This window comes from Bos indicus x Bos taurus, chromosome 16, assembly GCF_003369695.1.
Source record: "Bos indicus x Bos taurus breed Angus x Brahman F1 hybrid chromosome 16, Bos_hybrid_MaternalHap_v2.0, whole genome shotgun sequence".
Lineage (NCBI taxonomy): Eukaryota > Metazoa > Chordata > Mammalia > Artiodactyla > Bovidae > Bos > Bos indicus x Bos taurus.
Genome location: NC_040091.1, coordinates 36,046,157 through 36,581,940, shown reverse-complemented (window position 1 = coordinate 36,581,940; position 535,784 = coordinate 36,046,157). Strand labels below are relative to the sequence as shown.

The 535,784-nt window shown below is 39.7% G+C and overlaps 6 protein-coding genes, 2 non-coding genes and 3 pseudogenes across 16 annotated transcripts; 4 read left to right on the top strand and 7 right to left on the bottom strand.

Annotated features, from left to right (window-relative positions):
- Positions 1-2,724: 2,724 nt before the first annotated feature.
- F5 (coagulation factor V) lies at positions 2,725-83,707 on the top strand. Of its 2 annotated transcripts, XM_027564751.1 has the most exons (26): positions 2,725-3,016; positions 7,806-7,897; positions 13,825-13,947; positions 34,414-34,626; positions 35,830-35,973; positions 38,544-38,765; positions 40,019-40,184; positions 44,735-44,912; positions 46,865-46,964; positions 48,883-49,094; positions 49,655-49,805; positions 51,712-51,924; positions 53,034-54,425; positions 54,468-55,569; positions 59,369-59,531; positions 60,488-60,724; positions 61,595-61,805; positions 64,396-64,575; positions 67,151-67,267; positions 68,137-68,208; positions 69,648-69,751; positions 70,474-70,629; positions 72,922-73,066; positions 75,547-75,698; positions 79,958-80,140; positions 81,902-82,761. In XM_027564751.1, exons 1-26 carry the CDS (start codon positions 2,859-2,861, stop codon positions 82,046-82,048), a joined length of 6,333 nt encoding a protein of 2,110 aa, XP_027420552.1. In that variant the 5' UTR covers positions 2,725-2,858; the 3' UTR covers positions 82,049-82,761. The 2 variants fall into 2 exon arrangements, with proteins under 2 accessions (XP_027420552.1, XP_027420551.1); XM_027564750.1 differs by having other exon boundaries at positions 53,034-55,569; positions 81,902-83,707.
- A 27,795-nt stretch (positions 83,708-111,502) lies between these two features.
- Positions 111,503-146,534, top strand: SLC19A2 (solute carrier family 19 member 2). Its single transcript, XM_027564749.1, has 6 exons — positions 111,503-113,211; positions 120,999-121,601; positions 139,892-140,114; positions 141,692-141,884; positions 142,243-142,384; positions 144,593-146,534. Exons 1-6 carry the CDS (start codon positions 113,011-113,013, stop codon positions 144,719-144,721), a joined length of 1,491 nt encoding a protein of 496 aa, XP_027420550.1. The 5' UTR covers positions 111,503-113,010; the 3' UTR covers positions 144,722-146,534.
- On the bottom strand, positions 116,074-116,146 carry TRNAG-CCC. Its single transcript has one exon. It is a non-coding gene; the product is annotated as a tRNA-Gly (tRNA).
- An 11,966-nt stretch (positions 146,535-158,500) lies between the features above and the next one.
- On the top strand, positions 158,501-181,146 carry CCDC181 (coiled-coil domain containing 181). 5 transcript variants are annotated; one of them, XM_027564746.1, is made up of 6 exons: positions 158,501-158,675; positions 165,249-165,388; positions 168,170-169,120; positions 173,666-173,812; positions 179,266-179,417; positions 180,792-181,146. In XM_027564746.1, the coding sequence occupies exons 2-6, from the start codon at positions 165,272-165,274 to the stop codon at positions 180,952-180,954; spliced, it is 1,530 nt and encodes a 509-aa protein (XP_027420547.1). In that variant the 5' UTR covers positions 158,501-158,675; positions 165,249-165,271; the 3' UTR covers positions 180,955-181,146. The 5 variants fall into 5 exon arrangements, with proteins under 5 accessions (XP_027420547.1, XP_027420545.1, XP_027420548.1 ...); XM_027564744.1 differs by having other exon boundaries at positions 179,263-179,417; XM_027564745.1 differs by lacking the exon at positions 158,501-158,675 and adding an exon at positions 159,847-159,949 and having other exon boundaries at positions 179,263-179,417.
- A 2,206-nt stretch (positions 181,147-183,352) lies between these two features.
- On the bottom strand, positions 183,353-184,142 carry LOC113906507 (annotated as a pseudogene).
- Positions 184,143-184,228: 86 nt separating this feature from the next.
- LOC113906508 lies at positions 184,229-184,491 on the bottom strand (annotated as a pseudogene).
- Positions 184,492-187,453: 2,962 nt separating this feature from the next.
- BLZF1 (basic leucine zipper nuclear factor 1) lies at positions 187,454-210,957 on the bottom strand. Its single transcript, XM_027564738.1, has 7 exons — positions 210,609-210,957; positions 209,707-209,783; positions 199,203-199,642; positions 197,310-197,509; positions 194,691-194,819; positions 192,750-192,969; positions 187,454-188,834 (listed from the first exon to the last, which is right to left on the bottom strand). The coding sequence occupies exons 2-7, from the start codon at positions 209,735-209,737 to the stop codon at positions 188,649-188,651; spliced, it is 1,206 nt and encodes a 401-aa protein (XP_027420539.1). The 5' UTR covers positions 209,738-209,783; positions 210,609-210,957; the 3' UTR covers positions 187,454-188,648.
- Positions 210,958-211,081: 124 nt separating this feature from the next.
- Positions 211,082-458,909, top strand: NME7 (NME/NM23 family member 7). Of its 3 annotated transcripts, none has more exons than XM_027564739.1 (12): positions 211,082-211,206; positions 254,640-254,747; positions 256,049-256,215; positions 269,910-270,020; positions 273,988-274,038; positions 275,542-275,749; positions 281,179-281,287; positions 316,239-316,303; positions 319,832-319,900; positions 331,691-331,792; positions 398,841-398,948; positions 399,436-399,549. In XM_027564739.1, the coding sequence occupies exons 1-12, from the start codon at positions 211,204-211,206 to the stop codon at positions 399,532-399,534; spliced, it is 1,200 nt and encodes a 399-aa protein (XP_027420540.1). In that variant the 5' UTR covers positions 211,082-211,203; the 3' UTR covers positions 399,535-399,549. The 3 variants fall into 3 exon arrangements, with proteins under 3 accessions (XP_027420540.1, XP_027420543.1, XP_027420542.1); XM_027564741.1 differs by lacking the exon at positions 399,436-399,549 and adding an exon at positions 458,109-458,909 and having other exon boundaries at positions 211,085-211,206; XM_027564742.1 differs by lacking the exons at positions 281,179-281,287; positions 316,239-316,303; positions 319,832-319,900.
- LOC113906506 lies at positions 338,570-339,080 on the bottom strand (annotated as a pseudogene). The gene has a single exon (XR_003514900.1). The product of XR_003514900.1 is annotated as a prefoldin subunit 6 pseudogene (transcript).
- On the bottom strand, positions 458,206-484,255 carry ATP1B1 (ATPase Na+/K+ transporting subunit beta 1). Its single transcript, XM_027564743.1, has 6 exons — positions 483,622-484,255; positions 479,136-479,264; positions 466,231-466,386; positions 464,317-464,501; positions 460,758-460,838; positions 458,206-459,631 (listed from the first exon to the last, which is right to left on the bottom strand). Exons 1-6 carry the CDS (start codon positions 483,716-483,718, stop codon positions 459,368-459,370), a joined length of 912 nt encoding a protein of 303 aa, XP_027420544.1. The 5' UTR covers positions 483,719-484,255; the 3' UTR covers positions 458,206-459,367.
- LOC113907136 lies at positions 469,803-469,934 on the bottom strand. Its single transcript, XR_003515120.1, has one exon. It is a non-coding gene; the product is annotated as a small nucleolar RNA SNORA66 (small nucleolar RNA).
- Positions 484,256-535,784: the final 51,529 nt, after the last annotated feature.

The window sequence follows — 535,784 nt, the reverse complement described above, 5'->3', positions numbered from 1 at the left end:
TTAAAAGGTGTCACTGTTCTAGAGTCTTTTGGACTCTGTGGGAGAGGGAGAGGGTGGGACGATTTGGGAGAATGGCATTGAAACATGTATAATATCATATATGAAACAAGTCACCAGTCCAGGTTCTATGCACGATACTGGATGCTTGGGGCTGGTGCATTGGGACGACCCAGAGGGATGGTATAGGGAGGGAGGAGGGAGGAGGGTTCAGGATGGGGAATGCATGTATACCTGTGGCGGATTCATGTTGATATATGGCAAAACCAATACAATATTTTAAAGTTAAAAATTAATTTAAAATAAATAAATAAAAAGCTTCACTCACATGAAAGTGCCCATAGCACCTCTGACTGCTCACTTTATGCTGATCACTAGGCTCAGTATTAGGGCTTCCCTTATAGCTCAGTTGGTAAAGAATCTGCCTGCAGTGCAGGAGGCCTGGGTCCGATCCCTGGGTCGGGAAGATCCCTGGAGAAGGAAACGGCAACCCACTCCAGTATCATTGTCTGGAAAATCTCATGGACAGAGGAGCCTGGTGGACTGCAGTCCATGGGGTGGCAGAGTCAGCCACAACTGAGCGACTAACACTTACTTAGGCTCAGTATTATAGGAGAATGATTGTCAGCCCTGTGTCCTGATTCAGAATCTATATTTTGTAAAAATCTCCCCCAATGGAATTCTGATGGCTTACCAGCTTTGTAAAGCACTGATATTATAAATGAAAAAGGAAATGGCACTGTTCCTGTTCTTCAATAGCTGATAATGTAATTGGGGACACAAGAGACACCAATACAAACTGACCAAGAGTAATAAGTATGTTATTTGAAGAGTGTGGTAGGAATTCATAAAATGGAAAAGTCAGTTTGTCCCAGAATCAAGGAGATAGGTGAGACTCTGATTGGAATTTACAGAGTGGACAGTGAAGAGTAAGAGAATGGCATTCTTAGTAAATCAAATAATGTCAGCCAAGAAGCAAAGACAGAGGTTGCTGAGGAGCCTGACATCATGGAGATCCCATGTGAGATGCTAGATTACAATTTATTGAGAACTGTTGCAACAAATCCTCTGTCCATGGGACTTTCCAGGCAAGAATACTGGAGTGGGTTGCCATTTCCTCCTCCAGGGGATCTTCCTGACCCAGGGATTGAACCCATGTCTCCTGCATTGACAGGCAGATTTTTTTTTTTACCACTGAGCCACCAGGGAAGCCCCTGAGACAAGTCATAGACAGAAGCTTGGAGGCAAGTAGATTCAGGGAGCCCAAGATAAATCATAATGATGCTTCAGACAAGATAATTCTCAGATTCTCTATACATAGCAAAATCATATCTTAAAGCCATGAGAACCAGCCAGATCCTCTGAAATACGTAAGGAGCCCTGGGGACAGAAAAGATATAATCATAGTAATCAACTACACAGTGTTCCTTTATCCTCCCAACCACCCTATTGGGGAAAATTATTATTATCATCCTTATTCTCCTGATGTCAAAACTGAGATCAGAGAGGTTGTGTAACTTATCCAAGAGAATACAGCAAGTAAGTGGGATTGAGATCTGGTCTGATTCTCCCAGTGAAACTCTTTAAGCCCTCTCTTTTGTCTCTGCCTTAGGTGGCCACAGGCCCTTATCAAGACAGAACTGTGCAACAGACAAAGACAGATGGCAGATGATATCACTTACATGTGAAATCTTAAAGAAAATGGCACAAAGGAACTTATTTACAAAACAGAAACAGACTCCCGGACCCAGAAATCAAACTTAATGAATACCAAAGGGGGAGATGGGAGGGATAAATTAGGAATTTGGGATTAAAATATATACACTAACTCTGTATAAAATAGATAAACAACAAGGACCTACTGTATAGCACAGGAAGCCATACTCAACAGTTTATAACAACCTATAATGGAAAAGAATCTAAAAAAGATTATATACATTTATGCTGTTGTTTAGTCACTAACTTGTATCTGACTCTTTGTGACCCTATGGACTGTAGCCTGCCAGGCTCCTCTGTCTATGGAATTTTCCAGGCATGGAAATTAGCTACTAGAGTGGGTTGCCATTTCCCTTCTCCAGGGGATCTTCCCCACCCAGGGATTGAACCTGTGTCTCCTGCATTGGCAGACGGACTCAACCGCTGAACCACCTGGGAAACCCATATATGTATCACTTTGCTGTACAGCTGAGACTAACACAATATTGAGTCAAGACAGAACTGTACATGGGTAGAAGTTAGTAAAGTGAGCCAGGCCATCAGGCCCCATTCATGTGATCACCCCCTTGCTTCCTCACCACCTGAAAATATAGTATTTCTGTGCCCAGCAACAGGGCATAATGCCCTCTTCCTCAGATCAGAAGGAGAGTGGTGTGGTTAAGGATTTTGGGTCCCACCACGATGGGAACTGCAGAAGGTCTGGCAAGTGTGAACTCTGCCCCAGGCAGCTTTTTTGGTGGCTGGGGCTAGTGAGGGGTTCCTGGGCAGTGGGCTGAGCAGATGGAAGTGTGGGAGACAGTTTTACCCCCTCTCATGCATCCCTGAGTACTGCCCTGGCCGCTAGAACCTCCTATCACCGCATTTCCTTCACCCGTGGTAAAACAGTCACTAACTCGCTGGCTCTTCCTAATACCTCCGTCATCTGGGGCAGTGGCCCAGCCAACCCTCAGCCTAGAAAGGTCTGAGGAGGTGGGGACAGTCCGGGCTATAGCCATCAGCGGCGCCTGGGGGAGTTGACAAGGAGGAGGACACTGCCACCCGCAGCCTCTGGGAGCTCACTGCAGCCCGGCCCGCGGACAGCCTCGCAGAGGCAGCCCTAACCCACCCCCGGGGTGGTGGCGGCAGGCAAGAGAAGGAAAGGAACCATGTTCCTCGCTTGCCCTGGTTTCTGGGTCCTCGTGGTCCTAGGCAGCAGCTGGGCAGGCTGGGGGAACCTAGGGGCTGAAGCAGCAAAGCTAAGGCAGTTCTACGTAGCTGCTCAGAGCATCAGATGGAACTACCGCCCCGAGTCCACACACCTCAGGTAAGGCAGGTGGGGTGTCTGGATGGGTTTCTCCGGGAAGAATAATCTATTTCTTTTAGAGAACATTCCTTTTGCAATTCCATTTCTGTGTGTGTGTGTGTGTGTGTGTGTGTGTGTGTTTAACTTCAGATAGGTAAATATAATTAATAGGAGGGTTTAATGAATAAAATTGGTGGATGCTCATTTTGCCTCTAATAATACAGTGTAATATTCTAAGGTTACAGAAAATATTGTTTGGCTAGATACTGCTTTCAAGAGTTTGTTGTTGATATAATTTTGTTAGTATCATTGCTTGTTGGTTTAATATATTGATTGATTCAAAAGCACCAGGCACCTACCTCTTCGTTAGCCCTTGTTGCAAACTCCTATTCCAGATATTTAGTAGTTTAGTATTTTTAGGAAGGGCTTCCCTGGTGGCTCAGATGGTGAAGAATCTTGCGCAATGCAGGAGACTTGGTTTCAATCCCTGGGTCAGGAAAATCCTCTGAAGAAGGAAATGGCACCCCACTCCAGTATTCTTGCTTGGGAAATCCCATGGACAGAGGAGCCTGGTGGACTATAGTTCATCAGGTCACAAAGAGTCAGACACAACTTCTAGGTACATACTATTTATTTTATATCCACTTAGCTTCATCTTCTAAAACTAAAGATGTGTACCTTGTAACTTTATTATAAGCAGATTATTGAGTAACAACTGCCAAACTTTTGTTGCCTTCTCATAAATGACTTTCAAATCATCAATTCATAAAAATGCAACATTGTTTTTCTTTTATCTTTTTTCCTGTTTCACATGACTCTCATTCTTCTCTCATTCTTTATCAGTCCCTGGGATATGGTCTACTCTGGCTATTTTGATAAGAGTCACTATTAAAAGGCCTATGTAACTAAGACAAGGGTCAAATAATAAAACTGTATCTGAGTTGCAAACTCTTTTCCTAACTGAAAGATTAGAAATAAGATTTCCCAGAAATTAAACAAATCACAGGTTCTACTCAGTATTTCTCTGAATAGTAAACCTCTTAGTGTAACTAAGATTTTTTTTTAACTTAACATCACAGTTTAAATGATTGTGAAAGATGTGTTCCTCTTTAACAATTTCGAAACCAAAGCAATCTGCCAGGAAAGTATTGTGATGTTTTAAGCCTTTTAGTGCATAACATTAACCCTTTCAAAATCTCTTCTCTGTAACTGGATTATTTCGGAGGGTGTGTCAGCTTGGTCTTGTAGTAGTAAGTCCCTCTTTAAAAAAATCATTTAAAATATTGTATTTCAAGGTGATAATCTAGGTCACACCCTCACCCTTAGAGAGCCGATACTAACAAAAACCCCAAAGGAAATAGCAGTCTTTCCAACATCTATTTTCCTGCTCATGGGTAGAACACTAGCTTGGATGTTGGCTTTCCTATGTCATGCTTATGCTTGCTTATACTTGGGAGTTCTTTCTTCTGCAATTAACAATGAGAATAACAAGTTGAATATTGAAGGCAGAATCACATAGGGCAACACCCTGATTTACATGGTGAGTTGGTCATCCTATCCTCTCACTCTGTGATTGAGTTTCCAGAATTCTGGGAACAGTTACTCCTCTGGTATCAATTATTGAGTCAAAACCAAACAGTGATAATCCAGATGAACTGTCACTATTTTCAAACCTCAAATCATGTCATTTCTTTCTAGTACTTCTTTTTTAAAAATTTATTTATTTTTAATTGAAAGATAATTGCTTTACAGTATTGTGTTGGTCTAGTACATCTACGTGAAAAATTAAACCTGTATATCTGGCTGCTTAAACTAAGAACTTGTTTTAAATTGTCCTACATCGAGAGCTAATGATACTCACTATAAAGAAATCAACATCCATCCTTTCCTAAAGTGTATTTTAGCACCAAGCAAAGATCTTTCCTTATTTCATGTAATATTGTCAGGGCAGTGCCTTTTAGTGGTGAAATAGATCTTTTATTCTTGCTCTGGAACAAAAGTGAATATTTTTGAAAATTTCCCTAAGGAAATATGTTCAATCACTTGCATGCATATAGTAACAGATATTGAAAAAAATAGATGTACATTGGTCTCTCAAGGGTTTAAGCCTTATATGATTTTATTATGAATAAATCATCTTTAAAGAATTCTCATAAATGGAAAACTCATCATGCATATTGTTTGAATTCATCTTTAACTTTCTGCTCAGTCTGATTATTTTCCAATAGCAATTCAGTTGTTCAAATTAAAAATAAATATACCTCTGTATGCACACACAATATACACAGGGAAACATATTAGGATGCACAACTCTACTAAAATTACTCTACATAAAAGACTGATTTTTCATAGTAAAGATCTTATACTGTCACCTGTACTCCTGTATTTAGAGATCTATGGTTAGGGTCAGGAAACACGTTTCAATTGCACCCTTCCAAGAAAAAGGACCTCCACATTATGGACACTAACATATACAATCCTAGGGTTCTTGGGCTCTATAAACTCTTAAGAGGTCATTTAATTAATTTTCAACTTGCCTGTTTTAACTTCCTACTTTTTCCCAAACTCAAAGCACCCAAAGCAATTAGTAAATAATTGTCTAGTTTCTACCTGAATGCTTCCAGTGACTGAGAACCTACCACCTTCTATAGCTAGCCCTTCCAAAAATACTTATGCGTGCCTCTTTTAATTCTGCATTCAAATATTAACACAGTTCTTGTACCCCACATTTTAAAATTATGAGAACTACTAAAATTACAGATTTTTCTGCTTGCTGGGAAAACTTGAAAGTGAAAAATCAACTTTAATTACACTTTTAAGATATTACTAGCTAAAATGCATTGAATATTTACAATGTGCCAGCTCTAAACCCTTTGTAGGTATCAGTTTATTTAAAATTTGTAATAATCCTTGAAGGAAATTTTACTGTTGGTCCCAGCTCACAATTACAGAAACAGAGGCAAAAATGGATTAAATAAACTTTTCAAGGTTATATAGGTAACAAGGGGTAGATACAGGATTCAAATCCAGACACTCTGTACATACAACCAGTTCTCTTAGCCTCTGTGCTACATAAACATCAAAGCAAATGTGATTAGTATCTTTCTCTGTTATGACCTAATTATACTGGGCCACTCTCTGGATTAGGAAGCATATCAAAGCCAATATGGGCAACTGGTTTACACATCTGTAAGAAATTGTCCCCAATTATCTTTCCTTTTGGGCTCCCCTAGTGGCTCAGATGGTAAAGAATCTGCCTGCAATGCAGGAGATCTGGGTTTGATCCCTGGGTTGGAAAAATCCCCTGGAGCAGGCAACAGCTATCCACTCCAGTATTCTTGACTGGGGAATCAGATGGACAGAGGAGCCTGGTGAGCTGCAGTCCATGGGGTTGCAAAGAGTCAGAGATGGCTGAGCAACTAACACTACTACTATTATCTTTCCTTTTACCTTTACCTTTGAGTTTAAGACAAGGATGGGAATGGCGTGCCCATCTTTAGAGACACAGAAGGAAAGGATGGAAATTATCCCAGTACTCTCCCTGCTTTCCTCTCTGAATTCTTAACCATGGAAACAATTGGCCCTGTGCATCTGTGGATATGAAAGCTGAAGATACAGCCGGCTAACTGTACTGTTATAGAAGGGACTTGAACATCTGCAGTTTTAAATAAACTGATACCTACAAAGGGTTTAGAGCTGGCACAGGGGTGTCGTGGAACCAACCCCCACAGATACCAAGGATGACCGGACAGTAGTTTTTGAATCTTGGTTTTGCCATTATCAACTGTTTCTCCTCAGGCAAGTTACTTAAACTTAGATTTGTTATTCATTTGTTTCCTATATGAATCCCAGGGCTTTGACTCCATTAGCCATCTTCAACTTCTGAGCAAGAAAGAGTCCATTAAATCAACAGTTTTTGACAGTTCCCCAGCAGCTTGGGCTTCCTTGGTGGCTCAGGCGGTACACAATCTGCCTGCAATGCAGGATATGCAGGTTCAATCCCTGGGTTGAGAAAAATCCTGGAGAAGAAAATGGCAAACCACTCCAGTACTTTTGTCTAGAGAATTCCATGGACAGAGGAGCCTGCTGGGCTACAGTCCTGCTGTTGCTGCTGCTAAGTCGCTTCAGTCGTGTCCGACTCTGTGCGACCCCAGAGACGGCAGCCCACCAGGCTCCCCTGTCCCTGGGATTCTCCAGGCAAGAACACTGGAGTAGGTTGCCATTTCCTTCTCCAATGCAGGAAAGTGAAAAGTGAAAGTGAAGTCGCTCAGTCGCGTCCAACTCTTCGAGACCCCATGGACTGCAGCCTACCAGGCTCCTCCATCCATGGGATTTTCCAGGCAAGAGTACTGGAGTGGGGTTCCATTGCCTTCTCCGGGGCTACAGTCCATGGGGTCACAAAGAGTCAGACATGACTGAGCAACTAACACCAGCAGCTTAAAACTGTATATGAATGATGAGTTGAAAAGCAGCTCACATATTTATTCATAAGGAATTTGGCCATATCTTTAATCATTTAAAATATAAGCCTAAAGTTTGGGTTCTTTTTTAGAACTTTGATCTGAGTAATAGGGTTGGTTAATGCAAGCTAAATTTGTGGAAGAATGGTTATCACAATAGAATATTCTTGAAGACATCAATAATTATTTTATTAACTTCACTTATCATTCGTATTTATAAGACCTGGGGTTTCTGAAATGCAGTTTAAAAATACTGTTATTTCTAGTAAAGGTTTGAGGACATGAGAGATCTATTTTGTTGTACTGTGAGTAGATGTCATATAAGCCTTTCAAATGTATCTTATTTCCAGTTCGAAACCTTTTGAAACCTCCTTTAAGAAAATTGTCTACAGGGAGTATGAAGCATATTTTCAGAAAGAAAAACCACAATCCAGAACTTCAGGTAAGCCTGAAATATATTTTTAAATTTTGAAGATAAAACTCTATGGCTAATTTGATATTCACATATACCTAAAATATACATTTAGGGATATTTTATAGTAATGTGTCTTTGTTGTTTTTAACCAGTGTGACTACATAATTTGTAGGGCTCTTATTCATAGTGTCGAGAGTTTCAAAACAGTGACAACAAAGCATTAAGCCAAGCTGGGGGCCCTCCTGAGTATGGGGCCCTGTGCAATTTCATGGGTCACATGCCTATGAAGACAACTGTTTTTAATATTGATTTTAAAAAGCTAAACACAACTTTTAAGCGTTCGAATTTTTATTCATTCATCTAGCAAACTATTAAAGAGCACCTACTGTGGGCTGGGCATTGAAATAGGCACTATGGATGTCATGGTGGACAAGACAAATGCATCCCCTGCCTTCGTGGAGCTTATGGTCTAGTTTAACGAGCACAAATGAACTTTAGCAAATGATTATTTGCTGGGTCCTGAAATTCGTTTAAAGGAACTGTATATGGCTGATTTTTTTTTGCATCTATCCTTCCCATCTCTTTTTTATTTAGTGCGATATGCATAATAGCTATAATTTTTAAAGAAAAATTTCTTCTCTTTTCCTCAACTCTTTTTCAGTTAAGGAAAGTAGGATGAATGGGTTTCTGGGATCTCAAATGTGGTGAATATGGTAACATAGTTCACAGGACTGATAAAGGCCATTAGGAGATGACGTCCTCCAGTTAGGTCCCCTAGTTGATAATTCACATATGCTCAGATGGTACAGAGTCTGCCTACCCTGCGGGAGACCCAGGTTCAATTCCTGGTTCAGGAAGATCCTCTGGATAAGGAAATTGCAACCCACTCCAGTGTTCTTGCCTGGAGAATCCCAGGGACAGGGGAGCCTGGTGGGCTGCCAACTATAGGGTTGCACAGAGTCGGACACGACTGAGGTGACTTAGCAGCAGCAGCAACAATGGGCTTCTCTGTGTTCTGCAACACATTCTTCACCTGAGAGCACAGGATTGTGTTAGCTTACCTCCTGCAGTTTTCATCCCAAAACTGCATAAAATTGGGTACAGGCTGTGCTACCATCCTGCAATCTCAAGACAGGCCACTCTTTCCCCCAATTTGACATTGGGCACCAAAGAAAAGGTAGAAACGGTCTTAGGCCATCTGGTTTATGGAGGATCTAAATGGCAGCTCAAACAACATTCAGCCGTGTTTGCTGTTTGCCTCCATGCATGAAGGTATTTGGTTTGCATTTGTAAAAATACCCCTTTGTTTTGCTTTAATTCTGAAGAAGCAAATAGGGAGGCTAAACAAATATTGCTAACCACTCATTGCAGTAAGAGGTTAAATTACTTAGAAGACTTATTCTGGGCATCGGGCATGTGCAGCCATGTGATGCCAACAAACAAATCAACCGAGCAAGGCATCCATGGTAACAAATTGAAGTGGACCATGTGACAGCAGTCAGCACCTGACTTGGCTTATGGGCATTCTGGGCAGGTGGGAGTAGCCAGTGGGGGCTTCTGTTGGGAGCTAGGTCTGAGGGTATCAGCCAGAAGAGAGGGGTCAGTCAGTGGAGTCAGCTATGGCCAGGAGTGAAAACCAGTGCAGACATGGGGACTATTCCAGGAAAGTGAGGGAGCTGCCCTGCCCTGCAGAAGGCGGTAAAAGAAAGCTTTGGTTCAAGAGTCTAGAGACCTGAGTTCTAGTCCCAGCAATGCCACCCAATCACTGACTGACGTTGGACACGCCACTCTTTCCATCCACTTCCAAGGCTTTGTAACCATCTCTCAGATGAGGATTCAGCTCTATGGACTCCATGGTCCTATGCAGAACTAACATAAAAACTCAAACAAAAAGCTTCTCACAAGGTCAGTGTAAACTCTAGGACTTGGAGCTCAGGGAGTGGAATAAGACAACAGTGGGTGGAAACATAGGACGACTGTCTCAAAGATCACATTCTCTCATTGCTAAGGGAAAATGAGTTTCCTATCATTGCTGTAACAAATTACCACAAACTTAGTGGTTTAAAACAACACAAATTTGTTATCTCAAAATTCTTGAGGCCAGAAGTCCAAATGAGTTTCACTGAATTAAAATCAAGGTGTTTGAAGAACTCTGTTCCTTCCAGAGGCTTCTGGGGAGAATTATTTCCTTGCCTTTTCCTGTTACTACTGATAGAAGCTACCTGCATCCATGGACTCATGGCCCCTTCCTTCTTCAAAGCCAGCAGGTAGCATCTTCTAGTTGCTAACTCAGATACTCCTGCTTCCCTTTTCTGAGGACCTTTGTGATTACGTTGGGCCCACCTGGATAATCCAAGAAATGCTCCCCATCTCAACTTCCTTAACTTAATCACACCCACAGAATCTATTCTGCCATATAAGATAGCATATTTACAGGTCCCAGGGATTAGAAGGTGGGAGGGCATTATCCTGCCTACTACACACCACCCCACAACAAAACTCTGCCACAATGTCCTCCATTTCAGGAAATGGCCCTCTCATCCACCCAGCCCTCCAAACCAGAACCTCAGCAGCCATCCATGGCCACTTGACCTCCCTCACCCCCTACTCTACATGCAACCCATCAAGTCCTGACAGTGTGATCTAAACAGCTCTCTAATATGTTCTCTCCTTATCATCTCCATTGTCCTAACCTTGAACTAAGTTACCAACATCTCTCAGCCTTCACTCTGGTTTCTCACAAATGCAGCTGGTCACTGGTCCATGTTGCACCCCTGCTTCCAGATACTATTAGGTTAAGAGGCAAAACTCTGAGAGGTCTTTAAGGCCCTGTGTGATGAGACCTCTGATCATGCCTTTGGCTTCACTTTCTGCCTTTCTCTCTTACCTCCAAAGCTCTGCCTTCCCATGGCTATCTGCCAGTTCTCTGAATAGGCCAAGTGTGCTGGCACCTCAGTGCCTTTGTACATGCTAGTCCCACTCCCTGGACTGCTCTTGTCCATCTCTTTGCCTTGCCTTTGGGCTTCAGTTAAAGTCTCACTGTGGTGGTGTCATATTGAATTAATTTTCACAACCACACAGGATTATAAGAGACAGTGTAGGGACAGCTCATGAAAGAGCAATTCTCCGAAAAAATGCTGAGTGTATATTTATAAAGTCCTCTTTTTGGACAAGGGAGTCATATAGTAAGGCTTTGAAGATAAGAAAGTTTGTTCTGCGTGCAGAACACCACCTATCGAGGCTGACGTGTCAACCAAGATATCTGTCTTAAGGGCATGAGAAAGAGCACAAGGAAAGGGTAAGACAGAACAGTCTTCAGAAAACAGGGCCTTGAGAAAGTAACAACATTTATATCTTCATACCTCACTTCCTCAGGGAAGCATTTTCCAACTCTGATCCCCTTCCTTCCTCTAAGAATTGCCTAGAAGCCCCTGTCAAATGCCCTGCAGAGAATCCTTTTCTTTTCTTTCATAATATGAACCACAGTTTGCAATTAAATATTTGTGTGACCATTTGTTAAAATCTGTCTTGCCTTCTATTTGAAGGCAGGGGGTACATCTGTTCTACTCACCATTCCAATTCTGACACCTAGGATAATGTGAGCACTCAATATTTCTTAAAAGAATGAATAACTACAAGGTGCAATAAAAAGAGGTGGTTAAAAGCTTAGCATTTAGAGTCAGACAGATTTAAGGTTAAATTATAGCTATGCCTCTAATTAGCTATATACTATTGGGCTTGATATTTAAATTCTCTGAGGTTCAGTTTCTTCATCTGTAAGATAAGTATCTTAATAACAACCTTAAAGATATGCTGGAAGGTTTAATGTAAAGACTTAGAGTGCTCAAATATATCAAGAGGGACAATTACAATTATCTCCATGGCAAACAAATGCTAGTTGAATTCCATGACTACTGTAACTTCCTTCTCCTGCTCCTGTGATTCCTAATGGGCAGAAGCCAACCCCATGAGAGCTTATGGATGGCCTGGAAGTGAGAATGGTCAACTGTCTGAAAAAGGGCTTTTGGCAACAAGTCTTAAAGCTTTGAAGGACATCAGAATCATTCAGGAGCACACCTCTAAAATGCAGATTCCCAGACCCCACCTCCAGACAGACTCAGGTTCACTGGGGCTGAGAGAGTACTTACTTGAGAAATCTGCCTTTTAGTTCAACCGTCACTGATTCTTGATGCAGAAGCATCTAAGGATTACACTCTGGGAAACTGTAACATATGATTCTTCAGAAAGCTGAGTCAAATATCAACTCTTGCCCTAACTCCACAGACAGAGTTGGTCCTTCATCCTTTCTGCTCCTGTAGCATTTTGCCCATATCTCAGCAGTAGCTCCTACCATATGTCTATCTCCAAATGAGCCTGTGAGCTCCTTAAGGACAAGGACAGTCGCTTATTTATCCATGTGTCTCCAGGACCTAGCACAGCACCTGGCATGTAGTAAGTGAAGCCTCACTGTTGATTTCTGCACCTCAATCTGCTGTCCCTGCTGTGCTCCCCATCAAAGTAACTGCTAACATTACTTATCCAGTTGTTTAGATCAAAACCCTGAGGATCACCCTTGCCTTCTCTCTCTCAATGGCTACATCTAACCCCTCAGCAAATGTGCTGCCTCTACTGTCAAAATGCCCAGAGTCTAACCTCTTCTCCCTGCTTCACTGCTGCACATGCTGGCCCAACACAGCATTATCTCCAGTCTATACCACCTGGTCTGTGTCCGCTGTTGTCACTACACAGAATATTTTCTACCCAGCAGCTAGGACAAATCTTTCTTGTGATTTTTTTTTTAGGATGAACTTTAAAAAAAAAAAAAACTTTTTATTTTGTATTGGGGTATAGTGAATTAACAATGTTGCGATAGTTTCAAGTGGACAGCAAAAGGACTCAGCTGTACATAAATGTGTATTCGTTCTCCCCCAAACTCCCCTCCCACCCAGGCTGCCACATAATATTGAGCAGAGTTGCCTGTGCTATACAGTAGGTCTTTGTTGGTTATCCATTTTAAATATAGCAGTGTGTACATGTAGAATTAACTTTAAAACATATGAGACCATGTCTCTCTGCTGCACAAAGCTCAGTGATTTTCCATTTCACTTAGAAGAAAATCCAAAGTCCCTACCATGGCCCATAGGGGGTGACCCTAACTTTTCTCACTCTGGCCACACTGACGGTCTGTTCTTTGGATACATCAAGATCACTCCTGCCTCAGGACTCTGAACTTGCCTCAGGGCCACAGAATGGTCAGTTCTGCTCCCTGACTTCATTTAGGTCTCTGAGGTCTCCCACCGCAGAGAGATCTGAAGTAGCCAGTCGCCTTCTCTCACCTCACCCTTTCTTGACCCAAGATGGCAGTCTCTCCAGGAATGACAGTGAATCAGAATGGGGTGGACATGATCAGAACTATTTCTTCTATTTCCTTAACTGGCTTTGGGCCCAAGCCAGGTATTTCCACCTTCCTTTCCTTATCTGCCTGCATGGAATACAGAGGTAATGAGCTGGGAAAGCCTTCTAGATTGAAGATAAGCTCATCAACTTCAAGACTGAGAGGAATGACAGCAATCACCTGTGGGGTTTTCTGCATGTTTTTCTTGCTTAGCAGCTCTGTCTTGCTGCTGCTGCTGCTAAGTTGCTTCAGTCATGTCCGACTCTGTGCGACCCCATAGATGGCAGCCCACCAGGCTCCCCCGTCCCCGGGATTCTCCAGGCAAGAACACTGGAGTGGGTTGCCATTTTCTTCTCCAATGCATGAAAGAGAAAAGTGAAAGGGAAGTCGCTCAGTCGTATCCGACTCTTCGTGACCCCATGGACTGCAGCCTACCAGGCTCCTCCATCCATGGGATTTTTCAGGCAAGAGTACTGGAGTGGGGTGCCATTGCCTTCTCCGAGCAGCTCTGTCTTAGTAATCCTGAATACAGACATATTTAAAATCCTTGTTTTCATAGGACTTCTTGGGCCTACTTTGTATGCTGAAGTTGGAGACATCATGAAAGTTCACTTTAAGAATAAAGCACACAAGCCCTTAAGCATCCATGCTCAAGGAATTAAGTACAGTAAATTCTCAGAAGGTAAGAGGAATTTAACATCATATCCCTCTGACATGGGAAAATGTACAACTCTTTTACCACCAGTGTCAAACATTTTGAACCATATTGTTAATTAAGTTAAGAGAAATCTCCTTTCCTATAACTGGTAATAATAAAAATTGTGCCTTTGTAGATTTCAGAGGAGAAAGTGAAAACCTTCTGGAGTCATCTAGACCTCAGTTTTTTTGCTATGTTCTTGTTTTTGAATAGTTGGATGGGCAGGTTATCTAATCTTTATGAACTCCAATATGTTCCTCTGCAAAATGAGAATAATAATATTGCAAGATGGGTTAAGGCAGGGGTTCAAAAACTTTTTTGTGAAGAGCCAGTAAATACTTTGGGCTTTGAGAGTCATAGAATCTATCTTGCAAATACTCAAATCTACCATTTAGTACAAAAGCAGCCACAGACAATATGTAAATGGATGCTCATGGCTGTGTCCCAGTAAAATTTTATTTACAAAAAACAGGCAGCTGGCTGGATTTGGTCCATGAGCCATAGTTTGAAACAGTGACATAGGACTAGTCAAACACAGGGCTACCCTGGCACATAGGTGGCATCTAATAAGTGATATTCAGTGGTGATGATGGTAATAGATGTAGTATTGAAATTTTGGACATACTGAAGTGGTTAAGAACATAAACTTTAAAAGCATACTTAGGTTCAAATTCCAGCTTTACAATTTCTGATTCTATGAGTATAGCATCTCTGAGCTTCAGTTTTCTCATCTATAAAATTGGAATAGTTATACCTATTCCATAAGATAGCTTTGAGGAACAAATGAGATCATTTAGGTAATGTACTAAATATGGTTCCCTGGAACCTGGTAAGTCCCCAGTAAATGGTGACAGTGATGGTGAAGATCATGGATATGGTGGAGGTTAAAGGGACCACATCAGCTACAGAATGGTAAGTACCTATTGTTGATATTATTCTGGTTATTTCCATTACGTTGATGTTCAGACCACAATAAGCAGAGTAGAGTTCTGTTAGCGACTGATTTAAGAAAATTATCCATACTACAATAGATGTTCGTATAACACCATTTAAAAATAAATTTTAACTTTTCATGATTCACAATTCTTTTCCCCATGTATGCCAGCCATTATACCTTTGAAGAGAAGAACTAAGTAGGAGAGTAGTTTACAATGTAGGTCTGGAACTAGATACCCCATACAAATTTTGGCTCAGACATTTATTAGCTGGGTGACTTTTGGCAAGTAACTCTACCTCTTGGTGCCTCGTCTTTCTCATCTGTAAAATGGGGATTGTAATCATATCTATCTCATATAGGTTTGTGGTCAAGAAATATCAGAACAATGCCTTGCATATTCTCCAGGCAAGAATTCTGAGTGGATTGCCATGCGCTCCTCCAGGGGACCTTCCCCACCCAGGGGCTGGACATTGGCACGCAGGTTCTTTACCACTGGCGTCACCTGGGAAAGTGAAAGAAAGTGAAGTTGCTCAGTCCTATCCAGCTCTTTGAGAACCCATGGACTGTAGGTTGCCAGGGTCCTCCATCTATGGGATTTTCCAGGCAAGAATACTGGAGTGGGTTGCCATTTCCTTCTCCAGGCCACCTGGGAAGCCCTGTATATAAAATAAGCACTTGATAAATATTAACAAATAATAAGCACTTGATAATTTTATGATGATAAAAGTAATTCAATTAAAATGTCTTTAAATTATAGTGTTATAATGTCAATTTTATCTTGATTAAAAATGTTATTTGAAATATGTTCAAATAATTTAATATTTACCTGACAGTATATGGTTAGAGGGCTTCCCTGGTGACTCAGAGGGTAAAGAATCTGCCCGCAATGCTGGGGACCTGGTTGGATCCCTGGGTCAGAAAGATCCCCTGGAGAAGGGATAGGCTACCAACTCCAGTATTCTTGGGCTTCCCTGGTGACTCAGATGGCAAAGAATCTGCCTGCAATGTGCAAGACCTGGGTTCAATCCCTGGGTTGGGAAGATCCTCTGGAAGAGGGCATGGAAATTCACTCCAGTATTCTTGCCTGGATAATCTCCATGGACAGAGGAGCCGGGCAGGCTACAGTCTGTGGGGTCACAAAGAGTCAGACAGGACTGAGTGACTAAGCACACAGCACATATGGATTAGAAAGTGACTTTTTATTTATTATTTCCTATGTAAATTGCTATCAAACTCATCCTGACAACTCATGACTGATAATGTCAATGAACTAACCTCCCCAGGACCATTAGCATTATCACTTCATCTTTGGCTTGAGGAAAAACAATGAAGCATTAACTGAAATTTCAGGCATCTTGCCACTTTGCAAAACTCTGGGTGAGGTAGCATGTAATGGCATAATGACATAGTGAAGAAGAATTTCAACTACTTATAAGTATTCCAGATGACTGCATCAGGAATTCGGCAATGCCATGCACAAGGGGAGAACCCTCAAAAGGTTCCTGCTGCTGCTACTGCTGCTAAGTCGCTTCAGTTGTGTCCGACTCTGTGCGACCCCACAGAGGGCAGCCCACCAGGCTCCCCCGTCCCTGGGATTCTCCAGGCAAGAACACTGGAGTGGGTTGCCATTTCCTTCTCCAATGCATGAAAGTGAAAAGTGAAAGTGAAGATGCTCAGTCGTATCCAACTCTTAGCAACCCCATGGACTGCAGCCTACCAGGCTCCTCTGTCCATGGGATTTTCCAGGCAAGAGTGCTGGAGTGGGTTGCCATTGCCTTCTCCAAAAGGTTCCAGGCAGGTTCTATTTCAGATGTTGGAGGAGTTAAGTGTTACAGACTTTGTACTCCACTTAAGCTGTTTGCACAGAGAATGAACCTTGCAACATTATCCCTCTTCCTTTACTGTTTACTTGTCCCTGCACTCCCCTCCTGCCAGAATAATTTATGAGCAGTTGTTTTAAAATGTTCCCACCACTTCCATTGGTCACTTGGTTATTGCCCCTGGTTTCATGAATCTGAGAAAGGTAAACACAGATTAATGGGCAAAGTCCAATTTTATCTTGGAGATGAGATACAAATCTAGTGAACAGACTAAAAGATTGATCTGTCCTTTGTGGTGAAAAATAAAAAGGCAAGCCTTCTATTCATTTTATTGTGTCCTCTGTTAGAATAAAACATCTCCTTTTTCATGTCTGACACTTACCCTATGTCTTATAGCCTCCTTCTATGGTTTGTACTATTTTTTCAGGAGTGGAAATAAATTAACCATATGCTGAGTCAACTACAAGAGAATCCAGATTCCCTTATCTCAGAGGTAGATACTTGAGAGATGAATGGTTGGGAGGTTGAAACAATATAAAGGCTTAAGAGAAGACTCAAACAGTCTTTGTGGCTGCTTGGGCTAACCAGTGAATGATCCAACCTAGACAGCAATCTTCTTTATCTGGAAATTAATCCTTGAGCCCCACCAAAGATTTGGAGACCTACTGACATCAGCTAGAAGAAAAAGATAGCCATGGAAAGAATTCTGGCTTTAGAGCCAGAATGACCCCTGGATTTGAACCCTAAATTTGACTAGGCAATTGACTTTATCGCTAAGCCTCAGTTTTATTTCTATAAAATGAGGTAGCAATTCCTCCCAACTAAAGTTATTGCAAGGATTAGTCACAGTATATGTCAAGTTTTTGGCACATAGTGCTCATCATTTTATTTCTACGCAAATGAAATAAAATTCTACAATAGAATTCAGATGACAAAAGGAACTAAATTGCACAGAAAACTTCAGTTATCCAGAGTACATAAGGAATGAATTGTTTTGAGTAATAACATTTTCCAGATAGTTTGAGGTTTACTTTAAGTGTTAAGATACTTTTTAAAATCACTTTGGATAGAACTCTTTCTAAATGTTATACTTTCCCAGACTTTTTAAAAACAGAAGATGAGGAGTAAAATTCTAATCCCTTCCTAAACCATTACTTACAATCTACTATGAGATTTTACAAATATTCACAAATGTTAGAATTGTGTGTAGTCTAAGAGTAAACAGACTCGAAATGAAGATCTACGTTGTCTATGGTGAATGAAAGTCACTCAGTTGTATCTGACTCTTTGGCACCCCATGGACTGTACAGTCCATGGAATTCTCCAGGCCAGAATACTGGAGTGGGTAGCCTTTCCCTTCTCCAGGGGATCCTCCCAACCCAGGGATCGAACCCAGGTCTCCCACATTGTAGGCGGATTCTTTACCAGCTGAGCCACAAGGGAAGCCCATTATCTATGGTATTGTCATAGATAAAGACCCTGAGCTTTCATTCATGGATTTTGTTACATTTATTTTGGTTGTCCAGGAACTTTGTTGCTTTTTTAAATTCTAGACTATGCTTTAGTTAGGAGATGACTGGAAATATGAGTCCAGGTCAGGAAAGACGTTACTGTACGCCAAGTTGTAGCATGGTGTTTTCAACTTACTTCCAGTTGCACGCCCTCCACAGGTGTACAATGTTACATAGGGCAAGGATGGGCAGCTCTTTTGACAGGACAAATTGTGATTTATAAAAATACTTACAAGAACATTTCTTTTAGAAATGCATTTGATAGGAATATGTTTTTAAACCAGTAAATAAAATATTAATATCTGCAACTGTACCTGATTTTAAACTTTTTATCACTAAAAGAATTTCAATCTGAGGCTAAAATATCAGAAACTCTGTAGCTAGTATGTGCTGAACCGTTTGATCACAGTGCTACACGCTTGAGCAAATTTTGTTGTCCAGTAAGATTTCTGAAGCTGTTTCAGACAGTTCCCTTTAGCAATTTGTTTCTGAGGGAATATTAATATTATTCTTTGACTTGAAAGTGAAAGTGAAGTCGCTCAGTCGTGTCTGACTCTGCAACCCCAAGGACTGTAGCCTGCCAGCCTCCTCTGTCCATGGGATTCTCCAGGCAAGAATACTGGAGTGGGTTGCCCTTTCTTTCTCCAGGGGAACTTCCCATCCCAGGGATCGAACCCAGGTCTCCCGCACTGTAGGCAGACACTTTACCGTCTGAGCCACAAGGGAAGCCTTTGACTTATATTCTTTGACTTATATTCTCACAATTTAAATGTGGGAGTTGCACTGTGAATACTACACAACAAAATGAGTTCTATAATATTCAGCTATCTGCTGGTAAGCTAATTCCCCAAATAATACATAAACAAGTAAATAACTTTTCCACCAGAAATTGTTCTTTGCATCTAAGTGTTGCCAAATTCTCTATGTGAAAACTTAGTCCTCTCAATTTTTCCAAAACATTCCAATGCTTGACATCATGCAGTCAATTACATTTTCCACTTTGCTCTGGATATTTTGGCCTCCTACAGATGCTTCTTTGAGTATATAGTAAATATCTGAAACAAACTGTAAGGGCTAATATATTGATAATAATTCTCATAAGTCTAAAAAATGTGACAAGTGTGCAAGTCTTTCTTCTTCAAAAGCCTTGCAGGCCCTGAGCAATGAAACTAGGCTCTTTACACAACATCAGCACTCAAATTTGCTCAGTGCCTAAGTTATAGTCTCTAAAAGAATGTTCTGAATATTTAAGGGCACACCGGACAGTTCACTGAGTTTATTAAATGGAGAGGAAAAGCTCCTTAGTGGGTGACCAAAGCGGCCCTTTATGTAACTTCACTTTTCCAAAGCTTGTACGCACTATTTTACATTTGGAAAAAAAACCCTGAGAATCTCTGGGCAAATAATTAGTTCATCATGACAAGTGTAACCACAAAGCTGACTATAGACAGAGCAGGAAATGAACAGAATTGAGAACTATAAAATAAAAGGTCACCCTTGTGTAAAGAATTTATTCTAGCAGGAAGCTGAACAAGGACTTTTTGTCCTCTAGCCTAATAGTCTTTGCTGGATAGTTCTCCTCCTTTTGGTTAAGAGTTTTAAACTTTTTGTTTTGATTACAAAGTCAGATTTGCAAAAAATATATTTCATAAATGCTTCCTTTATATAGCCATTTCTATTTCATATGTCATGTTATATACCTTACAAAAATCAAAGATACAACTTGCTTGTTTTATTCTAGATGAAAAGTAAAATAAAATACTTTAAAGTGAAAAGAATTAAAGCAGTGAAAAATTATCCCCAAACTATCACATTAGTAATCCTCACTCAGTTTAATTACAGGATCTATTCCTATATGCAGATTTGTTTCAAGATGCCCATATTTCACCTTGTAATTTTTCATTTAGTTACTTGAAATTTATCCTGTGTTTAACTAACAAGTGAATCTGAAATTTTCAGTAATTTACTCTGGTCAACAAGGCAGACATTAAAAACCACCATGTGTTCAAATAAACTTAGATATGAAACCCTGACCATTTTTTGTTGTTGTTGTTCTTTTCTTTTTTTTAATTTAATATTATTCTTAAACTTTACAATATTGTGTTAGTTTTAAGTTTGATATTGTTGGATAATCAGTTATACTGCTCTATCTAGCATGTGTTGGAACTTCTTCAGTGATTCTTATATAATTATATGATTGGTCTCATTAGAGATGAACTGATCTGATCATGGTGTTCTGATCATGGCTTCTCCATTGAAGTGGCCCTAGAAGAAACCTAGAAATGAAATCCAACACAATCAGGGCACTTGCTTGTAGTCTGCTATTAACTAAGCTGTGAGCTCCCTCAGGGTCTCAAGCTATCTTCTTTATATTTGTGCCCTGGCACCTAACCCAGAGCCTGGGACATAGATGATTGTGATAACAATCATCACTGAACTAAACTGAGAAACTGAGGACCAGATTAGAAAGTAACGACTACATGTTATTTTCTGCTTGCTCTGAAACTTACTAAATTTGCTGTGATTAATATATTAAGAGACTTTAAGAACACAAGATAAATTGTATCAGAAGTATGAAGTTCATTTCTTCAAAAACGGAAGAGGCAATGTCAATTTTAAAAATGCCTAGGAGTGGGATGAGAGGCTCAAGAGGGAGAGCATATATGTATAATTATGACTGATTCACATACAGCAGCATCCAACACAATATTGTAAAGCAGTTATCCTCCAATTAAAAAAAAAAAAAAAACAGCTGAGAAAGGACATAACCAAAATACGAAAATATTAGCACAGGTTGCCATAACACTGGTTAAGTGCCAGATATTTTGCATGTATTTTTCAGTCCTCAGAACCCATAAACAATGAACTATCATTGCAAGAAAATGATTACATTGTCTTAAGTTATGAATGAGAATACTGAGGCTGCAATTTCCCCAAATTCAGACAGCAAGTGGTGCAACCAAGAAATTTCAAGTGTAGCTCCTAAACTCATGTATTTTCTCCCATAACCTAGCAGGGAGATGATACCATTAATCATATAATTTCACAAGTATTTTAATTATAGTATCATCAATTTTAATTAAGTATTTGTGAAATTATATATATCAGATATCATGGAATGAATAAGCTGAAATATAGGTTGATATCTGAAGTTTGAACATATGTTTATCCAGAGAAAGGAAGGAAAAACTTCAAAAGTTCTCTCTCACCCTACAAAGAATATCACATTTTATCCTTTTGAGAGCTTATGAATGCCATTTTCTACTAGAGAAATTCATACAGTAGAATCACAGTTGGAACAGTGGAAGCATTATGTCCAGAAACTTCATTTTTTCACCTCATGAAGTCACAAAGCATTAAGCATTGAATAAGGGTCATCATGCTTGATTCAACATAGCGTCAGTCAACAACTTGCCATGCAAATTCCGGTCAATAGACAAGGTTTGACCTGAGATGGCAAATCTCCTTATCAGTCCTGGTTGTGCTCTGTTACCAAAGCTGTTTTGCAACTTTCCAGAGGTAGTTCATTGTGTTTATTAGTAGAGACTCTTCCCCATAAACTCTTTTTTTCTTTTGGGTTTAGGCTGGAATAATATGATTATTCACAGGAAGCTATTTCAGCTTTTAACATTTCTCAACTCTTGATAATTTTAACACTCACATCCTTTTTATCAACAGAATGTAAGTTCAACCTATTAAATATTGGTTATCAGTGTCAAAAGGATATCCTCTGTGGGGGCGGGGAAGATACAAGAGTCCTATGTTAAGCTTTTCACTAGCACAAGGGTCACAAACATAGATGCCAACAGCAGCCAGGAAGGAAATTCAATGAAAATCTGAGTCCAGTAGAGACTGGTGATCAGATAGCCAGTGTCCAACTGCAGGGGGCAGCCAGGACTCAGATCCAGCCAAATTCTATGCAGAAATTTGGTCCAGTGTCACCTTGATCTCTAGCTTTTATTTGTTGTTGTTATCCCTTCTCCAGGGATCTTCCCAACCCAGGGATAAAACTCAGGTCTCCCACATTGCAGGTGGATTCTTTACTGGCTGAGCCACCAGGGAAGCCCAAGAATACTGGAATGGGAATCCTATCCCTTCTCCAGTGGATCTTCCTGACCCATGAATCAAACTGGGGTCTTCTGCATTGCAGGTGGATTCTTTACCAGCTGAGCTACCAGGAAGTGTATATTCTTTAACACAAACAAGCAATCCAGATTCTTACACAGTATCTCCATATAGTTAAAGTTGATATCTGATTTGGTTTAACACCACGCAATTCTAACAGATATACACATGAGCTTAGACTTGATGATCTTGCTTCTAGCCCATAGGAACCTTAAATCTTAAGAGTTCAATACGTTCATTGAGCACCTTCTCCATGCCAGGTACTGTAAAAGCATCAGAGATACTAAAAGAAGTATAATCCAGCACCTGTCTTTGAATTGTTCATATTCTAGTGATAGAAATGTGCATGGTACAGTTAATTATTATCTAGCAGGAAGAAAAGAAATTAATCATATAATTATACATATATTTAATTATAAATTGTGATGAGTGCTATAAAAGAAAAAAAAAGACACAGTATAATCAGAAATCAAGGAAGAAGCAAGCTTACATTTAAGCTGACATCTGAAGGATGAGCACACATTTACCCAAAGAAAGAAAGGGAGGAAGAACATTCTAGGCAAAGGAAATAATATCTGCAAAGATCCTGAGCTTGGCCACAATTTGGCATGTCTGGGAAACTAAAAGACCAGTCACATGGTCCAAGTGTGACTGATACACAGTGAACAAGGAGAAAAGTCACACATGTTGAGAATGGAGAGAAAAAAGGGCTAGATGATAAATGGACCTGTGGTTGCTGTTAGGGATTTTGAGAAATAAGAGGTCACTGTCAGGATTTTAAGCAGGAACATGGCAAAGAAAGATCTGCGGTTTTAAGGGATCCTTCTGTCTACAGGCTGGGAAATAGATTGTGGGGTTCCTCTTATGCCAGAATCCCAATGACCAGTTAACAGGCTAGTTCTCAAGTCTAGACTTGTCCTACAGTGATGGCTGTAGAGAGACACAGAGAAGAGTGCAAACTTGGAGTATATTTTAGAGATAGTACATTGCTGTGGATTATAAAATATGGACAACATAGAGGTATAAAGGGAGATGATACTGGATAGGCGGACTGGGTAAACTGATGAATGATTTCAGCAGCCATAGCAACACATTTAGTCTTTATCCTGTGGGTAAGACAAAACCCTTTAAAGTTTGATGGAATGAGTTGATACAGTTGGATTTGTGTTGAGCTTAGAGTAAATGATTCAGTTTCCTGTCTTCAATAGACTTTATGGTCCATCCACAACTAGTCTTTTTTTTTTCCCCCTATGACATAAGCTTAATCATCAACAATAAACTAGAGGCTTCTGAGGGTATTAAAGTATATCTTTATTTCTTATCTCTAAGGCAAATGAAATCGTGACTATAATATTATTTCATTTGGTTGCATTGTCTTTCATACACTGAATGGTGTCCTGTGGAGAGCGGGTCAGTAAATCTAGATATAACTACTCAACTCTTCTGTCTTATGATTTCCATGCTTAGAACCTCATGTGGTACAGCAGTACATGCTCCTGCAGCAGCTGCATGTCCCACTGCTGATGAGTGCAGATGCTGTTTCCCACACCCATCTGGAGAGCCCAAATATATGCTGATACCATGCCAATTCACACGAGTGTTTCTGAGTGGAATATATTTTCCTGATGATGTGCAGTTAAACAAGGGGAGCTGATACTAAGATAACATAAAATATTTCTTATAGAAATGCAGCATCTCAGACTCCAGTTCCTGGACACGAGGGAACAGATTTATCCTTTTGCTTAACAGACAGGTAGGCAAAACAGATGAAAGAACAGTTTTCAGATATTGAACAAGAGACACTGTGAGAGAATGGTCCACAAGAGAATGAGACGGGCCCTCTGCCTGGAGACAGTCTCCAGGGCATAGCACAATGAGGGTGAAATGAAATAGAGCCCAGCATTCTCTGTGAATTGAAGAAACAAACTTTACTTGATTTAGACTATAGTGATTGGAACTTATGATTTGTAGTGCAGAGTACTAGAGAGAATGGTGTAGACACAGAGAAAGTACTCGTGAGAATCCAGTGAACGGTCCTCTCAAGTCTTCAGCTATTATACTAATATGCACAAGAGGAAAATATTAAGGGTAAGGAAAATATTACTAAAGAGAAAAAAACAGAACAATCCCTAGACCACACACAGGATCAGGAATAGTGTATGTTCCCACTATCAAAAGTAAAAAGACTTCCTAATAAATGGGCATTGGGTAGAATCACCAGCGGGAACAGAAATTGGACAATGGACTGGAAAAGGTCAGTTTTCATTCCAATCCCAAAGAAAGGCAATGCCAAACTACTGCACAATTGCACTCATTTCACATGCTAGTAAAGTAATGCTCAAAATTCTCCAAGCCAGACTTCAACAGTACAGGAATCCTGAACTTCCAGATGTTCAAACTGGTTTTAGAAAAGGCAGAGGAACCAGAGATCAAATTGCCAACATCCACTGGATTATCGAAAAAGCAAGAGAGTTCCAGAAAAACATCTTTTTCTGCTTTATTGACTATGCCAAAGCCTTTGACTGTGTGGATCACAATAAACTGTGGAAAATTCTGCAAGAGATGGGAATACCAGACCACTTGATCTGCCTCTTGAGAAACCTGTATCCAGGTCAGGAAGCAACAGTTAGAACTGGACATGGAACAACAGACTGGTTCCAAATAGGAAAAGGAGTACGGCAAGGCTGTATATTGTCACCCTGCTTATTTGACTTATATGCAGAATACATCATGAGAAACACTGGGCTGGAAGAAGTACAAGATGGAATCAAGATTGCCAGGAGAAATATCAATAACCTCAGATATGCAGATGACACCACCCTTATGGCAGAAAGCAAAGAACTAAAGAGCCTCTTGATGAAAGTGAAAGAGGAGAGTGAAAAAGTTGGCTTAAAGCTCAACCTTCAGAAAGCTAAGAGCATGGCATCTAGTCCCATCCCTTCATTGCAAATAGATGGGTAAACAATGGAAACAGTGACAGACTTTATTTTGGGGGGCTCCAAAAATCACTGCAGATGGTGACTGCAGCCATGAAATTAAAACACGTTAACTCCTTGGAAGAAAAGTTATGACCAACCTCAGATCAGATCAGATCAGATCAGCCGCTCAGTCGTGTCCGACTCTTTGCGACCCCATGAATCGCAGCATGCCAGGCCTCCCTGTCCATCACCAACTCCCAGATTTCCTCAGACTCACGTCCATCGAGTCAGTGATGTCATCCAGCCATCTCATCCTCTGTTGTCTGCTTCTCCTCCTGCCCCCAATCCCTCCCAGCATCAGAGTCTTTTCCAATGAGTCAACTCTTCGCATGAGGTGGCCAAAGTACTGGAGTTTCAGCTTTAGCATCATTCCTTCCAAAGAAATCCCAGGGCTGATCTCCTTCAGAATGGACTGGTGGGATCTCCTTACAGTCCAAGGGACTCTCAAGAGTCTTCTCCAACACCACAGTTTAAAAGCATTAATTCTTCGGCGCTCAGCCTTCTTCACAGTCCAACTCTCACAACCATACATGACCACAGGAAAAACCATAGCCTTGACTAGACGAACCTTTGTTGGCAAAGTAATGTCTCTGCTTTTGAATATGCTGTCTAGGTTGGTCATAACTTTCCTTCCAAGGAGTAAGCGTCTTTTAATTTCATGGCTGCAGTCACCATCTGCAGTGATTTTGGAGCCCCCCAAAATAAAGTCTGACACTGTTTCCACTGTTTCTCCATCTATTTCCCATGAAGTGATGGGACCGGATGCCATGATCTTCGTTTTCTGAATGTTGAGCTTTAAGCCCACTTTTTCACTCTCCACTTTCACTTTCATCAAGAGGCTTTTGAGTTCCTCTTCACTTTCTGCCATAAGGGTGGTGTCATCTGCATATCTGAGGTTATTGATATTTATCACAGCAATCTTGATACCAGCTTGTGTTTCTTCCAGCCCAGCGTTTCTCATGATGTACTCTGCATGTAAGTTAGATACACAGGGTGACAATATACAGCCTTGACGAACTCCTTTTCCTATTTGGAACCAGTCTGTTGTTCCATGTCCAGTTCTAACTGTTGCTTCCTGACCTGGATACAGGTTTCTCAAGAGGCAGATCAAGTGGTCTGGTATTCCCATCTCTTTCAGAATTTCCCACAGTTTATTGTGATCCACACAGTCAAAGGCTTTGGCATAGTCAATAAAGCAGAAATAGATGTTTTTCTGGAACTCTCTTGCTTTTTCCATGATCCAGCGGATGTTGGCAATTTGATCTCTGGTTCCTCTGCCTTTCCTAAAACCAGCTTGAACATCAGGAAGTTCACGGTTCACATATTGCTGAAGCCTGGCTTGGAGAATTTTGAGCATTACTTTACTAGCGTGTGAGATGAGTGCAATTGTGCGGTAGTTTGAGCATTCTTTGGTATTGCCTTTCTTTGGGATTGGAATGAAAACTGACCTTTTCCAGTCCTGTGGCCACTGCTGAGTTTTCCAAATTTGCTGGCATATTGAGTGCAGCACTTTCACAGCATCATCTTTGAAGATTTGAAATAGCTCAACTGGAATTCCATCACCTCCACTAGCTTTATTCGTAGTGATGCTTTCTAAGGCCCACTTGACTTCACATTCCAGGATGTCTGTTTCTAGGTGAGTGATCACACCATCATGATTATCAGGGTCATGAAGATCTTTTTTGTACAGTTCTTCTGTGTATTCTTGCCACCTCTTCTTAATATCTTCTGCTTCTGTTAGGTCCATACCATTTCTGTCCTTTATCAAGCCCATCTTTGCATGAAATGTTCCCTTGGTATCTCTGATTTTCTTGAAGAGATCTCTAGTCTTTCCCATCCTGTTGTTTTCCTCTATTTCTTTGCATTGATCACTGAAGAAGGCTTTTTTATCTCTTCTTGCTATTCCTTGGAACTCTGCATTTAGATGTTTATATCTTTCCTTTTCTCCTTTGTTTTTCGCTTCTCTTCTTTTCACAGCTATTTGTAAGGCCCCCCCAGACAGCCATTTTGCTTTTTTGCATTTCTTTTCCATGGAGATGGTCTTGATCCCTGTCTTATGTACAATGTCACGAACCTCATTCCATAGCTCATCAGGCACTCTATCTATCAGATCTAGGCCCTTAAATCTATTTCTCACTTCCACTGCATAATCATAAGAGATTTGATTTAGGTCATACCTGAATGGTCTAGTGGTTTTCCCTACTTTCTTCAATTTAAGTTTGAATTTGGCAATAAGGAGTTCATGGTCTGAGCCACAGTCAGCTCCTGGTCTTGTTTTTGCTGACTGTATAGAGCTTCTCCATCTTTGGCTGCAAAGAATATAATCAATCTGATTTCAGTGTTGACTATCTGTGATGAAAACCATAATCTTACAAATTCAGGGAGGTTGACAAAAGCAAGAAGAAATATAAATAAAAGCACAAGGCATATCATAATCAAATGAAAACCAGTGATGAAGAAAAAATGTTCAAAATAGAGGGAAAATGTCATGGATGGACAAAAATAGAATGGTATCACATATCATTAGAAACAATGCAAGCCAGAAGATAGTTGTATGTGTGCCACTCAGTCATGTCTGACTCTGCAACCCCGTGGACTGTAGCCTGCCAGACTCCTCTGTCCATGGAGTTTTCCTGGCAAGGATACTGGAATGGGTTGCCATTTCCTTCTTCAGGGGATCTTCCTAACCCAGGCATCCAACTGGGGTCTCCCACATTGTAGGCAGATTCTTTACCATCTGAGCCACCAGGGAAGACAGAGATATCTTTAAAGTACTGGATAAGGGCTGATGGGGATGGTCTGTCCACTTGGTGTTCTATACCAAGTAAAAATATCCTTTAAAATGAAGGCAACATAAAGACTGTTTTAGACAAAGAAAGCAGAAACAATTTCTCATTAGCAAACCAGAGGAAAAAAAAGTTAAAGGAAGTGCTTTAGTCAGAAAAAGGTTATATCAGAGAGATTCTTGGAGCCACAAGAAGGAATAAAAGTTCCAGAAATGGATAAGTATAGAGAAAATTTTTTCTTGTTTTTAAATGATAATTGATTATCTAAATTTGAGCAAAGAATAATGACAATTTATTATGGGGTATATTATATATGTAGAAGTGAAGTGGAGGTGACAAGCAGCACAAGGCTGGGAGGACAAAAATGGAAATATACTATTGCAAGTTTCTTGTAATGTAAGCAAAATGCTATAGTATTACTTGAAGGTAGACTATGATAAGTTGTATGCTGTGAACTGAAGGGCACTGCGAATAAAGTAAAGCTAAAAAGCCAACAGTGGAGGTAAAAAGGAAATGTTAAAAATACTCAATTAATCCAAAAGAAAGTAGGAAAGAACAGAAAATAATGAACAAAAGCCAGATGGACAAATAGAAAACAATAGCAGGATGGTAGATTTAAACCTAAGCATATCAATAATTATATTAAAAGCAAATGGGAAGAACACTACAACTAAGAGGTAGCTTTTAAGACTGAATTGAAAGCAACACCCAACTTGATGCTGAACTCAAGAAATCCACTTTGAAAACAAAGATAGATAAAAAGTAAAGGATGGAAAGTATATCACAGTAACTAATTAAATCAAACAAAATGGATGCATCATTCCATTTACATGAGAACACAGGAAAGCAAAACATAGAGACAGAAAGCAAATCAGCAGTTGCCTGTGTGCAGAGAGTAGGGGAAGGTATTGACTACAAATGTACATGGAAACTTCTTGGGGTGATGGAATTGTTCCGGACCTCCATAGTGATGGTAGCTATAGAACTGTACATATTTATCCAAATTTAGCAAATATTGTACTTAAAATTGGTGAATTGCATTGTTTGTCATTTATACCTCAGTAAAGATGATGAAAGGGTGAGGGAGAGAGAGAAGGGGGGAGGAATAAAGAGGAGAAGAAAAGGAACAGGAAAGGGGGAGGGGAAGAAAAGAAATTAGCCATTTGTTTTCCCAGTCATTTCAGTTACAGTAGTTTCCACTGGCCTTTTGCTCCATCATGTTAAACATTTTAGCCCTTTTCTCTGATCCTTAATTTCTACTCATATTTACACTCTAATGGTCTTACCTTCCACCTTAGGGAATTTATTGACTGTTTTACTAAACAAAGATAACTGAATCCCAAAGAGAAATTCTGGTACCAGTCGATGATGTGAAACTCTTACCTAATTAAATGAGGAATTCCTCAGAAGAAACTGCTCTTCCCTCTTGCTGTCGAACATCGACCTCTGCCCTTCCTGTCCTCACTTGCTCCATCTCTAGCCACATCTTCCTTTTGTTGCTGAAAACGCCACCCAACCCTCTGCTCTGCTTTTACTCTTGAGCATCACAGTTTCCTTTCTTCAAAAAGGAAGACCATTTCTATATCCTCCCCCATCTCCCACCAGTATGGAAAGCTGAACACATGAAGGTCTTACTGGTGGGCCTTCTAGGTACACAAAGGACTGAAGTAAAGCATGTAAACTTCAGAGGGTAGATACATTTCATAATCACAAGAACAACTTGACTGCTAGACTCTGAGACTCTGGGGAAAGAATTGCGATAATCAGATGGTAGAGATGTGATAAAGGGCTCAGAGTGGCATCAATCGGAAAGAAGACATGAAACCGAGTGAAACAGTATATAAGTAGATGTGAATGTACTTAGAACCCATGCTAACAGGTGACTGAATATTCTTACTTATGGACTGGGAGAAAATATTTGCAAAAATATATGCAATCTCCAAAATGTATAGACAGTTCATACAACTCAATGACAAAAAAAAAAAAAAGTCAAAAAATGGGCAGACCTAAACAGACAGTTTCCCAAAGAAAATGTACAAGTGGCCAACAGGTACATGAAAAGGTGCTCAACATCACTAATTATCAGAGAAATGCAAATCAAAACTACAATGAGCTATCACCTCACTCAGGTCAAAGTGGCCATTATCAAAAAGTTTATAACTAACAAATGCTAGAGAGGGTTTAGAGAAAAGGGAACCCACTTACACTGTTGGTGGAAGTGTAGACTGGTGCAGCCACTATGAAACACAGAACAGAGGTTCCTCAGAAAACTAAAAATAGAGTTGCCATATGATACAGCAATCCTATTTTGGACATACATCCAGATAAAACTCTAATTTGAAAAGATACGTGTACCTTAATATTCATAGAGGCACTATTTGCAACACCCAAGCCATGGAAGCAATCTAACTGTCCACTGACAGAGTGGATAAAGATGTGGTATATGTACATCTATCTATCTATACATACATACAATGGAATACTCAGTTCAGCTCAGTTCAGTCACTAAGTCATGTCTGACTATTAGCAACCCCATGAATCACAGCACACCTGGCCTCCCTGTCCATCACCAACTCCCGGAGTTCACCCAAACTCATGTCCATCGAGTTGGTGATGCCATCCAGCCATCTGATCCTCTGTCGTCCCCTTCTCCTCCTGCCCCTAATCCCTCCCAGCATCTGAGTCTTTTCCAATGAGTCAACTCTTCGCATGAGGTGGCCAAAGTATTGAAGTTTCAGCTTTAGCATCAGTCCTTCCAAAGTACACCCAGGACTGATCTCCTTTAGAATGGACTGGTTGGATCTCCTTGCAGTCCAAGGGACTCTCAAGAGTCTTCTCCAACACCACAGTTCAAAAGCATCAATTCTTCAGCACTCAGCTTTCTTCACATCCAACTCTCATATCCATACATGACCACTGGAAAAACCATAGCCTTGACTAGACAGACCTTTGTTAGCAAAGTAATGTCTCTGCTTTTGAATATGCTGTCTAGGTTGGTCATAACTTTCCTTCCAAGGAGTAAGCATCTTTTAATTTCATGGCTGCAGTCACCATCTGCAGTGATTTTGGAGCCCCCCAAAATAAAGTCTGACACTGTTTCCACTGTTTCCCCATCTATTTCCCATGAAGTGATGGGACTGGATGCCATGATCTTCGTTTTCTGAATGTTGAGCTTTAAGCCCACTTTTTCACTCTTCTCTTTCACTTTCATTAAGAGGCTTTTTTGTTCCTCTTTACTTTCTGCCATAAGGGTGGTGTCATCTGCATATCTGAGGTTATTGATATTTATCACAGCAATCTCGATTCCAGTTTGTGCTTCTTCCAGCCCAGCTTTTCTCATGATGTACTCTGCATATAAGTTAAACAAGCAGGGTGACAATATACAGCCTTGACGTACTCCTTTTCCTATTTGGAACCAGTCTGTTGTTCCATGTCCAGTTCTAACTGTTGCTTCCTGACCTGCATAAAGGTTTCTCAAGAGGCAGGTCAGGTGGTCTGGTATTCCCATCTCTTTCAGAATTTTCCACAGTTTATTGTGATCCACACAGTCAAAGGCTTTGGCAGAGTCAATAAAGCAGAAATAGATGTTTTTTTGGAACTCTCTTGCTTTTTCTATGATCCAGCAGATGTTGGCAATTTGATCTCTGGTTCCTCTGCCTTTTCTAAAACCAGCTTGAACATTTGGAAGTTCATGGTTCACATATTGCTGAAGCCTGGCTTGGAGAATTTTGAGCATTACTTTACTAGCGTGTGAGATGAGTGCAATTGTGTGGTAGTTTGAGCATTCTTTGGCATTGCCTTTCTTTGGGATTAGAATGAAAACTGACCTTTTCCAGTCCTGTGGCCACTGCTGAGTTTTCCAAATTTGCTGGCATATTGAGTGCAGCACTTTCACAGCATCATCTTTGAAGATTTGAAATAGCTCAACTGGAATTCCATCACCTCCACTAGCTTTGTTCATAGTGATGCTTTCTAAGGCCCACTTGACTTCACATTCCAGGATGTCTGTTTCTAGGTGAGTGATCACACCATCATGATTATCAGGGTCATGAAGATCTTTTTTGTACAGTTCTTCTGTGTATTCTTGCCACCTCTTCTTAATATCTACTGCTTCTGTTAGGTCCATATCATATCTGTCCGTTATCAAGCCCATCTTTGCATGAAATGTTCCCTTGGTATCTCTGATTTTCTTGAAGAGATCTCTAGTCTTTGCCATTCTGTTGTTTTCCTCTATTTCTTTACATTGATCGCTGAGGAAGGCCTTATCTCTGCTTGCTATTCTTTGGAACTCTGCATTCAGATGCTTATATCTTTCCTTTTCTCCTTTGCTTTTTGCTTCTCTTATTTTCACAGCTATTTGTAAGGCCTCCCCAGACAGCCATTTTGTTTTTTTGCATTTCTTTTCCACGGGGCTGGTCTTGATCCCTGTCTCCTGTACAATGTCACAAACCTCCGTCCCTATTTCATCAGGCACTCTATCTATCAAATCTAGGCCCTTAAATCTATTTCTCACTTCCAGTGTATAATCATAAGAGATTTGATTTAGGTCATACCTGAATGGTCTAGTGGTTTTCCCTACTTTCTTCAATTTCAGTCTGAATTTGGTAATAAGGAGTTCATGATCTGAGCCACAGTCAGCTCCTGGTCTTGTTTTTGCTGACTGTATAGAGCTTCTCCATCTTTGGCTGCAAAGAATATAATCAATCTGATATCGGTGTTGACCATCTGGTGATGTCCATGTGTAGAGTCTTCTCTTGTGTTGTTGGAAGAGGGTGTTTGCTATGACCAGTGCGTTCTCTTGGCAAAACTCTATTAGCCTTTGCCCTGCTTCATTCTGTATTCCAAGGCCAAATTTGCCTATTACCCCAGGTGTTTCTTAACTTCCTACTTTTGCATTCCAGTCCCCTATAATGAAAAGGACATCTCTTTTGGGTGTTAGTTCTAAAAGGTCTTGTAGGTCTTCATAGAACTGTTCAACTTCAGCTTCTTCAGCATTACTGGTTGGGGCATAGACTTGGATTACTGTGATATTGAATGGTTTGCCTTGTAAACGAACAGAGATCATTCTGTCATTTTTGAGATTGCATCCAAGTACTGCATTTTGGACTCTTATTGATCATGATGGCTACTCCATTTCTTCTAAGGGATTCCTGCCCACAGTAGTAGATACAATGGTCATCTGAGTTAAATGCACCCATTCCAGTCCATTTTAGTTCGCTGAATCCCAGAATGTCAACATTCACTCTTGACATCTCCTGTTTGACCACTTCCAATTTCCCTTGATTCATGGAGCTAAAATTCCAGGTTCCTATGCAATATTGCTGTTTACAGCATCGGACCTTGCTTCTATCACCAGTCACATCCACAGCTGGGTATTGTTTTTGCTTTGGCTCCATCCCTTTATTCTTTCTGGAGTTATTTCTCCACTGATCTCCAGTAAGTAGCATATGGAATACTACTCAGCCATAAAAAAGAATGAAATAAGGTCATCAGTAGAAACATGGATGAACCTAGAGATTATCATACTAAGTGAAGTAAGTCAAACAGAGAAAGACAAATATGATATCACTTTTAGGTGAAAATCTAAAATATGATGCAAATGAACATTTTTACAAAATAGAAAGAGCCTCACAGACATATAAAACAAGCTTATGGTAACCAAAGGGGAAAGGGAGTGGGAGAACAATCAATTAGGAGTTTGGGGTTAGCAGATACAAACTACTATATACAAAATTACTATGACAACAAGGTCCTACTGTATAGCACAGATAACTATTTTTAATATCCTTAATAAACTATAATGGAAAATAATATTTAAAAAGATATACATATGTAACAGAATTATTTTTTTATTCACCAGAAACTAATATAGCATTATAAATCAACTATACTTCAATAAAAAATTTAAGGATTTTAAAAATATTGGCTGTCTTGTCAAGTATCATAGAGAAGATACAGCTCATCCTCATATTCTCTGATGATTTCCTGATCAAAGGTTACTTACTTCTTTGATTAAATTTAAACAATAATTATTTAGACACACTGGAAAATTAACTTGCTAACCTTTAAATAATGTATAGTAACATTTCTTATTCACTTCAGATCACCATAGACTCAGAGTTTTCATAATTACACAGACATAGAAGTGGATCTAAGTGAATCTTTCCACATAATGAAGGTTTACTATAGAAAGGCACAAACATCTTCATTGAAAGCTTATGGTCCTGCAGATTTAAGAGTAGTGAAAAAGTCTCAGAAACTCTTCAGATATTCTCATGGCTTTTACTTCTCCAGGTGCGTCTTACTCTGACCACACACTCCCCATGGAGAAGATGGATGATGCTGTAGCTCCGGGCCAAGAATATACCTATGAGTGGATTATCAGTGAGCACAGTGGGCCCACCCACGATGACCCTCCATGCCTCACACACATCTATTACTCCTATGTAAATCTGGTGGAGGACTTCAACTCTGGACTGATTGGACCTCTGCTTATTTGTAAGAAAGGTAAAAAAAATTCAATGCCAACAAAGATGTTGGACTGGTAAGGAGCACTGTCATGAAATGAGGTTTGAAAGTACCTTGCGATCTTTTCATAAATTAAGAGAAGGGTGCAGAAACCAGATCATTGTTTGACACTGATGTTTGAAGGGTGGAATCTTCTCTTTCTTCAATCCTTCCTTCATCTTGGTCCTGGGAGTCTCTCCCAAGTAAATCTTTGTCTGAGAGTATGTTCTGCTGCCATGCCCATATGATCTGTAATATTTACCTCAAGGCCAAGTCTTTTTGAAAGTATACAGCAGCCTACATACTCTGCTGAGAGTCCTTGGAAAGAATTTCGAATAATATACCTGAGGTTTGGGTTGGTAATTTGGTCTATAAATACACAAAACTCTAAGTTTCTTTCTTGTAAACAAGCTGAACACTTTGGGTGGTAGACTTCAAACACACTCAATTGACTTTATAAGAAATTTCATTGGCTGGGCTTCTTAAGGAGTAAGCTTGGATTATTTTACCCCAAAGAATTTATCCCATCTTTTATTAAAATAAACAACCACAACGAATTTCACTGTGGGAAGCCATATGATGGATTCACCACCTGTCTATCCAAATACACATACCAAACCTACACAATGTTCCTAATTCATTTATTCACTACACAAACACATATTTTCATTGCCTGGTATACAGAAGATACTGTGATGACACTGAAAAAGATTTTCAACTTATGAAAGTCTCTTATTTCATTTTATTATCAGCTGCATTTTTTCCCCTCATGAGAATAGATTAATCTTGACCCTCTCAACCAATTCTCTATTTCTCATTACAGATACTAGCAAGATGGCTCTATTAAACTTAGAGTGTGATGCTTTTCCCAGATGAGCTATGGGACCTATATATTGACTTATTGACACTGGAAGAAATGGCTACTTTACTAAAGTCTTGACAGTCATCAAATGTTTTCTCTATGTGTCAGATCAAATTTACCTTTAAATTCCCATTCCTCAAGGCTATCAGATGTCAGAGGGAAAAGGTGGTATCAGGATTTTAATAAGCATTCAATCATTATTACTTGATAGATGCTATTTTTTATAAGAATGTCTTACAGTAGACATCGGTGTGATTGGCTGCTTATCTAAAACACTGCCATCTAGGAATAGCTAGAGTCTTCTAACTTGGATGTTATTAAAACTATGTCTTTTTTCATAGGCACCCTAACCGAGGATGGAACTCAGAAAATGTTTGAGAAGCAACATGTACTAATGTTTGCTGTGTTTGATGAAAGTAAAAGCTGGAACCAGACATCATCCTTAATGTACACAGTCAATGGCTATGTGAATGGGACGATGCCAGGTAATACACAGGCTGTGTTGAAAAACTAGTTGAAGCATTGGTCCCATTGTTTCCCTAAGGCCCTAGGGAAGTTGACTATACTATTTTTTTTTTAACTTCTGATCTGAAAGGTCATGTAATCTAGTTTAGTAGTTCTCAAGATTTTATCATCCTATATAAAAACAAAAAACAACAACAAAAAACTAGCAAGTACAACAGACAAATTAGAAGCTAAGAGAATCATGTGATCTTACTAGATATCATGCTCTGAGCAGGTTTCACCTGCATTTCCAAGAAGACCTCCAGGATATCAGCTTGGTCTTCAGTGACTTGTGTGGTTCCTGCTGCACGGTGACCATACCTTCCTCCAGAGAGGAAGCCTTAGAGGACAGAATTCAAGGTCAATCCCTAGCAGGAAAGGTCAGCAGGAAGAATGCAATGAAGACATTTACAGTGAAGATGACTAGGAGACCAGGAGAAATATCCAGTATATGAAAATGCTACCAGCATTGCAAAAGACGATGAATGAGTAATATTCAATGACGTGGGATATTTTTCTCTTCATTTGCATTTCGACTCTTGTGAAAAAGCAAAATTATAACTATTGTTAAGAGAAAAAAAATTGACCCCCATCTAAACCACCTCTGCTTCTCTCTGATAGAAATGACCTAGAATCAAAGATCCTGTGGAGGAAAAATGGGAGAAGTGAACATATTACTTTATTAAACAAACTATGCTTCAAAGCACTAAGCTTCTCAGAAGCTATTTTCTGTATCTGAAAATCACAAATGGCTTCTCTTACTAAAAATGAAACTCGTTAAGAGTTGAGGTCTGGATATTGCTTTTAAATTGTGTTCCCTTTCATTTGATTCCATCTTCCCAGTCAGGGCTTTATACTCACATGACTCTGGGTTTTGATTCAGAGTTTAAAAACTTTAGTTAACTGAGCACATCTGACCTCACACCTTGCTCACTTCTCTACCTTATTGTGTTTTTTTGGCAGTTAACTGTCTCAATGTACTTTCTTACAAAAATGGGTTAATCATCTATCCTGGTGCAGAGGGTACTCAAGAATGTTTTTTTACAGATAACATAGCGCATCTAGTACTATGGGCCTTAAGGGGAGTGGTCAAAAGAGAAACTGTATGTGTCCTGGCAGAGTAAATTGTCTGTGCAAATGCAGAGAAGAAGCCAAAGTAACCCATATGAAAAAAATAGCAATTAATAACTCTATGTGGGCATAGAATTTAAGAACTTATAGTTGAAAAAGAGTAGTTGGGGTTAAGAAGGGCGACATAGGGAAATGTCATTAGTAGAAACAGAAAAGTTAATGCTTGTTAAACTGCCTTATGGAGTAGTATAAATTGAAAAACTATGATAAATGCAAGCACAGATGTATATAAGGCTCAAACCAATATAAGCATTGATTTGAGATAGATAAATTCTTCCACCAAATCCTCCTACCTTCCAGCTTCTTGTTCTTACCCATGATACCAGGAAATGGTCTTGTTACAGTGGTCTAAAACAGACAAGCCCTCATTCCCTCTTTGTGTGAGGGACTGAATCATGGCCCCACAATCTAATATCAAGTGATTATAGATCTGAAATTTAAAACCCAAGCCAAGGATAGAAGCCAAGGTTGGAATCTCCTGCAGAGCAGATTAGCATTTTCACGGTCACTGTGGGAGCAAAGAAGGAGCCAAACAGCTTTTGTCCTCAGTTCTCATTACTCCATCCATGAAACGCTCCCAGTGACCCAGTATAATGAGGACTTACCCGCTGCATATTAAGGAGGTCCTATAACACACAGAGTAACTCATTGCCTTGTCATTAAAATAATCAATCAGTGGGTAAAGAAACAGTGCATGCATGCTAAACCACTTCAGTCATGTCTGACTCTTTATGACCCCATGGACTGTAGCCCACCAGGCTCCTCTGTCCATGGGATTTTCCAGGCAAGTGCCCTGCTCCAGAGGATCTTCCCAACCCAAGGATCAAACCTCCATCCCTTACATCTCCTGCATTATCAGGCAGGTTCTTTACCACTACTAGCACCACCTTGGAAGACCAAAGAAACAGTATAAACTCCTTAAAGTATCTTCACTTAAACTTGACCCCAAAACTCAGCCCTATTGGAGGTTTGGCCCTTAAACTCAGCCCTATTGGAGGCTCTGGCAACTCCAGCTGAGCCCAGGTTGGTTGTAGAGTGACCAACTACTCAGGCTTGCCCAGGGCTTTCTCAATTCTAAAATTGAAAGTTCTGTATTCTGGGACCCCTCTGTTCTTGGTAAACCAGAAGTGTTGGTCACCTACTTGCCTCTCTCTTTGGATCTTAGCAGTCCCTGTGTTTCTGAGCTAACATCCCCCATCTCTGGGCTCTTAGTACCACTTATTGCAATGAGTTGTGACTACTTGTTTGCTCATGACTCAGATGTCTGCTTTTCTAGGGAAGGTACCATAGTGGGAGTGTTTATACCCCCAGAATCTTGCATAAGGCCTGATGCAAAGCAGGTGCTCAAAATGTATCTGGTGAGTGAATTATTTTATCACAGACTGCTGATGACCTGTGTTGGCCCCCATCTCTCCCTCAGATATAACAGTCTGTGCCCATGACCACATCAGTTGGCATCTGATTGGAATGAGCTCTGGGCCAGAACTGTTCACCATCCATTTCAATGGTCAGGTCCTGGAGCAGAACCATCATAAGATCTCAGCCATCACTCTCGTCAGCGCCACGTCCACAACCGCAAACATGACCGTGAGCCCCGAGGGAAGGTGGACCATAGCTTCTCTCATCCCCAGACATTTTCAAGGCAAGAAATTCCTCCACAAGTCTTGCTTATGAATGTAGGATCCTTCTTTCTTCCTACCTAGGCACTAACTCTCTCATTCTCCTTACAAGCTGCCCACGCTCCAGACATAACATTTCTTGGTCCTCAAAAACAAAATTTAGATACTTTGCTCTTAGACTTATAACTTGTTAGTTGGGGATGGAGGAAGTAGAAAAATTGACAAATATTTTTAAAAATGATGCAAAAGCCAACAAGATCTCTACTTCCTTGAAAGGAGAAAAGAGGAAGGAAACAAAAACATATCTGCAGATATTCTTTCTTGGGGTATTCAATATGCAGCTAAAGGAAAAGAAGTAGATGTTGGAGCCAGTCAAACTTCTGTAAATTTATAGAAAGACCAAGTTATAGACAGTGAAAAAGTTTTAACATGAAAAGATTGTCTTTCATAACAAGACGAGCACAAAGCCTTGCCCACAGAGGAACTCAGTGGATGTGTATTGACTGGAAAAAACAGAATCTAACCAGCTGAGGATTTTAAAGGACATCAGTGAATTCTGGTGGGAAAAAAAATCAACTTAGGTTGTTATATGCTGTCAGGTAAACAAAATAATGCTCTACTGCACATTGTTGCTTTAAAACTGTTAGGAGAAAGGTTTCTGTACATAATAGTAAATATCACTATAGGAAATCATTGTGTTACCAAAATAATGTGTATAAAAGCAAGACATACAAAAAAGAGACACTTCTGGGATCATTTCAGTTTTTGTTCAAACTGAGTGGTCAAAATTATATTTGAAGTAATGAATTGTCACAATATTCCTAGAAGATAGAGTCCCAAATAACAATGAAATAATAAAACTAACATTACTGAGTTTAAGTACTTTTGTCTTTTTACAATTTCATATAGTATATATTAGTATTAATATTATCTTAATTTTACAAACAGATGATAGGAAAAATGAGAAATTGACAAGATCTAAGTCATAAAGTTTTAAGAGTCTGGAAATTACACAAAATTTTTCTCCCTTGAGAAGTACAAAGAAAACCTTTCCAATTTTTTCCCCCTAACCCATCCTCTCTCTTTCCTTTGCTCTTTATTCTTGCCTTCCTCACTGTACTAAAATAGTTTCAAACCAAAATACTCAAAAGTTTTCTAAGTACTATATTCACTGTTATTACTGAAAACTTCCACAAATTTATTTAAAAGATTTGCATTTCTATCAGCCTTAATGTCTTCTCTCAAATTCTTCCATTTCCCTTACGTTCTAACTCAGCTGGGATGCAGGCTTACATAGACATTAAAAACTGTGCAAAGAAAACCAGAAATCCTAAGAAACTAACTCGAGACCAGAGGCGGCACATTAAGAGATGGGAATACTTCATTGCTGCAGAGGAAGTCATTTGGGACTATGCACCTATAATACCAGCAAACATGGACAAGTGAGTTTGGAGGGGTTCTTACTACTGTGCAAATGTTCATGACATGGTCTATAGGGTCCTAGATTCATAGAGTCCTAGATCCATAGGGTGAAATGTCATGAGTTGACAGCTTTCAAGGAAATACGTGTATTGGATTTCATTTTCAAGTCAATCTGAAATTACTCCATACTTACCAAGAGAACTCAGCATGATAATAACTATAGTCATAGGAACAACAACAATAATAATAGCAGCTACCACTTGTTGAATGCTTCCTATTGCCAAGCAGTGTGGTAAACCTTTCTAAGAGCTTTAACTCCACAATTAGAAACAGCTCTTATTTATTTTAGAGATTAGGAAATGGGAGAGCTGGATTAAGAAAATTAGAAATTCAAATAGCTCTTAAACACTTGAAAAACACTCAAGCTCACTCAAGAGAGATATGCAAATTATTAATAAACTTCTGTGGAATACTATTTTTCACCTATCATCAGACTCACAAGTTCAGATGATATAATCTAGTAGCAAGACTGTAGGAAACAAGCTCTATCATGTATTACTGGTGAAAGAGTGAACTGGAAAACCATTCTAGAAGATAATTTGGCAGCATGTATTAAAATTACAAATGCATATATCTTTTGACCCAGCAATCCCACTCTGGGAATTTACTATATAGATTCATATATTTGCTTACAGGTGAAATGAAGTATGTACTGGATGTTCACAGCTGCATTGTTAGCAGTAGCAAAGGCTTGGAAACAACCTATGCAAGTGAAAGTTGCTCAGTCGTGTCTGACTCTTTGTGACCCCATGGACTGTAGCCCACCAAGATCCTCCTTCCATGGGATTTCCCAGGCAAGAATACTGGAGTGGGTTTCCATTTCCTCCTCCAGGGAATCTTCCAGACCCAGGGATTGAACCTGGGTCTCCTGCATTGCAGGCAGATTCTTTACCATCTGAGATACCAGGGAAGCCCTGAAACAGCCTATAATGTCCCTCAATAGGAATGTATGAGTATATTCACACAATACTAGGCGTCTGTTTTAAAAAGGAGGCAAACATTCTCTCTCTACTAATACAAAAGTTCTCCAAGAGATATTTTTGAATTAATAAGTCGAGGGAACAAGATAGTAGAACAGCAGATTCCCCTACTTGTATCCCGCACCAAGGGGATACCACAAAAATACAAAGGAACACAAGCGACTACTACAAACAATATATACCAGTAAATTGGATAAGTAGCAGAAAGGGAAAACGGTCCTAGAAATATGCACTCCACCAAGACTGAATCAAAAAGAAACAGAAAACCTGAACAGATCAACAAGTAAGAAGATCGAATCAGTAATCAAAAACCTTGAAATAAAAGAAGCCCAGAACCAGATGGCTTCACAAGTATATCATACACGAATCCTCAAACTCTTCCCAAATATTAAAGAGTAGGGAACACTTCCAAACTTATTTTACAAGGGCAGCATTACTCTTATACCTAAGCTAGATAAGGACATTATAAGAAAAAAATTACAGGCCAATATCCTTGATGAACATAAATGCCAAGTTATCAAAATATTAGTAAGCTGAATTCAATACCACATTGACATTATCATAAACTATGATCACACCTCCTGATTTCAAACTATATCACAAAGCTATAGTTATCAAACAGCATAATAATGTCATAAAAACAGACACATAGACCAAATGAACAGAAGCAAGGACTCAGAATAAATATATGCATGTATAGTCAATTAATCTTTGACAAGGTCACTAAACATACACACTGGGGAAAGGATAGTCTCTTCAATAAATAATGGTGGGAAAACTGGATATCCACATGCAAAAGAATAAAATTATACCCTTAGCTTATTACATACAACATATACAAAAGCTAAGTAAAAATAAATTAAAAACTTAAATGTAATATCTGAAACCATAAAACTCCTGGAAGAAAACAAAACAAAGAAGCTCTTTCACATTGGTCTCAGCAATGATTTTTTTGACTATGACACCAAAAGCATAGAGTAACAAAAGCAAAAATAAACAAGCAGAGCTACATCAAACTGAAAAACTTCTGCAAAACAAACAACAAAATGAAAAGGTAACCTACAGAATGGGAGAAAATATCAGCAAACCATGTATCTGATAACAGGTTAATAGCCAAAATACTGGGTTGGCCAAAAAGTTTATTCAGGTTTTTCCACACTATAAAAGGAACTCATGTAATTCAATGGCAAAATAAACAAATGAAAACAGCCTGATTAAAAAATGGGCACAGGACTTAAACTGACATTTTCCCTACAGAAAACATACAAATGGCCAATAGGTATATGAAAAGGTGTCCAGCATCACTAATCATCAAGGAAAAATCATATCCTTGATGAGATATCACCTCACACCTGTGAGATGACTAGCACGCAAAAGAGGTAACAAGTGTTGACGAGGGCACAGAGAAAAGGGAGTCCTTGTACACTACTGATGAAAATATAAATTGGTGCAGCCTTTATGGAAAACAGGCTTCCCTGGTGGCTCAGACGGTAAAGAAACTGCCTGCAATGCAGGAGACCTAGGTTCAATCCCTGGGTCAAGAAGACCCCCTGGAGAAGGGAATGGCAACCCACTCCAGTATTCTTGCCTGGAGAATCCCCATGGACAGAAGAACCTGAAAGTCCATGGGGTTGTAAAGAGTCAGACACAACTGAGTGACTAACACTTTTACTTGTGGAAAACAGTAAGGAACTTCCTCAAAAAATTAAAAATAGAATTACTGTATGATTCTGCAATCTCACTTCTGGGTATATATCCAAAGGAAATGTAGTATATCCTACCAAAGAGATGCCTATACTTCCATGTCCACTGCAAGTGCTAATCATGATAGCTTAAACGTGGAAACAACCTAAGTGCCTATCAGTGGAGACATATATGTGTATGTATGTTACAATTATACGTGTAATAATTGCATAGTATTCAGCCTTAAAAAAGAAGGAAATCCTGCCATGTGCAATAATATGGATGAACCTGCAGGACATTAGGCTAAGTGAAACATTCCAGACACAGAATGACGTATGCGGAATCTAAAGTTGAACTCATAGAAGCAGAGAGTATAGTGGTGGTTGCCAGGGGCTGAGAGGGTAAGGGGAATGGGAGAAGTTGATCAAAGTATACCAGTTTTCAGTTTTAAAATGAATGAGATCTGGAGACCTAATATAGAGCATAGTATATTAACTAAAGTTAGTAACACCATAGCTAAGAACATTGTATTATATTCTTGAAATTTGTTAAGACAGTAGATCTTAAGTGTTATCAAAATTAAAAAAATAAGCAACTAGGTGAGGTGACAGAGTGGTTATTGGCTTGATTGCGGTAATCTCATGTACTCATATACAAATCATTATGTTGTAAATCTCAGATACATACATTTCTCAGTTATATTTTAATAAAGTCAGAAAATGCAACAAAAAATTCAAGGTATGGTACAGAATATGCAAATAGCTGCTTTTTGTTAGAGGCATGAGAGGAAAAGAATATTTATATCTGCAAGTCATATTTGCATAAAGATGCTCTGGAATTATCTACTTGAACTGAATACAAATGAGTATTTAGGAAAGGCAGGAAGAGTTAGGGAAGTGGGGTTAAGAAAAAAAAAATCCAGATTGCTCTGTAGCAGCAATCAGTGCTTTTTATTGTATATAATAAATCCATAAAATGCATAAACTCTATTATGGAACTCTGCTTTTACAAACAAAGGCAATAAAAAGGACCAAGGGGGAAAGTAGTTCATGTTATCTCCCCTAAATCATTTATTGCAGTAGCTACAGAAGACAGGTGAAGGCAGTTGGTTTTCAGTTGGCACCAGGACTGGGTGGATAGTGGAAGGGATAGCCCAACAGTACAGAACTATGTTTAATAAAGACAGTAGAAACTTCCCAGAGTGGGAATGTGTTCTTTTAGAGATGGAGAAATACCTGGAAAGCCAATTGCTTGTTGTTTTAGTCACTAAGTTGTGTCTGACTCTTTTGCAACCCTATGGCCTGTAGTCCATCAGGCTTCTCTGACCGTGGAATTTTCCAGACAAGAATACTGGAGTGGGTTGCCATTTCTCTCCAGGGGATCTTCCCAACCCAGGCATCAAATCCACACCCCCTTCATTGGCAGGCAGATTCTTTACCACTGAAATTCTTAGCCATCATGGGAGCCCTTAGGAAAGCCAACAGGATACTATAAATTAAGTGATACTTAAGAACAATTCATAGTGTATCTTATCCTTTCATCCAGGTAGACCTTTCAGAGATAGCTACTCTAGAAACCAGAGAGATAGGAAGATGTAAGTAGCTGCTTCTAACCAAGATTATGACTTCATCAGTGGTGGAGGAGACAGATCAGAGGTTTCCAGTTTTCCAACTAGAGAGACGATATCAGGACTTTGCAAATCACATTAAGGTTTTCCTCCCTGCCCCCCCAAGAAAACTAGCATTTTATCTAATTCAAGAACAGAACTTCTAAACATAGACTCCCATCCTATTGAGTTCTCTACTTGAGAAAAATATTTAATCTTTTAAACTTTATTTCACTTTAAGAAAATACAGATCTCTGCATTTGGATAATTTCTCAAACCGAATTGGAAAACATTATAAGAAGGTTGTCTACAAACAGTACCAAGATGACTCCTTCACCAAACGCCTGGAGGATCCCAGTAGTGAAGGAGATGGGATCTTGGGCCCTATTATCAGAGCCCAGGTCAGAGACACACTGAAAGTAAGTAACAGAAATACAGAATCATGGAAGAACTTGAATAGTGAAAAACAGATGATAAGTACTGGTTATTTATTTTTTTTAACGTGTCCATGTAATTTTGAATTCAAATGTGGTTTTAAATCTTTTTCGTATTTGCGTTTATTATAGCCTATCTCATAATACAAATCATCTAAAATAGTTGATCAGATTATAAAGGAATAAACCAAGGAGCCGATGTAACTGGGGTGAAGGATAATGTGGGGACAAAGAAAATAAAGCCAAGGATAAGTATGATGAAACACATACCATATGCTCCTATAATGTCTGCAAATTTTGTCCTAGGCTTTCTAGCAGCCAAAATAAACAGGTAAATAGGTCAGGCAAGATTCACAATAGTCATAAAAGAAGTACAATTTCCCCTGTTATTGAGACTTAGAGAAAGTTAGCCTATGGATGCTTAAAAAGAGCGTGCTGTGTGATGTGGTAGATGCAATCCTTGACCTATCTACAACTGGTATGATAAATGTAAAAGCTGCATGGCTTTTTATTTAATTATATTTATTTTTAATTGATTGATGATTCTTTACAATATTGGTTTGATTTCTTTTTGGAGGCCTCGGGGTCTTCTGCTATCATTTAGAGGTTACTCTGTAGGAGTTGTTCCATATTTTCATGAGTTTTTGATGTATTTGTCGGGGGGCAGGTGATCTCCCTGCTTACTCCTTGGCCATCTTCTTCCACTTCCTAAAAGTTGCATAGATTTTTAAAATGTTTCTCATTATAGCTGAGAGCATAACCAAATTGAATGAAAACAATTCATCAATGCGGTCTAAGCATGTAGTTCTCTGATGACTGGTCTCTGATGAAAGTAAATTTTGATACGTGTCAGGAACACTGAGTGTTCCTCAGGCTGGTTTCTTTACATGTTGTATCATGTCATCACCTTATCTTTTGGTAAGAACTAGACATCAGAGAATTAAAAGTTGCAATCCTTGGCTAGATTCTAGGATGAACATAATCTGCAGATTAAAGATGACCCGAATGCTTTAGCAAGCAACCAAGTAGAAGATAAGATTAATGTTGTTTTTTTAGATTAAGGAGGCTAATTAGGACTCCTGTGTGATGAAGCTGCTTCCTTCATCTCTTCATGGAAATGAACTAAGAGGATATCTTGCAGACAAAGCCAATTCTGTTCATTAAAAAATAAATAACCAAAGGGCAGAAAACCACCTTTCTCCTGTTTCTCTCTTCCTTCCCTCATTTCTGATCCCTTTTAGGTGCTCTTAGAAAGTATAAAGATGCCTCATTGGAAATTCAAAATCTGGCTATTTGCTATGCCCTGTCAAGAAGATGTTTTGTGAGGGACTTCCCTGGTAGTCCAGTAGCTACGACTCTGCACTTCCAGTGCAGAGGACCCGGGTTCAATCCCTGGTCAGGGAACTAGAGTCCATGTGCCACAACTAAGAGTTTGAATGCTGCAGTTATAAGACTATATGCCTAGAAGATTGAAGATCCTACAGGCCCCATCTAAGACCTGGTGCAGCCATGTAAATAATGAATAAATATTAAAAAAAAATAAGAAGATGGCATCAAGGACAAGGGTTTGGGAGATCTGGCAGACTGGAGAAGGGAAGGAGCAGATTCAAAGGCAGATGTGGTCCAAGCCAAAAGGAGAGAGAAAGGGAGATGGGGCTCAACTTGGAGAGGGTGATGTACCGTGAGGAAAACGTCACTTCTAAAATCAAACTTCTCTTTCCATTTTCCACCTTACTATGTAAGTGGAACTCTCTCAAATGCATCTGTCGGGTGATGGGAAGAGGTTGCCCCTCACATACACAGTTATTAGTTTGCATTCACATAAAGACACAAACACACATATGCACCATGCAACAAGTAAATACACAAAGCTAGCATTGTCTATTCTCATGATTGACCTTAAATCCTGAAATAATGGATTTGAATTAATTTTGTAGATCGTGTTCAAAAATATGGCCAGCCGCTCCTACAGCATTTACCCTCACGGTGTGACATTCTCTCCTTATGACAATGAAGTAAACTCTTCCTCAACCTCAGGTTTGAATCTTTCACGTCTACTGAATGAAATACTGACCTCTGAGAGACTGTCATATTGTCCCACTGTCCTTCTTGCCTGTTAGTATAACTTGTACTGTCAGATGGTATACATGTAGTGTGTGTGCTAAGTTGCTTCAGTGTCTGACTCTTTGTGACCCTAATGACTATAGCCTTCCAGGCCCCTCTGTCCATGGGATTCTCCAGGCAAAAATACTGGAGTGGGTTGTCATGCCCTCCTCCAGGTGATCTTCCCGACCCAGGGATGGAACCCGCGTCTCCTGTGTCTCCTGCATTGACAGGCAGGTTCTTTACCCCTAGTGCCGCCTGGGAAGCCCCCAATATACATGTAGGGGTATCCTCAGAATCACAACCAAACACTGCTTACTTCAGGGAGTTTGTTTATTCTGATGACTACAAAGTATGGTGTCCTTTGTTAGTGTAATAAGAGGCCTCAAGTGGACCAATATCTAATAGCTACAAGCTATCCAGAATAAAATGTGGAAAATTCTGAAAGAGATGGGAATACCAGACCACCTGACCTGCCTCTTGAGAAACCTATATGCAGGTTAGGAAGCAACAGTTAGAACTGGACATGGAACAACAGACTGGTTCCAAATAGGAAAAGGAGTACATCAAGGCTGTATATTGTCACCCTGCTTATTTGACTTATATGCAGAGTACTGGGCTGGAAGAAGCACAAGCTGGAATCAAGATTGCCGGGAGAAGTATCAATAACCTCAGATATGCAAATCACACCATCCTTATGGCAGAAAATGAAGAGGAACTAAAAAGCCTCTTGATGAAAGTGAAAGAGGAGAGTGAAAAAGTTAGCTTAAAGCTCAACATTCAGAAAACTAAGATCATGGCATCTGGTCCCATCACTTCATGGGAAATAGGTGGGGAAACAGTGCAAAGAGTGTCAGACTTTATTTTTTAGGGCTCCAAAATCACTGCAGCTGATGATTGCAGCCATGAATTTAAAAGACGCTTACTCCTTGGAAGGAAAGTTATGACCAACCTAGATAGCATATTCAAAAGCAGAGATGTTACCTTGTCCACAAAGGTTCATCTAGTCAAGGCTATGGTTTTTCCAGTGGTCATATATGGATATGAGAGTTGGACTATAAAGAAAGCTGAGCGCCGAAGAATTGATGCTTTTGAACTGTGGTGTTGGAGAAGACTCTTGAGAGTCCCTTGGACTGCAAGGAGATCCCACCAGTCCATCCTAAAGGAGATCAGTCCTGGGTATTCATTGGAAGGACTGATGCTGAAACTCCAACACTTTGGCCACCTCATGTGAAGAGTTGATTCATTAGAAATGACCCTGATGCTAGGAGGGATTGGGGGCAGGAGGAGAAGGGGACAACAGAGGATGAGATGGCGGGATGGCATCACCGACTCGATGAACATGAGTTTGAGTAAACTCCGGGAGTTGGTGATGGACAGGGAGGCCTGGCATTCTGTGATTCATGGGGTTGCAAAGAGTTGGACACGACTGAGCGACTGAACTGACTGATCCAGAGTTCTGGACATCTCCCAGGAGGCTCAGTGTAAAGAATATGCCTGCCAATGCAGGAGCCTCAGGAGACACAGGTTCAATCCCTGGGTCAGGAAAATCCACTGGAGGAGGTAATGGCAGCCCACTCCAGTATTCTTGCCTGGAAAATCCCATGGTCGGAAGAGCCTGGTGGGCTACAGTCTATAGGGTTGTAAAAGAGTCACATATGACTTAGAGACTAAACAGCAACACCAATTCAAAGTTCTATCAAATGGAGCTTAATATAAAGAGAATATCCCTTTCTCAACACTGATTCTATTGAGAGCTCAATTATTTTAAATTACTCATTCATTTTTTACTTATTTTTTCCATGAAATAATTTTGAAAATCAAAACCAATTTTAAATATACTTTTTTTTAGGCAGCAACACCATGATCAGAGCAGTTCGACCAGGGGAAACCTACACTTATAAGTGGAACATCCTAGAATCTGATGAACCCACAGAAAATGATGCTCAGTGCTTAACAAGACCATACTACAGTAATGTGGACATCACAAGGGACCTTGCTTCTGGACTGATAGGGCTTCTTCTAATTTGTAAGAGCAGATCCTTGGATAGACGAGGCATACAGGTATTTTGTCCCTGAAGTAACCTTTCAGAAATTGAGAACTTCTGATGGGAATAGAGTAGTTCTCATTGGTAAATAACGGGGCTTTTGCATCTGAAGAACAGAAAATATTTGTAGTCCCTTTTTAGCGTGAATGTAACAAGGCTTATTCCTTTAGTTACTTTATTGTCTTATTTATTTCTTAGATAAGTCTTACATGGACTCTATTGGAGAAGACAAGTCTACAGTGCTATAACAGTACTTTTCGTTTGTTTCAAATTCCAGATCTGTCCATACTGGCTACATGATAAGCAAGTCACTTGGTTTCTCTTAATTTTTTCCTTTCATCAAAACAGTATTATTCCTTCCTAAAATTTTTACAGCGCTGTTTCAGGGCTCAGTGAGACATCACCTGGTAAAAGTGACTCTCACAAGGGCTTTGTTCACAGTGGGTTCACAGATGTCTGAATTTGTGGCTCCTCGGGCCCCGAGACCTGTGTGCCTTTAGTTTCTGAGAACTCAGTGTTGTAGGTAATCCTTAGGCCAGGATGCTAATCACTGCACACAGCACTTTTATCCTCCAGAGGGCAGCAGACATTGAGCAGCAGGCTGTGTTTGCCGTGTTTGACGAGAACAAGAGCTGGTACATTGAGGACAACATCTACAAGTTTTGTGAAAATCCTGAGAAGGTGAAACGTGATGACCCCAAGTTTTATGAGTCAAACATCATGAGTAGTAAGTCGGAGGCCTCTTTTTGTCCATCAGTTTTTTATTCCTGTGGCTGAAGTGTGACTGTATCAAGAGGCAGAGGTGTGAATTAGAATCCACTCACCTCTTAGTCTCACTTCCAGTCCAGGAATTTGGTGATGAAATTACTGGGTGATAAAGAACTCTTTTTACAGCAAGAGGTCAATGCTTGTTATCCTTAGACACCCTGTTGGTTTCCTGCTTCCAATACATGTGTGTGTGTGTGTCTGGGTGTGTGTGTGGGTGTGTGAGCACATGTGCATGAACACATGCTCTGAGCAGGGAAGAACAGGGTGAAGGGTGGGGGTAGCTGAGGGAAGAGGCCTTGGTCAAAGGTATCTGAGGATTTTAGACTGGGTGCAAGGTGAATAGTCTTTATGCCCAGGGCAGAAACAAGGTAAATGATCTAAAGCTAGACTCAAATCAAACTAAGCAAAATGCAAACAGGGAGCCAAGAGTCTTAGAAAGCCAATCCATGAAGAGGTTTGAAGTGAGCAGTAAGAAGTACAGAACAGAAAGAATAATCTGAGTCAGGATTCAGCAGGCTTTTCTGTAATTTTAAAGTCCGTGCTCAAAGCCACTGCTATGGGAAGTCTGGGAGAAATTTCACTGAGCCAGCTGGAAGCAAACTTCTCCACAAGGGTCAGGGTCCCTTTCCTCAGAGCTGGGAGTTACTGTACTCATTTTCTCTCATAAGTAATCACAGAAAGGAGGACAATTTCTCCACAGTCTGTTCATATAATTGCAGATGACTGACAGTTGACGATTATTAGAACTGGCAGTTACCAGGAAAATAACTCTGAACAGGGAGTCAGCCTCAGCATTTTTTGCTTAATTTCATTTTGGCAGCAAACCTGTCATAGTTCTAGACCAGTGCTGTCCATTTGAAATTATATATGAGCCATAAATACAATTTAAAATTTTCTAGTAGACATATTAACATTAAAGAGAGAAAGGTGAAGTTTGTTTTAGTAATGTTTTATTTAATATATTGCAAGTATTATTTAAACATATACTCAATATTAAAATTAAAGAGATTTACTTTATTTCTTGCTAAGTCTTGGAAATCCAGTGTGTACTTTATACTCACAGCACATCTGAATCCAGATTATCCATATTTCAAGTGCCCAATAGTCACTAGTGGCTAGTTGCTACCACATTAGTGCAGCTATAGATCATTTAGAAAATCTTCCAGAATCAGGTACAAAGTAAAAACACATTAGGTCAGCTGTGTGATAAGTATTTAAGTGCTCACTAGTGCCAGGCATTATACTAGGATGAGGGTTATTGTGGTAACCCTGGCAGACATAGACCCTGCCCTCATAGAAATCATCTGTGATTTTATTAACATGCTTAGTATATAAGTAAATACTGATACTGCCTAAAAATGTATCCCATTGAAAGAGAATGAAAATGTCTGAACTTGATAGCTGAGTGCAAACTAGAGATTATATAAATGCTAAGATGGAGCAATAAAAACTGAAAAATATGCTAAATAGACTTCATTTTTAGGGATAATTACTTGTATTCAATAACTAATGCTTTAAGAATTTGACTTTCTTATGTTATGCTTTTTCTCCAGGTAAAATTACTCTAGATAATATTCTAAGTTGACTCTCAGAATATCTTTGAAAGCAGACCTAGAGTATAAAATATACACTTAACAAATGAATAAATCAATGTGAATGAAGGCTTTGTTTTTATCCTGACCTTTCTCCCTTGGCTAACTTTAAAGAATAAGTTCTCATTTGAAAAGTCTGTGTTTGATGTTCAATCTGGTAAAGCTTATCCCATATAATCACTAAGACCCAACCAGAGTATCATTGGGTTATCGTTAGCCACATTTCCTCTTGTTGGTATAGACCTGATGTTTTAACAGATTTCACTCTTCCAGCTATTAACGGCTATGTGCCTGAGAGTATACCCATACTAGGGTTCTGCTTTGATGACACTGTCCAGTGGCACTTCTGCAGTGTGGGAACCCAGAATGACATTTTTACCATTCACTTCACTGGGCACTCATTCATCTATGGAAAGAGGCATGAGGACACCTTGACCCTTTTCCCCATGCAGGGGGAATCCGTGACTGTCACAATGGATAACGTTGGTAAGACTTGGATATTTAGAGGGGATCCTCTGCTCTGCCTGGTCTGCTGCAGCTCTTCAGACTACCACGCTTCCTGGGCTTCTCTCTCTGATTCCTGGTGGGCTTTCCTTTCAATACTATTCATGATTTCTGTTGGGAGAATTGATTACTCAAATGGGTCCAGTCCTTTTATGTGCATTTCATTTAACCTTCTCTGGGCTAAGTGAATGTCATTGCAATATGTGCCAAATGCCTAGGACTCAGTAGACAATCAACATGTTATATCTATGGAAGACTTGCCAGGAAATCACATACCATTTCAAAGAGATTCAATATTGTCTTGGATCCACTTGAATTATTTATTCCTTAGAAATACCTAGATGTTTCTTATTTCTTGGGAAACAATAGAAACAAAAGAAACAATAAGATGTTTCTTATTTCATCATCTTTCACCTAACTTCAGCTCTCTAACAAAATGTGCAACTCACAAGAGCTTTGATATTCAGACCATTTCATTCTTGGGCTTCCCAGGTAGCTCAGTGGTAAAGAACCCGCCTGCCAATGCAGGAGACATAAGAGACCTGGATTTGATCCCTGAGTTGGGAAGATCCCCCTGGAGAAGGGCATGGTAACCCACTCCAGTATTCTTGCCTGAAGAATTCCGTGGACAGAGGAACCTGGCAGGCTATAGTCCATAGGGTCGCACAGAGTCGGACATGACTGAAGTGACTTAGCATACATGTACATTTCATTCTTGATTCATCTCTTTTTGAATATATTCTAAAACAGGGATTCTCAAACTATTTGTGCTGAAAGTTTTTTCTCCCTAATTTGCACCCACCAATACTTTGGGTCCATATTCTGTCAAATAAGATCAATGTACTGATCACATGGCTGGATGTCATGGAAATGTCAGATTGCAAAAAGGTTTCCTATACTCTTTCCTCTCAATTTCATTCCTTATGTCACTGTGGAACAGTAACCAGCAGTTCACAGATCAGTTATGGTCCACAGACCACAGTATCCCTGATGAAAATTCACTGGAAATTATCTGCTACAATGGACCATAGAGTTTTTAATATCTTTTTCTGTCCTCAGAGTTCTCTATTCTGTTTGTTTCTTTTTTGTAGGAACTTGGATGTTAACCACCATGAATTCCAATCCAAGAAGCAAAAAACTACGGCTGAGGTTCAGGGATGCTAAGTGTATCCGGAATGATGATGATGACTCCTATGAGATTATATATGAACCTTCAGGATCTACAGCCATGACTACAAAGAAAATTCATGATTCTTCAGAAATCGAAGATGAAAATGATGCTGACTCTGATTACCAGGACGAACTGGCTTTAATACTAGGTCTTAGGTCATTCAGAAATTCATCACTGAATCAAGAGAAAGATGAGCTCAATCTTACCGCCCTAGCTCTGGAGAAAGACTCTGAATTCATTCCTCCAAGTGCCAACAGATCTCTTGGTTCAAATTCTTCTTCCCCAAGTCATGTTAGCAGGCTTATTGCCAACAACTTTGCAGAATCTCTGAAAACTCTTCTGCACCTGGAAGCCCCTGCAGCTGGTTCCCCCCTGGAACACGCTGGCTTAGATAAGAACTCAGCTCTCAACCCTCCCATGGCAGAGCATTCCAGCCCTTATTCTGAAGACCCTAGAGAAGATCATCCACTCTCAGATGTCACAGGGATAAGCCTACTTCCATTTGGCACAGGATTCAAAAATCGAAAACCTGCCAAACATCAAAGATTCCAGGTAGGAAGAGGCCAAGCAGCAAAGCATAAGTTCTCCCAGACGCGATTCCCAGCACATAAAACCAGGACACGTTTAAGCAAAGACAACTCTTCTTCTTCCAGAATGGGGCCCTGGGAGGACATTCCCAGTGATCTGTTACTCTTACAACAAAAGGATCCATATAAGATTCTGAATGGAGAATGGCATTTGGTTTCTGAGAAAGGCAGTTATGAAATAATCCAAGATGCTAATGAAAACAAGACTGTTAATAAGTTGCCAAACAGCCCCCAGAATGACTCAAGGACTTGGGGAGAAAACATCCCTTTCAAAAACAGTCATGGAAAGCAGAGTGGCCACCCAACATTTTTGGTAACTAGACGTAAACCTCTACAAGACAGACAGGATAGAAGAAATAGATTGAAGGAAGGCCTTCCATTAATTAGGACACGAAGAAAGAAAAAGGAAGAGAAGCCTGCATACCATGTTCCTCTATCTCCAAGGAGTTTTCATCCTCTGAGAGGAGAGGTCAATGCCTCATTTTCAGACAGAAGACATAATCATTCATTGTTACTCCATGCGTCCAATGAAACATCTCTTTCCATAGACCTCAATCAGACATTCCCCTCTATGAATCTTAGCCTTGCAGCCTCACTTCCTGACCATGACCAGACCTCACCAAATGACACCACCAGTCAGACTAGCTCCCCTCCAGATCTTTATCCGACAGTGAGCCCAGAGGAACACTATCAAATATTCCCTATTCAAGACTCTGATCCAACACATTCTACTACAGCCCCCAGTAACAGATCTCCTGATCCAACACATTCTACTACAGCCCCCAGTAACAGATCTCCTCCCACACAGCCCAGCCAGATACCCAACTATGACCTAAGAAACAGGGCCATCCCTACTGATGTGAGTCAAATTTTCCCTTCCTTGGAACTCGAAGTCTGGCAGACAGCTACCTCTCTAGACCTCAGTCAACCATCCATCTCCCCAGACCTTGGCCAGATGGCCCTTTCCCCAGACCCCGGCCAGGAGTCTCTCTCTCCAGACCTTGGCCAGACGTCCCTCTCTCCAGACCTCAGCCAGGAGTCTCTCTCCCCAGACCTTGGCCAGACAGCCCTTTCCCCAGACCCCAGCCAGGAGTCTCTCTCTCCAGACCTTGGCCAGACGTCCCTCTCTCCAGACCTTGGCCAGGAGTCTCTCTCCCCAGACCTTGGCCAGACAGCCCTTTCCCCAGACCCCAGCCAGGAGTCTCTCTCTCCAGACCTTGGCCAGACGTCCCTCTCTCCAGACCTTGGCCAGACAGCCCTTTCCCCAGACCCCAGCCAGGAGTCTCTCTCTCCAGACCTTGGCCAGACGTCCCTCTCTCCAGACCTTGGCCAGGAGTCTCTATCCCCAGACCTTGGCCAGACAGCCCTTTCCCCAGACCTCAGCCTGGAGTCTCTCTCTCCAGACCTCAGCCAGCTTGATCTCAAGCAGACATCACCTCCTCTAGATCTTAATCAGACATCCCACACTTCTGAATCAAGTCAGTCATTGCCTCTTCCAGAATTTGGTCAGACTTTCCCTAATGCAGATATTGGTCAGATGCCATCTCCTCCACCAGACTCTACACTAAATAACACTTTTAAACCAGAAGAATTTAATCCGCTGGTTGTAGTAGGCCTCAGTAGAGATGATGGAGATTATATTGAAATTATTCCAAGGCAGAAGGAAGAGAGCAGTGAAGAAGACTATGGTGAATTTGAGTTTGTAGCCTATAATGACCCTTACCAAACTGATCTTAGGACAGATATCAACTCCTCCAGAAATCCTGACAACATTGCAGCATGGTACCTCCGCAGCAACACTGGAAACAGAAAATATTATTACATTGCAGCTGAAGAAATATCCTGGGATTATTCAAAATTTGTGCAAAGGTTTGACCAGTTCTTATATTTTCATTTTTTGCACTAATGCTAAAAAAAGTAATTATAACAGTCTAAGAAGATGATTTTGGACAAATCACTCTAAGATAACTTAGTTCCCCTATATAGTGCAACTTGGCTTATACTCTTTTCCATTGTCAATTCCAAGATAAGCTTTTCTACTTCAGGTGACATGGAGACAACACAAGAGCCATCACTGTGAGAAGTCTTTGGTATGGTGTATTTAAATCAGCAGCCTCCTCTCTCTTCTTTTCTCGTCAAAGATGTTCCTACTCCTTCTTGCTCCAGTGCAGAGCCCAATCTATCAATGTTGTTGTTGTTTAGTTGCTAAGTCATGTCTGACTCTTTGTGATCCCATAGACTATAGTTTTCCAGGCTCCTCTGTTCATGGGATTTCCTAGGCAGAATACTGGAGTGGGTTGCCATTTCTTCCTCCAGAGATCTTCCTCACCTAGGGATTGAAACTGCATCTCCTCTGTCTCCTGCTTTGGTAGGCAGATTCTTTACCACTAGCACCACCTGGGAAGTGACTTATCAATAGCTGTAGGATAATCAATATGATTTCACTGAAGTTGGCTTCACATCTAAATTTGTGATGTAGAAATCTCCTTTTGCCATTACTTAACAAAAACATTTTTTAATTGTTTACTGATCAGTATGAAGTATATACCATCTTGGTGAAGATTAAGTCAAATTCCATGTGATTCCAGTTGCTGAGGTCAAGGGTATAAAGTAGCTTAGAAGCAAAAAGCAAGTTTATACCCTCGATTGAGCCATTCATTAGATTATGATTCATCTTGATTGGAACTTTTATTTTAACTTGGTTTATAGCATCACTCACCCATTCCAGTGTTCTTGCCTGGAGAATCCCAGGGACAGGGAAGCCTGGTGGGCTGCCATCTATGGGGTCACACAGAGTCAGACACGACTGAAGTGACTTAGCAGCAGCATAGCATCACTCAGTTAATAAGTCTTTGGGTGTGTGTGTGTGTGTTCAGTCGTGTCTGATTCTTTGTGACCCCATGGACTGTAGCCCGCTAGGCTCCTCTCTCCATGGAATTCCCTAGGCCAGAATACTGGAGTGGGTCGCCATGCTCTCCTCCATGGGATCTCCCCGACCCAGGAATTGAACTTGCGTCTCTTATGTCTCCTACATGACGAGCAGGTTCTTTACCACTAGTGCTACCTGGGAAGTCCAATAACTCCTTAATGAGGGCTTATTCTCTCCTAGGCATTGTGCTAAGTGCTGAGACAATAAAAGAGAATATAAACGCACATGACTCCTGCTCTGACTAGACACATTGTGTCTAGTCGGGCAGGTAGATATGAACCAAGTGCTCATACAAATAAATGTAAAAAAAATAACCATGATGAAGACCAATAAGGAAAAGTGATCGATGGTGGTATGAGAAGTGGCAAGTCTGACTGGAAAAGTGACGTTTGAGTTGAGACCTGAAAATGAACAGGAGGTGGAGAGGGGAAAGCATTCTAGACAGAGAGAACAGCATGATGAAGGCCCTGGGGAAGGAGGAAGCCCTGAGACTGAAGGCCTCTGTAGCTGGAGCTCAAGATGAGCGTGTGTGCTAAGAAAGTGTTTGGCTAGCTCTGTAGAGATAAGATACTACTAGGCTTTGTGGGCCCTGGGAAGAATTTTGATGTTTTTCAAAGAGCAGTAAGAAACCCTTCAAAAGTTTTAAGCCACTCCTAGTTGATTGGGATATTTGCAGTCTTTTTAACAAGGAGTTATACCAAGTGGGCCCCAAGATCTGCTTTGGTTCTAACATTTTAGGGTTCTAGCCACTTTTCAACCATAGAGTTGAAGGAGTTGATGCAATTTTGTAAGTGGATTGACTTACAACAGAGAGTTTTTAATGGCTTGACATGCATTTTTTAAAGTTAGTTTTCATTTTAATTTGCTCAAGTGTGGTAAACCACATTGGACTGGGTTCTATATTCTGGGATGACAATATAGAAAAAGAAGAGAAAGGGGTACAAGAAGCAACTACAAACTCTTGGGGATAACTGATGACATGGTAGCTGATGGCCATATTTATACTGTCTAAATATAGCCCATAGCTTTCACAAAAGCTAGTTGTTACCCTAATAAATTAAAATCAAAGTGCAACTAGAGTAAGCAAACACCACACATGGTGTGATTCAGAGAAATTATTTCATTAATTTGGTGCCTGACATTTCCACATGAAAACTCTGTGAGTTTAAGAGACTTTCTCCTGTGACTTCCTACTTAAATGTAACACCCTTTACTATATGAGAATAACTAGTTTGTCTGGGGATTGCTAAGCAAGTTCCTGAGGGAGTAAGGTTTTCTAGAGTGTAAAGAGATGAAACCAGTTCCTTCAAAACCCCATGTGTGTCTCCTGGAAGAATCCCATGGACAGAGGAGCCTGGCCAGCCACAGTCCATGGGGTCACAAAGAGTCAGACATGACTGACATGACTTAGCACACACATTCATGTGTGTTCTAGGGGACTGTATACCATGCTTAGAGTCTGGAAGAATGGGATTACTAGTATAGCAAGACTAGAAAGAAGGCAGAATGGGATTCTCTAACGATGGCTTGTATTGTATAACAAATACTATGAGATTCATGGTGAGCTTCTGGCCTGTTTCCCAGATTCTTGGAGAAGGAAATGACAACCCATTCCAGTATTCTTGTCTGGAGAATCCCATGGACTGTAGCCTGTCAAGCTGCTCTATCCATGGGGTCGCAAGAGTTGGACACAACTTAACGACTAAACCACCCCAGACTCTAGGGAAATTTAAGATTTAGTAGGAAAATTTGATATTCTCTAGTCCCAGACTGAGCTGGTGAACCACATGCAGAATAATGTGATTTAGCAAAAGCAAATGTGGGGAGAGTGGCTACTTTCAGAATATAAAGCACCCACCCATCTAGTGGCCTTTACAGAGGTGACCCTCTAAATCAACTGACCATTATCATCTGCCTGTCCCAAACCCTGGCACTATTCCATTGCATGACTTTCTCTACTTTTAAAATTAAAATCTGCTATGTTGATATCTGATTATATTTGTCATTCATTAATTGCAGTTGTTGCTGTTCAGTAGCTAAGTTGTGCCTGACTCTTTGTGACCCCATGGACTGTAGCCCACCAGGCTTCTCTGTCCATGGGATTTTCCAGGCAAGAATACTGGAGTGGGTTGCCATTTCCTCCTCCAGGGGATCTTCCCAACCCAGGGATCCAACCCCTTCTCCTGCATTGGCAGGCAGATTCTTTACTGCTGAGCCACCTGGGAAGCCTTATTCATTAATACATAAAATAAGTATCTGCTTACTATTTGCCAGGTACCTTGCTAGGCACTGGAAATAAAAATTATAAGCAAGCTAAGCACAGTCCCTGATCTCATGGGGCTTTCACTCTAATGGTAGAGTCAGATTTTAATAGGTAATCTCACAAATAAATAATATATAATTTACTATATATACTATAGAAACCCTATAAGAATACAACAGGGATTTACTATATATACTACAGTAACTATGTAGAAATTTAGGGAATGTTAGAGAGAGATTTGATCCAGTCTAAAGGGTCATAGGAGGATATGCTTAGAAACAATACATGAGATGGGAGCTGAATGATATTTACTGGCTTATGATTTTAGTCCCTTATATTTTAATTCATTTGTTCATCAAATATTTTCAAATATCTTCTTTACACTAGATGCTATGTTCAGAAACAGAGAATTTCCTCAATTCTTTGAATGGTCTTTAATTTGTTCCTTTAAACAAATGCTATTACTTTCATTTCAGTGATGACATTGACTATGTTCCAGAGGACACCGTATACAAGAAAGTAGTTTTCCGAAAGTACCTTGATAGCACTTTTACCAAACTTGATCCTCAGGGGGAGTATGAAGAGCATCTTGGCATACTTGGTCCAGTCATTAGAGCTGAAGTGGATGATGTTATCCAAGTAAGTTATCTTTCGAGCATTGATAAGATCATCAGAGGAATTTCCACAAGCACCAGAGGGCTGTAGAGATGGAAGTGGCAAGAAAGCTATAGGTGACTTACTTATTTTCTAAAATTAACAAATAACTACATTTCTTTTCAAGACTTCTTACCAACCTACTTGCCACTCTTCAAGAAAAAAAAAGAAATGATCTCACAATTTTATTTCTTCCCCTGCCAAGTTCCTGTTCATTCTATATGGGCCAATTCCATCTCTCTGAAGAAACTATAATTCTCTCAACCTCTCCTAAACATTCAACTGAATTGCTCCTCCCAGGCATTCCCACCAAATCCCATCCATTTTGTTTACAGTACCTTTTGTCTCCAGATTTTTAACTGGAATTCACATGTACATATCTCTTTACACCAGTAGATTGAAATCTTATTGTGAGTAAAACCAAAAGAAAAGAAAGAAAGTGAAGTCGATCAGTCATGTCCGCCTCTTTGAGACCCCATGGACTGTAGCCTTCAGGCTCCTCCGTCCATGGGATTTTCCAGGCAAGAGTGCTGGAGCGGATTGCCATTTCTTTCTCCAGGGGATCTTCCTGACCCAGGAATCAAACCCGGGTCTCCCGCATTGCGGGCAGACACTTTACCGTCTGAGACACCAGGGAAGCCCAAAGCCTCATTCATTTTCAGATCTGTAGTGCCTATCTTTATCATTTCATTTGTAGATAATCTTTGAGCCTAAAAACAAACCTGTTTTGGTGTTTCTGGAGAAAACTACATGGGCCCTATCTCATTGGATGGTTGTAAAATTAGATTAAATAATACACAAAAATTACTTTGCGATTCTAAGCATTCAATATATCTTAGATTCAATTGAATAGCCATCCAGTTTAGCCCATAATGCTGACATTTTGGGGGTTGGGCTTTATTAAGTTTAAACACATTTGTGAATCATTCCTTTCTTTTTAGGTTCGTTTTAAAAATTTAGCATCCAGACCATATTCTCTTCATGCCCATGGGCTTTCCTATGAAAAATCATCAGAAGGAAAGACTTATGAAGATGACTCTCCTGAATGGTTTAAGGAGGACAATGCTATTCAGCCCAATAAAACTTACACCTATGTATGGCACGCCACTACGCGATCCGGGCCAGAAAACCCTGGATCTGCCTGTCGGGCTTGGGCCTACTACTCAGCAGTGAACCCAGTAAGCATAGCCATTGAAAATTTTTGTCGTTCCCCTAAGTTGAGTCCATCAAATGGAATGTCACGATTTCCTAGTAAATATCTGTCCTGCTTTCCATGAGGCATGTGTAAGGATTAGGGTCCACAGTCAACTGCTACCAAAACCAGGGACTCTGCATGCAGATCTTCAGAAGACAGTGAGAAGTGGAAAGGAGGAAGGATTACTTAAATGGTTAGCCCCAGTTGGAGTGACTGCTTTACAGAGGAAGATGTTTATCTGCAATTTCCTTGAACAAGTATTAGCTTTCTCCTGCTTTTTCTTTTTTTAAAATAAAAGAACTATAAATTCAAGATTCCCCCATTTTGATGGTGGTAGAGAGAGCATAGTCATAGATTTCAATTTCTATCCTATCTCTTACTGTGTAGCCCTAGGAAAGTTACTTGATCTCTCTCAGCCACAGTTCCCAGAGTTAAAAATGAGGTAACAGTACATAGCATGTGGAGTAGGCACTTGGTAATATTTGTTCAATCAATGAATTTATTTTTTACCATATAGGATTGCTGTCAGAATTAAATAAGATACTACAGGGAAAATATTTAACCTAACAGATTCTCAATAAATAGTATTTATAATAGTATCCCTATCATTATCATCACCATAATTATCATTACTACCATGTTGAAATAAGGGATTAATCAGAGGAAGGCAATATGAGCATCACAGAATGAAGACAATAAATATCCAGGTTTATTAAGCTGTAATTCATTTGTAATCTTCAAATTGAGAGCCTCTGAGAAGGTCTCCTTTTCAATAGGATCAGTGATTGTCAGAAGAGCAAAGAAAATCTTGAGAAACCATGAATGTGTGCTGTCTGCTCTTACTGTCTTCCAGGAAAAAGACATCCATTCAGGCTTGATAGGGCCTCTTCTGATCTGCCGAAAAGGGACACTTGATAAGGAGACCAACATGCCTGTGGACATGAGAGAATTTGTCCTGCTTTTTATGGTCTTTGATGAAAAGAAGAGCTGGTATTATGACAAGAAGCCCACAAGGTCTTGGAGACATGCATCCTCAGAAGTAAAAAACTCCCATGAGTTTCATGGTATTTTCCTCTGACTTTGATCTCATCTCCAAACCAACTTACTGGGTGACAGTGATTCCTGCCCACAGGTCTTTTCAAAATCAGGCATAAGATGCTTCTGTGGAAACAGGAGCTCTAACTAAAACCAGATCCTTAAATGTCTAGGAGGCTGATGTCACCTGGCAGGTGGCAGTGTAGGTGAAAGAGAGCAGCAAAATCTGAAAGATAGCACACAAGGCTGCTGCAAAACAAACCCAAACCAACCAACCAAAAGCCACTGGGCTTCAACTGGTAACATAAATTGGAAAGGAATTAGTATTATTCTGCAATTAAACAGTTCATAAATCTGTTTCTTGATCTCTAAAGGATCAATTATTTATGTGGAAGTGATCGCCCACACATACTTCCAAAATAAGAATGACTGTCATATTTGTAACTCTCAGCAGTTCACAGGTGGATCTCAAAGAATATGAGAAGAAAGTGATTTAGGAAACTGGGTAGCCAGGTAATGAAAGAAGAATGCCAAGACAGCATTTGGGTGGGGAAAGAGGGAAAAGTATATCTACTCTGAAATCCATTTGGGAATTTAGTCAGTAAATTGGCAGTGGAATTACAGTTTTAGGGAAAGGCAGAATTTAGGATATGGTGAACAACGATATCCTAAGTAATTAGGATTTAGAAATCCTAAATTTCTAAAGAATTTAGGAATTAGAAAACAAATTAAGATCCCGTTTTCAGAGTTTGATGAATAGAGGTGATTGCTATGAGATTTCTGATCAAGGAAGGTCCTGTGCTTTGGGTGATGGGTCAGTCAATGTAATAGGAAAGAAGAAAGTTGCTATTGCTTCAAGAATTAAAAAAAAAAAAAAAAAGACATTATAAGCAATATTCAATTCACTGCCACCTCTCCCAGCCAGTCATCAAGGCTAAGCTGGTCTATGCTCCCTCTCCCACCCTATTTACATACTCAGGCTACCCCTTTTAAGCTTCTTTTTCCTAATTAAACTTCTACAATTGTAGAATTCAGTCTGATCTCATCTGTAAGAAAACAATATGATTTACAATCTGCTCCAAAACCCCACCCTCTGGACGCTGCTTATCACACAAGGTTAAAAAATTCTATTATGCAGTCTAGAATAGCGTTGATTGAGAGCTGACCAAGAGACTCCAGGCAGAGCTTTCTTTTCTTTTCTCCTACCATCTCTAGGCCTTTCAGCCCAAGGTGCTTGGTCTCAAGGTAGGAAGCACAGCCTCTGAAAACCTCTGAACACAGTAGGAAAGCGCAGACTGCAGAAGCAGACAGGCTGTCTCGTGGCTATGTCCTTTACCTGCTGAATACTCTCGCGGCCCTGCTTCTGATTATTCAAGGAAAGACTAAAATGCACCCTGTTTAATTTTAGTTTTAAATGTAATGTCATCTAAATTGCTATAATTTGGTAATCTTCCACTGTCGAACTTATCAGGGTATTTGATAAGCAGACCACCTATGCCTGGCCTCTGCTGTATGCACTAAGTAAATATGTGTTAAATTAATAAATCAATGAACGAATTCTATCACTCAGCTAAATTCAGCAAATGTTTATTGAGCACTTGCTGCTTTGAGCATCTTTTCTTCTCTATCCTGATGTAATGATTTGACCTAATAACTGCTGGAGATAACCTTTATTCTTAGATCTATTCACAGAAACCAAGATGAGGAGGGGAGGCTGATGTTATGAAGATATAGATAGGTGCTCCCATACCTGATATAATTTTAAGGGGGCCAAAATGATCTCAACTCTTCTCCCTCCAAAAATTCATTTGCTTGGTTCCAGAAATTCCATAATAGTTCCTTTAGCCTTTAGAAGAATAAGCAACAACAGATACCACCACCACCAAAACTTCCCTCACTTCAGTCCCAATTAAGTGCAAGGTGGCCCTAAGCATTATCATTAAAATTTTATACGTATTCTTTTTTAAGATGACCAGGTTTACCAGATGTTTAAAAACATACACACTTCAGTAAGGGGAGAGTTGATAAAGTCTGAGAACCCTGGACATCCCAGCTGGGAAAGGGGCAGAGGAGCACTCAGACAAATGAGAGGATAAACATGAATCTCTAAGGTTTTGGGGTCCTTTGTTGGATGAAGTGCAACTTCCTAACTTTGCCTGGAACTCTCTCTGAATTTCGGAGGCCTTAGGGTGATACACTGCATATCCCCTTACTTACCCTCTTTTCTCTAAAGACTAGTTTACTTATCTGCCCATATTAGTCCTTATCTTTTAAGTAGCCCAGGAAAATTCATATTATAAATGTAAAGAATAAATGGATAAAGCACAGAACAGGAAACATGTAAATTTGAGGAAAAGAGTGATAAACTGCTTGGAAAGGGGACTCACCCACACTTCTGCCACAGGCTGGTATGAGGAGGAGAAGTGGTTCTATTTCAGTCTCTCACTGATATTAGGAACTGTAGGAGGTCCCTTACTATGCCTGGGCAGGGTTGTGGGGTGGGTAGGCATGCAAGTAATAAAGAAGATGGGTGGTGAGTGGGAGGCCCTATATTTCCTTACCAGCCTCTCTCCTGGTAGACACAGATTTCTAATTGACTGCAACTTTCTGTCCTTTCAGCCATCAATGGGATGATCTACAACTTGCCTGGCTTGAGAATGTACGAGCAAGAGTGGGTGAGGTTGCACCTGCTGAACTTAGGCGGCTCCCGAGACATTCACGTGGTTCACTTTCATGGCCAGACCTTGCTAGAAAACGGCACTCAACAGCACCAGTTAGGGGTCTGGCCCCTTCTGCCTGGTAAAATTCTTGGCAATGAAAAGAGGTCTCAGTACCAAATGGCAAGGCTGTAACTTAGCATCTGTAACTCTTTCCCATTCCCTCTTTGTGCATCTCTTCCTTGTGCATTGGCTTCCCTGGAGGCTCAGAGGTTAAAGCGTCTGCCTCCAATGCGGGAGACCCAGGTTCGATCCCTGGGTAGGGAAGATCCCCTGGAGAAGGAAATGGTAACCCACTCCAGTATTCTTGCCTGGAGAATCCCATGGACGGAGAAGCCTGGTAGGCTACAGTCCACGGGGTCGCAGAGTCAGACACCACTGAGCAACTTCACTTTCACTTTTCACTTTCAAAAGCGGTCAGGCATAGGCTCTGACTTGGATCCTGCGCAAAGCTATATTCCAAAAGTGCATGCAGAGTACAGAAGACTCAGCCAGTGTCTGCACTGTTTGCAGCACAGCACAGACTAAATCTGCAGACCGGCTTGGTTCTACAGAGATGCTATGTCTAGCGCAGGTTCTTCCAAGCCATTATGTGTCATGTGGGCCAGGTCTTAAGCAGATTACAAAATGAATCCCACAAGGATCAGGCATCTAAAACATTCTGTTGGGCAGAAATCAGAGACTAACCAGGATTTCAGCATTCTTGAATTCTACTCCTCAGTCTTATCACCCTGATATCTTTGGGCTGTCGAAATCTGAATCTTAAACTGACTTATGAAGTGAAGAATATATTTTTAAATGATTATAAAAGCCAAAGAATAATAAAGGTATTTAAATCTTTTCATATGCAAAATAATGACTAGGTTTAAACAAACTACAACCATCAAAAAGGATTTTTATGTCCCAGTGAATTGCTTGTAGGTGTGTGAGTAGGAGTGTGTTTGATGCCATTGATCCTCAAACTGTACTGGGCATAATAAAAACTTACAAAGCTGGTTAAAATGCAGATGCTTTAAAGAGAGATTTTGCTCTCAGAGACTTTGATCTGGTAGAACTTGGGCAGGAGCCCAGCAGTCTGCATTTTTAATAAGCAGCCTACCTTCCACAAATGGTATCTGAGAAGCTAGTCAAGGCAACTCCTTGATAGGATTTTGAGTGGGGAAGTTGGTGTGTGAATCAGCCTCAGAAGTAGGCACACTAGTCCAAACAGGCTGGATGTGGTTAAGGATGGGGGAAGAGAGGCTCCTCAGGTGGCACAAGGGGTAAAGAACCCACCTACCAATGCAGGATACATGGGTTTGATCCCTGGGTTGGGAAGATCCCCTGGAGGAGGGCATGGCAACCCACTCCAGTATTCTTGCCTGGAGAATTCCATGACAGAGGAGCCTTGTGGGCTATAGTCCATGGGGTCACAAAAGAATTGGACACCACTGAGCAACTAAAACAACAAAACAAATCACACACTGAGTAAGCTACAGCTTCACAGCAGGAGGTTCCTTGAGACTTCTGCCTATTGGTGGCTGCGCATACACTCAGAAGGGTTGAACATGTGAAACAAGTGCCCAACAAATCTGCCGAACAAACAAAAATAATTATAGTGTAAGTAACTTTTTGTGTTTAAGGAACGTACTTATTGCTGGCATATGACCTGAAAATGGGATTGTCCTGCTGCTAAAGGTCAGAAGCAAACTTACGCCCTCCAGACTTTAGTTTGACACACCCTAATAGGACACTACAGAAAGAACGACTGGAGCAACAGCACTCTCACACACGGGGAAAAGGGGTTCTGTTTGTATGCAATACACCAGTTTCTGATTAACAAAGCTATCAAAAGCCACTCTATTAAAATCAGGGACAGAAAGAAAGGGTTAGGTCAGGCTCACCCCTAACTTCTCACCAAGTATTACCAGATCAATTATCCCTTCCACTAGCCTGGGAGAAGTGGGTCAGGGAACTGGCCCACTTAAATCTTTACACCTAACACCTGCATTAGAGAGTAGAAGGCTGGAGATCTTTTTTTAGTGTGTCTGAGGAGGATGGCCATCAGCTATTAATTTTTATTCACAATCTAGGAAATGGTCACAGATCATAGTCAATAGAATATAAGTATTAACTAGTGGTAGGAAATGTTAAATACCAGAATGAATAATCAGAGGTTTCAGAAATTTCATTTTTTCAGTGCTTTTCTGAAACAATGTTTGTACACTTCTATCTAAAATGTAAACTTCATAGAAAATATGAAACATGGGGGAAGGATGTTTTATTTTAATTTTCTCATATAAAAAAGAAAAACTAGAAAAATGAAGAGAAGGAAACATGTACAAGATTTGTGAGGCCCAATGACTATCATTCAAAGTTGCTTTGATAAGCTGCATTATGTATGGGTTAACTGTAACATGATATTTATATAAATGAAACATTTCTTTTTGTAAGGGGTATTGGAGATTTTTTAAGGTCCCAGGGCAATTTGTTTTTAGTGAATGTGTGTGTGTGTTGTTGTTTGTTTTGATACACCTGTAATACTGTCTAAAGAGAAATGGCTAATTCAAGTTATATTCTAAATCACTTGCCATGCAGAGATTTTAGGATTCTTTGGTAGGAGTCAACCAGTGTTAGCCTGTTAATCTTTGGGTATGTAATGTTGTCTTTTATTTTAGGTTCATTTAAAACTCTTGAAATGAAGGCATCAAAACCTGGCTGGTGGCTCCTAGACACGGAAGTTGGAGAAATTCAGAGAGCAGGGATGCAGACACCATTTCTCATTGTAGACAGAGGTATCATCCAAGAGCCACATTATTTTTTTGTTTTAGCAGGAGAGTACCTGTTCCTAGAATATTACCAAGTTTTAGGTTGGAAATATTCAACTCTGAGAACTCTGACACAACAGAAGCATGATCTGTAGCAGTAACTGCTTTTATTTCGACCTAGAGTCTGATTGCAAACATCAGTCTGCTAGGAATCTTAAACTAAATGGTTCAAACCAAAGGCATTCCTCTCATTTGCTGAAGCGAACTAAAGCATCCTCCTTCATGATTTGTGAACCACGGGAAAGCGCATAAGAGAAATTCTCCAGACTTCTAGAGTAGAGGAAGGGAAAGATACCAGGAATTCAGCTTTGACCAAGATAGTCACTGAACTTGGCATTTTGGTATTCAAGAAACACAGTTTCCATCTGTCCATCCACTAATCCAGCCAGCCAGCACTTATTAAGCACCTGTTGAGTACCAAGCACTGTGTCAACATCCAAATAGCTTAGTGGCTAGCATTCCCTTCTTTGTTCAGCACATAAATAACATTGTAACTTTCAGGTCAACTTTTGAGAACACAGTCTTATAAAGGGTACTTAATATTGTAAAATGGCTTATTTTAAGATACAAAAATATGGAAATCAATTTAAAAACTGTTTGCACTTCTGGATAAGTTGTTTTCCACTAAGGCGTCATTAATTTTCATTTCTATTAAGTATCAGTCTTGCCAGTTCATTTATGATTTTATGATCAGACATATTTAAGTGAGCTGCCACACAGATAGGTGAAAACAACTAATTACTGACCCAGAAGAGGTATATCTTTAGCCATGGAGATTTTTACTTTGTTATATGTGCTTTCTAAGCAAAGTTTATTCATTGTTCTATTTCTTATAGAATGTAAGATGCCAATGGGACTAAGCACTGGCCTGATAGCTGACTCACAGATCCAGGCTTCTGAGTTTTGGGGTAAGTAGTAGCATCATAGCCTGTGAAAGGGACCTCCTACAGTTGTGCTGTATACAGCCTGCAAAACCATACATGATGACCCTGCCTCCATGGGTCATTGCTCCTCTCAAGGCTTTTTTCTACCACATTTTGATAGTAAAACGGCAGTAAAATATCTAATTACTGACCCCCCAGAGATATAATCTCTAGCCATGGAACTTTTACTTTGTTACGTGTATTTTCTAAGCAGAATTTACTCATCACTGATTTTTTTATAGAATGTAAAGGTGTCAATGGGACTAAACTGTGTAATATTCCAGCCGGAACCACAGGCTCTTACAGGCAACATAATATAGTTCCCATTCAGTTCAGTTCAGTTAAGTTCAGTCGCTCAGTCGTGTCCGACTCTTTGCAACCCCATGAATTGCAGTATGCCAGGCCTCCCTGTCCATCACCAACTCCCGGAGTTGACCCAGACTCACGTCCATCAAGTCAGTGATGCCATCCAGCCATCTCATCCTCTGTTGTCCCCTTCTCCTCCTGCCCCTAATCCCTCCCAGCATCAGAGTCTTTTCCAATGAGTCAGCTCTTCGCATGAGGTGGCCAAAGTACTGGAGTTTCAGCTTTAGCATCATTCTTTCCAAAGAAATCCCAGGGCTGATCTCCTTCAGAATGGACTGGTTGGAGCTCCTTGCAGTCCAAGGGACTCTGAAGAGTCTTCTCCAACACCACAGTTCAAAAGCATCAATTCTTCAGCACTCAGCCTTCCTCACAGTCCAACTCCCACGTCCATACATGACCACAGGAAAAACCATAGCCTTGACTACACGGACCTTTGTAGACCCCTTTGCTGTGTCAACCATTCATCTATTCAAGAAATTTTTTGTTCACCCACTGTGCATCACAAACTCCTCAATTTCCTCTCTTTGCCTTCAAACTCTTGTCAAGATCAAGAGGTCAAATGTAAAGGATCATGCATGTGTACAAGCTAAGTCTGTTCAGTCATGTCCAACTCTTTGCAACCCTATGGACTGTAGCCCTTTCTCTATCCATGGGATTCTCCATAGACTGGAGAATACTGGAGTAGGTTGCCATTTCCTCCCCCAGGGGGAAAGGATCATGAGGCTCCCATAAATCTGCCCCATATCTTTCTGTTATGCAGGCACACTCAGCAGAAACCACATCAGCATAACTGAGAAAAAATAAACATGACCTATATTTAAGAAAAGGGGGTGGGTGGTGGTTGACAGCTGTCCAAGCACAGGCCTGAAACCAAGATCTCATCATCAGGGACTAACTTAGTAGCTGAGGCCTGTTTCCATTGCCTGGTTTCCTAACTAAAACAGATGTTCCTTTAGAAATCTGATTTTCCACTGGGACTAAATTCACTTGAGAAATTGCTAGCTGGATGTTCATTTTGTTTTAATTCTGAATAAATTATTTTCTTCCTTTGTATTTAGGTTATTGGGAACCCAAATTAGCAAGGTTAAACAATGGTGGATCATACAATGCTTGGATTGCAGAAAAACTTTCAACGGAATTTAACCCTGAACCTTGGATCCAGGTATGTCTTACTAACCTGATAATGCATGCATGCTCAGTCATGTCCAACTTTTTGCAACCCCATGGACTGTAGCCCACCAGGCTCCTCTGTCCATGGGATTCTCCAGGCAAGAATACTGGAGTGGTTTGCCATTTCCTCCTCTAGGGGTCTTCCCGACCCAGGGATTGAACTTGTGGCTCCTGCCTTGCCTGAGCCACCTGGGAAGGCCCAACCTGATAATAGTTACTACTATTGTAATAAAAAATGACAGTGGTTTAATAATTTCTTCTTGTTGTTCTTGCAATGTTGTTAAGGGAAATGGCAATTACTAGGTGCTAGGCAGCATTCTAAGTACTTTACATACTCAAAACCTGTGAGGTTCAGTTCAGTTCAGTCGCTCAGTCGTGTCCGACTCTTTGCGACCCCATGAATCGCATCACGCCAGGCCTCCCTGTCCATCACCAACTCCCGGTTAGTCTAGCAATATCCAGTTTTATAGATGAAAAAAACTGAGGCACGGAGGGATTAACTAACTTCCCAATGTCACACTCAACTAGTTTCTGGTTGAGTTTGGATTCAAATTCAGGTATCCTGTGTTCAAATATGGGTTGCACCTAGCCATTTTATTAGTTTGTTTGCTGTTATTTTGTTCTAAGGAAAGTTAGCTGTGCATTGACCTCAGGCAGTGTGTGTGTGACTTGTTGACAAGGATAGTGCTGCTCAGTGGCTTTGCTACATTGCAGGTAGACATGCAAAAGGAAGTCCTGCTCACGGGGATCCAGACCCAGGGCGCCAAACACTACCTGAAGCCCTACTACACCACCGAGTTCTGTGTGGCTTACAGCTTGGATCGGAAAAACTGGCGGATCTTCAAAGGGAACAGCACAAGGAATGTGATGGTCTGTGGGCACCACTGTTTCTCCCCAAGCCTAGGGTTACTATATCTTTTAAAAAAATACCTTTTGGGTGTTATAAATACAGATGGCATTTTTAGTGTTTTATGAAGAAAAGTGGTAAAGTGATGTGTCTGTATATTATAAACTAAAAAAAAAAAAAACCTTAACTTCTGAAATTTCAAAACTCCATAAAACTTGCAAGAAAAATCTCTTTTTCATCAAACTAAGTATCCAAACTTCTCAGATTGGCAGATGATATACAGCAGAATATCTGGTTGTGTGTCTTAAAGAGCCCATGCTAAAATTTGGCCACCAATTTTCGATTTTACTCTCACCTTTCATTTTGTTCTTTAGTTCAGTGTAACTGAAGGAAGCCCCAAGTGAAGGAAATAGTGTTAATACCAGCAATGCTCTGAGGCAGTATGATTCTCACATTTGTTTCTTTCTTTCTTTCTTTTTTTTTTTTTGCTGTCACGCCTGAGGCGTGATGTCCCCCTGCTGGATCTTCCAAAGGCTCAGCCAGGGTTATTCCCAATGACCCAGTTATTCCAAGCCCAAATCCTTCCCCTCCTCCCATGCTCCTCTCTCCAAAGAAAGCTATCTGAATACAAGGATCAGTCCACCATTATTATACTGATAACCTTGAATCAGTTTCATTTTTTTTCTGTAAATCGTTTACTATTTTACTATCTTCTATGTCATCATTTAGCTATTTCTTATAATAAATCATTTGCACTATAACCTTAGAATAGATCATGAAAACCTTAAATTGTGAATCATAGCAATCAGTATTGCAGAGAGTACACAAATTAAAGATTAATTTGTGTACTCTCTTAAAGCTTAAAGATTTTTGCATCTATGTTTGTGAGGGTTATCTGTGTATAGTTTTGTTTCTACTGTCCTTTTGTTTTAATGTGAGAATAATACTAGCTTTATAACATAAATTAGGTAGCATGCTCTTCTATTTTCTGGAAGAGATTATCTAGTATGGACATTAATTCTTTAAACTTTTGGTATAATTCATCAGTAAAAGCCACATGGACCTGGAGATTTCTTTTCTGGGACTTTTAAAATTACAAATTCATTTTTTTTAATAGTTACATGTTATTCAGATTATCTATTTCATTTTGGGTGAATTGGGATAGTTTGTGTTTTCTCAGTCAATTGAGTCATTTCTTCTAAGTTGTTAAATATACATGTACAGGTTACTTGTATTATTCCCTTACTGTCCTTTTGATTTGTGTAGGGTCTGTAGTGATATTGACTATTTCATTTATGATATTGGTAACATGAATCTCTTCTCTTTTTCGCTTTATCAGTCTTACTTCAGATTTGCCAATTTTCTTTAATCTTTTTAAAGAACTGGCCCTTTGTTTGATTGCTCTTAGCTGTTGCTTTTCTGTTTACAATGCTACTGATATCTGCTCTTATCTATGATTTTCCTTGGCTTTTTCTGACACTGTTCTGCCAGGGAAGGGGGATGGGACACAGCCTCTTTACTGCCAGGTAGAGGTCACAGTCCATTCTCCACTTGGCCTCCTCTGTTGACGCGTGAGCTGGGACCCCTCTCCTCCTTGCAAATAGGTAGGGATGGAATGGTCTCCACTGACACCACAAGAGGGAAAGCCTTATTATAAGATAGAAGAGATGGAAATCCAGGGTCTCTATTTTGTTTTCTCTGCCAGGACTCCAGTGACAGTGTTGGGGTGCCTCGTTACAGTTTCATGAGCATGGGAGTCTAGGTTCCCCATCTGGCCTTTGCAGCTGTTGATAGGGAAGGGGACACTGTTTTCTAGCCTATGGTGTTTGGCTTATAGTAGAACAATTGTTGCCTCCAAGTTTTCAGTCTTGCTAGACTGCCTTTTCCGGTCCTGAGGCCAGAGAAAAAATGCTTTCGCTGTTTATTCTGTTTTTGTTTGTTTGCCTGTACCTATTGGTGGCTCCTGATTCCCGGCTCCCTTACTTATAAGTCTGTATATGAGGTAAAAAGAAAACCCAGGGGACTGACACCGTGTTGTTCCTTGGGTCCTGAGAACCCTAGCCAGCCTGCCTTCTCTTCTCCACTTTCAGAGTCTTTCTATGTTTTCAGTTGTACTCAGCAGGAGGAACAGGGCAAAATTCATCTATACTATCTTCCTGAAGTGGAAGTATTCCCAATTATCTTTTAAGACCAAATTAATTTGACTCAGGCTACCTGAAAATGTAATATTACAACATTAAATTGGATGAAAATTTTATTATAAAATCACTTTATAGAGAATTGTTACATAACTAAATTTTCCTCTTTTCCTCTAGTATTTTGGTGGCAATTCAGATGCTTCTACAATAAAAGAGAATCAGATTGACCCACCTGTTGTGGCTAGATACATTAGGATCTCTCCAACTGGATCTTATAACAAACCTGCCCTTCGATTGGAGCTGCAAGGTTGTGAGGTTAATGGTAAGGAACACAGATGCATTATTTTCTTGCTCAGTTCAGTTCAGTCTCTCAGTCGTGTCCAACTCTTTGTGACCCCACGGACATTTTTTCGCTGCTATTCATCGAGTCAAGATTTGGGGCATATGGGAGAATGAGTAGAATTTTTAGTTTTCTCCAATTACTAAGGCTCCTAGAAAAACCTCTGTGAAACACAGGTTCCATTCAAGGAATGATCTAGACTGAGACTGGTTCTAGCAGCCAGAGGGCAGGCACCATCTCTCTGAACAATGTTTGGACCATATGGACACTGCTCTGACCTCCAAAGAAGGACCTTAGCAAAGCATGACCTCCACCAGCCCATTTCCAATAAGAATTGAGAGTCAAACCGGGTCTGACCCTTCTAAAAGCCTTCCAACCAGGTCACTCAGACTTTAATATAATAAAAGTGTCTTGCAACATTACTGGCATATATTGCTGCTGCTGCTAAGTCGCTTCAGTTTCCTTCTCCAACGCTAAGTCGATTCCATTTCCTTCTCCAATGCATGAAAGTGAAAAGTGAAAGTGAAGTCGCTCAGTCGTGTCCGACTCTTAGCGACCCCATGGACTGCAGCCTACTAGGCTGCTCCATCCATGGGATTTTCCAGGCAAGAGTACTGGAGTGGGGTGCCATTGCCTTCTCCGACTGGCATATATTAGGTAGTCAATAATTGTTTTTGAGAACTAAATCTGCTTCCCAACTTCCTGAAACCTTGATTGAACTCTGTGTTCTGTTTCACATTCTATGTAGGTACCCAAGCCTTTTCTAAGTAAGTTTCTGTTTTTCAGGGGATGTAATGTGACCTGTGGTATATATAAATCTAGGCAATCATAAATGGCAATAATAAAATTCTTCTATATATAATAAGATGTTTAAGGTTCTCATCAACTATTCTTCTCTCTTAAAGTGGTACTTTCCAACATTTTTTACTTCAAAGCATATATAGAATATAACCTCGGTCTCACAGTCCACAGTAAAAGAATGAAGCAGACCACCCTGGGCTTGGCTGATCCAGGCACCACCAAGTTGCTCAAGGGCTGAGGGAGGAGGGAGATCAATATACAAACATACCTAAAACTTGCTGCGGCACACCTGCTGGCAAGGTACAGCACCTTCTCTCAGGTAGAGGATAAAAGCACAGCTCACAGTGGAGAAAGTAACTGAATCTTGGAATCAGTTTCTTATCAAAGCAGATAATAATACAATAAACTCTTGATATTCATGAGGGATATGGAAAGGGCATTTTACCCATGTCCAGATAGCCATGGTATATAATATCCTCCACATAAAATGCAAATTTTATATAAGCAGGAAAATTTGAAACAGCTCCATAGCATAGCGTGTGCATGCTCAGTTGTGTCTGACTCTTTGCGACCTCATGAACTGCAGCCCATCAGGCTCCTTGGTCCATGGAATTTTCCAGGCAAGAATACTGGAGTGGATTTCCATTTCCCCCTCCAGGGGGATCTTCCCAACCCAGGGATCAAACCCACATCTCCTGCATTGGAGGCAGATTCTTTGCTACTGAGCCATGTGGAAGCCCTGAAACAGCTCTTTGAGTCATTTTTTTTTTTTTTTCTTTCCTTATGGTATATGATGTTAACTGGTCATTTGTTCAGGTCATAGAGTCAAGCTACCCTAAAATGTGGCATTCAACAATGCTAGTCTATTTAAAACCTCCATTTTCTATACAAGAAGCATTAATTTTAAAATCTCTTCACTTTCTTGATGTTTATAATTAGTATCTATGACAGACATCCTTCTTTTAAGCCTCTTTTTTCCTGGAGAAAGTAAGGTATCACTTCAAGAAAATGTCTACATGACTTACTAGCAAGAACAAAGTGTCTTGTCTCTGTGACACTTTATATACATAGGGGCTTCCCAGGTGGCTCGGATGGTAAAGAAACAGCTTGCAATGTAGGAGACCCGGGTTTGATCTCTGGGTTGAGATTTCCTGGAGAAGGGAATGGTTAGCACTGCAGTATTTTTGCCTGGAGAATCCCATGGACAGAGGAGCCTGGCAGGCTACAGTCAATGGGGTAAAGGGTAGCACATGACTGAGCAACTAACACTTTCACTTTCACTTATATACATGGATGTTTAGGAATATTGTCTACCTGAAAGCAGAGACCAACGTTTCCATGACTCTCTGAAGGAGAGAAATGACTTTAGATGTTTAGAACATGGCATTTGATGTCAGACTGCCTGGGCTCAAATCTAGTTTCTGATTCTTTTAGCAGTGTTACTTTAGTCAAGTTTCTTTTCCTTGCTGTGCTTGTTTTTTCATTTGTAAAATGGAGCTATTTAAGAGCATTAAGTAATACATGTATAGACTGAAAACATTGCTGTGATGGTTGTTTTGTTGTTACTTAGCAGTAATATTATTTGTCTTCACTGAAGTACAAAATACCATACAAGGAGTACCGGTGGTGTGTAAATAATCACATTACTTTTCTCTTGACAGGATGCTCCACACCGCTGGGTATGGAAAGTGGAAAGATAGAAAACAAGCAAATCACCGCTTCCTCGTTTAAAAAGTCTTGGTGGGGAAATTACTGGGAACCCTTCCTTGCACGTCTTAATGCCCAGGGCCATGTAAATGCCTGGCAAGCTAAGGTGAACTGTCCTCTGTGAATGGAGTTCTCTCAGTCTCTCTGAAGAAGGCATAGGCCCTCACTCCAGGGAACATGGGAACCTGGGAAGCCAGAAGATCCTCCCTTGTTTCTACAGAGTATGATCCTATGTCTGAAAACTAGGATGTGTGTTGTCTGGACAGTTTTAGCTCAGAGAGAAGTTACCATCTCTGTGGTCTTGATTTAGACTGCTGCTGCTGCTGCTAAGTCGCTTCAGTCATGTCCGACTCTGTGCGACCCCATAGACAGCAGCCCACCAGGCTCTGCCATCCCTGGGATTCTCCAGGCAAGAACACTGGAGTGGGTTGCCATTTCTAGGGGCCGGCAAAACTTCTCTGCAGAGGGCCAGATAATATTTTAGGCTTTGTGAGCCATACATTCTCTGTCATAATTACTCAACTCTACCACTGTTGCAGGAAGCAGTCATCAACAATATGTAAATGAATGAGCATGGCTGTGTTCCAATAAAACTTTATTTACAAAAACAGGCAGTAGGCCAGACTGGGCCTTGGGCTGTATTTTGCCAGCTCCTGATTGAGACAACTTACATTATCAGTAAATGATTTAGATTTGTACCATCTTCTCTTCTTTGGTTCCCTCCACAATCTAGCACTATCCTTTATTTTATTAAGAGTGTCATTTAAATTTTTTTGTTCCTGTTTTTTCAGAACTCTGTAACACTCCTTTGTATTGGTGACATCATAAAATGATGCCAAACCAGGTTTTAAAATCTGTGATCTAAGTTTTATAAACATCTCACAGAGAGTTATATTGCCCTAGATGTTAGCCCATTGAGTAATTAAGGTAACTTAGTTCTACGGTAACTATTAATATTGACTCATATTTATTTCATTCTTCAACTGATCTGGAAAATCAGAATGCCATAAGAAATCAAAACAGTCCAGTCAATCAACGTAAGCCAAGTTCCCTATTTTCTATCCACCTAACGCTCTCTCTTAAGGAAGTGAAAGTCACTCAGTCGTGTCCAACTGTTTGTGACCCCATGGACTATACAGTCCATGGAATTCTCCAGGCAAGAATACTGGAGCCCTTTCCCTTCTCCAGGGGATCTTTCCAACCCAGGGATCGAACTCAGGTCTCCTGCATTGCAGGAAGATTCTTTACCAGCTGAGCCACAAGGGAAGCCCAAGAACACCGGAGTGGGTAGCCTATCCCTTTTCCAGTGGATCTTCCTGACCCAGGAATTGAACCGGGGTCTCCTGTATTGTAGGCAGATTCTTTATCAACTGAGCTATCAATTGATAGCTCAGGGAAGCCCCTCTCTTAAGAAAGCTACACTCCAATTCCCTGGACTCTCTATAGCATCCTGCGTCCTAATCTTAAATTAGGCCACCAGAAAGGAAAAGGGAGTTGTATTGTGCAAGCAGAGTAAACAAGAGTTTGGACCCCATCTTAGGGCTTCCTAGGTGGCGCTAGTGGTAAAGAATCCACCTGCCAATGCAGGAGACATAAGAGATGGAAGTTTGATCCCTGGGTTGGGAAGATCCCCTGGAGGAGGGCATGGCAACCCACTGCAGGATTCTTGCCTGGAGAATCTCATGGATAGAGGAGCCTGGTGGGCTATAGTCCATAGAGTCACAAAGAGTCAGACATACTGAAGAGACTTAGCACAGACTCCATTTGGATAGTCTCGGGGACCAATGTCTGTGCCCTGAAATTCATTTCTCAACTACCATCGACTCACAGAAAATTAGAAAGGCAAGGGGTTTTTACAAAGCATCTGGTCCAGATTTTTCTTTTAAGTCTAAACACATGCGTCCGTGCTAAGTCGCTTCAGTCGTGTCCAACTCTGTGACTCTATGGATTGTAGTCTGTGACTCTGTGGATTGTAGCCAAGTCTAAACACAAAGGAAATTAAATAATTTTAGTTTAGCCTGGTGGCTGAATCAGGAATCTCACTTTCCAAATAAACAGATCTGTGGTCTTTGTACCATCTGAAGCAACCCAAGTACTCATTTTGCAATTTTGCAAAAGGGGAAAACTGAGACCCACAGAAATTAAAGTAATAAAAGTGACAGTGTTGTATAACATTTTTTTTTAATTTCTATAATATAAATAGTGAAGTGAAAGTCACTCAGTCGTGTCTGACTCTGCGACGCCATGGACTGTATAGTGCAATTCTCCAGGCCAGAAGACTGGAGTGGGTAGCTGTTCCCTTACTCCAGGGGATCTTCCCAACCCAGGGATCAAACCCAGGTCTTCCATATTGCAGGCAGATTCTTTACCAGCTAAGCCACAAGGGAAACCAAGAATACTGGAGTGGGTAGCCTATCCCTTCTCCAGCAGATCTTCCTGACCCAGGAATCGAACCGGGGTCTCCTGCAATGCAGGCAGATTCTTTACCAGCTGAGCTACCAGAAAAGCCATATAATATAAATAAGATAATAAAACATAATTATCATTCCCTGGAAATCCAGTAATAAGCACTCCATACTTTATCTGCAGATGCATGGGTTTGATCTCTGGTTAGGGAACTAAGATCCCACATGCCATGCAAGGCAACCAGGGAATTTTAGGTCAGAACTGTTTGTTTCACTTAACCTTCAATTAGTATAAAATGTCTTTTATAGAGCTTCTTTAGAGAGGCTGAAAGTCTAAACCAGGCATGTGCAGGTATGTGCACAAGTGTCTCTATCTCTTTTATGGTAGAGACAAAAAGATATACACCTACAAAAATCTTCTAGTTACCTATATGCATTCTGTATCATTCACACAACCTTGAAGACACACTAAAACACCAGTAGATGTCACTACAGGGTGTTAAATTAACCCAAATTATCTAATAGAGTATATTTAATTAATTTGCTTTAAAAATACAGTAACGTGATTGTAGCGTATGTTTATATACATACAGCCATGTATATATGAGTGACGTTGAGAAAATATACATTGGTTATTTCATGTAGAATTGAACAAGACTACATTGTTGTTTAGTCATTAAGTCGTGTCTGACTCTTTGAGACCCCATGGATTGCAGCCCACCAGGCTCCTCTGTCCATGGGATTCCCCAGGCAAGAACACTGGAGTGGGTTGCAATTTCCTTCTCCAGGGGATATTCCTGACCCAGGGATCGAACCTGCGTCTTCCACATTGTCAGGTGGATTCTTTATCACTGAGCTACTAGGGAAGCCCAAATGAGACTATGGGCCAGGATAAATCTCCCAAAGATGAAAATTAATCTCAAGTTATTCCAAAACCTAATTAGTCTTTCTGATCCTCTTTCTCCAAGCACTTAATGCCAAACATGTGATTAGGCATTTTGTTTAGGCCAGAGACATGACAACTACCATGACATGTGCAGCCCTGGGTGTAGCTTTATCAAGTCTCTCAAATAACATGTTTACTTGAACTATCGGAAAAGAAGAAATTGGACCTTTTCTATTTGACATTAGCAATGGAAAGAAAACTGGAGCTTTTCTAAAATAAGTAAGAGAGAGTAGACTATCTAGTTCTTCCCCAGATAACTTCAATAATATCATCATAGTATTTAATTCTCTTCTTTTCATTGTGGTAAAAGTCACATAATATAAAGCGTACTATTTTAAGCCATATTTAACTGTACAGTTCAGTGAACTAAGTACATTCACATTGTTGTGCAACTCTCACCATCATTCGTCTCCCAAATTTTTCACCTTCTTAGACTGAAATTCTGTCCCCATTAAACACTAACTCCCTATTTCTCTTCCCCACCCCTCCTCACCTTATGGCCCCTGGCATCTATCAATATACTTTCTGACTATGACTTTGACCATTCTAGGCATCTTGTATAAGGGGAATCAAACAGGGAATCAAACAGTATTTGCACTTAATGTATACTGCAATGCATTTTATACTATACCATCATAGTATTTTAAACCAACTTGCTTAGGAGAAAAATATTTAGATAATTTAGCAATTGATTTTTTCCTCGGATAAAATATTTTTTGAGCACCATCTGTGTGCCATACATTGTGTTAAGTACCTGGAAACAAAGCTAAGTCCCTGCCCTCAAAGAGTAAGGAATACACATAAACAAATAACTTGTACAATGTGTAAAATATTCCGGAAGTACATGCCGATGATAAATGAGAAGGAACAGGGGAGGATTCTAGGAGAAAGGGAATTCTCAGGGATGAGACAGAAAAGAAATCCTTTGACCTCAACGCATTTCTGAATATCTTGATCTAAAAAAAGCAAAGGTTTTAACCTCTGTCTTATCCATTGTTCTAATCATTTTCATAGGCAAACAACAACAATCAGTGGTTACAAATTGATCTGCTCAAAATCAAGAAGATAACTGCGATTGTAACACAAGGATGCAAGTCTCTGTCCTCTGAAATGTATGTGAAGAGCTACACCATCCACTACAGTGACCAGGGAACGGACTGGAAACCTTACAGGGAGAAATCCTCAATGGTGGACAAGGTACAGGGAGATCTTGGCAAAAAGAAAACAGTTTGAAAACTGCTGTGATGAGAACAGTACCTCAGATTTGCAAATAGCTCTTGTATTTGATAAGTGTGCATTGATGTGCATCCCTCTTTAAGTCTTCTAAGTCCTGGACCTGGTCTTGGGACAGGGACCGTGTATACTATCTTTCTGTTTTGACTGAGTCACCTACAAAATCACGAGAACAACAGGGGATGGTGTGAAGTTTAACTGTCTCTGATTGAGGAAGATGGTGAAAGAAAGAGTCCTCTCAGCCTGCTTGGGCTGTGTAATGAGTTACCACAGCCTGGGCGACAAACAAAACACTTATTTCACACAGTTCTGGAGGCTAGAATCCTAGCTCAGGGTGCCACCATGGGCAGGTTCTTGGTGAGGGCAGTCTTCCTTGTTGTGCCCTCCTATGGCCTTCCTTGGTGTGTGCACACGCAGAGGGAGATGCCATGAAGGCCCTACCCCCATCCCTAGTCCTAATCACCTTCCAAAGGCCCCACCTGCTAATATCATCTCATTGAGGATGAGGGTTTGAAGACATGAATTTTGGAAGGACACAAACGTACAATCTATAACAGGGGTCTAGACAACCTACCATATTAGCATTAGCTTAGGTATATTTGTTATTTATGGCTGATCAAATACCTATGGCCATATGCCTTTCTGTGCCACTGTTACTAAGCAGAAAACAATTGTTATCCTTCCCCATGAGGAGATTAATTTCTTGCAAGATGCACTACTCCATCACACTCTTAAATTCCTAGCTATGTGGATTTAAAATCTTACTAGAGGCAAAGCTAAGGAGATGAGCTGAATATTCTAGGAGTGGGAACTGGGCTGAACCAGTACGAGGGGGAGCACAGGAGTAGGGGATGGATGTTTACTGGATGCTCATCATGGACCCGGCCCTTATCTTAGTTAATGGGTTTGAATCTCTCTTTCTCTCTCTAAACCCCTGGTTTGTTTGGTTTATTTCTCACTGTATCAGGATGTTCTCATAGTAGGGTAAACATCATTTTTATAAACAAATAGTGACTCAGTCTCTGATGTGTGTAAATCTTGGGGAGCTTTCTGAGAATGACAAAAGCACACCTCAAACACAGTTTAGTTGAGGATGTAGGGCATATGACAGAAAGGATATTAACACATAAAAATGCACGATTGTGTTTTATTTTAAATGTTAGTAGTAACTAACCATAATCATTAGCTATTACTAACATTTAAAATAAAATGCAACCATGCATTTTTATGCTTATTATCTGGCACTTAATAAACACTTGTCATATGTTGACATGCTCTTAAAATCTTCACAACAACTTCTACTAGGTAAAATCTATTATCTCCATTTTACCAATGAGGAAAAAACGGAGAATCAAAGTCTATAAGTAATTTGCTCAAAGTCACATAACTCAAAAGGGGCTAAAGGTGGAGATGTTTTTGTGGCTGCTTCACAGCACCATATCAGATTTCTTTATTTTTTCCTATTTCAACTCAGATCAGTGGAGAGGTGATATCCCTAAAGAGGTATGTCTGGAGTGAGATTTCATAATTAATTGAGGATCATCTTTGTGATAAGTTGTATGTGTTCATTGAGATCCACAGTTTGAACTAAAAAAGACAAAAAATTACCTGTTAATATTTTTTTAACTGAAATACAGTTGATGTACAATATTATGTTAGTTTCAGTTATAAGATTTCCATACCCATTATGCCATCATTAAAGAGTTTCTCATATTTTGCTTTCAGATTTTCGAAGGAAATAATAATGTCAGAGGACATGTGAAGAACTTTTTCAACCCACCAATCATCTCCAGGTTTATACGCATCATTCCTAAAACATGGAATCAGAGTATTGCACTTCGCTTGGAACTCTTTGGCTGTGATATGTACTAGAATTGAATATTTTAAAAGATAGGAGGGACTCAAAGATATCAAACCACTTAGAGTGGGCAATGCATTTTGTAGCTATTTTAAGTATAAAAAAATTTCCATTATTTCTCTTTTTTCTATTAGAGAATAAAATTTTATATGCAAAACCTTTATGATATAACTCCTGATAACCACTAAGTAAGATGATGACTATTATTTCTGCATTAATTTGAATATAGATAGGAAAACACCAAGAACCAACAAGAAAAGGCTTCTCTTCCACTGATTAAAAATTCTATATATAAGTAATATTCATATGATTAACATTCATCATTATAGTTTTCTTAAATGCTATACACATTAATAAAAGAAGTATTACTTCCTTAAACCACTCATAAACCCAGACAACTTTCATTCCTACCTTTTCCCTTAAAAGAGCTATGATTTAAGAGTATAGGGAAAAAACAGTATTTCTAAATGTTTTGCTTGACAATGGAGAAAAAAAAATCATACTGCATGAAAGAACAAGTATTTAAAATGCCCTGTCTTACTGACATGCCAATGATTGTTCTGACCCTCCAGGAGTAAAGATATAAGTAAACATATTTTCAGTGGTCCCGCCAGACTTGTGACGCTGGCCTGGATTCCCTTGGGACTGATTGCGTACATTGATGTTCAGGGTTAGGGATCATTAATAGGACAGATCTAAAATAAATATGGGATGGCTGAATGTGTAACCTTCATTGCATTCTAGCTGGTACTATTAAATACATGGCACACTGTTTCAAACATAGGCTCCCCTACAGGAAGGCAAATACCCGTCAAACAGATCATCAGAATTCTTGGCCCAAATGCAGCTGTTCCTGCTAGACCCGGCTCCAGGCAAACAGCTGAAATTCTCTCTCAGTGCCCTTCTCCTTATGGCCCCAGCCTCTACTTCTCCCTTCCTCCTCCTCCTCTCCCTTCCCCTTTCAAGCACTCCCTTTCTTGGGAACTTGGCATCTCACAGTTTTACAGATACTGTGAGACTGGGTAACCTTTTGGTAGCCTCTAAGTCACATGAGAGAGAATCACTGGTGAGGCGATCTATTTTAGTGGAACAAGCCACCCCAAAACTTAGTGCTTAAAACAGCCACAGATTTATTATTGCTCCTGATTCTGTAGGCTGACTGGGCACAGTTAACTTTATTTGGGGATCTCTAGTCATCTGGAGACTGAACTCAGTGTTGGGACAGCTGGTCCTTTATCCCTCTCCAAGTAGTTTCAGATTCTCTCATTACATGGCTTATCCACATGGTCTGTCCACTTGGTGCCTCCCACACTTGAGCTAGACTTCTTACACCATGATAGAGGCTCCCAAAAGCAAGAGGTCAAGAGGTAGGAAGCAGAAACTGCCAGTCCTTTGAAAGCCAAGCCCAGAACTGGCACAGCCTCACTACTGCTGTATTCTACTCATTCACATAAGTCACAGGCCAGTCTAGACTCAATGTAGGATGTCACGACACAAAGCTGTTTCTAGGAGATGTAAGTCATTGGGAGCCTCTTCAGATACTAATTCTCAGAGTTACCTATTGCCCCTCTGAGTGGGGTGAGCGTTATGAATGTATTCAAAAGCTTCAAACATCCACAAAACATTTACTTTCTTTTTTTATGTTTAAAAATTTTCATTTTTGAGGCACAATTAAAAAATAAAAACAGAAATATATTTAAAGTATATATGTTGGTTTGATATATGTGTGCATTGTAAAAGGATTCCCACCGCCAAGTTAATTAACATCCCCACCACCTCACAGTTACTTTTTCTTTTTTCAATGAGAATACTGAAGATCTAATCTTCAGTTCAGTTCAGTTCAGTTGCTCAGTTGTGTCCGACTCTTTGCGACCCCATGAATTGCAACACGCCAGGCCTCCCTATCCATCACCAATTCCCAGAGTTCACCCAAACTCATGTCAATAGAGTCGGTGATGCCATCCAGCCATCTCATCCTCTGTTGTCACTTCTCCTCCTGCCCCCAATCCCTCCCAGCATCAGAGTCTTTTTCAATGAGTCAGCTCTTCGCATGAGGTGGCCAGAGTATTGGAGTTTCAGCCTCAGCATCAGTGCTTCCAATGAATACCCAGGACTGGTCTCCTTTAGAATGGACTAGTTGGATCTCCTTGCAGTCCAAGGGACTTGAAAGAGTCTTCTCCAACACCACAGTTCAAAAGCATCAATTCTTCGGTGCTCAGCTTTCTTCACAGTCCAACCCTCACATCCATACGTGACCACTGGAAAAACCATAGCCTTGACTAGATGGACCTTTGTTGGCAAAGTAATGTCTCTGCTTTTGAATATGCTATCTAGGTTGGTCATAACTTTCCTTCCAAGGAGTAAGTTTCCTTCAATTTCATGGCTGCAGTCACCATCTGCAGTGATTTTGGAGCCCCCCAAAATAAAGTCTGACACTGTTTCCATTGTTTCCCCATCTATTTCCCATGAAGTGATGGGACCAGATGCCATGATCTTAATTTTCTGACTGTTGAGCTTTAAGCCAATTTTTTCACTCCTCTTTTACTTTCATCAAGAGGCTTTTTAGTTCCTCTTCACTTTCTGCCATAAGGGTGGTGTCATTTGCATATCTGAGGTTATTGATATTTCGCCCAGCCCTCTTGATTCCAGCTTGTGTTTCTTCCAGCCCAGCATTTCTCATGATGTACTCTGCATATAAGTTAAATAAGGAGGGTGACAATATACAGCCTTGATGTACTCCTTTTCCTATTTGGAACCAGTCTGTTGTTCCATGTCCAGTTCTAACTGTTGCTTCCTGACCTGCATAAAGGTTTCTCAAGAGGCAGGTCAGGTGGTCTGGTATTCCCATCTCTTTCAGAATTTTCCACAGTTTATTGTGATCCACACAGTCAAAGGCTTTGGCATAGTCAATAAAGCAGAAATAGATGTTTTTCTTGAACGCTCTTGCTTTTTCGATGATCCATCTTAGCAAATTTCAGTTATACAACACAATGTTATTGACTGTAGTCACCACGCTATACTGATGGTCCTCAGAATTTAATCATCTTAACAGTAAATTTTCAATATGCTATCTAGGTTGGTCATAACTTTTCTTCCAAGGAGTAAGCGTCTTTTAATTTCATGGCTGCGATAACCAACCTAGATAGCATATTGAAAAGCAGAGATATTACTTTGCCAACAAAGGTCCATCTAGTCAAGGCTATGGTTTTTCCAGTGGTCATGTATGGATGTGAAAGTTGGACTGTGAAGAAAGCTGAGCACCGCAGAATTGATGCTTTTGAACTGTGGTGTTGGAGAAAACTCTTGAGAGTCCCTTGGACTGCAAGGAGATCCAACCAGTCCATTCTGAAGGAGATCAGCCCTGGGATTTCTTTGGAAGGAATGATGCTAAGGCTGAAACTCCAGTACTTTGGCCACCTCATGAGAAGAGTTGACTCATTGGAAAAGAATCTGATGCCGGGAGGGATTGGGGGCAGGAGGAGAAGGGGATGATAGAGGATGAGATGGCTGGATGGCATCACTGACTCGATGGACGTGAGTCTGAGGAACTCCGGGAGTTGGTGATGGACAGGGAGGCCTGGCGTGCTGTGATTCATGGGGTTGCAAAGAGTCGGACACGACTGAGCAACTGAACTGAACTGAACAGTAAATTTGTACCTTTTATCATCCTCTTCCTATTTCCTCTACCAGCAAGCTCCTGGCAACCACCATTCTACTCCTTATTTATATAAGCTTGCCTTTTTTAAAGGGTTTCACATGAAGTAATACCTTGCAGTGCTTATCTTTCTCTGTCTAGCTTATTTCACTTAGAATGATACCCTCCAGATTCATCCATGTTGTCATAAATGATAAGATTTTATTCTTTTTATAGCTGAATAATACCCCATTGTGAATACAGACCACACTTCCTTTTTCCATTCATCCATCTATAGATACTTAGATTATTCCTATATCTTAGATTTTGTGAAAATGCTGTAATGAACATGGAAGTGCAACTCTGTCTTCAAGCTAGTGGTTTTCTTTCCTTTGGACATATACTCAGAAGTGGGGTTGCTGAATCATATGGTAGTTCTGTTTCCAATTTTTTGAGGAATCTCCATACTGTTTTCCATAGTGGCTATACCAATTTACATTCCTACCAATAGTGTATAAGGGTTCCCTTTCTCTACATCCTCACCAACACTTGTTATTTCTTATCTTTTTGATAATAGTCACTTTAATAGGTGTAAGGTGATACCTTATTATGGTTTTGAGATGCATTTTCATGGTGATTAGTGACACTGAGTATCTTTTAATATACCCATTGACTATCTACATGTCATCTTTGAAAAAGGACTATTCAGGTCTTTGCCTATTTTTAAATTCAGTTATTTGGTGTTCTTGCTCTTGAGTTCTATGAGTTCTGTAAATATTTAGGATATTAATCTCTTGTTGATTGTGTGGTTTGTAAACCTTTTCTCCTGTTTCATAGATTTCTTTTGCACTTTGTTGATGGTTTCCTTTGCTGTACAGAACTTTTAGTTTTGTAAATTCCATTTGTTTACTTTTGCTTTTGCTGCCTGTGCTTTGGCTGTCATATCTAAAAAAGTCATTACCAAGATAAATGTCAAGGAGCTATCCTATGTATTTTATTTTAGAAGTTTCATGATTTCAGGTCTAACATTAAAGTCTTTAATACATGTTAAATTGATTTTTGTGTATGGTGTAAAATAGAGGTCCAATTTCATTCCTTTGCATGTGGATATCAAGTTTTCACACCATTTATTAAAGAGACTATCCTTTCCCCGTTGGATATTTTTGGTGCCTTTGTCAAAAATTAATTGACCATATATATTCATGGGTTTATCTTGGCTTTAATTCTATTCCATTGGTCTATGTGTCTGTCTTTATGCCAATTTCATACTGTTTTGCTTGTGTGTGTACGTATGCTCAGTTGCTAAGTCATGTCCAACTCTTTGTGACCCCATGGACTATAGCTGGCCAGACTCCTCTGTCCATGGGATTATCCCAGCAAAAATGCTGGAGTGAGTTGCCATTCCCTCCTCCAGGGGATCTTCCCAACCCAGGGATCAAACCCATGTCTTCTGTGGTTCGTGTGTTGGCAGGCATATTCTTTACCACTGAGCCACCTGGGAAGCACCCACTGTTTTGATTACTACAGCTTTATGACATAGCTGAAATCAGGAAGTGGGATGCCTCCACCTCTGCTCTTTGTGTTCAAGATTGCTATAGCAATTCATTGGCTTTTGTGGATCTGTAGAAATTTTAGGATTGCTTTTTATATATATATATTTTTTTTTTTGCTTTTTATATTTCTGTGAAAAAAAGCCATTGGAATTTTGAGAGGAATTGCACTGAATGTGTAGATTGCTTTGCATAGTATGAACATTTTAACAATATACATTCTTACAATCCATGATAGAAAATATCTTTCAATTTAATTGTGTCTTTAATTTCTTTTCTCAATGTTTTATACTTTCCAGTGTACAGATCTTTCACTTACTTGAGTGAGTTTATTCCTAAATATTTTATTTTATTTTTGATTCTGTTATAGGTGGGATTGCTTTCTTTCTTAATTTCTCTTTTCAGTAGATCATTGTACAGAGAACAGGTCAGTGTATAGAAATGCAATTAGTTTTTGTATAATGATCTTGTATCCTGTAATTTTATTAAACTTACTTACTAATTCCAATGGCTTTTTAGTCGAGCCTTTAGGATTTTCTAAATATAATATCATCTGCAAATAATATTACTTCTTTCTTTCAGATTTGAATGCCTCTTTTTTCCTTGCATAATTGCTCCAGCTATAACTTCCACGTGTTGAACAGAAATGGTGAACATAGGCATCCTTTTCTTGTTTCTGATCTTTGGGAAAAGCTTTCAGTTTTTTACCATTGAGTACGTTAGTTGTGGGCTTGTCAGATATGGTCTTATTATGCTGGGGTGCATTTCATCTATACCTAACTTGAGAGTTTTTATCATGAATGTGAAAGTTGCTTAGTCATGTCCAACTTTTTGTGACCCCGTGAACTGTAGCCCACCAGGCTCCTCTGGCCATGGAATTCTCCAGGCAAGAAAACCCAAGTGGATTGCCATTTCCTTCTTCGGGGAATCATCCTGACCCAGAGACTGAATCTCGGTCTCCTGAATTGAAGGCAGATTCTTTACTGTCTGAGCCACCAGGGGATCCGTTTTATCATGAAGGTATATTGAATTTTGTCAAATACTTTTTATGCATGTATTGAGATATGATTTTTATCTTTAATTTTTGAATGTGGTATATCATATTTTGATTCGCAAATGTTGAACCAGGGATAAATCCCACATGAGCATAGCATATGATCCTTTTACTGTACTGTTAAGTTTATGAAAATTTTGGTGAGCATTTTTGTATCTATGTTCATCAAGGATATTAGCCTCTAATTTTCTTTTGTATCCTCATCTGGTTTCAATATAAGTGTAATGTTTGCCTTATAATATAAGTTCGGAATGTTCTTTCTTCAATTTTTGGGAAGGATTTGATAAGGACTGGTATTAATTCTAATGTGGTAGAATCTAACTGTGATGCTATCTGGTCAGTTTCTGGATATTTATCTTGTTCTTCTGTTTGGAATATATTTTCTCACTTATTCCTTTTTCTTGATTCTTTGCATTTGTTTCTGTGTATCAGATAAAACATCCACCTCTGCAGTCTTGACAGACTGCCTCCTGTAGGACATGAACCTCATGAGTCGCCTAGCCTGAGGTCCTGGTTGCCTCTTAAACTTTTGTGATTGACCAAGCCACTTTCTTTGTTCCTAGTGCTCCCAGTAGATTGCCGGGCGCTAAGACCTGTCATTGTCCCAGTGGCAGTGGGAAGTGCCCACATGGCTGTTTAGGGTCCTAGAGGACTATTAACTGTGTTACCTATCAGCTCTCAGTTCAACTCAGTTGAGTCGCTCAGCTGTGTCCGATTCTTTGTGACCCCCACGGACTGCAGCATGCCACGCTTCCCTGCCCATCACCAACTCCCGGAGCTTACTCAAACTCATGCCCATCGAGTCAGTGATGCCATTCAACCATCTCATCCTCTGTTGTCCCCTTCTCCTCTCGCCTTCAATCTTCCCCAGCATCAGTTCTTTGCATCGGGTGGCCAAAGTATTGGGAGTTTCATCTTCAACATCAGTCCTTCCATTGAATTTTCAGGTCTGATTTCCTTTAGGATGGACTGGCTGGATCTCCTTACAATCCAAGAACTCTCAAGAGTCTTCACCAACACCACAGTTCAAAAGCATCAATCCTTCGGAGCTCAGCTTTCTTTATAGTCCAACTCTCACAACCATACATGACTACTGGAAAAACCATAGCTTTGACTAGACAGACGTTTTTTAGCAAAGTAATGTCTCTGCTTTTTAATATGCTTTCTAGGTTAGTCATAGCTTTTCTTCCAAGGAGCAAGCGTCTTTTAATTTCATGGCTGCAGTCACCATCTGCAGTGATTTTGGAACCCCCCAAAATAAAGTCTCTCACTCTTTCCATTGTTTCCCCATCTATTTGCCATGAAGTGATGGGACCAGATGCCATGATCTTAGTTTTCTGAATGTTGAATTTTAAGCCAATTTTTTCAATCTCCTCTTTCACTTTCATTGATGGAGGATAATTGGAAGCATGACTTTCAAGCAACAACTAAGAAAGTCAAGACATTAGACATGCAGTATAGAACTATCAGGGAGAAACCTGGAAATGGGTGTTTTTGCCTACTTACTCTGCTGAGCTAGAGAGAATAGTCTCTTGTAGTATCTGTGCACCCACTTCATTTTCTTGGTCCTGGGGGACTCATAATTGCCAAGCCAAATCAGTACCCAGAGCTCGTTGCCTTGGCAGCCAGTCCCTCATGGAGCAGCCATAATATTTGGTGTGCTACATGGGTGGGTATGTTTCTTCCAGGGAGAAGCTGGAGACTTGGTGAGACAGCAGAGGACATGCCCACCAGCTCTTTTAGGCTCCTGGGAAGACCCCAGTCAGCTTCCACAGGCAGGCTGATTAGAAGCCAGAACCTCAGATAGCATCTGAGAAAGTATACACCCAAATCCCTCCTAGGAAGAAACTAGGAAGAATGTTTTTGCCTGTTCTCTCTGCACTGGGCCTTGAGAGGGAATAGCGGCAAAAAGTGCTTGCCTGCCTGTTAGAAAACTGCTCTTTAAATTTTATTATGGTCCTATGGGACTCTGACTGTCCAGCCCTGTTAGATATCAGAGCCGTGTGATTTGAGGACACACTTCTCAAGTGGCAGTTTCCAAAGTTGGGGCACAAATTTCAAGGGAGAAGCTGCTGACTTGGTTTTTGTTGTTGTTGTGAGCCAGAGTAAGAATGTCGGGGAAATACCCACCAGCTCTTTTAGGCTTTTGGGATCCCAGATAGCATCGATATCCAGGCTGATTAGAACCTGGACCCTCAAGCAGCAGCTGGAGAAGTATGCAGTGAAACCCCTTCTGGCAGAAACTGGGAGACGGGAGGTTCTGACTGCTCCCTTTGCACTGACCCTGGGATGTCACCGCAGGGAGTGTTCATGACCCCTTTAACCACTCCTTCTCTGTTTGCTAAGATCCTGTGGGACCTGGGAAATGCTGAGCTCCACTGACTCTCTCAGCTAGGTGATCTGGGCATTCCTATTCCTCAGGTGGCAGTTGCAAAAGTTGGGCACTAGGTGTGTGATGCAAACCTTCTCAGGAAGAGAGCTCACAGGGAGAACTGAGAATTGGAGAGAGGCGGAGCGTCTCTCCTGGTTGAAAGGCACTATGCTGGGGCTGGGCTCTGCAGTGAATGTGTTTCTCAGCCCTTCCTACCCATTTCGATGTGGGTATTTTCTCAGTGACCCAATGTGTAGGAGTCACTCAATTTTTTTCTAGATTTCTCTCAAGGGAAATGGACCCATGTGAAATTGTTTATTCAGTGAATCTGTGGGAGGAAGGAGAGTCTGGAGCCCCCTATCTCGCCACCTTGGTCAGTCTAAAACACTGTCTTTCTAATAATGGGATTATTGCTTCTCTTTCATGATTCATGTCACTGTTCCACCAAAATTTCTCTTGCTTTCATTCCGTTAAGAGCAAAAGTGAAAGTGTTAATTGCTCAGTCATGTCCAGCTGTTTGTGACCCCAGGACCGTAGCCCAATAGGCTCCTCTGTCCATTGGATTCTCCAGGTAAGAATACTGGAGTGGGTTGCCAGTTCCTCCTCCAGGGGATCTTCCCAACCCAGAGATCTAACCTGGGTCTTTTGCATTGCAGGCAGTCTCTTTACTATCTGAGCCATCAGGGAAGCACTAAGAGCAAAAAACTGTGTCAAAATGAGAAGGAAAATTTCCTTTGGTCGCTTCGGGACCAGCCTCCGGGTGTAAAATGATCTGTTCAGTTACAAAGAGTCTCCATGTCCAGAAGGGCCCTGTGTTTAGTTTAACGCTCTGGGGTCACCCTCTTGAAATTCTTAATACTTTTTTTTCTTAACAATTTTTTAACAAGGAGTCTCACAGTTTCATTTTGCAATGGGCCCCACAAATTATGTAGCTATTCCTAGGTCCCTCTAGGAATGGGCAGGATCTCTTCCAATCTACCAAAGTATAATAGGGGCAAGAAAATAATAGGAGTGATAGGGGAAGAGATGAGAATAAAGCATGAGGTCAAGCTTTGTCATCCTATGTATGAAAAAAATTAAGGCCACAAAGTTTTGACAACCTGCCTGATGCTATGCTTTATGTCAGAGCTGGAACCAGAAACCAGATGATCAGATACCCAACTTCTTTTTCAGTCTAGTTTCTCTTTCATAAAATGGAAATTATAATGTTTGCTCTATCCCCCCAGACAGGTAGACATGAATATTGATTAATAAGGACTATTAATTGATTTGAAATATACTCATTTGGGGATCAGTGAGATGTTTGGGTTATTTCTGATGCTATATAGAAATATTGAAACCCCTCTTATTTTGAAATAAAACCATGTCCATATTTTTAAGTTTAAAGTTTGAAGTCATTGAGATAAAATCACAACCTTTGCTATGTAGCACTTTTTTCACTGACATAACATAGTCTACTGCTTGCTTTATCATCACTGCTTGCTATTGAAAGGAGTTAAATGACTTGCAGTAGAATCATGACTCGGAAGAGGAAACTAACAGATAATATCCAAAACATGATGGATTATTTTAATTGAGAATTAGAAAAGAGGGGCCATGAGTGTATCACAAATATGTAATGGCCAGGGGAAAATATGGAATTAATTCTCCAGGGTTTTTCAGATTCTTAAAAGAAATTACGAACTGCATGTCTCTTTTTAGAATAACTTTGAATAACCACCCTATTTTGAGTTCAGGACCATTTGGCAAAACTCTGGGAAAAGGCATTCGTCAAATAGTTCAGATCCTCCAAAGAGCCATGAATATTTCACCATTTATTTCTCTAGAGGGGTCAAAAAGAAGCAAGTCATGGGGCAGTGGGTTTTGGTTCTATAATTGACATATACCTTAAGGCAGCTGGACTAATTAATACATGGTTTAAAATATCTGAGGGTTCCAAGCCACTGTTTTTATTGTGCAGGGTTTTTTGTTTTTGTTTTTCTAATAGTTATTTTATGGGAAATTCTGAATGCTTAATTCTCCCAAATTCTTATGGGCTTATGAACTAGCGGCAGTAAAAGCAGTAGGACACGGCAAATAAAATGACTCTCTGCTTCAGCTATTCCTAGCCAGAGTTCCGAAGACATTCTCACAGAAAGAAAAGTGAAAGTGTTAGTTGCTCAGTTGTGTCCAACTCAGCAACCCCATGGACTGTAGTCTGCCCAGCTCCTCAGTCCGTGGGATTCTCCAGACAAGAATACTGGAGTGGGTTGCTATGCCCTTCTCCAGGTGATCTTCCCAACCCAGAGATCGAACCTGGGTCTCCCACACTGCAGGCAGATTCTTTACCATCTGAGTCACCAGGCAAGCCCATTCACACAGAGGTCAAGCCTTAATTATCCTTAATTAAATAAAGAATTTAACAGCTTGAATTGACTTTCATCTGTGGACTTAACTGACCTAATTATGCTCTTCACAGAGATAGAGACTATTTAAGAGTAGTTTACATCTTGAGTCCACAGGCTTGTTATGGGGCTTAAAATTACTGTAAATTATCCATAGTAATTTTAAAAACAGAACTAAGTAAAAATTTACAAGAAAAAAAATGAATTGGTTGTCAGTGAAGAAGGCTTGAAAAAGGGAGTCGTTAATAAGTTGTGCCAGAGGCTAAACTAGGAAGAATTGTCAGTCAGCTCATAGAATGGTTACTGCTGCTAAGTCGCTTCAGTCGTGTCCGACTCTGTGCGACCCCATAGACGGCAGCCCACCAGGCTCCCCCGTCCCTGGGATTCTCCAGGCAAGAGCACTGGAGTGGGTTGCCATTTCCTTCTCCAATGCATAAAAGTGAAAAGTTAAAGTGAAATCACTCAGTTGTGTCTGACTCTTAGTGATCCCATGGACTGCAGCCTACCAGGGTCCTCCATCAATGGGATTTTCCAGGCAAGAGTAATGGAGTGGGGTGCCATTGCCTTCTCCATAGAATGGTTAGATTGTAGTATGTATTATGAAGACTGCCAGTGCCAGCCAGCAAAGTCGATCAGGTCCCGAGAACGTGCACAGCGAGGCTGAGAAAGAAAACTACAGCAAGAGACTACAACAAAGATAGGGTCGAGAGGTTCAGACACATCTCCACGAAGGGACGCAGTCTGACCCCGACTTTATTCAGCATCTTATATTTATACAGGAGAGCGTGAGAAAGACAAGACAGTTAGCAATTTTCTTGGTTGACCTATACATCTTACAAAAAGTCACAATAAATCTTGAAAGCATGGGAATGGCACCCTGTTATTATTTCTTACACCAGATAACATTTCCCTGTGCGTGAGAAGTTTGCACAGAACTCCAGGTGTCTGCAGTAAATAATCGCCTAATCTCTGGGGTGGTGGGACAGAGAGCTATGTTTGCAAGCAAACCCTCAAGGACTGAGGCAGCTCCCAGAGCTGTGTCCTTCAGGCAAAGGACCCCGTTCTCACGGGCAGCTCCCCGCAGAAGACTATACTTTTCTGTAATGAACCAAATAGGTCTTTTAAAATTTATCAGCTAGTGATGAATGTATAGTTTGATATCTTCCAGACATTATAAAGAATCTTCTCTCCCCTCCAATCAGCTAATATACTAAATCAAAGATTCTCATACTTGTTCAGGAGGCAACATAATTGGACAGCACCATGCTCTTAGCAAAAAAATAAAATTCAAATGACTAAACATAATTTGTATATATATAAATGTATATATAATATATATTGCATAAAACATATATATTATATAAAACATAATTTTATATACATATGAATGGACTTATATATCTCTCGTCTTGTTCTTCCAAAAGATTTATGACTGCTTAAAACATAAAATCGGAGAAGGCAATGGCACCCCACTCCAGTACTCTTGCCTGGAAAATCCCAAGGGCAGAGGAGCCTGGTAGGCTGCGGTCCGTGGGTCACTAAGAGTCGGACAGGATTGAGCAACTTCACTTTCACTTTTCACTTTCATGCATTGGAGAAGAAAATGGCAACCCACTCCAGTGTTCTTGCCTGGAGAATCCCAGGGACGGGGGAGCCTGGTGGGCTGCTGTCTATGGGGTCGCACAGAGTCAGACACGACTGAAGCAACTTAGCAGCAGCAGCAGCAGCAGCAAAACATAAAATACTACTAGATAGCATATGTTAGAAGTAGGAAAGAAAGCAAAAACAGAGGTATAATCATCAACAGTATAAGAATGCATACCATAAAGCCATTCACTTTGCTATGGGTGGTGCTTGGGTGTACCATGAAGTCTGTAAATAGCCAATGTAAAAAGAAAAGACTTATCAGCTATACAACTCAGTGTCCCTGAAAAATGTCCTAAAGAGCACCTTTTTTGACATTGAAATTAAGTTAAAGTTAATGGGAGAAAAACTGTAAACTGGGAAAATTATTTGCACTGGTCTAATTTTTTTCCTATAATTTGGACTAGAGCACCATTCGATTCTGGTAGTAGAACACCTTCATCCAGCTCACAGAATACCTATGGCAAACACATCAACATTCAAACGTAAGTATAGACATAATCTATTTAGTACAGATTAAGCATTTCTAATAATAGCCTTTCTTGAAAAAGAACAGATCCTGTTTAGAGTCTTCCAATTCAGTTAAACAAATGTTTATTTGTTAATCATTTCTAGAATTCAAAGACTGCTGCTGCTGCTAAGTCACTTCAGTCATGTCCGACTCTGTGTGACCCCATAGACGGCAGCCCACCAGGCTCCACCGTCCCTGGGGTTCTCCAGGAAAGAACACTGGAGTGGGTTGCCATTTCCTTCTCCAATGCAGGAAAGTGAAAAGTGAAAGTGAAGTCGCTCAGCCGTGTCCGACCCTCAGTGACCCCATGGACTGCAGCCTACCAGGCTCCTCCATCTATGGGATTTTCCAGGCAAGAGTACTGGAGTTGGGTGCCATTGCCTTCTCTGATTCAAAGACTAACAGACTTATTTATAAATTTCTAGTTATTAAGGCCTGGTTTGAGTAATTATATATTGACCTCTTCTTAATAGCTGACAGTATTTTCTGATGTGTTATATTAACACTCAGTACAGTGGATTCAAAAGCAACAATTTCTCCTAGAATTTGAAATCATTTGGACTATAGCCTAGATTTTGAAACAAATATGTCATGAGCTCCCTGGAGAGGTATTTGTTTTAAGAGGGTGCCATGTATCAAGATCAAAGCTGTGCAAATAAACCCAGGTTTATATTTAACTACCTTCCCTCATTTTCCTCTCCAACACATACTCTGTTTCCCTAACACTTTATTCACCTTATTTTTTTTTCAGAATTCACAAAATGTATCTTTCCCTTTTTCATATTAAGAAAACTTCATTCAAAGTAAACATTTTTATCATCTACTTTACCAAGAGCATCTTGTCAGCCTATGTTTAGCCCCATTTAAAGTACTGGCCAACTAAGGAAATTGATTCTCCCCTAGAGACTCCATAAGGAAGTAAGCCCTGCCAATACCTTGATTCTGGCCCAGTAACATTCATTTTGGACTTCTGATATGAACTATATGATAACAGAATTTTGTTGTTTTAATCCACTAAATTTGTGTTAATTTGTTCAGCAGCAGTAAAAAACTGATACTATAAAAAAGTAATAAAGTACTGGCCACTTAAACCTAATATTACACTTTTAAAAAATATACTTTCTAATAATGTTTCTTACCATCTAAATTGGTATAGATGTGGAGGGATTTTAAATTCAACTATAGCCTTTTCCTAGACTATATCCTTAGAATGCAAAGCTTCCAGTTGATTTTTTAAAATCTTATCCTACTCCCTTATTTTCTTTCTCTGACCTTTGATCTGACTTTGGACTATAAAGGATCTGGTAATAAACAGTAGCTTTTTAGTCTCTTCTTTTTTTCATTTTCTCTCTTAGCTTTCTCCAGAGAAAAAGACCTTTTAATCATGTTTCTTTTTCCTCTGTCTATCTAAGCTTGCATTCAATGAAAACTGAATCTCTTAGGAGCAAATCTGTTCAGTTAATTCATATTAAAGTCACAAGCACTGTTCTAAGTACCAAAGAGAACAAAACAGACAAAATCACTACTCTAATGGTGGCTACGCTCACGTTGAAGGAGAAGGCAATAAACAATAAGAAAAACATATGGGATGGCAGACAATAAGTCCTAAGGGAAAAATAAATCAGAGGAGTGAACAAGGTGTTTGTAGAAGGGGTAAGATCAATATGAAATAGGGTGGCCAGGTAAGGCCCTAGAGTGAAGTGACATTAAAGCAAAGACCAAAAGGAGGTTAAGAAGTAAACACAGACATATGGTTGGGGCGGGGGGAATTAGCAGGCAGAAAGAACAATGAGTGCAAATATTCTGCAATAAAAGCACGCAAGGGGTGGCCCAGGAATAGCAAGGAAACCAATGAAACTGAAGCCAAATGAGCAAGGAGGTGGGGGTATGGAGGTCATGGCATGTAGGTCTAGAAAGTCCTTGGACATCTTTGCTGAATAAGGTGGGAAATTACTTGGGAATTTTTAACAGAAAAGTGGTAAGATGTGAATTAGGCTTTAAAAGACTCTGGCTGCTGTATTAACAGAGCAAGGATATTCAGAGAAAGACTAATTTATAATGCAATTGCAGGTATTCATATAAGTGGGTGGTAGCAATAGAGTGGTAAAAGCCTTTGGGAGTACAGGTGTTAGGGTACAATGTACAATGTACAATGTATCATACTCCCAAAGTCTCCAGGGAAAAGTTCTTCCAGGAAGCACTGCTAGTGCTTTCTAAAAGCACTTCAGTTCAGTTCAGTCGCTCAGTCGTGTCTGACTCTTTGCAACCCCATGAATCGCAGCATGCCAGGCCTCCCTGTCCATCACCAACTTCCGGAGTTCACTCAAACTCACGTCCATCGAGTCGGTGATGCCATCTGCCATCTCATCCTCTGTCGTCCCCTTCTCCTCCTGCCCCCAATCCCTCCCAGCATCAGAGTCTTTTCCAATGAGTCAACTCTTCGCATGAGGTGGCCAAAGTACTGGAGTTTCAGCTTTATCATCATTCCTTCCAAAGAACACCCAGGACTGATCTCCTTTAGAATGGTTGGTTGGATCTCCTTGCAGTCCAAGGGACTCTCAAGAGCCTTCTCCAACACCACAGTTCAAAAGTATCAATTCTTCGGTGCTCAGCTTTCTTCACAGTCCAATTCTCACAGCAATTTTTTTGTGTGTGTGTCTTCTGCCAATTGTTACCAGATAACTTTGATTCCACTCTACTTCCTCAGCTAACTCCTGTGCACATAACCTGAACCTGAATCTCTCAGAACAGGTCCTCCTGTGGAATGTCTGACCCAGCCAGCCAGAAACCCCTTCTGGATCTTGTCAACTTCCACCCCACCAAATATTAGATCCATCGAGGCCTCCAGTTCTCAACCCCTCCACTATCTCCTGCATCTCAGATCCCTCACTGCTTCACTTCCTTCTCTAAGCAGCATGCACCACCGTTCATCAGCCTTACTTACAACCCTCAGAACACTCTCATCTTCTCTACCCCTTGTCTCCATGCCCTGAGAAATCCCCAACCTTGGATTAGTCCAGCCCTGCATTCTCCATGGCCACTGCAGGCTGATTCTCACAGTCAGACTTGCTGAGCTGGGCCACCTCCGTACAAGTCCCTTGTCAGTTACTCCCCACGTAAGTGATTTCAAAACTTCCATACTCTGCAGTAGAACCTGTCGCATTCCTGTTCACCTTTATCTCAACACATACCTAGCCTCCTTCTGCACAGGAGACACAGATAACATTAGGCAGTGCTTTCAATGTCATTCCCACTTCTGCTGTTTAGTCACTAAATTTTATCCAACGCTTTGCAACCCCGTGGACTCTAGCCTGCCAGGCCCCTCTGTCTGTGGGATTTCCCAGGAATAAGATTGGAGTGGGCTGCCATTTCCTTTAAAAGAGGATCTTCCTGACCCGGGAATCGAACCTCGGTCTCCTGGTTGGCAGGTGGATTCTTTACTTCCCTGGGTCACCCGGGAAGCCCTGTTTCCTCTTCTACCACTTTTTTTTCCATTTCTATCCACCCTACCTCCTTCTCTGAGGAGGAAAAAATGCTCCCTTTTTTTTAGTCAACCTTGCATTTCAGTTTTAGACCCAGCAAGTCCTCCACCTCAGATGCCTCTTTCAAAAACCTCTGAATCTCACAGTGGTGATTATAAGATTATATATGTCAAATCTTATTGAACAATACATTTTAAATGGATGATTTTTAAAAACACTTTTAATTTTGTTTTGGGGTGTAGCCAATTAATAATGCTGTGATAGTTTAAAGTGCAGAGCAAAGGGACTCAGTCATACATATACATGTATCCATTCTCCTCCAAACTCCATTCCTGTCCAGGTTGCCACATAACTGAGCAGAGTCCCCTGTGCTATACAGTCCTTGTGGGTTAAAAATGGATGATTTTTACTGGATGAAAATTATACCTCAAAAAAATTAAGATGTTTTAAAACTCTGACTCTTTTTTCCTCAGCTCACAAAATATACTCCAACATCTTATAGAATAAATAAAAGCTAAATTAGAAAATGTAATCTGCATCTGGGCCTGAACAAGCTTTCAAAAAGCTTCCACTATGTGCCCAGGTCTCTCCTAAGTATTTGGAAGCTGAACCACAATGGTACTTAGAAAATAAAAGATCTCAATTTTTTGATCAATTCTGTGCCAAGCACTGTGCAAAGCATTTACATATCTAACCTTATTTCACCCTCCCAGCCACTCTAAGAAGTAGGTATTACTATTTACATTTTACTTGGGAAAACTGAGCTTTAGAGAAGGGGACAGTACCTTGGGCAAGGTTGCCAAAATGTGCAGTGAGGGCTGGGCCCTACACTCAAAGGCTGTCTGATGCAATTCACCTCCACCCTCTTCATGTAATAAGCCAGGTGATTTGATCTGATAACCCTACCAGATTTCAGGTAGGGTAGGAGTGGAGAGGTAAGGGATCAGAACGACCAGCTGCTCACAAGTTTCGTGCATTTCTCTATCCTGTATGAAGCCCCTATCCTCACTGCTGGGAGCATCAAAACACTCTCCACCAAACCATCCCCTGCCAGAATAAAGTATTAAGGCACAGAGTTCTCGGTCAATCTCCAGACACAATATCCTGAATCTGTGGGTCCTCTCTTGTCTTTCAAGAGCTTCTGTTCTAGATTGCAGGTAGAAAACTTGGGAGGTGAGGTCAGAAATGTAAATTGGTCCTAGTTATAGGTAACAGCATGAATGAATTATTCTCCTGAAAAGGCATTCAAATGCCAATGCAGAAATAGCCCTTTTTGATCTTATGGTTCTTAACAGACTCTAAAGGTGGCTTTGTCTGAGATCAAAATAGATGTTTACATCAAAAAAGAGGAAGTGGGCCATAAGCATAAACTGATTCAGCTATATGTGATGTTATAATACTTGTATATACACAGTACAAAAGTATTAATGAAGATTGGAAATGTAACTTGTGAGGTCTAGTCCACCAACAAGCATCTATGGTACAACTCCTATGCTCAAAACACCAGAATAAACACATGGAATACAAAGATAAAGACCACATTCAGTTTCTGATCACAAAAGAAACCCACAGTTGATGGGAGAGAAGTTATATATATATATATATATATATATATATATATATCTCTACCAGAAATCATTTACCAGGCAGGACATGGCCAGGGCCTAACAGAAATACCTGTGGTTTGAGCTGTCATCTTCCCTGTACTTGGACTGCTTACTGATAACTGACAATGTCCTCTCTCTGTTAGTAAGGATTCCAGCCAAGAATCCTTGGCCTCAGAATAGGAAGGGTTCAGGGATAGGAGAAAATCTGGACAGGAAATCCTGAACTAGTATTCAGATTAAGAGTAATCTCTTCTGTCTGGGTAGACTTTACATAAAATATTTTGAGCCCTTTGCCATTAGAGAGTACTTTAAAATACCTCACCAAACCACATGGAGAATATATAAATGAGAGGAGAGAAAGTGTGTGTGATTGTGTGTTTGCATGTGTTTATACACTGTTGAGAGGCAGAGAGGAGAGTGAGTGACACATCAGAAACATTTTCATAGATATGGACTGACTCCACGGCCGTGAGAAGCTTATAAAGCATTTTATCTATTCCTTGGTCAAGTATGTTGCCATGATGAATATTAGGTGAGAGAAACCAACACACCCTTATTTCAGCTCATTCAGGATTTCCTAACTTATGACTCACTCACATGTGATGGTGAATGTTGTTTTTGGAGGTTGCCCTAAGAGGCTACATGCTTTCATAAAACAGGACTGATAACATTTTTTCTTAAATGTTCTATGCATTCTTTTAAAAAGATAAAAGTATATCAGAAAGTAAATTATTTCACCACATAGCTTCGTTAAATAGGCTAGGCCGCTCTGGCCTCAGGTGAAATCCATTCTGTGTGGTCTGTCTGATGCGAAGAGGCTCTTCAGCTGAGTCACAGAGGAGACTTTCAAGGTTGCCACTTCACAAGTGACTGTCTGCTCCCACTGTGCCTCTCGCAATCTCTGGAACCCCATGGGAACTTCCAAAGGGCACACCCTGCACACTGGGCCACATTAATCCTAATTCTCAGAGAAAAACCCAAGAGCAGAGCTAAGACACCACCACAATACTGACAGGTTTGCAGTCTCATTAAGCTCTTCTCAGCTACACATATTGCTTAGACCCTGCCAGAGGGGCATCCCACCCCTCCCCTCACTCTTCCTCTTCCATCTTGGTGGGAGTCCAGCTGCCATAAAGTTGGGGAAGGCAGTTATGTAGAAACAGGAGGGAAAATGGGATTTGAGGCCTGTCTCCAAGCTCTGCCAAGTGTCAGATTCTGTCATTGTACCTCCCTACGCAAAGTCATCGATGTTGAGAGATAATACATTCCTTTCCCAGACTCGGTTTATCCCACTGGGTACAGCCACTTGGGTACAACCTCCTGGCTGAATCAATTAATAGATTTTTACAGCTTGGAAAAGCTTTTGTGGTTCATCCAGTCCCAGTCCTCATCTAAGATGTGTCAGGTGCAGCCACTAATCCAAAGTCATGAACCCTGCTGATAGAAAAACCTGAATGAAAACTCAGGATTTCCAACTCCTTAAACAGTGCTGCTTGCTACAACAGTAAATCGTATCCTTAGATTGGCTCCTAGAGTGTATGAGGTCCACAGACTCATGCCAGTCAGCTGGGTGATAGATAACATTCTCATTCCTAAGACCATCAATTTCATTTTGCTGATTGAATTCCACAGGTGACTGGTATTTGTAACATGACCTTCATGTCAGAACTCTTACATATTAATTTGTTTTCAAGGCTTCAGGTGTAACCATCCAAGCCATTTTTGGAGAGCCGACAAAAGCCAAAAGTTCTTAGGAAGACAGATTTGGGATATAATGGTAGACTGGAAGGAGACTGTTTCCACATTTTTTTACCTTGGGCATTTATATTAAAGTAAATGCTAGTATTTAGTCCCAGTGTAGCCTCCATAAGATGGGATTAATAGATTTGCACCCTAGAATCTCCAATACAGCTGTATCATCCTGCTTCTCCCACCTTCATTAACCCTATACATTTGCACCAAATTAGTGCTGGGTACCAGGAATTATACATAGATAAGTAAGACATCTATCTTTGAGGATTTTATAGACTAGTAAGGAGTAAGAGGTAAAAAGTCATGATAAAAATATGATAGCTATAATAGAGGTATATACATAGCTCCAATGCTACAGAGAATAAAACAAGTAACCTGGAGTGTTAGGGAAGTGTGCCGAGAGAAACTGAAATTTTAATAATTCATTCGTTCATTCATTCAACAAATATTAATTGCAATCCTACTGTTGCCAGGCAATGTTGTAGTGCAACAAACAAAAAGTCACTTCTTTTATGGAGCTCTCATTCTAGGGCTCCAGAAAATATGCAAGCAAACAATTACATAATACTACAAATGGGGATGAGTAAATCAGGGTGGAGGGATAGAGAGGTGTCAGGATGAGATACATGCTGTTTTAAGTAGGATAAGGTGATAATCAGGAAGAAAGCTGAAAGTAGAGAGAGAGGGCACCACACAAGTATCTAGAAAGAGGCTGTTTCAGGCAGAGGGCACAGCAAGTGCAAGGGTCCTGAGGTGGGAGCATGCTCGGTACATATATGGAACAATGAGGAAGCCAGTGTGGCTGGCCCTGAGCGGGAAGTTAGAGAGTCACAGGAGAGGAGAACAGAAGTATACTGAAGTGGAGTGAGCAAATCAGGCAGGGCTTTCCAGGCCATGGTAAAAACTTAGGATTTAATTCCAGGTGGAATGGGAAAATACTGGAGGGGTTTGAGTTGAAAAATGGTACGACTTGATATAGACTTAGGAATATCATTGTGGCTGCTGCTGCAAACACACTACAATTTGGGGAAGACCAAGGTCAGGAAAACAAGCTAGAAGTCTAGTATAGTATCTCAGAAGAAATGGTCATGGCTTGGACTAGAGTTGTAGTGATGGAGGAGATCCGATATCTGAGCAGCATCTTGAGAAACTGGTGAGCTACTTGTAATTGAACATAGGAGTGCAGGGCCAGCAGTGAGGAGTGAGACTAGGAAAGTCAGCAAAAGTCAAAAATAAGAATTTTGGGCTTTATTCAGTAAACACTCAAAATTCTTAAACAGAGTTAAGGACAAGGGTAATAATTGATTCCAGGAAGATTATTCTGACTGTAGTAGGGAAACCGAACTTGCTAGGGAGAGACTAGAGACAAGAAAACTACAATCAAATAAATGCAAGCCAGAGGATGAAAATGGTGCTTTAATAATCTGAGTTATAGTTAACCTGTTGTTAACCATAACTCACAGGGTGTACTAACTCTTCACACAGGAAAGAATTTAAGATTAGGGAGTGAGGGAGGTGTTTCAGTTTGGATCTCAAAGGGTATCAGAAGACAGGAAGAGTGAGGAGAGGGGCATGTTTTCACCAAGGATATACTGGGCAAACCCCAAGCACTATCCCAAAGGGCCTTGCTTGTGTGGCAGTGCCTCACCTGTGTGGTAGCACATTCCTGCCCACACAGACAGAACTGGCTGATGAGTAGGCAGCCCTATGGAAGGGCTGCTCCAAGGCATGGCTGAACTGTAAGGTGATGTCTTGATGACTGTATACAAAATTCTGGGTCAAGTATGTAAGAAACAGGCAGAAGAGTCACTTGTGGGCTGAGCTGACATTTTACTGGATAGCACAGCATAGTCATTCAGTCTATGATTATTGTCAGGACACAACATGGTTCTGTTTATGACATAGGTCATCAGCTTACAGGTATTTCAAGGGCACGGCCTGGAGTAGGGCTTGATGATTCACTGCTGATCCATCATATGACACTTCAAGATTGGGATTGTTTTATGATTATTTTTTATGGCACCAAGGACAATGCTTGGACAAGAGGCACTTTTTTAAAAAAGAAAAAAGCTTATTTATTTTTGGCTGTGTTGGGTCTTTGTCGCTGCATGGGCTTTTCTATAGTGTGGTGAGCGGGGGCCACTCTCTAGTTGCCGTGTGTGGGCTGGTCACTGCAGTGGCTTCTCCTGTCGTGCAGCACGGGCTCTAGGCACGCAGGCCTCAGCAGCTGTGGCACGTGGGCTCGGCAGTTGCAGTTCCTGGGTTCCAGAGTGCAGGCTTCAGTAGTTGTGGTGCATGAGTTTAGTTACCCCGCAGGACGGGGGATCTTCCTGGGTTAGGGATTGAATCCGTGTCTCCTGCATTGGCAGGTGGATTCTTCACCACTGAACCATCAGGGAAGCCCGACAGTAGACTCTTAATAAACTCCTGTTGGAATAAACATGACTCGGAAGGACTGAGATTCCCTGTCACTCAGTTTTCCCACTTATAAACCGAGGAAAATGTCTATTTGTACATATCATACTTAAAAGAATGAAGTAAGAATATAAGTTGGAGAACATACATTTGAAAGGCATTTCAAGACCCTGCTTTCAAGAAGAACTGATTTATGGTACATTATATTGAAAAGTAAGGAAATATTAAATAATAGAGAACATAAAAGGCTACCTGGCAAGGAGGATTAACATTGGACAGTTAGCCTGCACAACCAAAGACCGTTTTGAGTTTGCTGCTAATTCTCTTAGTGATCTTGGTAGACTGATTTACATTTTTTGGCCTCAGTTTTGATATTATTTCCAAAATTAGTAGTCTATGATTATGTTTTTCTGAAGTACATCATTATTTCTATTGTAGAACAAAGTAAAAATTGGGTCAGCAGGCATGTTTCCAATTTCATCACATCACATCTCTTAATTTCTCTGTAATCTGGAGTCTTCCTCTGGAAGGTAATATAATAGGCAGGCTGATATAATCCTTGCTTTTGCTCTAAAGTTCTATATGCCACACCATAGGTTATATATGTTTGACTCGCTCATGCTTTGTAGATCCCTACTTGCTAGGAGGCTATCCTTGAGGGTTTTTAAATGGGTCACTAAGGGATTCGAATTAGTAATCTATAGGGGGCCATTCATTCACCAAGATTCATCAGGCTCCTTCAAGTAGTCAGATAGTCAGATACTGTGCCAGAGAAACAGAAGATTAAGACAAAATGGTTTCTGTTTTTGGTCCAACAATCTCCTCAATAAGGTCAGGTTAATAAGTAAAATCATTTTATCATTCCCTTTCTATTTTTTGTGGTTTATTTTTTATACTAGTGCATTTATATTCTTAAGGGGCTTCCTTATTGCCTATACATGCAGCCTTCATAGATTTGAGGGGAGGATTATTATTAAATTTAAATAATGTCTATATCTGAAATTCATTTTTACATATGGTATAAAATTGCCTCAACTCTAATTTCTTTCATATGAATCAACAGTTTTGCTGGTAAAATTTGTTAAATTATTTATCTTTTTTTCATTTAATGGAAGAAAATAATTATCAATTAAATTTTCACACATAATAAATCCTATTTCTGGATTTCCTAGTCTATTTCACTTATGTATTTCTCTATTTCAATTATATTACCAAATTGATCTGCTTCTAGAACCTTTAAAGTATGTTCTGATATCTGTTTAGGCAAGTACCCCCTTACTAGCCTTTTACAAAATTTTACTAGCTATTCCTGTACATTTATTATTTTACATGAACTTTAAAATAGTTTTGGATTCTTAATTGAATAGTTTGGATTCTAACTGTAATTGCATTAAGGTTATAAATTAACTTGGGCAAAAGGGACATTTTTATGATGTTATTTTCCTGCTGCTGCTGCTGCTGCTGCTAAGTCGCTTCAGTCGTGTCCAACTCTGTGCAACCCCATAGATGGCAGTCCACCAGGCACCGCTGTCCCTGGGATTCTCCAGGCAAGAACACTGGAGTGGGTTGCCATTTCCTTCTCCAATGCAGGAAAGTGAAAAGTGAAAGTGAAGTCGCTCAGTCGTGTCTGACTCTTAGCGACCCCATGGAATTCAGCCTACCAGGCTCCTCCGTCCACGGGATTTTTTAGGCAAGAGTACTGGAGTGGGGTGCCATCGCCTTCTCCAACCAAGGTCATAATATGTCTGACCATTGGTTCACAACTCGTTTTACGTCAAGTCAATAAGAAATACTTTTAAAAAACAATATCTTCAATGAGAGGACAAATAAAGCCCTTATCAAATGACACACTCTCATAAATTGACAAGAGGAATAAACAACCAAAAGAAAAATGAACAAAGTACACGAATAGGTAATTTACAGAAAAGTAAATCCAAATACCTGACACACATTTGGAAAGGCACTTAAATTCATCCGTAAAGATTTTCAGATTGAAGACAAAATGTGGCATCACTTTATACCGGGGTTTCTCAGTCTTGGTACAGTTGGCATTGTAGGCTGGATAACTTTTTGTTGTGGGGGCTGCCTTGAGTATTCTAGGATTTTGGCAGAATCCTTGTCTCTGCCCACTATAAGCTAGTAGCACCAACCCTCAACCTTGACTGACAATCAAAAATATCTCCAGACTCTGCCAAATGTCCTGGGGTGGGGGTGGGGCAAAATCAATAAAGACTGAGAACCAATGATTTTCACCTATCAGACTAGCAAAAATTTTAAAGCCTGATTACACCTGTTGTTGGAAAGCACCCAAGTCAAAAAGAATACTCTCATATGCACCTACTAAAATTGTAAGTTATTATAGCTTTTATAGAAAGTGACTGAACAATGTCTACTAAAAATATGTAATTTTGATTTAGGAGTTATCCTATTCCTAGGACTAAATTCCATAAAATGAAAAAATATACAAACACATATTGTACAAGGATGTTAATTGCAGCATTGTTGGGCAGTGACCAAAAAAATCTAAAAACAGAGTAAATGATCATAAAAGGGAATAGTTGAATAAATTTTAGTACACCCACACAATGGAATATTAGAAAGAATTAAAGCTTAACCTTATTACATGGAATGTTTTCCATGAATTATTCCTGAGAAAAAGCAAGATTCAAAAGGGTACATAATATAATTCTACTTTTGCAAAACACACAGTCCCCCATTCTCTCATATATAGATCTTCCTAGCTTGCACAATGGGGACATCTCAATAAACCTATTGTAAGTTGAAAATATCTTAAGTTAAAAATGCATTTAATACATCTACCAAACATCATGGCTTAGCCTAGCCAACCTCAAACATGTTCAGAACACTGATTTTATCCTACAATTGGGCAAAATCACTTAACACAAGGCCTATTTTATAATAAAAGTGTTGAATATCTCATATAATTTATTAAATGCTTACTGAAAATGAAAAACCGAATGGTTGTCTGGGTATGGAATGGCTGTAAGTGTGTTGGTTAGTTACCCTCATTAGTACCTGGCTGACTTGGGGCTCTGGCTGCAGCAGCATCACAAGAGAGAACCACACCATGTGAGCCCCTTGTTCTTGTTCAGTCGCTAAATTGTGTCTGACTCTTTGCGACCCCATGGACTGTAGTCCGCCAGGCTCCTCTGTCCATGGGATTTCCCAAGCAAGAATACTGGAGTGGGTTGTCATTTCCTTCTCCAGGGGATCTTCCTGACTCAGGGTTTGAACCCCCATCTCCTGCTTGGCAGGCATACTCTTTACCACTGAGCCACCAGGGGAGCCAACACTAGCTGCAGAAAAGCTAAAAATTCAAAATTCCAAGTACGACTTCTACAGAATGCCATCACAAAGTTGAAAAACCATTAAGCTGACCCATTATGAAGTTGGAGACCATCTGAATAGAGAAAAAATGTCTCTCAATATTCTATTTATATCAACAGAATGAGCAAAAGATTTGCATATCATATCTTACAAGGCTCTGCTTTTCAGAATATATTTTAAAAAACCTCTTAGACTCAAGAACTAAAAGATAAACAATCCAATTATAAAGAGGGTAAAAGATTTGAATTGACCTTGCTCCAAAGAAGCTATACAAATAGCTAACAGACACATGAAAAGATGCTCAATATCACTAGTCATATTAGGGAAATGCAAATCACAGTCATGAGACACCATTTCACACCCCTAGGATGGATATTTGAAAGAAAGAAAATAACAAGTGCTGGCCAAAGATGTGGAGTAATTGGGATCCTCCTACATTGCTAGTGGGAATGTTAAATGGTATAGGGTCTGAGGAAAACAGTCTGGTCATTCCTTAAACAGTTGAACATAGAATCATTAGGTGATCTGGCAATTTCATTCCTAAATACCCAAAAGAATTAAAACCAGGTATTCAAACACTTACACATAAATGTTCATAGCAGCACTATTCACATGGCCAGAAAAAGGGAAACAACCCAAAAGTCTATCAGTCGATGAATGGATAAACAATGTGTTATATACATAAAGCGGAGTATTTTTCAGCTATGAAAAGAACGGAGTACTGATACATGATTCATGTGTCAATGAACCTTGAAAATCTTACGCTAAATGAAGGAAATGAAGTGGCTCAGTCGTGTCCGACTCTTTGCAATCACATGGACTGTATCCTACCAGGCTCCTCCATCCATGGGATTTCCCAGGCAAGAATACTGGAGTGGATTGCCATTTCCTTCTCCAGGGGATCTTTCCAACCCAGGGATCGAACCTGAGTTTCCTGCATTACAGGCAGACGCTTTACCGTCTGAGCCACCATGGAAGCCCCAAATGAAGAAAAGCAGAAACCAAAACTCACATATTGTATGATTCCTTTTATGTGAAACATCCAGAACAGTTAAATCCATAGACAGAAAGCATATTAGTATTTGTAAGGGCTAGGGGGAGGGAAGAATAAGGAGTGATACTTAGGGGGTACAAGTTTCCTTTGAGGTGGTGAAATGTCTTAGAACTAGATAGAGGTGATGGTTGCCCAACACTGTGAATGTACTAATACCAGAGTTGTACACTTAAGTACAGTTCCTGGGTCATCTTGATTACGTGAACATTACCTCAATTTAAAAAATGTATTCTATTTACCTCTGTATTAGTTTACTAGTGCTATAAAACAAATCACTACAAATTTAGCAGCTTAACAAAATTAAAATAACAATATAGCTCACAGTTCTGTAGATCAGAATTCTAGGGGTCTTGGGTGGTTTCTCTACTTCAAGCTTGACAGGAAGAAATTAAGGTGTTGGTTGGGTTCTCATCTGGAAGCTCAGAGAAAGAATTCATTTTCAGGCTTGTTTTTAGCCAGATTCAGTTCCTCCTGATTGTGGGACTGAAATCCCCAGTTCCTTACTGGCTGTCAGCCAAGAGTCAGTCTCAACTGCCACAGAGTGCCGTGGCACATAACCCCCTCCAAAAACAGTGTGGCATATCTTTCTCTTACTTCAAACAGGAGACAAGTCTCTGCTTTTAAAGGGCGCCTGTGATTAGACTGGGCCCACCTGGATAATCTCAGGTGGGCCATACAACGTAACAGTTGTATTGTCTGGTTAACTTCACTGGTTCCACCCGCCACTCAAAGGGGTGTGGCTTACACAAGGGCAAGCTTGCTGGGGATCATTCTTACAATTCTGTCATGATCTCTTAGAGAAAAATAATGAAACAGTTTCTACTAATTCAAGAACAATTATTTGTTAATGCCCAACATTGCCTAAGTGATTTACACCAAGGAAAAATTTCAAGACTAATGATTTACAGATGAACACAACTCAGGTCTCCAAGACTCAGGGAAGGGATGGAAAGCTGTTCTTAACAGGTGGGCTTCTCCTTCTGAAGCCTCTCAGTTGTTTTTCTTTCTTTCTCTTCTACTAAAGCATTGAATGTAAATGTGAAGCAATTGCCAAGTGGACCACTGATGTTCCCTCTGTAATCAAAATGAAAGGCAGATACTGTGGCTAGAATTTAGGGGACTAGATAATTGTATTATGTAGTTCTTACTTTTTTGGCCTCAAGTTGCCTATTACTGAAGTTTCTAAAGACTAACCTAGACAGCTATTGAAAAGCAGAGACATTACTTTGCCAACAAAGGTCCATCTAGTCAAGGCTATAGTTTTTCCAGCGGTCATGTACGGATGTGAGAGTTGGACTATAAAGCAAGCTGAGCACCGCGGAATTGATGCTTTTGAACTGTGGTGTTGGAGAAGACTCTTGAGAGTCCCTTGGACTGCAAGGAAATCCAACCAGTCCATCCTAAAGGAGATCAGTCTGGGTGTTTATTGGAAAGACTGATTTTGAGGCTGAAACTCCAATACTTTGGCCACCTGATGCGAAGAGCTGACTCATTGGAAAAGACCCTGATGCTGGGAAAGATTGAGGGCAGGAAGAGAAGGGGACAACAGAGGATGAGGTGGTTGGATGGCATCATCGACTCGATGGACATGGGTTTGGGTGAACTCCAGGGGTTGGTGATGGACAGGGAGGCCTGGCGTGCTGTGGTTCATGGGGTCGCAAAAAGTCGGACACGACTGAGTGACTGAACTGAACTGAAAGACTAACTTTGTGGGTTATACCTACTGATAGGCTTCCCAGGTGGCACTAGCAGTAAAGAAGCTGCCTGCTAATGCAAGAAGGCGATGGCACCCCACTCCAGTACTCTTGCCTGGAAAATCCCGTGGACAGAGGAGCCTGGTAGGTTACAGTCCATGGGGTCGCTGAGGGTCGGACACGACTGAGCAACTTCACTTTCACTTTTCACTTTCCTGCATTGGAGAAGGAAATGGCAACCCACTCCAGTGTTCTTGCCTGGGGAATCCCAGGGACGGGGGAGCCTGGTGAGCTGCCGTCTATGGGGTCGCACAGAGTTGGACACGACTGAAGCGACTTAGCAGCAGCAGCAGCAGCAATGCAAGAGACATAAGAGAGGAGGGTTCCCTCCTTGGGTAGGGAAAATCCCTGGAAGGAGGGCATGGCAATCCACTCCAGTATTCTTGCCTGGGGAATCCCATGGACAGAAGAGCCTGGAGGGGTACAGTCCATAACGTCACAAAGAGCTGGTCATGACTGAAGCGACTTAGAACACAGAGCACAAATGTATACCTGCTGATAGTTGCCATATTAGAATTAAATCTGGAAAGTTTTTAAACAGAAAAATATACAAACATATTCTCTTGGCCTATTGAGTGACAATGACATCACACATCATGTAGTCTTCAGAGTGCAAAAGGAAATAAAATCTTAGTATTATTACAAAAGCAGTTTGACCCTGTGGAATTCTGGAATGATGCCAAGGTTCCCTAGGGCTTCCTGGACCACACTTTGAGACCCATAGATAGATGTATGACTTCCTTGGTGGCTCAGCTGGTAAAGCATCTGCCTACAATGTGGGAGACCGGGGTTCAATCCCTGCATCAGGAAGATCTCCTGGAGAAGGAAATGACAACCCACTCCAGTATTCTTGCCTTGAAAATCCCATGGGCTGAGGAGCCTGGTAGGCTACATACCATGGGGTTACAAGGAGTCAGACACAACTGAGTGACTTAAACATTGGCTATCACGACCGATAGATGTATAACAACAACTGCATTTCTTCAGCAACCGATTGACTCACGTACTTTGGTGCATTCACTTGTGCAGTTTTAGAAACAAATCTCCTTTCCCTTTACTAGTATGTTGTTTCATTTAGTAGAGTTACTTTTGTGGCTATTGCAAAAAGTATTCTTTTTGCAGAAATTGTCATTTGCTGACTCAGGAGGAAAACTGGGCTAGATAGGTCTAACATATATTATGCAAAACAGAGTTAAAAATGTTTTCTCTGAGTTTCTGGTAGGATCTGTTACTCTGTAAATACAGCATAGGGAAAATTGCTTTAAATGGTGCAGCTGGTCTGCAGTAGGAGGACTGGGATACAGTCAAGCTGAGTCAGGCAGAAAAAGGCTTAGAGAAATGAAAGAAAGCATTGCGGATTCTTGACACGCTTTGTCCTTGAAAACTATGCCAAGACCTCTGTTGTGGTTTTTTAAATAAAGAGACGGATCATAATTCGTGATTGCTATAATGATTCGGGATTTCCCCTTTATCTTTTAAACACTGGGTATACTTACAGCTATGTTTGCTTTCATTGTATTCCGCTTACAAATTGTAACAAAATAAAGCCAAAGCGCTTTCAAATCAGGACTCCAGAACATCTTTCTCTTTAAGTGTCTGGCTCTTTCATTCTTTTCTCAGTATTTTATCTGCTTTTTCCTGCTCAGGCTCTTGGTCAAAGCCTCAGAACGCTTAGACACCGGGCTTCTTTTTTTTTTTTTTTTTACTGCAGATGAATACAGTTTAAGAGCCGGAAATCTACTGGAAGAAAGGCAGAGCATTCCCCCGTCCCAAGGTTAAATCTTTGGTGCTGGCCACCTGGGAAAGAGAATCTGAACGGACGTTCTAAGAAGGACCGTGGTTAAGAATGAGAAGCTAACTGTGATACAGTACGCTCCTCCTGCTGGGGATGAGGCCCACGCCGAGCATTCGTGACCTGTGAGCTGCAACACCGCGAATGCACTAGCCAACCTCCAGCGTGGGCGGAGGGCTTTCCGCTTAAGCAGTGCGCTCCCGGGCCTCTCATCCCCGCGTTCTCACCAGAGTCCTACAAGTCCTCTGCTCCTGAGCCAGAGGACGTCAGCGGTCACGCACTCGCCGCCACCGCCTACGCGGGTTCGCATCTTGTGAGCCACCGACCAATGGGAGAGAAGCCACTGCCCGGCGTCCTCTCCAATTGGTTCTAGGCAGGTAGGCGGTGGCGGAGGGCGTGGCTAGTTTTCGGCGGCGCGGCTGGAGGGCTGCGGCACGTGTGCCTCCGGACGCTGGGAAAGCCTGGGACGAGCTGCGGTGGGAAGCGGGTATCCCAGAACTGCCTGCCCCTGCCGGGAGGAGGCGCCACTTGCAATTGCAGGTGCCTGCGCTAGGGGCAGAGCTTCAGCCTCACTCTAGTTGGCAGGAAGAAAAAGAAGGAAGGGGCCGTGTCCCCGCCCCCCGGATGGTCGTGCCCGGCCCGGTGTCCCGGCGGGCGGCGGCGGCGGCCACCATGCTCCTGCGCACAGCTCGGGTCCCACGCGAGTGCTGGTTCTTGCCCACCGCGCTGCTCTGCGCCTATGGTTTCTTCGCCAGCCTCAGGCCGTCCGAGCCCTTCCTGACGCCTTACCTGCTGGGGCCGGACAAGAACCTGACGGAGAGGGAGGTAAGCGCGGCTGGCTGGCGGTGGCTTGGCCCGCGCGGGGCGTGGACCGGCCGAGATGTGAGGAAATAGTTGAGAGCGGGTCGGAGGGGACGCAGGTGAGGAAAGGCGGAGGGAGAAAGACGCTCGAGCCGCGGGGAGGCATTCTGGCCAGAGATTGCTGACTTTCCCCAGTTGGAAGGCGGCTCCGTGTTGGGCGCTGCCTTAATTCACGCTGTGTTTCTGTCCTTGGTCGGATTGGAAGGGCAGGTCTTAGGTGAAGGACTCGGAGCGTGGTTCGGGGTTTGGGAGCCCCAGTGCACGTGTGCTTCAGGCGATGTGTTGATGTTGCAGTAGCCCCACTCTGCTCCAACTGATCCATCTTGGGGGCGGGGGAGAGGTTTAAATAAATATTTGCTGCTGTAAAGTAAGGAGCCACATGCCGAGTGACTCCTACTTTCTGAAAGGATCCTCCCCTCTACCTGCTGCACCTTCTTCTTCCCCTTCTTTACATTGTTTACCCTTGACGGATGATCGTGCTCAAGTAAGAAGTGTACAGAACAAGAACCGTCATCTTGATTTTTATTGGGTGAGACTGTGTCCAAGGATACGCCTCACTGCTCCCCCCCCCCACCTCTCTGTGATAAAAGTAGATATTTAGATGGTATCACACAGTTGTCATTTAATTATAGTTTTTCGTGCATTGTAAATTGTTGCCTCACGGATGTTAGTTTTGCTCCTGTTCTGCCCGCGATGTTCAGAGTAATTGAGATTACATAGTCCATGATCAAGAACTTCTTGGTGATTGATTTTCCCTAGGAGAATTTGTAAGTACTTTAGAAGTGCGTTGTGTGTATGGGGAGGGAGGAGGGAGGAGGGAGGAGGGTTCAGGATGGGGAACACATGTATACCTGTGGAGGATTCATTTTGATATTTGGCAAAACTAATACAATTATGTAAAGTTTAAAAATAAAATAAAATAAAAATGTGCTCAACTCTTCATAAGTGTATGTCAATCTCAACACCTGTTGTTTGAAAAAGAAAGACCTTAACTGGAAAAGGAATTCAATTGAAGTTACTCCCATACAACCCAAAGAAAGCAGATTCAGCATCCTCTTCCTTGGATACTACAAAGCATGGAAGCTGAGATCTGGTATTCCTTTCTAGAACACCACAAAGGGTGAAAGCTGAGTGCAGATGTTAGCTGTCCCTTTTTTCCAGTGTCCACTCCTCTCACCCTGCCTCCCTGCCCCAGCTGCTCCCAGTGAAGTCCTCCCGTTTAAACCTTACTCCCTTCACAGTGATTACTGGTCACCTCTTTTGAATACCCCTGCATAACAGGTCAGAGCAGGATGTAATTACTTATGTTCCAATTTGTTGTTGCATTGCTCTTCCATTTTCAAGGGCACTTAACAAGGGAATTGAAATTCTGGCCTTGAACCCTGGGTTGAGGATTTCATTTGAGTTTCTCATATTGCCTTGCAGCTAGCAAGTAGCATTAACTTTTACCCAACTTCAGCTTTATTTCTCAGTCTTATGGACTGCTCCACAAGGAACTGTAACAGTTACTCATTACCTGTTTGAATTAGAATATTGGTTAAAAACAGTAATGAAGTGGAAAGGGCCAACTCCTGTGAACAGAATGATTCTAGAAGAAGGAACATGACTTCCTTAAATAGAATGATTCTATTAATAGAACACCCCCAAACAACGCTGAATCTGAGGCCTGACCTCTGAAGCAGAAATGACACTACTTTTGAGCTATTCACAATTAAAGTTTCATGTGACCTGCCATGTGATCTGCACCTTGCCTGAAAGAGAGGCACAGGGAGGAGAAACATGCTTCCAGTGTTGCTATTTGAAAGCCAGTCTGCTTTATACAAGTGCCCTGGGCAGAATTGCTGTGTGACGTGCCATCATGTGCCCTGATTATCAGAAATCTTCCTAGGGCGAATGAAATATGTTGGGGGCGGGGTGTAGTGCAATAAAGCAGGGGTGCCAGGCCCAGGAAAAATTTGCTGAATGTGTAACGAAAACAGAGCATGCTTCTGTCGCTGCAGATTAGTGGAGGAAGAGGGCGGGGTTTGAAGAGAAATCCAGAGGTCTGGAAAAGGATGTCGTTTGTCTCTGAGAACCTCAGAATTGTGGCTGATTCTGTTCTGTTGGTCAGGCACAGTATAGCTCTGTCCAGCCTCTCCGGAATCCTAGATTTTTAAAATCTCTAATAACTGAAATAAATAGCACAACTTGTTCTCCTTCCTGAGTGCTTGTTTTTCACCTCTGGACAGTTATTTATTTACTTAATATTATATGATTTTTTTTTTTTTTTTAGGAAAGTGAATGTCAAATCATGGTTAGTAATATTTGTGTTGAATTTTATATTTCCTCCAGGAGACTTTAGAAGGGATAAATGTGATCATCTTAGATAGAGCTATTGTTAACCAGGTCCAAAAACAAAAGGAGGAGAAAAAGGACAGAATTTCCTCTTTCCATTCTCAAAGGATTTCTTCCTTAGATTACAGGAAAACTGTTAACCTGTATCACTTTATAAATTTTAGATAGGTTAAAATTTGTATTTCAGTAGTTAAAAGCCAACTTTTAATAAAATAGAGCTCTTTACCACCAAAACCCTTTTTATCCTTTCACCTTTTTCAGCATGGGATTTGACATTCAGTACTGTTTTTTGGGGCTTTGCCAGTGGCTCAGCAGTAAAGAGTCCGCCTGCCAGTGCAGGAGATGGGGGGTCCATCCCTGGATGGGGAAGATCCCCTGGAGGAGGAAATGGCAACCCACTCCAGTATTCTTGACTGGAAAATCCCAGATAGAAGAGCCTGGTGGGCTATTTTATTTATTTGGCTGCAATGGGTCTTAGTTGTGGCATGTGGTTTCCCTGACCAGGGATTGAACCTGGGCCCCCCATGTTGGGAGCGTGGAGTCTTAGCCACTGGACCACCAGAGAAGTCCCTTTGATGTTTTTAAAGCATTTGATTTAATATATTAAAACTACTGTACCTACTATTCAGAGCCTTACAGAATTTGGCTCTTACTTGTTAACATCCTTATCTCCTACTCCATTCTTCTTCCTCTTGCCTTCTATTAATATGTGCTCAAACTCCATCCATGTTAATCTTATAGTCATAAATCCAGCATATCCATTCTCTCATCTACTGGCTTGTACTCAAAGATGTGATCTCTGCTTGGGATAATCTTCTACAGAACTCTTGATATCTTTCTGTTGGCCTCTGATTTTCTCATCCTTCAAGGTCCAGTTCAAAGAAGCAACCCCGTATTTCCTATTCTCCCTTATCAATAATTTGTGTGTATGTGTTCTTCACTAGGTTCAGAACTCCTGGAGAACTGAGGCTTTGTTTTATTCTTTTTTTGTCTGTCTGTTTTTGTAATCTTCATATGGTTTGGAAATAGTATTGTAAGTGCTTATTAACTAGTAGTCTAAATGAAACTTGATTGTAAAAGTCTAAAGCTAAATTAGAGTTTAAAACTAAACATTTTTTTTAAATGTATTTATTTTTTATTGAGGGATAATTGCTTTACAGAATTTTGTTGTTTTCTGTCAAACCTCAACATGAATCAGCCATAGGTATACATATATTCCCTCTTTTTTTTTTTAATTTAAATTAAAAAAAAATTTTTTTTTATTTATTTATTTAGTTTATGCTGGGCATACACATCGAGGAAAGCAGAATTAAACATGTTTTTCCTTAACTGTTTGTGTCTCAGAAGAAAGCACAAACAAGCTCTGATCCAAAGATCTGTGAAAGACACTTTAGAATAAAATCAATTCCCTTTTCTCGAATGGCAGATGTTACCTGAGATAAGAGGGTATTGTCCAAGTATGGGCAATGAGATAGAAAGTAATCTCTGTAATCTGTACATTTTTGCATGTAGGAAGTTTCCTGAAGGGAAAGTATCCATCAAAGAAGTTATTTCCTGGTACCACGGCTTCTCCTTGGAGGCATTGAGAGAGAAGGGATCTTCTTTTTTTACTATTAGCTTTTTAGTTTGTGTTGGGGTACAGCTGATTAACAGTGCTGTGATAGTTTCAGGTGAACAGCGAAGGGACTCAGCCATGCATATACACATATCCATTCTCCTCTAAACCGGCCTCCCATCCAGGCTTCCACAGAGCATTGGGCAAGAGTTCTCTGTGCTTTACAGTAGGTCCTTGTTGATTATCCATTTTAAATATAGCCGTGTGTACATGTCCATCTCAGACTCCCTAACTATCCTGAGAAGGGATCCTCTTTTGGAGACCCAGTGGCTAAGCTCTGTAGGTTGTTTGGTCTTCTTTCTTCTTGAAAGCCCCATAAAAGCACCCCTATACAGGTTGGAAAAGGTGCTGTCGGCATTAGAAGTAAGGGGGGAACATAGTAGATAATCAAAAGCAGTTTTCTGATTGAAGAAATGGGGCGTTTGAATGTGGTAGATTCAGAATATCCAGTCAGGTTCTCCCTCTGCCAGTGACTTGGTGGGATAACTTTGGGCAATTCACTTAAGGCCTAGTTACTTTGGTTGTAAGATAGAGATGATAAAAGCAATTACCTCTTAGCCTTGTTTGGATGAAATGAGATCATACAGGTGAGGTGATTAGCATACTGCTGACAATACTGTGGAAGAGGCCGTCTACTTGGGTTGATGTCTCTCCTAGGAGTAAATTCTGATTTCTTATTTAGAATAACTTAAAGAGAACACATCTGGTCTTTCCCCCCCTGCTTGCCTTATTTTTGTTTCTGCTTGGCATTGCTATTCCTCATCTTCATTATCTAAATTGTGGTTTTTGTATTAGGAGTGGAATTAGACTCATAAGTATAAACACTTTAAATTGGTAATTGAAAGGACGAGATGTATGTAATAAAAACTTGGTAGCTTTTGGGGACAGCTAGTACTGAAAGGTATATAACACGTAAGAGTACGGACAGTATTACTGGAGTGAAGAATCAGTGAACCTCCCATGGAGTGCACTGCAGAACAAAGATGGAGTTCAGAAGAAAGGTATTTTTTAAAGGAAGTTGTGATTGTTAACAGCTCTGTGGTATTGTGTTAGGAAAATGTGAAGGTGGAGAAACATGCAGAGTCAACCAGAGGAGGCAGTTTCACACCTAAGAAAACTATGGGAGAATATCTAAAACTATAGGCTGAAAAGAAGTGGAAATTTGCTAATGGAACACACCTGTGCAAAGTCTGTAGGGACGCCTTCACGCTTCAGGACTTTAATCTCAAGCTTGCCCTTCTCTGCTCTGCTTTTCTACTGAGAAGTGTCTGACCCTGTGCTGTGTCAGCCAAGTGCACTTTGTTCCTCGTTTGCTAAAATTTCTACACTTGTGAATTGGAATCATTTCTACCGTTCTCAGTTATTCTTTTATGTTATTCTTTTATGTACACGTTCAGTCACAAGAAAGTTTCCTGGTAAATGGAGGTTGCTAAATGATTTAGAAACAGAAATTAGACCAGAATTCATGAAGGTGAGGCTATTAGATCAATCACTTTTTTTCCATTTTTTTCAAATTTACTGTTAATTGGAGGATAATTGCTTTACAATGTGTGTTGGTTTCTGCCATACAACACGGTGAGTCAGCCGTAAGTATACATATATCCACTCCCTCTTGAACCTCCCTCCCATCCCACCCCACCCCACCCCTCAGGGTCATCACAGACCACTGGTCTGAGCTCCCTGTGTTGCACAGCAACTTCCCATTAGCTGTTTTACACATGGTAGTGTATATGTTTCAGTGATACTCGCTCAGTTCATCCCACCCTCTCCTTCCCCTGCTCTTCTTTCCACAAGTGCGTTCTCTACTTCTGCATCTCTGCTTCTGCCCTGAAAGTAGGTTCATCAGTACTCTTTTTCTAGATTCCATATATATGCATTAATATACAATGTTGGTTTTTCTCTTTCTGACTTATTTCACTCCATATAACAAATTCTAGTTTCCTCCACCTCAGTTCAGCTGACTCATTCCTTTTTGTGGCTGAGTAATCTCCATAGATGAATCACTTTTGATGCTCAGCCAATCAGAAATCAAGTCTAAAATGTATCTCAGATTATGTTTTCCTTTTATAGTTGTTCTCTACATTGGCAAATATTTTATAATGATTTTTTACTATATTGTTCCTCTAAAACTTTAAAACGATTAGACCATGTTACACTTGGGTGAACTGAGGTATACATGAGAATTAAAAAAAAGTAGAGGGTTATATCGCTCCATCACAAAGTATTTAGCCTGTTAGCAGGACTACCTTTCAGAAAGCACTTAAAAACTGAGGTCACCAATCTGAACTTAATGATCACTTAGAAACTGACTTATTATTAAGCCCCCAGGAATTTGCTAGGCTCTGGGGTAGGTGTGAGAAGAGTAAAACGTCTCCTACCTGCAATGATTCTTATTTGAAGAATGGAGTCTTAAATCAATTAATTTAATGCATATTGTCTCAAGTGGTCTGTGTTTTAGCTTCAGTCCTTAAGTCTTTAGACCTATGAAAAGATGGTGGAGTAAGTGACTTACATGTATTTTCTCATTTAGCCCTTGCAACAAACAACCCTGTGGCATAGGTTTTCCTTCTCTTTTACTGATGATGGAGATGGCTAAAGGGAACTTAAAAAAAATCAACTTAAAATCATTCAGCGAATGATGGAACTAAACTTCCAGCGGGGGTCTTTTTGGTTTAATAATTATTTCTACTGTCTTCCAGTGAAAAATTAATGAAAAAGGAAACAAAACCTTCCTTTTTTTTCCATTTTCATATCATAGATACGCAAAAAGAAAGGCACCAGAGTTGCTTATGATGCTTCATCCATAGATTGTTACGCTGTTAAGACTGTAGGACAGAGTTGCTTTCTTGATCTATTCCTGTTACCCCAAAGAAGTGAAACTTAATAACAGAAAAACCTAATCAATCTGTAGGATCTATGTTCCCCATTCTGTGGCTGAAAGTAAGAACTGATGATGATTCCAAAACATTGGTTTGTTTCCAAAGCATTTATTCAGCCAAGTATCTTCCAAACAGTATGCAGGCTGTGCAAATGAAAGTAAAGTCCACCCTGAAAGAACCTGTAAAGCTGCTGCTGCTGCTGCTAAGTCGCTTCAGTCGTGTCCAACTCTGTGCGACCCCATAGACGGCAGCCCACCAGGCTTCCCTGTCCCTGGGATTCTCCAGGCAGGAACACTGGAGTGGGTTGCCATTTCCTTCTCCAATGCCTGAAAGTGAAAAGTGAAAGTGAAGTCGCTCAGTCGTGTCCGACTCTTATCGACCCCATGGACTGCAGCCTACCAGGCTCCTCCGTCCATGGGATTTTCCAGGCAAAAGTGCTGGAGTGGGTTGCCATTGCCTTCTCCAGCAGTGGTTCTAAACTCTGGCTCATGTTAAAATCTCCTGGGAAGTTTTGAAAAAATGCCTGTGGCTAGGCTTCCAAAATTTTTAAAGCTCCTTGGGAGATGTGTAACCATGGTTAACAAGCAGTGCTATGAGGTAATTGAAGAGAGTGACACATAGAAAGCAGTGTCAAGAGAGCTTTGGATGTTGGGTTACAAATACCATCAACTGTAGCCAAGTCTTCCAGGATGAGGAAGGCATTGAACTAGGCCTCGATGAATAGGGAAGATATTAGGAAGAGGTGATGGGATGGAAACAGGGAAGTGAATTCCAAACAATTCTCAGAATTGTTGATGAGATTTCTTTGTTTGCTAAGAATGAGATCTTTGAGGTTATGGTAGATTGTTTTATAAGAATAAATTATTAATGAATATTCCAGTTTGTTTGAGGTCACTAACAGGGTTTTATCCTTTTTCTACCAGGTCTTCAATGAAATATATCCAGTATGGACTTACTCTTACCTGGTGCTGCTGTTTCCTGTGTTCCTTGCCACAGACTACCTCCGCTATAAGCCTGTCGTTCTGCTCCAGGGACTCAGCCTTATTGTTACGTGGTTCATGCTGCTGTATGCCCAGGGACTGCTGGCCATTCAGTTCTTGGAATTCTTCTATGGCATCGCCACTGCCACTGAAATTGCCTACTACTCCTACATCTACAGTGTGGTAGACCTGAGCATGTACCAGAAAGTCACAAGCTACTGTCGAAGTGCCACATTGGTGGGCTTCACAGTGGGCTCTGTCCTGGGGCAGATCCTCGTCTCAGTGGCATCCTGGTCCCTGTTCAGCCTGAATGTCATCTCTCTCACCTGTGTTTCTGTGGCCTTCGCTGTGGCCTGGTTTCTGCCTATGCCACAGAAGAGCCTTTTCTTTCACCACGTTCCTCCCTCCTGCCAGGGGACAAATGGCATCAAGATACAAAATGGTGGCGTTGCTACTGACACCGCAGCTTCTAACCACCGTCCGCAGTGGGAGGACGTTGAATCAAAAATCCCTCTAAATCGGGAGGAGCCACCGGTGGAGGAGCAGGTAAGCTCAGCCTTCAGTGCCTGTGGTTGCTACTCTGGGGCTAGACCAGTGGTAAAAAAAACAGATGGAGACCCAGCAGTTCATTTGGATTCTGGTTTTATCTCAAATTGCTTCATTGGTTCCATTTATTCATTCAAGATAACATTGATTTGTATGAGGGATGAAAAATGTATTTTCCTTTGGAGTGTGTGTTAATTGCTCAGTTGTGTCTAACTCTTTGTGACCCTATGAACTATATAGCCCACCAGGCTCCTCTGGAGTGAATAACCTCTCAGGTCAAACTGATTCAACATATTGCTCATATTGGAGATATCTTAGAAGCCACAGCAACGTCTGTCTCTTCTTCAACTTTCTATCTTCAGAACTTGGTATATAAAGAAAGCCCCTCAGAACATGTTGTCTAAATAAATAGGTGAAATGACTCCAGTAAATCATGAATGTCTACTTCCAGAAATGAAGTCCAAAGTATTTAGGAATAGGAGCTTATCTTCCTCTTCTCTGCTGAAAATTATGTGCAGTGTGGTCATAACTCAAAGATACTGCAGGTTTGGTTCCAGACCACTGAAATAAAGCAAATATCACATAATAAAACAAAGTCACACAATTTTTTTGGTTTCATAGTGCATATAAAAGCTATTTTTACACTATACTGTAGTCTTTTAAGTGTGCAAGGGCATTATGTGTAAAAAATATAGATACCTAAATTTTAAATTACATTATTGCTAAAAAAATGCCAACCATCATCTGCACCTTTGGTGAGTTGTAATCTTTTGCTGGTGGAGGGTCTTGCCTTAATGTTGATGGCTACTGACTGATCAAGGTGGTGGTTGCTGAAGGTAGAGGTCACTGTGGCAATTTCTTAAAGTAAGACAACAGTGAAGTTTCCCACTTGATAGACTTCCTTTGGGAATGATTTCTCTGCAGCACCAATGCTGTTCAGTAGCATTTTACTCCTAGTAGAACTTCTTTGAAAATTGGAGGCAATCCTCTTAAACCCTGCTTTATGAACTAAGTGTATGTAATATTCTAGATCCCTTGTTGTCACGTCAGCAGTCTTCACAGCATCTTTACCAGGAGTAGATTCCATCTCAAGAAACCACTTTCTTTGCTTATCCATTGAAGTAGCTTTTATCCATTTAAGTTTATTATGAAATTTCAGCAGTTCATTTACAACTTAAGGTTTCATTTCTAATTATAGTTTTCTTGCTATTTCCACCACATCTGCAGTTACTTCCTCCACAAAAGTCTTGAACCCTTCAAAGTCATCCATGAAACAAAAGTTTTACAGCACAATGGTTGTCTGACATTCCATTTGTTTTTTATAATGTGATCACTGCTCACTAAATTGATTTTATTACCTACTAATGACTAGCATCCCAGGTGGTGCTAGGTGGTAAAGAACCTGTATGCCAGTGCAGAAAGTGTAAGAGACGTGGGTTCAATCCCTGGGTCAGGAAGATCCCTTGGAGAAGGAAATGGCAACTCACTGCACTATTCTTGCCTGGAGAATCCTATGAACAGAGGAGCCTGGCAGGCTACAGTCCATAGGGTCACAAAGAGTCGGACATGACTGAAGCGACTTAGCAGCAGCAGCAATCACTTGAAATGTAAGGTTTAAAAAATTATGTCCTAGACCACCTTGATATTTATTATTTGTAGATATGCAAGATGTCAGTACTTGACATGCTGAAGAATTATAAGATTTTAGAGTTAGAAGTGATTCTAACCACAAGTCATAGAACAATTAGAGCATGTTAAAGGGACTTTAGATCATATCACCTTTTCATTTTAGAGATAAAGATTGGGAACTATTAATACAGCAATACTTTTATTTGCAGACTGACACATTTTACTGTTAGGAAGCATTCTGTGTGTATGTGTGTGCTGTGTGTGCATGTGTGTTTGAGTTCTGTAAAACAGTGACAGAAGCAAAATAAATATTTTCAGTGTATACTCAGTATTATCTGTTGCAGCACAGTGTAGCAGATTTTGAGGAAGAAAGGCAGTCTGTAGTACTGGTACTTAGCAGCAGGGTGATCTTGGGCAGGTTTCTTAATTCTCTGTGGCTGTTAGTTCCTTTGTTCATATACCTACCTCATAGGGCTATTTCAAGTATTAAATCCACTAGAGCTTTCAAGTTACTATTTGTAAGTAGGTAATCAGTACATTGTAATTTTTATTATTATCTTTATCATTAGATATGAATAATCAAGAACAGATTTGTACCTTCACCAAGATATTTATTTGTGGGGCTATAAATAATTTTTCATTTTCCCTTTGAATTAGTTATCCCTGGTATTCTGGCCCCTATAAAAATAGCTATGAGGATCTGGTACTGGTCAGTCAGTTCAGTCAGTTCAATTGCTCAGTCGTGTCCGACTCTTTGTGACCCCATGAATCGCAGCACAAATTCCCGGAGTTCACTCAAACTCAAGTCCATCAAGTCAGTGATGCCATCCAGCCATTTCATCCTCTGTCGTCCCCTTCTCCTCCTGCCCCCAATCCCTCCCAGCATCACAGTTTTTTCCAATGTGTCAGCTCTTCCCATGAGGTGGCCAAAGTACTGGAGTTTCAGCTTTAGCATCATTCCCTCCAAAGAAATCCCAGGGCTGATCTCCTTCAGAATGGACTGGTTGGATCTCCTTGCAGTCCAAGGGACTCTCAAGAGTCTTCTCCAACACCACAGTTCAAAAGCATCAATTCTTTGGTGCTCAGCCTTCCTCACAGTCCAACTCTCACATCCATACATGACCACAGGAAAAACCATAGCCTTGACTAGACAGACCTTTGTTGGCAAAGTAATATCTCTGCTTTTGAATATGCTATCTAGGTTGGTCATAACTTTCCTTCCAAGGAGAAAGCGTCTTTTAATTTCATGGCTACAATCACCATCTGCAGTGATTTTGGATCCCCCCAAAAAATAAAGTCTGACACTGTTTCCACTGTTTCCCCATCTATTTCCCATTAAGTGATGGGACTGAATGCCATGATCTTCATTTTCTGAATGTTGAGCTTTAAGCCAACTTTTTCACTCTCCACTTTCACTTTCATCAAGAGGCTTTTGAGTTCCTCTTCACTTTCTGCCATAAGGGTGGTGTCATCTGCATCTCTGAGGTTATTGATATTTCTCCCGGCAATCTTGATTCCAGCTTGTGTTTCTTCCAGTCCAGCGTTTCTCATGATGTACTCTGCATATAAGTTAAATAAGCAGGGTAACAATATACAACCTTGACGTACTCCTTTTCCTATTTGGAACCAGTCTGTTGTTCCATGTCCAGTTCAAACTGTTGCTTCCTGACCTACATACAGGTTTCTCAAGAGGCAGATCAGGTGGTCTAGTATTCCCATCTCTTTCAGAATTTTCCACAGTTTATTGTGATCCACACAGTCAAAGGCTTTGGCATAGTCAATAAAGCAGAAATAGATGTTTTTCTGGAACTCTCTTGCTTTTTCCATGATCCAGCGGATGTTGGCAATTTGATCTCTGGTTCCTCTGCCCTTTCTAAAACCAGCTTGAACATCAGGAAGTTCACAGTTCACGTATTGCTGAAGCCTGGCTTGGAGAATTTTGAGCTAATTCACAAATTATTTTTCTTTAACTGAATTAGGCTGTCCCTAAATGTAGAGAATGTTAAGCCAGATGCTCATGAAGCTTTCCGTGACTCTAGAATCCTGTGTTTTGTGAGCTGGTTGACGTGAAGGTACTCTGTCATTTTTCTTCTGCTTCCCACTCATACCATGAACAACGTCTTTTTGTCCAGCCCATATATGTAGGGATACATAATTAATACCATAGAAGTAATTTAATTGCAATCGTCAGCCCTTGTCTTAAATCTTCATAATTTAGGCATTAAACCCTAATTATCTTTGTCCACATTTTTCTGTTGTATGTAGAAGAAAATCCAAAGTTCTCATCATGGCCTATAAGACCTCATACAGTTTGGCTCATTGCCAACCCCTCTGACCTTATCTCTTAATTGGGCTGAAACACATCAAGCTTTTCTCAGCTCAGAATTTCATTCAGGAGGTTCTCTCAGTCAGGACTGCTTTTCACTCTGATTTTCATGGCTGGTTCTTTTATGTCACTCAGGTCTCAATTCAGACATCCGCTTTTAAAAAGCCATTGAACATTCTTAGCAATCATTACTTTTCCATACCAAAGTCGCTTGCTAGCCCATTCCCTGTTTACTGTCTTTCTATAGTATTCCTACTGTAAGGTCTCTTGTATGTGTATATTTATCATCTATCTCCCTTACTCCAGTGTAAATTTCAGGAACTTTCCTGTTGTGTCACTAGTGTCTAGAACATTGCCAGACAGATTGTGGGCACTCAGCTGACTTTATTTTTTTGGGCTCCAAAATCACCACAGATGATGATTTCAGCCATGAAATTAAAAGACATTTAACTCCTTGGAAGGAAAGTTATGACCAACCTAGATAGTATATTAAAAAGCAGAGACGTTACTTTGTCCACAAAGGTCCGTCTAGTCAAAGCTATGGTTTTTCCAGTAGTCATGTATGGATGAGAGAGTTGGACTATAAAGAAAGCTGAGCGCCAAAGAATTGATGCTTTTGAACTGTGGTATTGGAGAAGACTCTTGAGAGTCCCTTGGACTGCAAGGAGATCCAACCAGTCCATCCTAAAGGAGATCAGTCCTGGGTGTTCATTGGAAGGACTGATGTTGAAGCTGAAACTCGAATACTTCGGCACCTGATGCGAAGAGCTGACTCATTGGAAAAGACTCTGATGCTGGGAAAGATTGAGGGCAGGAGGAGAAGGGGGATGACAGAGGATGAGATGGTTGGATGGCATCACCGACTCAATGGACATGAGTTTGGGTGGACTCTGGGAGTTGTGATGGACAGGGAATGCTGCGGTTCATGGGGTCACAGAGAGTCGGACACGACTGAGCGACTGGACTGACTGACTGAGGGACTATTTGTTGATTGCATTAGTGAGTCATGATAAACAGAAGATAAAGGAAACCAACATTTACTGAGCACTTGTTACATACTGAATAATACTTATCTAGGCAATAACCTGTTGAAGTAAGCATTAATTTCCATTTTACAGTTAAAAAAAAAACCCTAAGATTTGGGAATTTTTCTCATCTGAGTGTAGACAAGTATGCTGCTGATTGATCATCTTAGCTCCCATATATTTTGATGTGGGTACCAGATACTGTGCCCCAAACCTCAGATTCATTATCTCATTCTTATTAAAATTACTGTTACTAAAACTCTGTGATAAACGTGTCAGAGAGACAAGATGGCAGAGAAGTAGGGTGGACACAGAGTACATCTCTCTCCATGGATACATCAGGAATACACCCTTAGACACAGAAGTGCATGCAGACCACCAGCTGAGAGTGGACAGAAGGACCTGACCCACGGAAAAGAGTATATAAAACCACACAGAACTTAGTAGGATGAAGGAACTAGGGTAGAAAAGCAGGAGTGTTAGTAGGACTGGACCTGCCCTCAGTGGGTGGGGGCACTGAAGCAGGGGTCCTATCCCCACAAAGGGGCAGTTGTCTGAGTCAGAGGTGAAACATTTAAGGTTGAGAGTGAAACAGCTGATCTGTGGCAGCCTAAATGGAGTGAGGACTTCCCTAGTAGCTCAGATGGTAAAGCATCTGCTTGCAGTGCAGGAGACCCGGGTTCAATCCCTGGTTGGGAAGATCCCCTGGAGAAGAAAATAGCAACCCACTCAAGTATCCTTGCCTGTAAAATTCCATGGGCAGAGGAGCCTGGCGGGCTATAGTCCATGGAGTCGCAAAGAGTCAGACACGACTGAGCAACTAACACACACACACACACATATGGAATGAGAATCAGACAGGCCTTGCCACAGCCATACATACCCCTGGCAGGGATGCAGGTACCCTAGAAGGCACAGCAGATAGGAGCTGGAGCTTAGGGATTGTGGAGCAATCCCAAGGCGAGGGCTGCTGTTGACTGTGGAGAGACAGACCAAGGAGATGCGAAGGAGATTGTGGTGGGAAATGCCTGTGAAGGAAAGTCAGGCAGCCATGGAATCAAGGTAGTACTGCTGAGTCATGCATAGGGGTGGAGCCATCACCATAGCCTCTTTCTCTCCACATGCCAGCATCCGCAGCTGAAACAATAGAGAGCCTGGCCCATCAAATGCCTGACACACTGAACTACAGAGCAGGACCCCACCCAGGGTGCTGCTTTAAATGACTGATGCGCCAATGTACAGAGTAGGACCCCAGCCAGGGGGGTCCCACTATGTGCCTGACACACCAAGCACAGGCAGAGGAGCCCTCTAAGTGCCTGAACAGGCGGAGCTATGGAGAAAGACTTGCCAAAGAGGCCTCCTGATCGCCAGCTACTAGAGGCTTGAAAAAAGACTCTGGTAGGGCCCTAACTCCTATGGCTGAGGCAGTCCGTATCCCTGCACTTGGCGCCGCGCAAGGTCCCTGCAACCCAAGCAACTGTGCCACCTTCACACTCAACCCTCACTGGGGCAGAGCTGCTACAGGCAAAAAAGGTCTGGCGTCTGTGCATGCCGGGTTGCTTCAGTCGTGTCCAGTTCTTTGCAACCCTGTGTACTGTGGCCTGCCAGGCTTCTCTGTCAGGGGGGTTCTCCAGCCAAGAATACTGGAGTGTGTTGACCAATACTGGTTGCCATACCCTTCTAGAGCACTATATTTTCTGCTGCCATAGCCACCAACTCCCCTGAGTACCTGGTGCTGCCAGAACCCCTGTGACCCAAGGAGCTGCACCACCTCCACATCTGGCCCTCACTGGGGCAGACCCAAGTCCTCCAGGGCAGCCTCAGGAGCAAACCTCAGTGGACTTCCCACATGCAGAGGTGGAAATAAAACCACAGATTTCTCAAGAGGCAGATCAGGTGGTCTGGTATTCCCATCTCTTTCAGAATTTTCCACAGTTTATTGTGATCCACACAGTCAAAGGCTTTGGCATAGTCAATAAAGCAGAAATAGATGTTTTTCTGGAACTCTCTTGCTTTTTCCATGATCCAGCGGATGTTGGCAATTTGATCTCTGGTTCCTCTGCCCTTTCTAAAACCAGCTTGAACATCAGGAAGTTCACAGTTCACGTATTGCTGAAGCCTGGCTTGGAGAATTTTGAGAATTACTTTACTAGTGTGTGAGATGAGTGCAATCGTGTGGTAGTGTGAGCATTCTTTGGCATTGCCTTTCTTTGGGATTGGAATGAAAACTGACCTTTTCTAGTTCTGTGCCCACTGCCGAGTTTTCCAAATTTGCTGGCATATTGAGTGCAGCACTTTCACAGCCTCATCTTTCAGGATTTAAAATAGCTCAACTGGAATTCCATCACCTCCACTAGCTTTGTTCGTAGTGATGCTTTCTAAGGCCCACTTGACTTCACATTCCAGGATGTCTGGCTCTAGGTCAGTGATCACACCATCGTGATTATCTGGGTCGTGAAGATCTTTTTTGTACAGTTCTTCTGTGTATTCTTGCCACCTCTTCTTAATATCTTCTGCTTCTGTTAGGTCCATACCATTTCTGTCCTTTACTAAGCCCATCTTTGCATGAAATGTTCCCTTGGTATCTCTAATTTTCTTGAAGAGATCTCTAGTCTTTCCCATTCTGTTTTCCTCTATTTGCATTGGTCGCTGAGGAAGGCTTTCTTATCTTTTCTTGCTATTCTTTGGAACTCTGCATTCAGATGCTTATATTTTTCCTTTTCTCCTTTGCTTTTCCTTCTCTTCTTTTCACAGCTATTTGTAAGGCCTCCCCAGACAGCCATTTTGCTTTTCTGCATTTCTTTTCCATGGGGATGGTCTTGATCCCTGTCTCCTGTACAATGTCATGAACCTCCTTCCATAGTTCATCAGGTACTCTATCTATCAGATCTAGGCCCTTAAATCTATTTCTCACTTCCACTGTATAATCATAAGGGATTTGATTTAGGTCATACCTGAATGGTCTAGTTGTTTTCCCTACTTTCTTCAATTTAAGTCTGAATTTGGTAATAAGGAGTTCATGATCTGAGCCACAGTCAGCTCCTGGTCTTGTTTTTGTTGACTGTGTAGAGCTTCTCCATCTTTGGCTGCAAAGAACATAATCAGATTTCGGTGTTGACCATCTGGTGATGTCCGTGTGTAGAGTCTTCTCTTGTGTTGTTGGAAGAGGGTGTTTGTTATGACCAGTGCATTTTCTTGGCAAAACTCTATTAGTCTTTGCCCTGCTTCATTCCGTATTCCAAGGCCAAATTTGCCTGTTACTCCAGGTGTTTCTTGACTTCCTACTTTTGCATTCCAGTCCCCTATAATGAAAAGGACATCTTTTTTGGGTGTTAGTTCTAAAAGGTCTTGTAGGTCTTCATAGAACCGTTCAACTTCAGCTTCTTCAGCATTACTGGTTGGGGCATAGACTTGGATTACTGTGATATTGAATGGTTTGCCTTGGAAACGAACAGAGATCATTCTGTCGTTTTTGAGATTGCATCCAAGTACTGCATTTTGGACTCTTTTGTTGACCATGATGGCTACTCCATTTCTTCTGAGGGATTCCTGCCCACAGTAGTAGATATAATGGTCATCTGAGTTAAATTCACCCATTGCAGTCCATTTTAGTTCGCTGATTCCTAGAATGTCGACGTTCAGTCTTGCCATCTCCTGTTTGACCACTTCCAATTTGCCTTGATTCATGGACCTGACATTCCAGGTTCCTATGCAGTAATGCTTTTTACAGCATCAGACCTTGCTTCTATCACCAGTCACATCCACAATTGGGTATTGTTTTTGCTTTGGCTCCATCCCTTCATTCTTTCTGGAGTTATTTCTCCACTGATCTCCAGTAGCATATTGGGCCCCTACTGACCTGGGGAGTTCCTCTTTCAGTATCCTATCATTTTGCCTTTTCATACTGTTCATGGGGTTCTCAAGGCAAGAATACTGAAGTGGTTTGCCATTCCCTTCTCCAGTGGACCACATTCTGTCAGATCTCTCCACCATGACCCACCCGTCTTTGGTGGCCCCATGGGCATGGCTTAGTTTCATTCAGTTAGACTAGGCTGTGGTCCTAGTGTGATTAGATTGACTAGTTTTCTGTGAGTATGGTTTCAGTGTGTCTGCCCTGTGATGCTCTCTTGCAACACCTACTGTGTTCTTTGGGTTTCTGTTACCTTGGACGTTGGGTATCTCTTCACGGCTGCTCCAGCAAAGTGCAGCTGCTGCTCCTTACCTTGGACGAGGACTATCTCCTCACCTCCACCCTTCCTGACCTTGAACGTGGGATAGCGCCTTTAGGCCCTCCTTCGCCCACGCAGCCACTGCTCCTTGGACGTGGGGTTGGTCCTCCCGGCTGCCACCCCTGACCTCGGTCGCAGGGTAGCTCCTCTTGGCTGCCACCTCTGATTTTGTAAATGCCATTTGTCTGGGGTTAATCTTTGGTTTCTTGTTTTGAGGTATTTGTTTTAATCTCATTTAATGCCATAACAAACCAGTTGTGGAATCTTTGTTCCTGACCAGAGATCAAGCCCTGAGCCTTTGGAGTGGGGGCACTGACTCCAAGAACCTAGACTACCAGAGTACTAACCCTGCTGCTGCTGCTGCTGCTAAGTCGCTTCAGTCGTGTCCGACTCTTAGCGACCCCATGGACTGCAGCACACCAGGCTCCTCCATCCATGGGATTTTCCAGGCAAGAGTATTGGAGAACTAACCCTAGAGGGTATCAAATAGTGAGAACTCACACAGAGGAAACCACCAGAATATAAGACCTGGCATCACCTAACCACCAGTAGCACCCTGTGCAGGGCACCTCATCCAAATAACAAACAAAACAAAAGTACAAACTGAACCATCAGCAGACAGGATTACCACCTCACTCAGCCTTGCCCATCAGAGGAAAAACAAAACAACAACAACAAAAAACTCAGCACAAATCTCATCCTATACGAAGCTTACACAAACCACTGGGCCAAACTTAGGAGGGCAGAAACCAAAAGGAAGAAAGAATTCAACCTCGAATCCTGGGAAAAGGAGACCTTAAACACAATACATTTAAATAAAAAACGAGAAGGCAGAGAAATATTGCACAAATGAAGGAACAAACTAGAAACACAGAAATCCAAATAAATGAAGAGGAAATAGGCAAACTACCTGAAAAAGAATTCAGAATAGTAACAGTGAATGTGAAAGTCAGTCAGTCATGTCTGACTCTTTGTGACCCCATGGACTGTATAGTCCGTGGAATTCTCCAGGCCAGAATACTGGAGTGGGTAGCCATTCCCTTTTCCAATGGATCTTCCCAACCCACGGATTGAAGCCAGGTCTCCTACATTGCAGGCAGATTCTTTACCAGCTTAGCCATAAGGGGAGCCCAAGAATACTGAAGTGGGTAGCCTATCCCTTCTCCAGTGGATCATCTCGATCCAGGAATTGAACTGGAGAAGGCAATGGCACCCCACTCCAGTACTTTTGCCTAGAAAATCCCATGGACGGAGGAGCCTGGTAGGCTGCAGTCCATGGGGTCGCACAGAGTCAGACACAACTGAAGCGACTTAGCAGCAGCCTCCTGCATTGCAGGTGGATTCTTTACCAACTGAGCTATCAGGGAAGCCCATAGTGATGGTAAAGATCAAAAATGTAGAAAACAGAATGGAGAAAATGCAAGAATGAATTAACAAAGACCTAGAGGAATTAAAGAATATACATACAGAGACAAACAGCACAATTATTCAAATTAAAAATACCCTAGAAGGCATCAATAGCAGAATATCTGAAGCAGAAAAATGAATCAGTGAGCTGGAATATAAAATGGTGGAAATAACTTCTGAAGAGCAGAATAAAGTAAAAAGAATGAAAAGAACTGAGGATAGTCTCAGAGACCTCTGGGACAATATCAAAGGCACCAACATTCGAATTATGGGGTTCCAGAAGAAGAAGAGAAAAAGAAAGGGTATGAGAAAAATTTTGAAGGTCTATAGTTGAAAATTTCCCCACACGGAAAAGGAAATAGTCAATCAAGTCCAAGAGGCACAGAGTTCCAAACAGGATAAACCCAAGGAAAAACACACCAGGACACATATTAACCAAACTAACAAAGACTAAACACAAAGAAAGAATATTAAAATCAGCAAGGGAGAAGCAATAAGTAACATACAAGACTCTCAAGAGTCTTCTCCAACACCACAGTTCAAAAGCATCAATTCTTTGGCGCTCAGCTTTCTTCACAGTCCAACTCTCACATCCATACATGACCACAGGAAAAACCATAGTCTTGACTAGATGGACCTTTGTTGACAAAGTAATGTCTCTGCTTTTGAATATGCTATCTAGGTTGGTCATAACTTTTCTTCCAAGGAGGAAGCGTCTTTTAATTTCATGGCTGCAGTCATCATCTGCAGTGATTTTGGAGCCCAGAAGAATAAAGTCTGACACTGTTTCCACTGTTTCCCCATCTATTTCCCATGAAGTGATGGGACCAGATGCCATGAACTTCGTTTTCTGAATGTTGAGCTTTAAGCCAACTTTTTCACTCTCCACTTTGACTTTCATCAAGAGGCTTTTGAGTTCCTCTTCACTTTCTGCCATAAGGGTGTGTCATCTGCATATCTGAGGTTATTGATATTTCTTCTGGCAATCTTAATTCCAGCTTGTGCCTCTTCCAGCCCAGCGTTTCTCATGATGTACTCTGCATATAAGTTAAATAAGCAGGGTGACAGTATACAACCTTGACGTACTCCTTTTCCTATTTGGAACCAGTCTGTTGTTCCATGTCCAGTTATAACTGTTGCTTCCTGACCTGCATATAGGTTTCTCAAGAGGCAGGTCAGGTGGTCTGGTATTCCCATCTCTTTCAGAATTTTCCACAGTTTATTGTGATCCACACAGTCAAAGGCTTTGGCATAGTCAGTAAAGCAGAAATAGATGTTTTTCTGGAACTCTCTTGCTTTTTTCATGATCCAGCGGATGTTGTCAATTTGATCTCTGGTTCCTCTGCCTTTTCTAAAACTAGCTTGAACATCTGGAAGTTCATGGTTCACATATTGCTGAAGCCTGGCTTGGAGAATTTTGAGCATCACTTTACTAGCGTGTGAGATGAATGCAATTGTGCGGTAGTGTGAGCATTCTTTGGCATTGCCTTTCTTTGGAATTGGAATGAAAACTGACTTTTTCCAGTTCTGTGGCCACTGCTGAGTTTTCCAAATTTGCTGGCATATTGAGTGCAGCACTTTCACAGCATCATCTTTCAGGATTTGAAATAGCTCAACTGGAATTGCATCACCTCCACTAGCTTTGTTCATAGTGATGCTTTCTAAGGCCCACTGGACTTCACATTCCAGGATGTCTGGCTCTAGGTGAGTGATCACACCATTGTGATTATCTGGGTCGTGAAGATCTTTTTTGTACAGTTCTTCTGTGTATTCCTGCCACCTCTTCTTAATATCTTCTGCTTCTGTTAGGTCCATACCATTTCTGTCCTTTATCGAGCCCATCTTTGCATGAAATGTTCCCTTGGTATCTCTAATTTTCTTGAAGAGATCTCTAGTCTTTCCCATTCTGTTGTTTTCCTCTATTTCTTTGCATTGATCACTGAAGAAGGCTTTCTTATCTCTTCTTGCTATTCTTTGGAACTCTGCATTCAGATGCTTATATTTTTCCTTTTCTCCTTTGCTTTTCACTTCTCTTCTTTTCACAGCTATTTGTAAGGCCTCCCCAGACAGCCATTTTGCTTTTCTGCATTTCTTTTCCATGGGGATGGTCTTGATCCCTGTCTCCTGTACAATGTCATGAACCTCCTTCCATAGTTCATCAGGTACTCTATCTATCAGATCTAGGCCCTTAAATCTATTTCTCACTTCCACTGTATAATCATAAAGGATTTGATTTAGGTCATACCTGAATGGTCTAGTTGTTTTCCCTACTTTCTTCAATTTAAGTCTGAATTTGGTAATAAGGAGTTCATGATCTGAGCCACAGTCAGCTCCTGGTCTTGTTTTTGTTGACTGTGTAGAGCTTCTCCATCTTTGGCTGCAAAGAACATAATCAATCTGATTTCGTGATGTCCGTGTGTAGAGTCTTCTCTTGTGTTGTTGGAAGAGGGTGTTTGCTATGACCAGTGCGTTCTCTTGGCAAAACTCTATTAGTCTTTGCCCTGCTTCATTCCGTATTCCAAGGCCAAATTTGCCTGTTGCTCCAGGTGTTTCTTGACTTCCTACTTTTTCATTCCAGTCCCCTATAATGAAAAGGACATCTTTTTTGGGTGTTAGTTCTAAAAGGTCTTGTAGGTCTTCATAGAACTGTTCAACTTCAGCTTCTTCAGCGTTACTGGTTGGGGCATAGACTTGGATTACTGTGATATTGAATGGTTTGCCTTGGAAACGAACAGAGATCATTCTGTCGTTTTTGAGATTGCATCCAAGTACTGCATTTTGGACTCTTTTGTTGACCATGATGGCCACTCCATTTCTTCTAAGGGATTCCTGCCCACAGTATAATGGTCATCTGAGTTAAATTCACCCATTGCAGTCCATTTGAGTTCGCTGATTCCTAGAATGTCGACGTTCACTCTTGCCATCTCCTGTGTGACCACTTCCAATTTGCCTTGATTCATGGACCTGACATTCCAGGTTCCTGTGCAATATTGCTCTTTACAGCATTGGACCTTGCTTCTATCACCAGTCACATCCACAATTGGGTATTGTTTTTGCTTTGGCTCCATCCCTTCATTCTTTCTGGAGTTATTTCTCCACTGATCTCCAGTAGCATATTGGGCACCTACCGACCTGGGGAGTTCCTTTTTCTGTATCCTATCATTTTGCCTTTTCATACTGTTCATGGGGTTCTCAAGGCAAGAATACTGAAGTGGTTTGCCATTCCCTTCTCCAGTGGACCACATTCTGTCAGATCTCTCCACCATGACCCACCCGTCTTTGGTGGCCCCATGGGCATGGCTTAGTTTCATTCAGTTAGACTAGGCTGTGGTCCTAGTGTGATTAGATTGACTAGTTTTCTGTGAGTATGGTTTCAGTGTGTCTGCCCTGTGATGCTCTCTTGCAACACCTACTGTCTTACTTGGGTTTCTCCTACTTGGACGTTGGGTATCTCTTCACGGCTGCTCCAGCAAAGTGCAGCCACTGCTTCTTACCTTGGACAAGGGGTATCTGCTCATCGCCGCCCCTTCTGACCTTGAATGTGGAATAGCTCCTCTAGGCCCTCCTGCGCCCGTGCAGCCACCGCTCCTCGGACGTGGGGTTGCTTGTCTCAGCCGCCGCCCCTGGCCTCGGGCGTGGGGTAGCTCTCCTGGCCGCTGCCCCGGACCTCGGATGTGGGGTGGCTCCTCTCGGCTGCTCCTGCGCTGTCACAGTCCGGCACTCTCGGCCGCCATCCCTGACCTTGGACACGGGGTAGCTCCTCTCGGCTGCCGCCCCTGACCTTGGACGTGGGGTAGCTCCTCCTGGCCGCCGTATCCTCTCCCTTTTCCTCTTAAATCCCTTGAAACTCAGATAGGTGTCATTCCTCCTGAAAAAGAGTAGCCAAAGGCAGATCTCTGCACCAACTCTTAACAGGTTTCCAATGCTTCACTTTCAGGCTTATGAACTAGGGCTCTATGAGATACCAGACTGAGGCAAGAATGAATATTCCTAGGATAAGATAAGTGCACAGCAGGCCAGAGCAGGAAACTGTGTCCCAGAAGCCTTTTCTGTTGGAAGAGAACTCTGTCATTGCTGCTTCGTAAACACACCTCAAAAGTGCCTTCTGTCCTTTTGTTCTTGTTTCCTTTGCATGTTGTTCATCAGTATTGCTGTATTCTGTGTCTCCCAAAGTCTGTCTCAAACATTCTTCCATGATATGTATTTGGTTCCTTTCCCTTGAAACCAGGTGTACTTTTATCTGTCCCTCATTGTATACATTTTTACTATTTTGGATAGTGAAATATCAATAGCTGAGGAAATAGTGATAGTCTTCCTTTCATCATAAAAAAAAAATTGTTCACTGTTGATAGCAAGAGTTAGAATTATGTCCTTCAAAAGCACTTAACAGAAGACTTATTCTCGAAAATTTCCATCCTTGTTTGATTATAGACAAATTTCCTTTTGCATATACAACTGAGCTAAGAAAAGAGTAATTATTTAACTTGATATTGTAAACACTTAACTATTAAAAGGTTCTGTTTAAAGAGAAGGGGCTACACAGAAATTAACATAAAATGGCTTAGAGTTGAATATAAAACCTGAAACCATAAAAATGCTTAGAAGAAAACATAGGTGGTAAACTTGATATCTGTCTTGGCAATGAATTTTTTTTTAATTTGGTAACAAAAGCAAAAAAATAAGTGGGACAGCATCAAACTAAAAGCTTCTGCATGCCAAAGAAAAACATCAACCAAATGACAAACTATTGAATGGGAGAAAATATCTGCAAATCATGTTTGATAAGTGGTTCATATCCAAAATATATAAGGAACTCATACAACTCAAGAGCAAAAAAAAAAAAAAAGAATCCAATTTAAAAATGAGCAGAAGATCTGAATAGACGTTTTTCCAAAGATGTTTGGATGGTCAGCAGGTACATGTAAAAAATGCTTAAATCACTAATCAGGGGAATGCAAAGCAAAACCACAAGGAGCTATCACCTCACACCTGTTAGGATGGCTATTTTCAAAAAAATAAGAAATGTGTGGGTATGGAGAAAAGGAATCCTTTTTGCACTGTTGGTAGAAATGTAAATTGGTGCTGTCACTATGAAAAACTGTGTGGAAGTTCCTCAAAAAATTAAAAACTCGAGCCACCACAAGATCCAACAGTTCTACTCCTGACTACATACCCAAAGAAAATGGAAACACTAACTCAAAAAGATACACCTACCAGTTCATTGCAGCACTATTTATAATAGCCAAGATGTGAATACAACCTAAGTGTCCAACAGTGGATGAATGGGTAAAGAAAATGTGATATACTCACATATATATGGAGAAGGCAATGGCACCCCACTCCAGTACTCTTGCCTGGAAAATCCCATGGACCGAGGAGCCTGGTGGGCTGCAGTCCATGGGGTCGAGAAGAGCCGGCCACGACTGAGCGACTTCACTTTCACTTTTCACTTTCATGCATTGGAGAAGGAAATGGCAACCCACTCCAGTGTTCTTGCCTGGAGAATCCCAGGGACGGGGGAGCCTGGTGGGCTGTGGTCTCAGGGGTCTCACAGAGTCAGACACGACTGAAGCGACTTAGCAGCAGCAGCACATATATATACACACGGGAACATTATACAGCCACAGAAAAACAAATGAGGTCTTGCTATTTGCAACAACGTGGATGGACTTGGATGGATGCTAAGTGAAGTAAGACTCACAAAAATATTGGGTTGGGCATAAAGTTTGTATGGAAAAATCTGAACAAACCTTTGGCCAACCCAATACCATATGATCTCATTTATATTTGGAAATGAAAAACAAAACAAAAAAACCTCAAGCTCATAAATACAGAGAATAGATTGGTGGTCGCCAGAGGCAGGGGCTAGGGGATATAAACAAATGGGTAAAGAAAGGGGGGTCAAAGTGTTCTAAGTCCCAGTTGTGACTAAGTTTTGAGGATGTAGGTACAGCATGGTGATTATAGTAAGTAATACTGTATTGTTTATTTGAAAGTTGCTAGATCTCAAAATTCTCATCACGAGAAAAAAATTACAGCTATATATGGTGATAGATGTTGACTATACTTATTGTGGTGATCATTTCACAATGTGTATAAATACAGAATCATTTTGTTATACACCCAAAACTAATACAATATCAAAGGTCAGTTATACCTGAATTTTTTAAAATAAAGGAAGTTTCATGTTCAAGACTGGCTTCCCTGGTGGCTCTGGTAAAGGATCCGCCTATAATGCAGGAGACACAGGAGATGCGGGTTCTATTCCTGGGTCAGGAAGGCCCCCTAGAGGAGGGGATGACAACCCTAATGCCTATTCCAGTATTCTTGCTGAGAAAATCCCATGGGCAGGGGAGCCTGGCAGGCTATAGTACCTAGGGTTGCAGAGAGGTTGACACAACTGACGAGACTGAGCAGCAGCAGCAGCGTGTGCAACACATGGCCGCCGGCCAGCTAGCGGGTTGAACCATGCTGCTGCCACCCATGTAAATAGTCTGTAACATGCCTCTGTCACACATCCTTCCTCTTGAATGCTGCTTCATAGGTAGCTTCCTCTTGGTCTCTGGATTCTCTCATTTTGCCTTCCTGTGTTAGCTGCAAAATTTCCTATGTTCTGAGCAAGGTTCCAAACTTAATGGGAACTTTTGATAGATTGACCTTTGATATGATTGGAGTTGGCCCAGAAGTTTGTATGGAAAAAAACGAAATGGGTAAAGAGGAGTCGAAAGGTACTGAGTTCTAGTTATAAATAAGTTGTGGGGATGTAATGTACAACATGGTGACTGTAGTTAGTAATACTGTATTGCATATTTGAATATGGTGTCTGGACTCTCACATTGACTTCTTGACATAGTCCAGGGATAATGGAACATAGCTCAGTCATGTTTTGATTGACTCAGTTACATGCATAATAGCTTTGTTACCTCATTATTATAGTAACATTCCTGTACATACTGGGGAAAAAAACATAAAGGAGAAAATTAAAATCATTGATTAACCCCTCACCCAGAGAGAACTGCTGCTAATATTTTGGTTTATTTTTTCCTAAGACTTCTGTTTTAACCATTCTTTCAGTGAATATAATAGGTTCTTATTCATGAACTCTACCTGAACAGTGACTTACTGGTGGATGCTAAGTCACTTCAGTCATGTCTGACTCTTTGCCACCCCATGCACATAGCCTACTGGGATTACTAATTGTTGTTTATTCTTAATGCTGCTTGCCTCTGTGTGGGAAGATGTGGAATGTCATCTCCCTTTGACTGACATGTGCAGTCTCTGACCATCTTTATACCTTCGTTTTGTAAACAACGTATCATTTGCTGGAGGTACTAATGTATATAGAACATTTAAAGCAAAATATATTTTTCCCCCAAGAGGGAATAAATGTAATTGCTATGAAGTTCATACACACACACACACACACACACACACACACACAAACATATACGGACATGAGTTTGAGCAGACTCAGGGAGGTAGTGAAGGACAGGGAAGCCTGGCATGCTGTAATCCATAGGGTTGAAAAGAGTTGGACACAACTAAGCAATTGAACAACAACATATATGAAAGAAGCAGTTGGTTTTCCCGAGGAAACAGAAAAAAGTCTGCTGAATAGAAAATTGAGTCTACACAGCTTTCTGTCCAGTTGCTTTCTTCCCTTTTTCTGGGTAGGAATCCAAGCCAGACCGTCTCCTCGTGCTGAAGGTCCTGTGGAATGACTTCCTGGGGTGCTACTCCTCTCGCCCTCTGCTCTGCTGGTCTGTGTGGTGGGCCCTCTCCACCTGTGGCTATTTTCAAGTTGTGAACTACGCACAGGGCCTGTGGGAGCAGGTGATGCCTTCCCGCCATGCTGCTATCTATAATGGCGGTGTGGAGGCCGTTTCAACCTTACTGGGTAAGCAGTACTGGGTGGTAGGGCAGGTTGGGTGGGGAGAGTCCTCTGGTAGTTTAGTTGAACATGATCAGAGTTTTTCTCCCCTCTCAAATTTGAAGTAACCTCAAAGAACGGTTTTACTTTGAGCTCTAATTTTATCATTTAGGATGACAGTTCAAAAGTGTATGTTCAGGGAGGACTATGACTAACTAACCTGAATTCTTTTTTTTTAATATAAATTTATTTTAATTGGAGGCTAATTACTTTATAATATTGTATTGGTTTTGCCATACCTTGACATGAATCTGCCACGGGTGTACACGTGTTCCCCATCCTGAACCCCCCCTCCCACCTCCCTCCCCATACCATCCCTCTGGGTCATCCCAGTGTACCAGCCCCGAGCATCCTGTATCATGCTTGAATTCTTTATAACCTTTGGGAAACCTAACATAAGGATCCTGTAAATTGTTTTCTTACCCAAGTTTCCTTTATGTCTGATTTACTGTGTGCTTTGGCCATGTGTGAATCTTTGAGCAGCACTGTTCAGTACTTTCTAACAACAGTAGCTAGTATATGTTGTGTTGCAGGTGCTGTTCTAAAGACTTTATGTTTATTAACACCATCCTCACAGAATTCCTTTGTTTCAGTTATTACCCCCATTTTCCAATTAAGGAAGCTGTTGAAAGACATGTTAATCACTTGCCCAAGGTCATATAGATGGTCAGTGGTAAAGTCCAGGTTTGAACTCAGAGCCTGTCTTTGGCCATTAGCATCTATCATTCCTTTCTAATCTGTTGATCCACCTCATAGGTCTTAGAAGATCATAAAGGACTTCTGTGAACACTTTTATCTCTGACCAGCACTTAGAAAGCACTCCATACCATTTAGCTCTCATTATCCTCATCATCGTCATTTGACCACGTGATAAACTGCCCCTCAGATGGGAGGAGAGATGAACCATCCTGCCATGTTGCCAAGCTACAGCCAGGATGGTTCTTTTTGACTCTTGCCTCTGTATCTACTTCAGTAGCTTTCCCTTAGCAGCACCGCTGGTTCTATGTCCTCCTTTTCCATCTCATTATCCACTGCCCTAATTCAGTCTCTCATCATCTCTCCATGGCCTCATACTATTTATTCCATCAGGTCCAAAAATCTCTGCCTAACTTTCAAGGGCCTCCATAATCTTGAACTACCCTGGTTATAAATTTAAAGAGCTTAAAATGTCATAACCTAAGGTGAATTTTCATTTAGTGAAATAGTACTTGTTTAGCAAAATGAGTTGGGGAAGGCAATGGCACCCCACTCCAGTACTCTTGCCTGGAAAATCCTATGGACGGAGGAGCCTGGTGGGCTGCAGTCCATGGGGTCGCTAAGAGTCGGATACGACTGAACTTCACTTTCACTTTTCATTTTCATGCATTGGAGAAGGAAATGGCAACCCACTCCAGTGTTCTTGCCTGGGGAATCCCAGGGACAGGGGAGCCTGGTGGGCTGCCGTCTGTGGGGTCGCACAGAGTTGGACACGACTGAAGCGACTTAGCAGCAGCAGCAGCAGCAGCAGCAAAATGAGTAATGACTTTTCTGTTTTTGTTTTGTAGGTGCTGTTGCAGTGTTTGCAGTTGGTTACATAAAAATATCCTGGTCCACTTGGGGAGAATTGACACTGTCTCTCTTCTCTCTCCTGATTGCTGCTGCAGTGTATATCATGGACACTGTGGGTAACATTTGGGTGTGCTACGCATCCTACGTTGTCTTCAGAATCATCTACATGTTACTCATCACAATAGCAACGTATGTATTACGATTCAAAGAAGCATTAGGAAGAGCTGTAACAGGATTAACTTTTGGTTTCTTTACAAATTAAATTTTCTGGTTCAAGGGCAAATGGGAGGAAGCATTATACCATAAGTGCATTATCAGTTTTTCTTTTGAGGAAGCATTTAGGCAAGTTTCATTTACTTCCTTGTTCATGTTTCTGCTGTTTTCAGACATTTGCATGAGGTTTACATCATTTAGCAAAAGAATATTCTTCACTTGGTTGGGAAGGGAATTGACAGTAGAAAAGTACGGGCTACTCTTCACATTTGGAATAAAAAATGTAACTATCCTTGAAGTAATTCTTATCTATGCATTCTTTTTATTTTTTAAGTTTTCAGATAGCTGCAAACCTCAGCATGGAGCGCTATGCCTTAGTGTTTGGTGTAAATACCTTCATTGCCCTAGCACTGCAGACTCTGCTCACTCTAATTGTGGTAGATGCCAGTGGCCTTGGCTTGGAAATTACCACTCAGGTAAGGTCTGTTTCAGTACTGAAGATGTTATGGGTTGATCAGGGTAACAGAAGTGGAGCATGCTTCAGGGAAACAAATTCAAACAATATAGACAGAAAATCGAAAGTAAAAGTGTTATTTCCTTCCTTCAGTTATCCCCCACCCTTAGTTCCTTTCCATCAGGAGGATGCTAAGACCATCATCTCTTTGATGAGGCCCTAGAATGTTTCTGAGTGTGGAGCTGAGAGGTAGTGTTGGTTCCATCTGGACCCAGACCCCAGACCTTCTGCTTCTTCACCCATTATTTCCCTCCATTTTTTTTTAAAATTTTATTTTATTTTTAAACTTTACATAATTGTATTAGTTTTGCCAAATATCGAAATGAATTCACCAGAGGTACTGTATCCCATGTTTGAGATGCCTGCTTCACTTGAGAGCTCTCTGAGTCTCCTCCCTTCTTTAAACATCCCCCACCCAGATACCAAGGTAATGACTTGCTGTTGATGACTAGCATTACATATGACCTATTGAGAAAACACCTGCACAAACATCCAGAGACAGTGTGATACGTTTATTCACTCTGGAATTGTATGGTTGTATATGGCTTCATTCATTGTGAGTTGTAAATAGGGCTTGGGATGTACTTTAGCAAAATGGGCGATTGAATCAAAAAGTGCCTACCCCAACTCATCTCAGCTCAAAAGATTCTATCTCCATTGTTCTTCCCACTTACATATTAGTTTTCCTACAATACAAAGACCTGACATGTTAGCAGTAATTAACTTTGTTTTTACCGAGGAGATCTAAAAGAAAAACAATAGATAATGTGTGCTGAGTGCCTTCTGTGTGCCAGGTACTTTATATAGAATTTTGCAGGGTTGCTATCATGATTAGACGTCAAGAAAATGAATCTGAGAGAGGTGTTGTTTAAGGTCACGGTCAATAATAGTATGGCAGAACCAGGATTCAAAGCAACATCTGACTCAAAAGCCTAGGCATCTACCTCTGCATCATGCTGGCTCAGAAAAGGGTGGGGGAAAGGTGGACAGAGCAGAGGAATGGGAGCTTATTATTGTCTTTTAAGTAATTATTACTTATGTGTTTCCCAGTTACTGCCTGCAATAAAAACGTTGGGAAGACCTCTCAAGGGTTAAGTGCTTTCATTTGGGATGGAGGGTAGGAGAATAAGTGCTTGTCATCTGGCTATAGAAGCGGTGGGTTTAAATGTATGGAATAATAATTTTGTGGGCTATGGTCAAACTCATGACTGCCATGATTAATTAACCGATTTCCTATAGGAAAATATGTCCAAATTTAAAAGACTTGGCTCAGAGGGTTAGGCTTCCCAGGTGGTGCTAGTGGTAAAGAACCTGCCTGCCAGTGCAGGAGAGTTAAGTGAGTTCGATCCCTGGGTCAGATCCCCTGGAGAAGGAATCTGCAATCCACTCCAGTGTTCTTGCCCAGAGAACCCCATGAACAGAGGAGCCTGGTAGGCTACAGTCCATGGGGTTGCGAAGGGTCAGACACGACTGAAGCAACTTAGCATGCACGCAGAGGGTTAGAGCGGCACACTTACTGGATCCATGAACCAGCTTATCAGTATTTAGTAAGTTATTTTAATAAGAAAATGATGATATTGATAAATCATATAATCACATTAAAAATGGCTTAGAGAAGATTCTTATAAAAAGTTATCTTACAATGGAATATAGTTGACCTTCTGCTGCCCTCTTCTGGGAAAGAGTGGGAATTCTTGATCTTCAGAACTTAGCCTTGTATCAGCTTGAGTTAGTCGGTTTGAGGGTAGAGACCAGGATTCAGTTATAACAGCAACAAAAATGAAAACCAATAATATTAACAGTATTAGCATTGTGTTAATAAACATTTACATACAGAATCCTATTCCTTCCCAACAACTGTAATTAGGATATATTATGAATTACAAAATGGGTTGTAAATGAAGTGGAGGCTCAGACACTGAGTCTCTCCATCCAGGCCATACAGCTGGTAAGTGGGTAGTCAGGATTGGCAGTCAGGCTGCAGTGTTACCATGCTGTCCTGCCTCTCTGTATCCTCAGTGCCTGGCACATTGTGTAAGCACAATGTTTTTTGAAATTGTATTGAGAAACTGAACATATCTTTAATTATAGAGTCTGTTCACATATATGTAATAAAAGAGCTGACCTTCCAGTGGATAATTCTGTAAATTACTTCTTCCCCCCTCTTTAGTTCTTCATCTACGCTGGTTACTTTGCACTCATCGCTGTGGTTTTCCTGGCTAATGGTACAGTCAGTATTATGAAGAAATATAGAAAGCAAGAAGATCCAGAATCAAGTTCTCAAGAGACCCCCTCATAACATACTGCAAAAGAGCTTCATATTGCAAGAATTCTGCACAATGGCTGTAACCGGCTGTATTTAATTTTTTAAAGTGTAGACACATATTTATGAGTATGCATTTCATGGCTTCAAAGCAGCCAGTTAACTATACCTTGTCTTCCCAGAGTAACAATACAGTTGAGAAATGAAGTGTACTTCATGGAATACTTATGAGAGCCAATTTAAGAATCTGTTTTTCCTGCTTCAAAAGTGAACTTGCTTTTGAAAACCAAGAATCAAGAGCAATTAGGCAGCACATGGTAATGTACACATGCTCACAAGTGAGTCTGGTGCTTCATAGGTCAAGTATTCTACTTCTGTGTCTGATTAGCCAGATGCTTGGCCTGTTGGGACCAGGGCTTCACGGGCCACAGGATGTTACAGTCAGAATCGAAATAGTGTTCTAACAGCATCTGCCTCTGTTCAACTTAGTTCTCATGTCTGTGTTACTCATGTGCGTTTGTTTCTACAGATGACAACATTTGCCCTGGTTTGGTGTTCTATAAAGAATATGTGTTAATTCTGAGTTATCTTTAAAAATTCATTGTGTAAATACTCTCAGTGCCCATCTTGACTGTTGTGTATTTGTGTTGATTTCTTAGAAGTATATTTTTACATTATTCATATGCTTCCCAGAGAAGCTAATTTAGTTTAAAAATAAGGCAAGTTTTGAGGCCTACTAATAATATAAGTGACCTAATGGAAAACTTAAGGTAGGTTTACTTGTCTTGTATTCTTCGGTATGAAGGACTATTAAATCTATGATGAAAAGTTACTAAGTGGGCTAAAGGCATAACTAGTCCATTTTGTATCTGCAGATCTCCAAAATAAAATGGGAAAGTCTTCTTAAAATAACTTCATCTCCCTTTATGACATTTATACTGTTTGTCCTTCTTATCCAAGATAAAGGTGTCATTAATTGTTGGATTATTCCAAGGTCTTTTTCACAAACTGAGCCTCTTTATTTTGGTGGGACAGGACGTAGGATGGACTTGGTTCCTGCATTTTGTATATTAAATTTGCCTTTGTTTATAAAGGTGCATCTTCTTAAATAATCTGCTTAAAATAAGAATTGCTATTGATTCCAAGTTACTTGAAAAATGTTATTCTGTGTACATTTAAGTGGGAGATTAGTCTACCAAGTGACTGCTAGCATATGTGAGACATGATAACTATTTTAAAGCCAATTTTGTTGCCTTATCTTAAAAAAAAAAAAAAGCTAGGTCAACTTTTTTAGAATGACGTAGGTAGATACTGAATAGTAATGCCAAGATTCCAAAACTCAAGAATTCTAGAAGCAAATTAATGAGGATAAGAATAAGTCATTTTCTAGTCACCTTCCTTTCTGAGTAAAAGAAAGGAGAAGAGCACTAGCTAAGGAAGGAAAAAGGAAGCGATATCATAAACATCAGCCTCTAATTTTGTATTTTGTCGTCGTTTTATTTTGCTACATAGGGAATGTGTACTCAGAAACAAGTAGAAAAATGGTGTTTGAGGAATTTAATTTTTTTAATAAAATAGACTGTGGCACAATCAAACTATTCATGTAACTAAAGCAGTATTTCCCTGGAATTTAAGTCACAGTTGGTTTTATACAATCAGAGCCTTTACTTAAGACAATAATAAGTTCCTATCTTGGTGTGTGTGGTACTATTTGTAGAATGCTGAACCCAATTTGCAAGTTGTACTGTATGCGGTTTTGGAAAGAAGTGCAAATAATTTGTTGTACTTTTTATTCAATACTGTATAGATTATACAATTATTTTTTATTAAATAAATATTTTGCAGTATATTTTTCCTTGTTTAAAATATTTATGTCTTTGTTGCTACATGCAGGCTTTCTCTAGTTGTGGAGAGCACGGGCCCTAGAGCCTGCAGGCCTCAGCAGTTGTGGCTTGCCGTCTCTCAGGCATGGGCTTAGTGGCTGTGACGTGCGGCTTAGCTGTCCCTCAGCATGTGGGGTCTTCCTGGACCAGGGGCTGGATCCATGGCCCCTGCATTGGCAGGTGGAGTCTTAACCACTGGACCACCAGGGAAGCGCTGGTCTTTACCTTTGACTCTTCCCTCTCATTTCTGTTGTTTTCCCAATTTTTTTTCTAGCACCGCATTGTTCTACTTACTTTTCTTGGTCTTCATGTTGGTACCTCTTATATTTTTAAAAGCATTCTCCCATTTAGAAACTAAAAAGGCCAACGTTCCCTTCAGTGTTAACTGAATTTTTCAGATAAATGAAATGAAATTGAATCAAAGGTAGAAGGTGCCATCTTGTTTTGAAAAAATCATAGCCTTTTGGTTATAGCCCCAAATGTTCTGGTACCCACGGAAGCATCTTCTTGCCATCTTCTTGAGAATTGCTTTGTTCATTTTAGCCGACAAACCAAACCAGTCTTTTCTAATAGTATTTGAATGTGTACTTTCACATTAGTTCCCATTGCAAAGCCTTCATTAAGGCATTTTTATTGATTATCACCAAAGACTTGGAAATTTTTCATGCAAAAAACTTTTTAAAGTTTTCTGTCCTTATAGCACATCTTATGTATCTGAGCAGGAACCACGCCTTATTTTTGTCTTTTGTTGCAAAACACATCTTGTGTTTGTGCCCCATGAACACTGAATTATACAAATGATATGTGATGGATTCAACGTAACCACCTGCCAGTACCAAAGCTAAATAAACGCTATTTTTCAAAAAGTACATCAAAGTAAAGCATTAAGATTAAAATGCCTGTCATTGATGTCTAGTCCACTGGATGCTTTATTCAGGGCATTGTGCTCAAATGATAGAAATTGGATACCTATTTGTCTTACTTCTTATGGAATCCTAGGGCTTCCCAGATGGCGCAGTGGCAACAAACCCACCTACGAATATAGGAGATGGAAGAGACACAGGCAGATCTTCCCTGGGTTGGGAAGGTCCCCTGGAGAAAGAAATGGCAACTCACTGCAGTATTCTCATCTGGAAAATTCCATGGACAGAGGAGCCTGGCAGGCTGCAGTTCATGGGGTCAACAAACAGTCAGACATGCAGGACTGAGCAACTGAGCAGGCATGCACGTGTAATTAGTACTTTACATTTATATAACACGTTTTAGTTTGGAAAGGGATTTGTGAACATCATCTCTTGATTCTGGAAAAAGCATCCTGTGGTAGTACTAATTCTACTTTTTTCATTAAGTAATGCTGATAGAAGGGGCTTCAGAATGCTGAGTTTGCCATTCAAAGCTCTGATTCATTAGGGAAGTTACTCTGGAGCTTCAGTTTATTTTTTTTAAATATTTCTTTTTACTCACTTGGCTGTGTCTGGTCTTTGTTCTGGCATGCAGGAACTTGAGTTGCATCATATGGGATCAGTATGCCAATTCTTAGTTGTGGCATGTGAGATCTAGTTCCCTGATCAGGGGTTGAACCTGGGCCCCCTTCATTGAGAGCGTGGAGCCTTAGCCACTGGACCACCAGGGAAGTCCTGAGCTTCAGTTTCCTTATCAGTAAGTGGGGATGATACTTACCTCATGAGACTGTCGTGAAGAAATGAAAGAACATTTGTGAAAGCACTTGTCACGTGAGAAATCAGTTCCCTTCCCCCTCATTCTCTATTAACAATTAGTTTTAGCTGTCAGTCTCAAATGAGCCGACCATTGGAAAAGACTCTGATGCTGGGAAAGATTGAGGGCAGGAGAAGGGAGTAACAGAGGATGAAGTGGTTGGAGGGCATCACCGACTCAACTGACATTAGTTTGAGCAAGCTCCAGGAGATGGTAGACAGGGCAGTCTGATGTGCTGCAGTCCATGGGGACACAAAGTGTCAGACACGACCTAGTGGCTGAACAACAATCAATCTCAAAATTGTACTCTCAAATGAAAGTTCTTTTGGAATGTTTCAAAATAAAAATGATAGGAGGCTTTTAAACACTCTCATTTTTTGGTCAAGTTTTATTTAATTACTTTGACATTGCCCTTCTTTGGGACTGGAAAACTCATCTTTTCCAGACCTGGAGCCACTACTGACTTTTCTGTATTTGCTGGCGTATTTAGTGTAGCACTTTAACAGATCATCTTTTAGGATTTGAAATAGCTCAGCTGGAATTCCATATCATTGGAATCAGTTTTCATTCCAATCCCAAAGAAAGGCAATGCCAAAGAATGCTTAAACTACCACACAATTGCACTCATTTCGCATGCTAGCAAAGTAATGCTCAAAATTCTCCAAGCCAGGCTTCAACAGTACATCAACTGAGAACTTCCAGATGTTCAAGCTGGAATTAGAAAAGGCAGAGGAACCAGAGATTAAATTGCCAACATCTGTTGGATCATAGAAAAAGCAAGAGAATTCCAGATAAACATATACTCCTGCTTCATTGTCTACACTAAAGCCATTCTTAAAGAGATGGGAATACTAGACCACCTTACCTGCCTCCTGTGAAACCTGTATGCAGGTCAAGAAGCAACAGTTAGAACCAGACATGGAACAATGGACTGGTTCCACATTGGGAAAGGAGTATGTCAAGGCTTTATATTGTCATCCTGCTTATTTAAATTATATGCAGAGTACATCATGAGAAACGCTGGGCTGGATGAAGCACAAGCTGGAATCAAGATTGCCAGGAGAAATATCAATAACCTCACATATGCAGATGCACCACCCTTATGGCAGAAAGTGAAGGGAAACTAAAGAGCCTCTTGGTGAAAGTAAGAGAGGAGAGTGGAAAAGTTGGCTTAAAACTCAACATTCAGAAAACTAAGATCATGGCATCTGGTCCCATCACTTCATGGGAAATAGATGGGGAAACAGTGACAGACTTATTTTCGTGGACTCCAAAAACACCACAGATGGTGACTGCAGCTACAAAATTAAAAGACACTTTCTCCTTGGAAGAAAAGTTATGACAGACAGCATATTAAAAAGCAGAGACATTACTTTGCTGACAAAAGTCTGTCTAGTCAAACCTATGGTTTTTCCAGTAATCATGTATGAATGTGAGAGTTGTACCATAAAGAAGGCTGAGTGCCAAAGAATTGATGGTTTTGAACTGTGGTCTTGGAGAAGACTTTGAGAGTCCCTTGGAATGCAAGGAGATCAAACCAGTCAATCCTAAAGGAAATCATTCTGAATATTCATTATAAGGACTGATGCTGAAGCTAAATGTCCAATACTTTGGCCACCTGATGCAAAGAGCCAACTCATTAGAAAAGACCCTGATGCTGGGAAAGATTGAAGGCAGGAGGAGAAGGGGACAACAGAGGACGAGATGGTTGGATGGTATCACTGACTCAATGGACATGAGTTTGAACACACTCTGGGAGATGGTAAAGAACAGGGAAGCCTGGTGTGGGGCAGTCCATGGAGTTACAAAAGGTCAGATACAACCGAGGGACTGAACAACAACAACATTTAACTAGATGAATTATATCAACAATAATGATAGCTCATAATTAGATAGTGTTTACTATTTATGACTGCTGAATAATGTTCTAAGGGCTTTAGATGCCCTATTTGATTTCTGTTATTACCAAATGTTATTGAATTGCAGGTTATTAAAATAATTTCTAGTAATACAAAATTTTGTAAGAAAAATTCTGGAATATATTTTGTGAAATACTATTAAAGCTGTTAGGTTTTAAATGGTACTGCTTTTTAAATTCATGTGTTTACATAGCAAGTTATAAATATGTAATCTATTTCATTTGAAATAAAGTATAATTTGAGGTAAAATTGTTATTTAGAAACACTCCCTCTTATTTTTAATTTATATTTTAGAAAGTTCTCCGGATACAACAAAACCGTCATGACTCCGGATATCAAAGAACTTAAAATGTGTGATAAGAAAAGATAAGTATTGATAGCAAGCACAACAGAGAGCCCCAACTGCAACACAAGTTAGTGTGTCAGGTATCATAATGATTTAAAGAGGCTTGGATCTCAAAAACTACAAGTCCACTGGGGAAATAATGTATGACTTCCTGAAGGAGGTGGCATTTGAAAAGTTAGTCATGCAGCATGGTCAGAATCTTAAAGGAAATTTAGAAAGAGGAACGGACTATAGTGGAGAAAGAGGCATAAGTAAAGGTATGAAAGTCAGAAAGTGCGGGTGCACAATCAGCAAGGAATATAGAGAGCAGGACAGGGGGCCATTTTCTAATGTTCATTACTTGCAGAAAGAATCAGGGAGTAATGATTAAGCTTGTCTTTAGAAATTTAATCTGGCAGCAGTGGAAGATACTACCTAAAATTTCTGGGAAGATACTACCTAAAATTGCTAGGTGGACTGCTATTTTGGGTCCACTAGGAAGGCCTAGTCCCTGAGGAAGGCCTTTATGACCCACAGCAGTGGGGAAAAAACAAGACTGACTTGTGGTTATGAACATTCTGGAATGGTAGCTTAGAAAGTGTAAATAACCTACCCAAGGTCACATGTCTTTGAAGTGGAGAAGCCGGGAAAGTATTTTTTTTTTCACTTTAATAAGATTTTATTAAAGTTGCCCCCAAACTTTGCTGATCCATGTGGCTGTATGGTGGAAACCATCACAGTGTTGTAATTATTCGGGATAGGATTCTGATTCCCACCCTACACTGCAAACTAACCTCATTTCCACCCCTGCATGCCAGCGGGTCTGTAAGGATAAGACCCCAGGGGGAAGAATGAGGGGATAGGAAGATGCAGTCCTGACTCAAAAGCCTGACTTCCAGGGTGGAAGGATGCCAGGCAGGGCACAGCCGCTGTAGGGTGGGTGGGCCCAGGGGCTCTGTTGGAATGGCTGGCTGAGTGACTGTGGGGTAGGAGCACCGCGGTACGAGTTGCCAGGATAGAGTAAAACAAAGTTGCAGAAAATCCAAGAAGGGATTTCTCAGCTCCTCCTCCACATGGCCCCCCGCGCTCCTCACCCCTCCAGCTCTAGACTGGAGGCGGGCCTGCGGCGGGCGGAGCGTGCGCACTTTCTTGCTCTCTCTTACTGAGCCCTGAGCGCCTGCCCGTGGGCTGCGCCCCATGCCAAGTTTTCGCACTCTCTTTTAGAAACGGTGCTCCAACGCCGCTGCCACCGTGGGAGAGGGAGGTAGGGCTTTGGAAAGACCAGGCTGTGTGCCGCACTTGACAGTTTTCTGAAAGTCCTCCTCTGAAAACCACAACCCCAAACCCCCGCGTGAGGGAAACCCAGGTGAAGGACTGCTAAGGGGGTGGGTGGGCTGCCGGACATTTCAAATGTGTTTGGTAATCAGTATGCTGCTTTGCTGTGCTCAGTCCTGCCCAACTAATACTTATTGAAAACCTCTAAACTTATTCATCTGTTTGATACAGTTCATCTTCTGCCCACACCACCACCAACTTCTTACTCTTAACAAATGGCATGACTTGACCATCATTCCTTGCAGGATGCCAAAAATCTTGGGAGGACCTATCTGCCACGTTCTGGGAGTGTTGACGGAAGTAGATCTTGAGCTCAAGAACAGTATTTACAGATTGAGCACTTGGACAGAGTGCTCCCTGGAAATCCCAGTGAATTTCAACTGGAATAATAATAACAGTGAATTACAACTGAAGGATACAGAAGACACAGAGTGCCTTTGAGGAGTTCTTAGCCCAAAAACTAGAGAGAAAAAGGACACTAGAGGAATTTGAATCCCACAGCACCTGTAGCTACCAGAAACACTACACACAGCCCAGTTATATTCTAGTCATATTGACATAAAATCTCACACTAAAAGCCTATTTACCTCAGTCCCTATTAGCTGATATATCGTGTCTAGTTTTCAACAAGTCATGATAAAAGGCAAGAAAAAGCACAGTTTGAAAAAACAAAGCAACAGGACTAGGCCCAGCTTGAGAGCGTTAACTGCTAACTGGAGTTAGCAGACTGGGCCTTTAACTATGGTCACTATGTTAAGAACTCTAATGGAAAGTGAAAAATCCAACAGCCATTCATGTTTAAACACAAAACTAAAATAAAAATTTTCAGTAAACTAAGAATAGAGGGGAATTCCCTCAACTTGATAAAGAACATTTATAGAAAAGCTACACTTAACATCATACAAAATGGTGAGAAATTGGGACACTTTTCCCCCTAAAATCAAGAACAAGGCAAGGATGTCCACTCTTACATAAATGATGAAAAGGAGTTAGCAATGCAAATATGCGAGGAAGAGCATTCCAGGCAGAGGAAACAGCAAAAATGGAAAAGAGGTTCCCATGTTTGAGGAACAGAGAGACGAACAGGGAGCTTGGTGTATCATGAATGAGCAGCAAAGTGGTAGGGGATGAGGTTATAGGAGTAAGAAGGGGCCCAATTATTCAGAACCTGGGAAGTAAGGTAAAGAATTTGAATATTATTCTAATAGCACTGGAAAGTCAGAGAGGGGTATGATCTGATTTACATTTGCTTGCTGACATGAACCTCTAGGTGTGGCTATGTATGTTCTTGGGAGTCATTTACTATTTGCATCTATTCAGAAAACAAGATGAGTTCATTCCCAGTTAATGGCAAAGGTACTTTTGCACATCCAAGTTTTATAATGAGCTTTAACAATATTGCCAATCCCAGAGAAGAAATAGAGATAGCCTACATTGCTATTAGATTGTCACTTTAAAGCAGGAGACATTCACCAGGTATCAGTTCAGTTCAGTTGCTCAGTCGTGTCCGACTTTTTGTGACCCTATGAATCGCAGCATGCCAGGCCTCCCTGTCCATCACCAACTCCCAGAGTTCACTCAACCTCACGTCCTTCGAGTCAGTGATGCCATCCAGCCATCTCATCCTCGGTCGTCCCCTTCTCCTGCCCCCCAATCCCTCCCAGCATCAGGGTCTTTTCCAACAAGTCAACTCTTTGCATGAGGTGGCCAAAGTACTGGAGTTTCAGCTTCAGCATGTCCTTCTAATGAACACCCAGGACCGATCTCCTTTAGGATGGATTGGTTGGATCTCTTTGCAGTCCAAGGGTCTCTCAAGAGTCTTCTCCAACACCGCAGTTCAAAAGCATCAATTCTTCGGCACTCAGCCTTCTTCAAAGTCCAACTCTCACATCCATACGTGACCACTGGAAAAACCATAGCCTTGACTAGACAGACCTTTGTTGGCAAACTAATGTCTCTGCTTTTGAATATGCTATCTAGGTTGGTCATAACTTTCCTTCCAAGGAGTAAGCGTCTTTTAATTTCATGGCTGCAGTCACCATCTGCAGTGATTCTGGAGCCCCAAAAAATAAAGTCTGACACTGTTTCCACTGTTTCCCCATCTATTTGCCATGATTTGATGGGACCGGATGCCATGATCTTCGTTTTCTGAATGTTGAGCTTTAAGCCAACTTTTTCACTCTCCTCTTTCACTTTCATCAAGAGGCTTTTTAGTTCCTCTTCACTTTCTGCCGTAAGGGTTATAGCAGGTATAGGTGAAGAGAAACCTACACCAGGTATAAGTGAAGAGAAAAAGCTGGAAGAATTGAGTCATTGTTTTATAGTTTTAAAACATTGTTATTCTCAAGAAAATCTGAACAGCCATAAAGAACCTGTTTATACCCTGACTTGTCCCTTTCCTCACTGACTACTCCTACTAAAAATCCCACCAAAGAAATTATTTTAAAGATAAATGCCAGGACAATAGGTTTTTCTTGAGGAACATATACGATTTCTTTAAAAAAAAAAAAAAAAACTTATTGGAATATAGTTTTTTGGGCCTCCTAGGTGCTTAGTGGTAAAGAATCTGCCTGCCATTGCAGGAGATGTGGGTTTGATCCCTGGCTTAGGAAGATGCCCTGGAGAAGGAAATGGCAACCCACTCCAGTATTCTTGCCTGGAGAATTCCATGACAGAGGAGCCTTGTGGGCTACAGTCCATGGGGTCAGAAAAGAATTGGACACCACTGAGCAACTAAAACAACAAAAATAAATCACACACTGAGTAAGCTGGAGCCTCACAGCAGGAGGTTCCTTGAGACTTCTGCCTACTTGGGGGCTGCGCATACACTCAGAAGGGGTGAACACGTGAAACAAGTGCCCAAAAAATGTGCCGAACAAACAAAAATAATTATAGTGTAAGTAACTTTTGTGTTTAAGGAACGTACTTATTGCTGGCATACAACCTGAAAATGGGATTGTCCTGATGCTAAGAGTCATAAACAAACTCAGGCCCTCCAGCCTTTAGTTTGACACACCCTAATAGCCCTTTACAGAAATAATGTCTTGATTTATTTTGGCAGTTGCTCTATTTTTATTATAACTATATCAGATATCTGATATGTAATATACATATATAATTCATAGATATTATACATCAAATATGTGTATAATTAAATTAAAAGCATCAAATGTCACTTCATTAAGGCTTAACTTGAATACATCTTTTGAAATAGCCAACCTATTACTACAACCTAGCCCCACACTTATAATTCTCTTTTTTGCTTTATGCTTTATATATCATTTTTCACTTTCTAACACAAATATGATTTACTTATTTAGTATATTTGTTATTTATTGTCTTTTCTCCCTATTAGAATGTGAGCTCTATAAAGGCAATGAGTTTTTGAGTTCCTAAAACAAGTATTCCCTATATTATAAAATAGTTTTTAAAATTTACAAAAGACCTAGATGTTAAGGTGTTGATTTTAAATACATGTATGTTAAACACTAGTATTATAAAGCTTCTGTGTTCTATAAATAAATGAGCCTTAAAAATGGAATGCATATGTACAAAACTCAGAAAAATGCTCAAATATTTCACCTCTTCTTTTTCCTTTCCTGTCAAATGATAACATTCTAATTTCTGGGCTGGGAACTCAGAGATCTGAACTTATTAGAATAAAGTAAGGCAAAGGACTCTGAGATGTTTGCACTTTTCTTTTTGGCAACTGGTTTCAAGGATCTGAGGTAGGTGGAACTCTGACTATAACATATAATACATGTATAATTCATTGATATATTCCAAGTATTAGAATAGTGTCTTCCATATAAGTAATGAATAATTATTTGTTGACATGATTTAGAATATTGTGACTCTAGGCAGAATCTGAATATTATCTATAAAATATATTTCTTTGATCAGTTTTATAGAACATATGTTAGTCATATCTTCTTAATTCTTGGCACCTATTTAATCTCTTCTTAGTTACTTAAATAAATACTGACTTTTCTAAGTCAAAGCATTCCTTCAAAGTTTTTATTTATTGAAAGAGACTGTTACTCTACTTTGGTCTCTTCTTCATATTGTGTAGTTTTCTCCTATAGCATGTGTAATGAATAAAGACAGAAAACTGGAGTTTTATCTATTTCTTGGATCTTTTTTCAGAATGAGCATTCAAAATTTATAGTTATAATTAGTACTAAATTAACCAGTCAAGAGGAAAAACACATGGCCCTATGCATATATACAGTGATCTCTATTTGTAAAATCCCATTGTCTTCGATGAGTCACTAATTTCAAACACACATTTCTGCTCCCTATAACTAAAATACATTTATTGACATTTAACATTTTCAGACTTTGAATAGCATTAGAGTCCATCTAAATGAAAGGCCCTGGATAGCAGAAAATGTCTTTTTTTTTGTACCAGGCTTTACCTAAACTACTCTGTTCTTATATTTCCTAAATTCTCCTTCCTTGTACAGTCATTGATAGTGCAAGGGGGCTCACATCCAAGAGAAGAGAAAAGAGGACTTTATTTTTTCAGCTTCACTAAGGTATAATTCACAAATAACAATTATATATAGTTTAGTTATACAATTTTAATGTATCTAATGTGAGTATATATAATTTATAAATATAAATGATTACAATAGTCAACTTAATTAAATACCTATTACTTCCCATAGTTACTTTTATTTTTTTGGTGCTAGCACTGATGATCTACTCTCTCAGCACGGGTACGAATGACCAATTCGGTAACATTTTCAAGGTGCATTATGTTGTAGTGTTTATCAGTACTTCATTCCTTTTTATTGCTGAAATATTCCATGGTATAGATATATTACACTCAATTTGTCCACTCATCATTTGTTGGCTATTTGGGTTGTTTCTGCTTTTTGTCTATTATGAACAATGGTACTAATACTTGCAAAAAGATTTAAAATATTTAGGAGGGTCAGTGGGAAAAACATTTGACTAGGAATTCAGAGACCTAAAAGGTCCACTTTAGCTTAGGAAGTAATTCCATGTTCACTAAAGATCTGACTAAAATTCCTTTGACTTTCAACAGTTGATTATTTTATATATTTTTTTTGTCTTTTTCAAGTGTTTGGCTTAAGACCAAAGTCCTGCAGCAGAAGAAACATTAGGTTATTACAACCATACATTCTACACTGTAGCTAGGAGGTGCACTTACTATTGCAATTCATCTTAATTTTTTTTTAACTTAGTCTACTGTACAGTTTGGAGAATACTTAAAAGTTCAATTTTATATTGCTCCTCTTTGGAGAAAAGATGCTGTCCGTTATACCAAATGACAGAAATCCTAATAATAAAAAACAATAATCTGAATGTATTGTACTGAGGAAATATTTTCACTTTTCTCTGTGTTACTTGTGGCAGGGAATGGACAAATCCTTAAATCTTGCCATTTGTCACCTCAATCTAAAAATCATCTTGCTCCTTTCTTATACATAAAGATGACCTTTAAGGAGGACGTTTAAGGATCTGGAAAATTCTAGATGACCGTTTTAACCTGCTTGAAAGTGGAAACAAACATCCTATTTCCTCTGACCATTCTCTTGGACAATGGAGGTTTTAATTTTTCATTGAAATATAATTGATTTACAGTGTTGTGCCAATCTCTTGTGTACAGCAAAGTAATACACATATGGATGTACTCGTTTTGAATATTGTTTTTCACTTATGGTTTATCACAGGAAATTGAATATAGTTTCCTGTGCTATACATTAGGATCTTATTATCCATCCTCTATGTAATAGTTTACATCTGCTAATCCTAAACTCCCAATCCTTTCCTCCCCGACTCCACTCCCCCTTGCCAACCAGGGGCCTGTTCTCTAATTCTGTGGGTCTGTTTCTGTTTTATAGGTATGTCCATTTGCGCCATATTTTAGATCCCACATATATGTGATATCGTGGTATTTGCCTTTCTCTTTCTGACTTATTTCACTTAGTATGATAATCTGTAGTTGTAAATGTTTGGTTTTGAATGGATGGGGAATCTTAGGGTCAAAAAACTGGTAACTAATTAACGTGCTTATCAACAAGTGAAACCACTTCTGGACATTAACAGTGAAGAAAATAACAAACAGCAGTATACTTCTAGCGGAGGAGTCACTGGCGACCCACTCCAGTACTCTTGCCTGGAAAATCCCATGGACGGAGGAGCCTGGTAGGGTGCAGTCCATGGGGTCGCTAAGAGTCGGACACGACTGAGCGACTTCACTTTTCACTTTTCACTTTCATGCATTGGAGAAGGAAATGGCAACCCACTCCAGTGTTCTTGCCTGGAGAATCCCAGGGACGGGGAAGCCTGGTGGGCTGCCGTCTGTGGGGTCGCACAGAGTCGGACACGACTGACGCGACTTAGCAGCAGCAGCAGTATACTTCTAGAACTTAATAGAATACATACCCCTCAAGAGACAGCTAAAACCTAGGAAAATTCATAACCAAGAATAACCTTCCCCCAATTCTTACTAACACCTGTGAAAGTTGCGGATGAGGCGTGAATTTCTTGGTCGTTTCCCCGGAAACCGCAGCCACACACGACGTTTGCCCGCACCTTGAGGAGCGCCTGTAGAGACAGGTGTTCTTCGGCTATGTTTTGCGCCTGCGCAGGCCCACTGCGCCCACATACTGAGAGGCCCGGATGAAGGACAGGGAGACGCGCCGTTGCCATGGCAGCCGGGTCCTGGCTGCTGCGGCTCAGGTGCTGGGGTTTCCCCTGCCTCATTGTCAGAGCTTAAAACGAGGAGAGGCGCACGCCCCCGGCCATCTTTGTGACTCCAGCCGCTGCGTCTTACACAGGCAAGAGGGGATATAGAGGGAGCTAAGGGAAGGATGATACAGAGATATCTACGGAGGGAGGGAGGGTAAAGGGGTAATATTCTGGGACAGCTGGGAGGAAAGGTGGGTAGAGAAGCGAGTGAGACTTTGTGTTGGCGCCTCATCCTCTGAGTCTGGGGTCCACAGAGCTTGGCTCTGGCCCGGAAGCCTGGCAGTTTCGCCTTGTTTAGCTTTGTTTGAGGGAAGCCCCTTGGAGGGTAGCTTCATTTCTAATTTTTGTCATATTCTTTCGCCTCATCCCTGGGAGAGAAAAAAGTCACTCTTGAAATGTTAGTTTCCATGAAGAGGCTAAGACATTGAGTTAGTTGGTGGTACCTTGGGACCCTGTATAGAAATGAAAATTACCACAGATGTTTGTAAAGTATTACTTAGCATCATACTATGTGACAGATTATTATGACTTAAAAAGTATACTCATGGGATCACAGTCATGGCAGGATGTAGAAGTAAGAATGGGCCATATGGCCTCAAGATGTTATTATGGGTTCGGTTTTGCTTAACTACTTATTTTATATGATAAAGAAGTTCTATTTGACGTTCCTCCCATTTTCTTAGATTTTGAGCTTAAAATAGTGTAAGACAGGAGTCAATAAATTAAAGTATGATTTAGTTTTTGAATCCTGAAAGAAAGTATCAAAATTGTGTGTATTTGTGGACCTAGTTGGGCTTCCCTGGTGGCTCAGACGGTGAAGAATCCGCCTGCAGTTAAGGAGACCCCAGTTTCATCCCTGGGTTGGGAAGATCCCCAGGAGAGGGAGTGGCTACTCATTGCTTTATTCTTGGTTGGAGAATTCTACCAGACAGAGGAGCGTGGAGGGCTACAGTCCATGGTGTGGCCAAGAGTTGGACACCACTGAGCGACTAACACATGGACTTAGACTCACAGTAAAAGATCTGCAGTCACATACCCACATGGGATTTAGCAGACACATAGGAGGAGGGAATTAATTTCTGTCTCTTGCTTAATAGTTAATAGTTCCCTATTAAGAGGGTTGTTCTGGCCTAAAACAGGTATATAGAATTTTGCTGATGATACACATTGAATGCGTGAAACTCATAAGGAATATGTGTTAGTTTGTTTATGAAACTGAATATGATTCAGTTTGTGTGAGATGTATTTTTGTTCCAGAATGTTTACTGTGTACCATATGGCCAGTACCGTGGGGATGAAGATTAAAAGAAGTGAAGGGGACTGATTATCCTGTGACGCATTTGAAAAAGGCTTAAGGGACTTGGTAACGCGAGTTTATGATATATGTTCTTTGTTTACTTGGGAACCAGCCATGGCTTTTTTGAAGTTATAGGGAAGGAATGGCACTTCTTGTTTGATGAACTTCATTTACTTCCCTGAGTCACTTCAACTATGGTTTTTTTCTTTTGAATTACGGCATAATAGTTTAATTTCATAATAACCTAAAAGTTTAATTTATAATTATTTGATTTTTATTTATTTTGATGATTCTGTGTTTTAGTTTTGAATTTGAGTTTTCACATGGTTGTGAGATACTTTGTAAATAATAATATGTATTTACTAAAGTTTTCAGGCGACCATTTATTTACAGTTGAGACAATGTTTTAATAAAACTAAGGGAAAGCACTGTTGAGTTCGGTAGAATTCTTATTCTAACAGTTATGTAACGTAAACATCTTGAAATAATAAATTTCCAGATTTCTGATCAGAAAATGAAGCATATTATCCTAAGGCATTTGTGACTGTGAAAAAGTTTCATTTATGTGTTTTGGGTTACAGTGAGTTTTAGTTTATTCTATCTACATCATTTATGACACCCTTACTTTGAATGGTTAGGTACATAAACACAACAGCTTGCGTGATTTAGCCTGTCTTGTGGCTTGTTGTTTAGTCTCTAAGTTGTGTTTGCAACCCAGTGGACTACAGCCTTCATGCCTCCTCTGTCCATAAGGATTTCCCAGGTGAGAAAACTGAAATGAATTGTCATTTCCTCCTCCAGCAGATCTTCCTAGTCCAAGGATCAAACCCGAGTCTCCTGCATTGGCAGGTGGATTCTTTTATCACTGAGCGACCAGGGAAGCTCAGGCAGTGATAAACTCATTCTGGAATACTGATTTGTTTTCTTCAGATCACTTCAAAATATTAGTGCTCTCAACCTCTGATTTATGAATTATTGAAGCATTACTTTGACTCTTTTAAGAAAGTCTATTTCCTATTTTTTAGCTGAAAATAAATAAATAGAAGGAATTACAGTCCAACTAATACAGTAGAAATAAATTATAATTATGTGGTTGAATAATTAATATTTAGTGTACCTAAAACTAACTTTGTCTTGAGCGTTAAGGGGAAGTAATATTAAGAACTCTGCAGGGTAAAGGTGACATTTAAGTGAAATAGAATTTTAAGTCTTGAATTTAGTTATTCAGACAATGATCATTTATTTTATTTTTGACTTTTAAAAATATTTGTTTTTCATTGATGATTGGTTTACAATATTGGTTTGATTTCTGTCATACATCAGTATGAATTAACTATAGGTGTACATATATCCCCTCCCTCTCAAATCTCCCTCCCACCTCCTGCCCATTCCTACCCCTCTAGGTTATTACAGAGCCCCAGTTTGAGATCATTTATTTTAGACTAAGCATTACCATGGTACTCTACATTTGTTTGAACATTCTCTTGAATTTCATAAGTTGGCAGTTTTTTGCTAATTTGCATGTTATAATAAAGGTTAAAATAAACCTTAAGGATCATCTAGCTCACCTCTTTTTGTAAAGCTTCAGTCTCCCTTTAAAACATGCTATGATCAGCTTCAGAGCTATGTATAAACATTTGATCAACAGAGAATGCAGCTCACTTCAGGACAAGTTTGAAACTGTAAATTATGCCAAAATTTGCTCCTGAGTTTCTAGTCCTTGGTACTGGTCTTAATGTTTGAAATTATGCAAGTCCAACCCTGCTTCACAGAATGACTATTTAAATATTGTAAAGCAGTTGTCATGACTCTTCTTTAGGGGATTTCTCTTCTTTAGGCTGACATTCCTAGGGTTTTCAAGTAGTCCTCAGAATCTGACTTTAAGGCATTTTATTCTCATAACCTGCCTCTGTCCCTTCTCCTTGTCCTTTATCCCCTTTTCCCCTGGTTTACCAACCTCTGAATGTGTTCCAGTTTCTTTTGTTCTCTAAACTGTAGAAAACTGAATACAGAGCTTTATGTTATCTGTTCTTTAGCCAAGTCTCAGTCTTGGAGCCCATTTATGTTTTTGTTCTCATAATTTTTTAAATTGAAGTATATTTTATTGAAGTATTCTTGATTTACAGTGTTGTATTAGTTTCTGGTTACAGCAAGCTGATACACACACACACACACATACACAAACACATAAATACACACACACTTATTTATATTCTTTTTCATTCTAGTTTGTCACAGGACATTGAATATAGTTCTTTGTGCTATGCAGTAGGGCCTTCTTGTTTGTCTGTTTTATATATAGCAGTATGTATCTGCTAATCCAAGACTCTTCGTTAATTATCTCCCACCCCCCTTCCCTTTTAGAAACCATATGTTTGTTTTCTGCGTCTATGAGTATGTTTCTGTTTTGTAAATAAGTTCATTTGTGTCATACTTTAGATTACACATATAGGTGATATCATATGGTGTTTCTCTTTCTGCTTTACTTCACTTAGTAAGATAATCTGTAGATCCATCCATGTTGCTGCAAATGGCTTTATTTCATTCTTAGTTTTTGTGGCTGAGTAGTATTCCACTGTATATATGTACCACATCTTCTCTATCCATTCATCTCTTGATGGATACTGAGGTTACCTCCATGTCTTGGCTATTGTAAAGAGTGCTGCTGTGAACATTGGGGTGCCTGTGTCTTTTTGAATTGTCTCATTCTTTTAACATATTGCACATAGTACTGAAAACCCTTATCTCTTCTTTTAGCTAGTGCTGGTACAGCTAGTGGAAAGATGGCCTCCCACATGCTTTCATTATCATTTGATGGAAAAAATAGAAATCTTGCTTTAGTAAAATTGGTACCTGGTTAGGTGGTCTGGTCAAACTTTTTGGAAGAAGTGAAGCTAATGGCCACAAAAAGCTTGTAGATATTTATCAAATCAAACATAATACCTCTCATTTTATATCTTTAAAAATATGCCTAGATTTCACATGTTCTTGACATCTGTACTTTCTACTTCCAGACAGGTTTTTAGGTAACTTAATCTTGGTGTTAGAGCAAGAAAAGGCAGGTATAGAAACAGGGTCCCAGGTGTTTGGGGTCCTGCGAATCATATTTCTACAGTTCTTTGAAATTGGACCTAAAATTCTAAGTGTATTTACAGAGCATTGCTCTTTTTGTTTTTGTTTTAAGTCAGTAGCAGAAAGTATGCACATTATTGCTGTATATTTCTACCTCTGGCTATTTCATGACAATTAGATATACATAAACAATTTTCCCTCAAGCTTTTTCTTTTTGAAAAGATAATATGACATCAAACTGACCCCTTCTGTCTCCTTTTAGAACCTTTTCCAGGGGCACATTTATGTTCAGGTCATATTGGGAAATTCCATGTACTTTTATGTTTGTTCTTTTTCAGACTGTTCTCTTGTCTGGAGTAGATGATGAACTCTCATATCAATATTCAAACACATCTCAACTTGCCTTGATATTTCCAATTTTAAACTTAGTTGCTTTTTAATTCTTCCTTCCACAGTCCTTTATACCTTTGTTCCACTTACCTGCATTTTCAATTTATGTTTTGTCTACATTTGGAATGTATGTATTTGACTTACATTTGTCTTCTGTATCAGGGCTCAAGAGCATATTTTATAATTTTTAGAGACATGTTGTAGGTGTTCAACAAATAGGTTTGTTAACATTGTAATGTATATTCACATACATATATAGTATGCTCACACACACAAAGACATGTTATAGGTAAAGATTGACATGCATCTTTCATTTGAAAAATTATGGGCCAATAATTAGGGCTTGGAACTGACCTCAATTTTCAGATAACTGTATGGTTTGTTTTCTTAAAAATGACTAAAATTTATACACCATTTTCACAAACATTTATTAATTTTCACCTGACATTCTTATTTATTGTCACTGCCTTCCAGATAGTAGTAGGCATTACAGTTTGTTTTTTATATAAAAAAATATTTTATTTAGAATTTGACAGCAGTTTGACTTCTGTGGAAATTAGCTTTTACCATAACTAAGAGTCAATTGTTACATAGTTAAAAAAAACCCTCTCAGATCAGAAATTATAATTACACTGAATAAATTACCAGAAGGATTGAGAAACTGAGGATCACAATTAGTATAATCATTTTAATTTGAATATAAGAAAATGTGTGTGAGTAAGACTAAAAAGCTGATTCATCAGCTCAGACCTGGACAGGGAGTTTTAATGATTGGCAGGGGATGTGGAAAATCCTTCTCTGATACTCAGATAGTCTTCTTATATCTGCCTTATTAAATCTCCTTGTATATTAGGCTGTCAGGAATTGGGGGGAGATGCAATGGTTATTAGGAGTGGTATACCTAGAAAACGAAGATCATGGCATCTGGACCCATCACTTCATGGGAAATAGATGGGAAAACAGTGGAAACAGTGTCAGACTTTATTTTTTTGGGCTCCAAAATCACTGCAGATGGTGACTGCAGCCATGAAATTAAAAGACGCTTACTCCTTGGAAGAAAAGTTATGACCAACCTAGACAGCATATTGAAAAGCAGAGACATTACTTTGCCAACAAAGGTCCGTCTAGTCAAGGCTATGGTTTTTCCTGTGGTCATGTATGGATGTGAGAGTTGGACTGTGAAGAAAGCTGAGTGCCGAAGAATTGATGCTTTTAAACTGTGGTGTTGGAGAAGACTCTTGAGAGTCCCTTGGACTGCAAGGAGATCCAGCCAGTCCATTCTGAAGGAGATCAGCCCTGGGATTTCTTTGGAAGGAATGATGCTAAAGCTGAAACTCCAGTACTTTGGCCACCTCATGCGAAGTGTTGACTCATTGGAAAAGACTCTGATGCTGGGAGGGATTGGGGGCAGGAGGAGAAGGGGACGACAGAGAATGAGATGGCTGGATGGCATCACTGACTCAATGGACGTGAGTCTGAGTGAACTCCGGGAGTTGGTGATGGACAGGGAGGCCTGGCGTGCTGCGATTCATGGGGTCGCAAAGAGTCAGACAGGACTGAGCGACTGAACTGAACTGAACAAATACCTAGAAAATGTCTGGCCTTTGTAAGTCTCTATTTTAGGATATACTGATATGTTTATTCTGAACATCCCATAATTTGTGTTTCTATGTGTTAATTAGCTTACCTTTAGCATTAATCTTGGAGAAGGAAATGGCAACCCACTGCAGTGTTCTTGCCTGGAGAATCCCAGGGACGGCAGAGCCTGGTGGGCTGCAATCTATGGGGTTGCACAGAGTCAGATATGACTGAAGTGACTTAGAAGAAGAAGCATTAATCTTCATACTCCATACTGCCCCTAAAGTGAACATGACGTAACACCTTATCTCTTTTAATCTTACAGCATTATTCTTTAACAAACAGAAAATGAATGAAAATAAAGATACTGATTCAAAAGACAGTGGAGAATATGAAGATGACTTTGAAAAGGACCTGGAGTGGTTGATTAATGAAAAAGAAAAAAGCGGTGCCAGCATAATGGAGGTACATATAAATTGCCAGCAGCATTCGTAGTAATCATATTAACAAGTGTTTTGTAGTTCTTGAGTTGTTTTCACATGTATTATCTCATTTAAACCTCACAAAATTTCTTTGATATACATAGAACGAGTAGCATTATTCCTATTTTAGACATGAAAAAATTGAAGCATATAGAGTTTAAATGTTGTGTCATAAAGCATAGGATTAATTAGAGAACAGTGATTAAATTAGCACTTAAAGCTAAAATTATAATTAAAAATAAAATTATAATTTATATAATTCAGTAACACAATTTATTGCATCAGAAGTAAAAAGCAAATACAACTAATGTCTACTTTATGTGAACTTAGGTAAAATCAGGGGATTTACTTTCAATATACATAAAAAATAAAGCAAATCCTCAAAAACATGGTCTTTCAGCTAATATTTGAAACGTTAAGAGTGAATTTTAGGGGAATAACTATACAGAAAAAAATAAAGGGTCAAAGACTGAGACACAGGAATATATGTAGAAAAAAGTGGATCCATTAATCATGATTCTATACTATTTATCAGACATGCAGTAGGGCTATCTAGGAAAATGAATCAGTTTCTGAATTATAGAAGGTTCTGTCTCTTTTTACTTATATACAGTGTGTATGTATATCTATACTATATGAGTGTATATATATATATATATATATATATATGCATACGTATTGACACTGAAAAATGAAAGAAAGTAAAAGTATTATTCGCCCAGTTGTGTCTGCAGCCCGCCAGACTCCTCTGTTCATGGAATTCTCCAGGCAAGGATATTGGAGTGGGTAGCCATTCCCTTCTCCAGGGGATTGTCTTTACCATCTGAGCCACCAGAGAAGCTCCTACTGACACTAATTATATATAATTTTATTAAAATATATAACTATTATACATAATATAATTAGTGTCACTAAATAGGGAAGTAATGAAGAAAAGGACCAAGACTGGGATAAGACAGGTGACTTGAGAGGGATGTTGATCAAAGTATTTACAGCAGGAGCCAGTTTGAAGAGGGTTAAGGAAAAAACTACAAGGAGATGAAGGCTGAAGGTTTTGTTATCACAACTCTCTCTTGGTTCTATCTTGCTTTCTTATGCAGTGGAGAAGACAGATGAGATAGATAACATTTGGAAAAGGCAACAGAGTAAAAAGTGAAGACTTTTCTAAGATGGCTTTTACATGGTGGTTTTATGCATCTTTAACAGAAAAATAATCAGAATGAGTAGAGGAAGAGATGAAAGAAAAGTGAAAGTCGCTCAGTCGTATCCTCTTCTTTGCGACTCCATGAACTGTAGCCCGCCAGGCTCCTCTGACCATGGAATTCTCCAGGCCAGAATACTGGAGTGGGTAGCCATTCCCTTCTCCAAGGGATCTTCCCAACCCGGGATCAAACCCAGGTCTGTCACACTGCAGGCGATTCTTTACCGTCTGAGCCACCAGGGAAGCCCAGAGGAAGAGATACCAGAGCAATAATGCTGAACCAAGGTCTCATGACTAGCAGGGTATGAGATCCACAGCACAGGGTTAAAGAATTAGAGAAATTATAATGATAATTCATTGCCTTATTGCTTATTCATTCATTGAAAAGTAATGATCACTTGGCCATGGTGTCAGAGGTTGTTCTAGGTGCTGTGGATACAGCAGTGGTTAAAACACAGTGCTCTAATGAATCTTGGTCATTTCAGTGGATTATTAAAATCACTTTTTCCTTTGAGGCTGGTAGGAAAAAATGGATGACAGAGAAACAGGGGTGAGGGTTTAGGGGAAGATTTTATTGTAGTGGATTTTAAAAAGAAGTAAAAGCTAAAGGAGAATTTGAAAACAGATACTGTAGAAATGAACCAGAGAATAAAATAAGGCTAAAAAGAACAATTACACTGCAGAGATCTTAGTTTAATTTTAGTTACTTGGTAGTCATTTTAGGAGGCCACGTTGATTTGCTTATTGGACTTAACAGCAGTGTTGTCCAGGTTAGGAAGAAGAGGCTCTTAGAATTGGTGACTAAGCTAGTAAAAGAGGAAGGGAATTTTAAAGGGCTTGACGACAGCAGGACATAGTAGCCATTACTTAGTAGATGTGGAATAGGGTTTTGTGAAAATACCGGTTCATGGTTCATGTGGGATTAAATTTTTTTAAAAAAGTAAGACCAAGTTATATAATGGTGTTTAACATAGATTACTGGAGCCTCTGAAGATAATTGAGGAAGGAAAGTCTGATCCAGAGGTAAAAAGTGACTTGGAATTTGGGTATAGATCATGCAGAAAATAGCAGCAGTAATAATTTGAAAAGATCATAGGAAACTCCGAATGATGACTTGACCAAAGGCTGTGACCTTGTAATGGTCCTGGGGAGAAAGATATCTTTTTGAAAAAGTACAAATATTACAAGGAGAAAACATTTAAAAGTATATTCTTCTGAAAATGTAAAAGGAGGAACATTTTATAGAGGGAGGGATAATAATATTGTACTCTTTGTAGTTACATTTTTATACATTGGCATGGAATCTTTAAAAAAAGTAATGACTCTAGTACTTAGCAACATCAAATTCAGATTTAAATTTTTCCCCAATTTTTTTGCTTTTTTCCTTGGGGAAGTAAAATATGAATTAGAAAACTATGAGTGATAATATGAGCAGGAAGCATGTAACTTTTCCCATTCATAAAATAAATTATGAGTATGAACATCCATTTTGGATTGTCTACATATGAATGGACAAAGAGTCTCAATTTTTACTGAAAATGAATCTCATCTCTCTTTTTCTAGATGGCTTGTGGGAATGAAGAGAATATTAACCAAGACTTAAAAGAGAATGAAACAGAAATAGAACACACCAAGCAGCTTTCTGATCCTGATAAATCTTTGAAGGATGAGGTTTCACTGAGAAGAAATGACTTTATTTCTGTACCAAGTATTCAACCTTTGGACCCCATATCAGATTCAGATAGTGAAAACTCTTTGCAAGAATCCAAACTAGAAAGCCATCAAGACCTGGAGGAGGAAGAGGATGAGGAATTAAGGAGATATATTATGGAGAAAATTATACAAGCCAACAGACTTCTACAAAATCAAGAACCAGTGAATGATAAAAGGGAACGCAAACTTAAATTCAAGGACAAATTAGTTGATTTAGAAGTTCCTCCTCTGGAAGACAGTGATACTTACAAAAATTATTTTGAAAATGAAAGTAATGTGTCTGGAAAACTGTCACAGTTATGTATTTCCAATGAATTTGGACAAGAAAATGTGATCCTGTCACTTACTGATGGAAATTGTGAAGAAAACAAGGATAGGAAAATCCTAATGGAGAGAGATGGAAAGTTTGAACTTGTGAATTTACAAGACATTAAGAGTCAGGGGGTTTTGCCTCCCATTAATAATGCTAATAGTACAGAAGGTGAACCTCAGCAGTTGTCACCCAGATCTCCCAATTCGTCTGTCAGTGGAGTCAAGAAAGAAGAGCCAGTAGCCAAAGTACATGCTCTTGCTCCCTCATCAACAGAAGAGCCACTGACTTACATCCCTCAGCCACCACCCAACCCCAAGACTTACCCAAGCTCTGCTGTCAACTCAGATCGAAGTAAGGGGAACGGAAAATCTAACCAGAGGACCCAGTCTGCAGATGTGTCTCCAGCGACCTCAACATTCTGTCTCTCTCCTCGACAGAAAGAACTGAAAAAACGACTAGAACAAAAGAGAGAAAAGCTGAAGAAAGAGGTGAGAGCACAAGTGGGCATTATATTGAAAGTAGAATATGTTTCTATGTTTTATAAATTCAGTAAGAATTGACATGGTTCTTCAAATGTTTGGATACATGCACTTGCTTGTTTTTTCCTGTTTTTAAATTAAATGGTTAAGTGTTAACAATCTGTATTTACGGAACAAGCACCCTGATTACCCTGGTCCTTTCTTGTGAAGATCACAAAAGCATAGTAATAAATGACTTGTGTTAGAGCTAGAGGAGATCTCAGCGATGGTTTCATCTGATCCTTTCCTTTTAAAGGTGAGGCTCAGAGAAGTTAAGTGACTCCTGAAAATAATCTCGATATGCTGTGCTGTGCTTCATCACTCAGTTGTGTTTGACTCTTTGTGACCCCCTGGGCTGTAGGCCGCCAGGCTCCTCTGTCCATGGGGATTCTCCAGGCAAGAATACTGGTGTGGGTTGCCATGCCCTCCTCCAGGGCATCTTCCCAACCCAGGAATCAAACCCAGGTCTCCCACATTGCAGGTGGATTCTTTACCATCGGAGCCACCAGGGAAGCCTATGAATACTGGAGTGGGTAGCCTGTCCCTTCTCTAGGGGATTTTCCCAACCCCCAAACTAGGGTTTCCTGCATTGCAGGTGGATTCTTTACCAGCTGAGCTATCAGGAAAGCCCAATTTTGATATGAGATAGGAGAAAATCAGATGTCAGATGGACAAAATGAAGGCACAAATTTGTTGGGGTTTAGAAGGCAACAAAGGAATTAGATTATAATTCTCTGGTGTGTGTGTATGTGTGTGTGTATATTTCATGCATCTTCCAGGACTACTGGATGGAAGAAATTTTCACATATTGAGGTACGGGGAATCCTGGCTTATACATGATTTGTCTTGAACGTTGTGCACTGCCTGGGAAGCCTCTTATGCTGACTAGGACAGCCTGCTATTTGAACAGCCCCTCTGCTTTCACCATTGGGGGAAAAAAAAAAAACAATACTTAGCAGATTGTTTAGAATGCCTCCTTGAAGATAGGATAAATGCTCCCCACCTTCCCATGACACTCATGCTGGTTCTCCTTTGAAGATGAGCGCCCCTTCCCAGACACCAAGGCCATACTGAATTACTGTGTACATGTTAATCTGTCTCTTTTGAAACCTTGAAGGAATGTACCCCTGTCATATTTGATATTTCATGTTCTTTGTTCTGAAAAGATAAAAAACTGTGGTTCAGGCATCCAGAATGGAGCTGGGTGGCCATTGTGGATATGGTTTCAGATGTGTTCCTGTATCACCGAGAACCTGAATTTTCTGAACTGCGTCAAACTCAAGTATATCACCAGACCTCTTCAAAATACCATCTGCCAGCTTCAACCTGATGGTCTCAAGGTCTCCCCTTGTAGTTATTTAACCATTTCAGATACCAGCCAATCCTTGCTTAAGAAGCACCGTTATTTTTTGCTAGCTTCAATCCTAATCCTGACCAACAACTCTGTGATTTGCACTTTTTGCCTATATATATGCCTCCCCTATTTTGTAATGCCGTGGAACACAATCCAGATGCTTCTTGAATTTGTGTCTCCTGGGCAATAGTCCTCAGTGTGGCTGGAATAAAACTCTTTTCTGTTCCTCTTACAGATTGTTATCAACACTACATTTTCTTGATTTCAGGGATTTTCGTTTTAAGAATAGAGCCTAATAACCTAACTGAAATGTCTCCAAGATGCCCTACAGAATCCAAAATTATTATTTTGAGGGGGGGTTGCTCCTAAAGAGAATAAAAGTGTTTTATAATTGAAACTTCTAAGTACTAAAATGGGAATTTTCTCTGAACTACATAAATCAGTGCCCTGATTCTCTGTTTTACTGAATACCAGATAGCATTAAGCTGAACCACATAAAATGTCTACCTGAAAATACCTAACGGCAAAAGAATCACAGTTAATAGAACATAAGAAGAAACCTTAAAGATTATTTCATAGGTGAAAAACTAGTCCAGAAAATTTAAATAACTTTACCAAAGTCCCATGACGTGTTTGTAGCAAAGTAGAAATCCCAGTTTTCCTGTCATGTTGAGAAGTTGCTGCTGCTGCTAAGTCGCTTCAGTCGTGTCCGACTCTGTGCGACCCCATAGACGGCAGCCCACCAGGATACCCCGTCCCTGGGATTCTCCAGGCAAGAACACTGGAGTGGGTTGCCATTTCCTTCTCCGATGCATGAAAGTGAAAAGTGAAAGTGAAGTCGCTCAGTCGTGTCCGACTCTCAGTGACCCCCATGGACTGCAGCCCACCAGGCTCCTCCATCCATGGGATTTTCCAGGCAAGAGTACTGGAGTGGGGTGCCATTGCCTTCTCCATTGAGAAGTTGAGAAGTGGTATATTTTCCACTTATGTAGGAAATGATCAATGGAAATTTCTGGCATTTAAATCAGGAACTCAAATTAGCAGAAAAAGATTAAGAAATGAAGTTACTAAGAACATGTTGTAACCTATAGCACACTTTTAGGCAGGAAATCTGAAAGGGTGCATACTAAGTAAAATTTAGCTTAGTTGGCTACTGAAATCTGAACTCTTATTAGACTCAGCTTCCTTGGTTCAGGTATATAATAGGTACATAAAAGGATCTGTTAACTCAGAACTGCATGGTAATATAAAAGAATTTGTTGAGAATAACTGAACTACTTGTTTGCTGCATACACACATACATGTTTACACGTGTGCTTCTGTATATATTTCTGTAGAAGTTATATATGAGGTTTTATATAATGCCAGTGTCTTTTTCACTAATGAACTAATGGTAATCTTTAATGGGTATGACTAATGGATAGTTCGTTTTTCTTTTGATCCTCTTTTTTTGGGTGTCACACACTTTTTTGGGATATACTTTCTCATGTCAGGATCCTCATAACTAAATTTCACTTTGGTTATGTACTAGCTCAATTAAGTGCTAAGACTTTAAAATATTTTCAGCTGGTTTCAGGAGAAGGCTTTCCTTTTTGATGCCCTGCAAAATATTTCCTAGGGGCAAATAGGGCTGCTCTACTCCATCTCTCTACACTAAGTGCATCATCTCACGGTTCTCTTTGGCAGCTGCAGTGTCTGTGCTTTGGCTAATATCATCTGTTTAATCCAGATGTCCTGTCTGGAAAAATAATTGTCCTACAATTATTCATGCAAGGCATCCCAAATCCTTTGGTAAAAGGGAGCTAAAATAAATATAAAATGTAATACTTAGTAAATTCACATATTATGTAAGCTCCATTATAAGGGCTTAGAAAATGGTATACAAGTTTTTAAAGACATTTTATGCTATTAATTGTATAGAATTTTTCCTTCTACATTTTGTTCGATCAAAAAGGGCTTGGTATACTGTCAAAACACATGGAAAGAACTCTGAATTCATTATTTGAAAACAGTTTAAGCATGGATTCTATCATTCAGTTTATTTCCATGCTAAAATTTTAGTATTGAAAGAGACTTATGAGCTTGTTAATACAACTTCATATTATAGATGAGAATACTGAGTTAAAGGGTTTGCCTGAATTAACATAGTATGATGGCAGTATGATTGTTACTCAGATCTCTTAACTTCTGCCATGGTGATATTTCCACTAAGACTTGCTGCATTGCTCCCAGTTACTGTTTTATAGCTCTTCATAATTGGTTTAAGTAAATTCCTCCCTTAAAGTTTAAGTAACTCTCTTTTATAACATCACTTTAATAATTCAGTTAAAGAAATTCATTTTGTTCTTATAGTTAACTGTTTAAATATTTTTATGATAGCAAAAATGTTACTTTATGGATATACACTAGTTGAAAATGTTTTTAAACATTATGATAAAAAATCTCCAACACATATGAAGGTACAGTTAACCCTTATGTCTCCATTACCCAGATTCAAGAGTCATTGAGATTTTGGCTTATTTGCTTCATCTCTTCCTTTTTTGGCGGAAGTTTTTTTCAAAGCAAGTCCTAGACAACCAATCATTGCTCACTTGTACACTTCAGAGATGATTGTATACTTCAAAAAGAAAATGATAATAGCACTGGTTTCGTAATCACAATGTCATGTGTCACAATTAACAAATTTAACAATAGTCTAAAAATGTTTAAGGCATTTATAGTGCTTCTGTAGACACCATATTCATGCTTGTAGAGTGAGAGAGAGAGAGAGAGAGAGAGTGTGAGTGTGTGTGTGTGTGTGTGTGTGTGTGTGTGTGTGTGTGTGTGTTTGGGGCAGTCTTTTGCATAGCTGTGGTTTTTGAGGAGTTAAATACCAAGAATAAACTAGGAAGCAAAGGAGAGATCCAAGAAATTCTTGAACAGCATGTTGCATAGTGTAGATTTATGTAATTATAGACTTTACCTCTGCAATTTATCTGAAGTCTTCCTTTTTCTCCCCTAAGAAAATTGGAGGCCCTGTTTTCTTTAGGGAGGCCCAATTTACAGATGGAAATTTTTAGAGGGAATTCTAATGTTAGACATCAAAATATCTCTCTCTACTTTGATAACATATATAATTTTATTAATTTTTCATTAGTGTGTTTGGATATTCTTTCCCCCAGGAAGATCAAAAGAAAATAGAAGAAGAAAAAGAAAAGAAAAAAGAAAACGACATGGTATTTAAAGCATGGTTGCAAAAGAAGAGAGAGCAGGTCCTAGAAATGAGGAGAATTCAGCGAGCAAAGCAGATTGAAGACATGAACAGTAGAGTAAGTAGTCCTTCTTCATGAAGAATAAGTTCATACATATATGAAAGCTGGATTTATTTACAGAAGGGAGTCTGACTATCAGACTAAAAGCCTAAAGAATAAGTAGAAAAAATGGTCCAAGAACTACCCTTGCAAAAGATGCAACATGCAGATAACTTTATTACATAATTAAATTCTAAGAAGCCTTGTAAAAATGAAATGATTCTTATTTTATTCAAACAGTTAAAGCACAGAAAAAAGGAAAGCTACCAATTAATTTTTTTCAAGATATGTAACTTTGATATTTAAATAGGACAATGTACACAAAATCTCTACAGATTGGTCTCACTTAAGAGTAGATGTATAGGAATCTTATGTGAAAACTAACGAAGCCATCATATTATTTAATTTTTTAAAAAATTTGAAATATACAAAAACCCCATAAGAAAGTAAAAAAAAATCATCTATATCCCTACTATTTAAAAAATGTATATAAACTAAAGGAGAAGGCAATGGCACCCCACTCCAGTACTCTTGCCTGAAAAATCCTATGGACGGAGGAGCCTGGTAGGCTGCAGTCCATGGGGTCGCTGAGGGTCGGACACGACTGAGCGGCTTCATTTTCACTTTTCCCTTTCATGCATTGGAGAAGGAAATGGCAACCCATTCCAGTGTTCTTGCCTGGAGAATCCCACGAAGAGTGGAGCCTGGTGGGCTGCTGTCTATGGGGTCGCATAGAGTCAGACACGACTGAAGTGACTTAGTAGTATATAAACTAAAAATTGACAATTCAATCCTAACCCCTTCCAGGCTCATCTCCTAGTGGTAACTGCTTTTAACAGTGTGCTGCAAATCCTTATAGCTTTTATTTTTATTTACATGTTTATCTGCTAAAAATGTATTACGTGGTTGGGTTTTTTCACTTATTCATCAAGGATGTATTTTTAGATCATTGCATTTAGATCTCTTTTCAAATAGCTCCATGATATTCTACTTTCAGATGTAACTTATTAAACCATTCCTCACTTGTAGATATTTAGATTGATTCTAATATTTCTCTATTAATTAACAGGGCTGTTGTGAACACGTAAATTCTATAGGAGAACATCAATATTCTATAAGAGGGTTTCTTGGAAATTTATGACTTATTGGATGTCCAGAATGAAAGTTGTGGTTAAATATGCAAAGTTAGCCTCCTAAAAGTTTGTATTAATTTTTAGTCCCTCCAGCAGTATGTAAGAGTGAATGTTTAATATATCCTGTCTAACACTGTATGTAGTTTATTTTCTTATTTTTTTCAAATTATTAATATATATGAGTGTATATGAGGATGTGTTTTCTGTGAATTTCCTATTTGTAGTCTTTTCTTTTTTATTAGTTTTATTTTTCTTGTGCTTAGTTTCTCAGTCATGTCCGACTCTTTGCGACCTCGTGGACTCTAGCCCATCAGGCTCCTCTGTCCATGGGGATTCTCCAGGAAAAAAAACTGGAGTGGGTTGCCATGCCCTCCTCCAGGGGATCTTCCCAACCCAGGGATGGAATCCAGGTCCTCCTGCATTGCAGGTGGATTCTTTACCAACTGAGCCACCAGGGAAGCCCAAGAATACTGGAGTGGATAGCCTATCCCTTCTCCAGGGGTCTTTCTGACCCAGTATTTGAACCAGGGTCTCTTGGATTGCCCGCAGTACAGATTTTAATCCTTGTCTATTATGTCTGTAAATATGTTTTCCTTGACTAACAAAATGATGTACTTTTACATTATTTATTATGCTATTTATAGAAATTTAGCTTTTATAATCTTGGGATGGACAGTATCTTTTCAGGTAGTAAACCTGAAACCATGAACTAAAAGAGAAAATATTGAGAAATTTGACTCAAACTGTATAGTAAAATAATAGCATGCTATAACCAAATACAGTTTATTTTAGGAAGGAAATTATGGACCAATAATAACAAATCTATTAATATATTTAGTACAAAATAGGTAAATAAAAAGAATTTGTCTACATTAAAAGATATAGAAAAAGTATATACTCATTTACTAGCATTTATTTTTAATTTTTTCTAGTAAAATGTGGATTACAGGATAAATACTATCTTAGGAAATACTATAGGTATACCCATTAAAGTCAGAGACAGGTAAGCCTCCCTTCTATAATAAATAATTTTATTCTGGTAGTTCTATCCAGTATATTAAGAGAAAAGGAAATGAGGTAGTTTTTACGTGTAGCAATTCAGTTTTCCCAATTCCATTTATTGAAGAGACTGTTCCTTCCTCATTGTTATTGTTGGTTTCTTTGTTGAAAATAATTGACAGTATATGCATGGGTTGATTTCTGTGCTCTCTATTCTCTTCCATTGATCTGTGTCTATTCTCATGCCAGTACTATTAATATACTATTTGATTGCTTCAGCTTTATAATATAGATAAAAATCAGGAAGTGAGATGCTTCCAGCTTTGTTGTTCTTTCTCAGGATTACATTGGAGGTTTGGATCTTATACAGATTTTAGGAGTTTTTTTCAATTTTGTGAAAAATTCCATTGGAACTTTTATGTAATGAGTTTTAGATTGCATGGACAATTTTTAGATAGTATGGACATTTTAACAGTATTAATTTTTCTAGTCCATGGTCATGGAGTATCTTTCCATTCATTTGTATCTTCAGTTTCTTTCATCAATGTCTTTTTGCTTTCAGCATATAGTCTTTCACCTCCTTGGTTAAATTTATTCCTAGGTACCTATTTCATTCTTTTTTCATGCTATTTTACAAGGCCTTGTTAATTCTCTTTCAGATAGTTTGTTTTTAGTGTATTGAAACACAGTTGATTTTTATATATTGATTTTGTATCCTGCAGCTTTACTGAATGGTTTATTCTTTTTTTGTGTGTGGGGAGGGGTGAAGTCTCTAGGGTTTTTGTATATAATAATAATATGTAATGTGCAAATAGAGCAATTTCACTTCTTTCTTTCTAATTCAAATGCCTTTTATTTCTTTTTCTTGTCTGATTGCTCCAGCTGGATCTTCAAGTATGTGTTGAATAAAAGTAGTGAGAATGGGGATTCTTGTCTTGCCCCTGATAGTATGATGTTAGCTGTGGACTTGTGATATATAGTCTTCATTATATTGAGGTATATTCTCTCTATACCCAATTTTTGAGAGTTTTTATCATGAAAATATATATTTTGTCAAATGCTTTCTATGCATCTATTTAGATCATCATATGATTTTTATCTTTCACTTCGTTAATGTGTATAACACTGATTTGTAGATTTGAACCATCCTAGCATCTCTGTTGGAGAAGGCAGTGGCAGCCCACTCCAGTACTCTTGCCTGGAAAATCCCACGAATGGAGGAGCCTGGTAGGCTGCAGTCCATGGGCTAAGAGTTGGACACGACTGAGCGACTTCACTTTCACTTTTCACTTTTATGCATTGGAGAAGGAAATGGCCACCCAATCCAGTGTTCTTGCCTGGAGAATCTAAGGGACAGGGGAGCCTGGTGGGCTCCCGTCTCTGGGGTTGCACAGAGTCGGACACGACTGACGCAACTTAGCAGCAGCAGCAGCAGCAGCATCTCTGTAAAATCCCACTTGATCATTGATGTATGATCTTTTTTAATATACTGCTGAATTAGCTTTTCTGATAGTTTGTTGAGTATTTTTACATTTAAAGAATTCATCAAGCATATCAGCCTCTAATTTTGTTTTCTTGTATCGTCTTTGTCTGGCTTTGGTATCACAGTAATTCAGGCCTCTTAAAATGGATTGGAAGTGTCCTCTCCTGTTTATTGGAAGAGTTTGAGAATGATCGGTATTAATTCTTCTTTAGATTTTCTGGAGGCCATCTAGTCTTGGACTTTTGTTTTGGGGGAGATTTTTGATTATTGATTCAGTTTCATTACTAGTAATCAACCTGTTCACATTTTAAGTTCTTCCTGATTCAGCCTTGGTAGATACTATGTTCCTAGGAGTTTATTCCTTTCTCCTCACATCTCCCATTATTACTGTCTTTCCTTACCATACTTTTCTTTTGAACCTGACATAACAGTCAATCAATCCTATATTTCATCTTATCTTGAACAACACTGCCCAATACAATTTTCTGTGATGATGGTAACACTGTATCTACACTGTCCAGTAAAGTGGCCACTAGCCATAATTTGATTGTTAAGTACTTAAAATGTAGCTAATGTGACCGAGATACTGAATCTCTAATTTTATTTAAGTAGTTACTTGTGACTAGTGGCTACTGTATCATACAGTGCAGGTATAGAATGTATGAGAAAGGGAGCCTTGTTTCCCCACCCCACCCCCACCTTTGATGCATCCTAGTAGCTCTGTATAGGTAGATACTGTATGTAGTAGATGCTCTGTAAATATCTCTTGAATGAATACCCATCAGTGAGTGATACCCATCAATCCTGTCTGACCCTGCATTCCTAACTCTTTTAATCTATAGTTGCAGATTGAACACTTTTTAGTAATCTCCAGATACTCTCAAACTTTCAGGTGTTCAGCAATGGTCTTGTAGGTCCATAGGAGCTCTTCACAAAGTTCTGCATTATACACCAAAGATTCTAGGTTATATAAATTATATAAATTAGACAGGAGCATACTTGGCAGTATAGGCTACAGATAAAGGAAAATGCAAGGTGTAGGAGCTCTCTATCACAGAACTCAGATGTAGCAAAAGGATTAAATGAATGCATCTTTTCCTTTTGTATTCTAGCCAGGCATCCATATAATGAGTCATGCTTTTTCCAAGGCTGAAGAGCTGCAAAATCTTCCCCTTTGCTCTCTTTACTCTCCCAAATAAGAGCTCTTTCAGCTTTTGAAAACTCCTTGAGGATAGTATCCATCATAAAGTTTGAAGAACCATACAATAAACTATTCCCACTAGCCCATTCTTATGACAAAATCCTCATGGCAATTATCCTTATGAAAAAATTCTTATGGTTGAAAATCCTCATTGCCATGTTCCATAGTAATAATTGCATTTTTGGAGATGGGCTTGGCAGATGCTGTTAAAAATGAAAGAAGAATTTAAAAGAAAGGTTGAATAACACAAATGTTGGGTCATTGGTTTTCAATTCCATTGGAGCTTCCATGGAGCTTACTTCAGTAATTGATACCAATACCTCACTCATACTGACTTTATATGCTTGTGTCGGTGTGCAAAATTATTTTATTTGTCAAAGGGCTCAGTTTTGAAAAGTTTGCCAATCACTGCATCTTGACATTCTCCATTTATTGATTACCTCAGTAAGACTTTTGAAAGAAGCCAGAGGGCAGTGAGTGTTGATTCAGAGGTCATATATTTGGTTTGGATGCTAAGAGTGCAAGTAATGAGACTGGTATTATTATGAACAGCTGGTGAATAGGACATGTATTCTTACAGGGTCCTATTGGCAGGGCCTTAAAAAGTAGTTTTCATTTCTTTAAATTAAGCAAAACTTACTTTTGCGAACAGCAGGAAAACAGAGATCCACAGCAAGCTTTTCGATTATGGCTTAAAAAAAAGCATGAAGAACAATTGAAAGAAAGAAAGACAGAAGAACTGCGAAAGCAAGAGGAGTGCTTAGTCTTCCTTAAAGGAACAGAAGGCCGTGACAGGGCCTTTAAACAGTAAGTCAAAGGAAGGGCGTTTCCCCTCCTCCTCATGGGCAATTTAGAAAATTATATAGTCAATAAAACTTAAAAAAAAATTAATCCCTTATATTATATACCTATAGTTTTAAAGCCACAGTTTTAAATTTAACTCCATACTTTGCATAATATCTATACCATTCTTTCAAGATATGTTTTAATACTAAAACTATTTCTTAATGGCACCAGTGTGATAACTTTTGATAGCCTCCCATTGATTGATTTGTTCATTGCTTGGAGAAGTGGGCCAAAGATTGGTTACAGCTTCTCCTACTTAGTCCTCAGAAAACTGAATAAAGAGTTGCACTTAACCAGTAAGTATTTTTTCTGTAAAGAGGAGGAAGATCTGTACAGACCAGATGAAAAGGGGATTTAGACACCTGTTTTGGTAATTGAAGGCAAACCCAGTCTCCTTTCAGTTGCCTGGGTAAGAGTGTAATACCTGGCTTATTCTGAGGAAACAGATCTGGCTTCATAAGTTTGCCAGCAAGACTTGGGAAAGGGAGTGGAAATTTAGTCCACTGTTTGAAGTTCATTTCTTTCTTTTCTGCTATCTTCCTCTTTCTTAGTTTCTTTGCCTCTTTCTTTCTTTTCCCTTCCCAGTTGACCCCTAAGGGACTGCATTTAATTTGCTCAAACTACTATCCAATTCAGGACCACCGAACATTGGATGAGAGGTTTCTTAAGTCTCTTTTATGCTAGTGCAATCATATAGTTGTTTGGATTTATTTCTGAAAACATATACACACATGCACACACCACATATGCACTTTCATACCAGAGATGTAATATATATAGTTATTTTTAATGTTATTTAACCTATGCAAGCTTTATAGACTTAAATTTGTTAGAATGTTGATATTTTTCTTCTAAGGCTTATTTTTCTATTTTAAGGAGGAATTATTTTATTCACTGAAAAGCAGGAATTCTATGATTTCTCTACCAAGAATAGCAAGGCAGCATTTCTGCATACTGCTAAATAAATTATATGGAACCAGTCAAATACTTAGTTGTTTAGAAAATCATATTTTAAAAAAGATTTAAAAATCATTTTACATATGACCTATGTATTCCACATGTAAAATAGTTTCTAAATCACTTTAAAAAGTTTTTTAGTTGGCAGTTTCATTATAAGACAAACTTAATTCAGATATTTGATTGTAAATGTTACCGTGCTTTCCTAGTGTGAGCCTTTGGTATAAGAATGAAAATTTTCAGTTAATACTAATTTGTGTTGAGCAGAGCATTTCAGTATAAAGAAGTCCAATTTCCTATAATTGTCTATAGTAATAAATGTAAAGAGTGAAGATATATTCAGGCTGATACCAGATCTGATTATGTCTCTCTCTACAGATGGCTAAGAAGAAAACAGATAGAAAAATTAGCAGAGCAACAAGCTGTCAAAGAAAGAGCTAGACAGCTCCGACTAGAAGCAAAGCGGTCTAAACAGTTACAGTGCCACCTATATAATATGTCAGAAGCCAAATCTTTCCGTTTTACTGATCATTACAACTGAAGGTATTTATTAAATCTTCATTTGGAAGCTGCTGTCCTCAAAATTTTGGATATCATTTCTTATGGCCTGTGTGCTTTGGTTATACTCTAAATTATGGAAGTGCTACTTATCTTTTGGTGGTGTTGATGGTGAATTTGTCTTATTTCCTTTAATAGAAGAGCAAAATAAATTTCTTATCTTGCAGCATTGTAATGTGTTATACCATCTTAGTCCATGTAAAAAATTGAACAAATGAACTCTACATTCCTTTACTTCTAAGTTATTTTAACATTTCTAGCTGAAACAAACACAAAAAAGGGACAGGTACCTATTCTTAGTTCCTATTATCATTTAAAAAAAAATTGCAGTAGAACATTTCATAAGGCAGGAGAAGTGACCTCTTAAACAAATCTGGATCAAGGCCTGATACACAGTCCTAATTATGTCAATTTTGAATAGCTGTAGCAAGCTAAGCAATAGGTTAGGCATACTTCCACATGTTCTTTAAAAAAAAAAAAATATATATATATATATATATATATATAACTTTTGGGTATGTTATACAAAATCATACAGCTCTTATTGAGAGTTCATAATGTGCCTGGTATTGTTGTAAATGCTTTACATAAATAATTTGATCTTATAACAACTCTATTAGTCATTCTTGTTTTGCAGATGAAGTAACTATAGAGTTGAGCAGTTTGCTCACAGATTCTGAGATTTGTATGGTTGCAGAATTCTTTCTTTCAGTGTTATTATAAAGCTTACATACCTTGGTAGACATTTGTAATTCCACGTGTGGGGAAACAGTATCTTTGATGTGTGTAAGAGCACTTGAGGAGTGGAGGACAAAGGCAAACATACAAGTGTGATGGAGAGTGGAGAATTGCTGTAGGAGTTCTTTAAAAGCTTCAGAAGACAGGGTTCTTAACAACTGGATATTTGTACCTTAATCACTTGACCCTAAATTAGAGAACATAATTATTCAATCCTTTCTCTGCTTATTACAGCACTTTGAGTGTATACCAGGCAGTTTAACTTTTCATTATAACTAGTCTTGTGTTGTTTAAAGTTTATTTTTAATGATAAGAACCAATTTGACATTTAAGTATTCCACAACAGTTTTACAAAATGGGCTGCTGAAATTTTCATAAGGATTGCAGTGAATCTGTCATTTGCTTTAGGTAGCATTGCCATCTTCATGAGACTGTGTGTGTGTTAGTTGCTTAGTCATGTCCGACTCTTTGCAGCCCCATAGACTGTGGCCCACCAGGCCCCTCTGTCCATGGGATTCTCCAGGCAAGAACACTGGAGTGGGTTGCCACTCCCTTCTCCAAAAGAAACTATGGAAAGAAAGAAAATGAAGTTGCTCAGTCGTGTCCGACTCTTTGCGACCCCATGGACTGTAGCCTACCAGGCTCCTCCATCCATGGAATTTTCTAGGCCAGAGTACTGGAGTGGGTTGCCATTTCCTTCTCCATCATGAGACTGTCTTCTAACCCATAAACACAGCATGTCTTTTCATTTAGTGCAGCAATGTTTTATAGTTTTCAGTGTATAAGTCTTTCACTTGCTGTATTAAATTTATTCATAGATATTTATTTTTTGGATTCTATTGCAAATGGAATTGTTTTCTTAATTTTCTTTATGTGTTCTATACTTGAAACACAAACAGATTTGTGATTATTGATGTTGTACCCTGAAACATGGCTGAATTTGTTTATTAGTACTAAATTTTTGGTGAAAATTTTTTGAATTTTCTCTGTATAGGATAGATGGTGGTGGTGGTGTTTAGTTGCTAAGTCATGTCTGATTCTTGTGACCGCATGGATGGTAGCCCACTAGGCTCCTCTGTCCATGGAATTTCCCAGGCAAGAATACTGGAGTGTGTAGCCATTTACTTCTCCAGGGGATCTTCCTGACCCAAGGATCGAACCCACATCTCTTGGATTGCACGCAGATTCTTTATGGCTGAGCCACCAGGGATGCCCATGTAGGCTAGGTATCATCTGCAAATAGAGATAGTTTTAATTTTTCCATTCCAAATGGGATGCCTTTAATTTATCTTCCTTGACTGATTCCTCTGGCTAAGACTTCTAGTATAATGTGGAGTAGTAGTAGTGAAAGTGGACATCATTTTTTTCCCACATGTGTCTATTAGTTGATCTTAATGTAGCAGTGCTTCCCTGGTGGCTCACATGGTAAAGAATCTGCCTGCAATGCAGGCGACTAGGGTTTAATCCCTGGGTCGGAAGGTTCCCCTGGAGAAGGGAGTGGCAACCCACTCCAGTATTCTTGCCTGGAGAATCCCATGGACAGAGGAGCATGGCAGGGTACAGTCCATGGGGTTGCAAAGAGTCGGACACCACTGAGTGACTAACACTTTCACTTTCATTAATGCAGCAGAGGAGACAAAAGTTCACAAACACTCCACATATTTCTCAAGACTCATTGCCGAAAAAAAGTGACTCAGAAGGATCAGTAGTACCCTCAGGTCTTAGTGGATGCTTTCTTGGAGGAGGTGAACCTTTTATTCCTGGTGAAGGGGGTCCTCATTCCTGGAGGGGGCATGCCTGTTGATATCTCTTGAGTAGGAGGAAGGAAGTGGTGGGCCCATGGTGGTTTCATACCAGGTGAAGGAGCCATAATTCCTGAAGGTGGGGTTGCTTGGTCAACTGATGGTGGCGGGGGCAGTCCCCCATCCTCGTGGATACTACTTGGGGTTCAAGCAGTGCTGGCAGGAGCAGCAGCTGCTACTGTGCCTCCTCCTCGTGGGGTCACTACCTGTTGGGATGACCCCTCAATCCCTTGGACAGAGCCTGCTGTTCCAGCAGGGGCCTAGGGAATCGGAACACCAGCTGGAACATCTCTGCTAACTGCTCTGCCAACCCCAGGGCCTCCTGCAGCTCCAGCAAGAGGTACCAGAGCAATGCCAGTATCGTTCCCTCCAGAGTCATGGAAACCAAGTTTCCCCACAGAGCAACACTTGACCCCAAACTCACTTTTCTTCATGCTGGGGCTGTTTCACATCCGTTGGCTTAATCCTCCTGAACTCATCACAGTCATAGAGGGTGAAGTTCATATGTTTGTCAAAAGCCTTAAACGTACCAATGAAGATCCGGCCATCTTGCAGGATATATTCTATCCTATGGTATGTGTGCTGCAGCACCTTGCTGCTCCTTCCCACAGTCATGATTGCTATTCCACCAAATCCAATGCCCACAGGAAAGATTTGGAATCCTTAAGACCTAAGAGAAGGCAGTTTTGTTTGATTGTTTCTTTTGGAATCAGCCACCCAGGTGTTCCAGTACTGCTTTAACCATTTCTTGGTGTCTCAGCTAAGAAAGCTCGTTTCAGTTCTGCCTGGAAATCAACCACAGGTACTTGCTGCTGCTGCTGAGATTACCTCAGGTACAGGTGACACTTCTGGTTGCTCCGTGAGGCTGTCCTTCTATGTTTGACTTGGACTTCCACCTCCAGTACTTGCTTTTCCATAGTCCGTCTCAGGTGTAAATGGTCCCTGGCTTGCACCATCACACCACTGGCTGCTCCTCAGAACAGAACATCTCCGACTGCTACTCCACTCTGCCTGGGCATCCTTATCTTGTTCTTGATCTTAGAAGGAAAGCTTTTAGTCTTTTAGCCTTAAGTATGGTGTTAGCTGGGCCTTCCCAGGTGGCACTAGTGATAAAGAACCCGCCTGCCAATACAGGGGTCATAAGAGATGCAGGTTTGATCCCTGGGTCAGGAAGACTCCCTGGAGGAAGGCATGGCAACCCACTCCAGTATTCTTGCCTGGAGAATCCCACAAGCAGAGGAACCTGGTGGGCTACAGACCATAGGGTCACACAGAGTTGGACATGAAGCAACATAGCATGCACACATGCCTGATGTTAGCTGTGAGTTTTCCATAAATGTCCTTTATAAAGTTGAGGAAGTTCTATTCCTATTCCTCTCCTGTACTTTCTATTCTTCCATTACATTTTTTTTTTTTTTTGAGTGCTTTTATCATGAAAGTGTGTTGGATTTTACTAAATACTTTTTGTGTCAAGTGAAATGATAATGGGTTTTTTCTCCTTTGTTCTATTCATGTGATATGTTACATTGGTTGACTTTCTTAATATTGAAGCACCCTGCATTCCTGAGACAAATACCTCTTGGTGGTATATAAATCCCCTTTTCTATGATATTCCATTTGGTTTGCTAGTATTATGTGAGGAATTTTCATCTGTATTTTTAAGAGATTTTTGGGTAATATTCTTTTCTTGGGGGATTTTTGTCTGGCTTTGGTATCAAGGTAGTGCTGGCCTCATAGAATGAAGTATTCCCTCTGTTTTTATTTTTTTGGGAGGATTGCTATTAACTCTCTAAATTTTTGGCAGAAGTCACCAGTGAAACCATCTGGCCCTGGACTTTTCTTTGTTGGGAGTTTTTGTTTCTTAGTACAGTTTGTTTTTTAGAGCAGTTTTAGGTTCATAGAGAAACTGAGCAGAAAGTACAGAGTTCCCATGTAACTCCTGCTTCCTCTCTCCTTAAAATCTCCCCTAGCGTCAACATCTCCCACAAGGTGGTTCATTTGTTGCAATTAATGAACCTACATTTACACATCACTATCATCCAACATCCATAGCTCTTGCTGTTGGGAGGTTTTTGATTACTGATGTCATCTCTCATTATAAGCCTTTATCCTGGTGACTCAGATGCTAAAGAATCCACTTGCAATGCAGAAGACCTGGGTTCAATGCCTGGGTTGGGAAGATCCCCTGGAGGAGGGCATGGCAACCCACTCGTTTTCTTGCCTGCAGAATCCGCATGGACTGAGGAGCCTGGCGGGCTATGGTCCATAGAGTCCCAAAGAGTTGGATACAACTGAGTGACTAAGCACACTCATACATAAGCCTTTTCATATTTTCCATTTCTCCTTGAGTCAGTTTTGGTAAATTGTGTTTCTAAGAATTTGTCTATTTCACCCAGGTTATTTGTTGGTATATAATTATTCCTTTATTTAAATGAGATTGCTAATGTCCCCCCACTCATTTCTGAGTTTAGGTATTTACAGCTTTTTTTGTCACTCTGGTTATAGGTTTGCCAATTTTGTGGATCTTTTCACAGAACCAGCTTTTGATTTTCATTCTCTATTTTTCTATTTTCTTTCCACTCTAATTTCAGTCTTCCTTCTGTTAGCTTTGGGTTGTTTGCTTTTCTTTTTCTAGTTCCTTAAGGTATAGTATTTAGGTTGTTAATATGAAGTCTGTTCCTTCATAACAAGGAACAAGTTAATAGCTCGATTAACTTGTTATCGAGCTATTGTTATTACTGACACGCTTTAACCAACAGTTGCAAAGTGTGCCACTAGTTTGTGATTATATGTATAGAATTTTTTTTTATTGTGGTAAAATATATATAACCTAAGATTTATCATTTTGACCATTTTAAAAAATGTATAATTCAGTGTCATTAAATACATTCATATGTATTTAACCATACCCCTTTGTCTTCATGATTTTTCATCCTCCCAAACTGAAACTCTGTACCTAGCAAACAAAAACTCTCCATTCTTGCTTTCCCTTAACCCCAGGTAACCACTATTCTACTTGTTATTTCTATTAATCATTTCAGGTACCTCATATAAGTAGAATCATACACTATTTGTCCTTCTGTGTCGGATCTCAATATGGAGTTTTAAAGGTTCATCTATGCTGTAGCATCAGAATTTACTCCTTCTAAGCTGAATATTCCATTGCATGTATATACATTTTGTTTATGTATTCATCCATCAAAGGACACGTGCTACTATTTGTTGGCTATTGTGAATAATGCTGCTATGAACATTGGTATACAAATATCCTTTTGAGTCCCTGCTTTCAATTTTTCTGGGTATCTACCTCGAGGTGGAATTCCTGGATCATACGGCAGTTGTATGCATACCCACCAGCAAGGCACAAGGGTTCCAGTTTCTCCACATCTTTGCCAACACTTGTTATTTTGCTTTATTGGTAGTAGCCATTCTGGGTATGAAGTGATAGCAATTTGAATTTACTTAATAATTAGTGATGCTGAGCATCTTTTGATGTCCTTATTGGCCATTTGTATATCTCTTTTAGAGAAATGTCTATTACTTGGCCCATTTTTTTTAAACTGGATTTTTTTTTTTTTTTTGGTTGTTGACTTGCAGCCCTTCATTTATTCTCATCAGTAGACCCTTGATACATGACTTGTGAATATTTTCCTTCATTTTGTAGGATGCCTTTTCATTTTGTTGAGTGTTTCTTTTGGTATGCAGAAAGTTTTAATTTTGATGAGGTTTAATCCATCCATTTTTTTCTTTTGTTGCCTGTACTTCTCGTGTCATAGCCAAGAAATCATTACCAAATCCACTGTCATGAAGCTTTTCCTCTATGTTTTCTTCTAAGTTTTATGCTCTGTAAACTTAAAAGAAAGACTGAAGAGTAAGTTGTAAATAGTATAAACTAGATGAAGACTTGAAGCACATCATTCTGGAGGGAAGAAAAAATCAATATTCAAACTAAAGCAGGTAAAGAAATTTATTGCCACCCACTTGAAACTACAACTCAGATGAATCAGACCAAAAAAAAAATCTTTAAGTTGACATTAAAATATATTGTTACTTGATCAGATTTGTCTTTTGAGGATTTCTTTACTGATAGGTAAAGAAACCCATTAGGGTAATTTGTTATCAACATTTTTGTGGACATTTTTCCAGGCCTCTAAAAAGGTGTTTTATGATGGCCCATCATAAATAAATAATAACACATTACATAGTAAAAATCAATTGATGAACTGCATTTTTGAGCTTGAGCAATGTTTTCCAAAGATCTTACTTTCTCTGCCATATTTCATAAGTATCAAATTGGATATTCCTATTGTGCTGCAATTGCCAAACTGAGCTCAACAGTTAAGTTTCTTCTGTAGATCAGTTATATCCATTTAAAATACAGAATCCCCTGCATAAAACCAAAATAAGAACAATGATTTTGCTCAAGCATTTGTTTAATGTGGCTGTAAAATATTAAAAATTTTTTTTAACATTTAGCATTTATTCTTAAAATAGTTCCTCCACCTGTTATTTCCATAAGACTCTTTTGTACTCTGCTCCAAAATCACCAAAAAGAGAAAGGACTCCTACCCCATTCTCTCCCCAACCGTTGCAGCTACTTTTGTGTTAGAGTGAGGGTCAGAAAACTTTTTCTGTAAAGAGTCAGATAATAAATATTTCAGGCTTTGCTAGTTATATAAACCCTGTTGTATCTACTCAATGCTGCTATTGTAGCATAACCATAGACAACAGTAAATGAATAGGTATGGCTGCATATGACCCAAGGCTACAGTCTGCCAATCCTGGCTTTAGAGTTCAGAAATTAAATCTGTTTATGTAAAATATATAGCAAGATAAATAATAAATTAGGGCCTGAAACAAAGGTATAGAATCTAGTCCTTTAGGAAAACCATCTTAACATGCCTGGGAAGTATTGTCTACTTATATATATCTACACAGTTTCATTTTTTTTCTTTACCCTGAGGTATTTATTAAGAAAGGGTAATCTGGAGTCCAGTACATGGAACATCTTTGGGGATATATATTATTTAAATAGAAAGAGATAATACTTCTAGCATCCAAAGACCCCCGGCTCCCAAATAATAATGACTCTTGGGTAAAAACAAGTGCCTGTAGTGTGCCTCCACCAGACTGATTGTTAAAGGGCAATAAGTTCTCCCTGGCAGTGATTGCAGCAATTGAAAGTTATATTTTCATATCTTGTATAGGGATGAAATCGTCCAATATTTTTCTTTGTAGCAAGTAAGGTGGTTGGTGAAGACTCAGAAAATGGATTATCAGGTGAGCTTTCGGTACATGTAACTGGATCCAAAATGCGTAGAACCTAAGGAAAGTAAGAGGTAATGTCATATATACAGCAGGGACTACAAAAGTCCTTGGCTTACTAATATGTAACTACTCATACGTTCTATTTCATTAATAGGTAACTACCATAAAAAGTAAGATCTGAATGATGAATTTGACTCGAGAACTTACGCTTTTTCTCAAAAAGCTCTAAATTTAACGATGATGTCTAGTTGTTATATTACCTAGGTTACATATTTTTAAAAATAAAGAAATGTTCTCATGCGTATTGATGAAAATATACAAGAAAATAAATTGATACGGTTATATCTATTTTACCATAAGTGATACTCATTTTTATCCTTAATCAAAATATACTTATTACCTTTCTCCTTCAGGCCTTCATTGAACTGCTTGAAACTGGAATTCTACCTTTATTCTTCTATTGACATGTATTTCAAAGTTTTTGATTATTTACTTGTCAAATCAATGGCTTTTCATTTCTTTTTTTTCTAATTTACATGCAGTATTATGCTAAAGATCATGTTTTTGTTTCTTGGATTCATGGACATCATACACTCTCAATTCTTCTGCTCTAAATTTTCTATTCCATTTCATTTTCTGAGACCCACAACTGGAGGAAATCTTGGTTTGAAAAAAATTCTCTGGTTAAGGGCAAGGATAACATGGCTGGCTCATAGCTCCTGTTTCTCATTTTCATATTCTCCTAACCATCTTCATAGGGCTTCCCTGGTGGCCTAGCAGTAAAGAATCTGCCTACAATGCAGGAGATATGGGTTTGATCCCTGGGTCAGGAAGATCCCCTAAAGAAGGAAATGGCAACCTACTCCAATATTCTTGCCTGGGAAATGTCATGGACAGAGGAGCCTTGGGGGCTACAGTCCATAGGGTTGCAAAGAGTTGGACGTAACTTAGCAACTAAACAGTGACAACCATCATCATTATGATGAGTATGAGTTACTGTGCAAAGGAGATTGGCAGTGGAATTAGAAAGGAACTGGGAAAAGCAGTGAGGAAAGGAGCTTTCTCTTCTATGTAAGGCTTATTAAAACAGCTTTCAGAAATGGCTCAAGGTGTCTGTTTCCCTAGCTCTCATATTGTCCAACAGGATTTTTTCCTTCTAAGTTACCAATGTACCCAAGGGGCCACAACTAATTAAAAAATGTCCTGGCATCATTTAAGAGCTACCATTTCATTTCCATACCTCTGTTTTTCTACAGGATTATTGCTTCTTCAATTTAGTTTTTGATATTCTTCTGTTTTTATGGAGCTTGGTTAGATGCTAAAGGACAGAGATAAAGGGCTTATCTTAAAGCTGCTTATAAATTGAGAAGGGGAAATAAGAAAGGTACCCCTATTCTCTATATTTGTAATTACATTATGTATCTTTAGAAACAAAATGGCAAATGAATACAGTTAAAGGAGACTGAGATACCAATAGGATAAAAGGTTTCCAGATTTTAGCCTGAAAGTGATCAAGATTTTAAGCTGGGTGTCTTTCAGAGAGATCACTCTGTACACAGCTGGTGGATGAGAGAAGGGGTGGGAACCAAAGCAGACAATGGGAATAAGAGAGAAAGGGAGTTTAATGCAATAATTAAGCTAAGAAAGGTTGATCTTGAAGCAATGTGGCTGAAAGGTCTAAGAGATACTGAGGAAGGAGGACTGTCAGTTTTGTTCCGTGAGACAATGTGGTGGATAAAGGACTGGAGGAAGAGGATATAAACCAAGAACAAGCCCTGAGGCTACCCACCATCGTGTGGTGAAATAGAATGGTCAGAGAAAAGAGAAAAGACAGCGGGTAAGGTTACATCAGCCACGGGAAGAGAGTGTTTCAAGATATCAGAAGCAGTTAGTTATACCAGATGCTACTGGCAGCAACTGAGTGGGCAGCAACACAATTTCCCAACAAAAAGAATAGAAAAGGAGAAACAATTTTGGATAATGTTTAGTTTCAGGGACTGATTCATTCAGTAAATAGCTGAACACCTACTATGTATAGAGGATTATGCCAGACTCGAGGAAACATAGTGCCCATCTTTGAAGAGTTTACAGTTTGGGAGGTGGAGAATCAAACTGCAATGAACCATGATAAAGAGCTATACTAGATTTATGTACAAGATGAACTGCAAGCCTAGAGGAAGGAAAATCTAGGTTTGCCTGAAGGAATCAGGGAAGGCTGATTCTTAAAGGCAGTGTAGTGGTTGGGCAAGGAGAGAGATTGTTGGGAGGCAGTCTAGGCAGAGGGAAGTATGTACAGAGGCGTGAGGTACAGTGGCCCGTCTGTGGAATGAAAGTGGTTAACACAGCTGGGATGTGAAGTGCAGGGGGTGGGCACACCTGGGAAATGCTCCAAGGGAAGGGGAGCTGGAATAATGATTAATGAAAGGCCTTCTATACAATATGAAATAATTCAGATTCAGTAACGAGGGAGACTGGGAGTCCTCTGAACATGAGTACCAAGATGATGGGACTGACATTTTTGAAAGAACAGTCTGGCAGCAGAGGATGGCTGCAGGTAAGTAAAAAAGCAAGGGAGGGATACTGGTTAGGAGGCTACTGTACAGTCTAGCCTGGCAATCAGGTGTCTAAACTTGGCAGAGGGAATAAATTAGAAGAAACTGACAGGACTCATAAAGGCAACAGGTTTAGGGGATGAAGGATATAAAAAATGATAGCTACTATTTATTGAGAAATTACCTATACTGCAAATGGCTACAGGCTTTATATGTATTATTTTATGGAATCCTCAAAACATCCAATGTAGTAGGTACAGTTCGCTAAGCTAGGAAATACAGAAGAAACAGGTTATTTTTCTTTTACTTTTTTTTTTCCCCCTAGAATGGTAATACAAATACAAAAGCAAGAGGTTGTTCTGTTTTTAGCTGTCTATGGGACGAGCTAATGGAGATGTCCAGCTGGGTATGTATCTTATTCTAGAAAAAAAAGTCTCAGCTGAAGAAGTCACAAGCATAATGCTATGGGGATTAGCTAATGATAATCCCGAGATGATACAGAAAGTCAACTACGTGAGGAAAGGCTCAAGAGTGGGCACAGGAAGAGGATTCCCCTTCCCCCCACCAAATGCTGAGAACGAACAGTCACAGCAGTAGCAAAGAATTGGGAGAGTATGACGGCTTCAGAAACTGAGGGAGTTCAAGTAAAATGTGACAAAGTACTTAAATACTCATGGCCTTAATGAGAGTCCTTTTTCAGGACAGTGGAGCTGGAATTCTACTGAGATAAGCAATGGCAGGAGTTGAGGAAGGGAGGTATGTAAGTAGAAATAAATATGAACTGCTTGTTCCAGAGTTTTGGTTGTGAAGGGAAGGTGATAAGACCATATGTAGAGAACTTAAGATAGAGGGAACAGTTTTCTTTTTAGATGGAAGACACTTGGACATGTTCTTAAGTAAAAAGAGTCAACAGAAGAAGTACCTGTTAGTGGGAGGCCTGATGAGCCTGGGGGAATATGCTATGCTTTGGAGAGCCAAAGAGACACTTTTCCAGTAACAGAAATATATGTAAGGTTGGAGGCCACATAGCTAGGCTTCGAGATACATAGCAGCTGGGACCTGGAGGGAGTTTTCTGCCTCTACCCTCTCTTTGTTCTGTGAATGAGGAACCAAAGTCATCTACTGAATCTGAGGTACGAGTTGGATGGGTACAGAAACCAAGAGGGCAAGCAGCTGAACTAAGATAGGAGTGGCCATCTTTAAAAACAATTACACTTTTTTCTCCTCAAGAGTATACTAATAGAGTTTGAGAAAATTAAGCTCAGAGGAGGAAATAATTTCCTCCAAGATTACTAGCTCATTAGCATGAGAAATTTTGATTCCATATTTCCTAACTCCCAGTGCCAAGCACTTTTCATTATAACATGTAAGAGGACAGTCTTAGAGGTTATACAGATCATGAAAGAGAAATATTTTACCGTTTCAGCCATTTTTTCTGCTGGAGTACTGCAGAATTCAACTGTTGATGGAACCTTTTTTTGACCATTAGTGCCAACATTTCCCAGAAGATGAGAATTTACTGCTTTTGCCAACTTGTGATTTGTTAATGCTAGTTCTGCCGTGCTGTGAGGTTGCCCGCTAGGGTAGTAAGTTTGCTCCCTTCCCCACTGCAAAGAGACCAAGAGCTCCTCCAGCAACCTGCAGCAACACACAGCACTGAACATTAGTAAGAGGATAAAATATAAAAAGCAAGAATGCTGAGAAACATGTTTCTGAAATCATATAGTTTCTTTCTCCTCTTTCTCTCAAGAGTTCAATAAACCAGGAAGTCTGGTAAAATAAGTCAGATTACAAAAACCACCTAAACTGATTTTATGGTTATGAGAGGCAAAAAGTACCTTTTTGGTTCTCTTATTTTAGTACAGGTAAAATATAATATACTCAGTATTACAGAACTACTTATTTAATTTGTGCATTTATTGAGATGCTTATATGGTATGTGTGTATATATATATGTATGTGTATGCATATGTGTGTGTGTATATATACATTATATGTGGGCATGTATGTATGTATATATATGATAATTTTTTTGTATTTCATTGGTTGATTTTTAAATGATAAACCAACCTATAATTCTTGGGGTAAAACCTCCATGGCCATGATGTATAAAGCTTTTTATATATTGTTGGATTTGAATCACTAAAATTCCATTAAGGATTTTTGCATCTATAGTCATTATAGATAGATATTGGCCTGCAGTTTTCTTGTAATGCCTCTGTATAGTTTGGTATCAAGATGATGCTGGCCACAAAAAATAAGGTAGAAACTGTTCTTTTATTTTCTAGTAAAGTTGTATAAATTTGGTTTTATTTCTTCCTTAGATGTTTGTTAGTATTTACCACTTGATTCACGTAGGCCTGGAGTTTACTTTATTAGAAGATTTTTAACTACAAAGTAAATTGCTTTAATAGGTCAGGGCTATTCAGGTTATCTATTCAGGTTATCTGTTCTTGAGTATTCTAGTAGTCTGAGTCTTTTAAGTAGATTGTCCATGTAAGCTGTTGAACTGATTGGAAAAGAGTTGTTCATAACATCCCCTATTATCTTATGACTATAGACTCTGTAGTATCCCCTTTCCTTCTCATGCTGTGTATCTTTTTTTTTTCCCCCTGATTGTACTGCCTGGAGGTTTTGTAACTTTATCCTTTCAAAGAACCAGTGTTTGGTTTTCTATTTCATTTATTTCTGCTCTCATCCTTTCTTTCCTTCTGCTTAATTTGCTCTTTGTATTTCTTAAAAAGGAAGCTTAGCTTATTGATGAGACCTTTTTTCCTTTTCTATAATAAGCATTTAAAGCTATAGCTTTATTAATTCCCTCTAAACACTGCTTTAGTTGCCTCCCACAAAATCTGATATTTTGATATATTTTCATTCTTCTAATGTCCCCTATAATTTTCTCTGGAATTGTATTTAATTTGTAAGAAATCAATTATATAAAAGTATAAAGTGCTTTTAAGGAAGAGTCTCAATTTTGACAGTTCTGGTGCATATGGATATGAAAGTAAGCTCTCATACTGTAGAATAGTTCTCAAAAACATCTCATCTCCCTCCAAAGTAAAGACCGGTATACTTTTTGGCTTCTACCAAAAACTACAAAACTGCTATAACTGTAACCAAAAAGTACTTTTAAATGCAAAAATTTCTTCCACTATAGATATAACTAATCTCTCCCCCATTAAGAATATAAGAAGCATGTCTTCTGCTTTTTTCATTCTTCCTCCTTTCCCTGGGCAGCTATTTTAAAATGCTACTCAAAGTATATGCTCAGTGAATTAATAAATGTAGAAATACGAAAGAACTATAACAAAAATTGCAGGAGAAAGTAGAAGGGCTCAGAATGTAAACAAGTGCCATACTTCTGTGTAGCTATCATTTCCTGACGAAACTGTTCCCGTTCACTCAGGAGATCTTGTATAGCGCTCTGTGCATCACGGTTCTGACGCTGCAGAACTGCTCTGGAGTTGGTTAACTCATCTGCCATAACCCTGGAAAAGATAAAAATCTTGCATATAAATTCTCAGACAGTGTTAAAAAGTTAATATACTACCTCAGTGATTATCATTTTTAACAACTTACAAAAAGATTTACGACTGTCAAATTACTTCTCAGTTTTTAAACCTTCACTTCAGTTTAGTCAGTTCAGTCGCTCAGTGGTGTCCGACTGTTTGCAACCCCGTGAACTGCAGCACGCCAGGCCTCCCTGTCCATCACCAACTCCCGGAGTCCACCCAAACCCATGTCCATCGAGTCGGTGATGCCATCCAGCCATCTCATCCTCTGTTGTCCCCTTCTCCTTCTGCCTTCAATCTTGCCCAGCATCAGGGTCTTTTCAAATGAGTCCGCTCTTCGCATCAGATGGCCAAAGTACTGGAGTTTCAGCTTCAACATCAGTCCTTTCAATGAACACCCAGGACTGATCTCCTTTAGGATGGACTGGTTGGATCTCCTTGCAGTCCAAGGGACTCTCAAGAATCTTCTCCAACACCACAGTTCAAAAGCATAACATTTAAAATGTTTATGAGTTTAGAACTCATTAAAGGGACTCAATTAAAATATCTGTTTACAAAATGACAAAGAAAACAATGTTTTAACTTTCCTGTATAGTGACTTTGGAATGTACTTCAGTCTTACTCTAGATTAACCAAATTTTGGAAGAAAAATAACATTAATTATTCTCAAATAGAGAAAATTTTAGAGAAAAACAAGAGTTATTTTTCTACCACTCATTACCTGTCATTAGAAAAACATTAAATATAGAAAGGTTTATATAAAAGGAAAACTAAGTCCTCTTGTCCAGCAGTCAGGCCCCTCCTTTTATAATCAGTAATCAATAAAGTAACCAATATATTTTTATAGGAAAAAAATAACTTATATGTATATCAGCATAAAAGTATGTATAAAAATATATTAATTTTATTTACAAAATGGAATTATTTGATACAAACTTTTTTGTAGTTCACTTTTTCACCTAATAATTTACCTTGATGATTTTTTTCGTATTAGCATACATAGAGCCATTTCGTTCCCTTTTTGTTTTAAAAAAAAAAAAAACAAGCTTCATGTTTTCTGATTGGATGTAGCAAAATGTGTTTAACAATTCTCTAGTGATAGAACTGAAGCAAAATTTTAAAGTATTTTTATTCAGTTGAAAAAATCTTACAACTAAAATTAAAGTCTCAGACCACAGTAACCACTGAATTCCTTAAAATGAAAACAGTTCTGATGTTAAAAGATTAAATCAACTAAAATATAAATAAAGTTTGGTTTCACTGTTATTGCCCTCAAAGTATTACTATTAACATTGATCAGAATGTTTAATAAATTACATATTGTAGTAATCTGTAAAATGCATGCATGATTTGCTTCTTAAGCTGTTCAGTAAAAATTAACTTATTCATTCTAAGCCAATAAACAGTAAATTCATTTCTCCAAATACATCCTTTATTAGTACAATTAGAAAACAAATTAAGGATTTTAACAGAGTAATCAATTATTAGAAAGTATCACCGATATTAAGACATGAAGAAATAACTTTCTAAAAATATATTCATTACAATCAGTGGTTCTTAAGGTACAGACTGGAAACCTTTGGTGTTTGTGAGAAACCTCTTAAATCAATGTTATTAAACATATTATATGGGAAGCACTGAGCTAAACACTGAAAATACCCAGATGGATAACACCCACATTCTGTTCTCCAGTAACTCAAAGTTGGAAGGAGGGGATGAATAGAAAATAGTAACATATAAGAGACCTTCCCAACTACCAGTGTATTCATGCGTCTGGGGGTTGTAAGGGCCTAAGGTTCTCACCTCTACTAGAGAGGTAGCCTCGTCCGGTATGCCATGCAGATTATCACTTTCTATTTGTGTATAAAGAGAAAAAGGTTGGGAAGCTCTATTATGATGTAGCTAAATGAGCAATGAGAACAGAGTCTGAGAGACAAAATAAGACATTATGCAGTGGCAATGATATGTGAGTTTTTAGAATGTGGGGAAAAATCTTCTTTTAAAAATTTAAATATTTATTAGCTGTCTGAGTTTAGTTTTGTTCTGATCTTAAACATTGTAGTTAGAGTGATTTCCACTACAGAAGAGTAACTCAGAATCTGGAATGAGGGAGTAGCTTTATGCTAGCACTTTTCCATTTAGGGAGACTGTATGACCATCCAGAGGAGGGCGAGTCCATCTCTTAAATCATGTATGAGTTAATTTGACAATCTCAGTCAAATTTTCACACTACAATCCAGTTTTTTTTGCATTAGAAGGGTCAACAAATCTGACAGAGCAAAAACTAGGAAATGAGTTACTATTTACTGTATGACCATCCAGAGGAGGGAGAGTCCATCTCTTAAATTATGTATGAGGTAATCTGACCATCTCAGTCAGAAATTTTCACACTACACTTTTTTTTTTTGCATTAGGAGGGTCAACAAATCTGGCAGAGCAAAAACTAGGAAATAAAATAGAAAATACCTGCTTGCGAGGAATTTACTTCGCCACACATCACACTGTATTGACATCCGTTCTAACTGTTCAGAAAGCTGAGCGATGTTTCGACCCAGGGCTTCATTTTCTAAAATAAGCTGATTTTTCTCACGGGCTACACGTTCAAAGTGATACTGAAGGTCATCCCCAACAGAAGCCACCAGCAGCTTTTTTAACTCACGATTGACCTGGAAGAAATCATGACCAATACAAGCTCAAAGTAATGCCAGTGAGTTCAATGTAGCAAAATGAACAGAAGAGAAACTGTGTTTCATATGTAATTTGGACCGCCATTACTACAAGTGCATATCAAAAAGTGATATCAAACAGTTAAGTTTCATAATATATACATACCATGTCTATATCTCTATTAATCTACAGTCCATGCAGTTATAATTTGAGCCTCTTAAGAGTACAAATCATTATCATAATAATTACAAACTGCCTCTCATCAACACTTAAAGGAAAAAATTTAAAAAACTGAACCAATAAATTTTGCTAAAAAGTATGACAGTGTTTTATAAATCTTTTTCAACATTTAAAAATTGGTTTCTTTGTGCCCTAGGATTTTTAAGAATTTAAGCAAAGAAAGCTATTCAAGATGTCTATAATCATGTTCTTCACACTGTTATAAAAAATGAAACAAAATTAAAACAAATGTCCAATAAAAGGTATTGGCATGTGGTATAGTTACTGAAAAACACTGTTGCTATTAATAATGATATTTTAATAGGATATCTTGAGACGGGAAAATATTAACTAAAAAAAGTAAATTACAAGGCAAAAATGAACTCAATATGTATAATTATGCACTTACAGCTGGATGGTATTTATAGGTGATACTATTTTCATTGTTTTTTCTGTATTTTCTAAGATGTTTACAAATAAATATGTACTAGTTTTGTAATTTCAAATTAGTTATTTAAAATATATTATTAAATACATTAGAAACATATTTGGATAAGAATCAGTAACCATGGTGTCACTTATAAAGACTAACCTCTAGAACAAAGATGTATAATCTAACAGAAACAAAGTGGGCAGTGCTAAGGCAATATTTACTAAGATGTAAAGATTAAAGACTATGAACTTTTTTTTAATAGCCTTTACACTTTACATTTTAGCAAATATTGCCTTACCACTCCTCACTTTGTTTCTCTGTTAGTCACCTGATGTGAAGAGCCAACTCATTGGAAAACACCCTGATGCGGGGAAAGATTGAGGGCAGGAGAAGGGGGCAACAGAGGAAGAGATGGTCAGATGGCATCACCAACTCAATGGACATGAGTTTGCGTAAACTCCGGGAGACAGGGAAGGACAGGGAAGCCTGGCGTGTTGCAGTTCATGGGGTTGCAAAGAGTTGGATACAGCTTAGTGACTGAACAACAACAGCAAAAGTTTAAAGACAGTAAATCAAGCAGTATAGGTCATTTCCAATTTACAATGAAGATACCAATACTTATTCCACAATTTTCTTTATTCTAACTATTATCTATACATAGAAAAAATCCTTGGAATTTATGGATGCTTAAAGCAAGGATTACTGACTAGTCGATTTGGTTAATCTCTGGCCTGTGAGTTCTTAACTGTAACCTCCTTAATAACTTACAGGTGGTCTTATACAATGTCCAAAGTACCGCACATTGTCCAAAGTACCTTACATGTCATCTTCAACCATGTTTAGAATATAAGTTCCCAACATTAATTCTAATAGAGGCACTAAAAGAACGGGAAATTTAAGAGGAAGCATTTTGGAGTAATGACAAGTTATAATGAACAACATTCCAAGAGGAAATATATTTTATTCTATATTTATAATATTTTCTGTGTTCATTCTATGTTCATAGCCATTGTCATTAAAGCTATTAAGGCTGTTCTTACCTCTGACTGTACTCTGAGCTGGTTTGAAAGGCCTTCTTTGTCCTGCAGCAACCTCCTTTCAGAGTTCTTGAGCTTTTCCAATGTATTCTTTACCTCAGACAGTTCCTTTCTGGGTTCTATGACTCCCTCTGGCTGTCCAAGGAGTTCTCCTTTATGATGTCCCAGAGACTTAACCTTTGCATTTTTGTAGGGGATATTATGGGTTATAGCGGCTTTGGGAACTAAAATTCTTACAGCTTCGACTTCCACAGCTTTTTCAGCGAGAATCTTCCCTAACTGAAGAACTCCTGGGCTCTCTGATGGGACTGCTTTCTTTCGTGGACTCTGAAGGATGTGATGCGTTATAGGTTGGATTCCAGGAGTAACTTCAATAGATTTAGGCGGCTCCTCAGTTTCCATTCCATCTCCTGCTCCTCGGATTGGGGATGGAGTAAGGATGGCTGTAGGATGGAAAACAAAACAAGCTATTTGCTGAAAAGAAATGCCAGGAAATGCCAAGATATACTTTACCCTACATTCAGAATTCCTGGCACTGAAAAAAAATTTTTTTTCAAATAAAAATTAAATTTCAAAACAATCCTGTGTCAACAAAGGATGAACGAAGTCTTATAGGTTCAAACCTTCCTTAAGTAAATGGTTTCTCTCTTGGTGGAAACTGCAAGAGACTTGGAATCAAGGTATTTGGTTCCCACTTCTACTTCCTAGTATGCTGTGCTGTGCTGTGCTCAGTCGCTTCAGTCGTGCCCAATTCTTTGTGACCCTATGGACTATAGCCCACCACACTCCTCTGTCCATGGGATTCTCTAAGCAAGAATACTGGAGTGGGTTGCCATGCCCTCCTCCAGGGGATCTTCCTGATCCAGGGATCGAACCCATGTTTCCTGTGTCTTCTGCATTGCAGGCAGATTCCTTACTGCTGAGCCACCGGGGAAGCCCACTTCCTAGTATAATCCTAGGTAAATAATGTAACTCTCTATGAATCTCAAGTTCCTAATCTGAAAAGTGGAGATAGTAACAAATATGTAATAAATATGCTACAAGGTTGTGATAAGAAAGGCTGTAGTAAGATCAAATGCCTGGCACATTGTGGACACTCAATAATCTTAAATAATAAAAATAAATGTAGGCTATGTACATACCTATTTGAAAGTGTCTATCTCAGAACAGACTCACCTGTTTGTGAACTCTTAGCAAAGAATGGTTCACAAACTATCCAACTGGACTACTCTCTCTCCTAGGCTTCTAATCAGGCCTCTGTTTCTGCTATTTCTTATTCTTTTAGATGGCTTCTTCCACCATTTACTGTGATTCTAACTTATCCCTTTAAGAAGCCAGCTTAAACTCTACTCTGCATTAAAAATTTCCAACTTTTAGCCTATACTCTGAATGCCTGTGCTACTTAACTATCTCAACACTCAGTGTGAATCTTAATCATGATCCATGATTATCATTTATGGGTTTTATTATATGCTAAATCTCACTTCCCCAATAAGTATGATAAACACTCTGTGGCCAGGCACCATGCCCTAAACAAATGGAAGGAGCAGGACATTATAGAAATGCCATGGACTCTGGGATTAGCCAGATCTGGTTCTTAGTTCCATTTCTACCACTGCTTCCTGTATAATCCTGTACAAAACCCTGCAAATTATCTGAGCTTCAGTTTTAGCCTCCACGAAATGGATTTAACAGTACATCTAGGGTTACCTGTGTCTTCAATGAAAGAATGGTAACAAATAACCAACGTTTATAAAGACTTAGCACATGTCAAACACTATTCTAAATACTTTACATATAAGTATTTTATTCTTAAAATCACCCTTTGAGGTAGGTGTAATTAGCTCTCCTTTACAGATGAAGAAAATGAGGCACAAAGAGGTCCAGGAACTTGCCCACAGTCACACCACCCAGCTAGTAAGTAGAGGGTATTATCATCATTGTTATTCAGTCGCTCAGTCATATCCGATTCTTTGTGACCCCTTGGACTGCAGCATGCCAGGCTTCCCTGTCCTTCACTGGGGTTAGGGTTAGGGTTAGGGCCTTGACTACTGTACACACTGCCCCTTCAAGTGTAGAAACTGTCTTGCACAGAAGTAAATGCAGATAAATGATAGCTCCCATCCCCCTTCCTCTGAAACACTTAATACAATGATGCTCATGCCTACTAATTTGCTCAATTGAAATAAATGATCTCCTCTCATATAAGCCAACCTGACTAGTCATCCTTAGTTCAGATAACCTTTGGAAGGCAGCTGCGCTCACTACTATACTACCATTGCTCCAGTCAAAGAACAGTTTGTTTCTTTTCTGTTTTACCTTATCTCAAATTACGCAGTGTAAGAAGCTTCACTGAGTCACCTTTCTCCAAGAAAAGGCTACTTTCACTAATTGATTCAAGAAAAGAAGTGGTTTAGAGCTTAGAAAGAATTGAGAATCTGTGAGGATGGGAAATGTTGCAAGCCTCGACGAGATGGCTAGAATGACACCTAACTGACACAGAATTCCTGAATTAGTAAATTCACTAACATTCCTCTGAGCAACAAGTGAGATTCCTTGCCATTTTACAAGTCCAGAATACATTTGAGAAAATTGAGGCCAAAACCTAGGAACAGCTTTTATTCACTTTACTATGTGCCAAGGACTCAGTTCTACTAAGTTCTTCAGATGCATCAGTATCATTTGGTTTTACAAGTCTCATGACTTTGCATAATAGTACCCATTTTGCAGACAGAAACAGAGGCAATGAAAGGTTAAATAGCTTGTCCAAATCATCAGTGTCAAACTAGGATTTCAGTCCAAATATGAATCCAGAGCTAAGATGTTAATGGGTCTGGGAAAGTGTAGTCCCTTGGTCATGTCCAACTCTGCGACCCCATGGACTGTACCTCACTAGGCTCCTCTGTCCATGAAATTCTCTAGGCAAGAATACTGGAATGAGTAGCCATTCCCTTCTCCAGAGGATCTTCCTGACTCAGGGATTGAACCCGGGTCTCCTGCGTTGCAGGCAGATTTTTGGGCCTTCCCACAAACCAAAACTATTGCACCTTATCAGCCTAAACTTATTGCCTCTCTTAACAGCCCTGTTAGGTTGCAAAAGCCCACAGAGTTTATATAACAGTTATAGCAAGCTTAAAAAAAAAGGCAGATTGGACCCTTGAATGATTTCCCATTACTCTCAGAATAAAGACCAAGATCCTCACCATGGCCTACCTGGCCCTCGGTGATCTAGTCCCCTGCTCAACTCCTGGGTCTCAACTTTATGCCGTTCACTCCCTCAGATCCTAAGTTACAGCCTTATTTGTTTTCTCTTAGTGTCTCAGTAGGAGTAGACTCCTTCCTTTTCCTCTGCAAACATTTTTTATTGGAATATTCTTCCTAACTTCCTCCTCCCGACTCACCTTTCGAATCTCAGTTCAAACTTTCGAAGGGAAGCCTTTCTCTAGTCTTCCAAGATTATATGCTTCTACAGCAAAGACCATGCCTTGCTTTTTACCATTTATCACAACAGTTAACTGACATCGTGTTTAGTGTAATTAGAAATACACTGTTTTTGCCTTCCAATGGGATATAAGTCCCATGAGGGCGGGACTGTGTGTCCTGTGTTTACCCTTGTATTCTTGGTAAAATGCCTTGTACCTAAGACTCTGAGGAACGATTAATGCATGGTAACAAAGGAAAAAGGATGAGCACACGTAATAGTGGTGATAAGGATAAACTTCAGAGTTTATCATCAAGGGGAGAAAAAGCTTAATTAATATGATAAAACATAATTCTGCCTTCTTTTCTCTTACACTAAAGTTCTACAAAGTTATATCACCATACTCCAGAACTATTTTTTCATTTGACAGATTTTTGTAGAGTTTTTCGTGAGTATGTAGTAATGGACAGGGAATCCCAAGTTATGTTCATTAGACAAGAGGTAGAATGACGTCTGAGCTATAATTAAGGTGTTCTATTTAATAAAATATTTTATAGTAGAATAAAGTATCTGTCATTTCTGTATTAAGTGTTAACTAAGATATTTGGGCTTTAGGACTGATTCTACTTTCAAAAAGATGAAAAAAGGAATACTTCAGAAAGCGAAAGGGTTTTGTACTTAATTCATGCATATTAGCATGGAGGACAATTCCCAAAAATGAACAGTTTTAAAAATAAAGGCCTATTCCCATGCTCTCAAAACCTGGTTTTAAGTTTGTCTAACTGTACTTAGTGCAAATTTAATCTTGTCACTCAGACATTCTGGCATTTAAGAAGTAATATAGAACCACGAATTAACTACAGAGTAGTAATTTAAAAGACCACAAAAAGACACACTAGAACTATACCATTCAGGCCCTCTGAACCTGAAGAAATAAAACTAAATATGATTTCTAAGCAAGTCATAACATTGTTAAGTTGGAATTTTAGGTAATGAAGATTCAAGAACAAAACATAAAATGGTTAATGCTACATTTAAAAGCCAAAGAAACATTAATGGGTACTTAACAGAAATCTCTTTTCAAACAAAATATGTTATAAAACTCCAATCACGAAATTTAATCAACTTTGTTCAAACTCAGTTTACACTTTATTTAAACTTTTCTACTTACTCAAGCATTTGTGAGAACCAAAGCTGTACCGTGTATCACATGGCAGCTCCCTCTTTGTAACATCTATACTTCTAGCTAATGTGCACAGGCAAGGAGACAGGTTGGGGAGCCAAGGCTTTGTGTTTTCTCACCTGGTAACTTACTTTCATAATTCTGTTTTTCCTGTGACACACATTGAAGCCTTTATTACATACGCACTAGGTCCAACCCAGGGCATATTCAAGAGCAATTACCTTCGGTCTGGTGGAAGGACAACGACCTACTGTACAAGCTCTGTAATTATGGGCAATGTTTGAGTAAAATAACCCCTTTCCATTCTTTAAAGGGAACCAACAAAACGATTCTTCAATTATTCATCAATAATAATTTCTACTTGTGATCACTTATTAAAGAATGAAAACATATCTAAGGTTTACGGCTCATTCTTTCTGCCTTTCTCCCAAATTGGTGACATGCAGGGAAAGAACAAATATTCTACAGTAGGGGTTGGCAAACTTTTTCCATTGAAGGCCAGATAATAAATATTTTAGGGTTTGTGGACCATGAGGCAAAATTAAGGATATTATATAGGCATTTATATATGAAGAAAAAAACCAAAATTTTAATGATGAAACTCAAATTATAATAACAATAAAAGTGTTTTTTTTGTAATATAGATCTAATAATGAAAAGAACAGTTCTTTTTATTTGTGATGTGCGTTTGCATGCATGCTCAGTCATGTCCAACTCTTTGCAGCCCCATGGACTGTAGCCATCAGGCTCCTCTGCCCATGGTATTTTCTAGGCAAGAATACTGGAGTGGGCCATGCCCTACTCCAGGGGATCTCCCGACCTAGAGATCGAACCCTCAGCTCTGGCATTTCCTGCACTGGCAGGCACCTGGGAAGCCCTTTTATTTGGGATAAACACTAGGCTTAAGTGGGATTCAAAGTTAGTGTTCCCTATTATCAAACTGACTGCAAATATTCTCAGAAGGCCTAAGATCCCTAATTTGCCAACCCTTGCTCTAAAATACTGAGGCAAATTCGCTGTAGCAGAAACTAGTTGAGACACCCACATTATTATGTTACAGCCCTTATTCTTTCTGCCCATTCACCCTGTCTCCTACAGATGTTTTGTTCTCTCTCTCTCTTGTCTAACTGCACCCCGAGAATGACTACCCTCTTGCTAAAGCTGTACAAAGCACATGATGTCTAGAAAGCACCTGATGTCAAGAAAATGCTCCTGTCCTTTGTGAGCATTCTTCATTCCAGAAAGGAGGTCATACAACAATAACCTTGAGGACCATCAGAATCAGTTCTGGAACCACCTGATGCCATTGCTAATGATCTTAATTAATGTCTCCATGAGGAAAGAATAATTTAAGACAGCGTCAGCCCTGATCCTTATCTACAACCCTATTTTCCACTCTGAAACTCTAAGACCCCTTGCCATCCCTCAGGAAAGGGACAGTCTAGACAGCATTAGCCTGCTGTGGCCCTCGTTGCTTGGCAAAGTACTGGGTTGCCCAAAAGGCTCCTTGGGTTTTGTAACATCTTATTGGAAAACCTGAATGAACCTCTTGGCCAACCCAATAACAAAGCTACTCTTTGCTCCTCCTCCAAAGCTCTGTCTTCACGTTTCTATTCGGCACTGGTGAACAGAGGCCAAGTTTTTGGCAACAAAAGAACATCATTTTATAGTTTGTTATTAAAAAGACATTTCTCCTTTTTTCATAAAACTAAATCTATGAAGACAGATACTCAAACTCAGCAGGATCGTATAAGGGAAATAACACTGGACTCTGAGTCAAAAACTTAAGTCTCTACTGCCACTTATTATATGACCTTGGGCAAACCATTTAACTTGCACACACCCCCACCCCCACGACCCCCACAACCCCTATATCCTACAGTGCTTTCAGAATAATGCAAACACAAGAGTATTTTTCTCCTGTAGATGAAATTGCTGAGAGATCCTTAGGGAAGGGACTGCCTCCTAATGTTTGTATCACCAACTTACTTTAAAGGTACTTGGTGCAGAAAAGGGGAATACATGTTTTGAAGTTCATCAATGTTAATATTAACACATCACCTAGAAGATTTCATTTCAACATCCAATAATTATTTAAAAATTGCTGAATATTTTCCCATTACAAAAAATCAGTAATTACTCATTTATAATCTGACAAATTTTTCAGATCATATGCAGTTCAGCTATAAAACAGTTATTAGGGATCATCACTTGGTGATTTTAAATTAATATTATTTTAAATATTACCAATATCACCTAATAAAGTTTGGTTACCATTTAATTAGAAAAATATACTATAGGCAGTGAATTTAAAGAGTTAGGCGCACATGTACTGACATGGAATCCAAACATTCCTTTTGTCACAGGCCCACAAATAGAGTTCCCTGGTCAAATAAGTGTGGGCAGTGCTGCATACTATACCTCTTTGGAGTTGCACAATGTACATTAATATATTAGAGGCTCTGAGGGGTCCTATAGTATAATCTCTCCTTTAATCCAGCATTTCCCAAATTTATCTACCCATGGAGTCCTTTTTCACCTAACAACTGTTATTTTACAGACCTAGACTTAAAAGTTAGACTATTTATGGAATTAAAAGTATCTGAACGTCTCAGACCTTCCTATTTGAAGGTCAGGCTAAATTGTCTGACTTTAATCCCTTTACTTTTAATTTCAACTTCACTCTCTGAAAAAGGTTTGGATTTGAATTCTAATTTTCTAGTTGTTCCTATTTACTGAAATGTTTCCCTTTCAATAACAGCCCTAGCAGCAAGGACACATCCCTCTCATGATGGCTACTGCTCAAATGTCCACTGAGAGAAAGTTCTGTCTCCTTAAGCCAATCCTGCTTCTTTTCTGAGGCAGTAATAGGAAATGCAAGCAACCAACAAACATCAGCCATGATAAGTTCACCCTTTCTCAGGCCACGCGATACAAGTTACTCTTCTTCACTAACAACAGTTATCATGATATTACATAGGATTAGGACTAATAGCTGAATTATCTACTTCACTGTAAAATTAAGATCAAATGAAACAATGTATGTGAAAGTGCTTTATAACTCTAATCCTCATTACAAACAAGTAACAACAAATAATAATTTCACAGAGGCCTTGCAGTGACTTTTAATTACTAATGATAATGTCATATATAACTTTTCTTTTTGCCAAGAATCACCGCTAACTGCTTTCATATTAGTTACGATTTAACTGCTCTTTTTCCCATTAATCCCCAGCTTGTTACTTTCATTTCAGTTTCTAATTTGCTTATTCTAATACTATAAAAAGCCTCTGGTGACTCTGAAATGCTGTTACACACAGCTGAATTGAATTCAATTAAACATTTATTAGCATGATCTTCACTTCCTAAACACATTTAAACCCCCTTTAAAGAGTTTGCTGTTGGAGATCTGCTTGCTGCAAAAGTGACTTCTAGAGAATAGTTTCTCATCTCACTCCACCCCGCCTGGCCCTCCCCCCTCCCCACCTCAAAAAAAGAAAACAGTTTCTCCATAACTCACTCCACCCAAGAATAACCTCAAACAAGAGGTGCTCACTTTGGGACATGCTAAGACTTAATCTATGTCTAAGTGAAGACGGTAGACAGTAGGCTGTATGGGTCTGAATCACAAGAGAAGAGATCTAAGCTATAGATTTAGAAGTCATAAGTATTAAAGCAGTGAAAGCAGAAGAGAAAGAGGGCTCAGAAACATTAATATTTAAAAGGTAAACCAGAAGAAGAGGAGGATTAAAAAGAAACTATAGGCCGTACCAGGTGGAACAGTGGCAAGTAAGAATCTGGCTGTCAAAGCAGGGGACACGGGTTGGATCCCAGGTCTGGGAAGATTCCACACATCCCAGACCAACTAAGCCTATGCATCACAACTACTGAGCCTGCGCTCTAGAGCCGGCACAGCCTGGAATCCACAGGTGGCAGCTAGGGAGCCTGAGCACCACACCTACCGAAGCCTGTGAGCCTAGAACCTATGCTCTACAACGAGAGAGGCCACGGGAATGAGAAGCCCCTGCCCTGCAACAAAGAGTAGCCCCTGCTCGCTGCAACTAGAGAAAGCTGATGCAAAGCAATGAAAACCCAACACGGCCAAATTAAAAAAAACACAAAAAACTATAGCTACAGCAGTGGTGTCCAACAAGACTTTCTACAATGATGAAAATGCTCTATATCTGCACTTTCTAATACAATAGCCACCAGTCACAAGTGATTACTGAGCACTTAAATGTGGCCAGTGTGACTGAAAACCTCAAAAAAACCCGAAAACCTAAAAATGTTTTAATTTTTAAGAAAATATTAATTTAAATTCAAATAGCCACATGTCACTACTGTGTTGGACAGTGAAGGGCCACAGAGTAAATGGAAAATAAGATGAACTCATGGAAATCATAGAAAGAATTTCAAAAAGTGGGAATGAGCAATAGCATGAAATGCTCTACAAAGGACAAGCAAAGCAGGACTAAAAACTAACTAATGTAGTTAGCAAGTACTCTGAGTTGAATTGTGTCCCACTCCAAATATTCATAATGTTGTCCCACACCTCAGAACATGACGTTATTTGGGAATAGAGTCTCTGCAGATGTAATTAGTTAAGATGAAATCATACAGAGGTATGCATTTCTAATCCAATATGATTGATGTCCTTATAAAAAAAGGATAAATTTGGACACAGAGACACACATACACAGGGAAAATGCCACATGAACAAAAATGCAGAGATCATGATGATGTGTCTACAAGACACGAAATACAAGAAATTCCCAGCAAGCCACGAGAAACTAGGGGAGAGGCCTAGAATAGATCCTTCTCTACTGCCTACAGAGGCAGCATGGCTCTGCCAACACACTCATCTTGGACTTTGTTGTTGTTTATGCTTAGTCACTAAATCATGTCCAACTCTTTGGTGACCCCATGGATTGTAGCCCGCCAAGCTCCTCTGTCCATGGGATTCTCCAGGAAAGAATATGTGTGGGTTGCCTTTTCCTACTCCAAGGGAATCTTCTCAACCCAGGGATCAAACCCGAGTCTCCTGCATTGGTAGGCAGATTCTCTACCACTGAGCCACCAGAGAAGCCCATGATCTTGGACTGTGCTGTGCTGTGGTTAGTTGCTGAGTCGTTTCTGACTCTCTGCTACCCCATGGAGTGTAGCCCACCAGGCTCCTCTGTCTATGGGGATTCTCCATGCAAGAATACTGGAGTGGGTTGCCATACCCTCCTCCAGGGGATCTTCCCAACCCAGGGATCGAACCCAGGTCTCCTGCATTATGGGCAGATTTTTCACCGTCTGAGCCACCAGGGAAGCATGAGAATATTGGAATGGGTAGCCTATCCTTTCTCCAGGGGATCTTCCCAACCCAGGAATCAAATGAGGGTCTCCTGCACTGCAGGCGATTCTTTACCAGCTGAGCTACCAGGGAAGCCCAGATCTTGGACTACTAGATTTCAAAATTTTGAGACAATAAACTTCTGTTGTTTAAGTCACCAGTTTGTGATTCTTTCAGTATCCCTAACCAATGCAATAAGAAAAAGGTATTCTATATCTGCCAGTTGTTTGTCTGTCTACCTAAATCTTTAAAAAGGTATGCTCTTATTTACTTAAATCTTGATCTTCTAGTGGACAGAGAACATAGCTCTAAAACATTTGCTCTCACTACTGTTTAACAGCAGTAGCCATCTAGTAAATACTACCGAACAATGTTAATATTCAATCATATATCTGAAGTGCTGAAGTGTAAACACTGTATTAAAAAACAAACATGAAGAGATATGAAGCACAGATGATTCCCAAGGGCTCTTTGGGGTTTGGTTCCCTGGCTGAAACATTCCTTCATCTTATTGTCAGAAATTTCATGTTTTAAAAATAATTATCACCAAAAGAAGAATACTTACCTTTGGTTTCTAAGCTTTCAAGAGTAGTCATTGTTTTTCACCAATGAAAATGTACCCCAAGACTTCTACTGAAAAACCTAAAAATGTATAAAATGAAAAAATTAAAACAGTATCATATAAACACATTCACCAAGTCCCTGTAATTTTAATATTATGATATTCTACTTGCTGCTGCATTTAGTAAACTTGCATTTGGAAGTGCCCGTTAAAGCCCCTTTTCACAAGGTAATATAGTTATGGCTACCAAATATCTTAAAAAAAATTAGGGGTAGCTTACTTTCAAATTTCACTGTTTACTGTAAATTACCACCAGTAGAATCTAAATGATCATATGTGTGTCCTTAAATTTAGCTCAGAAATAGTACTGTAGTTAATATAGGGGCTTTTGTATCACTGATGGACACCAGGAATTTAAAAGCAATTAATTTAAACTAATTAAGTCCTCACAAGACTTCATTGACACTATTTTGTTCACTAAATCCTGGAGAAGGGAATGGCAGTATTCTTGCCTGGAGAATTCCATGGACAGAGGAGCCTGGCGAGTTACAGTCCATGGGATCGCAAAGAGTTGGACACGACTGAGCTTCTAACACCACCACCACCACCACCACCACCACCACCCACTGTTCATTAAATACATCACAGAGGAGCTTCTCTTCAAATGTTTGACAAGCGACAAAAAAAATTAATAGCTTAATTTACATTTCTTGGTAATAAAATTAAAATGGCATAGTATATGCTTTCAGAAATGTATGGATGGCCTTAAAGGCGGTACAAGCCTTTCTGGAACAACAGGCAACCTTTCCCTAAATCCAAAGCAGCTCAACACCCAAACTTCAACTCGTGCCGCCGTCCCTTTCCAAAATTCCCTCTTAGTTACACAAGTCCGTTCTGGGACTTACCTCTCAGATTCTTACTCTTCCTACTGCAGGGGGCCTCACTTTACAGATTTTTCGTCCAGATCTCACTGGTTTAACGACAGGCACTCCTCTAGCATTCTGAAGCCGATCCGCCCAGGCCTTGGTGACATCAAACTTCTGGTTCACAAATAATCACTTCCGATTACTCAGGGTTTCGTTTCCGGAAAATTTTCCAAAAGAAAAATGTCAACTCACTCTGCGATGCATTTAAACTTAAGTAACATAGAACATATGGTGTAAGACTTGAGTAAGTGAAAACTGGATAAACTCCTATTAAAAAATGTAGATTATTTGGGCCTTAGCCACGTAGTAGCTTCAACTTCCGGTCACCTGTCCACCAAACGGAAGTGACGATAGGGGAAAAAGGTAGGCGGTGTTCCGTCACCCTAGGCGACTGTCGACAGAGTGGGCGGAGGTGCGTTTACTCTTAGCCAATAGAGACGAAGGGGCGGGCCACTGGCGGCCCGGCTGGAGTCCGGCAGTAGGCGGGGCTTTGTTGCCGGAGTAACCCGGCGTTGGTTTTGGTTCCTTCCTGTTGAGAAGATAGCTGTTTCCTTGTGCTAAGATCCCTGAGGCTATGGTGAGTGCTAGGCGAGGCCAGAAGAAAGGCTCCGGGGTCGGGTGTACGTCGCGTCCCAAGTCCTGGGGCTTCTGGGCCCTGACAGGAGTTCGCGTCCCTTCTCTCATTACCGCGTTTTCTTTTTCTCCCTTTCCAGGCGCCGTCCCTGCAGTTTTCTTGTTTTTCCTGTTTTTTTTTGTAGCACCATGAACCCCACTTTTGTACTGCTAAGCCTTGAGAGTAATGTGACAGAAAGTTTAGGGGTAAGATACTGAGTCTAACAGTTTGAGGTGAGACACTGTTTCGAACAGACGTGTAAAATGTTTTTAGTTTTAATCATTTTTTTCCTCCAAGCTCTCAGCTTCACCTTAACGCGCTTCATTTAACACTATGTTGTGATGTGTATGTTACTTTCTCATTGGCGTGTGTGTGTGTGTGTGTGTGTGTGTGTGTGTGTGTGTCTGTACGCGCTCAGTTGTGTCTGACTCTTCAGTGACCCCAAGGACTGTATGTAGCCTGCCAGGCTCCTCTGTCCATGGGATTTCCCTGGAATGTCCCAGGCAAGAATACTGGATCTGGGTTGCTATTTCCTTTTCTAGGGGATCTTCCCCACCCAGGGATCGAATCCATGTCTCTCGAGTCTCCTGCATTGGCAGGCAGGTTCTTCTAACAGTAGTGCAACCTGGGAAGCCCTACTTTCTCGTTACTGATCTTAATATCCTTATATTCTGAAGTCTTTGCTTTCTTGAATGGTCAGCCACTGTCGCATACCCTGTCTAAGGGCCATTTAGTAATAACTGTATTTTGCATTAGTTCTCTTCTAGCCAGTTGATTACCTTCTAGTTCTGTGCTTTTTAACAAGAATGTCCCTCAAGATCATGGAGATCATTTATAGAAAATTCACTTGCTAGAGCTTCATCCCTAGAAATTCTGAATAAATAAGAATAGGGCTCCATATTTGAATTTTTAAAAGCCTATAGATGATTTTAATTCAGTCACACGTTTGAAAACACCAGGGTTCTAGTGTATTCACTTAATCGCTAAATATTTTAAACATTTACAAGTAAGGAACTGGAGGATAGAAGGATGTGCATTGTCAGATGAATTTAGTTATGAACTTAACATCAGAGACTCTCCCACTACCCTTTCCTTCTCCACTACTACTCAGCAACCCATTTTATTACCCCGGTCTGTCTCTGCCCTCCTCCTTCCGATCCCTTTCCAAACCTTCACTTTTAAAAACCCTGTCCCCTTTCCCTCCATTACAACCAGATGACAGAGTCTAACGGTCAATTTCTTTAACCCCAAGTCTCCAACCTATATATTGATATTTCTTTTTACCCATCATTGGGTCTTTTGTTTCTAGTTTATAGAAACAAATGTTGAAGGACAATGCTTTCATTTTTGCTCTAAATCTTATTCCTTCCCACTCATTACAGGACTTTTGCTTCGGGTTATCATTCTCCTTTCCTGTACTTTCAGCCTCTTCCTCTCCCTTTCCTTCTCCTCAGTGTCTGAGTCATACATCTCAAGAAAATGAAATAAAACAAAAGCCCATTTCCCATCTTGTGTTTATCTATTCTCCCCACCTATCAGTAAGCTGCTGGAAAGCATAGTGCTTCCTTTTTTAGCAGATTCTGCTTGTTCACTTGCATCCTCAAAACTCTGTTGTCTGAATTCCTCTCTAACAGCTTCGTGAAGTTGTTCAGTCACTAAGTCATGTCTGACTCTGCAACCCCATGGACTGCAGCACGCCAGGCTTCCCTGTCCTTCAGTGTCTCCCTGAGTTTACTCAAACTCATGCTTATTGAGTCAGTGATGCCATCCGACCATCTCATCCTCTGTCACCCACTTCTGCTGCCCTTAATCTTTCCCAGCATGAGGGTCTTTTCCAGTGAGTTGGCTCTTTGCATCAAGTGGCCAAAGTATTGGAGCTTCAGCTAAGCATCAGTCCTTCCAATGAATATTCAGGACTGATTTCCTTTAGGATTGATTGGTCTGATCTCCTTGCAGTCCAAGGGGTTCTCATGAGTCTTCTCCAGCACCACAGTTCAAAAGCATCAATTCTTCGACATTCAGCCTTCTTTATGGTTCAACTCTCACATTTATACATGACTACGGGAAAAACCATAGCTTTGGCAATATGAACCTTTGTTAGCAAAGTGATGCCTCTGCTTCTTAATGTGTTGTCTAGGTTTGTTATAGCTTTTCTTCAAAGGAGCAAGCATGTTTTAATTCTGTGGCTGTTGTCCCCTCTAGTGATTTTGGAGCCCAAGAAAATAAAATCTGCCACTTTTTTCACTTTTTCCCCATCTATTTGCCATGAAGTGATGGGACTGGATGCCACAAGCTTAGTTTTGAATGTTGAATTTTACACCAACTTTTTCACTCTCCTCTTTCACCTTCATCAAGAGGCTCTTTAGTTCCTCTTTGCTTTCTGTCACTAGGGTGGTATCATCTGCATATCTGAGGCTGTTGATATCATGAAGTTGTTCTTGCTTAAATTGTGAACGGCCTTTTAAGTGCCAAATCCACTAATTTCTCCTCAAAATTTATTTTATTTAGCTTTTCTGTGACAACTGAAGTATGTGCTTAGACACTCAGTTGTGTCCAGCTCCTTGCGACCCCATGGGCTCAGTAGCCCACCAGACTACTCTGTCCATGGGATTTCCCAAGCAAGAATACTGGAGTGGGTTGCCATTTCCTTTTCCAGGGAATTTTCCTGACCCAGGAATTGAACCCACGTCTCCTGCATGCAGTTGAATTTTTTATCATTGAGCCACCAGGGAAGCCTGTACAGTATCATAAGGAGATGAAGAGTGACATTTGCAAAGTACTGTTTTTTGGTGCCTGCCATTCAGATTTTCCAACAACCCTAAGAGCAGTGAACTCCTCCCTGCATTCTCTGTGCTGGCTGGAGGTGTGTGTGGTGGCTGTTTCAGATTGGGTGGTCAGTGAAGGCTCCTCTGAGGAAGTGACTTTTGTCTTGAAGTCTGAATATTAAGGTGCAGTGATCTGAGGGAAGATTCTAGACTGTACCAACAACAAGATCAAAAGAGCTTTGAGCTCTGACCTTAAGGTTTAATGTGAACAAAGAATAGAAATTAGATTCTGAAGCGGTGTGGGGGGAGTACGATAGAGAAAAGCATGAGATTCCAGTAGAGAGGTAGGCAAAGGGTAAACCACAAGAACGAGGTTTAGCAGTGTTTTGCGAACTATAGTTGTAACCCATTAGTGGGTCATGAAATTAATTTGTGGTATATAGCCAACATTAAAAAAGAAGACACATGAAGTAGACTTTAAGTGTATTTATTGCATGTAAGGGTCGCTTTCATGAAACTTTTAAAAAAATTCTATGCGTGTTGTGTGTACTGGATTATGATGTAGAATATATTTCTTACAGTACATCATGATCCACAAAGTTCAAGATATAATATACTTTGAGCAATACACACTATAAATGGCAAGATAGTTGAAATCTCAAGGGATGCAGATTTTTCCTTCTCCTTTGAACTAGTGACAATCTTATTGTGTGGCAGGAAAAACTCTGAATTTAGTGAAAGCATAAAATTGATTAAAGTAGAAGTTTCAAGTTTCTGCATCCAAATCTTTCTCTTACGTCAGTTGCTATCAATCCTTTATGAGAAAGAGTAGGCCTTTAGAAAAAGAACAGATGTCCTTTCTCTGTTCAGTCTGGCCACAGGCATCTGTACTCTATCAAAGCTGATGGTTGCTATAAGCAGCTGAGGATGGAGCTTGTTTCCTGGTGTGGCTTCCTGGTCATTGCAATTAAATTATCTACATCTGGTTTGTTACTGTTGTAGCTTCTAGTAGCAGAACTGGGTTCAGGTTTCAGATTTTAGAACCACCTTTATCTTATGAAGCAGAGATAGGCAACTGTAGTTAAGGTTGTCTCCCATACATTCTGTTTAAGATAAGATAAAGAATATAGTAGAGTCATCAATTTATTTACTTTTGTGTATACAGAGAATACTGTACTGTACTGTAAGTCACTTCAGTCGTGTCCGACTCTGTGCGACCCCATAGATGGCAGCCCACCAGGCTCCCCCATCCCTGGGATTCTCCAGGCAAGAACACTGGAGTGGGTTGCCGTTTCCTTCTCCAATGCATGAAAGTGAAAAGTGAAAGTGAAGTCACTCAGTGGCGTCCGACTCCGACTCTTAACGACCTCATGGACTGCAGCCTACCAGGCTCCTCTGTCCATGGGATTTTCCAGGCAAGAGTACTGGAGTGGGTTGCCATTGCCTTCTCTGGATACAGAGAATAGAGAAAATAATTCCAAATAGTACCCATTTGTACTCTACAAGCAGTGTGCCATGGGCTTCTGTGGTGGCTCAGATGGTAAAGAATCTGCATGCAATGCAGCAGACCCAGGTTTGATCTCTGGGTTGGGAAGATCCCCTGGAGAAAGGAATAGCTACCCACTCCAGTATTCTTGCCTGGAGAATATCATGGACAGAGGAACCTGGAGGGCAACAGTCCATGGGGTTGCAAAAGAGTCAGGCATGACTGAGCAACTAACACACACACAGCAGTGTGCCAGTGTGTCTATTTCTCTTAACCTCTAACTTGATATAGTACAAAGGCATGCTTTGTGGTGTTACTGTTCAATTTTGTGGATATTTAAAATTTTTCCTTTTATATATTAAATTGCATCTTCCTCAATTACTGTTAGAGATTCATTTTCCTAAGGAAATAGTAAAAGGTCAGGGTAAAGGGAGGGGATGGGAGATGGCAGGTATAGTTCTTGAAGCCAGTTTCATAGCTCTTGTGTACTTTTGGGGCTTCCCTGGTGGCTCAGTGGTAAAGAATCCCCCTGCAGTGCAGAAGACATGGAGACAGGAGTTCCATCCCTGGGTCAGGAAGATCCCCTGGAGTAGGAAATGGCAACACATTCCAGCATTCTTGCGTGGGAAATCCCATGGACAGAGGGGCCTGGTGGTTTACAGTCCATGTGGTTGCAAAAGAGTCAGACACAACTTTGGAACTAAACAACAACAAACTTTTGGGAAAGAGACAGCTAAGCATGAATGATATGTATTTAGCAAATATTAGATCTTGAGATCCATAAATTTCTGTCCAACTTAAATGGATTAGCTGGGAACATTTACTTTTATTACTGGTAGTCTTGAAATTTTACTATGCAGTGATTTGATTGTGAAACTATATGTAGGAGCCCTTTTCAGGTCTAATCTTTTTCTTGCGACTGCTGCTGCTGCTGCTGCTACGTCACTTCAGTTGTGTCAGACTCTGTGGGACCCCACAGACGGCAGCCCACCAGGCTCCCCCGTCCCTGAGATTCTCCAGGCAAGAACACTGGGAGTGGGTTGCCATTTCCTTCTCTGGTTTCTTGCTACAGAGGCTCAGAAATAGGGCTTTGGAAAAATGGGAAATCTCTCCATCTAGTGGCAAGTATGGGTCTATCATTTTTAGTAAACCATCTTGCTCTTTAAGCAGTTTCTTGAGTGTTACTGTGTGTACCCAAATCTCTGAAAGGTGAATATTTGTACATCTTAGATATTTGAGTATTTTTCATAATTAAATAATTAAAAATTTAATCTCCAAAGGGAGAATGGATCCTATAATAACATGCTCAATTTTCCTCAGTACATGCTTGAGAGGCTGCTTCAATTGGGTCTGATTTTTTGCGACGCTATAGACCGTAGCCCACCAGGGCTATGGGATTCTTCAGGCAAGAATACTGGAGTGGGTTGCCATTCCCTTCTCCAGGGGATCTTCCCAACTCAGGAACTGAACCCGGAGATGGGCTCCTTTACCACTAGTGTCACCTGGGAAGCCCTCTTTTTCTCAGAATTTCCTAGTTATAGTTATATAGAAGTGGAGCAGAGCCTCTTGAACTCAGCCTTCTGCCCTACTGTTGGGTTCCTGCTCCCTGCTGTAAATGTGAGATACAAAGATGAATTAGACCAGATCTCTCTCTTAAGGAGCTCACTGTCTTGGAGGAAGAAGGAAGGCAGGGAGGAGAGAAACATGATATACGGTAACATTGTAATATTAAGAAGAATTCAATTTTCTCATTTGTAATATGAACATGATAATAATACTAGCTCCCTCATAGGGATACTGTTATGATTAAAAGAGATAAAGTGCTTAGCTTAATGCTCTATCCATTGTAAGCTTCCAATACATGTTAGCTGTTTTTATTACTTTTGTTGTTATTGACAGGTGTTGAGATAGAGACCTACTGAACATAGGAAGAGAGGAGAGACCAATCAGTATGTAGGCATGTCAGTTAGAAACAAGATTATTTACCTTTACATCTCATGGGAGAAGCTTTCCTCGTCTACCCGACCTAGAGTAGCACCTCCAGTTACTCTGGTTCCCCTCCTCTTCTTTACCTTTTTTCACCTTGGTGGTTTAGTCACTAAGTCATGTCTGAATCTTGTGATCCCATGGACTATAGACTGTCAGGCTCTTCTGTCTATGGGATTTCCCGAGCAAGAATACTGGAGTGGGTTGCCATTTCCTTCTCTATGGGCTCTTCCTGATCAAAGGATTGAACCTGGGTCTCCTGCATTGCAGGTAGATTCTTTATCTGCTCCTGATAAAGAATTGCACAGCTGCAATTTTAATAATGATAGTGCCTGATGTTTATATAATGTTTTCCATTGTTTAAGGCATTTAAAAGTCTAAACTAATTCAGTGTCCTTTAGAAATAGAAATTGTGTGTGAGGAGGAAGATCAAAATCTGTAGAGAGCAGAGAAGTACAGACATTCAAAGAAGAAGAAGAATGCTCTGCAAAGATAGTAGAAAAGAAGAAAAGTTAACTTTCCACTGAATTTCCCTTTGAGTCCCTTTGGTAGATTGAAGGCAAAAGGAGAAAGAGACAGCAGAGGATGAGATGGTTAGATAGCATCACCGACTCAATGGACATGGATTTGAACAAACTCAAGACAGTGAAGTGAAAGTCGCTAAGTCATGTTAGACTCTTTGCGACCCCATGGAATTCTTCAGGCCAGAATACTGGAGTGGATAGCTGTTCTCTTCTCCAGGGGGTCTTCCCAATCCAGGATCGAACCCAGGTCTCCCACACTGCAGGCAGATTCTTTATCAGCTGAGCCATAAGGTAGGCTGTTTTATTCTAAGAGAGAACTCTAGATTCATTAACTCATTCAACAATGACTTTTAAGTTCCTATTATTTGCCAGATAGTGTTCTAGGCACCCTGGATGTAGCAATGTCTGGCAAAGTCGTGCCCTCATAGAGCTAAAATTTGGGGATGGGGAGTCACACAATTTAAAAAAAAAAAACATGTAATGTAATGTTAATTATTGATAAGTGCTCTGAAAAATTAGATTATGGAAAAGGAGTGGAGAAAGTAGTATTTTTCTACTGGTATTTAGTGGGTGGTCAGGGAAGCTTATCTCGCTTGCTAACATTTAGCAGAGAGCTGAATGCAGTGATACTTAGAGAACCCTGGTAATCCTAGCAGTGGAGCAGAAGAGACAGAGGGCATACCAAGGGTAAAGATTCTGAGGTGGGAGCCTGCAAGGATGAGCAAGAAGGCCGGTAAGATTGGAGCAGAGATGGCGAAGGAGAAAAGAGCAGAAATGTTGAGAGGTAGCCTGAGGCCAGATCATATAAGCTCTATGTGGTATGAAATCATAAACCCTTAGAGCTGAAAGAGACTTTTGTTTCTGAAACTGAGGTTGAGGCCTTTTGGTGGATTGTGAACTCTAAACTGAATAGCGATTCGCTTTTACAAAAGTGTGACATACCAGTACATTGCACATTCTGAGGATAAGAATTGTTTGATAGAACTTTTCTTCAGTTGTAGGGGGTATGTGTGTGTGTGTGTGTGTATTGGTTTTGGTGGAAATTATAGTCATTACTGTAAGTTTTGGTGAAAACAAAGTAAAATGCTTGTGAACCACTGATCCAGTCTTACATCCAAATTTTGTAGATGGGGAACCTCAAGTTAGGAAGTACTCAGAGGTGCACATGATTTCTTGCTCAGCAAGCTCTTCTTGCTGCCACACTGTGCTCCTGTCTAGATGTTGTATGCACGTCCGGATGTAGATGTGACTGACTCCATGCTGCTTTAGTTCTAATTTCTGTTTTTTTAAATATTTGTTTACTTTTCTCTACTCCGGGTCTTCATGGCTGCTTTCTCTAGGTGCAGCACGTGGGGACGACTCACTAGTCGTGGGCACAACCTTTTCACCTGGTGGTCTCGCTTGGGGAGCACAGGCTCTAGGCCTGGAGGCTCAGTAGTTGTGGTGCATGGGCTTAGTTACCCTCGGGGCATGCGAATCTTTCTGGACCAGGATTGAACCCCTGTCCCCTGCGTTGGCAGGCAGATTCTTAACACTGGACCACCAAGAAAGTCCTCTAATTTCTTAAATAAGGGAAGGAATTACAAGCCTTATTTAGTTAATACCATATCAGTAAGTATTAGGATAGCAGCTTCAGTTCTGTTTTATGATCCTTTTTTACACTATTTGACTTATATCCTTTTGCATTCTTCATTTTCCTAAATATCCTTTTTATTTCCCTAGGAAAGAAAGCTATCCAAAGTGAAGAGATAGAGAGGGAGAGAAAGAAATCCAGGACCCAGAGAGGGGGAGAGGGACAGACATCTACAATCCAGGAGAGAAAAGAGAGAAATCTCCAAGGCCATGAGAGAGAGAGAGAGAGAGAGAGAGAGAGAGAAGTAGCCACATCTCTGACTTGCCTACTCTTCCTGCCGTTTCCATGGTCCCCATTGCTCCTTCCTGAAGGTCTGGTCTGCTGGGATGACAGTGCTGGTGGAGAAGGGGCTCCGTCCACTTTCAAAGACATGTATTGGGAATTTACCTCTGTAATCTGCCTTCTGGCTCTCAGAGGATCAGTAATGTGCTGAGGAGAGTGAGGTCCTGGAGAGTAAGGTTTATTTAGTATGCTCCTTGACATTCCTAGGCCTGGTCCATGAAGGTCCTCAGTAATGCTGTGCTTTAAAGACCTTCCTAATTAATACACTGAGCTGTCATGAGACTGTTCCTATCTGTTGAAACTAAATTGTCACTTCTACAAACAATAAATCTGTAATATGAAAGGGAAGGAGGATTAGGCTCAAAAGAGACTTAATTTTGGAGAACTGCAAAGGTAGATTAATAAAGTTTGATGATATTAATCCAAAGGTTAAAAAAAAAAAATTCTTTTACAAACACATATACACACACATACCAGATTAATCCCTTCCTTTTTTTCATGTCATGAGAAAGATGTTCTTGAAATTGTTTAACAGGATTTAAAATAATTATTGTTTTGAATTGTTTAAAACCCCGTATGTCACATAATGGGATTTTAAACAATTCCAAACAATAATTTTTAAAATTCCCTGGAACAGGAAATGGCAACCCACTTCAGTATTCTTGCCTGGGAAATTCCATGGACAGAAAAGCCTGGCAGGCTACAATTCATGGGATTTCAAAGAGTCAGATATGACTGAGCACACGTGAATGTAATGTATTAGATGTTAGAAGGCAAATGAAGAGAATTCAGTGGATGTTTTTCTTCTTTCATAAGAGTTGTTGTTTGAACATGATCATTTCTTCAGTGACTAAAAAAATACGCTTTAAATCTACTTGGGACTAGTTGGGGAAAGTATCAAAAAAGAGCTCAGATTAGGTCCTTTTTATGGAAGGAATTAGAAATGAAATTGTTGACCTGGCATGTATTGTCTTTTCATTAAAATATTTCTTAAAGCCCTGATGACTGAAAGGGGATCTAGTAAAAACTAAGTTAACTTATTAACTTATAAATCAAAATGGGAAACCTTTTCTTAGTAACTAGTATCAATCATTTATTTTAGGCCTACTATAAATTAAGTTCTTTTCACGGAGGGAAACAGTCTCAGTGTTAAAAGACACCCACAGTTATACTGCTGTTGAGTGGCTGGGCCCTGATTTGAACCTGTTTAGCCTGGAAACCTGAACTCTTTTTCGTCTGCTGCAACTGGGGTCATGGTGTTTAAATTTTTTAGGAATAAATTTCTTCCTCTTTTTTTTCATAACTATAGATTGAAGTGAAGACTCTTCCTTTTTGAAAACTCAATTTCTAGAGCATATGCATGATACAAATTTTCTTCAAAAAGTCATAATTCATATTTTGATAGTTATGGCCTCTGCAAAATGACCATGATTTAATATAGAATTACAGGGCTCCGACTGAGGGGTGTTTGTCAAATGGCTGTGTGGTCTGGATATGTTGAAATCCACATTGAGCATTAGGTGGCGCTCCTTCATCACTGGATACATTTTTTGGGGGAATGATAGTTTTATGGATATTATTAGTTGCTCATTAATTTTAATTTTATTGATATGGTATACGAATGCCATTCATCTGGAAAGAACACAGTATCATGGATTATTTCTCATGAAGACACACACTTTTCCTTTTCATAAATTAGGAAACTGAAACCTAGATGATGAAAAGAAGGGCTTTCTTGGGGATTAAAATAGAAAGTGGCTTCTTTGAAGAATCTGTTACTCCACCAAAATATCCTTTGTCTTGTTTAAAAGAAGCCCCAAACAGTAAACTACTAAATTTAAATGAAAATAACGCAGCAGTCACGTGAAATAATGTAGGCAAAAACTTTTCCAAACAGTAGGGAGGATTATCCTAATATGTATCTCTTCAGATAGACTCTCTGATGATCAGTACGTCTAACACTTGCTGATAGAGTCAAGACTTTTGCCACTTTTATAGAAGTACATTTTGCTTATAGCCCTTTGAATCTGCATCACTTGAACATGCATGTAGTATTTTCTCCAATGATTGATACTCCAAAATACTCAGACTCATTCCTTTCCACATGAGGATAAAGCTAACAGAATCAGTAGCCAACTGTACTTAATGCTCAATAGTAATAATTACGATGTTTGCAAAGCTACATGTATGTTTAGCATCTGTAGCATTCGGTATTTGAAACAGAGGAAACATGGAACCAGTTTGGTTTGTGAAGAGCAACACTTCTCTGTCTCTGTAGCCAGGGCCACTGCAGTCTTCTGTGCATGGTGCACTCTACAACTATGAGTGAATTGCAGATACGTTTATTTTTCTAATAGATGAGAGAAAATGTTCCAAGGAAAACACAACTTTTTCTGATTTGTGTAAAAGCACCAGGTCTGCTAAGGAACAGGCTTGGCACTCAGTGCCATTGGCATTTTCCCTAGAGGAGAAAAGAGTAGAAGATAGAAGAGGGAGCACAGGAGAGAGAAGGTGATATAAAAATAACATTCTAGGATGTGTCTAAATTGCTCAAAGGGTCACAGTGGTTTTAGGGCCTCCACAATAGTGGCAGGATGCCCTCCCACCTTATCTGCCCCTCTCCCACCACCTTCAGATCATTACTGACTTTTCTACCCCATGAATTCAGCAAGCCTCATCTTCCCATTGAGGCTTTATACTTTTTGTCTTTCTGGAATATTTCTCCCCCAGACTTCTGCAAGAATGGGTTATTTCTTATCCTGGTTTTACTTCAAATGACATCTCCTCATAGAGGGCTTTGCTTTATATTCTAGTTGAAGGAAGATTCCTTAGCGCTGTGTCTCGAATCATTAACACATTTACTTATGCATTGTCTTGTCTTTATAACACTTATTGTTGCAGGAACCACGCCATTTTTAAAAACATGCTACAAGGAGAGACAGAAAGTTGGTGAGCAAGCTCCATGTCAACAGGGCCTTGTCAGTTTTGAATATCCCTATTGTCTGTCGCAGTGCCTGGCAAAGAGAAGAAACTGAATATTTGTTGAATGAATGGAGGAATAAATAAATTCAGCTTTTCAGGCATGAATAGTTTTTATTTGATAATGGCCAGTGGATAAGTTCTGTTTTTTAAATTTGTTCTTTCAACGAATATTTAATAACACCTATTATATGCCATATTGGAGAGGGAAATGGCGACCCACTCCAGTGTTCTTGCCTGGAGAATCCCAGGGGTGGGGGAGCCTGGTGTGCTGCCATCTCTGGGGTCACACAGAGTCGGACATGACTGAAGTGACTTAGCATAGCATAGCATTATATGCCATGCATATACTTAGTCCCTTGGACTACATCTGTGAACAAAACAGACAACAGTTCCTGCCCTAAGAGGTCTTAAATTCTGTTGAGGGAGATGTCTAATAAATAATCAACATATTAAGTATAATATGCATAATATTTGAAGGTGTTACATGCTATAGGGAAAAAATGGTCAGGGTGATGAACACTGGGAATGCTAGTAATGATGGTGAATGTAATTGACAGGGAAGTGGCCAGGGTCAGTCTACCCGAGAAGATGATAGCTGAGCAAAGACTGGAGAGTGAGAAATGATACGCCAAGCAGACGCTGGAGAGAAAGTATTCCAGGAAATAGGGCAGCCAATAGAGAGGCTCTTAGGTAGGGAATGCCATGTGTTCAAGTAATAGTGTGGCTCTGACACCGTAAGCAAGAGTGATAGTTGTGGGAGATGAAATCAGATAGGTAACTGGAGGCCAGGTTTGCAGGTCATTGAAAGTGGGTTGATTTTATTCTGATAGAAATAGGAAGTATTTGAGTCTGCAGGTTTTAAGAGGAGGGGTGAGGTTGTTCAACTTATATTTTTACAGGATCTCTGACTGCTTTTTAGAGAATAGAAAAATAGAATAGAATGTGGTGAAGGGCAGTGGTCAAGAATGGAAGTAGACCATTTATTAGGTGTAATCTAAGTGAGAGTATGATGGCTTGGAGCAGAGTGATTGCAATGGAGGTAGTGGAGTGATTCAGTGTATATCCTTTGTAGTTAGAACTAACAGGATTTCCTGATGGATCTGAGGTTTCAGAGAAAGAGTGAGTCAGGGATGGAGTTAAAGATTACCCTTGGGTTACTGCCTAAGCAATGGTAAGGATTGAGTTGCTGTTAATAGAGACATGGAAGACTGATGAGAAGCAAGTTTGGTGAGGGGCTGGAACAGGGGTTTAATTTGGAGCCCATTCAATTAGAGATACTTATTTAATATCTAAGGTAAGAGGCAGTTGCTTACATGACCCTGAAATTTGGAAGAGGTCTACCCTGAGAGCTGTCTGTATATGGATGTATTTTAAAGTCGTGAGACCAAACAATATCATTAGGAGAATGAATATAGATAGAAACAAGATGTTCGAAGACCAAGACCCAAGGTACTTGAACATTAAGAAATCAAGGGGAAATGCAAATGCTGGAAAAGAAGTTACAAGTTAGTAACTTAAGTTTCTACCTTAAGAAATAAGAAAACAAACAAAAATAAGAGCAAACTCAACCTAAGACAGGAAAGAGGATGGAAATGAAGTTTAGAGTGGAAATCAATAAAATAGGAAACTGAGGAACAACAGAGAAAATGAATGAAACCAAAAATTGTTTCTTTGAAATGATTAACACAGATAATACTTTGGTTAGACGGACTAATAAAAGAAGACCAAAGGTATTGATATAAATTTCCAAAATTAGGAATGAAAGAGAAGGTATCTCTACTGACCCTCCATAAATTAAAGGAATTATAGTGAAATACTATGAACAACTTTATGCCATCAAATTAGACAACTTGGGTGAACCGAGTGAAGTTCTTGAAAGATAGAATTACTAAAACAGACTCAAAAAGATGGAGAACATCTGAATAGACCTATACCAGGCAAAGCAATTGAATTAGTGATAAAAAAAAAACTTTCTACAAAGAAAAATTCAGGCCGAGATGGTTTCTCTGGTGAATTATATCAAACATTTAAGGAATAATTAATACCCACCTTTCAGGAAAATAGAAGAGGAAGTACTTCCCAACCCATCCAGTGACGCCACTATTACCCTTGTACCGAAGCCGGAGGGAGACATTATGAGAAAAGAAAACTGCCAGTATTCCTTGTGAACGTATGTGTACAGATCCTCAACAAAATATTAGTAAACTGAATCCAGCAACATACGGAAGGGATTATACAAACTAACCCAGTGGGATTTATGCCAAGAATGCCAGGTTGATATTGTATCTGAAAATTTAGATTAATTAGTATAATTCACCTTATTAATAAAAGACAAAATCCACATGATCATCAGAAGACAGGAAAACACTTTTACAAAATCCAGTACCATCCATAACAAAACTTCTCAACAAATTAAGAGGAGAAGGAAACTCCTTCAGCCTGACTCAGGAGATTCACAGAAAACCTATAGCTAACAACATACTTAATGGTGAAAATGTTGATGCTTTTTTCCTAAGATAGGTAATAAGAGAGGGTGATGTCTGCTTTCACCAGTTTTATATGATATTGTAAAAGAAGTTTTAGTCATTTGCAGTCAGGCGAGAGAAAAAGGGATAAAGAGGCATCCAGATTGGATAGGAAGAATTAAAACTGCCTTTATTCATAGATGATATAACCATATATGTAGAAAATCCCGAGTCTACCACCCACCTACCCCAATACCAAAACACTTTTGTAACTAATATGTTCAGTAAGGTTGCAGAATATGAGACCAATGTACAAGATCAATATACAAAAATCAACTATTTCTTTGTATTACAATGGATCATCTAAAGAGGAAATTAAGAAATAAGTTCCATTTCCCATAGCATCAAAAGAATAAATACTTAGACATTTTTTTTTAACAGCAGCACAGGATGTACACTGAATACTACAAAACATTGCTGAGTAAAATTGTAAGATTTAAGATCTAAATGAGTGGTGACATTCCGTGTTCATGGATTGGAAGAATCTATAATTTTACTGGCAATTTTCTATGAAGTAAATAGATTTAAAAAACAAACCTGAAAGTAAATAGATTCAGTGTAGTCCCTATCAAAATTCTAGCAGACATTTTTGTAGAAATTGACAAGCTGATCCTAAGTTGATATGGAAATGTGAAGAACTCAGAACAGTCAACACAGTTTTAAATGACTAAAACTGGAAGCTTTAGACTTCCTAGTTTCAAACCTTAAAGATACAGTAATCAGGACAGTGTAGTGCTGGTGTAAGGCTAGACACAGAGATCAGTGGAACGGCATTGAGAATCCAGAAATAAACCTTTTATGGTAAATTGATTTTCAACAAAAATGCCAATGCAATTAAATGAAGAAAGAATTCACACAAATACTCACAAATGGTACTGGGACAATTGGATATCCATATTAAGAAAGATACATTTAGACTCGAAATGAAAAGCAATCAAAGTGAATTATAGACCTAAACGAAGAGCTAAAACTATAAAGCTCTTAGAAGAAAATACAGGGATAAATATATGTGACCTTGGGTTAGGCAAAACCTTCTTAGATATGACAACAAAAGCATAAGTAACCAAAGGTCCCCTCCCCCACCCGCAGTAAAGTTATCTGGAATTGGCAATGTGAAGCAAGAAGTACCTCTATCCCCATGTATCATTCTAGGTCCTACCAGACATAGATATTCTATATTCAATTGGGATAACTGAAAAGTTTACTGAAGAGACTAATTATAGAGGTATGGGTAGAATTAAGGGGAAATGGTTCAGTATAAGGAGGGGCTGTTAGCCGCAGGGAGCCAGTACTACCTATAGGGCTGTCCCCAGGACAAAAGGAGAGAGCTACCAGGGAAGAGCTGTCATGGAAGGATGGAATGACAGGAGCTGTGGCCTTTAGTAGAGGGGAGCAACTGACCAGTGCCGTCTGGAAGAGGGAGAAAGTTAGGAGTATAAAAATCTTCATTTTCTTTCTTTGATCTTTAGTCACTGCCTCCCACTGGCCAGACTCTTGTAAAAAGTCCAGAGACAAGAGAGTCATTTGGTAAAGCACATGCTAGTTGGCTGGCTCAACTCAGCACAGGTTAAAAAAGAGCAGAGTGAAGGTCTGGAGGGACACATGGAGACTGGTTAGCACATTCACTTCCAGGCCCAGTGGTGCAGTGGCTGTGGGATAAAGGCATGATAAGATTAGGCCAGCTATACTTGTTATGACCTTAGCAACAGCTCTTTGGATCCAAAAATGTACAGATACCATTTATATTCTAATTTTCTGTGTTATGAAATGATTTCTAGCCCAAGAATGGAATAAATTTTCTAATTGACTATTAGGTGAATAGTGTGTAATTGCTTTCATAGTCTCTTGCCATTATAGTTAGACCTAATATTTCTTTTTTGGTTCAGATCCATTTGCCTTTTTGAGTATTGTGGTTCAGGTAATTATTGACAAGAGATCCTTTATGGATAACTCTTATCCTGGAGTCCCTTAATCTTTCATCAAGTATGTTTTTTAAGGTGCCAGTTAGGAAAACCATACTTATTTGAAAAAGTAAGAAAAAATGTCTTTTGGAATTTTTCTGGAAATAGAAATAAACAGACATGCAGACAAATGGGTGTTGGGTTTTGTTTTTAATCTTGAAGGGTGAACTTTTGCCATTTATCAAGATCTTGTCCTGAACACATTTATTTACTCCCTTCAATCTTTATTTTGGTAGCATATGTCTGACTTTTTTTTTAAGGGTCCCAAAACTAGCAAAATCACTCTGGAGTCTCAAAAGCAATAAATGGTGCAGTTTCTATCCTTCAGAAGCTCAGAATTTTGTTATGGAGAGATTATGTGTTGTACAAACCTGCCAGATGACAGCCCAGTGTTCTACTGTGGAAGCATCAATTTGCCTATCAGGAAACAAAGGTTTTGTTAAACTCTGCTACTTTGCAAGTCACAAAACTCTTGCCAAGTCACTTAATTTATATATGTTCCCTTGATCTCTGGAAGTTGGTGAAAATCAAGTTCCAAGTATATAGAAATATCAGTTGGCTAGGATTGATCTGGAAAGACTTTACAATAATTGTGTATTCTTTCAGCCTTGCTTTTCAGAGAGAAGGTTTCCCCTGGTATTTTTTTCTGTTAAAGAAAAGAATGCATTCTACTCCTGAGATATTTTCTCAAATGACTCTTTTAAAAAGGAAAACTAAATCTTGGAAATATGTAGAATCCTCATGTTGAACATTCTCTTTTTCATAAAGGGAGAAGATAATTGGCCTTAAACTGACATTTTTAAAAGATGATTACAGCATTTTTACTTAATTCTTAAAGAATTTTCATGGAATAGGAAAATAACTAAATTTAATAGTTCGCCAAACTTTTCCTCCTAATGTTACTTGCTTGTCTGATTTTATTCATGAGAACTACTAAGCTAGACTTAGCAAATCAGATTCTCTACACGAAGACCCTTTTCACTTGAACTAACCTTCTGTTTGCCTTTCATGGTGGATTTATCAGGAAGTAATAGCCCTCTGAGAACAATCTGGACAGGTTTGAAAGTAGTTTTGGCCACATTAAAGTTAAGGTTAGTATTTGACACAACTCTGTGTAAAAGAATGCTTGATCTTTGAAAGAAGCGCTGGAGGAAAACTGGTAAAGATTTAGTACAAAACAAGGTATTGCCTAAAGTCTAGTCCATGGTAATGGGAAAATAGAAACCTTTTGGTCGTTGACTTTTCATTTCTACTGTACTTACCACCGTGGCATCTAAGTAGAGCCATAGGAATTGCTATGTTTATGTGCCTACTAGTCAGGTAATAAATATTTAAGGATCCACTATGTTCTCAGAATGTTCGAGACCAAGTGAAGTTCTTTGGAACCACTTTTCACGAATCCTCACTGAAAGCAGCTGGCTTGATGTGGCAGGTTCTCATGTACTGTTGATTTCTATTTTGAGTCATTCAGGGTGGATGGAGGTACATGGAGACTTAGATTAAACTTTAGAAGCCTGTTGAATGGTAAACTTTACCATCTATATAGTTTACTTCAGGATGCCTTTGAGATCACATAGAAGCAGATATTTGGGTTAAAATAGATGGTGACCAGTTACTGAATCTTAAGTATGCAACTTCTGAAAAATCAGATTTCTGGTTTAAAACTATTGTTCATGTTGAATTCTACAAATCCATTTCAGTTTGATTTAAGCAGGGGAGCACTTTTGTATAAACAAAAGTGTTTTGTTGCCATGTTTTCTGAAATATAGCATTGTAGAATGCAATATACATTTTTCAGCGAAATGTTAGAATTACAAGTCTGACGAGTATGGCCTGATTTTTATTGTTGTTGTGTTGTTTTTTAATATGTGATTTGTTTCAATAGGCAATGAAAATGAAAGAGTTTGGCTTTGGGTATTGGGGACCTAGCAAACAGAGTAGTATGTGTAGGCTGCGTGGTCCTGTTTCCCTCAGACCCCCTTTCTGCCACTCTGGGGAGCGTGGTTAGAAGCATGGGTTCTGGAATCAACCTGCCTGGGTTCACATGTTTCTAAGCCGGGTCCCCTTGAGAGTGTTTTTTAACCTATCCGAATCAGTTTTATTTTCTTTCAAGTACAGATAATAATCCATCTCTCTCCTAACATTGTTCAGGTAAAAGTGTTTACTTAGCACATAACAAGTACCTAATAGAAAGTGCTAGCTTTTGACTATCACTATTATTGTTCTTGGAATATTAACTTAGAATGATTTGTTTATGTATTTGGGTTTTACATCACTGACTTCCTTACTGACCTCCTTAAAATCAGGGATTGTTTCTTAGAAATCACTGAATGTACCACCAGAGTTTGGCACAAGAGAAGCAGTTAATAAATGCTTTTAAAATAAATGAATGTGTAAATAGAGAATTTGAGCATCTGTGGTCTGTTTTTTTCTTTTTTCTTCCTTTTTTTTTTCCCACAATAATAAAACATGTTTATCAGTTTTCACAATCAATAGCCAGACAAAAAATAAAAACTACTGTGACAAAATACACACAACATAAAATTTATCATCTTAACTATTTTTAAGTGTACAATTCAGTGGTATTAAATGCACTTATAATGTTGTGCAACCAACCATCCATCTCCATAATTCTTGTCATCTTGTAACACTGAAACTCTGTAACCTATAAACAATGACTCCTATTTCCCTCTCCCCCAGGCCTTGGCAACTATAGTTTTGACTACTCTTTAAGTACCTCACGTAAATGAAATCATGCAGTATTTATCTTTTCGTGACTGGTTTATTTTATTTAGTATAATGTCCTCAAGTTTCATCCATGTTGTGGCAAGTGTCAGAATTTCCTTCCTTTTTAAAGCCGAATAATATTCCCTTGTATGTATATATCACATTTTTGTTTATTCATTCACCCATTAATGGATGCTGGATTGCTTCCATATTTTAGCTATTGTGAATAATGCTGCTGTGAACATGGGGGTGTGTGTGTGTGTGTGTGAAGATATATATATATCTTCAAGACCCCACTTTTAATTCTTCTGGGCATTTAAGTGGTCTCTTTTTAAAGAAAAAAGAAGATAAAACTTTTGATACTGAATTCTTGTAGGAAACAAAGGTAGACAGGAAAGGGTGTGTGTGTGTATGTATATATATGTACACACATATATATAACATATATGTACACACATGTACACATATAACATATGTACACACATATATAAAACATATATATGTATGTGTGTGTGTGTGTATATATAAATTGTTTTGATCTCCCATTCCTACTAGAAAAAAATAGACTGTCTCTCCCTCATAAAAGAGTGCTTAGTTGTAATTTATACACCTCTGTGTTAATACATTACATATGTTGTAAAACAGTAATAGAAACCTTCATAGATTAAGAGTTTTTAAAAATAGGAAAAGCAATGTTGAGTTTTTTTTTTTTTTAATTCTATCTAGGATCTTAGAGAATATTTGGCCTAGAATATTATCAAACTTAGATTTAAGTTCTGCTTCTGGCACTTAAATGTGGTTATTTAACTACTCTGTGTCCCAGTTTCCTATTCTGGAAGGTGGGTACAATCATAACAATCTTCTAGAATCACTGTAAGGATAAAATGCAATAATATATATAAATCACTGTGGTGCATAATATATAATAAAGGCTCAGTAAATGTTAGCAGCTACAATAATAATACTGATAATAAATTAGAGTCATGTTATTGCTTTGTTGATGACGATAAAAATGATTTTTTGGAAGATATGTTTCCTTTGGGAATTTTTCATGAAATTGCTAGCTTTTATCTATTCTAATACATTTTTTATGGAGGGGAGGATTTTAAATCATCAGTTCTGTACTTCTGGGCTTTCCTGGTAGCTCAGCTTGTAAAGAATCTGCCTAATCTTGTAGCTCCAAATTATTAATTACTATAACAATTAAAAGTTCTGTCTTCATTTCAAAAATCTATTGGCCTAAATGTAATCTTATTACGTTTACCTTTGAAAAGATCCCTGCATTCTTCCATTCACTTTGGAAACTTTGAAAAAGCTTTGATCCATCTCTGTGTTTTATTCCTGTATCTCTTCCCTTTCTGTCATGAATTTATTACTACTTACTTAAAATTGTCTCATATTCATCACTTCTTCTTCATTCTTAACTGTTACCACTTTTAGGCCTGAATTAAGACATTTGATTCGTCTCCCAATCAGTCTCTCTGATTTAGACTGTTTGTGCTCTTATCCATCCATCTGTACATCCAGTTATTATATTGGAAAACATTTATTGAGCCCCTTCTTTTGCCAGATACTTTTCTAGGTACTGGCAATAAGGCTCCTCCTCAACAGAGCATATCCCTATTCAGATGACTCTTATTTTAATTTTAGCCTTATGATCTTATGTCTCTATTCAGAATGTTCACTATCTCAATGATCCACTACTTTCATTTGGTTTTTAAAATGTAAACGTATCATTTGTTGAACCTTCTGTGTCCTTGTACAAGCTCCATCCTCCCAGGCCACCAATAACACCCAAGCTTATTCCCAGCTCAGCTCTCTGTGGCTTTGTCATGATGATCATATAAACTGCTCTTCTTCAAATGCCTGTAGTTTTGGCTTATCACAGCACTTGGCTTATTTCTGAATTATTTGTGTAGTTTTCTAGCTTTTTTTTTTTCATGTGTACTGGTTTTTATTTGCCCATTTAGGATGATTGCAAAGCACCTGATTATGAGGATTGTTATTTTGACCTCTGTATATCCCCCCTTCTCCCACCTAGAACCTAGGACTGAGTCTAGAAGGGTTCTTATTCTATCAATTCAGTCTGTACAGAGCCTGCTGAAGATCATGTGTGTGAAAGCAACCTACACTGTCAACGTATTTTATCAGCCTTTTGTTTTATTATTAAAAACAGAAAATCTGATGTTGAACTTCTTAATAGTAATCAGACACGAGGAATTAAGTACAGTATCTGGTGGTATGTCTTTTCTTCTCCTCTCCCAATCACTGGTGTTTTTAAAGGCTTGAGTGTGTTTACCTCAGCCTCGTAGGTGTTTAGAAATTATTAGTTTGTTTATATAGTGACTAATTAAACACATGTTTATTTGAGTGCAAAAAATATATATATGATTTGGCTAATGTACTTTTAAAAACTTGTAAATATATTAGTGACAAGCAATTAGTAGATATGCAGGGTAAAGTTTATTAAAAGTAGAAGTAAAGTAGTAAGATATAGAAATACAACAATTTTTTTTGTAATCTTAACAGCAACAGATGGGCATATAAAAAAACCTGCCCGGGTTGTGTTGTGCTAGGTATTTTATAAACAGTTTTCAGTAGGAACTGGTTCTTATATGAGTCCAGGATTGAAGTACTGACCAATTATTGACTGAATGCCAACTTGTAAAAGGCCCTAGGATATGTACTTTGGGGATATAAAGATGAATGATACCCTTCCTTTGTCCTCAGGGATTTACATTATAGTAGATAGATAAACTGTCTGTAGACAACTGTAAATGTGCTTCAAAGGGTCAGATAAAACGCAAGGGGATTTCAGAGTATTGAAAAATATCTTTCATTTGGGAGGCTCATGGAGATTTTTGCCAAGCAGGTGGAATTTGAATTGTGTTTTGAAAAGAATATATGTGAGGGTTTTGAAGGAACTGAGAGTGTTCAAAAGCTTAGGAGAAGTACCATAAAAAATAAGATACATGGTGCCTCCCATTGATCCAGGTCTGCAGAGAATTTAAGGGTGTATTTCAGCATTTAGAAACTGAATTAGTTCACCTTTAGAATTTAGTGTGATCCTTTTTTGGTCCCAGAAAAACTAAATGGGCCAGTTATTTACTTACAATTTTAGAGTCTGCCTGTGTTTATCTATATTCATTATCCAGAAGGAGCCAGTCACTTCTTCCTGGGATGGGATGATGGGTAAGAACTAGTTTCCTGTTTCTTCCCCAACTCAGGTAACAGTTTGTGCTATGCTGTTGATCCATCTTTGTATAGGTGGTTGCAAGGTTCCTTAAAAGGAAAAGGAAATTACAACTCTGTAGTTCATTGGTAACTACAGAGTGTAGCTAACTAGAAGGCTTACCGTTTTCCTGAGTGGGTGGGCTTTTATTTTGGCAAATCTTTGTGAGACAGATCTTATTCTCTCTTTTTTTTAAAAAAAAACAGATTTCACTCAATAAAGGGAGGATTCAATTAAAGATAGTTTAGTTTGTGCCAAAATTAAATGCTTTGAAATTTGGAAGAGTAGAAAAGAAGATGAAGGTAAAAGGACTAGTGTAAGGCAAAAGGGGTAGACAGTTTTGCATTTCTTAGATCTGAAACATTTCCTATATTAAGTGGTTCAGTTCAGTTGCTCAGTTGTGTCCGACTCTTTGCGACCCTGTGGACTGCAGTACATCAGGCCTCCCTGTCCATCACCAACTCCCGGAATATACTCACACTCATGACCATTGAGTCAGTGATGCCATACAACCATCTCATCCTATGTCATCCCCTTCTCCTACTGCCTTCAATCTTTCCTAGCATCAGGGTCTTTTCCAATGAGTCAGCTCTTTGCATCAGGTGGCCAAAGTATTGGAGTTTCAGCTTCAACATCAGTCCTTCCAATGAACACTCAAGACTGATCTCCTTTAGGATGGACTGGTTGGATCTCCTTGCAGTCCAGGGGACTCTCAAGAGTCTTCTCCAACACCACAGTTCAAAGGCATCATCAAATCTTCAGCACTCAGCTTTCTTTATAGTCCAACTCCCACATCCATACATGACTACTGGAAAAACCATAGCTTTGACTAGACGGACCTTTGTTGGCAAAGTAATGTCTCTGCTTTTGAATATGCTGTCTAGGTTGGTCGTAGCTTTTCTTTTCTTTTTTTTTTTTGGTCGTAGCTTTTCTTCCAAGGAGTAAGCGTCTTTTAATTTCATGGCTGTAATTACCATCTGTGGTGATTTTGGAGCCCCCCAAAATAAAGTCTGTCACTGTTTCCATTGTTTCCCCATCTATTTGCCATGAAGTGACGGAGCTAGGTGCCATGATCTTAGTTTTCTGAATGTTGAGTTTTAAGCCAACTTTTTTACTCTCCTCTTTCACTTTTCATCAAGAGGCTCTTTAATTCTTCACTTTCTGCCATAAGGGTGGTGTCATCTGCATATCTGAGGTTATTGATATTTCTCCCGGAAATCTTGATTCCAGCTTGTGCTTCATCCAGCCTAGTGTTTCTCATTATGTACTCTGCATATAAATTAAATAAGCAGGGTGACAGTATACAACCTTGACATACTCCTTTCCAGATTTGGAACCAGTCTGTTTTTCCATGTCCGGTTCTAAATGTTGCTTCTTGTCCTGCATACACATTTCTCAGGAGGCAGGTCAGGTGGTCTGGTATTCCCATCTCTTTAAGAATTTTCCATAGTTTGTTGTGATCCACACAGTCAAAGGCTTTGGCATAGTCAATAAAGCAGAAATAGATATTTTTCTCGAATTCTCTTTGTCTTTTCAATGATCCAGTAGATGTTGGCAATTTGATCTCTGTTTCCTCTGCCTTTTCTAAATGCAGCTTGAACATCTGGAAGTTCATAGTTCACATACTGTTGAAGCCTGCCTGGTAGAATTTTGAACATTACTTTGCTAGTGTGTAAGATGAGTGCAATTGTGCAGTAGTTTGAACATTCTTTGCCATTGCCTTTCTTTGGGACTGGAATGAAAACTGACCTTTTCCAGTCCTGTGACCACTGCTGAGTTTTCCAAATTTGCTGGCATATTGAATGTAGCACTTTCACAGCATCATCTTTTAGGATTTGAAATAGCTCAACTGGAATTCCATCACTTCCACTAGCTTTGTTCATAGTAATGCTTCCTAAGGCCCACTTGACTTCACATCCAGGATGTCTGGCTGTAGGTGAGTGATCATACCATCGTGATTATCTTGGTTGTGAAGATCTTTTTTGTATAGTTCTTCTGTGTATTCTTGTCACCTCTTAATACCTTCTGCTTCTGTTAGTAATAAAACAAAATACAACAGAGGGTGCTTACTGCTGTCCAGTTAAGAAGAGAACTAGTAGTTTAAAACTTTAGCCAAAATTTCCTAGTTCCCTACAGTTAACTAAAGTATTTTTTAAAATAGTAATGAGAATGTTTTGTTAAACTTGTATTGATTAACAGACCATGGCTGTATTGTGAGATGCCATGGGAAATGAGGGAAGCGCAAAAGTTCACTCTTAATTCTTGCGCAAGTGGGAAAATGTAATGAGAACTATGGTAACAAAACTTGCAGCAATTTGATACATTTAAAAAAAATTGCCAAGGACTTCATTGTTTGCTGGAAGAGATAAAACTTCTAAGTGGCATTGAGTTATGATCCATAAGTTCAAATAATTTGTACAATAAATATTTAAATAATGCACATTTTAAATTTGGTGTTTAGCTTTTAAGGGGATTCCCTGGCAGCTCAGATGCAATTCAGGAGACCCAAGTTGGATACCTGGGTCGGGAAGATCCCCTGGAGAAGGAAGTGGCAACCCACTCCAATATTCTTCCGTGGAAAATCCCATGGACAGAGGAGCCTGGTGGGCTACAGTCCATAGGGTCACAGAGAGTCGGACATGACTGAATGACTTTCTTTCTTTTCTTTAGCTATTAAACTAGTTCTGCAGAAGTGATAATTCTTGTTAGCTAGAATGTAATTATTTAGACCTAGTGAAGTGTCATATGGCACTTTCACTGGACTCTGTTTCAGATAATTTATTTCAGAAACACTGATTCTTTTTTGCTTCATCTTTCTATGAGAACTTTAAGCAGTTTGATTATTTGTGCCACGCAGCCCAGGCCCCATAGCATCATGGGTTGTTCACTTATAACCTTACTGAACCATAGAGTTGTAATTTCCTCCTCATTTTGAGCTACTACTCTGTCTGTGCATGGATGAGTCAGTAGCCAGTGTGAATGTATGATTGTTTCCCCTTTCTAGTCGGTTTTCAGTTCAGCACATTTATTTTAATGACTGATATATTGCTTGGTTTCAGTAAGGAAAACCATTTTTTTGTCTTTTTGAGGGTGGTGAGCCTGAGAGCAAAGGAGAGTATGTGAAGGGAGCATGGGAGGTAATAACAGTGTTTTTCAAAGATTTTTGGCTATATTTGTTAAGTTGTAAAGTCAGCTTCTGCACAACAAAGGAAACTATAAGCAAGGTGAAAAGACAGCCTTCAGAATGGGAGAAAATAATAGCAAATGAAGCAACTGACAAACAACTAATCTCAAAAATATACAAGCAACTCCTACAGCTCAATTCCAGAAAAATAAATGACCCAATCAAAAAATGGGCCAAAGAACTAAATAGACATTTCTCCAAAGAAGACATACAGATGGCTAACAAACACATGAAAAGATGCTCAACATCACTCATTATCAGAGAAATGCAAATCAAAACCACTATGAGGTACCATTTCACACCAGTCAGAATGGCTGCGATCCAAAAGTCTATAAGCAATAAATGCTGGAGAGGATGTGGAGAAAAGGGAACCCTCTTACACTGTTGGTGGGAATGCAAACTAGTACAGCCACTATGGAGAACAGTGTGGAGATTCCTTAAAAAACTGGAAATAGAACTGCCTTATGATCCAGCAATCCCACTGCTGGGCATACACACTGAGGAAACCAGAAGGGAAAGAGACACGTGTACCCCAATGTTCATCGCAGCACTGTTTATAATAGCCAGGACATGGAAGCAACCTAGATGTCCATCAGCAGATGAATGGATAAGAAAGCAGTGGTACATATACACAATGGAGTATTACTCAGCCATTAAAAAGAATACATTTGAATCAGTTCTAATGAGGTGGATGAAACTGGAGCCTATTATACAGAGTGAAGTAAGCCAGAAAGAAAAACACCAATACAGTATACTAATGCATATATATGGAATTTAGAAAGATGATAACAATAACCCTGTATACAGGACAGCAAAAGAGACACTGATGTATAGAACAGTCTTTTGGACTCTGTGGGAGAGGGAGAGGGTGGGATGATTTGGTAGAATGGCATTGAAATACGTATAATATCATATATGGAATGAGTCGCCAGTCCAGGTTCGATGCACGATACTGGATGCTTGGGGCTGCTGCACTGGGATGACCCAGAGGGATGGTATGGGGAGGGAGGAGGGAGGAGGGTTCAGGATGGGGAACACATGTATACCTGTGGCAGATTCATTTCGATTGTAAAGTTTAAAATAAGTAAATAAATAAATAAAGTCAGTTTAGTGGGACTCCATTAATGTGTTAAAAAAAAAAAAGACTGGAGTAAGAAATAGCTTAGTAAGTTGAAAAAGAATGGCTCTTTATATATGTATAACTGAATCACTTTGCTATACACCCAAAACTAACACAGCACTGTTAATCAACCATACTCCAATATAAAATAAAAGTTAAATAAAATGAAAAGAAAAAATATCTTAGTACACAGTGTATAGTAAGGATAAATATTGCTCTGTGACATTTATCAGTAACATATTTACATGTGTTAATATGTGTATATTGGGTCATAATCTGAAGTTATTACTGTAGTAGTCAAAAATATGAAAGCCACTAGTGTAATGGGATTTTAACGTATGGAAAAAATTATATTGTATAATAATAAGTAATTTTTCCTGTATTACATATACTTTCTATGATTTTTAAAAAATAACTTTAATAACTGTGCTTTTCTCATTTAGACTCTAAAGTCGTTCAACAGTCTTATTTATTCAACTTTGTAAACATTTTCTACTCCTATCCTCTTTGCCCAATATACTATTTTGTTCTTCGATGAGTCTCAATTAGTATTTCTCTCTTAACAATGACCCTTTGCAGTTCTGTAATTGTAAAATACATAAGTAGCGGCCATTTAAAAATCTTATCTTTCACAATTTCAGAAACTAGATGTACAGTATTGTGTTTCAGACATATAGTGGATGCTTGGTACCTAATATCTTTATGTTTCAAAAGATGCATTTCTTTGAATAACTGAAGTTATTTGGGATAGTCTTCAGTTACTGTTTTGGGGTAGAAGACACCAAAGTATTGTTCTTCGAGATGCATTCCTGAATAACTGTTAGTTCTCCACTATCAAATTGTATAACTAGCAAAGTTACCCCTCAAAATAGTGGAGGTGAGATAAAGACATTTCCAGACAAGCATCTTCTGTGTCTCTGAATCCACACCACTACATCCGATCACTGTTGCACTGCAGTATTTTCTCTTCTATTGTGTTTTTCTGTTCCATGAACTGATTTTCATTCCCTTGGAGTCTTGTGTTGACCTCAAGTAACTCCTTCTCCATGATCTCCTATAACACATTTTAAATACAACTGCCAGAAACATTTGAGAGGCCTCAGTAACCTTGACAGAATCCTTCTGTAACTTGGAATGCCTCCTGTTTTTCCTTGGATTGAGGCCAGAGTTTTCATTGTAGTCATCTCCTCTGATTTATTATTGCAGCCCACTTTTGTGTTCAGATGTGCCTTTTAGACAGACTACCTTCCTCACTGCCTCCCATCTCTGCTGCTCTTCTGGCTGATCCAGAACTCCTGATTTTGTTATATGTCTTGATTCAGTGCTTTCAATATCTGAAAATAAGCATCAATTTTTTGGCATCAGACAAACCTTTGAATTCCAGCACTGGCTCTGACTAGCAGTTTGCTCTCTATCAGTTCAGTTCAGTTCAGTTCAGTCGCTCAGTCGTATCCAACTTTTTGCGACCCTGTGAATTGAGGCATGCCAGGGTTCCCGGTCTATCACCAACTCCTAGAGTTCACTCAAACTCACGTCCAACGAGTCGGTGATGCCATCCAGCCATCTCATCCTCTGTCATCCCCTTCTCCTCCTGCCCCCAATCCCTCCCAGCATCAGAGTCTTTTCCAATGAGTCAACTCTTCACATGAGGTGGCCAAAGTATTGGAGTTTCAGCTTTAGCATCAGTCCTTCCAATGAACACCCAGGACTGATCTCCTTTAGAATGGACTGGTTGGATCTCCTTGCAGTCCAAGGGTCTTCTCCAACACCACAGTTCAAAAGCATCAATTCTTTGGCACTCAGCTTTCTTCACAGTCTGACTCTTACATCCATACATGACCACTGGAAAAACCATAGCCTTGACTAGACAGACCTTTGTTGGCAAAGTAATGTCTCTGCTTTTGAATATGCTGTCTAGGTTGGTCATAACTTTCCTTCTAAGGAGTAAGTGTCTTTTAATTTCATGGCTGCAGTCACCATCTGCAGTGATTTTGGAGCCCCCCAAAATAAAGTCTGACACTGTTTCCACTGTTTTCCCATCTATTTCCCATGAAGTGATGGGACCAGATGCCAAAAAGAGTCATAAGTACAAGTAATCAAAGGTAAACAGTGGATCCCCCTGATTTATGCAAGATAATGATTGTTGGTACCCTAAAAAAAAACCAATACAATAATGGCACCATCTTCCTTCCTTCCTTTTCTTCTTTGTAAGCATTTTAAGTGTTTAAAGGTGGTGATATTTGTGTTGGTATGTACTGGGCTGATACCTTATTTTTCCAGTATCCCCTTGAGGCCTTATGAGAATAAAGAAAGGGTCCCTGGAAGAATAACATACTTGTTAAGGAGCTCTACCCCAGTGGAGCAATTTAAAATCAGAACTGCTCTTCAGAAACCTTGTAGTTTATTTGTAAGAAGCAGTAAAGATAATTTTGTACTATTTTCATGTATTATTCAGAAATATTCATCTTCACTTAATATACACTTAAATGCATATATACCCATGAACTCATAAACCCAAATGCTTATGTATGGGGGAAGAACATTTCTATCCATATTAATATTTTATTGTTTCTTCTGAATTTATAATTGATGTGGGATCAGATAATGAGTGTGATTTTCTTTTTCAAATGAAAGAAAGCCTGCCTTTGTCCCAGGCTTTGCTATCAGGAGTAAAAAATTATGTGAAAAGTTGCCTTAAGTAGACATTTTATTTCACTGTTGAACTATAAAATGAAGATTTAGATAACTTATTTGAAAATAATTTTCTGTGCTTTATTTTATTTTATTTTATTTTTGTGTGCTTTATTTTAGATACCAGAGAAGCCTTGGACTGGCATGCTTTCTTATAAGTACCTATTTCTCTCTTTTAAGTAAAATATAGAACATCTCTTCTTTGCTTTGTGGAATTGGAGGGAGAGTCTTCAGATTTTACTCCTATCTCATAAACATTCATGTAGCTCCTTAGATTTCTTCTTGGTCTTGATAACTGGGCACATAGTTAATTTTGAATCTTAGAGTAGTTCAATGGTAAGATATGACACCTGCTCCTTTGAACATACAGTTTGCTAGTAAGTATAATGTCTATTATGACTTTATATATTATATTAGCTATAGAATGTGAATGTTTTCTTATGATTTTCTATTATCTCAGTGTTTCCATGCCAAACCAAGGCACATTATTTATGTTTTTATATCTACAAATTGCAGCAGTAATTTTGCGTTTATTCATGTAATTTGTGATTTTTTTCCAGTGGTACCTTTCCTTTGAGAAGTTTGAGTTATAATACTAATGATTAACATGTAAGAGATGACATCATAAAATTTAAGAAGAAAATTGGTACTCGATTTAGTATTGATAAAAACAGAGCCATAATTTTGTCTGAGCTCCTTAAAAGGCAAAGATTTATACTGACTCTGATTTGCTACATGCCCTTTGTAAAAAATTAACTTATTGCAGAAATAGCTATATATGTTCAGTAGCTCTTCTTTTCATAATAAAATTTTAGTCACATTCATAGTTTTCTCTTTGTCACAAACTTCTTCCTTCCCACTGATTTTTTTTCTTCTGCAAAAACCTTTAAAAAACTATTTACTAGGATTTGTTCCTTTGCAGGCTGCAGTGTCACTAATTCAAAGAGCCCCTTCTTGAATATCAGAGAAAGGCCAGTGAAGAAATACTTGTGTGCAGTGTAGCTCACAAGTCACAGGTGTCCCAACAAGCCACCATCACTGCAATAAGACCTAAGTAACAGAAATCCTAGGGCTTTGTATACACTAGTCATCTAATCCACATAACTACTCTCTAAGGAAAGTACTATTACTGTTCCCATGTTGCAGGGAGTGTACCTGAAGCTCAAGAGGTTTATCTTGTCTGTGTCACCAACCCCAGGTCTGTCTGACTCTAGAGCCTGTGTTCTTAGCTATCCTGAAGTGTTTTCCATCTGACCCCAAAAGAAAGCTCTTCAGTTTCCTGGATTTTCTTTTCAAGCGACACAGCTCAGAGCCACGTCATTTGCTGAAGCTACTACCAGCAAGAGTGTTGGAGAAGACTCTTGAGAGTCCCTTGGACTGCAAGAAGGTAAAAGCAGTCAATCCTAAAGGAAATCAACCCTGAATATTCATTGGAAGGACTGATGCTGAAGTTGAAGCTCCAGTACTTTGGCCACCTGTGGTGAAGAGCCGACTCATTGAAAAAGACTCTGATGCTGGGAAAGGTTGAAGGCAGGAGGAGAAGCGGACGACAGAGGATGAGGTGGTTGGATGGCACCACCGACTCAATGGACATGGGTTTGAGCAAACTCCAGGAGATGGTGAAGGACAGGGAAGGCTGGCATGCTGCAGTCCATGAGGTCGCAAAGAGGTGGATATGACTGAGCAGCTGAATGACGAGCAACAACACTGCACTGAGCAATAATGGTAGTGCCAGGTCCAGTCAGTATTTGTTGATTGACTGCTATAGTGTCATCAGAAATGGAATGTTTTTTTTTAAATTGAAGTATAATAGATTTATAATAACAATACTGTGTTAGTTTCAGGTGTACAGCCAAGAATGCATACATACATATATTTTCAGATTTATTCCCTGTGCTACATAGGAAATCCTTGTTGTTTATCTGTTTTATATATAGTAATGTATATCTGTTAATTTCCTACTTCTCATTTATCCCTTGCCCACCTCCCTATTTGGTAATCATTTGTTTTCTTTGTATGTTTCTGTTTTGCAAATAGATACATTTGTATTATTTTTTAGATTCCACAGATTAGTGATATCATAGTATTTGCCTTTGTTTAACTTACTTCACTTAGTATAATAGGTCCATCCACGTTGTTACCAATGGCAATATTTCTGGAATGGTTTTTTCTGACCAGTAATATTGAAGTGTGGGATTCCCTCGTGGCTCAGTCAGTAAAGAATCTGCCTGCAATGCAGGAGACCTGGGTTTGATTCCTGGGTGGGAAAGATCCCCTGGAGAAAGAAATGGCAACCCACTCTGCTATTCCTGCCTGGCGAATCCCATGGACAGAAGAGCCTGGTGGGCTACAGTCCATGGGGTGCAAGAATCAGACACAAGTTAGTGACTAAGCCACCACCAACCACCAATATTGAAGTGTATGAGGCAAAAGTACAATTATATTTTTGGCACAAGCTTAATAAACTTACTCTTGAACTAAGGGATTTTTAAAAGCACATCAGATCAGATCAGTGGCTCAGTTGTGTCCGACTCTTTGTGACCCCGTGAATTGCAGCACGCCAGGCCTCCCTGTCCATCACCAGCTCCCAGAGTTCACTCAGACTCACGTCCATCGAGTCAGTGATGCCATCCAGCCATCTCATCCTCTGTTGTCCCCTTCTCCTCTTGCTCCCAATCCCTCCCAGCATCAGAGTCTTTTCCAATGAGTCAACTCTTCACATGAGATAGCCAAAGTACTGGAGTTTCAGCTTTAGCATCCTTCCTTCCAAAGAAATCCCAGGGCTGATCTCCTTTAGAATGGACTGGTTGGATCTCCTTGCAGTCCAAGAGACTCTCAAGAGTCTTCTCCAACACCACATTTCAAAAGCATCAATTCTTCGGCGCTCAGCCTTCTTCACAGTCCAACTCTCACATCCATACATGACCACGGGAAAAACCATAGCCCTTGACTAGACGAACCTTTGTTGGCAAAGTAATGTCTCTGCTTTTGAATAGGCTGTCTAGGTTGGTCATAACTTTCCTTCCAAGGAGTAAGCGCCTTTTAATTTCATGGCTGCAGTCACCATCTGTAGTGATTTTGGAGCCCAGAAAAATAAAGTCTGACACTGTTTCCACTGTTTCCCCATCTATTTCCCATGAAGTGATGGGACCGGATGCCATGATCTTTGTTTTCTGAATGTTGAGCTTTAAGCCAACTTTTTCACTCTCCACTTTCACTTTCATCAAGAGGCTTTTTAGTTCCTCTTCCCTTTCTGCCATAAGGGTGCTGTCATCTGCATATCTGAGGTTATTGATATTTTTCCTGGCAATCTTGATTCCAGCTTGTGTTTCTTCCAGTCCAGCGTTTCTCATGATGTACTCTGCATATAAATTAAATAAACAGGGTAACAGTATACAGCCTTGACGAACTCCTTTTCCTATTTGGAACCAGTCTGTTGTTCCATGTCCAGTTCTGTTGCTTCCTGACCTGCATACAGGTTTCTCAAGAGGCAGATCAGGTGGTCTGGTATTCCCACCTCTTTCAGAATTTCCCACAGTTTATTGTGATCCACACAGTCAAAGGCTTTGGCATAGTCAATAAAGCAGAAATAGATGTTTTTCTGGAACTCTCTTGCTTTTGTCATGATCAAGCGGATGTTGGCAATTTGATCTCTGGTTCCTCTGCCTTTTCTAAAACCAGCTTGAACATCAGGAAGTTCACGGTTCACATATTGCTGAAGCCTGGCTTCACACTAGCGTGTGAGATGAGTGCAATTGTGTGGTAGTTTGAGCATTCTTTGGCATTGCCTTTCTTTGGGATTGGAATGAAAACTGACCTTTTCCAGTCCTGTGGCCACTGCTGAGTTTTCCAAATTTGCTGGCATAGTGAGTGCAGCACTTTCACAGCATCATCTTTCAGGATTTGGAGTAGCTCAACTGGAATTCCATCACCTCCACTAGCTTTGTTCGTAGTGATGCTTTCTAAGGCCCACTTGACTTCACATTCCAGGATGTCTGGCTCTAGGTGAGTGATCACACCATCATGATTATCTGGGTCATGAAGATCTTTTTTGTACAGTTCTTCTGTGTATTCTTGCCATCTCTTCCTAAAAGCACATATGCATGGAAAACATTGTTAGTTTCACATGATCCATTTAGGGCTGAGCCTTCCTTCAAGCAGTGACAGAGGGGTGTGGTATAATTTGATTTTCCAAAGGCTTGTAATTGTTTAGTCACTAAGTCCTGTCCAACTCTTTGCGACCCCGTGGCCTGTAGCTTGCCAGGCTCCTATGTCCATGGGATTCTCCAGGCCAGAATACTGGAGTGGGTTGCCATTTTCTTCTCCAGGGGATCTTCCTGACCCAGGGATTGAACCACACCTCCTACTTGAGAGGCTGGTTCTTTACCACTGAGCCACCTGGAAGCCCCTCCAAAGGCTTAGTTGACCTTCAAATGTCACATCACCTGGAATTCCAGCATTGGTTGAAATTCCCTTAAAATCAGCTATTTCAATCTTACAAATTATGTGAATTTTATATTCTACTTAGTAATGTATGTTTGATGCAATGTGAAAATGTTTATATTATCATTGATGAAGACTAATTTTTAGGAAGCCCTGAATGCTCACTCACTCTTTGATATATATACCATTCAAAATGAATGACTAGACACAAAGCTTATATCCTTCACAAAATTAACTCAAAATGGATCACAGACCTAAATATATTAATAAATTACAAAGCTGTAAACTCCACTGCAAGCACAAAGAAAGCATAGTAGTTAATTTCATTTAGAGTTGAGTTGGCCAAATGGTGCAATGGAAAGAACTGTTAGGAGTGTGATTGAAATGACAAATCAAGGAATCTGCAATGGATAAGGAAGGAAGTGAAAGAAAGGGAGGCTGGTGCTTTAGGAATATGTGAAAGTACTTTTGCATTGGAAAGCCTGATAATGAGGACATAACTAACTGTGAGTACAGGAGATATGGGCAGTGAAGAGAATGCTCCAATCCCTGAATTTGGTGGAAGAAAACGTTCAATAACAAAGGCCAGAATGAGGCTAACTCAATCTATGTTAATTCTGTCCTTTCTTCCAGCATTTATGCAAATTCATTCATTACCATACTTTAATCAACATATGTATGTTTTTAAAATTATACCTGTTTTATAAAAGAACATAATTATTTCTACTGTTGATAACCTTTTTTTTAAAAAAAGGAATTGAGAGAAGGAAAAGTGTTTTCAAAATTAATGGAAGAAACTTACCTAAGTAATCAGCATGTACATGGTATAATCCTACTATTTTAAAAAAATGACTGCACTGGGAGATGATTCATTCCAGAATGTCATTTGAATAGACAGGAATTTTCATATGGTGCATTTTAAAATGACATTTTCCTTTTTTAGAAGGCGTTACAAAATAAGTTTAGAAAAATAATCTAAGGTTTTTCAACATTTAAAAAATGCATACCGTCAAAGGGAAATTAAAAATAAAAGTTGTAAAGTGCTTTACAGCACATTCTGATGAGTAGTTATATAAACAGTATAAAATGGGTTTTGAGTAAGATGAGAGAAAAATTAAATGACCTACTTAACTGAGTTATTGTAATGTAGTAGAATAGTGAATTTAGAGCCAGGAGTTCTAGTTCTAAGTTCTTACAAGTAAGAGTAACACAATAGATTCTTTTCCTTCTTTTTTGTTAAAAAGGTATTTGTGTGATTGATTGGCTATTCTCTGCTAGATAATAAGGTCTATGAAGGCAAGGTTGATGGTTGTTTCTAATCATCATTGTCATGTCATATCCGAGTACCTAGCATAGTATACAGAAGGTGGTAAGTGCTCAATCTGTTGAATGCGTGAATTGATGGATGGAAATCAGATGACATAATAAGGTGTAGTGGCCTTGCCTTCTCCTTTTCAGCATGTAAGTGGTGAGGCCTATGCTGAAATTGTGGTAAATTTGTATTTGTTGTTTAGTTGCTAAGTTGTGTCTGACCCTTTGCGATCCTATGGACTGCAGCATGCCAGGCTTCCTTGTCCTTCAGTATCTCCAGGAGTTTGCTCAAACTCATTGAGTCCATTGAGTCGGTGACGCCATCCCCTTTTCCTCCTGCCTTCAGTCTTTCCAAGCCTCAGGGGCTTTTCCAATGAGTTGGCTCTTCACATCAGGTGGCTAAAGTATTGGAGCTTCAACTTCAGCATCAGTCCTTCCAATGAATATTCAGGGTTGATTTCCTTTAGAATTGACTGGTTTTGTTGCAGGAAGACTGACCCCTTCCAGGGCCTGAAACTGGGCTCTTATCTAACACTCAGAAATGAATTGTCAGAGGAGACACATGTGCTGACAAAGCAAGAGATTTTATTGGGAAAGGGCGCCCGGGTGGAGAGCAGCAGGGTAAGGGAACCCAGGAGAACCTTTCCCAATAAAATCTCTTGCTTTGTCAGCACGTGTGTCTCCTCGGACAATTCATTTCCGAGTGTTGGACAAGAGCCCAGTTTCGGGCCCTAGAAGGGAACGCCTTCCTGCAACAGTTTGATCTCCTTGCAGTTCAAGGGACTCTACACCACAGTTCAAAAGCATCAATTTGGTGCTCAGTTTTCTTTATGGTCCAACTCTCACATTTGTACATGATGACTGGAAAAATCGTAGCTTTGATTATGTGGAACTTTGTCAGCAAAGTGATGTCTCTACTTTTTAATACACTGTCTATGTTTGTCATATAAAGAAAGATATAAATAGGTTGAAGCAAGTCACTTTGACAGTTGTAAGCATTTTATTAATTCAAAAAAAACCTGAAGTACACTGTTTGAACTGCAGACGTGAGATTGAACACACTCTCATACAGCCCTTCAAGTGAATGCTCACTTGCAGAACCCTGTGTCAGTTTCTCCTAAAATCTAAGCTGTAATTTTAAATCTTCTAAGAATTGTAGATGTTGGTAATGCTCTGAGATTAAAAAGTGATCATTTCATCCTGAAATTCTCATCTTTAATTTTGCTAATTTGCTTCTGATCTTTAATCATTCTGATTTATTGATAGTATAAAAAATTGATTGTTTTGTTTGCTGTTGAACATTAGCCAGTGCCTTTTGGCTCTAACAAAAGACCTTTTCAGTTTTCCACATTGTGTAGCAGACCCTTTCACAAATGTGCTCACATTAACTTTATTTGGAGACTGAGCGTATCGAAGTTAGGAGCTAGTTAGTTATAGATTGTTTAACTCCAGGACCATACTCTAAACACACCACTTGTTTTTATTATGGCTAATGCTTACATTAACTAAAAGTCAAACCCAAATTTTAATATAATATATAGAAACTTCCACATATGACTCTGCTTTGTACTGAGCCCTGTATAACACTAATAGCCTTTTCTTATACAAATCTGAATGATTTTCCTTTTTCTTAGTTCTGAAATCATGGTTTTAGAACTTGTTGCTACCTCTTTCTGAAATGCTTTTGTGTTGGGGATTTGTCCTCTTCTACTTTCTCTATATTCCACTGCTACTTAAGAATGCATTTTGCTTCAAAACATTCCTCTCCCAATTGCATCTATCTTCCTGTTTTATAAGGGGAGAGGAGGGGTAAGTTTAAGATAAAATAAAAAATGCTGTATCCAATTGTCTGCTCACTACAAGTTCTACAATGTAAAATATTTTTAAATGTTCTTATATCTTTTAAATGAAGATTTTTATAGAAAATTTATTTTTTGGTACTTCTTATATAAAGTTTTTTTAAGCTTTTAATATGTTTTTATATAAAAATATAAAGGAGTAGAAGAAAAGTAAATCTTAAACTTTTAATGTTAATTTTCCCGATCTTTTTTGTATTGTATGCTGCTGCTAAGTCACTTCAGTCGTGTCCGACTCTGTGTGACCCCATAGACGGCAGTCCACCAGGCTCCTCCATCCCTGGGATTCTCCAGGCAAGAACACTGGAGTGGGTTGCCATTTCCTTCTCCAATGCATTAAAGTGAAAAGTGAAAGTGAAGTTGCTCAGTCGTATCAGACCCTCAGTGACCCCATGGACTGCAGCCTTCCAGGCTCCTCCATCCATGGGATTTTCCAGGCAAGAGTACTGGAGTGGGGTGCCATTGCCTATCTGATACATAATTGTTTACATTGATTTTTATAAACCCAGGTTTGATCCCTGGGTTGGGAAGGTCCCCTGGAGAAGGACCTACTCCAATATTCTTGCTTGGGAAATACCATGGACAGAAGAGCCTGGCGGGCTACATACAGCCCATGGGGTCGCAGAGGAGGGCACAACTGAGCGACTGAGCAAGCACACACATGTTCTGAACCTCATTATGTGGGTGTCTGCTTATAACATTTGAAAAGTTTGATGACATCTTGGTGGTTATTTACAAAGTTGGAACTAAGTGTGCTTGAATGCTTTATTGTGTATAAACAATAAAAGTGTTTTATTATGTATAAGTTATATTTGAAATGTTCAGAAGAAGGAAAATGATTCGGCATCTTTAAGGAAAAGTCTTTCTGTGCTAGAGCATGATTTTTAAATATTCTGCATGATGGTATTTCTGACAGAAACGGAAATCTTTGTTGTCCCTGTGATTATCCAGGCAGTGACATTCTCATCTGAAGATCTGACAGAAAACTGGAGGTGTCCCTGAGTGTGACTAAAGTGTTAGTTTCTCCTTCTTGAGTAGGCCCCGGAAGCTCAGTATTATGGAAATATCTGAGTCATAGTGACTGGAGGTTCCAGTTTTAGCTCAGTCATCAACTAGGTCTGTGACTTTATGGGTGTAATATATATTTGCTTGCCTCAGTTTCTTTATCCATAAAATGAAGAGTTTGAACACAATGATACTCAGCTCTGACATCAGTGAAAAAAAGGAATTGAGTTCTTTGCTAGATTTGGCTCTACTTAGCTGAAAATAAAATTCTTAAAATTTAAAATGTAAGGTGTTTAGGTGTGTGGGTTGTGGGTGTGTGCTTGTGTGTGTGTGGGTATGTGTGCTCGTGTGTGTGTGTGGTTATGTATGAGGCAACTAGTTGAAAGGCCAGCCTGAATGGGATGTTAACATGTGTCATTGCTCTCTGCCAAGTCCAGATGTATCACTGTTACATCTCTAGACATCTTTTGACTCTAGGAAATAACCATTTTCTACTGCAAAGGTTAAGGTTAAATCAAATTTGGATATAATTTTTACTTGGCATGATAAATCTTTTTTCATAGAAGAAACAGTACTTGCTTGTTACTTTCTTCTTCTATAATAGAAGTTCCATTATTCATATATAGTTTTTTAACAGTCTCATTGAGGCAAATCACAGTTATAGGTGAAGGAATGAGCTAATTTTTTGAGAGATTATACTTTTTTCTTTGTATGTAGGTGCTATTGTGAAACTGTATATGTCAAGACTTCAAGAGGTTTTGTATAGGTATATACTGTATTTCATTTCTCTTGGGTTTGTATCCAGGAGTGGAATTGCTGGGTCATATATAACTCTGTGTTTAACATTTTGCTGTGCTTAGTTGTGTCCAACTCTTTGAGACCCCATAGACTGTAGCCCACCAGGCTCCTCTGTCCATGGGGATTCTCCAGGCAAGAATACTGGAGTGGGTTGCCATGCCCTCTTCTAGGGGACCTTCCCAACCCGGAGATCAAACCCAGGTCTCCCACATTGCAGGTAGACATTTTGAAGAATTGCCAAATTGTTTTTCAGAGTAACTGCATCATTTTACATTTCTACCAGCAAAATATATGTTTCGTTTTCTCTACATCCTCACGAACATTTGTTATTGTATATCTTTCTTATAGCCATTTAGGTGTGTGAGAGGTACTATCTCATTGCAGTTTTGATTTCCATTTCCCTAATAGCTCGTGGTATTGAGCATCTTTTCATAGGTTTATTGGCTCTTTGTGTATCTTCTGATGTCTTCTTTGGGAAAATGTCTACTCAGATCCTTTGTCCATTTTGTAACTGGGTTGTCTTTTATTATTGAGTAGTTAAAATTCTTGGTACATTCTGGATGCTAGACCCTCCCTGATCAGATAACGTAATTTGTGAGTGTTTTCTCCAATTTGGTGGCTTGTCGTTTTGCTCCCTTGATGACTTAGAGTGCAGATTATCTGTGTTTTTGCTGTTCTGTTTTTTTGATCATTTGTGCTTTTGGTGTCTTATCTAAGAAACCATTGCCTAACCCAAAGTCACAAGTGTTTCCTTCCAACAGTTTTTCTAGCTTGGCTCTTGGTGTTTAGTCTGTGATCCATTTTGAGTTAATTTTTGTATGTAGACTGAGGTAGGGATACAGTGTCATTTTTTTGGTCTGATACCCAGTGGTCCCTGCACTATTAGTTGAAAGACTGATCTTTCCCCATTTGAATGGTCTTGGTGCCCTTGATGGAAATCAGCTGGTCAGATATGTATGAGCTTGTTTCTGGACTCTCTCCTCTTAGATTAACCTGTATCTATTCTATGCCAGTAGTATACTGTCTTGATTACTGTAGCTTTGCGGTATGTTTTGAAAATAGAAAATGTGTCTTCCAACTTTGTTTGTCATTTTTGAAACTGTTTTAGCTATGCTGGGTCTCTTGCATTTCCATATGAATGTTATATGGGTTTTAAAATGTAGTTCTATATTTAAGGGTTTTTTTGGTATTTTATAAGGGCACACCTCACTGACTTGATTTCTTAAGATTCTGGAATTGGGATGTAATTGAAATGAGATATTTTGTTAAGTATGTTTGATGTCACAGGGAACAACTTGATTTCCTTATCCTATTTTATAATAATCTATTCCCTTTCTCCTACATGATTGTTAAATGTTACAAAATTGACCTTGAAATAGAATTATTTAACTTTACATAGATGAGTAGTTAAGTACTTCAGTTCACCATAGTTTAGGCCCAGTGAATGAGTACTTCCTTTAACACTGACTTTTGTATCATTTTATGTAGGTGTGCAGTTTAATGGGACAAAATATGGGTTTTGTCTTCAAACAAAAGTTTGAGTGCTGACTTACTCATTTTTTGTTATGTAACCTTGGACCAGTGTTCAAATTATCTGGGCTTTACTATTCTTGTCCATGAAATAGTATCCCTGGTTCTGTCAACCTACACTGTCTGTCATGAGAATGGAAAGAGATCATGTATGTAAAGAACCTGCTACTTAGTAGGTATTCTAAAAATTATTATTGTTATTGTCATGATTAATGGTTATTATTAGTGTCTTAAAGTTTGAATGGCACTGATTTATTAAGTATTTTGAGAATTGTTTTCCTGTGGTCTGGGCACTAGGAGATGAAGAAAAGTCGTTCTAACAGAACAGAGTGTAAAAAATTGAACAGAATGTCTCCAGTTTGTGTGCCTATTATCTTAAGAGATATTCTCTTCACTGATGTTCATTGGAATTTGAGAAAAGATTGAGTAGCTGATATAGGAGATACTCTTTTTTTGCATCACATGGTTTAAAGAATATTGTCTTCCCCTCACTCTCTTTATATTCTTATTGACCTGCATTCAAGTTCTACTTATTTTATATACCACAAGACATTATTGTAATTTTATATATGCATTATTTATTTAGATTTACCCACATACTTATATTTCCATTGTTTTTGGAAACAATGGTTTCCTTCTATTTCTTGAATCATCTTGAATCATTTTCTTTCAGAACTTCCAGTGGCAATAAATTTTCTGTTTTTACTTGTCTGAAAATATCTATTTCACCTTCACCTTTTGAAGGGTAATTTTCTTAGTTATAGAATGCTGTGTGCAATTGCTTTTCATTCTTTAATTTCTGATTTATTAAAAAAGTAGATTCTGGTTCTCTGGTGAAATTATTAACCTTTACATATATTTTTCATACTTATTTTGAAAATTTTGTCTGATAACTAGGGTATTCATGGATTTCTTTCTATTATTTATTTTTTCCTGTTGGTCTTCTTTTTTGGTAGATCGCATAGTTTATCTTTGAAAGCTTGACATTGCATAGGAAAACCTGTATTTCCATTTCTGGAGATTCAGGCAGCTAAAATAGAGGAAGTATCACTTTAGCATGATTAAGGGCTAAGCATTGCGTGAATACAAAACTTGTTTCAAATTTTGTTAGTATTAGTTTACCTTAGTTTACCCATGCTCCTGGAGTGTGATGTTCCAGGAGACACAACAGAAAGGCTACTGAAAGCTCCGTTGAACAAACACAGGCTTGAGCTCACTTCTCTAAGATTTCATTTTCTCTAGGATCTTTGCCCCTCCAGTTTCGGCTGGTTTGGTCGACTCAAATTCCAATATCTGTCTACTTATCCCCATGACCTTGTCAAAAATCTCTGCCTCTAGACGGCCTTCCTCTGTCAGCTTCTTGGGCTTCTTCATCTATTGTCCAGCTTGACTTGAGTCTCAGCACATGTCGTCAGGTAAAAGCAGCATAAAAAGTACTGTGCTCACCTCAGTGAGCTTCCTTTCTTTCTGAATCTTAGATTATCAAATCTGGCTGTCTTAGGTGCTCTCCAACGTCATCAGATAGATCCTTTTTTTTCTTTTTTTATCCCACTTTTCTGGTTGTTCTTGGAAAGCAGCAGTCATATGCCACAAGCTGCATTATTAGCCAGAAACAGTACTTCCTCAGTTTACTTTCTTTGTATTAAAGCTGTTTTCTGAATAATGAATCACGAAAAATTCTACCATCTGGTATAGAATTAAAGAGTGTGATTTTGTGGTTAAGGCTGCCTGGATAAATGGAACTACCAAGTCTCACTGGTTTTTCATTTGCCTCACTTTCAATTACATGTCTCATCATTTCTTTTATTTCATAATTTTACCTATTTTAATGAAGGCAATATTTCAATAATGCTTTTGAACAAAAGGATATTTTAATATAGATAGTAAGGTTTTTGATAAACTACTACTATTTAAATTTTGTATTAAAAGGAGAGTATAATACTAGAATACACAATGAAACCTAAATTTTAAGCAGTCATATTAAAAAATAAAAATAAAATGCTGTATTTATAAGGATTAATATGAAAAATAACAAGACTTGTATTAAGACAATAGTGTATCTCTTATCTTTTTGTTTCTCTTGACTACTACACGTTATTTAAATGTGTCTTTTTGGGTGATTGCGGGAAAAATAGTGTCTTAAAAAGTGCCTCTATTATAGCTTATGAATATGATCATAAATATAGCTAGACATACTATTATTAGAATTTATAAGTGAATTATGAATATAAAAGAAACTCATCTATATACACTAACCAGAGAATCGGATGCTAAATCTAGAGTTAGTAACAAAACCCTTAGATTCCTTTCTTCCTTCCTCATTTGCTTATTGTGATGAAGGACCTTTAGGGGCTAAGCTATTATAGTGTGTGATGGGAAATTCTGCCTAATAGTCAAGGAAAGAGGGCCATCTTTGACTTATGTTTCATTGTATACACCTCACAGATCTTCATCTAGAGGGAGCTTAAGTGACCAAAGGGCCTTAGTTCCTGTGCTCTGAAATCTACTTCTGCTTTTGTGTTTAGGACCTGTTTTCCAGGGGTTCCCAGCCCTTGGCTGAGAGAAGCAGAAATACTAAAACAGGCCCACCCATCACCGGAAGTCAGGGAACTCTCTGAGGGCTATCTGGCTTGAGCACTGCCTGATGTCTTGCTGAACCTTCCTTAGACTGTAGAGCAATTCAGGAGGGTTCCCCCCAAACTTCCTTCTTTCTCTCCTTCAACTCAGGGTCAACTCTGTATTGTGGTCTGTCTGCTTTCTCTGGATCCCTTCCTATTTTCTCTGTTAGGAATTTCCATTCAGAATTTCTCCTACAGGAATAAGATTCTTGAATGTTTAATCCTGTCTTGGCATCTTGTCTGCTTCTCGGGGGACCTAGACTAACACATTCTCCCACTATTTCTATAAAAAGATACTATCATGTGAAATTACTAAGGAGAGAAAAGATGCTTGCTATAATCTGAATGACAACAATATTCTAATACTGCTGGAATCTTAAACTTAGAACAATTAGAACTTTATGGAGAGGTACTGAATTATAACAGTTGTCAGATAAGGAGCTCATGTTCTAAAAAAGTGTCAGTTTACCCAGGATGATTGGGTGGCTGTGAAGTATTAAGTTCATAAGTCAACTCTGAGATATCGAAGGGTATTTAATAAGAAATTAGAGGAAATATTTCTAAGGATGTGTTGATAGCTGTCATATTGTTGAAAACCAGAATTATTCAGTTATTAATAAGTATTATAATAGCAGATATGTTTATTGCAAATATTTGGTCATTCTTTCAATTCATAGGATTTTTTTCAAGAGGGCTTATATTTGGTATGTTATTGTTAAAATTCTTCTTTCTTTGCAGAATCATAGTGAGAGGTTCGTTTTCATCGCAGAGTGGTTTGATCCAAATGCTTCACTATTTCGACGTTATGAACTTTTATTTTACCCCGGGGATGGATCTGTTGAAATGGTAAATGAGCCTTTCTTTGCTTAAAAGTTGGCAAACAGAGTAAAGGTGGGATTGGGGGAGGAATAGGATTGCCTTTTTTTCTAGTTGTGTCTATGTGAGATGATGAATGTTCATGGAATTTTTGTGGTCATCTCTTCATGATTTATGTGAGTCAAATCCTTATGCCATATTCCTTAAACTAATATATTAATCATATCTCAACAAAACTGAAAGAAAAAAATACATTATTATTTGGGAAATCAAAAAATTTGTTGGCATTATAATTCCATTACAAGAAGATACTTTGTGCCTTTATTTTTTTAATAGAAATTGTTTTTTCAGTTAGAAAACTGAAGTAGGGTTATTCATGTTTTGTATTAATCAATAGTCAAGTGGTTGTAGATAAAGATTATCACAGTCATAAATGTCAGTATTGTTGAATGCTGTTATCACTACAAAAAGTCAGATTGTAGAAGACTGAGCCAAGAGATCCTGCTTATTTCTTGTGTCCCTTTCCTGACAGTCCCTTTTGCAGGCTGACATATCTGGTATTGGGATTTTGTGTAGGCAAGAAAGGAGAAATTTGGCATCTTGGAGGCACTAATTTGCTACCATGATTTGGAAATAAACAAAAATTTCTACTCAGGATTTAAAAGTATCAAATTTGTAATTTTTATGTTATTACTGGATTAGAGTAGGAAATGCATGTTATCAAAGAAATTATTACTTGTAGCAAAAATGAAACAACAAAGGTCTGTCTTGTCAAAGCTATGGTTTTTCCAGTGGTCATGTATGGATGTGAGAGTTGGACTGTGAAGAAAGCTGAGCGCCGAAGAATTGATGCTTTTGAACTGTGGTGTTGGAGAAGACTCTTGAGAGTCCCTTGGACTGCAAGGAGATCCAACCAGTCCATTCTGAAGGAGATCAGTCCTGGGTGTTCATTGGAAGGAATGATGCTAAGGCTGAAACTCCAGTACCTTGGCTACCTCATGCGAAGAGTTGACTCATTGGAAAATACTCTGATGCTGGGAGGGATTGGGGGCAGGAGGAGAAGGGGACAACAGAGGATGAGATGGCTGGATGGCATCACTGACTCAATGGACATGAGTTTGAATGAACTCCGGGAGTTGGTGATGGACAGGGAGGTCTGGCATGCTGTGATTCATGGGGTCGCAAAGAGTCGGTCACGACCGAGCGACTGAACTGAACTGATGTAACTTATGTTTAATAATACAGAATTAATAACTTTATTTCTAGTTTATAAAAAGGTTAACATTTCCTGCTGACAATGATTTGTTTTATTGTATTGTTTTTGATTCCAGCATGATGTAAAGAATCATCGCACCTTTTTAAAGCGGACAAAATATGAAGATCTTCACCTGGAAGATTTATTTATAGGCAACAAAGTGAACATCTTTTCTCGACAACTGGTGCTGCTTGACTATGGAGATCAATACACAGCTCGTCAACTGGGCAGTAAGAAAGAAAAGTAAGAAAATTATTATGTAATCTTTTTTTAAATTCTTAGAACATTATGTCTGTCTTGGTACCAAATTCGAATTTCTTATTTCTATCTTGTGTTTTTTATAGTATAAGTATTTTTCAGTGATCCAATTCAGTGTTAGAACATTTTTAGAATTCTGTGGAGCAGATTCTGTAATTTTTTCCTCACTTAGATAATAAAGTGATACCCATGGTCTTAGACTGTGATTATTTTCTGGAGGGAAAAGTGCAAATCTTTTATATACACCCTCATCATTCTTCTAACTGGGAGTTGAGACTTTAAGTCTTGGTTTATGGGGCAAAAGTAGTGAGTGCCATAAGCTAAATGGAAACTCAGAAGAGAGTATTAATATCTGTTGGCTGTTTTTATATCAGACATTGTGTTAAAATGATTTCTATGCATCATTTGTTTAAGCCCCACAACAACCTAAATACAAAGGCTAATACTATTATTGTTAATTCCACTCTGTTAGATGGAGAAGTTGAGGCTTAGAGACGTTAGGTAACTTGCTGAAGATCGCAGAGTAGAGGCAAGATTAAAGTCCAGTGTCTGTATGAATCAGGAATGGGAGGATTTAATCACAGGAGAATGAGTAAGACCTGCAAAATGGTTGTCTTCTTTCTGTCTCAATTCAGATTTTTGTCTCCTGTGGCACCTGGCACATCTCCTCACACATTACAAGCACCTTATCTGTGTTAGGTAAACGAATCATTGAATAACAATTTAAAATTTGTTATCTACTCTTTCCTTTTTTTTATTCCCCCCATTTTCAAATGATGACCATTGATCTAATTGACAAAGATGTTTTTGTATTGCTGACTAAGTCGCTAAGTCTTGTTCAATTCTTTGTGACTCCATGGACTGCAGCATGCCAGGCTCCCTTATCCTTCACTATCTCCTGGAGTTTGCTCAAACTCATGGCCATTGAGTCAGTGATGCCATCCAACCATCTCATCCTCTGTCACCCCCTTCTCCTCCTGCCCTCAATCTTTCCCAGCATCAGGTCTTTTTCAATTAGTTGGCTCTTCACATCAGGTGGCCAAAGTATTGGATCTTCAGCTTCAGCATCAGTCCTTCCAGTGAATATTCAGGACTGATTTCCTTTAGGATGGACTGGTTTGATCTCCTTGCAGTCCAAAGAACTGCAAGAGTCTTCTCCAGCACCAAAGATTGCTTTTAATATAAATTGTCTCTTTTTGAGTGTATTCATAGATATCTGATAAATACTGACTGATCAATTGAAGACAGAATATTTATTTTAAAAAGAAACAAATGTACAAAAACACTGTGATACAAAGAAATTTAATCCATTTTGGGATCACAACTGCCTCCCCAAAGTCCATTGTATTGTGCCTCAAACAAGGAAGTATTCACAGGAGCTGCTCCACAAAATTTATTGAATAAACAGTACATCTTTGAAAATAGTTGTGTCTGGAGGAAGAGCTTCTGGCTGGCTGCTTCCCTGCCTTCTCCTCTCCCTGCCATTGTATGTTGCTCTTCCTGTGACATGGAAAAAGTATAGCATGGTGTGTCTCTGGTCTTCTTTCTTCATTGTTTGTCAAAGCTACATTTGTCATTCTGACTTTTCCTCAGTTTTGATTTAGAAGAGAGACAAAAACAAGTTGGAATTATAGCTGAAAATTAGGCTATCCAGAAAACATTACTAAAATGACATTTTAAGTTTTAATCTCTGCATTTATGAGTTTGCAGCTTTCTGAATCTAGCTTGAACTGTATTGAAATGGAATTTTCATTCTTTGGTCATCTTTCCAGGCTCTAGTTTCTGTGGCTTATATTATATGCTCTTAATCTGACTTGAGGGATTCTTTGTGTTTGTGGAGTGATTATTGCAGTAGTGAAGAATAGGGATCACGGGTGGAAGTTAAGGCTGCTGCTGCTGCTAAATCACTTCAGTCGTGTCCGACTCTGTATGATCCCACAGACGGCAGCCACCAGGCTCCCCTGTCCCTGGGATTCTCCAGGCAAGAACACTGGAGTGGGTTGCCATTTCCTTCTCCAGTGCATGAAAGTGAAAAGTGAAAGGGAAGTCGCTCAGTCGTGCCCGACTCTTAGCGACCCCATGGACTGCAGCCTACCAGGCTCCTCCATCCATGGGATTTTCCAGGCAAGAGTATTGGAGTGGGGTGCCATTGCCTTCTCCGGAAGTTAAGACTATCTGTATAAAAAGCTCAAAAACTATTTAATTCTACAGGAAAAAAAAATCTGTCAAACTATTTTTTGAGGTTTGCCACCCAAATAATAGCTGATTACCTAACATCTGAGTCCCCTCATAGTAATATTCTTTCTGTGACTTTTAAAAAACTCTTTATGATTCTAGAGGTGCTTTGATGCTCAGTGTGGTATTAGTACACAGGTGGTGATGGATCAGTGAGATGGTGAATGATTCATAAAAAAGAAAAACCAAAGATTCCCAGGACAACTCGAAATAGGAAAAAAAAAAAAAAAGAAGATAGAATGTTAGATAAATAAGAATCTCATTATTATGAGATCTACTAATAAAAGTCTGTGGGGTTAAGGAAGCATCAACCACAATTCCTTTATTTACAAGAAATAAATATTTATAACTTAAAGTTTCTGAGCACATGCTATATGCCAATCACTGTGGTAGGCATCTCAGTTCACAACTACTTCAAGTTTTCATTTAAACTAGTAAAAATAGGTAAATGAGGGAGACAGGGTTAATAGTATGACCCAATCAAAGTAAAATCTATAGCATGTATATATATATATATATATATATATATATATATATATGACCAAATCAAAGTAAAATCTATAGCAATTATTATAAATACATATAAATTATTATATCTGTAGTATGGAGAAGGCAATGGCAACCCACTCCAGTTCTCTTGCCAGGAGAATCCCATGGATGGAGGAGCCTAGTAGGCTGCGGTCCATGGGGTTTCGAAGAGTCGGGCACGACTGAGCATCTTCACTTTCACTTTTCACTTTCATGCATTGGAGAAGGAAATGGCCACCCACTCCAGTGTTCTTGCCTGGAGAATCCCAGGGATGGGGGAGCCTGGTGGGCTGCCGTCTATGGGGTTGCACAGAGTCAGACAGGACTGCAGTGACTTAGCAGCAGCATATCTATAGTAATTATTATATATATTATATATTGTATATATAGCAAAGTAAACTCTATAGCAATTATTAGATATTGTATATAAAGTCTGATTTTTCTACAGTGAATGTTGTTGTTTCCCTTTTATAGAATAGTTCAGTAACTTGGCCATAGTCACACAGCTACAAAGAAAGGGGAAACAAGTAAATCTTGTCGTGTTTGACTTTAAAACTCATTCTCTTTCTATTAAACCTCTAATTCATATGTTGGTAAATATTATTGAATGGACTGATTTAAAAATAGGATAGAAGAATATGAAGGCAGATTTTAAATATTTGGGCTTTATAAATATAATTAATTAAAATATGTGCTGTATTATATTTTTACTGACTAAAATTATTTTGCCATTTTGTCTTCTGATTCTTTCCTAACTGCAAGGGGGTTAAATCCAGCAGCCATTTGGGTGACTTAAATAAGCTTCTTCAGAATTAAAGAGTTTTTTAAAAAATATATTGTTTCATTTAAATGACCAAAGAGGTAGGCGTATGGAGAAATACATGCATATCTATCATGGTCCCATGGAAATATCTTGTATGTAATAATTGTAACTTAGCCTGGCTCTCAGTTTTATATAGTGTCAAGGAGAATTTATGAACTAATTACATCCTTATTATGTTAATCATACTCAATTCCTTTATTTCTGGAGTAAAGCCTCTTGGAGAGGGAGGAGTATTTCTGTGGTGCCTATCTGCTAATTTTGAGGGATTTATCAAGATAATTCTGTTCTATGTAATTCAATTTAGCTCACAAACTAGCCTCAGCTTTCGAATTCCTCTTAACTGTTGAAATCTGACATTTGATTCACATTTCTATTCTCTTTTTCAAAATCTCTGTATTGAGGTATAATGGACAAACAAAAAGCTGTAAATATTTAACACAACTTTGGAGTTTGGAGATAAGTAAAACCTGTGAAACAATTACCACAATCAAGGTTGTAAATTTATTTATCACCTTCAAAACTTCCCTCCCTCCCTCTTATTATTTTTTACGTTGATTTTTCTTTTGTCGTAAGAGAACTTAATGAAAGATCTACTCCCTTAGCTAATTTGTAACTTGTTCCCTTTATAAAGCTCCTCAAATCAAATGGATAAATGTTATTAGTTGTCAATGAGTCAGAGTATTTGATTTTTTAAATTGTTTTGTTTCCATTTTTGTCTTTTTAAATATTTTTCTCTTTTTTTTAAAGAGTATTTGATTTACATTTTGTGTGGTAAAAATGAATTGGTGGGCTTCCCTGTGGCACTAGTGGTAAAGAATCTGCCTGCCGATGCAGGAGACCCAAGAGATTCGAGTTCATTCCCTGGGTTGGGAAGATCCCCTGGAGTAGGAAATATCAATCTGTTCCAGTATTCTTGCCTGGGAAATTCCATGCACAGATGAGCCTGGCAGGCTGCAGTCCATGGGTCCACAGAGAGTCAGACATGACTGAGTGACTAAGCAATGAATTGATGCTTTATAGTTTTACTGTTCAGATGTAAAGACATCATACAGTCTTCGTGTCATCTCTTGGGTTCAGTTAGTCTCATTCTCCTCCTAATTTTTAACTGATGGAGCACTGATGTAGGTGCCAGATGTAAATCAAAGTAAAGTACTGGTTTAGGCTGTCTAGTATAAGCCACCTCTGAGAGTGGTTGAGATTTTCTTCCTGCCTACTTCACTCACACGGCGATTCAGTTCTCTTAATTATAGGGGTTAATTAGTCCTTGGTAACTGGTGAACCCACCTGATGTCAATTCCCCCTGTAAATAGTAGCTTCTCTCTGCCCTGAGTAGCCAGGACTTTGCTACATCCTGCCCACTGTAGCAAAGTACTCTTGCCTGGAAAATCCTACGGATGGAGGAGCCTGGTAGGCTGCAGTCCATGGGGTCGCTAAGAGTCGGACACGACTGAGCGACTTCCCTTTCACTTTTCACTTTCATGCATTGGAGAAGGAAATGGCAACCCACTCCAGTGTTCTTGCCTGGAGAATCCCAGGGATGAGGGAGCCTGGTGGGCTGCAGTCTATGGGGTCGCACAGAGTCGGACACGACTGAAGCGACTTAGCAGCAGCAGCAGCAGAAATGACTTAGCAGCAGCAGCATCCCACTGTCTGCCCCACACGGTGAGGTGTTGCTCTAGAACCCTGCTTCAGGCATGTAAATGCCCCTCATCCATTAAACTACTGTGATCTCTTTTGGTTTCTCTGGCTCTTTCTTCTGTCTTGAGGCCTGGCAACTAGCTACAAGGCTTACAGGCCTGTGGGTGCAGCCTAACAACCTTACATGGCAGAGTCATTGTAGATTTGATTAAGATTACAGGCCTTGAGCTGGGGAAATTATTCTGGATCATCCCCATAGGCGCAGTGTAATCACAGGAGTCCATAAAACCAGAGAACCTTAACTGGCTGCAGAGAACCAGAGTGATGCCAGTGTGAGAAGGACCTCATCTCCATTGTTGGCTTAGAAGATAGAAGGAGACCACAGCCAAGGAGGGGGAGCCTTAACTGTCTTTCTCAAGAATAGGTTTGATTGATAATAAATTTTTTGTTGATATCTTTTTATCATCACTTTACTTTCAGGTTTGTTAAGTTATTAGATATATCTCTTATAAACAGAATGTAGCTCCTTAAAAAACATTCTGCCTGAAAACCTCTAAATTTTCACTGGTAAGACTAGTGTAAGACAGAGTGCCTGATGAACTATGGATGGAGGTTCATGACACTGTACAGGAGATAGGGATCAAGACCATTCCCAAGAAAAAGAAATGCAAAAAAGCAAAATGGCTGTCTGAGGAGGCCTTACAAATAGCTGTGAAAGAATAGACGTGAAAAGCAAAGGAGAAAAGGAAAGATATATCCATTTGAATGCAGAGTTGCAAAGAATAGCAAGGAGAGATAAGAAAGCTTTCCTCAGTGATCAATGCAAAGAAATAAAGGAAAACAATAGAATAGGAAAGACTAGATATCTCTTCCAGAAAATTAGAGATACCAAGGGAATATTTTCTGCAAAGATGGGCACAGTAAAGGACAGGAATGGTATAGACCTAACAGAAGCAGAAGATATTAAGAAGAGGTGGCAAGAATACACAGAAGAACTTATAAAAAAGATCTTCACGACCCAGATAATCACGATGGTGTGATCACTGACCTAGAGACAGACATCCTGGATTGTGAAGTCAAGTGGGCCTTAGGAAGCATTACTACAAACAAAGCTAGTGGAGGTGATGGGATTCCAGTTGAACTGTTTCAAATCCTACAAGATGATGCTGTGAAAGTGCTGCACTCAATATGCCAGCAAATTTGGAAACCTCAGCAGTGGCCATAGGACTGAAAAGGTCAGTTTTCATTCCAATCCCAAAGAAAGGCAATACCAAAGAATGTTCAGACTACTGCACAATTGCACTCATCTCACACGCTAGCAAAGTAATGCTCAAAATTCTCCAAGCCAGGCTTCAGCAGTACGTGAACCGTAAACTTCCAGATGTTCAAGCTGGTTTTAGAAAAGGCAGAGGAACCAGAGATATAATTGCCAACATCTGTTGCGTCATCGAAAAAGCAAGAGAGTTCCGGAAAAACATCTATTTCTGCTTTATTGACTATGCCAAAGCCTTTGACTGTGTGGATCACAATAAACTCTGAGGAATTCTTCAAGAGATGGGAATACCAGACCACCTGACCTGCCTCTTGAGAAGTCTGGATGAAAGTCAGGAAGCAACAGTTAGAACTAGACATGGAACAACAGACTGGTTCCAAATAGGAAAAGGAGTACGTCAAGGCTGTATATTGTCACCCTGCTTATTCAACTTATATGCAAAGTACACCATGAGAAATGCTGGGCTGGATGAAGCACAAGCTGGAATCAAGATTGCCAGGAGAAATATCAATAACCTCAGATATGCAGATGACACCACCCTTATGGCAGAAAGTGAAGAGGAACTAAAAAGCCTCTTGATGAAAGTGAAAGAGGAGAGTGGAAAAGTTGGCTTAAAGCTCAACATTCAGAAAACTAAGATCATGGCATCTGGTCCCGTCACTTCATGGCAAATAGATGGGGAAACAATGAAAACAGTGGCTGACTATTTTTTGGGCTCCAAAATCACTACAGATGGTGACTGCAGCCATGAAATTAAAAGACACTTACTCCTTGGAAGGAAAGTTATGACCAACCTAGACAGCATATTCAACAGCAGAGACATTACTTTGCTGACAAAGGTCTGTCTAGTCAAGGCTATGGTTTTTCTAGTCGTCATGTATGGATGTGAGAGCTGGACTGTGAAGAAAGCTGAATGCCAAAGAATTGATGCTTTTGAACTATGGTGTTGGAGAAGACTCTTGAGAGTCCCTTGGACTGCAAGGAGATCCAACCAGTCCATCCTAAAGGAGATCAGTCCTGAGTATTCATTGGAAGGACTGATGTTGAGGCTAAAACTCCAATACGTTGGCCACCTGATGTGAAGAGCTGACTCATTTCAAAAGACCCTGATGCTGGGAAAGATGGAAGGCAGAGGAGAAGGGGACGACAGAAGATTAGATGGTTGGATGGCATCACCGACTCAATGGACATAAGTTTGCGTAAACTCTGGGAGTTGGTTATGGACAGGGAGGCCTGGTGTGCTGGGGACCATGGGGTCACAAAAATTCGGACACGACTGAGCAACTCAACTAAACTGAACTGAAGACTAATATATGTATATTTACATATGTTGTACTTGTATTTTTGTACATATGTCTACATTTTACTGCTTTCTTGTTTTTTCATTTTTTTTCATGTCAGTTTTTTGTTGGTGGTGTTTATTCCTCTTCAGTTTTTTTCCTCTGAGTCTTTTATTGAAGACATAACAAATTGCTACAAAGTCAGTTGCTTAAACAGTACGAATTTATTATCTTAGTTTTGTAGATGAGAAGTCCAGCACAGATGTCATCAGTCTAAGATCAAGGTGTTGGCAGGCAAGGCTGCATTGCTTTGTGGAGGCTTTAAGGGAGAATCCGGAGAAGGCAATGGCAACCCACTCCAGTACTCTTGCCTGGAAAATCCCATGGATGGAGGAGCCTGGTGGGTTGCCGTCTATAGGGTTGCACAAAGTCAGACACAACAGAAGCGACTTAGCAGCAGCAACAGAAGGGGAGAATCCTTCTCCTTGCCTGCTCCAGCTCTTGAGGCCTCAAGGAAAGAGAAGCCTCACTGCCTCAGCTTTGTGACCCATCCCAGCTGAAACCACTCCACAGCTGACCTAGAAGATCTTGAGAAACTGTATTTTTAAGCCAATACATTTTGGGGTGATTTGTTATCAGCAAGCAGAAAACACAAGTTCCATTACTGGGTCAGGAAGATCCCTTGAGAAGGGAATGACAACCCACTCCAGTGTTCTTGCCTGGGAAATCCCATGGACAGAGGAGCCTGGTGGGGTACAGTCCATGGGGTCGCAAAGAGTCGGACATGACTGAGCAACTAAACAACAGGTAACAAAGGCACTATTAATATATTTTTGTGGCCCTTTTTTTGTGTGCTATCTTCACTTTTAAATAATATATATGATTCCTGATGCCTATCTTATTTTCCCTCCAAAATAAGTTTAACTATTATCTATTGAATAATTAAACAGTAAAGACATGATTGTACAGTAGTTTGAGCATTCTTTGGCATTGCCTTTTTTTGGAATTGGAATGAAAACTGACCTTTTCAGTCCTGTGGCCACTGCTGAGTTTTCCAAATTTGCTGGCATACTGAGTGCAGCACTTTGACAGTATCATCTTGTAGGGTTTGAAACAGCTCAATTGGAATCCCATCACCTCCACTAGTTTTGTTCGTAGTAATGCTTCCTAAGGCCCACTTGACTTCGCAATCCAGGATGTCTGTCTCTAGGTGAGTGATCACACCATTGTGGTTATCTGGGTTATGAAGATCTTTTTTGTACAGTTTTTCTGTGTATTCTTGCCACCTCTTCATAAGATCTTCTGCTTCTGTTAGGTCTATACCATTTCTGTCTTTTATTGAGTCCATCTTTGCATGAAATGTTCCCTTGGTATCTCTAATATTCTTGAAAAGGTTTCTGGTCTTTCCCATTCTGTTGTTTTCCTCTATTTCTTTGCATTGATCACTGAGGAAGGCTTTCTTATCTCTCTTTGCTATTCTTTGGAACTCTGCATTCAAATGGGTATATCTTTCCTTTTCTCCTTTGCCTTTCATTTCTCTTCTTTTCTCAGCTATTTGTAAAGCCTCCTCAGGCAGCCATTTTGCCTTTTTGCATTTCTTTTTCTTGGGGATGGTCTTCATCACTGCCTCCTCTACAATGTCACGAACCTCCGGCCGTGATTCTTCAGGCACTCTATCAGATCTAATCCCTTGAATCTGTTTGTCACTTCCACTGTATAATCGTAAGGGATTTGATTTAGGTCATACCTGAATGGTCTAGTGGGTTTCCCTATTTTGTTAAGTCTGAATTTGGCAATAAGGAGATCATGATTTGATCCACAGTCAGCTCCAGGTCTTGTTTTTGCTGACTGTGTAGAGCTTCTCCATCTTTGGCTGCAAAGAATATAATCAGTCTGATTTCAGTATTTACCATCTGGTGATGTCCATATGTAGAGTTGTCTCTTGTGTTGTTGGAAAAGGGGTTTGCTATGACCAATGCATTCTCTTGAACTGAACTGACTGAATCAGTGCTTTGTCTCCTGTAGGCATTTAAAGAGAAAATGAAACTGCATTTTAAACTAAACTGCAAAACTTTTCACATTGCTTCTTGTTCACTGCTGATATGTTTTATATTTTCTTTAAGAGCTTTGGTTCTTGAAGACATTTCTAGAGCTTAGTATAAACAATCATGGGTTAGTTTGGCCTTATTATATTTAAACAATTGAGCTAAGAAGTGACAATTTTAATTTTATCTTCAATGAAGCCTTGTAAAATGCTATAAGAGACTCACTTGCTTCAAAATAAAAGGTAGTCCATTTATGACAAGCTCTATCAGACTACAATGAACAGCTTTTGTTGTTTAAAAGTTTTAAAAGCCAGCCGTAAGTTTTAGGGTTCCATGGACAGAGGAGCCAAGCAGGCTGCAGTCCATGGGGCTGCAGAGTCAGAGACAACTAAGCGACTAACACACACATAAGTTATATCCAACTGTAAGGATATTTTTATGATTATATTCTTAGCTAAGTTTGTCTCATTGGGGGAAAAAAAATCGACTATGGAAAAGCCAAACATTTTCTTTTTATAGATTCCTTGAATTAATACCAACATATCAGAACAACTGAAAATAAAAGGAAAGTGGCAGCAATTTTTAAATCTTATTTTGTGTGTCATATAAGCTGAATTACTCCAACTAATCTGATTTTACCTTATATGTACAAGTATTAATCTTGAGGATTTGTGATTATGTTCTTTTTTATATATTAATAGTAACTTTATTTGTGGTGTGGAAGGAGCACAGACCACCCAGGAGTCATGTTGTTGTAGCCATGTGTTCCGGGAAACAAACTCACTCAAAAGGACAATGCAGATAGTGGAGTGCAGTTTATTACACCGGGGGGCCCAAGGCAGAGTCTCCTCTTAGCCAAGGACCCCGACCAGCATTTGTGAAAATCTTTTATACCCCATGTGTACATGTCTGAACCTGCCACTCCAAATTCCTTGAGACTTACATAAACCAAGGAAAATACAATCCCAATAACCCCATCATTCACGTGCTATGTGCTCATGTGTTTAAACAGTCAAACAGTTAGCCAATAATCAAGAAACCCGAGGTTACACTCTGATTGATACAGAAAAATTTATGGCCTGTCTGGAGGAAGGGGTGATTAGTGTATGTTTTCTCTTAGGCGATGAGTAACCTAGATACGATCTTCAAGGTTCCCCTGTCTGGAGGGGGTCTTATCCTTCTGTTTTTTTCATAGGCACTAAACACAGAGTTCAGAGTCCATTGGAAAGGTGGCCTAAGATGGAGTCCAGACCCTATGAATTCTTTCTTCAGTGTGAGCTGGTGTTTTGTCCTGAAAATGCCATACACGTGTTGTGTGACCTTTGGAGAGTAACCTCTCTGGGTTTCATTTCCTTGTTAGTAAAATCAGGAAACTAAGGTGCTCTCCAACTCCAAAAATATATTCATTCTGTGGCTTCGGAGGGGAAAATGCATAGCTCTGATGTATCCTCTTAGAAAGAAAATGTGATTTGAGTCAGTTCTAGTGAGGTGGATGAACCCAGAGCCTGTTATACAGAGTGAAGTAAATCAGAAAGAGAAAGACAAATATTGTTTATTAACACAAATGTATGGAATCTAGAAAAATGGTGCTGATGAACCTGTTTTCCAGGGCAGCAGTAGAGACCCAGACATTGAGACGGACTTGTGGACACAACGGGGCAAGGTGGAGGGGTGGGGCGAATTGAGAGAGTGACATTGAAACATATGCACTGCCGTAAGTCAGATAGATAGCTAGTGCATCCGGTCCCATCACTTCGTGGGAAATAGATGGGGAAACGGTGGAAACAGTGTCAGACTTTATTTTTTTGGGCTCCAAAATCACTGCAGATGGTGACTGCAGCCATGAAATTAAAAGACGTTTACTCCTTGGAAGGAAAGTTATGACCAACCTAGATAGCATATTCAAAAGCAGAGACATTACTTTGCCAACAAAGGTCTGTCTAGTCAAGGCTATGGTTTTTCCAGTGGTCATGTATGGATGTGAGAGTTGGACTGTGAAGAAGGCTGAGCACCGAAGAATTGATGCTTTTGAACTGTCGTGTTGGAGAAGACTCTTGAGAGTCCCTTGGACTGCAAGGAGATCCAGCCAGTTCATTCTGAAGGATATCAGCCCTGGGATTTCTTTGGAAGGACTGATGCCAAAGCTGAAACTCCAGTACTTGGGCCACCTCATGCGAAGAGTTGACTCATTGGAAAAGACTCTGATGCTGAGAGGGATTAGGGGCAGGAGGAGAAGGCGATGACAGAGGATGATATGGCTGGATGGCATCACTGACTCGATGGATGTGAGTCTGAGTGAACTCCAGGAGTTGGTGATGGACAGGGAGGCCTGGCGTGCTGCGATTCACGGGATCACAAAGAGTTAGACACGACTGAGCGACTGAACTGAACTGAGTGTGAATTTGCTCTATGACAGAGGGAGCTCAACCTGGTGTTCTGTGACAACCTAGAGGGGTGGGATGGGTAGGGGATGAAAGGGAGGTTCAAGAGGGAGGGGACATAGTATACTTATGACTGATTCATGTTGTTGAATGGCAGAAACCAACACAACATTGTAAAGCAACTATCCTCCAATTAAACACATAGTGAAAAGAAATGTTAGCAGGGTGTTTGCTAGTCATAGACGTTGTCAGGTGGGGGGACATTTATTTCTTTGTACGTGATTCATGCTATGAATAAACAGAAGAATTTAGAATAATTTCCAAATCAATGCTAAACTGACTGCATGGCATACACATGTTAAAGTTTAAGAGACCAGAAATCAAGGTGATAATATGTTTAATGCAACTTTTTAGAAAATTGTTATCTTTTATAAAATGTTAAGAAATAGAAGTGTTTTAAAACACTTATGTTTTCTTACGTGGGCATATTTAAAATCACAGTCTTAACTTTTTTTCCCCTCTAACCTTTTATTCGGAGAAGGCAATGGCACCCCACTCCAGTACTCTTGCCTGGAAAATCCATGGATGGAGGAGCCTGGTGGGCTGCAGTCCATGGGGTCTCTGGGAGTCGGACACGACTGAGTGACTTCACTTTCACTTTTCACTCTCATGCATTGGAGAAGGAAATGGCAACCCACTCCAGTGTTCTTGCCTGGAGAGTCCCAGGGACGGAAGAGCCTGGTGGGCTGCCATCTCTGGGGTCTCACAGAGTCGGACATGACTGAAGTGACTTAGCAACCTTTTATTACTCTTTTTATAGATTGGGTACTAATTTTTATTTCCTTGGGGAAAACAGTAAACTTACATTGAATAAGTTTTTATTTATTTATATATTTTAATTGGAGGCTAATTATACAGAGTGAATTGGAGCCTTTTATACAGAGTGGTGGCTCAGAGGTTAAAGCATCTGCCCGGAATGCAGGAGACCCAAGTTTGATCCCTGGGTCGGGAAGATCTCCTGGAGAAGGCAATGGCAACCCACTCAAGAGTACTGTCCAGTACTCTTGCCTGGAGAATCCCATGGAGGGAGGAGCCTGGTAGGCTACAGTCCATGGGGTTGCAAAGAGTCGGACACAACTGAGCGACTTCACTATACAGAGTGAAGTAAGTCAGAAAGGAAAACACCAATACGGAATGTTAACACAAATATATGGAAATTAGAAAGACGGTAACAGTGACCCTATATGCGAGACAGCAAAAAAGACACATATAAAGAACAGACTTTCAGATTTTGTGGGAGAAGGCAAGGGTGGGATGATTTGAGAGAATAGTATTTTATAAGTTTTTAAGAGATTATTAGTACATTTGTCTTTATAATTTACTTTGAGCTAGGATTTTAATGGAAATGACCTCTGATTAAGTATTATAAGTAAAAACTGCTGAACTATTTTTATTTTTAAATTTATTTCCTTACAGAACATTAGCCCTGATTAAACCAGATGCAGTATCAAAAGCTGGAGAAATAATTGAAATAATAAACAAAGCTGGATTTACTCTAACCAAACTCAAAATGATGACGCTATCAAGGTAAATTTTTTGATCATTTTCAGTTATATAATGTCTGGTTCCTTTTTTAAAAAAAATTATCTTTCATGTTGTTGTTTAAAAACTTCCACAGAATGACAAAGAATAAATTAGTAACCTTATTAGAATGAGAAAATATAAGACAACAGGTAATCAGATGTGTAAATCATGATTGAACTCTAAGCAAGTAGGAATTGTCAGGTTATACTAATAACTATTAACTATTTATTAGACATTAATTCTTTATTTTCTTTCATAACCCCATCAGTGTTTCATATCTGTAATTTTTTATATAACACATTGTATAGAAATTATAGAAGAAATGAATATTAGATTATTCATATTTGACAAGGAACTCTTACTGTTGAGATTTCAAAAGTGATGTGTTTGGAAATGTTTTAGTTTGGAAATGTTTTCGTTCCTCCCAACATATTATATGTGATTGGTAGATATACCTATTTACTGTTCTGAAAAGCAAGCCATTTTATTTGACCAGATATTTTCTAAGTTATTTAGTGAGAGTTAGACTTACTGTAAGGTAAGGGGATTAGTGTAGTTGTTAGGCAGGGCTGGACCCAGCAGTTTTCTTACTTACTTCAGTGATTTATGTTTGTTTGGTTAGGTGTCTTCTCACTGCTGTTCCTGGCTCTCTGTCCCATGGGACAGTTGCTTTTTTGTCTCTATGAGAACAGGGAAAATGGATAGCAGTAGAAATTCAATATTGAAAAGTCTGCTCTCTAGAAACCTTAACAAAACATGCTCAATTTTACCCCAAAAAAAAGACAATTTGAAATTTTCCCCTATGTAAGATCTCTCAGCTTAAATATATTCTAGAAAGGCAGACATCTATTTCAGAGCTCAGAATCTAGAGCCAGATTAGGTTGTGGCTCTGCACAACTTACTTCTGTTTCAGTTTCTTCATCTGCTAAATGGAGGTTATAATATCACCAATACTGTAAAGTTGTTATGAGGGTTATGTGAGCTTAATAAAAGTAAAATGCTTTGAAAAATTGTTGCACACAGTATGCGCATATAGGTGTTAGCTGTTAGTGGTGGCAGTATAGTACTTACCAGTGCTGTCATTACTTAGTGGAAACAGAGGTCATGATCCTTATGAGCATAGTTAGATTTGTCCCATTTCTGTCTGTATTGAAGATGCTTGCCCTTAGAGCAGGCAGTGGGGCTGAGTTCTGAGAGATGACTTTGAATAGTGTTAGTGACATTGAACTTTTTTATGTCTATATCAAACATTGGAGGTGTAATCTGGCATCAAATTTCCCACAATAAAGCTGCCCCAAAAAACTTAATAGCTGTTTAAATTGTTCATAGCACCTCATACATCTCTATTAATATTACTGTAAAGTCTTGGATTTTACCTAACTTAAAAGTTAATAAGTTAGTATGTTACTCTCTCAGGGATGCTAGCAGAAGACATGAGACTTCTGAGCCAGGGACACAGGGCTTGATTAGGTTCAGTTAGCAGCATGAACATCATGTTTCTCTTGGTTCCCATTGCCTTCATGTCCTGTGAGAATAATATGAGATGGGCCTGGGTGGATGTTGCACACACAGTTGATTGCATCACAGCTGAGGAGGGTTGAACTCAGGTTACCCACTGTTTCATTAGCAAGCTGTAAACAAGTCTGCTCTTTGTACTAAGGAGACATGACCTCATCCCTCAAAGTCACTCACTATAAACATAACTCCAAGAAATGGCTAGGATAAAGAGTAGTTGGGGCCTTGCATTCTTGGCATACACAATAAGATGTGTTAGGAAGGCAAGAGACCCACAGAGAAGTGTCTCCCAAAGCTTAAATCTTCTCAAAACTTATTTGCTCAAACGTCGGCTCCTCCCTCATGACGGTATCTGAAAAGCAGCAGCTGGGTTCCATTTAACTGTACTTCTAGTTCTCGGATCAGGGCCTGATTCAAAGTAGACACTAAGTAAATATTCCATAAAATAATTAATAGATCATTGTGAGAATGTTATGAAAACACAAGAAAACATAACAAAACAAGAACAGAAAAGACTTCTGTAGGTGGTCATGCACTTGTTTCTCTCCATGTAAGCCTTTTAAGGGAGGAATTAAATAAAAGTGATGAGAAAAAAATTCATGAACTCATTTTGGTTTCAGTGATAGATTTTGAATGGAAGTAACTGTAGAGTCAGTGACATGTTAGAAGAAAACAAAATACTTTCAGTAATTAATAGTTTTCATTAATGTTAAAGATGATTTTGTTTTCTTAGTAGTTCTGTAGAATTGGTCAGATTAGTAGTCTCACTGCTAACTCTTCTAAAATACTCCCCACTTGAATTTTTCAGAGTTTTTACCTCATTTTAGAATGCAATACAGATTATCCATATCAGTTTTTTGAATTCTTCTGCTTACCCACTAGAGATTTTATTTTTATTTTTCTGAAGTTGGTAATAGAAAGGTCATAAGGAATCAGAAATTTGGGTTCACATCTCCTTTTCCTTCTTCCTTTACTAAGTAGCATTTTGATCTGGATAAGTTATGTAATCATGCTGAACTACATTATTTTTAAATGTAAAATGAAGATGATCATACCTATTTCAATATATTGTTGTGGGGAATAATAAAATTTAACATTGGCATATAATAGTCTCTAGAAGAATAAATTTTCTTCCCCTTCTATGTCTTGGGGCAAATTTTCTTTTCTATACTTGCGTAGTATACTTTCATAATCTCTTCATGGCCAAAGAGAATATTTTAGTACATTTTGTTTGAATAAAAATATATCCTGATATATGAATTATTATATGAATTCATTATATGAATTAATTAATTTTTAATGGGCCCATAAGAGCTTAAAGCATCACGTCAAGCCCCTGGTGGCTTGAAAAGAATCAGCCTGCAATGCAGGAGACCTGGGTTTGATCCCTTGGTTGGAAAGATCCCGTGGAGAAGGCAATGACTACCTACTCCAGTATTCTTGACTGGAGAATTCCATGGATAAAGAAGCCTGGTGGGCTACAGTCCATGGGTTCACAGAGTCGGACATGGTTGATCAACTAACATATAAAATCTTAATGCATTGCATACTAAATTATCAAGCCTGAAAGTTTAATCCTTTGTTAGAGGATACTTTGCTGTTTTAAAAAATTGATGTTGACATATGTTTGTCACATACTATGAACTGTTTCAAGCCTTTGAGAAAACTGTATAAGTTTGAGACACTTGATTTGATTAGCTGAAAAGTCTAAATAACTTTTTCAATATGTGTAAAATTCCATTATCCTAATTATTTTCTCCATGGTCATGGGACTATAAACTTAAAAAGTAAATCCTGATTGCCACTGATAAATTCAGATTTCTGAATATATCTATATTATCCCTTTTTGGGGGATGTAAGTTCAAGCATTAGTTTTTGATACAGTAATAACTAGTAAGAGTACATTGATGTGCATAATTTGTCAAGCAGTCTTTAAAAACACAAGTCCATAGTCTTTCTTTTGGAGCAATCTATATAAGAAAGAAAATTTTAACTATTAAATTAAAATTCTAGCCTAAGCTCTCAAGTTAAAGCCTATAGAAGAAAGTAAAAACTTTTGAATTTGTAAATATCTTTGCAATAATTAATATTTTTCTTTTCATTGATAAAGATTACATATTTTTTGATGTTCAACTTACATGAACTTTAAAAAACAGTAATTCTTATTGATCATATGTTAAATGTTGTTTTTAGAATGATAAAGATGCTAGTGAAAAGGAAGATAGTAGACTTGAACATGAACAGTAAATATTGCCTCTTTTATTCATTTTAATTTTATATCTTAACATAGATATGCATACTAGCAAAAATTTGAAAAGAGGGGGCATTTGAGCAGAATATTTGGTGAAAAGTCCTTAATTCTCATATGGATCAAATAGAGAATTTCACTATTTTATTAATATAAGTTATTTTCCTTACATAATTGTTAACTTTTGTCATTTTGATTATTTTATAGGAAAGAAGCAACAGATTTTCATATAGACCATCAGTCAAGGCCCTTTTTAAAGTAGGTACTGAATTCAAGGCTCATGTTGTATAATGGAGGATATTGTGGAAAACTAAAGAGTTATAATTTCACAATTCAAAAATCTGTTACCTGAGAATAATTTGTCAAAAAGTCCTTAGCAGGGACTTCCCTGTGGTGCAGTGGCTAAGACTCCACACTCCCAATGCAGGTTCAGTCCCTGGCCAGGGAACTAGATCCCATATGCCACAACTAGAGTTCACATGCCTCAGCTAAAGATCCTGCATGTCACTGCTAAGACCCAGTGGGGCAAATAAATAAAATAAAAATATCTTAAAAAAAGTCCTTGGCAACATCTTACAACTGCAGAGAGCTTTTTTTCTAAGAATTGGTATGTTTTTCCCCCTCTCCTTTTACTAGGTGAAAATTCTTTTTTAAATAAATATGCTAAACGTTAGTCAGAAGCAAATGGCATGAACTGCTTAAATTATGAGGAGCATAGCTTTCTTTTTAGATTTCAGTAGAATAAAAATAGAGTAATAATTACATTTATGTTGAGTATCTATTTGTGTTTTAAACTATTAATGGTATTCTCAGTGTATGTAAAACATTGTTCGTAGAACCCTTGTGTTAAATAAATTGTTTGATACACATTTTGCTGTTTGAAATATATCGACAAATATGTTAGAAAGTAAATCTATATTCTAAATATTTGGGTTGTATTTAAAGTTAAGTGAATATGGTGTACCTCATTACTGTTGACAAAGGAGAAGTGCTTACTTTTCTAATAATGAAGGATTAGCCAAGCTATGGAAAACATTCTAGTTGGTGTCCTGTACATAATAGTGTTTTATTCAAGTTTTACATAAGAAAATCATTATGTTATAGGTTATTTTAAACAAAGCATTATCAAAATATTCCCAAACCTTGTGTAGAATAGGCATCCATAATTCTCTTGGAAATTATTCTTCATTATAGTCTTTGTATATATTTGTATTATTACAGCTTCTAGTTTAATGTCTTGTATGTCACTTGACCAACTCAGTGCTTAGTGACTGAAAATTCATTGTCATTCTTTGAATTCTAATAAATCTACACAGAAATTATTGGATTCTTACTACAAATATATTCCAAGACATCACTCATCACTTTGTCTATTGAGATTTTATTTGACTACCATGTTAAATATGTTAAAACAAGAAGATTCTTCTGTACCTTTCAGAACAATGCAAAAAGCAATATAGATCAACAATATGCATTTTAAATCAATGAAATAGTCTTAGTTCACTGAAACATTGATGCTTCTGCTAACAGTAATTGGTTTGACAACAGTGATTTGTAGTGACTCAGGCTACTGCAGGACACTCAGTTTATAAAAACTTTACCTTATCCATGTAAAATTCACTATGTCCAATAGTTCTGAGACAATAATATTCATATTTATAGCTATGTGATTAAATACTCAAATGGTAATATTTCTTTGTTAAGAGAGATGCCTTGGTTAATACAGAAATGAAGCAAATCAATCTTTCACCTGTTTCACAGTGAGCTGATCCAGTTTATTACAAGTGGACCTATAATTGCCATGGAGATTTTACGAGATGATGCTGTATGTGAATGGAAGAGACTTCTTGGACCTGCGAACTCTGGACTGGCACGTACAGATGCTCCTGAAAGCATTAGAGCCCTCTTTGGAACAGATGGCATAAAGAATGCAGCTCATGGCCCCGATTCTTTTGCTTGTGCTGCCAGAGTAAGGTGTTTTTAAACTATTTTAATTTGTTTTGGTTTTCCTAAATGTTTGATGTCAGAGTAAAGCATTTTGTCACAGCTGACTTAAGGTAGATTTATGCAGCTGATCTAATAGTAGAAGAAACCTTTGACCTTTTGCTTGTAATTAAACAGACATGAGTTTGAGCAAGCTCTGGGAGTTGGTGATGGATAGGGAAGCTTGGTGTGCTGCAGTCCATGGGGTCGCAAAGAGTGGGACAAGACTGACTGACCAAACTGAAACAGTGTTTCAATGATATGTGTCCTTTGAGAACTGGCAACCTGGTCATCCTCTGAATAAGTTTCTCCAGTTAAAATACTTGTTGTCTTGTTTTGTTCCAAAGACTTAAATCACTGAGGCTTATCAGTAAATGAATTATTCCTGTAAGAATACCACTTTATGGAAAGTGAATATTCAAAAAGACATATTCTTTCTTTGACTCAGACTTGACACCATATTTTCAAGCTTAACATCCTTCCTTTTTCTACATGTAGCTAGTGTTTATGAAAGTTTTTCTATTAATAATTCTCATTTTAAATTTATATAAATAAGGTATTACTCCACTGGGTTTATACTGATGTTGAATTAATGAAATGCAAGTTAACTCTTAGCATTCTGAGAAGTTTCTCAGCTAATTTAAGATGGTTTTTAGTCTGGTCATATACAAAGTGGAATAATACTAGCAAGTTTTATGATATGAAAGTGAAAGTGTTAGTTGCTCAGTCATGTCTGACTCTTTGCAACCCCATGGTCAGTAGCCCGCCAGGCTCCTCTATCCATGGGATTCTCCAGGCAAGAATACTGGAATGGGTTGCCATTTCCTTCTCCAGGGGATCTTCCCAACCCAGGGACTGAACCCTCTTCTGCATTGTAGGTGGATTCTTTTAGTGCCGAGCCACTGAGGAAGTCCTTAAGTTTTGCTGGCTGTGGAATATTCTCCTGCATGGATAAAGCATTTTTACTTCAGCATTTCCTTACCTTTGGATGTTTTGTTAGGTTCTAATTCTTTTCATGTTTGTAATAAGGGTGCACTGATCATGTGACTTCATATTTCATCAATATCTTGGTTTATTTTCTGAGAACAGATTTCATATTTGACAGTAGAATATGTAGATTTCGGTAATTTTTTTTAAATGTCTTAAATTGAGTCCTTTACAAAAATGATATTTAAAATGACTGTGTGAAATTTTCAGAGACACCTGTAACTGGCAACCATTTATTAATGTATTTTATCATGATGATTAAGGATATGGGTATAGATTAGTCAAATGTTTTAGGAAATTTCACATGGGGTCTTATCAGGGTGAAATTTATGAAATGATATAAGTATATACTTAACAATTTGTATAAAATACAGTACAAAAAACTGTATACTTAAAGCTGATCAAATTGAGTCTGAGTTTTATTTTTTGGGAAAGTTGCATATCTTTATCCTTCCCTGCTAGGTCATTTAGAGACATATAAAAGACTTAAAGTAATAGCAAAGAACCTCAGAAAGAGGAAAGCTTTATGCAGAATGTTTAAAGCAGCTGAAATCACAAATGAATATGAATTCTTTTGTTTGACATTATCAGTATATTTGTTGTTTGAAGTCTCTAAATTACTTGCCATATAACCATGATCTAGTAACAGGGTTCTTGCAAATATTAGCTGAATTAATAGGTGAGACAGATATGGCAGTCAGCCCAAGGAGAAAGAGAAAGCAAAGGCATAGAATCTCACTTTCACCAAGATATATTTAAGTGGCAATCTTTATATTTTTGCCTTAAATACATATTTATTCATATATAAATGAGTACTTGAAAAACTTGGGTTTTTATTTTTTTAAACTGAGCAAAAAAGAGGTTGGGACAAAAATAATTGGTCAAATAATTGGTTAAACTAGAGTTGGAACATTCTAGCATTGCTTTTTACATCTGAAAGAGAAGTGATATTATAGAAAAAGTTCAGGACTTTGGAGTTAGTATGACTAGATTTTGAAACATGACTTTACCATGTATTAACTCATAAGGGCTTGTTCCTTAAGCCTTCTGAATGTCTTTTTTTTCTCATTTGTTCAGGGTAGATAAATAAAAATTCTTCATATGTTAAATAAACTGCTTCTGAATTTCAATCATTCCAAAATGTTTATTAAGAAGCTATTGTGAACAAGGCAAAGTCCTGCTTCTCATGGAGCTTACAGCTCTTCTAATGTCAGATAATAAATAAACAGATCTATAACTCTGATGTCTACTGGTAAGTGCTCTGAGGCAAATAAACCAGGAGAAGGCCACAGAAAAAGACCAGAGTCAGAAGGATCATATGTGGAGTGGAGGTGTGGAATACTATTTAAAAAAAAAATTATTTTAGTTTTGGCTGTGTCCGGTCTTAGCTGAGGTGTGCGGGATATTTTGTTAAAGTGCCCAGGCTTTCTAGCTGTGGCAGGAGACCCAGCAGTGGCAGCGCACAGGCGTAGTTGCCCCTTAGCATGTGAGATCTTGGTTCCCCGACCAGGGATCAAACGCACATCCCCCCTGCGTTGGAAGGTGGATTCTTAACCACTGGACCACCAGGGAAGTCTCTAGAATGCTGTTAAATCTAGTATATTCAGAAAGTCCTTACAGTCTCTGGTTTGAGCAGAGATCAGAAGGAAGTGAAGGAGAAAGCCATGCAAATGTCTGGGGGAAAGTGTTCCGGGAAGAAAGGGAACAATACATGTAAAGATTCTGAGGTAGGATATTTGCTGTGTTCAAGGAACAGTGAGGAGGTTAGGCCAGTGATGCTGGGGCAGAAATAGCTTCATGGAAATAGGTTGAAGATTAGGTCAGGTGTAGCAAGGGACCAGGTCCCATAAGGCCTTGTAGGACATCTGGGACTTTGAAATTTATTGTGAATGAGACAGGAGATGTTGGAGGGCACTGTGCAGAGGAGTGACACGATTTTTCTAAGTTTCATTTTTACTACTGTTAATAATGGACCAGTTAGGGTGGAGGGACGTGTGTTGTGGGAAAAGTTGGAATGGGAGGTCAGTCAGGTGGTTAGTGAAATTGTTAAAGGGAGAGTTGGTTGGCATGTGGCATGGACCAGAGTGATAGATGTGGAGGTAGTGGATGGATTCTGGATGTATTTTGAAGGATTTCCTGATATATGGGACAGGTGGAGAAGAATCAGGAATTGCTAGTTTCTTGTTGTTGTTTATTTTTGGCTTGTGCAATTGAAGTATAAGGGAAAAGGTGGGATTGAACAGATTAATGGGAGACAGTGGAAATGAGAAGTTCTGTTTTGGATGTTTTAAATCTGAAATGTCAATATGGATGTGTAGTTTAGGGCAGAAGTTGAGCTGGAGGTTAAAGTGTAGGAACCATCAGAATACAGAGAGCGTTGAAAGCCATGGGACTCAAGGACCTCAGCAAGACAGTGGCAATAGAATAGTGACAATAGATAGTACTAGACCCCTCATGAGCACTTAGGGGTCTGCTAGATAGGAGAAAATCATTAAAGGAGACTGAGAAGTGACTAATGAGGTGGGGAGAAACCAAGTAATGAAAGCATTCCAGGATGAAGGGATCAATTGTGTCAAATGCTGTTGGGTCAGGTAAGGTGAGGTCTGAGAATTAACCAGGGTACATGGCAACGTGGAGGTGGCTGGGGATTTTCATGAGTAAACTTCCACAGAGTGAAAGCCTAATTAGTTGTAAGTTTAAGAGGAAATGGAAGAGAAGACAGAATGAAGACATCTTTTTTGAGAAGTTTTGTTGCAAAGGAAGCAGAGAAGAGGAGCTGTAGAAGGGCCCTGTCCTTACAGTTTGCAGTCACACTGGGTTTACTTCATTCATTCATTCACTACCTACCAAGACCCTGTAGGTATTGGAGTTTTCACCTGTACCATAGGTATTTTCACCTGTACCATACTTCTTGTCACACTGGGTTTACTTCATTCATTCATTCACTACCTACCAAGACCCTGTAGGTATTGGAATTTTCACCTGTACCATAGGTATTTTCACCTGTACCATACACATTCTCTGAGAATATGTTATCAAAGCATCTAGTACAGCTCTGCAAGCAGTACTTGGTGATACTCATCAAGAAGAGTAATAAGCAAAGGCATTAATACAATAGAAAGATACTTGTCTAAGGAATGGAACATTTTAATTCTAAAGAGTCATTAATGCTGGAATCACTCAAGTATATATGCTACTATTTGAACAGTTCCTCAGATTGTTTTTCTGGCAGCACCATAAGGCATTTTATATCTTAGCTCCTCAGTGAGCAATCAGACCTGCACCCCTGCACTGGGAGTGCAGTCTTAACCTCTGGACCACCAGGGAGGTCCCTCAAGTGGTTGTTTTAAACTGCATACCAGTGTGGTACCGTAACACATCCTATTATCTTTCAATTTTTAAATTTAGTGAAAGTGAGTATTTACTTTGAGCTCTTTGTTTTAGAGGCTGAAGCACCTACAAGGCTATGCAAGTTAGTTATTTTGGGGGGCAATTACCAAAATAACCACAACCTTGGAGAAGTATAGGGTACTGATGATTGGCAGCATCAGTAAAGGCCTCCTAGAGGAAGTGATCTTTGAAGTGATCCTTTACACATTAGCATGGTTCTTTGAGGACAGTCGGCTTTATATCGAACGGTGGAGATAATAGTAGAAAAGCTTAGTGGCAGAGAAGCGCACGTCTGAAAAAATGGTTAGTGTGGCCATCTTCATGGCCAGTTCAAATTGCTGGGTTGTCCTTTTAATGAATTATGTGCAAAGCAAATAGCACAACATGTATCTGGCTATAAAATAAGGTTCATGTGATTTGACTTTCAACTAGTACTATTTATATACATATATAGTAAATTAATTTTAACTAACTGTAGCTCTGATTCTTGAATACTCATCTGTTTCTGTAAAGATTTCCTAATTTTTAACGGCATTTTAGACATTTTAATGAAAAGCTTTGAATTGAACCTGTGTCTCATAAACTGATACTTTGGATAAAATAGGAAACCTTATATTGATTACATCCAGTATTCAAAATGTTAAGACATTCTCAGTTTTATTCCTGGGACAGAATAGTACATATTGTCATTGCTTTAATACTTCTTTATATGTTCTTTTTTAAGACTTAGAACAAGGTTCAGTTCATCAGTTAGTCTTTGTAAAAATTTTTAGGAAATTCAGGAAAGAATTTACATTGTGAAACTTTAAAAGTGATTGCTTTGTTCTTCCCTTCTCATATAATTAGCTTAGGAGTAAAAGAGATTGTATTTGGGTAGGACACTATGGGGCCTCCCTGGGACAGTCACTTCCCCTATATCCTCTACTTTAGCTCCTCTCTGAGGTACCCAGATAGTAGTCTCTGATGCACATTTCCTGAGTCGTTTTACAGATGTATAGCAAAATTACATGTGCCAAAGTCATTTCTCTGTGTCTTTAGGAAATGGAGTTATTTTTTCCTTCAAGTGGAGTGTGTGGGCCAGCAAACACTGCTAAATTTACTAATTGTACTACTTGTTGCATTGTTAAGCCCCATGCTGTCAGCGAAGGTAAGTACTGTGTTAAATACAGTATAGCCAATACATTCTGCTAATAGCTGAATTTGTTAATATTTGTTTTCTTGATATAGGCTATATGTTGAAATTAAAATATAGTTTTAATATTTCCATTCACTTTTTTGAAGGCACATGAATAAAAGTCATGTAATATGAGGGCAAAATCTGAGTTTACATTTGTCTTTCTCTTTGTGCATTTCTAAAAGGTGTTCCTTGGGTTCCTGCTCATGCTCATCCTATTACTGATCTTGATTCCCTGACTTTTAATCTGCTTTCTCTTCTCCCAGCCACATACTGTGATTAACTTAATTCACTTAAACAGCACTTCTAATTTAAAGCAATGTCTATCAGATCTGCAGTATGCCCTTCCTGAGAAAGCTAGAAACTTCTTTTGGTTCTGAGTATCTGAAACAGTTCTTTCATATGTGTGTGTTTGTGTGTATGTGTGTGAAAGAGTTTGCAATTTTTTTCTTTATTTTTCTTCATGTGTTTGTTTTAGTTGTTCAATGTGTTTTTGTCAGTCATCCCAAATCCTTTTGGAAATGAGATGGGGTATAATTTAAAAGGTCATCTTTAAAAAACTGCAATATACTAAATAATAGATGTTTAAATAAATACTAAGTAAATACTATTTATTTATACTAAATAAATAATAGATGAATGAATGGATTTGAAAAATTTTTGTATTCTAAGTATTATATGGGTTTAAATCATTTTTATTTTTTAAAGATTTAAACTATATTTCGTATACTCATATTTGATATATGAAAGTAGAGGCATATGAGTTCAAGTAAAAAATTTTTGTTGAATCTAATCAGATGGCAGAATATTTTATTTAAACTTTGATATATGAAGGCATTTTTTATTTTTAAATTTCAATTTTAGGGATTTTTAAACCATTGTGAAATGCATAACTAACCCAATTCAGCTTAAGCTGTGACGATATATATATATATATATATATATATATATATATATATATAGTTTCAGGTCTCATGTTGAGTTTATTATTAGATTTACTTGGCCCCCTTCCACTGGCTGGTTTATGTTTCTTTTTCTATAATGATCCGATTTCCTGGTGCATTTAATTTTACCTGTGGTCTCTAAGAAGAGATTTTTTTAAAAAAGGAGTTGTTAAGAGAGCAGCTGAAATGGAATAACAGAATATTATCTTTTGTTGACTGTCCACTGCCCCAAAGAAGGCCAAAAAGGCTTGTTGATTAAGCAAAACTGAGTTTATTGCTTACTACAGTAAGGAGATCACACTTAGTGGACCTTACAATGGAGAGGTCATGGGCAGATAGTGGAGAATTTCAGGTGTGACCCTGAGAGATTTAAGATAGGTCTGTCAGTGCAGTGGTATGATTGAAATGGGGTAAAATTTGTGATATAATAGTTTAGAATTAGTAGAAACATTGAGGCAAGAATCTTAACCAAGTCTTAAAAGTATACAACTGTTTGAGTTATTTGCCCTATTGAAGGAATATTGTGAAAAAGAAACAGTTTGAATAGTCTGTTGTTGAGATAACTGGACTTTTGGGAGGTTCTTGAGCTAAACAGTGAAGTTATTTACTGATTTACAGTTTTATCTTTGTAGGCAGTAATTTCTTGGCACAAATGATAAAGTCATGTGGATGTAGGCGGCCTTGGTTCTTAGTATTCTAGTTAATCTATATGGATGCAGTGATTCACTTCTAACTTATAAGAGAACTAGAGAAAAAAAGCTTAATTTGTGGAACAAATGGTGGAAATTTGGGGTATTGTAGTCTTTTTACCTAAGTAGATTGAAATATATTTTGTTATTTGGGACTTAGGATTTAAAAGGGAAGAAAAACAAGGTGAATTTTCTTGTTTTGTTTTCTAATTTATAAATTATGCAATGTGTTTGTCTTGATGTCCTTAGTATTATTTACATATAGTTAGTTTAATTCCATCGATAAAATAAATTATTTTTACTCTGAAATCAGGCTGTGTAGATTTGTATTCTGGCTCTGCTACTTACTAGCCATGGGAATACTGGATAAATTACTTAACCTCTTTGTACCTTGTTTTTTCATCTATAAAATGGGAATAACAGTATCCCCTCTTCACGAGGTAGTGGTAAGGTTTAAGTGCACTTAATGTAATGGTTACATGACTAAATGATTAATTAAGTGATTAAATGTAGAGATTAATGTCCTAAACAGTGCCCAGAACTTAAAGTGCTGTATGTGTTAGGCATTATTACTATTATGCTGCTGCTGCTGCCAAGTCGCTTCAGTCGTGTCCGACTCTATGCGACCCCATAGACGGCAGCCCACCAGGCTTCCCCATCCCTGGGATTCTCCAGGCAAGAACACTGGAGTGGGTTGCCATTTCCTTCTCCAAAGCATGAAAGTGAAAAGTGAAAGCTAAGTCGTTCAGTCGTGTCCGATTCTTCGTGACCCCACGGACTACAGCCTACCAGGCTCCTCTGTCCATGGGAGTTTCCAGGCAAGAGTACTGGAGTGGGGTGCCATTATTACTATTATGATTACTACTATATTCCTACTACCACTACTACTGTTATTATGTTTTACTTTTTAAGTAAAGGTGAATGACACCTTAGAGACAAAGCAGTAGTTTAAAATACTAACAAAATCCAACATCCGTCATCCCCAGAAAGAAAATCCCTTTATTGTTTGAGGAACAAAATACTTTATTTTTTTAAAGTCTAAACTTAAGCCCATAAAGTAGGATTAATGCTTCCATCTAGTTGTTTTTGCAGCTATCAGCAATTACCTATTCCGATTGTCCATTACTGTTGGTATTGGGCAGGAGATGTTAACCAAATATGGGAGAGCTGCTTTTGCACTTGAAATGGTCAAGACATTAGGCTTTTTGATATATTAGAACCCTGAAGTTTTGTTGGAAATTTTCCTTTCTTTTAACAGATTACTGCATTAAACAATTTGCTGCATTTTTCATAACATTGTCCTCTCTGATTGTATGTTCCTCCTCAGTAAAATAAGTTAGGATAGTTTAAGAACAGAATAGACATTATTCTGTGAAACTGTATAGAAAATTCTTATGAAAGAAAAGTATATTGTGTAGTTCACTGTTGTGTTTTGGCTCTAAAAACTGACTTACTACCTAACAAGTGCCCCCCTGAATTTCGGCTGATTGAATTTGGTTAAGTTCCCAGCTTTTTATGTGTTGGATTTCCTTCAAGTAATTCAGCATCTGGAATACTATGGAAGAGCCATGACAGTTTTTGATATAGAGAGACTGGATTTACATATGATTTCACTTATATGAGGAATATAAAAAATGAACAACAAATGAACAAACAAAGCAGATACAGGTTCACAGAGTCCAAGAATAAGCTGGTGGTTGCCAGAGGGAGAGGGGTTTGGGGAGGTGGACAAAATAGGTGAAGGGGATTAAAAGGTACACATTTATAAAATAAATAGGTCAGGAGGATGTAATGCACACATCGACGAGTCAGTAACCCTGTAACAGCTTTGCATGGTGACGGATGATAACTCGTCTTAATGCGGTGATCATTTCGGAGTGTGGAATCAGTGTACACCTGAAACTAATGTAGTATTATATGTTAATTATAAATAAAAGGATTGGATATAACATTGTTAATCTCAGTTTCAATAAAAATTCTTGGAGTGGGCCCAGCTTTGCTAGGAGTTAGAGTTTTAAACTCTAAAACTCACAGTTTTAGAGTTTTATGATTGTTTTATCCTATCTGAAGGAGCAAACAGTCGAAGGGAATGTACAATAGGTTCGTTGAACTGTTGTATATATAATACTCTGACTTTGTATGGAGCTTAGCATGCATTTTTGAAGCACAAAATTAAGGTATTGAAAATATCTAATGAATTGGTAAGTTATGGGGACTTTCAATGAAGTCATCAATCTTTCACTTATAAGGAATCTCAAGAGTTCTGTTAGTTCCTACTAAAGAATCCCAGTCTTCAAGAAGGATAGCTTTTAATGGTCCTAACAAAGTAGTTGTGCATTAGGCTACTGAAAACATTTTAGAAATAGTGAAATTTGCCTGCTAATATGTTCCAACATCTAATACCCTTTAGAAGGAAATGAGAGCCCCTAGGATTGTCAGTTGTAATGTCTTGAGTGAGGGCAGAGAAGAAAGTCTCCTCAAATCTTGTTATGAGACTGTTAGAAATTAAGTATAGAACAACAATAGTTTTTATTATTAATACTAATTGTAGTTCATGTTTATGGAATGATAAGTACTTTACATGAATTATTTAATTCGTAAAACTGTGAGGCTAGGTATTATTTGAAATGCATGCCACAGAGAAAGAAACCTAGGCAGTGAGATGTTAATAACTTGCCAAAAGTCCTACAACTCTTAGGTTGTAGGGTTGGGATTTGAACCAAATTTGTCTTCTTTTTATCACATTATACTGTCCTGCATCTACATGGGTTATCACTTAGACCCTATAAATCCCCATCGTCAAGTTTGATTATTAACCCCATTTTACCGATGTGGAATCTAAGAATTAGAAAGGGGTAGGTTATAACTTGAAATCCAGGGCTGTTTGATTCCACAGCTGGAATTATTTGTGATATTTGTGGTACTCCATGAATATTGAGATCAACTAATTATGGAAAGCCATTTCTAATAGGTATGAAGGGTAATCTGAATATCTTAAACATAGTTTTAAAAAACTTAATTGGGTGGAAAATACTTATAGTTTAAGATGGAACTTGGAGAAATGAATGCTGTTCTGGTCAAGGTAATGGTTAAGAGATGAATGCTGCTGCTAAGTCACTTCAGTTGTGTCCGACTCTGTGCGACCCCATAGACAGCAACCACCAGGCTCCCCCATCCCTGGGATTCTCCAGGCAAGAACACTGGAGTGGGTTGCCATTTCCTTCTCCAATGTGTGAAAGTGAAAAGTGAAAGTGAAGTTGCTCAGTCGTGTCCTACTCTTAGTGACCCCATGGACTGAAGCCTACCAGACTCCTCCATCCATGGGATTTTCCAGGCAAGAGTACTGGAGTGGGGTGCCATTGCCCTCTCTGTAAGAGATGAATAACAAGTTCTTAAAAACTGTAAATTTAGAATACTTTCTTAAAATTTTTCAGTTAAATGGGAATAATGCTTTTTATATTTCTAAAGATGTTTAATTTGATTACAACAATCATTGTTCTTTTTAACTGTTTTTATTTTCATTTTAAAATCAATTTTTATTGGAGTATAGTTGCCTTAGGCTTCCCTGATAACTCAGTTGGTAAAGAATCCGCCTGTAATGCAGGAGACCCTGGTTTGATCCTTGAGTAGGGAAGATCCCCTGGAGAAAGAAAAGGCTACCCACTCCAGAATTCTGGCCTAGAGAATTCCATGGACCTTATAGTCCATGGGGTCATAAAGAGTCGGACATGACTGAGCGACCTTTACACACACAGAGTTGTCTTACAAGTTGTATTAGTTTCTGATGGAGCAAAGACAATTAGTTATTCATATATATATATCCCCTCTTTTTTATATTTCTTTCCCATGAGGTCACCACAGAACACTGAATAGAGTTCCCTGTGTTATACAGTGGGTTCTCATTAGTTGTCTATTTTATGCATAGTGTATATATGTCAATCCCGATTTCCCAATTAATCTCACCACCCCACCCCTGACCCTTGGTATACATATGTTTATTCTCTATTTCTGTGTCTCTGTTTATGCTTTGTAACTAAGTTCATCTGTACCATTTTTCTAGATTCCACATATAGGTGATAATATATGATGCTTGTTTTTCTCTTTCTGACTTCAGACTGTATGACAGTCCCTAGGTCCATCCATGTCTCTGCAGATGGCACAATTTTGTTTCTTTTTGTGCCTGAGTAATATTCTATTGCCTCTATGTAAGGCTGGATACTGTAAAACTCTTAGAGGAAAACATGGAAAACATTCTTTGACATAAATTGCAGCAAGATCTTTTTTGACCCACCTCCTAGAGTAGTGACAAGAAAAACAAAAATAAACAAATAGGACCTAATTAAATTTAAAAGCTTTTGGCACAGCAAGTTCAGTTCAGTCGATCAGTCGTGTCCGACTCTTTGTGACCCCATGAATTGCAGCACACCATGCCTCCCTGTCTATCACCAACTCCCGCAGTTCACTCAGACTCACGTCCATCGAGTCAGTGATGCCATCCAGCCATCTTATCCTCTGTTGTCCCCTTCTCCTCCTGCTCCCAATCCCTCCCAACATCAGAATCTTTTCCAACGAGTCAACTCTTCGCATGAGGTAGCCAAGGTATTGGAGTTTCAGCTTTAGCATCAGTCCTTCCAGTGAACACCCAGGACTGATCTCCTTTAGAATGGACTGGTTGGATCTCCTTGCAGTCCAAGGGACTCTCAAGAGTCTTCTCCAACACCACAGTTCAAAATCATCAGTTCTTCAGTGCTCAGCTTTCTTCACAGTCCAACTCTCACATCCATACATGGCCACTGGAAAAACTGTAGCCTTGACTAGATGGAACTTTGTTGGCAAAGTAATGTCTCTGCTTTTGAATATGCTATCTAGGTGGGTCATAACTTTCCTTCCAAGGAGTAAGCGTCTTTTAATTTCATGGCTGCAGTCACCATCTGCAGTGATTTTGGAGCCCCAAAAAATAAAGTCTGACACTGTTTCCACTGTTTCCCCATCTATTTCCCATGAAGTGATGGGACCAGATGCCATGATCTTCGTTTTCTGACTGTTGAGCTTTAAGCCAACTTTTTCACGCTCCACTTTCACTTTCATCAAGAGGCTTTTGAGTTCCTCTTCACTTTCTGCCATAAGGGTGGTGTCATCTGCATGTCTGAGGTTATTGATATTTCTCCCGGCAGTCTTGATTCCAGCTTGTGCTTCTTCCAGCCCAGCGTTTCTCATGATGTACTCTGCATAGAAGTTAAATAAGCAGGGTGACAATATACAGCCTTGATGTCTTCCTTTCCCTATTTGGAAGCAGTCTGTTGTTCCATGTCCAGTTCTAACTGTTGCTTCCTGACCTGCATACAGGTTTCTCAAGAGGCAGGTCAGGTGGTCTGGTATTCCCATCTCTTTCAGAATTTTCCACAGTTTATTGTGATCCATACAGTCAAAGGCTTTGGCATAGTCAATAAAGCAGAAATAGATATTTTTCTGGAACTCTCTTGCTTTTTCCATGATCCAGCAGATGTTGGCACTTTGATCTCTGGTTCCTCTGCCTTTTCTAAATCGAGCTTGAACATCTGGAAGTTCACGGTTCACGTATTGCTGAAGCCTGGCTTGGAGAATTTTGAGCATTACTTTACTAGCGTGTGAGATGAGTGCAATTGTGCAATAGTTTGAGCATTCTTTGGCATTGCCTTTCTTTGGGATTGGAATGAAAACTGACCCTTTCCAGTCCTGTGGCCACTGCTGAGTTTTCCAAATTTGCTGGCATATTGAGTACAGCACTTTCACAGCATCATCTTTCAGGATTTGGAGTAGTTCAACTGGAATCCCATCACCTCCACTAGCTTTGTTCATAGTGATGCTTTCTAAAGCCCACTGGACTTCACATTCCAGGGTGTCTGGCACAGCAAAAGAAACCATAAATAAGATTAAAAAACAGCCCTCAGATTGGGAGGAGATATTTGCAAATGAAGCAACTGACAAGGGATTAATCTCCAAAATACTCAAGCAGCTCAGTATCAAAAAAAGAATCCAAACAAAAAATGACAGAGAAGACATACAGATGGCCAACAAATACAGGAAAAGATGCTCAGCATCACTATCACTGGTTATTAGAGAAATGCAAATTAAAACTACAATGAGGTATTACCACACACTTATCAGAATGGCCATTATCAAAAAAAAAAAAAAAAAAACAAATCTGCAAACAATAAATGCTGGAGAGGGTAAGAAGAAAAGGGAACCCTCCTACAGAATTGGTGGGAATGTAAATTGATACAACCACTATGGAGAACAGTATGGAGGTTCCTTAAAACACTAAAAGTAGGACTACCATTTGAGAAATCCTACTCCTGGGCATATACCCAGAGGTAACCATAATTCCAAAAGATACATGTACTCCAATGTTCATTGCAGCTCTGTGTACAATATCCAGGATGTGGAAGCAACTTAAATGTCCATCAGCAGAGGAGGGTATAAAGAAGATGTGGTACATCTATACAGTGGAGTATTACTCAGTTCTTATTTTGTTTTATCCTGTTTTTAAAGTTGAAGTCTTTTCCTAGGTGTAATTTATTTTCATGTATTTCAGGTTACTCTGCCCCTTGCTCCTGCACTCCAGAACCACTCCCTTGTTCCTTTTCTCCTCAGGGCCTTTCTACTACTTTGTTTTCCCTGGGAGGTGCATCCCTTCCTCCTCCCACCCCCCAAAATGTCATTTTCTCAGGGAAACCCCAAATGACATGTTCTCTTGTTGCACTCTGCTTTCCCTTTATAGCGCTTAGCATGGTTTGCTGTTATATATTGTGTAATTATATGTGTATGTGTGTGTGCATGTAGATGCATATATAGCTATCATACATAATATATATTAATTTTTGAGTGATCATTTTTACCTCTACTGTATTACAAACTCTGATTATAGGAACAGTATTTGTTTCATTATCATACTTTAAAAAATATTTTGTACTCCTCATTGTACCTTTTATTTTAAGAGAAGAAAGTGAAATAAAATGTTACTTGCTCAGTCGTGTCCAACACTTTATGACCCCATGGGCTGTAGCCCACCAGGCTTCTCTGTCCAAGGGATTCTCCAGGCAGGAATACTAGAGTGGGTTGCCATTCCTTTCTCCAGGGGATCTTCCCAACCCAGGGATTGAACCCCGGTCTCCAGCATTGCAGGCAGATTCTTTACCATCTGCGTCACCAGGGAATGTGTTACTTAGGAGTCTTTAGTGTCTGACTGTTGTCCGAGAATGTGGTCTCTGTGATGTTTGTTTCTTTGAAATTTGTTGTTGTCCTTTGTGACTTAACTAGTGACTCATTTAAAAAAATTCCAGTGTGTGTTTGAAAGAAGGATGTTGCTGCATTGTTCTCTCTTTATATATAAGTAGTTATTAATTCAAACTTGTACTTTTTTGAACTGCTTGAATAATCAGCTTCTGAAAAAAACTTTGTTAAATTCTTCCATGTTAAAATTATCTATTATTATGAATTTGTCATTTCTCCTTTCAATTTGGACTGCTTTGTTTATCTTGAGGCTTTTTTGTGTGTGTGATTATCTTTTTATTCCTAACGTAGTATCTTACTTTAGTCCCAATAATTGTTTTTTGTTGTTTACCTTAAAAGAGGCATATATTTTTCTAATTTTTAGCCTTTTCGTTATATATCTTATAATCATTATAACTGAATTTTATTTCATTCCTATTTAAATTTTTTTTGCTTTTTCAATCCAGTCTAGCAGTGTTAAAATAGTTGAATTTAACTCATTGCCATTTATTGTGATAACTGATTTGGATTCCTTTTTTTATCATACTTAAGATGTTTTTTTCATTTTTTCTCCCTGCTCTTTAACCCCCCACCTCTTTCCACCTTCTGTTAGATGGATAAATTTTTCTTTATTTCCCTCTTTCTTTATTGTTTATCTGCCAATTTGAAAGCCCTAGAGAGGGGATCCGCAGACTACAGCCATTGGGCTAAGCTGGATCAGCTACCTGAGTTTATAAATAAAGTCTTATTTGGGGCTCTCTTGGTGGTCCAATGGTTAGGATTCTGTGCTCCCAAAGCAGGGAGCCTGGGTTCAATCCCTGGTGAGGGAAATAGACCCCACAATCCGCAACTAAATATCCCAGCTGCTACTGCTGCTGCTGCTAAGTCGCTTCAGTCGTGTCTGACTCTGTGCAACCCCATAGACGGCAGCCCACCAGGCTCCCCCGTCCCTGGGATTCTCCAGGCAAGAACACTGGAGTGGGTTGCCATTTCCTTCTCCAATGCATGAAAGTGAAAAGTGAAAGTGAAGTCGCTCAGTCGTGTACGACTCTTAGCGACGCCATGGACTGCAGCCTACCAGGCTCCTCTGTCCATAGGATTTTCCAGGCAAGAGTACTGGAGTGGGGTGCCATTGCCTTCTCCAATATCCCAGAGGCTACAACAAAGATGGAAGATCCCATGTGCCACAACTAACACCTGGCACAGCCAAATAAATTTTTTTTTAAATAAAGTTTATTGGAACACAGCCATACTCATTCATTTATGTATTGTCTATGGCTGCTTTTATTGCTACATTAGTATGATTGAGTAGTTGTGACAGATACTAGTAAATCCTGAAATGCCTAAAATATTAACTGTCTTACCTTTTACAGAAAAAGTTTACTGACCTCTGATATAGAGTATATATTTTTTAATTCATTTGTTCAGTAGCTAAGTTGTGTCCAACTCACGTGTTCAACTCTTTTGCAACCCCATGGACTGTAGCTGGCCAGGCTCCTCTGTCCATGGAATTCTCCAGGCAAGAATACTGGAGTGGGTTTCCATTTCCTTCTTCAGGGATCTTCCCGGAACAGGGATTGAACCCGTGTTTTCTTTTTGGCAGGTGGATTCTTTCCCATTGAGCCACCAGGGAAGCCCATATTTTTAAATTGGTTCTACTTAAATTTTAGCATCTTAAAATTTAAATTTTAAATTAAATTTAGCATCTTAAAATTTAAATTTCTACTTAATTTTCAGCATCTTTAGTACTTAGCTCTAATAAATCATATTAATAAAATTTGAGCTTGTTCACTCCAAATTTTTCCAGAGACAGACTTTAGAATGGTTTACGCAACCGCTGAGATCTTCTTTTCCCATCTTCCAATTTATTGGTGTGAAAGTGTTCTCCTTTTTAAATTTTAAGTAGCTTTATTGATGTTTAACTTATATAGTATAAAATGCACACATTCTAATTGTACATTTTTGGTACTAATAATGTCAAACTCTTAGAGTCAAGAAGTCCTCCTTAGTGGATAAACTTGGTCCTGGCTGATGTCTCTTGGGAGAGATTTAGAGGATGAGTGGTTTTGATTATTTGCATGTTACTATGTGAAAGCAGGAGGATTGAATAGATTTATTCCAGGCCTAATTGTGTGCCTTTATGATTATAGGGTTTGAAAAGTCACTGTGTCTTTTATTGTTGAAAGTCAGGGCTTGCTCTTTACACCTGCCTGGAATAAAGAAACATCTGTTGCTAGGCAGCCAAAGCACTAGCACCTACCAACTTCGATGTGTGCATGAGGAATCTTAGACTGTCTTCAGAACCTAGTGATATGTAGTGCAAGTGAAATATCTATACTCAAATGTGTGAATTAGAAGAAATAAGAATATAGATAAAAGAATGGCAGAGAGCTCAGTGAAAATCCTAATAACTCTATCTGGCAAGAATGATCATAGTATATAATGTTTGGAATGACTGTTATAATTCTATGGCTTGACACTGATTATGTGGCCTTGAAGACATTTCTTAACGTCTCTAAAGCTTTATTTATTTTTTTGTTCTGCAAAGTGAAGATGACAGAACCTACTTCATGAGTAAGTTAATACATGTGATGCACTCGGAATAGTTTGCCTAGTAAGTATACAATGAAGTGTTGACTATTAGTAGTAGTAGCTTTAGAGATAATATCACGTAACACATTTTTTGAAAAACCTGAATCAGTTATATTTTATCGCTTTGTAACAACCATCCCCAAATTAGTTCCTTGAAAATGATTTATTATTTCACCTGGGCTCAGTTGGCAATTTTCTTGTACTATACATGAGGTTGCTTAGTGGCTTCATGCAGCTCGAAACTGTGCTGGAGCTGGAATGTACAAGATTGTTTTTCATCCTTCCAAGACTACTTCCATGTGGCATCTTACCATTCAGCTTCCCTGGTGGCTCACATGCTAAAGAGCCTATCTGCAATGCAGGAGACCTGGGTTCGACCCCTGGGTCAGGAAGATCCCTTGGAGAAGGAAATGGTAACCCACTCCAGTATTATTGCCTGGAGAATCCCATGGACAGAGGAACCTTGGTGGGCTAGAGTCCATAGGGTCACAAAGAGTCAGTCACGACTGAGCAACTAACACTTTTTCACTTCCTTACCATTCAGTAGTCTATCCTAAGCTTCATTATGGCATGGTTGCTGGCTTCCAAAAAGAGTATTGAAGGCAGTCCTCAATGTGCAAGAGCTCAACAAGCCTCTGCCTCCATCATGCCTTACTGTCCTAATGGCTAACTCTAGTCATGTGGCCAAATCAGTATGAGAGGGAATTACACAAAGGCATGAATACCAGTATGTAAACCGAGAACTTCCAGATGTTCAAGCTGGATTTAGAAAAGGCAGAGGAACCAGAGATCAAATTGTCAACATCCGTTGGATCATAGAAAAAGCAAGAGAGTTCCTGAAATACATCTATTTCTGCTTCATTGACTGCGCTAAAGCCTTTGACTACGTGAATCACAACAAACTGTGGAAAATTTTTAGAGATGGGAACACGAGACTTCCTTACGTGCCTCCTAAGAAATCTGTATGCAGGTCGAGAAGCAACAGTTAGAACTGAAGATGAAACAATGGAGTGGTTCCAAATTGGGAAAGGAGTACGTCAAGGCTGTATATTGTCACCCTGCTTATTTAACTTCTATGCAGAGTGCATCATGAGAAATGCCAGGCTGGATGAAGCACAAGCTGGAATCAGGATTGCCAGGAGAAATATCAATAACCTCAGATATGCAGATGACACCACCCTTATGACAGAAAGTGAAGAGGAACTAAGAGCCTCTTGATGAAAGTGAAAGAGAAGCGTGAAAAAACTGGCTTAAAACTCAACATTCAAAAAACTAAGATCATGGCATCTGGACCCATCACTTCATGGCAAATAGATGGGAAACAATGCAAACAGTGACAGACTTTATTTTCTAGAGCTTCAAAATCACTGTAGATGGTGACTGCAGCCATGAAATTAAAAGATGCTTGCTTCTTGGAAGAAAAACCATGACCAACATAGACAGCTTATTAAAAAGCAGAGACGTTACTTTGCCAACAAAGATCTGTCTAGTCAAAGCTGTGGTTTTTCCAGTAGTCATGTATGGATGTGAGAGTTGGACCATAAAGAAAGCTGAGTGCTGAAGAATTGATGCTTTTGAACTGTGGTATTGGAGAAGACTCTTGAGAGTCCCTTGGACTGCAAGGAGATCCAACCAGTCAATCCTAAAGGAAATCAGCCCTCAGTATTCATTGGAAGGACTCATGCTGAAACTGAAACTCCAATACTTTGGCCACCTGATGCAAAGAACTGACTCATCGGAAAAGACCCTGATGCTGGGAAAGATTGAAAGCAGGAGGAGAAGGGGATGACAGAGGATGGACATGAGTTTGAGCAAGCTCTGGGATTTGGTGATGGACAGGGAAGCCTGGCGTACTGAAGTCCATGGGGTCGCAAAGAGTCGGACACAACTGAGTAACTGAACTGAACTGATGAATACCAGGGATCATGGTTCACTGGGGACTGCCAGTGTCGCAGTTTCCCTCAAGTGCTATAAAGTTTGTACATGGTTGGCGTTTGGTACTTGAACCTGAAACCATGGAGATGTGCTAGACAGTGCTTCTCAAGCTTTTCAGTGAACCAGAACCATTTGGGGGACTTTTAAAATGCATATTTCTGGGCCCTAACTTCAGAATTTAGTAAGTCTGGACTGGAGGCCAGAAATAAGTATTTGAAAAGTCTCTCCTAACCTAGAGGGGTCAGAGGTGGGAGAGAGGTTCAGTAGGGATGGCGTATATGTATACCTATGGCTGATTCATGTTGGTGTATGGCAGAAACCAACATAACATTGTAAAGCAATTATCCTCCAATTAGTGATAAATATATTTTTTAGAAGTTTCCCCAGGTCATCCTGAGTGAAGTAAGCCAGAAAGAAAAACACCAATACAGTATACTAATGCATATATATGGAATTTAGAAAGCTGGTAACAATAACCCTGTATACGAGACAGCAAAAGAGACACTGATGTATAGAACAGTCTTTTGGACTCTGTGGGAGAGGGAAAGGGTGGGAAGATTTGGGAGAATGGCATTGAAACATGTATAATATCATGTATGAAACGAGTCGCCAGTCCAGGTTCGATGCACGATACTGGATGCTTGGGGCTGGTGCACTGGGACGACCCAGAGGGATGGTATGGGGAGGGAGGAGGGAGGAGGGTTCAGGATGGGGAACACATGTATACTTGTGGTGGATTCATTTTGATATATGGCAAAACCAATACAATATTGTAAAGTTAAAAAATAAAATTAAATTAAATAAAAAAGAAAAAATAAAAGTTTTCCCAGGTCATCCTGATGAACATCTGATGTCCAGTTTGAGAACCATTTATCATAAATTTTGAGCACAAGGAACATCCTGTTTTTCCTCTGGTAATCTACCTGTATCAGAGGCTACTTTTTAGTTGTTTAGTTGATCAGTCATGTCCGACTTTTTGTGACCCCATGGACTGTAGCCTGCCAGGCTCCTCTGTCCATGGAATTTTCCAGGCAAGAATACTGGAGTGAGTTGCCATTTATTTTATACCAAGTGGAAGATTTGAAGCTTGTTTTCTGTGGCAGGTTAATAACAACCACGAAGAAGGTTAAGGAAGAGTTACCTTTTAGTTTTCAGTAATGCATATGACTCCACAGAGGTAGTCCCCTGTTCTCCGTTTTAACTTGGTGAGAATTTCTTGGAGTGATGGAAAATTTGAGTATCCATGGCACTCTGCTTTACCAAGGTAGCTTCTCATAGCGTTATTCTCAATAATGTCTGTTTAGCAGTTGTTTAATAAAAATAACAGAAAAGTTTGACCCATGTCTAGCTAGGCATTACTCGCTAGTGAGATTAGAATGAAACCTGTTTTTATTGAAAGAGCACTGGAAGAAGTATAACATTAAGGAAAGTGGCTTCTAAGATCTCTCGGAAGTCTTAGTGTAATTTTAAGCTTTGATAACTTTAGAATTATAAATGCAACAAATAATACCATTTATAAAATTCATTTAAATTTCTTTTACATTTATTCCATGTTTTGTAGCTTGAATACAGTTTATGTTTTGGTAAATATTTAAAAAGAAATCTATATAACTTTCAAATCATATTTTATTATACATTTCTAGCATTTATATTTCTAAGTTACTACACTAAGTCTCGTGGGACAACCTGTATATATATTACTGAAGGAAATGATATTTATTGGCAGGAGAATTATTTTGTTTGAGGAAACTTCATTTTCCCATTCCTTTTTTTCACCTTTTTAGATGTTAGAATTTAAGAGTTACCATTCAGGGAATGATGTTACTGAGGCAACATGACACATATGACTTTGAGATTATCCACCTGTTGACCTGTTCAGTTCAGTTCAGTCACTAAGTCGTGTCCGACTCTTTGCGACCCCAAGGACTGCAGCACACCAGGCTACCCTGTCCATCACCAACTCCCAGAACTTGCTCAAACTCATGTCCGTTGAGTTGGTGATGCCATCCAACCATCTCATCCTCTATCGTCCCCTTCTCCTCCTGCCTTCAATCTTTCCCAGCATCAGGGTCTTTTCAAATGAGTCAGTTCTTCTCATCAGGTGGCCAAAGTATTGGAGCTTCAGCTTCAGCATCAGTCCTTTCAATGAATTTTCAGGACTGATTTCCTTTAGGATTGACTGGTTGGATCTCCTTGCTGTCCAAGGGATTCTCAAGAGTCTTCTCCAACACCAAAACTCAAAAGCATCAATTCTTTTTTTTTTTTTTTTAACCAATACAGGTTTATTGAAGCAAAAGGGGAAACACAGGAAGTTCAAGCTATAGGGAACTTTGCTTCTTAGAGAGTTATACTTCACTAGCTAATTTAAGGAAATCAGGGATATCAAATAAAGGAAAAACATGCTAAGGAAAAACTAATCTTTTCAAAAATCCCCCATTAATCTTTCTACAGCATGTTTAAAAGGTGTTAGCAGTTATTTTAAGTGCAATGTAAATTAGATTAATTATTCTAAACAATTCATATTTGAGACTTGGGAAAAGAGAAACATTTTATTTGACTCTCTCAGCCCCTAAATGTGATGCCCTGTGCTTTCTGGAGAAACTCAGTATTACAAATAAAGCATAAATGTACTGATCTGAGAGGATAGGGAGGAAGTTTTCCCATTTAGAAAGTTGTTCCTTTGTCGAAGATAAAGTGTACATAAGTGTGTGGATTTATCTCTTGGCTTTCTATTTTGTTCCATCGACCTATATTTCTGTCTTTGTGCCAGTACCACACTGTCTTGATGACTGTGGCTTTGTAGTATAGTCTGTAGTCAGGCAGGTTGATTCCTCCAGTTCCATTCTTCTTTCTCAAGATTGCTTTGGCTATTTGAGGTTTTTTATATTTCCATACAAATTGTGAAATTATTTCCTCTAGTTCTCTGAAAAATACCATTGGTACCTTGATAGGGATTGCATTGAATCTATAGATTGCTTTGGGTAGTATACTCATTTCCACTATATCGATTCTTCCAATCCATGGATATGAAATTCTTCCAATTCCATATCCAATTCATGAGATGTTTCTCCATCTCTTTGTGTCACCTTTGATTTCTTTCATCAGTGTTTTATAGTTTTCTATATATAGGTCTTTAGTTTCTTTAGGTAGATTTATTTTTTTTTTCTTTTTTTTTCTAATTTTATTTTATTTTTAAACTTTACATAATTGTATTAGTTTTGCCAAATATCAAAATGAATCCACCACAAGTATACATGTGTTCCCCATCCTGAACCCTCCTCCCTCCTCCCTCCCCATACCATCCCTCTGGGTCGTCCCAGTGCACTAGGCCCAAGCATCCAGTATCGTGCATCGAACCTGGACTGGCAACTCGTTTCTTACATGATATTTTACATGTTTCAATGCTATTCTCCAAAATCTTCCCACCCTCTCCTTCTCCCACAGAGTCCATAAGACTGTTCTATACATCAGTGTCTCTTTTGCTGTCTCGTACACAAGGTTATTGTTACCATCTTTCTAAATTCCATATATATGCGTTAGTATACTGTATTTATGTTTTTCCTTCTGGCTTACTTCACTCTGTATAATAGGCTCCAGTTTCATCCACCTCATTAGAACTGATTCAAATGTATTCTTTTTAATGGCTGAGTAATACTCCATTGTGTATATGTACCACAGCTTTCTTATCCATTCATCTGCTGATGGACATCTAGGTTGCTTCCATGAAAAGCATCAATTCTTCAATGCTCAGCTTTCCTTATAGTCCAGCTCTCACATCCATACATGACTGCTGGAAAATCCATAGCTGTGACTACATGTTTTCTAGGTATTCACAGAGTATTTAAGGAGGAACAGGATCCATGCAAGAATAGATGCTGAGTTTTGACAAAATACTACTCCCCTTGTTTATTTTTCATGTTCATGTCTGTTAGAGGACCATGTAATTTTAGAAATGTCATTAAGTAATGCTGAACATAGTTAGAAATGTTCTGTGCTGTGAGTGCTAAGTTGCCTCACCAGTTGCATCTGACTCTTTGCAACCCCATGGACTACAGACTGCCAGGCTCCTCTGTCCATGGGATTTTCCAAGCAAGAGTATTGGAGTGGGTTGCCTTTTTCTTCTTCAGGAGATCTTCCCAACTCAGAGATCAAACCTGCATCTCTTAAGTCTGCTGCATTGGCATTGGCAGGTAGGTTCTTTTACCACTAGCACCACCTGGGAAGTCCAGAAATGGTCTAGACTTGAGGAAAACATATCTCAAAGAGTTTGCAAAGACAGTGTGTTCCCATTCTGCCTTTGGAGGGATCTCTGGTACTGATTGATTGTGTATCCTTCTTATTCCTCCTCTGCAGAAATGCCCCTGTAATTGCACAATGACAGAGGAAGACAACTTTCTTCTACTTAGGCTTTGGTCTTGTTCTTTGGTCAGCTTCCTTCCACTAACCCAGGAGCAGGACCCATCTCTCCGGAGCTGGGGCCCAGGGATTTGGGCCACATCATGTTACTTTATCAGGAGATATTTTAAAAATGAAAAGCCATGGTAGCATGATCTTGTGTGGTAAGGCTTTAAAAGATGACTCATGTTCCATGACAGATTATAAATGAGGAAATTCTTACAATTTAATTAGAATTGATTCTTATGAGGAAGAAAAAAGGCATACATCTAAAGAAGGGATGGTACCTTACAGAAGTCTAGAGAGCTTGGGTTTCCAAATGATGTGTTAAAAGACGAGAGCAGTTGATACTTATGAGAAGTGCTGGAAGATATGATCTGTGTCATTACTTTTTGCGTTGTTTAATAAATGGTACACTGCTTTTCTGCATATTCACAAAAGCTTCCTACTCTAGAAAGCTTGTGGTTCAAAGTTCTCACTTGTTTCGGTGGTTAGTTCATTTGTACCCTGTCACCACCTTACATCAACTACATCTCTGTGTTGTCATACAGTGGCTTGTGTGTGCCAAATGGGAAGTTATTTCTCCTCAGCCATTTTCATGGTGGTCATTACAGAAGAGCGTAGTTATCAAAGGAACACTCTGCAGTGTCTCTTTAGGATAATCTTAAGGGTCTTTTTTCATTATTGAAATGTAGTTTACTTACAGTGTTTTGCTAGTTTCTGGTATACAGCAAAATTATTCAGTTATATATATATAAAAATAACTGAGTGTTATGATTTTTTCTGAGCACAGATGTTCACTTTAAAATTATTAAACTCTTACATATTTTGCCTAAAACAAGTACTTTTTATATTTTACAGTAAATATTTAGAAACTGGGCAATGCAAAGAGTAGATGGTATTAAAAGTGAAGCTGTAGTCGCTCAGTCTTGTCTGACTCTTCACTACCCTATGGACTGTAGCCTCCCAGACTCCTCTATCCATGGAATTCTCCAGGCAAGAATACTGGCGTGGGTAGCCATTCCTTTCTCCAGGGGATCCTCCCAGCCCAAGGATCAAATCCGAGTCTCCCACATTGCAGGCAAATTCTTTACCATCTAAGCCACCAGGGAACCAGTAGATGGTATAGTATGTTCTGATTTCCTTAAAAACAAACAAACAAAAAATATATGTATGTGTATTTGTATGTACGTTTAGTATTTCTAGAAGAATATGTAAAGTCTTAATTATAGTAATTTCCTCTAAGAGGAAGGACTGAGAATCTGGGGTGGAAAGGAGATTTACTTTCACCATGTACCCCTCTTACTTCCATTTTGCTTGTTTTCCAATGAGGCATATCTTTAAAAATTGTATAAAAAGGGGTAGGGGAAATTAAGACCCAAAATTCAGAACTTAAGAATTTAAGACGTGTTTGACTTGTTTTTTAAGATGATGTAGGTATGGAGTAATGGGATTAAGGAAGAAGTGGACTGGAGATTAAAGTCATAGGCTTTTCAGATCATCTTCGCCTTTTTCATGGCCAGGAGAGTGGTAATTGTGATGCTCTCTTGTCCTCAGATCTTTTGCTCCCAATCATAGTTTTCAAACTTTAGTGAGCATCTGGATAACTGGATCTGGATTGTTAATCTCTATTTTGAGATTCCTGGGCCATACCTTTAGAGTGTTTGACTCAGTATGTCTTCATTTCTGAAATTTCCAAGTCAGGCTAATGCTGCTGATGCAGGGACCACATTTTGAGAAATAATGGTCAGCAAAACTGCCCCCTACATAAGGACATGCTGGAAAATAAACCAAAAATGGAGGCCCATACCCAGTGCATATAAACTATGCTTCTAACAGATGAGGAGCAAGAGTTATATAATTTGTGGCATTATGTCTACTTCTAAGCCTATCTATGAATGGCAATGTAATCTTGCCAACTGGGGAAATTAGATAGAGTCATTTAAGGTCAACAAAAGAATCAGTGTTTTTGTAATAAGATGTCTAAGTTTGTTTCCACCTTAATGGTGACTTTGGATAACTGGAATAAAGAAAATAAATGTTCGTATTTTTAAAAATTGTGCAAAGACAAGCTTCAAGAGTCCTTTTCTTTATATGTTGTAAAAATAGAACACAAAACAACAGAACTAATTTTATGGAAGGGAAAAGACTTGTACTTGGTTTTGTTCATTTTAGAGTTAATGGACCCATGGTTTTGAATTACCTTTTCAGGCTTTTCTGGTGCTTGCTTATAAAACTAACAAATTTCTATTGGTAAGTTATAATGTAGTCACTAAGTTGTGTCCAACTCTCCTGCAACCCCATGGACTGTAGCCCACCATGCTTCTCTATCCATGGGGTTTCCCAGGCAAGAATACTGAAATGGGTTGCCATTTCCTTCTCCATGCGATCTTCCCAATTCAGGGATCGAACTTGTGTCTCCTGCATTGGTAGGCAAGTTCTTTAAAAGACACTTGCTCCTTGGAAGAAAAGCTATGACCGACCTAAACAGTGTATTAAAAAGCAGAGACATCACTTTGCTGACAAAGGTCCATATAGTCAAAGCTAGGGTTTTTCCAGTAGTCATGTATGGATGTGAGGGTTGGACCATAAAGAAGGCTGAGCAGTGAAGGATTGATGCTTTCAAACTGTGGTGTTGGAGAAGACTCTTTAGAGTCCCTTGGACAGCAAGGAGATCAAACCAGTCAATCCTAAAGGAAATCGACCCTGAATGTTTATTGGAAGGACTGATGCTGAAGCTGAAGCTCCAATACTTTGGCCACCTGATGTGAAGAGCTGACTCACTGGAAAAGACACTGATGGTGGAAAAGATAGAGGGCATGAGGAGAAGGGGGCAACAGAAAAATGAAATGGTTGGATGACATCATCCACTCAATGGACATGAGTTTGAAGAAACTCTTGAAGATAGTGAAAGACAGGGAAGTCTGGCATGCTGCAGTCCATGGGGTTGCAAAGAGTCGGACATGTCTTAGCAACTGAACAGCAACTGAACAGTCTTAGCAACTGAACTTAGCACTACCACCAGGGAAGCCCCTATAACATGTATAGCACATGTACAACCATATTCATGAAAATCTCCTAGAAACGTGATGTCTACTTCCAGTGGGACTTGTGCTTTCTCCAGCCCTTCAGAAGAGGGACTGGTTTCTTTCTTTCTTTCTTTTTTTTTCCTTTCAAGTGTTTATTGGCCATTTTCTTTGCAGTTCTGTGAAATGATTCTATAGGTTTCTTTCAAGATTAGAAAGAATCTCCCACTGCCTGGAAGCTGGCAGTAGTATCCTGTAGTTTAAAAATGTAGCATTGCTTTGTGATTATGTGATAGACTTGTTTTCCGTGGTAACCTGGTATTAACTTTGGACTTCTGATGGTCTGTTTGCCTAATACTACAGAATTTTCAGTTTTTGCCCTGTCAGCTTGGTACCCTGCTTTGTTTTTCTTGGACTGTCCATGTTTTAAAATTGTAATCTTATTTCAACCCTGCTGATGCTGATTGTTCTTGGTTTCCTTTGCTATGCTGAGTCCATCCTTTTTTCCCAATAAGGAGGGGTTCTTGATGGCCTTTCCCTGGAGATTTTTAGATCCGATGGGTCTTCTCTGTTGCTCTAATGTTGGTGTAGAACCCGCCTTTACTATTTTCTACTCAATTACATTGTGATGAATTTTAATATACTGAGTTACCATATTGTGGGTGCATCTGTAAACTTATATTGGTTACTCTTTTTATTGCCTTGTAAGGAATTTCAGATTACAGTTGTTAGGACATTGGTAAGGAAGTGTGTATTTTAGTTGTGGGTGTGTAGTAGAAGTGGAGAATCAGAAATGCTTTTCGATGAATTAGGTCTGTATTTTATAAGTCTTCTTGCTACTGGAATGAACTTTATGATCAGCTAATGAATTTGAGATCCTCTAAGACGTAAGTTGCCAGCTCTCAGTTTAATAATTCTGCTGAATTCAAACTCTCATCTGCAATTGATGTCATGTGATGCTACAATATTTTTGCTTACTAGCCAGCAAAATATCATAACAGACATTTGAAGCCAGGCTGATCTATGGATTTATCTTTTGATCTGATTAAGAATTACTGGAAGATTATCAGTGAAGTGGTCTTGCCTAGTGACATATTGCTGCCTAAGAAACAGAAAGCTTTTGCACCTGGCTTTTATGCCTCAGTTGATTTGTTATGTATGTTTGCTATGATTAGTACTAAATTCTTGCTCTTGAATTCAGTAATGTTTGTTATTTCTTTTGTATTTTGGCATTGAAAATTAAACTCAAACTCTTAATGATTAGTTTGCTTTACACTAATCACATTTTAAGGATAAAACAGACCTATTTTCTAATGAAATAAAAGATTTAAAATTGAAAAGAAATCAAATTCTTTCATTTTGCTTTAAATTGATTATTAGTATTAAACATGATATCTATTTATAAATCAGTTTTGTTAGTTCATGCATTCTTGGCTGTATCAGTATTAAAACTTCTGTTTCATAGGTCTCACCCTGATGTTTCACAGGTCTCAGCTCAAATACAATGCAAGATTCTTTTTTGACACTTCTTTAGCTTCCATTTTTATTTCTCACCACCCCTATTTAGTGTAAGGATTGTGGAGCATAGCATCTAAATTGTGATGAATTGTCTTGTACAACAGGCTGGCTGCTGCTTTTTAAAGTTTTAATTAGAGTGTAGTTGACTTACAGTGTTCTGTTAGTTTCACATGTACAGCAGAGTGAATCAGTTATGTATATATCCACTCATTTTTAGATTCTTTTCCCATATAGGCCATTACAGAGTGCTGAGTAGAGTTGCTGTGCAATATAGTAGGTCCTTATTGGTTATCTGTAAAATAGACAAAATACATAATATGGTACCATCTATAAAATAGAGACTATCTTTAAATGGGGAGTTATAAATTGACTTATCCTACATTTGCCATTTTGTTTTATGATTTTTTTATTTCAAAAATTTGATGTAAATAAAAAGTGTTGTCTTTTTTCCCCTTGCAGAGGTTTTTATAGGCAAAAGTTTGTTTCAAATTCTACTTAAAGCTGTACATATTCTTTATGAACCTATAGAAGTTGTTTCACTAATATACATACTCATCTACTAAGACAGAACTCAAGCTCTTTACACAGTTCACCTCATACATTTCTAGGAGTTCCTAGTCAGAGAGAGAGGCCTTGCTTTGTCAAGTGTAAGGACCCTCTTCTTCCCTCTTTTCTTGCTCAGACTTCCTCCTATATTTATCATGGTGCTTGCCAGGCATGACTGGCTTAGACAGCAGTGGCTTTCCTTCTGAGAACCAGTGGGGTTGCCAGGCCCTATTGTGGCTCTAGCTGGGTATAGAGCTGACCCTATTATCTGCTTCTCACAGTCACTGCATCAATCTCATTCACTGTGACATGACCATTAGCATTAGTCTCCTGGAGGTGTGTCTGTGACAGAATAGTCTCCTGTCAAATAGAACATATAAAATGTTTGCATTTTAACAGTACTGCTGAAAATTAACTTCACGCTAGTTGTATTAGCCCAGCTGTGTATCCTAACACACTGGGATGATTATTAGCTCTAGTACTACTCTACTGGGGCTTCCCTTGTGGCCCAGCTCAGTTCAGTTGCTCAGTTATGTCCAACTCTTTATGACCCCATGGACTGCAGCACGCCAGGCTTCCCTGTCCATCACCAACTCCCAGAGCCTGCTCAAACTCATGGCCATCGAGTCGGTGATGCTATCCAACTATATCATCCTCTGTTGTCCCCTTCTCCTCCCCACTTCAATCTCCCAGCATCAGGGTCTTTTCCAGTGAGTCAGTTCTTTGCATCAGATGGTCAAAGTATTGGAGTTTCACCTTCAGCATGAGTCCTTCAGATGAATATTCAGGACTGATTTCCTTTAGGATTGAATGGTTAGATCTCCTTACAGTCCAAGGGACTCTCAAGAGTCTTCTCCAACACCATAGTTCAAAAGCGTCGGTTCTTTGGCACTCAGCTTTCTTTATAGTCCAACTCTCACATCCATACATGACTACTGGAAAAACCATAGCTTTGATTAGACAGACCTTTGTTGGCAAAGTAATGTCTCTGCTTTCTAATATGCTGTCTAGGTTGGTCATAGCTTTTCTTCCAAGGAGCTTTTAATCTTTCTTTTAATTTCATGGCTGCAGTCACCATCTGCAGTGATTTTGGAGTCCAAGAAAATGTCACTATTTGCATTGTTTCCCCATCTATTTGCCTTGAAGTGATGGGACCATATGCCATGATCTTAGTTTTCTGAATGTTGTTTTAAAACAACTTTTTCACTCTCTACTTTCACTTTCAGCAAGAGGCTCTTTAGTTCTTCGCTTTCTGCAATAAGGGTGGTGTCATCTGCATAACTGAGGTTATGGATATCTCTTCTGGCAGTCTCGATTCCAGCTTGTGCTTCATCCAGTCCAGCATTTCACATAATGTACTCTGCATATAAGTTAAATAAGCAGGGTGACAATATACAGCCTTGACACACTCCTTTCCCAATTTGGAACCAGTCTGCTGTTCCATGTCCAGTTTAACAGAATGTTTGCATTTTAACAGTACTGCTGAAAATTAAATTCATGCTAATTGTATAAGCCCAGATGTGTATCCTAACACACTGAGGTGATTATTGGCTCTAGTACTACTCTACTGGGGCTTTCCTGGTGGCTCAGTGGTAAAGAATCCACCTGCCAATGCAGGAGATATGGGTTTGATCCCTGGATTGGTAAGATGCCCTGGAGTAGGAAATGGCAACCCACTCCAGTATTCTTGCTTGGGAAATCCCATGGACAGAGGAGCCTGGTGGGCTACAGTTCATGGGGTCGCAAAGAGTCGGACACAACTTAGCGACTATACAACTACTACTACCCTGCTGCTGCTAGATGCTCAGTCATGTCTGATTGAGCCACCAGGGAAGTCTCTACTGCTGCTTACATTACCTAATAATGCTGTTGTTTGCCACTGGCTGTTCTAAGAATTTTACATATTCAGACACATTTAATCATTGTGACAACCCTGTGAGGTAGGTATTACCCCCTTTTACAGACGAGGAAAGAAACTGAGACTGTAGAGAGGTTAGATTGATATAGGCAAAGGAGATGGCTCTTCAGACTGAAGTGTTCACCAGCCCTTACATCTGTGGCCTGGAGAGCAAATTGACACACTTGGTCCCTGGCCAAATATCTCATGTGTCGTCATTGCCGATAACCGTCCTCTCTGTGTGCCGCACGTTTACTCCTCTTTGGCAGCTGTACAGATAGAACAACTCATTTCAACTGTGGGTTATTATGAGCAATGTAATCCTAATGAAACACATAAGGGGTGCCTTTCAGTCTAAGAGCCCATTTTTGCAGGGGTGATAGCAGATAACAGAACCAAACGAAGGCAGGTCTGTTAACAGTGATTTATTTACCCTGACCAGGTACAGATTGGAGGGAGAAACAACAGATTCTCAAAAATGTATACTGTATTTCAATTTATGTATTTATTTAAAACTGGGGAAAAAAAACCCACGTTTATTTCCATTTTGAATTCAAGCCATGTTTTCATTGTAACTGTTGGGAGAAGCTTGTCTCAGTCCTGAAGACTCTCATCATGTTGCTGCTTTCATGCCCCTAAATGTCTTAAAACATTATATTAGGACCTCATTATACTTGCCTTGGTGACCTAGGGTCCCTAGTGTGCGCTCAGTTTGAGCTCAGTTGTGTCCAAATCTTTTTGCGACAGCATGGACTGTAGCTCACCAGACTCCTCTGTCCATGGGATTTCCCAGGCAAGAATACTGGAGTGGGCTGACATTCCCTACTCAAGGAGATCTTCCCAACCCAGAGATCAAACCTGCATCTCCTGCATTAGCAGGAAATTTCTTTACTACTGAGCTACCTGGGAAGCCCCTGGGGTACTTTATGTGACACTTATGCATCCATCCTGGATCATATAATCCTGATGCCCTTATTTTCTTCCAAATGATGCAAACCATGTTGTGGTATATGATTTAAATTGAATGAAAATCTTTACTGTCCTTTTTATTTTATTGATACCAATTGGTGTTAAAGTGCCTGTTTTATTCAGTTTCCTTGCAATTTTATTTCCCTTATTTGGTTCCAATCTGTTTTTTGTTTTTTTTTTTTTTAATAGTTAAGTCTACTATTTCTAAAAATACTGTTTGGACTTCAGTGTACCTGAATATTTATCATTAGTTACTTTTCTTACACTCTCCAACCATGATCATTTATGAACTTTATAGACAGAAGTGGTAGTTGCTCAGTCGTGTCTGCTCTTTGTGACCCCCATGGACTGTAGCCCACCAGGCTTCTCTGTCCGTGGAATTCTTCAAGCAAGAATACTGGAGTGAGTTGCCCTTCCCTTCTCCAGGTTCCCAACCCAGGGATAGAACCCAGGTCTCTTATAAGCAGGCAGATTCTTTACTGTCTGAGCTACTGGGGAAGCCCTAGTAGACAGAAGGGGAATCTTCAAATTTCAGTTTTTGATTATGTGCCTATGCTTATGATGTTTTTCAAAGATATTTGCTGACTTTAATTTTTTTATTAGAAAGCACACATCAGAGTACTGCAGCTTTCAAAATGTACTGTTTCTTCTTTATCACCCAGCTATAGCCTTTTTTCCCTCAGGCTACAGTGTATCACCTCATAAAAAGGGGGCTTGATGAAGACACTGTTAGTACAGCTGACAGAAACCCAACTTGAATTTCCTATTTGTCTCATTTAAGGATAGTGCTGGAAGTAAATTAGGGGCTGAGTTTGGCTTAGGGAGACTTGCTCAGTATCTTTGTTCTCTCTGGCTTTTGACTCACTTTAATGCTTGCAGATTAGCTTTTAATAGCACTTTGGGAGAGAGGTTGGGTTGCCAGCAATGAGAGTCTCATATACTTAGAAGCATAGTGGAAAGAGTTGTTTTTCCCCTGACTCTAGCTGAGAAATTCCAGGGCAGAAGTCTGATTGGGTCAGGGAAGGTACTCTGAATTGTACCAATTCTCGGCCCATTCCTGGGTTTGGCCCAGCCAGCTGAGTGCTATGATTGACCTTGTTTAGGTCTGGCCTCCACTTCTTGACCACTGGCTGAAGCTTGTGGTTATAGGGTCATGTAAGAAGATGGCAATTCCCTTTCCAGTCAAATGGTTTAGTTTTCCTAAGAGAGGGTAGGAAGCTCCTAAACCCAGGAGAAGCAAGCCTTTTTAGAAAGATGAAGTAATAGATGTATTGTTGATGACTGGATGGAGGGTGGCTGCTTATTAAAAAGGCTTTAGAACAGTTCAGATGAAAGATACCAGGATATGAACTGAGGAGGAGTGGAGATGGAGAGGCGATTTGACATTCAAAACATTTAGGTAGCATTCATGGAGTTATAAGCAAATTATTAAAAAACAAGTTAACTGTGCAAACACCAGCCAAATAAGCATCTGCTTTGTTTGACCCTTTTGAACATGTTTGCTGTGGAGCATGCAGTTGTACCTTTTTTGTTGTTTGTTACCTTATTTACATAGTTATTGTCATTTGTTTAGTCAGCTGAACATTTTCTGTCTAGAACAAAGTAAAGGACATAAGGTTATTGATTGTCGTTTCAAGCTGTTAAACACAGAACAGTTTTCTTAAATGCCTCTTTATCATGCCTCTGCGCATAACCAACTGAATATTAAAAAAAGCAGTACCCTTGAACTCATGTCTGACTGTTCTTGGCACAGTGTCAGGGCTGCTTGGACTATAATTTTTATTGGTTTATCTGTGAATAGAGTTATTCTGTTCAATGTGTAAATATGACCTACAGGGCATAGTTTAATGTGATTTATAGATTTATACTAGATTGTATATTTCTCTTTGTATTGGTGAATGCATAGGACTAAATATGACTTTCATAAAAAAAAAAACCAAACAAACAAACAAAATAAATAAATACGACTTTCATATTGACATCAGGATTCTTATGTAATCGTGTAAAATTTTTCTTTATTATTATAAATAAGATCTTTTCATGTATCCTCGAGACCAAATCTCATAAGTACTAAGCATTTATTTGCGTTTTAAAATGTGTTGACATTTGGACCCATGGTGCAGAAGCAATGGTGTGTAAAACTGCTGGCACCTCAGCAAAGATCAGGATAGTGGTAGCAGACTGTACCAGTGGTCAATATATTTTTAACCATCTTGTGTTTGCAGAAAAATTTAAAAAGCCGCTTTCACTTAAGAATATCCTTGATGAAACAGTTAAAATTATTAACTTAAGTTTTGACCCTCAAGTCAAAATATTTATAATATTCTGTGTGAAGAAATGGGAAGTATGCATAAAGCAGTTTTGATCCATATTGAAATGTAATGTTATCTTTAGGAGAAATACATATACAGCTGTTGTACCATTTTTACTTGAAAGAATGACCATCTATGGTTATTCAGATAAGGCTATTTGGCATTTTCTTTAAAATAAGCCTGTCATTTAAAAGAAGTGACAACTGGAAATAATTGTTGCTCAAGATAAAAATCCAAAAGAAGATAAAATTACAAGTGAAAATTAGAGTTAAGAGTTTGGAAAACTGTATGCACCATCTTGAACAGCTTCCCAATACTTAGACTATTCTGATGAAATTGGTATTTGACAAGTTTTCGATGTTGTGTAGTAGAGTCAGCATTTGGAAGATCTGCATAATAGAATTTTCCAAACAATGTGTATAATGTTACAAAATCATGCAAGGATAGAAGATTAATACAGAGTATAAGATAGACCAGTGGATTTTAGTGTAACAAGGTTAAAAAACGTTCATTGGTAGAAGTTTGAAATTATATGTTGCAGTGAGCTTTTAAGAAGCTACTTCTTGTCAAAGAAAGAAGAATATATAAAATTTTATTAGACTATTAAAATACTACATTTTCCACCCAAATCTACATATTTTAAGCAAACAACACAGAGCAGCAGACTGAAAGTTGAAGCAGATGTGAGAAGGCAGCTGCTTTTCGTTAAATTAGAAATTAGAGATTTTTTAAAACATGAAACTATCTCTCCTCTCTAATTTTTTATTGTTTTGGAAAAGTCATTTTTCTCATAAAAATTGTATTTATGTTAAAATGTAAAGAATTTTTGTTATATTTAAATTAATAAATATTTTAAAATTTACTGTTTTAATTTAAAATACAGCAAATATTTATCAATATAACCTAGTACATAAAAGTGTTTTAGAATTTTTAATAATTTCTAAGAAGAGGTCCATGAAACCAAAAAGTTTGGGGAACTTTTGGCCTATAGGATGACATTCAAACCTCTGTATAAGGTCCAAGAGTCCTTCTACCAGTGTCTTCTGCCACCTCTGCTATGCTCTCTCCTGTCTCATTTCCCCTTTCCCAAAAGAACCTTGCTATTTTTCTTCTCCATACATTTGCTGTATGCTCTTTTTGTCATGAATATCCACTTTCTTTCAGCTGTCTGTCTAAAGTTCTGTGTTTGAATACCTCTTAGGACATTTATCTGTATAATACCCCTTTCATAAATTCTACTTTATTTAAAATTAATATGACCACTCCAGCTTTCTTATACTTATTGTTTGCATGGTATATCTTTTTCCATCCATTTATTTTCAGCCTACCTGTGTCTTCATATTTAAACTTGCTTTCTTATAGATATCATAATTGGATCTTGATTTACTAATGCATCTAAAATCTCGACCTTTACTAATCTCATTTATGAGGGCTCCGACCTCATGACTTAAGCACCTCCCAAAGGCACAACCTCCTCCTACCATCCATTGTTGTTTAGTCACTAAGTCGAGTCTGATTCTTTGTGATCCTGTGGACTGTGGGCTGCCAGATTCCTGTCCAAATCCCCTGTCCGAGGGATTTCCCAGGCAAGAGTGCGTTGCCATTTCTTCTCCAGGGGATCTTCCTAACCCAGGGATTGAACCCGCAGCCACCAGAGAAGGCCCCTATCATCACATTGGGCATTAATATTTCAACATATGAGCTTAGATAGTACACAAAAACTTAAATCATAGCAAGGGAAAAGAGGAGGCAAACCTTTAACCTGTTATGATTGTAGGTAAGTGAAAAATGAAGATTAATTCTGAGTAAGAAGAGCTTGTGGTGGGTAGCTGAGACTGAAGATGTAAAGACTGTTCAAAATATTTCAGGGTTTCAAAAGACACTGGGGAAAGAGTTAGAAGGTGGTCTGATGGTGAGAGTGAGAGGAAAAAATGGACCAAGGTAGAAAGGAATAAATATGTGGAAAGAGATATGAAAGAAGATTTCATGTTGGAGGAGGGTGATTCTGTTCAGAGCTGGAATTGAAGCTTTCAGCCAACCTCTTTCTCTCCTTTTCAAAAGGCTACTTATATCATGAGAAGAGAATAATCATCTAGATGTTTTCCCAGGCAATTTTGTTTATTTTATTTTTTTTACATTTACCTTGAATTCATTAGAATTAATGTTTGTATGTGGCATGAAGTCACCATGAACTTTTTTTCTTGAATTGTTAAACCAAAAATTAAAAAAAAATTTTTTTCCCTTCTCTAATTTTAATTACTCCTTTACAATTTTCTGGTGTTTTCTAACTGTGCTCTGAAGAGTCTTAGAGTTTCTCAGACTCGCATCAGGCCGAGAGCTATGATTGTTTCTTTCTTCTGGCTATTTCTTTTATTAACTTTGTTATTCAGTGAGCAATCTTTGTCAGCCACCGGCTACATCCATGCTAGACTAGTGACACCAGTGTCACTAGAGATACCATGAGTCTTATTTTCATTTTATTTTTTTAAAATTTTATTTTATTTTTAAACTTTACAATATTGTATTGGTTTTGCCAAATATTGAAATGAATCCGCCACAGGTATACATGTGTTCCCCATCCTGAACCCTCCTCCCTCCCCATACCATCCCTCTGGGTCATCCCAGTGCACCAGCCCCAAGCATCCAGTATCGTGCATTGAACCTGGACTGGCGACTCGTTCCATATATGATATTATACGTATTTCAGTGCCATTCTCCCAAATCATCCCACCCTCTCCCTCTCCCACAGAGTCCAAAAGACTGTCCTATACATCAGTGTCTCTTTTGCTGTCTCGTACACAGGGTTATTGTTACCATCTTTCTAAATTCCATATATATGCGTTAGTATACTGTATTGGTGTTTTTCTTTCTGGCTTACTTCACTCTGTATAATAGGCTCCAGTTTCATCCACCTCATTAGAACTGATTCAAATGTATTCTTTTTAATGGCTGAGATACCATGAGTCTTAGAATGAACATGGCACTTGCCTCAGGAAGTCACATTGTCTAGTGAGTTTCACATATCAGGCTTCCATACATTCCTTTTTTCCTATTAAAACTGGCAGAAAGACTGATATGGAGACCCAGTAGTTTTGTGATGTTAAGCAAATTTTATTTATCTTCTCCAAATCTTCATATAGTCTCCTTCTGTAGTCGGATGGTAATCCCCGTTTTAGCGTATTGCTGTAAGGATTAAATGGAATAACTTCCTGTGAAAGGGCTAAGTTCCCAACAATTAATTTACTTTCTTCTTTTCTTACCTATATTTTTCCTATTGATAAAAGTCTTGAAATTTTGGTTATCACTCCTGTGTCCAATGTCAAATGTCATCTGACTATTTGATACAGATTACTAATAGGTTGGGGCTTCCCAGGTGACTCAGTGGTAAAAGATCCGCCTGTCAATGTAGGAGATGCTGGAGACACAGGTTCAATTCTTGGGTTGGGAAGATCCTTAGAAAAGGGAATGGCAACCCACTCCAGTATCATTGCCTGAAATACCCATGGACAGAGGAGTCTGGTGAGCTACAGTCCATGTGGTCTCAAAAAGGGGCGGATATGACTGAGCATGTACATGCAAAACTTCTCTTTCCTAACCCTCTGTTGATAGGACTTTCTTTAATATCGTCATACCATCTTGCTTAAGCCAGCGGATTTATCTTAATTTCCAGGGTGCTTAATTTCCTTTCATTCTTAAAGATCCCTATATTCCAAGAATTTTCCTTTCCTTTTCATATTATAATACTACTGTGATATTTTTCTTATTGATTCTCTTGCAAATGTCCTTTTACATGTCTTTATTCATTTGAAGAATTCATTCTTCAGTCCCCACACTTCAGGTATTTTCTCAAAACTCATTCCTCTCATCTCTCTCTTTTTTTGTTTTTCCCCTTATTTTTATCAAACAAATACTGCTCTCTTCTCATCACTTCAACTCTAACCTCTCTGTGCCTCATTATATGTCTATCTATTGGAAGACCCCACATTACCAATTTAATAAAGGGAGTTTATTCATTCATTCCTTGATGATTTTTTCTGCCATTGGATATACTGTCTTCTCAGTGTTCTGCTCTAAAATTCTGTTTCTATGTACAAATTAATTCAGTATCTTTGTTCTTAATTCAGTTTCATAGCTTTGTTTTCATCTTAAAAGTGCTGTCATTCTTCTGGTCACTTAGTCTCAAATCCTTTATTCTTTCATCTTCATGCTCTATGTTCACTTTAGTCTTATTACTTTTTTTTTTGAAATATCTTATATTCATTACTTCTTTATTTCTTTACTTCTACCATGCAAATCTAATCAGCAGAATAGATGATGTCAACAGCCTTTACTATTCTTTCCATCTCTTATTCTTTTCTTCAGACCAGCTCACCCATTATTATTACATTAAAAATCTTCCTATATTCTCCTGTTCACATTTTCAGTGATTCATTTCTTTTGGCTGTGTTTCTTATGAAGGAAGATTTTTCTCACTGGATTCTCAGTGTTGATATAAATTATTTTAATTATAATGTAACTTAAGTATGTCCACATATACAAATAAATGTAAACTTTTGCACATACAGCTGTATAACTAAAACAGTTTACAGATTCATTACAAACAAAACTATAAAATCGATAAAATTTAGGTTAACGTTAATGTGACAAAAGATGTTTGTGGAAAATCAGTAAGTTCAACATGAATATGGTGCTGAGTATTCTGCATTTGGCAGGGACCTAGTGTACTCTTGAAACTTCTGAGAAAGCTTTCTTTCTACAGCATGCTATTGTATCATTTGGCCTTCAGTTGGTATTAATGTATCTTTTTAGAAATAGATCTGTCCTTGTCTTTTTTGTTTGCTTGTTTTTTCATGCCTCAGCCAGCTGTGATTAAAATAGCCTATTTGGCAGCAGTAAGATAATAAATAAAAATACACATTCAGGCACTGATACTACTTATTTGTTACTGATACTAGTTATTTGGGATCATTAGGTAAGCATCAAGATGATCCAGAATAGGGAGTGTGTCTGTGTGTGTAATGTGTGAAAGAGAGAAAAAGAATTTCAGTTCACTTGAAAAAAAGAAACTTAGATTTTTATAGGAGACTAATGGAGAAGGCAATGGCACCCCACTCCAGTACTCTTGCCTGGAAAATCCCATGGGCAGAGGAGCCTGGTAGGCTGCAGTCCATGGGGTCGCGAAGAGTCGGACACGACTGAGCGACTTGACTTTCACTTTTCACTTTCAGGCATTGGAGAAGGCAATGGCAACCCACTCCAGTGTTCTTGCCTGGAGAATCCCAAGGACGGGGGAGCCTGGTGGGCTGCCATCTATGGGGTCGCACAGAGTTGGACACAACTGAAGCGACTTAGCAGCAGCAGCAGGAATGGAATCTGAAAAATCAGTTCTAGACCTTCAGAGTCTGAAACCACCATTATAAAAATTGCTATTTGTGGCATAAAGACCAAATTCTTCATGTTGACATCCAAGGCCTTTATAAATTTGGGTTAAATCTCTTTTCCTTTTTAGCTTTTTTCTTTTTTGACCTCTTACTATTGTATATGGACTTCCCGGGTGGCACCAGTGACCTGGGAATCCACCTGCCAAGCAGTAGACCTGGGTTCAATCCCTGGGTCCAGAAGATCCCCTGGAGAAGGAAATGGCAACCCACTCCAGTATTCTTGCCTGGGAAATCCCATGGACAGAGGAGCCTGGCAAGCTATAGTCCATGGGATCGCAAAGAGTCTGAAGGCACACACTGAAATGTCTGAGCACACCCACAGGCACTATTGTGTACACAGGTTCACATTTTCCCCAGCTTTATGCCTTGTCTCTTTTTATACCTTTGTCCCTATATAATCCCATCTGTCTATAACCTTAAAGAGCTACTTCCTGCCTTCGTTTCCCACTGAAGCTTCTGTTCTCCTCTTCATTTTTAATTTGACGTTTCTCTGCCTTTGAGTTCTTTTGGACTCCTTCCATATCTGGTACTTTAATACCACATCTTTTTATAATATTAGTTTAACTCTTTGATTTTTGTAGTTTTTAATATCACTAGACTTCAGGTTCTTAAAAGTTTTTTGCATAGTCTTCAAGATTGGTTTTGAGGAGAACAGACTTGTAGACACAGTGGGGGAGGGCGAAGGTGTGATGAAATGAGAGAGTAGCATTGCAACATATACCTTACCAGGTGTAAAACAGATAGCTGGTGGGAAGTTTCTTCATAACACAGCTCAACAAGGTGCTGTAGTTAGAGGGATAGGCTGGGGGCAGGACTGGGAGAGAGGTTCAAGAGGGAGGTGATATATGAATACTTATGCCTGGTTCACGTTGTTGAATGGCAGAAACCAACACCACATTGTAAAGCAGTTATCCTCCAATTAAAAATAAATTTAAAAAATAGTTTTCAAAACTGAAAAAAGTGATTGTCAATATTCCTGAAGCACTTTACTAAACATTTGGGATTGCAAAATCAAATGGGGTTACTGAATCAAATGGGGTCACAGTATTAGAGGCCTAGATTTCCTGGGCAGGTTTGTGTGATTCACTCTTACATAGTGTAAGCAAGTGTTAGTTGCTCGATCTTGTCCAAGTCTTTGTGACCCTATGGATTGCAGCCCATTAGGCTTCTCTGTCCATGGGATTCTCCAGGTGAGAATACTGGAGTATTCCCCCTTCTACAGGGGATCTTCCCAACCAAGGGATCAAACCTGGGTCTCCTGCATTGCAGGTAGATTCTTTACTGTCTGAGCCAACAGGGAAGCCCAAGTGTTTAAGCAAAATACTTTGATATAGAAAATTTGCATTTCTATAAAGCTAAAATGCCTTAGAAATTTTGTATTTTTGCACTTATTTGTTCTGTATTTTCAGGACTTCTGGGAAAGATCCTGATGACTATCCGAGATGCAGGTTTTGAAATCTCAGCTATGCAGATGGTAGGTAGTTTGCAAGAGTCATTAACTTACTGATGAACTGTGTGTGTGTGTGTGTGTTTTTTACACAGTATGCTTTAATACATTTTACATTGAATTTTCTCTGTGCACTTGTGAACTCAACACATTAAAAGCAAAAAGATATGTTGAACATGATAACTTTTAGTAAAAAATATTTTTGAAATGATTTTACCAGTATAATCTCTCACAGAGAGCTAACTGTCCAATGGCACATCTAATTTAAGCTTATAAAGCAGATTTATATAATTCCTGGAACTTTAGTTGCAAAGTAAATGCACACTGAAACAATGCATTTAATTCCTCCAAACAAGAAATAGTTTTAAGCTAAGTACTTATAATGAAATTTTGTTGTCTGGATTTGTGACTAAGAAGAGAATCAATTTGGCTTTTTCCCTGACCAGGACCTTTGCTGGTTTCTGGACTTTCTCTCAGGATCTTTAGAGTTAGCACATTTCAGCCCCTCTCTTGGCAGTCACACCAATAAGCCTCCGGAGTCCACAATCATTCAAAATCGCCCTGCTGACACATTTCCAGGAAACCCTTCACTGAAGAAACAATAGTAACTTCTCTAGAGCTCTTCTGTGTCTTTGTGGTACACTTATCATTGCATTTGACAGATAAATTGGTACAATTATTATAGGAATCCAATTAATAATTTGCATTTTACAGTTTTTGAAAAACAGCAAGTTTGTGTTGTTATGGTAGTGAATTACCAGTTCCGGAAAGAATTTTCATACCAGTTTATTTTCTCTTTCTCTGGAAAGGAACTCCTTTTGATTTCTATGAAGTCTGCATCAGCCCAGATCAGAGGTCAGGGCACTGTCTGGGGTTCTGCCTGTTTTGTATCCCAGATTGGTGGGAATGCTCATAAAATGAGAAAAGATTAGATGTATCAGCTAGTTTGCAAAGTTATCAGGCACAGCTTGGAGACAAATGAGAAATTTAATATTTGAAGAGTCTTGCCCAGGACTGTAATGAAATTGATAGCAACAGCGTTCTCAAAGTATTAGCTTGGTGATGTAGTCAGCCACAGGATTATGGGATCTAAGCCTGCTTAAGTAGTAATCAGTGTGAACATTTTAGAATTAAACATTAATCTAACTCTAGGCTTACAGCCTAGCATAGTGATTGCCCATAGTAAGTGCTCAGTGGAAAAGAAAGAATAATTTGTTTTAAAAAAGATTAATTGAATTTATGGGGGAGGCATGGTAGTTTAATGGCAATCAGAATCATTGTGATTTTTGAAATCAGTAAACCCTATTTCTGAATCATGGATCTTCTACTTTCTAGGTTATAAACTTGGCCAGATTTTAACCATTCTTATCTTCAATTTTCTCAACTAGAGAATGATAATATTATTTGCCGCTATGGTTTATTTTGTGCACTAAATAAATTAAAGCTACACAATACTTTGAAGAATTTCCAGTTCAAATTACCAAATATTTAATAAATTATACCTTGTTATTTGGGCTTTCCTGGTTGCTCAGATGGTAAAGAAACCACCTGCAATGCAGGAGGACAGAGTTTGATGCCTGGGTTGGGAAGATCCCCGGGAGAAGAGAATGGCAACCCACTCCAGTATTCTTGCCTGGAGAATTCCATGGACAGAGGAGCCTGGCAGGCTATAGTTCATGGGGTTGAAAGGAGTCAGACAAGACTGAGCAACTACTACTTTCACTTTTCACCCTGTTATTATTTTATAATATTAGTAATATAAGAAGTTATATGAATATTGAATAAGATATTGAAATCAAACAAGTTCCCTCCCTGTAATAGCTGTGTTGCCTATGCAGAGTACATCATGTGAAATGCCAGGCTGGATGAAGTACAATTTGGAATCAAAATTGCTAGGAGAAATATCAGTAACCTCAAGATATGCAGATGACACCACCTTTGATGAAAGTGAAAGAGGAGAGTGAAAAAGTTGGCTTAAAGCTCAACATTCAAAAAACTAAGATCATGGCATCCGGTCCCATCACTTCATGGCAAACAGACGGGGAAACAATGGAAACTTTATTTTGGGGGGCTCCAAAATCATTGCAGATGGTGACTGCAGACAGGAAATTAAAAGACGTTTGCTCCTTGGAAGAAAAGCTGTGACCAACCTAGATAGCATATTAAAAAGCAGAGACATTACTTTGCTATCAAGGTCCATAGCAGTCAAAGCTATGGTTTTTCCAGTGGTCATGTATGAATGTGAGAGTTGGACTATAAAGAAAGCTGAGTGCTGAAGAATCGATGCTTTTGAACTGTGGTCCTGGAGAAGACTCTTGAGAGTCCCTTGGACTGCAAGGAGATCCAACCAGTCAATCCTGAAGGAAATCAGTCCTGAATATTCATTGGGAGGACTGATGCTAAAGCTGAAGCTCCAATACTTTGGCCACCTGATGCGAAGAAGTGACTCATTTGAAAAGACCCTGATGCTGGGAAAGATTGAAGGCAGGAGGAAAAGGGGACAACAGCAGATGAGATGGTTGGATGGCATCACTGATGCGATGGACATGAGTTTGAGCAAGCTCTTGGAGTTGGTGATGGACAGGGAAGCCTGCTGTGCTGCAGTCCATGGGGTCACAAAGAGTCGGACACAACTGAGTGACTGCACTGAACTGAACTATGAAAATAAATAGTTTGAACTGTTGTCTGGGTAGGGAGAAGCTCCGTGATCTTCAATCCTGGCAACAATAAAAGGACAAAGTAGGGAGGAAAACAAAAGTCTGTGTCTAATTTTTAAAAATTGAAAGTTTTGGTTCTTGAAACTCTAGAACTTAATGAAATTTTATTTTTAAGTTTGAATCCAGCCTGGATAAGAATGAGTCATTGTAGCTTTACCTTACTAGCATACTCTGACAATTCTTTCTGAAGAATAGTAGGATTTTCAGATGAATGGTATCAGTGCTTTATTATGAGCCAGACTAACTAAGGGCTTTTTCTGAATGCCTGGGAGGATAAGAGTATTATTTCCAGGCCCCTCTACAAAATTTGAAGAAATTTTCTTTGGTAATGTTGCTTTCTTTTGCCATTGATCTATTGATAAACAAAATTACATTGTGCCTATGTCTTTTTTGTATGAAGAATGAGGTTTTTTTTTTCAATAAGATAGATTACAGTAGTTGAGAGCCCAGTCAGTGGGATCAGACAGTTTGAGATGGAATGCCAGGTAGTGAAGGTTATATTACCCCACTGAGTCTTCACCTCATTCGTAAATTGGAGATGTTAACATTACTTACATTGTAGGGCTATTGTTATAATTAAATAAGATGGTACATGAACAGCACCTGGAACAATGCTTGATATATTAAATACTCAATAAATGTTACAAATAAATTCTTATTTTTGATAAACAATAATTTATTATTGATGGACTGAACTTTAATACTTCTTCAAAGACTAATTTCTTCAGGGTTTAAATTTTAAAGAAAATATGTCTAAGAGAACATAAATATTGAGTCCTAAGTGTGATTCATTCTATTTTTTTGGTTGACTTATGTTTTTCTTTTTTTTAAAATACAGTTTAACATGGATCGGATTAATGTTGAAGAGTTTTATGAAGTTTATAAAGGAGTAGTGTCTGAGTATAATGTAAGTACTGAAGTAAATGTAAAGTATTGGTATTGAAAACTTGTGTATCTCAGATTTTGTAGATCTCAGTATAATTTATAATCGTGAAAGTATTCCTTGAAGTATTCACAGTTCTGCCAGTTGACAACTGATCATACCAATGACTGGAGTATTTTTATCCCTGAGAGCCAGTGGTTCAGTTTTTAAAATATGATGCTGTTTCATTTATGGAACAAAAATATACAGAAATCCAAAAATCACTTTGCTGAGATATTGACACATTAAAAAAATTTTTTTTATTATTATTATTTTTTTTACTTTACAATGTTGTATTGGTTTTGCCATACATCAACATGCATCTGCCACGGGTGTACACGTGTTCCCCATCCTGAACCCCTCTCCCACTTCCCTCCCCATACTATCCCTCTGGGTCATCTCAATGCACCAGCCCCAAGCTTCCTGTATCCTGCATCGAACCTGGACTGGCAATTCGTTTCTTATATGGACTCTATGGGAGAGGGAAGGGGGGCATGATTTGGGAGAATGGCATTAAAACATGTATAATATGATACTGACACATTTTGATAGGCTTCCCTTGTGGCCCAAATGGTAAAGAATCTGCCTGCAATGCGGGAGACCTGAGTTCAATCCCTGGGTTGGGGCTATCCCAGGGCTAACCCACTCTAGTATTCTTGCCTGGAGAATCCCCATGGACAGACGAGCCTGTAGCCCAAGTGGGCTACAGCCTATGGGGTCACAAAGAGTCCAAAACAACTGAGCGACTAAGCACAGCACATGGAGATAATATTCTCAAGATAGAAGACTGTTGAAAATGCTTTAAAAAGTTGAGAGCAAATAGTTCTTGATGTAGTTGCACAGCAGTTATTTCATAGCATAGTCTATTTAATGATACAAATGCAGATAGAATCATCTGAAAATACAGTGGAGAGTGAATAATAGTAAGACTTAAGGGGAACTGTTTAGAGAGCAGTGAAATTCATTCTTGAAAACAAGACTGTATTCAAATAAACCAAGTGTTGTTCCTTAAAATAACACATGACAGATATTTAATCAAAGCTAGTTTCCTTCCCCTTTTATCAGATTAGATACATTTGTGCTGGTGGCCTGCCTCATCACACTTATTCCTTTATAGGGCATTTTGCTCTTTTTTTTTTTTTTTCTTTTTGTGTAAAGTTCACCCTGACAGTGAGACTAGATTCCCCTCTCCTCATCTCTCTAAACCCTTTCCTTTTTACCTAGTTTTTAAAAAATTTATTTCTAATTTTTTTTTAATGTATTTATTTATATTTGGCTGTGCTAGGACTTCATTGGTGCACGGTTTTTTTTCTCAAGTTGCCAAGAGTCAGGGCTGTTCTCTGGCTGCGGTATGCAGGCTTTTCGTAGTGGTGGCTTCTCTTGCTGGGAAGCACGGGCTCTAGGGTATAGGGGCTTTAATGGCTGTGGTAGTTGTGGGGCATAGGCTTAGTTGTTCTGCGGTGTGTGGGCTCCTCCTGCATCAGGGATTGAACCCGTATCTTCTGCATTGACAAGTGGATTCTTTAGCACTGAGCCAACAGGTAAGTCCTCAGCCTACTTTAGGAAAGGAAAAAGGCACTGGTCCAAGAGCTGGCCCGAGCCTTTCTCCTGTTTAGCCGTACATAGTAAAGACTGATGATGAAATCTTATATTTTGCATTTAGCATACTGGTAGTGTTCTACCCTTCTTTAGAGGAACCAAAGTGCTTTTCCTATTGTTACAGCTTTTCAAACTTTAATCTTATCAGCTTCTTCATTTTAGAGTTAAGCCTTTTCTTTTTTTTTTTTCTTTTTTTAAATTTTATTTTATTTTTTAACTTTACAATATTGTATTGGTTTTGCCATATATCAAAATGAATCCACCACAGGTATACATGTGTTCCCCATCCTGAACCCTCCTCCCTCCTTCCTCCCCATACCATCCCTCTGGGTCATCCCAGTGCACCAGCCCCAAGCATCCAGTATCGTGCATCGAACCTGGACTGGCGACTCGTTTCATATATATTATACATGTTTCAATGCCATTCTCCCAAATCTTCCCACCCTCTCCCTCTCCCACAGAGTCCAAAAGACTGTTCTATACATCAGTGTCTCTTTTGCTGTCTCGTATACAGGGTTATTGTTACCATCTTTCTAAATTCCATATATATGCGTTAGTATACTGTATTGGTGTTTTTCTTTCTGGCTTTTCTTTTTTTGAATGGAAGAAATTTTAAAGTGTGTTCTTAACATCATTTATTCAACCAGTGACAACTGTTTTCCATTTTAAAAATCTTTCTTTTTTACATTTCCCTTCTTTTATGTGTTACATTAACTTTTAAATATATAGTTAAAAGCAACTACCTTTGTTAATGCACATTATATTGTAGTTTTACTGTTTATAAGATAGAGAGACTCATGGATACTTATCTCACAGTACCTTTGATCCTGAGTTATATTCTCCTACAACAGCATATAGAATTGGTGAACATTAATGTTTTATATACATCTGAAGTAGGTCATATTTCCTGTTGGTAAACAACTTAAAAAAAAAAACTTCTCTTTTAAAATTTACTTGTTGTTGAGGTAACATTGGTTTATAACATTATATATCAGTTTCATGTGTACAACATTATATGCTGTGTTTTATAAATGCCATACATGCAATTTTTATATAGTATATATTTACTCTTGGAATTTTTTGAACTCAGGATTCTGGAGATTAAGATAAATGTATTACTGGATGAATGTGTCATTTTTCCTGAGAAATCAGGAATTTGAATGCCAGTAGCAATGTTATACTTTAATGTCAAAACAGCTCAGAATGATTGGTGTTGATGTACTTTCTTCTGTTTATTCTTCTCAGTAAGATATCATCTATAATTATTAATTAAATCTTGTAATATTAATAAAAGAACCTACTTAGGAGAAAGAACAGAGGGACTCTATGGAAGGGAAAAACCACTTTATTCCAGACTAATTATTAGTCTTGTGAGTAATTTTTAGTAATGGTTATAATTTTTATTCAGCTTAAAATGGCTTATTCAGCTTAAAACATATATTTCAAATGGTTGGTTTATAACAGTCTGTTAATGGGAGAATGCACTGGCTCATATAATATGAGCCAGAGTATATCAATATCCAGGTATCTTTGAGATGTTACTATATTTATATGATACAAAATTTTACTGAAGCTAGGAAAAGTTATTTCCTTGAAAAATTTTCCCCAAAGGGAAGTAAGAGTGTTTTTATCCCAGTAATAGCTTATTGAAATAAATAATATTCTTATGAGTGATTTATAGTGTGATTCTTTAAAAGTTCTTGTCTCATTCATTCTGACTATTTCATTCTGACTCTGACTATTTCATTCAGAGGAAGTTGTGTGATGGTCTGTATTCACATACTAGAAATGCATATGTTTGTGATATCTTTCCTTGGGTAATTTGTGATCATGAGAATCAGATAGCAAACCTTGGATCTCACTTGCTATTGTGATTGTTTTATTTCTCTTGGGTGTCTTATTTCTCATGACAGTTAATATTTAGGATTCAAATTTTAAGTTCAAGGAAAAGGTAAAATGCTGCATACTGGATGCCTCTTAATTTTGAAAAAGTGAAAGTGTTAGTCACTCAGTTGTGTCCGACTCTGTGACCCCATGGACTCTAGCCCCTCAGGCTCCTCTGTCCATGAAATTCTTCAGGCAGCAATACTGATGTGGGTTGCCATTCCCTTCTGCAGGGGAATTTTCCCAACTCAGGGATCATACCCAGCTTTCCTGTGTTTCAGGCAGATTCTTTACTGTTTGAGCCACCAGGGAAGCCCCTTAATTTTAGGAGCTTTATATACTGCTAGAAAGTAGGCCCTGTAAAAATAATCTTAAGAGGCAACATAATCTAAAGGAACTAAAAAACAGGTGATCTGATTCTTACTGACTTTGTTAGTATAATGCTTTGACCTCTTTGTCTTCAGATTCTTACTTATAAAAGAAGATATATAAGGTCATATTAGTGGTTCCATCCATTTTATTATTTTAAACTTAAAGTTTTCTTAATGTCAGGATGTGAAATGATCCTCTCAAATGTAGAATATGTCAGCAGTCCTTAAACTTTTTGGCTCTATGGATCAGTTTCGTGGAAGACAGTTTTTCCATGGATCCTGGGGAAAGGGATGGAGGGATGGTTTGGGGATGAATCAAGTGCATTACACTTATTGTGCAGTTTATTTCTATTATTATTACATTAGCTCCACCTTAGATCAGCAGGCATTAGATCCTAGAGATGAGAACCCCTGGATACATACTGGGAAATAATACAGTGTCACTGACACTGTTGTACTAAATATATATGTGTGTGTGTGTATATATATGTGTGTGTATATATATAATTCTACTCTAGTTCTAGGTTTTCTCATATCACTTGCTTCAGATTGTAGAATTTTCCTAGCTCCCAAATTTCATTGCAGCTGCTTACAGCTTCCTTACCTCAGGTTCCTTCCTTTTTTGACTGTCGAGTCAGATGCTAGGTTCAGATACCAAACACACCAGTTATGTGACCATAGACATTACTTACCTTTTATAAGCCCTAGTTTACCCATATATAAAATTGAAACAATGTTATTATTACATTATAAAATTATTGTGGTTATTAAATGAAATAAATCATGTAAAGCAATCTCACATATTACTGAGATTGTTGCTTTAGTAAATATCAGCTGTTTTTATTATTACTACTTTTATTATTATTATTATTATAACTGACATTCTTTATAGTAGATTCCATGTTGATCATTTACACTTAAATTTGCTGCTTCAGCATTTGCAATCATGAAAAGGTAATAATTACTATCTTATAGTGTTATCAGGATCCAATTATTTGCCACACATATATTACCGCTTGTGGGTCAGACAATGTGTTGGATACCAGGGAGCCAGAAATGCACGCTGCCTGCATTCTTGGAGCTTATGTCCTGGTGAGGATGGATATTAAATCAGATACTCCATTTCAACTACTTAAGGACGTTAATCAAAGGGCTATTAAGGGAGGAAACAAGTACTTTTTTGTTTGATAATTTTTAATTAAGTAAAAACCTAGGTTTGAGACTTCTGTTAATTCTCTTAATTCTGTTCATCTATTAACAGAATTCTCAAGTTCAATTTTTAAGGATCATTTTATGTTTTTGATGCAGTTCTTTTTTCAACATATTCTTTGTGTTTTGTATAGCCCTCTGTTTATCATTTTAGTAGTATTTAACACTGAAAGAGAGAGAGACTCTCACACACATAAAAGAAAGGTGGACAAAATTGGCACTTCTCTTTTTGGATAATGTACTCATCCCTTCTGCCCCAACTGAGGATTTAGGCTCTTGACATTTATGTGTAGCCAGTACTTCATATCATGAGACAGAAGATCCTCCTGAACATAATTATCCATAAGAATCAATTTCATATGACCTTTGTGAATTAGTGAAGTAACTTCAGGGGCATAATTTAGGGGTTCTAATGAGTAGGGATCTGTTTACCATATCAATTATGAAGTCCTCTCCCTTTTTTAACTTCTGGCATTTTTAGTAGACATGATGATTGAGTTCTGATTAAAATTTAAGTACTGCTCTGTAATAAATTGCCTTTATTTTACTTTGGCATTGGGTATTTTAAACCTTCCAAAGTCATTAACATGGCTTACATGGCCTACCATGATCTGACCTTATCCTTTGTCTTTTCTAATATGGACTGTTTTTAAAGTCTTTACTGAATTTGTTACAACATTGTTTCTGTTTTCTGGCCACAAGGCATGTGGAATCTTAGCTCCCGGACTAGGACTGAACTCACACACCCTGCTTTGGAAGGCAGTCTTAACCACTGGACAAGCAGGGAAGTCCCCTGGGCCTCATCTCTTAACTGCTTTCCTGTGGCCTCAGGCAGCTCCTGACATCATAGCTCTTTACTGATCTTCATACACCCCAGCTGTACTTCTTCCTTCAAGTCTTTATACTCATTTTCAGTTCTGTCTGAAATGTTCCATTCACTGAATCTTCAGTGAGAGGCACTTTTTTTCTGACCATGTTACTTCACATATACAGTTAAGAACCGTAAACAGTATATGTCTATCTCCTCCCTCTTCCTCTGCATGCTGTTGTTGTACATTTTACATTTATATGTTAAAAGCTTTATGATACATTGTTAATATTTTTGCTTTAAATAATCAATTAAATTTCCTTTTTTAATTCCTGTGAATGTTTTATATTTACCCACATATTTACCATTGTTTTGTGTGGCTCCATATTTTTGTCTGGCATTTTTATTCTGTCTGAAGAACTTCCTTTAACATTTTCTATGGTATAGGGCTGGTGGTGGTGAATTCTCTCAGATTTTGTTTGTGTGAAAAAGTCTTTCTCTTTTGATTGAAAGATCATTGACTTACAATATTGTATTAGTTTCAGGTGTACAACACAGTGATTCAATATTTTTATAGATTATGTTCCATTTACAGTTATTACAAAATAATGGCCATATTCCCCTGACAGGTTTATCCTTGCTGCTTATTTTATACATGATAGTTTGTATCTCTTAACCCTATACCCCTGTCTTGCCCCTACTCCCTTTCTTCTCCTTACTGGTCACCATTCGTTTGTTCTCTATATCTGTGAGTCCATTTCTGTTTTGTAATATACATTTTTTTTTTAAAGATTTCACATATAAGTGGTAACATACAGAATATTTGTCTTTCTCTGGCTTCACTAAGAATAATACACTCTAGGTTTATCCACATTGTTGCCAATGGTAGAATTTTGTTCTTTTTTTATTACTGAGTAGTATTCCATTGTATGTATAAATCACATCTTCATTATTCATTCACCTGTTGTTGGATACTTAGATTGCTTCCATATATTGGCTCTTGAAAATAATGCCGCTATTGGAATGCATATATCTTTTTGAATTAGTGTTTTTATTTTCTTCAGATATATATCCAGCAGTGGAGTTGCTGGATCATATGGTAGTTCTGTTTTTACTTTTTCTGAGGAACCTCCATACTGTTTTCCATGGGGGCTGCACCAGTTATATTCTCACCAACAATGTACTAGGGTTCCCGTTTCTGCACATCCTTGCCAGCATTTATTATTTGTAGACATTTTGATGGTAGCTGTTTTAGCAGGTGTGATATCTCAATGTGCTTTTATTTGCATTTCTCTGATTAGTGATATAAAGGATAAACTATCAGGAGAATATTGCCATTATTTTATAATAACTGTAAATGGAATGTAATCTATAAAAATATTGAATCACTGTGTTGTACACCTGAAGCTAATATTGTAAGTCAGTGATCTTTCAATCAAAAAAGAAAGACTTAATCAGACAAAATCTGAGAGATTTTGGCCATCTGTATGTCTTCTTTGGAAAAATGTCTATTCAGCCCTCCACAGTTTTTAATGGAGTTTTTTGTTTTTTTGCCATTGAGTTTTATGAGCTCTTTATTTTTAATATAACTCCTTATCAGTCATAGCATTTACAGTTTTTTTCTCCCATTCAGTATGTTGTCTTTTCATTTTGTTGATGGTTTCCTTTGCTGTATAAAACTTTTTATGTTTAATAGTTCCCATTTATTTATTTTTGCTTTTATTTCTTTTGCCTAAGAGACTGATCCAAAAAAAAAATAATGCTGAAATTTATGTTGAAGAGTATTCTGTCTGTATTTTCTTGTAGAAGTATTTTTTTTTGATTCAGGTCTTACATTTAGATCTTTAATCTATCTTGAGTATATTTTTTGTACAGCATAAGAAAATGTTCTAATTTCACTTTTACATGTAGCTGTTCAGTTTTCCCAGCATCATTTGTTAAAGGGACTGCCTTTTCCCATTGTATATTCTTGCCTTCTTTGTTGTAGAGTGGTCATAAGTGTGTGGGTTTATTTTGGGCCATCTGTTCTGTTCGCTTCATCTATGTGTCTGTCTTTGTACCAGTACCATGTTGTTTTGACTACTGTAGCTTTCCTGTGTAGTCTAAAGTCAGGGAGCATGATACCTCCAGCATTTTTCCCCCTCAAGATTGCTGTGGCAATTCAGGGTCCTTTGTAGTTCCATATAAATTTTAGGATTATTTGTTTGACTTCTGTGAAAAATGTCATGGATATTTTGATAGAGATTGCATTAAATCTGTAGATTGCTTTGGATAGTATAGCCATTTAACAATATAACTTTCTCCAGTCCAAGAACACAGGATATCTTTGCATCGTCTTCAGTTTCCTTCATCAGTATTCTATAATTTACGTAGTATAGGTCTTTTACTTCCAAGACAAGGATGCCAACTCTCCCTGCTTCTATTTAACACACTATTAGAAGTCTTTGCCATAGTAATCAGAGAAGTCAAAGAAATAAGAGGCATTCAAATTGTGAGGAAGAAGTAAAACTGTCACTATTTGCAAATGATATGGTATTATACGGAGAAGGCAATGGCACCCCACTCCAGTACTCTTGCCTGGAAAAGCCCATGGGCGGAGGAGCCTGGCAGGCTGCAGTCCATGGGGTCGCTAAGAGTTGGACATGACTGAGCGACTTGACTTTCACTTTTCACTTTCATGCATTGGAGAAGGAAATGGCAACCCACTCCAGTGTTCTTGCCTGGAGAATCCCAGGGACGGGGGAGCCTGTTGGGCTGCTGTCTGTGGGGTCGAACAGAGTTGGACACGACTGAAGTGACTTAGCAACAATGGTATTATATGCTACTCTGGAAGCTCAGAGTTAAAGAATCCACCTGCCAATGCAGTAGATGCAGGTATGATCCCTGGGTTGGAAAGATCCCATGGAGAAGGAAATGCTTACCCATTGTAGTATTTTTGCCTGGGAAATTCCGGTGAGCAGATGAGACCGGTGATCTGCAGTCTATGGGGTCACAAAAGAGTGAGACACAACTTAGCAACTAAGCAACAAGTGGTATTATATAGAGAATATCCTAAAGTCTCCACAAAAAAAAAAAAACAAAAAACAACTATTAGAATTAAGTGAATTCAGTAAAGTTGCAGGATACAAAGTTAACATATAGAAATCTATTGGTTTCCTTTACACTAAAATGAACTATCAGAAAGATAAAGTTAGAAAGCAATCCGCATTTGAAATTGGGTCATAGAGAGTAAAATACCTATGAATAAACTTAACCAAAGAGGTTAAATACCTATACTCTGAAAAAGCCTTTATTTTTCATTCATTTCAAAAAATATTTTCCAAATATTTTCTCAGCTGATTATAGAATTTGACAAAAGTTGTTGTTTTAATCCTTATCTTTGTTCTTTTTTTTGATGTTTCTACAGTTTTTGTTGTTGTTTCAGTATTTTTTGCTGCGTTTTTTGTTATTGTTGTTCTTGTTTTATAGCCAATCTGATTATGATGTGCCCTACTTTATTTTTCTTTCCACTTTTTCTCCTTAGATTTTGTTATATCTGTAGGTTTATAAGTTTCATCAAATTTAAAAACTTTTTAGCGATTAATTCTCAAAATACATTTCTGTTCATCATCGTTTCTTCTTTTGAGGCTCCAATTACACTGCTTGATGTGTCCCATAGTCTTTTTTAAAAATTTAAAAGTTTTTCTTCACTCTTCTTTCTTTCCATGCTTGCTTTTTAATGGTTTATGTTGCATGCCTTCAAATTCATTGATCTAAATTCAGATGTAGTTTTCATGTCTAGAAGTTTTGTTTGTATCTTTTTAATATCTTTTTTTGCTATGTATTATGTACATGTTTTCTTCTATAATTTGAGCATGTAGAACCTATTTATAGTGACTTTTAAAACTTCTTCTGTAATTACATCCATCATTTCTGTCATTGCTGGGTTTGTGTCTCTTGAGTTTGGGTCTGGTGATAGTTTATATTTTCCTACTTCTTTGTATTCCTGGCAATTTTTGTTATGTACTGGTGTTGCGAAATTTCAACTGTTACATGGTGTCACTGTATTCCTTTAAAAAATGTTTGATTTTGTTCTGGCCCTTGGACAAGTTACTTGGAATCAGTTTGACACTTCTGAGACATGCTTTTAAGCTTTCATAGGATAGATACAGAGTGTTCCATACATAAGGCAAGTTTAGGCCAACTACTATGGTATATTTTAATGACAGAAAATGAAGAGGAACTAAGGAGCCTCTTGATGAAAGTGAAAGAGGAGAGTGAAAAGCTGGCTTCAAACACAGCATTCAAAAACCTAAGAGCATGCATCTGGTCCTATCACTTCATGACAAATAGATGGGGAAAATGTGGAAACAGTGTCAGATTTCATTTTCTTGGACTCCAAAGTCACTGCAGATGGTGACTGCAGCCATGAAATGAAAAGACGCTTGCTCCTTGGAAAAATAGCTATGTCAAACCTAAGCAGTGTTTTAAAAAGCAGAGACATTACTTCGCTGACAAAGGTCTGTCTAGTCAAAACTATGGTTTTTCCATGTATGGATATGAGAGGTGAACCATAAAGAAAGATGAGTACCAAAGAATTGATGCTTTTGAACTGTGGTGTTGGAGAAGACTCTTGAGATTCCCTTGGAATGCAGGGAGATCCAGCTAGTCAATCCTAAAGGAAATCAATCCTGAATATCATTGGGAGGACTGATGCTAAAGCTCCAATACTTTGGCCACCTGATGCAAAGAGCCGACTCATTAGATAAGATCCTGATGCTGGGAAAGATGGAAGGGAGGAGGAGGAGGGGACAACAGAGGATGAAATGGTTGAATGGCATCACTGACTCAATGGATATGAGTTTGAGGCTATGCAGGGAGATAGCGTTGGGCAAAGAAGCCTGGTGTCCTGCAGTTCATGTGGTCACAAGGTATTGTATACCCTTAGAGACTGAACAATACCAACTAGAGTATAATACCATTCTAAGGTCTCTACATGATGCTCTGTATATCATATAGGGGCTTCCACTCCAGCTCATGGGAGTACAGATTCCTCCCAGTCTTATACTGTATTTATGAATTGTTTCATTTACTGCTGTCTGGGAGTTCTTTTCTCAGCCTTCGGTAGTATCTTCTATATATACACAAACTCAACCTACAGTCTAAGACTCAAAAACTTCTCTGCAGATCCCTGAGACTTACTCTCTTGTTGCTCTCCCACTTCCTCTAGTATTCTGTTCGGCAAATCGTAGCCTCATCAGCCTCCCTAAACTCCAGTCTCGATTTGTTCTATTCAGTGAGAATGTTGGGCTCTTTTGTGTTTCCTATACCTATTTCACTGTCTAGAAGCCTTCAGGCAGTAAGATGGGCAGTTGTACAGCTGATCCCATTCATTTTCCGTCTCTTGAGGATCATGGTACTGTGCTGTCTATTGTTCAGTGTCTGAAAACAATATTTGTTTATTGCTTTTAGTTTCTAGATGTTTAATGTGAGAAAATGAATCTGATGCCTATTATTTCTCATTGCTGAAACTCATTATGATTTTTATAAGTTTCTTTGGGAGAAACAGTTTGGAAAATATATCTTTTAAAATGTTCATTTGATAGTATTGTGTTTGAGAGGAGAGAGCCTTTTAAAAGAAATATGTACCAGAAGATAATTTCAAATAGTGAACATATCAAGTAATAAAGCATTAGTATGATAATGGTAGGAATGGAGACAAAGGAACATATCTAAAACACATTTTTATAGGAAAAATAGACAAAATGTGGGAACTGCTTGGCATAGAGGGTACAGGTGGAGAAGAAATCAAAGATAACTTTAACATTTTGAGTCCAGTAGAATAGTAGTGCAATTAATAGAAGAGAAGCAAAAGATTATTAAATTATACTCATTTGTTAATATTATCTTATTTATATATTATAGGAAATGGTGACAGAAATGTATTCTGGGCCTTGTGTAGCAATGGAGATTCAACAAACTAATCCTACAATGACATTTCGAGAATTCTGTGGACCTGCTGATCCTGTAAGTTTTTGTTTAATATATTGATCAAGTCTGTTTTATCCATTAACTACATATCTTAATGGGTTTTTGATACCTTTAGTTTGTTCTTTAAAGGAAATAATACAAAATGAATATATGGACACAAAGTTTTATTCAAAATAGCATTTTATGTTATTTACTTCTTAGATAGTATTCCCCTAAAAGTGAATTTTTTTATTAACCTGGTGACAATATATGGGCAGAAACATTTACTGTGGCATTTTCTTTTACTGTTTCTTGTTGCTAAATTGTATAAGTAAATTTGTTAAGCTCTGTGATAGAAAGTGGTCATGTATGGATGTGAGAGTTGGACTGTGAAGAAAGCTGAGTGCCGAAGAATCGATGCTTTTGAGGTGTGGTGTTGGAGAAGACTCTTGAGAGTCCCTTGGACTGCAAGGAGATCCAACCAGTCCATCCTAAAGGAGACCAGTCCTGGGTATTCATTGGAGGGACTGATGCTGAGGCTGAAACTCCAATACTTTGGCCACCTCATGCGAAGTTGACTTATTGGAAAAGACCCTGATGCTGGGAGGGATTGGGGGCAGGAGGAGAAGGGGACGACAGAGGATGAGATGGCTGGATGGCATCACTGACTCGATGCACATGAGTTTGAGTGAACTGCGGGAGTTGGTGATGGACAGGGAGGCCTGGCGTGCTGTGATTCATGGGGTCGCAAAGAGTCAGACACGACTGAGTGACTGTACTGAACTCAACTGAACGTATTAATTATCCTTTGATGTGAAAGTCAAAGTGTTAGTCACTCAGTTGTATCTGTTTGTGACTCCATGGACTATAGCCCACCAGCCTCCTATGTCCATGGAATTCTCCAGGCAAGAATACTGGAGTGGGTACATTCCCTTCTCCAAGGAATCTCCTTGACCCAGGGATCAAACTCAGGTGTCCTGCACTGCAGGCAGATTCTTTACCATCTGAGCCACCAAGGGCCATAAATAAAGCTCTCAATGTGTAGAATATTGATATGATGGCTTCATACCAGATGTGTAAATAATTATGAGCAGTGAGACTTAAGTGAAAAGTGATATTCTCTGGTATGCCCTTCAGTTTCCTTCAGGTTTCATTACATGGGCGTTTAGTAGTAAAAGGAATGAAGTATGAAGTGGGGATGAGGTTTAAAAGCAGAAATAACAATTGAATACATATGCAAAAGCTTTATGCAAATATTCTAAGATAAGTAGGGTTATAGGAGGGTTATATAGTGTTTACTGATTTTAAACACTAACTATAATTTAAATTTACTGTTTATTTCACTATCATTTGTAAAGTTTATTGAAGAACAGTCAGTTAGTGCAATTGCATTTACTGAGTCCCCTTAAATGTAAGATAGTAAATTACTGGTGCATGCTAAGTCTCTTCAGTGGTGCCCGACTCTTGGTGACCCTATGGACTGTAGCCCATGAGGCTCCTTTGTCCATGGGATTTTCCAGGCAAGAATACTGGAGTGGGTTTCCATACCCTCCTCCAGGGGATCTTCTTGATCCAAGGATCGAATCCACATCTCCTGTGTCTCCTGCATTGGCAGGTGGGTTTTTTACCTCTAGGGCCACCTATAAATTAGCCAACTTAAATTAAAAAGCCAACTTATATGACAGAGTGTGATGCTGGATTAAACCCTGTAAGGGAGAACAGTAATCCAGAAGTGCACACATAAAGTTCTTCCCAAAAACTTACAGAGCAATATAGTGTCAGTTCAGGTACAATACAAATGTTAAAAGGTTGTTTATTAAGGGAGCAATTAATATTCCTGAAGGTAATTAAGAAGGAGGAGAAATGTAGAGAGATGTTTTTGTTCACCACCTAGAATAATGAAAATAATAACAAAAGTAAACAGATGAGACCTAGTTAAGTTTGCAAGATTTTGCACAGCAAAGGAAATCATAAACAAAATGAAAAGATGGCCTTCAAAATGAGAGAAAATATTTACAAATGAAGTGATTGATAAGGGATTAATCTTCAAAATGTACAAGCAGCTCATGCACCTCAATATCAAAAAACAAATAACTCAATCAAAAACTGATCAGAATGTATACATAGAAATTTACCCGAAAAAGACAGATGGCCAAAAAAGCACATGAAGACATGCTCAACATCACTAATTATTAGAGAAATGCAAATCAATGCTACAACAAAGTGTCATCTTACACCAGTCAGAATGGCCATCATCAAAAAAATCTACCAAGTGGATAAGGTGTGAAGAAAAAGTCGTCGTGAAGTCATGAAGTCATTCAGTCGTGTCCGACTCTTTGCGACTCCATGGACTGTCTGTTGCCTACCAGACTCCTCAGGCGACAGTCCATGTAGGCGACAGTCCATGGAGTGTTTCAGGCGAGAGTCCTGGAGTGGGTTGCCATTTCCTTCTCCAGTGAAGAAAAAGGAACCCTCTTAAACTGTCGGTGTTACCACCACTATGGAGAACAGTATGGAGGCTCCTTTTAAAACTGGATCTACCATATAATCCAGCAGTTCCACTCCTGGCATATAGCTGGAGAAAAACCATAATTTGAAAGGATGCATGCACCTCAGCTTTCATTGCAGCATTGTTTACAACAGCCACAACGTGGAAGCAACCTAAATGTCCATCAACAGAGGAATTGACAAAGTGGTTTATTACTCAGCCATGAAAAGGAATGAAATAATGCCATTTGTAGTGACATAGATGGGCCCAGAGATTGTCATCAAGAATGAAGTAACTCAGGAGAGAAAAACAAATACTATACAATATCATTTGTATGTGGTATCTGGAAAAGTGGAGCAGATGAACTTATTAGCAAAGAGGAAATAGAGTCATAAGTGTAGAAAACAACCATGGATACCAAGGGGTGTAGTGGGGGAGGGATGTATTGGGAGATTGGGATTGACATATATACACTACTTTTTATAAAATGATTAATTAATGAAAACTTACTGTACAGTGCAGGGTTTTCTACGTAATGCTCTGTGGTGATCTACATGGGAAGGTTATGTAAAAAAAGACTGGATATATGTATATGTATAGTTGATCACTTTGCTGTATAGCAGAAACTAACACAACATTGCAAAATGACTATACTCCAATAAAAATTAATTTAAATTTAAAAAATGAATCAAGGTACAAAGACAATAGGGAAAGCTTGAAAGCTCAATATACAAAGGTAACCATGCAGGAATTTGCAGATTTACTATGATATACATCAAGAACATTTGCTTGGCTTCAATGGGAAATGCATACCTGGAAACACAAGGAAATAATTTTTTTTTTTTTTTTTTTAGAGGAAACGAGAATACTGGTAGAGATGAAGGTGTGATGCATATCTTTAAAAGACTGGCTAAAAATTGTGGATTCTGTGTAATTAGAATACTGAATAATAATAAACAGAAATTCCTTATATGTAGTTTCAATATACTAAATTATTCCTTTGATGCAACTAGAGCAAACTGAACTGGAAGAGATTAAAGGCAGGGGCTCTAGAAATGGAAAGGTACAGATGTGATGGCATCAGTAGAGAAAGAGTTACTCTATATCTTTTCAAGGAGAAAGAAGAGTAGAAATAAATAATATGTGTGATTGTGAAAGAGTGAATATTAAAATGTGATTCTGCTTTAGAGGACATTAGGAGAAAGTGGTGGTGATGTTAAGTAGTTATTGAATATTAATTGTAAAATATTAGGAAGGAATACTTTTTGGCTATATGAATAAGTAGAACTCAGGGTCATTTTAATTTTTGATTTCTGTTTGGCCAAAGAGGATTTTGTTCATTTGTTTTTTTAAGATAGTTAAAATTGTGGGTGACCAGCTGACCAAACATAGGTAAGTTAAAGAGAGAAAAATTAAGGCAAAAAGGAATGAGATGAGTTTGCTCATTCTTTCATTCATTCAATAAATATTTGTTGAATCTGTGCTAGTATTTGTGACTATAAAGACAGAAGCTTTAAAGAGCTTACAGTCTATGAGTGGGCACAGATATTTAGGTGGTTAGTTTCTATGTTTTGTGGCAACTGCATTATTGGATACTTATATTGGGTACTAAGTGCTAGCTTAGTCACTCAGTCGTGTCCGACTCTTTGCAATCCCACGGACCATAGCCTTCCAGGTTCATCTGTCCATAGAGATTCTCTAGGCAAGAATACTGGAGTGGGTTGCCATGCCCTCCTCCAACGGATCTTTCTGATGCAGGGATCGAACCCAGGTCTCCCACATTGCAGGCGGATTCTGTACTGTCTGAGCCACCAGGGAAGCCCATTGGGTACTCTGGCAGTCCAGAATTATACCATTTAGCTTAGTCTGGGGATGGATGATGGAGTCAGGCGAGACTTCTTCAAGAACATGATAGCTGAGCTAAATTGTGAGGAATGAGTAGAACTTAGTTAAGTGGAGAAGGTGGGAAATAATAAAGGTATGAATTCATAAAACAACACTGCTTTTGCTGAAGTAAAGGGCAGTGAATCAGAAATAAAGTTGCTGGGGAAGAGTTGGGAAGTAAGCAGGTGAGTGATCATAGAAGGAAGAGTCCTGAATATAAAAATTTGCTGATTCCGTTTCTTTCTAAATATTCAGTGAACACTTATGGATTGAACAGTATGTACAAGGTTTACTGCTTTGTCACATGGCCAAGCCATAATAAAGATGTCTAAAGCAAGCTGTCTTTCGTTAAGCAACTCATAATCTCTTTCAGAGTCCAAATTGCATCGTTAAAGCATAGCTGGAACTACCCCACTTAATTTTTTTATTGTAGTTTTTTATGAACCCTGTATGATGAGTTCAGTTCAGTCACTTGTTGTGTCTAACTCTTTGTGATCCCATGGACTGCAGCACGTCAGGCCTCCATGTCCATCACCAACTCCCGGGGTTTGCTCAAACTCATATCCATCAAGTCGGTAATGACATCCAACCATCTCATCCCATGTTGTCCCTTTCTTCTCCCACTTTCAATCTTTCCCAGCATCATGGTCTTTTCCAATGAGTCAGTTCTTCGCATCAGGTGGCCAAGGTATTGTAGCTTCAGCTTCAGCTTCAGCATCAGTCCTTCCAATGAATAATCAGGACTGATTTCCTTTAGGATTGACCGGTTGGATCTCCTTGCATTCCAAGGGATTCTCAAGAGTCTCCTCTGACATCATAGTTCAAAAGCATCAGTTCTTCAGTGCTCAGCTTTCTTTATGGTCCAGCTCTCACATCCATACATGACTACTGGAAAAACCATAGCTTTGACTAGACAGACCTTTGTTGGCAAAGTAATGTCTCTGTTTTTTAATATGATGTCTAGATTTGTCATAGCTTTTCTTCCAAGTAGCAAGTGTCTTTTAATTTCATGGCCGTAGTCACCATCTGTAGTGATTTTGGAGCCCAAGAAAATAAAGTCTGTTACTGTTTCCATTGTTTCCCCATCTATTGGCCATGAAGCGATGGGACCGGATGCCATGATCTTAGTTTTCTGAATGTTGAGTTTTAAGCCAACTTCTTTATTCTCCTCTTTCACTTTCATCAAGAGGCGCTTTAGTTCCTCTTTGCTTTCTGCGATAAGGGTGGTGTCATCTGCATATCTGAGGTTATTAATATTTCTCCCTGCAATCTTGATTCCAGCTTGTTTGGCATTTCACATGATGTACTATGGCATTTCACATGATGAAATGGCATTTCACATGGTGTACTCTGCATACAAGTTAAATAAGCAGGGTGATAATATGCAGCCTTGATGTACTCCTTTCCCAATTTGGAACTAGTCCATTGTTCCATGTCTGGTTCTAACTGTTGCTTCTTGATCTGCATACAGATTTCTCAGGAGGCAGGTAAGGTGGTCTGGTACTCCCATCTCTTTAAGAATATTCCAGTCTGTTGTGATCCACACAGTCAAAGGCTTTGGCGTAGTCAATAAAGCAGAAATAGATGTTTTTCTGGAACTCTCTAGCTTTTTCTATAATCCATCGGATGTTGGCAGTTTGATCTCTGGTTTCTCTGCCTTTTCTAAATCCAGCTTGAATATCTAGAAGATCTCGGTTCACATACTGTTGAAGCCTGGCATTACTTTGAGCATTACTTTCCTCAAATTTTGAGCATTACTTTGATAACATGTAAGATCAGTGCAATTGTGTGGTAGTTTGAACATTATTTAGCATTGCCTTTCTTTGGGATCGGATCGAAGACTGACCTTTTCCAGTCCTGTGGCCACTGCTGAGTCTTTAAAATTTGCTGGCATATTGAGTGCAGCACTTTCACAGCATCATCTTTTAGGATTTGAAATAGCTCAACTGGAATTCCATCACCTCCACTAGCTTTGTTCATAGTGATGCTTCCTAAGACCTGCTTGACTTCACATTCCAGGATGTCTGGCTCTAGGTGAGTGATCACACCATCATGGTTATCTGAGTCATTAAGATCTTTTTTGTATAGTTTGAACATTCTTTGGCATTTATTGCATTATATAAAGTTGTACCACAGGGATTTTAGATTTTGATACTAATCTAACATACAAAATGTTAACAGTGGCTGTCTTTGGGAGATAGGATTATAATAATAGTCAATTCTACTTTCCTATATTTTACAGTTTTTCTCTAAGACTTTTATTATAAGAAAAATATATTTTATTTTATCATAAAACTAAATGAGGAGTTGGGGCTGACTTAGGACTGATTTCTCCTCTGGACTCTCAGAGTCCTACATCATGTTCTAAGTGTAGGTATAGGATTTCAAGTGGGACCATATGCTTTTTAAAAATTTGATTGGTGGATGTTTAAAATTTTTTTGGGGGGGTCAGAAAACGCCAGGTATTTTTACATTTTATTAGCTACAGTATAGACGCTAGAGCTGCCTCATTTCTTCCCCTCCCCCACCCCCAGGACAGTGCCAGGCCTTCCCAGGAGCCCTGCCTTTGCTGCCTGGGCAGTCTGAAACTCCTGTTGCAGCTGAGCAAAGGTCTCCCTCTGTTGTTCTGACTGCCGCTCTAGATCCCGGAGCTGGGATTCATATCACTTAATCTCAGCTGTGATGTAGTCCAGCCTTTTACCCACTGTGGCCCGAGATTCCTCCAGCTCCTGTTTGACCAGTATGGGCCCCAGAAGTTTAAACACCACATTGGACCCATCCAGTAGAGCCAGTTCCTCCTTCATGATATTATTTTCTGTTAGTTGTACCTCTAGTTTCTGCCTCCCTGACACGGATTTACTCAAGTCCTTCTGCAGCTGTTGATATTTCTCCACTTCTCCCTGTAGCTTCTTCTGGATTAGCTCAGCCATGGCGGGGATGAAAGTGTTCTCCCTTCAGTACTGGTAAACCCTATTTTTTTTAATTTTAAGGAAATATAGATGATTTACAATGTCTTGTTAGTTTTAGATATACATCAAAGTAATTCAGTTGTTTACACATATAAGTACCTATTCTTTTTTAGATTCTTTTCCCTTATAGGTTATTACAAAATATTGAATTTAGTTCCCTATTCAAGACCATATGATTTTGATGAATATTGATGATTATTTCAAGTCAGAAGAAATACCATTAGTCATTATAGTCAAGCTTTATGAACAGTAAAATAGCTTTTTCAGTTTGGTCTCAGAAGTTAGTTCATTTTATCCTTCTTCCTTTCTTTTCCTCCCTTTCCTCCCACCTTTCCAGTCTTTGAGGAATTTAATGGTCTAGTTCTAGGAGGTAGACTTGATAATTAAATAGCCGTCTTACTTTAAGCCATTAGGTGTGCCAATCTGTTGATTGTTGTTGTTATTCAGTTGCTAAGTCCTGTCTGTCTGTTTGCGACCCCCTGAACTGGACTGTAGTACACCAGGCTTCCCGGTCCTTCAGTATCTCCTGAAGTTTGCTCAAATTCATGTCCCATTGAGTCGGTGATGCTATCTCACCATTTTTCTCTGCCACCCTCTTCTCCTCCTGCCCTCAATCTTTCTCAGCATCAGGGTCTTTTCCCATGAATTGGCTCTTCACATCAGGTGGTGAAGTATTGGTACTTCAGCATCAGTCCTTCCAATGAACATTCAGGGTTGAATTCCTGTAAGATTGACTTGTTTGGTCTCCTTGCAGTCCAATGGACTCTCAAAAGTCTTCTCCAGCAGCGTGATTTGAAAGCCCTCCAGCAGCATGATTTGAAATTATCAATTCTTTGGTGCTTAGCCATATTTCTTGTCCAGCTCTCACATCTGTACATGAAAAACCATAGCTTTGACTATATGAACCTTTGTCTATAAAGTGAATGTCTTTGCTTTCTAATACACTGTCTAGGTTTATCATAGCTTTCCTTCCAAGGAATAAGCATGTTGTAATTTCATGGCTGCAGTCACTGTCTGCAGTGATTTTGGAGCCCAAGAAAATAAAATCTGTTACTGCTTCTACTGTTTACCCTTCTATTTGCCATGAAGTGATGGACCAGATGCTATGATCTTAGTTTTTTGAGTATTGAGTTTCAAGCCAGGTTTTCATTCTCCTCTTTCACTCTCATCAAGAGGCTCTTTAGTTTCTCTTCACTTTCTGCCATTAAAGTGGTATCATATGCAAATATGAAGTTGTTGATTTCTCTCCCACCAATCTTGATTCCAGCTTATGATTCATTTACCCAGCATTTCACATGATATACTCTGCATATACGTTAAGTAAGCAGGGTGACAGTATACAGCCTTGACGTACTCCTTTCCCAATTTGGAACCAGCCTGTTCCATGTCTGTTTCTAACTGTTGCTTCTTGATCTGCATACAGGTTTCTCAGGAGGCAGGTAAGGTGGTTTGGTATTCCCATCTCTTTAAGAATTTCCCACAGTTTGTTGTGATCCACACAGTCAAAGGTGTAGTCAGTGAGGCAGAAGTAGATGTTTTTTTTCTGAAATTCCCTTGTTTTCTCTATGATCCAGCAAATGTTAGCAATTTGATCTCTGGTTCCTTTGCCTTTTCTAAATCCAGCCTGTACATCTGGAAATTCTCGCTTCCCATACTATTGAAACTTAGCTTGAAGGATTTTGAGCATAACCTTACTAACATGGGGAATGAGTGCAACTGCCTGGTAGTTTGAACAGTCTTGGGCACTGCCCTTGTTTGGGATTGGAATGAAAACTCACCTCTTCCAGTTCTGTGGCCACTGCTGAGTTTTCTAAATTTGCTGACATATTGAAATACTGGAGTGGGTAGCTATTCCTTTCTGTAGGGGATCTTCCCAATCTAGGGATCATACCCAGGTCACCTGCATTTCAGGCAGTATCTTTACTGTCTGAGCCACCAGGAAGCCCTAATCTATTCATGTATTATGTTAAAATAATTTACATATTTCTTCACTGCTTAGTAATTCCCATATATGAAGTGAGAACCTTGGTTATAATACATGTCAATCTAATTAGTACTTGGAAGAATGCCAGGTACATAATGACCATGGAATTAATATTTGATGAATTAATGAATAGACTGGCTATATTAAGAACTGGTAGTAATTCATTATTTAAATATATTTTATCTACAAAGTAGATCCTTTTTTTCTTTATTCTTTTCTAAAATATAGAACTACTTTTCAAGTTGATTCAAAAGAAGATTCAGCAAAACAGTGACCATTAGATCAGTTTATGACTATACAGCTGACCTTTAAACAATGAGTGGAGGGGCACCAACCCTCCAAGCAGTCAAAAATCCGTGTTTAACGTATAGTCAGCCCTCCATACTGTAATTCCTCTATATCCATGTTCTGATTGCAGGGATTCAACCAACTGCAAGTTGTCTAGTACTACCAGTTCAGTCACTCAGTCATGTCCAACTCTTTGTGACCCCATGGACTGTGGCACGCCAGGCTTCTCTGTCCATCACCACCTCCCGGAGCCTACTCAAACTCATGTCCATAGCATCAGTGATGCCATCCAACCATCTCATCCTCTGTCATTCCTTTCTCCTCCCACCTTCAATCTTTCCCAGCATCAGGGTCTTTTCAAATGAGTCAGTTCTTCTCATCCGGTGGCCAGAGTTTTCGAGTTTCAGCTTTAGTATCAGTCCTTCCAATGAATATTCAGGACTGATTTCCTTTAGCATTGACTGATTGGATCTCCTTGCAGTCCAAGGGACTCTCAAGAGTCTTCTCCAACACCACAGTTCAAAAGCATCAGTTCTTCAGTGTTCAGCTTTCTTTGTAGTCCAACTCTCACATCCATACATGACTACTGGAAAAACCATAGCTTTAACTAGACAGACATTTACTATTGAGAAAAATCTGTATATTAGTGGATGTGAGCAGTGGAAATCCTTGTTGTCCAAGGGTCAACTCTTAGGTGTTGTATATTGATTTATTTCATCATTGATATTTGCTGTTGGCAGAGATTCTGCCTCTCTATGGTCTCATAGCTTGAAGAAAACATATATGAATGGAATTTCTTCCAGTCTATTCAGAAGTGGTCTCCAGAGAGAGGGTGGTGCATAAGACAATTCATTGTGTGGGGAAGTATTAGACTTTCCACTTATATTTATTTGCCATATAAAAGTAACAAATTGGGATGGGGTGGGAGATGGGAGGAGGGTTCAAGTGGGAGAGGACAAAAAGTAAACAAAAGAAATTAAAGTTTGATAAATGCAATATGTGGATGAATAAGAGTACATTTAAATAATCTATTAAAATATATACATATTTTGGTGTATTTACATCTTCTACTGATAAGCGTACTTGGGAAATGTCAGTCGCTGCTACATAGAGTGGTAAAATTATCACAACAGATTTCTTTGCAATTCAAGAAGTATTCACTCACCACACAATCACCTGCAGAAATACATTCACTTAGGCAGGAAATCTGTTCCAGATGTGCCTCTGGAAGAGGTTTTCATTGCACCTGTTGAAGAATTTCACTGTTGAGTAGCTTGGCAGTTTTCCTGCTGAGCCATTAGCAACCTGAAAGAGTCACCAAAGAAGTAGTAAATTGTCTGGAAAAATCATGCAGAATATATTTGTCCTTGGACTGGTAAGTATGACAAGCAAAAATAACCTAACATAGGTATGCTTTCTTTTATGAAAAATGTCTTTGTTAAATATTTTATGTAAATGGTCTTATTTCAGGGAATCTGAATTATCCTTATCTGCTTTCTTCCTTTGAAACCTTTAACCCCATCACCAGATTCCGTTGTGTCATTTTCATATACAGAAAGTAAAAGTAGTTCTTTACATTTTAATGAAGTTTTGCATTCATTTTATTTTTCAGAGGGATATTCTACCTGTTATCCAGTGGTTGATTTCATGATCAAAGTAGAAGTATCATATTTTAAAAGGCAGCTCTTTTATCATGAATGTGCGGCAAGTTGTTGAAACTTGGGAGAGAAATGCTTGAAAGTTGTTGGTTCTATGATCTGTTGAGTTTCTGGTCACATTCCTTTATTAACTGAAAACTTAGAAATCCTGCTTATATTCTTCTTCATCCCAACACTTACCGTAACATCCATGTGAAGGATTCACCCAACACCTGGCCTCAGAGCTCAACTATAAATTTTCTCAGTTTTCCTCCATAGCCATACTCAATGCTTTTTTAAAATACTGGAATATAGTTGTTTTACACATTATGACATCATTAATCATTGTGTGTAATCACTGACATTTGCATGTATTATGAAATTATCACCATGTTAAATGTAATAACCATCTGTCCCCATCTAAAATAATTGTATTATTTTTGATCTGTTCCTTATGATTGTATATCTATTCCTTCTACATCATCATGATTATTTATTATGTAAGTGAAGTTTTGTACCTCTTAATCCTCTTCACTTATTTCATGCAACTTCCACCCCTTCTGGCAACCACCAGTTTGCTCTGTGTGTCTTTGTTATTGTTGTTGTTGTTGAGTCACTAAGTTGTATCTGACTCTTTGCAACTCCATGGACTGTAGCATGCCAGGCTTTGAATTCCTTCACTATCTCCCAGAGTTTGTTCAAACTCATTTCCATTGAGTGAGTGATGCCACACAACCATCTCATCCTCTGTCATCCCCTTCTCTTCCTACCTTTAATATTTCCCAGCATCAGGGTCTTATCTAATGAGTTGGCTTTTCTCATCAGGTGGCCAAAGTATTGGAGTTTCAGCATCAGTCCTTCCAATGAATATTCAGGGCTGATTTCCTTCAGGATTCACTGGTTTGATCTCCTTTGCAGTCCAGGTGGCTCCCAAGAGTCTTTTCCAACACCACAGTTCAAAAGTATCAATTCTTTGGTTCTCCGCCTTCTTTATGGTCCACCTCTCACATCCATACACGACTACTGGAAAACCATAGCTTTGATTACGCAGCCCTTTGTCAGTAAACTAATGTCTCTGCTTTTTACTACACTGTCTAGGTTTTTCATAGCTTTCCTTCCAAGGAGCAACCATCTTTTAATTTCATTGCTGCAGTCACCATCTGCAGTGATTTTGGAGCCTCCCAAAACAAAATCTGTCACTGGTTCTATTCTTTACCCATCTGTTTGCCATGAAGTGATGGACCAGATGCAGTGATCTTAGTTTTTTGAATGTTGAGATTTAAGCCAACTTTTTCACTCTCCTCTTTCACTTTCATCAAGAGGCTTTTTAGTTCCTCTTCACTTTCTGCCACAAGGGTGGTGTCATCTGCATATCTGAGGTTATTGATATTTCTCCCAGAAATCTTGATTCCAGCTTCTGCTTCTTCCAGCCCAGCATTTCTCATGATGTACTCTGCATATAAGTTAAATAAGCATGGTGACAGTATACAGCCTTGATGTACTCCTTTCCCGATTTGGATCCAGTGTGTTGTTCCATGTCCAGTTCTAACTGTTGCTGCTTGACCTCCATACATATTTCTCAGGAGGCAGTTCAGGTGGTCTGGTATTCCCATTTCTTTAAGAATTTTCCACAGTTCACTGTGATACACAGAGTCAAAGGCTGTGGCATAGTCAACAAAACAGAAGTAGATGCTTTTCTGGAACTTCCTTGCTTTTTCAGTGATCCAGTGGATGTTGGCAATTTGATCTCTGGTTCCTCTGCCTTTTCTACAACCAGCTTGAACATCTGGAATTTCCTGGTTCATGTACTGTTGAAGCCTGGCGTGGAGAATTTTGAGCATTACTTTAGTAATATGAGGTGAGTGCAGTTGTGTGCTGCTTTGAGCATTCTTTGGCATTGCCTTTCTTTGGGATTGGAATGAAAACTGACCTTTTCCAGTCCTCTGGCCACTGCTGAGTTTTCCAGATTTGCTGGCATATTGAGTGCAGCACTTTCACAGCATCATCTTTTAGAATTTGAAATAGCTCACCTAGAATTTCATCACTTCTACTAGCTTTGTTGGGCTTAGGCTTCCTCTTTTTCTTAACACAAAAAAGTCTCTAATCAGATTTGGCAAATTCAGTCACATTGACATGCAAATTACTACTCTCAGAGAATACATTATCACTTCCAAGGTTTTCCCTTTTTTTTTTCTCCTTTTAAAAGGGCAGGTGTGGGATGACAAAGAGGGATGGGATTCGGAAGGAAGTGGGGGGTGGGGGGATTCAGGATGGGGACACATGTAAACCCATGGCTGATTCATGTCAATGTATGGCAAAAACCACTACAGTATTGTAAAGTAATTCAGTTCAGTTCAGTTCAGTCGCTCAGTCATGTCCGACTCTGCAACCCCATGAATTTCAGCACGCCAAGCCTCTGTGTCCATCACCAACTCCCAGAGTTCACTCGAACTCACGTCCATCAAGTCAGTGATGCAATCTAGCCATCTGATCCTCTGTCATCCCCTTCTCCTCCTGCCCCCAATCCCTCCCAGCATCAGAGTCTTTTCCAGTGAGTCAACTCTTCGCATGAGGTGGCCAAAGTACTGGAGTTTCAGCTTCAGCATCATTCCTTCCAAAGAACACCCAGGACTGATCTCCATTAGAATGGACTGGTTGGATCTCCTTGCAGTCCAAGGGATTCTCAAGAGTCTTCTCCAATACCATAGTTCAAAAGCATCAATTCTTGGGTACTCAGCCTTCTTCACAGTCCAACTATCACATCCATACATGACCACTGGAAAAACCATAGCCTTGACTAGACGGACCTTTGTTGGCAAAGTAATGTCTCTGCTTTTGAATATGCTATCTAGGTCGGTCATAACTTTCCTTCCAAGGAGTAGGCGTCTTTTAATTTCATGGCTGCAGTCACCATCTGCAGTGATTTTGGAGCCCAAAAAGATAAAGTCTGACACTGTTTCCCCATCTATTTCCCATGAAGTAATGGGACCAGATGCCATTATCTTCGTTTTCTGAATGTTGAGCTTTAAACCAACTTTTTCACTCTCCACTTTCACTTTCATCAAGTGGCTTTTTAGTTCCTCTTCACTTTCTGCCATAAGGGTGGTCTCATCTGCGGTTATTGATATTGCTCCCAGCAATCTTGATTCCAGCTTGTGCTTCTTCCAGCCCAGTGTTTCTCATGATGTACTCTGCATAGAAGTTAAATAAGCAGGGTGACAATATACAGCCTTGACATACTCCTTTTCCTATTTGGAACCAGTCTGTTGTTCCATGTTCAGTTCTAACTGTTGCTTCTTGACCTGCATACAGGTTTCTCAAGAGGCAGGTCAGGTCGTCTGGTATTCCCATCTCTTTCAGAATTTTCCACAGTTTATTGTGATCCACACAGTCAAAGGCTTTGGCATAGTCAATAGAGCAGAAATAGATGTTTTTCTGGAACTCTCTTTCTTTTTCCATGATCCAGCGGATGTTGGCAGTTTAATCTCTGGTTCCTCTGCCATTTCTAAAACCAGCTTGGACATCTGGAAGTTCACGGTTCACGTATTGCTGAAGCCTGACTTGGAGAACTTTGAGCATTACTTTACTAGCATGTGAGATGAGTGCAATTGTGCAGTAGTTTGAGCATTCTTTGGCATAGCCTTTCTTTGGGATTGGCATGAAAACTGACCTTTTCTAGTTCTGTGGCCACTGCTGAGTTTTCCCGATGTGCTGGCATATTGAGTGCAGCACTTTCATAGCATCATCTTTCAGGATTTGAAATAGCTCAACTGGAATTCCATCACCTCCACTAGCTTTGCTCGTAATGATGCTTTCTAAAGCCCACTTGACTTCACATTCCAGGATGTCTGGCTCTAGGTGAGTGATCACACCATCATGATTATCTTGGTCATGAAGATCTTTTTTGTACAGTTCTTCTGTGTATTCTTGCCATCTCTTCTTAATATCTTCTGCTTCTGTTAGGTCCATACCATTTCTGTCCTTTATTGAGCCCATCTTTGCATGAAATGTTCCCTTGGTATCTCTAATTTTCTTGAAGAGATCTCTAGTCTTTCCCATTCTGTTGTTTTCCTCCATTTCTTTGCATTGATTGCTGAGGAAGGCTTTCTTATGTCTTCTTGATATTCTTTGAAACTCTGCATTCAGATGCTTATGTCTTTCCTTTGCTCATTTGCTTTTTGCTTCTCTTCTTTTCATAGCTATTTGTAAGGCCTCCTCAGACAGCCATTTTGCTTTTTTGCATTTCTTTTCCATGGGGATGGTCTTGATTCCTGTCTCCTGAACAATGTCACAAACCTCCGTCCATAATTCATCAGGCACTCTATCTATCAGATCTTGGCCCTTAAATCTATTTCTCACTTCCACTGTATAATCATAAAGGATTTGATTTAGGTCATACCTGAATGGTCTAGTGGTTTTCCCTACTTTCTTCAATTTAAGTCTGAATTTGGCAATAAGGAGTTCATGATCTAAGCCACAGTCAGCTCCTGGTCTTTTTTTTGCTGACTGTATAGAGCTTCTCCATCTTTGGCTGCAAAGAATATAATCAATCTTATTTCAGTGTTGACCATCTGGTGATGTCCAAGTGTAGAGTCTTCTCTTGTGTTGTTGGAAGACGGTGTTTGCTATGACCAGTGCGTTCTCTTGGAAAAACTCTATTAGCCTTTGCCCTGCTTCATTCCGTATTCCAAGGCCAAATTTGCCTGTTACCCTAGGTGTTTCTTGACTTCCTACTTTTGCATTCCAGTCCCTTATAATGAAAAGGACATCTTTTTTGGGTGTTAGTTCTAAAAGGTCTTGTAGGTCTTCATAGAACCGTTCAACTTCAGCTTCTTCAGCATTACTGGTTGGGGCATAGACTTGGATTACTGTGATATTGAATGGTTTGCTGTGGAAACGAACAGAGATCATTCTGTCGTTTTTGAGATTGCATCCAAGTACTGCATTTCGGACTCTTTTCTTGACCATGATGGCTACTCCATTTCTCCTGAGGGATTCCTGCCCGCAGTAGTAGATATAATGGTCATCTGGGTTAAGTTCACCCATTCCAGTCCATTTTAGTTTGCTGATTCGTAGAATGTCGACATTCACTCTTGCCATCTCCTGTTTCACCACTTCCAATTTGCCTTGATTCATGGAGCTGACATTCCAGGTTCCTATGCAATATTGCTCTTTACAGCATCGGACCTTGCTTCTATCACCAGTCACATCCACAACTGGGTATTGTTTTGCTTTGGTTCTATCCCTTCATTCTTTCTGGAGTTATTTCTCCACTGATCTCCAGTAGCATATTGGGCACCTCCGACCTGGGGAGTTCCTCTTTCAGTATCCTATCATTTTGCCTTTTCATACTGTTCATGGGGTTTTCAAGGCAAGAATACTGAAGTGGTTTGCCATTCCCTTCTGCAGTGGACCACATTCTGTCAGACCTCTCCACTGTGACCTGCCCGTCTTGGGTGGCCCCACACAGCATGGCTTAGCTTCATTGAGTTAGACAAGGCTGTGGTCCATGTGATTAGATTGACTAGTTTTCTGTAATTATGGTTTCAGTGTGTTTGCCCTCTGATGCCCTCTTGCAACACCTACCATCTTCTTTGGGTTTCTGTTACCTTGAATGGCAGGTATCTCTTCACGGCTGCTCCAGCAAAGCGCAGCTGCTGCTCCTTACCTTGAACGAGGGGTATCTCCTCATCGCTGCCACTCCTCACCTGAACATGGAGTAGCTCCTCTGGCCCTCCTTTGCCCGCACAGCCACCGCTCCTTGGACGTGGGGTTGCTCCTGCAGGCCACCGCCCCTGGCCTCGGGTGGCAGGTAGCTCCTCCCGGCCACCGCCCCTGACCTCAGACGTAGGGTAGCTCCTCTCCACCGCTCCTGTGTGGTCGCAGCCTGGGACTCTCGGCTGACGCCTCTGAGCTCGGACGTGGGGTAGCTCCTCCTGAATTAGCCTCCAATTAAAATAAATAAATTTTTAAAAATATAAAAAATAAAAAAAGCAATGCATTCAATTCAGTTCAGTTCAGTTCAGTAGCTCAGTTGTGTTTGACTCTCTTCAACCCCGTGGACTGCAGGATGTCAGGCTTCCCTGTACATCAACATTCCTGGAGCTCCCTCAAATTCATGTCCATCGAGTCCGGGATCCCATCCAACCATCTCATACTCTGTCAGCATGAATTATTTTTGTCTTAAAAAAAATTTCCTGTTTTGCAGTCAGGTCCCAGGAAGGTGACTGAGGAAAGAGAAGCTGACTGATGGAAATTCTTAGATACTTTTCTTTCATTCATTCATCCATGAATAATTGAATGCCTACTGGGTCCCATGGACTATTCTTGGTACTAAGGGTACATCAGTGTACAAAACAACTGTGTGTGTGTGTCTGTGATACAGAGAGAGCTCATGTAGTCTTCTCACAAAGCACTGGGGTTACATTTGTTGAAGACAGAAAATAGCCCAATAAAAAATAGAGTACACAGTATTTCACATGGATAAAAATGAAGCAAGAAAAGGGAACTGGAGCAAGGATATATACACAGAATTCTGCTTTAAATTGGAGTCATAAGACAAGGATGAAAGAAGGAAGAGAAAAGAGCCAGACATGCCTATTGCTATGTGGAGAATGTCATAGGCAGAGGGAACAGCCAAGGTATAAGCTCTAGGAGAGGAGGTTGCTTGGGGTAATCCTAGAACTTGGGGGAATGAGTAGGTGGGAGATAAAGTCAGTGAGATAAGAACTGGGGTAGATCTTGTAGACTGTTGTAGTGATTTAAAGACAATAAACTTTGCCTAGGCAAAGAAGAGATCCTGTTTATCACAGTAGGTTTGATATCATGATTTGAACTGACTTCTAATAGAAGATCAAGGCTCCTTCCTTCTGCCTTCACTATTACTTCCTTCAGAAGTCTGGATCTTGGGTAAGAAGCTACACCTGTTCTTTTTTATTGTCTTTAAAATTTTTCATATATTTTATACTAAGAGCACATCTCAATTTGAACTAGGCACATATCATATACTTAATAGACATATGTGGCTACTGGCTACCATATTGAATAGTGCAAATCTAGGCCATTCCAGCAGACCTTACTTATGAATAAAGGACCTTCTCCCATAGTCTAACTGAGATTGGAGTGCTACACTGGCTCAAAATACAAACAGTAAAGTATTATAATGCATTGTTTTAATCCCCTTGTGCTTGTTTCTCTCAGGTACTTTTAAGAGTTCTAACTGCATGTTTCTTTAGACCATGCAGTGGGCGTTAGGCAAGGGCCACATTAGAAAAGGCTTTGTAAGTTATGCTAAAGAGTTGGGATTTCATTCCAGAGGCCTAGAGATGAGAAAGGGGGAGGAGTTAGTGAGTTTTCAGCAGAGCAAGTATGTAATCATTTTTGCATTTTTAGAGAAGTTATTATTATGGTAGTATAGAAGACCCATTGTAGAGCAGCTTGATTAAAAGCAGAGAGAAGGTCCTTGTTGACCTGAAACAAATAGACTGCCAGCTGTCTCTCTAGCAAAGACAGTTTTATTCAGGATCAGCAGAAAATTATAGTTTTGAGTCTGCAACCAAGGTAAGCCATGTGCAGATCCCCACGTGACAAAGGAAAGAGAATACATTTAAAGAGCGGAAAAGGAAGGTGGGAGGGCAATAGTAAGCAAAGAGTCCATGGCTTTTCATTAATCCTTTCATTAATCCTGAATCCTTGCCAGGAATGAGGAAGAGTCTTTCTGCCTTTTGGGCTCTGTCATCCTCAAAGGGCATGAGAGCTCCCTCTTCTGTTTCCCAACTATATTTAAGTGAGGTTCCTATTTTTTATTTCCTTATTTTACATCCTATGAAAATGTAGATAAGAAGTGGTGAAGGGCTAACCTAAGGTAGTAGCACTGTAGTCAGAGCAGAGAGGGCAGATTAAAAGATGCTAAAGAGGGCTGTAGAATCCACAGTGCTTGGTATCAGTTGAGCATGATACACGAAGAAATATCAAAGATGATGCCTAGCTTTAAAAAATTATTTTATCTTAGGCAGCTTGGATTGTATGTAGAACTATTAATTAAACTAGTAAATATAGGAACAGAAACCAATTTGAGAGGAAATGTTGAATTTCATTTTGGTACATACGGACTTTGGAGTGGAGAGAGGAGAGTTTGAAAAGTATCCAACTTGGTGTGTTGGGAAGCCTGATGAAAGTGGTAAAAGTAATCACGATGGAATAATGAGAGTGAAAGCCAGGCTATAAATGCATTGAGGAAAGAATGAAAGATTTTGAGAAAACATAGTATATTCAATTTATTCTTATAACAAATATTAATTTATATTTAAAATGCATTGGAATGTACATTGGGAATACACTCATGAATAATATAGTATCTGATCTCAAGCAGTTTTCTGTGGGGATGGGTTAAGCCACAAATAAAGCAGACATTTAAAAAGTATAAATGAGGACTTCCCTGGTGGTCCAGTGGTTAAGAACTCACCTGCCAATGCAGGGGACATGGGTTCGATCCTTGTCCAGGAAGATCCCACATGCTGTGGGACAACTAAGCCCAGGCGCGACAGCTACTGAAGCTCACACGCCCTAGAGCCCATGCTCTGCAACAAGAGAAAGCCACCTCAAGGAAGCCCATGCACCGCAATTAGAGAAAGCCGGGGTGTAGCAGCAAAGATTCAGCTCAGTCAAAATTTAAATAGATAATAAATAAAAGCTTAAAAAAGTAGTAAGTATGAATAGCTAAGATAGTCACCAGATGGCACTATGAAAGCACAACAGAAATGTCATTGACCTCTAAAGGGTTAGACAGGGAGAGTGAGGAGCCCTAGACATAACACTGAGTCATTTTAACATGGTTTTTCTTCTGCTACAAGATTTCTTTAGGGTCCATGTTGTATCATGTAGAGTACATGTGGAAGACTTTTCCCTCTTCTAGATGAATCAAAGACTGAAGAAGGAAAATAATTTCAACCCCAAGTTTGTGGTGGTGCTCTCAAGTTTCCTTTTGCTCATTAGATAGAAATATGTGAAGGCTGCCAAGGGGCCACAGTTAATAAAGGGCTGCAGTTGAGGAAGGGGTCTCCTTTGAGCCCTGAAGATAGGTTGTGGAAGCTGCTTCTGTCTACAGCTGTGTTGTCCAGTATAGTAGTCATCAACTAGCCACGGGTGGCTATTTACATTTAATGATAATTAAATAAAAGTGAAAATTTTACTCAGTTACACTACCACACTTCAAGTTATTAATAACCACATGTGCTTAGGGCCTCCATATTGGATAGCCTAGACTATAGACGTTTGTTTTCTCACAGAAAGTTCTCTTAGACTGCACTGGTGTAGATGACTTGCTTTGTTTCTATGAGTACAAGGAATCTAAAAAATGTATGTTATTACCTACTCTATCTTTTTAGCCCTCTAGGTTTTTGTGCTAGATCCTATAGTTTTATAAACTATGTAATTATTTTTAGATGTTTATTGTTTATATATTGTTTTTAGCTTACTTTCCTTGCTATTTTTATTATTTCATAATTTCTGTATTTGCGGCTTTTAACCTCTTGTGTCCTTTATATCATTTTCATTCTCATCTCCTATAGGTGACCCTTTAGCAACCTGAAGGTCTTATAAGTTACTTTTGATTGAGCTTCCATTTCTTTCTTTGCTGATTCACCTAAGTAAATGAAGAGACTCATAAAATAAAATTCCTTTTTGGGAACAGCAATATTACATGCATTGATACTAGCAAGTTTCCTCAGTTATTAGAAATATGTTTTCTTTATACCATATATCGGTCTAGTTCCTTTATTAGAAGATCTGAAATTGCCAGTTTTGCTATACTTAAAATCTTTAATTGAGCCATTTAAACAGATATGACTTTCTAAAGGGGACAGGTAGTGACAGATACTATCCACTGTTTATTAAGCATTTATATTTGTTAAGCCCTGTGCTGCTGCTAAGCTGCTAAATCACTGCATTCGTGTCCGACTCTGTGTGACCCCATAGATGGCAGCCCACCAGGCTCCCCCGTCCCTGGGATTCTCCAGGCAAGAACACTGGAGTGGGTTGCCATTTCCTTCTCCAATGCATGAAAGTGAAAAGTGAAAGTGAAGTCGCTCAGTCGTGTCGGACTCTTAGCGACCCCATGGACTGCAACCTACCAGGCTCCCCCATCCATGGGATTTTCCAGGCAAAAGTACTGGAGTGGGGTGCCATTGCCTTCCTGCTGTGCTAAAATCCATTTAATCATTTAATTCTCCCAGCAATCCCATGAGAATATTATGATTTATTCCAACATACAGATGAGGAAACTGGGGTCCTGAGAGAATGTCAGTATCTGGCCTAATGTCACACATTAGGTGAAAGACTTGAAATTAAGTGAAAGACTTGAACTCCCAGATTTGAACTCTAATTCCAAAGCCTACAACATTAAGTAGGAGGTTCCTCTTAGGGAAAGATCCATAGACATAACATGTCTGGTTCAGTGATGGCAAAGAACTTTATGGTATTGAATCTTCTCATGTGTGTGTTTTTTTTTTTGTTGTTGTTGTTTGTTTTTTGTTTTTACTATTTATTTGACTGTGCCTGGTCTGAGTTTTGGGGTGTGGGATCTAGTTCCCTAACCCAGGTCCTCTGTATTGGGAGCACAGAGTATTAGCCACTGGACCACCAAGGAAGTCCCTCATATGTTTTTATGAACATAGTTGCATTAGAAGATCCATGGCCAGGTTTTTGAAATTTTGATAAACCACATTGGCCTCCTCTCTGCTGATAATTCTTTGAGTTCAGTTCAGTTCAGTCGCTCAGTCGTGTCCAACGCTTTGCAACCCGATGAATCGCAGCACGCCAGGCCTCCCTGTCCATCACAAACACCTGGAGTTCACTCAGACTCATGTCCATCGAGTCAGTGATGCCATCCAGCCATCTCATCCTCTGTCGTCCCCTTCTCCTAACCCCTCCCAGCATCAGAGTCTTTTCCAGTGAGTCAACTCTTTGCATGAGGAGGCCAAAGTACTGGAGTTTCAGCTTTAGCATCATTCCTTCCAAAGAACACCCAGGGCTGATCTCCTTTAGAATAGACTAGTTGGATCTCCTTGCAGTCCAAGGCACTATCAACAGTCTTCTCCAACACCACAGTTCAAAAGCTTCAATTCTGCAGTGCTCAACTTTCTTCACAGTCCAACTCTCACATCCATACATGACTACTGGAAAAATGATAGCCTTGACTAGACAGACATTTGTTGGCAAAGTAATGTCCCTGCTTTTGAAAATGCTGTCTAGGTTGGTCATAACTTTACTTCTAAGGAGTAAGCGTCTTTTAATTTCATGGCTGCAATCACCATCTGCAGTGATTTTGGAGCCCAAAAAGATAAAGTCTGACACTGTTTCCACTGTTTCCCCATCTATTTTTTGCCAAGAGAATGCACTGTTCATAGCAAACACCCTCTTCCAACAACACAAGAGAAGACTCTACACATGGACATCACCAGATGGTCAACACCGAAATCAGATTGATTGTATTCTTTGCAGCCAAAGATGGAGAAGCTCTATACAGTCAGTAAAAACAAGACCAGGAGCTGACTGTGGCTCAGGTCATGAACTCCTTATTGCCAAATTTAGACTTAAATTTAAGAAAGTAGGGAAAACCACTAGACCATTCAGGTATGACCTAAATCAAATCCCTTATGATTATACAGTGGAAGTGAGAAATAGATTTAAGGGACTAGATCTGATAGATGGAGTGCCTGATGAACTATGGATGGAGGTTCATGACATTGTACAGGAGACAGGGATCAAGACCATCCCCATAGGAAAGAAATGCAAAAAAGCAAAATGGCTGTCTGAGGAGGCCTTACAAATAGCTGTGAAAAGAAGAGAAGTGAAAAGCAAAGGACAAAAGGAAAGATATAAGCATCTGAATGCAGAGTTCCAAAGAATATCAAGAAAGAGATAAGAAAGCCTTCCTCAGAGATCAATGCAAAGAAATAGAGGAAAACAACAGAATGGGAAAGACTAGAGATCTCTTCAGGAAAATTAGAGATACCAAGGAAATATTTCATGCAAAGATGGGCTCGATAAAGGACAGAAATGGTATGGACCTAACAGAAGCAGAAGATATTAAGAAGAGATGGCAAGAATACACAGAAGAATTGTACAAAAAAGATCTTCACGACCAAGATAATCACGATGGTGTGATCACTCACCTAGAGCCAGACATCCTGGAATGTGAAGTCAAGTGGGCTTTAGAAAGCATCACTACGAGCAAAGCTAGTGGAGGTGATGGAATTCTAGTTGAGCTATTTCAAATCCTGAAAGATGATGCTGTGAAAGTGCTGTACTCAATATGCCAGCAAATTTGGAAAACTCAGCAGTGGCCACAGGACTGGAAAAGGTCAGTTTTCATTCCAATCCCAAAGAAAGGCAATGCCAAAGAATGCTCAAACTACTGCACAATTGCACTCATCTCACACGCTAGTAAAGTAATGCTCAAAGTTCTCCAAGCCAGGCTTCAGCAATACGTGAACTGTGAAATTCCAGGTGTTCAAGCTGGTTTTAGAAAAGGCAGACAAACCAGAGATCAAATTGCCAACATCTGCTGGATCATGACAAAAGCAAGAGAGTTCCAGAAAAACATCTATTTCTGCTTTATTGACTATGCCAAAGCCTTTGACTGTGTGGATCACAATAAACTGTGGGAAATTCTGAAAGAGGTGGGAATACCAGACCACCTGACCTGCCTCTTGAGAAACCTATATGCAGGTCAGGAAGCAACAGTTAGAACTGGACATGGAACAATAGACTGGTTCCAAATAGGGAAAGGAGTACGTCAAGGCTGTATATTATCACCCTGCTTATTTAACTTCTCTGCAGAGTACATCATGAGAAACGCTGGGCTGGATGAAGCACAAGCTGGAATCAAGATTGCCAGGAGAAATATCAATAACCTCAGATATGCAGATGACACCACCCTTATGGCAGAAAGTGAAGAGGAACTAAAAAGCCTCTTGATGAAAGTGAATGAGGAGAATGAAGAAGCTGGCCTAAAGCTCAACAGTCAGAAAACTAAGATCATGACCAGCCTAGACAGCATATTAAAGCAGAGACATTACTTTACCAACAAAGGTCCATCTAGTCAAAGCTATCGTCTTTCCAGTAATTATGTATGGATGTGAGAGTTGGACTATAAGAAAAGCTGAGTGTCGAAGAATTGATGCTTTTGAACTGTGGTGTTAGAGAAGACTCTTGAGAGTCCCTTGGACTGCAAGAAGATCCAATCAGTCAATCCTGAAGGAAAGCAGTCCTAAATATTCTCTGGAAGGACTAATGCTGTAGCTGAAACTCCAATACCTTGGCCATTTTCTGTGAATAACCGACTCATGGAAAAGACCCTAATGCTAGGAAAGATCAAAGGCGGGAGGAAAAGGGGACAACAGAGGATGAAATGGTTGGATGGTATCACCGATGCGATAGGCATGAATTTGTGTAGGCTCTGGGTGTTGGTGATGTACAGAGAAGCCTGGCATGCTGCAGTCCATGAGGTCACAAAGAGTCGGACACGACTGAGTGGGGGAAATGAACTGAAGACTTGGAAACAGTCTAAATGCCCCTTGATTAATGGATAAAGAAAATGTGGTATGTGGACACAATGAAATATTATTCAGGCATAATAAGAAGGAAATCCTATCATTTATGACAAAATGGATGGACTTTGAGGGCATTATGCTAAATGAAAGAAGTCAGAAAAAGACAAATACCATATAATCTCACTTATATGTGGAATCTTCAAAAAAAAAAAGGCAAACTTACACGGAGTATAGGTTTGTGTTTTATAGATCTATCTATTAATATCTATTTTCTAGTGGCATGGAGAATACAGGAAAGTATTCATTGTGAAAAAAACTCCTAGAGATTGAATGTGGAACAGACTTAGGGTATGTCGTTGCTGTTGTTCAGTCACCAAGTTATGTCCGACTCTTTGTGACCCCATGGACTGCAGCACACCAGGCTTCCCTGTCCCTCACCATCTCCTAGAGTTTGCCCAAGTTCATGTCCATTGAGTTGGTAATGCCATCCAACCATCTCAATCTCCATTACCCTCTTCTCCTTTTGCCTTCAATCTTTCCCAGCATCACGGTCTTTTCCAATGAATTGGCTATTCACATCAGACTTAGGGTATACTAGAAATAAATTTCACTTTAAGAGATTTTTACCTTTTACCTACATTTTTGTTGGATTGGCATTTTACTTGGCTTCATTTAACTAAAATTATAGTATACACTGTGTATGTGAGTGGTATTTAGTAGTGGGATAATAGACGTTAGCTTTGTCAATGTGGAGCTGATAGTCTAGTGAGGAATATGGTTATTAAGCAGTTGACTATATGAGTATATATTAGAACTGTGTTAAAAACTGTAACAGAGTGTGATCCTTGTGCAAGAGCTATATAATAGAAAGCTTAGTCAAAGTAGAGAGATTCCTGAAAGATTCTCATTTATCCAGATTTGAAGGATAGTGAACAGCCACATGTGGTGGCCCTAAATCTGGGGAGAATCTTGCATATTCTAGGAATTCAGGGAAGTTCAGTTTGACTCATGCTTGGAGTGTGAAGAGGAGGGTTGCCTACAGAGTGAATGAAGAGACAGTTTAGGCAGGTTCTAAAGGCCACATTAGCTAGTTTGTGCCTATTCAAGTACAATGGGAAATTCTATGGAAAAGCTTAAAAAAGGGGTCAATATGATCAAATTTGTATTTTAAAATACCATTCTGACTACCATGTGAAAAATCGTTTGGAGCAGGATAAAATAATTCCCCTTGGAAAATTTTAGACCCTGAACTCATAACCAGCATTAGATGGTGACAATGGGAGATTTTGAATATAGTATTGGAAAGGAGAACTTGTGGAACTTGATGATTTGGATATGGGCAGGAAGAGTTAGGTAGTTTACTACAAACAAATTTGTGATAGAAGGGTCTCTATTTATTTTTAAATTTTATAGTTCATTAACAATGTTGTGTTAGTTTCAGGTGTACAGCACCTGATGTGTATATACACATCTGAATCACTATTTAGAAGAGATACAAAAACAGATTAAAACACCAAAGCCTATTTAACCATATTCATTATTTAAATGTTCTTCCTGAGCTATCAGTTTAAATTTTAGGTACACGAAAATAACTTCTACTCTCAAAAGTTAGAGATAGGAATAGAAAGAAAGCATTCAGTCTTGAGTTTAAACAGTGTTATTTCGGCATCTATCAGCTTTTTGAGTATTTGGAATCCATCGGTAAAGTTATTGCCTACTTAAAGAAAGTAGCCTGGTCATAATGGACCCTTATTCAGCTCCTTCAATGTTAATTTTAATTTTGACTTTTTTTTGTAATCAGGTTTTGTAAAAACAAAAATGCTATGTATTATCCTGCTGTAATCAGCATATGCTATTTTCTTGTTAGTTCTGCATTGGGGATTCAGAAGTGGGTGGAATTAGTAAATTAGGATCCAAAAACAAATAGACTGTGAAAAAAAATTCTTTAAAATCTTAAAGAGTTGAAATACAACTACTAATGCTTTTTTTTCTTAAACCTGTAACTCTGTGAATATTTACTAATTTATTATCTCCTATAAATATGATCCAAGCCATTAAAGGTTACATTTATAAATGCTTTGGGATTGATCCCGGTTTTGGCCTTTAAGCCTTCCTATTAATTACCATAATGTACTGCTAGGAAATGTGACACTTCCTGAGATGTCACATTTAATCTTGCATGAAATGCAAATGAGGTGCTGATTAAATCATCAATGACATAATCTCTAATTTCAAAGCTGTGGAAATGATTAGAATAGAAATATGTCTTCCTTTTCCTAACTAGGATAGTACTGTTACTTTAGTTTAACTGTGCATGTAAACTTTCAGGGAAAAGTTTACTGATAACAGCCACTTATCCTTTGTTTTCCTTTCCTGCTGTTAACCTCACTTCATCAGGCTTCTGAAGGCTCCTTTCAAGTTGTAGAGGTAGTATAGACAGTGAACTTGGCTCAAAGCATTTCTTTTTATCTCTCTGATTTGTGATTCAAATAGTCAACCCACCAGCCATCAAGCAACGTTTACATACCATCTAGGTGTCTAGATTGACAATGAAAAGATGAACAACACATTTTCCCTGAGCCAAAGGAACTTGTGTCCTTTAGAAGGCAGTCCCTGCACAACCAGTAACTGCAATAAAGTCTTCTAGTGGCTATGATAGACATATGTATGAAATGGAAAAAAGTTTGTGATCAAATAAATTGAAAAATACCAAAACACTAATTTGAAAAGATATATCCATGCACCCGTGTTCAGAATGGCATTATTTACAATAGTCAAGATATGGAAGCAACCTTAAATGCTCATCAATAGGTGAATGGATATGGACCATATACACTATGTAATAGTAGCCTTTAAAAAGAAAAAAAGAAATCTTGCCATTTGCAACAACATGAGTCGGCCTAGAATGTGTTGTGCTAAGTCATGGGTGGACCTAAAGGGTGTTGTGCTAAGTGAAATCAGGCAGAAAAAGACAAATGCTGTATGATTTCACTCATATGTGGAATCTGAAAAAGCACACCAAATGGACAAACACAGCAAAACAGCCACAGAGAGAGAGAACAAACAGGTGGTTGCCAGAGGGGAGAATGGGGTTGGGGGAAGACAGAAATAGGTGAAGGAGATTAAGAGGTACAGACTTCTAGTTACAAAATGAATGAGTCATGGGTATAAAATGCACCGTGTGACTATAGTCAGTAATTATGAAATATCTTTGTAGGGTGACATGGTAACTAGCCTTACTATGGTGATCATTTTGAAATGTATAGAAATATTGAATCACTATGCTGTATACCAGGAACTAACTTAGTATTGCAGGTGAATTATTCTTTAAAAACAAATTCATAGTAAAAAAGATCACATTTGTGGTTATAAGAGGCAAGAGGTATGAGAAGAGGATTAGGATAAAGGTATTCAAAAGGTCCGAGCTTCCAGTTATAAGATAAATAAGTCCTACGAATGTAATGTACAACATGATAAATATAGCTAACACTGCTGTAAGTTAGGTATCAAGGTTACGAGCATGAATCCTGAGTTTTCACAAGGAAAAAGAATTTTTTCTATTTTTTAAAAAATTTTTTATCTACACGAGAAGACCGAATGTCACTAACCTTATTGTGGTATTAGTTTCCAGATATAAGTTAAATCCATTATGCTGACCACCTTAAACTTGTACAGTGCTACATGTTCATTATATCCCAATAAAACTGGAAGAAAAAATTAATACATTTCTAACAACTGGGAAGAAAACAAGCAAAAAGGTTGAGAAATACTGGGTTAAATGACGTTAAGCAAATTTGTCTATTACAGGACTCTAGAATATTTTGAATGCTAACATGAATTGTGAATCTCCAAAAAGGGCATCTGGTATGAAGTATTTTCCAACTTTGTTGCCAAAAGCTAGAGATGGCAATCAGGATAAGAAGAATTCCAAACCATAATTCTTGCTAAGCTGCCTTCAGGGACTGTGAAGAGAACATAAAGAATTTTGAAACATAGCTTTTACTTTTTAGGGAAGAGAGAAAATTAAACAGGGTGGTATAAATCTAAATTTCAAAATTTATCTTCTTTCTTCCTATTGACTCATCCCAGCATACTCCCTTCTCCCTGCCATGGATCTGTGCACTGATTTTGAGTCTTCTGTGCTTTTGAAATTCTCATCAATGTTAGAAAGTAACCATTTGTCCTATTAGTGAAATTCATTCATCTTGATATTCTAACATTCAGAAATACTTGCATTTTTAGGTCTAGTCTCTAAGTATTAAATGAAAAAGATTATCTACAGTTAAAGGAATTTTGAAAAATAGTTTTGTTTCACTTCTGTTTGGTTTTTGTCTTCCACTTTCTGATGCTGAGGGAACAGAAAGGTACTTAGTTTCTATTTTATTTTAAAGTTTACTTAAGTATAGTTGATTTACAATGTAGTGTGAATTTCTTCTGTACAGCAAAGTGATTCAGTTTATATATGTATATACACATTTCTTTTCATATTCTTTGCCATTATGGTTTATCCCAGGATAATGAATATAGTTCCCTGGAAAAATGTTTTTTTCCAGTAGTTTTCATCTGCTAACCCCTAGCTCCCAGTCCATCCTTCCCCCATTCTCCCCCTCGCCTTGGCAACCGCAAGTCTGTTCTCTATGTGAGTCTGTTCCTGTTTCATAGATAAATGCATTGATTTTAGATTCCACATATAAGTGATATCATATGGTAATTTGTCTTTCTGACTTACTATGGTAATTTCTAGATCCATCCATATTGCTGCAAATGGCATCATTTTGTTATTTCTTATGGCTGAGTAGTATTCCATTGTATGTATTGAAGGGTACTCAGTTTTGATCCTCTCCTTCCCCTTTGAATATTGCCTGAGATTGATCCTAGAGGAGGAATTCTTATCCTGTTTTCTATAGACCCCTAAGGTTTTGGGGAACAGAATCAGGAGTCTGAACTTGGATGCAAAACAAAAAGTCATGTACTTACTTTCACTAATCTCTGAATGAAAGAATTCCTGGGAATACAAGCAGTAAACCACTATAGTAGCTATACCTTGACTTTGCAGTCATTAGAACTGACAGATATTTTTGTGTCACATTACAGTTGTAGAGGTTGTAAAATATTATTTACAGCCATTGCCATTTTAAAAATATAGGAGTTATTAGATCAGCTGCTAGATCTTAGTGAATATGCAAGTTATATTTTTATATTACAGCTTAAAATACTTTGATAATTGTATTTCAAAATACTTCCCTTTGTAATCCTATGTGTTTTATGCATTTAAAAACATTGCTCTGAGAATGGTTTTTAGATTTCATCAGGCTGCCAAAAGAGGACCCAAGCATAAGACAAAAATGAAGAACTATTGTTTTAGAAGAAGATATTCAGGGTTAAATAAGGATAAACCATAAGACCCGGAGTTAGAAGACAAAGGGTACCCAAGGCAGCTTCTTCCATTTTATTCCTTTTCCCACCATGAATTCTCTTCTTCCTTATGAGAACTTTTAAGACTTATAACCCATTCTTACTGTTCATTCTCTTAACACTCGCACTAACTTCTATATAGATATTTAGATGAATTCATTCATTCATTCAGCAGCTATTTGTGGGGTACCCATTATGTACTGAGCAGATTATGGAGATACAGCAATGACCAGAACAGGCAATGAACCTTGTCCTTGTAGAGATGACAGACTGATGGAGGGAGACAGATCATGAACAGAATGAAAAGTGAAAGTTGCTCAGTTGTGTCTGACTCTTTGCATTCTTTGGTGGACTGTAGCCCACCAAGTTCCTCTGTCCATGGAATTCTCCAGGCAAGAATACTAGAGTGGGTAGCCATTTTCATCTGCAGGGGATCTTCTCAACCCAGGGATTGAACCCAGGTCTCCTGTGTTGCATCCAGATTCTCTACTGTCTGAGCCACCAGTTAAGCCATGAGCAGAATAAATAAGTAAAATGTTAAGTATGGCCAATGATAGTATGTGCTATGGGAGAAAAATCAAGCAGGAAAGGAAATAGAAGTGGGGGAATGGACATTGAATATAGACTTGAAGAAGGTAAGAGTCATCTAGTGATCTCAGTCAAGGGAATAGCAACTTTCAGAGTTGCAGTGCCTGGTGTGCTTGAAGAAGCTAGGGGCACAGTGTGGCTGGAGCAGAATGACCATGGGGAGCACAGCAGGCGATGGGAAGGGATGGGAAGAAAGTCTGTGTTGGAGCACTGCATGCCACTGAAAGGACTTTGGCTTTTACGCTGAGTAAAATAGAGGCCCATTGACAAGTCTGAGCAGAGGACATGACCTGACGTGTTTTGACAGTATCTCTAGTTTCTGTGTGGGGGGAATAGATTAAACAGTGCAGGAACAGAAAAAAAGGTCTAGAGATTTTCTCCACTTCCTGTTTTACACAGTAATTTTCTACCTAGTTTCCTTACATTCAGAATGACTTCCCTCCACTTCAGTAAGCACACTGCTACCTGAGTAATTTTCTTTTTTAATTCTCATCATAGTATGCTCCTTCTTGAAACCATTCTTTTGCTTCCAGTGTTTGCTGAGTAGTTTAAAATACCTCAGTAAGACAGACAAGGCCATATACTATCTTAGCCCTTTCTAGTTATGAAGTAGAACTTACCATATCTCTGTTTTAAAATGTAGGTTTTATCATTACTCATGAATGGTAAAGTCTGCAGATCAGGAGACAGCTTGCTACTGGAAAGGTATTTGCAGTTCTGAAGAGGAAGAGGCGTGCCATCCCACACAGAGCCATGGGGGAAAGCACCAGAGTTAGTCGAGAAGCAGAAGTAGGGTGGCAGCAGGGAGTATGGGCAAGTCTATTGTGACTTCTGTGGAAGGACAGGTAAGCAGGCTTAGGATTGCTGGTTTTAATAACTTTAGCGAATTTTGGGGTGTAGGGGGCTGTTCTAAGTTATCTGGTACCTGGCCCTAGGGTAATACGGGCAGGGAAATATTGGCCAGGAGTACATATGCCTGATAGAGGAGGAGAGGGTGCGTGTGGGGTGGGAGTTTGCGGGGGGATGCTACGGATTGCTTGGACTTTCCAGGGTCTGTAAAGCCCAGATGTCAGAACATCAGAATAAAGAGACATGCTAATAACAATTTCCCACTTTCAGTGGCTTTGTTCCAATCAGTTCTAAAGTATATATATTAGTACTTGCAATTTCTGACCATTCCATGTTAAATTTCTCCACCCTCTTCCTGGAAAAGAACAATTTATCTCTAATGATTTTCTTGGTGAAGTTTTCCCTAACCTTTCCAACAGACTCATAACTCCCTACCATGTATATTCAGTGTTGCTTATCACATTATGTTACGGATACTAGTTCACATGTATTGCTTAAAACCACCTCCCTCCCAGACTGTGAGCTCCTTGAGAACTAGAACTGTCATATTCTTCTTTGACTTTCTAGGGTCTGTAACCTAGCATGTAGCTGACATTTAATATACAGTTGTTGACTGAGATGAAAAATGGCTTAATGAATAACTGAATGAATGAAAGAGTTTTAAATCAGTCTTAACCATAAGAAAAGCATCACTATTGAGATTACCTTATTTTGTAAGCATTAAACAAAAGTCCCCAAATCCTCAGTTTTATTACTTCTGTGAAGTTGTCATCAAACTAAATGATTTATGGTGCTCCTTCCAACTGTGAAATTTTTATTTTTGTTGAACTTTTGGTGAATTAGATCTTTTCCTGTACATGGCTTGGGGACATAATTTGCAGTTTTAAAAATTGAAACTCTCAGAAATGTTGTTACATGATTTTTATTTGTGTATACAATATTATCCAAGAAGTATATCAAGGTGGTTAAGATCTTGAGTTTTGTTATCTGAGTGCACATTCCACATACACCAGTTGCTCTTGGTCCAGGTAGGTAACCTCTCAAAATTTTAGTTTCTTCACCTGTGAAATTGGGATAATGATATCTACCTCTTGGGATTATTATTGTAAAGTATAAATGAAATTATTCATGTAAACTCCCTAGCATAGTGAACACTTAATTGACATTATTAACAGATAGCATTATTATTGTCATCAGAGTTAGGGAGATTATTATGATTATTGCTACTCAATCATATTCTGCACCCTTACTGTATGATACTGGCCAAGATTTAAAGACTGCAATGGCATTATGTTTGAGAAATAAGGAAGAAAATAAATGGATTATTTAGCTTTAAATATTTATATTTAGCAATTTTTAATTGCTATTATCTGTCACACTTTGCATAATCAAAACAAAGACAATGAAAAGACATCTTTAGAAATAGTAATAACCCAGATAGGCTGTATGGTAAATTAATTTTTAGAGAGATTGAAAAAAGAGAGAGGGGGGAGAGGAAAAAATCTTTTTGTGTAGTTTGTAAAAACTAAATTATATACATTTGCTTTTTTAACAGCACTATTGAGATATAGTTTCACATACAATTCAACTTACCTGTTTTAAAATGTACAGTCCAGTAGTTTTTAGTATATTTACACATATGTGCAACCATTACCACAGTCTATTTTGAACATTTAGAATATCACCTCAAAAATAAACCCCATACCTTATGCTATTCCCTTCCTATGCCTCAGTCCTGAGCAACCACTGATCTTCTCCTCCCCTCTGTAGATTCGCCTGCTCTGGACGTTTCACATGAAGCGAACCTTGTAATACGTAGTCTATTGTGACTGTCTTCTTTCCTATAGCACAGTGTTTTCAAGGTTCATCCCTGTTGTACCATGTATTTGGAACTTTCTTTTTCTGACTGAATAATACTCATTTAGAATCTATACCACATTACTTTATCTGTTCGTCACTTGATGAACATTTGGGTTGTTTCCCTTCCCTGGTCATTATGAATAATGCTACTGTAAACACTGTGTACAAATTTTTGTGAGGACGTTCTCTTGGGTATATGCCTGGGATGAGTACTGCTGGGTCATACGGTAACTCTGTGTTTGAAGATCTGCCAGACTGTTCAAAGTGACTGCACCATTCGACATTACTGCTGCTGCTGCTGCTGCTGCTGCTGCTGCTGCTAAGTCACTTCAGTCATGTCCGACTCTGTACCACCCCATGGACGGCAGCCCACCAGGCTCTGCACAGTATACTAAAGCCTTGGTTTCTCCACATTCTCATCAATACTTGTTATCTGATTTTTTGATGTTAACTATGCCATTGGTTTTGATTTGCATTTCTCTGTTGACTAATGATATCAAGTATTTTTTCATATACTTATTATCCATGTATGTATCTTCCTTGGAGAAATTATCTATTTAGTTCTTTTATCTGTTTTAAACTGGGTCTTTTGTCTTTTTATTATTGAGTTATAAGAGTTCTTTGTATATTCTAGATAAAGTCCCCAATCAGACATATAACTTGCAAACATTTTTTCCCATTCTGTTGATTGTCATTTTACTGTCTTGATGGTGTCCTTTGAAGCACAAAAGTTTTTAATTTTAGCAAAGTCCAGTTTATGTATTTTTTTCTTTTCTTGCTTGTGCTTTTGATGTATTTTTAAATCCTTTTTGCCACATCCATGGTCATGAAGGTTTTACCCCTATGTTGTCTTCTAAAATTTTTACAGTTTTAGTTTTTACTCTTAGGTCTTTGTTTTTATCAATAGTTAAAAATATGTATTTGGTGTGACGGTAAGGATCAAACTTCATTCTTTTGTATGTGGCTATTTAGTTCTCTTAGCATCATTTGTTGAAAAGACTCTTGTTTCCGCATTGAATGGTTTTGGCGTCCTTGTTGGAAATCAGTTGACAGTAGACATATGGGTTTATTGCCGGGCTCTCCCATTGATCTGTAGTGTCTGTCCTTCTGCCAGACATACATTTGATTTGATTTTGAAACATTTTATGATTTTTCTGTCTTTTCTTTCTTTTAAAGAATGAATGACATTCTTTATTTTTTTCCCATGTGCTTTTTATTTTTTTTAATTTTTAAAATTATTATTATTATTTTTTTACTTTACAATATTGTATTGGTTTTGCCATACATCAACATGCATCCGTCACAGGTGTACATGTGTTCCCCATCCTGAAGCCCCCGTCCCACCTCCCTCCCCATACCATCCCTCTGGGTCATCCCAGTGCACCAGCCCCAAGCTTCCTGTATCCTGGATCGAACCTGGACTGGTGATTTGTTTCTTATATGATATTATACATGTTTTAATGCCATTCTCCCAAATCATCCCACCCTCTGCCTCTCCCACAGAGTCCAAAAGACTGTTCTATACATCTGTGTCTCTTTTGCTGTCTTGCATACAGGGTTGTCATTACCATCTTTCTAAATTCCATATATATGCGTTAGTATACTATATTGGTGTTTTTCTTTCTGGCTTACTTCACTCTGTATAATAGGCTCCAGTTTCATCCACCTCATTAGAACTGATTCAAATGTATTCTTTTTAATGGCTGAGTAATACTCCATTGTGTATATGTACCACAGCTTTCTTATCCATTCATCTGCTGATGGACATCTAGGTTGCTTCCGTGTCCTGGCTATTATAAACAGTGCTGCGATGAACATTGGGGTACACGTGTCTCTTTCAATTCTGATTTCCTCGGTGTGTATGCCCAGCAGTGGGATTGCTGGATCATAAGGCAGTTCTGTTTCCAGTTTTTAAAGGAATCTCCACACTGTCCTCCATAGTGGCTGTACTAGTTTGCATTCCCACCAACAGTGTAAGAGGGTTCCCTTTTCTCCACACCCTCTCCAGCATTTATTGCTTGTAGACTTTTGGATTGCAGCCATTCTTACTGACGTGAAATGGTACCTCATAGTGGTTTTGATTTGCATTTCTCTGATAATGAGTGATGTTGAGCATCTTTTCATGTGTTTGTTAGCCATCTGTATGTCTTTGGAGAAATGTCTATTTAGTTCTTTGGCCCATTTTTTGATTGGGTTGTTTATTTTTCTGGAATTGAGCTTCAGGAGTTGCTTGTATATTTTTGAGATTAGTTGTTTGTCAGTTGCTTCATTTGCTATTATTTTCTCCCATTCTGAAGGCTGTCTTTTCACCTTGCTTATAGTTTCTTTTGTTGTGCAGAAGCTTTTAATTTTAATTAGATCCCATTTGTTTATTTTTGCTTTTATTTCCAATATTCTGGGAGGTGGGTCATAGAGGATCCTGCTGTGATTTATGTCAGAGTGTTTTGCCTATGTTCTCCTCTAAGAGTTTTATAGGTTCTGGTCTTATGTTTAGATCTTTAATCCATTTTGAGTTTATTTTTGTGTATGGTGTTAGAAAGTGTTCTAGTTTCATTCTTTTACAAGTGGTTGACCAGTTTTCCCAGCACCACTTGTTAAAGAGATTATGTTTTCTCCATTGTATATTCTTGCCTCCTTTGTCAAAGGTAAGGTGTCCATAGGTGCGTGGATTTATCTCTGAGCTTTCTATTTTGTTCCATTGATCTGTATTTCTGTCTTTGTACCAGTACCATACTGTCTTGATAACTGTGGCTTTGTAGTAGAGCCTGAAGTCAGGGAGGTTGATTCCTCTAGTTCCATTCTTCTTTCTCAAGATTGCTTTGGCTATTCAAGGTTTCTTGTATTTCCATACAAATTGTGAAATTATTTGTTCTAGCTCTGTGAAAAATACCATTGGTAGCTTGATAGGGATTGCATTGAATCTGTAGATTGCTTTGGGTAGTATACTCATTTTCACTATATTGGTTCTTCCGATCCATGAACATGGTATATTTCTCCATCTATTAGTGTCCTCTTTGATTTCTTTCATCAGTGTTTTATAGTTTTCTATATATAGGTCTACTGTCAGCAATTATATGCCAATAAAATGGAAAACGTGGAAGAAATGGACAAATTCTTAGAAAAGTACAGCTTTTCAAAACTGAACCAGGAAGAAATAGAAAATCTTAACAGACCCATCACAAGCATGGAAATTGAAACTGTAATCAGAAATCTTCCAGCAAATAAAAGCCCAGGTCCAGACGGCTTCACAGCTGAATTCTACCAAAAATTTAGAGAAGAGCTGACACCTATCCTACTCAAACTCTTCCAGAAAATTGCAGAGGAAGGTAACTTCCAAACTCATTCTATGAGGCCATCATCACCCTAATACCAAAATCTGACAAAGATGCCACACACAAAAAAAACCTACAGGCCAATATCACTGATGAACATAGATGCAAAAATCCTTAGTAAAATTCTAGCAATCAGAATCCAACAACACATCAAAAAGATTATACACCATGACCAAGTGGGCTTTATCCCAGGGATGCAAGGAATCTTCAATATCTGCAAATCAATCAATGTAATACACCACATTAACAAATTGAAAAATAAAAGCCATATGATTATCTCAATAGATGCAGAGAAAGCCTTTTTTTTATTTTTAAACTTTACAATATTGTATTGGTTTTGCCATATATCAACATGAATCCACTATAGGTACACGTGTATACCAGAGAAAGCCTTTGATAAAATTCAACATCCATTTATGATAAAAACTCTCCAGAAAGCAGGAATAGAAGGAACATACCTTAACATAATAAAAGCTATATATGACAAACCCACAGCAAACATTATCCTCAATGGTGAAAAATTGAAAGCATTTCCCCTAAAGTCAGGAACAAGACAAGGGTGCCCACTCTCACCACTACTATTCAACATAGTTTTGCAAGTTCTGTCCACAGCAATCAGAGCAGAAAAAGAAATAGAAGGAATCCAAATTGGAAAAGAAGAAGTAAAACTCTCACTGTTTGCAGATGACATCATCCTCTACATAGAAAACCCTAAAGACTCCACCAGAAAATTACTAGATCTAATCAGTGAATATAGTAAAGTTGCAGGATATAAAATCAACACACAGAAATCCCTTGCATTCCTATACACTAATAATGAGAAAATAGAAAGAGAAATTAAGGAAACAATGCCATTCACCATTGCAACGAAAAGAATAAAATACTTAGAAAATATCTACCTAAAGAAACTAAAGACCCATATATAGAAAACTATAAAACACTGATGAGTGACATTCTTTAAAAGAAAAGAATGTTTTAAAGAATGTTGACATCCAGGAAGGTGTATGTAAGATTTGTTTGTTTTGTAAAATTTTTGAAAATAAGCAATTTTATCATCATAATGATAGAGTTAACCGACATGAAAAGTAAGAATTCATTCAGAATTACATTCTTAAATATAAATAAGAATATAATTCCAAGTCTTGCATAAACCTGGAATATTTCTGAATATTAACCATAGCTTATATTTTGAGAATATCTTTTTCCAAAATTCTTTTTCAGTTTTTAAAGCAATTAAATATACATTACTTCACTTGGTCCTAAAAATAATTTGGTGAGATATAGGTACTGTTATTTACTGATGTTACTGTCTTTCCCTTTTTATCTGTGAGGAAACTGCATGGAAAATGCAGTGACCTGTCCAGGTCACTCACTCAGTTTAAGCCATTTCTATACTCTGACCACTTCACCAGGCTGCTCTGCATTGTTAGATTAGGGATCAGAATTTTATTATATTAAAATTACTTCTATGAAGTAAGAGGGCTACATCCTGAGATCTTGACTCTCCAGTTCTTGTACTGTTAGTTGTTCATTTGTGTCCAACTCTTTGAGACTCCATGGGGTGTAGCCCACCAGGCTCTTCTGTCCATGGTATTTTCCAGACAAGAATACTGGAGTGAGTTGCCATTTCCTTCTCCAGGGGAATCTTCCTGACCTAGGGAAGTAGTTCTTGCACTACTCTAGCAAATAACTTGCCACATACAGATGTGCTCAGTCATGAGTAGAAAATGATAAAACAACCATTTATTTATGTCAGAAGCTGGGCAGCTCCCTTGATAAGTGATTTGCTCCCATTCACAAGCCTCTGCAGTGTTTTATTATATGTCACACACCTTCAGTATTTTAAGTACTTGAAACCACAAATGTCTAATCTCTGAATTCCAGGCCTTTTATTAATTATGGAAGTATCTTAATGATTTCCTAAATGGTGGTTCCTTTCTAAAAACAATTCTTAATTACTTCCTTTCATTCATTCAGCCATGCACCAAGAACTTCTTACATGTCAGGCAATACTAGGCCAACGGATACTGCAGTGAAAAAAAAAAATACAAAAATCCCTGTCTTTGCAGAGTTTTTGTTCTAATGGCCAAACAGGCAAGGGAAAATAGGTAAAATAAGACCACAGGGATATGGGGAATGCCTTAAGGACAGCCTCTGAAGACTGAAAATGAACATGGCCTTAATCAGTACTTTTGCTGTGAGGTCAAAAGAAATGGCTGAAATAAGAAATGTTTTACTTATTTTTTAAATTAATTAATTAAAGTATAGTTAATTTATAATATTAGTTTCAGCTATGTAACATAGTGATTCAGTATGTATATGGTTGTACTCCATTTAAGGTATTATGAAATATTGACTATATTCCCTGTGCTAATGTCTTTGTGGCCTATTTACTATATATATAGTCGTTCATATCTCTTAATTCCCTACCTCTGTGTTGCCCCTTCCTGCTTTCCTCTTTTCACGGTAGCCACTCGTTTGTTTTCTGTATCTGTGAATCTCTTTCTGTTTTGGTACATTCATTTATTTGTTTTATTTTTTATATTCCACATATAAATAAAAGCATATAGTCTTTGTCTTTCTTTCTCTGATTTACCTCACTAAGTGTAATACCCTCCAGGTCCATCCATGTTGTTGCAAATGGCAACATTTCATTCTTTTTATGGTTAATATTCTATTGTGTGTGTGTCTGTGTGTGTGTGTACACGTCTTTATCCATTCATCTGTTGATAAACACTTAGGTTGCTACCGTATCTTGACTATTATAAATAATGCTGCTATGAACATTACAGTGCATATATCTTTTTGAATTAGTGTTTTCATTTTCTTCAGATTGGCAAAAGAGGTTTTCTATTATTCTTTGATATTAAGAATAATATGAAAATGGAATACAGTTGTTACAATATTTCAAGGTAAGATTCTTGGAGCAAACGTAGCTTATTTAAGCTTTTGGATAACAATAACAGAGTGCCATCCATGTATCAAACATCAAAACTTTATTTGGAGGATCCAGATTGGTTCTTCCTTACATCAGTTAGTTGTGCTGAGGAGCGCTTGTACTTGAATGTCTCACATAAAAGAGGTCAATTGCTTATTCTACCCTATTTTATTTTACTTTTTTCTGTAATAAGTTTTAGGTTCTAAACATACTATATCATTTATTGAACACATTTTTTTTCCCCCAGTGGCATATAAAGTCTAGGAAGGAAGGAATTTTTTGTATTATTTTCTCACCAATATATTAGGAAGAGTGTCTGGCACATAGTAGGTACTCATTGTACTTTTTTCCCCCAAAAGACGAATGTTAGTGGAGGATAAAATATTAGTACATTTCACTTTCTATTGCCTAAACACGTATTTCATGAACTATTTTTTGTGGCTACTTTATCTAGTCTTTGACCCAGAAGCCTTATGTTTACTTGCTTTATGCTCAATGTCTTTAACAGTAGATTTTCTGGTGCCTGTTTTATAGATGAAGAATGAAATCAAGGCTCAGAGAGACTTATTTACAAACTTTAAAAAATATCTTTTAATTTTTTTTCCTGAAAGGACATTTTCCTATCAAAGACGAAGTCTGGATTTGAACTCTTTTTTTGCCTGGTTCCATCTTGAAATTTTTTTAGCGATTGAAAAAATCTCAGTAACATTTTTTCTCCAAATTATAATTGCATAAAGTGCAGGAAACATTTTGAAGATCCACAAAGCACCTAAGAATATAATTCTCTTGCTGAGTCAGTCTCTAACCTCTTCAGTGTGGTTTCTGTCTGTGACAATATTAACAAGAGATATTTTGAAGGTGAGAGTGATCTCTTTGTAGACATCAGTCTAAAAATTAGCTTTCTGATACTGTAGTTCATTTCAGTTACCCATCAAGAAACTGTCACTCATAAAATTTTAGCTGTTTTGAAGATGCTTACCTATGTATCCTTTTGGGTTTGGTACTTTTCCTGACTCTTCTAGCATTTTGAATTTTGTTTTCCCTGGGAGGTTTTTGGCTTTCCTTGCTCCTCTGGCCCTAGCATCTTCTATCATGGCAAAGTACTGTGTCCACCCCTCTTCTTCCACCTCCAGCTTCTCATCCCTTGCCTTTTATTCCATAGGTGCCATCTTGGGATTGGGGAAATTTGGTAGCTATATTTTTTCTTTCATAATGGACCATTACGCCTTTCTTTCTTTCTTTCTTTTTGTTTCTTTCCTTCTTTATTTTCTTTCTTTGCTTCCCTTTCTTTTTCCTTCCCTTCCCTTTTCCCTTCTCTTTTCCTTTCTGTAATTTTAACATTTAACTGGTTTTCATTTCCCCTTCCCCATATCAGTACCTTTCTCCAGTATGTTTTTCTGAATGATCCTCACAAGAAATTTTCCCTTTTAGTCTCATTTCTTTCATTGATTTTCCTTTTTAATTTAAAAAAATATTCCTCCTAAACTCCGGGAGTTGGTGATGAACAGGGAGGCCTGGCGTGCTGCGATTCATGGGGTCGCAAAGAGTTGGACACAACTGAGCAACTGAACTGAACTGAACTGAATGGTCCTTTATTCTCCCTTTGGCTGCTTTAACTGTTTTCCACCAGATAATACTGTTCCCATTAAGATCTCTTAGCTTAACATTTTACCTCTTTTTTTTCTTTCCATTTTTTTTTAAATTCATATAGGAGATCATTTGTTTCACATGTCTTCAAAAATAACCATATTGCAATCAGACACGTCCCCGTCACAGTCAGAGGGCGGGGCTCGAGTTTCCCCAAAGCAGTGCACACTGGGCCGTGCGTCACGGCTGCCAGCTGGAGCTGGTAGTGTTCTAAAATCCCAGGAGGCCACAGCAGCATGTGCCAGGTCTTATCACCCTCATGCACATGTGCTGCCTGTTAGTTTCAAATGTCAACTGCTAGTGGTATTACTTAAAGACAGTAGTCTTTGTGTTGAGATGGAAGGAAAATATTTTTAAACCTTCTAAAGTCCCTGGGAAATTACCATTTGGGGACATATAAGAGCCTGCCACCTTGCAAAGTTCTCAATAGGTAAAAGCCACTGACACCAGCCCCAAGCTTGAGCCCAGGATCAGTTACATTTGGCGTGAATAGTACTGAGCCATGGTGTTCTCAGGATGTTGTTAGTAAAGCATTTTATTTATATCTGTGTGAGACAGTCCTCCCACTTGCATGGCCAAAGAAAGGGACTTCAGGGATCCTTAAAATAAGCACACAGACAACCTTTGTATTGTGATTTTTGATCAGTGACACTGGAGAGCAAAACAATAATCATTGCTCCTCCGTAGTAAGTATAGCCAGAATCTTTTTGAAAGCAGTTAAAATATAATGAAAATGTTAGCTCACAGTAAATTTAGGAATTCACTATGTGTATCCTAAAAGGATTCTGTAGTTTGCAATAGAATCTTTTCAGTAGGGCATTAGAATCTTTTCAGAAAGACCTTCCCCTACATTTTAAGTAAAACTCAAATATAAGACATTTAATGTAAAAAGTAAAATAGAAATGGATTAAAAAGAAAAAAAAAAAAAACTTGTTCTCACTCAGAGAGGGTTAATTATACATTTCAGAATAAATAAATGTGATCTCTCAGGATTCCTCACTCTGTTATCTTCTGAAGCTTTGCTACCTGGTTAGTATGCTGTTTTCTAGTTGCTATAAGTTGTTCAGACTTAATAGTTTCTGTCTTTGCAGGACATTTGGTCCTGTCCAAAATATCCATAGGGCATTTGATCCATGCCAAAAGGTCCTTGCTGTTTTTCCTGTGCAAAACCATTTGGCAAGAACCAAATATGCATTCTGAGTAGAACCAAATTTCCAGAACCTTTTGATGTGGGCCAAATGTCTAATGAAGTAAATATCTTACAGACATTTTGGACAAGACCCAGGGGCTGCTAACCATTTCTCTCCTGATGCTACTCAGTCCTCAGTCAGAGCTCTAGTTATGTCACACTTACAAAACTGCTAGAGAGGAAATTTATCCAAGTTGGGTTGCATATACCATATTCACTTTTCCCTTATTTTCTAGGTACTGTTTTTCCTTTAAGACACTACAGAGTGCTCCAACCTTGAGTTACATTTGATTTCCTTTGAACTCCTGTATTACTCATTGTCTACACAATGAATGATACAGGCATTTTACAGGAGTTTCTTGGTTTTTTTCTAATTTCTCTGATGAATAGGAATGGACTTTAGCTTGCTCATTTTAATAAATAAATATCACACTGGTTGAGGTTATATGTGTATACTTTCTACTTCTGGCTTCACTTGACTTAGGCTTGCTTAAGAGCAAGGGCCATCCTAACACATGTCCAATCATCTGAGTTATCCAGTCTTTTTCTAACTTTTGCACTTACTTGGGACCTCTAGCTTTGAGGAGCACCTACAGTTTTCCTCATAGACTCAAATCCTGTGGGTATCACATTTCAGGGTCAAGAATTATGCATAAACTTATTCTCAATTTATAAAAAAATTTTCTTCCCTTTTCTGATGGAATTCAAAAGTGGACCATTAAGAATTATCAACAAGCAATGACTGGGTCCTGAGGCTGTAATTGCAACAGAGAAACTCATGTTCATTACCACAGAATCCATTGTTGATTTCCCTTGTTTCCCCAAATAGAGAACACAGTAATTTAACAGATTATGTGCACTTCAAACTTTGATTGCCAGTATTAAAGTATCCAAATAGGACTCATTATTCAGATTATTTTGGTAGAAATAGTTAACTTGCATCCTTCCTGTGAAATGTCAGTGCCAGATGTTATTTGGTGTGAGTGACCTATAATTTTCATGGCCTATAATTTTTTGTATTGCCTCTCTCCCCACGTCCCAAATCTACTTCAATATAAGTCCTCAAATCAGGCACACTAAAACTGAAGACATTTCTGTTCTGCAGCTAGTGAAATGAATCACTTTTTGATGTACTTTTTATCGTTTTTTCCTGAATTTCTAAAGTAGTTCATGTTTATTACCCCTACCCCCCAAAGAAATCAAAGTAAGGAAAATTATATAAAAGAACCACGAGCCAACTTACAAAAATTTAAAAATTGCTATTGTTGCAGTCCTTTAATGGACTGAAATCTGGTGGTCCGGAGTCGACAATAAGAAAGTGAAAGAGAGAATGAAGCTAATGTTCTCTGGTTTATGCAGAGAACCAGTAAAACCCTTGCACCATTCACAAAGGCACAGGGCGCCCTCTCGAGGATGTCTCGAAAGCCCGGGCAGGAGAATGAGCTTGGCGGGTTTCCATACTCCAGAGAATTAGCCGGAGGGAGAGAGAGAGAGGGGGAGAGAGAGAGAGAGAAAGACACGGGACCCAAGCCTCTGGTGGAGCAGGGGTGCTTTAATGATCTTTCTGTGAGTATATATAGGCTGTTGTACAAGGAATTTCTTTCAACAATGATAAAGATCAGAAAACCAAAGGTACAGCAACCGTTGTCAAGGGAACAAGGGATTAACAATGGTCATAAGGTCAGGAGACAACCCATATCTCAAGAAAGAGGATCGAGACTAAGCAGTATTGTCGTAAGGAGAATGTTTCCTGAAGGAGATTCATGCATGTGTTTCATCCTATGACCTCAGTCCTGGGAGCGGCATGCTGTTCCACTCGTTCCTGTTGCCAGGAACTGATAAGGAACAGAGGATTTATGAGAAACAACACGTAGGAATCTTCCTGTTAAACGTTGCCTGTCAGTTTTTCTACTTTTCAGAAATAAATGCCTTTTGGTCTCAAACCATATTTACGTATATTCAGTTCAGTTGCACAGTCATGTCTGACTCTCTGCAGCCCCGTGGGCTGCAGCACCCCAGGCTTCCCTGTCCATCACCAACTCCCGGAGCTTGCTCAAGTTCATGTCCATCGAGTCAGTGATGCCATCCAACCATCTCATTCTCTGTTTTCCCCTTCTCCTCCTGCCTTCAATCTTTTCCAGCATCAGAGTCTTTCCAATGAGTCACTTCTTCGCATCAGGTACCCAAAGTATTGGAGTTTCAGTTTTAGCATCAGTCCTTCCAATGAATATTCAGGACTGATTTCCTTCAGAATTGACTGGTTGGATCTCCTTGCAGTCCAAGGGACTCTCAAGGGTGTTCTCCAACACCACAGTTCAAAAGCATCAATTCTTCAGCACTCAGCTTTCTTTATAGTCCAACTCTCACATCCATACATGACTATTGAAAAAACCATAGCTTTGACTAGATAGACTTTGTTGGCAAAATAATGTCTCTGCTCTTTAATATGCTGTCTAGGTTGGTCATAGCCTTTCTTCCCAGAAATAAGCTTCTTTTAATTTCATGTCTACAGTCACCATCTGCAGTGATTTTGGAGTCCTCCCAAAATAAAATCTGACACTGTTTCCATTGTTTCCCCATCTGTTTGCCATGAAGTGATGGGACTAGATGCCATGATCTTAATTTTCTGAATGTTGAGTTTTAAGCCAACTTTTTCACTCTCCTCTTTCACTTTCATCAAGAGGCTCTTTAGGTCTTCTTCTCTTTCTATCGTAAGGGTGGTGTCATCTGTGTATCTGAGGTTATTGATATTTCTCCCAGCAACCTTGATTCCAGCTTGTGCTTCAGCCAGCCTGGCATTTTGCATGATGTATTCTGCATATAAGTTAAATAAGCAGGCTGATGATACACCACCTTGACATACTCCTTTCCTGATTTGGAGACAGTCTGTTGTTCCATGTCAAGTTCTAACTGTTGCTTCTTGACCTGCATACAGATTTCTCAGGAGGCAGGTAAGGTGGTCTGGTATTCCCATCTTTTGAAGAAATTTCCACAGTTTCTTGTGATCCTCACAGCCAAAGACTTTGGCATAGTCAATAAAGCAGATGTTTTTCTGAAACTCTTTTGCTTTTTCTTTGATCCAACATACGTTGGCAGTTTGATCTCTGGTTCCTCTGACTTTTCTGAATCCAGCTTGAACATCTGGAATTTCTGAATCCAGCTTGAACATCTGGAACAACTGTATTCACAGTTCACATACTGTTGAAGCCTGGCTTGGAGAATTTTGAGCATTACTTTGCTAGCATGTGAGAGGAATACAATTGTACAGTAGTTTGAACATTCTTTGACCTTGCTTTCTTTGGGATTGGGATTAAACTGCCCTTTTCCAGTCCTGTGGCCACTGCTGAGTTTTCCAAATTTGCTGGTATATTGAGTGTAGCATTTTCACAGCATCATCTTTTAGGATTTGAAATAGCTCAACTGGAATTCCTTCACCTCCACTAACTTTGTTCATAATGATGCTTCCTAAGGCCCACTTGACTTCACATTCCAGGATGTCTGGCTCTAGGTGAGTGATCACACCATCGTGGTTATCTGGGTCATGAAGATCTTTTTTGTATAGTTCTTCTGTGTTTTCTTGCCACCTCTTCTTAATATCTTCTGCTTCTGTTAAGTCCATACCATTTCTGTCCTTTATTGAGCCCATCTTTGCATGAAATGTTCCCTTGGTGTCTCTAATTTTCTTGAAGAAATCTCTAGTCTTTCCCATTCTATTGTTTTCCTCTATTTCTTTGCATTGGTCACTGAGGAAGGCTTTCTTATGTTTCCTTCCTATTCTTTGGAACTCTGCATTCAAATGGGTATATCTTTCCTTTTCTCCTTTATCTTCAGCATATTATTATAAAAGTAAAATTAAGGTCATGCAGTATTTACAATTTTGTAGCTTCCTTATTTAATTAAAAATATGTTGTGATCTCTTCTAATGTCATTAAGTCACTTCCTTAACCTGATTATTAAGAATTGCATAGTATTCCAGCATATGTATTAGGTAACAATTCTTCTACTGTTGATTTATTTTTATGTCAAGGACACTGCAGGGATCAGATTTATAAATAAATACTTCACAGGTTTTTATTATTTTCTAATTTTATTATTTTATTTTAATATTTTATTTATTATTTTTATTATTACCTTTGAATAAATTCCTACAGGTGAAATTACTGGTCAGAGGACAAAAGGTATTCATTTATAATTTGTTTTGTCCTTTCTAAAGCCACAGTGGTAGCATAATAGACTATGACTTAAATGATTACATGGTTTCCTTTGTATTTTCTTTGAATAGCAGGATTTTTTTTGGTTCATAAAGTGCATCAATATATATGAGAATTATGTACTATTCAGAATACTAATTAACCCGAGGAGATAGTAAACAGTAGGCATTACATGCATTACAGTGAGCGACATTCATCAACTTGACTTACCAGCATTCACTGTCTAGTTTTGTTACGGTCTTGTCACATTTGAGAGATTGAGACTGTATATATACTATTTGTTGCCTTTCACAACCAGCTTTTTATCATATTTTAAAAGCAGAATCAAATATTTTTAAATATATTTTGAAAATCGCTGAATGGCATGCACTGATGTATCACAGCATTCATGTAAATATGGGACTGCTTTTGATACAGGTTGTTAAATAAATAGAGCGATGATCATGCAAGGACTTTATGAGTTTAGTTTTATAAAAGTAAATAAATCTTTCAGAAAGTAAGATATTTAGCACATGGATAGAAGTTCTGTGATTTTAAAATATTCATTGTTTGCCTGCAACAAGAATGTCTGCACTTACATATCCATATAATAGTTGCAATTGTATATAAGCAGATATTTTATTATAGGCTAACTTTATATATCTTTTAAAAAGCTTACAACATTGCCATTAATACATTTATTTATTTGTTTATTTAAATTTCCTTTTTTCCAGTTATTATTTAAGGTAGATTAGAAACAACACTATGCAAGATGGTAAGACAAATTAAAATGAGTGAGGAGATGAGAAAACATGCCATTTTCTCACGCGTGGTAGAACGCACACCGTGAAATCCTGTACTTTTACACAAAGGCCACAATGTACGTGCTGTTTTAGACTTCTGCACTATCAAGCTGTATGACTAGCAGTGTCCATGGCATAAACAAACTTGTTTTCTCAAAATCCTAACTTTTCCTGATGCCTAAGAAGAAATTCTTTCATGGATCCTGGAAGAAGGCCCTATGTGATCTAGCACTCAATGTCTTCAATGGCAGCAGGTTTCATAGGCTATTCTTATTAAGAAGCTGGTGGTATCAACCAGTGGGCAACAATTGTATGAGAAATCAGCATGATCTCTAGTCCTAAACAAGAGGTAGTGCAGTGCAGAGACAGAGCTTTAAAAGGAATTTCCTTGAAGCAATCTCTATACATTTTCTTTATTAAATCAATATTTGGTAATATTGAGTGGCACAAAGATCAAGGTTAAAGTCCCTGGAAAATCTCTGGAATGTGGTTATTCTGTGTCCCCGGGCAAGTACAGAGAGGGTGTGCTTTTCCTCTTAGCCAAGCCAGGTGCACTACTTGCGGAGATTAAGGAGAATAACATGGACATTCACTTGAATGGAGGGAAAGCCATAATGAGGCAGGCTCGGACCGTATCCACAGGCAGGGCCTGGATTCATTTCCAGTTCCAGTTGTGTGTTGCATGGCAATTATTGGAAGAATCAAGTTACCAAAACCCTATAGTATGAAGCATGTCTATATAGTGTTAGTATGAAATATTTTTTTTTAAAACAGGTGTGATGAAATACTTATCCTTGCCTGAGATAAAAACATACACATTCAAACAAAACAAAACAAAAACTCTCAATAAAGTACCCATCAAACATTTGTCCTTGAATCTTGTTTTATTCTAATATACTCCTCAAAGAGAACTTGTTATAAAATGCTCCTTTAGATATTTGAATGAATTCACTCACCAAATAGGATGTGGCATCAATAAAAACTTTGAAATAGGTAAGAAATATATTCGGATCAGATCAAATCAGTTGCTCAGTCGAGTCCGACTCTTTGCGACCCCATGAATCACAGCATGCCAGGCCTCCCTGTCCATCACCAACTCCCGGAGTTCACTGAGACTCACGTCCATTGAGTCAGTGATGCCATCCAGCCATCTCATCCTCTGTCGTCCCCTTCTCTTCTTGCCCCCAATCCCTCCCAGCATCAGAGTCTTTTCCAATGAGTCAAGTCTTCACATGAGGTGGCCAAAGTACTGGAGCTTCAGCTTTAGCATCATTCCCTCCAAAGAACACCCAGGGCTGATATCCTTAAGAATGGACTGGTTGGATCTCCTTGCAGTCCAAGGGACTCTCAAGAGTCTTCTCCAACACCATAGTTCAAAAGCATCAATTCTTCAGCGCTCAGCCTTCTTCACAGTCCAACTCTCACATCCATACATGACCACAGGAAAAACCATAGCCTTGACTAGACGGACCTTTGTTGGCAAAGTAATGTCTCTGCTTTTTAATATGCTATCTCGGTTGGTCATAACGTCTCTTCCCAGGAGCAAGTGTCTTTTAATTTCATGTCTGCAGTCACCATCTGCAGTGGTTTTGGAGTCCCCCCAAAATAAAATCTGTCACTATTTCCATTGTTTCCCCATCTATTTGCCATGAAGTGATGGGACTAGATGCCATGATCTTAATTTTCTGAATGTTGAGTTTTAAGCCAACTTTTTCACTCTCCTCTTTCACTTTCTTCAAGAGGCTCTTTAGGTCTTCTTCTCTTTCTATCGTACGGGTGGTGTCATCTGCATATCTGAGGTTATTGATATTTCTCCCGGCAATCTTGATTCCAGCTTGTGCTTCATCCAGCCCAGCGTTTCTCATGATGTACTCTGCATATAAGTTAAATAAGCAGGGTGACAATATACAGCCTTGACGTCTCTATTTCCATACTTTAGCTCCAGTACTTCACATATTACAGGTATAAATAATTGTTGAATAAATAAAGGGACAGGTTAACAAATGAGATTAACAAATTAGGTAGTGACCAATGGTTGTGGATAACATGAAATTGTTAGAAATAGATCTGAATTATCTAGCATGAACTTTTGGGAAAATAGTGATGCCACTAGAAACCAAAGAGAAAGTGCATTGGCATCAGGCAGGGTGTGGGGGTTGGAGAAATAGTGGAAGATAATTATTTTGGGATGTGTGTTTGAGGTGCCAGCAGAAGATCAAGGTTGAAGATTACTAACATTTATTCCAATTACTATACAATGATAGAAATTATTTTTTTCTGTGGTTTTCTAAAATACTTAACTACATAGACTAAAGTTCAAGGTTAAAAAAAAGATTGCTTTATTCCAGCAGTATAAGAGAAAATAAAATTTCTATAATACATTCTGAACATTGCTTTGGCAGAGAAAAGAGAAGAGAATGAGGAAATTTAAAAAAGAGAGAAGTAAATTATGTATTTCAAGGTAATGTTTACAAAAATCCTAGGAAGAGAAAATGAATTTGGGGGGAGGATAAAATTACCTTTTAGAATGTAATGCCTAAAGAAAAAAATTTATTTTTTAAAAAGCAATTATAGTTAAAGACTGAAGATGAGAAAAAAAAAAGTATTTTTTAATAATAAAAGCCTTGGGGAGGGAAAACAAGATACCTTAGAGGGCAAGAATTTAAATCTGAATTATTTAGGTAAAAGGGTATTCTTATTTAGGAAATATTCCCATTAATACAATAATTCAGTATATTCTGTATACAAATTAGTGGTTTTTAAAAATATAACCAAAAAATAATAATGTTGATTTTGCAATTGTGGTAAACAGAGTTTATTCTTTCTGTTTTAAATGAGAATCTTGCCTCAAGATCATATTTTAAAATGTGAATTATTGCATTATAGAGCAATAGAGGAGTATATATTTTAAAAATAGGTAAGAGAATTTAAGCAAATAAGATGAAAGATCATCTACTGTAGTAAGAACTCTAATGTTTAGAGTGAATTGGTCTTTTCTACACTGTGTATATTCACCCTAAGATTCAGTATTTCTTCAGGGAATTAGGCATGTCTTTATATCCCCACTGGAGAAGTCACTTATGATCTTGCACTTATAAATGCAATGCTCCTTTGGTGGATTGCTCCCATCTCATTTGGATCCACTGCAAGATGTCTCATATCTGTGATAAAACGGGGATATTCTCTTCAATCAAAGTCACAGAGCAAGTATTTTGAGAGCTTTGGGGATCAGTACTTAGAGTTTTTGGACTCCATTCTCAGACACGTGTGCCCTAGTTTGAGAAAATCTGATATACAAAACTGTCGGTTCACAAAATAGATAAATTAAGTGATGATTACTTGGATTCCAAAAGGATTTGCTTCAGTGTTCCTTAAAACAGGCACTTCTGAAGAGGGTAATTTAGCCAAAGTGGGCTGGAATACTGATAACCTAGAGGCATAGTTTCACTGTCTGTCATTAACCAGGTTAATGAAGTGTATAAATTTGGTCATGTTAGTCATTTCATTTATATATTCTCTCTTACATTAAATTATAATGACTGTTACTTAATGATTCTTTTATGAACATTTCCTATGTGTTGGATATAGAAAGGTCATAGTCCTTGTCCTTACAGAGTTTACAGATTACAAAAGTAAAACAGATGTGTGAACAAATAAATGGAATACATTTTTGATGGTAGAGGCACGCTGGCTTATTAGGAGACCCAGTGTTCTAAACAAGATGAGAGGGTGAACTATGACAATTGGGGTTAACTGCAAACGTTAAGGAAAGGATGCTTTGTTAAAGAAATGAATCTGTGTCATTGACTGGGTTGGATATGGGACCCAAGAGGAACAGAGAGAAGAGTCTGAGGATGACTCCCAAGTTTTGTTCTAGAACCTTGGTTGAGTGGTAGTGCTGTTCATGAAGAGAGGGAATTGAGGAGGAGGAGGATTTGGGATGGGAGGAGATACTGAGATTAGCTTTGGACAAATTGAACATGAGTCCTGTGGGATAACCAAGTGATGTTGGTTAGGCAGTTGTATATTCCAGTTTGGAATTTAGAAAAGAGGACTGGGCTAAATTTAGGGATTAAAGAGTCCTCTGAAGAGACATGATTAGTAATGAATGAGATCGCCCAGGGAGAGCCAACAGATAAGAGAACAAAGAGGAACTCTGGACAGGAGGAATGTGTAAACAAAGAGGGCTGAGGAGTCATAAGGAGAACCTGGACTGGCTGCCACATGGACTAAGTGAAGGGAGAGCTTCAGGAATAAGGGAATGGAGAGAAGTCACATATGGAGAGATTCTGTGACCAATTAGAAAATAATTGGTGTCCTTTGCCAAAGCAAAGAGTATAAAGGGAATAGAGATTATTCAGTTCAGTTTAGTTGCTCAGTCGTGTCCGACTCTTTGCAACCCAGTGGACTGCAGCATGCCAGGCTTCCCTGTCCATCACCAACTTCTAGAGCTTGCCCAAACTCATGTGCATTGAGTCAGTGATGCCATCCAACCATCTCATCCTCTGTTGTCCGCTTCTCCTCCTGCCCTCAATCTTTCCCAGCATAAGGGTCTTTTCAGCTGAGTCAGGTCTTCGCATCAGGTGCCCAAAGTATTGGAGTTTCAGCTTCAGCATCAGTCCTTCCAATGAATATTCAGGACTGATTTCCTTTAGGGTGGACTGGTTGGATCTCCATGCAGTCAAAGGGACTCTCAAGAGTCTTCTCCAACACCACAGTTCTAAAGCATCATTTCTTCGGTACTCAGCTTTCTTTATAGTCTGACTCGCACATCCATACATGAGTACTGGAAAAATCATAGCTTGGACTAGATGGACTTTTGTTGGCAAAGTAATGTGTCTGCTTTTTAATATGATGTCTAATTTGGTCATAGCTTTTCTTCCAGAAATTATTAAGACTTATTAAAAAGGAAGGGAAGAGATGGGAGAGTAATTAAAGTTGTGTATTTGTGTGTGTGTGATGGGAGAGACTTGAGCTTTTCTGTAGGATGCAGGAAAGAGAAATATTGAAAATATTAAATACAAGAGAAATAGAATTATAATGAAACAAATTTCCTAACTTAGAGTGGCCAAGAGATGGGAGGGTTAATTAGTAAAAGGAAAAGACATACTTCTTCTTCCTTTTACAGTAAATAATAAAGGAGAGTATACAAATATAAGTAACTGGGTAGAGGAAATTTAAGGAGATGATTCTGGATAGTCTCAATTTTCTCTGTGAAGCAGGAAACAAAGTTGTCTGCTGAGAGAACAGATGTAGCTAAGGATAGGGGCATGAGGATAATGGTGTACATTTGTAATGTCACTTGTAGAAGAAAAGTGGGCAACAAACATGATAGATAGATAAATAGATAAGATGAGATAAGATAAGATTATAGCCTAGGATGGAAATATGAGAAGCATGGCTAGATTGCCCTAGAGGTTTTGGTCCAGTGGCATCTGGTCCCATCACTTCTTGGGAAATAGATGGGGAAACAGTGGAAACAGTGTCAGATTTTATTTTTTTGGGCTCCAAAATCACTGCAGATGGTGACTGCAGCCATGAAATTAAAAGATGCTTACTCCTGGGAAGAAAAGTTATGACCAACCTAGATAGCATATTCAAAAGCAGAGACATTACTTTGCCAACAAAGGTCTGTCTAGTCAAGGCTATGGTTTTTCCTGTGGTCATGTATGGATGTGAGAGTTGGACTGTGAAGAAGGCTGAGCGCCGAAGCATTGATGCTTTTGAACTGTGGTGTTGGAGAAGACTCTTGAGAGTCCCTTGGACTGAAAGGAGATCCAACCAGTCCATTCTGAAGGATTTCAGCCCTGGGATTTCTTTGGAAGGATTGATGCTAAAGCTGAAACTCCAGTACTTTGGCCACCTCATGTGAAGAGTGGACTCATTGGAATAGACTCTGATGCTGGGAGGGATTGGGGGCAGGAGGAGAAGGGGACGACAGAGGATGAGATGGCTGGATGGCATCACTGACTCGATGGGTGTGAGTCTGAGTGAACTCCGGGAGTTGATGATGGACAGGGAGGCCTGGCATGCTGCGATTCATGGGGTCGAAAAGAGTCGGCCACGACTGAGTGACTGAACTGAACTCAACTGAAAGTCTCCTTGATACTATAGATATTAGCATTTTGGGCTCAGCTTTTAAGTAGAATGTTGCCAAGAAGTACACTGGGTGAAAGAAGAGAGCTACCAGTCTCTAGGTCTACGTTATCCACATGGTGGCCACTGTGCCCTTGTAGCACTCAAGCACTTAAAGGATGACTGGTTCAAATTGAGATGTGTTGTACATATGAGGTACACCAAGGACTTTGAATATTTAGTATGAAATAATAATGTAAAATAGCTCATTCATAATTTTTATATTAATTATTCACTGGAATTATATTTTAGATATATAGGGTTAAATAAATTGTATTCAGTTCAGTTCAGTCACTCATTCATGTCCAACTCTTTTCAAGCCCATGGACTGCAGCACACCAGGCCTCCCTGTCTATCACTAACTCCCAGAGTTTACTCAAACTCATGTCCATGGAGTCGGTGATGCCATCCAACCATCTCATCCTCTATCGTCCCCTTCTCCTCCCGCCTTTAATCTTTCCCAGCATCAGGGTCTTTTCCAATAAGTCAGTTCTTCGCATCAGGTGCCCAAAGTATTGGAGTTTCAGCTTCAGCATCAGTCCTTCCAATGAATATTCAGGACTGATTTCCTTTAGGATGGACTGGTTGGATCTCCTTGCAGTCCAAGGGACTCTCAAGGGTCTTCTCCAACACTACAGTTCAAAAGCATCAATTATTCAGCTCTCAGCTTTCTTTATTATTAAAATTAACTTCTCTTGTTTTACTTTTTAATGTGGCTCATGCTATTATATCTATTAGACTGTGCTGCTTTTGGTAACTGCGGGAGGCATTTAGATGATTTTTAAGTGCTAACCTCAGTATGGAATCTTAGCTGCTCAAAGTGACTTTAAAGGGAATTATAGTGGACCTGGGGCAGTTAGGAAATTAAAATTTTGATAAGAGTTTTCCCAAAGTGGTTGGATCTTTGAATACACTCTTTCTTTAGTGCTGGATGGAAAGTCTAAGATGGTCCATTAAACCAAATTATCCATATCTACAAAAGGTGAAAACTATTTGCATTGTCAATACAGTAGGAGGTTGTGAGATTCATATAAAATACTACCTGCTTTTTAAAATGAAAAGACTATGTGAGTGCTGCATGGTTAGTTATAACTTTAATATGAAGATGAGTTTATCTACTTCTGTGTGCCTACAATTTGGTCAGACAGTATTAGACATTTTATGGGCATTATCTCATTTAATTCAACCTAGCGCTGGTGGAGAAGGCACTGGCAACCCACTCCAGTACTCTTGCCTGGAAAATCCCATGGACGGAGGAGCCTGGTGGGCTGCAGTCCATGGGGTCGCTAAGAGTCGGACACGACTGAGCGACTTCACTTTCATTTTTCACTTTCATGCATTGGAGAAGGAATTGACAACCCACTCCAGTGTTCTTGCCTGGAGAATCCCAGGGATGGGGGAGCCTGGTGGGCTGCCGTCTATGAGATCACACAGAGTCGGACACGACTGATATGACTTAGCAGCAGCAGCAGCAGCAGCATTGCTGAACCTAAGCCTTGAATAAACTCTCTGTCCTACTTTATAAACTCAACTGTACCCATACTAGCACTTTTCTCACTGTGCTGCTATATAAGAGATTTCAGCAAGAATACTGATTATTTCAGGTGACTTTTGAGAGAGTAATTTCAAGAGAGTGGTGGTGAAAGCCAGATGGCAAGAATGTACTTACTAAGTGGTTTGGTCGCTAAGTCTTGTTGGACTTTTGCACCCCCATGGACTGTAGCCCACCAGACTCCTCTGTCCATGGGGTTTCTCAGACAAGAATACTGGAGAGGGTTGCCATTTCCTTCTCCAGGAGATCTTCCTGACCCAGGGATTGAACCTGTGTCTCCTGAATTGCCAGGTGACTCTTTACCACTGAGCCACCTGGGAAGCCCTACTTACTAAGTAGCAGCAGAGATTGTCCTTTTGTGTAGAGATGAGGAAGAGAGGTGGAACATCAAAGTATCATTGAAAGTTCAGAGCAGGAAACAGACCAGCCAAGGTATTCTTTAAAAAGGGATTTGATACAGGGAAAAAGTAGACATTAACAAGCATTAGAAGGGCTGCATAACCTGATATCAGGAGCTGCCATTGGAGTTGTTGAGTGTAAGGGCATTCCTGCATCTAGAAGCAGAAGTGGCTGCTGCTGCTGCCTCCACTGCTGCCACCATCACTGACTCTCATTTCTAGGAATCTGGTCACTCAGACAGTGAGTCTGGCCACCACAAATGCCTCCAAACATGCATTTCTTCCACCACCGGCTTTGTCTGCCAGTGACATTATCAGTGGAAGATGGGCTCTGCTCAGTTTTGCCTTCTAGATCTCACTAGCATGACATAACTTGCACCATGAAGGTAGTTTTTACATTTCTGACTTTCACCTAGAAGGGGGATAGAATGAGGAGTTGAAAGAGCCACTCTGTAGAATCCACCACGGCTGATTTACATTGCTTTTTCTGAACTATTTGTAAAGAACATAAGAAAAGGGAGAAGAATTTATGAGCCAGAATATGCAAAGGGAACAGTATGTGTTTTCATGCTTGAAGTAGGGAAGAGCTTGGTGGCTTTGAAAAATTGGAAGAGGTTGATGTGACGAGACTATTTCAGGTGAGGGTAGAGAGGTAAGCAGATATTCGATCATGCAGGACTGTACAGCTTATGTTCAAATTTGTGGATTGTTCTCTTAAGAAAAGCATCAGAGGATGTGAGGCAGGAAAATGGTATAACTTGACTTATGTTTTATAGAGCCCACTCTGACTATTTTGTGGCGAATATATTTATCAAGAGCAGTGGATGAACCAGGAAGAAATCAATAGTCTAGAAATCAATGAGAATATGGTGGCAGAGTGAAGATAGAAAGTAGACTGCTAAGGGCCACATTTCAGCATTTGTAATGGCAGAATGTGGCAGTGACTCAGTTGTCAGAGATGCCAGAATGGGTCTTAGCTATTTCATTACTTTATTCCTTCATTACTTTATTTATATAGCTCCATTACTTTATTGAGCTGCAGGTCTCTTTAGGAAAGAAGTTTGAGCAGCAGTTATTTTATCAGGGTGTAGTAGACTGTGCACAACACTTTTTTTCCATGGGGGAGAGATTGAGAATGCCCCTCAAGTGTCTCGGTAGTGATGTGTCTATACAGGCTTACTTTGTTTTATTGTTCCACTTGATCAGGCTTCACTAATACCATGGGGTCTTTTGTTTGTGTGTTTGTTTTTAACAAATGGAAGGTTTGTAGCAACCCTGCCACAAGCAAGTCTGTCAACACTATTTTTCCAATAGTGCTCGCTCACTTCATGTCTGAGTCATATTTTGGCAGATCTCACAATATTTTGTACTTTTTCATTATTGTTTATATTTGTCGTAGTGATCTGTGACCAGTGATCTTCGATGCTGCTATTACTGAAGGCTCAGATGGTGGTTAGCATTTTTTAACTAATAATAACTAAGTTGGTTCTGTTGTGTCCAATTCTTTGTGACCCTATGGACTGTAGCCCTCCAGGCTCCTCTGTCCATGCGGATTCTTCAGACAAGAATACCAGAGTGGGTTGCCATGCCCTCCTCCAGGGTAACTTCCCAGTCCAGGGATAAGACCCGTGTCTCACGTCTCCTGCACTGGCAGGTGGCTTCTTTACCACTAGTGCTACCTGGGAAAGCCAAGCATTTTTTAGCAATAGGTTATTTTTTAATTAAGGTATGTTCATTTTTTAAGATATAATGCTGCTGCTGCTGCTAAGTCGCTTCAGTCGTGTCCGACTCTGTGCGACCCTATAGACGGCAGCCCACCAGGCTCTCCCGTCCCTGGGATTCTCCAGGCAAGAACACTGGAGTGGGCTGCCATTTCCTTCTCCAATGTATGAAAGGAAAAGTCAAAGTGAAGTCACTTGGTCATGTCTGACTCTGTGCGACCCCATGGACTGCAGTCCACCAGGCTCCTCCGTCCATGGGATTTTCCAGGCGAGAGTACTGGAGTGGGGTGCCATTGCCTTCTCCAAGATATAATGCTATTGCACACCTAATAGACTAAAGTGTATTGCAAACATAACATATGCACCGGGAAACCAAAAAACTTGTGTGACTCACTTTATTGCAGTACTCACTTTGTTGCAGTGGTCTGGAATCAGATCCATAGTGTTTGCCAGGTAAAGCCTGTACTTCAAAGGTTAAATCTCCTATAATGTAATTTTTGGGAAAAACAGAAAAGAAATAGAAAAATATTTACTGAAAAGGAGTTTGTTTCCTCTATATTAATGTTTATGTTCTCAGACTTTATGTACAAACAAGTCCTTGTGCGTTTTGCTGAAATACAAAGCAAGTCACATAAAAGCAAACAAAAAGATTTGTCCAAAAATTTTAAAAAAGGAGAACCAGGAGAACCAAATCATTTTACATATAAAAAAATACCTGTGTCAAATGAGACCTTATGTCAGCCAGTGCCTACTATTGACTGCAGTAGCAAAAGCTCAGTTGGAGGCAGTGACTACTGTGACCTGTGGTCTGTTGGAGCCTGGTGGAGAAGATAGGATTGAATTGTCTAAATGGTTCACCTGAAATTACACTTAATGATGACCCTCTTCAGGTTCTATAAATTTACATTATAGCTAATTTCTATTTAATTAAAAGGGAGCTGTGAAGCTTGTCAGAGGTAATGATTCCTCTTATATAAATAATTCATGTGGTCTCTAGAGCTAATGAGAGTATTTACTGTAAATTCTCCAATGGCTCATTCAATGAGACTAATATATAAGTAGATGTGTTTAGTTTTGCAATTATTTTTTCTAGAAGGATCCTTAGACTTATAGAAAGTAGCTTTTGGATCTCTTCTCTGATTTCCTTTCCTATTTCTGATTCCTTTTGGTGTTTCAATAACTTGTTCAGTTGTGAATTAGCCTGGTATTGGTCATCTCCCAGGAATGTGAAACTGTAACTGCATTAGTTAATACAAAGTTGCATGGAAATGGGAAAAATGTTTGGTGGTTAAGGTTTGGTAAGATATATTTGGAGTATCAGAGGAGTCAAGAAGAGGGCTTAGCATGTACTTTTTAATATTATAGGACTCTGCCGAAGAGCACCAGTAATGGCTAGAAACTTGAGTGTTTGCTGTTTTAATTATAGTGGTTGTTTCATTGGCCTTTGATATTAAATTCTGTTACCCTTGTTGTCTATAAATGATGGCAGTGGTTGTAACATTTCTTTTGTTTCACAACTCTTTTAGGATTGCTAAGATTGGAGCCATGCTAGTTCCTCTGTTAAGATTTATCCTCTTCTCTATAGCACTACTAACATGGTTATCCTATAGATTAAGGATAACCTATAGATTAAGGTTATCCAAGAGATTAAGCCAAGAATTTTTTTCCTTTTACTTAAAATTTTCCCCTAATTAGGCTAATGACTAGCTGTGATTATGCACCATATGTCACTCATTTTATGACTGTATTCTAGCTGCTGCTGCTGCTGCTAAGTCGCTTCAGTCATGTCTGACTCTGTGCAACCCCATAAATGGCAGCCCACCAGGCTCCGCTGTCCACAAGATTCTCTAGGCAAGAATATGAAGTGGGTTGCAATTTCCTTCTCCAAACTGTATTCTAGAGTTGGTCACAAAGTTGTTGTTCTTAAAACTTCCATAATCAGTGAATTTTACAAATCTCTTCCAGATTTAATTCATTTTTTAAGTGGAAGGTGATTTTCATTCTTGTGTATCTCTTCTGTATCAGGGAGAACTGAAATAGATTAGCTTTCTAGGGAAGCAGTTTGTTTTCTTTGTCCACACATACTTTGTCAGTCTGATAGACCTATTATTGAATAGACAATAATATTCTTTATAATCCACGCAGTAATAGAATAATTATGTAAACCTCCTCTTCTTTGTTTTCAGTATTGTATTACCATTCTACTTAGTACATTTTTTCCCCCATGTCTTTGATTTAAAGGTCATTCTTTAAACCATATTTCTTCCTCCCACTCACAGGGTTACCTGAATAGAATTTTTAGTACTTAAAATGAGCTGTTCAAGCATTTGACTTGATGGAGCTGAGAAGGCAAGGTTGTGGTGGGGGATGAATATGCCAGAAATTCAGTACAGTTTGAAAGACTTCTAAGTGCAAATAAACAGTCCTCTTTAAAGAGTCTTACTTTCTCAGCATAATCCCTCACTTATAATATTGTGATAACTTAAAATTTACCTGTTAAATATAAATTGCATGTTGATACTTCTGTTGCTTTTATTTACCTGGTACTCCTCTCTGCTTCATTATGGGAGTGGAACTGCATGGTAGGAGGGTTTTCACCATACAATACAGGAGCGTGAGGAACATGGATCTATTGGGAATGATTAGGGAATGTCTCTCAGGAAATTAGGGGGGAAATGATCAATGGAGGAGTTTTCTAGGCTTTCACTTTAAACATTTCAATATTTTTTACTCTTAATAGGGCATATTTGATATTTTACAATGGTCAAATCTAACATAAATGTATTACCTTTAAAAAAAAAAAACTGATCCAAAATGAAAGTCTAAATTTGAACAACAGATATGAACCGCATGGACTGTAACCTACCAGGCTCCTCCATCCATGGGATTCTCCAGGCAAGAATACTGGAGTGGGTTGCCATTCCCTTCCCTTGGGGATTGTCCCAACCGAGGGATCAAACAGAGTCTCCCACACTGCAGGCAGAGTCTTTAACTGCTCTGCTGCTAAGTCACTTCAGTCGTGTCCGACTCTGTGCGACCCCATAGACGGCAGCCCACCAGGCTCCCCCGTCCCTGGGATTCTCCAGGCAAGAACACTGGAGTGGGTTGCCATTTCCTTCTCCAATGCATGAAAGTGAAGTCGCTCAGTCGTGTCCGACTCCTAGTGACCCCATGGACTGCAGCCTACCAGGCTCCTCCGTCCATGGGATTTTCCAGGCAAGACTACTGGAGTGGGGTGCCATTGCCTTCTCCGTTAACTGCTCTAAAATACTTCTACTTACTCTAATTATCACAATAACATTGTAGTTACGTCCTGTTTTTAATCGATATTTTACAAAGGAGAACATTACAATAGGCAGAAAGGTTAAGCCACATGGCATGGCCACACCACTCGTAAGTGACAGAAGCAAATTTCAAATCCAGAGAGCCTTTCTCCACAGTCCTTATCCTTCATTCTGCTGCTTACTGGCTTTTTGAATAGCAGTGCTGGCATTTTATGTCAGTCAGAAATATTTAGCAAACACTTGCTGTGTGTTCATCCCTAGTGGCTCAGTTGTTGAAGAATCTGCCTGCAATGCAGGAGACCCCAGTTTGATCCCTGGGTCAGGAAGATCCTCTGGAGAAGGAAATGGCAACCCACTCCAGTAGGCTTGCCTGGAGAATTCTATGGACAGAGGAGCCAGGCAAGTTACAGTCCGTGTGATCACAGAGTCCGACACAACTGTGTGACTAATGTTCAAATTCCACCTTTCATAAATAAGGCCTAGAATACTAAGCAAGTCTTATGTTGTGTCAAAGGGGAGTCTAATGGAAACTTACTGAAATAGGCACACAGAAAAACTATGATCGCAAGTCAGGGATATACAGTAGGAACATAGATTCCTGTACGAGCAGTGGGAATGGAAAGATTACTCTGGGAGGAATTCAAGTTAGTTTTATAGAGGAAATTATGTTGTTGGGATTTTAGGTTTCAGGGAAGGTGTGTGTGAGGCCTAAAGGATAGATTTAGGCAGAATGTGGAGGAATATGAATGACACACTAACAAGCTGAGACATTAGGTCATAGCAAGTGAGTAGCATACTAATGTCTGTGTTTTACACATAAAATGATAGTAGCTAGTGTGAATTAAAGGTAACTTACTAGGTTTGGAGAAATGGAAATGTCAGTAAGATGAGTTTTTCATCAGTGTGGCAGATAACAAATATATACCCATCTTTCCCTCCCTTTCCAATCCTCAGAAACTATGGGAGATGTATTTTACCTTGTTTTATTTAAAAGAGGAAATCTCCAGCCAAGCTGGAAAACAAGAGAGTGCTTAACTTTAGCAGGCCATCAACTTCGAAAGACAAAAGCGGGTAGGATTGGACTGTTAAGGAGAAGCCTACTCTAAAGCACGCAGGAGAGGCCTACTCAGAAGGGGCAGGGCATCTGACTGTATATCAGATGATGTGGACACGATGCCCAGGAGGGGCCTTGAGCCATTCATTAGTAGGGTGATGGGTGAGGAGGCTGCATGAAGAGCAGCAGAGTCCACCAGCCATTTCCCCTTTGCTTGCTTATGCTGAGTGGAAGACAGCTGATGCTTTTAGCCACAGCCCAAGGCCATGAATATGGGGCTTTAGCTAGAGGTAGAAGGCATTGGAGGAGGAAATGGCAACCCACTCCAGTGTTCTTGCCTGGAGAATCCCAGGGACAGCAGGGCCTGGTGGGCTGCCGTCTATGGGGTCGCACAGAGTCGGACACGACTGAAGCGACTTAGCAGCTTAGCAGCAGCAGCTAGAGGTAATGTGGTGGGTAGGTAGCTAGTGACACCCGGGAAAAATGAGAAACCCTGCCTCCTTAAGAAAAGCAATGAGCATACCTTATAATATGTTGGTATGTCCCTGCCCTCTGTGACAGGTAAATAGAGAATTCCAAAGATAAAGAGTCAGGAGTTCCACCCATTTGCAGTTAATTCATATCATAAAGAAGACACCAAATACAACAAACGTAATCAACACCTAAGGCAAGCAAACTACTGGAGCTAACAAGAGTCTTTAATGTAGTTGTCATCCCCAGAAAAAGAATATTGGATCCATAAAAATCATTACAGATACAGAAAACTTAAAATATAATTTTTGAAATGTTAAAAATACTTAGAAAATGAGTAGAATTCTGCAGTGGACCCAGTTTAAAAGCAGATTATTGAGCTGACAGGTCAAATGGAGGAATTCTCCCAGAATATAACACAAATAGACAATTAGATGGAGAATTTAAAAAGATAGAGGCAAGATAGAATCATCAGTTTCAATATCTGTTACATGGAAATGGCTGGTTAAAAAAAAGGAAGAAATAAAATGGAGGAGAGAAAACAATAAAAGAAATAATAAACTGAAAATATGTGTCTTCAAATTAGATTGGACTATTGAGTATGGAGGAGAATGACCAGTAAATGGCCAATGCCTAGATAAAGAGATAATTCAAAACCTTCCAGAAAAGAGAAAAAAATTACCTAAAAGGAATGGTAATCAGATTTCAATAGTCCACATGTGTTTTGTCATACATGCTGTATATACACATGCATTATATATACATGTGCATGTGTGCCTGTCTGTGTGGGTGTATGTTTGTATGTTTGTAATTAGTAGATGCCATGGAGGGCTGCTCAGATCCCCATCTGCCCTTCAGGACTGAAATGCACAGTCCCCAGCTGCTGGGAGTGTTAGCAGCTGACAGTAATACAGTAAGTCCCTCTCCAGAGACTGCTGTCTGCTGAAGAAAAGCCATCTGTCCAAAGACATGCCCCCTTCCTTGGAGTGGCCTCTGTCCAGTGACTTGTCAGTTTGGAGAAATAAAAGTCTGACCCGTTTGTGTCAGTTGAGGACAACTCTGAAGCTCCAGAGCTCCTTGTAGGATTACCTGGGGCAACTGCTGTTACTGCATTGAACTTCAACTTCTCCCTCTGCCCAGTCTTGTTTTCCTCACTTCCCCACAAGTATAGATCCTAAGGCTACTCCCCAATAAACTTCCTGCATGCAAATGTCCACCTCAGAGTTGGTATCTCAGAGAATGCAACCTATGACAATATTCTTTTCCACTACTCATGTGTGTGTACATGCGTCTCTCTGTGACCCTGTGGACTGTAGCCTACCAGGCTCCTCTGTCCATAGGATTCTCCAGGCAAGGATACTGGAGTGCGGTGCCATTTCCTACTCAAGGGGATCCTCCCAACCCAGAGACTGAACCCTTGTCTCCTGCTTTGGCAGATGGGTTCTTTACCACTGCACCACCTGGGGAGCCCCCACTATCCATGAGACCGTCACTAAAATGGACTCTGCATTAGGACACAAAGAAAATCTGACAAACCTTTCAAAAGAAGACCAAAGAAACTGCACTCTCTGACCACAGTACAACATCCCTCCAACACACCAGTCTCTCCAGAGTTCAAGTGCTGTGCACGTAGCAGACACCTACGTGAAAGTGATATTTCAGAGTGAGTCACTTCCAAGTTTTTCCCCTAATCTGAAACAGTAAGGAAAAGAAAAGAAGTATTCACCTTTCATTCACCTTTCGTAATTTTCCAAAGTACATTGTATTTCACAGAACGGCAGCTTACCACCACATAAGTAGAGTAGGTGTTTAATATCAGGTACTTTATTCCCAGACAATTATGAGGAACAGAATGAAAATAATTGAATATGAAATAAAATATAAAGTCATCCTTATCTCCTAGTTGATCAAATGTTTTTCTTCAACTTGATAACATTTGTAACTGACATTTGATAGAAACCTTGAAACTATGACTTAAGTAATTAAATGCATGCCTTTAAAATGTGCTGAAGTGATGAAATCACAGCTGTGAACGCTGCTCAGCATCCCAGCACCATACCCTACGCCTGTCATAATTCTTGGTGATTTGCATATTCATACAGGTAATCTATTCCTTAGGGCTTCCCTGGTGACACAGACAGTAAAGAATCCACCTGTAATGCGGGAGACCTGGGTTTGATCCTTGGGTTGGGAAGATCCCCTAGAGAAGGACATGACAGCCCACTCCAGTATTGTTGCCTAGAGAATCCCCATGGACAGAGGAGCCTGGTGGGCTACAGTCCATGGGGTGGCAAAGAGTCAGACACGACTGAGCGACTCAGCACAGCACAGCACAGCACAGTCCATTCCATACCTTGGCCTCTCCAGCTGTTGTCCTCCTTTCTTTCAACCTTCTTTCTTTCCACCTGACCTCAGCATGGTTATACCTTAAAATTTGTCATTATAAATCTTTATAACCCCATCTCTGCCCACCCCCAGTAATTCCAATTTCCAATATCCAGTCTCTTAACTTTCCAGCTCATTTCTTCTAACACACAGTTTTCCATAAATCATCCCATTCCACTAGGAGCTCTGATGCACTGATCTACCTTTTCATTGTGTCTCACCCTTTTCCTTGTCCTCCCCCACTTTACTTTCTTCCTCAATTAAAAAAATTTTGTCCATCATTATCATCATTTTCTTACATACACCCTGAGCCTCCCTCACCCCTCTCTCGTGTTGTTTTGATAAAACCCCAGCCTTCATTAAGTTCAACTTTCTGCCTCACCTTTGCCTGTGTCCATGACTGGAGAACACACAGCTGTTCTGAATAATCTGTCTTTTGTGATCACTGACCTCAAGAGGGCCCTTAGTGCCTGAGTCACATCCATTTTTCTAGTTCATTCACTTTTCTCCCCTCTTAAAATGTTATCTCATGCTTTCTTTTCTCTCCTCAGATCCCCAAAACTTCCTCCCCATCCTTCCTCTCAGTTGGTGACAATCTTGCTGACTTTTTTCACTTGAAAATAGTCAAAATGAGTCAAAAAAAAGTATCTAGAAGGAACTTTAGAAATGTTCTATATTCTGTTTAAGATGAGAGTTGCTGAGTATATACATTTGACAGAATTCATGGGGCAGTACACTGTAAACCAATGCATGTTATCATATGTAAGTTATACCTCAGTAAAACTTAAAAGTAGAGAAAGAACTTCCGTAAGTTCCAGCTACCACATAAACCCACAGCTATAACTGGGCCCGTGTACTGTCTTGATGTTTAGGATGAATGCTTCATGCTCTTAGATAAGGCCAACTTCTCTACTTAGTCGCTTGCTTCCATCTCTCCAACAACTCTTTCTTCTCCCTTCTGCTTCATCAGTTTTCCCCTTTGTTGGGTTGTTCCTATCACCATAAAACCATACTATTATTTCTCCAACTGTGAAAGTCACATCCTGTCTCTCTCTGTCAAAAAAAAAAAAAAAACCGTCTCTTTATCCCACCTCTCTCTCCAGTACTGCTCCATTTCTTTCCCCTTTGCAGTAAAACTCCTTAACTCTTGTATGCAATGATGATTGAGGGCAAATTGTTTCAGCTATTTAAGAAAGTAGTTTGACAGTACTTAGGGAAACTGAGTATGTATATTCCCTAAGATTACAGAAAAACTGCACATATGCACCATGTACCAAAAGGCTTGTAGCAGAATTGTTTGTGTGTGCATACATGTATGTGTATGTGTGAGCTAGAGAGAGAGGTGGGAGGATACAGAGAGAGGTGGGAGAGAGAGAGATTAACTGAATGTCAGTCATCAGGAAAATAGATAAACTATGTTCTGTCCTACACTGGGGGCTTCCCTGGTGGCTCAGAGGTAAAGAAACAACCTGCAAATTCAGGAGACTTGGGTTTAGTTGCTGGATTGGGAAGATTCCCTGGAGAAGGGAATGGCAACCCACTCCAGTATTCTTGCCTGGAAAATCCCATGGACAGAGGAGCCTGGCAGGCTACAGTCCATGGGGTTGTAAAACAGTCGGGTACAATTTAGCTGCTTAACAGTCATACATTGGAATATATATGGTAACAAAAATGAGTTACAGCTACACATATTTACATGGACAAATATGAAAAACAATGCCTTGAAAAAATAACAGGGTAATAATGGTAACCTCTGGATGGAGACAGCACAGGGGGCCTTGGAAGTTATTTTAATATTATTTTAATTCTGCTCAATGGCGTGTACACAGGCATTTGTTTAATTATTCTAAATATTCATGTGGCGTCAATGCCTTTTTTGCATGTACAATATATTTCAAAATTAAAATAGGATTTTAGAAAATCTTTAACTTAGAAAAATAAAGACTATTAAGTATATCACTGATATTCCCATGTCTTCAGTTTTTTTAACCTCATTTCTTTTACCCACAATTGTATGAGTTATTTGTAACTTTTTTCCCCTAAGTGTGAGGTAGCACTAAACTGATACAACTGTTACATTTTAAAAAAAACCTTTTGAAATCAATGCTGTCAGACTACTTCATTTTAAATTAAGTCGTTAGGATCTCTATTGTCTTTATAAAATACAAGTCTCTCACAATAATGAACTGGGTTCATATTTTATGTGATTCCTGTAATCTTCTGATAAGAAGAGATGTAATTGTTGTTGCCTTCAACATAGATTACAGTGGATGTTACATTGGACCAGGTGAAAGTTTTGTGAGTCAACTGAGAATGTTCATTGCTCAGTTTTCATGCATTCGTGTTGTTTCTAGGAAAAATCATTACCAGTAACATATACATGTATCTCATTAATGAATAATTCAGGTGTTTCATATAGCTGGTGTTTTTTTTCCTTTTAATTAACACTACATGACTGACTTTAATCTATATGTGAATGTGTTTTTAACAGGAAATTGCCCGACATTTACGCCCTGGAACCCTCCGAGCAATCTTTGGTAAAACTAAGATCCAGAATGCTGTTCACTGTACGGATCTGCCAGAAGATGGTCTATTAGAGGTAAGATGAAGAAGGGTAAATATCCTATTTATATTTCAAGCTCATAAATAATCTCAGTGGTTCTAGTGTAAAAGGAACCTTTTAGTACTCTTGGATTACAATGCTCTTTGGCCATCTGATAACTTCAGACTGCAGCATTAAGACCAAGTTGTAGGATGCTGTTTGAAATAGGTTCTGTAATAAATATGATAAATGTTTTATAGGAAGTATTTTAATCTTAACAGTAACTCTAACAGGCTGACATTATCATGTCAGAGAAGTTAATTAACATCCTCAGATCAAACAAATAATAGAGGACAAAGCTGTATTTTAACTTCTCATTTGTTTAATTAACATAAGAAACAATGAAAAAAATTACAAGAAGATGAATGAAAATTGTTCTGGTTTGGGGTTAAGAAAATCATTTTACAGCTAAAGGAAAGAGACCTTAAAGAAGAGATTGGTATTTTTAACTTCTTATAGTTTAAAAGGTTTTTTTTGTGTCAAGGAGCTAAATGGAATTAAAAGACAAATGATGAATTTAAGTGATTATAGCATGAACGGCAGAAGACTGATTGCTATCCTTAATACATATTTATTTCAGTAAGTGTTATGTTTTATATCAAATCTATCAGTCTTTTTATCTTTGAAGTCATATGTAGAAAAGCCTTCCCAAACATTTTGTTTTTGCTTTCTTACACTGAGATATGCATCTCACCTGGAATTTATTTGCTGAATGATGTGAGGTATGGATCAAGTCAGCTGTCACAACATTGCTTTTTAAATCCTTCTGTTTTTCATTGTTATTTTTCATTTATTGAATACTTTATGCACCTGTGCCTGTTTCTTAACCTTGCATTTTATTCCATTGGTCTGTGCCAGAAGAATACTATTTTTTATTGTTATAGTTTATTCATACTTTTAAAACATTTTCTTGTTTATTCTCTGAAACTTATTCCTCTGAATGAACTTTACATGAGTTTACCAGTTTCTTACCCCATCCTCACAAGATACCAATAGGACCTTGACTGACTTATATGTTTATAAATTAATGTTTATGTTTATAAATTAATATGTTTATAAATTAATCTGGATGTGACAGAAGTATAATAATAGTTCATCAAATGCATATATGATATGCCTCTTTTATATATGGGTCTTAGACATAGTGTATTACATTTATTTCTATTAGTTTTCATTTTAGTTGCTATAAAGAATGACTTTGCTAACTCCATTAAGACTGTTATAATTTGGGATGTTAATCTGCTAAAATCTTATCCAAACTGCACTGTGGAATGAAATGTAGACATACATACTTCTGAAATGTAAAAATGTAACAATTTTATTTTTAATTACCCAAAGTATTAACTATTTATTCTATACTTCACCTATTTTATAAATATTCCTTTTGCCTTCTGATAATTTAGGAACTATAAATTAGGCTTGAATTCAGACTGTTGTTCAGTGAAACTGAAATATTATTAACCATGAATTTTATGCCCATTAAAAAATATCCAAGGTATGCTTGTGATTTTGCTCATACAATTTGAAATAGGTTATTACGGCCTACAGTTTACAAAGCCATTTACTGATTAAAATCTCAAACCAAACTACACAGGAGATCTAATTGCAGATTAATGGCTGTGTGGTTCAGAGAATTAATCAAAAACCAGAGACTGGAGCTCCAATAGCCTCCTTTCACCTTGCTGATAATTCATACTTGATGTGCCCTGGAATAAGTCACTTTTTCTTTCCATTTGTCACTTGTCTTATCAACAAAATGGAATAAAGAATGCTGATACCATCAGGGGATATTCTGTTAGTTAGCAATTAACTATTTGCAGATTGTAACTTAGCTTTAAGTGGTAAAATATTATTTAAGGGGGAAAAAAAAACCCATGAGGCCCAGAGAATTATCTGCTTATAGGTTTTTAAAGTGAAATTCAAAGTGACACAAAGACAAGCTCCCTGGACAGGACCTTTCCTTTGCACTTAGATCTACTATTCATGAAAGGAATATCCTTTTGATGTAGAATGACCAGAAAATGTGTTGCCCAATCCAGAATTCAGCAGATAGGGTGTGAGAACAAAAGGTATAAATAAGAACTGTCATTGGCACACTGGAATCACGGGTGCCCTAGTTATATGGAAAGAAGGAACAACCTACTTCTCCTTTTTCTCATGTGATGTTTACTGAGCTAAATTTATTTGTGTCACGTGTGAGGAGCTCAGAAAATATGGTGTCAATTTATATTTTGTCACCATCCATTATCTTATTTAGTTATTCTTACAGCAAAGAATTATCGAGTGCGTTTGAACTTTCTGACGTTGAAATAGGATTTCAAAATCAAACAAGACATTTTTTTCTGTCCTCATTGAGTTTACAGTAAGTCTTAGAGGTCAAGGATCTTAGCAAGAGTGTAAAAATCTGATGTCATTGAATGCTGCTATTGTGACACAGCCAGTTTTGTGGTTATAGGGAAAAATGACAGCCTCATTTTAGTATGAGACATTGTAAGATGTTATTTTGCTGGTGCCATGCACAGAGACTATTGGTAGTAATTATAAAGATATTAAACTTATGCTTTAAAGAAAACATTAATGGAAAATGTTTAGCTTAACTTGTAATAAAGAAATAGTAGTTTTCTACTAGTGGCAAAGAAGTTTTAAAGTATCAGTGCCCACTTCTGGTAAGGCTACAGTAATACTGATACCCTCATATTGCTGATGACAGCTATGTGGTAGTGGGTATTGAAAGCCATGGGATTTTTTCATATACTTTGTCCCAGAATTCTACTTAGAACCACACCAAAGGGGAGAGATAGCAGCACAACTCCTAAATGGGAAGTTCATTTAAGAAGTATTTGTGGTACATGGAACTCTGCTCACTGTTATGTGACAGCCCAGATGGGAGAGGAGCTTGGGGGAGAATGGATACATGTTTATGTATGGCACAGTCCCTTTGCCATTCGCCTGAAACTATCACAGTATTGTTAATTGGCTATACCCCAATACAAAATTAAAAGTTTAAAGAAATTTTTTTAGAAAGTGATATGAGGGAACTCTCTGGTTGCCCAGTGTTTAGGACTAGGTTCTTTCACTACTAGGGCCTGGGTTCAATCCCTGGTCAGGGAACTAAGGTCCTGCAAGTAGTGTGGCAAATAATAATAATAAAATAAAAAGAAGTATTTTTGGTAATTAAATTGAAAATAGAGTACATATCTAAAGATACATCAATGTTCATCCTCTGATTAAGCTTCCTTAAAGCTTAATCAGTAAAGGTCCGTCTGTGTGTTTTCATAGCACTTTCCTTTCCTCTAATACATTAGTGTGGTCAAGAGTCAACATAGATCTGTGCTCTAGGCCCTAGAGTCTAGGGAAAATTATTCAATTCATTGTGCCTAGGATTCCTAGGTACAATGAAAGGAAGATAATAGCAGTATCGGACCTATCAGATAGCATAGTATCTAACACATGTTACTTATTGAACAAATGATAGCAATTATATTATTTCAGCACTTATTTTGCTTATAGATTATTCCCAGTGAGACTTGGTACTTGTAGGGAAGAGATTCTGTCTTGTCTGGCCTAGCGAAACTCTAGTCAGTTTTTAAAGAAAAGATGGAAGACTTTGGTTAAATAAATTATAGTTAATGTACTAATCTCTAACCTTTTTTCTTTAATGTTGATAATGAAGACTCTACAGTAGTGGTTTCTAGCCTTGGTTGTATGTTAGGATCACCTGGGCAGTTTTTAGAGTACTGATGTCAAGACCCAACTTTCAAGATTCTAATTTTTTTAAAAAGTAATTTCAAGCTTAGTATACAAAGTTTTTAAAAAATAAATGTCTGGGATTAAGTTGCCAATATAATTCCCCATTTTTCTGAATATTTTAGTGTGTATTTTTTAACATAAAGGAATATTTTCCTACATAACCATATCAGTTCAGATCAGTCGTTCAGTCATGTCCAACTCTTTGCTGCCGCATGGACTGCAGGACACCAGGCTTCCCTGTCCATCACCAACTCCTGGAGTCCACCCAAACCCACATCCATCTACTCAATGATGCCATCCAACCATCTCATCCTCTGTTGTCCCCTTCTCCTGCCCTCAATCTTTCCCAGGATCAGGGTCTTTTCAAATGAGTCAGCTCTTCACATCAGGTGGCCAAGGTATTGGAGTTTCAGCTTCAGCATCAGTCCTTCCAATGATAGTCAGGACTGATTTCCTTTAGGATTGACTGGTTTGATCTCCTTGCAGTCCAAGGGACTCTCTTGTTGGAGTCCCTTCTCCAACACCACAGTTCAAAAGCATCAGTTCTTCAGTGCTCAGCTTTCTTTAGAGTCCAACACTCACATCCATACAGGACTACTGGAAAAACGATAGCTTTGATTAGATGGACCTTTGTTGGCAAAGTAATGTCTCTATTTTTTAATATGCTGTCTAGTTTGGTCATAGCTTTTCTTCCAAGGATCAAGCATCTTTTAATTTCATGGCCGTAGTCACCATCTGAAGTGATTTTGGAGCCCCCCAAAATAAAGTCTCTCACTGTTTCCGTTGTTTCCCCATCTATTTGCCATGAAGTGATGGGACTGAATGCCATGATCTTAGTTTTCTGAATGTTGAGTTTTAAGCCAGCTTTTTCACTCTCTTCTTTCACTTTCATCAAGAGGCTCTTTAGTTCTTCTTTGCTTTCTGCCATAAGGGTGGCCTTATCTGCATATCTGAGGTTATTGATATTTTTCCCAGCAGTCTTGATTCCAACTTCTGCTTCATCTGCCCAGCATTTCGCATGATATACTCTGCATATAAGTTAAATAAGCAGGGTAACAATATACAGCCTTGACGAACTCCTTTCCCTATTTGGAACCAGTCTGTTGTTCCATGTCCAGTTCTAACTGTTGGTTCTTGACCTGTGTACAGATTTCTCAGGAGGCAGGTAAGGTGGTCTGGTATTCCCATCTCTTAAAGAATTTTCCACAGTTTGTTGTGATCCACACAGTCAAAGGCTTTGGTGTAATGAATAAAGTAGATGTTTTTCTGAAACTCTCTTGCTTTTTCGATGATCCAGCATATGTTGGCAATTTGATCTCTGGTTCTTGTGCCTTTTCTAAATCCAGCTTGAACATCTGTAAGTTCACGGTTCACATACTGTTGAAGCCTGGCTTGGATAATTTTGAGCATTACTTTGCTAGCATGTGAGATGAGTGCCATTGTGCAATAATTTGGACATTCTTTGGCAATGCCTTTCTTTGGGCTTCCCTTGTGGCTCAGCTGGTAAAGAATCTGCCTGCAATGTGGGAGACGTGGGTTCAATCCCTGGGTTGGGAAGATCCCCTGGAGAAGGGAAAGGCTACCCACTCCAGTATTCCGGCCTAGAGAATTCTATGGACTGTAGAGTCCATGGGGTCACAAAGAGTCGGACATGACTGAGTGACTTTGATTTTCACTTTCTTTGGGATTGGAATGAAAACTGACCTTTTCCAGTCCTGTGGCCACTGCCGAGTTTTCCAGATTTGCTGGCATATTAAGTGCAGCCCTTTCACAGCATCATCTTTTAGGGTTTGAAATAACTCAACTGGAATTCCATTACCTCCACTAGCTTTGTTCATAGTGATGCTTCCTAAGACCCACTTGACTTCACATTCCAGGATGTCTGGCTCTATGTGAGTGATCACACTATCGTGGTTATCTGGGTCATGAAGATCTTTTTTGTATAATTCTTCTGTGTATTCTTGCCACCTCTTCTTAATATCTTCTGCTTCTTATAGGTCCATACCATTTCTCTCCTTTATTGAGCCCATCTTTGCATGAAATATTCCCCTGGTATCTCTATTTTTCTTGAAAAGATTTCTAGTCTTTCCCATTCTGTTGTTTTCCTCTATTTCTTTGCATTGATCACTGAGGAAGGCTTTCTGATGTTTCCTTGCTATTCTTTGGAACTTTGCATTCAAATGGGTATATGTTTCCTCTCCTCCTTTTCTCCAAAATGATGTATCATAACCATATCACAAGCATCTACATTAGGAAATTATTATTGATACATTACTTCTATGGAATCTTCAAACTCTGAGTTTTCCACTCAATAATAAATGGATCCAGTAAATAATAAATGGAAAGTGTTCAGGTCAGAATCTTGCGTTGAATTTAGTTTTCTCTTTAGTTTCTTACATTCTAGAAGAGTTCTCAGATTTTCCTTGACTTTTATGACCTTGACACCTTTGACGATAATAAGGACAGATTGCTATTTAATTGATCCATTCATTCCTTTGCTCTTCAGAAACTCTAGATGGCTTCTACCTACAGTCCATACCAGATACTGACATTTTTATTTGATGATATGGCATATATTCTGTATGCAGTGTCATCTGTTGACTCCCTGTCCATGAAAATGCATGATGCCTTTTTGCTCTGTGACTCTTTTTGCTTTGTGTCTCCCCTGCCTTCAGTGTTACTCCTCCTCCTACCCATGTCATTGATGATACAAATACTTCTGAGCATCAGTTTGATTTTCTCCTTGCTTTCTTTATCTCTCTCAAAGCTTTATTGAAAAAGTATATTCCTCTGCCTTTCCTTTACTACTGTAGTCTGTTCCCAGGCCCATCTTTCTCTGATTATCTTCAACATTTTATTGTAAAGTGTATTATAATTGAAATTCTCAAATTTGACTAATAGGGGTATGGTAGAAAATTCAAATATGTTTGAATCTTGAATTCTGTACACCAAAATGATGTATAGAAATGATATTTACATTTTTAACAAAACTGAAACACAGCACTGGGGACACAGCAGTGAATAGGGTAAGTGTAGCTCTTGCCCTCAGGGAGCTTACCTTCTAGGAGACAATAATCATAGTAATTGTTTTATGGAATTGTTTTATAGAATGATTAAAATATGGATCTTTTCTCTGTTTTGTTTTTTTTTTTCCAAGTGTTCTATCTCTTGGTTATATCACTTCTGTAGCTATAAAATGAAAATTTAAGAAATACATTAAATATTTCATTGTATGTATGAATAGTCAATCAACACAAGTCTGAATTTGGTTGTCATTTGGTAGTTATTTCCTCATTGCTCCTTCTAGTACATTCTAGAAGAAAAAGAATCAAGCATTAACCAGAAATAGACATAGGTGGAGGGTGAATAAGATGATTGGACAGGCCTGGAGTTTTTGGCTGTGGTTAGTGTAGGCCTCTGCGCACACTAACACTCATAATTTAGCTTTAGTTTCTATCTTGAAGGAAGAGTTACGATTTTTACTAGTATATCGTCCAAGAGGAAACAACTTGTACAAAGACAAGAGCGAATAGCTTTCTCTAAGAGATCTAAAAATAGTTTAGTAAGGCAGGGGCTTTGACCTTGACGTGGAAAATGACAAGAGATAAGGGTTGAAAAATCAACAAGGGGCTTGTAACGTCCTATTAAGACATCTGAACTTTATCCAGAGGGCAACAGAAATCCAAATATATGTTTTACGCAGGGGATTAGCACAATCATTTCTGTGTCATAGGGGCCACTCTGGCTGCAGCATAGAGAGCAAATCAAAGCGGAGTTGGGGAAATCAATCAGGAGGGAGACAGACCCCCAAGGGAGAAGGCTATTAAGATAATTCAGGGACAGATTCTGCTAGCCTGAATGGCCACGACAGTGGAAATAGCCACAAGCAAGAGCTTCAAAAGATTTTTTTTGGGGGGGTGGGGGTTGGGTGCGGAGTGTAGAAGTGACAACCACAGAGACTGGCAGATATGACAGATAACCTGAGGGAATGAAACAAGATTAGCTCCAAGCGAAGATGCTGGTACAGAAACTACCGTCTTTGTGATACCAGCATTTCTGAGACCAAAGTGTTTTTTTGTAAGTTTGATGGCAGAGCCTAACCTGGTCTTATATATGACATCCTACCTGGGTTCGATCCCTGGGTTGGGAAGATCCCCTGGAGAAGGGAACAGCTACCCACTCCAGTATTCTGGCCTGGAGAATTCTATTGACTGTATAGTCCATGGGGTTGCAAAGAGTCGGACACAACTGAGCAACTTTTGTCTTCACTACTTTTTAGGGCTTCCCTGATAGCTCAGTTGGTAAAGAATCCACCTGCAATGCAGGAGACCCTGGGTGGATTCCTGGGTCAGGAAGATCTCTGGAGAAGGGATCTCACTTCACTACCCACTCCAGTATTCTTGGGCTTCCCTTGTGTCAGCTGGTAAAGAATCTGCCTGCAGTGTTGGAGACCTGGGTTCGATCCCTGGTTTGGGAAGATCCCCTGGAGAAGGGAAAGGCTACCCACTCCAGTATTCTGGCCTGGAGAATTCCATGGCCTGTATAGTCCATGGGATCACAAAGAGTCAGACATAACTGAGCAACTTTCCCTTTTCCCTTTCCCTCAATATCCATGTGGGTTGTTTCCAGGACCCCTGTGGGTGCCAAAATCTGTGGATGATCAAGCCCCTTATATAAAATGTAGTCCACACTTCATACCCCATGTGTGTGGAACCCGCAGGTATAATTTTCGTATAACCTACTTAATGTGACTGTTCACACTGCTGCAGAAATGTTACTATGTTAAATTGTCAGGGAGCTTTCTTGACTTGATGTTGTGGGAACTACAATCATCACTTCTGTGTTCCAGGCTTGAAAAAGAGGAAAAGCAAGGGGCAAAAGGTGGAAAATGCCAGCTTAGCCATCACCCTCCTCCCCACCAGCTTTAATATGCTTTTCCAGAAGCCCCACCCAACAACTTCTGCTTAAGATTTGTTTGCTGGAATTTAGTCCCACAGCCACCCCCTTCTTCAAGGGAAGCTGATCAATGTAGTTCTATTATTTGAGAGCATTACTACCTCCAGAAAAATCAAGTTTTGGCCAGAATGCATAAAGGGGAGGGGGTGAAGAGCAGTGTCTGCCATAGGAGGCCAACAGGGTAATAGGGGTATTCAGCCAGGGAACAGGTCTCCAGTAGACTTGGCCCCTGCCCTCCCCTAGTACAGTAGTTCTCAAGCTTCATCTCTGACCAGCAGCATCTCCCTCACTTGAGAACTTAGTGGGACTTAAATTCTCCAGCCCCAGTGTAGACCTGCTGACTCAGAAATTCTGGAGATCAAGCCCAGGAACCTATACTTTAACAGGCCCTCCTGGTGATTCCCCTAAAGGCTGAGACCCACTGCCCTAGTGCAATGGTTCCCAGCTCATGGCGCATCAAAATCACCTGTGGAATTTTTAAAACCACATGCACTAGGAGCTCCATCTTAGAAGGTTCTGGGTAAGTGGGTCTTGGATCCATTTCCTATAAATGCATTTTTCTTATGTTGTAGGTGATTTTGATGTAGTTAATAATTAAATGAACATTTGGAAACCACTGCCCTTCAAACTCTTTGGAAAAAGTTGGTCATGATCCTCCTTTTGAGAGAAACCTAGACCCTGTGGGTAGGTCATCAAAGGGGTTAATTTGCTTTGAAAACTCAGTGAGACTCAGAAATAGGAACAACCTCTGAAATTTGAGGTGATCTATAGCCTTATCTCTGAGCAACTTTACTTTCTTTCACTTAATCTCTGCCCTGGTGGCTCAGACGGTAAAGCGTCTGCCCGCAGTGCGGGAGATCCGGGTTCGATCCCTGGGTTGGGAAGATCCTCTGGAGAAGGAAATGGCAACCCACTCCCGTACTCTTGCCTGGAAAATTCCATGGACTGAGGAGCCTGGTAGGCTATAGTCCATGGGGTCGCAAAGAGTCGGACACGACTGAGCAACTTCACTTTCTTTTCTTTCTATAGCCTTATCTATTTCCCAGGTGACTCAGTGGCAAGGAATCTGCCTGCCAAAGCAGGACATGCAGGTTTGATCCCTGGGTCAGGAAGATCCCCTGGAGAAGGTGATATCAACCCACTCCAGTATTCTTGCCTGGGAAATCCCATGGACAGAGGAGCCTGGTGGGTTACAGTCCAGGGGGTCACAGAGTCGGACACGACTCAGTGACTAAACAGTAACAACATAGCCTCTGTCAATGGATGCAGCTGCAGCCAAGGGTTGTTGTACTTCCACAGAAATCCCAGTCTCTGGGGGAATCTTTGGGTTCTCAGGAAGTGAGGCAGCCATGACCTGATTGAGGACCTGGATTTGGGGGGAAGGCTCAATGTCGAGGCTGCCATAATGCCCTCCCAGGGAGTAACTAGAAGCCTGCATGTGTGTGTATGTGTAAGCACTGATTCATGCTAAGGCTAACAAGGACAGAGGCCTCAGATCGCTCACAGCTGAAAACAGTTCTCCTCAGACCCTTCTCATCTGCACTCACAAATTAGCCTGGGCATGAGGCTCAAGGTGTGCCAGGAACCAAGTCACATCTTGTCCTTCTACCCTGTAGTTGTGTAGGTGCCTGGAGGGCCCTGATCTCTCATAGGCTTTTGTCTCTAGATCCTGCCTAGCATAGCATACTGCACACTTGCAGCCAACGTCTATTGAGTCAACACAGCCAGGATGTGGGGGAATGTATCATGAATGGGGTCAGTGCACCTCCATCCCTCTTTCTGTCTTCACATGGTTGAAAAGGCACAGCCTGATGAGGGTGAGCCCCACTGTCAAGGCCACATCCCACTATTCCCTCCACTTACCAATTGTCAGAAAAGTCTACTGCTGCCAGCATCCTTTATTGCTGACTATGTATATAGGTCAAACCGGAAATATGTGTGTGTGGAGAGCTGATAGTTTGCATCGAGTTTTCTTCCTTCTCAAACATAATACTTAATAAGTTTCTACATTAAGATCTTAAAAAATTCTGAAACCATAAGAAGCATTAGGCTATCAAATTGTAATTTTTTATGGTCTAGTTATTATTTCATCAGAATTGGTTATTTTCTCTGATAAAAGAATCTATAAGGAACAAGTTCAGGTTCCCTCTGTATCCTGCCGCATGTAGAGCTCATGTTCCTTGCTGGGTGACTTTGATTACTTTCACCTCAGTTTCACACTCTCTCAGGGATCAGCGATCTCTAGTATTTCCCTCATTTAGCTTAGGTGGGACTTTAATTTTCTATTCAAGACAGTAGTGGAATGCTGGCATAATTTATCATAAACGGTCACAATACCTGTTTACATCATGTAAATCTCTATAGACATTAATACTATAATAACTATGCAGTTGTTCTAATGACTGAAATGACATTACATAAAGGGAGTTCACAGGTCCCTAGGTCCTTCAGTCACTCAATTACAGCTTCAGCTCCAACTTTCTTAGATCAACTGTTTTCTCACCCTGAGAAGTAACAAGCCTGATCACTTACCGTCTATATTTAGTATCATTTATCCTACCTTGGGGCTTCTCTGGTGGCTCAGATGGTAAAGAATCTGTGTGCAATGCAGTGCAAGAAAACTCAGTTCAATCCCTGGGTCGTGAAGATCCCCTGGGAAAGGGAATGGCTACCCACTACAGTATTCTTGCCTGGGAAATCCTGTGGACAGAGGAGCCTGGCGGGCCATACTCTATGGGATTGCAAGAGTTGGACACAACTGAGCAACTAACCGCCCCGCCAACATCCCATTTTGAATAGGCACTTATAAAAACATCCACTGTAGACTCTAGGAAATAAATCTCAATTCTTTTTGTAAAGATTGATTAGCCAATAACCATGGCAAATCCATACAAAATAGCTGAAGAATTATTGGACTAAAAAAATGACCTTAGAGGGGCATTTAAAAACCTCCAGATATTTTGTCTCAGCACTTTCTCATCTTCCCTACCTAGTTGGAAAGTTCAGTCAACTCTGATAAAGTCTGCAACCTTTATCAGCAGCAGAATCCACTGGAGGCCTTTTTAAACACAGAGATGACTGGTCTCCTCTCCAGAGCTTCTGATTCAGTAGGTTTGCACTTCTAAAGAGTTTCCAGTTAACCCTGATGCCATCATGCCATCTCATGCCCACACTTTGAGAACCACTGCCCTAGGCCAAATGACTGCATGCTCTTACTCTAAGTCAAGTTGTTGTCTTGGTTAATTCTTCTCAGACATGGGATTTTATAGACGTAGGGACATTTGCAAAAGTAAACCAAGCAATGAATAGCAACAAAGCCTGAATTGAGGATAGGTCTAACAATCAACTTTAAATATTCACCAAATGAAGATTTTTTTTAAAAAATTGTTTTTCATCATCACCATCATTTTGTTTTGAAAGGATATTTAATTGCCAACAACATTAAGTCACAGAATAATGGCCTGTCTCTTCAATTGGATAAATTTAGCTTTCCTCAAAGGGCTTCCCCGGTGGTGCCAGTGGTAAAGAACAAACCTGCCAATGCAGGAGATGTAAGAGATGTGTGTTCGATCCCTGGGCCGAGAAGATTCCCTGGAGGAGTGCACAGCAACCCGCTCCAGTGTTCTTGCCTGGAGAATCCAGTAGACAGAGGAGCCTCACAGGCTATAGTCCATGGGGTCACAAAGAGTCAAACATGGCTGAAGTGACTTATCACAGCACAGCACAGCTTTTCTCAGAACTCCCTTTATTGTTATGACATACCAAGGGCACAGTGGTGGAAGCAATCTGCTACAGGTACAGGCAAAATGTGGTTGCATTTTCTGTAGATACAAAAACAAAGAACAAAAAGCCTTTCTAATTGGATGGAAAGGTTTAGTCTTTTTTTATTTTTAAATTTTTATTGGAGTATAGTTGATTTACAATGTTATGTTAGATTCAGGTGTACAGCAAAGTGTATCAGTTATACATATATCCATTCTTTTTTAGATTCTTTTCCCTTATAGGCCAATACAGAGTATTGAGTACAGTTTTCTGTGCTATACAGTAGGTTCTATTAGTTATGTAATTTATACAGTAGTATATATATGTCAATCCCAATCTCCCAGTTTATCCCTCCCCACCCTTACCTCTTGGTGACCGTAAATTTGTTTTCTATATGTGTATATCTATTTCTGTTTTGTGGATAAGTTCATCTGTACCCTTTTTATTGTTTGTTTTAAAGATTTCACATAAAAGTGATATCATACAATGTTTGACTTTCTCTGTCTCACTTCTCTCCACTCACAATACTTAGGCTCAAGTGTGATGATATAGATGTGGACGTAAAAATAACTCTCATTTCCATATTTCGGGGAGGGTAGCTTGCTGATACGACACAAAGTGGCTACTTAGTCTCTAGAAAGCTGGAAGCAATCGAAGGTTTTTAAATAGGGCAATGACCTGGCAAAGTAGGTCAAAACTTTAACCAGGCAGCAGAGTTTACATGAATAGATAATAGATAAAATCACTGCAGATGGTGACTGCAGCCATGAAATTAAAAGACGCTTACTCCTTGGAAGAAAAGTTATGGCTAACCTAGATAGCATATTGAACAGCAGAGACATTATTTTGCCAACAAACGTCCATCTAGTCAAGGCTATGGTTTTTCCTGTGGTCATGTATGGATGTGAGAGTTGGACTGTGAAGAAGGCTGAGCACCGAAGAATTGATGCTTTTGAACTGTGGTGTTGGAGAAGACTCTTGAGAGTCCCTTGGACTGCAAGGAGATCCAACCAGTCCATTCTGAAGGAGATCAGCCCTGGGATTTCTTTGGAAGGAAGGATGCTAAAGCTGAAACTCCAATACTTTGGGCACCTCATGTGAAGAGCTGACTCATTGGAAAAGACTCTGATGCTGGGAGGGATTGAGGGCAGGAGGAGAAGGGGACAACAGAGGATGAGATGGCTGGATGGCATCACTGACTCGATGGACGTGAGTCTGAGTGAACTGCGGGAGTTGGTGATGGACAGGGAGGCCTGGCATGCTGTGATTCATGGGGTCGCAAAGAGTCAGACATGACTGAGCGACTGAACTGAACTGAACTGAATAGGAGTAATGGAAACGCATACTTTAAGCATCTAGTAAGAAGTCTTAAGGACTTAGCAGTCTAAAATATTTGTTTGTTTAACTGAAGTATAGTTGATTTACAATGTTGTGTTAGTTTCAGATGTATAGCACAGTAATTGTTAAACACACACACACACACATCAGTTCAGTTCAATCACTCAGTTGTGTCCAACTCTTTGTGACCCCATGGACTGTAGCAGGCTAGGCTTCCCTGTCCATCACCAACTTCTGGAGATTGCTCAAACTCATGTCCATTGAGTCAGTGACGCCATCCAACCATCTCATCCTCTGTCGTCCCCTTCTCTTCCTGCCTTCAATCTTTCCCAGCATCAGGGTCTTTTCTAATGATCTATTCTTTAAATTCCGCTGCTCTGCCACTTACTAGCTGTTTAATCAAGTTGCTTAAAATCTTGTGCGTCAGTCTCCTCACCTTTAAGATGAACATAATGACACATCTCCAAGGGTAGTTATAAGAAATAAATTAGTTAATATACATAAATCAATAAGATAGGAAATATTCAATAAAGATAACAATAGTTGTTATTATGTGTATCATTATTATAATAATCTTTACCATTACATTTGACTATTGGAAAATAAATATATCAGAGTCAATGGGAAAGCTATAAATTTTATGTTGTGCCCATTAAGTGTCAGGCCTCTTAGGCTCTTTCACAAATAATATCCCCAGTTAAATTAAAGCTCTAAGTATAGTTTCACTATCAGAAACCACTTAATTCTATTTTCACCAAATACAAAACATATACAGACCTGGTTTTAAATATGTTTTAAATATTAATAAGAGAAGCCTTTATTTTTTAGTGTAGCCCTTTATGACTGAGTTCAATTCAGTTCAGTTCAGTCGCTCAGTCGTGTCCAACTCTTTGCGACCCCATGAATCGCAGCATGCCAGGCCTCCCTGTCCATCACCAACTCCCGCAGTTCACTCAGACTCACGTCCATCGAGTCAGTGATGCCATCCAGCCATCTCATCCTCTGTTGTCCCCTTCTCTTCCTGCCCCCAATCCCTCCCAGCATCAAGAGTCTTTTCCAATGAGTCAGCTCTTCACATGAGGTGCCCAAAGTATTGGAGTTTCAGCTTTAGCATCCTTCCTTCCAAAGAACACCCAGGACTGATCTCATTTAGAATGGACTGGTTGGATCTCCTTGTAGTCCAAGGGACTCTCAAGAGTCTTCTCCAACACCACAGTTCAAAAGCATCGATTCTTTGGCGCTCAGCTTTCTTCACAGTCCAACTCTCACATCCATACATGACCACTGGAAAAACCATAGCCTTGACTAGACGGACCTTTGTTGGCAAAGTAATGTCTCTGCTTTTGAATATGCTATCTAGGTTGGTCATAACTTTTCTTCCAAGGAGTAAGCGTCTTTTAATTTCATGGCTACAGTCACCATCTGCAGTGATTTTGGAGCCCCCAAAAATAAAGTCTGAGTATCAGATTATATTCCTTTGCAGGCAATCCAAGTCAGTGCCTAAGTGCTAGCTAACCTCAGTGCCATAGCAACTAAACCTGGTCCTCTTGGTTTTTTGTTTTCCAGCTTCTTGTCTAATTGTATAAACTCTGTTTTCTATCACTAGCAGTAAGATGAAACTCATGGATGATTCTTTTTTCAGCTCAGGTTTCAGAGGCCAAAGCTAGATGAGCTAATAGTGAGGGAGTAAAAATACACATTTTATCTAGACAAGCAAAACTTTAGCCTGCCAATTCTTTATTAAAAACAAGTAAAACAAAAAGTTCCTTCCGTTCCCACTGAGTGGTGCTTGTCTCTAGTTTGTAGCGCTTCACCACGATGATCTTCACTTATGTTGGCAAAGTAGGTATGGTCAATTCTTGGTCATTTACCAGATGGAGAAGTGAAGAGGTTGGCAAGGGCACTTGTAATGCAGAGAGAGACCAGCAACCATTTGCCCACTAAGTGCAACCCAACCTGTTCACCAAATGACATTTTTCTTTTTAGGTGATAAGTATCCAAGTGGAATGAATTGTTCTCTTGCTCTTAAGTTTGTTTTTCTTAGCCATTTTCTTATAAAGTACAAAAAATACTTGTGGGCTTAAAATAAATAGTTTATGATCAAATGAAGGTGATTAAGAATTATAAAGGGACCCAAAGTCACAAACTAGAAGTTAAAAGATGGACTCATCCCAGAATTATATACTCTAGATTTGATGAGGTTATATTATCATCAAGTATAATCCTCTAGTGATAGAAATGTAGAATTAAAATGTGGAACTAAACTAATATTTAGCCTCTCTGAGTTAAATATTACTAAAAACTAATAAACAGATATGCTCACTGGTGCTCTTATTTCAGTAAAGCTGAAGTAAAAAACAAAACAACAACAACAAAAATCTTCCAGAATAGCATCAGAACTGCATTGGGATGGTGTCTGCTATGTGTATAGTCATCCTGTAAAGAAAAAAGGTACCAAACCCAGAACTCATGGGGGTTCATGACTCTGATCCTGATCTCAAGGGAGGCAGACAAAGCACACTTTTTTAACTGGGGATGCTTATGTCTCTTCACTGCTATTGCTACTGCTAAGTCACTTTAGTCATGTCTGACTCTGTGCGACCCCATGGACGGCAGCCCACCAGGCTCCGCCGTCCCTGGGATTCTCCAGGCAAGAACACTGGAGTGGGGTGCCATTTCCTTCTCCAATGCATGAAAGTGAAAAGTGAAAGTGAAGTCGCTCAGTCGTGTCCGACTCTCTTCACTAGCACACCTGATATTGCATTCACATTAGTACCTCCAAAGGCTACCTGCTTGCCTCATTTCCCTGACTCTGAAAGAATGAGGAGGAAGGTGTAACCATCCATTCATTGCCCTTTGCTCTCTGCAGTTTGACCCTGACCTCTTGTCTTTGGTCTACACGATCCTTCATTTTTTTAGCCAATGACTAAGCATGGTCTGAGTTAATAAGTAACTCTCAGTTGACTAATTGAAGGTCCTTAGAGAGTGCCTAGAAAGGAGCCTAAAACATTGTTGACCTAATCAAATTGATCTTCTTTTTCATTCATAAAATATTACTACTACTCCCAGTTTAGTGTCAGAGTAAAAGTTGCTAAACCCACTACTGTTCTTTACCCATTATATAGTTATGGACATTTTTATTTTAATAAGAGAGGAAACAGAAATAATCTAACTGAAGGAAAATTTTAGGCCTAAATGTTTTCCAGAACAAGTACATTGAGATTTTGCATGTGACAGAAAGCTTCTAAAGAAACTTGACAAGACTTTAATCTTCAATCAAATACCTTCCCTATCACATAGACACTAATTTCGTGTAAGTTTTCCTGTGATAATTCTGCAATTTTCTGTGAAAGTGATAATGGGAGTTATTTTCTCTTCTTTAACCTGAACATTCCTTTACCCACAAAGGTAGCAACTAGACAGTGTCTTGAAAGTATCTTGTCCACAGCAAAGTCACACAGTCTTTTCTTAATGCATGTATAGATGAAATCCAAACCACTATAGTTACTTTAAAAAAATAAATCTTACCTTGGACAAATCTTTATGTCATATATTATAGTTAAGAACTCAGTACAGTCATGTATGTGACTCATTTTAAAAGATAGCTGTGTTATGAAATTTATTTGGATCAACTCCTTTGTGTCATTTGCTGATTACTTTTGCATTTGTATGTATTTGGGTGGCAGCAGTATTAACTAGCTTTAGGGAGTACTTACCACGTGCCAAGCGTTGTTCTAAGTGTGTTACATGCTTTAACTTATGTATCTCTCAATGAAGTTACTATTATTCCCTCATTTGCGGATGAGTAACTGAAGCACAGGAGGGTTAAGCAACTTTCCCAAAGTTGTACAGCTAGAACACAGCAGAATGGAAGTTGAATCCAGGCAGTCTGGGTACAGAATTTACACTTTCTGCCTTCACCGCCATTGTATTATAATCTTAAATGTAGCAAGTATTACTTCTATAGAGTTCTCAATAGGATAGTGGGTAAGAGCAGAAAATTAAGCTGGGAAGAAAATATTTGGCCTCCGTCAATAATTAGGATGATTGGACATTTACTTATGTTTTATCTTTATAATTTTATTCATAAAGTTGTCCCCCTCAGTTTTAGATGAAAAGTATAAAATTACTTATTCCTCAAATAAATAGCACAACCAGTAAGCTACTTACATTGTCAGCAGGGCTTTGGCAGAAGTCTTGGTAAATTCACATGTGATTGTTGCTGCGCATGTTTGTTTTTGCTTAATTTCTACAGAATGCCTGTGTAGGTGCCCTCCCAGCATTGCATCGTCCAAATTTCTATCTCATAACATGGATATACATTAGGAAGTCTGCCTTAGAAAATATGGCCAATTGTTTGAAAAACCACCAATTTATTATTTGAGACAAATGTGCAGCATTGGGTTTTTTTTGTTTTTTTTTTTCCTCTCAATAATACTAAGTACTGTCTCCTCTCTCTGCTTTCTTCTTCCCTCTTCTCCCTGTCTCAGCCATACTCTCCCATTTTACCCCACTTTAGTTCATATCGCTCATATTTTGCACTGTGTGTCCACAACTGTGCTGGATGCGTTTTGTTTCTAAGGGCTTTAAATGTTTTCTTCCTACATAATTCAGTCTCTTATTTTTTTTTTTTAATTCAGCAAACATGACGGCTTCCATCTTTTTTGTAAGCACCCTCTTGTTTGGTGGTTTTCAGTCTTTTTTTTTTTTTGGCATTACAAAATGCTCCTGGAATTTTGTACACAAAACTTAATCTATTCCATTGGTGATATAGCTCTCATTCTCGCAATTTGAATGGAGTGTGTGGCAGGGTGGGAGGTGGGGGTGGCTGGAATGAGGCTGAGAGAGGAAATCAGCAGATCAATTCTCAGCAGGGATGCAGGGCTTAAAAGATAGTCCTTCCGTGGAATCTTCTGATAATGCACCTGTCCCTTGCCTCCACCCCTCATTGTGCTGCAATAACTGACTAATGACAGCCAATAAATGAACCTGGCATAAGAGAGGAGTTCCAGAGTCAGTGAAATGAAGATGTGTGAATTGGCCATCTCATTGGATCCTTCCCCATCACAGTCTACGTTATGCTTATGGTCTATTGTGTCATGAATGGTCATCCTCCCAGTGATAACTACTGGTCCCTTTTGGTATCAACTGTGGAATTTCATAATCTGCTGGGTAAATGAGTAACCCAGGTTTAAAACAGCAAAAATAATTTGTTTGGAATATCAGTGTACATAACTCTCTGTGCAAAGTTCTCCTTTTTACTGTTGCACATTAACTTTTTTGTTACTGTACAATTACCACCCAAGAACAGAAATCTGCTGCTTACTATTCATGGGACAGTAAGAACTGTAAAACATTATACAGCAGTAGCCTGGTATTGAACCTTTTGATGAAGGCATCATAATGATACATTTTCTGAATATTACCTTCAAACTATCTTAATAAAGAATCTGTTGTTCTCCTGGTTATTTCTGTGATAGACACCCATACTGATGCTGATAGCTTAGACTAATTTTTCTGTGATCAAATAATTTTGTTATGTGTCTTTTGTGTTAACAGCCTTTGTTGATGATTATACATTATAGAAGGAGAAGGACATGGCAACCCACTCCAGTATTCTTGCCTGGAGAATCCCCATGGAGAAAGGAGCCCAATGGGCTACAGTCCATGGGGTTGCAAAGAGTCAGACATGACTGAGCGACTATGCACAGCACATACACTGTAGATGTTCTGTTTATTTGTTAGTATTCCAATTTGTCCTCTCAATGGAGGAATATTATTTATGGGTACTCTTGACTCGTCTTCCATTGTTAATTTTGATTCTTCAACAGTTCAAATGAACATACAAGTATTGAAGACCTATTTGTATTGTTCACTGTTCCAAACACGGGTGCAGAGGGTTGAGCGGCTTCAGACACGGTCCCTACACTCAAAAAATTTAATGTCCTTCAGGAAAGACTGTAATTTAATATCAGGAAGTAAATGCTAGGATGCTGATTTTTACCAGGTGTCATGAAAGCCCCTGTGAGAAGCCTATTTCCCAGCAGATGAGTCAGGGGAGGCCCCTGGAAGATAAAAGCTTTGATCCAAGTATTGGAGGATATGTTAGAAAGAAAAAATGAGGATGGCATCCTAGGAAGGGAAATGATGTGTATGCTGGGAAACCATACTAATTGTGATATATTAGAATTTTAAATAGTATTAGAAAATGGCAGGTGAGCTTGGAAAGGTATCTAAGGATCAAATCAAATAATTATTTTATGCCGTATTTAGGTGTTGAAATTTATTCATAGGGATAGTCTATGGACTGACTGCCTAGGATTGTTTGTGAATTATTTTCACATTATTTGTAAAAAATGTGAATTATTCATTTTCTTGAAAAAAGTATCCAAAGCTTTTATTAGATATCAGTGTATTCCATAATCCAAAAATTAAGAATATTTGTACTGAAAGCATGCAAATATTCATGTGTATGCCACCAGGACATGCAAGGACATACTGTTCATTAATTAGAATAAGTATCACCATATCTGTATTTTACATCATAAGAAATTTGATGAACAAAACCTTACCAGTTCAAAGCTTAGAGTTGCCAGGAAGACTCCTACTTATAGCCTGAGCAAAACCATACATTCATTCATTAAATAAATATCTAATTGAAACATATTCTTGAATCATTTGTCCTGGCATCATGAAAACTTTTTCATCCTTCTCCAATGAGAGTGTCAGGTCTTGGTAACAATTATTTGTTAAGTGGCCCTATGATGCTGTGGTTGGCTCTGAGGAGACAGTGGGACCAAAACACACACTGTCCCTTTTCAGAGCTCAGAGGCTAATGAGGACAGCAAGCATTAATCAGATAATCACGAAAGAGATGAACAGGCTCATAAAGTTATCAGTGCTGTGCAGTGAAAGAAAAGATGAGAAATAGTAGGGGAACCTGATGTAGAAGGGGGTTAGGGAAAGTTTTCTGGAGGAAATGATATTTGAACTGAGAACTGTGGAAATGAGTTAAGTGTCAGCTGGGGAAGAAAGTAAGAGACTCCAGACTCTAAGTCTCTGATGCAGGAAAGTGCTTGGGCTGTTTTAGGAGACGAAAAAAGGAATATAAAGTACAGTGGGGAGAATAGCATGAGATGACCCTGGAGAAACAGAGGTTGGAACATGCAGGGCCCAGTGGGCTCTCTTATTGTGATAAAGAACATGGGTCTTTATCTGAAGAACAATGAAAGGGTAAGTGGGCACTGACATGATCAAATCTGTATGTTTTAAGAAAGTTCCTGGCTGCTGTGTAGAAAATAAACTGAAGGGGAACAAATTGGGGAAAACTTATTAAATAATATACAAGTATCATAATTGATAATACATTGATACCATATACTTTACTGTAACTTATTGGGTTGTTGTAAATTTGCTTTAGTTTCTCCATGTGGAAACTGATGAGGACGAACCGGTGGTTCTCTAAGTTCAGACTTCCCCACAGATGAGTTGAGAAATTGATCCTCAGAGGCCTCAGAGCAGTTCCTTCGATTCTGAATGGCTTCCTGCTGTGACTTCAGTGTGTCACACAAGAATTAGCCTTTTATATATGTGCTGTAAGGTGACAAAGATCGAAAGTCCCGCTGTAAACCCTTTCTGTGCACTGACATTTCACAGATTTTGAGGAAGTCAAATTCCAGTCTAACCCCCTTGTTTTTACCAATGAGAAGTGTGTAGCCTGAAGAAGGAAGTGACTATATACACTGAGATTCCATAGTAGTTTAGTCGCTAACTCATGTCTGACTCTTGCAACCCCACAGACTGTAGTCTGCCAGGCTCCTCTGTCCGTGGGATTCTCCAGGCAAGAATACTGGAGTGGGTTGCCATTTCCTTCCTCAGAGAATCTTCCCAACCCAGGACTCCAACCCAGGTCTCCTGCATTACAGGCAGATTCTTTACTGACTGAGCTACAAGGGAAGGTTGAGATTCCATAGCTCAGTGCACATAGAACATTAGTCTCCTAACCAGTAATGCTAGGTTTTTCTAATATACATACTGTCTTTATATTCTTTGTGATTAGGTCATTGGTTATTATAATGATCAAGATTGCAGGTGCTTTTTTTTCTTTCCTTAGTTATGAACAGAAATGCATTTCATGTTTTTTCAATGACTGGTAAAAATTTATTTCTCTAAGATCTCAAACATCATTTTACTAAAACTTGAAGCTTGCTTTGACTTCCCAGGAGAGCAGACTTCTTACTTTATTCTGACTAGGCCGAAAATATTGCAAGACCAGCATTTCTAAGTCAGTCCAAAGTCTGTAAGCATACAGAAGTGATGAGTAGAAAGAGAAATTAGCTGAGCTTTCAGGAAGCTTTTTACTTGATTTGAACTTGCGTTCAAAGGTAAATCAAACGTTTAAAGTTGAACATGAATCTGAGACAGGCTGAGGAGTATAGTGCTTCTGAGCACAGCCTCTGGAGTTGGGTGATCTGAATTCAAATCCCCAACTTCTTCACCTACCAACTTTGTGACTTAGGAAAAAATTACTTTTCTCAGGCTCATTTTCCCCATTTGTTGAATAGAAATAGTGACATTTCAGAGTAAGCATTGAATGAGACCATATACAAAAAAAACGGACTGTGTCATCAGAGTTCAGTACAGAAAACAAACAAATCATGGTGTTTCAAGAAGAAAGGGTTTAATATAGAGGAAATCAAGGGAAGGAAGAGGATGCCACAGGTCACTGACTTCACACTACTGCAGTTGTGCCCCTTCACGTATCACAGCATTGTCGTGGCGAAGGAACTTGTATAACCCAATGAAACTATGATCCATGCTGTGCAGGGCCACCCAAGATAGATGGGTGATAGTGAAGAGTTCTGACAAAACGTGGTCCATTGGAGGAGGGAATGGCAAACCACTCCAGTATTTGTGCATGGAAAACTCCATGAAGAGTGTGAAAAGGCAAAAAAGATATGACATTAGAAGACGAGTCTCCCTTGGAAGGTGTCCAGTAAGCTACTGGGGAAGAGCAGAGGGCAATTACTAGAAGGGGGCAGCACAGGATGCGGTGGTTAGGTGGCATTACGAACTCAATGGACATGAATTTGAGTAGATGCTAGGAGATAGTGGAGGATAGAGGAACCTGGCGGCTACAGCCTACGGGGTCACAGAGGCAGATATAATTGAGCAACTGAATAACACTAACTGTGAAACGGAGTCAGGTAGCTGCTCCTGATGCCACCTCAACCACAACTGCTGACGTAACTGCCATCTCACAGCTGTGAACCTGATGACACCAGGCTGCAAGTTTGAGTCCAGCCACTGCAGACACTCCCTGAACATGCTTGCCAGCATCAGAGCAATAAGAAGACAGTCTTTGTTTGCCTCTCTCTTCCAAATTTCCCATGAATCCCCCAGATTTGTGGAGCCTAGTTTATAACAAGAATCTAAGATGTAAGGGAGTTTGGGAAATGTAGTTTGTAGCTTTCTAGTTACCAAGCTTCCCTGGTAGCTGAGCTGTAAAGAATCCACCTGCAAATGCAGGAGACGCAGGTTCAATCCCTGGGTCAGGAAAATCCCCTGGAGAAGGAAATGGCAACACACTCCAGTATTCTTGCCAGGGAAATTCCATGAACAGAGGAGCCTGGTGGGCTACAGTCCATGGGGTTGCAGAGTCGGATGCGACTTAGTGTTGTTCAGTCGCTCAGTCATGTCTGACTCTTTGTGACCCCATGGACTGCAACACACCAGGCTTTCCTGTCCTTCATATCCCGAAGCTTGCTCAGACTCCTGTCCATTGAGTCAGTGATGCCATCCAATCATCTCATCCTTTGTTGTCCCCTTCTCCTCCTGCCTTCAATCTTTCCCAGCATCAGGGTCTTTTCCAGTGAGTTGGTTCTTCGCATCAGGTGGCCAAAGTATTGGAGCTTCAGCTTCAGCATCAGTCCTTCCAGTGAATATTCAGGATTTATGTCCTTTAGCATTTAGTGATTAAACACCAAGACAATAACAGCAGTTACCAAATAGAAGGAGGATAAAATAGAAATTGAGACCCAATCTAGGTATCTGCCACAACAGAGCCCAGAGTATGGCATACAAGCAGATGCCACATAAATAATAGTTATTGTTGGTTTTGGTGCTGTTGGTGTATTAGTAGCAGGAGTATAGGTATCACTTAGTTATAATACATAATTTACTTGTAAATTTCTATTAACTTTAAGAGGTTGATTTGCTTCTATTCTTAGGGGATGTACCAGGGATGCAATTAAATGTAAATCTTCATCTATGTTGTGAACCCATTATTTATAGGATCGATTTTTCTCCCTGGCAAGATAGCAGTAGATAATAAAGCAAATTTCTTTGAGTTTTCTGATTCAGTTAACATAATTACTGAATTTAAACAACAGGACTCAATTCAGTTAACTCTTCTGTGACACGATAAGCTTTGCAGCATTTATGTATAAACAGCTGATTGATTTTATTGGGTGCCTAGACAGAAACTAAATCTTCTTTTCCTATAACAAACTGTCAGTGGTACAACCATTTTGAAATTATTTTCTAAGCTAATGAAGGAGTGTAATTATAGCAGTAGTGCATTGCTCTCACCACCATTATTTTCATTTTTCTCCTCTCTTTTATTTATTTTCCCCATTCATTTCCTTCTATTCTGATAAGCTTTTGGCACCCAGAAACCCTAATAACAAAACATCTGTATTGTTCTTTCCATCACTATTTTAGGATGAGAACAAACCCACAAAATGGTAGGTCAGTTACAGAGTTCCCTGGTTTTTCTGATGCAGGGACACCTGTTTTTCAAACGCCCCCTTTCACCTAGAGAGTCTTAGATTGTACTGTTTTTTACTTAAGGAAGATTTAATCAGAAGTGACAGACAGGAATAGCACTTACAGTACTTTTGCAATTAACTGAACTACCAAGAAGAGTAGCTAGTTTAAACATCTGACTTGTCTTTTGAAAGACAAGCAAAGGGTTATATTTAAAATGATAACCAAGAAGGACCTGCTGTATAGCACATGGGACTCTGCTTAATGTTCTGTGGCAGCCTGGATGGAGGGGGCAGTTTGAGGGAGAATGAATACATGTATATGTATGGCTGAGTCCCTTTGCTGTTCACCTAAAACTATCACAACATTGTTAATCAGCTATACTCCAGTATAAAATGAAAAGTTAAAAGGGAAAGTCTGTATTTCTCCTGTATTTAGTCTGTAGCATAAATTTCTCTTTAACTATTTTTATTTCATTCTCTATTTTATGTTTTCCAGTCAATCACACTTAGATAAGAAGGATGCTTATCTTCAGAATCAGTATAAGAGTCTGAAATTTAAATGTTCAGGGCTGGGAAGATTCCACAGGCCTTGGGCAACTAAAACCCCTGTGCCACAACTACAGAGCCTGTGCTGTAGAGCCTGAGAGCAGTGACTACTCAAGCCGGCATGCCCTAAAATGATGTTTATTCCTTCATTTATTTATTTAAGAAATATTTCTTAGATACCTGCTTAACTACATTTAAAATTCAGAAAGCTTTCTACATTGTATTATTTCTTTGCATTATATTTTATTTAGGACTTTACATGTAATTCCTTTGCTAAAAGATATATTATTTTGTTGTTGTTGTTGTTCGGTCACTATGTCCAGCTCTTTGCAACCCCATGGACTGCAGTACACTAGGCTTCCCTGTCCTTCACTATCTCCTTGAGTTTGCTCAAACTCATGTCCATTGAGTCATTGACAACATCCAACCATCTCATCCTCTGTCGCCCCCTTCTAAAATCCAGAGGATTTCTCTGGTGGCTCAGATGGGATAGCATCTGCCTACAATGCGGGAGACCCGGGTTTGATTCCTGGGTCAGGAAAATCCTCTGGAGAAGGAAATGGCAATGCACTCCAGTACTCTTGCCTGGAAAATCTCATGGACGGAGGAGCCTGGAAGGCTACAGTCCATGGAGTTGCGAAGAGTCAGACATGACTGAGTGACTTCAGTTCACTTCTAAAATCCAGAAAACTTTCTACATTGTACTATTTCATTGCATCATATTTTATTTAAGAACTTTAAATGTAATTCCTTCACTAAAAGATATATGTATTTACCTTTAGACATATCCCTAGGGAATGAATGTCAGGTGTGCTTCCTGACCTTATGGAGCTAACATTCCAAGAAGATGAAACAATTACACCTAACGTGACAACTGACAAAACAAAATTGCATATAATTTAATAGATCAGTGCTGCTATATATGGAGTTAATGATCTAGCATTATGAACATTATGGTTTTGGTTTTTGTTGTTTTGTTGTTTAATAGACTAGTTTTAGAGCAGTTTTAGGTTCACAGCACAATGAGGTGGGAGGAGGTACAGGGATTTCTGAAATACCCCCTCCCCTGATGCAGGGACTGCCTCCCCACTATCAGCATCCCTGGCCCAGAGTGGTACATTTATTAAAATTGGTGACCCCACAACAATTGACACATCCTTATCACCCCAAATCTGCAGTTCAAATTAGAGTTCGCCTTTGTCGCTGTACATTCTATGGTTTGAACACATGCATAGTGACACGCAGCCACCATTACAGTATCATACAGGGTAGTTTGACCACATTAAAAATCCACCGTGCTATGTCTGTTCATCTTTCCTTCTCCCCAGCCCCTGGCAATCACTGATGTTTTCACTATCTCCATAGTTTTATCTTTTCCAGCATATGGTATCTTAGTTCCCCAACCAGGGATTGAACCCACGTCGTGTGCATTGGAAGGCAGATTCTTAACCACTAGACCACCAGGGAAGTCCCTTGTTTGTTTCCTTATTGTTGAGTTTTTAAAGTTTTTTGTATATTTCATGTAACAGTCCTTTGTCACTTGTGTTTTTGTCATTATTTTATCCCAGTTTGTGGCTTCTCATTCTTTCGACAGTGTCATCTCAGAGCACAGATTTTAATGTAATCCAGTTTATCAAATTATTCTTTCCATGGATTATGCCTTTGGTGTTGTATTTAAAAAATCAACCTCTATGCTCAAGGTGACCTATATTTTCTCTCATGCCATCTTCTAGGAGTTTTATAGTTTTGTGTTTTGCATTTAGGTCTGTAATCCATTTTGAGTTAATTTTTGTGAAGGATGTAAGACCTGTGTCTAGATTCATTTTTATTTTGCATGTGGATGTCCAGTAGTTAGGCTTTCCAGATGGCACTAGTGGTAAAGAACCCGCCTGCCAATTCAGGAGACATGAGACATGGGTTTGATCCCCCTGGAGGAGGGCATGGCAACTCACTCCTGTATTCTTGCCTGGAGAATCTCCATGGACAGAAGAGCCCGGCAGGCTATAGTCCATAGAGTCGTAAAGCATCGGACATGACTGAGTGCCTTAGCATGCATGCGTGTCCAGTAGTTCAGCAACAGTTGTTAAAAAGGCTGTCTTTGGGAATTCCCTGTCAGTCTAGCAGTTAGGACTCAGGGCTTTCATGGCCATAGTCCGGGTTCCATCCCTGGTTAGGGAGTTATCAATAAGATCCCACAATCTGTGTGGCACAGCCGAAAAAAACAAAGGCTACTTTTGCTCCATTGCATTGCCTTTGCTCCTTTGTCAAGGAGTGATTGACTGTGTTTATGCAGGCCTGTGGCTCCTCTCCTATGCTCATGTTTTGTTTTACTGATCTTTTTGTCTGTTTTTTCATCCATTGCACACCATCTTGATTACTGTTACTGTACTAGGTCTTGAAGTCTGGCAGCGTCAGTCCAACTTTGTTGTTCTTCTTCAGTGTTGTATTGGCTATTCTGAGTCTTTTGCTTCTACATACAAACTTTAGAATCAGTTTGTTGACATCCACAAAATGTGATATGAAACATCTTTTTCCATGCTGATATGCCACCTTTGTATCTTCAGTGATACACACCATCTGTTGAAAAGACATTGTATTTCCTTCATTCCTATATCAGTGTTCAGTGGACTGTATTTATATGGGTCTGTTTCTGGGCTCTCTGTTCTGTTTCATTGATCTATTTCTTTCATCAGTACTAAACTTTCTGGGTTACTGTTGCTTTATAGTTGGTATATATCTTCTGCATATCCTTCTTTCAAGGAATTAGTTCTTTGATTTCTTTTGTCAGAGTTTTATAGATTTCCTCAGATAGGTCACACAGAGTCGGACACGACTGAAGTGATGCAGCAGCAGCAGCAGCAGCATATAGATTTTAATATATTTCATTAGATTTATACCTAAGTATTATTTTTTGGTCAAAATATAAGTGGTATTGTATTTTTAGTTTCAAATTTATCTTGTTCGTTGCTGGTATAGAAAAGTTACTTACTTTTGCAAATTAACCTTATAACCTGAAAAGTTGCAATAATTGCTTATTAGCTCCAGACGTTTTTTGTTCATTTATTTCAGTTTCTCATGTCATTTATGAACAAAGGCAGTTTTATTTTTCTTTCCCAATCTGTCTACCTTTTATTTCCCTTTTTTTTTTTTTACTGATTGCATTAGCTGGGAATTCCAGTGCAATGTTGAAAAACAGTATTGAGAGAGGAAATCCTTGCCTTTTTTCCAGTCTTAGTGGGAAAGCTTTGAGTTTCTCACTTTTAAGTATGATGTTAGCTGTAGGCTTTTATTTGTTTTTTCAGTAGATAGTCTTTATTAAGTTGAGGAAGTTCCCTCTGTTCCTTGTTTGCTAAGAGTGTGTGGGATTTTATCAAATGCTTTTCCTAAGAATCACATCAATGAGCATATGATTTTTCTTTTTTAGCCTGTTGATGCAATAGATTTAATTCACTGATTTTTAAATGTTGATACAGCCTTACATACTAGGATAATCTCACTTCATGGTAATGTCTAATTATTTTTATATATTGTTGGACTTTTTTTGCTAATATTTTGTTGAAGATGTTTGCCTCTGTGTTCATTAGAGATATTGTTATGCAGTTTTTATGTAGTGTCTTTCTGGTTTTATTATTAGAGTAATGCTGGTCTCAAAAAATGACTTGAGAAGTGCTCCTTCTGCTTCTCTCTTCCATAAGAGATTGTAGAGAATTAGTATAATCTTATGTGTTTGGTAGAATTCACCAATCTGGGCCTAGTGCTTTCTGTTTTGGAAGGTTATTAATGATTGATTCAATGTTATTAATAGATATAGGCCTATTCAGATGGTATACTTCTTTTGTGTCTTTCAAGGAATTAGTCAATTTCACCTAGGTTAGCAGCTTTGGGGACATAGAGTATTTATTTCATAATATCCTTTATTATCCTTTTAATTTCCAAAGGATCTGTAGTGATATCCCCTCTTTCATTTGTAATATTAATAATTTTCTTTCCTTTTTTTCCCTTTATTAGGTTGGCAAGAAGCTTATGGATTTTATTGGTCTTTTTTAGGGCCTTTTTGTTTTATTGATTTTACCTATTGATGACATCTTTTAAATTTTATTGATTTGTGCTCTAGTTTTTATTATTTCTTCTGCTTAATTTGGATTTAATTCGCTCTTTTTTTCCCCTAGTTTCTAAGGTAGAAGTTTAAATTAACATTAGGCTTTGTTTAAGCCTCCTTTGCAAATGTAAGCCTGAATATCACATTCTGAAATTCCTTTTGTCATTACTACTAACAAGTGCATGTTGACCTACCTGTGTTTGAAGGGTCCAAAGATACAACAGACGAATCCATACACATGAAACAATATTCTATACTAGTTATATCATGTTCTTAATTCTTAAAATATATTCCCATCATAATATAAATGAAAATCAGAAGATAGAAGTACTTGAGGGACCACAAACGATATTTAGGAAAAGTCTTAAATGGAGGTGAGACTTGGATAGACATTAAAAGAAGGTAATAAAAGCTGGGTATTCTACAAAGAGGGAGTATTTCAAATAAAGTCGTGGAAGAAAAGATGTATAAGTTCAAAGAAACATGGATAAGCATTTTGGTTGGAGTGAAAATGTCCTTGTAGTAGGGTTCAGGTATGAAAAATATATTTAAAAAGGTAAGTGACAGAAGATAGAGAACATTTAATTTGGGTTTTAGGTTTAGAATCTCACAAACAGGATAGTTTATTTCAGGTAGAATACCTCAGTGCAGGTTTATACAATCTGCCTCAAAGCCTTTGTAGGTGGATAGTTTTCTTTGTTCAGTGGCATAAGTACAAAACTGGTGGCTAGACAGTAAGGTGTTTGCCTACAATGTGGGAGACCTGGGTTTGATCCCTGGGTCAGGAAGATCCCCTAGAGAAGGACATGGCAGCCCACTCCAGTACTCTTGCCTGGAAAATTCCATGGATGGAGGAACCTGGTAGGCTACAGTCTGTGGGATCGCAAAGAGTCAGACACAACTGAGCAACTTCACTGGCCTCTTAGCAAAAGATTATGAAAAATTTGGAACCTTTGTGGAAGGAACATTTTGCATCCAGTGTCTCATTAAAAAGAAAAAAAAAGTGCTGTCTGGTTACTGACAACTATAGGAAGTATAGTAGAAATCATGAATATACTTTAAACAGGAAAAGTGTGAAAGTTTTCACAGCATGGATTTATATGGCATTTTCTTGATAGTAGGTCAAGCCCTCTGTAACTTGGCCGCTTTCAGCAGAACTGCCTCTACTCCCATAACTCCGTGTTGTGATTTAATCTTGGGAGCACTACCAAGAATTCTGAGTTGATTGCTGGACTAATGAAGCATGATCTACTGATTAAAAAATAAATGAAAACAAGGATTTTCTTTATGAGTCAGACTTCTCTACATACCACATCTGAGTAAAAAGTTCCTGTAATGTCCCAATACTAAAACCCTGGTAATATTTAATGGCAGAATAATGAATGCCAGATAATAGATCATAGAAGTTAGCTTTGTTACTTAGTGTCTGTACCACAAAATATCACTGGGCATTGATAATATCCTAACAGTTTCAGGTCAACAATATTTTAAATAAAGCCTAAGCTTAAGAAATGTTTATTTTTAGTCCATGCCTTTCCAATATCATCCAAATGAGGATACAGTTTTTAAAAGAAAGATAAAAACAATTGATAAGTTAAAGGAAATGAAGCAAAGAATTTTTTCTGTTCAAAGTAGAATATATATTATCACTAATCCTTTGGAAATGGTAGAAAATCAAGTAATAAGCATTTTACAGCTAGAGCTTTTATGACTAATATCATTCCACTGAGATGAATACATATTAGTTTTTCTCATTCAAGTATATGATATTTTAGTCATGCAGAACCTATCATGCTGGCCTATGGGGCACTTTTTTCTAACATGTTCAGACATTACATTCAGTATCTCCAACTTAAAAATGTTGTTTCACATTTAAATGAATAAATCTAGGGGCTTCCATGGAGGCCCAGTGCTTAAGAATCTGCTTTTCAATACCGAGGACACCGGTTCAGTCCCTGGTCCAGGAAGATCTCACGTGCCGGGAGGGTCAGCTACACCCACGTGCCCCAACCTCTGAAGCCCACACCCTCTAGAGCGCATGGTCTGCAATAAGAGAAGCCACCGCAAGGAGAAACTCGGGCACCGCAACTGGAGAGTAGCTTCTACTCGCCACAACTAGAGAAAGCCCACGAGCAGCAGTGAGGACCCAGGGGAGCCAAAAATAAAATAAATAATTAAAAAAAATGAGTGGATCTGGGCATAAGCAAAAGGGAAGAACCTTGGCAAGGTTCTTCACTATTTTTTATTTATTATTTTGTATGTTAGTTTACAGATTAGAAGCAAAGTAAATTCCACAGTGTCACTGAAGGACTCAGAAAATTCCCTCCACTAAGGAACAAATAAGAGAATCATTAAATTAATTAAAATTATATAATGACATGGATTAGTAACTTTCTTCTGAATATTTTATGACTCTAACAGCCATCAGGACTAATTTGGAAGGGTATATCTTTAATGGCAGCTTCATAGTCCTTAAATCTTTGGTTTATATTTAGCACTAAATTTTAACCCAGGTATTAAGTTTCCATCTGATCTGAAGAATTTCAGTTTTAAAAGAGGTTACAGTAAAATCTTAGATTTTTATGGTTTGGTTTTGTTCAATTTAAGCTCTGTTCTCATAATCTCCCATAATTTCAAGTTTCATTGTAACGTCCTTTGTTCACTAAAAGCAGTTATTTTAGAATTTCCAGAGACAAAGATGCAATAAGGTCCTGCCTTGAAACCCAGCGGAGAAGGCAACGGCACCCCACTCCAGTACTCTTGTCTGGAAAATCCCATGGACGGAGGAGCCTGGTGGGCTGCAGTCCATGGGGTCACTAAGAGTCGGACATGACTGAGCGTCTTCACTTTCACTTTTCACTTTCATGCATTGGAGAAGGAAACGGCAACCCACTCCAGTGTTCTTGCCTGGAGAATCCCAGGGATGGAGCAGCCTAGTGGGCTGCCGTCTATGGGGTTGCACAGAGTCAGACATGACTGAAGTGAGTTACAGTACAGTTGAAACCCAGGATCATCTGCTCATGGGAGTAAGCTCTATTTTTTAATATAATCACCACGGCTACGTATTTAATCAGTCTGTTTTTGTTGACTTTTAAGACACTGGGGTGCCCAGTCAGCATCCTGTTAATCATGTCTACTCAGCTTCTTGTGTGTCAGTAGCACAGGAGCATTGAGAGGATGCAAGTGGTAACTATAAGTCTTTAAAAATATAAACCACCGCAGAGAATTCAGTAAATTGTGGTTTTGACTGGACAATTTAAATAAGTGGAACATTTATTCAAAGTATTTTAGTCACTGGTGACTCACTCAGGAATCAGGCCATTTATGAATTAATGTTACCAAATCTGACACTCTTGGAGAAGGCTGGAAAATTTTCCATGATGCCAAGATGAATGATTCAAGAAGGTGGTATTTAATTTTACATATAATTGACATTTTTATCTCTAACCTACTCCAGTGCAATATTTGCACTCTATATTAAGTATAGCTCTAATATCTTCCTTACTCAGTGGAATTGGCATTCTCGCATGAATAAAAAGTGCCAAATTCTGAACAGCTCTCATTGAATGTTGACACCACAAATGTCATTTCCAAGAGTGAAAGAGGCTCAAAATAGCAGAGCGTTTCCCCTTTTTACTTGTACTGTAAGCCGTTTTAATACTTTTCTAGAGGAAGAGGGTCCCAAGGGTCAGAGTTTTTTCTCTTTCTACATTTGGTATAGAGATGTTATTTTCTTTTGGCTGTTCTGTATCCTTAGGTGAACCTTTTACCTGCCAGGCTCAGGCATGGACTTAGGCAGATCCCAAATGACATCACAACCCGAGTTCCCCAGGTAGCAAGGCCTCTCTCCATTCTCTTTTCGTTTCCCCCATCTCCTTCTACTGCATTCCTTTCCACTCCCTTTGTAACCAGTGACTTATTAGCTTGTTTCATGTGCCTTAGGTACCTTTATCATTTTCAGAGTAGCTAGTTTACCATGTCTGCCATACAAAGTGCCACAGACTGGGTGGTTTAACCAACAAAAATTTATGTCCTCATATTTCTGGAGGCTAGAAGTTTGAGATGAAGGTGTCAGTAGCCTTGGTTTCTTCCGAGGCCTTCACTCCTTGCTTGGTAGATGGCTGTCTTTTTTTTTTTTTCAGTTTTATTTATTTTTTAATTAATTTATTTTTTATTGAAGGATAACTGATTTACAGAATTTTGCTGTTTTCTGTCAAACCTCAACATGAGTCAGCCAGAGGTATACATATATCCCCTCCCTTTTGAAACTCCCTCCCATCTCCCTCCCCATCCCCAGCCTAGTGACCCCATCTAGTCTGTCTTCTGGTTTTCACACAGTCTTTCTTCTGTGTGTGTTTGGGCCCTAATCTCTTCTTCTTACAAGGATAAGATTAGGATCCACCCCCTGGTGGCTCAGACCAGTGTCTACAATATGGGAGACATGGGTTCAATCCCTGGTTTGGGAAGATCCCCTGGAGAAGGAAATGGCAATCCACTCCAGTACTATTGCCTGAAAAATCCCATGGACAGAGGAGCCTGGTAGAATACAGTCCATGGGGTTGCAAAGAGTCGGACACACTGAGCAACTTCACTTTCACTTTCACCACCCTAACCACCCGTTTAATTTACTCACCAGTTTAAAGATCCTTCTCCAAATACAGTCACATTCTGAGATAACTAAGAGACATGTGAATGTGGGGGCAACACAGTTCAGCCAGTAACAGTAGCCCAAGATGGACATCATAATACTTGTTGGTCAGACGGAGAATTCAGTTCTTGCCATCCCTTGGAAGGCAATCAGAGGAACTATGGTGGGAGGGAGGCATGCTCCCAGACTTAGGCCTTCAATTCAGCCAAGATCGCATCATGATACCTCTATAAGGCAACAAAATAAGATTTTCTGAATACCTGTTATGTAGCAAAACTGTGCTAGGCATTTTACGTACATTTATCTAATTAAAACCTTAAAACAGTCCTAAAAGGTGGGAACTGCCAGTAGTCCCTGGAGAAGGCAATGGCACCCCACTCTAGTACTCTTGCCTGGAAAATCCCATGGACGGAGGAGCCTGGTGGGCTGCAGTCCATGGGGTCGCACAGAGTTGGACACAACTGAGTGACTTCACTTTCATTTTTCACTTTCCTGCATTGGAGAAGGAAATGGCAACCCACTCCAGTGTTCTTGCCTGGAGAATCCCAGGGGCGGGGGAGCCTGGTGGGCTGCTGTCTATGGAGTCGCACAGAGTTGGACACGACTGAAGTGACTTAGCAACAGCAGCAGCCAGTATTCTCACTTGGGAGCTTAGGAAACTGAGATTTGGTGGTACTAAATGATTTGCTCAAGATCTCATAGCAAGGAAACAGAAATGCCAGAAGGCAAACCCAGATCTACATCTGACTCCAACACCGATGATTTTTCCATGGCACCCATTTGCTTCTCTCTGTAGAACACTAATGTGTTGATTGATCACTTGTCTCCTAGATATCCCCAAGTTACCCTATTCTGAAGATCTTGTTTTTCACTTTGTGTTCCTGTGGGCCAAGTCAAGACCAGGTCAATAAGCTTTTTTCAGGAAAGAAAAAAAACTAATTTTTTTTTTCTTTTTTACTAACTCCAGGTAGAAGTCTGTATGGTTTGAGTATTCACTGCAATGATTCCCAGCAAAGAAACAAATTCATATATTCTTTTTTATTATTTCAGAGTGTTTCAATTATCTATTGCTGTGCTATAAACGACCCCAAAACTTAGTGGCTAAAAAAAATAATAATAATCATTTTCTCTCTCTCAATTCTGTGGTTTTCTGTTCTTTTGGTGGATTATTTGTTTCCTGTGATGCTGGCTGGAGCTGCAGTCAAATAGGGGTTCAGCTGGGCCAGAATGTTCAAGAGAGCTCTTTCACATCTCTGACGTTTGGTGGAGAACCACAGAGAGCTTGGATCGGACAGCTGAACACTCCTTTTTCTCCAAGTCGACTCAGAGCTGCTGCTTCTCCACATGGTCACATGTCCAGCAGAAAGACTCCTTATGTGGCAGCTTAGGACTGCCAAAAGCAGAAGCAGCTAGGCCTTCTTAAGGCTTAGATCAAGAACTGGCACAACATCCCTTCCATCACATAAACTTTCCAGTACATCCCGTTCATTCGTCTTAACATCTCTCGTCAAAGTGAATCCCAGGCCAGCCTATATCAGTGTAGGGGCAGATACCCAAGGCTACGAATACTGGATGGTGCAACTCATAAAGGCCATCCTTAGAGACTAGCTACATCCGGGGTTTGCTAAAGAAGAGGACTGAGGGAAAGAAGGCATTCACTTCATAGTAAATATTGAGTGATTTATCAATACAGAACTAAATGAAGAAATAGTTTTGAAACACTTTAACGCTTTTTTCAAAAACAAGGATTGTTTTTTTGGATAACGTATCAGTGAAAAGAACTTACGCAAATGCAATATATTTAATCTTTGTAGAAAGCAAATAATACCTTTTCCTTATAATCACTGCTGTGATAAGAACCTGTGAAGCTTTGAGTATCAAGTAAGAAATAGAACATCAGTTGCACTGGTACCGGACTCTCTGCCTGCTCTCTCTAAGCTGCTATGGTTGATATAGTTTTGTGCAGTGACCAAAGTTGAAGTGAGTTTTTGGCTGCTTCTCTGAGTCAGAAAATTTTCTTGAATCTGAAGAAAGAATGGAGGGAGGGAGGAAGTCATGTAAAAAAAAAAAGCATAATTCACCAATAATAAGGTGAATTTGTATTCTATTGGGGTTCAATTAGTATAACCTTTGGCATTTGTTAAGTACCAAGAAATGTTAAATTATATTTTAATCTATTTTTAATTAAAAAAAATTTTTGGCCATACTGCATGGCATGAGGGATTTTAGTCCCCTGACCAGGGATCAAACCCTTGCCCCCTGCTTGCAAGCATGGAGTCTTAACCACTGGACCACCAGGGAAGTCCCTTAAAATTATTTTTAACTAGATTTTTGGACACAAAATATGAAGGCCTCCCACATGGCAGATACAACTTGTGACAAAATATCTTCTCTGCTGTATGATCAGTATGATTTTGCTATTTATGAATATACTCATCGAAAATGATGTATGTTGCCAGCTAGAGATGTGTGCTATTTAGACATAGAATGCTTTAATAAGGGTTGGCAGATTATGGCCCACTTGCTCATGTCCAACTCTTTGCAACCCCCTTGGACTGTAGCCCGCCAAGCTCCTCTGTCCATGGGATTTTCCAGGCAAGAATCATGGAGTGGGTTGCCATTTCCTTCTTCAGTAAAATTAGATTGCCAGGACTCAAATCCTAACTCTGCTTCTTAGCTGGCTATGGGGGTCCAAACCTCAATTGTCACACAGAGATAATAATCATAGATCAGTAAGTATTAAATGAAATAATGCAGAGCATTTAGTAGAACAGTACTGTTGTTATCATCAGTGTTATTGTAGTTATTACTGTTATTTATATCCATTAAGAATTTGGCTGCTAGAAACAGATGTGCCAAAAATACAACAAAAAAGTAGAGGTTTTCTTATTGTGAAACAAGAGGAGGCAGGCCACGATAGGCTTTGGTTTAGCAGCTCTGGAATTCAGCCCCCAGATCTCTGCAATGCTCTTATCCTTTCCCTTGTGATTGCCCCTTAGTTCCAAGGCGGCTACTCTGTCTCTGGCATCGTGTGCTCATTCCAGCAGAAAGAACTAAAGGGCAAAGAGCAACAGGATACTGCCAGATGAGTGTGCCTGCTTTTAAGGAGCTTTCCTGTAAGCCCTACCCAACACTTTTGCTTATATGATATTAGTCAGAAATGAGTCATCATCCTTCCCTCCCCACCACCTGTAACAGAAGTTATATACTTGGTTATGGTGTTGGAGAAGACTCTTGAGAGTCCATTGGATGGCAAGGAGATCCAACCAGTCCATTCTAAAGGAGATCAGTCCTAGGTGTTCTTTAGAAGGACTGATGCTAAAGCTGAAACTCCAGTACTTTGGCCACCTCATGCGAAGAGTTGACTCATTGGAAAAGACTCTGATGCTGGGGGGGATTGGGGGCAGGAGGAGAAGGGGACGACAGAGGATGAGATGGCTGGATGCCATCATCTACTCGATGGACATGAGTCTGAGTGAACTCTGGGAGTTGGTGATGGACAGGGAGGCCTGGTGTGCTGCAATTCATGGAGTCACAAAGAGTCGGACATGACTGAGCAACTGAACTGAACTGATCCACCAACAAAATCAAAATCCTCTTTATGCAGGAGGAAGGGAAAATGAGTCCTGGGTGGGCAGTGGCAGTCTTCACCACATTATTTTCAGTGTTGTTACTGCTGTTATTACTGCTTTATCTTGAAACACTGTCAGCTTTCTCTACTGTAAAGTTCCCAGAGACAGAATCCATAGAAAACCTCTCTGTTTTAAAGCACAATCTATCAACATTATTCTTGAAAATAGCCCCAGAGGAATATGCTAACAGGAAGTCACCTATATTTTAATTGATTGGATTCTGTTTAAGCCTTTGACATCACTGTTCTGTTTTAAGCAATTTAAGAGAAAATGAAACATTAAATAAAATATCGAGGTTTTTGATGAGACCAAGGCCAGGTTATACCATTCAAAATAAGGCTTAGAATAAGAACTAAGCAACTCTGAATTATATCTTTAAAACTGATAAGCTTTACATGATTCATTGTTTTATACTATTCTGGAAACTTAAAGAACTTTTGGAGTATTTATGGGACATTGATATTCTTGTTTGAAAATGAGATTAAGATTGATTCATGATATTAAAAGGACTTGTCTGAAGCATATCTCTGTCATAATCTCCTCTTTGTGGAAGCCTATTTACTCTCCCTTTTTGAAAGAAATATAGTCACTCATTTCTTATCCTCCTGAAATCCTCTCCAGTTCTTTACGGCCCCAAACTGTTCACTGCAAACCAGCCATGGTCTTTGCTGGCCTAGAGACAGAGCGCTTTCCGTTCTGTCCGTGAATGTCAGTGTTTGTTTTTGTATCAGCATGATTGGCAGAAGTCAGTGATGGAGATTGTGTAAGAAACTTTTTTTTTTTAATGTATTCTACTGAAGTATAGTTGATTTACAATGTTGTGTGAGTTTCTGGTATTTAGCAAAGTGGTTCAGTTATGCGTATATATACACATTCTTTTTCAGATTCTTTTCCATTATGCTTTATCACAGGATACTGAATATAGTTCTCTGTTCTCTACTGTAATAAGAGCTTGTTATTTATCCATCCTAGAAATGATAGTTTTCATCTGCTAATGCCAAACTCTCACAGCCTCTCTCCCCCTGGCATCCACAAGTCTGCTCTCTATGTCTGTAAGTCTGTTGCTGTCTCATTGATAAGTTCTTTTGTGTCATATTTAGATTTCTTATATCAGTGATATCATATGGTGTTTGTCTTTCTCCTTCTGACTTACTTCACTTAGTATGATAATCTCCAGGTCCATTCCTATTGTTGAAAATGGTATTATTTCATTCTTTATTATGACTGAGTAGTATGCCATTGTATGTGTGTGGTTTACACACTATATTTTCTTCATCCATTCATCTGTCAGTGGACATTTAGGTTGTTTCCATATCTTGGCTGTTGTGAATAGTGTTGCTGTGAATATAGGGATGCACGTATCGTTTTGAATTATGGTTTTCTCAGGATATATGCCCAGGTGTGGGATTGCTGGATGGCAACTCTGGTTTTAGTTTTTTGAGGAACCTCCATGCTGTTTTCCATTGGCTGCACCAACTTGCATTCCCACCAACAGTGTAGGAGGGTTCCCTTTTCTCCTCCACACCCTCTGCAGCATTTGTTATTTGTTAATTTTATGATGGCCATTCCGACCAGTATAGTTTTGATTTGCATTTCTCTAATAATTAGTGATGTTGAACATCTTTTCTTGTGCATCTTGGCCATTTGTATGTCTTCTCTGGAGAAATGTCTATTTAGGTAAAAAGCTTCTTTTTAATCTGTAGCCAACTTTGAGAAAGATTGGGTGATAAGAAGAGAAATAGAGAACATAATACAGATATTTAATTATCATCTATAGCCCACTACATGTAAAGAGCTCTGACCTATAGAAAAGAATTAAAAGGGGCATCCTTTGCCCTGCAAGAATAAAAGAAAGGACTTTTCAAGCAGTAAAGTCCTTTCTCTGCCCTTGAGCATCAGGAGAGGGAGAGTGACTGGAGCCAGAAGCAAGCTGGTTTTAGAGGGTTGTAATGTTGGGCTATATGAAAGCCACACCAAGAAGTCTGATGTAGTACAATGGGAAACAGGAACCAGGGAGCCTTTGAGCTAGGGAAGATCTGTGAGGTTCAGAGGCTGCTTTGGGCAGTGACAGTGGTGTTGGCTGGAGCACAGGTGGAGAGGGGAGCCTCCCTGTCTTCTTAGCGTTAGCTGGCAACTCATCTCATTCTCCTTGTGCAGCCGTCTCCAGGCCACTATCTACCCACCCGGAGCACTGGCCACCTCAGCTCAAGGCCATTGTCTCAATTTATCTTTCCCAGAAACTATGCAACAAGCTCTTTACATATATGATAAGAAGCTTGAAATTTCACTGGAATGTATTTAGCCCAGAATAACTTTTGCAGTAGTAGCAGGAAAGTTTATAGAAAAAGTACGGTAACTGCTTTTTATAACATTGTTATCAAAAATTAAAAGTATTCCTTCAACATCTCCAATTTGCCCTTCAAAAGATTGCGTTCTAGCCATTTGACCCTTTAAATCTTTGAATATAAGGAGTTCTTTTTTCCTTAAATCTTAAATTATCTCAACATTTCTTAGATTATTTCAACATTTGCCCTCTCAAATTCTTTGTGAATTTAGTAGAAAAGTCCATCCCAACTATTCCATCATTATTTATTACATATTCTGTCTGCTTTGATCTGATTTAAGCACTTTAAAATTTTTCTAATATGTCTTTATAAAAATGATGCCCTATCTTCTAAATAATTTTAATTGCTACTTTCTAACTTGATCATTTTCCTTTTGGAGCTTTTCAAACTGAAATGTATGTGAAGAATAGCAATAAGAACTTCCCAAGAAACAAGTACCTGTGGGTTTGGTTTTTCTTAAGGGTACTGTAATTCCATGGGCTTGAATTTTCAGTATCCATTATGAGGTCAGCTGCAGAGAAAGCCTCCCAAACAGCATTGCCCCTTGGGCCCAAGCCTATAGGGGAGCATCAGAACACACTGAAGTCCTTTTCCTGAGTCACTGTGTGTTGTTATAGACCTGTCTGTGAGGCTGCTTCATTTCTCTCTCATGAATACTCAAGATGACCCTGTCAAAGTTCACTGTCTCCTTTATTGCCCATCTCTGGGCATATTATCCATGTCAAGGACCTCCAGTGTACTAGCAAATGCCAAGTAAACTGGGAGATTTCTGATCACTTAGGCAGTATCAGATAGGCATGGTTCCAGCCCTGATTTCTAGGTCACCTACTTTTACTAACTCTCTATCCAGGGCAGCGATTGGTAACCCCAGTTAACATCAGAAATATCTGTGGAGTTATTTGATGTGCATATGCCCAGGATCTTCCTGACACCTAATGAATCAGACTCCCGTGGAATGGAATCCAACCATCCATTTCTTTTTTAAATGCTAAAGGATGATCCTGATCTATTGCAAGATGGAAAATAATTCATCTTAACAATTGATCATCATATTTACATTTTTGTGGGCTTCCCTGGTGGCTTTGATTATAAAGAATCTGCCTGTGATGCAGGAGACCCAGGTTCAATCCCTGGGTTAGGAAGATCTCCTGAAGAAGGAAATGAAAACCCACTCTTGTATCCTTACCGAGGAAACCCTATGGACACAGGAGCCTGGTGGGTTGCAGTCCATGGGCTTGCAAACAGTCGGACATGACTTAGCAACTTTCAGTTTCAGTATAGACTATGTTCCCTATCAAAAACCTTTTCTTCTGTAGGGAGTGAGCAAAAATGAATTTCTAACATGAAATGGAAAGTTCACCTGTGTTTTCTCCCCTGCTTGCCTGATATTCCCAAGTGAACCCCTGAGCCTCACTGAAACTGACCTGTAGCAGAGTCCATGTTGAACTGCTTAGTAACATTTATGATTTGTACACAGCACTGCAACTTTATAAATTCAGCCATGGATTTATACATATTCAGCATATACACATTTTTCCCAGTGAAGTAGGTCTTATTAGTCTCAATTTTTAGATTAGAAACAGTCTGAAAGAATTTATATTACTTTCTGAAGAACATAAGGAAATAGTGGCTAGAATTAAACTCAGTTCTTCCAACTCTGAATTCAGTACTCTTTTACTATACTGAGACAGGAAGGTGGCAGGACACAGCCTTTAAAAGAATGACATGGAAAGTCGCTCAGTCATGTCCAACTCTTTGCGACCCTGTAGACTGTAGCCTTCCAGGCTCCTCTGTCCATGGGATTTTCCAGGCAATAGTACTGGAGTGGATTGCCATTTCCTTCTCCAGGGATCTTCCCAACGCAGGGCTCAAACCCAGGTATCCCGCATTGTAGACAGACGCTTTATCGTCTGAGCCACCAAGGAAGTATTAAAAGAATGACATAGCCAGATAGAAAGGAGAAATATTTTATGACATCCCTTATACCAACAAGGACCTATTGTATAGGACATGGAACTCTGCTCAGTGTTATGTGACAGCCTGGTTTGGAAGAGGGCTTTAGGGGACAATAAAGAAAGTGAAAATGTTAGTCTCTCAGTCTTGTCCAACTCTTTGTAACCCCATAGACTGTAGCCCAACAGGCTCTTCTGTCTTTGGGATTTCCCAAGTAAGAATACTGGAGAGGATTGCCTTTTCCTTCACCAGGGGATCTTCCTGACCCAAGGCATGAACCCAGGTCTGCATTGCAGGCAGATTCTTTACCATGTAAGCCACCAGGGAAGCCCACTGGGGGAGAATGGATACACATATATGTATGACTGTGTCCCTTCACGCTTCACCTGGAACTGTCATAAGATCATTAAGCAGCTTCTGAAAGAGATGGGAATACCAGACCACCTAACCTGCCTCTTGAGAAACCTATATGCAGGTCAGGAAACAACAGTTAGAACTGGACATGGAACAACAGACTGCTTCCAAATAGGGAAAGGAGTATGTCAAGGCTGTGTATTGTCACCCTGCTTATTTAACTTATATACAAAGTACATCCTGAGAAACCTGGGCTGGAAGAAGCACAAGCTGGAATCAAGATTGCTGGGAGAAATATCAATAACTTCAGATATGCAGATGACACCACCCTTATGGCAAAAAGTGAAGAAGAACTAAAGAGCCTCTTGATGAAAGTGAAAGAGGAGAGTGAAAAAGTTGGTTTAAAGCTCAACATTCAGAAAATGAAGATCATGGCATCTGGACCCATCACTTCATGGGAAATAGATGGGGAAACAGTGGAAATAGTGTCAGACTTTACTTTTTTGGGCTCCAAAATCAGTGCAGATGGTGACTGCAGCCATGAAATTAAAAGACGCTTACTCCTTGGAAGGAAAGTTATGACCAACCTAGATAGCATATTCAAAAGCAGAGACATTACTTTGCCAACAAAGGTCTGTTTAGTCAAGGCTATGGTTTTTCCAGTGGTCATATATGGATGTGAGAGTTGGACTATAAAGAAAGCTGAGTGCCGAAGAATTGATGCTTTTGAACTGTGGTGTTGGAGAAGAATCCTGAGAGTCCCTTGGACTGCAAGGAGATCCAACCAGTCCATCCTAAAAGAGATCAGTCTTGGGTGTTCATTGGAAGGACTGATGCTGAAGCTGAAACTCCAGTACTTTGGCCACCTCATGCAAAGAGTTGACTCATTTGAAAAGACCCTGATGCTGGGAAAGATTGAGGGCAGGAGGAGAAGGGGACAACAGGGGATGAGATGGTTGGATGGCATCACCGACTCAATGCACATGAGTTTGAGCAAGGTTCGGGAGTTGGTGATGGACAGGGAGGCCTGGCATGCTGCAGTTCATGGGTTACAAAGAGTCGGACACGACTGAGCGACTGAACTGAACTGAACTGATCCTTGGGAGAAAAGCTATGACCAACAGAGACAGCATATTAAAAAGCAGAGGCATTACTTTGCCAACAAAGGTCCATCTAGTCAAAGCTATGGTTTTTCCAGTAGTCATGTATGGTGTTAGAATTGGACCATAAAGAAAGCTGAATGCCGAAGAACTGATGCTTTTGAACTGCGGTGTTGGAGAAGACTCTTGAGGGTCCCTTGGACTGCAAGGAGATCCACCCAGTCCATCCTAAAGGAAATCAGTCCTGACTGTCATTGGGAGGACTGATGCTGAAGCTGAAACTCCAATACTTTGGCCACCTGATGTGAAAAACTGACTCACTGGAAAAGACCCTGATGCTGGGAAAGATTGAAGGCAGGAGGAGATGGGGACGACAGAGGATGAGATGGTTGGATGGCATCACTGACTCAATGCACATGAGTTTGAGCAAGGTTCAGGAGTTGGTCATCACCATCTCCCGGACAGGGAAGCCCGGCGTGCTGCAGTCCATGAGGTCACAAAGAGTCAGACACAACTGAGCAATTGAACTGAACTGAAAAAAACTAACCATGCCACATTTCATGGCCACACTCACCCTTTGCGATGGCCTACAGTCTTTCTGTGGAGTGTGCTTCTCTCTGAATCTGAATAAATCCATTTGTTACTTATCACTTTGTCTCTCACTGAATTCTTTCCGCGATGAGATACCAAGAACCTGAGATTCATTAGGTCCTGAAACCGGGTACCGAGGGTTTTGGCTGGGTTAGAGTCTTAGTCACATGGGTTCAAGTCCCAGTCTAAGATTTCAAAACGATTTCAAAATGGTTAAAATTTAAATTTCTGTACATAGTAGTACTGTATTAATTTCTGGATTTCTCATCATTGTTCTTTGGTGAAGGAAGAGAATATCTGTGTGTGAGGAAATATACACTGAAATATTGAAAGATAAAAGGGAATCATAATTGCAATTTACTGTCATACACACACACACACACACACACACACACACACACATACATCAGTCAGTTCAGTTCAGTCGCTCAGTCGTGTCCGACTCTTCGACCCCATGAATCACAGCACGCCAGGCCTCCCTGTCCATCACCAACTCCCGGAGTTCACTCAGACTCACGTCCATCGAGTCAGTGATGCCATCCAGCCATCTCATCCTCTGTCGTCCCCTTCTCCTCCTGCCCCCAATCCCTCCTAGCATCAGAGTCTTTTCCAATGAGTCAACTCTTCGCATGAGGTGGCCAAAGTACTGGAGTTTCAGCTTTAGCATCATTCCTTCCAAATAAATCCCAGGGCTGATCTCCTTCAGAATGGACTGGTTGGATCTCCTTGCAGTCCAAGGGACTCTCAAGACACACACACATATATGTGAGAAATTAATATACACATACACAAGATGAAAGAAGAGAGAGAATGATTAATATGACAAATTTTAACATTTGGGGAATGCAGGTAAAGGGTTTACAAGTAAAGGGTATTATTGCTTTGTAATTTTTAAAATAAGTCTAAAATTATTTTGAAATAAAATGATAAAAATATTAATCAGTAGAAATAAACAGTCTAATATTAATGCATGAAAGAGAAGGGAGTGCAAGAGGATGAGGTCACATCCCAGGTCACGTCCAAGTCCCTGGGATGGCTGCCAAGTGTGGGTTGTTCGCTTCATGCAGGAAAGAATTCAAGAGCTATTGTAACGTGAAAGAAGGTTTATTCAGGGAGGAAACACACTCCAGAGAGAGAGTGTGGGCCATCTTGAAAGCCAAAAGAAGCACAGGGTACAGGGCAGTGTTTTTATTTTGGGAAGGGGTGGGGATTTCCAGGAATTGGGCCACCAGCTACTTTTTGCCTGGGGTGTGTCATTTAGCATGCTGATGTGCTACAATGAGTATAAAATGAGGCTGAAGGACAAGTGGAAGCTGAGTCATCCATCTTGAATCTAGTTGGTTCTAATCAATTTATGTTCTGCCCTTGAGCTATACCATTCTTCATTTTTTTTTTTTTTTTTTTTAGATTTTTTTTTTTCTTTTGAACATTTTATTTTGCATTGGGGACTTCAGTTCAGTTCAGTTAGTCGCTCAGTCATGTCCAACCCTTTTCGACCCCATGAATTGCAGCACACCAGGCCTCCCTGTCCATCACCAACTCCCGGAGTTCACTCAAACTAACGTCCATTGAGTCCACTGGAAAAACCATAGCCTTGACTAGATGGACCTTTGTTGGCAAAGTAACGTCTCTGCTTTTGAATATGCTGTCTAGGTTGGTCATAACTTTCCTTCCAAGGAGTAAGCGTCTTTTAATTTCATGGCTGCAGTCACCATCCGCAGTGATTTTGGAGCCCAGAAAAATAAAATCAGCCACTGTTTCCACTATTTCCCCATCTATTTGCCATGAAGTGATGGGACCAGATGCCATGATCTTTGTTTTCTGAATGTTGAGCTTTAAGCCAACTTTTTCACTCTCTTCTTTCACTTTCATCAAGAGGCTCTTTAGTTCTTCTTCACTTTCTGCCATAAGGGTGGTGTCATCTGCATATCTGAGGTTATTGATATTTCTCCTAGCAATCTTGATTCCAGCTTGTGCTTCCTCCAGCCCAGCGTTTCTCATGATGTACTCTGCATATAAAGTTAAATAAGTAGGGTGACAATATACAGCCTTGACATACCCCTTTCCGAAGCAGTCTGTTGTTCTATGTCCAGATCTAACTGTTGCTTCCTGACCTGCATATAGGTTTCTCAAGATGCAGGTCAGGTGGTCTGGTATTCCCCTCTCTTTCAGAATTTTCCACAGTTTATTGTGATCCACACCGTCAAAGGATTTGGCATAGTCAATAAAGCAGAAATAGATGTTTTTCTGGAACTCTCTTGCTTTTTCAATGATCCAGCTGATGTTGGCAATTTGATCTCTGGTTTGTCTGCCTTTTCTAAAACCAGCTTGAACATCAGGAAGTTCACGGTTCACATATTGCTGAAGCCTGGCTTGGAGAATTTTGAGCATTACTTTACTAGCATGTGAGATGACTGCTATTGTGTGGTAGTTTGAGCATTCTTTGGCATTGCTTTTCTTTGGGATTGGAATGGAAGCTGACCTTTTCCAGTCCTGTGGCCTCTGCTGAGTTTTCCAAATTTGCTGGCATAATGAGTGTGGCACTTTCACAGCATCATCTTTAAGGATTTGAAATAGCTCAACTGGAATTTGATCACCTCCACTAGCTTTGTTCATAGTGATGCTTCCTAAGGCCCACTTAACTTCACATGCCAGGATTTCTGGCTCTAGGTGAGTGATCATACCATCGTGATTATCCGGGTTGTGAAGATCTTTTTTGTACATTCTTCTGTGTATTCTTGCCACTTCTTCTTAGTATCTTCTGCTTCTGTTAGGTCCCTACCATTTCTGTCCTTTATGGAGTCCACCTTTGCATGAAATGTTCCCTTGGTATCTCTAATTTTCTTGAAGAGATCTCTAGTCTTTCCCATTCTGTTGTTTTCCTCTATTTCTTTGTATTGATCGCTGAGGAAAGCTTTCTTATCTCTCCCTGCTATTCTTTGGAACTCTGCATTCAAATGGGTATATCTTTCCTTTTCTCCTTTGCTTTTCACTTCCCTTCTTTTCACAGCAGTCTTGATTCCAGCTTGTGCTTCATCCAGTCTGGCATTTCTCATGATGTATTCTGCATATAAGTTGAATAAGGAGGGTGACAGTATACAGCCTTGACATACTCCTTTCCCAATTTGGAACCAGTCTGTTGTTCCATGTCTGGTTTAACTGTTGCTTCTTGACTTGTGTACCGATTTCTCAGGAAGCAGTTAAGATGGTCTGGCATTCCATCCCTTTCAGAATTGTCCACAGTTTGTTGTGATCCACACCGTCAAAGGATTTGGCATAGTCAATAAAGCAGAAATAGATGTTTTTCTGGAACTCTCTTACTTTTTCGATGAACCAGCAAATGCTGGCAATTTGATCTCTGGTTCCTCTGCCTTTTCTAAAACCAGCTTGAACATCTGGAAGTTCACGGTTCACATATTGCTGAAGCCTGGCTTGGAGAATTTTGAGCATTACTTACTAGCGTGTGAGATGAGTGCAATTGTGCGGTAGTTAGAGCATTCTTTGGCATTGCCTTTCTTTGGGATTGGAATAAAAACTGACCTTTTCCAGTCCTGTGGCCACTGTTGAGTTTTCCAAATTTGCTGGCATATTGAGTGCAGCACTTTCACAGCATCATCTTCAGGATTTGAAATAGCTCAACTGGAATTCCATCACCTCCATTAGTTTTGTTTATAGTGATTCTTTCTAAGGCCCACTTGACTTCACATTCCAGGATGTCTGGCTGTTGGTGAGTGATCACACCATCATGGTTATCTGAGTCATGAAGATCTTTTTTATAAGTTCTTCTGAGTATTCTTGCCACCTCTTCTTAGTATCTTCTGCTTCTGTTAGGTCCATACCATTTCTGTCCTTTATTGTGCCCATCTTTGCATGAAAAGTTAGTTTTTATAGGCTGGGTAATTTCGTATGCTAATGAGTGGGAGGATTATTACTCCTCCCCCTATTTGGGGGAAGGGATGGAGATTTCCAGGATTTGGGCTACCTCCCACTGCTGCTTCTTTTGACAGTGCATTGGAACTGTCATGGCACTTCGGGATGTGTCATTTAGCTTGTTGATTGAGGATCAAGTTCTAGTCAAAGATCTTGTCTGCCATCTTGGACCCATTTGATTCTAATCCATTTATGTTGTGTCCTTGGGCTATGTCATTCTTTCAGAAGTTGTGCCCTGCCCCTTTCCCTCCTGTTACAGTTTCACCCACAGATATTTTCTGTAAAAGAAAAAATGTTTCTAGTCCAGCGTCCACTCAAGGGTTACATGTTGTATTTGGTTCTGTGTCTCTTTACTGTCTTTGTCTGCAGAGATCCTTAGTCTGCCCTTGTCATTCATGACCTGGTTAATTAAGTAGGTTGTCCCCTGATAAGGTGGTTCTAGTGCTAAAGAACCCACCTGCCAGTGCAGGAGACATAAGAGATGTGGATTCCATCCCTGGGTCTGGAAGATCCCCTGGAGGAGGGCATGGCAACCCACTCCAGTATTCCCATGGACAGAGGAGCCTGGTGGGCTACAGTTCATAGGGTCGCAAAGAGTTGGACATGACTGAAGTCATGGAGCATGCACACGCATGCATGCATGTCCCCAATAAGCTGGAATTATCCTGGCAGTTTTGGCTCTCAGAGCATGAAGAAATTGCTCAGAAACCCAAGGCTTTACTGATGTATAGCAAGACAGATCACAGCATTGTGGGAATGTTGGAGAAGCAATAATGATAGTTATTATGGTATATTTACTATATTCTGGGTATTCTTTTAAATGCTTTCCATATATTAACTCATTTTATATTTACAACAACCCTCATGTGATGATATTATTATATTAGAGATGTGGAATATGAGAAACAAGAAGTTAAGTGACTTACCCAAGGTCATCCATCCAGGAAATGGCAAGGCTAGGAATCGGACCCCCTCTGGCAGGCTCCATCCCAACCTTGAGCTCTTAATCAGAATAAGCAGAGCCCCAGGGGCTCAACTGAGTCCTATGTTCTCAGGCAAGTTGTTAGGTCTAAAATCCCCAGTCTCATCAACTGAAAAAGTGGGACTAATGCATCTATTTCAGTTGTTAGGTTTAACCAAGATAAGGTATCATATATAAAAGATACATAAAAGATAAGCATTTGATATATAACAAGGATTCCATTTTTTTAAGAGTGAATATTGATAAAATTTTAAATGTAAATATTGAAAAATTATACATGACTCACCCTGAGATATGGTGACTATCAGAGAGTACTTTTTAAATCACTGGGCGTGGGGAGAAGCGAACAGAAGTGACAAACACCAATTCGTATTTTTAGATACTTTGAGGGACTGGGGAAGGGCTGCTGCTGCTGCTAAGTCGCTTCAGTCGTGTCCGACTCTGTGCGACCCCATAGACGGCAGCCCACCAGGCTCCCCCGTCCCTGGGATTCTCTAGGCAAGAACACTGGAGGGGGTTGCCATTTCCTTCTCCAATGCATGAAAGTGAAAAGGGAAAGTGAAGTCGCTCAGTCGTCTCCAACTCTTAGCGACCCCATGGACTGCAGCCCACCAGGCTCCTCTGTCCATGGGATTTTCCAGGCAAGAGTACTGGAGTGGGGTGCCATTGCCTTCTCCGGGGGAAGGGCTAGCAGCAACCAAAACCACCTTCAGGGCAGAAGAGGCCAGATAGGAATGAGTCACAAAACACAATTTTAGAATGAATTTCTAGAAAGGACACCTGTATCTTTACATATATTGGGGGTGGGGGGGGGCGGGGAAAGGGTGTCTGTTTCCTGTAAAGAGAAAGGTTAACACCACTCTATTCTGGGCTGAGGTATAATATTCTTCTAGCTTTAAAAAGACGGTTGTTCTCATTAGTGGGTGGCAGCATAAGAATCAAGAGGTCTTTATAAGAGAACTTGGAGAACACTGGGTTTACAGAATCACTGAAATGTCTAGTCATTTAATTGTGAACTTTTCATTTTGTCTTCAAAGACTTCAGCTGTATAGCAAAGTAAATCAGTTATACATATACATATATCAATTCTTAAGACTCTTTTCCCATATAGGTTATTACAGATTATTGAGTAGCGTTCCCTGTGCTGCACAGTAGGTCCTTATTAGTTATCTATCTTATATACGCCTGAAACTAGCACAGCACTGTGAATCAACTGAACTCCGGTTAAAGGGGGTGGAGAAGAGGCCAAATATGGCCTCTGAAGCATTGGAGAAGATAAACATGTGAAGGAGATAACTCTTAATGACGATGTTGGTTCAACTTCTTTATTTTGTAGCCTATAAATAGATTTGAGGGGGTGCATCTGCAGTCCAGGAACTTTATAGGCTCTGTAGCTATTGGCTTCACCAAGAAGTTCATTCGGGTGTTTCTGTACCATCTTATGGAAAAAAACCTCATGAAATTTTTGGCCAGTGGAATTGTAAGCAAGGACAGATTTTTCATCCTTTTTCTCAAGGCAAGAATGTTTCCTCTGAGCCCATCTGTCAGGAGAACTCTAGATATCCTTTCCCCACCACCTTTTTCCTTACAAATGTTTACTTCTGAACTCCACATCTGTGGAGCTGAAAACAAGCAGTGACTTGTAGAGGGAAGACAAAGAGGGAGAGAGGGAGCAAGGCAGAGTTCAGAAAGGATTCAGGCTTACACGTGAAGGGCTGCTGGTAGCCTCCTCCAGCTGTCCCCACAGCCCAGGTCCTCTTCCCCTCGCCCCTGCCTCAGGGCTGCGCCTGACATCCCGGCTTCTGTTCCTGTCCTGAAAAGTCTGATGACTCTTATCTTCCATAGCCGGCCTCAACCTGCACCTTCTCTGACCCAACTCTCATCATGGATCTGTCCATTGCCCATTTTACAAGCAGCCTTTTCAACCACATTTTCTACTCAGCCAATAGGAAAACCAGGCTGAAGTAGCCCTAACACAGAAGCCTGTGACTCCAAGAACTGTTGCAGGATGGAAATACAGGGGCCCTGGTTCAAAAAAGAATTTCAAGAGAGAGACAGTGGAGCATTAAACCAGGCATAGGCCCCTCTAGGGCTCCCCAGGTGGCTCTAGTAGTAAAGAACCCATCTGCCAACGCAGGAGACATAAGATGAGGGTTCCGTCCTGGGTCAGGAAGATCCCCTGGAGGAGAGCATGGCAACCACTCCAGCATTCTTGCCTGGGAGAATCCCATGGACAGAGGAGCCTGGCAAACTACAGCCCATAAGGTTGCAAAGAGTTGGACACAACTGAAGCGACTTAGCACTCACACATGCAGGCCCCTCTAAGCATATGGCCCTGTGTGTCAGAACAGGTTACACGCTGTAAGGGTCCCCAGGGAGTTGAAATTTGTTTTCCTTCTAAATAGGCTGACATATTTAAAAATCAATTTATCATTGGAACACCAACAAAATTGTACCTCAATCAAATTCAGATTGATTAGATGTTATCTGAAAATCTACTTAGTATAATGGCACAGGAACACGTATTTAAATTTGGTGCTGAACTCCCATGATAGAAGGATAGGTAAATTCTGTAAATGTTCGAGCATACCTATACTTTGCTTTAAAAGAAAGGAGGGAAAAAAACAAAACTCCACAGGCATTTTTGTTGCTCAGTCAACATTAAGTGTGTGTGAAGTGAAAGTCTCTCACTTGTGTCCAACTCTTTGTGATCCCATGGACTATACCGTCCATGGAATTCTCCAGGCCAGAATACTGGAGTGGGTAGCCTTTCCCTTCTCAAAGGAGCCTTTCCCTTATCAACATTAGGAATCATTGGAAAATAGACACCCGTGCTCCACCTCCAAGAAGTGTCTGATTCTGTCGTCTGTAGTAGAGCCCAGGTGTCAGGAGCAGTGAGCTGCACTAGACTCTGATACAAAGCCAGAGCTAATAAAACATGCAAGGAAATTTCATGCTTGCTCCATATACTAGAAGTTCCACTGGAGGAGTGGTGAACTGGGAATCACTAGCATTAAGACACATTTTTGCTGATACCAAGGGAACATTTCATGCAACGATGGGCTCAATAAAGGACAGAAATGGTGTGGACCTAACAGAAGCAGAAGATATTAAGAAGAGATGGCAAGAATACACAGAAGAACTGTACAAAAAAGATCTTCACGACCCAGATCATCACGATGGTGTGATCACTCACTTAGAGCCAGACATCCTGGAATGTGAAGTCAAGTGGGCCTTAGAAAGAATCACTATAAACAAAGCTAGTGGAGGTGATGGAATTCCAGTTGAGCTATTTCAAATCCTGAAGATGATGCTGTGAAAGTGCTGCACTCAATATGCTAGCAAATTTGGAAAACTCAGCAGAGGCCACAGGACTGGAAAAGGTCAGTTTTCATTCCAATCCCAAAGAAAGGCAATGCCAAAGAATGCTCAAACGACTGCACAATTGCACTCATCTCACACGCTAGTAAGTAATGCTCAAAATTCTCCAAGCCAGGCTTCAGTAATACGTGAACTGTGAAATTCCAGATGTTCAAGCTGGTTTTAGAAAAGGCAGAGGAACCAGAGATCAAATTGCCAGCATCTGCTGGATCATGGAAAAAGCAAGAGAGTTCCAGAAAAACATCTATTTCTGCTTTATTTACTATGCCAAAGCCTTTGACTGTGTGGATCACAATAAACTGTGGAAAATTCTGAAAGAGATGGGAATACCAGACCACCTGACCTGCATCTTGAGAAACCTATATGCAGGTCAGGAAGCAACACTTAGAACTGGACATGGAACAACAGACTGGTTCCAAATAGGAAAAGGAGTACATCAAGGCTGTATACTGTCACCCTGCTTATTTAACTTATATGCAGAGTACATCATGAGAAACATTGGGCTGGAAGAAGCACAAGCTGGAATTAAGATTGCCGGGAGAAATATCAATAACCTCAGATATGCAGATGACACCACCCTTATGGCAGAAAGTGAAGAGGAACTAAAAAGCCTCTTGATGAAAGTGAAAATGGAGAGTGAAAAAGTTGGCTTAAAGCTCAACATTCAGATAACGAAGATCATGGCATCTGGACCCATCACTTCATGGGAAATAGATGGGGAGACAGTGGAAATAGTGTCAGACTTTATTTTTTTGGGCTCCAAAATCAGTGCAGATGGTGACTGCAGCCATGAAATTAAAAGACGCTTACTCCTTGGAAGAAAAGTTATGACCAACCTAGATAGCATATTCAAAAGCAGAGACATTACTTTGCCAACAAAGGTCCGTCTAGTCAAGGCTATGGTTTTTCCAGTAGTCATGTATGGATGTGAGAGTTGGACTGTGAAGAAAGCTGAGTGCTGAAGAATTGATGCTTTTGAACTGTGGTGTTGGAGAAGACTCTTGAGAGTCTCTTGGACTGCAAGGAGATCCAACCAGTCCATTCTAAAGGAGATCAGCCCTGGGTGTTCTTTGGAAGGAATGATGCTAAAGCTGAAACTCCAATACTTTGGCCACCTCATGCTAAGAGTTGACTCATTGGAAAAGACTCTGATGCTGGGAGGGATTGGGGGCAGGAGGAGAAGGGGACGACAGAGGATGAGATGGCTGGATGGCATCACCAACTCTATGGATGTGAGTCTGAGTGAACTGCGGGAGTTGGTGATGGACAGGGAGGCCTGGCGTGCTGCGATTCATGGGGTCGAAAAGAGTCGGACACGACTGAGCAACTGAACTGAACTGTACTCAGGGCAAAGACAAAACACTCTCTGCAAGCGTTTGTTGAGTCTACACTTGAAGCAATTACAGAAAGTATGCATTTGTTTGAACTACTGTACTTTCTTACAGAATCTGCAGTAATCTATATACAAGTCATCAGCAAATGCAGGGACTACTCCAAGGGAGGTCACAGAACCAGTGTAGCTTAGACTTGGAAGATAGAGTCAAGTTCCATCCTTGCCAACTGAGCAAGTCCCCAGCTTACCAGATTACTATGTAGGGATTGTCATACACTTCTGAGTCTCAGGATGCTGCTCTGTCTCGAAATAAGACCACAGAGCTAGTGTGAAGGAGACAGCTTATATATGAAGTTAGACTGTATACTGTGAAGTAGTTAATAAATGTAAGGTATTGTTCTTATTTAAATCTAACAGTGATAAAGAGAGACCAAATCCTCAAGTTAATCTTACTAATGAAGATTGGCTTTGGCATAGCAATTGTATAGTCAGCTAAAATTTTTTCCTTCTTCATCTGTGTTGCTTCCAACTCATCCCGAAGACTCGGATGTTAACCACTTTATGAAATATTTTGTGTTTCCACTGGCAGTTAATTATCCCCCCTTATATCTTAGCACAGAATTGTGATTTTATTTGATTACATGGGTTTTCCTCTTTCCAGGCTATAAGCTTTCTGAGGACCAGGTCTCACCCTTCACTGAATTATCATGACTGGGGTGTGCTCAATATGTTAAATGAATGAATGACAGGGGAGAGAAAGGAATCAAGTATAAGTGAGAATAGTTTAGGCCATTTAAGGCATTTAAATGTGTATAGTGTAAAGCTATAGTTTCATAAGAACAGGGGTCTTATTTGCCTGAATCCTTCCCTCCCTGAGTTCATAATTGGTGCTGGGCACATAGTAGGTAGCTTGGGAGAAATTTGTAAGTAAGAAAAGAAGGTCAGTGCTAGGCCAAGGTTTCCATCAGCATGCACTCCGCCTGCTGTGTTTCAACAACCCCAAAGGGCCTATAAGCTGTATTCTGTTCCCTTGCCCCCCAGAGGTTCCAATGCTGAATAATCAGCACCTTCCCAAGGCCTGACCCTCACCCACTGGTCGTTTTAGAACCCCTGCTCCTTCTCTAAAGGAATAGCCCATTGCTATAGGACTGTTCCATGCTCCTCCAACACTTGCTAATTTAGTAACCATAAATTCCTATAACAAGTCATGGGCACTAAATAGCCTCCTTACAGAGAAATGAAATGTTTGAACCCTGAAGCACTTAAACCAAAGGATCAATCTACTGTGGAGTTTATCAGATGTTGTGGATAAATAAATAGGTTGGTTTCAAATCACTCAGTACCTCCTCCAACCTGGCCTATATAGGGCCAACATGGAGGAAGATGGGCAATTCCTTGGAAAAGGTAGCACTTCACAGACTGCCAGTAAGAGTGCCAATTTAATGAAATCCCTGTTTTTAAAAGGTTTTGTGGTAAAGCAAACTGGAGATAGTAAGTCACAGTTTTATTCAATATGGGCCTTTTCTTAGGGTGTGGGACTCATGTATGGCTAAATAAAATAGTTGGATTCTGTAGTTAGTAAGAATCAGTACCTTCAAGAGAGACTTAATCTCTCAGAACAGACCAATGCTGACAGTTTCTAGGAGAAAAATACAGAATTAAAATATGAACCAAGATAATCTGCCTTTGGTCCAGTCCTCCTGGTTTCACATTGGGTAGGCTATGGCTGATCACAAGCTTCAGCTGGGAGAATACCAGGTTTAAATCTATTACCTGGTCATATTTTCCTGTCTAGAAGGCCTAGAAGATGGCAGATAACATGACTGGTTAATGCTAGTTCCCTCTTAAAGAAGAGAAGAGAGAGTCACATTTTCTCTGAATTTGAAACCAAGAGTGTTTTTTATTCACTTGATTACAACTGTTCTTAAGTGCTCCTTGGATAGTTTCCCTCTGGATTATGTTGCCCTCTGTCCTTAATCATGGATTTTCTAAGTAACCTCATTTAGTTCTCCTCCATGGACCAAATATAAACTGATATTGAGGTGTTACTAATCCTTTAAAAAGCCAGGAGTTTGAGCTTTCACTGGACTTTGAAGGATTTTAATAACTGGATTTTCGTCTCTGATTGCTGATAATGTTTTTAATTTGGAGTTGGAGCGGTTCCCTCTGGTAATAAGTGCAGCCTGAGCAGACAGGGCATGCTATTGTTCTAAAACAACAGATTCAAATTAGATTTTGCCCAAACAGGTACAGAACTGAAAACCTTGGCTTCTGTTAATGCTGTATTTTAGGGCAAAAGTTCATGTGTTCTAGTTGGCCTTTTTTTACCTTCATGGGTTTTAGATTATCTGAATACCACCTTAAATTATATTTACTATTTTTAAGTACATTCACTGTGATACTTGAATACATTGGTTTCCATTATGGAAATATTTATTTGCCATTAGGTGGGAAACTAGTATTACTTGTACTTTAATTGAAGATAATAAATACAATGAAAGCAAAAGTTATTAAATTCTGGCTAGATGATATTGCTTGCCAAAGGTTCTGAGCCCCAGGCCTCTCTCCCTTTATTTGAAAGGGGATTAACCTGGGTTGAAGTCATACTAGTACCACATCGAAACTTTCCTTCAGGGAATATGATGGATTGAAAAAAAAAAAGGAAAGAAAGAAAAAAAAGAGAATCCCTTTTCCTCTCTTCAGTAACTTCCAGTCCTTTTGATTCCAAGCGTTACTCAGCACACATTTGAGAAACAATGCCTTTGAAAAAACTCAGTCCTTTTATCTTTTGTGGTGAGGAATTCAATATTTGATTTACTGGACTTACATGAAAACCCTGTCCAGGATATAAGAAAACCCCCAAAAGTAGAAGGCACTGTCCCTATACCCAAGAAATGTGTCACCTAATAATACAAGGTGAGAAATTCATGATAAATGTATACAAACAAGAGTTCCAGAAATAAGCAAGCACTTCAGTATTAATACTAGAATCTGAGCTGCAAAGGGTCACTCGTGGGTCTTTCTGTAGCAGTTAGGAGAGTACTTGGCACCAGCAAATATCCACGGAGTCAACACTAACCATGCTCCCAGTCTCCCATTGGAGATTGAACCACTCTCGTGGCTAGGGAATGGGTTAGCACCATCTGGAGAGATTACAGGGAGGCAAGATTTGCATAGAATCGTGAAGGAAGGAATAGGCATCTCTGCACACACACATACATACATGGGTGCACATGCAGACATATACACGAACATACAGCATCTTAGAACCGAAGGCACAAGGTTCATATGAAAGCAGGGGCTTGAGACCCGAGAACAGTCTCAAAAATACAAACTACTTTCCCATTTGAATAAATACTCCCCTTTCCTCAGACGTAGAGCCATTCTCCCCTTCTTGTTCATACACATCACACATTTAAGACTCAGTTTCATCCAGACAGACCATCCTCTGTTAAAAATATAAAATACCTTCTATTTCAGTGTATATGGGGTTGCGTTTTGAGAAACCCAGCTTTATGAAGGATGTTGTCTGCTTATGGATGCTGCAGAATCTCGTCAGTTGTTAAGGAGGGCCCCTTAAACCTTTGCATCTAGGCAGTTGTGCCGTTTCCCACTATTCCCTTTGCTACATTTTTAAAAAATGGAGTCATTTTTCCTCTGGTATTCATTTGCCATCACATGATTTGCTGCTCTAGCAATAGCAAAGTCTCAGGTAGTATTTTTAAAGAATAAACAGGAGAAGCAGACTAGCAGGATAATAAAAATGGGATGATAAGGTGGGAATTTAAGCTCTTGCTGCTATATCTGAACAAGCTGTATTGTCGCAGAAATGGCCATGGGCCTCTCGGTCTGTCTCTCTGTAAGAGGGGAGCCCAGCTTCGTACCAAAGGATTTCTCAGACCAGCCTGAAGGCAGGAAGGGTTGGTGTGAGCTGTGGCTGCACAGGCTTTGTGAAAGATTTCTACTTTCTAAAACACGAAGTCAAGACTTTAGTTTGGGTATTTCCCATGCAGGTTAAGTGATACTTAAATCTTCAGCTCAGTTATACCTAGAGAATGTTTTTCTGAAAGCTAATTTTCCCTTTCTTTCACTCTAAGGCTAATTTTTAAATATATGGCTAAATAAGGACTTGGGCTTCCCTGATAGCTCAGTTGGCAAAGAATCTGCCTGCAATGCAGGAGACCCCAGTTCAATTCCTGAATTGGGAAGATCTGCTGGAGAAGGGATGGGCTACCCACTCTAGTATTCTTGGGCTTCCCTTGTGGCTCAGCTGGTAAAGAATCCGCCTGCAATGCAGGATACCTGGGTTCTACCCCTGAGTTGGGAAGATCCCCTGGAGAAGGGAAAGGCTACCCACTCCAGTATTCTGGCCTGGAGAATTCCATGGACTGTATAGTCCATGGGGTCACCAAGAGTCGGACACAACTGAGCAACTTGCACTTTCTTTCACTTTCACTTAAACAAGGACTTAGGCCAAACCATGAACTGAAAACCAGGGTATAAACCTTCTTAATTTATTGAACCTCAACTTTTTTTGGCACATGCTAGTTTTTTCAGTTTTATTATTTTTCATATTCTTTCCCATTATGGATTATCACAGGATATTGGGTATAGTTCCCTGTACTATACATTAGGAACTTGTTATTTATCCATACTATATACAATAGTTTGCAGCTGATAATCTCAACTCCTAATCCATCCCGCCCCTGCTCCATCACCCCTTAGCAACCACAAGTCTGTTCCCTGTGAGTCTGTTTCATAGGTAAGTTATGTTCTATTTTAGATCCCACATATAAATGATGTATTTGTCTTTGTCTGACTTGCATAGTATGATAATCTCTGGGTCCATCCATGTTGCTGCAAATGGCATTAAGTTCCTTTTATGGCTGAGTAATATTCCATTGTGTATGTGTGTGTGTATACACCATATCCTCTTTTTCATTCGTCTCTTGAAGGACATTTAGGTTGCTTCCATGGCTTGGCTGTTGTGAACAGTGCTGCTATGAACATATGGGTGCATGTGTCTTTTCAAATTGTAGTTTCGTCAGGATGTATTCCCAGGAGTGGGACTGTTAGATCATATAGTAGCTTTTAGTTTTTTGAGAAACCTCCATACTGATCTCCACAGTAGCTGCACCAATGAACATTCCAACCAACAGAGTAATAGAGATCCCTTTTCTCCACACATACTCCAGCATTTATTTTTTTGTAGACTTAAAGATGGCCATTCTGACTGGTATGTGATGGTACCTTATTGTAGTTTTGATATGCATTTCTCTAATAATTAGTGATGCTGAGCATCTTTTCATGTGCCTATTGCTCATCTGTACATTTCTTTGGGGAAACATCTATATACATTTTCTGTCCATTTTTTGATTGCTAGTGTCACTTTTTTTTTGAACTGAAGCAATAACAACCTTGACTTTTTTTGAACAGCAGTATCTTGTGAAGCACTAGCAGGAACCAAAATTTCATGTTTTCTAAACTAAGTATCAATGCAAAATATTTCTAAACTTGAACTTTAAAACTTCATTGAGTCTCTGCCACCAGTTAACCTGGTTGTCTCACAGGAAAGGGTGTGCACCTTGATGTCCAATGTCCAGAGTCCTGACCCAGCTCTTGGCTTCTGTTGGATGGAAAAGGCCAAACTTCCATAGGAACTAATGAAATCACATTTTTGTCTTTCAGGTTCAGTATTTCTTCAAGATCTTGGATAACTAGCAGTGTAGAAAGTAAAGCAGTCACAGGTTGGGGCATTTAGACAAGAGTGAATCACGCACATGAGGAATGTGTTCATTCTTTTATTGTCCATTGTTTTAACCTGACTGAATACAAGATCAACAAGAGCACTGTACTCCTGGCAATTATGACATATGTTAGAACATGGATTTTGCACTGTAGACAACAGTCAACATCAGTCTATGGGGTACTGCGTTGCTTTTTATAAAGTCCAAAATAAAGATTTATTTTCAAACAAGTGACTTTGGTTTATTTCATACATTACACTTTTTCTTGCAGAAAAAAATAAAATTGTACAACTGCATAAATATAAAATTCTTCCACCATGAAAATGGTTAAAACATTCATAAAGACACAGCACCAGCATGTGATGCCTCCAGAGAAAGGAAAAAAGGAAAGTGAAAGAAAATGTACAAAGCAAATTAATCGGCCCTATCACTAGCCAAAGTGATGGGCGCTCCAGATCTCACCCACAGTTTCAGAACGGACCGGAGGACAGGGAGAGGGAAGTCAGGACGGCATTCAGTACAAAGCACAACACAACCCATCACCTCTGTGTGTTTCCATAGTGTCACTTAAAATTTAAAGGGCAGTTCCCCCATGACAGCCCACCCCACCCCCCCCACCCAGACCCAGGAAAAAAAAAAGAAGACCTAACACCACAGGAAAAGACTATGGAGTGTGTTAAAAATGCTCATCGATGGGCCGTTACATCTGAAAGAGCCAAACCCAAAGAGGAAAAAAAAAAAAGTACCATGCCAGTTTTATTCCCATTGAATATTTACACCTTGGACAGCAAACCTTGCTCACATAGAGTAGAAAACGGATACGATAAAACATGGCTTGAAAAATGACCAGAGTGTGCACCTAGAGTACTGTACACTAAATGAAATACACAAGGCAGCAATACTTAGGGGCAGAAACACTGCTTACTACAGGTCAGTCATGGAATCATAATTTACAGTAAAAATGGGCACGTCCCAAGGCTCAATTTTTATTTTTTTCGTCATTTACAGTAGAATAAATATTTTGTTGCTATTGCTACACTTTAAATTTACATTCTAACCTATTAAATGCAGAAAGCTAGTGTAAAGCATATAGATTAAGTGTAGGTCCCATACGTATGACAGTTTGTTCAAGACTAGTAGGTTTTTGTATCTTTTTTTAAACTTTTTTAAATGGCTAGTGGGAAAGATGTGTGCTTGTGATCAGCTCTTAACTTCAATTTTTACATCAAAGCGTCCCTGAAAACGGTCTTTCTCACTGTACCCAATGTTCTCACCATACGCCTTACACTCTATGCGGATTTCAGTGTCCATGGTGAGGTTGGTGAACTGCACAGCCAGGAGAGGCTGCAGGTACTTGGGCTGCAGAAGCTTGCCGTAGTAGGGATAATACTGCAGAGGGAAACCAGGGTAGCCGCCCAGTCCAAAGTACTCTATGCTTCCAACTTTCTCCTTATCTTCGTCTCGCTAAAAAACCAGAGAGGGAATGAGATTTTAATGGCTCACATCCTGGGAATCACTATTTGTACTCACACACAAATGAGACTGTCAGTCCCACAAAGCTGTCTGCTAGAACACCATCAGTCATCCTCTAAGATGCCAGCTCAAACTCCTCCGGGAGGAGGGGAACATTAACCACTGGAGGATGTGCCACACCTAACATATACTATATTTGACACATATGCAGCCTAATCCATAGCAGCCTTGAGAAATGGTCCTCGATGGAGACTGTGCTCACTGTACAAACGGGAAGCTGCAGCAGAGGCCAATTAAGCATTTCTTCAAGCTAACACAACCTTCCAGAAATAGAGCCAACACTGAAAGTCAGAAACTCTTCAGTATGGGTCCAGTGGATATTCTCAATGACATTATCTCTCAAAGTTTAACTATGTGCCTTGCATTTTCTTGTGTCCATTTCCTTTCTTGGTGCCAACATAAAATTGGACCTTTTGGAGATTCCTTTTATTCTACTTAAAGGAAATACACATTGATGGTTACCTTCATATTTTTATTTTTTTTAAAAAAAAAAACAAGAAACAACTTTTCAGTGTAAAATTGTCAGTTGGAAAAAAAATGTTGACCTCAAGTTTTTAACACAACATATAGGCTACAGAAACATTTGTATGGGCTAATTCACCTCTCAGATCTTTAAACCAGTATCCCAAATGATTAAATTTGTTTCTTGTTCCAGTGGAGAAACTGACAGTTTTATTCTTGTTACATCTTATGGTTTTGTTAAGTTTTACCCAGCGTTGACTTCCCTGACGGACGGTAAAGCGTCTGTCTACAATGCGGGAGACCCGGGTTCAATCCCTGGGTTGGGAAGATCCCCTGGAGAAGGAAATGGCAAGCCACTCTAGGACCACTGCCTGGAAAATCCCACGGACAGAGGAGCCTGGTAGGCTACAGTCCATGGGGTCGCAAAAAGTCGGACACGACTGAGCGACTTCACTTTCACCTACAACTCAGTTGGCTGAGACTAATTCCTGGAAGCAGTGTTTCTTATTTCCAAGTTAAAATTTTACCTCTAATTTAAAACCATCTCATTTATTCTCCCCTCTCCCCCACCTACCCTCAGTAACTCAGATCTTACCTTGCCAGTGCACTGAACAGGCAGGACATACGGATTATACTTCATCACTGGGTAAGTCTCCAAGGACTCATTCTTGGGAGGCTAAAAATAAAACCCATGTTGGTCAGTAAGTCTGTAAATAATTTTTTTTTATTTCTGAAAAAGAAAACTAAAACTTGTAGCCCAAACAAGTACACTTTTGTCAGCTGAAATAATAACCAAACACTTGAGGACAGCAGAATGAATGACTGCCCTAACCAATCTAGGAAAGGTCATTAAATTTCTTGAAAATAAATGCTCAACTTTTGTTCTAAATGGAACTTCTAATGGTAACCCATTATGTGCTCTATTCAAGAACACTGAAAAATAAGAGCCAACTCAGAAATAATCCTCTTTTCTCATTTGCTAAGATTAAAATTAGATGGAAAGGTGGGTTGACATTTCTGTTTTTATAAAACTGGGCTTTCCTCCCGAGCCATGAATAAATAATGCCATCCTTCTCCTTTAAGCATGCCTTCTTCAAGTAAGCTTTCCTTTTTTAAATCTCCAGTAGAGGCACTGTCATTTAAGTCCCAATTTTGTTAGGAAATTCCAGCATATAAAACAGATAAAGGTGGCGCTGCCCTAAAGTCTCGTAAAGGGGAGAATCCACTGAAGGGACCCACAGTACACTTTGAAAGTTACGGCTGAAGTGAAATACCCAGGGCCTGCCCTCCTACATCCCTGGCTCAAATCCACCTCATAAGACGAGTGAGGAACATCTACTCCCTGGAACACAGCCACTTGCCTACTCACATCAGCAGAGCACGAGTCTTGACATGAGACGTAAACAGTCTAATCAGAGTTAGATAAAAGGGACAATTTTCTGTATCAGTAAGGGCCTTTTGGTACTATTGTTTTGGAATACAAAAAGATGATCATCTAGATTTAACTCTCTTGGAACTTTCTGCCAGCAATAGACTTATCTTTATTTATTTTTTTTTTATATATATATTTTTTATTTTATTTTATTTTATTTTTTTCTAATTTTATTTTATTTTTAAACTTTACATAATTGTATTAGTTTTGTCAAATAAAATATGTCGAGAAAATGTTTACTAACAAAGTAGGTACTGGACTCTGTCTTTAGGGAGGAGGAATCAGGTACATGAAGTAAGACGTGGAGTCCTACAATCTCTATGATTGCAACAACAAAAGAGTTTGGGATTTGGGATGGGGTGCTAGTCAGAAAGTGGTGATGGGTAACCAAGGGGAGTCCAAAGCAGGGGGGCTTGTGGGGGAGACTGAAAAGTAAGAGTAGCTGAATTCATAACTTTAACAGAATATAAATATGCGGAGAGATGTGAATCATAACAGACTAGAAGTACTGCCTCTGTAGGGGACAAATATCATTCAGCATCTATAAAGAGAAAATACCAAAATTACCAGAAAGATTCCAAGAGCAAAGATCACGATTAGTCCTTGGGACACACTGCACCAATTCCTTTCACTGCTGAGTAGCTGGTTTATCTTGGTGAAGAGCTTCCTAGCAATATGAACATCAACTCTGTGTGTTGTAACGGCTCTCACCCTTTTTCTTCCATTATATCCTAGTCCAGACTTCCCTGGGGCTCAATCAGTAAAAAAAAATCTACCTGCAATGCAGGAGACCTGAGTTTGATCCCTGGGTCAGGAAGATCCCCTGGAGAAGGAAATGGCAACCCAGTCCAGTATTCTTGCCTGGGAAATCCCACAGAGGAGCCTGGCAGGCTACAGTCCATGGGGTCGCAGAGAGTTGGTCATGGCTGAGTGACTAAACCACCACCATCCTAGTCTAAGTGAAAAGAAGATTTAAAATTCTGTTGAGCGATACATACATTTCTGTGGGCAATCCATCAAATCAGCCAGCCATCTACCCACTTATCTATTTTTTCCTCCTGTGGCAGTGAGGGAGTTTTGTTACATCCTTCGGTTATGGTAATAAAACTTTTCATCTCTACATTGACTTTTAAAAAATATTATTCATGGGTAACATTGTGGGGAAAAAAATAGCATGTAACAGAAAGTTGATGAACAAAAGAGCCAGATTCCAGAAGGAAGTAAGTTTGTTCATATAACTCTGTATACTGCAGTCAATTCCTATCAGAACCAAAACTACCCTTTTAATGGTGATATTCATATGCGCAAATGCAAGAAACCTTATGGAAGAATGCATGCTTAAGAGAAAAGGATGGCATTTTTAAATTCATGATCTGGGGGAGAGAATAAACTTAGCAATTGTATAAAAGCAGAGGTAACACCAATACAATTTTTCCTTCTAAAGAATTACTATCATCGCACTAAATAGAGGCAACTTGCCATTTTTTGGTGATCTCCAGGAATACTTACCTTTTAGGGGTTGCAATAATGGCAAAAACCAATGGCATTGTTATAAAAGTTCAACCTAGTATTCAACTAATTTTGCAATGAAATCTTTGTTCAATAAGAACAAAGTTTATTTCTGATGATCAGATCATTTTTTTCAAATTACCAGATACTTTTTTTAATATAAATTTATTTATTTTAATTGGAGGCTAATTACTTTACAATATTGTATTGGTTTTGCCATACATCAACATGAACCCACCATGGGTATACATGTGTTCCCCATCTTGAACCCCCTTCCCACTTCCCTCCCTGTACCATCCCTCTGGGTCATCCCAGTACACCAGCCCCAAGCATCCTGTATCCTGCATCAAACCTGGACTGGTGATTCATTTCATATATGATATTATACATGTTTGAATGCCATTCTCCCAAAACATCCCACCTTCTCCCTCTCCCACAGAGTCCAAAAGAGTGTTCTATACATCTGTGTCTCTTTCGCTGTCTCGCATACAGGGTTATCGTTACCATCTTTCTAAATTCCATATATATGTGTTAGTATACTGTATTGGTGTTTTTCTTTCTGGCTTACTTCACTCTGTATAATAGGCTCCAGTTTCATCCACCTCATTAGAATTGATTCAAATGTATTCTTTCTAATGGCTGAGTAATACTCCATTGTGTATATGTACCACAGCTTTCTTATCCATTCGTCTGCTGATGGACATCTAGGTTGCTTCCATGTCATGGCTATTATAAACAGTGCTGTGATGAACATTGGGGTACACGTGTCTCTTTCAATTCTGGTTTCCTTGGTGTGTATGCCCAGCAGCGGGAAATATATACTGTATACTGTGGCCCCTAGAGTACCAAAATCAGAGTCTGACTGTACAGGCAGGTAGGTTTTAAACTTAAGAGATACCTGTTTCTCTTTTTACTTTTAAAGAATTTATACAATTACATTATAGAAATGCAGAACAGGGCCACCGGACTGATGTCAGAATTTGACTCTGCCACATAGGACTTCTCTAACTTTAGGAAATAAGATTAATGACCTAACTCTAAGAATTTCAAGATGGCTACAGAGGTTTTCAATGTTACTCTACTGATGGGGCTTTAAAACTGTCACTGAGGACCCTTTAAAAGCTCATTATAGTCTCTTCTTCTCATACCAATTAAGAGCTACATTTAAGTGTGAATGACTCATTGAAATTCTGTGATTTAAAATATTACTTGCCTTAGGTTTGAAGCCCAGAACTCGGTTGAGCTTTATAATGACACATGGTTTGCCATCTTTGTAGCCGTAAGTTTCATCATTTATTCCAGAGCAATTTCCCAGCCATTCAAGCTTGAACCTGCAGACTTTTCGCTCTCCTTGTTCGTTGTTCAATTCTCCTCGATCTTTGAGTTCGCTGGGCACGTCTGAAAATGCAAATGCCATGTGCACATTGTATTGACAATTCCCTGAGCGTTACTGATATAGGACAGGGCTCTCTTCCTGTCACAATGACTGATTCTCAGACAGGGCTATCCTGCACTTACTGTATCGCCTGAATTAAGGAAAGATTCCCAGCAAGCCATCTCTCATCTCTCCACTGACCTTAAAAAGGTCTTTTTACCAAAAGCACCAGCCAGTACCTGACCTCACACCAAAACATCATAGTACTCAATAGAGCTTGATGAGCACGCACATGATGTCTGCTCTCTAGCAATATTTCTCTTCCTTTAAATAATGGATGACTCTGCTGTTTAGAAGACTGAAAGGAAACTGGATCTCTCTTCATGAGTAGCATTGTTTGCACAGGTCAGCATCAGCTCAGCTCAATAATGGGGATGTTATAATTAGAACACAAATTAAAAGGACTGCCAGTAATTTTCAGAACTAGAAGTTTCTTGACTGGGATTTCTTAGAGCTATGCTGCTAATGAACACGCTAAACAGTAAAAAGTGAACAGGAAAGAATTGTTTTTCCTTTTCAACCACCATTCAGGGTTTGAAAAAAATTTTTTTGAGTTTTTGCCTTTTAACACAGTTCTTATAAGCATTTGTTTGATGGGGAAAATTTATAGCTGTGTATTTTAAATTGAAAGCCTTAGGAAAAAATAAATGAAAATAAAATTCAAAGTTAAAGCATTCTGCAGGAAATTGATGCAAATACCATAAACTATGTATGTGTATGTATTTTTAAGTCCACAAATTAACTATTTTCCCTTCCAATAATAAAGTACCTCAGTTCAGTCCATCTCCTGAAAAGTGATTCACTCTATCATATAGGCCATTTAATTATTACAAAGTAAGATGAAAATCTCATTTAAATTCAAATGAGAAAAATTTCATGAAGATGTTTCTTTTAAATTACTAAATCCTTTCAAAATAACTTAAAATGACAATTTACCCCATATTACACAACCATCTGCCATATAAAGAACTGGAGTTGAATGGAATTAGAAAAACTGATTATCACCAAGTAACTCACAGAAGCATCTTATTTGTGATAGGTATGATAACAAAACTAGGAAATTCATACTCCAGGGAGCAAGGGGGAGGATGTGTTTGTGTCAATGGCTTAATGAAACTAAGAGCTATTCTTTACGTTCATCAGTCATTCCCTTATCCAGATGCTTAGCTGCCCAAGATGTATTTCATTATCCATCCTGGCCAGGGTTTCTAAAATATACCCTGACCATAAACCCTCTTCCATCAGTTCAGTGTGGTTATAGCTGATCACACCAAAGGGTCATTTGGGTGAGAGAAGGTCCTGTGAACTCTTCTGTAGGGGCCAGGGGATTGGGGGGAGGGAGCGGGGCAGAAATCTGGAAATATAAGCAATTGTGTTTCTCAAAACCAATGTATGTAGGAGGATCAGAATTGTAGTATGGTCTTTGAGTCTGATCAGTGAACAGAGATGCCTGACAGTGTTCAAAACGCACCTTTCAAGTAGGGGTTAAAGTACCATTTGCAGCTATACAGTTTCACTGTATCCAAGCCTAACCCATAAGTCTTTCTGCTTTAAAAAACAAAACAGTTCCTCTCAATATAGTCAGAGTTAATCTTTTAAATACTTTAGGAGGATCTTTCAATCATTAAATACCAAATAGAAACAGGAGATCAGAATTAACCAATCACAATAATCCAAAACATGTCTACTTACTGCCACAATCTTCGAAAATCATATCATCCTTCTGGGCTGAATCTCTGTACTTCTTCAGGAAATTATCTATGTTATCCACATATGTCATATAGCTCTTGGGATCGTTAGGACGAAAGGCAATTTCAGTCTTTTGGATCTGAGGAATCTGTGTTAATCCTAGACCAGGTAGAAAGTTAGAAAAACAGAGAAAATCATGAGTGGGAAGGCAATCAACCATGATACTGCAGACTCTCCACGTGTAAAACATACTTTGCTAATGCATTCTGGCTAAAAAGAAACCATGAGTCCACCAAGATATGCAGAAGCAGACTCTTCACATGTAAAACATATTTTGCTAATGCCTTCTAGCTAAAAAGAAAGGCTTTTGAGACTTCCCCAGTGGGTCCAGTGGTTAAGACTCCACCTTCCAATGCAGGGGCTGTAGGTTCAATTCTGCAGTGTGCAGCCAAAAATTTAAAAAACTGGGTTAAATTCTCTCTTGTGTGAAATCCTTTCTCTGGCATTTAGGTTAAGTACATAAGTACCAATGATTGTGTCTTAAGATCAGATATCATATAAGTTCCCCAGCAACATTTCATGATAGACATACCTCTGTTTTATGAATGAAACACTTCTTGCACAGAAAGCTTAAGTACCTGGCCCACAGTCACAGAGGAAGTGGTGGAACCAGAATTCCAACCCAGGCATACTGTACTCTAAAGCCTGTTCTCTTTCCAGTCTTCCTCTGTGCCCAAGTTAAAAAAAAAAAAATGCATTGCAAGCCAGTATCTCATGCAGATGATTCTTCCTTCCCTAACTGCACATAAGACTGAGCACAGAGGTCTTCCTCCATATTCCTTTTAATCAATGAACTTATGACCACTGAAAACTGCAGACTTAAGACTACTCAACAGAGACATATGAATCTTTTAACCTAAACTGGAGGAATATGGAATTTATGTGCTTCTCCAGCTTTCCATTCCAAACATTCTGAGCAAGTGCCAGACAGGGTAAAAACCAAAGTATGTATACCTTGGATTTCCACTCTTTAACAGACTTCTTAGATTCTTTAACTTCTAAAAGCCTCTGCCATTGACATGACTTCCTAGATAAACATTTGAGCAGAGCTACACAGCACTGTCTCAGACAGCGACTGGACAGTCAGTCACAACAGCATTCTATTCTAGGGCTGCAGATAAAATATAAAATGCACAGTTACACTTTAATTGCAGATAAACCATGAATAATGTTTTACACAAGTATGTCTTATGTAAAACTGGGGACATACATAAAAAATTATTCATGGTTTACCTGAAGTTCACATTTAACTGGGCAGCCTGTATTTTTATTTGTTAATCTAGCAACCCTATATGAATCCCCAGTCCCAGACTTGCCCTCTTGGTGTTGAGCACAGAAGGAGCCTCATCATCACAGTCTTTCAGGGTAACCTCCATTGCTCTCACTTCGAGGCTTATTAAATGTGCAGCCTTCCCAGCTCTGCTGGGGACCTGCCAACTCCCCATCTCTAAGGGTGCAACGTGGGAATCTCTGCTTACCAAGCTTGAAGAGATCCTTAAGCACTCTTGGTTTGAGAACTACTGCTGTAGAGGATGAGAACCTGGGTGTGGCAGTCCTGACTCAATGACCTCATTAAAGCAGAAGTGATGACCAGAGGGTAGTAACCATTTGGTGGTTTAGTCACTAAGTCGTGTCTGACTCTTGCAACCCAATGGACTATAGTCTGCCAGGTTCCTCTGTCCATGGGATTCTCTGGAGTGGACTGACACTTCCTTTTCCAGGGGATCTTCCCGACCCAGGAATCGAACCATGTTCTCCTGCATCTCTCTGCAGGCAGATTCGTTACCAACTGAGCTACAAGGGAAGCCCATTTAGCAGCACCATTTGTGAGGCTTCAGACCAGGTTTCAGTAGGGTCTGGGCTAAATGACCCGTTATTTTTCCTCATCATTAACGATGGCTTTGCGCTTCAAAAGTAATTAAATAATGAGGCTGGGGAGAGCTCAGGGCTGAATGGGTAAGTTCTTCTGTGCCTGCAGTTACCTAGAGGCATGGAAATGATGAAGACGGAACGTGAGGGTCTGCAGCCAGGCAGAGAGGGTGCCCGAGACAAGCTACGAGTGACATCTCAGAAAGGAAAATGAAGAACCTGAAGAATTTCTGGGGGTAGGGGGAGTGTCAATGGTGATAAAAATGAGTCTAAAAGGGAAGAAGCAGGAAAAGACTCTTCCATTAAAAACAAAGGTTACTACAATTAAAACATTTTTTTATGATGTTCACAAACCATAGAAAATCATATGACTTAGTCAATTTAAATATACTCTAAAAAATGTTTTTCTGTTGACACATTATTAACTTAGAAAATGGGCATTGTGATTATTTATTGTACAAAAAAAGGCCACATGATAAAGACGATAGAGACCTACATGCAAATATACACAAACAAACAGACTGCCACTGGGACTGCCTGCCTGAGCTAGAGCAGTTGGCAGGGCACCTCCTGCTGAAATACAGAAAGTCTAGGAGGGAGGGTCGTTGCTGGTTTGCATTGTAAACAAGACATCTAAGTCAAGGTGACTTCCCTGGACCTGGGGAAGAGCAGAGGCAGGCCCAGAGCTAGAGGTTTCACAGAACTCGGGGGGAGGGGACGTTCTCCTAATCCTGGAGTCAGGAGGGAACAGAAGAGCCTCAGGGACATTCACTGGTCTCCGGGGTCGGGTGGGGGGGCCACTGAGAAAGGCAGCGCACAGGGCGAGCAGAGCTCAGGCAAAAGCCCCTGAAGGTGTCAGGTACTCCGTGTGCCTGCACGGGGGTGGGCAGAAACAGACTAACATACGTGCACAGGGTTCAACAGTGTTTCCAGGCTTGGGCAAGAGAGAGGCGGGAGAGCAGTGGACAGACGAGAGAGAGGAGACCAACCGTCAGAAGCCGAGGAAGGAAGGAGGTGGGGAAGAACCGGCTGGCTGACTGCAAGGACATCAGCGTGGTGAGTCAGTCACGGCAGTCGAGGTCTCTCTGCAGAGCGGTGACACAGCAAAACACAAAACACTAACAACGTCCGTGAGCCGGTGTGAGATTTGGGGCATCTCACCCAACAGTTCGAAAGGTCACGTTGAGAGCAAACATGGTGGCATCTGAATGGCGAGGGGAGGGTCACCCAGTCAGCGTTCCCTCTGGCCCAGCTTCAGCTCTCCTCCCCAGCAGTCTGCCTTGCACTTTCCGGCTGCTTCTGCATCTCTCTTCCCTGGCTATGCTACCTCCCAGGTGGTATGTGTGTACGAGTACAAGTGATGTACTTCTCCGGTTCTCCCAGAGAAGAAAGGAGAGCAAGAAGAGGAGGTGGGGTTCTGCAGAGAGCTGTCCTTTCCCTCTCAATGCCGAGTGCAGGGTCCCCACTATTAAACAGACCAGGTGACACGTGTGAGACCCCAAAGCATTAGCTCCTTTCACTCAGTGCTCTGGCTCTTTACTACCAAAAGGGCACGGCTAGTGAGTTCTTCAGCAGCCTGAGAGCTCTGGTGAAAACCAAATTCATGCCTATCCAGAGACTTGTACCAGACCCCGGTTTTTTTTTAATAATGTACTGGGCAGAGTAGACCACCTTGATAGCATCCAAGGCGAATCCATTTCTATCACCACAATTACTTTAGCAAACCTGGTTCCCCTCACTCCTACAACATCGTGCAGAGCTAGTGATCGAGTCTGCACACCAGCAATTCTTATCAGAAACACTGCCGTTAGTCATCTGATTAATGAAAATACAGATATTATTATTACATGCACAATGGCACCACTGGCTCAGAAACGAGTTATACACCACAGGTCTTGTATCTACCAAGTTCCAAGAGCCCAAATCCTTCAGAGAGCTTGGCTTATGATCAAGCCTGTATGTTACCATATGAGAGTCATGTAGATCAAATACACTTGGAGAATCTCTCTGTTCTGCATGGAGAAACATCACTGATGAAACCAAGGATGTAAGAGGTGAAGTGGACAGGTAAGCTTTGGGTCTTGCCATCCTTTGAGTTGCCCAGCTGGATAAGACCTTGGGCCAAAGTTGGCAGATGGAGCCCAGGAACGACAGACCAACCCCCGGGGAGTGCAGCCACGTCTCGCTCTCTTCTATAGGTGAAACTTCCCCTCTGGAGTCTGCACAATCGTAGAAGGTATAACTAATATAAGCCTTAGTGACTATCCTTTTAAGATACTCAACTTCTGATCTAAATGTTCCTTCCAGAAAAGCATGAACCATTTGGGTTGAGGTCATGCAATCAGTTTCTCTCTCTAAACCCTAACCTATGGGAGCACACACATATATAATACACAAATATCCAGGAGGCCACCCCAGAGTCAAGTGTGGCTCTCGCCTCCTTGGTGTGTTCTTCAGCTCCCCTTCCTCATATTTCTGGAAGGCCCCTCACTCTCTCACCTACCACCTTTGCCTCTTCTCTTTTCTTTGTCTAGAATCTGCTAACCTGAAAATTTCTCTTCCTGGAAGCTATCAGAGAGCAATCCCCTGGACTGTTCTGTTCTGAATAATCTTAATTAGGAGAGTTCTCTGATGAGATTTTCTCTAAACCATTAGGAAAATTCCTAATAATTTCTCTAAAGCAATTAGATACTCAAAAGAAGAAGATGAAGGACCCTTGACCTGGTATCTAAATCCTTTAAACCATTTATATTATCAGACTAATTTTCCATTAGTCTGGGATAAAAAGGGATAGAACTGGATTTGGCAACTTCTTTATTTTCTTGGGGCTTCCTGGTGGCTCAGATGGTAAAGAATCTGCCTGCAATGAGGGAGACCTGGGTTCGATCCCTGGGTCAGGAATATCCCCTGGAGAAGGAAACAGCTACCCACTCCAGTATTCTGGTCTGGAGAATTCCATGGACAGAGGAGCCTGGTGGGCTACAATTGATAGGATCGCAAAGAGTCATCTTGAGTCCATAAGCAAATTTCTCAACCATGACCCTCTCCAAGGACTCCACAAATCCCTTCAGCTGTCCCTCTCCACAATGCTCACTCCTTACAATTGTTAGTTATAGCTCTGGATAAGGACAAGCTTTGTTTGCAGTAGTAACTCTCCGAGGCCAAAGACAGCAGAACACCCAATCACTGACTTGCAGTTTCAAATTATATTCTAGGAAACAGACCTAACCTTCTGCTTCTCCAGTCTTCTGAACTTGAACCTACATGAACCACACTAAGCTCTGGACAGCTTAGCCCTCAACTAATCATTTGCTGTAAATTACAGACTACTATCAAATAGAGTCACCTGAAAGGACTGAAATGAGAATCTGGATATGTGAAGCTTTAATATTTGGTTTTTAATTAGTATGTCAACTTCACATAAGATTTGAAGTTTAATTAAAAAAAAAAAAAAAACTTTTGGCTTTACACTTGACTTTGAATTACATTGACCTCTTGGTTCCCCATTTGAATTACACTGACCTCTTCTTGGTTCCCCATTTCTTGAGAAACAAATAAGGAAAACACATCACCATGAACTTTAGTAGGGTTCACAGCAGGAGGGGTCAGGGGAAAGTAAAAGAGGAAGGGAAAGGAAAGAGAAAAGAAAGACTGTTTATTAAGAAAAGTATTTTGCTTCTAATTAGGTTTATAATGTAGCAAGCTTATAATTTCTCCATCTACTTAACGAGTTTGAAGTATTTAAACTAGAATGCATTCATTTTAACCTTGCAAAGTTACTCAAAGGGAATTCCAAAGTACAGCTGCTTGTGCCTGTCATTTATTACAACCAATAAATTACTAGGCCAAATACCCTAAATAGGAATCACTTTTCACAGAAACCTCCAGAAGACAAAAACGTGCTTATAAAGGTAGCCTTGCACATACTACATACATACTAGTCTCCTGAACATTCCAAGTAGAAAAGTAATTTTCCATTCAAAGAAAAAACTGGGAACGTGGTTTTATACACATAGTCATACAAATCTAGGTACACATAAATACACACATACATGGGCTTCCCTGGTGGCTCAGTGGTAAAAAACCTGCCTGCCAAGGCAGGATAGGCAGGAGATGCGGGTTTGATCCCTGAGTCAGGAAGACCCCCTGGAGGAGGAAATGGCCACCCACTCCAGTATTCTTGCCTGGAACAATCCACGGATAGAGGAGCATGGCGGAGTACAGGGCATGGAGTCACAAAGAGCTGGACACTACTGAGTGCACACACACACATGCACGTGCGCACACACACACACACACTCACACGTATTCCCCCTTCAAATGCCACTAGGTTATTTACGGGTTTTGATTGTTGCTTTTAATTTTTATGTTACCTATGCAGGATTAATATCAATTTACCTTACAAAAATACAATGAGGGCACAGGAGAAAAGGTGCCACTGTACTTTCTGGAAACCAGTCGCCTAAACCTCACCTTCTGCCTCTGATTCGCTTTCGACTGTGGCCTGCGATCAGCTGAAGTCAACCCCCTGCCTCTGGGCAGGTTCTCGTCTCTACCCTCCCCAACCCGCAAGAATCTCAAGAAGCTGCTCTCTTTGAAAAGTCTTAGAAAGATGGGTAGCTGGACTCTCTCTACAGCCTATTTGGGTGTTCAGTAACCCTCACTGTATGGAAATCTTTTCTCCTAAGTTAAATGGCATGCACATTGGTTGAAGGCTCTTCTCCATTTATGGAATTACCCTATATCATCAGATTTTTTTTTCCTATAGTTGTATAATCATCTTCAGGTGAGCAGAGAGAACTACTGATATTTAATTCAACGGCTCTATCTTAGACTATCTTAGGCTCTATCTTAGTGTTGGAGAAGACTCTTGAGAGTCCCTTGGACTGCAAGGAGATCCAACCAGTCCATTCTGAAAGAGATCAGCCCTGGAATTTCTTTGGAAGGAGTGATGCTAAAGCTGAAACTCCAGTACTTTGGCCACCTCATGTGAAGAGTTGACTCATTGGAAAAGACTCTGATGCTGGGAGGGATTGGGGGCAGGAGGAGAAGGGGACGACAGAGGATGAGATGGCTGGATGGCATCGCTGACTCAATGGACATGAGTCTCAGTGAACTCCGGGAGTTGGTGATGGACAGGGAGGCCTGGCGAGCTGCAATTTATGGAGTCGCAAAGAGTCAGACACGACTGAGCGACTGATCTGATCTGATCTTAGACACACATGGAATTTCACAGGGACATAGCTTTAATATCTTGTATAGCTCATTATTATGCTTGTTCTCAGTAAAATAAATAATAATCAGTTTTATAATGGAAAACTATAAATAATCAAATCTACCATATTAATGATGCTTTTTTTAATCCAAGGCCAAACTGATGAACAAGCACACACAGTATTTTGATTTTAGATACAAAATTTGCTAAGTGACCAATATCCTAAAATAAGACGCCGCATTGCACAGGATATCTGATGATGTCTACTCATGCATGTTATGTGGGGAAAGATACTTTGCTGGCTGGAAGCCACTAGGCAATACCCTCCCATTTCCCCTTCGTCTTCCCAGCTTCTCTCATCTTGTCTGTCAGATGAGCCATGAGGTCTGGAGATTACTAGAATGGGAGCAAAGAACAAGCACAGATAGCAAGTGCAACCCATCATATTTCACCATAGACAGGGAGGTAGAAATGCAGGCTGAAGGTTGATGTCGTTTCCACCACCACCTTCCCCAAAAGAGAGTGGCAGAAAAGCCCGACATGAAGCTTCAGATTCATCTCCCCACTCCCATCTCCACCTCTGCGTGAAATTTGTTACCTGGTTCTATTCACCAGAGGTCTTTGCTCTGCTCAGTCATCTAAAATGAGCATATGAAGTAAGACACATTTTTTTCTGTGACTCCAAGAATGCTTTTAAGTTAATCAGTAGGCTTCCTGTGCACCTGAGCTGACATGATTAATCATACCTTTATCTTTAGACTAGAAGAAAAAGCACCCTGGGTGGGTGAATTGTGAAGGCGTAAGAGCCAGGCTCACTGACAAAGGGACCCTGGAGTTTGCTGTCCTCAACCCTTTACCAAACTACAAGTCTGGGTAGGTGCCCCTGGAAACCTTAGCGCCACCAATACCAACTCATCCATAGCCTCAGACTCCGGGAGCAGGCTGGCAGAACCCATGGGAGGAAGGGAGGAGAGGCAGGTGGGGGAACTGAGTGCCAGGTGGGGCTGGAGGGCATCAGCTGTTTATCATATAAGCTCACAGATCAACAGAATCTAACGGAATGGCAGAAAAACACCTTGCTGGCACTCTGAAGTAACAATTCCCCCAAAGTATAAGGAAGCCAGATATGTCCAATTCCCCCTTTTGAAATTTAAGTGAAAGAGACTAAATACAGTGTGATAATAGTTTGGAAAGAAAAAAAAAGGGAATTCTGAGACTGACGTAATGACTTCTCAAGAAATCACTGGCATTACAGTGAGACTGGAATTCCAATGCCTTGACAAGATGTTTCCCAATCAAGGTCAAGTGGAGCCTGCTGGTGGTGGCAGTGTGGTCTGCTGGTCTCTGCCCACCCTGTTCCCCTGCCTCAATGCTGGCTACCATCTCACTGAAAATATGAGCCCTTTAAAATGAATTCTTCCTATCCTGTACTTCCCTGGTGGCTCAGATGGTAAAGCGTCTGCCTACAATGCAGGAGACCTGGGATCGATCCCTGGGTTGGGAAGATCTCCTGGAGAAGGAAATGGAAACCCACTCCAGTATTCTTGCCTGGAAAATCCCATGGATGGAGGAGCCTGGTGGGCTACAATCCATGGGGTCGCAAAGAGTCGGACACGACTGAGTGACTTCACTTAAATCACTTCCTACACTGAGCCATCTTTACATCAAAACAAAACAAAAACCTGCCCATAACTTAAGAGGAAGAGCACACATCCACACCTGCTCACCAGGAAGCAAGGCGGCTGGGGATCTCCCAGACCCCCTGACTAACACACGGTGACCTTCGTTTCGTGCCCCTGTGGCTCTGTGCATGCAGGGCGGGGTGGACGAGGGATGGACGAGGGATGGAAGGGGAGACTTCTCCCTCACACCACTGGCCAGGCAGCAAAAAGCGCAGGGTCAAACCAGGGGCAGGCACAGTGAGTGTGCATGTGCATGTGGGCACGTGGGTGTGCCTGCTGCTCTCTCCTGCACGCTGACAACTGCGTCTCTCTCCAGACCCAACACCCTTAACCTGTGAGAAGAGATGCCACTGACCACTGCTGAGGATCTTCTTAAGAGGGTCCCCCAGGGAGGAAAGCTTGGCAGGGGTGAACCCAAAAGTGGGGGTATTTTAGAGGGAGAGGGTAGGACCACCACGATGCCACTTAAATGTACTTAACCATTTTTCTTAAACATGTTTCCTAACCCAGATTCTCCCACTCTCCATGGAAAGCTAAGACCCTATTGTTGTTGCTTAGGTGTTAAGTCCTACCCGACTCTTTGTGACCTCATGGACTCCATCAGGCTTCTCTGTCCGTGGGATTTCCCAGGCAGGAATACTGGAGTGGGTTGCCATTCCCTTCTCCAGGGGATCTTCCTGACCAATGAAAATCTAAGTGTACAAAACATCCATGTTATATTATCCAAAGGCTGGAAATACTAAATTCAATATCCAAAAAGAAGACACTCTGCTTCCAGTGAAATGACAGGGCTATACAAAATAGAGGTACCTGTTAACAGCTACCATTTACCTAGTGCCATGAGGTTTGTGACTCTAAAGTACTATTCACTTTATGTATATGTAGTATCTTTTTTAATCCTTAATCCCTATTTTATAGATAAGAAAACTGAGGCTTAGTGAGGTTAAGTACTGTGTGGAATTGGTGGGATTGTGTCCAGTTCCACAGCCTCTGCTTATCCTTTTCAGGTCCGTTTTATTGGGAACTTATGTGTCATGGCTTGCGACCTCAGGAACTGTTCTCACGTTTAGGTTACGCAACATGCAACTGCCAACAGGTAACCATTTTTTGACCCACCAAAATAGCAAATTAATATGTTTCAACATAAAATCTCAGCAGCCCTTGCCTTCCAGGCTGAGTAGGCACTTCTGTTTCAATATCACACAGCAACACGACTTTGTAAGGAATATTATAACCACCTATGGCCACAACTGGTCAGGGCAAGAAACTGTACGTTATCTATTTTTTTTCTACATTTTTCTTCTGTTTAAAGATTTATTCCTTGCCCTGAGACTTTTGTGTTTAGCCCCGCAGCTTGTCCAGTATTATAGACAAACAGACGCAAATGTTCTGTACAATTGCCGCTGCTTAATTTGGCCACATTCACACATGTTATTTAGAAGAGATCTGATGACAAGGTATTCCAGTGTGAAACGGGCAGTCAAACCTCAGTCTGGTCAGGTTTGTCTTCATGACTCAAGTTCAGTTAATAATAGCATTAATAAGTCTTTACATCTTTAAATAACAGACCACCTCTTTCACACTCACTAAGTTCATTTGACTTAAATATACATTTTCCCCCCTTTAACGGTCATGAAAACAGAGGCTTAAATATATTAATTTGAAGTCAAAAATTTTGCCAGTGTTTCTATACAGTCCATCAGTCTGTGGCCTGAGAAATAGTTATTGCCTACCAAAAATATAAATTCTTAAGATGTGTTAAAGAGAGCCCGGGAGGGTCCTTCAGAGCACTCAGGGAGAGTCCACAGGCTGTGCTTCTCGATTCTCAGCAGCAAGTGTCCTGCCGACCCGGCCACCTCGCTCAAAGGCCACTATCACTTTCAAATGAATGTTATGTCCCTTGAAAAGCTGAGGTTTGTAAAAGGAAGCTTGGCCTAGCCTCTACTGGCAAGATGATGGGTGAGGAAAAGGAGAGACAGCGAAACGGCAAAGAACTTGGGGGGGTGTGGAAGGGGGTGGGATGGAGGGCTGAGGAGGACTCTTCCTGTGACTCAGACCGAAGGACAGGAATGCATATTTCCAAGATGAGCCACCGGCATTCCTCTGGAGAAGCGACTGTTTGTCAGGTCAGTCCAACTGCTGTGAGGACACTAAATATAGGTACTCAGAACACGTCTTTTAGGAAGGGGCTGGAAGGAAGGGGAGGGAGGGAAATGCAAGGTCATTTGTAAGCCCTTACTTCAAAGGGCTGGCTCTTTGACTTTTTTCTTTTTGAAAGTGAAACTTCCCTTTCTGAAGAGACCATGAAGAATACTTTTAATTTTATTATGGATTGACTCCACAAAGGTTAAATACTCAAGGGCCAGTTTTTAAACTGGAAATTTTTTTTAGGAAATTAAAGAAAATGCTTGACTTTGTTGTCACCTTGAGTATAAGAATTGTTAGAAAATGGCATCATGATTGAAAATTAGCTTTTAAATGGCAAAAAAAAAAAAGGAAGTCTACAAAGATTTAGAATTATGACTGCTAATGCTACCATAAAAGCTGAAGCAGACATGAATGTTAAAAGACACACCATGCTTGACTGTCACAAAAGCCAGTGTCCAACATGTTTACTTAAGATCCTACATTTCTCTGTACAAACCAGAATTCTCACCTCAACCTTTCCACAGACCCACCTCTTTGAGGAAACAGTTGTCATAAACTGTGAATTATTTAGCAGGTTTAAGTCATTTTATATACTTACATGTTCTCTTTTTGTCATTTCCCAAATCCCCTAGATCTAAATTTATCTGTAAATATTTAGGATTTTTCTGACAGTAGAGGACTATTTGACTTGGGGCTAACAAGGAGTGTTTTCCAGCTCCATATTCTGAAGACTTTCTTCTGAGAGTCCTTCTCAGGCCCAAGGAGGAGGTGGACATGACAAGCTTGTGACTGGCAGCCACACTTGATCAAGGCCGCTCAGTCCCATGAAGACAGCCTCGAAACTGTCACCTCAATACAGCTGTTAGTAAACCGTTGCCCGGGGAAAGTGGAGACGGGACACGTCACCGCCACCCCTGGTGGCAGCCTCAAGGTCACTGACCATGTGAGAACCTGGAAGTTATGCAACATTTCCTCTCTCGAGGCCTCCTGACAATGACTTTTAGACCAGCCAGACAGTACAATCACTAACAGAATAATCGAGTGTGCTGGCTCTGCGGTCTCGTCCTTGTGTCAGTGTCAGGCAAAAGGGCCGTGGGACTCCCCGGGGTTTAGTGACCGCCGAGGATACACATGCCTACAGGGCAGGTCACTCTACAGTGACTGCATTCACGTCACAGCAGGGCTCTCATGTGGCAGCCTGCACTTCTCCATGATAAGCTCTTTGTGGCCCCAAGTTTTCAGAGCTAAAGGAGACAGCTACTTAACCTGCAAAGGGAGCCCAGAAAGCCAGTAAATAAGATGCCTACTAAACAAACAGACATAAATAGAGGAGTGAAGAGAGTGTGCCTTGTTGAAGGTCAAGCTGCCCGTCAAGAACAGGTGAAAGAATGGACTCCTGAAGTCAGGACTCCCCTCCCTGGGAGTTGGTGGCCATTTCAGGGCGTCTCATCATCCCTAAAAATAAATTAACCTTTAAAAACGAGAGCCAAAGTGGTTTTTTAAAGGATTTATCTGAGTCATAGTCCCCTCAAGCAAGTGAAAAATGTGTGTGAGCTGGAAAGGCCCCATAACAAGCCCACTAACCAACCCCTCGGGTGTGAGGGACAATGAGAGCAAGGCTCCGGTCAGAGTCACAGAGCAGGTGAGCACCAGACTGGATAAAGGACCAGGGCTCTTTTCCCTCCCAGCAGAGCTGGGAAAGATGTCTGCAACCCCAGCAGCATTGCCTGCAATGCAGGTAGGAGAGCTGGCTGCAAGAGACACAGTCCCCATTTTTTCTTCCCAAGCTGGCTTTGCAACCACGTGTCAGACAAATGTTCAGAAGAATGTGCTCAGAAAATACAACTATTGTTGGCAGAAGTGTTATATCAGTTGCGAAAGTGACCCTTCTTTTACTTCCAGAAGAAAACTGAACATATTTACATTCATTTTACCTGGTGGGGCCACTCGGTCCTGATATGTGGGCTTAAATTCACTGATGGTGAGCAGCATCACTTGGATGGTTCCGATGAAGATGCCCGCCAGGCAGCCATAAAAAATTACGTAGAATAGAAGGATCTTAACTGCAAGGAGAACAGACAGAAATAAAAAAGGCTATGAAGCAGTCCTGTGCTCAGAATGCAGGGCGAACCTTGCCGGAGATGACTGGATTTCCTTCCTGGCTTCCCCTCTAAGCTGTGTCTTCAGAGTCTCCTTTCCCAATCTTGATCAAGAGTCTGCACCTCACTCCCAGACTCCCAGACTGTGGGGCAAAAACAGGGGGACAGGGAGCCCTCCATTATAATGTATCTGTGTTGCAGGATGGTTAAGGGTAGGATGAATATTCAACGAGAACTAATATTCTTTAGGAAATACTTTTATTCTCTAAATTTAAAAAAAGAACAGTCATGAAGATCATCAATAAAACCTAGAGCTGTGTTTGTGTGCTTATGCAATGCCTTTCAAATATGACAATATACTCCCTTAGAGAACGATGTTTCCTTTGCTTGCTTATCCCTTGACATTCCAACACTACAATCCAGGCCCTGATGCTTCTCCAAACATTCGAATGCCCGTGAGTTTTTATGCTGAGAAAGAGTGATGAATGCTGAGCAAGCTGGTGAAGCTCTCTTGACCAAGTACACCCTCTTTCCTTTCGGGGCACCAAACAAGGGGGGACAAAAGAAAAAAGAAGGAACTGCTATGGTAAAATGGCAAGTAGAAATTTTTATTTCATCTTCTGACTGGACTCAGATTAAGGACTGATAAAACTGACTTCTCTTCTTCCCATAGTTCACAGGATAACAGAATGGAAGCTGAAATAGCTGCAAAAGCCAAAATAAAAAAAACACCAAAAACCAAAAACAAAAACCCAAAAAACAAACCTTGAAGCCCATGGACTGGAATGAAGGTATCAGTTACCAGTTTACAGGGATTATCTCCCAGATTAGCCGCATAGTAACAGGCTGTACTAGGCATCGCCGGGCAGCCCTGTGCCAGCCAAACACTCAGTGTGAAGGCAGCAGTGGGAACGGGGTTATCAAGTCTGAAACATGACTGCACAAAGGGGCCTTAAGTTACTTCTCAAAACGCTCAGATTCCTGCAGTAAAAGCTGGGGTCCTTGGGAAAAAGAAATAGAACAAAAGTATTATTGAAGTGTGTGTGTATGTGTGTGAAGGAGGTCAGGAGGGAGTGGGTTCACTGTGGCTAGAATTAGCCAGGTTTGCCTTCTGTGTATACTTCAAAGCTCAACTTTTCTATCAGCAATAAATAGTTCAGGGGAAATGATACTCTAGAGTTGTTAAAACAAGCAAAATCCACATAAAACCATACGAAAAATGCTTCACCATAATCCTTTTTCTCCTCCATTTAAAAAAAAAAAAAGGAAAAGAAGGAAATGGGCAAAGACCCACGCCAAGATAAGAAGAAATGAAAAGACTGTACAATCCAGAACTACAGCTGCCCAGCTCAATCCATGCCTCCCCGCAGGACAAGAGTTAAGTGCTGCATTCTGTATCCAGGCAGCAGTAGGCAAATGGCAAGGCTGTGACGTCAAGAGATCTGGAAAAATTTTCCAGTGAACGCTCCTAAGAGGTGCAGGAGCTGGTGTAACATGGTCAGCGCGGTTCTCTGCTGCCCCCACCCTAGGCGCTTATAGCCTAACCACGGAAACGTTTAACACTCATTTCTGGGGCTCCAGATACCCAATTCTAATGACAGGAGGAGGTACAGAATTGAGGCTACGATTTGATTTAAAATACAAGTATGACTGGGGGAAAACAACTCATTTTGCAAGCACACGGATTCAATTTCAGGAGATACAGCCTCCCCTATCTGCCCAACACTGTACCCTCCGGGAATTGAGGGGTTCTCCACTTTTGTGCTGAGGTGTTACTGAGCACAGTCTCCACCGTCGGTGCTGTGAGGTCACTTGCTTCCAGTGGGCAAGGCAGGTGTGGTGGGGCGTAGGCACTGGTGCCAACATGCTGGCTCGAAAAGAAAAACCAGGTATATTGTACCAACCTGACAGGGTGGCGCAGAGGGTACACTTTAGACACTTTTTTTTCCTTTTGAAAAAATAGTTCTTCCTTTAAAAAAAACATATAAGTAATATAGAATAATTCCAATTAAAAAAAAAAAGAGTACCCTTCAAAAGGTCATATGCAGAAGGGAAAATGGCATCTGGGCCCAGCGGTCAACATATACACCTACCAACGCCTGTATTAACTTAACAAAAAGGTAGACAGCACTGGGCGATTTGCGTGCTGCGCTCTCTCCAGCAGGTGACAGGCAAGGCTCTTGCGTCCATCTTGGTGAAAATCTACCTACAAGCAGAACTGAACCAAGGGCAACCTGCCCTGGTCTCAAGGGCATCCATGTTGGGCCCAGGACTGGAAAGGTGGCATTTTCTCCACAGGAAGACACGGCTGCTGCCGCCTTCTCTGTCTATGAGAGACGCTGTCATTTCTTATATGGCCAGAAAGGAGTAGACATACTACTGCAAAAGAAAAACTGGATTTCTTAGCCCAGCACCTCATCTGCACCTTGGAAAATGGAAGGAAAGATGAACCATAAGCATCAGTACTCACGTCTGCATTCATGAATCAGTGTATCGACACCGCTGTAGGTAGTATCAAGACACAAACACCAACACACACACGCTTTCTCTCTCTCTCATATGGAGGTCCTGTCAGTTTACAGAACAAGTCGCTCCATACTGCCTTACCCTCTAAAACAAATATTATTCTGGAATTGGAATGAGGAAAGAAAGATGTTTTATGAGAGGGGAAAACTCTAGAGGGCCAATTTTACAATATGCCTAGAATCCATGCAGCCCCTAGCCCCTGCCGAAGCTGTGGTCAGATCATCGTGGTAGGAACCTCCAGTGAATCTGGGAGAAGGGGGCCCATCCTGCAGCGCACCCCTCAGACCTCACTCAAGTTACCAAGAGTCGCTGGGAGATGGCCCAGGCTGGGAGCTGTTCATTCCACAAACACCCTGAATTCTCCAGGCCTTCCCTTCCACTTTAAGGAAACACAGACAGCTATCATTCTGCATGAGAAACTATGGCAGTAACCCCACTGAAGAATACAGTCTTCCCAAAATAAAATATAAAATACAAGCTGTAAGCCATCGCCTTAAAGACGTGCATTCAACATGCTCAGGATACCTATGCTGGTATGGGATAAGATTTCACCTTGACTAACCTTGAAGTGTGATGCATTATTAACCCTTTACTTTTCAATCAAGAGAGACCCATTACAGGCTGCTTTTTTTTTCCCCTCTACAAGAATCGTACGTTCCAGGTTCTTCCATTTCAAAATGTCAGCCAAGCGCTATTTCCCTGACTCATTCTCCTGCCGATGCTCACAGAGCCTTCCAATCAGAAGAATCACATCAGCACCTACCCAGGGCTCCCTCAGTGGTTGCAGTGGCCGGGCTAGTGGTGTTGGTGATGGTGATGATGATATTAGAGAAGGAGGGGGCAGTGATGCAGGAGGGGGGAGTTCCCTCCCTCCTTCCTTCTCTCTTCCGCAGTCACGACTCATATTCAGATTTGCCTACAACTCTGCCCTTCAAAATGACCTTACCAAAAAAAAAAAAAAGTCACCCTTCCCGTGTAGAGAGGCAGAAGACAAGTAAGGTATCTAATTTGCAACGGAAAAAAAAAAAAAAAAAAAAAAATCTATCCAGCCAAGCAACAGGCTACTCAAAATCTTGTAAGATGACCTGTTTCTGCCTTTATGCTATTTATTTCTTACACCCAGGCACCGATTCTGCCTCTCTCTGTAGACCCTGAAAACAAACCGACTTTGCCATGTTTGCGGGCCAAGGCTCAGAAACGGAGTCCTGACACAGAGCTTCCAGGGCTGTTTCTGGGCTGTGATGACTCCAGGGTAGGTCATCGGTGGCGAGATTCTAGGTCTCGCTACGAAATACTGCAGTGTATGGATTCTGTCACCGCCGCCCCCCACCCCCGCCTTCTGAAGTACATATTTAGACTAGAAGATAGGTGCTATAATACACAAACTCTCCTGCATTCGATCCGATTTCCTTCCTGCGGTTCTCTCAGAGCCTCAAATTTCATTTTTAAGGACTTGGGACACGACTGTAAGGGAGAGACAGATCAACTCTCCCACCGCCGGACCGTTCCCCGGACGGAAGGGCTCCAGTGATGCTCAGATAGTCTACAACTGACCGAGACCGCCACAATCCACATAACGCTCTACCTGGCGAGCTCCCATCCCCGCCCGCGCCTATCCCGGGGACTCTGCATTCCGCACAGGGATGACAAGCCCGGGCCAGCGCTCACCACCCGAGCCCGCTGCGCCCTCGCCAGCGCGGAGAGCGCCGAGCGGTCCGCAGAGCCTGCGCGGGGGATGCGCCTACCCGGAAACACAAGGCGCTAGGGGGGCAAGAGCTGCGGACCCCGTACTTACACCAGCTGCCACCGGTCCTGCCCAAAAACTCCTTCTTCTCCGAGTTCCAGATAAATTTCTTCCAGCTGCCCTCCTCCTTGGCTTTTCCGCGGGCCATGGTGGCGGGTCAGCAGCTGCCGCAGGGACTGAAGATGGGTGACTGCGGCGTGCGCCCTCGCGTCCTCCCGGGGTGCCGCTCGGTGTTCCCGGCCTGGCTCTCCGCTGGCTGCACCCGCCGCTGGCGCTGCGGCTCTCTGAGTGCCAGACGCGCGGCGGAGAAGCAGAGTCAGGAGCGGCAGGAGGGGTAGGCGGCGGCGGCGGCGGCGGGGGCGGGGGCGGAGGGAGGAGGGAGGGACCGCGCACGCTGGGCGGCTCCGAGCCCCGCACCTATTGGTGGGCGCGCGGCCGCTCGCGGGCTCTCTTTGGTCCGCCACGCGCTCCTCTTGCCCTTTGGAGGTGGGCGCGGGGGAGGGAGTTCGGGGCCCGCAGATACGGCTCCCGCAGCCACCAGGGACGCCTGTACGGCCCCCACCTCCTATGACCTCTGCAGAAACAGACAGGGACAGGAGAAAGTCAGAAGGAAGGACGAACAAACGACTGCCGTCCGCCACGAGTCGAGAAATTGGCTGGGGCGCACGCCCTACCTTTACTATATACCGCGCGGGGCGGGGCCTGCGGCCCGAAGGGGCGGGCGCGGGGCTGGCACAAAGGAACAGCGCGGCGGCGGAGGCGCGAGGGGCGGGCTGGAGCCGGGGCGGGGAAACGGCGAGCCCGCAACCCCGCGCAGCCCCCTCCTCGATCCGGGCTGGGCACAGACCCGCCCTTCCGTACTGAGCTGCTCTGCACCTGCGTCGCCCGGCGCCCGGCAGGCGCTCGGGGTCCCCGGCCTCCCTCCGCCGCCGGTCCCACCCCTCCTAGGCCCTGGCTGGGTCGGGGAAGGTCACTCCCGGACGCCTGAGAGTCGGGGACTCTGACCCGCTCCGCCCCGCCTCCCAGCTCCTGCACCTGCCGCCGGCTCCGCGCTCCCCGCCGCTGCGGTTGCAGTTCCGGCCCGTCCCTCTCCTTCCAGGCCAGCCCAGTCGGCCGCCCCGGCTCCTGACTGCCTCACTGTGCTCCTTGTGGGCGGCCTGAACCACCTCAAGCTGGACAATTGCCAAACCCACCCAGGGCGGCAGCCCGGATCCGGGGTTGGGAAGGGATGAGATGGTGTAGGAGACCGACCGGTCAGACCCCAGTGGGTTGTTCCCTCGGAAACCAGTCGTACTGCCTGGCTGGCGGCTCACACCGGTCTAGACCTGGGCGACAAAATCTGCAGGTGACCCAGCCACCCAGGACTCTCCTTGGCGCCGAATCGGTGCCTGGTACTGTCACGGACATGGTTTTATGCTCCCTTCAGTTCAGTTCTGGGGGGTCACAAAAAGACCACTTTGTCCTATAAAATACCGAAGGCCTAAAAGGCTCAGGGAAGTCCAGTTCAAACGGCGAGAAGTTGCAAGGCAACCCTTGGCACCTATTATTCCTTCCCCTCCTTTACCCCCTGTGCCTCACGTGAAAAGCCAGACTTCTTGGTTTCATCTCCCTCTGCTAAGCCCCTGAGCAGTTTCACATGTCCTTCTCAAGGCAGTGACACAGCAGAAATCAGCAGGGGAGCCTCTGCAGTCAGGGCAGAGAAGCCCCATCCCCAGGGGGCAACCTAGCCCATCCTGGGAAAGGAGATTTCCCATCCCCATATTTAGAAAGCCATACAGGGGGATGCTCCTTGGGGTCACCTTTTTGTCACCAAGGTCAACCTGGCAGGTCTAAGGACAAGCTTGCATTGATGTAGTGCGAGCTCTTTCCCACGAATCCTTCCCAAGGCCCACCTACATGACCTGGGCAAACCTGAAAATTCCTGAAATGCAGAAGCAGCCATCCATCCACCCAGCCCCAGAGGGGCTGCTGCATGTAGGCCTGGGTCAAGGGCAACTTTGAGAACTGCTCTGCGGAGAAAGGAAGCTGCCCCCTGCTTTGCCCCTGCCGTGTTTGTGTTGGAAAAGCCCCAAGCTGGTGGTAGAACTACAGAAAGAAGCTGCACATGTGGCCATGATGCCCTCCCAGCAGAAGTTACCTCATGGAGGACTTGCCAGCGGGACAGGTCACTGGGAAGGGCATGCGTTTATGGAGTACCTGCTATGTGCAGAACCAGGAAAAACCTGTGGGCAAAATCAGTGAAAGAGGATGAGTGGAGGGAAAGATGAAATGGGAAGGGATGGGGATTTGAGTGAGAGAGTGCGGAGCCCTCCTTTGTGCAAACTCCCTTTACCCACCACTCCCTCCATCACTCTACCTCTCTCTCTCTTTTCCAGTAGAAGTATGTAGTACAACAAAGTATGCAGAGAAAGGCTCACATTGCCAGGTTTTTAATTAGAACCCTCATTTTCTCCTTAAAAAAGAGGTATTCTACCTTACTCTCTAGAGTTGTGGCAATTGCCAATTGGCCTGATCCTGTGTCCAGCAAGGATGAGCTTTTTCTGTTGGCCTTTAGGTACTTCTTCCCTGCTATCTTTAGGGGAGGATAAACTCCCCTCAAACTTTACCTCCCCAGCTTTGTTCATTCTCTTTCCCCTGCAGGTAAACTCTTGCAAGGTTCTGACAAGCTTTGAGGGTCATGCCTTCATAGCAGCATCTCATTCTAAATCAACCTCCCCCTGGTTTATAGGAACCTCTGTATTTCTACCCAAACCTGGTATTGCCACTGGAAAGCATGATCTCAGCTCTTTGAGAACCAGATTCAAACTTCACCTTCCATTCTAGAATGTCTAGAATTGTTTCACTCATCTAACCATGTTGGACTTCCCTGCTGGCTCAGATGGAAAAGAATCTGCCCCAAATGCACGAGACCTGGGTTCAATCCCTGGGTTGGGAAGATCCTCTGAAGAAGGAAATGGCAACCCACTCCAGTATTCTTTTCTGGAGAATTCCATGGACAGAGGAGCCTGGTGGGCTACAGTCCATGGGGTCACAAAGAGTCACACACAACTGAGCGACTGACTGAACCATGTCACCAAAAAGAGCAACCTGGTGAAGGGCAAGACAGACCTGCATTCACCCAGCTTCAGCTGTGTGACCTTGAGCAAGTCCCTTGTTCTTGCCAGGGCCAGTTCTCTCAGTTGTAAAATTGGAGTGATACAGTGTTGCAAGGATTAAATGGGAGATGTGGGAAAGCCCTAAGCCCAGTTGCCTGGTACATAACAAGAGCTATTGAGCAACCAGCTTAATTATAATTAGCTGTTTCCATTTGACCTTGTCTAACCTTGAAGCTACTGCTAGGACCTTCCCACTGTGATAGCCCCTCCTGCCAGGGCTCTGAATTCCCTGAGAAGGTCACCCTGACTAATTCCCCACCCTCTAGGCCACCTTTCCCCTTGCTTTCCAGTGCTTCCTGCTCTGTGACCTCCTCTAACTTGAGTAATGAATAACTCGAGCACACCATGTCCCTTTGGGCTGTGCTGGGCTGGGCTTGCGTACTGAGGCCCCTTCAGAGAAGGGTGCTGTGGCAGCAGGTTGAAAGCGGACAGTGAGTGGTTCTCTAGAGGGAGGGGCGCTTCTGGCAGATGGAGCTTGTGGCTCAGGGTAGGGCTGGAGGAGGTGTGCGCCACGGGGTGCCCAGGAGGCTGTTCAGTCCATGCCTAGGGAGCTCTGGTATTTCTGTGCAGAAAGGAGAACAGAATTCTTCCGCCCAGGTTAAAGGCTCAGCGCGAAAAGGACAATGTTTTCATCTGTGTTTCTACACGTGCTAGGGAATTGGAATGGCTATGGAGGACTGTGGTTGGTTCTGCCCAAGATTGGAGCTCTGTGTGTGTGTCGGGGGTGGGGGCGGGGGGTGTGAGGTGTAGTGGGGTGGAGAGAGGGGAAGCCTAGAGCAAGGATGGCAGGAAAGAGGGGAGGGAGGTTAGGGACCTCTGTCCAAGCAAGGAGGATGACGGGTCTAACTCAGGAAACAAGGAGATGCAGATTGAAGCAGAATGTACCCTGCAGCAGAGAAGGGGCCCCAAGGTAAAAGGACAGTGCAGCCTTGTCTAGCAGCCTGATGGACCAGTCAGAAGCCGGGCTGGAACAAGAGGCGGAACAGGTCAACCCCAGGCTGCCAGCTACTTTGCTCAAGATCAGAGAGGCTCACATGGAGGTTTACCTGCCCACAAAAGAGAAGGTGCAGCTTGGCAGGCGGCGTGAGCTGATCCAGATCTGAAAAATAGAACCACCCCCAAGCTGTCCTCTCTCTGAACCCCTTGGGCAAACACGCTGCGGTCCGCTCTGCAGAGGGCTGGGGAGGGCTGGGCTGCTGATCCCACGTTCACGCACGTGCTCAGGGACAGCAGGGTTCTGTTCGGCCAGCCCCAGAGAGGAGGGGGTGAGGGAATGTGTTGCACGGTGACATCTTGGCAGCAGAAACTGTGTGCAGTGTGGAGGAAAATGGCTCAATGGCAGTCTCTGTTTGCAGTGGGAAGCAGACAGAATACACTGCTCCATAGTGGAGCCCAAGAACTGGGAGAGAGGAGGGCTGGGCAAGGTCTCCAGGCTGTTCATAGTGGTAGGAACATGGGCGGGTGCCTGCCCAACACCTCACACAGTGTACCTGGCCCCACACTGAGCACCCTACCCATCCATCACTGTGGCCTGAGAGGTCCACAGGACATCATTTTATGCCTCACTAGGGACCCCGCGTATTGGACAGAAAAACATTCTGTGGAAAAGTTCTGGTTTCTGCAAGAAGCCAGAGGCCCTGAGTGGGGACATATAGAAATATACCTCCATTCCTTTCATTTAAAGTCATTCTGACCCTTTGCTGTTTCACTGGAATTGGAATTCTTATCCTGGGTGAGGACATAATAAGAAAATAATGGAAAAAGAACTTTTTTTTTTTGGAAGGTCTATTTGGGAAAGTGGTATTCCTGTCATCAGTGGAACTGACAAGTTACCTATGTGTCACCTTGGTCACCAGGCCCTGGCAGACAGACTTCCAAAAGTTGCTTTCTGTGATCCTGTTTTGGGAAACAGTCCGGAAAGTGTGTGTGTGGTGTGGGGAGACTTCCTTGCTTTGTCTCCGCTGCCCCTGTCCTTTGCAGAGTTGCTGTTAGGTATGTGGATGGTGGATGTGACCAGAGTAGAGAGAAGACACAGGGCACGTGGTTCTGTTTGTTTGCTATGGCAGGACCACAGAGGTGTATGGTTTTCACAAATATGCCTGATGTGGTGGGCAGTAAGAAAAGAAGGTCTGGAGGCATGCACTGCCAGACTGCCCTTTACAGCTTTCAGAGTTTACCTGTCCTCTGTACTTCCCCAGTGTGGGGCAAGAGGTGGAATTTTGCCTTTACCTTGGAAAAATATCTGGTGCCAGTCAGTGCATCCTAGGCTTTAGAAACTAAAATCCCTTGCCTGTATTTTCCATCTACTTAAAAGGAGGCAAGTGGACACCCCTCTGAGGCTCGGCTCAGTGACCAGAGGTCCCACTGCATCATTCCCCTGTCAGTGTGTACGTGCTCAGTCACTCAGACGTGTCTGACTCTGTGACCCCAGGGGCTGTAGCCCGCCAGGCTCCTCTCTCCGTGGGATTTCCCAGGCAAGAACACTGGAGTGGCTTGCCATTTCTTCCTACTGGGCCTCTTCCCAACCAGGGATCGAACTGGCATCTCTTATATCTCCTGTATTGGCAGACGGGATAGGCCTGGTCTTGCTGGTCTCAGGGACAGGTGTAGATGAGACAAGAATCTGGAGGCATGTCACGATCCTTCCCTTGCTGGACCACTTACCTGAAGTCTTCCAGGGTTGAGAGGGTCTGCTTAATTTTCAACTTCTTTTCTGCTCCTTAACTGAGGGCCTGAAAGTAATGGGGACTCACCATGGATGAATTCACTGCGTCCAGTGCTTCTAACAATAATGCCAGAAGTCCTTGAGTCCAAACTCCCATCTCCTGGAGACAAGGTCAGCTAGCCAGGGGCTGTGTCCTCCCTTCCTTGCAGGGGAGCATTCCACTGTTGGGAAACACTGAACTAAAACCTAGTTCCTGGTAACTTCTGCCAATCCTGGTTCTTTCTTGAAAGAACAGGATTCAAGTCAGGTGCATGTCCAGTGTGTCAGTTCTACATACATACATGCCTTTCAAAGTGAAAAAAAACTCCCCAGTTTCTTCAGCACATGTGCGAGCTGGTTTCTGACCTCCTCGTTGTACTAACTCCTTTCCGCTGCAGTTTCCCACTTGTTGACATCCTTTAAGAAGTACCCTGGTTCCAAGGAGTACAGAGTCTAGTGGTGATGATTTCGGATTGTGATCAGGACACTATCGGTTTGTTCATCAAGGATGATCCTTCCAACACTGTGCCTTCAGGGTCTGCTTGAGCTAAACCTCTTTAGCACTGACGTCTAATAAATGTTTTAGAAAAAGCTCTGGCAGAGAACAGAGACACCCCCACCCCCTGAAGTCTAGCTCAAGGAAAATGGCTACACGTGGAGCAGTCAGGGCAGGGGGACGCCTGTCCCCAGGCTCCGGGCAAAGGGCCACCAACACTGGGCTTGAAGGGACTGTTCTGGGCAGATGGTGGGCCAGGGTCTGGAGATCTTTAATCTGGCATCCCCACTGAAGCGACTCAGTGGTGTACTGTGGGCTTTCTCACCACGCTCTGACTTCCTTGGAGGCCCCTTTTGCCCAGCTGTGGCCCGTAGGCAGGTCAATTGCCGCAGACCTTTATGGTCCTGCATTTCTTGTGGTGCTGCAGCTGCAGTTCCCGTTGCTGACTGGCGAAGGCTTACTTTCCTCTCAGTCTTAATCCAGGTATGGGAGTCAAGCTGGGACAGACCCCATTTTCACAGGTCAGAGATTTTTGGGGAAACCTTAGCATTGACTATCCTGGCCTAAGTAGCCCCCACCTCATGTGGCTTCTGCTGGTTGAAATGGCTACCGAGCTGCTGGCTGGCATGAGACAGACACACACACTCAAGTAGGCAGGCAGACAGGTAGGCAAACAAACGTGTAGAACAATGAACCTTTATACCCTGTATAAAATTTGCCAGATTTTCTGCTCCCTGAGGTACTGTATCTTTCCACATCATTTTAGAAAGATTACGTTTTCCCGTGGCATCCGTGCAGGGATCAAACCAAAAGAGAGACATGAAAAACGAGTTTTGCATCTCTTGTACTTTGAGGAGGAGCTGGAAGGTAGGAAAATGCATTTTTTTTTTTTATAAACTGGATTACAATTAAATTAATATTCATTTCTACACCAAGTAATGAGAACACTTTTATACTCTCAAGGAGCAAATCCTTTAGGCAAATGGGCTTTTGCAGTATCTACCATAGCTAGCTGACAGCTTGTTTTGGGGGATTAATAAATGATAACATTTAGTCTTTCATACCTACCATCTACATGGCATTGCTCCCACTGATCTCACTGAAGGGTAGACCCCCTTTGCTGAAGTTTTTGAAATGTATCCTAAGTATCAGATGGCCTTATATACAGTCACAGGACATGACACTGCCTGCCAGGGTGCTTGACTTCCTGGTTGCAAAAGTTATTGTTGTGTCTTTCCTCACAGTAACACACGAGTGAGTGGAATGACGACCAGGATCACTGAGCCCTGGCTTTCCCAAGAGCTCTTGTTCTGTATAAACCTTCTGGCATCATATTAGCAGCTACACTGGCCAATAATAACTGCAGTTATCAAGCACAATAAGCCAAATACTATGCCAAGTATTCAATATGATCACTTTTCTTTTCTGTTTTCTACTTGATGTTTAGCATTAGTCACTCAGGTGTGTCCAACTCTTTGTGACCCCATGGACTGTGTAGCCCACCAGGCTCCTCTGTCCATGGAATTCTCCAGGCAAAAATATTAGAGTGGGTAACCATTCCCTTCTCAAGGGGATCTTCTGGACCCAGGAATTGAACCCAGGTCTCCCACATTGCAGGCAGACTCTTTACCAACTGAGCCACCAGGGAAGCCTTTGTATTGCCTGTTTATTACCTACTTTATATTACCTGTTTATTACCTACTTTATATTCCTGTTTAACAACTTAAGGAGGTAGATCCTGAGATGATCACTTTTATGTGTCAAGGTGACAGGACTAAAGGATGCCCAGATGGCTGGTAAAACATTATTCTGGCTGTGTCCCTGAGGGTATCTTTGAAAGAGACTAGCATTTGAATCAGAGAAGGCAATGGCACCCCACTCCAGTCCTCTTGCCTGGAAAATCCCATGGACGGAGGAGCCTAGTAGGCTGCAGTCCATGGGGTTGCTAGGAGTCAGACACGACTGAGCGACTTCACTTTCACTTTTCACTTTCATGCATTGGAGAAGGAAATGGCAACCCACTCCAGTGTTCTTGCCTGGAGAATCCCAGGGGAGGGGGAGCCTGGTGGGCTGCCGTCTATGGGGTCACACAGTCAGACATGACTGAAGCAGCAGCATTTGAATCAGTAGACTAAGTAAAGGGCATCACCCTCACCAAAGCAGGTGGACATCATCATCTAGCACGTTGACAGCCTAAGTAGAACAAAAAAGCAGAGGAATGGCAAATTCCTACTCTCAACTTGAGAGGGACACCCATTTCCTCCAACCCTCAGACACTGCTGCTCTGGATTCTAGGGTTTTTAGAAACAGACCAGGACTTAAACTATCAGCTGCCTGATTGTCAGGTCTTTGGATTCAGGTTGAATTACCCCTGGCCTTTCTGGTTTTCCACTTGCAGATGGCAAATTATGGGACTTCTCTGCCTCCATAACAGCATGAGACAATTCCTATAATAAATTTCCTCTTATAGATATATCTATCTCAATATATCCTATTGGTTCTGTTTCTCTGAAGAGCCGTGACTAATACATTCCTATTATTATTATCTTGGAAATGAATAGACATCATTCTGTTGTTTTTGAGATTGCATCCAAGTACTGCATTTTGGACTCTTGTTGACTATGATGGCTACTCCATTTCTTCTAAGGGATTCTTGCCCATATAATGGTCATCTGAGTTAAATTCACCCATTCCAGTCCCTTTTAGTTCACCGATTCCTAAAATGTCCATGTTCACTCTTGCCATCTCCTGTTTGACCACTTTCAATTTGCCTTGATTCATGGACCTAACATTCCAGGTTCCTGTGCAATATTGTTCTTTACAGCATCAAACTTTACTTCCATCACCAGTCACATCCACAACTGGGCATTGTTTGGCCCCATGTCTTCATTCTTTCTGGTGTTATTTCTTCACTCTTCTCCTGTGGAGTGCCCTAGGTGAGGAATCACACCATCGTGATTATCTGGGTCATGAAGATTGGGCACTTCCTGCCCTGGGGAGTTCATCTTTCAGTGTCATATATTTTTGCCTTTTCATTCTGTACATGGGGTTTTCAAGGTAAGAATACTAAAGTGGTTTACCATTGCCTTCACCAGCGGACCACATTTTGTCAGAACTCTCCGCCATGACCCATTCATCTTTGGTGGCCCTACATGGTGTGGCTCATATTTTCCTTGAGTAAGACATTCAATATCACAGTAATCTAAGTCTATGCACCAATCAGTCATGCTGAAGAAGCTGAAGTTGAATGGTTCTATGAAGAACTACAAGACCTTCTAGAACTAACACCCAAACAAGATATCCTTTTCATTATAGGGGACTGGAAAGCAAAAGTAGTAAGTCAAGAGATACCTGGAGTAACAGGCAAATTTGGCCTTGGAGTACAAAATGAAGCAGGTCAAAGGCTAACAGAGTTTTGCCAAGAGAATGCACTGGTCATAGCAAACACCATTTTCCAACAACACAGGAGAAGGCTCTACACATGGACATCACCATATGGTCAACACTGAAATCAGATTGATTATGTTCTTTGCAGCCAAAAATGGAGAAGCTCTATATAGTCAGCAAAAACAAGACTGGGAGTTGACTGTGGTTCAGATCTTGAACTCCTTATTGCCAAATTCAGGCTTAAATTGAAGAAAGTAAGGAAAACCACTAGACCATTCAGGTATGACCTACATCAGGTATGACCATTCAGGTATGACCCTTATGATTATGCAGTGGAAGTGAGAAATAGATTTAAGGGACTAGATCTTATAGATAGAGTGCCTGATGAAGTATGGACGGAGGTTCATGACATTGTACAGGAGACAGGGATCAAGACCATCCCCATGGAAAAGAAATGCAAAAGCAAAATGGTTGTCTGAGGAGGGCTTACAAATAGCTGAGAAAAGAAGAGAAGTGAAAGACAAAGAAGAAAAGGAAAGATATACCCATTTGAATGCAGAGTTCCAAAGAATAGCACATACAGATAAGAAAGACTTCCCCAGCAACAATGCAAAGAAATAGAGGAAAACAATAGAATAGGAAAGACTAGAGATCTCTTCAAGAAACTTAGAGCTACCAAGGGAACATTTCATGCAAATATGGGCACAATAAAGGACAGAAATGGTATGGACCTAACAGAAGCAGAAGATATTAAGAAGAGGTGGCAAGAATACACAGAAGAACTGTACAAAAAAGATCTTCATGACCCAGATAACCACAATGGTGTGATCACTCACGTAGGACCAGACATCCTGGAATGCAAAGTCAAGTGGGTAGGAAGCATCACCATGAACAAAGCTAGTGGAGGTGATAGAATTTCTGTTGAGCTATTTCAAACCTTCACAGATGATGCTATTAAAAGTGCTGTACTCAATATGCCAGCAAATTTTAAAAACTCATCAGTGGCACAGGACTGGAAAAGGTCAGTTTTCATTCCAATCCTAAAGAAAGACAATGCTAAAGAATGTTCAAACTACCATGCACTGCACTCATTCACATGCTCAGTTCAGTTCAGTTCAGTTCAGTCACTCAGTCGTGTCCAACTCTTTGCGACCCCATGAATCGCAGCATGCCAGGCCTCCCTGTCCATCACCAACTCCCAGAGTTCACTCAGACTCATGTCCATCGAGTCAGTGAGGCCATCCAGCCATCTCATCCTCTGTCATCCCCTTCTCCTCTTGCCCCCAATCCCTCCCAGCATCAGAGTCTTTTCCAATGAGTCAACTCTTCGCATGAGGTGGCCAAAGTACTGGAGTTTCAGCTTCAGCATCATTTCCTCCAAAGAAATCCCAGGGCTGATCTCCTTCAGAATGGACTGGCTGGATCTCTTTGCAGTCCAAGTGACTCTCTCCAGAGTCTTCTCCAACACCATAGTTAAAAAGCATCAATTCTTCGGCGCTCAGCCTTCTTCACAGTCCTACTCTCACATCCATACATGACCACAGGAAAAACCATAGCCTTGACTAGATGGACCTTTGTTGGCAAAGTAATGTCTCTGCTTTTGAATATGCTATCTAGGTTGGTCATAACTTTCCTTCCAAGGAGCAAGCGTCTTTTAATTTCACATGCTAGCAAAGTAATACTCAAAATTCTCCAAGCCAGGCTTCAACGGTATGTGAACTGTGAACTTCCAGATGTTCAAGCTGGATTCAGAAAAGGCAGAGGAACCAGAGATCAAACTGCTAACATCTGTTAGATCGTCAGAAAAGCAAGAGAGTTCCAGAAAAACATCTACTTCTGCTTTATTGACTACCCCAAAGCCTTTAACTAACTGTATGGATCACAACAAACTGTGGAAAATTCTTAAAGAAATGGTAATACCAGACCACCTGAGTTGCCTCTTGAGAAATCTGGATGCAGGTCAAGAAGCAACAGTCAGAACCAGACATAGAACAAAGACTGGTTCCAAGTAGGGAAAGGAATTTGTCAAGGTTGTATATTGTCACTCTGCTTATTTAACTTATATGCAGAGTACATCATGCAAAATGCCAGGCTGGATTAAGCACAAGCTGGAATCAAGATTGCTAGGAGAAATATCAATAACCTCAGATATGCAGATTGCACCACCCTTAATGGCAGAAAGCAAAGAAGAACTAAAGAGCCTCTTCATGAAAGTGAAAGAGGAGAGTGAAAACATTGGCTTAAAACTCAGTATTCATAAAACTAAGATCATGGCATCTGGTACCATCACTTCATGGCATATAGATGGGGAAACAATGGAAACAGTGATATACTTTATTTTCTTGGGCTCTAAAATCACTGCAGATGATGACTGCAGCCATGAAATTGAAAGATGCTTGCTCCCTGGAAGAAAAGCTATATCCAACCTAGACAGCATATTAAAAAGCAGAGACATTACTTTGCCAACAAAGGTCTATCTCAAAGCTATGGTTTCTCCAGTAGCCATGTATGGATGTGAGAGTTGGACTATAAAGAAAGCTGAGCACCAAAGAATTGATGTTTTTGAACTGTGGATTTGGAGAAGACCCTTGAGAGTCCCTTGGACAGCAAGGAGATCCAACCAGTCCATCCTAAAGGGAATGAATCCTGAATATTCATTGGAAGAACTGATGCTGAAGCTGAAACTCCAGTATGTTGGCCACCTGATGCAAAGAACTGACTCACTGGAAAAGACCCTGATGCTGGGAAAGATTGAAGGCAGGAGGAGAAGGGGATGACAGAGGATGAGATGGTTGGATGGCATCACCGACTTGATGGACATGAGTTTGAGCAAGCTTTGGGAGTTGGTGATGGACAGGGAAGCCTAGTGTTCTGCAGTCCGTGTGGTACAAAGAGTCAGACCCTGAGTGACTGAACTGAACTGATTATTATCAGTTCAGTTATTATCAATTAATTTTACAGATAAAACAAATAAGTCTATCATAAGTTTAGATGCCTAAGGCTAGCAAGAAGGAAGGCTACTTTCAGGCCCAGGCAACCTGACTCCAGAACCCATGCTCTGAACCCCTAGGCCTAACTGCCTCTTTGGAAGTTGCATAAGAAACTTTACATATACAAAGTGTAAGCATAGCTCATGACACCACATGGGTGGAGTCGTATAAAGCTTTTTTGTTTATTTGTTTGTTTTAATGTCAAAAGCTATCCAAGATACTGTAAATCTTCCTTGGGTCACAATTGAAAGAAGCCGATTTTGGGTTCATATTCTTATCTGTCAGTCATTCATCGATTGCTTACCATGTACATGGTCTGTTGCCTTAGAATCCAAGGGAAATCACAGTTTGAAACTGAGCACTTTTCTCCCCCACAGAGATGTCTTGACCTTTTAGCAGCATTCAATGGAATCAGTGAGGCCAGACACACAGGAATGAGCAGACAACAATGCAGGGTAGTAAATAATTATGTTCCACAGTTAAGACCACAAATAAGAGGGACAATAGGAGTTTAGAGAAGAGAGATACCCCTTTTGGCCCTGAGCAGGGTTCCAACAACCCTGTGAGAAGGAGCAGAGAAGAAGGAACAGTCACGCATTCATTGACCATCAAGAACCTTACTGTGTGCGGGGTCACTTTGCTGGTCACCAGAGTCAATGTGGTCAAGGAGCTTAGTCTCTCATGTGGGGACACCATGATGTATGCCAAGGTGCTAGGAGAGAGAGAACACAGGAGGGTGGCGTCCTGAGAGCTGGGAAGACTTCCTGCAGACAGTGACATCTGGACAAGAGAGGGAATGAGGGGAAGGCTTTGGCAGACAGAGGGGAAGCTTGTGCAAGTGCATGGAAATGCAGGCTATGTTCAGTCAGCGTAGATGGAGGGAACACCCTGGACAAAGATTGCTTTTCAATAGAGAAAAGATGAGACTTAGCGGTACAGGGTGTGGATTGCCCTTTCTAAGGGAAGGGGAGGTCCTCTGGGAGGGGGTTCTTGGAAAGATCTCCTTTTGCTTATAATATAGCTATTCTAGATTTCTTACCATTTTCTAGGGTTTTTTGTTTGTTTTGTTTTCATTTTCTTTTCATTATTATTTTTAAGCTTTAGTGAGGTGTCATTTACATATAATAATATTGACCAGTTTAAAAAAAAACAGAGCAGAGCAGATCAGAGTCCACCAGAGAACTGTGACTCCCTTCTCAACACTCTGACATTCATCAGGATAGGAAGAAAAAGATACTCCCGCGTCTATGAAATCAGGTCTTCCTCTCACTGCTTCACCCTCACTAAGCTGTCTTGGTTGAACTGGATGATGGCCAGGCTCTGCATCCATGCAATCAACCAGAGAAGTCAGACATGGTCATAAAAGCATCATTTCCTTAAAAGAGAGCACCCTTCCTCTCTCTACCTGTCCCAGGGGTTCTGCATAATGTCTGCTTAAGGGAATTGGGACATGCCCAGAAAATGGCCTTTCTTTTCTCTACGGGACAAGGTTTTCAGATGAAGTCAGAATTAGACTGAAGAAAACCAGGCGGCAGTCTCATAGGTGTCATATTTGACACCTGATGAAACTCCCATTTTTCTTAGCTTTATAGGAATCTGGATGTGAAAGGGAAGTGCTATTACTTGGGAGGTGATTATTCCCTTCACCAGAATACAGGGCTGAGGACGAGGGTTTTCCCTTCTTTGCCACGGGTAGAGGAAAAGAGGTTTCTGTCCCCTCCTCCAGTTTGAAATTGAGCACTTTTTCCCCCCACACCAATATTTTACATACTGTTTTGGTTCCTTGACTCTCTCAGCACTATAGTTGAACTGCAAGTTGATTAAACACCTTCTTGGAGTTTGCTTGAGACCCTAACCTTCATGTATATTATGGACCTCTGGAAAATTGTGTTGCAAGTTCCAAACAAGTAATAAAAGACTTTAAAAACACAACCTGTTGTTAGTGAGATGACAACTCTTTATCCTAATAACAATTTTCATTGCCTGGCAGAGTGGGTATAAGACTTGGGGGAAGCCTAGCATGCCTGGTCTTAGAAATGATCAGAATTGTAAGAAAACTTAGAGGTTATTTTCAGATGAGGAAGCAGAAGCTGGTGAGAGAAAATGGTGGGACAGCCTGTGGCTGAACTGGCTTCAGACCAAGGCTTCATGCCCCGAGTCCGTGTCCATTTTCCATCTTATAATTCACTTTGGGTTGACCTGAAGAAGCAGCACATGCCGATGGGGAAGGTTGTTGCCTACATTTGAGGGAACTCCAAGAAGAAAATTTACGGGGTTCTTCCATTAAAAAAGAAAGAAAAAAAGAAAGACAAATCTCCATGAAGGTTTCATCAGTTAGAGTTAGGTTTGGCTGTGAGTAACTGAAACCCAAAATAACAATGGCTTCAACCGCATAGGATTTATTTCCCTCTCACGAGTCCAGAGGAAAATGGTCCAGGAATGGGGAGATGGCTGTATTCCATTACATCCCTAGAGAGTTGAGCCGCTTCCAGCTTACCTGTTTTATTATCCTTCTTCTGTGGTCCAAGGTGGTGCCTAGGATGGCAGTCATTACAGCCAGGCTGGAAGAAAGGACAAAGAAAAAGAGGAAAGATCTAAGTGCTAACTTCCCTTTATGAAAACATCCATCCAGAAACTGTAACCCAACATGTCTGCTCCCATCTCGTTGATCAGAACTTGGCCTCAGGGCAACACTATGATATAAGGAAAGATGAGAAATACAGTGTTTATTTTGGGCACTGTGGGCCCAGCTAAAAATTATAGGGTCTATCCTTGTGTCTACCACAACAATGCTGAGAAATTTGACATATATTGATTTGCTCTTCTGAGTTATTATTTTCCAGGCCTTTTTCAAAATACAAATCCTGGGAGGGGTACCATTATCTATGTTGTCCAATGAGAATATCAGTTCTTTTGTGGTAAGACAGATGAGCCATTATAAGAGCAAACTGTAAGAAAAGTCCAGGCCACTTGGATCATAGGAAGTGGCTCTGGAAGAAACAGGGGAGCAGAGCTAGAAAAGATCTCAAAAAGAGTGTGCAGAAAACAGATACGCACACACACACATGTGAATATGATGGTGGGCAGAATATCAGCAAACCAACACTAGCCAATAGGGCAGAGTCACAGATCATGCTCATGGCTATATATATATATATATAGCAAGAGACACATAGGAAGGATCAGTTTAGTTCAGTTGCTCAGTCATGTCCGACTCTTTGTGACCCCATGAATTCCAGCACGCCAGGCCTCCCTGTCCATCACCAACTCCCGGAGTTCACTCAGACTCATGTCCATCGAGTCAGTGATGCCATCCAGCCATCTCATCCTCTGTCGTCCCCTTCTCCTCCTGCCCCCAATCCCTCCAAGCATCAGAGTCTTTTCCAATGAGTCAACTCTCTGCACAAGGTGGCCAAAGTACTGGAGTTTCAGCTTTAGCATCATTCCTTCCAAAGAACACCCAGGACTGATCTCCTTTAGAATGGACTGGTTGGATCTTCTTGCAGTCCAAGGGACTCTCAAGAGTCTTCTCCAACACCATAGTTCAAAAGTATCAATTCTTTGGTGCTCAGCCTTCTTCACAGTCCAACTCTCACATCCATATATGACTACTGGAAAAACCATAGCCTTGACTAGATGGACCTTCGTTGGCAAAGTAATGTCTCTGCTTTTCAATATGCTATCTAGGTTGGTCATAACTTTCCTTCCAAGGAGTAAGTGTCTTTTAATTTCATGGCTGCAATTACCATCTGCAGTGATTTTGGAGCTCCCAAAAATAAAGTCTGACACTGTTTCCACTGTTTCCCCATCTAATTCCCATGAAGTGATGGGACCGGATGCCATGATCTTAGTTTCCTGAAAGTTGAGCTTTAGGCCAACTTTTTCACTCTCCTCTTTCACTTTCATCAAGAGGCTCTTTAGTTCCTCTTCACTTTCTGCCATAAGGGTGGTGTTATCTGCATATCTGAGGTTATTGATATTTCTCTCGGCAATCTTGATTCCAGCTTGTACTTCTTCCAGCCCAGCGTTTCTCATGATGTACTCTACATGTCAGTTAAATAAGCAGGGTGACAATATACAGCCTTGATGTACTACTTTTCCTATTTGGAACCAGTCTGTTGTTCCATGTCCAGTTCTAACTGTTGCTTCCTGACCTGCATACAGGTTTCTCAAGAGGCAGGTCAGGTGGTCTGGTATCCATATATATATATATATATATATATATCTCCTGGAATAGGAAATGGTAACCCACTCCAGTATTCTTGCCTGGAGAATCCCATGGACAGAAAAGCCTGGGAGACTATAGACTATGGGGTCGCAAAGAGTTGGACACAACTGAAGCTATATATATCTATGTGTGTGTGTATGTATGTATAGATAGATAGCTGATGAGTGCTGATTTGTTGATATTCTGCCCACCATCTTTCTCTACTTCCTAAGGCAACATTGGATTCAATCTCCTCCAGCCTCTCTGGGGGCTTGTGGGATTTAGACAGCTATTGCCTAGTCTTAGTACAAGTTATGGTGGCTGAGGATGTGTGATTTATCTGACCTAGGATGCCAGCTGCCCTCCCAGTTTTAGCCTATTAATGGACAAGGTCTTAGAGCAGCTCACATTTAGTTGCAAATTAAGGGCCACTTCCAGCAAATTAATAATTCTTCAATCTCATCAGCCTTCCAAAAGGATGGAATGTTAGAGTTTTGAAGTCTTGATGGGGTTGGCCAACATTGGACTACATGTTATTCAGTCCCCTGGTAACTTCTGGCAGCTCCTCAGACTCTCCAGTCTTCCTCTTACCACAAGGCTTTTACACATGCTAGTCTCTCTGTGCCTGGAATGTTCATCTCTCCCCTTTTGGCTAGGTAACACCTACAGAGCTTCCAGGAGAAGACTTCCCTGACATCTGGAACTAGGGAAAATGTCTTAGTCACAGCTTTTCATATGGCACCATGTAAGTCTTCTTTGTGTCATTTGTCACGGAAGTAGTTCTACATTCATTTGTGTGATTGTTTACTTGCTTAAGTTTCATAGGAACAGCCTTGGTCCACCATGGTATCCCCTCTACCTAGCACAGATGGACACATATGTATACACTCTATAAATTTAGCTGAATAACGAGGTCCCCCTGCACATTTGTCTCAAACCCTAATACAATTTCACAGATTTTCTCAACATGTTGACCATGAATCCCCTGCATCAGATTTACCTGGTTGACTCCTTTAAAGGGCACATTCCTGGGCTCGTCCCCATCCTCCTCTTGAATCATTATCTGGATCAGGCCTGGGACTCTGCATGTGAACAAGATTCCCAGGTAACTGTTCAAAGAGCCAAGATGATTGAGCAGCCCTACCTGTGAGAAAGGCCTTTCCTGGTGGCTCAGTGGGTAAAGAGTCTGCCTGCAGTGAGGGAGAACCATGTTTGATCCCTGGCTTGGGAGGATCCCCTGGAGAAGGAAATGGCAACCCACTCCAGTATTCCTGCCTGGAGAACTCCATGGACAGAGGAGCCTGGTGGGCTACAGTCCATGGGGTCACAAAGACTTGGACACGACTGGGTGACTAGCACTTTCACTTTCACCTATGAGAAGATTAGGAAGATAGCACAGCTGGGTATTATTAAGACCCCCATTCTAGGCACAGGAATGTGCCTCTAGGATGAGACTGTTATATTCAGGAATTCTCAATGTGCTTAAACTTGATGAAGAAACCTATAAGACAAGTTAGCTCTTTGAGATTTGAAGACATCCTAGAAAATTTAGAGACAGTTGATTGCTGTGCTTAGGTGAAGGCTATGTGGAAATAAAACAATGTGTGTTCACTGTAACACTTTTGCACTGAGGGCTTTTTAAGAAGTAAAAATAGGGACTTTCTTGGTGATCCAGTGGTTAAGACTCCATGCTTCCATTGCAGGAGGTGTGGGTTTGATTCCTGGTCAGGGAACTTATCCCACATGCTGTGTGCTGGGGCCAAAAAAAGTAAAAGCACAGATGTGGCTGTTATGAGTAACTTGCTGTCTTCTCCCCCAACATCTCCAAGCCCACATCCCCAGATGAAGTGGTGACACAGTGTACTGAATAAAGAACTGAGATCTCTGTGGAACCCTGGGTCTGATTTCAAGTCTTTAAACTTATTAAGACATACACTGTATTCATCTATTGAGGACATCCAAACCAACCTCTGTGGAACCCTGGGTCTGAGTTCAAGTCTTTGAACTTATTAAGACATACACTGTATTTTTCTATTAAGGACATCAAAACCACTGAGCTGATAAAGTTTTAATTCTGTTTTCTTAGAAAAATAATTGAGCTGTACTACGCCCTAAAGTTGCCATGACCAGTCACCCTCAGTGAAGTCCAAACATACAATTCAACAAAGGTAGGGAAAACCCTTTAAAGGAAGTGTTCTCCTAAGTGTTCTTATCTTTTTTTTTTTGCCCACCTAGTTGCTCTTTTTACTTCACTACAAAGATTTCTTCTTCCTCTCTGAAGACTCTCTCTATTTGAGGGTATATTCCTATCTTTTAAGGATCATAGATTCTTTAGCTTCCAAGGATGTTTTTCTTTTTTCTCATCGCCTCAGGACTTGCTTCCTCTTTCTAATATTTCCCCAATATTTTCGATAATCACTGTCATTTCTCTTTAAAAATATAAATCATTATATTGTCTCACCAAATACCCAACTCCTATATAGAGAGTTCCACTGAAAATAACAGTACAAATGGATGTATTAATTGGGATTATGAATGAAGAGAAAAAGTTCAAACCATAAAACATAAGACAAAAATGACTATCCCAAAGAGAACCCCAAATGTAGCAGCCAGAGGAGGACTAGGAAGAAGTCACTATATTCACATTGCCACCTCCTTGAGAACAGAAACAAAATCTTACATCTAGTTCTCCACAGTTCCTAGCATAGTGCCTGATACACAGAGGTTTCAAGAAATACTTCTTGAATAAATGAATGAGGAAGGAAGGATCCCCTATTTTAACTGCTAGTTTTAATGTATAGTTGCTATTCAAAGTAAACTTCTGAACCCAAAAAACGTTATTGTGGCCCCACAGGTAAGTTACCTGCAGATGATCCAGACAGCAGGCTGTAGTCAAGAGTTATGAGAGTGATCTCTTCCTTGCAGTCCATAATATTCCCATCCAGTTCTTGTGCTCTTCTACTTGAAGGTCCCCAATCCTTCAGAGATCTGTCTAGGTCCTAGTAGTGAAAAAGAAATCCTCTGCTGACAAAATATAGAGTATTTCTGCTAAAAGTCCCTTTGTAGTGCTAGCCAAATATATTTCATTGTGGTGTTATGGAAAGTACATGGGTTTTGGAGACAGCCATCTGATGCTGCAAGTTAATTATATGGGGCTCAACCTTCTCATCTTGAAGATGGGAATAATGACACCTATATTTTGTCTTTGTGGGAATTAGAGATCATTAATGTAAGGGGCTTTGGACATTACAGAAATTCAACAAATGATAGCTCTTCCCATTCAAGTTAATCTCTGCAGTGGCAGGCATGCTTGTCTGCTTTGTCACTGCTGGCTCCTAGAGCCTGACACAGAATGAGCACCTGTTCATATGTGTTGAATAAATAGCGTATTTGTTTACTTACCAAGTCACAGACCAGAAAGAAATGCATCCTTGCATTTTGAATATTCTAAAATAGCATGGTGTATAGTATTTCTATGAGCATCTGGCTTTAAAACTGTAGTATGCCAGCAACAGCTGTGTGTTTTCTTTTTTTTTTTTCTTTTGTTTTTGCTTTTTGTTATGTATGTTTTCTATACACAAGTAGGACCATGGTGGGTGATGTGTATCAGTGGATCTCAAAGTGATGTCCAGACCAGCAGCATCGGCAGCACCTGGGAACTTGCTAGAAATGTAAATTCTCAGGCCACACTCCAGACCTACTGACTCAGAAATTCTGGGGGTGGGGCCAGAACCTGTTTGAATAAACCCTTTGGTTGACTGTGACATGTGCTAAAGTTTGAGAACCAGAACCACTGGCATGTATAAAACCCTCCCATGCTATGATCAGAAGTAATATGAGAACAGATGATTTGCATCTAGAACATATAATCCAGTGTAGATTTTAGAATATGATGCTTACAGAATTAATACCTTCCAAACATTGAACCTTCAGGAAGCTAAGCTGAGTGACAGATTATGAGTTCAAATGCTTATTCAGCTGACTCTCCTTACTACCTGATCTGTGGATGTGTGCTACAAGGACTTCTGAAACAGCTGCACTTTTACTGTGGTGCCTATTATTGGCTGAATGTTTGGGTTTCCCTCAAATTCCTATGTTGGAGCCCTAACGCCAATATGATGATGATGGAGCCTTTGGGAGGTAATTAGGTTTAGATGAGGTAGTGAGGGTGGAGCTCCAAGATGGAATTCATGCTATTATTAGAAGGAGGCACCAGAGTTCTCTTTGTCAGCCATGCAAAGATACAAGATGATCTGCAAGCCAGAAAAAAGGGCCCTCACTAATTACCCAACCATGCTGGTACCCTGATCTTAGATCTCCAGCTTCTAAAACTGCAAGAAAATAAATATCTGTTGTTTAAACCACTTAGTTTATGGTATTTTGTTACAGCAGCCTGAGCTGATTAAGACAGTGCTGGAGTAGACCAGTGACCTTGACTCAAAGGAAGATCCCACTATGGGCTAGCTTTCAACTCTTGTTCTAGTTAAGATACGAGCCAAACCACTGTCACAGGGACCCAAACAAAAAAGTGGTCAAAGAAAACGATAATTATTTCTTCCTTCTCTGACAGCCTGGAAGTAAATGATCCAGGCTGGCAAGGTGGTCCTCTTGCATGAAGTTATCAAATGACCCTTGTTCTTCCATCCTGTTACTCTGGCCTCCTTGATGGTGTAGTCCTTCTTTGCATGACTAACACTGAGTCAATTCCAACTCTGCATTACATCTTATTGCAAGGAGAAAATCATGGACAAGTGTCTTTGGCTTTAAGAAGAGGATGCCAAATTTATACATCTCACTTGCATTTATACCCCATTACTCGCAAAGTTGCACCCAGGTGCAAGGCAGACTGGGAACTGTAGTGTGTGACTGCAGCCATGCACCCACATAAAGCACAGAGGGTTCTATATTAAGAAGGAGAAGAGAAGAAAGTGGAGGAGGAGGGGAAGGAGAGGAGAAGGAGATCAACAATAATCCTGGGAGAGGGTTAACGGCCTCTGTCAGCATTCTCATCGGTGTCTCAGTTTCCCTTCTCATAGGACCCCACTGTTTTGTGCAGATTCTCCTTGGAGCCCTATGAGATTTCTTTTAGAGCCTCCCTTTCTTGAGCTAGCTTGAGATGATTTTTACCAAATTCTCCAGATTAGAACAGCCTCCCGTAAATCTCTCAGATCTTAGCGAAGGTTAAATGAAACACAGTATGACATAATAGCATAGTTTGCAAAAGCCAAGATATGGGAACAACCTAAGTACTCATCAACATGATGGATAAAGTGTAAAGTATTTATAGATATATATATATGAATATGAAAATTTGCCATTGCATAAACATTGATGGACTTGGAGGACACTATGTTAAGTGAAACAAGTCAGAAACAGAAAGATAATATTAGATAAAGATATCTACCTGTTTAAAGATAAAACAGAAAGATAAATACTGTATGATATCACTTATATGTGGAATATGAAAAATAAACCAGTGAATGTAGCATAAAAGAAGCAGACTCACAAATATAGAGAACAATCTAGTGGTTACCAGTGGGTAGCAGAGGGAAGTGGGAGGGGCAATATAGGGGTAGGGGACTAAGTGGTACAAACCTTTAGGTTATAAAACAAAGCATATATTGTGTAGCATAGGGGATAAGACCAATATTGTATAGCTAGAAATGGAGGATAACCTCTAAAATTGTGAATGACTATGTTGTATACCTGAAATTTATATATCAATTATAACTCAATAAAGAGTAAAACAAATAAAAAATAAAATACATTATTTTCCTTTTTACTGTGTTGATATTTTCATTGATGGTGTAAAACCAATATTGGGAAAAATTGTGATACCTTAAAACAAATCAAACCGTAGTATAAAACTGTACTAAACAGTAATTTTTTTCACAACTAGATAAACACAGTAAAAAAAATTGTTTCATTTAATTGCATCTTTGAGGAATGAGTAAAAGTAATTTTCTAAGTCTCATTCCTTGAATATTAATTTTTTTATTCTATGTAATGAAAGGAGAAATATACACAATGCATTTCTGTAGCAGATGAAAATATAATGGGGGCCCTAAATTATTTGTGTCATTGTGTTGTGGGGTCAACTAGCCACTTTTTAAATAGAAAGTCATTTTTACCTGAGTGGATGATAGACATAAAAATTATAGTTAAGACTTGGATATCTAGTAGACATCTTTCTTACAAATTAATAAAGCAGTGCTTCATTTCAAGAAAAAAAATTAACCATAATGTGACAACAAGTGGTGGGCTGAGCGAGAGCACTAAGCGCAAGCACCAGGTGAAATTACTGGGCAGCTCTGACCACCAGAAGGGCCGTCAGGGGAGACAGGGTAAGGGCATCTCCTGCAGATAGTTCCGACCTGTCCTAACACTCTTCATGGCCTCCTTCAGGGGCTCTGAGCCCAGGCAAAACTGCATTTACTTGTCTTTGGCAGTTTTCATTCTCTTCCTGCATTTTTTGCCAGTGGGCTCTCTGCCATCAGAATTCCCATATCCTGTGTCTATCCTTCACATTTCTGTGTTCTGCTGTGTGCATATGCACTAGAGCTTCCTTGGAACTCTGTGCTTATCATTAAATGTGCATCTCTAGTAATGGCGAGACTTTAGGCCCATTGGGATATTAGTTTCAGTACATTAGGGGTTTTTGTTGGCCTGCAAATAAAACCTAAGCCCAGGCCTTCTGGCCTGTTATGGCAATATCTCCCTGTCCTCATTTCAGGATAATAGTTGGGTGAGAGAAATAGCGTCTTTTTCTTCCTTTAGTTTCTAAAGTAACTTTGCTTATTTATTATTATTACTGTTGGCTGTGCAGGATCTTCACTGCTGTGCGGGCTTTTGCTCTAGTCTCTGAGTGGGGACCACTCTCTAGTTGTGGGGCACAGGGTGCTCACTGCGGTGGCTTCACTTCTTGCGGAGCAGGGGCTCTAGGATGCACAGGCTTCCGTAGGTGCCGTGTGTGGGCTCAGTACTTGCGGCTCCTGGGCTCTACAGCACAGGCTCAGTAGTCCTGGCACAGGGTCCTAGTTACTCTACAGCATGTGCGATGTTCCCGAACCCGTGTCTCCTGCGTTGGCAGGCAGATTCTTTACCACGGAGCCACCAGGGAAATCCCTGCCTTTAGTTTTAATCTCTCATTTAAATGGTTGACATGCTCTGCTTAGTCGTTCAGTCATGTCCAACTCTGCAACTCTATGGGTTGTAGCCCACCAGGCTCCTCTGTCCATGGGGATTCTCCAGGCAAGAAAACAAGAGTGGGCTGCCATGCCCTTTTCCAGGGGATCTTCCCAACCCAGGGTTCGAGCCCAGGTCTCCTGCATTGAGGGAGGATTCTTTACTGTCACCAGGGAAGCCCAAGGGTTGATGAGTCCACTGATTAACAACTCACCAACACTTGGATCCATTCTGAGCTTCCATTTCCTGGAAGAAATAGGTAGAATTCTTGGCTCTCTTCTCTCACAACCTTGTTTCCTTCTCCAGTCCTTTCAAAGTTGACTGTTTGATGTACAAATATCTGGACAAAATTAAGTGCTGGGATTGCACAGTCAGGTGTCTAGTGATGGGTTATAATACACTGAGGAGAAGCGAAAGAAACATTCAATGGGATTTTGCACATTCAAGATTGAAAACAAAGTCAATGTTTAGACTTAATCAGGGCAACACCTGTCTTTGGCCTCATTTCTCCGGGTTTCTTGGTTCTGTCTCTGGGTAGTTTGTTCTTCTAGGGTTCCTGAGTCTTAGGGAAATAATGGGACAACTGCAGTCCCATGACACTCTGTTCATGAAAGGCTTTATAGGTAGAAAGGAAGATGAAAGGGTAGGGAGTGGGCTCAACATGAGATGGACAGTCATTATGTGCCAGGCACTGTGAGATGCTTTCAATTCTCAAATAAACTGAATAAGAATTAATATTTTAACTTATGAGAAAGCTGAGCCTTTGAATGATTAACGCTAATAACTATAAGTGGTAGAGCCCAGAATCTGAATGAGGTTCGCCTGGTTTTTAAAGTCTGCACTCAAAATAGGCTTCAGCAGCTTTATGCAAAGAGTCTTCCATGAGTCTTCCTTGTTCCTTGGCAACAAGGGAAGGAAGATGGTCCATTTTGACGGTGTTCTTTATCCATGGATGGAGGGTGGAGGGAGAATGGGGACTGCTTGGAGTGAATTCATAATTTATCAAGAGGTGGCTAGGTTCTGCCGCAGTCTTACTATTTGACTCCAGGAAAATCTGTTTTCTTCTCTGTGACTTAGTTTACAACCAGATTTTTTGGGGAAAAAAAAAAAATACAATGGTCCCACTGTTTGAAGGGCTCAATAAAAACTGATATGAAAGACCATATAAAAACCCTATGTATGAACAGGAAGTACATATGTATGAATATAAATAATAGATTTTAAATACTCCATGTAAAAGCTTTCTATACAGAGCAACTTCGATTTTCACTATTGTACGAGACTTTTTTCTTAAAGGTAGGCCCCATATCTTTATCAAGGAGTCCTAAAATGTTAGAACTGAAAGTGACTTTGGACATTAGCAAGCCCAACATTCTCATTTTTGGACTGAAGACAATCTCGTTTTCTTTTTCCCTTACATGGCCGAGTGCCTTGCCTTGTATATAGCATTATTAAATAGCAAATGAATAAATCGTGAATGTTTTGTATATGCTTTGTCATTTGGCCTCGCCCCTGTGCCTCTGTGAATGAGAATACAGGAGCAATCTGAACCTTGGATCACATTTTATACAATCATTAATCACTCCTTTAAGAGTTTAGTTGTTTTTATGAGCTTTTCCCTCCTGAAATGACCTTTACTAAGAGCTGAGGTTTAGCTTAGAATATGAAATATGAATTCAGTGTATTCAAACATTTTGTAGGAAACAAAACATTCCAGTGTCTTGATTGAATTAGGCCTACAGTGATGACAGAATCAGTGTTTGGGTAACAGGATGACACTGCTGCTCGACAAGGCTGGGAACTGTAATGGCAAGTTCCCCTGCACCTCAGGCTCCCTGGCTGGCTTTGTGGCTGTGTAAGCCCATGCAGGTGTGTGTAACCCACGCAGGTGAACAAGTAATGCTCTACTCTCACCCTCTCTAAATTCTTTCATTTTTATCTAGTGGGCCTGCATTTTGATTTTGCACCGAACCATGCAAATTACATAGCAGTACTGCCTGGCTCCCTATGTGTCCTTGAGCTCTCTTTTTTTTCTTTTCCTATAAGTTCCCCACCCCCTTTCTCAAAGGCAGAGCTATCACTTGCTCCCACTTTGCTGAGACCTGAAACATTTGTGAGGTCTTTAACCTTAACAGATAGCCAACAGGCACATGAAAAGGTATTCAATATTGCTCATTATTAGAGACATGCAAATCAAAGACACAATGGAACACATGTATACCTTTGGCGGATTCATTTTGATATTTGGCAAAACTAATACAATTATGTAAAGTTTAAAAATAAAATTAAAATGTGAAAAAAAAAAAAAAACAAAGACACAATGAGGTATCACTTCACACTGGTCAGAACAGCTATCATCAAAGAGTCTACAAATAAATGCTAGACAGAGTGTGGAGAAAAGGGAATCCTCTTACACTGTTGGTGGGAATGTAAATTGGTGCAGTAACTATGGAAAACAGTCTGGAGGTTCCTTAAAAAATTAAAAATAGAGTCACCATATGATCTAGCAATCCTGGGCATATATCTAGAGAAAACTGTAATTTGAAAAGATACATGCACCCTAATGTTCAAAGCAGCACTGTTCACAATAGCCAAGACATGAAAATAACCTAAATGTCCACTGACAGATGAATAGATGAAGATGTGGTATACGTATATGTGTATACATGCAGGTATACACACGCATACAATGGAATATTATTACTCATCCATAAAAAGAATGAACTAATGTCATTTGCAGCAACATGGACAGACCTAGGGATTGTCATATTAACTGGAGTCAGACAGAGAAAGACAAATATCATGTGATGTCACTTATACATAGAATCTAAAAAAAAATGATACAAATGAATTTATTTACAAAACAGAAATAGACTCACAGATATAGCAAATTTATGGTTACCAAAGGGGAAAGTGGGAGAGGGATAAATTAAGAGTTTGGGATTAATAAATACACACTACTATATATAGGATTGGAGAAGGCAATGGCAACCCACTCCAGTACTCTTGCCTGGAAAATCCCATGGCCGGAGGAGCCTGGTGGGCTGCAGTCCATGGGGTCACGAAGAGTCGGACACAACTGAGCGACTTCACTTTCACTTTTCACTTTCATGCATTGGAGGAGGAAATGGCAACCCACTCCAGTGTTCTTGCCTGGAGAATCCCAGGGACGGGGGAGCCTGGTGGGCTTCCATCTATGGGGTCGCACAGAGTTGGACACGACTGAAGTGACTTAGCAGCAGCAGCAGCATATATAGGATAGGTAAACAACAAGGACCTCCTTACAGCACAGGGAACTATACTCAGCATCTTGTAGTAACCTATAATGGAAAACGATCTAAAAAAGAATAGAATACGTGTGTGTGTGTGTGTGTTGTGTAAGTGAATCACTTTTTGTGGTACACTTGAAATTAGCGCAACATTGTAAATTAACTACACTTCACTTTAAAAAATAAAATCACTAACCCAGTCCCCCCAAAACCAAACTGTGTTCTTTATGCCTTTTGCTAAATTAGTGGGATGGAATGAACATGTATTAATCATTGACTTATTTCATTTCACCATCACCTCAAAACTGTGAGATAAAAGCTATTATTCGGATTTTACAGATGAGAGTACTGAGGCTCAGGGAAGTTGGTAAGTGGCAGGGTTTATGCATGGAATTCTGATTTGTCTGATTCCAAAGCCCATCCCATTTCTCTACCTTTGCTTATCTGAGACCTGTCAAACTTCCCCTTGGATCAAAGCATGCCTGAAAGGACCAATGACCTTTTCCATCGTTTGCACACCCTTACATTTTGCACAAGACCTTTCCCAGTTGTTTGGTTAACAACTAGGATTCTAAACTCTGCCATGTCAGGGTTTTGGATAGAAAGCGACTTTCCCCAGACCACCTATGAAGCAGCATCATTGCTCTAACTGATGGGAGTAGGGAATAGAGAAAGCAGACTTGCAGCTTCAAGAACTGATGTGCTCTGGGATTTTGGGACTGAGCCAAAATGAATATGCTTCACTCAGCAACACCTGCAACTGTGTTGTACTAAATGCACTTACTCATTTCTTTTACAAACCTCTGTCCAGCATCAGCATTATGCCAGGCACTGTACTCCGGGCACTGTACTAGGCCCTGCAGAGACTGTAATGATGAAGACACAGCCTGGCGGAAAGGTAGAAACTCTTAACTCTCTGTACCCCAACATTTTGCCAGCCATGGTTCTAAAGTTGAGGAGTCAGGCATCAAAGAGAATTTAGGAAATGGGTGGAATATTATTTCTGAAGCCCACTGGAATTCTCCCTGTGCTGGACCTTGCTATAGATCAGGGTCATTGGTCATGTGGCATACCTATACCATCCTAATTTGCATCCTTGGACTAATAGCTGACTCTGGCCAGTCTTGTACTCTCCTCTATTTTAGACAGAAACCTAGTTTCTGAAAATTGACATGAAGAACAGTTGGGTAGCTAACAAGTTCTACCCTGAGTCCCTACTCTCTACCTGGCTACAGTGCTTTGTAAAACCATTGGTTGTTTAATAGCCTCAAGAAGCCAGCAGGGCGAGGAGGCAGAATTATATTCAGCAAATGCAGGAATGAAGTATGGTTCTCTGTGAACATTTCCATGGTAACAATGATAACAGCTTATATTTATAGACTCTCTATCTCCAAGGAACTCAAAGCGCTTTACAGACACATTATCTTCTTCTGTGGGGCAGAGGGAAGGGAAGAGGGAGACAAGGGGGGTGACAAGGGGCAGGGGAGAGAGAAGGGGGCAGGGGATGGCAAAGGAGGAGGAGGAAGAAGGAGAGGAACAAAGGGTGGGAGGGAGGGAAAGTGAGTATCAGCAGGAGAGGAGAGGGGAGGGACAGAAGGCTGTGACCTGCTATTATGCGTATTTCACAGATGACACAGAGTGGGGAAGTCAGTGACCCAAGGTGGCATGATAAGCCAGTGACAGATGGTAGATGGGATGGCCCTAGTGGCTCATGTAACTCCTGGAACCCTTGCTGTCGGCACTGGGCAAATGCCAACACTCTGAGTGAGCACATAACTCTAGGATGTCAAAGGCAGTTTGGTTCAACTATTCTTGACATGAAACACGAGGACTAGTTTTTCCACGAAAATCGGGGGTAATGTCCAAAACCCTCACAGCCAGAAAGCCACCAAACAATCCCAGACGGCATCCCCAGGAGCGAGAGGCTTACGCGTCCTGATCATCTCAGACAAAAAGGACCACACACCGAGGTCTGCCCATACTGATGGAGATGGTTCTTCAAATGGAGCCCATTTTAGCCTCCCTAGGACCTTTAGAGGGAATGCTTCTGGATAATTCCCCCTGAGACATGCATCTGCTCCATGAGGTGTGTGATGTTGCTTAAAGTCATTTGAAAGCTGTAGCCTATGAAATTGAATCTACCATTCTTTGTATAAAATCATTTATATGTGTGAAGCCAACCTCTTCTGGAGGAGGCCTAACCTCTGGGGTGGGATGGAATGGCTCTCAGACTCCTTCATCCTGGGGTCATTTCTGTCCCCTTTCTTCTTTAGTCAGAGTTTGTCAACCCTAGTCCCCATTTCTGACCCTCATAAGCCTTCTGTTTCCCTGCCTCTTACTATTACCTCTCTACCACTTTGACCTTTGGAAAATAGGGTCTGTTTTCTTTTTTAAAAGAGCCATTCTCTGCAGAGTGTCTACTAACCCAGCCAGCAGTCCCCATGGCACCCCTGAGAGACAAAGACCGTCCTCCACCAGGGTTTCAGGGGTCTTTATAAACAAACCATGCCAGTTCCTGCAGCCCTGGACCTCAGGCTTAAGCAATAGATGAGCTTCTTGCCTTTGGTCTGTTTAGGCTGCAGGGGCCCTTGGATGAAGGGGTTGGTAGTTTGGAAGTTCAGGGGCTGAGCCCCAGGAAAGTTTAAATATTTGATTTGCAAATAGGCTCTGACCCCCAAAGCAAAAAGAATTTAAATAAGGGACACTCTGAAGAAGAAAGGAAAGGTTTGCTGGACCTTCTGGCTCCCAGCACCATGTTAGGTACTTCATGTGTAGCGATCAGTGCTCTGAGGCTGAGTGGGCCTTAGAAAGCATCACTACGAACAAAGCTAGTGGAGGTGATGGAATTCCAGTTGAGCTCTTTCAAATCCTGAAAGATGATGCTGTGAAAGTGCTGCACTCAATATGCCAGCAAATTTGGAAAACTCAGCAGTGGCCACAGGACTGGAAAAGCTGAGTTTTCATTCCAATCCCAAAGAAAGGCAATGCCAAAGAGTGCTCAAACTACTGCACAATTGCACTCATCTCACACGCTAGTAAAGTAATGCTCAAAATTCTCCAAGCCAGGCTTCAGCAATACGTGAACCGCGAACTTCCAGTTGTTCAAGCTGGTTTTAGAAAAGGCAGAGGAACCAGAGATCAAATTGCCAACATTTGCTGGATCATGGAAAAAGCAAGAGAGTTCCAGAAAAACATCTATTTCTGCTTTATTGACTCTGCCAATGCCTCTGACTGTGTGGATCACAATAAACTGTGGAAAATTCTGAAAGAGATGGGAATACCAGACCACCTGACCTGCCTCTTGAGAAACCTGCATGCAGGTCAGGAAGCAACAGTTCGAACTGGACATGGAACAACAGACTGGTTCCAAATAGGAAAAGGAGTACGTCAAGGCTGTATATTGTCACCCTGCTTATTTAACTTATATACAAAGTACACCATGAGAAATGCTGGGCGGGAAGAAACACAAGCTGGAATCAAGATTGCTGGGAGAAACATCAATAACCTCAGATGTGCAGATGACACCACCCTTATGGCAGAAAGGGAAGAGGAACTAAAAAGCCTCTTGATGAAAGTGAAAGAGGAGAATGAAAAAGTTGGCTTAAAACTCAACATTCAGAAAACAAAGATCATGGCATCTGGTCCCATCACTTCATGGGAAATAGATGGGGAAACAGTGGAAACAGTGTCAGACTTTATTTTGGGGGCTCCAAAATCAGTGCAGATGGTGACTGCAGCCATGAAATTAAAAGACGCTTACTCCTTGGAAGAAAAGTTATGACCAACCTAGATAGCATATTGAAAAGCAGAGACATTACTTTGCAAACAAAGTTCCATTTAGTCAAGGCTATGGTTTTTCCAGTGGTCATGTATGGATGTGAGAGTTGGACTGTGAAGAAAGCTGAGTGCCGAAGAATTGATGATTTTGAGCTGTGGTGTTGGAGAAGACTTTTGAGAGTCCCTTGGACTGCAAGGAGTTCCAACCAGTCCATTCTGAAGGAGATCAGCCCTGGGATATCTTTGGAAGGAATGATGCTAAAGCTGAAATTCCAGTAATTTGGCTACCTCATGCGAAGAGTTGACTCATTGGAAAAGACTCTGATGCTGGGAGGGATTGCGGGCAGGAGGAGAAGGGGATGACAGAGGATGAGATGGCTGGATGGCATCACTGACTCGATGGACGTGAGTCTGAGTGAACTCTGGGAGTTGGTGATGGACAGGGAGGCCTGGCACGCTGTGATTCATGGGGTTGCAAAGAGTCGGACACGACTGAGCAACTGAACTGAACTGAATGTATAGCAGAGAACTGTATTCAATATCCTGGATAAACCATAATGGGAAAGAATATAAAAAAGAATATATATGTATATGAGTCACTTTGTTGCACATCAGAAATGAATACAACATTGTAAATGATCTACACATTACTAAAAAATAAATTTAAACAAACAAAAAATCCCACAAAGATTTACTCTTTATGTTAAATGTTAATATTCCACTTATTAAAGTTAAAATTAAAAAAACGGGTTTTTTTAGCTTAGCTTATACATGTAATTATTTTATTTTTTGGTCTAGCAGAGTTTAGCAATCACTTCTAAAGGGTCTATGAATATAGTTGATTATCTTTAAACATTTAAGTGGTTACTAATTATATATCTATACATATACACACATATTTAGTTTGTCAACCCTGCTCTGCATTTCTTATCCTCATGCTGCTGCTGCTGCTGCTGCTGCTAAGTCACTTCAGTCGTATCCGACTCTGTGCGACCCCTTAGATGGCAGCCCACCAGGGATTCTCCAGGCAAGAACACTCATAGACCTTATGAAATATATATACATATAATATACATATTTTAGTTAACAAAACTTTCTGGAGTACTTCAATGTTTATATACATTTTAACCTCTTAATTTATAACTGTTGTTGTTTAGTCCCTAAATTGTGTTCAACTCTTGCAACACCATGGATTGTAGCCCTCCAGGCTCCTCTGTCCATGGAATTCTCCAGGCAAGAATACTGGAGTGGGTAGACATTCCCTTCTCCAGGGAATCTTACTGACCCAGGGATTGAACCTGCATCTCCTGCTTGGCAGGTGGATTCTTTACCACTGTGCCACCTGGTTATAGGGCCCTAAATTTCTCTTACATGTTTCAGTAAATTTAATAAGAATTCAACTTTCTTTTTTTTTTAATTCAACTTTCAATTTAAAACATAAAACTCCACATCACTCACTCATCAAGTATTTTAAATTGGCATTTCAAGGCTATGCCTCTAATAGGTGCAATTCTTTTAAAACTTACCAGTTATTCTCATGCTCAACAAGTATCTATACACAATTTATTTCTACATACATAATTATCAATACTATGGTCTGGTTCTCTTGTATCTTTCCATACGAACTTTTCACTGTTCTTGGTGTTAAGAACCACACATCCTCCCTCAAGGAACATCTTCCCAGTTACTTAGAAGCAGAGTTTTGGCTAGGACATGGACTTCCCAGTAGTCATATATGGAAGTGAGAGTTGGACCATAAAGAAAGTTGAGCACCAAAGAATTGATGTTTTTGAACTGCAAGATCAAACCAGTCCATCCTAAAGGAAACTAGTCCTGACTATTCATTGGAAGGACTGATGCTGAAGCTGAAACTCCAATACTTTGGCCATCTGATGTGAAGAACTGACTCATTGGAAAAGACCCTGATGCTGGGAAAGATTAAAGGCAGTAGGAGAAGGGGATGTCAGAGGATGAGATGGTTGGATGGCGTCACCGACTCGATGGACATGAGCTTGAGCAAGCTCTAGGAGTTGGTGATGGACCGGAAAACCTGGCATGCTGCAGTCCATGGGATCACAAACAGTTGGATGTGACTGAGTGACTAAATTGAACTGGACTTATGCATGATCATGATGGGTTTTATATAAATGGTTATAAAGTTGTATGTTTTTACACCAAAGAGTTCAGTCTCCTAGGCCGCTGGCCACTTCATCTAATTCTTTCTTCACCCAAGAAGTCTTCAGCTCCTATTCTTGCTTGTCACTTGAGTAGATTTTGTACTTCTTTGGTATTTTAACATTTGCTAATACATTTATAAATATAGTAACTCTAGCTTGAACTTGATGGAACTGGAAGATCTGCAACCATTATCTTCTTGCTAATAATGAATAAATTTGACCTTGAGGGAGTTTTTTCTTTTACGTTCTCAGTATTATACCACCTAAGTCTCCTGCATTGCAGGCAGATTCTTTACCATCTGAACCACCAGGAAAGCCCCATACCTTGCTGCTGGTGCTGCTAAGTCGCTTCAGTCGTGTCCGACTCTGTGCAACCCCCATAGATGGAAGCCCACCAGGCTTCTCGTCCCTGGGATTCTCCAGGCAAGAACACTGGAGTGGGTTGCCATTTCCTTCTCCAATCTTGAAAGTTGAAAGTTAAGCCGCTCAGTCATGTCCGACTTTTTATGACCCTGTCCACTGTAGCCCACCAGGCTCCTCCGTCCATGGGATTCTCCAGGCAAGAATACTGGAGTGGGTTGCCATTTCCTTCTCCAGAGGATCTTCCTGACCCAGGGATCGAATCCAGGTCTCCCGCATTAGAGGCAGACGCTTTAACCTCTGGGCCACCAGGGTTAACTTGGTATTCTGTTGAATTTTGTTTGATTCCTCACTCTGGAGGTTAGAGTCTCTGCCTGCTGCTCCTTGTCTTCTCCATCGAATTGTGAGCTTCCTGAAGCCAGGATAAGATGCCTTGTTCAGAGTTGTAGGCCCAGAAGTCAGCACGCTGCTCGACACAGAATAAACACTATTGCTACTTGGTCTTTCAGTTGACGACCAGCAAAGCTCACTTGTAGCTGAACAACTTGCATTTATTGCTCTTTGCAAAGAGGGAGACTCTCACCATGGGCAACCATAGAGCATGTCAGTAAGAAGGTGTTAGAAAGGACTTAGGATGCAACAACATGGGTGTACCTGGAGATGATCATACCAAGTAAAGTAAGCTTGGCAGAGAAAGACAAATATCATATCACTTGTATGGGGAATCTTAAAAATGATACAAATGAACCTATTTATAAAACAGAAACAGACACATAGACATAGAAAACAAACAGTTACTAAAGCAGGAACGGGAAACATAAATTAGGGGTTTGGGATTAGCAGATATACACTATTATACATAAAATAGATAAATAACAAATACCTACTGTATAGCACAAGGGACTATTAATATAGTCAATATCTTAAAATACTTAACACAACATTGTAAATCAACTATACTTCAATTTTTTTAAAAGTCAGATTTCAGTGTAATTACAAAAAAGGAAAAAAAAAAAAAAAAAAGAGGACTTAGGAAAGGATTTGGGCTTGCTTCTGTTAGGTGAATTTGGGTAGGGTTTAAAGAGGCAGGGCTTTGCTCTGAACGGAATGCTGCCTGGAAGCAGAGTTAATTCTGTGATTGAGGAAGTGGACTAGAGCGAGGTTAAAGATATAATTGGTAAAGAAATAGCAGCCATGCATGTTAGTCAGGATAGGGGACACTGAGTCATTTTGAAGGTTTGGACAGTGATCACGTTTTTGTCTGCTGAGACACGATCACTGTGTTCTTGTTTTGATCTGACTGCATCATGTCACAGAGTAGCCTGCCCTACTCATGTGTGAAATGGATTCTTTTTCACAGAACACCAAGACCTGGCCCTGAGTACAGGGTCAGCTTATAGCAATGCCAAGGTTTAGCAGGAGAACCAGGCTGGCTCCAGTGCAGACTTTAGGACAGCTCTATTTGGTCCAGGGTCCTATTTCCACTGCACTTCAGGTGTAGTAAATGCATCAGATTTACTGGACTTTAGAGACTGGCTAACACAAGATCTCAAGACCCAAAACTTTTTTCTCCCTCTCCCTCAGCCACCTGTATCTTTAAAATGCAGTCTTCAGTGTAGCAACTCTCTGTACCTTAGAGTCTAGGGAACAGACAGGGTGACCAGCAGCTAAAACCAGATGTCTAGCAACCATCTGCCCTTCTTCATGTGGGGTCAGGCTAATCAGTTCTTGCTTCTCCTCCTTAAGCCATATTTTCCATCCCTCGTTGCTGGGGTTGGCAGAACTGGCATAGCCCGGCTCTCAGCCCCCTGCTGTTGACTTGCCAAAAATATTTCTGCAACTGGAATTCAATTTGGAAAATGTTTTACAAATAGAATCTCTTGGGATAACATTTTAATTTCCCTGATCAAAGTATGACATGCTATTCTTTGGATGCTAGCTCCCCAATGGTTTACGAATGGAGATCTTAACTGATTAATCCTAGTCCTTCATTTTATCCCAGTACTTAATTTTGACATCTTTAAAATAAGTAAAGATCTTGAACATAAGAACACTTGGAGTGTACATAGATATTTAAGATCCTGCCTCAGGGAACTTGTTAATTCTCCAAGGCCTTTGACTGGGGGCCGGAAAGTTCACTACTGGTTTGGTTATGTCATTTACTCTCTGACAAACCTGTCCCTGTACTCCACTCTCACCAGTTGTGCTGAGTTGCTTTGAAAAACATAACTATGTTTTTTTGCCCCTAAACTTTCTTATTTTTAATTGAAGGAAAATTGCTTTGGAGTATTGTGTTGGCCTCTGCCATACATCAACATTAGTCAGCCATAGGTATACTTGTGTCCCCTCCTTTATTAACCTCCCTCCCACCTTCCACCCTTTCCCACCTCTCTAGGTTGTTACAGGGAGTTTGAGCTCCCTGAGTCATACAGCAAATTTCCATTGTTTATTTTACACATGGTAGTGTATATGCTTCCATGTCACTATATCCATTCGTCCCACCCTCTAATTCCTGAAAGGTGTAACTTTTGAAAATCCACTCAAATATTTAGAAGATATATATATATATATATATGAAAGTCGCTCAGTCGTGTCTGACTCTTAGCAACTCCATTGACTATAGAGTCCATGGAATTCTCCAGACCAGAATACTAGAGTGGGTAGCCTTTCCCTTTTCGAGGAGAATTTCCCAACCCAGGGATCAAACCCAGGTCTCCTGCATTGCAGGCAGATTCTTTATCAGCTGAGCCACAAGGGAAGCCCATGTATATATATATACACACATACAAACATATATATGTATATATATGTATATACACACATATATATGTATATATATATAAACACACACGTGTATATATATTTTTCATATAACTAGATGTTGTGATTATGTTAGTGATAAAAATAACAATGACCTTTCTCTGGGAATGCTTTTAAACTTACAAAATAAAGAAGGCTTTTATTATGCCCTTGGTCTTTACAGTAAATTGCAAGGTATTTTTAACCAACTAAACCAACCAATAACCTAATAAAGACTGCTGAAATGAACAAGTAAATTTTAGAAGAAGTGAAAAAATCTACCTATCGGTTGATTTATTGCTGGTGAACATTGGCCTCTTTGTACACTTAAGTTTTAACTTTTATATGAATATGTCAAGGGCAAAGTACAGATGCCAAGTGTGCAATAGGACTCTGGGATAATGGAACATTAACTGTTCCAAGAGTCAAGAGACCTGAATTCTAGTATCACCTTACTTGTTAAATGTTGACCTTAAGCAAAATATGCAAATGAAAGTAACTAGATCTCAGTTTTTGTAAAATGAGAGGGATCGTACTAGCTGATTTTGTAGATTCCTTGCAGTTTAAATATTCCAGCTTTTGAATGAATGCATTCAGTCAGTCATTTAGTACAGGCAGCTCACAAAAAATGATAGCCCCATAATATAGTTAGTGCATGCTGCCATGAGGTGACAGAGAAGGCAATGGCACCCCACTCCAGTACTCTTGCCTGGAAAATCCCATGGACGGAGGAGTCTGGTAGGCTGAAGTCCATGGGGTCGCTAAGAGTCAGACATGACTGAGCGACTTCACTTTCACTTTTCACTTTCATGCATTGGAGAAGGAAATGGCAACCCACTCCAGTGTTCTTGCCTGGAGAATCCCAGGGATGGGGGAGCCTGGTGGGCTGCCATCCATGGGGTCACACAGAGTCGGACACGACTGAAGTGACTTAGCAGCAGCAGCCATGAGGTGAAGGCAATGTGCCATAGGTCATGTACCCTGAATGGCAGCTTGTGCCATAAATGTGCTGTATCTGAAAAATATGCTATATCCCCACCTTTCACCTCCTTTAAAATAAATATTTGTTTAAACATTAAGCTGAGCCATTATCCCATATTTTCTGGCCATAATCACGATCTACTCATGATCTGATTTTGACTATTGTCTGTAATTTATATTTTATCTGTTGCTGTGCTTCTCAGCCTGACAGTTCAGGCTGGGCTCTGCGTGATAAGTACCTAGTGCATGTCTGTGTCACTAAAATCATGAGATCAAACCTTGTCCAATCCCAAAACAGCCCTATCCCCATTTTTCCTAAGGATAGAGGTGCTTTGCTGGATGAATCTAGACATTAACAGCTTAATTAGGTGTTTACCAGAAATGTAAACATTACAGCAAGATTTTTTGATAAGGAAATTTTAGATAGTTTTCTTGGTGGTGAATTTTATTTTAAAAACCTGCCTAGGAAGTGAGCTATTTTAAAAATATCCTACCTGAAACTACGTGTCTGTTTTTATTATTATTGTGTGTGTGTGTGCTCAGTTGCTTCAGTCACGTCCAACTCTTTGCAACCCCATGGACTGTAGCCCACCAGGCTCTTCTGTCCATGGGATTCTCCAGGCAAGAATACTGGAGTGGGTTGCCATGCCCTCCTCCAGGGGATCTTCCAGACCCAGGGACTGAACACCCATCTCTCAAATCTTCGGCAGTGGCAGGTTCTTTACCACTAGCACCCACCTGGGAAGTCCTTATTGTAGTGTACTATATATTAAAACTAAATAAATAAAAGTTCACAAGGTTTTTCATTAGTATAAAAGGGTTTCAGAAGAGAAGACTCTTTCCATAAGTTTGGTTTGAGGACCCCAAACTTAATTCCTCTGAGCTTCAATAGCAAGATTATAACCACAACACATGGCAGCCGGAGGCCAAGAAGGATGTTAGAAAACATTCACAGAACAGAATGTCTGACATTAAAATCCCCATTAGCACGAAAGCCTGCCTTAGGCACACAGGCCTCCTGTATTGACTTTGGCAATGTGTCTACCTTGTCACACCAATAAGGATAACTGAACTTGAGAAATGATTAATGGCACAACCTAGTTCATTCTGTCTCTCTTTTCACTTGGGTTTAGCTGAATGTAGCAGAACCCTCTCTCCCTGTGCCAATACTTGTCTTCTTCTCTGGGTCAAGACTCAGGCAGCCCCTTCTCCTGGGAGAGGCAGGCTGCCCAAGGAAATCACTCTTCTGGGTTTCACACATCCTCAAGCACTTGATGTCTGTTTAAAGAAAATTAAACTTTTATTTATTCTGCAAAGTATATTCAATGGCACTTTATCTACAGACCTATGTGTGCCTTGTTAATCTAGTTAGGCAAAAAAAAAAAAAAAAGAAAAGAAATTAGCATGTCTCTAGCTAATGGTATGGAGAAGGAAATGGAAGCCCACTCCAGTGTTCTTGCCTGGAGAATCCCAGGGACAGGGGAGCCTGTTGGGCTGCTGTCTATGGGGTCGCAGAGTCGGACACGACTGAAGCAACTTAGCAGCAGCAGCAGCTAATGGTAGCAGCAACAGGGTAAACATTTCAGCACCTGCTTAGGCAGCCCAGAGAGGATCTTCCTGACCTTGTAGAGCTTGGTGATCACAGGACAGGTGTGCCCAAGAGAACCGTGGACTGGGGGAGGATAGAGGGGCAAGAATAGCCTGAAGGACTAAATCTCCTTAATCCTCCTTAGAGGAAGGGGAGGGGTGAGTTCCTTAGAAACTAGGATATTTTGATTTCAAGGAACTCTCATATATTTTCTTTCTTTTTAAAATTTTTTTGATATGTACATACTACTATGTTTATCTATTTTTTTATTTGTGGCTGCACTGGGTCTTCATTGCTGCCTGCGGGCTTTCTCTAGTTACGGTGACCAGGGGCTACTCTCTAGTTGTGGTGCACGCGCTTCTCACTGCGGTGGCTTCTCTTGCTGTGGAGTACAGCTCTAGGCGGCAGGCTTCAACTGTGGCACAAGAGCTTAGTTTGCTGCACGGCACATGGAATCTTTCCAGACCAGAGATCGAACCGGTGTCCCCTACATTGGCAGACAGATTCTTATCCACTATACCAGTAGGAAAGTACAGAGGAACCCTGATGTATTTTCTAGGAGAACCATCTCATGTTATAAAGAGGCACAGTCCTTGAAAGGGTAGGTAGCTGCCTAAGGACACATGGCTAACTGACAAAGCCAAGTCTGAAACTCAGGTTTTCTGACTTCTCAACTAGTCTTTTCATCACACCCCATTGTCTGCTTTACCCATTAGAGCCCCTGGCACTTGGGAGACAATTCTAATCATAGCCTCACCACTGATTTTTGGCATAACTGGGCAAGTTGTCCTTTCAGAGTTTCAGCTTCCTTCTGTCTTGAAATGGGGACAGCACCAAGCTGAGCTGATCTGCACCTAGAGGTCAGGCTGTCTGGAGAACAGTGCACTTTGAGATGTTTTCATTCTTAACGTCTCCATAAAGAAATATTCTGAATGGTCGATTTCCCCAGATGTACTTGTTTTCTTTGTTTTTCTCTTGGTTAGGGAGATTGCTTTGTTTCCTGATCAGGGTCTGTTAGAGGCAGATGAAATCTGCCTGTTTATGTAGACAAGTTTCAGCTATTCTAGAAACTAACCAAATTCCCTAAGCCTGTGAACTCTTCCCTTTGGAGCTGTCCCCAGGACAGCTGAGAAAGTGGTCACACCCTGTATATAAATCAGGAAAGTAAAAACACAGCACTGACCTAGGGCTTTCTTAAAATGATTGTGATAAATAATTTGACCAGGATATTCCAAAGGAATAATGATTTGGGTATTTTCTGTTTTAAGCAATACTAAAAATTAAAATGATGTGCACTTCCAAGACAGAAATATGTGGCAATTGTTATTCACACAATCAAGTGATTCCTTACCTTTCTTGCAGCTTTTTCTTCTGTTAGCATAATGGAAAGTGCAACCCAATTTATACACACTCATTGCATAAGGTAACGTGCACCAGATTTTCAGAACTCGTTAACAATTCCATATTTATCACATGTACCATATATGTACCATGTTCCTGATGATCTCTTTTCCCATTATTAACTCACTTTAAAGATTTTGAAATATATATTAATATATAAACATATATTTTTGTGAAAGGCACATGTAATTATTGTGAAAGAGTAGAAAGCTTTCCCCATAATCCTACCACAAAGAATACCTATCCTTATCACCTTGTTGTTGACCCTTACAGAACTCTTTATATAATACTGTTATTGCATACTACTAAAAGTACTGCATAATAATACTAATTATGCTCTTGTCTGCATATTTTCTTCAACTTGCTTTTTCTATTAATATGTTGTGAAAAGCTTTCTATGTTGATCAATATTAATTTATGACATTATCGTAATAACTACTGTTTGTATACACATTCATACACATTTCAGTCATGTGCTCCGGTAGACATTAAGATGCTTCCAGTTTTTAACTATTATGAATGACACTTCAGTTCAGTATGTATCTTTAAATCTTTGTAGGTATCTTCAATTATTTTTTCAGGGTAAATATCTAAAATGGAATTGCTTGGCCAGAGGGCATCCTTACTTTAAGGCTCATGATATACATCATTAAATTGCTCTGAAGAAAAGTTGTACCCAGAAATCTGAAATTATTTTTCTCTGTACCCCAATAGCCATATGTATTATCTTTTTTAAGTTATTATTTTTTTAGAGAAGTTTTAGGTTCACAGCAAAATTAAGAGAAAGGTAGTGGCTCAGTGGTAAAGAACCCACCTGCAATGCAGAAGACGCAGTTTTGATCCCTGAATCAAGAAGATCTCCTGGAGAAGGAAATGGCAACCCACTCCCGTATTCTTGCCTGGGAAATCCCATGGACAGAAGAGCCTGGCAGGCTATAGTCCATGGGGTCATAAAAGAGTAGGACACGACTTAGTGACTAATCAGCAACAATTCAACAACAGCTATATACTCCTTGTCCCAACACACTAGCCAACATTATCAACATTCCCCACCAGAGCCATGTATTTGTTATAACTAATATAAACTGACGTTCTCATTTCATTTTCTTAATGCTGTCTTCTGTAGAGCAGAAGTTTTTTTTTTATTTTAATGAAATCCAATTGTCATTTGTTTTTTTCATGGATCGTGCCTTTGGTGTTGTATGCAAAACTTCACCATTACAACCAAGGTCACCCAGGTCTTCTCCCATGTTATTTTCCAGGAGTTTTATCTTTGGGTCTACTTTCATTCTGAGTTAATTTCTGGGAGGGTGTAATATCTTTGTCTCGATTCTTTTTTTTTTTGCATATGGATGTCCAGTTTTTCCAGCACCATTTGTTGAAAGACTATCTTTGCTCCGTTGCATTGCCTATGTTCCTTTGTCAAAGAAAAGTGGACTCTATTTACGTGGGTCTATTTATAGGCTCTCTATTTGTTCAATTGGTCTATTATTCCATCAATAACACACTGTCTTGATTACTGTAACTTTATTGTAGGTCTTAAAGTCAGGTAGCTTCAGTCCTTGAATTTTGTTCTTCAATACCGTGTTGATTATTCTGGGTTTCTTGTCCTTTTATACACACTTTAGACTTATTTTATAGATATACACAAAATAACTTGCTGCAATTTTGATTAGTATTATGTTGAATCTACAGATGAATTTTGGAAGAACTGACATGTTGACAATAATGAGTCATCCTATCCATGAACATGGAATATATAATTATCATGTTCTTTGATTTCTTTCATCAGGATTTTGTGGTTTTCCTCATATAGATCTTGTATGTATTTTGTTAAATTTATACCTCAGTATTTTATTTTTTGGGATGAGAATGTTAATGGCATTGTGTTTGTAATTACAAATTTCATTTTTTCATAGCTGGTATATAGGATTGACTTGCATATTAACTCTGTATCCTGCCATCTTGCTATAATCACTTATTAGTTCCAGGAGTGTTTATTTCTTATTAATAATTTTGGATTTCATACATGGATGACCGTGTCATCTGTAAGCAAACACTATTTTATTTCTTCTTCCCCCCATCTATATACCTGTTATTTCCTTTTCTTATTTTGTTGCATTAGTTAGTACTTCAATACTGAGTGCATTATCTTTTTAATCAGTAGTTTATTGAGGTATAATGACATACTATAAAATTTTATCATTATAAATGAACACTTTAATGATTTTTATTTATTGTTTTCTGTTTTGCAAGTTTCCTTTATTCTTTTTTGTAAACTTTTGATTTTATATTGGAGTATAGTCAATTAGAGATCTCTTCAAGAAAATTAGAGATACCAAAGGAACATTTCATGCAAGGATGGGCTCGATAAAGGACAGAAATGGTATGGACCTAACAGAAGCAGAAGATATTAAGAAGAGATGGCAAGAATACACAGAAGAACTGTACAAAAAAGATCTTCATGACCCAGATCATCACGATGGTGTGATCACTCACCTAGAGCCAGACATCCTGGAATGTGAAGTCAAGTGGGCCTTAGAAAGCATCACTATGAACAAAGCTAGTGGAGGTGATGGAATTCCAGTTGAGCTATTTCAAATCCTGAAAGATGATGCTGTGAAAGTGCTGCACTCAATATGCCAGCAAATTTGGAAAACTCAGTAGTGGCCACAGGACTGGAAAAGGTCAGTTTTCATTCCAATCCCAAAGAAAGGCAATGCCAAAGAATTCTCGAACTACCGCACAATTGCAGTCATCTCACACGCTAGTAAAGTAATGCTCAAAATTCTCCAAGCCAGGCTTCAGCAATATGTGAACCGTGAACTTCCAGATGTTCAAGCTGGTTTTAGAAAAGGCAGAGGAACCAGAGATCAAATTGCCAACATCTGCTGGATCATGGAAAAAGCAAGAGAGTTCCAGAAAAACATCTATTTCTGCTTTATTGACTATGCCAAAGCCTTTGACTGTGTGGATCACAATAAACTGTGGAAAATTCTGAAAGAGATGGGAATACCAGACCACCTGACCTGGCTCTTGAGAAACCTGTATGCAGGTCAGGAAGCAACAGTTAGAACTGGACATGGAACAACAGACTGGTTCCAAATAGGAAAAGGAGTATGCCAAGGCTGTATATTCTCACCCTGCTTATTTAACTTCTATGCAGAGTACATCATGAGAAATGCTCATGTACTCATGATGGACTGGAAGAAACACAAAACTCTGTATTCATGATGGACTGGAAGAAGCACAAGCTGGAATCAAGATTGCCGGGAGAAATATCAATAACCTCAGATATGCAGATGACACCACCCTTATGGCAGAAAGGGAAGAGGAACTAAAAAGCCTCTTGATGAAAGTGAAAATGGAGAGTGAAAAAGTTGGCTTAAAGCTCAACATTCAGAAAACGAAGATCATGGCATCTGTTCCCATCACTTCATGGGAAATAGATGGGGAAACAGTGGAAACAGTGTCAGACTTTACTTTTTTGGGCTCCAAAATCACTGCAGATGGTGACTGCAGCCATGAAATTAAAAGATGCTTACTCCTTGGAAGGAAAGTTATGACCAACCTAGATAGCATATTCAAAAGCAGAGACATTAGTTTGCCAACAAAGGTCCGTCTAGTCAAGGCTATGGTTTTTCCTGTGGTCATGTATGGATGTGAGAGTTGGACTATGAAGAAGGCTGAGCGCTGAAGAATTGATGCTTTTGAACAGTGGTGTTGGAGAAGACTCTTGAGAGTCCCTTGGACTGCAAGGAGATCCAACCAGTCCATTCTAAAGGAGATCAGTCCTGGGTGTTCTTTGGAAGGAATGATGCTAAAGCTGAAACTCCAGTACTTTGGCCACCTCATGCGAAGAGTTGACTCATTGGAAAAACCTCTGATGCTGGGAGGGATTGGGAGCAGGAGGAGAAAGAGACGACAGAGGAGGAGATGGCTGGATGGCATCACTGACTCAATGGACGTGAGTCTGAGTGAACTGTGGGAGTTGGTGATGGACAGGGAGGCCTGGCGTGCTGTGATTCATTGGGTCGCAAAGAGTCGGACACGACTGAGCGACTGAACTGAACTGAACTGATAGTCGATTAACAATGTTATGATAGTTTCAGGCGTACAGAAAAGTGATTCAGGTATACATATACATGTATATATGTTTTTTCAAATTCTTTTTCCACTTAGGTTGTTACATAATATTAAGTGGAGTTCCCTGTGCTATAGAGTAGATCCTTCCTGATTATCCATTTTATAGCAGTATGTACATGTCAGTCCCAAACTCGCTAACAATCCCTTCCATCTACCCTTCCTCTCTGGTAACCATAAGTTCATTCTACAAATTCGTGAGTTTGTTTTTGTTTTATATTTAATTTCATTGTATCATGTCTTTCTTTTATGCATACAGGCAAAATTATATGGTATTTCTCTTTCATTGTCTGACTTGACTGAGTATGAAAATCTCTAGGTTCATCTTAGTTGCTGCAAATGGCATTATTTCTTTATTTTTAATACTGAATAATATTCCATCATGGGCTTCCCTGATGACTCAGGGTTAAAGAATCTGCCTGCAGTGCAGGAGAGTCATGTTTCATCCCTGGGTCAGGAAGATCCTCTGGAGAAGGAGATGAAAACCACTCCAGTATTCTTGCCTAGGAAATCCCCTGGACAGAGGTACCTGGTGGGATGTAGTCCATGAGTTTGCAAAAGAGTTGGGCATGACTGAGGGAGTAAACAACAACAATATTCCATTGTATATATGTACCATATCTTTTATATCCAATTCTCTGTCAATGGACATTTAGGTTGCCTCCAAGTCTTGGCTATTGTAAACAGTGCTGCAACAAACATTGGGGTATGTATATCCTTTTGGGTCATGTTTTTCTCTGGATAAATGCCTAGGAGTGGGATTGCTGGATCACATAGTAGCTCTACTTTAGCTTCTTAAGGGGCCTTCCTTCTGTTCTCTGTAGTGGCTCTACCAGCTAGTTATTTTTAATAAATGCATATGGTTGCAACCACCACCACAATCCAGTTTTAGAGCATTTACATCTCCCAAAATTTCCCTCAGCATTATCTTTTAAAGTTTGTTTGATTTACTGGGATATAATTGAATACAGTGAAGTGGTCAAATTTTAAGTGTAGCTATCGCCAATTATGATCAGTGTATCAGTTCAGTTCAGTTCAGTTCAGTCGCTCAGTCATGTCTGACTCTTTGCAACCCCATGAATCTCAGCACGCCAGGCCTCCCTGTCCATCACCATCTCCCGGAGTTCACTCAGACTCACGTCCATCAAGTCAGTGATGCCATCCAGCCATCTCCTCCTCTGTCGTCCCCTTCTCCTCCTGCCCCCAATCCCTCCCAGCATCAGAGTCTTTTCCAATGAGTCAACTCTTCGCATGAGGTGGCCAAAGTACTGGAGTTTCAGCTTCAGCATCATTCCCTCCAAAGAAATCCCTGGGCTGATCTCCTTCAGAATGGACTGGTTGGATCTCCTTGAAGTCCAAGGGACTCTCAGGAGTCTTCTCCAACACCACAGTTCAAAAGCATCAATTCTTCAGCGCTCAGCCTTCTTCATAGTCCAACTCTCACATCCATACATGACCACAGGAAAAACCATAGCCTTGACTAGATGGACCTTTGTTGGCAAAGTAATGTCTCTGCTTTTGAATATGCCATCTAGGTTGGTCATAACTTTCCTTCCAAGGAGTAAGCGTCTTTTAATTTCACGGCTGCAGTCACTATCTGCCGTGATTTTGGAGCCCAAAAAAGTAAAGTCTGACATTGTTTCCACTGTTTCCCCATCTATTTCCCATGAAGTGATGGGACTGGATGCCATGATCTTCATTTTCTGAATGTTGAGCCTTAAGCCAACTTTTTCACTCTCCACTTTCACTTTCATCAAGAGGCTTTCTGCCATAAGGGTGGTATCATCTGCATATCTGAGGTTATTGATATTTCTCCTGGCAGTCTTGATTCCGGCTTGTGTTTCTTCCAGTCCAGCGTTTCTCATGATGTACTCTGCATATAAGTTAAACAAGCAGGGTGATAATATACAGCCTTGACGTACTCCTTTTCCTATTTGGAACCAGTCTGTTGTTCCATGTCCAGTTCTGTCTGTTGTTCCATGTCCAATTCTAACTGTTGCTTCCTGACCTGCATACAGATTTCTCAAGAGGCAGGTCAGGTGGTCTGGTATTCCCATCTCTTTCAGAATTTTCCACAGTTTATTGTGATCCACACAGTCAAAGGCTTTGGCATAGTCAATAAAGCAGAAATAGATGTTTTTCTGGAACTCTCTTGCTTTTTCCATGATCCAGTGGATGTTGGCAATTTGACACAGGATATTTTAATCTTACTAGAGCATTTCCTCTTACTTCTTCCCAGTCAACTCTCTTTACCCCCTAAGAAGCAAACAGTGATCTGATTTACAGCACTGTAGGTTCTAGAATTTCATATGAGTGGAATCATACGCTTTCATTCTGCATACTATTTATGTAACTTTTCTGTGTTGTTTCATGTATCAGTAGTTTGTTACTTTTTTAATTGGTAAGTATGACTACACAGACCTTGCTTATTCATTTTTCTGCTGACAAACATATGGAGCACTTCCAACTTTCGTTATTATAAGTAAATCTGCTATGAACACTTTTATATAAGGCTGTTTGTAGATAATTCTTTTTAGTTTTCTCAAATAGCTAGGAGTGGAATTCCTAGGTCTTAGGGTAGGAACTTTAACTTATGAAACTGCTAAAACTTCTTCACATTAGAAGCTTGTACCTCATAGTTTTCTCCAAAGTTTTGCCTTCTATGAAGATAATTTGCTACACAAAATTCAAACTTTTAGAACAAATTAAATGGTTGTTATTTTCTAACTGAAAGTATACTTCACAAAAGTCTTTTTTTAAACATTTTTTTAATGTGGACTGTTTTTTAAAAGTCTTTATTGAATTTGTTCAAATATTGCTTCTGTTTTATGTTTTGGTTTTCTAGCCAGGAGGCATTTGGATCTTAGCTCCATGACCAGGGATTGAACCCACACTGCCTGTACTGAAAGGAGAAGTCTTAAAAATTGGACCATGAGGGAAGTCCCCACAAATGTCTTAAGAGCATGGTTGAGGGTAACACTGGAGTCATTATAACTCCGCATTTCTATGGAGAATTTCTCCAGGCAAGAATACTGGAGTGGGTTGCCATTTCCTTCTCCAGGGGATCTTCCCAACACAGGGATTGAACCTGGGTCTCCTGCATTGCAGGCAGATTCTTTACCAACTGAACTATGTATGAGGGAAGCCACTTCTTTGGAGAAGGGGGAGGTTTCTACTTTTGCAAAGCACTTACATGTGCATTATCTCAAGTGATTCCAGAACTTACTATTATAGATAGGAAAATTGATAAAGAGGTAAACAATGTTGCCGAAGGTCACAAAGATAAAAATAGACGAAGCTAGAACATTATTTAAAGAAAAGATTAAATTTATCAAAATTGAACAGAGAACATTTCTGGAATTATTATCTAATAGGAAAACAGGTTTCAATTTTAAAACATGCAAAGGCAGAGAATTTCTGACAAATGCAACTTTTGTGGGAAGAAAGCTTCCCCTGGGACACTCTTTTGAGGTTTTGTCATTTTTTTCCTCTGACTTTTTTTGCTGATAATGACTAACTAATTTTCCTGACCTATTATAAATCCTATCATTTTTAATAATACTGATGGCTATTATTTCTTTCTGGCTTATCACAAATTTCACCATTAATGTGATTATACTAACGTTTATTGAGGGCTTACTGTGTATAAGCTCATTTCCTATCACCACATATATTTCCTTTGAAGGCTATGATTATGATTACCATGATTATTATGTCCATTTTACAAAATGGAAAACTGAGGCTTAGCGAGAGAGATTAAGAACCTTGGCCAAGTTGACATAGCTGAGAATTGGGGCAGCCAGGAATCAAATCCAGCTTTGTGTTACTGAAGAGTCCCAACCATTGAGAAATAAGCCTAAGGCACTTCTCGAGTTTCGTATCCTGGGAAGCTCCTGGACACTCTGTCAAAAGCCAGGGAGTGTCCTGTTGTTCTTGAGTCTCTTCATCTCCGGTGAGTGACAAGATTTGAGCAGCTCAGCCAGCAGCCCATCCTCAGGGGAGAGCTGGTATTTCACTCAGCCCGTTTTGTGTGTTTTTTGTCCCCTTCTCTTGGCCAATATATGTTCGTGCCAATAAAAGATCATTGGATTGTGAAAGAGATGCCAATAATGCTGCTGTAGGAAAATGTCCTTGATAATAACACCCTGTGCTTGGCGATTGGAATCTGAAAACCTCCCAACACATTGCAGCCTGCAGGTACCTGCATCAGAGATTCATCCTAACAAATATCATGTGTCAGGGCAGGAGGGTGAAAGAGAGAGGGATTCTAAGTCTTTCTGAGGATGTAAACTGAAGCTAACCAGGACTATATCATTGTCAGCCTTACCTTTGTAACAGGCAAGATCACCCCAAAGAGTTAGTCCCTGGGGAGACCCTGGAGACAAACCTCCCTCTGCCAAACACTGCCAAGCTGGACACTGCCAAGCTGGACACAGCTTTTAGCTAGCAGTGGAAAAGCTAGCTAAAAGCACAGATTCTAGAGGCAGATTTATTGGCAAAAACTTAAGTCACCAAATAATTCTATGCCTCAAATTCTTCATTTGCAAGATGGACTTAATATAAGTAAGCACCTGTTTTGCAGGATTATTGTGAGGATGGTGCGATAGTTTGAGAAAGGTGCTAAGCAAAGTGACACAGAAGTTCCCAGTTAGCAGTAAATATATATACTTTATATAAATATAAATGTATATAGCTCCAGAGGGAAACAACCTCTTTTAACAGAGGCTGTTGTTTACTAGGAGGAATCAGAAATAATACGAAAATAAGGGGCATCCTGTTGCTCTTGGGGGGACATATTAAGGAGCCCCTATGCTGTGGTAGTAGGTGTTTTAGGTGGAGTTACGTATTATTGTTGCCAGTTTATAAGGGAGAATCTGAAACTTCAAGTCATGTGCTCAAGGTCAGCTGGGAAAGCCCTGATTTTAACTTAGGTCTGTCTGACGTTCAAGGGTTTCCACTCTATGGTATCATTTCTCAGGCACAGTTTTCAGACACGAGATGTAAAGAACGAAGAAATTTCCATGAGTTAATATCTCAGCATGACTGAACTTTGTTCCTACCCTGCTTTGCTGATGTCAGGAGTCTGAGTTAATAAAAGTGGGAAATTAATGCCCTACATGGCTCTTACTGGATGTAAGAAAATGAGCAGGGCGGGCTAGATAATAGATAGCAGAGAATCCTGAGTAGGTGATAGGGAGATGATAGGCAGTGGCGGGGACTACGGTGGCCTGTTAAGTGCATGCCCAAGCTTGAGCTGCAGCTTACTTCACATCAGCTCCCCATTTTAGCCACATGCCAATTTTTATGTGAAGTTACACTAAAACCTTTTTCAAAAATTCAACTTTTTATTTTGAAATAATTATAGGTTCACGTGCAGTTGTAAGAAATAACACAGAGATCCCTAGTATCTTTTTACCCATTTTCTTTCCCTGCCCCGGTGGTTAACATTTTGCAATATTACAACCCAGATTGATACTGCTAGAGTCTATATGTAGAACATCTTCTCATATCGTCCTTTTACAGCCACGTATCTGTATAGTCTTGGCAGCTCAGATGGTAAAGAATCCGCCTACAATTGGTTCAATTCCTGGGTTGGGAAGACCTCCTGGAGAAGGGACTGGCAACCCACTCCAGTATTCTTGACTAGAGAATCCCATTGACAGAGAAGTGGGGCGGGTTAGAGCCCATGAGGTCACAAAGAGTTGGACATGACTGAGTGACTAACATTTTTACTTTCATTTGTATAGTCAAAGCTATGGTTCCTCCAGTAGTCATGTATGGATGTAAGAGTTGGACCATAAAGATGGCTGAGCACCAAAGAATTGATGCTTTTGAATTGTGGTGCTGGAGAAGACTCTTGAGAGTCCCTTGGACTGTAAGGAGATCAAGCCAGTCAATCCTAAAGGAAATCAACCCTTAATATTCATTGGAAGGACTGTTGCTAAAGCTGAATGTCCAATACTTTGGCCATCTGATGTGAAGAGCTGATTCATTAGAAAGGACTCAGCTTACTGGAGAAAACAGATGCTGGGCAAGATTGAAGGCAAAAGGAGAAGGGGGTGGCAGAATATGGGATATTTGGATAGCATCACTGACTCAATGGACATGAGTTTGAGCAAACTCCAGGAGATAGAGAAGGACAGAGGAACCTGGCGTGCTGAAGTCCATGGAGTCGCAAAGAGTTGGACACAACTGAGCGAGACGAAACAACAATAACAATGCTTCCTTCCCACACCCATCACCTCCTTAACCTTTGGCAACCACAAATCTGTCCTCCGTTTCTGTAATTTTGACTTTTATAGAATGTTAGATAAATCAAGTAACACAGTATTTGCTGCTGTTGCTAAGTCACTTCAGTCGTGTCCGACTCTGTGCGACCCCATAGACGGCAGCCCACCAGGCTCCCCCGTCCCTGGGATTCTCCAGGCAAGAACACTGGAGCGGGTTGCCATGTCCTTCTCCACAGTATTAGGGGACTGACTTTTTTCATTCAGCATGATTATCTGGAGATTTATCCAGACTGTTGCATGTATGAATATTTTGTTTCTTTTTGTTGCTGAGTAGTATTCAGTGAAGTGTGGTTTAACCACTCATTGAAGGATATTTGGGTGATTTCTAGTTTGGTGCCTCTATGAACAAATCCTTTTGTACAGCTTTTTTGTGTGAACACAGGTCTTCATTTCTTTGCAGTAAATGCCCAAGAATCCAATTATGGGTCATATGGTAGTCCCATGTTTAGTTTTTTAGGAACTGCCAAACTGTATACCAGAGTGCCTTTAGCATTTGGTATTCGCATTGCATGAGTGACCCAGTTTCCCACACCTTTACCAACATATGGTGTTGTCACTATTTTTTACTTTAGTCATCCTGATGGGTTTGTAGTGATATCTCCTTATGGTTTTAAATTGCACTTTCCTGGTGGCTAACGATGTTGAACATATTTCCATGTACTTATTTATCATCTGTACATCCTCTTTGGTGAAAAACCTGTTCATGACCTACAGTTGACCAACAGACATATGAAAAGGTGCTCAATATTGCTAATTATTAGAAAAATGCAAATCAAAACTACAATGAGGTATCACCTCACACTGATTAGCATGGCCATTATCAAAAAGTCTACAAATAATAAATACTGGAGAGGATGTGGAGAAAAGGGAACTGTTACATACTGCTGGCGGGAATGTAAATTGGTATGCTGCTGCTGCTGCTGTTAAGTCGCTTCAGTCATGTCTGACTCTGTGCGACCCCATAGATGGCAGCCCACCAGGCTCCCCCTTCCCTGGGATTCTCCAGGCAAGAACACTGGAGTGGGTTGCCATTTCCTTCTCCAATGCATGAAAGTGAAGTTACTCAGTCATGTCCAACTCTGAGCGACTCCATGGACTGCAGCCCACCAGCTCCTCCGTCCGTGGGATTTTCCAGGCAAGAGTACTGGAGTAGGGTGCCATTGCCTTCTCCGGTAAATTGGTATAGCCACTATGAAAACCAGTAAGGAGTTTCCTTAAAAAAATAAAAATAGAATTACCATATAATCCAGCAATCTGACTCCTGGTGATAGATCTGAAAAAGAAAGGAACTTTAATTTAAAAAGA

What these genes read in the sequence shown, in the direction of transcription:
- F5 (XM_027564750.1), top strand. Translation starts at nt 2,859, where the DNA reads ATGTTCCTCGCTTGCCCTGGTTTCTGGGTCCTCGTGGTCCTAGGCAGC. An exon ending in TGTCACAATGGATAACGTTG is followed by an intron (nt 51,925 to 53,033) that starts GTAAGACTTGGA and finishes TCTTTTTTGTAG; the next exon opens with GAACTTGGATGTTAACCACC. An exon ending in ACAGCACAAGGAATGTGATG is followed by an intron (nt 70,630 to 72,921) that starts GTCTGTGGGCAC and finishes CTTTTCCTCTAG; the next exon opens with TATTTTGGTGGCAATTCAGA.
- SLC19A2 (XM_027564749.1), top strand. Translation starts at nt 113,011, where the DNA reads ATGGTCGTGCCCGGCCCGGTGTCCCGGCGGGCGGCGGCGGCGGCCACC. An exon ending in GGCCGTTTCAACCTTACTGG is followed by an intron (nt 140,115 to 141,691) that starts GTAAGCAGTACT and finishes TTTGTTTTGTAG; the next exon opens with GTGCTGTTGCAGTGTTTGCA. An exon ending in TTACTCATCACAATAGCAAC is followed by an intron (nt 141,885 to 142,242) that starts GTATGTATTACG and finishes TTATTTTTTAAG; the next exon opens with TTTTCAGATAGCTGCAAACC.
- CCDC181 (XM_027564744.1), top strand. Translation starts at nt 165,272, where the DNA reads ATGAATGAAAATAAAGATACTGATTCAAAAGACAGTGGAGAATATGAA. An exon ending in TTGAAGACATGAACAGTAGA is followed by an intron (nt 173,813 to 179,262) that starts GTAAGTAGTCCT and finishes TTTTGCGAACAG; the next exon opens with CAGGAAAACAGAGATCCACA. An exon ending in CGTGACAGGGCCTTTAAACA is followed by an intron (nt 179,418 to 180,791) that starts GTAAGTCAAAGG and finishes CTCTCTCTACAG; the next exon opens with ATGGCTAAGAAGAAAACAGA.
- BLZF1 (XM_027564738.1), bottom strand. Translation starts at nt 209,737, where the DNA reads ATGACTACTCTTGAAAGCTTAGAAACCAAAG. An exon ending in AGCTCAGAGTACAGTCAGAG is followed by an intron (nt 197,510 to 199,202) that starts GTAAGAACAGCC and finishes GATTTCTTCCAG; the next exon opens with GTCAATCGTGAGTTAAAAAA. An exon ending in CAGAAAAAATGGCTGAAACG is followed by an intron (nt 188,835 to 192,749) that starts GTAAAATATTTC and finishes TACTTTCCTTAG; the next exon opens with GTTCTACGCATTTTGGATCC.
- NME7 (XM_027564739.1), top strand. An exon ending in CTTTTGCTTGTGCTGCCAGA is followed by an intron (nt 275,750 to 281,178) that starts GTAAGGTGTTTT and finishes CTGTGTCTTTAG; the next exon opens with GAAATGGAGTTATTTTTTCC. An exon ending in GAGTAGTGTCTGAGTATAAT is followed by an intron (nt 319,901 to 331,690) that starts GTAAGTACTGAA and finishes TATATATTATAG; the next exon opens with GAAATGGTGACAGAAATGTA.
- ATP1B1 (XM_027564743.1), bottom strand. Translation starts at nt 483,718, where the DNA reads ATGGCCCGCGGAAAAGCCAAGGAGGAGGGCAGCTGGAAGAAATTTATC. An exon ending in CAGGACCGGTGGCAGCTGGT is followed by an intron (nt 479,265 to 483,621) that starts GTAAGTACGGGG and finishes TTCTCCTTGCAG; the next exon opens with TTAAGATCCTTCTATTCTAC. An exon ending in TTCTGGGCTTCAAACCTAAG is followed by an intron (nt 460,839 to 464,316) that starts GCAAGTAATATT and finishes TTTTATTTTTAG; the next exon opens with CCTCCCAAGAATGAGTCCTT.